Source organism: Delphinapterus leucas, chromosome 16 (genome assembly GCF_059928025.1).
Source record: "Delphinapterus leucas isolate spDelLeu-1000000601 "Yukka" chromosome 16, BTC_Dleu_Yukka2, whole genome shotgun sequence".
In the NCBI taxonomy this organism is placed as follows: domain Eukaryota; kingdom Metazoa; phylum Chordata; class Mammalia; order Artiodactyla; family Monodontidae; genus Delphinapterus; species Delphinapterus leucas.
In genome coordinates this window covers 55412467-55966386 of record NC_143144.1, presented here as the reverse complement: position 1 = coordinate 55966386, position 553920 = coordinate 55412467, and the positions used below count along the sequence as shown (strand labels likewise).

At 40.2% G+C, this 553920-nt stretch overlaps 7 protein-coding genes, 2 long non-coding RNA genes and 2 pseudogenes across 64 annotated transcripts; 5 read left to right on the top strand and 6 right to left on the bottom strand.

Annotated features, from left to right (window-relative positions):
• Positions 1-36936: 36936 nt before the first annotated feature.
• On the top strand, positions 36937-113613 carry BLNK (B cell linker). The gene is made up of 19 exons (XM_022569225.2): positions 36937-37260; positions 59782-59847; positions 64040-64089; positions 74570-74610; positions 77307-77381; positions 78895-79026; positions 79116-79272; positions 81831-81994; positions 87508-87589; positions 88876-88947; positions 95940-96012; positions 97738-97765; positions 98565-98607; positions 100832-100919; positions 101483-101514; positions 104859-104935; positions 105760-105843; positions 108703-108858; positions 113203-113613. Exons 1-19 carry the CDS (start codon positions 37214-37216, stop codon positions 113320-113322), a joined length of 1587 nt encoding a protein of 528 aa, XP_022424933.1. The 5' UTR covers positions 36937-37213; the 3' UTR covers positions 113323-113613.
• On the bottom strand, positions 84175-151975 carry ZNF518A (zinc finger protein 518A). 27 transcript variants are annotated; one of them, XR_016388122.1, is made up of 10 exons: positions 149697-151839; positions 149250-149335; positions 142952-143040; positions 136440-136587; positions 133689-133740; positions 133035-133158; positions 115490-115577; positions 101506-101696; positions 99355-100127; positions 84175-86393 (listed from the first exon to the last, which is right to left on the bottom strand). XR_016388122.1 is itself a non-coding variant. In XM_089897952.1 (8 exons), exon 8 carries the CDS (start codon positions 132763-132765, stop codon positions 128296-128298), a length of 4470 nt encoding a protein of 1489 aa, XP_089754078.1. In that variant the 5' UTR covers positions 132766-132893; positions 133035-133158; positions 133689-133740; positions 136440-136587; positions 142952-143040; positions 149250-149335; positions 149697-151247; positions 151848-151975; the 3' UTR covers positions 126324-128295. The 27 variants fall into 27 exon arrangements, 16 of the variants coding, with proteins under 16 accessions (XP_089754085.1, XP_089754078.1, XP_089754076.1 ...); XR_016388123.1 differs by having other exon boundaries at positions 84175-86373; XR_016388121.1 differs by lacking the exon at positions 84175-86393 and having other exon boundaries at positions 86400-100127; positions 149697-151838.
• A 28350-nt stretch (positions 151976-180325) lies between these two features.
• On the top strand, positions 180326-211170 carry LOC111172462 (uncharacterized). Its single transcript, XR_002643945.2, has 3 exons — positions 180326-181510; positions 182304-182362; positions 207145-211170. It is a non-coding gene; the product is annotated as an uncharacterized LOC111172462 (long non-coding RNA).
• On the bottom strand, positions 187122-223516 carry CCNJ (cyclin J). 7 transcript variants are annotated; one of them, XM_089897287.1, is made up of 6 exons: positions 222425-223516; positions 221640-221750; positions 215166-215376; positions 208183-208482; positions 207936-208062; positions 187122-207314 (listed from the first exon to the last, which is right to left on the bottom strand). In XM_089897287.1, exons 2-6 carry the CDS (start codon positions 221706-221708, stop codon positions 206903-206905), a joined length of 1119 nt encoding a protein of 372 aa, XP_089753413.1. In that variant the 5' UTR covers positions 221709-221750; positions 222425-223516; the 3' UTR covers positions 187122-206902. The 7 variants fall into 7 exon arrangements, with proteins under 7 accessions (XP_089753413.1, XP_089753414.1, XP_022424940.1 ...); XM_089897288.1 differs by having other exon boundaries at positions 207936-208059; XM_022569232.3 differs by having other exon boundaries at positions 207936-208095; positions 222425-222664.
• A 7251-nt stretch (positions 223517-230767) lies between these two features.
• On the bottom strand, positions 230768-341302 carry CC2D2B (coiled-coil and C2 domain containing 2B). Its single transcript, XM_089897289.1, has 35 exons — positions 332169-341302; positions 328205-328269; positions 326510-326570; positions 325170-325246; positions 324745-324810; positions 321937-322017; positions 317931-318129; positions 317466-317602; positions 317237-317365; positions 308815-309024; positions 302928-303025; positions 298155-298295; positions 293336-293444; positions 293022-293140; positions 290347-290524; positions 287550-287700; positions 286253-286400; positions 281992-282130; positions 280646-280849; positions 274946-275038; positions 271612-271703; positions 266953-267123; positions 265399-265498; positions 264498-264607; positions 259686-259782; positions 254618-254716; positions 252048-252230; positions 251708-251905; positions 248458-248547; positions 245758-245871; positions 243397-243531; positions 242878-243000; positions 238366-238424; positions 236648-236825; positions 230768-234782 (listed from the first exon to the last, which is right to left on the bottom strand). The coding sequence occupies exons 2-35, from the start codon at positions 328244-328246 to the stop codon at positions 234594-234596; spliced, it is 4320 nt and encodes a 1439-aa protein (XP_089753415.1). The 5' UTR covers positions 328247-328269; positions 332169-341302; the 3' UTR covers positions 230768-234593.
• Positions 341303-341470: 168 nt separating this feature from the next.
• On the bottom strand, positions 341471-356806 carry LOC149747292 (52 kDa repressor of the inhibitor of the protein kinase pseudogene; annotated as a pseudogene).
• ENTPD1 (ectonucleoside triphosphate diphosphohydrolase 1) lies at positions 355920-467570 on the bottom strand. Of its 6 annotated transcripts, none has more exons than XM_022569240.2 (10): positions 467462-467570; positions 388996-389123; positions 371073-371190; positions 368287-368437; positions 366143-366302; positions 365224-365463; positions 363713-363979; positions 363174-363290; positions 361217-361354; positions 355920-358988 (listed from the first exon to the last, which is right to left on the bottom strand). In XM_022569240.2, exons 4-10 carry the CDS (start codon positions 368373-368375, stop codon positions 358782-358784), a joined length of 1218 nt encoding a protein of 405 aa, XP_022424948.2. In that variant the 5' UTR covers positions 368376-368437; positions 371073-371190; positions 388996-389123; positions 467462-467570; the 3' UTR covers positions 355920-358781. The 6 variants fall into 6 exon arrangements, with proteins under 6 accessions (XP_022424948.2, XP_022424945.2, XP_022424944.2 ...); XM_022569237.3 differs by lacking the exon at positions 467462-467570 and adding an exon at positions 440975-441081; XM_022569236.3 differs by lacking the exon at positions 467462-467570 and adding an exon at positions 413828-414248.
• Positions 378699-388949, bottom strand: LOC111172458 (ral guanine nucleotide dissociation stimulator-like 2 pseudogene; annotated as a pseudogene).
• On the top strand, positions 438281-464113 carry LOC111172460 (uncharacterized). The gene is made up of 6 exons (XR_002643942.3): positions 438281-439874; positions 440497-440600; positions 442867-443021; positions 453265-453400; positions 454995-455141; positions 462181-464113. It is a non-coding gene; the product is annotated as an uncharacterized LOC111172460 (long non-coding RNA).
• Positions 467571-467603: 33 nt separating the features above from the next.
• On the top strand, positions 467604-500635 carry TCTN3 (tectonic family member 3). Of its 8 annotated transcripts, XR_016387990.1 has the most exons (15): positions 467609-468125; positions 468297-468420; positions 468741-468859; positions 472889-473016; positions 473250-473358; positions 473438-473553; positions 474024-474059; positions 474624-474704; positions 475788-475913; positions 476787-476894; positions 477558-477652; positions 477933-478086; positions 482030-482167; positions 494870-495278; positions 495696-500635. XR_016387990.1 is itself a non-coding variant. In XM_089897277.1 (14 exons), the coding sequence occupies exons 1-14, from the start codon at positions 467891-467893 to the stop codon at positions 483174-483176; spliced, it is 1581 nt and encodes a 526-aa protein (XP_089753403.1). In that variant the 5' UTR covers positions 467604-467890; the 3' UTR covers positions 483177-492232. The 8 variants fall into 8 exon arrangements, 7 of the variants coding, with proteins under 7 accessions (XP_089753403.1, XP_089753402.1, XP_022424949.1 ...); XM_089897277.1 differs by lacking the exons at positions 494870-495278; positions 495696-500635 and adding an exon at positions 483165-492232 and having other exon boundaries at positions 467604-468125; XM_022569241.2 differs by having other exon boundaries at positions 494870-500634.
• A 20-nt stretch (positions 500636-500655) lies between these two features.
• On the top strand, positions 500656-553133 carry ALDH18A1 (aldehyde dehydrogenase 18 family member A1). 12 transcript variants are annotated; one of them, XR_016387988.1, is made up of 19 exons: positions 500708-500814; positions 504041-504156; positions 516939-517153; positions 521590-521739; positions 521828-521932; positions 525800-525958; positions 526374-526464; positions 530024-530148; positions 531153-531297; positions 531979-532052; positions 533251-533344; positions 535835-536055; positions 538584-538721; positions 541161-541356; positions 541460-541581; positions 543585-543771; positions 544790-544885; positions 545135-545441; positions 546138-547280. XR_016387988.1 is itself a non-coding variant. In XM_022569247.3 (18 exons), the coding sequence occupies exons 2-18, from the start codon at positions 504069-504071 to the stop codon at positions 547353-547355; spliced, it is 2382 nt and encodes a 793-aa protein (XP_022424955.1). In that variant the 5' UTR covers positions 500708-500814; positions 504041-504068; the 3' UTR covers positions 547356-553133. The 12 variants fall into 12 exon arrangements, 10 of the variants coding, with proteins under 10 accessions (XP_089753397.1, XP_022424955.1, XP_022424953.1 ...); XR_016387989.1 differs by having other exon boundaries at positions 547174-547271; XM_022569247.3 differs by lacking the exon at positions 545135-545441 and having other exon boundaries at positions 525800-525952; positions 547174-553133.
• Positions 553134-553920: the final 787 nt, after the last annotated feature.

The window sequence follows — 553920 nt, the reverse complement described above, 5'->3', positions numbered from 1 at the left end:
ATGTCTTATTTAATTTGCTTTGAATCATTAGTATTGGAAGGATTACTATCAAAAATTAAAAATGTGATGATGCCTGTCTGGTTATTAGGTTATTGTCTCTCAATCAAGAAATCTCTCTTCCTATGATCTGCTCTATGACTTTGGGGCTAGGACCGTGCAAACTCCATCTCTCATGTCATCTGGCTCTGTGTTGGGCCCTGCCAATAGGGGGGCACTAGAGAGAGAGAGACTGCAAGCCTGGAGAGGGGAGGACTTGACCCTTTTGATTTGCTTGCTGATACTTTCAGGGTCTTCTCAGTAATGGTTCTTCACTCTGGCATCTCCAGCTTTTGTTTTTTTAACCTTTCTCCCCCTTTTCTGGCACAGTCTCAGCTCTGCTGGGATCTTCCTATGAACTCCTACAGCACCACCAGCAGCAGGCAGCACCCTTTCCTCAGAGATCTGGTTTCCAGCTCCATGGGGACTGCCTGCTCCAAACTTTCAGATTTCAACAATGCCTGCTCTGTCCCTTTGTTCCTGCAGCCCTTGGGGTGGGACATGCTTCCTATAGTTACTCTCTCTGAGATATCTCAGTGTTCTCATTTTGCTTTGTAGCCCTCTGATGCCTGCTAAACCACTCTCCTATATTAAATTCTCTTTGTTGAAAGATCTAGTGTGCTTTCCTATTTCCTAACTGGACCCTGACTGACAAATACATTGTCCAGTGAAAGTGAGGGTGTAGGAAATGGAGAATCACGTAGGAAATGGAGAATCACCTACACTACTGAAGGCATACTTATTCTAAGGGGAAATTTGTCTCAGAAATGATACACATATGACTGCTGGTCATAGCCCATTGGTCAGAATTAGCCACATAGTCCACCTAACTACAGCAGGGCTTGGAAATGCAGGGGAGCACATGGGATTTAGGGGGAGTGTTCCTGTTTCTGCCATGCCTAGGATCAAGCTAAGTGCTGACAGATGGTTGTGAAGACTCCCAGTCAAGGGGACATTACTGCACCTGAACCAAGCCTGGGGAAGAGATTAGGGAGGGCCAGAGCCCTACACTTCCTAGAGGAGAGGCTTCAAGAGGGGGACCACACTGTACAGTGGTCAGGCCATTCTGGGCACTTGCCAGAATTCCAAGCTGTGGGTATGGTCCTGGGGACAAGAAGATGTGACCCCCCTGAAATAACTTCATACCAATTGTTCCCTCTTTCAAGCATCATATAGAGGTGAAAGTGCTTTATAAAGCACTAAAGTAGTTAGGGCTATCCTAAGTTTGGGTCAGGTGCCGTCTGTGCTCCCACAGTCTTCTGTGTCCCCTTGCCCATAAGAGCACATGCTATTCTGTGCTGTAATACACTAATCCCTTGTGTGTACCTTCTATTGGACCGTAAATCCTGTTGGGACAGGAATCATGTAGGGCATGTTAACATCTGAATCCCCAGCACCTAACACAGCTCCTTGTACAGTAGGCAGCAGTAAATGTAGAATAAACTAGAAATCAAATCTAACTTGGTGTTTTTGTTAAGCTTTTATGCTGTTTGGATAACTATGATATGAATCTTCTGCCATGTCTGCCTTTCTCCACGCTACAAGTTCCCACCTAAATGTCTCTTCAATGTGAGCAAGTATAACACAGTAATAAAGGAGCCAGACTACCTGAATTCAACACCCAGACATTTATGAGCTGTGTGACCTTGGGTAAGTTATCAAACCTCTCTGTGCCTCAATTCTCTCATCTGTGCAATGGAGGTTATAATTATTTCTATGTTATAGGTGGTTATAAGGACTAAATAATTACCTCAAATAGTCCCGGCAGGCAACAAGTGCTAAAAAGTGTTCATTGTCATTATAATAGCTCATCTTTCTTGCCCCCTTCCCTCCCCTGTCCCTTGTGGTGTTCCCACACAATTGAGAGGTATTTCTGTCATAGTACTTCTCACTGGACTTTTGATTTCCCTAGACTCTTCCAAAAGTGGTGTCAGGCCCACTCAAGAACAGACAGAGGATCTCAATGAGACTGGAAGGGTGTCCTGCCATGATTCCCAAAATGGGCCCTGGGTGACACTATTCTCATGAAGTGTTCCATGCAAAACAGAAAGTTCTGTGGTGTATTAGGGAAGCCAGAAAAACTTTATGTGTGTTAGACTATTCGGGGAGCCTTGCAGTAAAGAAATCTGTTTATTTTAGGTTAGCCCAATGTATTCCCAACTTGCTTGTATTTTTGGTTGGTTTGTTTCCTAGAACACTTAGATCACCTTGTTGAACACCACAGGTGTTGACAGCTGCATACACACTCAGCCTGGGGTCTTGGAGTTAGGCCTGGTAACCACCTGCCACTCACCAGGTGTGTGGTCTTGGGCAAGTCACTTAACCTGTGGGCTTTTCGGCTTCCGATTTGTAAAACGGCAATCATAGTGCCGACTTCATTGCATTGTAAGTGATGAACAAGATAACATGAACATAGCCACCTGGCCCACTGTGGGTTCGTGGTCCCTATTCTACCCTCCCCTTCGTACTGCCACTCCCATGTGCTGGAGACACAACCAGTGGTCCTGGCTTGGGTAGGTGATGGCAGCTATGAGGAAACAGAGAGCACACCTGGCCATTGGCTGCCACTCTCCGGCTCCTATGCAGTTGCTGTTCTCCTTCATTTAATCTTGATTTGTTTTCCCATCTGGGATAATACTTGGTATCCATATGATTGATCTTACAGACCTTTATTGAGTATGAGTATCTGGGGCAGGAGAGAAGGGAGAGGGTTGCAGGTTCTCCCTGGGTTGGGTGGGGAAGTGGGCTTCTTCCCGTCAAAAGAAGAAAAAAAAAACCAAAACGTTATTTTTGTCCTGAGAAGTCTTGTTGTTGTTCCGTTTCTGTGCATTAGAAGAAGTCAGTTTGAGAGAGAAAACTTCTGCTTCCGGTAGCTTTATTTTCTTTTATATCAAAAATCTTGTATCATCTACTCACTTCAAGCTGTCGACCTGGGAACTCTGCCATCCTCAAATGTGCGGGCAGGGCTTTGTTTTGGTTTGGTTTCTCACCAAGCACCAGCTTCCTCCGCGCCTGGACAGCTGTGTTTGGTTCTCAGCAGCAAGTGTTTTTTGGAGCTTTGAGCTGCCTCCTCGGGAAAATTCCTGGAGTTTCCTGAATGACAAAAATCTTGGAAAATTTGCTTCTTGCCACTCAAAAATCAATCTGTAGTTCTGTATCCTTGATGCCAATAAATACAAGAAAATTCTATATTTTAGTTATAACTTGAGGTTTCCCCTTCATCCACAAGGTGAGGAATGATGGCAAGAACAAGGGAATTGATGGAAACAACAGCTTATTTGTGACTTCTAGTCTTCATTCAAAAATATTTATTAAACTCTATGACGCAAATGAACCTATCTATGAAACAGAAACAGAATCACTGACATAGAGAACAGACTGGTGGTTTCCAAAGGGGGGTAGGGTTGGAGGAGGGATGGGGTGGGAGATTGGGGTTAGCAGGTGTAAGCTATTATATATAGAATAGATACACAACAGGTTCTACTGTCTAGCACAGGGAACCATATTCAATATCCTGTGATAAACCATAATGGCAAAGAATATTTAAAAAAACGTCTATATGTGTATAACTGAATCACTTTGCTGTACAGCAGAAATTAACACAACATTGGAAATCAACTATACTTCGATAAAAAAAATATTTATTAAACTCCAGCTGCGGACAAAATGGTGGGTGAAAGCATGGGTGTCAAGCATGGAGGTAAGAAAGTACAGGTGTTTGCCTTGAAGAAGAGTTTGAATAGGAGAGTTGGGATTTTATTTGCAGAGAATTGGGAGCTGCTGAAGGTGTTTGAGCAAAGGCACAATGTGGTGACATGGAGCCTCAGGAAAACCAACCAGGCAGTAATGAATGGGATGAATCGGAGAGGTAGAGAGAAGGGAAGAAATTAGGAGACCGTTGGATTAATCTAGGCATGAGGTGATCAAAGACTGATCTGGGACGGCAGGAGAGAACCTGAACCGAGTCTAAAGTGACAGAGGCAGGCCCTGGTGACTGTGCTGTTGGCCGTAGGTTGGGTGGACTGGGGTTAGCAGTGGCTGCTGGATCCCTGGGGTAAGTCCTCCAGTGCTGCCAGAACCAGGGGATTTCCTAATCTTTATCTCCGGTTCATTCCTCTCCCTTGAATGCCTAGCCCGTATAGTCTCCTCTTATGGGTCTTACTCAAAATGTCTGAAACAGAACTTCTATCCTCCCTCCCCAAACTTCTCCTTCACCTCTCTCCCCAGATCCTTTTAATTCTCTCCTTCTCACTTGATAGTGTTTCTGAAGTAACCAGTAACACCTCTATCCCTTCTGGATTGCAAACCAGAAATAAACACAGGAATCAGATAGGCGGCCAGGAGCGTGTGAATGTTTAACAATCAGCTCTCAAAGTTCAAGAACACTTAACCTTTGGATCTTGTTAGCTGGCACTAGCCAGCTCTGATACACCACTGTGATCTGAGTCACTAGATCAGCTTTGTTCCTAGTAAGCTGGAGAACCCGACTTGATTTTTTAGCTCCTAGCTTCAGCCTATGATTTAAGTGAGAAGCTGTGGCAGAATCGTATAATGGCATAGCAGCCGTGGTCGTCTGTAATAGTGTTGGTCTCTGTGACGTGCATTAACCTTCAACCTGACACTTACTCTGCAGAGCACCCTAGAGGATGTTTAAGTTGCCCCTCTTACAATCTCTTGCTGGAGGAATTCAGAGGAGAGAGGGGAGGGGAGAGGCAGAGAATTTGCTCACAGAGGAGGGGGCCTGTCCAGGGCCGGGAGGGCTGCACCAGCTCTCGGAGAGTGCTGAAAGCCTGAGTAGGCATTGAGAAGCCATGGAGAGCTTCTGAGCAGAGAGTGGCATGAGGAAGTCAGCCTAGCAGTGATGCCTCAGTAGTCTAGAAAGGGGACACCTCAGAGACGTGGAGACGGAGAGGAGAGAGCTGATGGAGGCCTAAACTGGGGTTATTCATTAATTCATTCATTCACAAATATTTATTGTGCGATTACTATACTACAGGCGCTCTTCTACACAGTAAGAATACAGAGTGAATAAAACAGACTATCCTGGCCGTCATGGAATTTACATTCTATCACGGGGTGGGGTGGGGGGGAACCAATAAATACAACTAATAAATGAATTAGAGTTGGCCAGATGGTGATAAGTGCTATGGAAAGAATAAAGATGTTAAGGTGGAGGTGAGGGGGGCAATTTAAATTAAGAGGATCAGGGCTTCCCTGGTGGCGCAATGGTTGAGAGTCCGCCTGCCAATGCAGGGGACACGGGTTCGTGCCCCGGTCCGGGAAGATCCCACATGCTGCGGAGCGGCTGGGCCCGTGAGCCATGGCCGCTGAGCCTGCGTGTCTGGAGCCTGTGCTTTGCAACGGGAGAGGCCACAAGAGTGAGAGGCCCGCGTACCAAAAAAAAAAAAAAAAAAAATGGTCAGAAGGCCTCACTGAGGAGGTGACATTTGGGCAAAGACTTGAAAGAAGCTAATGGCAGTAGGAATGGAGACTTGGGATAAATGTGACAGACCAAGGAGGCAAATCCGAAAGAAACAATTTTATAAAGACAGAATCTCACAGTCATTTAGACAGTGTTTTGGAAAACAATAGGATCATAGCCAAAATTGTAAAATAGATAATTAAACCAAATTTGGAATGTGTTTGACCTTTACGGTTTGAAAAGAGTCAGCTGAGTTTTCAATTATTCTTTACTAGATTTTATGGGGCAAATGTTACACTGCAGTAGTATTTGTAACTCTAGGGGTCTGAGACGGTCTTAGGTCAGAGTGAAATGAATAGCAAACCGAGCCTGGTGATAATACTATGCTTCAAATTCCCTGATTGCTCCTAGTTCCTTAGGAATGGGCCTTTCCGCCCCCTCCTGCTATGAACATTTATCACCAAGGTCACCGATCCGCCCTGCAGTGGATGCTGTGCTGTGCTGCCTAGAGCCCCCCTTCAGGACCCAGGCACCCATTTCCTCTGCTGCTGGGAGTGTTGCCAGCTGATGGCTCACTGCCAAAGGGAACCACCTGGCCTGAGGTCAGGACCGTCCCTGGGGACAGCTGCATCTAATTCCTGGTCGGGGAGGTTTATGCAGGTGAGGCCATCTTGTTTCAAGGGGTGACAACTCTGAAGGATTCCCCAGCTCCAGAGCATCCTGTGGGATTGACTGAAGCCTGTGTTGTGACTGTGCTGTGGATCAATTGTTGCCTCTGCCTAGTCCACTCCCTTCACTCCCTCACAGATGTTGATCCCAAGAGCATCCTCGATAGACTTCCTGCATACAAATCCCCATTTCAGGGCCAGCTTCCTGGGAACCCACACTAAGAACACCCCTTTGTTACTTATCTTTTTTTTTTTTTTTTTTGCGGTACGCGGGCCTCTCACTGTTGTGGTCTCTCCCGTTGCCGAGCACAGACTCCGGACGCAAAGGCTCAGCGGCCATGGCTCACGGGCCCAGCTGCTCCGCGGCACATGGGATCTTCCCGGACCGGGGCACGAACCCGTGTCCCCTGCATCGGCAGGCGGACTCTCAACCACTGCGCCACCAGGGAAGCCCACTTATCCTATATTTATTGCCTACTGATCCTAAACTACCTTTCTTCATGTAGAGAAGCATGACTTGTCCTACACAGGTCAAAACCTCCTTTTTTATTTTTTAAACATCTTTATTGGAGTACAATTGCTTTACAATGGTGTGTTAGTTTCTGCTTTATAACAAAGTGAATCAGATATATGTATACCTATATCCCCATATCTCCTCCCTCTTGCGTCTCCCTCCCACCCTCCCTATCCCACCCCTCTAGGTGGTCACGAAGCACTGAGCTGATCTCCCTGTGCTATGCGGCTGCTTCCCACTAGCTATTTTACATTTGGTAGTGTATATATGTCCATGCCACTCTCTCACTTCGTCCCAGCTTACCCTTCCCCATCCCTGTGTCCTCAAGTCCATTCTCTAGTAGGTCTGTATCTTTATTTCCGTTCTGCCCCTAGGTTCTTCATAACTTTTTTTTTAGATTCCAAATATATGTGTTAGCATATGATATTTATTTTTCTCTTTCTGACTTACTTCACTCTGTCTGACAGACTCTAGGTCCATCCACCTCACCACAAATAACTCAATTTCGTTTCTTTTTATGGCTGAGTAATATTCCATTGTATATATGTGCCACATCTTCTTTATCCAGTCATCTGTCAATGGGCTTATGTTGCTTCCATGTCCTGATGATTGTAAATGGAGCTGCAGGGAACACTGTGGTACATGACACTTTTTGAATTATTGTTTTCTCAGGGTATATGCCCAGTAGTGGGATTGCTGGGTCGTATGGTAGTTCTATTTTTAGTTTTTTAAGGAACCTCCAAACTGTTCTCCATAGTGGTTGTATCAATTTACATTCCCACCAACAGTGCAAGAGGGTTCCCTTTTCTCCATACCATCTCCAGCATTTATTGTTTGTAGATTTTTTGATGATGGCCATTCTGACCTGTGTGAGGTGATACCTCATTGTAGTTTTGATTTGCATTTCTCTAATGATTAGTGATGTTGAGCATCCTTTCATGTATTTGTTGGCAATCTGTCAACTTTGGAGAAATGTCTACTTAGGTCTTCTGCCCATTTTGGATTGGGTTGCTTGTTCTTTTGATACTGAGCTGCATGAGCTGCTTGTAAATTTTAAAGATTAATCCTTTGTCAGTTGCTTCATTTGCAAAAATTTTCTCCCACTCTGAGGATTGTCTTTTTGTCTTGTTTATGGTTTCCTTTGCTGTGCAAAACCTTTTAAGTTTCATTAGGTCCCATTTGTTTATTTTTGTTTTTATTTCCATTTCTCTAGGAGGTGAGTCAAAAAGGACCTTGCTGTGATTTATGTCATAGATTGTTCTGCCTATGTTTTCCTCTAAGAGTTTTATAGTGTCTGGCCTTACATTTAGGTCTTTAATCGATTTGGAGTTTATTTTTGTGTGTGGTGTTAGGGAGTGTTCTAATTTCATTCTTTTACACGTAGCTGTCCAGTTTTCCCAGCACCACTTATTGAAGAGGCTGTCTTTTCTCTATGGTATATTCTTGCCTCCTTTATCAAAAATAATGTGACCATATGTGCGTGGGTTTATCTCTGGGCTTTCTATCCGGTTCCATTGATCTATATTTCTGTTTTTGTGCCAGTACCATACTGTCTTGATTACTGTAGCTTTGCAGTATAGTCTGAAGTCTAGGAGCCTGATTCCTCCAGCTCCATTTTTCTTTCTCAAGAGTGCTTTGGCTATTTGGGGTCTTTTGTGTTTCCATACAAATTGTGAAATTTTTTGTTCTAGTTCTGTGAATAATATCACTGGTAGTTTCATAGAGATTGCATTGAATCTGTAGATTGCTTTGGCTAGTATAGTCATTTTCACAATGTTGATTCTTCCAATCCAAGAACGTGGTATATCTCTCCATCTGTTTGTATCATCTTTAATTTCTTTCATCAGTGTCTTATAGTTTTCTGCATACAGGTCTTTTGTCTCCTTAGGTAGGTTTATTCCTAGGTATTTTATTCTTTTTGTTGCAACAGTAAATGGGAGTGTTTCCTTAATTTCTCTTTCAGATTTTTCATCATTAGTGTATAGGAATGCAAGAGATTTCTGTGCATTAATTTTGTATCCTGCTACTTACCAGAGTCATTGATTAGCTCTAGTAGTTTTCTGCTAGCATCTTTAGGATTCTCTATGTATAGTAAAATGTCGTCTGCAAAGAGTGACAGCTTTACTTCTTCTTTTCTGATTTGGATTCCTTTAATTTCTTTTTCTTCTCTGATTGCTGTGCTTAAAATTTCCAAAACTATATTGAATAATAGTGGTGAAAGTGGACTACCTTGTCTTATTCCTGATCTTAGAAGAAATGGTTTCAGTTTTTCACCATTGAGAACGATGTTGGCTGTGAGTTTGTCATATATGGCCTTTAATATGTTGAGGTAGGTTCCCTCTCTGCCCACTTTCTGGAGAGTTTTTATCATAAATGGGTGTTGAATTTTGTCAAAAGCTTTTTCTGCATCTATTGCGATGACCATATGGATTTTCTCCTTCAATTTGTTAATATGGTTTATCACATTGACTGATTTGCGTATGTTGAAGAATCCTTGCATTCCTGGGATAAATCCCACTTGATCATGGTGTATGACCCTTTTAATGTGCTCTTGGATTCTGTTTGCTAGTATTTTGTTGAGGATTTTTGCATCTATGTTCATCAGTGATATTGGCCTGTAGTTTTCTTTTTTTGTGACATTTTTGTCTGTTTTTGGTACCAGGGTGATGGTGGCCTCATAGAATGAGTTTGGGAGTGTTCCTCCCTCTGCTATATTTTGGAAGAGTTTGAGAAGGATAGGTGTTAGCTTTTCCCTAAATGTTTGATAGAATTCACCTGTGAAGCCATCTGGTCCTGGGCTTTTGTTTGTTGGAAGATTTTTAATCACAGTCTCAATTTCAGTGCTTGTGATTGGACTGTTTATATTTTCTATTTCTTCCTGGTTCAGTCTTGGAAGGTTGTGGTTTTCTAAGAATTTGTCCATTTCCTCCAGGTTGTCCAATTTATTGGCATATAGTTGCTTGTAGTAATCTTTCATGATCCTTTGTATTTCTGCAGTGTCAGTTGTTACTTCTCTTTTTTCATTTCTAATTCTATTGATTTGAGTCTTCTCCCTTTTTTCTTGATGAGTCTGGCTAATGGTTTATCAATTTTGTTTATCTTCTCAAAGAACTAGCTTTTAATTTTATTGATCTTTTCTATTGTTTCCTTCATTTCCTTTTCATTTATTTCTGATCTGATCTTTATGATTTCTTTCCTTCTGCTACATTTGGGGTTTTTTGTTCTTCTTTCTCTAATTGCTTTCGGTGTAAGGTTAGGTTGTTTATTTGAGATGTTTCTTGTTTGTTGAGGTAGGATTGTATTGCTATAAACTTCCCTTTTAGAACTGCTTTTGCCGCATCCCATAGGTTTTGGGTCATCGTGTTTTCATTGTCATTTGTTTCTAGGTATATTTTGATTTCCTCTTTGATTTCTTCAGTGATCTCTTGGTTATTTAGTAGTGTATTGTTTAGCCTCCATGTGTTTGTATTTTGTACAGATTTTTTCCTGTAATTGATATCTAGTCTCATAGTGTTGTGGTCGGAAAAGATACTTGATATGATTTCAATTTTCTTAAATTTACCAAGGCTTGATTTGTGACCCAAGATATGATCTATCCTGGAGAATGTTCCATGAGCACTTGCGAAGAAAGTGTATTCTGTTGTTTTTGGATTGAATGTCCTATAAATATCAGTTAAGTCCATCTCGTTTAATGTGTCATTTAAAGCTTGTGTTTCCTTATTTATTTTCATTTTGGATGATCTATGCATTGGTGAAAGTGGAGTGTTAAAGTCCCCTACTATGATTGTTTTACTGTTGATTTCCCCTCTTATGGCTGTTAGCATTTGCCTTATGTATTGAGGTGCTCCTATGTTGGGTGCATAAATATTTACAATTGTTTTATCTTCTTCTTGGATTGATCCCTTGATCATTATGTAGTGTCCTTTTTTGTCTCTTGTAATAGTCTTTACTTTAAAGTCTATTTTGTCTGTTATGAGAATTGCTACTCCAGCTTTCTTTTGATTTCCATTTGCATGGAATCTTTTTCATCTCCTCACTTTCAGTCTGTATGTGTCCCTAGGTCTGAAGTGGGTCTTTTGTAGACAGCATATATATGGGTCTTGTTTTTGTATCCATTCAGCCAGTCTATGTCTTTTGGCTGGAGCATTTAATCCATTTACATTTAAGGTAGTTATCGATATGTATGTTCCTATTACCATTTTCTTAATTGTTTTGGGTTTGTTATTGTAGGTCTTTTCCTTCTCTTGTGTTTCCTGCCTAGAGAAGTTCCTTTAGGATTTGTTGTGAAGCTGGTTTGGTGGTGCTGAATTCTCTTACCTTTTGCTTGTCTGTAAAGGTTTTAATTTCTCCGTTGAATCTGAATGAGATCCTTGCTGGGTAGAGTAATCTTGGTTGTAGGTTTTTCCCTTTCATCACTTGAAATATGTCCTGCCACTCTCTTCTGGCTTGCAGAGTTTCTGCTGAAAGATCAGCTGTTAACCTTATGGGGATTCCTTTGTATGTTATTTGTTGTTTTTCCCTTGCTGCTTTTAAGATTTTTTCTTTGTATTTAATTTTTGATAGTTTGATTAATATGTGTCTTGGCCTGTTTCTCCTTGGATTTATCCTGTATGGGACTCTCTGCACTTCCTGGACTTGATTGACTATTTCCTTTCCCATGTTAGGGAAGTTTTCAACTATAATCTCTTCAAATATTTTCTCAGTCCCTTTCTTTTTCTCTTCTTGTTCTGGGACCCCTATAATTTGCGTGTTGGGGTGTTTAATTTTGTCCCAGAGGTCTCTAAGATTGTCCTCAATTCCTTTCATTCTTTTTTCTTTATTCTGCTCTGTGGTAGTTATTTCCACTATTTTATCTTCGAGGTCATTTATCCATTCTTCTGCCTCAGTTATTCTGCTATCGATTCCTTCTAGAGAATTTTTAATTTCATTTATTGCATTCTTCATCATTGTTTGTTTGCTCTTTAGTTCTTCTAGGTCCTTGTTAAACATTTCTTGTATTTTCTCCATTCTATTTCCAAGATTTTGGATCATGTTTACTATCATTACTCTGAATTCTTTTTCAGGTAGACTGCCTATTTCCTCTTCATTTGTTTGGTCTGGTGGGTTTTTGCCTTGCCCCTTCATCTCTGCCTTCTCATTTTGCTTAACTTACTGTGTTTGGGGTCTCCTTTTCACAGGCTGCAAGTTCATAGTTCCCATTGTTTTTGGTGTCTGCCCCCAGTGGCTAAGGTTGGTTAGTGGGTTGTGTAGGGTTCCTGGTGGAGGGGACTGGTGCCTGTGTTCTGGTGGATGAGGCTGGATCTTGTCTTTCTGGTGGGCAGGACCACGTCTGATGGTGTGTTTTGGGGTGTCTGTGACCTTATTATGATTTTAGGCAGCCTCTCTGCTAATGGGTGGGGTTGTGTTCCTGTCTTGCTAGTTGTTTGGCATGGGGTGTCCAGCACTGTAGCTTGCTGGTTGTTGAGTGGAGCTGGGTCTTAGTGATGAGATGGAGATATCTGGGAGAGCTTTTGCCATTTGATATTACATGGAGCTGGGAGGTCTCTGGTGGACCAATGTCCTGAACTCGACTCTCCCACCGTAGAGGCACTGGCCTGACACCTGGCTGGAGCACCAAGACCCTGTCAGCCACACAGCTCAGAAGAAAAGAGAGAGAGAAAGAAAGAAAAGAAAGAAAGAAAGAAAGAAAGAAAGAAAGAAAGAAAGAAAGAAAGGAGAAAGGAAGGAAGAAAGGAAGGAAGGAAGGAAGAAAGAAAGAAAGAAAATAAAGTTATTAAAATAAAACATTTTTAATTATTAAAAATTAAAAAGTACTAAAACAAAAGAAAGAAAGAAGAGAACCAAACCAAAAAACAAACCCACCAATGATAACAAGTGCTAAAAACTATACTAAAAAAAAAAAGGACAGACAGAACCCTAGGAGAAATGGTAAAAGCAAAGCTACACAGAGAAAATCACACAAAGAAGCATACACATACACACTCACAAAAAGAGAAAAAGGAAAAAAAAAACATATCTCTATATATTAAAAAAAAGGAAGAGAGCAACCATATCAATAAATCTACCAATGATTATAAACTCTAAATACTAAACTAAGATAAACATAAAACCAGAAACAAATTAGTTGCAGAAAGCAAACCCCAAGTCTACGGTTGCTCCCAAAGTCCAACGCCTCAATTTGGGATGATTCGTTGTCTGTTCAGGTATTCCAGAGATGCAGGGTACATCAAGTTGATTGTGGAGATCTAATCCGCTGCTCCTGAGGCTGCTGGGAGAGTTTCCCTTTCTCTTCTTTGTTCGCACAGCTCCTGGGGTTCAGCTTTGGATTTGGACCTGCCTCCGGGTGTAGGTCGCCTGAGGGCGTCTGTTCCCGCCCAGACAGGACGGGGTTAAAGGAGCAGCTGATTCGGGGGCTCTGGCTCACTCAGGCCCGGGGGAGGGAGGGGTACGGAATGCGGGGCGAGCCTGCAGTGGCAGAGGCCAGCGTGATGTTGCAACAGCCTGAGGCGTGCCATGCATTCTCCCGGGGAAGTTGTCCCTGGATCACGGGACCCTGGCAGTGGCGGGCTGCACAGGCTCCCGGGAGGGGAGGTGTGGATTGTGACCTGTGCTCGCACACGTGCTTCTTGGTGGCGGCAGCAGCAGCCTTAGCGTCTCATGCCCGTCTCTGGGGTCTGCGCTGGTAGCCACTGCTCGCGCCCGTCTCTGGAGCTTGTTTAGGCGGTGCTCTGAATCCCCTCTCCTCGCGCACCACGAAACGAAGAGGGAAGAAAAAGTCTCTTGTCTCTTCGGCAGCTCCAGACTTCTCCCGGAATCCCTCCTGGCTAGCCGTGGCGCACTAACCCCTTCAGGCTGTGTTCACGCAGCCAACCCCAGTCCTCTCCCTGGCGTCTGACCTCCAAAGCCCGACCCTCAGCTCCCAGCCCCGCCTGTCCCGGCGGCTGAGGAGACAAGCCTCTCGGGCTGGTGAGTGCTGGTCGGCACCGATTCTCTGTGCGGGAATCTCTCTGCTTGCTCTCTACACCCCCATCTCCGCCCGCGAAGGGGCTTCTAATGTGTGGAAACCTTTCCTCCTTCACAGCTCCCTCCCACTGGTGCAGGTCCTGTCCCTATCCTTTTGTCTCTGTTTATTCTTTTTTCTTTTGCCCTACACAGGTACGTGGGGAGTTTCTTGCCCTCTGGGAGGTCTGAGGTCTTCTGCCAGCGTTCAGTAGGTGTTCTGTAGGAGTTGTTCCACATGTAGATGTATTTCTGATGTATTTGTGGGGAAGGTGATCTCCACGTCTTCTCCGCCATCTTGAAATTCTCTTCAAAACCTCCTTGAGGGCAAGGAGACTGTCCTTGACCTCTTTGTGTACCCTCCAGGGTCCTTATCCATAAATGACTGTCCCTAATTACAGGCTTAAGAGCCCATTTCTGCTTTCATCCAGGAGACCAATGAGAATTGTGTGGATGACACACCCTGGTGCATAGAAGAAGAGAGCTCAGGCCCACAGATGTTTGTGCCAAACCATTTCTCTGAAGCTGGTTTTGCAGCCAAAACCCTCTCTGATTCCCTGCCAGGAAGTGAAAGTCTTTTATCACCACCTGGGAGGAAAAAGGGGTTCAACCGCTCAGGCCCAGTAAAAACAACCTCACATTGGTGAATATGGTATGAAACTCAGTTCTTGATACAACAACTTTGAGAAATTTCTGTTGAATGTGTGCTTCTCAAAGAGAATAATTTAGGGGGTGAGGAGCAGGGGCTCACTTCCAGCATCATAACTTTTTTCATAAAGGTTTGTGGCAATTGTTTACTTTCTAAAAAAACTGAAAAAAGTTCATATGCAATGTTTTAAAACAGTGGAGACAATAGTTTAGCTTGTAAGTTATATGCTAAATGGTGTGATTAAATTTAATCAAATGTTTTAGCTTGTAGAAACTATATGCTACTTTGGTGTAAAAAAGCCTGGCTCCTTTCAAAAGTTTTCTGAGGCAGCAGGTTACTTAGTCTCAGAGAAAATAAACCTATGCACTACTAGTAAGTCTGAGCTTTATTAGAAAAGGCAGAAGAGGGTCCAGAAGAAAGAACTTTGGCTGAAGGAAGAGGTTTGCTTCAGATAGCTTTAAGGAAGGACAGAGAGAGAGAAGGGGGAGAGTTCCAGGAAAATCCAAGATGAGGCTGTCAGCTCCGAGAGGAAAACTCAGTAAATTCTAGATGTTAGAGTCTCCTGGGGCATGGCGGGTGTTTTAGTCAGCACAGGCTGCTATAACAAAAATACCATACACATTGGGGCTTCCCTGGTGGTGCAGTGGTTGAGAGTCCGCCTGCCGATGCAGGGGACGCAGGTTCGTGCCCCAGTCCGGGAGGATCCCACGTGCCGTGGAGCGGCTGGGCCCGTGAGCCATGGCCGCTGAGCCTGCGCGTCCGGAGCCTGTGCTCCGCAATGGGAGAGGCCACAGCAGTTAGAGGCCCGCGTACCGCAAAAAAAAAAAACCAAAAAAAACCCCATACACTGAGTGGCTTAAACAACAGAAATGTATTTCTCATGGTTCTGGAGGCTGGGAAGCCCAAGATCAAAGTGCTGCCCGATATGGTTCCTGGTGAAGGCCTTCTTCCTGGTTTGCAGACTGCCACCTTATTGCTGTATCCTCACATGGCAGAGAGAGAGAGACATCATGTCTTTTGTGTCTCTCCTCTTTTTTTTTTAATTTTAATTTTTTTAAATTAATTTTTATTGGAATATAGTTGATTTACAATGTTGTGTTAGTTTCTGCTGTACAGCAAAGTAAATCAGTTATACATATATCCACTCTTTTTAGATTCTGTTCCCATATAGGTCATTACAGAGTACTGAGTAGAGTCCCCTGTGTTATACAGTAGGTTCTTATTAGTTGTCTATTTTATATATAGTAGTGTGCATATGTCAGTTCCAATCTCCCAATTTATCCCTCCTCCCTTTTCCCCCTTGGTAACCATAAGTTTGTTTTCTACATCTGTGACTCTATTTCTGTTTTGTAAATAGGTTCATTTGTACCATTTTTTTAGAATCCACGTATAAGTGATATCATATATTTGTCTATCTCTGTCTGATTTACTTCACTCAGTATGATTTTTTTGTTTTTGGCCACACCGTGTGGCTTACGGGATCTCAGCTCCCTGACCAGGGATTGAACCTGCACCTCCTAACCACTAGGCCACCAGGGAACTCCCTGTGTCTCGTCTTATAACGGCACTAATTCCATTTATGAGGGCTCCACCTTCATGACCTAATGGTCTCCCAAAGGCCTCACCTCCAAATACCATCACACTGGGGATTAGGGCTTCAACATGTGAATGTTGCGGAGATATAAACATTCAGTCCATCACAATGGGTAAAAACAAAAACAAAACCGTAAAACACTGTTTGCCTGTGACATACATACATTGTTACATACATACTTTTTTCTCTACTTAGAACTTTGGTTATGACCCTGGCTACACTAGCTGAGCTTTTAAAATATCAAGGATCAGGCTCTATACCAGACTAATGTAATCTGAATCTCAGAGGGTGGGGGTGGGAGTTTAGGCATTTGTGTTTTTTACAAACTCCACAATTATCTTCCTGTACTGCCAAGTTTGAGAAACTGCTGGTTTAGAATTTTGTGTGTATGGCTGCCATTGCTAACTCTATTTTGTCCTTCTCTATATATAGATAAAAAGATATAGAGACAGACTCCTGCCCTACTCCCTTTTGATATTTGGATTTGCTAAATGAAATCACTACTTTTTTTTTAACATCTTTATTGGAGTATAATTGCTTTACAATGGTGTGTTAGTTTCTGCTGTATAACAAAGTGAATCAGATATACATATAAATATATCCCCATATCTCCTCCCTCTTACGTCTCCCTCCCACCCTCCCTATCCCACCGCTCTAGGTGGTCACAAAGCAGGGAGCTGATCTCCCTGTGCTATGCAGCTGCTTCCCACTAGCTATCTGTTTTACATTTGGTAGTGTATATATGTCCATGCCACTCTCTCACTTCGTCCCAGCTTACCCTTCCCCCTCCCCATATCCTCAAGTCCATTCTCTACATCTGTGTCTTTATTCCTGTCCTGCCCCTAGGTTCTTCATAACCTTTTTTTGTTTTTTTAGATTCCACATACATGTGTTAGCATATGGTATTTATTATTCTCTTTCTGACTTATTTCACTCTGTATGACAGTCTCTAGATCCATCCAGCTCACTACAAATAACTCAATTTCATTTCTTTTTATGGCTGAGTAATATTCCATTGTATACATGTGCCACATCTTCTTTATCCACTCATCTGTTGATGGCCACCTAGGTTGCTTCCATGTCCTGGCTACTGTAAATAGAGCTGCAGTGAACATTGTGGTACATGACTCTTTTTGAATTATGGTTTTCTCAGGGTATATGCCCAGTAGTGGGATTGCTGGGTCATATGGTAGTTCTATTTTTAGCTGCTTAAGGAACCTCCATACTGTTCTCCATAGTGGCTGTATCAATTTACATTCCCACCAGCAGTGCAAGAGGGTTCCTTTTTTGCACACCCTCTCCAGCATTTATTGTTTGTAGATTTTTTGGTGATGGCCATTCTGAGTGGTGGAAATCACTACTTTTAACTGGTGGAACATTTTCCTCAATATTCTGGACACCTCAAACTTACACCAACCAACACTTGCCAAATGGCATCAAGCAGGGCATCAGGAGAAGACATTGCCCCCCTTTGAGTACTAGCTCCACTTCATCACCACCCCGTGAGACAGCGTCCAAGATGCCACAGGGACACATGGTCACATACTTCTCCCATACCCAGGTGCCATCTTGGGGGTATGACATTTCCTGGAGTTTTCCAAGCAGAAACTGAGATACCTAATGGGACAATTTAAATTCTTGGATTGAACCAAAACGGCCAGATGGGACTAAACTTTAGTGCTTTCCCCACATTCCAGCAAGAAGAAAGAAAATCAGCTTTTCCCTGGACAAAATAACAAAGCTCACATTTTCTCTTTACACATAAGGTAGGGTAAGTGATCTTACAACCTGACACATGAGCTTATAAACAATCTGCATATGGCTTTGTATATGTATATGCCTCCATAGATGGAGAACTCAGAAGTACAGGCCAGCGGTGGGCAGCACCTGGCATGGTCTGGGATTCTGGTGGCAGAGAAGAAATACCAGCTTCTTGGAGGCAAATCCTGACATATGCATATGGGAAATGCTGCAGAATGAAACCCATCAGTGGTGCCATCGACAAGCCAGTTTGCCGGGGAACTACTGACATCATTCAGTGAGCTGGCCAGACGCAGCGGGACTTCATTCCTAGATTCTGCTGCCCCATGCATGGAAGTTCTAGTTGTCACCATTTGGTGTCACTATTTTCTATCTTAAAATGTCTCTAGGCTGTAAAGCAAAGTTCCTGTTGGAGAGAGTCTGGAGCATTTGACTGTGAATAAATTATTTAATTAAAAAAATATTCTTCCAGCAGTTTCTCAATCTTGGCAGCCCAGGAGGGTAAATGCGGAGCTTGTGAAAAAGCACACAGATGCCCAGCCCCACCTCCACCTTCTCAGACTGGGGTTCCATTGGTCTGGGATGGAGCCTGGTCCCTGATTTTTTTTTTTTTGTTTGCGGTACGCGGGCCTCTCACTGTTGTGGCCTCTCCCGTTGCTGAGCACAGGCTCCGGACGTGCAGGCTCAGCGGCCATGGCTCACGGGCCCAGCCGCTCTGCGGCCTGTGGGATCTTCCCAGACCGGGGCACAAACCCGCGTGCCCTACATCAGCAGGCGGACTCTCAACCACTGCGCCACCAGGGAAGCCCAGTCCCTGATATTTTTAAAGCTCAGTTAGTTCTATTGTGTAGCCAGGGTTGTGAACCAATGTCCTAAGTAGAGAACTAATATTTATGTAACAATGTATGCATGTAACACGCAAACAGTGGTTTTTGGTTTTGCTTTCGGCTTTTACCAGTTGTTATGGGCTCAATGTTTGTCTCCCTGAAATTCACTCCTTCATTTTCTGCTTTGTAATTTTCTTCCCTTTGTGCAGAAAAAGGGCAGCATCCTCTTTATCTACAAAGGCCAGCGTAGGGTTACACCATTCATTTATATGACCAACGGATGTTGAAAATCAGCATGGTGTAATACAGGTCCCTCCTCTTACAGAGCTTTTGGGGTTCCAGCTGTCAGCAGAAACTGGGCAAAGGAAGCCACTGGAGGCAGCAGTACTGTGGAAAGAGGCTGGCCCTGGCTTTGAGTCTGGCTTTGCCATTTAGCAGCTGTGTGGCTTTGGGCAAGAAACTTAACCTCTCTGAGCCAGTCTTCTCATACATAAGAATGCATAATAAACATCCAGTTTATCATGAAAATTAAAGGTGTTACTTGCACTCACAGGTACTTACTGAATGTCTGTTTAACATGACAGGTAGGGCCTGCTCTGGCCTCATGGTCCTCCAGCTCTGGGGCTGTGCAATAGTGTGGGGTTTGGAACCCAGTCTAGGTTCCATCATTTACACCTGATGACAGGTAAATGGCTGAAATCCTCCATGTGTACATTTAAATTATAGCTATTGCCCTTCTGCAAATTGCTTTCCATGAGGATGTACTAATTTACACTCAGATTATATACCATTTTCTCAAACTTTTAACACAGTGCATTATCAAATATTATTATTTGGGATCTTTGACAATCTGACATGTGGAAAAAGGTATCTCAGTGGAGTTTGCATTTGCATTTTCTTTAATATAAGTGAGTTTATGCCTCTTTTCACCTATCTCTATAAATCACCCATCTATATCTTTGTCTTTTTCTGTTGGGTGTGTTGGCTTTTTCTTACCGATTTGTGGGATTTGTTTACATATTACAAAATTAGCCCTTTTCCTGCATATAGATTGCAAATATTTGCCCCAGATTGTCTACTGACTTTTGATTTGGTTAATGGTGATGTTTTTCAAACATATAGATTTTTTAATATAGTCAATATCTCAATCTTATCTTTTATGACTTCTATGTTTTGTGTCATATTTAGAAAGCCCTCTCCCACACTGAGATTCTAAAACAGGGGGGAAAAAATCCCATCTTCTCTTTTAGTTTTCTTACAGCCTTATTTTCATGTTTATATCTTTAATCTGCTTGGAGTTTATTTTTGTGTACAAACTGAGGTATTGGATCCAAGTTTCTTCTCCTCCAATAAGCTTTTGAGTTGTCCTAGATCCTTTTATTAAATAATCCGTATTTTCTCCACTGATTCGAAACCTACTTCGGTTTTGAAAGAAGGTCAGTAACTTCTACATTTGGCACAGGAGGATGTCCAAGCTGTAGAACTTTAGACTAGGCTCTTAGCTCTTTCTGAATTGTGTCTCTTGTCATTTGGAAAAAGAAGAAATAAACATGCATTGATCTGAAAATTTAGTTCAACAAATAGCTGTGTGGGAGAGTGGAAAGAACATGGGCTCAGAAAACCTGACTTCACTTCTCCTGTTGAGTAATTGTGGGCAAGTCACTTAACTGCTCTGTGCCTTGGTTTTCTCCTCTGTAAAACAGAACTAATAATAGCATCTATGCCACACTATATTGTGAAGTTCAAGAGCATTAATAAATGTGAAAGAGCTTTATAAATTATAAAGGGCAATAGGCATATTAGTTGTTCTTTGAATTTTTACAAGTTGGTACAGCATTACCAGTTGACTTAGGCAACAAAATTCTAGATTTTTAAATTTATCAATTTTCTTGAAATCCTTCCAACTTCTTTGGAGATGGTTAACTTCTTTCTCTTTGCGGGTGAGCATTCTGCGTTTGCTAATTTTTGTTTATTTGTGTGTTTTCTGACAGCATCTGAGTTGGGGAGGTAGTGAAAGGAAGAGAAGGGAAGATTAGAAAGTTAGAATCATCCATTCGGTTTTGAGGGAGAGGGAAGTGAATCTGCATGGGGGAAGGAGAGAGATTTGCTGGAAGGATGGAAAACACGGAGAATCATAGGGAGAGTGAATGAGCTTATCTGCAATCTTATAATTATTTCCTAGAAAATTTTAAAATTTGCTGTTTCATAATTTAATTTACAGGAGGGCAGTACAGCATAGAGGCTAAGAGTAGGATAGTACAGTGGTTGAATCAAAGTCCCTCCTCTTTTTGCAGGCCCAGTTTTCTCATCTTCAAAGCAATGATATTCATATATGCATTCTTCATACTTGTGTGAGACTAGATCAGGGATTGCAGTGGGCAGTTGAAGAAAAAGTGTAAATTTCATAATGGTGGTCCTTGTAAAATGCAGCAGAGTCTGTCTGCAACCGATCTTGCTGGAGGCAGGTGCAACTGGAGTCCAGGCAATCAGCCTTCCTCATCCCGCAGATGAATGCCTCTCCCCACGTTGAAGCTAGCAGAAGTCTGGACAGAGGAAGGTGCCACTGATATCCCACCAAGTTTGCAAGAAAGGACATGGGATGATGACTCCATCACCACAGGAGGAAGGTAGAGTGTTCAGGAGGAAAATGGGTGGGGCCACTGGATGGGGATTTAAAAGAGGGGCATCCATGAGACGAGCAGAAGAAGGACCAGGAGAGAAGGAAACCACCATTCGAGTTGCAGCTATGGGACACTTAATGAAGAAGAAATGTGACTGTGATTTAATTTGTTGGAACCAGAGAAATTGTTCAGAATTCCTTCAGCTGTAAACTCGGCTTTATCGGCCATTCTGTTAATCTGTTATGTGATGGCTAAGGTTGATCATGGCTGTCAATACTCAGAGCCCTTCCACATACATTACTACAAATGCTTCTAGCCCCAGGGGAAAGATGGCTTCAAAATTCCTTTTCCATGTTTAGCACATTTTGAGCATATTTTATCAAGTTCTCAAAATTTGGAAACAGGTCATCCAAAACACCCTGTTCATCAGTTGTCCCAGATGTCACAACAAATTACAATATTTTCTCTGTGTCAGTTATTATGAATAAGTGAATTCTCAGGAAGTATATTGGAAACCACCAAAGGATGTTCGCACTTTTTTGTAAGGTCACATTATTACATTTTCAATGTAAATTTGCTGGTTAATTCTATACCAGCCTAGAGAAATGTGCATGTGTCTCTGTGTGTGTTACTCTCATTAATAAAATCCCACCAGCAGGCCCAGCTTCATGGGCATGTGGCCTGTGCAGTCATGTAGGGTCCCAACTTTCAGAAAAACCACACAGTGGTTCAGTGCTCTGCTATCACCATCTCGAAATCCTTAATTCTTTAACAAGAGACCTCACATTTCCATGTTGTGCTGGATCCCAGAAAATATACAGCCAGTTCTGCTCACTATGAAATATTGGACTTTGTTCAAAAGGGCAAACAGGTGTTTTTAAAAAATGTTTAATTTGCTAGTTATCATATTTATTTTTTTAAATGCCTACTGTTCAGGTACATATAAAATTACGTGCTAATGCTCACAGGGAAAAATGCTTCATTATGACAATATATATATAGGGTATGAATCTGGAATAAACAGAAATAAATAAAAGGTTTTGAAAGGAAAAAAACTGTAGCTGAATTAATTTCTTTGGTTCAGGAGGATTAATTCTAACCATGTCATCTCCTATCATTAGAGGAAGTGAGAGAGAAATAAAGAGACTGAACAGAGAAGAGCAGTCAAGGGTGTAGAAAAGAAATAGGGAGGAATTGAGGGTGGGAGAGTGAAATGAATCAAGTACTGAGCCCAAGAGTCTTCTTTCCATGGAAAAAAGCACTTTGCATGTTCGCCCCTTCTGACTGATATGCGCATTATCTGATGATATTTTTGACACCAGGGAGACAGATTGTGTGCTCTCTTCACTGTGTGGTTTTTAAATTTTTCTGTGTCTGGCTTGCTTCAAAGCAGACTAGAAACCTCATCTTGGCGATCTCCTTGGGTGACTGGACTCGAAGTAAAACCAAGCTGTACAGGTGGCTTTGATCTCTTAACTCTCCCTGTGCTTGGAGGTACTTTACTGTTTTTCCTGAACCTGAAATAATAAAGTTTACAAGTAAGGTAACCGTTTTTCGCATACTGCGCAAATACACATCTTTACCCCTGAATTTTCAGCATTGCTATTTTAGTTTTGCAGCCCCAGTCATTTCTTTCATCAGTTATTTTAAAGCGGATATGTGTTCAGCAAAGAAATGATTCTGTTGCTTTAAGAGGGAAAAAAAGATACACTCGGTCAGTCTGAAAATGTAACACCTGGCACCCATATTTAGACAATTTTAAACACACACACACACACCAGCCTTTAGCACTGAAGTGTGCAGAACATTACAGGAAGCTCATTGCTTAAAAGCAGTTTGAGTTCAATAATTTATTTGTAAGTCCGTTGTTTGGAACTTGAAAGCACTTTTCCCCATAGAAGCAAAGCTATAAATGGCGCTTTGGTCCCCAGGCTCAAAAGACTGTTGGAGAAATGTCTGCTCTGGTGATGAAAATAGAAAACGACTCTCTGGCAATATAGTAACTGAGCCAAAGAGAAAAGCTAACAAAGTAAGAACTTGTTTGCTTTGAATGCTTATGCTTTAAGAGGAGTGGGTTTCACCTGAGGAGGTAGTAGAGGCAGCTGGAGATTCCAGGGTGCATGTGGGTCATTTCCATGGCCTGGGCTCGTTGCATGTTCAGTTTAAAGCCCTGGTGTTCTTTGTCCCCCATGCAAGGGTGCACCCCACAGTGTTTTGGTGCGACTCCCATGGTTGGGCTCTATTTTTGGCTCAGAATAGAAAGGAGAGCAAGAGAGGAAGGGAAATTTTCCCGAGGTGTCTAGAGTATTGGGAAAAAGAGAGAAGGGATAAATGAAGCTGCTTGACCTAATGGTACCACAACTCACATTGTTCCTTTGGAATAGATAGTCCCCTTTGTGCATCTCCTGCCACATAGGGAACTTCTTACTTGTATGTAAATCTCCAGGTCACAAGTCCTCTTCTCTGGGGAGCTGCCCCCATTTTCCCAACTAACTTCCCCACTAGCTCTCAGCACAGCTTATAAATATCTCTTTGAAAACTCACGTCACATTGCTTTGTAATAATTTGTTTGTATATCTCCTCCACTTAACTATGACCCATCACAGGAAAAATAATTTAAATTGATTTTTAAAATATCTCAGAAGCCCACACAACACAAGAATGCATGTTTCATTTGTCTAAGTTGGAAGCAAGCTGTGAGCAGGAATAAACAGGACTGGGGTGGAAGATAGTGGGGACATCATTCCACCAAAGGGGAAGATTGGAGACTGTGCACAAGAGGTCTCAGACCAGAGCCTCCCCATCTCTCTCCACGTACCAGGAGCTTCACTGGTCCAGAACCACTTGCTTCTTGCCCAAGACACCTTGAGGTGAGTTAGGGGAGATGGAGACTACACGGAAGCCACTGCTTTACAAGCTATGGTGGTTATATTTTGAAGTTTTTCTAGTAGCCTATGTCCCTTCTTCCAGTGAAAGCCCCTGATTTTCATGTGGGGATCACCCCCCATACATGGGCATGGGACAGCCTCTGACCAAGGTCCAGGGTGGAGGGCAGGGCATAAATTTCCCCCTGGCCTTGGTGTTTGGTTCAGGGATGGAGATATGACCAAAATATCCAAACAGGGTAGATATCGCTACATTTGAGGGTGCTGTCACCATTCTGTTGTTCTTGAACCTGAGGGACTGTGAGGCTAGAGCAGAGTAGTGGTACATTTGTCAATGTTTAATAACTGGCTCTCAAAAAAAACCCAGCCCTGGTTTGTAGTACAGTATTTGCCAATTCCAGGGCTATAAACATTTCCACCATGGCTGATTCCAAGCTCCAACCTAATGTTGCTGAACACCGAGTTGGGAAGCACCACCGTCACGTAATCCTTCCACCACAGACATGGATACAATGGATGTAAATAACCTTAAGAGCACAGATAAGAGCAAAATGTAAAAAAATAACTATGAAAGATGAGTTTAGAGTATATTTTACCTTTTTTTTTTAAGGTTTCTTTTGTTTTTAATTAATTAATTTATTTTTGGCTGCATTGGGTCTTTGTTGCTGCGTGGAGGCTTTCTCTAGTTGCGGTGAGCAGGGGCTACTCTTTGTTGCGGTGCGCAGGCTTCTCATTGCAGTGGCTTCTCTTGTTGCAGAGCACGGGCTCTAGGCGCGCAGGCTTCAGTAGTTGAGGCACATGGGCTCAGTAGTTGTGGCTCACGGGCTCTAGAGCGCAGGCTCAGTAGTTGTGGCACACAGGTTCAGTTGCTCTGCAGCATGTGGGATCTTCCCGGACCACGGATCGAACCCTTGTCCCCTGCGTTGACAGGCGGATTCAACCACTGCGCTACCAGGGAAGTCACCGTATTACCTTTGTTTTAATTATAACATTTAATTGTAGGCTTAAATAATTTATCTCTTTCAAATAATGGCTATGTTAACAACAGGCTCACAAAATTCCTAAAATTTTAACAATTGTCTCTCAAGAGCTGGTATGAACTACATCCAGCAACCCACTGAGCCAGAGCCATCCCACCAGTAAGGAATTAACCAAGAGGCCCAGAGTACATGAAAAACAGTCCTAACCATATATGTAACTCTGTAGCCTGTTCAGCCCAGGAAGGTTCTGCCTTTCGTGGTTTTAATCCAGTGATTAATGTGATTCCATCTTCTCTCCTTTCTTAGCATATTGTTTATACTTCCTTCTTTACTTTTCTCAGTGGTTGAGCTACAGTTTGCAAGATACATTTACAGCTAGTCCAAGTCCACTTTCAAATAACCTGTGAATATACCACTTCACAGGTAGTGTCAGTACCTTATATTGATAATAAAATAACGCTTAATTTCTTCCCTCTCATCCCTTGTATCATCACTGTCATTTATTTCACTTATGTATAAGCATACATAAGCAAATATATACATAAAATATATACATAAACATACATACATTGTTGATATTATTATTTTGAGCAAACTGTTATCTATTAGACTAATTAAGAATAAGAAAAATAAAAGTTATTTTACCTTTATCTATTCCTTCTTCAATTCTCTTTCTTACTTTATGTAGACCCAGTTTTTTGACCTATATTATTTTCCTTCTCTCTAAAGAACTTATTTCAACATTTCTTGCAAGGCAATTCTGATGGCAACAAATTTCCTCAATTTTTGTTTGTCTGATAAAGTCCTTACTTCTCCTTTGCTTTTGAAGGATAATTTCACAGGGTACCAAATTCTGTGTTGGTGGTTTTTTTCTGTCAACATTTAAAATATTTCATTTCACTCTCTTCTAGCTTGCATGGTTTCTGAGAAGTTGATGTGATTCTTATCTTTTTCTTTGTAGGAAAGTCGGATGTGATTCTTATCTTTTTCTGTGTAGGAAAGTCGGATGTGATTCTTATCTTTTTCTGTGTGTTTTTTCCTCTGGATTTTTTTCAGAATTTTCTCTTTAGCTTTGATTTTCTGCAGTTTGAAAATGATACGCCTTGGTGTAGTTTTTGGTATTTATCCCGCCTGGGGTTCTCTGAGATTCCTGGATGTATGGTTTGGTGTCTGACATTAATTTGGGAAAATTCTCCATTCTTATTGTTTCAAATATTGCTTCTGCTTCTTTCTCTCTTCCTTCTCCTTCTGGTACTCCCGCTCTGTGTAGGTTATAACTTTTTAGTTGTCCCACAGTCCTTGGGTACTCTGTTCTGGTTTGCGTTTTTTTTCAGTCTTTGTCCTCTCTGTTTTTCGGTTTTTGAGGATTCTCTTGCAATCTACTCTAGCTTTGAGATTCTTTCCTCAGCCTTGTTCAGTCTACTAATATGTCCATCAAAAGCATTCTTTATTTCTGTTACAGTGTTTTTTATCTCTTGCATTTCTTTTGGATTCTTTCTTAGGATTTCCATCTCTCTGTTTACATTGCCTACCTGATCTTCATGCTGGGTTCCTTTATCTATTTGAGCCCTTAACGTATTAATCATAGATGTTTTAAATTCCTGGTCTGATAATTCCAACATCCCTGCCATGTCTGGTTCTAATGCTCACTATGTCTCTGCAAATTGTGGGGTTTTCCCTTTTGGTATGCCTTGTTGTTTTTTTCTTTTTTTTTTTTTGATGGCTAGACATGATGTATGAGGTAAAAGGAACTGCTGTAAACAGGCCTCTAGTAATGTGGCGGGGGAGCATTCTGCAGTCCTGTGATCAGGTCTCAGTCTTAGTGAGCTTAAGTCTCTGGACCGTGAACTTCACAAATGCTTCTCTTTTTTATTCTCCCACTTAGGTGGGACAGCATGACTAGAGTGGACTGGAATTGGGTACTTCCCTTTCCCAGGTCAGTTAGGCTCTGATAATACACCAGCAGGTTAGGCCATGGTTAACTAGTTTCCACTGGGGGCAGGGCTTGTTAATAATGGAGTGCTCTGATTTATTTCAAAATGTTTTCTTTTCTCCACCCCTACCGGAAGCTCAAGGGGATTTTTCTCTGATATTTACTGTGGGAACCTGGTCAAGCTCCTAGAGGTAAATCTCAAAATATTGTCGCCTTATGACTGGGTCCTCCTGGAGTTTTTAATCCTCAGAGTTGTCCCCACTGAGCCTCCAGCAATTCCTCAATTGCAGTTCAGGTTTTTCTACACCCTCACTCGTTCCTACAGTGGTTTTGCTAGCAAGTCTCTGCTCCAGGAAGCCATAATGACCTGTATGCACCTGTCTGTCTCTTCGACCTTGGGGGCAGCAGTTTGCACTGTATACTTCCTCTCTTACAGAGCAAAGAAGAATTGTTGATTTTTCAGTCTATTCAGTTTTTCACTTGTTGTTAGGATGGAGTGACAACTACCAAGCTCCTTACATATGAAACCAGCAACTTCAATGATTTTTAACATTGATTCACTTCCTGAATTTGAATAGTAATTGTGTCTCACAACTAATTTTTACTTTATTTATTTGCACATATCTTTTAATAGCTGTCAGGTTTAATTCAGAAAGTATTTATCATATACAAACAATATTCTAGTTTTGTGCTTGCTACAGAGAAAGACCAAAGAAATAGAATATAGTCCTTTCACTGGTATGTTTATAATCTCATCAAGGTAATAGGATATACACTTGGGAAAAATATTAGAGAGTTGGCATATGGCTAAAAGCAAAAACTGTGGTCCAAGTTCGAAGAGCTGGAGGAGGTCAGAGTAGTAGCCCAGGTGGACCAGAAGACAGGACAAGTTTCCAGGAGGAAGTGTGCCTTGAAGGTGAGTGGGATTTGGACAGGCCACAAGAAATTAGAAAGTGGTCAAGATTGGGGCCAGAAATGGGAGACAGAAAGACTGTGCTTGGGAACTCCTGAGCGGGATTCTACATTGATGGAGAGGGCACTGATGAGGAGGCCTGGGGAACCAGGCAGTTCCAGTACCCCTGATGGCTCTGTAGAGGGCTTGAGGGTGAGAAACATTTGGAGTCCTGCCATTTTTTAAACTCTTACATGAAAATTTCAAATGTATAGAAAAGTTGAAAGAATGGTACAACAAACACCTGTATACCTACCACCCAGCTTCAATCATTGCTAACATTTTTTTCTGAATCATTTGAAGGTAAGTTGTAGACATGCCTACTTAAACCTTTAAATCCAAAAGCATTCACCTCCCAAAAATGTCCTAATAAGGATCTTTCTATATTACCACAATACCATGATTGTTCTTAAGAATGTTAACAATTCCCTAATATCATCTAATCTCCAGACCATATGAAAATTTTCCCAATGGTCCGCAAGTGTCTTCTAGAGTTGGTTTCTTTCCACCAGTATCCTATTTGGGTTCATGCATTGCATTTGGTTGTTACGACTCTTCAGTCTGATTTAATTTTGAACATCTCCTCCACTTTTTTTCTTTTCCTTTTCGTTTTTTTAAGACCAAGTGGTTCTGTAGAATTCCCCACATCTGGATTTTTAAAAATTATATTCTTCCCTCTTAGTGCTGTCCAACTTGTTTCTCTACCACCTTTACTTCCTGTAAACTTAGCGAGATCTCACATTCCAGTTTATCTGGGAATGTCCTGCCTGTTTACACCTGTAGTCCTGGCATAATTGTTAAATGAATCCTCTTTCACTCTCATAAGTGCCCTAGTTTGGATGATTGATTATATGTTCACTCTCTGTGAACTGGAAGTTAGGTCTAAAAATTGATTAGATTGCGATCAAACATTTGTGGTAACAGTGCTTCTTAGTGAGATGTATTTAGTTTTGCATCACATCAGGAAGAAGTAAGGATCACGCTGAGTTTGAACACTTAAGACAATGACAGCCAGATTTCATCTCTGCAAACGTTGGCTTTTCCCTTGGCAATTAGCCAGCAGCCCATGGGATGAGCCTTTCCCACCTTGAGACTATCCTGTTCCCCAACATTCACCTACTAGTTTTAGTAATAATTGATGATCCTCACCTTAATCAATTATTTATTTTGCAGTTGCAAAATGGTGATTTTCTTATTCTGTAATTCTTTCTACATTTACTAGCTAGCATTCTTAGAAAATCAAGGAGGGTTTTCAATTCCTCTTAAAAAGCGGTAAATGCTTCCTTCATTTCTAATGTATTAATTACCAGAAGTAAGGAGTTGATGGAATAGTTATCTCCAATTTTCGCAGTTGACTTTGGTTTTGGGTTTTATTATTGTACAGCAGTGGATTTTAATTTGTTCAAAATTTTAAAGTAAATTACATTCATTATTCTTTTTTTGTTGCTCAAATCACCCCCTTCAAAGATCTGCTCCTGGATCTTTGATGTTTTCTGGCACAAGATGTTCCAGGTTCAGCTTCCATTGTCTATGCCCCAGACCTGAAATCAACCCTGCCTTCTAGCCTCTAGCTCCTGCTAGTGGGGAATTTGTCTGTTTCTTGATATAATTGTAATTGAGCATCTCTTCATGTGTTTAAAATCTGGAATGTCATTGCTTCTAGGTCCTTTCAAGATTTAGTGCTAGGAACTAAATAGTGAGTTCAGATTGATATTTCCAATTAAATTTAACATTACCAAGTTTTTCTTTGATTTTATATTTGTATTTTTTCTCTCACACTAAAAATCTTAGTTTCTGCTAATATGAACATATTTATTAGCTTTATCTACATTATACCAAAAAGACACTTTGAAAATTATAATACACATTTTATTACTAAAAATAAAAATACTGAGTAGAGTTTGAGATTTCTTTGTAACATTTTCATTCTTAGAATATGTTTCACTGAGGATGCACAGAGGACTGTGTTCAAAAGTCAAAATAGGGCTTCCCTGGTGGCGCAGTGGTTGAGAGTCCGCCTGCCGATGCAGGGGACATGGGTTCATGCCCCTCCGCGGAGCGCCTGGGCCCGTGAGCCATGGCCGCTGAGCCTGCGTGTCCGGAGCCTGTGCTCCGCAACGGGAGAGGCCACAACAGTGAGAGGCCCACGTACCGCAAAAAAAAAAAAAAAAGTCAAAATAATTCTCTTTTCCAGGGTATGTTACTATTTACATTCACTTGTTTCTGTTTACTTTTATTCTAAAGTTTGCCTTTTTAAATTTTTTGCATTAATTTTGTTTTTTTATTATATGTCAAGCCATTATCTAGTTTAAAAGTCAAAACTATGAAAAGATAGATCCAGAGAATCAATCTACATCCCTGTCACTTCTGCTCTATTTCCAGCTCCCTCCTGCCTCCTATAGATGACTATTTGTATTAGTTTATGATTTATCCTTCTAGTGTTTATGTTTGTTTTTGCAATAATAAGTATGTGTATTTTCCTCTATCTTCTTGTTTTTTTTAAAGAAGTAGCTTACACTGTCCTGACCTTGTCTCTTCCACTTACCGTATCCCAGAGGTCACACCGTTTTTATGGCGGCACAGAACTCTGTTACAAGGATGAACTAAAATGTATTCAACCAGTCCTCCACTGAAAAGCATTTAGGTTTTTCCAATTCTTGTTGTTGCAAATAAAACTGCAACAAATAACTCTGTGCAGATGTTGCATGCCTGTGTCTGTGAAAGTGTATCTTCAGGAGAGGGTTCTAGAAGTGACATTGCTGGGTTACAAGGTCAATTCATTTATTTTGTTAAATATTGCCAGTTCCCCTCCATGGGATTGTAACATGTTGTTAGGAAAGCGTGCCTGTTTCCTAAGAGCATCCTATCATCAGACTTGCAGATTTTTGCTAATCTGGTACGTAAACATGCATATGTTCTTCGGCCTGGTTATAACCTTTCTCGTAATAGGAGATTGAGCATATTTCCATCCATTTAAAGGCTTTTCATGGTCATTTTTTTTTCTGTCTCAATTTTTAGGAGCTCTTTATCTATTAGGGAGATTAGCCTTTTATCTGTGATACATGATGCAACTCTTTACTCCCAATTTGTCCTTTGTCTTTTGATGATGTTTATAATGTTTTTTTGCCACAAAAAAGTTCTTTATGTTTTTCTAGTTAAATTTATCAGTCTTTTCTTTGATTGCTTCTGGATTTTAAGTCATAGATAAGGTTATAAAGAAATTTAATTGTGTCTACTTCTGGTACAGCTATGGCTTCATTTTTATAGTTAGAGCTCTGATCCACTGGGAGTTTTTTCTGTTGAATGGTTTGAGGTATGAATCTAAATCTTATCTCTTCCCCAGTGGCTTTGCAATTGCCCTGCTTATTAAAAAGTCCATCTTTCTGGGCTTCCCTGGTGGCGCAGTGTTTGAGAGTCCGCCTGCCGATGCAGGGGACGCAGGTTCGTTACCCGGTCCGGGAAGATCCCACATGCCGCGGTGCGGCTGAGCCCGTGAGCCATGGCCGCTGTGCCTGCGCGTCCAGAGCCTGTGCTCCGCAACGGGAGAGGCCACAACAGTGAGAGGCCCGCGTACCGCAAAAAAAAAAAAAAAAAAGTCCATCTTTCTCCCATTAGATATGCCACATTCATAGTATTTAATCTCCTTAAATTCTTCTGTTCATTTCTGCACTTTCTCTTTAGTTCTGTTGGTCATGCAGAAATACCATGCCGTTTTTATTAGAGAGGCTTCATGGCGTGCTTTAATTCTGAGAGGTCTATCTCCTTCCACTCCCTTGATCTTCTTTGTCAGAGATTTCTTGGCAATTCTTGCTTGTTTTTATAGAGAGAGGAAATTTAGAATCTACTTCCCTCAGGTGTCGTTGGAGGAGAGGATCTTATTGCTATTTTTATTGGCATCACATTAAACTTATATATTAACTTGGAGATAATGGCATTCGTGACACTGAGTCATTCTACCCAAGAACATGGACCATCTCCCGATTTGCTCAAGTCTGCTTTAGTTGGGGGCCCTCTGAATCTAGATGGACTGTCTGGGTAAGAGGACTAGGAGACTGGTGGCGCTCCACCAGATAAAAGGTAACAGAAATCTGTCATCAACAGCCACAGCATCTGCTCTCAAGGGCTTCTCCTGGCCTCCAGGACCTCAACCCCTGGAGGCCATGAGCCTTATCTTGGCTTTCCACTTCTCTGACACTCCCATTCCTTGGACAGAGCACTCTGCCTCTCCACCCTTGCCTGCTCTCTGGCTTCATCGTGGCCCTGACTAACAGGGAAGACCTGGCCTCCTGACCATCTAGGAACCCATGTATTTGCCTCCCACCCTATCTTTGGAGAGCTATTTCTGGCTGGTGGCTGGGCCGTGTGACTGATGTGGAGAATGGGTGTTTGGGAACCAGTCTGACCAAAGGGATGGTCGCGTGCTGGGAATCAGTGAGGAATAAGATGAAGCCCCAAGGTGAGACTCAGTGACAGGGGCATGAATGACATTCATACTTGGTTCTAGAAGAAAGGAAAAACCTCTGAAATCCTTCTTGAGAGTCAGCAGTTGGGAACATGGCCTGGGAATGAGAGTGGGGGTAGATCTAGCTGCAGAGAAGAAGCAGGAGGCTGAGCAGTGATCCAGGTGAGGATCTAGGCTGGAGTGAGAACAGGGCGAGGGTGGAAATATTACAAAGGAGAGTCCTGCTCGCAGACCAGCTCTGAGGGCTGAAGGCAAGGGAGGAGGTGAAGATGAGACAAAGGCCAGGAGTTGTCTGTCCTGACAACAGGCTATGGTAATGTTCTTACCAACCAAGGACTTGGACTGATACTTGGACGGTTTTCTTCTAAGCAATTCTCCTCGTAATACAGATACTGCACTCCAGGCCAATTTCATATACAGAATATTGAGTTTACTGAACAGATGAAATAGGGAACTGATTCATGTCACAGAAAGTGAAGCCTCGAGCTTAAGAGCCTTTGCCGCTTTGTTCAAGTCACAGCTGTGTCGTCTCCTTCCTTCTTCCTCCCTTCCTGCCCCCTCCCCGCAAAGGAGAACAGATAGACCACTAGCAGCATCTGACTCAGTTCCGGTTCTCTCTTGGCCTTTCTCTGGCCTCGTCTGCTATTTTTCTCCAGCGGTTTACCCAGGCTCCCTAACTTCCTCCCAAACCTTCCTCCATCAGGGCCCTTAATGGCACTGGCCAATTAACCAGGCATGGGCCTGACCAACAGCAAGCCCCTGCTCCTTTGGCCTGCACGTGTCAGAAAGCTGCCAGGGCCACCGTTCCTGCAGGACAGCCCCCCCACCCCCATCCCAAGAATGGGGGCCAGCACAGGGAAAAGAGAGGGAATGGTTTGGGGGTTAAGGGGCCCTGGCTCAGCGATCAGGAAGAATGGGTGGCCTTAGGCAAGTGCTGTCACCTTTCTGAGGCTCAGACTTCACATGGTGAATGATAAGCGTACCCCCCTCACAGAGCTGTTGTGAGGCTGACCTCTGTGGGAGTAGGTTATGATTAGAACAATAGAAGCATAGTATCCATGCCACACTACGCCTACTTCCTTTGGCAATCTGCCTAAACCAGCCCTGGCAGGGGAAGAGCCATGAGCAGGTGGGTGGCAGAGCAGAGAGGGTGAACCGTGGCTCACCTTCCAGTTTCAGTGGGGACTTGGACTACTTCCAAAGGTCTGTAAACTGACACAACCCCCTAGCCTCACTCTGGGAAGCAATCTCGCACAGATCACCAAAGGCATCTCTTCTGGAAGCTGTGAGAGTGTTTCTGCTCACGGAATCCAATTTCTGTGCACATGGGCCAATGTCCAGATGCCAAGTCAGAGGGAGTCTGAGCCCTTCTTGAATACCCTTTCTCATCCTCTAAAGGTGAGAAGTTGAGGCCGGGGAGATTAAGTGATTCACCCAAGGTCTTGGTTAAGTTGGTGCCTTGATGTCAGGACAGGGCCCCCTGCTGAAGCACAGGTAACTCTTGTGATGGCAAAACCCTGTGATTGTCAGCTTAGAATATGGAAACAAGCTTGGGTTTGAATCCCAGCATTGACGAGTGGCGTAACTTTGGGCCAGTTACTTAACCTCCCTATGAATCCGTTTTTTCACATGTATAATGAAAGGTGTCAGGACTACCCTGGTGGTCCAGTGGTTAAGACTCCGCACTCCCAACGCAGGGGGCCCGAGTTCCATCCCTGGTCAGGGAACTAGATCCCACATCCCGCAACTAAGAGCCTGACTGCCACAACGATGATCCCGCGTGCCACAGCTAAGACCCGGCACAGCCAAATAAATAAATTAATTAAAAGAAAAAAAAAAGAATGATGTCATAGTACACGAACATAAAAGCATTGAAAAAGCATGTTGGTTGTCATTAACGGATGCAAGGAAAAGAACCCAGCAGAAACCAGGGCTGGTCAGACTCATCCCCAGACTCCAATATAATGTCTTCTTGTTCTCAAGCCTCATCATTTCACAGAGCTAACTGAGACTTGGGCGGACTGTCCTGGCTTTGCCCCATAGCTTTAGACCAGATCTTATTTTATATAGTTTTGTTAAATATTTAATATCTACAATAAGTACCTATATACCCACCACTCAACTTAAGAAATAGGACACTACCATTGCCTTTGAAGTCCTATGTGCCCCTTCACTCCAATTCCACTCCCTAGTTCCATTCACCTGAATTTTATATTTATCATTCCCTCCCTTGGTTTGACCATATATGTATATGTCCTAAATAATAAATTAGTTTTACATGTCTTTAACCTAGATATAACTGGAATCATGGTGTATGATCTTCTTTAACTTACCTTTATTGCTCAGATTATTTTTGCTATTTATCCATACTGACCAATTGTATTCACTCCTTTTCGCTGTTGAATAGTACTCCACTGCATGAATATGCCACAATTAATTTATCTGTTTTCCTGTTGAGCGGCAATTGGGTTGTTCCAAGTGTTGTTTTGTTTTCTATTAGAAATGGTGCTTCAATGACAATTCTTGCACGTGACTTGGTATACATGGTATATTTTTAGTGTTCTGACACAGTGCTATGTTATGTATGACCTCATGCTGGGTCATAGGTATGTATGTCATCAAGTGTATTAGGTAATACCATGCTGTTTCCAAAGTGGTTGTACCTAGTTATATTTTTATCAGCAGTGTACAGGAGTTCCACATTTTCTTTAAGGTTGGTATTATCCATTTGTTAATCTAGTAATTAATTAATTGTCATGTTCACTGTGCCGTGTAGTTCGAGACTGTTTATCATGGTACATTGATCTCCATGTGCTGTGGAAACCATGTTGTGTGGTCTTACTCTTTTCACAAATCATAGGCTAAAATTTGGTGTCCTCAATTTCCATGTTTGCACTGACCAAGTAGTGGCAGCCTGGAACATCATGGCTATCACACTACGTACCACATGGGGTAAAATGCCCAGTCTGGAAAAGCAGACACTCATTTTTATCACGTCAGACTAGACACAGTAAAAAGAAGAAAGACAAGTGGCTGTAAAAAGAAAAAGCAGAAGTGTAACCCTTGCCCTTGGTCTTTTTCCCTGGGGAAATAATAAGTACGCAGCCCAGGTGCTGAACAGACTTGTTGGTTGAGAGAAAAGTCAAGTAGCCGACGGGGTGCACTTTACAGTAATTTAGAAGGAACAAGCCGATTATTGCCCCATTCGTTGGAGCTTGATTTTCCTGACCCTGATGACATTCTCCGCGCCCTCACTCTCCTGGTCTACTAGTTCCCTTCTGTTAAGACCTGTGAGGAGCTGAGGGGCGAAGGTCTAGAACTCTTTCAAGATAAATTGCAAGAAAATTGAGCTTCCTGTTTGGGGAAAATCAACAATTGGAAGAGCCAAGCACTTACATTTTTCTCATGAAAGATGATCTTTCTTGCTGGCCTGGCCGATTCAGGGGTTTGGCCGAGCAGAAGGGCCCCACCCTTCAATAGGCCTGTGGATTCTGCTCCTGACCATCTGGTTAAACTAGAAATTCAGAGACGGTACATGAATGTGAATAATCAAGATTTACCTGGAGAGGGGCTTCCCTGGTGGCGCAGTGGTTGAGAGTCTGCCTGCCGATGCAGGGGACGCGGGTTTGTGCCCCGGTCCGGGAAGATCCCACATGCCGCGGAGCGGCTGGGCCCGTGAGCCCCGGCCGCTGAGCCTGCGCGTCCGGAGCCTGTGCTCTGCAACGAAAGAGGCCGCAACAGTGAGAGGCCCGCGTACCGCACAAAAAAAAAAAAGATTTACCTGGAGAAATACAGAACTTCTGTTTGTACAAAGGAGAGGTACAGGAGGAAAGGAATCCACCTACTACATCCATCTCTGCCTCTCACCTTCCTCCCGCTCCTCTTCCTCTCCTCACTGGCCCATCACTAGGTCTGGTGAGGGGATGAAGGTGAGCAGTGGATGAGGCCAGGAGGGGACAAAGGCAGTGAGGAGAGTGGCACCCTGCTTTTAAGGGGACTTCTGGATGGCCTGATGTCAGAACTGCATTGTTGGGAGGTTGTTAAATTTGTTCCTAGCTGACCTTTGAGTACATCTTGATTTTGTTTGAAAGCATCTGGCTATCAGCACAACTCCTGACACCATCAACCTCATAAAGGGGCCATGCTGTACAATGGAGATCCTCTCCCCTTTTCCAGATCTCCTATCTGTCTCTATCCCTAATGACCTTGCCTAGAGAATTGTCTTCCCATTTTACACAGATCTTCAGGAAAACTGAATTCTAACTCTCAAAGTAAACTGTTACCACTGTGTCACTGTCATCTTGATATTTATTTAAAACCATTTGGGGGAGAGGAGTGAGGAGAAACTATACAAAAATGCCATTTTCGTATAACGATCCTTTAAGTGGAAAAGTTTATCCATGACTTTATGCAAATGAGAAGAAAGTCCCAAAGAGATTTTCAGATGGAATTGATTATTCTGCTTTTCCTTGAGCTCAGGAAGGGGACAGCATGACACCTGCTGAAAACAAGGACTATATGTGTTCAGGACAACAGGAAGTAGTGACCAGCCAGTAGCTTGCCCTGACCTGATTATAAATCTGGTTACAGAAGAAAGCAGCTGGAAAGCAATTTGCATGTCCAATAGGTTTCACTATCAAAGTTTACACAACGTGGAGTGATCAGCCAAGCCGGCTGGCTACCCAGATCACATGACTATGTAGAAACATGAAACTTGACTACGTGCTCAAGCAAGTTTTACTTCTTCCTCGTGCAGGGGTGTCTGCCAGCAGCCTGCAGTCTCAGAAATCAGACTCAAGTGACTAGGACTCTTGAGATCAAAGGCTTACCATGCTACTCCCCAGGACAGCCAGGGACTGCTGACGTGACCACTGGACAGTGATCTGTGGTTCGTATAGTTACCAAAAAGAATGGATAAGCTTAATAAAATAACTGTCCCCGCCAGTCAGAAGTTGAGGTAAGATTTTCGCCATCCAATACTTTTCATTCTTCTTCTCCTTTTTTTTCAGGGATCTTACTGCATCTCAGAAATACTGAAATCCTGGAATACTTTGCTAGCTGTAAGGCAGTGGGATGTCAATTGCTATAGGGAAGGGGACTTGCATTTTTAAAGAAATGTGTAGGAACAAGTGAGCTTACTCTAGCTGGCTTTGCCAGTGATGGATTGAAGTGTAAAGCTTTGAAGAGAAAAGAAAAAAGAAAAGCCAAGGGCTTAGACTCTACCAATGGTCAGCTTGGCGAGTCTGAACACAGCAAGCTTTTCTAAAAAGAGTTTGGTCTAATCTGAGTACTCAAATATTTCATTGTGGATTACTATTTAATGTTAAAGATTGTTGTAATAATTTGTATTCGTTGTAGTTTTACTATCTCATTTATTTTGTGGCTGTATGTCACAAGTGTTTTGGGGAGATTAGATCTGTTTTTCCAGTGTCTTCATGTCAGTGTAACAATTATCTATAAAAAGCCACTTAGAAAGAATAAATAAACCAGAAGTGTCCCAAGGGGAAAGAATCAAGAAACTCTTCTGACTTATAGAAGAAAAGACTTCCCAAATTTTTATTTTGAAGATTTTCTTTTTGTCTCATTGTGACAACATCATGGCTTTTTGAGACTGGAACTTTTAAGTGTTCAATGAGTGTTTTATATTTCAGCTACCACTTGAACTTCAGTTTTTCACAGGGTGATGTGACACGTGTAGCAAGGAAGTTATCTGAAATGATAAGGAGCTAGAGAATCAGAGCTTTTGAGACAGAATTTAAGAGAAATTAGTCTGAGAATGGCAGAGGGACAGCCCTTCACAGTTAGAATATGGGTCATATACCTGGTAGGCACTTGGTAAATGATAGTTTGAAACGAACTGCTGGTCTGGAATCAAGAGGCAGCATGGCCGCGGTCAGCCCTTTCAAGGATGTGTTGATAAGGAGACAAAAAGCTTCCTCAGTCTTGCCCTTGGTCTCACGTTGCTACACCGTCATGGGAGGTGGGTAGGTAAAACAGTGCAAGTAGTAAGTGACTCAGTGAGTATAAGAAGTGAATTGGAGTAGCTGGAGAGGTTTTAACAGAGAAGACGCTTCAAGTGCTAAGCTTTGTCAAAGTAAATGAACAAACAAAATCAAATAAAAATGAACATGTAGCTGTTGAGAACGGAGTCGTGGTTACCAGAAGTGAAGAGGCAGGGGGCGGAGGGTGAAATGGGTAAAGGAGGCCAAGTGTATGGTGATGGATGGAAACTAGATTTTTGGTGGTGAGCACACTATGGTACATACAGAGGTAGAAATACAATGTTGTAAAAGTGAAATGTACATAATGTTATAAACCAATGTTACCTCAATAAAAATACATAAATAAATAAAGAGCTAGGCTTTGAGAGGCAGGTAAGATAAAAGAAGTTGGAGAATTGGAGGGAAAGCCTGATGTGCTGGGAGGGAGGAAAGACAGAAGCTGACGCTGGGAGCTGGACTTGACTAGGTCCATTTGTAGGTTGATGAGGAGAGTCTTCTGCCCAACAGAGGCTGTAGAATAGGCCTGTGGGACCAGAAAGTCCTCAAAAGGTTGGATGCGTAGGGTGGGGCCAGATCACAAAGGGCAGAGAGGGCTCTAACCACGGAGGGCTGGAGAACGGTTTATACAGTTACAGATGTCATGCCAGCGGGCTTAAGGGAGGTTGGCAGGATGGACCGGAGGGGGCGGAACCTGGAGGCAGGGATGCTCAGTAAGAGGGGCGGTTAAGTAACCCAAGCCTCTAGTGCTGCAGGCCTGGACTTGGGGCAGAGCAGTGAAAAGGGAGAGCAAAGGAAAGACATGCCAAAGAAACTAACAAGGCATGGATATTAAGATTTCTCCCAAATGAGCAAGAGGGTTTAGAAGGTCCTTTTCAGAGATATTCCATAACCTAGGCCTATACTAAGTCTTAGAACCTCTTTCAGGATATCCAGATGGGGATTTAAATAAAGAGAGGCAATAGAACCTAAATCACTTTATGATCCTTCCCTCGGGGACAAAGTTCAGCTTTGTCACAGAGCAGTCAATAGACAACATACAGCACTAGATTAGAGGGTAGAAAACCAAAACCGTATTGTGGATAATCATATACTACATTCATCTGCTCAGGCAAAAGTAACTTTTTTTTTTCTACTTGGTTACTGAGTTGCTTTTACAGAATTGGCCTGTTTTAATAAAATGTGCACTGTCGATGTGGAACTTTTCAAAGAAATGAAATTGTAAACACAGTGAACTTGAAGCACCATTTAAAATCTTTTCTGTAATTAGATGGGATGGCGAGGAATAGGTCAATGAATACTTGATCCCTGTGGTTTGTATCCTCTGTCCTGACAGGTTATCACCAATTCAGATTGTTGCCAACTGTGTAATTATTTGGCATCAGATGACAGTATAAGTGAAGAGCTGTGTTCATACTCTTAGGTTTATCAAAGTTTATATGATAATTTGCTTAAATTCTTAGCCAGAAAAAACAGAGAGGTAGTGAGTGTCCATCAAGGGGGAGTAAAAGGGATGACCCTGATCTAGGGGGTGTATTCCCAGGGCTGGAAAGAGACTAGAGGCAGAAGGAGTGACCAGGAGGGAGGGAAAGTAGAGTCAGCTAAGGAAAAGAGAGCAGGCATGATTGGAAAAAAAAAAAAAAAAATTCTCAAAATGAAGGAGAAAGAGAAGGTTCCAGATGGACCTTCCCAGATGGACAGCTGGGGTTGAGTAGTCAGCCTGAGAGTTTCTACTGCAGAGGAATTGAGAAAGGCGAAGTGGTTAAGTTGTATGTGACCACAGAAATGTGTGAGCACAGATTCTTGCTTTTTTTCTCCCCTTGGGGCACTACATGAAGTCGGTTTCTCTGTTAATGGGAATTCAAAAACTCTCAGGATCTTTTAGTTGATTCTTAGCCATGATTTTCCCTGGATTTTATAAGGTAATGATATCATCAGAAACTCAGCTCAGACCTGGGGTCTCAATCCTTCCACAGTAAGTATTCCTATTCATAAAAATATTATACTCCGAGGTAAACGTTTCAACATTTACAGTCCTGAATCACAATGACTATATTCCTTTCAAGTTAGTGAAACTAGTTTGTAAAGGAAATTTTACGTTTTTATATTTTTAATAACCTCCCAGATGACTCATCGTCTGTTCGTGTGTATTTTTCTTTGTAGCTCCCACAAACACATACTCATTTATTTTTACAAATGGAAAAAGTCTTTGACACAGGTGTGGTCAAGCCAAGTCTCCCTAATCCTTATATTATTGGTTGAAGAGTATGGTATTTTTCAGTCAAACTAACATATGTGTGAGTTTAGGAAAAATTCCCTGGTCCCGGCTACTTCAGCTGAAAAGATAGCGATAATAACAGCACCGATCCCACAGGGCTGTTGTAAGGATTAGAGTGATCCTGGTACATAGTAATTATTGGATTGAAAAGTGGTGGTTATTTAATATCTTATTGTTATTCTTATTAATTCTATAGGTGTGCAATTGATTTTCCGAACAGAAACATAGTACTTTACATTGATCCTTGATAAATTTCATGTCAGTTTCAGTTCTTCTTTTTAGTTATTTTGTCTATTTTACCTGTTGCTTCTGACATCTGTGGCATTTAGCTTTGCATGGGCTGTGACGTGACAAACATCCCTTCTCTGCCCTAATCTAAGTGGCTAATAAACTGTTGAGCATGACAGAGCCCTGCCATGGGTGTCTGGGTCTCACGGCTAGGGCTCTCACTTGGAGATCCTATTTGACAGATCCTGGGACATGATTTTTCTTCTCAGGTCTTGGAATCCTCAATTGGCATTTCCAGTTACTTGACTTTTCAAGTTCAATTCTTCAGAAACAGGTTTATCTTCTTTTCACCTTTCTGCCACTAGATCCCTCTCTGGTCCTCCCTGTTGCTGTCAATGGCGTCATCATCAACTCTAAGTCTGATGCATCCTTTCCTCTGTACCTCCACTCACCTAACACAACCTCTAGTCTTTCTTTCATGATGCTTCCACATATGCCCTTTTCTTTCCTTTTCTACCACACCATCCTGGTTAGGTCCTCATCACCCTGTGTCTCCCAGCTACAAAATGAGGAGTTTGGATCTGACAATTCTCAAAGTCCCTCTCAGCTCTGATGCTGTGTGATCCTTTAGCCATGAAGACCATGCCTGAAATGTTACATCCTCTAAGGCTACCATTTCATCCCATGACCCTCAGGAAATATTTCCTGATGGAATTATCAACTTGTTTGAGATAGTTTTCAAAATATTTTCAAACTCTTTTCTTACAAAGTTTTTGAAAACTGCCCAACTCAGAACACTGGGAACAGAGGGTTCATCTAGACAGCATCCAGATGCATCATCTAGAAGGTAGCTATGATGTATTTAGAAGGACAAAGCAATTGGTACCCAAAAGGTCAGGATTCCAATTGCCAATTACGAGCTATGGGTCCTGATGAAATCACTCAACTTCTCTAAGCCTCAGTTTCCTCAACTGTCAAATAAAACTAGAGATGCCTTCCTCACAGGCTTGTTGTGAAGACATGGGCTAAAGTGCCCAGAATATTTGTCACATGGTCAGTATAACAAGTAAATAAAAAGTAAACACAACAATCAGTACTTTAACCCACGCTTCATGAGTGACCATTTGTTCTCTCTCTTCCTACTCATGGTAGAAGATCCAACCCCCTTTACCTGGAGAGCAAGCAGAGCAGGAAGCTGCCCAGGGGCTCACGGTGGGTGGATAGAGCACATCCTGAATACAAGTGTATCTCGGGCATCTCTCTTCTCATTCTTTTATAAGTTTAGATCAGAGGCCAGTGCTGAGGTGGGAGGGCAAGAGGAGGCACAGCATCTAATGGTAGAGATAAGATAGACTTCCCAGGAAGTATGGTTTCCCATTCTCCTCACACTGCCTACCTGCCTTATGTCAGCTGAGAACCTGCACAACTAGGCTATATTGTGTTGTACCAATGGATGCGATTCTCAGACAAGGTCTCTGTCTTCTCATGGGCAAGCTACATGTGAGCCACTTTAGAAATTTGCTTAGTGTTTGTGGATTTCAGGATCATCACCTAGGAAAACTCAAGGCACTCTTTCTCATCCACTCTGGGCATGGGTCTGCCAGGAAAATGCTAAACCAGAGTCCACATATTCAAGGCACCCTCTCTTCTGGATCCAATAATCACCTGAACAATATGTGCTGTGGCTGAACAATTCCTCCCTCTTCGTGCAACCTGTCCCCAAAGTGGCTATGATGCAATTAATTCGGTTTCCAAGAACTGAACCACAGTTACATTGTAGCCCTGCCTCTCACGTCACTGGATGGGAGGAGGTTGGGCTGGTACCAGATGCTTTAGGCACACCTTTACAGTCTCTTGGTTTCCCCCAGATTAACCTCATCTGTTCTGCGGAGAATTTACTTATTTGGTGCATTTTCAAAGAGGATCTTACTATTGCCCTCATGCAATGACATGAAGGAATCTAGGCTTGTTAAAGAAAACATGAATAAGAAAAAAAAGAAATTAAATAATAGCTTGTTGTAGAGATATTGAAACACTGGATGGCTTTCTTTGGCTTTTTAATAAACCCCATAGAAGTTATCTCCTTCTGCCCTCCCCCAAGACATAGCTGCATCATTTAGATCAGTGGTTCTCCACCAGGGACAATTTTGCCCTCCAGGGGACATTTGACTATCCCACTTGGGGAGGGGGTGCTGCTCGCACCTCGTAGGTAGATGCCGGGGTGCTGCTAAACACCCTGAACTGTGCAGAGCAATCCTTACAGCAAAGTATTATCTGGCCCAAAATGTCAATAGTGCTGCATTTGGGAAACTCTGATCCAGACCAAGTGGAATGAATTCTGTGTAGAGCAAGAAGCACAGATTCACTTGCATGTGCTTATAGTGACAGTATGTATTTATAATACATATCTTTGCAATTGATGTGGCCTCTGCTTGCTGGACTGATTTTCCTCTGTCTGGGATGATTTGGGTCAGGGGTTGCCAAGGGGAAAGTTCAGAAGTGCTTGAGCCTATATTTCAATGAGTTGTTTTTGAAAAAAAGAATTTTTAGTGTCAAACAAAACTAGATTCCAGGAACTCCATGCACCACTGAAGCATAAGTTGTTCTCTCCTGGGTAGAGAAGTGAGAGCAGGAAAAGACTTCCAGACATCATGTCGCCTTAGAATAGTATGTTTCTACCTCTCTAAGTAGACTGGGCAACTTGAGTGGACACCACTAGAGTTAGGATAAAAAGTCAGTCAGACTCCGATTCTGTAGGTTAGTGGTCACAGGGGCTGCCGCTGCCTCCCCATCAGACACATTGTGTCTCTTGCTTTGTGATTTGGATCCATCAGGTCCCCTTAAATCTCACTGATCTGGGACCATTCTGCTTCTTTAAGGTGACCCTGCACCTCTCTATTTGCTCCCTTAGGTGTTGAGGTCTAAGCTCTCAGAAACAGCTTTAGTTTTCTCATTCCACGTACCTGCTCAGCTTCTTAAGCCTCCAGAGACCAAGCACACAATTAGAGGTTAAGAGGATGGCACACCTGTGGCTCCAGAAATGGGCCCCCCCTGCAGATTGGGTGGAATTCCAGCCCCCATCCAAGTCCTGCCTCCAGATCAAGGGAGCCGTGAACCCTGAAGTGTGCTCCAGCTAACTGTCCGCTAGGTCCCACTGACCTCAAGGCTCCCCAGCACGCTGTAGCGAAGCAGCTTTTGTGCCGGGCTCTGATGTTGGAGCACAGGTCCCCTGGTCTGCGGTGGAAACCCTCCCTCAGAGAAGCACACCTCCTGCTGTGGGCTGAGCCTCTTGCTGGCTCATGTGCTCCCATTCCCAGTTCTGCGTCCCTCAGTGGGCAAGCTTGTCTTCCTTCCCACGCCTGTACCTCGCTCCACAGCTGAGGACTGTCTGCTCCCAACAACTCCTCCCTTCAGCTCCTCGTTGTTTGACCCGCCTTCTCCTACCTGTCCTGTCTCACCTCCCTTCCGAAAGGTCATCCATCAGCAGCTATATCTGCAGGCTGATTTTCCACTCAGGTGTTTTCACAACCCTTTTACAGCATCATGGTCTAGGCCCCCAAACAGGCCGTAGTCCCTCAGTCCAGCATGGCTTGTTTCAATGCTCATTTCCACAGCAAGGCATGGAAGCCAGCTTAAGGGATGTATTGCATGTCCTTGATGAGCGGTGCTTCCCTGTTGGCCAGTTTCCCGAAAAAGGAGCTCGTTATCCCGGGGGCGTCTCTGCCTCCCAGCAGGCTAGCTGGGGGCCCCAGATCTCCTCCAGGTTTCAACCCTCCCCACAGTGTAGGGAATACACAGCAGAGGCCACCAAGTTTCCTGGGCCTGTGCTGCGCAGTCTCACAGGGCCCCATGCTTGGCTTAATGTCTGCTGTTGCAGTCTTAAGATTCTCAATAATTTTGAACTAGTAGCCCTGCATTTTCATTTTACACTGAGCCCCAGAAATTAGGTAGCCAGTGCTGGCCACAAGTTCCGTGAGCCCCCTCGGCTGAGACAGCTCTCCCTGCAATGTGTCAGGACGCAAACATCAGTGGAGAAGCCTCCTCCTTTCCTCTCCCCAGCCCCCAAATGAGAAAGGTTTACAGGGCAAGTAAGATGGAGCGGCCATCTCTCTAGTCCCTCAGGTAAGAGGCCCAGAGAGGTGAAGTCACTTATCCAAGCTCACACCAGAAAGGCCTAGTCTAGAACTACACCTCCATGTTTGCCTAGGAGGAGGGAGGAACAGCAGGCCACGCCTTCCTTTTTTTTTTCCTGTGTTATTTACTGGCCAGTAAAACATTCTAGCTTAGTCTGTGTTCTGTATTTTTCCGAGACTTATTTTTTGTTTAACTAAAAAGCAGCTAATTTACTAGTCAGAAACTCCAGTGAGGCCCTACAGAATATTACTGTCAGTATTTCATGCTATTACATGTTTCCAGGTCCAAACTTGAATTTCACACTGACTCAGTCATGTTTGGTACCCTACTGAGACTATATATTTTTCAAAGAATGCTCCCACAATCGTTCATGGAATCTGAGAGTGAGTTATAATTAAAAAGAGCAGAGTTGGTCTTATGTGTAGACTAAGCATACAGGACCATGTTGTATAATTTAAGAAGTGCCCCAGAAAGGTGTTTTTTGCTGAAATTTGGAACCAGGCAGACCTAGGTTTGAATACTTGCTCTGTACTCCCTTGTTCTTGGTCTTTGAGAAGGTTACTTAATCCTTTTTAGCCTCAGCTTTTCACCTGGAAAATGGAAATAATAACATATAATATAATAGGGGTGTTGTAGCAGTAAACATATTAAATAGAGAGTAAAAGTTCAGTCAATGTCCCCTCTGCACAAGTCCCTCCTGGCCTGGGCTCTCCTGTTGCCCCAGTTGTGTCATTAGAGAGACATCCTCCTGGGATAAGGCGTGTCTCAGAGTCCTGGTTCAAACTTAAACATCACTATGTGTAATAGGTTAAGGCATTAAGCCTTAGCCGTCACTAACACCCAAGTGGGAGTCTAACAGCTCAGACCGTGGGGACAGAGAGCTGTGCTCTTCTGTCTCCAGCACAGAGGTGGCTCAGTCTATGGTTGTTAGTTGAAAGAAGGGGACATTGTTCAGGAAAGTGGTGATAAGAAGGAGGGGAAGGTCAGAGGAGGGAGACCACACCTAAGTAAAGGGAGTTCCCAGCGGGGAGGCTGTGACTGAAGTTGCTTGGACCAGAGGATTAGAGAGTTGAGCTCAAAGGTAGAAAGAAATGCCCTCCCCCATTGACTATGTTGTTGCTGTTTACTTTACAACTTCACTTGGTTCAAAGTGCAAAAACTGCAGGGTGAAGAGTACCTTTTAAGCATGTTTGACATATTAATGACCATACCTAATCCTGGACAGGAAGGAAACAGTCATTTTAGTGCAAATAACTACAGTAGAATCAAATACAAACATGAGAAATATACTTTCAAAAAGGAGAATGGCAAATGTAATACCACATCACTGGAAAACTGGGCCCTCTAAATATATGTAACTATTTTGCCTTTTGAATTGTCTTTACAGCCTGTTCAGGGTCAAAGTCTGCTTTTTACAACTGAAAACCTTTTGATTTCATGTCATCACCACCTTTACAGATTATTTCAGTTGCCCAACCAATCCCAGATGACTGGTCAAATTCACCTGATCAATGCTGAAAACAACTCTTAACATGACTAAAACAAAAGTTATTCATGTGCCTCAAAAGTAAATTGGAAAAAAAAAATCCGCTTTAAAATTGTTAATGACTACTTGGGGTGAGGAACTGTTCTACAACTAGTTAGTGGTGGTGATTGCACAGCACTGTGAATTTACTAAATGCCACTGAATTGAACACTTTGAAATGGTGGAATGATGAATTTTTGATAATGAAATTATTTTCCATATTTACCATAAAATATTATGAGGATCCATGATCATATTTTTGTTCGACCAATTAGATACTGTATCAAAGCTGTTTTTTTAAAAAAGATGTATTAACTGGAGAATTCCCTGGCGGTCCAGTGTTTAGGACTCAGGGCTTTCTCTATCGTGCGCCCGGGTTAGATCCCTGGTTGGAGAACTAAGATCTCGCGAGCCGCGCGGTGCGCCCCAAAAAATAAAAAATGTATTATCGATAAATGTTTCTGGATGGTAAACATTTAAGAATGTCAATGCTTCCTTCCACTTCAATCCCTACACGTGATATTGCCCAATATCTTTTTTTCACTAAGATCCCAAAGAAATGAGCTTCAGTCAAATTTTTTCAATGTATCGGCAATACCATTCTGCAAAATCTCTCTTTACTCCCTGAAAATATCTTTGCTTTTAGCTATAGAAATGAATGCCCAGACAAGTGGGTGTACCATGTAGACACAGCCAAGGCTCATGTTTTTTCTACATTAAGGCTAATTTTTTAAAGAACACGCTCAAATTCTTAAAACATATTCCTTTTCTAGAATTACATAGGATTATATTTTCAGAATTTTATGAAAATGATTAGAGTTACTTATTTATTCTTGAGTCTTACAAATTTGAGAATCATCAGTTTCACACAATAATTTTCATGCTGTTAGAGGAAAAACTGTAAACATCACAAAATTCCTGCTACCAGCACCTAGTTAGAACAAGAAGCAAATCAGAGCCTAGGGACTTCCCTGGTGGCGCAGTGGATAAGAATCCACCTGCCAATGCAGGGGACATGGGTTCGAGCCCTGGTCCGGGAAGATCCCACATGCCGTGGAGCAACTAAGCCCGTGCACCACAACTACTGAGCCTGCGCTCTAGAGCCCATAAGCGACAACTACTGAGCCTGCGCACCGCAACTACTGAAGCCCGTGCACCTAGAGCCTGTGCTCCGCAACAAAAGAAGCCACCGCAATGAGAAACCCACACACCACAGCGAAGAGTAGGCCCCGCTCTCAGCAACTAGAGAAAGCCCGTGCGCAGCAACGAAGACCCAAAGCAGCCAAAAATAAATAAATTTATATTTTAAAAAATAGGCTTAAAAAAAAAATCAGAGCCCAGTACAGGATTAAATAACAGGACCTCTGTGGGTTCTTCCAAACCCATGAGCCTCCCTTAACGTTTCTGCTTTTCACAACCTGCTTTCACATATTTTAGGAAGAAGCTTCCCTCTATCCCAGCCCCTCCCTGTGTGGGTGAGTGAGAGCAACCACCAGCAAGAGGAAGGAAAGTGGTGCATCCCTACAGACCCCTAAAACCTGGGAGGGGGAGAGCCTGACAATTTCTGCTGTTCCATCAAGGGGCAAATCTTCTAAGAAATTTTTACAGCTAGTATAACCTAGTTTCCTGTCATCTCATCAGTGTCAGAGCGGTGTGGCCCAAGCCTCACTGCCTCTGATAGGGTAGAGTGTGCCAGGAGTTTTTTGGAAAAGAATCAGGGTATTAGTAGGATCATCCTTGGTCCTGGTTATGCCAAGTCAGCCCAATTTCGGTCTGCTTATAACCGAGATCAGCAATCTAGATATGCCAAAGACTACCACAAAATATTTGCAGATCTCAGTGGGAAAAAAAGAAGGAAATGGTGGAGCGTCTGCAGGAACTTGAAAATTACTTTCTCTGGTTAATAGGTGGTTAGTAAGACAACCCAGGCTGCGAGATGCTCACGTGCAAGGTGCACACATGCCCCTACTCCAGGACTCTTAGGTGGCCTTTCTGACTAGGGTGATAAGAAGGGCACACAGGGATAGCTACCCAGGTCTCCTTGCAGCTGAGCTCAGCCACTCTGCTTGTAAGCCTGTTCCGGACCCAGAGAGCCCCTGCCACATTCCTTCCTGCCGCCTGCATGCCCTGCCCTCTCTTTCCACCTTTTCCTGCCATCTGTCCCTTCCTCTTTTTTCTCTGCCCCTCCCTAAAGACTGAAACAGGCCCCTAAGAGACCATGCAACTATCTAGCAACAAGTCTGACCTTGGGGACTAGTGGCAGGGCAGTGGGGGCACATGTGTTCCCGGTAAAACCCACTTGGCTGGTAGAGGGATTGGATGCCTTCCCCAGGGACGGAGAGGAAGGTGCCCAAAGAGGCACGTGGTGAAGCTGGTCATCCACCCTGGTGAGCGGCCCAAGCTGAGACAAGTCAGCACATGTCATCCAGGGGTGATTGAGAGCACGGGTTCTGGAGTCAGACGGCCCGATTTTGAATGCCAGCTCTGTTGTTTATTACATGTAGGACCTGGGGCAAATTACTTCTCTGGGCAAATATTTTCTCACTATAAAAATTAGGATAATCACAACAGTGTGAACATACAATGCGTATGTGAATACACTACTGGCTGTACACTTAAAATTGGTTACGATCATAAATTTAATGTTGTGTGGTTATTTTTTGATCACACTTTTTTAAATGGGGATAATAATAAGACCTACCTCACACGGTTGTGAGGGTTAAATGAGATAAGCATGCGAAGTACCTGGCACATAACACATGCTCAGTGAGTGCTGGCGTTCACTGTTGTCGCCATTGATTATCCAACTGACAACTAGCCTGGCTCACTGGGCTTGGACTGTAACCATGGCTCTCGGCTATGGTATGAGAATTTGGAAGGCACATCCCTGCCATGGAAAAGCTGCTCCTCTAGAAGGAGACTCGGACCATGTGTGGAAAGGGAAGGAGCAGGGTGTGAGGGAAAGAGCTGGGGGAATCCTCAATAATTGATCTTGGTGCAATGGGAAAATGTCTCTGGAATTTAGTGTCCTCCCTTCCAGTAGGAGGCTGACCCAGGATATTCCTAAAGTCTCTCTCACCACCAAACTTCTGTGACTACCTTGATAACAGGCAAAACTAGGAGTTGGGATTTCAGAGCTGCGTGGTCTGAGACCAGCCCGGTGACCTCCTGGGCCTTGTATCTGCATCTGTGAATGGGGCTGGGGGAGCTACCTCACTCTTGGGAGGCTTCTCAGGTTATCACAGGATGGAAAGGACTTGCCAAAACTTCTGTCCCAGCTTCACTGTGGACTCGCTCTCCAGAAGGAAGCAGCTTTGGTTGCTGAATTTGCAAATCTAAATATAACACCAATAATACCACAGAAAGGCTGGCCTGGAGGAAATGGGGCATGAGGAAGCCAGGCCAGGGCTAGAAGAGGCTGTGGAAAGGACGGAGGAGGACAAGGTCTGCTGCATGCAAAAAACAGAATACTCACTAAAAAGTGGCATTCTGTTTCAAAATGACGGTCGGTAGCCAGACTTCAGTTTTGAGATGGAAGTTATCCAAAAGGAAGATATTTTGTGTGAATCAGAGAATTCCTACCCCCCACCCATCTGCCTCTCTCTGTCCTCTGGTCTGATATAAGTCATAGGCTTCTGTCATGTGATATGGTGGCAGAAGGGACCTTCCTCCTGCATTACCAGACACAGGGTTTGTGTTCAGGGTAGCTCTGGATCCACACATGCCCTACTCAGTCTGCACTCACTGAATATTTGTGGAGTAAATAAGCCAAATACATGTCTTATATAAAACAAATAATAATATTAAACTTTAAGGGGGAGGCCCCCAAGTCAGTAAATCAAGAAATAATATTTTCATGTAATATTTTAAAAATCAAAATTAATGCAAAAAATTCCATGATGAACAAAATACTGACCTTTTAAATGAAGACAGGACCAGGGCTACTGACACGGCACTGTGTTCCAGCACAGTCCTCTGTGAGAACTGTTGGCCTTGCGGCCATCAATTCTCCCTTCTGCCCAGCTGAGGCCCTGAAGGCCACTCCTAGTGTTACCCCACTATTTTGGGGATCCCACTGCTGTGGGCTTAGGCCAGGGCCCAGCAGAGTTGCCTTCCTACTGGTCTCTGAGCCACCAGTGTCACCATGCCTAGGCCCTCCTCCATTCTTCCACCCTAATCATGACACTCCTCTGAGTAAAGGTTTCCAAAGGCTTCCTGTTGCCCATAAACCCCATCTCCTTGGTCAGACTAACAAGGTCCTTGACTCCCTGTATCCCCCCAACCCAGCCTCAGCTTTGACGGCACCTTCCCCCCATACCCCCAATTCCTGGCACTCTCAGCTTCTCACTAGACCCCAAACATCTCAGACAATTTCCTCTGAGCCTTTGTAGTTGCTGTTCCCACTACCTAGCTGCTGTTCCTCACTCTTCTGCCTGGTGAATTTTTATTTTCCCATCAAGACCCAGCTCTCAGGTCACTTCATCTTAAAACCTCAAAGCAGTCACTCCCCTTTTAGGATTCTTACAGCTCTCTGATCTTCCCTGTTCCCAGCAAAGAATTATGAGTAGTTTTCACTTGTTATCTATCTGTATCACATGAATTTTAAAAAATTAGCTGTATTACTTTCATAAACTGAACAAAAAAACTATTTTCAGTTTAGGACAAAAAAACAGTTTAAGATATAAAATACAAAAGATGTCATGTGAACCAAATCATAATTCAAAAATTGCTATAGCACTGGAGATTAAATGACTAAGTACTACGTGAGTGCTATGAATTCAGGATATATAGAAATATAATTTAGAGCTGCGAAAGACTTGAATGTCCGTGTAATCCAGCCTTCTCATTTTACGGGAGAAAATGAAGCATTAAGTGTGACAAGAATTGCTCAGATTTGCACAGCCAGGAAGCTTCAGAGATTAGAGTAGAACCTGCATCTCTAGACTCTCAATCCAGTGCTCTTTCCTTAAGTGGCCTCCCTTCCTGTGCCTTTCCTGTGTACAGATCAAGAAATGATCTGTAAGGGGAAAGGGATGACTTGAGCTGGGCCGTGGGCTGGTGGGATGGAATGGGAACAATTGTGTGTTCATAACAGTGGGTTAATTATGTCTAAAATGTTTGGTGTCCAAATTTTGAAGGCCTTTGAATGCCAAGCTAATGAGTTTTTACCTTATCCTGCAAGCAACAGGGAGACATCAAAGATTCTTCATGAGTGGAATGACATGATAAAAGCAATTTAAGAAAATGAACATGGGGAAGGGGAGAGACTGAAGGTAGGGAGACAAGATGGGGGACCACAGAGGAATGAATAAAGAAGATGTGGTACATATATGCAATGGAATATTACTCAGCCATAAAAAGAATGAAATAGGGCTTCCCTGGTGGTGCAGTGGTTAAGAATCTGCCTGCCAATGCATGGGACACGTTCAATCTCTGGCCCGGGAAGATTCCACATGCTGCAGAGCGACTAAGCCCGCGCTCCGCAACAAGAGAAGCCACTGCAATGAGAAGCCCACGCACCGCAATGAAGAGTAGCCCCTGCTTGCCTCAACTAGAGAAAGCCCATGCGCAGCAACGAAGACCCAACACAGCCAAAAATAAATAACAAATAAATAACTAAATTTATTTTTAAAAAAGAATGAAATAATGCCATTTGCAGCAACATGGATGGACCTAAAGATTGTCATACTGAGTGAAGTAAGTCAGACAGAGAGAGAGAGAAATATTGTATGATATCGCTTATATGAGGAATCTAAAGAAAAATGATACAAATGAACTTATTTACAAAACAGAAGCAGACTCATAGACTTGGAGAGCGAACTTGTGGTTGCCGAGGGGGAAGCGGGGGGTGGGGGGGGAATAGTTAGGGGGTTTGGGATTGACATGTACACACTGCTGTATTTAAAGTGGATGACCAGCGGGAACCTACTGTATGGCACAGGGAACTCTGCTCAGTGTTATGTGGCGACCTGAATGGGAGGAGAATTTGAAAAGGAGTGGATACATATGTATGTATAACTGAGTCGCTTTGCTGTACACCTGAAACTAGCACAACTTGTTAATCAACTATACTCCAATATAAAATAAAAAGTTAAAAACAAAAGATGAGGGACCACTGGCATTGTCCATCATTCATGAGGTCACAATGGCTGTAGCTGAAGGAGTGGACAGGAGGGTACAGAGATGGGTAAGATGCATCTAAAGATGAATTGATGTAACTGGTGAGAGGAGATGAATAGTCAGTGAGAGAGAGAAAAAGTTAAAAAAAAAAAAAGCTTGGAAATTTCAAGCCTGAAGATCCAAGAACACCAGATTATTTAATTACTTGTTAAATTTAATAACAAAAATAAAATATACCATAAAATGATTAGTAGCACCTTAAAAAGGAAATCCAGAGTCAATAATGAGATCATTTAAACTCCTGTACGAGGAGGAAGTCAGCTAAAGAATCAGCAGACCTAGTGATGAAAGTTACAGTTAAAAAAATCCGTTCATAGCATGAAGTAGTTAAGAGACTGGATATTCTCTTTGCCTCTCCATATACCAAAGACAATATTAGAGATATTTCTACTCCGATTTGATCTAAGAAACATATAAGTTGGAGATACCAGGCCAGTTGTGAGGAGAGCACAGGGAGATGTCCTAAGGGTACCCAACCAAGTAGGTGTAGATAATTCACAGGCAGTCACCCTCGCAGTTCCGGGAACTCAGGGTGAGACTGAGTAACTCTCAGCCAAGAGTAACAAAAAGCCAGGCTTGATTCAATAGACATTGGGGTGCTGCAGGCCCTTGAGGAGGGAGTGGCCTGGTGAAAGCTGGGTTTTAGAAACATTAGCTGAATAGGCCCTGACAAAGCTTCAGAGCATGGATTGGAGAGGTACACTGGCAGAGGCAGCTTTTTCCTGGTGCAAAGGGGCAGCTGTAGGCGTGGATCTTGGCTGCAGGAGAAGGATCAGCCCCGTGCATACTGAAAGGATGAAACTCCAGAACTGGGCTTGAGGTTAAGATGTGTGTGTTGGGGTGGGGGGGGGAAGAAGGAGGAAGGAGTTGCCTGCTCTTTTTGTTTGTGAAGAGTTGCTTGAATATGAAACCCTCTTTAATCCATTCCTAAATCCAGATTAAATAGGGATTTTCTCAGATTAACATTGCTTTACATTCCACTTTTTCTAGAAAAACAGAGTGAAAAAAAATATACTAAAACCTGTCTTTTCACGGTCCTCTGTGAGTGCACTAAGAGGCTAAAAGGAAAACAAGATGTTTTCTGACTTTTTTCTACTAAACTTTAAAAAAAGCACCTCTTGCCGATGATTCCATCTTTTAAATCATGTCCTGTATATAATAAAAATTATTAGAAAGGTTTTTAGTGAAATATGTCTGTTTTGAGACTACTCTTTGCTGATCTGGCCACGTGCAGCTGCCTTCCCAGTGCCCCCCACCCCAATCCCAGCCCTAGTGGAGCTCTGCATCCCACCAATCCATCCTTCCATGCCAATCAGCCATGTCAGGTTGGGGAGTGTTCTCAGCCAACCCTCCCTGCCACTACCAAAAAAAAAAAAAAAAACCCCACAGCAACAACAATAATAATAAAACCCAATTCTGGGGTACCTTCCGGTCTGGAGGAAATCTCCCCAAGTTCATCTACAATGAACATGTATTGCATACAGCTGCCATTAACAGTCTCACACAAAATAGTTTCACTGCCCTAAAAATCCCATGTTCCCTAAAAATCCTTTCCTCTTCCTGAGCTCCTAACAAACCTCTGATCTTTTTACTGTCTCCGTGGTTTTGCCTTTTCCAGATTCCAGGTGGAATCATACAGTATGTAGTTGTTTCAGATTGGGTTCTTTTACTTTAAATCAGAAATCATCAGAAATTAAAAAACTGTACAGCCTGTGTAACCAGCCACTACTTACCTGTGAGTCCAAAAAAGAAAAGAAATGAAAAATGGTTATCTTTTGCCATTCAAATCATAGTAGCCCTAGCCCACTTTTACAGACTTCCTTCCCCCGGGATTCTGAGTGTCCTGGGGCTGCTTGCATGTCCCACATCTCTACTCTGGCTCTTGCTTGTGTCCAGATCCATTCACCAGTCTCTAGGAGCCATTCTCTGGTGCAGAGGTTCTAGGTTCTAGGTTCCATCTGGATTTCTTGGGCTCCTTCCACCTCTTTCCACCAACCCATCCCTTATTTCCCCACAGTCCTAACAGAGTTAATAAGACTTCACTGAAGTTTGAGGAATAACAGAAGGGAAGTATAACACAAAGAATGACACATATTTGCTACTAGTCAAGGCTTCGCTTAGTGTCCTGGACCCTTCCTCAGGTCCTCCCTGCTTTGCTCCCAGCCAGAGACCACTTCGAGTGCCATCTCACCTCTGCATCACGAGAATGAATGCTACTAGAGGTCTACTCAACCTGTAGTCCAGGGACCAGCAACCAGGAGGCCCCAGGAAGACAGGAAGCATCCCGGTACCAGAGCCCAAGACCTGCCGACCACATCCTCATTTTCTTCACTGCCGGTTTCTGGACTGGAGTCTTCGCAGGATGAGTGACAGCAAGGACAGCTCATCCCCCACAGATAGGGCTATGGTTGTGTCCTCATGCCAATGCCACCACATTCCATGCTATTCCGTGTTAGAGCACCATATGAGGAATGGCAAAATCCCAGCCATAGCACTCCGCTCAGGGCAGGTCCAGTTGCTTCTGGATTACTGCACAGTGTCAGGGGCACATCCTTCCTGTAGCCCCTTCATCTCCACTCTGCAGCTTTTACAAACTGTGGCTCAAGAAGAAAGTGTGTGACTACAAGAAAAATAAAAATATACAGGCACAAGGTAGTCTAAATTCCCACAGAGAAAAATCAAGTCCCATAAAGAAGTGACAGTCTGGTAAAGAATACGTCCAAATTAGGTTACCAAACTGACCACTCAGCTTCTCTGTCTGAAACTTTGCACGGGGTTAACAAGGATTTTAATTTTCCTCAAGCAGGTATTTGCTTTACTTGACACAACTAAAAGACCCTCAGTGGGAAAAGGTATGATCCATCACAGTTGAGCCCAAAGGGTGGGCTTCTGAGCAGTAGAGTCAGCATCACCTGGGAACTTGTTAGAAATGCAAATTCTCCAGCCCCACCTACATGTACCCAATCAGAAACTCCGGGGGTGGAGTGAAACTCTGGGTTTCAAAGGGCCTCCAGGTGATTCCGGTGCAGTTTGGTGTGAGGACCACGGGTCTATCAGATTCTAAAGTAAGCTGCTTCTTTGAAGGCAAAAAACTGCTGGTAACTTTCAAATGATGATTTTTCCTCTCTCAGGACCTCATGGGATCTAAATTTGTTGAGATCCAGGCTCAGCCAGGGCCACACTACTACGGTGTGTTGTTAAATAAGTTTGTTGATATTAACTCAAAACCTTGAAAAAAAAATTTTAAACAATGACAAAGGAGAGAATATAAAATTCAATTTGGTTTATACAAGGAATAATAAATATAATTATTTATATTACCTTCTCACCATTTTTAAACACCTAAATGCCATACTGCTTAAAAATTGCATATTAATACTGTTTTAAAATGTGTACTAGATAAGCTATGTCCTTTGTTTTATTTTGTTACATACACATGGCTGTCTCTTCACAATTTAAAAAATTAGAACATTGTGATCTTATTATTCATTCTCCCAACCATGGAAGGATATCTCAGAAAGGAATAATCAAAGTGCAGCTTTTTTATGCCTTACCTATTTTCACCCACACACAACTTATCACGGTGAAACAACTGATGTTCAGCTCGAGAGCATCCTCTCCTGAAACAGTCCAGTTGCACATTTCTTTGCTATTGCATATCCTTCAAGTTGTGGTAGAGGAAAAATTGTGCTCCAAAATGGAGCAGAAGATACTGGAGGGCAGCAAAAGCTGTGCATCACACAGTGTATGAAGAGTTGACAGAATGAGCTGAGAGCATTACCACATTTTCTTGGTTTGGGGGACACTTATAAGGTAACCTAAGTTTGGCAGCTGTAACTGAGCAGTCTGTGGACTTCAGGATTTGTGTGAATGAGACGCAGAGGGAGGAGAAAAATTCAACGATTTACTATAGTTATAGGTTATAATTATTTTAATAATCTATAATTAAAAGTAATTAGGAAATGCCAAGAAGCATCAGCTACCAAGTTGAACAAATGACAAAATTACATCAAACTTTTTTGCAACTATTTGTAACATCTGTTTGTCTACGTCTACAGCAAAGTCACGTATGCAAATCAGCCTCTGGCTCCCTATTACTCTGCCTGTGTCCCACTCTTGACAGACCTCTGATAGGATCCTTCACTCTGGATCATTTTGGCCTTTTACCCCTTTAGTCATTAACTTAGGCTAAAGACTTTCCACTCAGTTACAGTCAGCTTATAACCAGAGGTGCCCTCTGCTCTCCACTTGAAATTATTCAAGTTCTTTCCAATCAATCCATTTCAACCTCTCTCTCAATCTCACTTCCTCTCTACTCCCAGACCTCCTATTTTTCATTTTCACTCATTCCTCTATCTCACAGATTCTCTATAGTTCCTCCACTAAAGGAGAAAGGGGTTTGCACAGGATGTACGTGAACAAATTCTAGAATACTGTATGGTTCTGAGGTAACACAAGAGTCCAGTTTGAAGGACCCTCCGTGTGTCTCTGATGGGCCAGTTGGTCCTCTTCTCTCTCATCCATCCTTCTCTCTCTGCCGCTGAGCCTGGTGCTTTGCTGAGCTCTCACACGTGCCCAGCCTCCCTAACTAGCGATATAAGATGTGGCCTCATTTCCTTTGTTACCCAAATTATGACTTGCACTGACCTTCCCATATCTGAACTTGGGCCCCTCAGTGGGTCCCCCAGTTATGTAAATGATTCCCCAAGATGCAGTCTTAAGGATGTCCTGAAAGAAGTCTCTCTTCTCTTTCTACTCCACTCTCCAGCCTGTTCTCCCTCTGCACTCCACCGCTCCGTGCCAATGGGACACACTCTTCCCCACAGCCCAACCAAGGCTGGGCTGCAGATCCTGACAGGATACTACTGAAGATTCAGGGACAATAAAGAGAATTATCTCGTTGAAAATGGCTACTGATGGCGTTGTGGATGGCTCTTCTCAACGCAGAGGCCCAGACCCAGTCTCAGGTTCAGGGCTACCTCCCCACCCCTCCATTTCCCCACCATTGAAAACCCCTCAGGTTTGTCTCTGCTCTTCAGGTCTCCAGGTCCTCACAGTGATTAGACCTAGAAGGGAAAAGAGCTCCCCCAAATCCCCAGTCTAAGTTCCCACTTCTTGTATGACAATCTCCCTTTTCCCAAGGTTGTTGAGAGAGGGAATGTCTATCACTTATGCAATAAATCTCCCGCCATTTCCTTGATGCCCAGTGGCCCTCAGGAAACAACTACAGCAGAACATCAGCACAGGAGAGTTAGCCTGAGATGAACACTTAGTGGAGGACGCAAACAGGCCAGGCCAGGCGGAGCTCCTCTGACAAGCTGTCCTCTCATCCTCTCAACTGCTCCATCCCTACACCGAAAAACTTTGCAGCATCTGAGTCATAAATCCATACATAGTCCAAGAGACTAGTTCTCCCAGATTCCAATTCCAATCAATGGGGTTTCCTAGACCTATGCTAAGCCTAATTATGCACCACTCTTCATATTAGCTAACAGAGGGCTTAGCTCCCAAAGTGAGAAAAATCTGCATTTTTTAATGGAAAAAGTCCATTTTCTTCTAGAACAATGGCTATATACAAGTTTACATTTCATTAACTAAAGGGCCCAATGAAATAGTTTTCTCAGAACAGAGGAAAAGCTTGCCTGGAAGGTAAATTCAAATATGTTACTCTTTCAAGGCAGAACCATGTGAAATTTTATTTAGATATATTTTAAGTTAGAAAATCATTATGAAGAAAACAAAACATGGTCCTATACTCTGACCCTTTTTCTAATTTGGAAACTTTTCTAATTACAATTAGCTTTGAAAACCATTTAACAACTTCTTGCATATCCTTCTAAAAAGTTATGCCCATATCAGCACACATGTATGTATGTCTTTTTTTTCCCACAAAAAAATATATGCATATTCTGAATTTTCCTTCTTTCTTTTCTTTCTCCTCATCCTCCATTTTCATTTAACTTAATATCTCAAGTATTTTTACATATCAGCAATATAGATGTATTTCTTTAAGGTCTGTGGTATTCCATTTATGGTTTTATCAACGTGTATTTAACTAGTTCCCTTTTAATGATAAATGGGCATTTAGGTAGTTCCCAGGTGTTTTTAGTGGGAAAGGCAGGAAGGATTAGGGTTATTACACATAATTCTGGAATAAACATGCTGATATGTATAATGTTTGTATAGTTTGTGACTATGTTCATAAGGTAAATTCCTAGCAGTGGAATTTCCAGGTCAAAAGGCATAGTGGTTTTACATTTTGACACATATTGATTGTAATAATTTATATTCCCAAGAATATCTGTATTCTCATATACTTGTCAACCCTGGGGATTATTATGTTTATTAAGTTTTGCCCATCTGATAGGTAGAACATGATATCTCATTGTTTCCATTTAGATTTCTTTAAATATAAGTGATGTTAAATAACTTTTCATTGGTCTGTTGGCCACTGGTATTTTTTTTCTGTTAGCTCTGCATTCACATCTTTTGCTCATTTTCCTACCACATTTTTAAACTTTTTTTTACTGAGTTGTAAGATTTCTTTGTTAATCAAAACATGTAGTTTTTATTATTATGTGTTGCAAATATTTCTTCCAGCATGGCATTTATCTTTCGATTTTGTGCATATTACTTTTTGTTCTGCAGAAGTTTCAGATATTTGTGCAATTTTGCAGATTCTACCTAGTAAAGTTAACCAAGAAAAAAAAATCTTGAGGCTGATTTCTGTCTATACTGTGTCCTTCAAGGTAGCTGCATCCTTGCAATGTTGATGCTCCGAGGACAATAAGTGATAAAAAGTGAGGCTTATGATAGCTCACATGTCTCCTCAGAACAGGCATTCTGTTCTGATCTGAGAATCAGAATTCCTCTTACAGCCTGAGACTGACCCAGACTTCAACGGGTCAGGGCATGGTCCAGTGACCACACTCCTTATAGAATCAGTCACACCTTCCTTCTGCTCAAGTAGAAAATGGTCAACTTAATGAAATACAATATAATTCATGCTGTTTGGGGGTTTATGGTAAGGTTTTTTTCTCTCTCTCTTTTTTTTTTATACTCAAGAAGGAGAGAAGACTTTTAAAAAAATCAACCTAGTTGTTAATATTTTATGTTTAATTTCATTTCTTACAGGCAGCTTCAAAAAATGGTCCATGATATGAAGAACAATGAAGGTGGAATAATGAACAAGATCAAAAAGTAAGTTAGATGCCATAGCACTATGTGAGCACTTATTTATGTAAATAACATCTTATGTCAGCCTGCACTAAGTGGAAGAACACAAAACTTCCCTGTTACCTGAGTGATGAGTTGCAACCTCTTTGGCATGTGACACTTTCTTACTCATGGCTAGAGTCATGGTGGTCAGACCCACATTCAGGAAACATGGTGAATGAGTGGGTGGTACTCAGGCACCTTGCTTTTCTCTCTCACTGCTGGAAAGCTGAGCTATGCCACGCAAGGTGCCTGGCAAACATCAAAAGAGAACTTTATAGAAGCAGGACAATCAGCTTCTCTGACCACTTAGCTAAGGGTCACTAGGACACACTTGGAGAAGTCCAAAAGAGAAGTTGCAAGAACACAGCCTGACTTCTTTAGGATGCCATAACTGTTTCCATATTTTGATTTCTGCTTTTTCAATTATGGCCTTAAAATGGTGTTTTCAATTGGCACTTGGAGAGGGCAAGTTAGAATTCTAAACCTTCCTGCACACACAGACACACACACAAGCCCCTAAGGTTCTTTTTGTTGCTTTTTAGAGAATAGAAATTGTACATTGTACATACCAGCATTTGCTACACAAAATCTAAGTCAAGAGGAAAGGGGAAATGGTATTCTGTTAAGATTTTGTTTAAGGCTTTTTTGTTTTTGTTTTTATGAAAGTAATACAGATCCACCAGGAAAAAAAAAATCAAAGAGTTCAGAATTGTACAAAGTCAAAATCTCTCACTTTCTCCTATCCCCACCCTAACCCACTCCCCAGAAATGGACACAGCATGAGTGAATTTGGTTTATATATCTATATGTGTATGCTTACATACTCACATACACACATTGACATAGATATAGTACATACATTTTCATCATGAGTGGCATCATACCACATACACATTCTACCAACTTGCTTTGTTGGTTTTAATTAATGCTAAATCACGGACATCTTTCTTTGTTAGTATGTAAAAATAACGATACACCTTTTTTTTTAAGTTTATTTATTTATTTATTTTTGGCTGCTTTAGGTCTTCATGCTGCTCACGGGCTTTCTCTAGTTATGGCGAGTGGGGCTACTCTTCGTTGTGGTGCATGGGCTTCTCATTGCGGTGGCTTCTCTTGTTGCGGAGCACGGGCTCTAGGCACGTGGGCTTCAGTAGTTGTGGCTCGCGGGCTCAGGAACTGTGGCTCATGGGCTCTAGAGCACAGGCTCAGAAGTTGTGCCGCATGGGCTTAGTTGCTCCGCAGTACGTGGGATCTTCCTGGACCAGAGCTTGAACCCTGCATTGGCAGGCAGATTCTCAACCGCTGTGCCAGCAGGGAAGCCCACCATATACCTTTTAAACAGATAATTAATAGTCTACTATAAATGTATTATCATTAATTTAACCAGCTACATATTGATGGACATTTTTTAAAGTGGGAGTAGGAGTTTAAACATACATTTTGGGGGCCAATTTGATAATATCTATCAAAATTTTGTGGCCATTTCTTTTAGTTTACCTGTCACAAATAATACTTCAATAAATATCCTTTGCAGACTTTGAATGTACCAGAAAGCTAAATTCCTGAACTGAAATTTCTAGCTTCTGGGTAGAAGGATTTGTGCCCTTGAAATTTTGCTTGATATTGCCAAATTGCTGTCCAAAAATTTTGTACCACCAATACCGGATAAAAGTTCATTTCCTTGTGCCTTCAGAACAGAGTATCTTTTTTTTTTTTTTTTTTTCATTTTTGGTCTTTGCTAAACTTAAGAGTAAGAAATCAGGGACTTCCCTAGTGGAGCAGTGGTTAAGAATCTGCCTGCCAATGCAGGGGAAACGAGTTCGAGCCCTGGTCTGGGAAGATCCCACATGCCGCAGAGCAACTAAGCCCGTGCGCCACAACTACTGAGCCTGTGCCCTAGAGCCTGTGTGCTGCAGCTACTGAAGCCCGTGTGTTGCAATTACTGAAGCCTGCGCGCCTAGAGTCTGTGTTTTGCAACCACCACAATGAGAAGCCTGCATACAGCAAAGAAGAGTAGCCCCTGTTCGCCACAACTAGAGAAAGCTCACACGCAGCAGTGAAGACCCAATGCAGCCAAAAAATAAATAAAATTTAAAAAAAGAGCAAGAAATCACTTTTTGTGGTGTTTTTAGGCTATAAAATGTAAACGAGTTTCAATATGTATAACTGATCACCATAAAATAGTTAAAATGGTCTTCTGCTTGTGGGGCAGTGGTCACCTCATGCAGGAGAAGAATCTGTCTTCATGTTCTGTCCTATGATGGGGAGAGGTGTGTGATTATTTTCATTTCTTATTTCTGATATATATAGAATCTCATTGAAATGAGAGAACCCTGCTAGTCATTGTTTCAATTACTAGCAATTCTAGATTAATTATCCCACAGTTGCCAATTTTACAATACACCAATTCTTTCAATAATATGAAGTCTTTGTATAAAATGTCTCTTTATTCCATGGCCAGTCATACTTAACAGAAGCCATGGAGCTCAAATTTTTCCATATAATTTCTACTTCATTCTGCCCATTATCCCTAAATGCACTTTTACTTGACAAACCATGTTTTCTTCTCAGCTTGGGAAATATGGCTGCCACAGTCTTTACCCTGGGTGAAGTCAATGGCCCTTTGGGTCTAAGTGCCCCGATGTTAAGCTCTCACTCGTAACCAAGCAACAGGTGCCACCTTGAAAGGAGGAAGCACAGTTGAGCACACTGGTTTCCTAACAGAAGAGCAGAACAGAGTTGTCACTGGTTCATGGCCAAACGAGAAAATAATGACCTTGAAGTGTTGGGGGTTGGCATGCAGCTGCCGGCTGCTCAGTGAGGCCCAAACCACACCTCTTATTCCTGGTCGGTGTTCAGTGAACAACGGTAATCTCTTGAATCTGTCCTTTATTCTGAGATGATGACCTTCACACATTTGGGGGTATTAAAATACCCTTTCTTTTCTTTTTTGAAAGGAAGGCAATAACAAGTAATAGTTGGTTTGTGTTTTTTGAAATCTTAATGTTCCATGAACAGATCTCGCACCAGATACACTTTTGTTTTTGTTTTTCTCCCCTTCATCACCTTGGACAATCTCTCTCTGGACCTCATCATAGGTCTAATGATAGACCTCGCCCTGCTGGCTTGCTGAGAATTAAATGAAATAACAAACAGGAGAGCCTTTGGTGAAACAAGAAGCAGAATTTCTAGGCAAATATAAATATTGTTAGTTTTGCAACATTACAGTTCTGGTTTATAAGGCTTGTTTTTTGTAATCAAACGTGATTTTCTGTACTGCTTTTTTTCCCCAAAAATGAAATATGTTTTGTATGTAATGGTTACCTTATACACTGCTCATATAAAGAGATGTAATATTTTAGTATGTGAAGGCTACTGAGTTTTATATAGGTTTATTTATATATATTTTAAATTTCACTAAGCAAATCATTCTTAAATAAAATGGGTAACTATTATTAAAAATAATAATTTACTATAAACCTTACACATTTCAAATAATGAAAGAGAAAGTGTTGTCAGAACTTGTAAAAAGCCTAAAAACGGATACATTTTTGAAATGTAATTTTAGTTTTCTCCTTTTAATGAGTGGGGAAGCATTGTGCATTTTCAGAACATTTTATACGTGCATAAAGATAGCAGTTTTGAGAGCGCTTGAAACAGTTCAACTTCTAATCTAAATATCACAATCCCCAACCTGGAGACACTCACTGCTCACTTATTTGGCATTTTTTCAATAGTACAAAAATAATTTCAGTCCCACCTACAGCTAAACTGTTGATTATAGCTAATTGTTTACTATTATTTAAAGCGTTTATTAAATTATTTGTTAAAATAGAGTTCATCTTCTCTTCCCTTCCTATCAACCAATCAACATTTACCTTCCTTGAACCTCTGAGCTCAGCGCTTACATGTATTCTGGCCTCTCGGAGCCCTTTCAACTCCCAACTTCACTTTTGTCGAGTCACAGCCACACCGGGGAGATGGGGAGAGGTGGGAAACCGCTGACTAATGGCTTCGCTATGTTTACAGTACGTTTAGTCTTTCAATGTGATGAGTCCAAAAGAAGCTATTATTCTACTAGTTATCTATCCATTATCTCTAAACATGCTTATATCATGGACCTTGACAACAGTTGTCCTACTCACTGACCAGTTGTCTAATTTGCTATTTACAGGCTGAAAGTCAAAGCACCTCCAAGTGTTCCGCGAAGGGACTATGCCTCAGGTAAGAGTATTTCTAAGATACTTGAACTCTTGACTAATCTAACGTTCACAGTTACTTCTTGAAAAGAGAACACTGTTCTCCTCATTTGAAAACAAAAGAGCCCATCCTAATTTTAAGAATGACCAAATCTATTAGGCATTTGACTGTAGTGGGGAGGTACTAATCCTTCAATCTATCCATCCATCCATCCATCCATCCATCCATACGTCCACTCACCTATTTATCAAATATGTACTAAGCAACTTCCATGTGTCAGGCACATACAAGGTTTTAGTAGAAATACAGTGAAAATAAAATAGACATAATCTCCATATTCACAGAATTTATAGTCTAGAAGGGAAGATAAATGATATTAAAAGCAATTACAATTCAGCGTGATGGGGAAGCACAAAGTTCTATGGAAGTACATAGCAACAGTACCTAATCTAATCTGAGGTGGAGAATGTGCAGGAAGTGGGGAATGGAAGGCTTCCTAGACAAAGAATTGTTAAAATAGATATTTGAGGGTCAGTGAGGTGGGGGGAAGGGGTGTGGAATAAATTACTGATAGCACATAGTTACTCAGTGCTCTCCAAGTTTTAGCCCTGCAGCCCCATTCCACCTAAGATCAACTTCGTCAGGGAAGAGGAGTTAGTCTTGAGATTGGTAGTGTTTATGGCAGCAGTAAGCTAAGTAAACTATCCACCACACTTTCCTTTTCTAGAACAGATGCATTGGGAGGATAAGTCTAAAATCTCTTTCTACTGGCTTAAATATAAAGATGTCCTGGATACAGACAGATCTATACAGCCCTCAGTGAAAACCACAAGGCTACAGACACTGATGAAGACTCTTCCTCTATAGGGCAACAGCTAAAACCAAATCACAACCTTAAAGGATGATTACTATTTTATTTTATTTTTTCTGCCACTGATCAAGATAGCATTAAATCAGGTAGTTGAGTTCCCCTTGGGCACTGATGAAATCTTATCACATTCAGAAATGCTGACCAGCATACCAAGTCTGGTGACTGACCCATTGGTCACTTTCCAGAACTCACTAGGTCACACAGTATTTATTGACCTCACATTGCCAATCAGTCAGCAAGCCTAGACAGTTGATTAGGGGATTCCTTTGCAATTTGGAGCTAAAGAATAAACACCCCGTCCTGACTTTTAAAATCTACCTAATTTGTCTATGACCATATCACCCTGAACACACCCAATCTTGTCTAAAATCTACTTAATCAAAAGCAAATGAGGGAATTCCCTGGTGGAGGGCCCGGGTTCAATCCCTGGTTGGGGAACTAATACCCCACAAGCCGAGCGGTGCAGCCAAAAAAAAAAAGAAAAGTTAAAGAGAACAAATACATTTTCCCTCCAAGTTCTAAAAAAGAAAAGAAATCAAAGCAGACTGAACCTGTTAGGTACCCAAAGGTCTGATCAGAAAATATGGAATCATGGAGTCTCAGGTTTTAAAGGGACCCCAGAGGTCATATGATCTAACATCCAATCCAATGCTTAAAGATACCCCCCCCATGCACCACACACAAGGCCCACTTTCCACTTGGACACCTCCTGTGATGACCTCCCAAGCCTGTCTGGTCCAGTCACGGAGAGACAACCCTGGAGTGATGAAGATGCGATCCATTTCCTGTGGCTTCCTAAGTCTCTCCGGGTGGCCACACAGTGCAAGTTTTTAAATATTAAAAAAAGGGGAAACAGAGTTGTTCTGTGAAACTTCAAGGATAGAATTAAGAAGTGAGGTCCTTCGAATGGCTTCTTCTCTAGAATAAACATCTCCAGGTGCTTCAGCCATACCACACAGTCTTTGATTCACTCAACAAATATTACACGAGTGTCCTGTTTGACACTCACTGTGCTAGATATATAATAAGGAACAAAATATAGTCTTCAACCTTAAAGTGCCTAATGACTAGTGGGGAGTCACATAATAAATCAGAACATAAACAGGTAAATACAAATTACCAAACATGGTAACTGCTGTGAAGGAACATGGCAGATGCAGTGATAGGGAATCAGTATGGGGTAAGGGAACAATGTAAGCAGTCAGGGAAGGTCTCTCTGAGATGGTGACATTCAATTTGAATCCTGGGGAATTAGGAGGAACGTTTGTCACTTTGTAGATGACCCAGCAGCACTGGAGATGCTGGATACAAACATTAGGTGCTCAGAGGCAATTCGATCTATCTGACTTCAGGATGGATGTCTGGCCTCCTCATACTCAACTGTCTCCTTGCTCATGCCCTCACCCAGGCCCCTTCTTTTCCTCTACTTTTTACTTGGGCAGAAGACAGGGAGCATTCATGATTTATTCACCCTTTGGCCTAACCCACACACACTGGAGATCATCCTTGATTCCTCCTCTTCCTTCAACCTCTACAAAAAAAATTAATCTCTAAAACTTATTAATTCTCTCTTTTAAGTGTCTCTCAAATATTTTTGCCCCTCTCTATGTACATGGCTACAGCTCAGACCCTGGTCATCTCTTGCTTGTCCTAGAACAAAAGCCTCTAAGTAGTCTCCTGAATTCCTAATTCCACGGGGTCCTCTCAACCTCCACCAGAGAACTGTTCTGAAATACCTTTGCTTAAATATTTTCACGGCTCTACATCATCAACAAGAAGAACTGCGAACTACCGAGCCTGCATACAAGGTCCTTCAATGCCTAGCCACTAAATGGCTGTGTAACTTTGGACAACTCACTCTTTTCTCCTTTTCTAGATCACGCAGGGCTGAACCAGAAGACCTGTTAGGTTCCCGCCAAAGCAAATACTCAACACTCTGGCAGAAACACAAGTCCTGGGAGCCCAGGGCCCACTGATGAAGCAAGTCTCTCCTAACCTTCCCTGGCTTTAGAACTTTGCCTCTTCCAATCTCCTTGATGCTCAGAAGTTCCCTTTCTTGACTTCAGACACCTGCTCTCTTCCCTGAAATCCCCCAAATAGTCTTGATATCAATACATTTGTACTTAATCTCTCTTGGAACACAGAAACCTGGCCCAGTCAGGTCTTCTAAATCTTTGCTACTCAAAGTGTAATTCCTAGCCTGGCAGCAACAGCATCACCTGGGAGCTTGTTAGAAATGCAAAATCTCTGCTCCACCCTAGAACTACTGGATCAGAATTTGCATTTTAAGAAGAACTCCAGAGGATTTGAATGTATATTAAATTTGACAAACCCTGCTATAAACCACCAACTCTATCCTTATTGATTCTCCTGAACTGAAAGACAAATCTGTTGAAGTTCCAGAATCTCTAAAATTCATCCTATTGTTTCACCAGACCTATACGGCCTTGCTTAATCTCCCTGCTCTTACACTCAATCCCTGGAAAAGGTCCTTTTGGCAAAACCACCATCATCACCTGCAGTTAGTACCCCCTTTGCCAATCCCTGCCCCCCCCAACTCATGTCCCAGGAGCATTTCCAGCTACTTTCCCTGAGCCTTGGGGTCCCTGCGCAGCCGGAAGCCTGGGGCCTCAGAAACCAACCCTGACAGTTCCTCCTGAACCTATAGCATCTTCAAGGATCTTGGAGGCCCCAGTGCTTGGAGACCTTAGCCCACCAGACCTCCTGAGCCCAGGAAGCCTATCAAGTGCTCCCTGGAGGTCTGTGCAGATTTGATCCACCCAAGGCTTCTGAAACAGCCCCACCTGTTTCAGCTGGATGCTGGAATTATGTCCTCTTTCCAGTTCCGGAAACAAATGGCTTCCCAAACCCTTTAAGCCAAGTTGGAGAGTGTGTTGACCTTGGTGATGCTGACCTTCAGAGAGCAGAGGATAGAAAGAGCCAGCGCCCCCCAGAGGTCAGCAAAAGAGTAACCACAGTCCCTCTAGTGGAGTGTGTAAGGACAAAGCTTGAACTATACAAAGAATGGAAGCCTGGACCTCCTACAGATGCAGGTCAGGCCAGTGTGCAGCCTGTTGCTTTCACTTCAGACCTCACAACCCTACTTGGTCTCTGAGGAGGGAACATTGCTCACAGGGAGCTCACGGTCCACTGAGCAAACTGTTTTACTCCTGTGCAGCTGGCATTGTTGTGGGAAAGGAAGATCCAAAACATATCGGTGTTTACTCTGTCCTGGGCATTATGCTAAGCTCTTTACAGACATTAGCTCATTTAATCTCCCATTAGCACATTATGTAGAAATGACTATCTCAGTTTCACAAATGAGGAAAATGTGTTTCAGGAACATTAAGTAACCTGTCCAAGGTTACTGCAGCCACTAAAAAGAAGACCCACCCCAGGCTTCCATTTTTCCTCCCTTTGACCCAAGCTGGGATGGCTACACTTTTCTGGGGCATTTCTTATTTACTATTCTGAAAGCCCCAGAGCCTCTGACATTAACACCTGTTTGTTGAACTTTCAGAGTTGAACAGCCTTCTCTATCTTTGAGTCTAAGGTCTGGCTGGAGAGGGAGGGTGGGGAGGGGAGATCAGTCGTGGTGCCCCCAGAGTCTTCTGGGGTCACTGCAGAAGCCCCACTCGTCACTCTGCAAGCCCCTGAGAGGTCAGAACTGAACAAAGCCTCTCTCCTTGTACCCTAGGGCTCTGACAGCCAGGGGCTGTTGTCATGTCCCCAGGGGGTCCACCTTCTCCTCCCACCACTGATAACGTTCAGGGAAGAGATTGGAGCAATGATAAAGCGGGGAGACCTCAGGGCAAAGAAAGATACTTAGACAGGGATTGCTGGGTAAATGCCCACCATAGAAGCAGAGCTTTCTGTTTCTCCTTGGTTTTATCTGAACGCTCAGTGGAGGGCCAGGTGGTTCACATGAGATTTCAGCTGCAGGAGCCAACACAGCCTGGCCTCCAATCCAGCCCCCATACTCACCAGCCATGTGCCTCAGACACATTTGCCTTAGCCCCAGTTTCCTTGATTGTAAAACAGAGATAATAATGGCACCTACCACATAGTCCTGCTTTGAGGATAAATGAAGAAATACACTTATAACACTTCCCCTAGCACCCAGCACATAGGAGGTATTCAATGATGGAATCTATTATTATTTTCCTCATTGTCACCCATTCAACACATTTATCAGTTTATGCTTTTATTAATGCAGAACTACAAATGCAAAATGCCATCCAGACCCAAAGATAAATTAAATAGGTCTTGCTTTTCAGTACAGAGAGACACAAACAACTTAATCATAGCACAGGGCAGAATGAAGTACATGCCACAAGGGGCCAGCAGCATCTACGAGGGCTCAGAGAAAGAAGTTGATGGGTTATGAGCAGAGGGACTGGGAAAGACCTTATGGAGGAGGGATGACAGGGATTTCCATGGAAGAAGGAAGATGGGCTGGGGGAGCAGCGCTAGCAGAGCAGAGAACTATCAAAAGTGCAGGCTGGATGAACCAGCTGTCTGGTATTACTAGACGTGAACAAGGAAGATCCGGCTGCAAGAGGAGCCGATGGAGCGACAGCAGGTTCAGGTGTTTGAATGTGTTGATACAGAAGCTTGACTTTATTCCACAGGGAGCCACTGATGATTCTTGAGGAAAGGAACAGCATGATCCAAACTTTATTTTAAGAAAATAGCCAGAAACGGTCGGAAGGATGGATTGAAGAGGAAGGATAATGGAGACAGGAAAACTAGTTAGATGATGCCTGCAACTGCTTTCACCAGTAGCTAATCAGAAAGGGACCCTGCCTGACTGAGACCAGGAGTGAACCAAGGCAGGGAAGCGTGTCTTACAAAAGCATTTTATAAAGGTTTCTACTGTAAATGATTGAAACAAAAACATCTTGCGCCCTTACGTTTTGACCTTCAGTTATCCCCAGACTTAAGGTATTAGAAATTTATTCCCCCACTGTTCCAGTATTGGCATATTGGGAAGAGGACTTGTTCACCTATTCTTCTAGAGTTTCTTGGCAAACCTAATGATCAGAATACACTATAATTTGGTATAAGTCAACCCAGCGAATAATTTCATAAGAATTATTTTCTGTTAATGTCAAAGTTTGCCTCACGTTTGACTTGTAGAATGAAGCTCCTTCTTAGAGCCTATCATGCTTTTCCGAGAGAGGGTGCTGTTGATGCCGCTGCTTAAAATCTGGCCACCTTGATCCAAAGACTTCCTTCTGGCCGTGCTTCAGCTCCATAATTCTTTTCCTTGTGCCTCTGTGGACTCCCCCTGGTTCTGGAGTCAGTGGTCTGCTGTGGCAGGGGATAGAAATGGCAAGAAAAGCTTCCACTGAGGTTCTGGGAGATTCAGGGACCATCCACCAGGCCTTCTAGCCGTGGCTGCTCAGTGGGGTGGGAGGGAAGATGGGATGCTTTATGGTGCAGTCATCAGAGCCACTCTGCCATCTGAACCTGTGTCTCATTGAGTGAATTGTATTTAGACTCCAAGGTCAGTTTATGTGATGGGATTGACGCTAAGCTTCTCATACTCTAAACGTGTTTTGGTGGGAAAGGGGTCTAATAGTCTCCTTGACTGTCATAATCCAGACCTATTTTATTCTTCAAGATCATAAGCTACTTAAGACCTGTCACATCCATTTTTATACACCCTGTGGAGCCTAAGACAGTGCCTGCACCCTGGAGCCCAAGGACAATGAGGCAGCATGACGCTGGGGTTCAGAGCATGCACTTGGAAGTCAATCAACTTCCAGGGCTCAACCCTTGGTTTTACCATTTACTATATGACCTTCGGCAAATGATCTATTTTCTCTAGTCCTCAGTTTCCTCATAAAATTTTTGAGAGAGCTAAGTGAGTACAAAGCTCTGATAATATTGCCTGGCATGGAGTAAAGCACCAGAAAAAAAATTTTTTTACAAGAAAGTCAACATTTGAGCCACAGAGAATCATAGAAGTTACTCTCTTTTAGAGATCTGGAATTTTATTTTATAGATCTGGAAAATTGAGGCCGAGAGATGTTAGATATTCTTGCCTACTCTCCAACTAGTTAGAAACAGATCCTGGATGAGAATTTAGGTCTATCTGACTCCCTGTCCAGTGCTCTTCCTATTACACCATCCACATATTGACTCAAAGAAATCCTTGGAAGCAGCACAGTATGGATTGCTACTCCCAGGTCCCAAAAATGTCCCTTGACAAAGACATATAAGGGTCAGATGCACCATTTCTCTGCCCCAGTGAGACTTTTCTTAACACATTGAGAACTGACTTTATTTTATTTTATATTATTTTTTTCAAAATTCTTTTTCTTATTAGTCAACCATTTTACATACATCAGTGTATACGTGTCAATCCCAATCTCCCAATTCATCACACCACCACACCACCCCCACCACTTTCTGCCCTTGGTGTCCATACGTTTGCTCTCTACATCTGTGTCTCAATTTCTGCTCTGCAAACCGGTTCATCTGTACCATTTTCTAGGTTCCACATATATGTGTTAATAGATACTTGTTTTTCTCTTTCTGACTTACTTCATTCTGTATGACAGTCTCTAGACCCATCCATGTCTCAACAAATGACCCAGTGTCGTTCCTTTTCATGCCTGAGTAATATTCCATTGTATATATGTACCACAACTTCTTTATCCATTTGTCTGTCGATGGGCATTTAGGTTGCTTCCATCACCTGGCTATTGTTGATAGTGCTGCAATGAACATTGGGGTGCATGTGTCTTTTTGAATTATGGTTTTCTCTGGGTATATGCCCAGTAGTGGGATTGCTGGATCATATGGTAATTCTATTTTTAGTTCTTTAAGGAACCTCCATACTGTTCTCCATAGTGGCTGTATCAATTTACATTCCCACCAAATGTGAAAGAGGGTTCCCTTTTCTCCACACCCTCTCCAGCATTTGTTGTTTGTAGATTTTCTGATGATGCCCATTCTAACTGGTGTGAGGTGATACCTCATTGTAGTTCTGATTTGCATCTCTCTAATAACTAGTGATGTTGAGCAGCTTTTCATGTGCTTCTTGGCCATCTGTATGTCTTCTTTGGAGAGCTGTCTATTTAGGTCTTCTGCCCATCTTTGGATTGGGTTGTTTGTTTTTTTAATATTGAGCTGCATGAGCTGTTTATATATTTTGGAGACTAATCATTTGTCTGTTGATTCATTTCCAAATATTTCTCCCATTCTGAGGGTTGTCTTTTCGTCTTGTTTATAGTTTCCTTTGTTGTGCAAAAGCTTTTAAGTTTCATTAGGTCCCGTTTGTTTATTTTTGTTTTTATTTCCATTACTCTAGGAGGTGGATCAAAAAAGATCTTGCTGTGATTTATGTCAAAGAGTGTTCTTCCTATGTTTTCCTCTAAGAGTTTTACAGTGTCTGGTCTTACATTTCGGTCTCAGATCCATTTTGAGTTTATTTTTGTGTATGGTGTTAGGGAGTGTTCTAATTTCATTCTTTTACATGTAGCTGTCCAGTTTTCCCAGCACCACTTATTGAAGAGACTGTCTTTTCTCCATTCTATATCCTTGCCTCCTTTGTCACAGATTAGTTGACCATAGGTGTGTGGGTTTATCTCTGGGCTTTCTATCCTGTTCCATTGATCTGTATTTCTGTTTTTGTGCCACTACCATATTGTCTTGATTACTGTAGCTTTGCAGTGTAGTCTGAAGTAAGGGAGTCTGATTCCTCCAGCTCCATTTTTTTCCCTCAAGACTGCTTTGGCTATTTGGGGTCTTTTGTGTCTCCATACAAATTTTAAGATTTTTTGTTCTAGTTCTGTAAAAATGCCATTGGTAATTTGATAGGGATTGCATTGAATCTGTAGATTGCTTTGTGTAGTATAGTCATTTTCACAATATTGATTCTTCCAATCCAAGAACATGGTATGTCTCTCCATCTGCTGGTATCATCTTTAATTTCTTTCATCAGTGTCTTACAGTTTTCTGCATACAGGTTTTTTGTCTCCCTAGGTAGGTTTATTCCTAGGTATTTTATTCTTTTTGTTGCAGTGGTAGATGGGAGTGTTTCCTTAATTTCTCTTTCAGATTTTTCATCATTAGTGTATAGGAATGCAAGAGATTTCTGTGCATTAATTTTGTATTGGGCAACTTTACCAAATTCATTGATTAGCTCTAGCAGTTTTCTGGTGGCATCTTTAGGATTCTCTATGTATAGTATCATGTCATCTGCAAACAGTGGCAGCTTTACTTCTTCTTTTCCAATTTGTATTCCTTTTATTTCTTTTTCTTCTCTGATTGCCGTGGCTAGGACTTCCAAAACTATGTTGAATAATAGTGGTGAGAGTGGACATCCTTGTCTGGTTCCTGATCTTAGAGGAAATGGTTTCAGTTTTTCACCATTGAGAATGATGTTTGCTGTGAGTTTGTCATATATGGCCTTTATTATGTTGAAGTAGTTTCCCTCTCTGCCCACTTTCTGGAGAGTTTTTATCATAAATGGGTGTTGAATTTTGTCAAAAGCTTTTTCTGCATCTATTGAGATGATCATATGGTTTTTATTCTTCAGTTTGTTAATATGGTGTATCACATTGATTGATTTGCATATATTGACGAATTCTTGCATCCCTGGGATAAATCCCACTTGATCATGGTGTATGATCCTTTTAATATGTTGTTGGATTCTGTTTGCTAGTATTTTGTTGAGGATTTTTTGCGTCTATATTCATCAGTGATATTGGTCTGTAATTTTCTTTTTTTGTAGTATCTTTGTCTGGTTTTGGTATCAGGGTGATGGTGGCTTCATAGAATGAGTTTGGGTGTGTTCCTTCCTCCGTAATTTTTTGGAAGAGTTTGAGAAGGATGGGTGTTAGCTCTTTTCTAAACGTTTGATAGAATTCACCTGTGAAACCATCTGGTCCTGTACTTTTGTTTGTGGGAAGACTTTTAATCACAGTTTCAATTTCATTACTTGTGATTGGTCTGTTCATATTTTCTATTTCTTCCTGGTTCAGTCTTGGGAGGTTATACCTTTCTAAGAATTTGTCCATTTCTTCCAGGTTGTCCATTTGATTGGCATAGAGTTGCTTGTAGTAGTCTCTTAGGATGCTTTGTATTTCTGCGGTGTCTGTTGTAACTTCTCCTTTTTCATTTCTAATTTTATTGATTTGAGTCCTCTCCCTCTTTTTCTTGATGAGTCTGGTTAATGGTTTATCAATTTTGTTTATCTCCTCAAAGAACCAGCTTTTAGTTTTATTGATCTTTGCTATTGTTTTCTTTGGTTCTATTTCATTTATTTCTGCTCTGATATTTATGATTTCTTTCCTTCTGCTAACTTTGGGTTTTGTTTGTTCTTCTTTCTCTAGCTCCTTTAGGTGTAAGTTTAGATTGTTTATTTGAGATTTTTCTTGTTTCTTGAGGTAGGCTTGTATAGCTATAAACTTCCCTCTGAGAACTGACTTTAAAAAAAGAAACAAAAAAAGGATTTGAAAGGAATGAACATGAGATGACTGTAATAACCATTCAAGGCCTAGTAGATAGGAGCAGGTGGCTCAAAGGCAGAGAAGGCAGGTTCGGGGTGCTTGTGGACAGGGTGGAGCTGGTCAGCTGAGACTTATGTTTGTGCATTCTGCTTCCCACATGCCATTTCAGAGAGGCCAGCTGACGAAGAGGAGCAGTGGTCAGATGACTTTGTAAGTATTTGTTCCTGGGACTAGAAGGGTATCATTTCCACCAGGGCCCCTGGGAGGCCTTTATAAAGACTTGTTTCTGAATGACACGCTGGTGGTCAGCTGCCCATCACGGAGGGGAGATGGCTGGGCTGGAAGGGCCACCTATAGGCAGGGCAGCAATAACCTCACAACGGCTGACTTGAGCAAGCACCATCATGTGCCAAGCTATGAGCTTCATACTTATTCCCTCATGTAATCCTCATGACAGCCCTATGAGTAGGCATTCTTATCCCCATTTTCTGCTGGTATTCAGAGTACTCACCAGCACAGCCAAAACAGATGTTAAAATGCTTGAATATTTCCAAATCAGTTGGCAAATGCCTCTGCCCTGAATTCTGCAGTGCCCCATCACTGCTTGGTCCCTGCCAGGAGCCCTAAACAAACTAAAGAGTGAATGCTTGGCACATCGGGGAGTCTCCAGGACACTCCTTAAGGTCATGGTCAGTACCTGGGCTGGATTTGTTCTTAAACAGTTTGGACATCAGCCCTGCCCATTTTACAGGTGAAGAAACCAAGACATGGAGAGTTTAAGTAACTTGCAATTCCAAAATTCAAACCCAGGCTCTCAGATCTCAGAAGCAGACTTTTAAAACTCAAGGGGCTTGCTGTGACCAAGAAGATATGAATGGACTCTGGGGGCCACAGATGGAGAGGGCTCTCCCTGACCATGATGACTTTGGAGTGGTGTGTCAGAATTAATTGTGAACCTCTTCAAGATGGCTCTGCAACCCACAGGGCCCCAGGGGCCACTTCTCTTTGGGCCTGAATCTTATAGAGACAAGACATCCTAAAAACTTTTCTGTACAATGATTATTCCTCACATATCAGATTCATGCAGAATGTTAGGCTGCTCCAGTCTGTGAGCTTTATGTCTGGAAGGGATCCAAGAGGGCCTCCACACAACCACATACCCCATAAGGAAACTGAGGCCAAGAGCCTGAAAATGACTTGCTGACCATCTCTCAATTACTCAGTGACCCAGTAGGATGAGAACCCAGGACTCCTGTCCAGTGCCCAGAATTGAGCCTGAGCCCAGCTCTGCACTGTGTACATCACCTGGAGTTTATTCAGAGTATCAGGAGACGGAAGTTCCTCCCGTTTCAACTGCAGAGAAAATATTTTTGTAAAGAAGGAGTGAGGTGGCCTCACTGTGGGTCACCTAGGCATGGAGAGCCTCCCAGGGCCCAGCAGCACTGATCCCTCAGAAGCACTGCAGCTGCGCCCCCTGCTGGAGGCACACACACACAGGGCCACATCAGAAGCAAAGTTAAGGCGCTGGACCAACCTCCCCCAGGCAACCGAGAAAACTGAGCTCGCTGGCTGGAGGAAGACAAGGTGGGGACCTAGCAAACACAAAATAAAATCAGCCTGAAGAGGAGGGAATGACTTGTGTCCCCAGAGTTAAACAACCAAAATGAAGGTACCAGCTATAGTAAGGATTGATTGAACATTCACTCACAATTTTTACCTTATTGGATTCCCTTGGTACATAGAATGAAATACAGGCTTGTTGCTAAAGCCTCCAGACCTGATGAAATCTGACCCCTGCAGCCATGTCTAGCCTTCCCTGCACCCCCTCAGCAGGGGTTGCTCATCCCAGCCCAGGCACACAGGCCTGCCCTCAGTCCCTACAGCAGGTCGAGGTCCTGCCTAACTCAGCAAATTCAGACTCATGGTCCTTGGGCAGGTGAAGGAAGAGCGGAAGAAAGGAGAAACCAGGGTATCCCCAACCTTCTTCACTTGGTCGGCTCCTTCTTGTACTTCAGGCTTGGCTTAAGTGTCTGCTTCTCACCAGGAAGGCCTTTCCAGCACCCCTCTCCAAGACAGAATCCCTCTTCCCTTTGCTCTCTGTCTCAGGAACCTGATCATTCCCTCAGTGCATCTATGACCAGGCATATCTATTTTATCTGTTTGATTATTTACTTATTTATTATTCACTATTTGTTTGTTGTTGGTCTCCCATGCTAGCATACAAGCACTCTGAGGCCAGGGACTGTGCTCTGAGTCAAGCATGATGGCTGGCACATAGTAGGTGCTCAATAAATATTGATTACATGCATGAAGGAATGGACAATTTGAGAAGATTTTTGTCTGATTACACATTCCCTTCTTCAAAGTTCCCATTAGACTGTCCAAAGTATTGTACTTCCTCAAGTATTGAATGAGTGAATGGATTAATTAATTAATTAATTAACAAAAGAAGTTTGTTTGTCATAATTTAGAATAATTTGGGGGGAGGGGATGTTTTTAAACTCTCAGAAGTTTGAATAGATTCCCTTTTAATTCTCTTGATGAAAAGGCATTCAACACATTCTCCTGTGCTTGAAGTAAGAGGGGCTTGTGGTGCATCTCCCACAGAAAAGACTTTCCAAATGAAGGGCCAGTTCAGCACTTCCTGAGCATCCATTGCCTCCTCCTCAGTCCCTTCAGAGCCCAGGCAGCAGCTCAGCGCATTCATTCATTCCAAGTATGCTGGGTGTGCACCTACCCTGCAGCAGGTCCCATGCTGGGCCCTGGATATATAGTCTCAGTCTGGTCCTCATGGGGGCACAGTCTGGTAGGCAGCCCAGTGTCAGAAGGCGGCTGCCAGGAACAGCTGACGTGGGATCTCTCTTTTTCTACCTTCTCCGCCACCTCTGCCAACCTGGTCCTCTCAGTCAGACTGCTGTGCTGGAGGGGCTGCAAGGACTCCAGACTCCTCCCCGGGATCCACACTGATCCTCAGCCTCCAGGTAATGAAGTCTAGGAAGCCAGTCCCTGCTCCACGAAAACTGAAACAAAGTGGGGTGCCCAAACCGTCCCCCATTCGGGCACATGTGTCTGGCTGCCCACTGGTTCTTTCACTTTCTGAATGTCTATTAAAGCAACTGCTTCTCAGTGCTCATACTGACGTCTCCCTGGGATGCTGCAACAGCACTAATTGGGTCCTTGGCCTGGATGAAGAGAGTCCCTGGCTTGGGAAGCCAGGGTCTTGCCCTGTTAAGCCTCCCCCCGGCCCACCCTTTCACTCCCACTCCACCTCCCAGGCCTCCAGCCTGGGAACAGTCTTTGGCTTCTCCAGAGCACAGGCTCAAATTACTCAACTCCTCTGGGCCTCAGTTTCCGCCAAGTGCAAAATGGGATTTTTAAAAAACTATCTCATACGATTGTGATGAGGGGTCAATGAGGTATACAGTGCATGGAAATGTTAGTTATAATAATAATCATTACTATTATCATTACTTTATTCAGCCTAATTTCATATTCCCATTTGCTATTTCTGACCTAGGGGTTTGGGAAAATCCCCCCTACAGGAATTTTCTTACCTCCCCCCTCTCCCTGTCCCTTCCTGGCTCCCCCATGCCAGGGTAAGGACAAGCACCCTCCTTTGGGCTCCTTCCTCCTTTTATTCTGTCTCCCCCCACTCCTCCAGCCACCTCGGGAAAAGCTCTATTTTCAGCCTCCTTTCTCTTTCCTTATCCCACTCTTCACCCTCTTCCTCTCCTCTCTCACATCTCCCTATGGACTGAGGAGGAAAGCACAGTGCTCGCTCACTGATTCCTTCATTTGTTCCAAACATCCTGAGTGTCTCTCATGTGCTGGCCCTGTCACGGGCCCTGAGGATACAGCAATGAAGGAAACGCTATACCTGCCTCAATGTTACACAATTGCCAGGGAAAGGAGACAGGCCAAAAGGCAGGTACATCATAGATTCATTGGAAAATCATGTATGGATTGAGCATCATGTCAGGCAGTGTGAGGGGGCAGTGGGCACAGAGGTCAGAGGACCTCTTAAGTCCTGAATCAAATATTTCCTCCATATGGATATATGTATGTGTGCCACACACATAAACTATCTCTGAACAAAACGCACAAGAAGCTAGTCCCTCTGTTTACCTCTAGGGAGAGGAACTGAGTGGCTGGGAAGACTTCCCTCCTTGTGAACTGTTGGAACTTTAGACTGGCTCAACGTATTTTCAATATGGACTTAAATAAAATTTATATAAAAAAACAAACAAAAAGAAAGAGAATGGACTCTGAGTCAATTTGAAGTCCTTGTCCCTGCAACTGTCCAGCTCTGTTTAAAACAAACCAACCTTATCTCCTCAAAGTTGTCTGTATCCCTGAGCTTCTCCTTACCCTCTCTTATTAAACTTGCATTTTCCTCAACCATCATGATTAATAAAACCTATTTGGTTATTCTATTTTATTGGGTCCTTTTTCTGTCTTCTTAAAATATATTTTATCTCTGGTTGTTCTTTGCAGACATACAGAATTCAGCCACCCTTGGGGTTAGAAGTCCATGCGTTCCCCCAGGATAGTAGTCCAGGTGATACGTTTTGGAGCAAAAGGCCCGGCTTCAGCCCCAGGGCTGCTGCTAACAGCTGCCTAACCCTGGTTAGCCGACCCCTCCCAGCCTTGCTTTCTTGTCCCTCTGTCCCTCCTAAGCACGCGCGGGGCACTGAGCATGGTATCTGTACTTGCAGGACAGCGATTATGAAAACCCAGATGAGCACTCCGACTCGGAAATGTATGTGCTGCCGGCCGAGGAGGCTGGGGACGACAGCTACGAGCCACCACCCGCTGAGCAGGAGACTCGGACAGTTCACCGGGCCCTGCCCTTCACCAGGGGCGAGTACGTAGGTGAGTCCCCACCCAGACCTTGGGCGCTCGGCCTTCAGGGCAGCAGGGAGCGGGGCAGGCCAAGGTCGCAGCATGGTGGGCACCTCCCACTCTCACCACCTCCAAGTGGGTCGTCTGATCACTCACAGGCACTGGAGCCCCCGCTGGTAAGTTTGCCCTTTGGGGAAGGGAGGGGGTATCCTCCCTAAACTGGGAATGTTGAAAACAGGCAAAAGATAAAACAAGCACATCCTGACGTGGTTCCCCACCCCACCTCTATTCCTAATAGCCCCCAGAGAAATCAACCCAAGATTAGTCCCTTCTTCTCTTCTGGCTTCCTGCGTACAAGGTTCTGGAATTTCTCTTGAGATGGCTGTATGGAACCAGGATGACCTTCAGGGATCCCAGTGTCTGCTAAGGTCCCTCCTTCCTCCATCCCTCCCACCGCAGCCCCACGCTGGCAGGCTGTACAGATACACTGAGTCTGGACAGTGGAGTTTTAATTGGGGGGAGGGGCAAGGGGAGGGGATAGGAGTGAAGCCCTCTAAGCCTGGAATTAGCCTTATTGGTTAAAAGGACGAGTCTTAGGTGTGGCCTCCAGGCCTGAGTGTAGCTTTTAATGCCCCCCCCGCCCTCCCCCAAGAAGAAGTCTGTGTTCCATTCTAACAGGTGACTAAGTTCAGCAAGGTGAGGTGGGGAGTGTGTCCACATGATCACCGTGAGGCTAGGAGTCGTACAGAGCGTCCCTACATGTAAAGGGTTTAGTGTCCCTTATCCCTGAGGATAACTTCCTCCTTACAGGGTACCAGGTACTGCCCCTGCTTCGTGCCACATCTATTGAGGACCTACTATGTGCTGGAGCTATGCTAAGCAGCAAGCAAGACAGGCAGACTCCCCGGCTTTTTACAGTTTACAACCTAGTGCTTTACAGTCATGGCCTACTTCACCTTCTTGATAATCACAAAGGAAGAAAGTGAGGCTCAGAGGAGTGAACTCACTGGGCCAAGGTTTATAAGTGGCAGAGCTGGGATGCAAGTCGGGCCTTTCAGCCTCCAGAGCCGTGCTCTTCACCACTCTGCTCCACACACCGCAACCAAATTTGTGACCTCGTTCAATCATCGCAACAACCCTGGGAAGGAAGGGGCTGCATCAGGCCTGTTTTACAGACCAAGAAACCGCTATTCAGGACGGTTAAGCGGCTCATTCCAGGTCATACTCTTCGAAGCCTGTCTTCTATGCTTTGCTCCTTCTGATGGGCTTAAATCTTATATTAAGAAATCTCAGTAAACTCCAAGAGCTGCCAATAAAACTACAAAAACTGACAGTCATAGGCATAGTAAAGTAGATGCCTTGGTGCCTGAACGCAGCTACGCCACCAGAAGGAGGCTTCCGAGGAAGCACCAAGTGTAAAGTTAACCACATACCCTCAACGAGGCAGAAGCGCGGGCCGAGGGCTGGAGCAGGCGCTGGGAGGAGAGCAGAGTGGGCCAGGCAGAGGCAGGGGCAGCTGTACCAAGCTAGGGGCCGGCTGTAGCAGGAGGAAGGAGCAGGAAGCCAGGGAAAGCACCTGGGCTGGTTCCGGGAAGGGGAACCCACCAGCTTACTCCTATGCGAAGATTTTCCTACAGTGTATCAGTCAGAATGTGTGCTCGCAGATCAACCGGGTAGACTCACTGTTGCCTAAGCCCTCCACCACATTATGCAGGTAAGGTTAGTTGTGTATATTAGGCATCGGCTCTGCCAGACACAGTGCTCCTCCTGCCTTGCTGCTTTCTCCCTAATCCCTACAATAACTCTCTGAGGTGGATAGCTCCGATCCTCATTTTAAAAATGAGGAATGTGAGTCCCAGAGAGGTTACATAATGAAGAAGCAGCCCAAAGGAGTGCTGCTGGTGGGTGGAGAGCAGGAGCCTGGACTCCTTCCCTGACACCTGGTGAGGACGGTCCTGGACCAGGGGGTACTCACGACTTCCGCATGATTCGAGGACATCATCAAGGGGAGGAACGTATAGGTTCACCCGCATAAGTAGTTGCAACCCTGAATACACCTTAGAATAACCTGGGGAATTTTAAAACTTATAATACCAGGTCCCTCCCCAGAAGTTCAAACTGCATGTCTGGAGTGGGGCCTTGGCATTTTTTAAAGCTCCCAGGTGGTTCCTATGTGTAGGCAGGATTGAGAATCACTGCTCTTAAGGCTTCATGGAGCAAAGTGAACCACTGAGGAGTACCGCCCCCCCGAGACACCCCCCCACACACACACAAGGTCACCATCCACTCTGTTTAGCAGAGTGTTTGGGCTGTCTGCTCTTCTGGGTCTGTGGGTCTCCATCAGTCCCTAGGAGGATGTTTTTGATGAGGACATTCTTCTGGTTTTTATAATGTAAGTCAATGGGCAGTTGAAATCTTTGCCTAACATGTCATTCTACTCTTTAAGGGAATGCCCCAGTTAATAATGTGTTGGCTACATAGATGCTGGGGGTTTTATACTTTCTAGATCTCGGTGGCTTCCGCCCAGGGAATGATCCAGAATCCGTTCATCTTATGCTTTGTTGTTCTTGTTGTTTTTCCTCTCAAAGACAATCGGTCAAGCCAGAGGCAGTCTCCGCCCTTCAGCAAGACCCTTCCCAGTAAACCCAACTGGCCTTCGGCAAAGGCGAGGCAGGCCGCCACTCTGCCAGCCCCGACTTCTCTGCACAAACCTCAAGTCCCACCCAGACCCAAAGAGCTCCTTGAGGATGAGGTAAAGTAACTCTGTCCAGAAGACTGCCCAGACCCAGTGGAAGGCAGGATGTGGGCCGGATAGGGGGAGGGGCAGGACAGTGTGGCCTCAGGCGTGTCTTCCTTCCTCCAGGCCCTGCTCTCCGGCCGGCACTAGCCACCCTGCCCCCTCTAACTCTCCACTGTTATGCTGAAAGGATGTTTTCTTTTAAAAATGACATATATGGTCGTATTTTAAGCACTTTCATTTACTACAGGCATATATATCCATACTGGAGCTGTGCCCCTCTAATTATTCCTTCGAGAAAGAGTCCCTCAGTTTCCTGCAGACCTCTCTTTCCTCCATAATATATTTCCCTCTTTATTCCCCATTGCTTCTCTCCCTGTCCTGCCTCATTTTCTTTCCCCCACCTTCTTTTCTCTCTGATCCTCCACCCCCCTCCTCTAAAATGCAGAGGGGTGCAGTGGGACATGCACTGGAGACCCCTAGTCTGTAGGAAGACCCTGCACAACCCGTGGAGGAGCTGACCCCTCACTTCCCTCGGCAGCTCTTGCTTCTCACTCCCTCTCCCTAGCCCCGGGTATCCAGGGACCATCTTTGCCGATTGTCCAGGACCCAACTCTCGGTTTATGTCATCAATCTCCCTTCTGCCAGCACCTAGATTTTCACGTCTTATTCCATATGGAATTGTTCCAATTTAAAAATGAACAGGTAAACACATTCAGGCTATTGTAGGAATGACTCATAAAGCCTAATATGTTATGGTTCCCAGATGTACTTGTATTTTAAATAAAGTCAAAGACAAGCCCTCAAACTTAGCCATTAGAACAACCCTACAAGTGTAACAGTCTGAGAAAGAAAATAACATTAAAGGCAACTCTTAACCATCACGACATAATCTTACTGCAGCTTCTCGAAGAAGTAACTTGTTTTTATAAATTTATTTATGTATATATTTATTTATTTTTGGCTGCGTTGGGTCTTTGTTGCTGCGCGCGGGCTTTCTCTAGTTGCGGACAGTGGGGCTACTCTTCGTTGCGGTGCACGGCTTCTCATTGCGGTGGCTCCTCTTGATGCAGAGCACGGGCTCCAGGCACGCAGGCTGCAGTAGTTGTGGCACACGGGCTCAGTAGTTGTGGCCCATGGGCTCTAGAGCAGAGGCTCAGTAGTTGTGGCACACGGCTTTAGCTGCTCCGCGGCATGTGGGATCTTCTGGACCAGGGCTCGAACCCATGTCCCCTGCATTGGCAAGCGGATTCTTAACCACTGCGCCACCAGGGAAGCCCCAGAAGTAACTTGTTTTTAAATGCCTGTAGATGGTAAAACCTACAGCTTATGAGCATGCTGTGAAATGACCTTCATTTCCACCTTAGAATAATTTGTAGCCCAAGAAGAGATGGAAAAGAGACTTTTAAATAAAATAGAGGCAGCACCCAAGCTCAAATTCCTGCTTTGACCCTTACTAGCTGTGTGACTTAGGCAAGTCAGATAAACTCTCTGAGTCTCAGCTTTTCCTCTCTTCAGGTTATTTTAAAGATTTAATAAAGGAATATATATATATAATTATATATATATTATATATTATATATATATATAATATATAATATTATATATATATATATATAAAATCACTAAATACGGTGCCTCACACAAAGAAGGATTCCATGTATCATATATATATATTGGATTCCTTTCTACCATGTTCTAGATTCTTTATAAAATCCAGTTTTCTAGTTTCTCCTGAAGACTGAGGGCCTGTCAACACTTGGCCAGCCATGGCCTCAAAGCAGCTGAGCCTCATGGCAATACTCCAGCTCAGCTGTGAATCCCTGGCCCCTGTTTCCATTTGTCATCATCCCCATCACTCATACAAGACTTGCACACACCCCGACTCTGTGCGTGTCCCGTTATTGTTCCACACCTGCTCCTATAAGTATTTGAGTTTATGACCCCCTCTCTAGAGACAGTTTAAGTCAGGAAGTCAGCAGACTGAGAATGGTTTGTCAATCCTCAGTCTGTCTGTCAGTCGGAGAGGGGATGCTGCCCTTTCAGGGTGAGAACAGGGTGGCCGGGAGAACCTGAGCGTGGGACATGGTAGGAGACCATCTGTTAGGGTCTCACCATGAATTCTTTCGGCATTCGGCAAATCCATATGAAGATATCAATTCAGACACAGAATACAAATGAAGACTGTGGGTTATGTGAAGCTCTCCATTTCTGTGACTAACCGGAGGTGGACCCCAGTGGGGAGAGGCCAAGCTTTGCTAATAGCAGCCTTGTGGAGGTGGCTCAGGCAAGTCTGAACCAGTGGGAAAAGGAGAAGTCTGGAGGAGGCACATTCTGGAATGGGCAGATGGACAGTCAAGATGAGAAAGAGGTTTAAAAAAGAAAAAAGAAGCCAACATTAAGATCTGGCTGAGCCATTAGACAGGAAAAGAAGTCAAACAGAAGCATAAATGAAAACGTTTAGCTCTACCATACAGGTTACAGGCATAATATGGGGGTACAGGCTGACCAGAGAGCTGGCAGTGGGAGGAAGGAGCATCTGTGCTATAACAGCGAGAGCAGCTAGCACTTGACCAGTGCTGTGTCGGTGGTGATCTGCACACTCTGTATGAATTATCTCATTACATCCTCACAGCAACCCTAGGAAGTGTGTGCTACTATCACCCCCATTACAGATGAGGAAGTGGTACAGATGAGGTGCAAAGGGGGTGAAGCACTTGTCCAAGGTCACAGAGGTAAATGACAGAGCCAGCACTGGGGATCAGGTGATTACACACTAGACCCCAGGTGCCAAAGAGCTATCCTGTGCCACCCCTCCAGTATCCACTGAGAAGAGACCAGCTCTTCATTCAGCACAAATGTGCCCGGGCTTCATTGGTGCCCAAAGCAGACCCAGTACCTGTCCTTGCAGGGCATCAGTTTTGTGATTTTATGTGACCTTGGATAGATTACTCAACTGCTCTCAAATTCCTCACCTGTAAAATGAGGATAAGTACGCCTAACTTAATAGTAGGTATCATCGAAAGAATTCAGTAAAATAATGTACGTAAAGCTATTAAATGTTCACGTGAGTTGTATTAAGCAAGAAACTCATGTGGGCATTTAATAGCTCATCTTAACGACTCCTGACATGCAATGGGGTGAAGGGCAATGGGAAAGTGAAAATAAGATGAATCCGTGGTGCTCCTATTTTTCACATTTAAAGTTTGGGGGAAGGCAAACATGTAAATACCTACAGCAGGTGTCTTAATACTGAACATCTAAACACTGGAGTTGATCTAAGATGATTTTTTAAAATAATCATCTATATTTTAATCATGCCATTGTAAAAGCTGAGGAAGGATTCTAATAGCATGTAGGTTGCGGCAGTAGAATAATCTGCCTGGCTTCACAAGACCAATTATTCATGTAACTACAGCCAGTTTCTTGTGATGTGAACGTGGGATAATGGGGTTTATATCGAAACACTGCAGCACCGTGAAGATGAACTTGTTAGGACACAGATTGTGATGATTCTTGATCGTCTGCTTGTTTTGGCAGGTAACAGCTGTAGCATAGTATTACAGCATAGTACTAGTGGCACCTGCCTTTCTGGGTTATTACAAGGAGCAAGTGAGATTACACACGTAAAGTACTCAGAAGAGCACCTGGCAATAAGCGCTCAATACGTGTTTGGTTTTTGTTTCTCCCAGTCCCCATGTTGGCAACCAACCAAGGTAGGTTGTAAAAACCACTTCTGAGATCTGGTTACTTTATTTACCTCTTATAAAATCACTCCCTCCCTATATTTATGGTCAATCGATTATTGACAAAGGTGCCAAGACAATTCAACGGGAAAAATTCATTTTTTAAACAAACAGTGCTAAGATAACTGTATATACACATGCAAAAGAATGAAATTGTACTCCAATCTCACACCATATATAAAAAGTTAAATAAAACTGGATCATAGGTCTAAGTGTAAGAGCTAAAACTATAAAACTCTTGGAAGAAAACATAGGTATAAATCTTTTTTTTTTTAATTTTAAAAATTTATTTTATTTATTTATTTTTGGCTACATTGGGTCTTCGTTGCTGCGCGCGGCCTTTCTCTAGTTGCGGAGACCGGGGGCTACTCTTCGTTGCGGTGCGCGGGCTTCTCATTGCGGTGGCTTCTCTTATTGTGGAGCGTGGGTTCTAGGCACGCAGGCTTCAGTAGTTGTGGCACACAGGCTCAGCAGCTGCGGCTCACAGGCTCTAGAGCGCAGGCTCAGCAGTTGTGGCGCATGGGCTTAGTTGCTCCGCGGCATGTGGGATCTTCCCGGACCAGAGGCTCCAACCCGTGTCCTCTGCATTGGCAGGCAGATTCTTAACCACTGCGCCACCAGGGAAGCCCAGGTATAAACTTTTATGACCTTGGGATAGGCAATGGTTTCTTAGATACAATACCAAAAGCACAAACAACAAAAGAAAAAAGTAGATAAAAGTGACTTTAAAATGTAAAACGTTTGTGCTGCAAATGATACCATAAAGAAAGTAAAAAGACAACGTGTAGAATGCGAGAATTTTTTTGCAAATTATATAACTGATAAGAGATTTAAATCTAGAACATTTAAATAACTCATAATCCAAGAATAAAAAAGACAAACAACCCAATTAAAAGTTGGCAAAGGGGTTGAACAGACTTTTCTCTGAAGAAGATATACAAATGGCCAATAAGCAGACGAAAAGATGCTTGACATCATTAAGGGAAATGCAAATCAAAATCACAATTAGATACCACTTCACACCTACAAGGATGCTTACAATCAAAAAGACAGACAATAACAAGTATGAGTGAATATGTGGAGAGATTGGAACCCTCATACATTGCCAGTGGGAATGGAAAAATTGCGCAGCCACTTTGGAAAACAATTTAACAGTTCCTCAAACTATTAAATATAGAGCTACAATATGACCCAGCAATTTCACCGCTAGGTATATTCTCAAGAAAAATGTCCATCTACCCAAAACTTGTACATGAATGTTCACAGCAATGTTATTCATAATAGCCAAAAAAGTAGAAACAACCCAAATGTCCATCAACTGATGAATGGATAAGTAAAATGTGGTATAGTCATACAATGGAATATAATTTGTCCATAAAAGGGAATGAAGTACTAAAACGTGGTTAAACCTTGAAATTACTATGCTAAGTGAAAGAAGTCATGAAAGACTGTGTATTGAAATATTGTATGATTCCATTTATATAAAATGTCCAGAATGGGCAAATCTTAAAGATAGAAAGAAGGTTGGTGGTTGACTAGGTCAGGGGAGGGGATGGATGGGAGTGACTAATGGGTGCAGGGGTCCTCTTGGGGGTGATGGAAATGTTCTAAAGCTAGATTGCAGTGATGGTTGCACACTCTGTTAATATACTACAAATCACCAAACCACTTTACATAGGGGAATTTAATGGTATATGGATTATATCTCAGAAGATGTTTTTAAATATCACTGCTTCTTATGCAGTAAACTCTGAATATACAGCATTTCTGTATTTCTTTTAGGCTGATTATGTGGTCCCTGTGGAAGATGAAGATGAAAACTATATTCATCCCACAGAAGACAGTTCACTCCCATCTGAAAAAGGCAAGAGTTTGTAGTTTTAAGCACCTGAAAACTTCTGCAGTTGATAGAGGCATACAAGACCATTTGGTAGCGAGCTCTAAGGGGCTCAGAAATGATAGTGCCCAGGCCTCTCTCCTCTGTGGCCGTAGCATTTGCCTTCTTTGGCTAGTGGAACAGAGAGCATAGTGAGCAACCCATCTCTGTGTTTTATAGCCTTTACCCTTCTTTCTCCATCCTCTTCCATGATTTAATACTCTCTTCTCAAGGTATAAAAGCACCTAAGTTCTTCTCTTTAGCTCCTCACTTAGAATGGATTTCTTATAAAGCCTAATACTCACAAAGTCATGAGCCACCATGTTGACCTTACAAATATTGCCCCAGGAAGAGTTTCTGCAGAGGACTGAAAAAATGAAAGAGTAAAATATGCTCTATGTTCTAATTCTTTAAAATTGAGTGCTATCTCAGGTCCATGAGAAACATTTCATTTGTAAATCCTTCACGAAATAACAAACGCAGTTACAAACAAATTATCTTCAAAAGCCCGTGCCACATAGCCTCAGATGAGGTGTGGAACAGTGTATGATTACTCTGGATATAGTCGCTATGGAAAATATAATCCTGTATAAACGCTGCCTCTTCAAGTAACATTACTCATCTAATAAACTTGACTCCAAAGTAGCAGTACTCGGTTTTTACACTGCCATCACGTCGCAGCCCTCTCCCACGCCCTAAATATCACCGACAGCTTCTAGACCCACCAGAATTTCTGAATTCACCCATCACCATGAAACAATAAATACAAATTAAATGCCCCCACCTCCACCCCCCATAAACCTACAAAATCCAAGAGGAATGATATGTGCTATGTGTGTTACGTGTGGCAGGGAAGGTGGGGCTATTAATCTGGCCCCTCCATTGTTAGTTCAAGGCACGTCTCCTGGTAAAAAAACAAACTCTTTCATCTCCTAGACACCCAGTTTGGCAAATGAAATTCCAAGCCAGTATTCACTTTAATTATTAATATATTCATTCTAAAAATGTTTTTTTCTTCTGAGAAGGCTTCTTTTAATGGCTTGTGGGCTTACTAATTGTGTCTCCCATTCTTTGCAGATTCTCTGGTCTGACCCATCATTTCCACAATGCATTTTTCCATAAGTGTGAATCTCCCTCAGTAGACTATCTACTATATATGTATATGTGTGTGTAGACTATCTACTATATATGTATATGTGTGTGTGTGTGTGTGTGTGTATATATATATATATATATATATAAAATTATAATATAGGTGTGATTTTGTGTTTCAGCTCCCATGGTGAATAGATCAACCAAGCCAAATAACTCCTCAAAGCCAGCCTCACCTCCAGGGACAGCTTCAGGTAGAGTGTACACATGATTTGGTGGTTTTGTTTCTGTTTTTTTTATTGTGAAATGATTACATTTGGGGGTTTCATTTTTAATCTGTTCTAAATAAAACAAACAACTCAGAGCAAATATTAAGAAATAATCCCTTGTATTTCCAAATGTCCTAATAAATGGTAACAGAGGCCTTTTCCTCAGGCTCATCCACCGTCTGGGGGCACCTATGTGAGGGGACCCTCGCCCCCATGCCCCTGTGCCTCTATCAGACAAGTCCTTTTTTTCATCCTGCCTCTCTGGGCACTTGGCTGGCTTGCCCTCCTTCTCCCCTCCCCTGACTGAGGACGCCTGCACCGTTCAGCCTCAGCCCTCTGCTCTTCCTTCAGAACGTCGTGCAGTTAAGAGCTTGGGTTATGGGCCAGGCATCCCAGTGCTCCCCATTATCAACTGTATCACTTTGGGTCTGTACTTCACTTCTCCAAGCATCACATTTTCTCATCGGTAAATGGAGATGATAGCCCGTGCCCTGAGACAGGAGAATTCTGAAATTGTGAATGGGAAATTCTTAATGCAGTGCCTGGCACACAGTAGGTGCTCGGTAGAGTAGTATTTTTCACTTCTTTCCGGTTTATCCATTCTTCTGGCTTCACTTCTCTGGTCTAAGCTGATAACTCTCTGGTGTCCAACCTTGACCTTTCTTCCCTTCTGAACACTTTGACCTTCCCACTACCTCAAGCTCAGTGCATCCATCACCCTTACTCTTCGGGCATCCTTATTCCTCTCTACACATCAGCCTCCAGGCTCCATGTCTCAGAGTGCCCATGTTCTGTCCCCATTCTGCTTTGCTTTTTCCTGAATTTGCTGTTCTATTTTAGTTGCCACCACCTGAGCCAGGCTTTCTTTACTTTATCACTTCATACCTTCTGTCTTACAGAGTCCACTAGCCATAATCTTGCCTCTAGGCTCTCTCCTCAGTCACTGAGATGAGCTTCTGACCCCCTCCAAATGTTGCTAGCTTCATTCCATTACAAAGTTAGTTTTTACCATGTCATCCCTACCCAAACCATGAACACTCAGTGGTTCCTAGATGTCTCCTGTAGGGTTTGGCAACCCCCAGACTGAGGCCCACAGTACTGAGTGGCGCCCATACCCCAACCCTTTTACAGCACAGAGAGGTGCAGGAGCTTCCTCAACAGCATTCTCTCCTTCTCCTCTCCCCCACCCTGTACCAAACACACACACACACACGCACGCACGCACACACACACGCACGCACGCACACACACACGCACACACACGCACACACACTCCCTTCTGTCCCAGACCTGAAGGCTGAACACAGAGACTGGGAGACTGACCTCTGCTTTCAGGGACGTGCTCCTTGAGAGAAAATGAAAGAAGAGTATTTTTAAAAATCTTTTCCTAGACTCATTTCCTGTGCAATTGCTCACCCTCTTCACAAGTTCTTATTTTTCCTCCCCCTCGGAATCCACAGGCTCTTTATACTTGGGGACTAGAGGTCAGAGGCATCTTATCCAGCTCATCTTAATTTCTGGGAACAAATGTCAACACACCAACCTAAAACGTCACGGCGAGGTCGCTTTGGTCCCAACTGAAACGGAGACTCCTGACACGTGATAACTCAGAAGGGCTGTTATTACTGGAATAGAGAACCTTTCACTGAAACAGATAAATGAAGGCTTAAACCCTCCTTTAGAGTAATAGTTTAATACTCTCTGGTGCTTACATCTTAAAATGCTCTTCTTGCCTTACACAGATCTCTCCTTCCTAAAACACACCCAATACTCCAATCAGCCTGTCTTTCCCATAAGACTCTCAGCTCCATGTCTTGCTCATAGCGGTGTTTCCAAGGCCTAGACAGGACCTGGCTCAGAGTAGGTGCTGAAATGGTAGATGGGTCAGTTGGTTGAGAGAGCGATTGAGTACCCCAACTCTGGCTGTCTTTAAGGAATCACATGGCCCCATCATGAAGGCATTAGCCCACTGGATTTTTTATTCATTAGTTTTTATATTAACCTAGTATAGCTATATTTTATCACTAGAGGCATCAGATGAAGAAATCAAACCTGAACAAGAAAATAATTTCCTGGTTAAATGGTTATTGGATATAGACAGGAGGAAGTTCAGGAGGAGGAAGGGAGTGAGATAACTTGAGCGGGGTGGGGGTGGGGGGGGGGCGGGGTGTGGGTAGGGAACAAACCTGAGCAGTTAGAGCGAGTTTCTGAGTGTGCAAACAGTACAGTTTTCAGAGATGATTTTTATAAAAGGAATAATCAGACTACTTGCCTGTGTCTTTAAATAACAGATCATTGTCTTTAAAGGCTTCAGAAAGTTCCCTGATAGGCATCATGAAAGTGCTAAGGTTTCAGGGTTTCTGTTAAAGTCCCACGCCACGACACTTGCCTCTGGTTAATGTTGCTTTTGGCTCTTTGATGGCTAATAAGGTGCTGGCCGCAGATTACATAGCGAATTAGGTGCAGAGGTAGGCAATCCCTCTCCTTCATGTTCCATACTGGGAAGTACAGTAGCAGGAGTTAGCACAGACTCCAAAGCCAGAGGGTCCAAGTCTTCACTCACTAGGTGCCCGACTTTGAGCAAGCTAAGTAATCCCTCTGTTTCTTAGTTTCCTCTCCTAAAAAAAATGAAGGGGAAAATGGCACCTATCCCTAGGGGTATTGTGAGAATTACATGAGTAAAAAGATACGAATCACACTCATAAAATGATAGCTCTTTGTGATTTATTATTGTTATTGTTCAGAATCCCTTGTTTAACCTGCCTTGATTCATGACCAGTCTGGCACATCACCTGGTACACACCTCAGAGAAGTGTTTCTTCCTTTCCATATAAAGTTTTACTCTAAATTTCGGGGGTTTTCAACCTCAGTACAGTTGGTGTTTGGGGCTAGGTGATTTTTGTTGGAGCTGTCCTGTGCATCACAGGCTGTTTAGCAGCATCCCTGACCTCTGTCCACTAGATACCACTAGCACCCCCTTCCCCAGCAGTGATAGGCAAAGATTTCTCCAGTCATTGCAGAAAGTCCCTGGGGGAGGGGGACAAAATCACTCCCAGTTAAGAAGCACTGGTCTAAACAAACTGAAAGACTGAAGTCCATTGCGATTTATCTCTAAATGAGCATTTAGAAGAAGGCAGCGCAACCTCTGGCTAATTTGTAGCTTTTGTCAGAAAAGGGTAGACAGAGCATGTATTTCTGAGCTTGCTCTAAGTAAACAGCATTTTTAAAGTATTCTATCTCTTTATTTCTTAAAATAGGGGAGGAGTTTAGGAATTTACAATGCCCTGCTAATATGCAAGCAGAATTTTACCCATAGCCCAAATTATTCTTAAGTTGTGAAATTAAATCTCTTTTATGTATTTTGTAAGAGTTCATATAGTACCTGAGAGTAAGGGATGCTTCGGCTAGTATGCAAGCCCCACTAATGATAATAGGGTGTCTATAACAGCTAAAAGAGAGTTAAATCCCAAGGGCTTACAATACCGACACTGAGATCATTAAGAATAAGGAAACCTACCACCACTGTATGCAAAACTGAAAAGAGGATGATGTATAAAATATACGTGGTAGAAGGAAAAACTAAGGGGAAATTGTTTTCCAAGTTAAGAAACTTCAGTAAGCACCAGCTTGTGCAAGGCCCGTGCTGTTAAATCAAACCTTAACATAACTTTTTGCTCCCTATGATTTAAACAAAGATGATTTTTCTCTTTTATTAGTATGCTTTTGGACACATCTCCCTCTATTGCATCCCCAGTTTCTCCCTTGGAGCTTTCCAACCAAGAATTCGGCTTGGCCAGGAAGCAGGGATCCTGGCAATGAGAAGGGTACAGTGTTGTCCTACCCCAGCCATGCCCCGGGGTCTGACTTCAGCCAGGGCGGCAGAGAGGGTCACTGGCCTACGAGGAGTAACTCTCCATCCTCCCATGGGCATTCACAAAAGCAGCCCTCTGTTTCACTAACCTTTCCCCACATAAGGGAGAAGCAGCAAGTGAATCTGACATGCCAAATCATGCCCCAGAGTAACATTATGAGATATTGGCTAGAGAGGACACTGCCTGCCTAGGCTTTCAACTTGAATGGCCTTGGTTTCCAACCCTGGCCCTGCCCGTTAATCCCTCTGAGCCTCTGTTTGCTCCCCTTGATGTTATGTGAGGCTTGAAAGTGGCACATGTGAAGTACCTGGCACAGTGCCCGGCACCTAGAGATACTGCCGTGGTAGATAACAAGATGAGAAAATGAAAATAGCAATAATCATATTTACTGAGATCCTTTATGAGCTATAACTTATGTATCATAAAACTCACTCATTTTACATGTATAATTCAATGTTTTTTGTAAATCATTACATTTATAAAGTTTTGTAACCAGCACTACAATCCAGTTTCAGAAACTTTCTGTGCCTACCCCAACTCCAAAAGAGCCACTATGCTCATTTGTGGTCAGTGCTGTTCCCACCCTCACCCCTGGGTAGCCCTGATCTGCTTTCTGTTGCTATAGAGCTGCCTTTTCCAAACATTCATCTAGATGGAGTCATATAATATACAGTCTTTTCCATCTCACTCCTTTCGCTTAGCATAACATTTTTGACCCTCAAAACTTTCAGTCCCTTTCCAGCAATATTATTTTATATTCGGCTAATTCTTTACGTGTTCAAAGTTACCTTATTACCTAACCACAGTAACTCTGTGTTAGATAAAGTAGCTAGTGGCATCCCCATCTCACAGAGGGGGAAACTGAAGCACAGTGGCTCGTAAGAGGTCACACAGCCAGTTTGGTGGCAGAGAAATAACTGGAACCCTGTCTTCCTGATGCAAAACCAGAGCTTGTACTGGACTCCACCACCACAGAGGACAGCCAGCATGCCCCTCCCTCTCCTCTGATTGCAGAAGTTATTTTCGAGGAGGGAAGGCGAAAGGAAGACGTTGGCCAACTGTTTGCAGATATGAAGGAAAGGGAAGCTTAGTAAAGAAGCCAGGCAGTAGATATGACAACAATAACATGCTCAGGCCAAGCGAACCCTTGGTGAAAAGAGAGGGGACCCCTGGGAGGAAATTCTGACTTAGACCTTCTTTCTGCTTCCTTATTTTTCAGACGAGGGAATTTTTTTCTCTTCCCCAAAACTTTCTATCAACATCTATGAGTAGCCAAGTGTATTTTCACAATGTGAATCTTAAGTATTGAGAATGCGAAGAACAATATCAACTTGATACCCTTGCTAATAAAACACAGACTCATACTACTACACATTCAGATGACATTTCAGTTTATTGTCGGAGGAAATGTTAAAAATTCCATATGGGGCTTCCCTGGTGGCGCAGTGGTTGAGAGTCCTCCTGCCGATGCAGGGGACACGGGTTCGTGCCCCGGTCCGGGAAGATCCCACATGCCGCGGAGCGGCTGGGCCCGTGAGCCATGGCCGCTGAGCCTGCGCGTCCGGAGCCTGTGCTCCGCAACGGGAGAGGCCACAACGGTGAGAGGCCCGCGTACCGCAAAAAAAAAAAAATTCCATATGTAGTCTCTTTCTCAAAATGTTTTTAAAAATCCCATCCGGGTCAGCTTACATCTAAGTAAGGGTTACATGGGAGGGGCCGTTCCTTCACCAGATGCCACTGGTGAGTGCTTATGGAAATTAGCCCTATGTAAGGACTATGTGTAGAAAGAGTAAATGGGCTCTGAGTGAAGGCCTCTCTCTAGTCAAGTACATGAGAATGAACTTTATGATCTCTGTGTTTAGTATTTTTCGAGGACTTTTTCCCTTTTTTTGTGTTTGGAATAGGTGGTCCTGTCAGATGAGGTGGCATGGGGGTGCATGTGTCTTCTCTTGTTATAAATTCTGAGAGGGCAGAAGCCTATGTCTACTTCTTCAGCTCTTCCACAGCCCCTAACACAGTGCCTCCAAGGGCCTTACACATACCAGGTTCTCAATAATTCTTGGTAATAGATTATTACCTCAGTGTTTACTTATGTGTGCTTTATCTTGCAAACTCAAATACATACTGTAGGCAAGTCCAACCTATATGTACAGAGTATCCCCTTTAAGTCCATTAGGAATTGTGGACTTATAAATGTAGTAAGTTCTTAATTAAAACATTTATTCAGTTCAATTTAATTCAGTAGAGAGCCTTTATCTCACTGAGCAGTAATGTCCAGGCAGGCGGTATCAGCCTGAGAGGAGGCAGCTGGGACGCACTGAGGGGAGCTGGCTTAGCTCTGGTCTCTCCGCATCCAGGCCTGCTGCCTATCTCAGCAGTGAATCTCTGCCTGTCTCTCACCTTCTTCCCTCATAACGATGCTCTGGCTTCTATCTTCAGGTAGAGGGAGGGGAAATGGGCACGGGGGACAAGGGCCTCTGGGTCCCTTCTGTGACTTCAGAAGATGAGATTTGGGTAATAGCTTGCTGCTTCTCTCCATTTGTTTATTTCTGCAATGAGCAAAGGCCCTAAGAACTCAGAGATGAATGAATGAATGAGTGTTCTCCAAATGTGAGGTTAGGTTTGTGTACTGTGTAAATGTGGTTAGGAATGAGCAGTGTCTATAGGTGTGATCAGGAGTGGTGGGTCTGTGCCCCTCTGTCTCTAGGCACTGCTGTTGTGCACATTTGTGCAGTGCATATAGATACAAGTGTGAGAGCTCTTAGCTCCCTTCCATAGGAACCCTTTTGAGCTCTTTTTGAGCCCACAGAATCAGGGGCTCTGAACTTGTCCCATGGGGGAAATGAGAAGGTCATTTCGCAATGTTTAGATGGAGTTCCTAATTAACATCCTAGTTCTGAGCTTATAAATTGGCATTTATAAAATGTTTCATCACTTTTGCCTATAGGTTTTCCCCCAAAACTTCAATGTAACTACTTATATATGCTTAGCTGAAAGTAAGAAAAAATGTGCATGTATTTCTGAGCCTGCCAGCAAGGCCAGCTCACTGTGACTATCAGCCCTCAGTTCAGGGCTAGAGACTGACCTGTGTATATGTCTGTGCAGATCGAAAGAGCGGGGCCTGGGACTCTAAATCAACCTCTTCACCTGCTGCACCATCCCCACTGCCCAGGGCTGGGTAAGTTCCTGTTGCAGAGAAGCAACTCTGTGAATTCAGTGTATGGTCTCCATCACTGCTGTGAGCAGAGCTGCCTGGAATCCACATAGGAGTCCTGCCTGAGAATCTGGGGGCCAGAGGGGGGTGTTTTTCTGCTGTTTCCATTCAGAAGAGCATACCTGCCCAAGCTCATATGCAGGTGCACCTAACATTACAATAGGTGTGTTCCTGAAGAGTGTGGAAATGAAACCCTATTGCCCTGGTATTCTCCACACACATGCATGCTTCAAGTTGGACTAGGGGTGTCCCTGCTGACATCAAAAACTAGTAGTCTTTCCTCCCATAAACTTCTAGCTAAATCTTGAGCTCATTGACTTGTGTTCCACAAGACACAAGCTCCAGCACCTGAATAATTTTAAGACCCACTAGCAGGTTTCATTCCTACTTTCTACTCCTCGGTTTCTCTTCCAAGTAGTTAGTGATCTGCAAACAAATGTGTACACAGAGCAGCATGCACTGGGTGTTCAACCAAAGCAACACTGCCAAGGTTCCTTTCAAAAGGGAGATGAGAGAGGCATTCTTTCTCATTGAACTTAGAAGAGCTTTGTAAGATATTGGGTGAATGTAACATATTAATATTACAAACAGTGACCCCATAATTTCATATTGGCTCAATAGGTTATTTTAAAAGCACATTTAAATCTGTCCAAAGCAAGCCTGCGTGGTTATAGCCTTAATTCTGCCTCTGAGTAAAGCAAAGAAATTCTCCATTTCAGGGGTTTATTAAACAAAACTCTGCACACTTCTCTCTTGGCTTAGGTTTATCACTTCAGGCAAGTTACTTAGTCTCCTAATCTCTAAAATGTAATAAAAACACCCATTTAAAAAGGACAGTGTGAGGTTTAAAAAATATGTGAAGAGCCTAACCCAGTGTCAGGCGTCTTAGAGGCACTTGGGAATTGTTAGTATTCTTCCCCCAATCTTCCAGCTCTCAGCCAAAACAAAGTGAGAGATAGAGAGAAAGCCAGTATTCAAAATAAACACAGAAGAGAATTATAAAGCCTTAGCAATATTAGAGTCCAATCTCTACTGAACTAAGACAAACGTTAGGTCAGGCAAGCACCTTCGGGACCAGAGATCAGAGTGGGTTTCAAACTTGTGTTGTGCTGGTCTTGGGTTTATCTGTTCGGAATGAAATTCTAGGCAGACGTCTAGCAGAGAAGAGTCACCTGAAGCAGGGGGAACATTGGCTTGGGGAGGTGCTGGCTACAAATGTACCTGCTTGGCCACCCTCATGTCTCCACCCTCCTTCCCAAGACAGTAGCCCTGGGGTGCTGTTGGGGGAAGGGACGGCTCTACATACACACTTTGCAAACGCTGATTCTGGTCCTCATTTTACAGATGAAGAAACTAAAGTTCAGACTGGCCCTCACAGCTGAGAGAAACAGGCCTGAGGTCTCAGAGTAATCAGTAGCAGAACTGGAACAAGAGCTCAGTTATCCTGATTCCCTGGCAACTGGTCCTCCTGTTTATCCCCATTAACCCCTTTGCCATCTGTCAGCAGACCCTATCTGAGGCTATGAAGGATCGTGGCTAAATTCTGCTTTCATCCCTCTCTTCCCTCCAAGGATAGTCTTCCTACACACCTGTATCACTTTCACTATTCTAGTTTAAATCTGAGAGTAAAATCAGCTCCTCTTTATCTTTGTTGTGTTTTAACAAAGCCAATCTCTTTTCATCCCCCAGGAAAAAAACAGCTACGCCACTGAAGACGGTGAGTTAATTCTGCTTTTAAATGTGCTTCATGTTTCCCGCAATGTTTATTCTTGTCCACTTATTTAAAGTTGACGATGCTTCCCGCTAAGGTGAACACAGCAATCATGTTGCTGCCCAGACAGTCCAAGAGAAACTTGGAATCCTCACTTGGGTAGGGAAGATGCTGCATGGGAGGGTCACATCCTCCCTGAACCCGGTGGCTTCACTGAATATGAACGGCCGATCAGCGGTCAGGCTCCCTGCGTCCCAAGACCTTTGTCTTCCCCTGTGTCTGCTTCCCACCCGCTGGCCTGGGAACTAATGACTGACAACTGCATATCAGGCACAAAGGCCTGAGTACACTCAACTTCTGGGCAGAACGTGGGGAACCTGGGCCAGCCCACTATTCGAGGAAGCCCACCTTGACCTGGTATCTATACTGTAGCCTGACATTTACAGTCCCTTACAAACACCAAGACGGTGGGGCCCTGAGACCAAAGCCGGATGCCAGATTTCCACTGCATAAGCGCTACTGCCCAGCAGCTGCTGGGGGTCATGGTATCCACCAACCCTGTTGACAGAGTGGGGAGGCCAGGATGACACTGCTCCTTCCCTGACACACTTCCAGTCCATTGTCACTTAATGCAAAAGTGGGCCGGGGGACTGTGTGTTTTTAATTGTTGGTCTTGTGACTGAAAGAAAAGCTATGCATCAAAGAAATGTTCTCCCCCAGTATTTATTTTAATAATATTGCTTTGACTTTTATTTCCATATACCACTGTATTGAAGATCCTTGCCTTTCTTTTTTTTTAAAATAGACTCCAGTTGTCTCTCAACAGAATGCCTCAAGTGTTTGTGAAGGTAAGCCTATGTTACCTTGACAGATGAGCATGTCCTCTGAAAGTTATTTTGATTAAGGATTTGTATACAAATGTATTTCTAAATTTCTTTAATTATTCATAAGGCAACTGTGAACATAAAACTCGATTTTCTAAACAGAACAGTCTTGACTTTGCCATGAGTAGTGAGTAGCAAAGCTGATCAGGACCTGCGCTTGCCAGGCTGCACCTCTGGGGCAGGCCACAGTCTACATGCCCAAAACCTGCCTGTTTGTAGTCAGATATGACTTGCCAGAAACAGTGCCACAGTGTTACATAGGTGTGAAGACTTATTCAGAGCCAGTCACGTATCTTAGAATTAATGGCTAAGGTAATGAATTTTTAAAAACCTGTTTGTTCGAACAAGTTCTTGTGCTAAGTTTTCAAAATAATGTTTCCTGAGTTCAAACATCTATCTTAGTACATCTTCAATGCTTCCCTTCCTTTGTTTTATCATAACCTAAAACCCTTATGTATACTTTTTATTAGAACTTTTCCATTAAAAAAATATTTGTATTTGAAAAATACTGGGGGAAAAAAAACAGAAAGAAGAAGGATCATCCATAATCTCAACACTTGAAACACTATATAGAAATTAAAATGCTGCACCCGTCTAATTCCAACCTTGAAGGTACCCAATGTTAAAAGCTCACCATTTCCTGAGTGAATGTGGGCACACCTGGTCTCACAGTGGACAGTAGACATTTTCTGAATGTGCATTACAACTCACCTGTCTGCTTTGACTGCTCTGTTGAGTTTTTTACATCATTTCCCACATCTTTCTCCCAGGCTGTTCCTGAGGTATCGCTCCCTTCCTGTGTCTTGCTTTCTTCTGCCTTTCCTGATGCTTTTGCCTTGCTGTCCTTCCATTCCTTACAGTCTTCCATGCCTGCTGAGCAGGGAGCTTGGAGTGATAATGGAGCATTAGGGTGAGCCTCTGTAGGAAGTAAGTACAACCCTGTGCAAATTTCATGGCTTCAGAAGCTTCTGAAAACCATCAGAGAACAGGCTCTTGGCATGTCCCATGCGGCTTGGGTGTCCTCATTCCCAAAGGGCTCCCAGTGCAGGAGCGTGGTCTCTCATTTCAAGAGTAGAGGCAATGGCCATCCAAACCCAAAGCGGGTGAGCGGCCTCTTCTGACCTAGGAAGGAAGCCTCCTGGAGGACGGGGGCAAAAGCAGGGGTGGTCAAAGCTCATCAGGCCGTGGGGAACCAAAGTGTTCATTGTTTCTCCTGAAATTACCATGTTGTAAAGTCATGAACAAAACATCTCACGTGGCACCTCGAAGTAACTTGCCACAAACTTGAAACAATCTTCAGAGATTCAAAGCTTCTGAATTTCTCTGCACCTCAAGAAACCCTGAAGTCTATCATCATTTATTTGAGTCTTTGAGTTCTTACTGCTTTTATTTATTTTGGGATCCTCTAGTGGGAGATCAGTAGTTCTCAAACTTTCTTCCATGCAGGAGACAGACCTTTGGACACACCCAGACTTTAACACACCCTAGACGAAATTCGAGGGAGAATAAAGCATTACAATAATTTATAATCACTTTTATTAGTGGTTCAGCAATAAATGTTCTTCACCATAAACTTCTTAGATTTCAGGTTATGCACATTTCCCTGTGAACTAATTATAACTCCACCCCTTCCTCTCTCACTCAGGAAAAGAGTGAAATGCAAGTGAGATTTAACGTTATTATAGGGATAACCTTGAATTTGCTCAATTCAATTTTCAAAAAAGTAGATCATTCGCAAACGCTGATATTTTGCCTCTTATCAGTAAGAAATTACTTATACCATGTCTTATGACTAATGAAGACACACCAGGGTGTTGTAACACCTATGTGGAGGCCACATAGGAATCAGGGGTGGCTAAAGCTTGCCCATCTTCTGGCTTTTACTTGTAATCACACACCTAAAGGTCCAGATTCCACAGGTTCAGTCCCCATGTATTTGTACATTGCCAAGAGGTGAATGCAGAGGTGGTAAAGTGTGCTTGTAACACCGCTGAGTAGGAGTCCTGGTCTTAATAGCTCAGACACACCACCACACTGACAGGTGCACAAAGGGATGACATCCTGGTGAAAGACATGCTCATGGGAAGACATGTGACCAAATCTGGTTCCTCTTGGTTGATGTTTCTGGGTTTGGGCATGGGGACAGACATTTCACCCTAATCCTACTATGATAATTTTCTTAATGCAGAAAAACCTATACCTGCTGAACGCCACCGAGGGTCTAGTCACAGACAAGAAAATATGCAGTCACAAGTTTTTCCTCCTCCTCCCCAGAAGTAAGAATTCTTTCCTTTAAACTAAGTTTTCTTGGGGCTTCCCTGGCAGTCCAGTGGTTAGGACTCCACGTTTCCATTACAGGGACCACGGGTTCAATCCCTGGTCGGGGAACTAAGATCCCACATGCCATGCGGTGTGGCCAAAAAAGTTAAAGTTTCCTTAACACCTGCATTGTTATACTGCACAGAAACACTGGCTTGTTGTGATTGGTAAAGATTTAATATTTCACTGCTTCGCAATTAAATTTAAAAAGGTGTTAAGTAGGTAACAACTTTAAAAAAAACTGCTTAGAATTACAGAGACTGAACTAATATTTGGGTTAATTATTGGACTTCACTAAAAAATAACACTAGTCAAGTCTCCTCTTTTTATAAAATTAAAGGGAACAATTTTACTTATCCTGAAGGTTTTGGTGCCTCTCCTATCTTTAGATATGTTTTATTGGCCATTCCTGTTGATCCTTTGTGATGTACCTGTTCTGAGTATCTTCAGTGCAAGCAAAAAGTCAAACTTATTCATCTTGTGCTTTGCCCTTTAATTAATCTGAAATTCTTCCTTTCAGACCAGTTCATCAAAAACCCATACCTCTGCCAAGTAAGTACAATGAAGGCACGGAGAGCAATATCAGGTATCGGCTAAGGCTGGCTCTTCACGTCTGAGCCACCTGGGGGTCCAGGGCAACACTGCCTCTTCCAGCTGGAGTATCTTAGTATCCTCTCTAGCTTGTTTCCTCATCCGTAAAATGGGGCCAAGAATATTTATTTCATGGAGCTGTTCTGAAAAGTAAATAGATTTGAGATCATTTTTACTTTTTTAGTTTTGATTGAATATTTTACTGGTCATACTGGTCACCTTTTATTTATTTAATTTTTTTCACAACAACAATACAACTATTTTCAAAATAAGATGATTAAGTAAAACAACATATTGTGCTTGGTACATAGAAGGTCCTCAGTAAATGATAGCTATTTAAATTGAATCTAAAATACATTTTAACGATCGTAAAATGTATCTACAGAGGGCGCCCTGAAAAGAAGATCTGGCAGATATCTGGAAAATTTTCCCTAGGCTAATAATACAATACCCTAAAAATATATGAAGTCAGACTCACAGAACACAGCTGTCCAAACCTTGATTTACTTTCTACTCAATGTAGGAAAAAAATGAAAACACAAAATAAAACCCTCCTGTACATGGATAAGTTGGAAAATATTCCAAAGTAATCAAGATTCAATAAATTCAAATAAAGAGAATAATTATTATATACAAAAAGTATGTGTGTTTATATAAACATAAATCTGTTTCTTAGGCTTTAATTGGATTTTTGATTCATCTTAAATAAAAGAAACAAACTTTTCTAAAATTCTGAACACAAAGTGAAATGGTATAGCTATAGAAATTTTATTGTATTTTTACTACGTAAAGCTTTATTATACCCTTTATTGTTTTTCAACCCAAGTCATTCTTTCAATTGACAAATACTTATTGACTGTCTGCCATGTGCCAGGCAATATTTTAGACCCAGAGGATACAGCAGTGAATAAAACAGAGTCCCTTCCTTTATGGAGCTTCTTTTCTACTAGAGGAGAAATAAACAACTAGATAAGCCATACAATATCAGGCAAATGTTAAAGTGATATAAAGAAAAATAAAGCAAGGTGGCAGTGGGTGGGCACAGAGAGGAATGGAGACAGTTGAGGGCTGCTGTGGTCAGGGAAGACGTCACCTGTAAAATGGGGTCTGATAGCTCCTCCCATAAAGGGCGGAAGTGAAGGCAAAGTGAGCTAAGATGTGAGAAACAGGACAGGGCTGGCACATATTCAGGGATCAGAAAATGTCAGCCTTGAACCCCCCCAACTGCCCAAACTGTGGAAACCACCAACCTCCTTGTACTATGTACTTTAGAAGAGCGTGACCTCCCACCCTATTTTTGCTGCTCCCACCCGGGAATGCTGTCCCCACCTGTCAGAACACAGCCTTCCTTCATACTCAGCCCTCCTGGGCCTGCCAAGCCGTCATTGCTCCCTCCTGTTAACAATGGTGGCTGTCACCTTTGAACGTCCAGGGCACTTTTATCTGAAGCAGTTGGTTCATCTAAGCCTGTTTCTCTTGTAGACTTCCCCTCCTAAGAAAGGACAACTCTAGTTGCTCTGGTCAAAAACCTTAGAGTCACCCATGACTCCTCACTTGCTTTCTTTTTTTTTTTTTTTATAAATATATTTATTTATTTTTGGCTGCATTGGGTCTTTGTTGCTGCGTGTGGGCTTTCTCTAGTTGCGGCGAGCGGGGGCTACTCTTCGTTGCGGTGCATGGGCTTCTCATTGCAGTGGCTTCTTTTGTTGCGGAGCATGGGCTCTAGGCACGCAGGCTTCAGTAGTTGTGGCATGTGGGCTCAGTAGTTGTGGCTCACGGGCTTATTTGCTCTGCGGCATGTGGGATCTTCCTGGACCAGGGCTTGAACCCGTGTCCCCTGCATCGGCAGGCAGATTCTTAACCACTGCGCCACCGGGGATGTCCCTTCACTTGCTTTCTTCACACCTTCCAGCTGTTCCTTCAAAATACATTTGGAATCCAGTCACTCTCGCTAATTCTGCTGATGCCATCTGTTCCAAGCCACCATCACCTCCTGCCTGGGCTTGCAAGACTCAACTGACCTCCTCTCTCTGCTCTTGCCCCCTTCTATCTATTTCCAGCCGTGGAGTCAGAGTGACCTTGTTAAAAGACAGGCAAATCACACTATTCTGTTCAAAACCCTCCAAAAGCTTCCCATACCATGCTTGTTAAAGCTCAAGTCATGCTAAGTGTCCACTGGGTCCCACAAACCTGGTCCCTTCACCACCTCCTGTATGACTTCATCCCTTATTCTTTACCCCTTTTCTCACTGCAGTCCAGGCACAGTGGCCCCCTCTCTATTCCTCAAATATGCCAGGCCCTAGCATTCACTGTTCCCTACACCTGCAACATTGTTTCCTAAGATATCCACAGGCCTCCTCCCACTCCACCTACAGATCTTACCCAAGTGTCACCTCAGTGAGGCTCTCCCTGACCAGCCTATTTAAACATACTACTTATCCGAAGCTATTCCCCACCCACTTCCCTGCCTACTTTTCTTCATAGCACTTACGACTTTGTAATATTGTATATATATTTACTTATGTCTTTATTGCCTACCTCACTCTGTTAAAATTTAAGCTCCAAGAGGGAGGGGCATTTTGCTGTTTTGTTGACTGCTGTATATTCCCAAAGCCTTGACCCATGGCAGGTACACAATAAAGAATGAATGAGTGAGTAGATGAATGAATGAATGAATACAGCTAAGTATTTTCTCCATTTCATGTGTCTCCATGTCTCCGCATTTAGATGGTAAACTCCTTGAGGGAGTTTATGCCTTAGGGCAGAAATTCTCAATCATTTTGACCTCAGGACCATTCTAACACTCTTAAGATCATTGCAGACCCAAAGAACTATGGTTTATTGTTTCTTTCTAATGATATTTAATGTATTAGTTAGAAGACATTTAAAACATTTATGAATCCATTTTTAAAATATTAAACTCATTACATGTTAACAACATATTTTTATGAAAAAAATATATTTTCCAAACAAAAGAAAATTAGGGGGAAAAGTGGCATTGTTTTACATTTTTAAAATCTCTTTAATGTCTGAAATAACAGAGGCAGCTGAATTCTCATATCTGCATCTACATTCAATCTGTTACAATATGTTTTACTGGTCGAAGTATATGAGGAAAATTGGGCTTCACAGAGATATGTATTTGGAAAAAACCTCGCAAACGCCCTGAAAGAATCTTGGGGATTCCCAGGGTCCTCAGACCTCACTTCGAGAAGCACAACTCTTAAGGATTTTTTGGTGTATGTATAGGCAGGGTAACTGCTCAAGATATAATGGGATCCACTGACTTTTCAAATCCCTTTCAGGATTTCCAGAAGGGGGAAGCCCAACTGTGGATGGCCCATTACCCAGCTTTTCATCTAATTCCAATTTGTCAGAACAGGTATGAAATGAACTCGTTATCAGTAAACTGCAGGAAAGGGCATGACTTCTTATAAGAGAGACTTTGGAGTGAAGCTTGGGAACAGATTCTATTTTCAGTGAGCCTGTGAGTTGTCATTTGCTGATGGGTACAGAATACATTTTTTCCCCAACTGTTAAGACTTTGCTCCATTTATACTAATTTGTATTCTGGATGCCATAAATAACAATTGGTGTTTCTTCAAAACTAGCAAAGAAGTGTGTTGTTTTTATTGTTCTTCCTCTCACATAGATTCTATTTAAACTATGTAATTTTTTCAGAATAGATCTGTGGAGGCATATGATATTAAAACACATAAAATAGCATAGTTTAAAAAAAGACAGAAAGGACTCGGTGTGCCCTTGGGCAAGTCTCTAAGCTTTCTCAAATGTAAAATAGGGATGATAGCATGTATTCGTCTTGCCTTCAAAGTTGTTACAAGAATCAAATAAGATATTTGTAAAAACACTTCGGAAATTATAAAACGCTCCACAAAGCAACAGTAAGATCATAACAGAAAGGGAGATGATAACTTATTTAGGAGAAAGGAATAAATGGTTCCGGAATCTAGCAGGATTAGGTCTCAAGTTCAAATACTAAGTCTACCCCCTACAGCCAAATTGGGGAAAAGTCAATTATAATCCTTGTGGTTGATCAAAAGAAGCATAAAACTCATTTTCAGATTACTGGCCCAAATGTACTTAGGCCTTTCTGGTAATGCAAAATGGGACTTTGTTTCTAGTGCACAGAAGGTTCAGTGTCATTGAAGGGCCATCTCATGCTTAATAATGCCCTCTCACTCACAGGAAGCTGACGTTCACTGTAAACCATGGTACGCTGGTGCCTGCGATCGAAAGTCGGCCGAAGAGGCATTATACAGATCAAACAAGGTCTGACCATTTTAAAATCTCATGTTGGGCTTCCCTGGTGGCGCCGTGGTTGAGAGTCCGCCTGCCGATGCAGGGGACGCGGGTTCGTGCCCCGGTCTGGGAAGATCCCACATGCCGTGGAGCAGCTGGGCCCGTGAGCCATGGCCGCTGAGCCTGCGCGTCCGGAGCCTGTGCTCCGCGACGGGAGAGGCCACACCAGTGAGAGGCCTGCGTACCGCAAAAAAAAAAAAAAAAAATCTCATGTTGTGCCCTCAGCCTATATCGGCACAGTTGTCATCCCGATAATATGCTAATTAAGTAATTGCAACAATTATGGATGCAGGGATCTTTTCTCTTTACTTACTCAAGAGGAACTGTCATCCCCTCCTCTCTTTGAAGTACCTCCCTCTTTCTTTGTTCCTCTATCTTATTGCTGCTTATCCTTTCATCTATACATGGATCCATAGGCTCCACTGCTCTCCAAATAGTGGAAGAGAAGAAAGCTCTGGAGGGGATCTCTGTAAGGCTTGGTGCTACATGAGATCCATCCAGGAGTGAAATGTAACAGACTATTTTGGATCAATGCTTGGGATAAAAGATTGGGATCAAGGTGGTAAAAAGTACTGGGAAGTAAATTTTTGGAGAGTCGAAGCGCAGTCATATAGGAACACTAGAACAGTCTGGACAATCCAAGATTAAAGTGCCACTTTTCTTTTTCTTTCTCTTTTCTCTGCCCACTTGCACCTTGCCTTGTCAGAATATACTGGTTTTTTGTGGGGTTTTTTGGCTGCACTGGGTCTTCGTTTGCTGTGTGTGGGCTTTCTCTAGTTGTGGCTAGCAGGGGCTACTCTTCGTTGTGGTGCATGGGCTTCTCATTGCAGTGGCTTCTCTTGTTGCAGAGCACGGGCCCTAGAGTGCAAGGGCTTCCGTAATTGTGGCACGTGGGTTCAGTAGTTGTGGCTCATGGGTTCTAGAGCACAGGTTCAGTAGTTGTGGTGCACAGGCTTAGTTGCTCTGGGGCATGTGGGATCTTCTCGGACCAGGGATAGAGTCCATTGTCCCCTGCATTGGCAGGCAGATTCTTAACCACTGCGCCACTAGGGAAGTCCAGAATATACTGTTTTCTGCCACCATTGTTTAGTCCTAGCTCGACAATGAAATATATTAAATGCTTTCCATCAGTCTTGTTGCTTCCTCAGTTATCTCTTTTTGTTTGGTTGTGGAGCATGGGCTGTAGTAGATTCTCAGGAAGGACTGTGCTTACGTTATTCCCTGAGTTCTTGCACGTTCGAAACTGTTTTTCATAGCCTGATACCTGGAGGAAATCTTGGCTGGATGTAAAATCCTTGGCTTGAGTTTTTAAAAGTGTTGCTCCACTGGATTGCCTTGATGCTTCTGAGAACTCTGACGCTAATGTTACTTTCTTGCCCTTATATGTAATTTGATATTTTAATCTGATGGCTCTGCAGATTCTTTTCTTTTTAAAGTCTAATAGTTTTACCAGATTATGTCTCTGAGTGGATTTCCAGGTCAATGTTTTCAGGTAGATGGAAACCCTTTCAATATGAAGATTTAAGTTTTCTCTTATTTCCAAAACATTTTCTTAAATTATAGTCTTAAAGAGTAGTTCTGTTTCATTATTTTGTTTTTTTGCAAGGACTCGCATTACATGTATTTTAGATCTTCCTTTGGGGGGGGTCTTTCTTTCAATCCAAGCACTCTGACATTATTGTGCTTTTTTTTTTTAATCTCTCTCTTTTTTATTTATTTATTTTTGTTTTCTTTCTTGGTTGTTTCCATGCCTTCCTTCAGTCATTTATTAAATCTTCATTTAAGGCTATTGTCCCTTGGGCATCTTGTAATTTCTTCTTCATTTCTGATACAGGTTTGTCTTTCTTTTCAGCTTCTTTCCCAGGTTTTTTTGTTGTTGTTTTTTGTTTTTTTAATTAATTAATTAATCTATTTATTTTTGGCTGCGTTGGGTCTTCGTTGCTGCACATGGGCTTTCTCTAGTTGCAGCAAGTGGGGGCTACTCTTCGTTGCGGTGTGCAGGCTTCTCATTGCAGTGGCTTCTCTTGTTGCAGAGCACAGGCCCTAGGTGCATGGGCTTCAGTAGTTGTGGGCTCAGTAGTTGTGGCTTGCGGGCTCTAGAGCACAGGCTCAGTAGTTGTGGCGCATGGGCTTAGTTGCTCCGTGGCATGTGGGATCTTCCTGGACCAGGGCTCAAACCCATGTGCCCTGCATTGGCAAGCAGATTCTTAACCACTGTGCCACCAGGTAAGTGCTTTTTCCCAGGTTTGATCAACTTTTATTGCATTCCTTCTTCCTGTTTTTGTCTATTTCTTGTTCATAATTTTTGAATTTATGATTGTAGAATATTTTACAAGAAATTTAATTAAATTTGGAATGTTGTGTTACAATATTTTTTCTGCTTCAACATAAATTTTTGGAGAGAGAATTTTTATCAGCTGAAATGTTTTGATTCCCAATATCTGCTTTCTTCTTATAGCACTTTTGAATGGAATTTGTTGATATATTTTTTTATTCATAGGTAACTTGTGAACATGGTTCCTAGCTCAAGAGTGCCCTTTAGGTTTGATCTTAATGTGTCCCTTCACACATTTCCAAAGCCTATAAACATAAGATCTTATTTAGTGCCTCAAAAAGCTAGCATTTACCTCTTTCAGAATTTTCTGTAAGTATATATTTTACTGAAGTATTTTCTTGCAAAATAATAAAACAAGCTCTAATTGGTAATAAAAATCATATACCTAAATAATTACCTTTTGAATATAATATAGGTATTTTTCATAAACTGATTTTTAACCTATGGAAATACAAGTAACACTAATCATAATTATTCTTTCTTTTAATAAACAGGATGGATCATTTCTTATTCGGAAAAGCTCTGGCCATGATTCCAAACAGCCATATACACTAGTTGTATTTTTTAATAAGCGAGTATATAATATCCCTGTGCGATTTATTGAAGCAACAAAACAGTATGCTTTGGGCAGAAAGAAAACTGGTGAAGAGGTCAGTAATTTCTCTTCTAATCCAACTCTATAACTATGTTTTGAGCACAATGCCATCATACTGTATTAGGTGCCAGAGATGTGGAGAAAGGATACAAGAGTACCTGGCCTAAGGCTTGCACATTGTCATAGAGTACGAGATAAAATACTGTGTTTGGGCAGTATATCCTATGAGAAAACAGAAAGGAAGAAAGACTGGTATGATGTAAAAGCTATATCTTTTATCCTGTTGCTTAATGAGGTCAGTCTGACTCAGCATTTTGTTTGCTTTGTTTTTTAGATGCCTCATATAAGTGAAATCATATGGTATTTGTCTTTCTCTGTCTGACTTACTTCACTTAGTGTAATACCCTCTTGGTCCACCCATGTTGTCACAAATGGCACAATTTCATTCTTTTTTATGGCTGAGTAATATTCCATTGTATATATACATCACATCATCTTTACCTACTCATCTTTTGATGGACACTTAGTTTGCTTCCATATCTTGGCTACTGTAAATAATGCTTGTATGAACATCAGAGTGTATGTAACTTTTTGAATTAGTGTTTTCATTTTCTTTGGATATATACCCAGGATAGGAATTGGTGGATCATATGGCAGTTCTATTTTTAATTTTTTGAGGAATCTCCATGCTGTTTTCCATAGTTGTCGTACCAATGTACATTCCCACCAACAGTGCACGAGGGTTCCCTTTTCTTCACATCCTCACAAGCATGATGTTTCTTGTCTTTTTGGTAATAGCCATTCTCACAGGTGTGATGTGATATCTCATTGTGGTTCTGATTTTCATTTTCCTGATGATTAGTGGTGTTGAGCATCATTTCATGTGCCTGTTGGCCATCTGCATGTCTTCTTCAGAAAAATGTCTACTCAGGTCCTCTGCCCATTTTTTAATTAGATTGCTTATTTGTTTGTTTGATACTGAGTTACATGAGTTCTTTATATATTTTGGATATTATCCCCTTATCAGACATATTATTTGCAAATATCTTCTCTCATTCAGTAGGTTGCCTTTTTCTTTTGTTGATGGTTTCCTTTATTATGCAAAATCTTTTTAGTTTGGTGTAGTCCCATTTGTTTATTTGTGTTTTTGTCACCCTTGCTTGAGGAGACATGTCCAAAAAATATTGCTAAGACCAATGTCAAAGAGCATACTGCTTATGTTTTCTTCTGGGATTTCTATGGTTTCAGGTCTTACATTTAAATCTTTAATTCATTTTGAGTCTATTTTTTTTGTATATGGTATAATAAAATGGTCTAAAATTTTCTGTTCATCAAAGGTCACAATCAACAGAGTAAAAAGGCAACCTATGAAATGGGAGAAAATATTTGCAAATTATGTGTCTGATAAGAGGTTAATATCCAGAATATGTAAAGAACTCTTATAACTTTGTAGTATAGTTTAATGTAGTCCTATTTGTCTATTTTTTGTTTTGTTGCCTGTGCTTTTGGTGTAACATCCAAGAAATCATTGCCAAATGCAGTCTCATGAAGCTTTCTCCCTATGTTTTCTTCGAGGAGTTTTATAGTTTGGAGTTTTATTTTGCTTTTAATAAAGTCTCAGATAGTTAGGAAATGCAAAACTCTGAAAACACAAAACACTGATCAAGACCAAATGGGTTTTAAAATATAGATTGCATTATCATTTCACACCAGTTAAACTTTAACAGAACTGTCTGCTCCTCCCTACTCACAAAAACCTTCATTCTCACTGAAACCTTGATATGACAAATTTTTTAAACTATATGCTCCTCAACAGTAATCAGTAGTAGGATATGGTGGTGATCCTAGTAGGACAGAGTGACTTTGGACAGATGGTTACATTCTAAAGCCTCCCCAGGGACTTCCCTGGTGGCGCAGTGGTTAAGAATCCGCCTGCCAATGCAGGGGACATGGGTTTGAGCCCTGGTCTGGGAAGATCCCACATGCCGCGGAGCAGCTAAGCCTGTGCACCACAACTACTGAGCCTGTGCTCTAGAGCCCACGAGCACAGCTACTGAAGCCTGTGCACCTAGAGCCTGTGCTCCACAACAAGAGAAGCCACTGCAATGAGAAGCCAGCGCACCTCAATGCAGAGTAGCCCCCACTCGCTGCAACTAGAGAAAGCCCACGCGCAGCAACGAAAGACCCAATGCAGCCAAATAAATAAATAACTAATAAAAAATTTAAAAAAAAAGCCTCCCCAGGGGTCCAGTACTTCTATAAGAGGCTTAAGGGTAGGTGAGGGCGCTGTCCTTTTTAGTGGTACTGAAATTCACTCAGATAAATTTTGAGCTCTCAGAGGGGCTCTGGACTTCCTTGTCCTGCTAGGAAACTCTGATAAACAGTGGTTCTTCTTGGCTTAAAGAATCTTCATCCCTACCTCAGAATGAATAGATCAGAGCTTCACCCCACTCCCCAGTTATCCAGCCTATGGATACCAAAATAAATACATATTATTATAATAGCATCTGGAAGTACTGACAGAGTCCTTTAAAACACTTACTTAAATTATCTATAATAAAAAGATAATTTCTCCCATATACTGAACATCTGAATTGAAAAATGAAAAGTTTGGTTACATGATGTCAACCATGTGGAGATCTTGAAAAGTCTGTCTGTCTGTATTTGTGTTTGGGTATTCATGGGTAGAAAAAGTAACTAGTTGATTAACTGTTTAATTTTTTTTGCAAATGTTTTGACATTATGTGGATACATTTTGAGTATTTTATCGCTCTGAGATCTGTTTGCTTTATTTTATTGACCATGGGATTTTGAGTTATCAAACAATTGTTTTTCTGTCCATGTATGAATATCTCAAATACACTGAATTAGTGTAGACCAAAAAAAAGTGTTAAGGAGAAACTGCAACTAAGTTATGCTCAATCCTTCATTCAGTCAAATCACAAATATGCCTCAAATCCAGTCCTTACTTCAAACATTTCAACTCAGCTCAACCCCCTACTTCAAACATTTTAATCCCCAAACTCTGCAACACAGCAATCCTCAGAAATATTCAGAAGAGTATAAGGACAGAATGAGATGCTTATTTGTATAAGCAAAGCAACTCTCTCCTATATTTACTGGGTTCAGAACACACTTTTTCACTTGGAATTCACTTCAAAGAGGTTGTACTATTTCATTTCCTGGTGTGTTAGTCCATAAATTTAACTTCCAACTGCATTCAGTTTAACAATATGCTGTGCCAAACAAACAGAATGAATGTCTTTATGAATATCATAAAAACAATTCATTGGCAAGTACAGGAGGGCTGAATGATTGAAGAGAAAGTAAGAAATAAGGACTAAAGGTACTTGAAAGTCTCTGTCTCTCCTCCCTGACCTAATATTCAGAAGCCAATTATCTAAAAGACAACTGGTGTTTCGTTTGAAAAATGACTAGTATTCTGAATACTTTACTTATATAATATATAATATTTGGAAGCTATTCAAATAATTAATAAAGGCTTTTAAACATTTTTTATTCCAGATGTTTATCTTATATGAAAAACTAAGAGAAAATGAAGTCAATTGGTGGTAACTGCTAAATTATATGGCAGTGTTGCAAAACAATTACCCCTTTAAAAAAATGACTCTAAATGCATTTATCTGATGATCATGAGCTTGTAGCACTTTTGTATAATCAATGCATTTCATTTCTTGGTCTGTGTTATACTTATTTTATCTTTCACTTAAAACATTGATCATTTTTCAGAAAAAAATTGTGATAGCCTTAAACTAAAACCAATAGACAATAGGAATTAATATATGGAAAAATATGTATGTATAGTAAGAGCCTAGCATGAAATTATTAACTAGGCACTAATTTAGCTCTAAACTTACTGAGAGCTAAAGCAAAAATGGGTATATGAGGGTTTATAAAGGTTTCCTTATTTATTCAAAAAAAAGAACACAAAAACAAACATGAATTAACCTGGGAAATAACTCTCTTCACATTAAATTCTAACGTTAATTTACTACATCAGTCCTTGTATCTAATACATGAAACATAACAGATAATCTATGTTTTATAAAAATGTAGAGAAATTCAATGTATGACAGTTTTACACTTGGCACTAAATAAAAACAAAATATTAAAATATTACATCATAACTCAATAAAGTAATTTTCTCTAAGACGTTATACTAATTGAGGATGTCAGTTGCATTTTCAGTCTCATTGAATGGCCAGGGTCTGCCATCTCAAAGGTTACAGCCATTGTTAAATTAGACTTTTTTGGATAGAATGTCATCTGGGACCTAGTAACTCTGACTAACTTGAAAGAGTTGGAGAAGACGGGAGGAGTGGAGCTCACTGTTAATATAAATGCCAATTTATAATTCATCTATGTTTTCTTGTTCTAGTACTTTGGAAGTGTTGCTGAAATCATCAAGAATCATCAACACAGTCCCCTGGTTCTTATTGACAGTCAGAATAACACAAAAGATTCCACAAGACTGAAATATGCAGTTAAAGTTTCATAAATTAAAAAAAATTTTTTAAAGGAAGTCAACATCATTGCTTCAGACATTTTACCTACTTCTACTTTTGAGGAAAAAGTCCAAAAACTTCATATTTTGGATTATGAATCATCCAGTAATAAAATAGAAGATGAGGAAGCTGAGGTAGATGAGGAAGATGAGGTGGTCGTCGATTTCCTTATAAGAAGCTCACATGGACATGTTCTGTTGCCTGACTTGATGAACTGTTAATATCTGGTGAGGCTGAGAATATGCTACTAATATTCTCCAAATAAATGTCTTTATTTAAAAAAACAGGTGTAAAGTATTTTCAGTCATGTAAGAAAATAACACGCTACTTCCAGAAAAAGAAAATGATTCTCTTGGATAAAACAAAGCTGCTGAAAATTTAGACCACCACAATGGTCCTAGTGCCCCAGTGTAACTAGGACGCCTACTGTCAGTGCTTGACAATTGCCTTGGTTAAAATTTTAATGTGTAGAAAATAAAATATAGATAATATATGATATTTATAAATACAAATAAGGGGGATGTAATGGTTCCTTTTTGTGAGCTCCCAACCATGGGAGATGTATACAGATACGAACTTTCTTATCCATGATTATGTTGTTAGCTTAGCTTATTAAATATAATTATACCCTCTTTGATATGCATGTCTATTAAATGGACCCTAAACTTGATATGAGGTTCAGAGTGGGATGAGAGCAAAGCTAGATTAAAAGCCTAGGGAAACAGCCCACAGAACAGGGGCAGAAAAGCAGACATTGATGAACACTCAGGAATAAAAGAGATACCATTGTGAGTAGCCATATCCAAGGTCTTAGGTTGTCCCAGCAATGTATTATACTCTGTCATATCAAAGCTTTCTATCCTACTGTGTACTTTAGACAGCACTGAAATGTTAAAGCAGCTAATTAAGATAAATCTAATAATTAAATGAGGAATGCACTTGATCACTGAGTAAGACAGCAATCTGAAAGGATTTTGAAATTCTAGAAGGTTATGAACTCACAAACTCACTTATAAAAATAACTGTATTCTTAAATGTCATAATACCCCCCTTTCACTTTTATATTTATTTGTTTACTCATCATTTCCAGTGCTCTTAATTCCTTTGTATAGATCTAATATCCACCTGGTATCATTTTCCTTCCACATGAAGAATTTCTCTTAACATTTAAGATAGAGCAATTTTACTGGTGATGACATATCTTAGACTTCTCTTTTGTGAAATTTTCTTTGTTTTATTTTCATTTTTGAAGGGTAATTTTGCTAGAGAAAGAATTCTAGGATGACTTCAGTACCTTAAAGATTCTGGCCTGCAGCGTTTCTGATGACAAGTCTGCAGTAATTCTTACCTTTGATTCTCAGTACATAATGTGTGCTTTTTTTCTCCGGCTGCAATAAAACTTTTCTCTTTATCACCTGTGATGATGAACATGTGATTATAATGTGTCTTGGTACGGTTTTCTTTTTCCTGCTTGAGCTTCATGTTGCTTCTTGGATCTTTGTATTTATAGTTTTCATCAAATTTAGGGAAAAAGTTTCAATTATTATTTTTTCTTCAAATATTTTTTTCTGTTATCCTTCTTCTCCTCCCCTTCAGGGACTCCAGTTACATGAATGTCACACTACTTGATATTGCCCCATCGTATGGCAGCTATGGAGGTGCACTGTTTGGATCTCCCATCAGGAAAAAATTTGGCATTCAGCTGTAGGAGTGCAATTAGCTGACAGCCTTTAGCTGTTAATGCCTTCAGAATCTGCCTTGGGATTTGAGCCAAGCCTATGCTCTTCCTAAGCAGCCCTCAGTCTGGCTAATTCTGCCCAACATGGAATTCCTCTAACTAATGGATAGTCTTTAACCTAAAGTATCCATTGAGTTGGCTGACTTTGTCAGTGGTGCATGGAAGTCTGAGGCTTTCTATACCTAATTCTGCTTCCACTCACCAACCTTTTCTTTCACCAGTATCAGATCTGCATTATGGTGTGAAAGCTTTTCTTACTCAATCTTGCTCCATCCCCCAGGCATTACTGTCCAATAAACCTCTTGTACTCCTAATTACATCTCAGCATCTTCTCCCCAGAAGACCCAAATGACAGATTTAGTACCGGGAGTAGTTTCAAGAAAGTAGGCATTAAGATGGCATCTTTGAACCAGATTACTCACCACCCAGTTGACAATAAGGACTCCATCCTTGGGGTATTTGAGGCATGAACCATCCCTGGTGCAAAGTGGTGACCCAATTGCTAATCTCCTGCAGTGGGAGAGAAGAAAAAGCTGAAGACCAAACTCAGGATTTAATACAGTTGCTGAACTGCAAAACTATTTTTTTTTTTTTTTTTTTTTGGCCACGCTGCGTGGCTTGTGGGATCTTAGTTCCCTGACCAGGGATCAAACCCAGGGCCACAGCAGTGAAAGCACTGGGTCCTAACCACTGGACCTCCAGGGAATTCCATGCAAAGATAATTTAATGCTAAACCAAGACAGGTCTGTCCAACCACGGTCAGAGTCCTAGTTCAAAAACCCTGAGACCCTGACAGATGGGATGAGAACATCTGGGGATGAATGATGGTAAAACCATCATTAATGGTGAATGCCATCAATTATTTGGCTTCCCAGACTCCTCTGAACCCTCAGAGTCAGCAGAGTTAACCCCTGTCATTAAGAAATAGCATTCTGCCTGTGTGGGAAGACACTGCAGAGGCCTCTCCCCTGCAAGGCAACAGAAATACCCCTCAGGATATGCCCCTACCTTCTGTCCGGGCTGCTAGGCCAATAACTAAATTTAAGTTGCAGCTTAAATCAGCTATAAATGTGCTAGGCCTGCTGAGGGAGGAAAGAATACGTCCTGAAAGAGATTGAAGAATTAGGCACCATGTACTGGCAGGAGCTGAGGGAGTACCATGGAACTAGATTTTGAGAATACTTGAGCAAAGAAGCCAGAATATAAGATTGGATAAGGAATAATATATTAACTTAAGGGCGCTTCTCAGGATACATAATTTAATACTCTGGCAATGACCCTAGGAGATGATGCAAACTCATTGAGTGGCTCCTGGAAGACTAGAAAAAGTGATGACCTTCACTGATTGAGGGTGAAATGCCTGAATTGCTATGGCAGATAGTAGAGGAGAGAATTAAAAGGCTCAGGGAACTGAGCGTGCTGGAGTGGATATATTATGTGAGGGCAGAAGGCCCACCAGAGAATTATGTCCCAAAGGACAAGTGTGATCACCAAGGCCATTAGAAATGCACTGGTAAGAAAGGAGCAAATATCACTAAGAAGTTCACTGGTAGCCTTGTTCTGCTGGCCAGGGCTAACGGTAGCTAGGGCTAATAGTCTAAACCCTGGGACATTGATAGCAGCACTTACATATCAGAAGCCAGGGGGGTCTCAATTATCATAACAAGATTAGGATACCAATCAAGGGGGCTCACAGAGTTGTGGATAAGGGTAACAGAATATGGCATCAATTGAGGCAGAGTATGGGCCAATAAGGGTGCTGCTTTATATATATATATACATATATATCCCTCCCTGCTTCCAGTGTGCTTTTTCCCCATCAGTGGATTAGGGAAGCCCAGTGACAATCACTCTCCTCTGAGTTTCTCAGCCACCTAGCAGGTCACTTTTTGCAGACCAGTTCTGGGCTGTGGCGTCTTCCACTGAGCTTTTCTGCAGCACCCCCAGGCCAGGTTCTGCTAACTGGCTTTATCCCACCAGTTCTCACCAATGAATTTCTCTCAGCCACCCAGTAGGCTCTAGCTTGGCCACACCCTCTATGAGTTTGTCTGCCACTCGGTGAGGAAACTTCCTGTGGGCCAGCTCAAGGCTGCCAGCACCTTCCAGTGAGTTTCTTTAACTCTTAGCAGGAGTAGACCAGCTCTAGCTCACCAGCACCCTCCAATGAGTTTCACAGCCACTGAATTGACTATTCCCACACACCGGCTCAGTCAGGTCTGCACCTTCTAGAAAATTTCTTCACTCTCAGCAGCCTGAATGTCCCTGTGGCAGCTACAACCTCTTCAACAAGGCCTGAATCTCAGACTAGGGGTTGGTGAGACCTATTCTAAGTGCTTAGTTTCTTCCTTGCTTATTCTCACTTGTCATTTCTGCATTCCTTAATATCCAATTTTCCCCTTCTAATAGTTAACCAACTTTTACTAGTTGATAATTTTAATGGTATTATTGAGATATAATTAACATACTATAAAATTCACCCACTTAAAACTATACAGTTCAGTGGGTTTGACTATATTCAGAGTTGGGCAACCGTTACCACAATCTGCTTAGAATCTTCTCACATCAAAAAGAAACTCCATACCTATAAGCAGACACTCTCCACTCTCCCCGAGCTCCCATCCTAGTCATCCACTGATCTAGTTTGTCTCTATACACTTGCATATTTGACATTTCATATGAATGGGATCATACAATATGTGGTCCTTTGTGACTGCCTTCTTTCACTTAGCCTACTGTTTTCAATGTTCACCTATGTTATAGTATCAGTACTCTATTTCTTTTCATTGCTGAATAATATATTATATAGATATACCATATTTTGTTTATTCATTCATCAATTGATGGACATTTGAGTTGTTTCCACTTTTTGGCTATTATGGATACTACTACCATAAACAATTTTGTTCAAGTTTTTGAGTGGATGTATGTTCTTCATTTCTTTTGGGTATATATCTAGAAGTGGAATTTCTGCGTCCTATGGCAAATATACTTAACAGTTTGAGGAACACCCAACTGTTTTCCAAAGTGACTACACCATTTTACATCCTGACTAACAGTGTATGAGTTTCTGTTTCTCTACATACTCATCAATCGTTGTTATTGTCTTTTCAACTGTAACCACCCTAAAGGGTGTGAAGTAATATCTCATTGTGCTTTGGATTTGTATTTCCCTAATGACTAAAAATGTTAACCATCTTTTCATGTTGTTATTAGCTATTTGTATATCTTCTTTGCAGAAATGTCTATTCAAATCCTTTGACAATTTTTCTTTTTTTTTTGGGCTGCATGGCTTGTGGGATCTTAGTTCTCCAACCAGAGATCGAACCCGGGCCCTCGGCAGTGAAAGCGCAGAGTCCTAACCACTGGACTGCCAGGGAATTCCCTCCTTTGACCATTTTTTAATTGAGTTGTCTTTTTATTATTGAGTTGTAATCATTTATGTGTATTCTGGGTACAATTCCCACATTAGATATATGATTTGAAAGTGTTTTCTCCCATTTTGTGGATTGTCTTGAGTTCTTTGAAACAAATGTTTTCAATTTAATGAATTTCAACTTATATGTTTCTAATATTTTAATCATTTTCTCTCTAACATGTAGGTCTTTGATCCATTTTGAGTTATCTTTTATACATGGTATGAAGGAATATCTAAATACATTCTTTTGCATGTGGATATCCAGCTGTCCAAGCAGTATATGTTAAAAGACTATTCTTTCCATGTTGAATTGTCTTGACATTCTGGTCAAAAATAAATTGATCATTAATGTTTGGGTTTATTACTGGACTCTCAATTCTACTCCACCAACCTATATGTCTATTCTTACATCAGTACTACACTGTCTTGATTACAGTAGCTTTGTGGTAAGTTTTGAAATGGGGAAGTGTGAGTTTTCCAATGTTATTCTTCTTTTCAAAATTGTTTTGGCTGGTACTTCCCTGGTGGCGCAGTGGTTAAGAATCTGCCTGCCAATGCAGGGAACAAGGGTTTGAGCCCTTGTCCAGGAAGATCCCACATAGCACAGAGCAACTAAGCCCACGTGCTACAACTACTGAAGCCCACGTGCTTAGAGCCCGTGCTCCACAACAAACAGAAGCCACTGCAATGAGAAGCCCTCACACTGCAATGAAGAGTAGCTCCTGCTTGCTGCAACTAGAGAAAGCCTGCGCACAGCAACAAAGACCCACACAGCCAAAAATAAGTAAATTAATTAATTTAAAAAATTGTTTTGGCTATTCTGTATCTTGTGTTTCTATATGAATTTTAGAATCAGCTTGTCAATTTCTGGCAAAAAGGCAGCTGAAATTTTGACAGGGCTTGTATCAAATCTGTGAATCAACTTGGGTAGTACTGCCATCTTAACAATAAATGCACAAACATGTCACGTTTCTACACTTATTTAGGTCTTCTTTAATTTCTTTCAACAATGATTTGTAGTTTCAGTGTAAAAGTCTTGCATTTCTTCTGTCAAATTTATTCCTAAGCATTTTATTCCCTTAGATGCCAAGTGGAAGTTTTTTCTTAATTTCACTTTGATTGCTCACTGCTAAAGTATAGAAATAGAATTGATTTTTCTATTGATCTTGTATTCTGCACCTTTGATGATCTCTTTTATTAGTTATGAGGTTTTTTAATGGATTCCCTAGGATTTTCCACACATAAGATCATGTCACCTAAAAATAGAGATATTTTAATTCTTCCTTTCCCATTTGGATGCCTAACTGCCACCAGTACAATGTTTAACAGACACAGTGAGAGTGGACATCCTTTCTTGTTCTTGATCTTAAAGAGAAAGTTGTCAGTCTTTCACCCTTAAGTTTGATGTCAGCAGAGTCCTATAAATAAAAAACCTCATTCCTGGTATCAGAGGGAAACAAAACAGACTTCATTCATAGAGAATTGTAATTATTTGTTTTGACTACTCTGGTGACTTCCTGGAAGACTGGCTTTTGTCTGACATGAAGCTGGCAGAGAGATACAGCTGCTACCTAGGGGCCATGTTGAAAACATTGACAGGTAGATGTTTTAGTCGCTGCTGTCTGATGCGATAGATAAAATCTGAGGCGATTTGGTTAGGGTTATCCCTAACCAAAAAGCTAGGGAGAAAAGCAATAGGGCTTTGTAAAGCTTTAACATACTCCTGGGAATCTAGGTCACACGCATGCCCACGACTGTGTGTACACTAAGGAAAGACCTAAGAATGCCATAAGCTCTCCTATCTGGCTGACCTGGAGGCTCTGCTGAAGTAAGAAGTGAAGGCTAAGGCAGAGCTGTAAACTGCCTGGCTAAGTGCGGCAGGGTCACCACAAAAACACACACAGTGTCCCTTGGCAAACACTGAGAGACTTTTTCATTCCAAGTATATAAGGAATTCTCTGTCCAATCATTAGCTGACCATTAAGCTAACATTACAGAGACTTTATTGGTGACACATAACAAAGAATAAAGACTTTACAAACTTAGTTCAGAAAAGTTACTAGACAAACGAACAAATACAACAAGCAAAAATGACAACAAACCCTGGAGGGTGTGTGTGGGGAGGTGGAGAACCTGATTTTCAGAGTTGCCACATTATAATATTTTAAATGTCCTGTTTACAACACAAAAAATTGCAAGGCATGTAAAGAAAGAGGAAAGTATTGCCCAGACACACAGAAAAGCAATCAATAAAAATCCTGAAAAAGCCCAGGCACTGGATTTTCTAAACAAAGATTTTAATTTAGCTATTTTAAATACGTTCAAAGAGCTGAAACTATGTTTAAAGAATGAAAAAAAGTAAGACAATGATGTCTCAACCAAATAGAGACTATAAATAAATAGACAGAATTTATGAAAAGAATTTTTAATTCTAGAACTTTCAATTATAGAGCTGAAAAGTAAAATAACTGAAATGAAAAATTCACTAGAGGGGCTCAGCAACAGATTTGAACAGGCAGAAGAAGGAATCCATGAACTTAAAGATAAGTCAATTGATATTGCCCATGTTGAGAAAGAGAAACACAAAAAATGAAGAGAAATGGACAGAGCCTGAGAGATCTGTGGGACACTATCAAGCATAACAGCATATTAAAAAGTGAGTCTCAGGGCTTCCCTGGTGTCGCAGTGGTTGAGAGTCCGCCTGCCGATGCAGGGGACGTGGGTTCGTGCCCCCGTCTGGGAAGATCCCACATGCCGCGGAGCGGCTAGGCCCGTGAGCCATGGCCACTGAGCCTGCGCGTCCGGAGCCTGTGCTCCACAACGGGAGAGGCCACAACAGTGAGAGGCCCACGTACCGCAAAAAACAAAACAAAACAAAACAAACAAAAAAAAGTGAGTCTCAGAAGAAGAGAAAAAAAAGCATCAGAAAGAATATCTAAAGAAATAAAAACTTCCCAAATTTGATGAAAAACATTAGTCTATCAACCCACAAAGCTTCAAAAACTTCAAGTAGGATAAACTTAAAATGTGCACACAAGGCATATGATAATCAAGCTATTGAAAGACAGAGAATCTTGAAAGCAGCAAGAGAGAAGTGACTCATCACATACAAAAGGTTCTCGGTAAGATTAACAGCTGATTTCTCATCAGAAACCATGGAAGCCAAATGGCAGTGAGATGACATAGTCAAAGTTCTGCATAGAAAAAACTGCCAACCAAGAATTCTATATTCAGCAAAACTAACCTTCAAAAAGGAAAGAAAAATTAACACATTTTCAGATAAACATTGCCAGCAGAACTGTTCTACAAAAAAAGTTCTTCAGGTTTAAAGGACACTACATAGTAATGCAATTCCACACAAAGAAATACACAACTGATAAATGTAAATACAAATACCAGCATAGGTAAATATAAAAGACAAAAAATACATACATTTTACTTGTAACTTTTCCTCCCTCTCATTTAAAAGAAAAATGCATAAAGCAATAATTATAAATCTACATTGATGGCCACACAATTTATAAAGCTATATAATCTGTGACAATAACAGCATGGGGGGAGGTGGAGAGATGAAGCTGCAGAGCAAAGTTTTTATTATTGAAATTAAATTGGTATTAATCCAAACTAGGTGAAATAGATCAGCTTTACAATGTCTTCTTCTAATAAAAACTCGATATATCTTTCGTCTCTTATTTTTTCATTTGTGATTTTGGTGATGACACCAAAGAAGTCTAAGAAGGCTTTGACTAAACAAGGGTCATAAATATTTATTTCTATATTTTCTACTACAAGATTTATAGTTTCTTCTTATATTTAGGTTTATACTCCCTTTTAATTTTTGTGTATGTGGTGTGAGGAAGACTGTTTTTCTTCATTTTTATTTTCTGTCTGTACTTCATATTTCACAATTTCTATCTATCTTCAGGTTTGCTGATTCTTCTGCCAGTTCAAATCTACTGTTGAGCCTCTCTAGTAAATTTTTCACCTTGGTTATTATACTTTTCAACTCAAGAATTTTCATTTCATTCTTTTTTTGTAATTTCTATCTTAATATTTTCCATTTGATGAGACATTGTCAGTATACTTTCTTTAAATCTGGTTTCCTTTAGGTCTTTGAACCTATTTATAATAGCTGCTTAACATTTATCCTACATCTGGTACCCCTCAAAGGAAGTTTCTATTGCCTTTTTCCCTCATACGTCGCACTTTGCTGTTTCTTTGAATGTCTAATTTTATATTGAAAGCTGGACATTTTAGGTAACATATTGTAGGATCTCTGCATACTCCTCGCCCACTCTGGACTTGTTTTTAGTAATTTGGCTAAACTAATTCACCAAGTCTTTTTCCCCTCACAGTATGCAGCCTCTGTTGTCACTGCTCAACTTGTTTCCCCCTCATTTTTATCTTTAAGCCTGACTCCTAGGGGTTGCTTTCAAGTCAACACCACCTAGCAACCAGCCAGATTGATCAAAGGTTGTGCTTAAGCCCCCTGAATCAGTAAGAGATTTACACCCTTTACCATTGGATCTGTGACTTGGAGGCTGCTTTCACTGTTTAGGGAGTTTACAAGATTTGCCCTACATTCAGCAAGGGTTGCTCCTATGTGGTTGCAGCCTTGAGCATGCACACATTCTTTCTGATTACAAGGGACGTCTGCAGTTTTATTCAGACTTTCTCTCTCTCTCTCTCATCTTTAAGCTTCTCAGTGATATCTAGTGGTATCACCAGCAACTGTTAGCCTTCAGTAACTGCTAGATGATTGCTCTATTGTTTACAACAATACTATAGGGTATAAATTGTTCCAGTCTGATCCAGATAAAGTCAGGCCCCTTGTAACAGACAGCATGTTTACCAAATCTTTGAAGCTCACTCCAACGCTCCCCTGAACAGGACCCCTGTGCCTCTGTGCTATGGAGCAGGTTGTGGGGTGGGGGAATGTTGGGAAACTGGGTCTACATTGAATGCTCCCTGAATATTCCCTGTGGAACAGCTGTGCTGGTGGCTGGGGAAGGCATAGGAGGAGACTAGAATGTGCCAAGGTTCACCAGCTGCTGAATGTACATACAACAGCTCTCCTGCCCCAAGAAAGCTGGGAGAGATGTATGCTGCCACATGACTGCCAATCCAACCAGAGCAGGTTAAGTCTCATAACAAAGCTGTGAGGGAAAGGGGGACTGCACAGTTCTGTAGCTGCCCTGTCCTGATTTTTATACTGCATGAATTAGGAATGGGGTAATGGGCACCACTACCCAGCCGCCACCACCTTATTCAATACAAGCCTTCTGTGGGGCACAGGCATGGAAAATGAGATCTTCTGAACAGCAGTATATTTAACCTTACACCCAGAAACACTGTATTTCTCCCAGTTAGGTTCTGTGGTTTTTCTTTTGGAAGCTTCACACAATTTTTTACTTTGTGGCTCTTATTATAAATGGGTCTTCTTTTATTGCCTCCCAAATGATTACTCTTAAGTGTTCAGAAAACTATTTCTCAACGTACTCTCTTGGATTTTCAAAATATTGAAATAAAGTCATTTGCAAATAGTATTTTGGTCTCTCTCCAAGTTTTCATTTTGCTTTCCTACAATAACATAGCAGTAACTTATGAAATAATTGATGACAGTAGGCACCTATGTTTCACTACTTAATTGAAAGAGGCAATTTGAGTTGCAACCTGAATATAACCTTCACTTTTGGTTGAAGGACTCTAAATTATTAAGGAAGAATTCTTCTTTTAACATATTAAAAATGTCTCTACTAGGCATTAGTATTTTTTATAAGTACATTCTTGGCATTGACTAAAATCATGATTTTCAAAATTGATGTATATTAACATTCCTCCTACATTACTCAAGTTTACACTATGATAATTTATGATGTTCACTTTTTAAAGAAAAAAGATTCTTAAACTTGGGGCATTTATTAACAGAAGCCATTTTAGACAGAGAAATAGTCAAAAAATAATTCAAATAAGATTATCAAACACCTCTTCCAAGATATTGGCTACTTCTTGTCTAGTTATTAAAGGAAGCATACTTAAAGCAATGAATACCCAAATCAACAAAGCTGATCCTATTTCAGCTCTCCATTATAGGGAAATTCTTTTGCAAATACTGCACTCTTAACTAACATCCCCCAGCAAGTTTTACCAGGTGAGATCCCCAAGGCACTTTGCTGAAAACAAAGATCGTAACAAATTGCTGTGACAAGGAACAGAGCCAACACCTCAACACAAATGGGACATATCCTAAGTAAGCAGATGTCAATGGTGAAAAGGAATCTTACTAAAAAGAAAAAATATGAAGTGAGTTGCATGGAATTAATACAACATTCTGTTTTCAGCTAACCTCTATTTCCCCCCATCCTAAAGAATTCCTATTACTTTTTCTCACCAGTGATTTCAAGTCACTAAAAGAACTAGTATCTATTTCTCATCTAACCTGGACATAAATTCTCACAGCAACTGATCTCATTTTTAATCTCTCCATAAATTGCATTACCCTTAGCACACAAAAGACCTATCTACTTCACCCGCTAATTATTTTCATTACCTTTACATTCACTTCACTTTCAAACAAATACATCTACCTTGGTTAACTGTATATACCTATATTTTAGTTTTCATACTTGTAACTTTTATATAGCTGGTGTATATCACAAAAAAAAACTATATCAAACTTCTGTTTTGAATAAAAATCTCAATCTAAAAACCGATCTTTGAGAGAAAGCAAGGGTTGGTAAACCATTTGATGGGCCAAATTTGGCCCACTGACAGGTTTTTTTTTTAACAAAGTTTTATTAAAATACAGGCAAACTCATTCATGTGTCATCTATGGCTGCTTCTGCATTATGACAAAGTAGTTAACAACAGAGACTAATGGCCTACAAAGCCTAAGTTATTTGTCTGACCCTTTACTGAAATACCTGACTCCTTAATGAAAACAAAAATTTTTATAAAAAACTATTAGAATTCAATCTGTGCTGAATGCTTAGTATTGAAATTATATTTCAATTATATTTCAAACTCTAAAAGTTGAACTATTATTTTAAGTGAATGACAAGTAGTGAGGCTCATTTCAATGCAGAAGAACAAATAGGAAAAAATGAAAATCTCCTGACCCAGAAGTTGGATTGCAAAAATAACACTAACTCTTCCAGCTGTAATAAGAACTTCAAACTAATGAATATCATATTTTGGAAAGCCATCTTTAGCTAACTTTCAGCCAGAAGGAAAGAAAGGATAGAGGGTTTTATTTTCAGACTTTCTGCTCTGGCAATAAAGAGGCTCCAAGCAGGCTTTCCTCCTTCAGAATAACCTAGTTTAAAAAACAAAACAAAACAAAAAAACTCATAAAAGGTATCAACTAGAGTATCTGGGGCACGAAGCTTTTTAAAATAGCTTTTAAAACCTTAAGGCAAAAAGTATGTATCTTGACATTAGATTTTTTTTTTTACTGGTATGGCTATTCTGAAATGTATTTTTATAGTGCTGCAAACATTGGCAAGACAGTTCCTTCTCTCTCCTCTATTCACAGAAGGTGATGCATCATAATAGATCTAACCATAACAGAGCAACATTTCAGTTTTACTGCCGTTAGGGTACTGAAGAACATAAGCCTCTCTGTGGCTTTTCTAACCAGCATAGTTAAATTATAATATATGTTACCCTTCTCAAACAAAATCTCAAAATTTCACCTATAATTTCTGGGGAAAAAAATCCCAAACTTCATTTTGCATTCACTAGCATTAAAAAAAAAAAAAAAAAGCTTTGAAAACTAAGTATTTCCCACTAGAATAAAATTCCCATTTGACTTCATCATAGTAAAAAAAATTATGTAAACACAAACTTAAGATAAATTTAATTGAAGAAGACATTCGTTACAGATTTTAACAATGCTTACCATTCTTTAAACACCATATACATTATTAATATATACCGTATATTTCCAATCAATTCCGTTCTTAGGCTCAATTTAAGAAACACAATTGTAACAGGTTTTATACAAAAAATACTTCACTTCTAAGAAAGTAGACAAACTGCACAAAAACAGTACATGTATAATGTGCATAGCAAGATAGCTTGAAGCATCTATGTATGGCTTTCTTTAAAATAAAATTATTGGGGGAGTGGGCCCATCTGGGACCTAATGTTACAGTTGACGTATGTAAACTGTTTCACATCTTTTAGGCACTTGCTAACAATAGTGTTCAATCCCTGAAAACTGAATTTATCAAAAAAAAGAAATTGTACATCTGAAATGGAAACCAAAAAAATAACATGGGTAAAGTCTTACATATTCCTTTTAAATTAAACGACAAGTTTTATTAGTGCATGCACAGAACTAAATTGAAAGAAAATAAACTTTTTATGTCAAAAACTTTCTGTGCAAAATTTACATAACTGAAAGGTACAAAAATATGTACAGGTTTTAAATTCTTTGTTATATACAGAAAAGGAGCCCTGAAGTTTTCAATCAATGAAAATGTCATAACACTAGTAGTAACAATGTAACAAAAATTATATAGTAATTTTTTAATACAAGAACTCCATTGTCCAATGGTCCAACAAAATTTGATTCAAACTTACAAAGTGGGAAGTTTAAATTGATGATTCTGTTGTCATGAAAATATTCATTTTAAAACTCTACCTGTTGGGTATATCCCTTCGGAATCTGTCCTGAAGTGTTATGCACTGTCACTGAGTCCACTATTAATGCTTCTTCAATTTCCAACTGCAAACAATCAGTAATCTGCTTTGGGTTGTCAGTCATACTGAGAAGTTGCTAACAAAAATGGTTTGTCCCAGTGTGGACATGTTCAGACACTAATAATAAACACAAAAGTATGATTTGCTTTGCTAATCTTACTTCAAAATATTGTTTCTGAGGAATAATTTTTAATTTTCAAGAAAAGCCATTCCCTTGGAAGTGCTTCTATGTTTCACTCTTTTTAAAGGGATGGCAACCAAGAAAAAAATTGGCCACTTGGTTTACGAGGGGACAAACAATTTAAATCAAATAAACATAGTTCTGTGCAAGGGAACCACTGGGGAATATAACCAAATTCAGAAAAATGTTCAAGTTCTTTAAATGAACTTCAAACTAGACAGAGTTTAATTCTTCTCTCGAGATTGCCCATCTACTGCAACGCTTGAGAGCCATTTAGAAAAAGAAAATCACCTTGGAAGGGTGTTCCAATCAATGACATGTAACACAGCTTACAAGGAAAAAAGATCTGCTTGTCAAAAACTCTTATCAACTATCATATGAGGTGTAACTGTAGTGAGTTAAATGCCCTCAAAGGAGCTTAACTACTTTCTAAAGAACTACATTTTGCAGATGTAGAGTAAGTTCTTTACCCAAGTTCTCTTAGAATATCTTCACAAATGATGAGAAACTCCTTCAGTTCCATAATGAAAGAGCTCTCAACCTCTTCAGGGGAGCTACAGTTATCAGAATCATAAGGCTGGTGGAAGAAGAGAGGGAATGGGGCTGTCACCTGTTACTCTCTACTAAGAGTCACTAAACTCGGAAAACTGTTTTATCAAAATTTTTAGCCCTAACTTCCCGAGAACACATTTTAAAAAATTAAATCAAGGTATATCTGTGCTGATTAGTTTCTTTCAAAACTTACATGTGCACTGACAGCATTTTCAAATATCACACTAAAACTTTTGCTCTTCCATGGAAAGTCAACTTTTAAATGTTTAACTTCAGGTACTATATTGAAGTAAAAAATGTCTGCATTAGTAATTCAACCCACTATTTTCTTCTAAGGTACTTTTACTTTTCTTTTCCTTGGTAATTACAGTAAATTATTCTAACATGTTCCAATCACGAGTAGCTTCCATTAAATGTCTCTGACCATGACCAGCCCAAGCATCCTGATTGTCAAATACTCTACCACAAAACCAACAGTTAAATTTAGCCTTCAGAACATTTTCAGAGGTAGTTTTCACAATCTGGTAATTGTTTTTGCTTGTCTTTTTGAGAGTTAATTTTAGCACAAATCTTTCTTTCACAGAACTAACAGGTTTAAATGTTTTGTGCCTCTTGGGAAAATCATCGTAAGTTGTTTTAGAAGGATTATAACAAACTGGTTTCAGTAAAGCACTGATAGTTCTTTTTGACAATGAAACCTTAAGTACACGTCCATTAAATTTAGCAATAGTTTTCATTACATTTACTACTTCTGGGGCATCTGCATCAGGATGATTCAAAACTACAACTGGTTGGTTTCTCCTAGGACATTTCACAAGCTGTTTGGAACTGAAGGGGAAAAGCCGCAAAGTTCTGACTGAATCTTTTGAAAGCCTAGGTCTGCTGAATCCGAATGATTCATGGACATCTTCAGGCTTTCCTTTTTCTTTACACTTTCTGTGTAATGCTTTTTTTCTTGGAGGTTCTTGGTAACTATCCCTACACTTGCGTTTACAGTTTCTGTTTCTAGATACGAAGGAAGTTTCAGAATCTTTACTTCTTTCATGAGTTTTTATTCTTGAACATTTCTTTTTCGAAGTCTTTTTCTTACTGAAGCTTCTCTCAATTGTACAATTTGTTTTACACCGTAATACCCTGGCCTCTGAATGGTCAGTGATACCTATTGGTTCCTCAGAAGATTCTGGGCATGTTGCAGTAGAAGTTATCACAATTTCATTTGCTGGCATCATATCATCTAGTAATAAGGGTAAGGCATCTCTAGAAGATTCTGGCTCTTTCTGCTCTCCTCCTATAGTCTGATTAGATGGTACATTGTCTTTCTGCAATGAGGATGCAGAGTTGCTTACTGACAGATTATTAGCAGCAGTCACATTTAAAACAGGGTTAAAAATTTTCAGCAATATTTTTTGTGGTGTTCCTTCAGGTTTCTTTGGCTGTATATTTTTATAATAAGTACTATTCTGGACTAATTTAGACTTAAGCAGCTCAGTCTTATTTGGCATCACACACTTTAAAAAAACAGCTTGTTTGCCATCAGGCAAAAGGGTGTAAAGAGGTGGTTTTGGAAAAATCTTGTTCTGCTGTTTTACTGAATCTGAGATATTCAACTTAGTGCCCTGATGCTCAGATATTATATTAGGAGCAGGAACACCTTTCACTGAAGAACTTGCTGGCGTTTTAATAATGTAAGGGCCTTTTAATGACAAAGTATTTTCTGAGCTACTTTTCATGCTCAAACAGCTGCCAATGCTGGAACAAAGTGCAGGGGTTAGACAATTACTGTTTGGTTCTACTTTTAAAAAAGGTGTTCTGCAAGGCTCCTTACTTGTAGTTCCACAAGCTTGAGCATTCTCAGTTTTGACAGCAGAAACACCTTCAAGTTTCCCATTATTAAATGTTAAAATCATCCCAGGTTTCTTGTTTAAAAGGAGAGAGGCAGGGACACCTTGTGTATTAACCAATGGAAGTGGTCTTCCTGAAACATGTAATGCAGGCTTGTTAGCAACGTGCAATGGTACAAAAAAGCCTTTTGGAGTCTGAACAAAGATAGCCTTTTTTGGTTCTGAATTTACAAGTGGACTCTGCACATACAAAGAACCTACATTTTGCGTAGTGGCTCGTAGTTTGTCTTTTACAAGCTGCTGTGTAATTATTGCATCTGACTGAGTCTTAAGTAATGTGCCAAAACCAGAAATTCTAGGAGTCTTCTCTGAATCTCTCACATCTTGTGACATTGACAACATTTGTTTTTCTTTTCCACTGAATTTTAAATTCAGATAATTTGTAGCCACATTAATCCCCATATTACCAGATGGAACTGGAAAGAAGCCTTGTACTTTCAAGTCTTTTGAAGATTCAACTATTTTGTCTTCTCCCTCATGTTTCTGAAATGACTGGTCACAATGAAGCGGCAGGTCTTTATCTGGAGTGTTACTAGAGTCTTGTTTTACATCAGGTTTTGCTTTTAATACATCTTGAAGTAACTGGTTTATTTCAGGTGGCAAAAGTTCTGACGCCTGTTGGCTCTGGAGAGAGAAAACAGATGTAATTCTAGGCATCATAGGTGATTCAACACTAGAAACGTCATCCCATTTAGGCTTTTCAGTCATGCTCTCTAAATTCTGATTTTCATTAGTGTATAGGTTCTGCCCATCAATGTTTTGTCCTTTTTCTAAAACACACTGTTCTTCAATTTCAGCTTGTGTTTTTAAAGTTCCATCTTTAGTATTTAAACGACTAATAGATGCTAACAGGCTATCTGGGTTTGAGCTCTCCTTCCTCACTAGTGATAAAACTGACTCACTTATTGGTTGTTGAACTACTGTCTTGCTTGATGAAGATTCTCTTTGAGGGTTTTCACACACTGCTGTCCCTGAAAACCTATGACGTTTATTAGAATTATTCACTTTTGAGTAATTATGAAAAGGTAATGATCCTTGGTTGGAAGATTCAACAGGTAACTCAGAGTTGACATAATTAATGCAATAGTTATGCATATCTCCACTGTTGTATGAATTTGGTTTGGTAGTACAGGTGACTTTATCTTGACTTTTAATGGCAGTACCTGATACCTCAGGGTGACACTGAGTAATATGACTTCCCCATAAGTCAACATTCTCTCTCATTTCTACTTTTGTGGTCAAATTCACTGATGCTGTGATCAATTCTGATGTTACTGGCAAAGGAGAAACACTTTTTCCATCATCCATTGTTGGAAGCATATTACTTGTTTGAGATAGCAAAGCCATTTCTTTTTCTGAAGTTACCTTCCCTGAAAGTATAGGAGATGAAGATGAAAATGGAGTAGCTGCTTTCATGTAAACTGTGTCATTTAACTCAGTTGTTACTCCTGTTAAAAATGCAGTAGTGTCCAAAGTCTGGGGCTGCAAAATTGCAGTATTGTCCCTTACAGCACCTGACTGTGAGCCTGGTGAATATAAATTCTGTTTATTGGTAGGCAACAGTTTTATTACAATATGTTGTTTTCCATCCACCATCTTAAAGCCCATAAACTTAGCACTGTAGTTAGCAGGAATTGTTATTCTATTATTTTTTACCATTAACACTGTAGGTCCTTGTACAGCAGTCTTCAAGAAACCTGAAGTAGAATTTGATCCCTCTTCAGCTCCATTACATTGCCCAGTGGACAGAAGAGTTGGCTTTTCTGACTCTGACTCAGCAGGTTTATCATTATTCTCACAGTATAGTCTTTCATCCTTTTCTTCATTTATATGTTCCTGAACAAGATGGCTCTGGTCTTCAGATTTAGCCTGTGTTTTGTTCACTTTTTTAAGCACTTGAGTGTTTCTTTCTATACTTCTGTCACTTCCATTGTTGATTTTCTTACGTTTCCAGAATGTCTTCCTTGATGCACCTATTTTATATCTTTTCAATATTAGTTTAAGTCCTGCTGAAGTCTTTGCCATCCTTTTTTCATATTTGTCTTTTTCCAGTTTTTCTTTCGCATATAAATGTTCTTTGTGCAAAGTTATAACGTGTCTTACAAGGTGCTCTCTCCTGGTAGCACCATAGCTACAATATTGACAAGTGAAGGGAAACGTACCAGAATGAATATGAAGGTGCTTCTGAAGCTCTCCTTTGGTTAAACATATATAATGGCATTTACCACATCTATAAAGGATTTCGTTATGTCTATGTATGTGCTGAACAAATGTGCCAACATCCTGGGTGGAGAATTCACACTTTTCACATTGAAAATTACCATTTACACAATGTGTGGATGAAAAATGCTTTGTCAAGTCTAATAAAGTATATAAATTCTCATTGTTACAAATGTCACATTTTACTAAAGTAATTCTATGGGTTCGTCTATGTTGTTTGAATACCTGGAAGTCGTTTGCTGAAAAACTGCACATTTCACAAGGATATGAAGGTAATTCACCACGGTGCCACATTTGGAAGTGTTTCTGCAAATCATTTGGGCTATACCGAGTACTATCTCGGCACTTCAAACAGTTGAAGTTGAGTATTTTTGCAGACATTTTTATACCTTCTTCTTCAACTCTCTCAGACTTATGGAGTAACATACACTCCTCTACACAGCTTACAGTCTTTATACCGATAGATTTTCTTGCAGTCTGTGGTTTATGCTGAAATAATTTTCTGTATTTGTCAACTTCATGTTTCAATAGGACCTCATTTGGAATATTTATCTTCGGCAAAACAATTTTCACATTTTTTAGTTCATAATGAAAACTACTTTCTGAAATTTTTGGTTTAAGTACTGATCTGATAGTATCAACTCTCTCATTTTTCACATCATAATCTCTTTTTAAAGTATTCTGTTTTTCATCAAAAAATAAATGTTTCTGTTCAGATGGCATGATTTAACCAAAAAAATCCCAATTTCTTTTTTTCCTGCAAACTCTTGAAGTTACTTGTAATTTGAACAGGAAACAATACTGTGCCGAGACATCTTCAAAATACCAGGATTTTTCCCACATTAACTCACCTAAAATCAAACAAAGAACTGAAATTTTCATCACAGAAGTATCAGTAAAATTCATATTTTAAGTTCACTTTGGCACAAAGCAAGAATGTTGATCAAACAAAAGACAGAAAAGACCTATTAAGTATTTTAAGAACAGCTTACCAAGAAGTAATAGTCTGAAGTAGAAATGACACTAATCTGGATCTCAGGAAATACAAGCTTTACTTCCAGCTCTGCTCTGTAACACTGGGTAAGGTTTGACTTCTCTGCACCTCAGTTTCCTCATCTAAAGAAAACCACAATTGGATATGCACCTTTAAGCTCTAAGATTTTATATAAAGTTGATACTACAGTTTTTAAACAGGATTTTAAAAATCTCAACAAGAGAGCCCTATAAACTTAAGTTCCACTGACACACATGGTTCCAATTATACATATATACCATTAACTTTCTCAATTACTTAGTTGACCCTATAGCTATTACCTTGTGAGAATTTCAACAGACTGCAGATTTTCTACTTCCCTAGTGCCTCAGGGATAATTTACGTTTAAAATAAAAGTTTCATTCACCTAAACAACAATAACAAAAAGACATTGCCTGCTGTCTCAAGTTAGCATTAATAACTGGTAAAAAAAGAAGAAATTAAAAGGAGTAACACATTTCCCTGGGGTACTCCTAAGTCTAGCTACTACTTCTGATTCCCTACCATTTTGGCTTTTTTTGTCCCTAGAACTAAGTCAGGTGGCAGCAAGGCAAGCCCTTGGCAGATGAGAATGTACCCATTACTAGCTGCCTCCATTAATTCAAACACTTACTGGTTTGTGTTACTCTAGACAAGTCTCAATCTCTGTGTTTTAGTTTCTTCATCTATAAAATGAAAAAAAAAAATTAGTATTTCCCCTACCCCTTTCACAGGGTTGTTGTAAAGATTAAATGAGGACACATAAGTAACAGAATCCTGTAAAGTACTATATAAACTGTAGCTACCACCATTACTGTATGTGATCACCATGTATGAGACATTATGATTCAAGGTGCAGAGGAACAGAAAACAGTAGAGTTAAAAAGATGTGACAGGGACTTCCCTGGCTGTCCAGTGGTTAAGACTCCATGCTTCCACTGCAGGGGGTGTGGGTCTGATCCCTAGTTGGGGAACTAGGATCCTACACGCCACACAGCAGGGCCAAAAAAAAAAAAAGGACGTGACAATATATTGCTGAGAACAGAATGTGACTACTGAAGGTTCAGTAGTAAATATATCAAACAGTACTACATTTTCTTACTTTCATGGTCTTAAATATGTATACGAGTAATAGATATAATTAGGTAAGCTAAAAAAATAAAGTATAAATCACATTAAGCTTCATTCATGTCTACCCAAAGGTCTCACCTCTAAATTTCAATTAATCTAAGTAACTAGGAACTTCACTGTTTTAAAAATCCTTTCTGAGAGAATATAATTAAAAGTTAAATTACTTTACATTACTACTAAGAGGCCCTTTGAATATTTCTCAAACTTAAAACTTTTGGTTGGGTCTAAAAAACACCTTCAATATTTTTCAAATATATATATGCTGACTTGAAAATGAATTCATTAGAAGGGTATGAGTTTACTGAAAAAAATTTTTTTTACATACCATGCCTAATACAGTAAAAAAAATTTTTTTACTATATTATTTAAAGCTAAATGTAAAGACTTTTTCTTCAAGAGTAAGAATAATAATAAATGGCTGGAAAAAAGTTCAGTGATACCTGGTGGATACTTCACACCAACTGAGAAGATTCTCTACAGAGTATCACATTCTCAACAGTGAGTGACAAGCATCATGGTCATCTATGGAGTTTTCACCATACCAGAATCTGAGGGTGGGGCTCAAATATGTGAAACTTTTAAAGCACATTAAGTAATGATTCTTCCACATTTGGATACCATATTGTGGTCACTCCAGACTATCCATACCCAAGCTTTTGTATTTCTATATATAATCAAGAGACGTCTATATCATAGGTTTCATTACAGAAGGCAAATCGCTTCTTATAGTAATATTATGTTTCCAAAAATGTGTAATGCTAAAAAATTACATATTTTGATAATATTTCTAAATATCATCAACTTCATTTCAAAATACCTATATAATTTTAAATTTTTCTTAGTAGAAAACACATATCCCAAAGTTTGACAACCAGTGTGATTTAAATAACTTCATCAACTAATACTTACTAAAAAAATACCTACTATAAATGTGTTGCATTTTGATGAGTGCTATGGAGAGATGCAAAAACATGGTCCCTACCCTTAACTGCAGCTTGCAATCTAAAGGAAGAGGCAGGACAAATAAGTTAATATACTGCTTATTCAGAGTTGATCATCCAGCAACCTTAAGCTTCTAATACACAAAAAATAGAAAATAATTAAGTAGGATGCATGGCAGCCAAAACAGATGCCACAGAGTTCACCCATTAGTGTAACATGCCCCTTCCTCACATACAAAACAATGCTGAAGGGCTTCCCTGGTGGCGCAGTGGTTGAGAGTCCACCTGCCGATGCAGGGGACACGGGTTCGTGCCCCGGTCCTGGAAGATCGCACATGCCGCAGAGCGGCAGGGCCCGTGAGCCATGGCCGCTGAGCCTGTGCTCCGCAATGGGAGAGGCCACAACAGTGAGAGGCCCACGTACAACAACAACAAAAAAACAATGCTGAAAAAAGGGACCACCTCATTAAGAAATCCACTTAGCTTTTACTTAAGTCTGATAACTGCTAATTAACTGATGTTGAATGTCATTATTTTTTATACTTAATGTATGGCATGTATAATGTAGCTTTAAGAGAGTTTGTGCATTTTAGGTATTTTGGGGTTTATTTGCCCTCAAATTTTAAGTTTGGAGAATGTGTTTTATTTTTTTCAACCTGTTTTATGTGGAAGCAATCAAAGATGACACCTGGTAGCAAATTATACTACGGTTGCCATCTATGGGGGGGAAAATGTGTTCCATTAAAAAAAAAAGGAAAGAAATTTTATTATAATTTTAATCTTCCAACCTATTAGCTAATGCTATTTTCACTACAGACCAATCTCTACACCCCACCAACAAGGATTACTGATTTTAAATCTCCTACTTAAATTACCGCCTTACATATATGTATTATTATCTCATAAGACTTGAACAACATCTCGTCAAGCCTTAAAATAATACTATTTGTTTAAAGTATGACTAGCCCTTTAAAGTAACCCAGAGTTTGCTGCATCAAGATAGCAACTCAAGCCATTTGATTTTCTCCCTCTCCCAACTGAAACACAAACCAAAAAATATAATTAAAAAAAATCCTACAAAATGGCAAGAAACTAAAACACATTCCACAGCTATGCCACAAGGTGTTTGGAAAGAAAAGGTCCAGAGAGAGAAGAGTGAAAACAAATGCTGATCAAGCAGCACTTTTAAAGCACCACTTTTAAAGAGGAAGCACACTAGGAGACATTCATTCAACCAATATTCAATGAGTATCTATCTATTATGCCCTAAGTAAAAAAGTAACAAGTCCACCCACTCCCTCTCCTAAACATACCTTGTGAGAGAAGTGAGGGCTTGAGAGGAAGCTTGTGTGAAGCCCTTTGGGGTGACAGAAGGCTCAGGCTGAGGTATGGGAAGAGAATGAATCCAGGGCTTTGAGCTGGGTCCAGAGACCAGACACAGTTGGGGGTTGCTAGCACCAGCTGTCAGGAGAGATGTAAAGAAGACATCATTTCTGAACAAAGATACATCTTCCTAAATCCATGGCCATCTTGTTCTGTTTAAGAGTGCTGCCTTTTCTCAGTGTAAGTAAATTACTAACTCTAAGCTGTCAGAAGAAAATTACATTAACTTTCTCCACTTCATCTAACCAACTACGAAAATCTTGGTTTATTCTCCAACAATACATCTCAACTCCCAATGCCATCAAAAAAGATAAGCAGGCAGAAACATCACTGGATGCAGCAGCTCAAAAAAGGGAAAGTATTCTGAACACTCAGAGAAACCTCTCACCCATTCTCTCAACCAGCAGTGAAAACCAATAACTACAATGAAAGTTACTGGAGGAAAACGGAGAAAGCTTAAAAAAAAAAAATCAAGTAGTGATTGGCAATCTCACTAAGACCTGAGCTAGTATACTGAGAAAAACAAAAAAACAAAAATAAAACATACTGCCATGAAAGACAGAACAAAGTGGATGGGGGAGAAATAATGGTTTTGAAAACAGGAGAAAAAAATTACATGGAGTTGTTGCTTTTTTTTTTTAAAGCCTTGAATTTTCAAAATCAAAGGCTCCCCAAAATGCCAGGCAAGATTATTAGTGGGAAAATATAAAACTCAGTATCTAAACTTATCCTAGTAAAATGTTTGAATTTAAAAGATAAAAATGAAATTTTACCAAAAAAGAGTGGAATGGGAATTACCTAAAAAGATATTCACAGCAGCAACTTTAATCAGACATCAATATTAATCAGACATTTTACTCACAATTCGAAACACTAGAAGACAATGAAATAACATTTATAGAGTTCTGAGGGAAAATAATTAACCCAAGAATTAATTCTATACCCAGGAAAACTCTCATATGGGAGGGAAAAACACAATTTTAGATATGTAAAGATTCAGAGAATATACTACATATGCACTGTTTCTAGGAAAATTTTTAATACTTCAGCAAAAACCAAATTTCAGTCAGAAAAAAAAAGAACTAAAAAAAATAATGTGATATAAAAGAAATATCTGTCAACAATAACATCTACAAAAGAGAAATAAATGTAAATATTTCGTAAACACAGTTAAGAACGCAGAAAAGACTGGAGAATAGGAACATCTGCAAAATGACAAATATATAAGAAGCCCTTACAGAAAAATTCACGATGGGAAACAGAAGAGGTGACAATAGCAACAAAATTCTAGATACTAGAAAGGAGATAAGTAGTAAATGACCTTGCAGACTCAAGAAAACAATCCCAGGCAGACAGTGCAAACTAAGAACTAACCCATTTTATACTCTGAATCTTCAAAAGACTTAGGAACTGGCAGCACCAAGTCACTCTGAAATGGGAAGAAGAAAGGAGGAGGAAGCTAAAATAAAGAGAATTTTGGAGAAAGCTGCTTGAGTTTTGGTTAGATGCTAAGATTCTCTTCCCCACTCCATCAAGCTAGGTTACTGCTGTTCCCCAACCACAGCAGAAGTCTGGAGGTTATTCTCTGCAGAAAGTAAAACAGAATCTTTGAAATACAGGATACCAGACACAGCTGAGAAAGTGGGTACCATACCAAAAAGAAGAGGATTAAATGACCATATACATATGAGACACAAACCCCATCCCATGCCCCAGTTGGCTCCTAGGCTAAAACAGGGCTACTAAAAGTGTGGTTTGCTGATGATCCATGAACCATTTGTCACCAGTCCATGACAAGATTTGTACAGAAACTGAGTAAGCATTTAGAAACTGTAACAGCACTTTCACAGTGTTAAGTTTATGTCTGTTGAATCCAACAATAAAAATTTGGACTTGTTTTGCATGCTTTCTTTTTAAAATTTCATTTTCTTTTTTGTTTTTTACCTTGCTAAAAATCATTTTATTTTTCGTTCAATAAACATTGTCCATGGATTTCCCATAAAATTTCATTTTCTAGAAATAAAGGCACTACAACATACTAATGATGGGAATGTAAGCTGACAGAACTTTCATAAAAAACAATTTGTAAAATATATGTATTTATTATAAATATTATAATAATTTTTATAAAATAATATAAACATAAATATAAACATATCTACATCTACATATATGCTGCGGGAGAAAGTACAATAATTTCCAATTCACTCCTAGAAATCTATCCTAAAGGTAATAATCAGATGTTCACAGAAGCACTGTTTACAAAATCACGAAATTAAAAATAACTAAAAGCCCACCAATAAATAATTTATGGTATTTCTATTCAATGGAATACTCTTCAATTTTAAAAACAACATTGTAAACCCACATTTATTAACAGGAAGAGATCCAAGACACATCAAGTGAAAAAAACAGAAATCAAATGGTAGACATGTTAGGATTTAATTTGTTCAACTCTTATTAGATGGGTAGAAAATAGATGGATAAACAGACACATGGTCCCCTACAAACTCTCAGTAAGAAGTCAAGAACATACACACAAAAAATGTTTATAGTGATTACTGGTTATCCTTAGGTCAGTGTTTCTTAAAATGTTATCCTTGGATTACTATGACCTCCACACTGGCATACTTCCTTATCATAGCACAAGCAAATAGCTTACATTTGGATGTAACAAGAATGACAATCTCTTTGTCCCTAGACCACACTATTATGAAGCTTTATCAAAAAAAGTGGCATGAATCTATGAAACTTTTGTAATTCTCAAACAAAGCAACTGACTTTGTGGTAAACCAACTAAGCTTTTCCTGAACAAACTCAAAATAGTAAACTTGACACCAGTATAAAATTGAAGAATGTTGACACTAAAGGTGGACAAGAAATTAAAACAAAATAGGTATTATTCAACGCTGTCCTCCCCTTATCAACACACAGGTACCCAATTACACTGTAACAGCTACAAAGCTAACGGCAAACATAATACTCAGAGAATGAAGAACTATGCTATTAGATGTCACTATACCTCATAAATTTATGCTGTGAAGATAAATTTTTTAATTTAACAATTAATTTGAAAGCCATGAGGTTATTTAAAAAGTAAGTAAAAAGAGAGTTGGCACCACCAGAATAGCAGTTATGTATGCACTGCTGTTAAACAAATAAAAAGTTGTATGTATTTTATACAGAAAACAAGTAGTATTCAACTAATAATACGATTCCTGATCTTGGTACATTGTTAAAAGAAAGAATAAAAATTGTAACATCAATCTAAGTTTGACTTTTTTTTTCTATACACTATATAAAGAAATAAATAGCAAGTATAATGTTGAACTGTTTTTGCATTAGTTAAGCATATAATTCTTTAATAAAGTACTGGTTTTGATCTGACAAAATTGTATTTATTCTTATTTTCTTTTCTAGTGTTCTCATTAAGTTTTGGTATTGGTATTATGAAGAATTTGTAAAATGAATTGGGGTACCTTCCATCATTTAATCTGCTCTTGAACAGTTCACTGAACATGAGACTTGCCTGCTCTTTAAAATTACACAGACTGCACCAACACACCATATGGGTCTGGTACCTTTTTAAATTTTAGACTTACAATCTTTGTAAGTTCTTCTATGGTTTCTGGGATCTTTGGGTTTTCTACTGCTTAAGTCACTTTTGGCAATTTATGTTTTCCTTGAAAAAAAAAAGCAATTTCCTTCACATTTTCTAAGTATACCTCCATAAACCTCACTTTTAACAATCTATCCTACAGAAATAAAAGCACAACATAGAGATATGTATCAGTAGCACTTAAATGTCCACGAATAGGAAAATGATTAAGTAAATTATGGAATATCCACATGAAAACAATATAAAGAAAGAGGTATATGTATTGAATTGCCTTGGAAAGATATTTATTGTGAAATTTTTTTAGTTTTCAAAAAAGGAAGTTGTAGACTAAGGCATGTAATATATTTTTAAATTAGCAGGAAAGAGCCTTGTTTTTATGTCAGAAGCAAAGATCCTATGAGTACATGTTTGTACACAGACAAATTTATAGATATCCTTCAAACTACTGATAACAGGTTAATTTATTTTAAAGGAATGACAGCATGGCACAGCAAAAAACAAAATAAAATAAAACAAAAACAAAAAACCAAACAAACCAAAACAACATGGAAAGAATCATCAGATCTCGTAAGAACCTTGACTGAAACCAAGAAGGCAATGTCACTACCACAAGTCTTTACTGAGGCCTGCCTGTATATTCCTGCCCTTGAATTCTAGGAAATTCTGTATCCTTAACATAATTCCCCCTTTTCAGCTGACATTAGCTTAAACTAGCTTAAGCTAGTTTTATTACTTGTAACCAAAGTTTCTTTCTTTTTGTTTTTTTTTAATTGGAGTATAATTGCTTTACAATGTTTTGTTAATTTCTGCTGTACAACGAAGTGAATCAGCTATATGTATACATATATCCCCTCACTCTTGGACCTCCCTCCCATTCCCCATCCCACCCAGCTAGGTCATCACAGAGCACCCAGCTGAGCTGCCTGTGCTATACCACAGGTTCCCACTAGCTATTTTACACATGGTAGTGTATTTATGGCAAACCTAATCTCCCAATTCATCCCACCCTTCCCTTCCCTCCCTGTGTCCACACATCTGTTCTCTACGTCTGCATCGCTGACATTAAGTTAATAGATCAATGTTGACTGTGTTTATTTCACAGAAAGGAAGGTTTTGTGATGATCCTTTAAAGAGTTAAACGACTTAAACATGTAAGAAAGGAGGAAAGGTTATCTAGACCAGAAAAAAAGAAATATTAGAAGAACTGCAGGATCTAGATCACAGACAGAATGGCAAGGTTAAGTAAGAAGACTACAGAGGCGGGCTTCCCTAGTGGCGCAGTGGTTGAGAGTCCGCCTGCCGATGCAGGGGACGCAGCTTCGTGCCCCGGTCCAGGAAGATCCCACATGCTGCGGAGCAGCTGGGCCCGTGAGCCATGGCCGCTGAGCCTGCGCATCCGGAGCCTGTGCTCCGCAACCGGAGAGGCCACAACAGTGAGAGGCCCGCGTACCGCAAAAAAAAAAAAAAAAAAAAAGAAGACTACAGAGGACAAATTTGAACTTGAAATGAAAGGTAACAAGGAGCCATCCATATCACTTTATGAGCAGAGAGTTATGAAAGCAGTACTTTAGAAATAGTATTAGAATGCTACTAGACAGCAAGATATATTGGAGAAAGAGAGTAAAAATAGAAGTGAGAAAACTAAGAGGACTAAGTGACAATCCAAACAAAAAAGTGAGGAACCAGAGAACTGGCAGTGTTAGCATATGTTAGGAATCACACAGTAGGTACAGAGAAAGTTTTTAAAAGATGATTCCCAGAGTAAAATGCCAAGGATAGAGACTTAGAGTGAATCAAAAAGTGCCATTCCTGGAGAGTCTTTTTTGCTTTCTACAACAGAGTTTTGTTTTGCTTTAAAAAGCAAAGACATTCTACAGTGTTCAGTTTTAGTGAAAAGGTATAAAAAGAATCTATGTGCTAACTCACAACGTTCTAGTTGCTCAAACATTAAACAAAGAACTAAAAAAACTCTTAGTTTAGCCCTATTTGTGACTCAGCATGTACCTCTGTAACCTAACTTGTCACATTAATTGTCCATACACAGTTAAGAAAACTGATTAGTCATTATTTTTTTATAACTATTGCATTCCTTGAGTTACTGAATTTTTCTCTGCAGAGATAACTGAATGCAAAACAATCATATAAACATACAACTGGAGATAGAACAAAGCAGCATGCAGCAGGAAGAGCTTGCTGAAAAACATAAAGTTCTGCCTAAAAGGAACCTAGAATACACAAAATATTAAAACTCTCCTATTTTATTTTATTTTTTAATTGGGGTATAGTTGTTTTACAATGTTGTGTTAGTAGAAACTAACAGAACCTATTTTAATGTCCTCAAAATAAACTATTATCTTTTCATGACTTGGAACATTTTGGGCTTACTCTTTTTGTAGCTGTTTTAAGTTTTTAAAAAGTTTACCCCAGAAGCCGACACCTATCTTATTTTAAACAAGTGAAAAATAAATATTGTAGAAATTTATATTGAAAGTCAGCTCCCTTCAAATCATTGTGGTCTAATGACCTAACTTACCACAAAAAAGAGAAATAAAAAGTTAAGTATGCAAATGTGATCAAGTACAGATACAGAAATATTCAAAATGCTAGTGTACATGTGAGCCACATACCATTCAGGTAGATTTGTGACACTGGTATACAATTATGAAGGAGTTTAAAATAAAAATTAAAATACAGAAGCAGTTCCTGACTCAGATGAATCTTATCTCTTTTTACTCTCTGAAACTATAACTGCTCACTGTACACACACAAACAGCCCAACACATAAGATGCTTTCTGCTCCCCAATATATACACCTATATTTACCTTTGTTCATACTGTTTCCTTTCACCAGGCTTGTCATCCCTCTTTCTCTTAATTCAATTCTGGTCAAACTTCTTTTCTAATTCTACTTCCTGTAGGGACATGAAACATTCTGCAATACACACTAATTTCCCCCCTTCTCTGAATATTCATTTCAAGGATAGCCATTGCGCATCACTTTATTACACTTTTATCGATACATCATTTCATTTTTAAGTTTTACCTCCCAAGATAACTTATAAGCATCTTAAAAATAAGTTCTATTTCGTATTTCTCATTTATCCCTCACAAAAACCAAGAAGACTGGGCACACAGGGACCTAACAAATTCTTAATTCATTTATTCTTTTATTTTCGTCTCTCCATCCCCACTGGCATCACCTTAGTCCACTGTCATCTCTAACTTGGATTAAAATAATAGTCTTCCTAACTGGCATTCATGCTTCCCCCCTGCCCACCAACCCTTCTCTGAATCCATTCCCCACACAGAAGCAAAAGTAATCTTAATATAAAACAGGTTACAGTATTCTCTGCTTAAAACTCCTCAGGGGCTTCCCAAAGCACTTAGCAAGCAAAATTTAATCTCTTGGCCAAGGCCTGCAAGAAACAGTGACATCTGGTCCTGGACTTCACTCTTCAACTTCGTCTCATGCCACTCTTCCCATCTGTAAATATACTCCAGCAAGCTACCATATATAGACTCTCAGTTCCTCGATACTCCCTTCCTATCTTTCTTATCTCAGGCCTTTGCACCTGCTACTCCCTGCTTGAAATATTCTCTCTCCCATTCCTCAAATGGTTAGATCCTTCTTATCTTTTAGGCAGTTCAAATGTCACCATCTCAGAGAGGCTTTCCCCAACCTATAAGCCATTCCCTCCTCAAACAAAAAAAATTGTTCTCTATTTTAGCCCCTTGTATTTCTTTTTCTATAACATTTTCCCCTCTGGCAATATTTTATTTGTCAATTTATTTTCTATCTGTCTCTACCACTGGAATAAAAGCACATAAACACATGGACCACACCTGTCACATTCTTTGCTATACCACCAGCATCTGGCACAGTGCTGGCCTTGTAGCTAGCACCAAATATGTGCTGGCCTTTGTTCTAAACCTTGGGAATACAGCAGTGAATGAAACAGACAAAAATCCCTCCCCTCATGGAGCTAACACTCTACTGGTTATTTAGATAATATCAACATAAGTAAATTATATAATATAGTCAAAGGTGACAAATGCTGTGGAAAAAAACAAAGTAGAGAAGGAAAGGCAGAACCAGAGTTCTAATTTTAAATACAAAGTCAGGGAGGCCTCACTTGAAACAGTCTGATTTGAGCTAAGATCTTAAGGAGCTGAGGCAGACAAGCAGCATTCCAAGAAAAGAAAAGAAAGAGTAAGTGCCAACACCCTGAGTGTGGAGTGTGCCTAACATGTCCGGTGAACAGCAAGAAGTTGGTCAGTATGATGGGAACAGAAAGCACCAGAGGGAAAGCAGCCGGAGAAGATGAGATCAAAGAAGTAATGAGGAGAGATGCTGGAGCATTTCGGGTAGAGAAATAACATGAGCTGAATCGTTTTTTGAAAAGATCACTTTGGCTGCTATGTTAAGAACCCAGTATTTGAGAGGGAGGTAAAAATGGAAGCAAGGAGACCACTTTGGAGACTATTATACGACAATTACCCAGCTAAGAGATGGTGGCTTGGTAGAGACAATAATGCATGGTCAGACTTTGAATATATTTTAAAGATAGAGCCTATAGGATTTGCTGACAGACTAAATTTGGTCTATGAGAGAAAGAAACACATCAAGGATAACTCTGAAAGTTCTGACCTCACCAACTGGAAGAAATGAGTTGCTCTTTACTAAGAAAAGGTAGTGTGGGAGTAGTAGGTTTGGAAAGGATATCAAGAATTTGGTTTTGGTCATGTAGAATTGGAGATATCCAGTTGACATCCAAATGGAAACATGGAATGTGTAACCGAATACAAAATACAGAGGTCTAGGTGTTAAGATAAAATTTGGGGAGTTATTAGTCTGTGTATATATATGTGTATGTATTTTTGTATATAGAACTGAATGAAAGGGGTAAGTAAAAAAAGAGAGAAGTCCAAGGCGTGAGCCTTAAGATACCCTAACATTGAGAGGATAAAGAAGAGAAGAGCTGGTGTGGCTGAAAGGAATGAGCAGTGAGAATGAAGGTAAATTAGGAGAGTGGTACCCTCAAAGCAAAGTGAAGAAAGTGGTTCCAGAATCATAATGATCAACTCTGTCAAATAAGATGAAGACTGAGAAATGACCCCTGGACTTAATGTCAAGAGTGCTGGTGACACTGATTAGAATGGTTTCAGTGGCTCACAAACATGAATTTAAGAGAAAATGGGAAGAGATGTAGAGGTGTAATACAGACAACTGTTTCAAGGAATTTTACTACAAAGGACCAAGAAATAGAGGAGTTGGAGTTTTTTGATTTGTTTGTTTTTTAAAGGTAGAAGAAATTATAGTATGATTGTATGCTCATAAAAATGATCCAGTAAAAATGTTAAAATTAGTAATGGAAGAGAGAAAGAAAAGAAATGCAGGCAATGTCCTTTAGTAAGTGAGAAGAGATGCAATCTAGTGAACAAGTGGAAGAGTTGAACTTAGAAAAGAACAAAGATAATTCACCTGTAGTTACTGGAGAGAAAGAAAAGGACATCAGCAGGTGGGTAGATGTTATTGTGAGAGGTTGTGGAGAGAAATGCCTCACTTAAGTCTACGATAGGGGTTGGCAAACTACAGCCAACAGCCAATTCTGGCCTGCTGCCTATTTTTGTAAATTAAGTTTTATTGGAACACAGCCACATTCATTCATTTACATATTGTTTATGGCTGCTTTGGTGTTACACAGCTGCTGATAGGTACAACAGAAGCCATATGTCCACAAAGCCTAAAATATATACTACCTGGCCATTTATAGCAAAAGTTTGCCAACCCTGGTATATTGGAATCTCTGTTAACTCTTTGAGCTGAGGACCAAATAGAAAAGAAGAAACAAAGGAGAAAGAAGAAAAAAGGAAGAAGATAAACAAAGAAGAAAGAAGATAAACAAAGACCTAGGAAACAACAGCATTTAGTGAGAATGACACATTAACCTATACATCATTCCTAATACCTGGAGCTCAGAAATATTCTATGAGTAATCAAACATTACTTTAATTTCACTCATCTCTTCAAATGTTTTTATAACTATTGCTATATTAGTTTTGAACTGGCTTTATCTCTACAGAGGAGGTATGGTTTTGCCACTGTACTAAGGGAGCTCTCAAAAAGAAGGAGGTAAGAAGAAATTAACTACATATAAAACACAGAACAGCATCGCAGGTTAATTACATTTTTTTTTTTAATTTTCAAGGTGGATGGTTATTAGCAACAAGATCTTTTCCATGACAAATAAATATACACCACTTGAATACACTTATTTTATATCTTAGCATCACAAAAATGGTATCACACTGAAAGAAATACAAACATTTTACTCAAAGAAAGCTCCACCTTAGTAGAAAGAAGCAAAATTTCTGCCTGGCTTTCCAAATACCTCACACATAGATTTACTTAAAACAGCCAACCTTATTTCCCATTACCTCTCATTCCCCCAAAATACAAATTGTTATTGTCAAACCAGTCTCCTCCCAATCTTGGATGAACACTTAATCATTTTCAACTCCATCCATTCTTCAATTATTCTTTATGCCTATCAAAACCCAATTCATAAGTCAAAATCCATTTGAAGTTATACCTCCTTTCAAGAAACCTTTCTAGACTGGGCCAGCCCTCACTAATTTCCTCCCTATCAGAACTCAGACTTACAACCCATATGACTGTGCGTTCATTTAACCTTTTTAGCCATTTGTATTATGTTTCATGTATATTAATCTGGACTACTTAACTAAACTATAAGCACTTTGAAAGCAAAGAGCTCCTCTTATTCTTATATATTACTAAAAAGCTAAGTACACCACAGGTTATTCTCAACACACTCTTGTCGATCTGTGTAACCTAAGTATATAAAAATGTGCTGTATTAGAAAAAGTCCACCATCCACTCAGCCAAGTATGTACAATCCTTGACTACCCAGGCAGGTGCACATACTTGTACATACTACTATGTATCCGATAAATATTTGTAGATTGAATGAAGGACTAAATACATGTATAATGAATGAATGCATGCATGCATGCATGAATAAAAGGTATCTTTTATAAGGCAGAGGGAAAGGGCAAATTATGTATGGACGTGAATGATCAACTTGAAGCTACAGATCTTAAATTCATAAAGGCCATATATTCATCAGGAGGTTTTCTGCTACAATCCAATTCAAACTAACTCATATGCAGAATTTTGGGCCAAGGGACTGGAAAGGACACCAGGGTAGCAGACAGAATAAAAAAAAACCCATAGATACCTCATACCATGGCTCCTGGGACTAAAAGTGGTACTCTATCTCCATCTATCTCCCATCTATATGGCTTCACTTTCACCTACTACAAATGCGGTTCTCATACACATAGAAAAGAATGTCACTAGCATCCTCCCAGATTAACAACATTAGAGAAAAGGGAGCATCTTTCTCCCAGCATTCATATATCAATTTCAAAGGATTCTGATTGGCTCTGCTTGAGTAACGGGCAATCACTGTTGCAACAGGGATGCCTGGGCTTGCGTTATAACACTGACTCATAAGACAAGACACCAACCACTCATAACAGGGGACGGATGGTTCCCCGAACGAAGAGATACTGGGTTGACGAAAGCAATATGCATACACACATATATATACGTCTTCTACCAGCCACAACCTCCAACAACTCAATTTTAATTAGGAATTGGTGATGACTTTACCATATTTTGAAATTATTTGACTTCCTATAAAGCCAATATTTGTTTTCAGCTATTACCACTTCACTTCTTGAAATGAGACCCACATGAAACCCACTTAATTTTCCTAAGCTTCAAGTCATGCACCTGCATTCCAATATTCTGACACTGGTTTCATGCAGTCACACCAATCATGATTTTAAAATTTTAGTCAGATTTTGCTTATAATTTTTAAGCTCAGATAATCCAAATCATTTTGATCTGTCACCATACAGCAGTCTCTTATTTACTTCGTTACACGTGAAGCTTTCATTGTTCACCATGTTACTTTTTTTGAGTAGTTTGGCTCAAACTTAGCAAAGAAAACTCTTAGCACTCAGCATTTACTTTCTCTGTTAAGGAGCAACACAGTACCCACGTGAATCTCACGGTAAGAGATCAAACAAATGTTATATACGAAGAAATGACACATGTAAATGAACATAAATGATAATCTGGTATCTCAACTTAGCTTTGTTGCTCTCTTACTGTAGTTGTTATATTACCTTAACTTTTAATAAAATAATTTGTACCTTTGTGAAAAATGGCCTGAAAAAAAAAATCCATCTGCTAGTAAAGTTCACAGAACATGGTTACGATTACTACAGTAATAATTTAAGTTGGTATAGTCTACTTAAATTATTTTAGTAGTTACATACACAATCTTATTCCTAACTTAGGGTTCTACTTATGGGTATACATTTGGTGAGGGGAATTATATGATACTGTGATATCCCCAAATCTATCCAACACAAACAGCAAGAGGCACTTGTGTTTCAAGGATAAATAAGCCACGTTTTTGTAAAAGGGTAAAATATTTTCCACTGAGTGCAAAGGTTTCCTTATTGTAACACCATGGATTTGTTGGCAGGCATTTTTCCTTCTTTTTGTCCAAACCAGGATATTCAGACGACTGTTTCCAGGAAACCAGTCATAACTTCTATAGTGATTCCTAAGTCCCTTTTCTGTCTCACAATGCAGATATCACTAATCACAATACAAATATACATTAGATAATTTTTATTTAGGTGCATTACTTTGCACTTACTAGAGCAAAACAGAAACACTCTTCTGGCCATTTATACAGCTTCAAAACATCTTCCTACCATATTTATCTCCATCATCCATTACCTAGGAGCCCTTAATGTCATCTTTATACTTAGAAGGATGATATAGTTAAAATCATCTTTAGATTTCTAATGCAATGTTGAAACATAAACTATGAAACAAAAAACTACTTTTTTTGCTTCCATTAAAATGAAAACCCACATGTATTTATTTAGGCCAAAAGTAAAACTATAACTTACGGAAATTCATATATAGGTAACTATTCCATTTTGCCCAATATTAAAACATATTAACTTACTACTTAATAGACTATGTACTATAGTACTTCAATCTTCACCATACCTCTTTCTTCAAGGAACAAAAGGCACACAATTTAATGCTTGGACAAAGCCACAATCAGGAGCAGTGATCAAAAGAAGAGATGATATCTGGAAATGAAGACCAAAATTTTAAAACTTTGACTGCAAAAACTGTCAGTAAAATGTTTTTAAACTTTTGATTCAGTTATGCTTCATAGTCAACGTATGTGTATAAATTTAGAAGAAAAAAATCTCTCTGCACTTAAGACAAATAACCTATCATTGACACCCAGTGATAACATGTCATAAATTTACAAGTCACAAAACTCAAAGCTTAGAAGGAAGCTTAGAATCAATCTAATTCAATATCTTCATTTATTACATGATAAGGAAAATGAGTCTTGTCTAAATTCACAAAGCTAGAACTAGAATCTGGATCTGATTCCAACCTAGATATCCTACCATGATAATGCTACCTCTTAATACTCACTTCTGATATCCACGGTTCCATGAAAATTGCTCACCATGTGAAGCCAATACCCCATATAGAACCGAAATACTCATAGCCTACGCATCTGATATAAGATAATTAAGAATACTTTCAACTTTAACTCTTTTCTTTTGCTTATAGTGCTTTGCCAAAAAACTTTTAGTAGAGTAACTGAAGGAAACTGGGCAAGGTCCAAGTCTTTTATCTTTAAAAAAAAAAAAAAAAAAAGCTGTATTAGGTGATCTACAGTACACAATGCTTTATCAAAAATAAACAGGAAAGTAAACAATAAAAGTATATTAAAAGAGCATGTTTAAAGTATATTTTAAAGTCAAACTGTAGAGTTATGCTAAAATATATCCCCTCTGGAATGTTTCAAGATATAAAAACTTTGGGATCACAACAGACTACACTATTACCAGACAGGATAGGAGAAGATCTGAAGTGTGATGATAAAAATCGCAAGCATTTAAAAGCTCATACATTATCAATGTGCAAAGCAGATATTCACTGTGATTGCTGTCCTTTTATCCTTCCCAAATAACAGACATAAAACGTTTTGAATTGATACTTATACTTACTTTTCGTGGCAACAACAAGGAAAAATTTGGATGTGCAGAACAGGTGTTAGATACCTACATTTTTCTCCCTCCCCACCCTTTTGTTAATTTTCTAGATCTAGGATTCATCTTATTTATGAGAATTTTAACAAAAATCAACATGGTCTACTATGCTTACCGTCCTCATGAAATGCGAACACCCTAAAAAAAGTTAATACAATGCAATGTCTTAATGAATTTCAGGAAAATTCAGTTTTGCTGAAAGATAATGAACCCATTTCTATTGACTTGCAGTTAAACTCTGAAAAATGTTAGGGTATTTCACAGAATCCATTTAAGTGATTTCTATCTGTTCAACTTGAGTACAATAACTTTACAGTACACTCAAATCAGATCCCTTCCTGCATGAAAAACAATTCAACCATTTCAGTAAACTAGGCCTAACACACAGACGTTCAAAGTTAACGAAATTCCCACCCTAATGTACAGTTTGGTGGTATGTTTCATCATCGTGACAACCGCTCAGAGTTCAACACTATTATGTATTCTTTAAACATTGACTTATTTTACTTTTCTAGTGTTTTTTTAAGTTTTGATATCCAAACATACCCAACGAATGTTTTCGCTAAAATTGTTCACAAACACTAAACGCCCCCAAATTTAAACCTAAAAAGAAAACTGAACCTGGACTTTTGCATTCAGAACGTTAAAGCTACCGTATTTGTTTCATTGGTCTACTTAAGAGCTATAACATTTTACCTTACATACATTCATCCTATATATTTTCAATTACCATAGCCATCTAGGAAGAGACTGTCTACTACTTGACAATAAGGACATCATGTTAAGAACAGACTCAAAATGGACCCTACAAGTAAGAAAGCCAGTTACAAAGAAATCCATCTGCCACTGGGTGTGGTTGGGGTCTGCAAGGAAGAGCGCCCTTGGCCAACTCTGGAGGAGGGCGCGCGCGCCAGAGACTTGAGCATATCTGCAACAACAAAAAAAAAGACCTCCAAAGACCACAGACTGAACCCACAATGGGGACGCCGTCGAGTCGGGGTGCCGTGGACCTGCGAACCTACAGCTCGAGGGGTGCGGTCTGAGGGGTACCCAAGCAGTCTCCACCAGCCCCGGTACGCGCCGAGTGGGTGCTTCGAGCGCCGCGCGCCCCGCTCCGTCCCAAACACCGCGCCCGATCCGCCCCTTCCTCCGGGGCTCGGCTGCCCCTCGGGCTCGCGGAAGCACACTGTGCCGCGCTCCCGCTCCAGTTCCTGGACTGTGGAAGAGTGCGGAGTTCAAAAAGCCTCGACGTAAAGCAAGCCCAGGCTAAAGGACTGAAGGTTAGCTCTGGCAGCCTAAGAGCGCCTAGAAAAAGGACCGACTTCTCTAGAAAAACTTTGCGACAAGTTAGGCGGAAGCGCTGAATGGCCGGGACTATTTAACAGACGCTTCCTATCACGAGAGGCGGAACCCTGAGAGGGTTCGGGGGGTCCTGCAGCCCCCACAAACTCGCCCTTTGCCCCCTGGCTGGCTCTCTATAAGTCCCGGCATCCTAACAGGTCTGGGCGGCCCCGCTCACGGGGAATACCTGTCGTGGTCCCCATTGCCTGCGAGTCCCTGATGGCGGCCATTATGCTTCCATCCGGGTTTTGCCGAAAAGCCGATCGCAGCGCTACCGGGAGCGCTCGCTGAGGCGGAGGGATTCGTGCCGCACCTGAGGCGAGCGGAAGAGGACGGAGGCCGGCAGGGTCCTCCCCCCACCCTGGTGAGTCTAGGCCACGGAGCTGGGCTCGCTGCTGACCTTTCGTTTAGCGCGTTTCACGGGTGCCTGACACGGCAGTGGCTCGCTCCCCCCCTTTGCTCACCAGCAGCTGGAGAGAGCCTACTTTCAATGGAATGAGAGACACACCTCCATTCTATGCTCTTCAGAGAAGACATCAGAAGCAGGAACTGTGCTCTTGGCAAACCCTTGCTTGACTGGGAATGGTCTCAACCCTGAGATTTTAATCATTTCCGGCTTTGCAAATGGCGTCTCCCCCACTCCTTGCTTTTGACATGGCAGGGTTTAGCAGCCATTGCAGCCCATGTCAACGAAGGAAGCTGCCACAAGCAGCACTGGAAGACATATTGAACTCCAAACATGTACATATTTAATAATTGATCTGAAAACCATCGTTCAACAAGGGAGGCTCTCATCCCCATCAAAGGAATCTTTTCCAACACTACACACAGGGCTGACAAAGAGGTCAAGTAATATGATTAGGTTTGCGCCAGGGGCCAGTATGGCGCTTCTATCCTTTAGTGGATTTCTGAAATGAAATCTATTAATTGACCTCACTTTTTTACATAAATTACCTTCCTTGGGAGGGGGTGGGGGTTGTTATGGTGGCAACTTTTTTTAAAATGAAAAAAATAACGTGACTGGAGGGGAGGGATATGCCAAAATATTAAAAGGGGCAGTGCGATAGAATTTTTGTCTTCTATTTTTTATGTTCCATATGTTCTTAGGAAGTATATATGCCGTTTGTGATTAAAAAAAACTTCTAAAATGTTAAACATTTTTCACTGTCTTAGAGTATGCTTTTGAAAATGTTGACATGTAACCATACACACGATTTTCTGCATCCTTTAATAAAAATGTACTCTGGAATCCTCACTCTGTCTTTAAGGAATTTTCTTATCACTGTCTACTGGTCTACATAGTTCAAAAAAAGGAAATGAGAGGTAGTACACATTAGATGTGTTCATGTATCTTGTACTCGTATGCCTGTATAAAACACACAAGGAGAAATCTTACATAAACACCTAAAGGAATGCCAATATGCAACGAAGAACATGTTTACAAAATGGATTTTATTTTGCATTAAACATCCTCCTCCTCTCTCCCATCTTTATTTCCATGCAAGTCAGACATGCACATACATCACAGAGGAAAGAGAAGTAGGATTTTTTTTTAATAGCAAAAAAGATGATGATAATTGGGAACATGAACAGTTATTTTGTGTTTTGATGTAATTTTTGTTTTTTGTTTTTCACATTAAGAAATTTCACCCCTCTTCTCTGCAGTACATACATTACAACTTCACCCTTGCATTATACATTCACCTAAAAAATCTTGCAAACCTGCATATGTTATGAAAGAATTAGATTGTACATTTATATCGGCCCCAAACTTGTCTCTTCCCTCTTTTCTTCCTCCATCTGTATCACACAACCTCCATCCAATCTCTTGCCCTCTTTTTAGAACATTAAGGTTAGCACATAAAAGGTAATGAAACACAAGGAAGGAAAGACGATGGTTAAAAGAAAGAGCGAGAAAGAATACAAAGAAGAGGATATTGAAACATAGCTTAAGAAAGGATTCTGGATTATTCTATACTTCACAAAAATAGTTAACATATAAGTGGAAATTACATGTCACTCTAGGGATTCACACCTTCGAATCATAGATAACATCATACCACAATAAAGTTATAACAAGCTTATATATGCATTTACAAAAATGTAAGCACGCTTTTAGTTGTAGTTTGTATATCATAAGCATTATAAAAATGATAACTGTTACAACCATAATTAAAGAATTAAATGATATTAATTTGGAGAACAATTCTCTCTAAATGGCTGTCTCCTTTTTGCTGATCTCTCAAGTCCACACGCCCTACCTCCAAAAATATAATCAAGTGTAACCAGAATTGGAAGAATAGAGATACCAAGAGCCTGGGTGATCTAGCTTAAAGTGCTCACACTTCTTGGTTAAGAAATTATAGGTTGATTACTCTCTTCAATTTATCAAACAAGTGTTAGTTGAACATGAGCTTCAAGTATCATCCTTCCCAATGGCCTCTGCAATGTTTGTTATTCAATATTTATTCAGCAGACATGTTCTTGAACACTGTTTATGTGCCAGAAACTGTGCTAGTGATAAGACATGACCCCTTATGGAGTAACAAGTATGATGGGAGATTTTTGATACCTAAAAGATTTCATGATTCGACACAGCAATTACAAAGGTGGGATTTCAGACACTGTGATAGGTGATGAGAAAGATATTTTTTAGGGTAGGCATCCCTGCCAGTTTCCTCTCAACTCAGACTTCCTAGATGACCAAGACTTTGGATATGCTATTTCTATTGTTTTTATTAAAGATAGTAAAGTCTCTCTTAATTCTTTCAGTGGATAATATATTCAACTGTGAAGAATGTTAAACTATATAAACTATATTGGCCTTACATAAATATTTTAGGGCACCTCTCCCTGTCTTAGAGAGAATTATGTAAAATTCTAAGATTCACTGTATCCTGAAAGCAAGAGAACAGAGGGCTCAGATAACTCAAGGCCTTGCAAAACTAAAGAGAGGGAATTGAATGCTAGTTAATTATATTTCTTTTAAGAACAAACCTGGTACATATATATGTTATATATACTCCTTTGCATACTCTTTTATATGAATAGTACATTTCATTATTTAAAGTTTTAAAAAAATAAAAGTATAGAGTTTTCCTTTTCTTCTTTCTTTCTCTCTCTCTCTTTCTTTTCATTGTTGTTGGAGATTAAATACTACGTAAATTAATTTGATGTTTTGTGGAAAGTTTTTTTTTTAAAAGGGTAAACCTAATTTCTGTGAGACCAGTGACACTGCATCATGTTATTATCACTAAATTACACTTAAGAACTTGTAAGAGTAGATTATTATGGCTCATTACTCCAAAATTTCCAAGTTACATCCATCTGCACATTTCTCTAACTCCTCTCTTTAAAAAAATAAAACCCTAAGCCCAGGTTGTTTACTTCTTTTAATAATGCCTTAATACTGCTATATATGATGCCTCAGAAGTCTTAAAATTGTATTAATGTTGTGGTTCATGTTCTGTTTTTGTTAATGTCGTTTGCTGGGAAAGTGGAGGATGTGAGGAGACAGGTCCTTAAAATATATCCTGAAATGTCTGATGGAATAAATGAGAAACAATTACGAAATTTAAAAGAACCAATAACTCATTTCATTTAGCTTTACATGCCTTGTTCCTATTGACATTAGAAAATGTCAAGGTGGTGAGGAAACCCTGGAGAACTAGGATAGCAAAGGATTTAAGTGTATAACACAGCAATAGGAAGAGCATAATTTGTCAAAGAGGGAAGAATTAAGTGCAAAGGAGGCAGAAAAGCTCTATTCTAAAACTTTACATATATGTATGGAAAGATATCAACTGGAAGTTGGAAACACAGAGAAACCATGTGGATGAATATAAAGGCACACAAAAACACAGCTAGGATTGATATGAGAATAGATTCAGCAGGCCTCGGAGAGATGGAGGAGATAAATGATACTATCAAAGTATAAATTACAAGAGTGGCCCAGAGTTCAGTAATCATTTTGGAATGCCTGCTAAGGGCCAGGGGATACAAAGACCTGCTCTTGCCCTCAGACATAAGGTTCATCTATGTTGAATACAGGGACCATACAACTCAGTTTGCCCTGGAAAGCCCTGATTAATGCCTGCTTTCCCTAGCTCTCACTCTTTCAGTCAAAAGTGTTCCAGTTTGGACTATAATTGTATGGTCACTAATGATAAAGGGAAAGTGCTAGAAATCTTATCTGTTAAGAGCAAATAATCTCAGAAATGTTTGACTTGCTTTGCTCTTGCTCAGAGAAACTAAACAATTCTTCAGTGGAAAGAAAGAAAGCAGAAACAGGAATTATTAAGGTGAATTAGGGCTAATCAACAAAAAGGAAAAAGTTGTTCATGATGTGATGGGATGAGTGGATTGGCCACAGTGATCAGAAGTGGCTTTGTGGTACCTGGTCTCTCAGCTCTGGGGTTCTTTCATTCCTCTCTCCTTAAACTCACACTCCAAGGAACACACACTAATGGACACATACTGACTATATGTTTTCAACCTGACCCAAATACACATTACCTGAAAGAGGAGCACAAGCTCCCCAGACACGTGAAAAGAAAAATTAACAGAAAGAAAGATATCAAACCAAACAACATATACTATATGATGAAGAATTATTATAACAGAAAGACAAATGTTTTAAAATAAACATGCTAAATATACTTAGATGAGGTAAGATAGTACATAAAGAGATGAGGGAAGATAGTATATAAAGCAAGAGCAAGAAATCATTGGAAAAATGTAGAAATATAAAAAGACAAGAGCAAAATTTTCTGTCTTATTTTATCAGGGAGAAAAACCTATTCCAATAAATTTCTCCTTATATTTTATTGGCCAGGACTGAGTAACATACTCTCCCCTGGAACAAAGGAAATGGCAACGGAAAACAGGATTGTTGTGATTGATTTAAATCAATTATGATTTATACCCTGGGAATGGGCAAATTGCCACCTGAGAAAAAATAGTAGTTAACTAGCAAGGAGGAGGATGCAATGAAACTTTTGGTTTGCAATGGAAGATGTTTGGCATTTGCTACTATCAAAATAAGAGGGACAGAAAACCAGGAATTATGGAAGAACAAAAGAGTACCTATAAAGTAACCTTAGCAATTCACAGGAAATACAGAAGAACATATTAAACTACACCATGGGGATAAAATCTGCTATGAGCTTTAGGAAACTGCACAGGATAAATGACTTGTTTTCTCAACCAAACAAAAAATTGCAAGAAAAAAAAAAAGAGAGATGGAAGGGATATCTATAGATTAAAAGAGACATAAAATGCTTATCAATCAACTGCTATACGTAGAAGTTAGTTATTTAAATCCTGATTCAAGCCAAAAGACAAAACACACTTAAGACATGTCTGAGACAATTGGAAATTTGAAGACTGAGAATATTTGATGATATTAAGAATTGTCTTGTTAACTTTTTAGGTGTAATGTATATACTGTTATGTTTTAAAAGTTTATCATTTAGAGATGCATGCTGAAATATTTACAGATGAAATTGATAATGTGTCCAAGATTTACTTCAAAATAAAGAGGTAGAGGTATATGTGAGGGTATGGATGAGATAACATTGGCCTTGAGTTAATAATTGTTGGCCCTGGAAGACAGGCATAGAAGGAACCATTATAAAATTCTGTCTATTTTTGGTATATGCACTACATTTTTATATTTTCCATAGTAAAATATTTTTTAAAGTTGTTACAAAGGGAAGGAAGGGAAGCTGAAGGAGAGCCTATAGTCAAGACATTTTAAATTTCACTGATTTCCTAACAGTGGGGGAAAGTTGGAGGGAAGACTAGACCACAGCAGAAAAGGGAGATACTATCCTGAGAGTCCGTTTTCCATTTACTGAATAAATCAACTGCGAGAGAGAAATATCTCCATAGACCATAGGTCTTCACTTTAATTGATCCTATCACCAATACGGCCAATGTTCCTCAAAAAACAAGAAACCAGAGATATGCAAAAGGAACTGGTCCTTAGGACAAAGGGTGGAGATCCAATGGATTTAAATGAAAAAATGCCCAGATGGACACTGAAATTACACCACTGCCTTTTCCCCCCTCTAGTGAAATGGAAAGATTCAAGAAAATCATCATAGAGGTTGACATTTAGGGTCTTTCAGTAAAACTCTAAGCCTCCTCAATAAAGTCCACTAGTCATAAGCAATCCACTCAACACTCAAGTGCCTCACCTTTAAATATAAAAGCTTTAGGGAGCCAAAAATAGTCAGAAATTTAAGAAAAGCTTACAAAAACATAGACTGTTTTTTGTAAAAACAATATCGAAAACAGAAAAAGTAACTGAAGAAGAGACTCAATGTGGCAAGCAGAAGAAAGCAAAACAAAACAAAAGCACTATTATATCTCCAGATGGATAAGAAAATATATTGTAGCTATGAAAGAAGAGCAGAAATACTATGAAAAAGGAATATCCTGAGGCCAAGAAAGCACTCTTGAAAATTAAAGGTGTACTCTTAAATATTTAATAAATAGTTTTGAAGATAAAATTCTAATTACTGCCCCCCAAAACAGAAAAAAAATTCAGAATTAAAAAATCAAAAACATTAACAAATTAAAATCTAACATGCAATTAATAGGCGTTCCAGAAAATGAGAAGAAATCATTAAGTAAAAATTATAAGAAAATGCCCCAGAACTGAAGGACACAAATTTCCATACTGAAATTACTCACTGAATGCCCACCAAAATGACTACACCAAGATATATCATTGCAAAATTCAGAAAATCAGGATATAAAAAGCCTATAATCTTTCAAAGAGAAAGAGTAGGTCACATGCAAAAGATTGTAAATAAAAATAGTATCAGATTTCTCAATGATTACACAAATGGCTGGACATAAGTGAAAAAATACCTTCAAATTCTGAATACCTTCCAATTTTTTTTCAACATAGGGTTCTACAACCAGTCAAACTATCAACTAAACATGAGAGTAGAGTCAAGACATTTTCAGAAAGGGAAATTCTCCAAAATTTACCCCTCTTGCAGTAGTAAACCAAGAAAGAGGAAGACATGGAAACCAGGACATAGGAGACGTAAGTCAGGAGAAAGAACAAGAAAATCCTAGTGTAATAGTAAAAGAAAGTCCCAGGAACAAAACAAAATCATCCACTGGATCTGTGGGGGAACTGTGATAGCCTCAATTTACTCTGGAAGAGAAGGCTTGTAATCTATCATATAAGACCTTGTTCCATTCCATAGGGCTGAGATAGGCTGAAAAAGACAGCTTCAAAATAACTAGACAGGAAAAAGTGAGCAAAGAGTGAGAGAGTGAAAGCGAGCAAGAGAACAAACAAAAGATAAACTTCTCATTGAATTAAATTAAATTAAATTCCAAACCTCATAAAGTAATCTAATGTTATGAAAGTAGCCTATAACATCAAACTTCAGAACATAAATTCACTCTGGAAGAAAATGAACTGCCTCACTCATAAAAGCAAATGAAGAAATGATGTTATTAAAAAGAACAGGCAAACAATTATGAAGCGGGAAGGAATGAAACACAAATAGACTGATGTTTTGGAAGAATCGATTTAAAATACAATTAGATAATCCTGGAATAGCCATTGAAATAACATGATACAGACTGGATAAGGTCTACAGCAGCTACAATAGAAAATAAAATAAATGTGAAGATAGCTCTGAGGAATTTCCCCAAAATGCAGTAAAGGGAGAGAAATACATTAAAACATGTGAAAGAACAGGTAATAGACGTAGAGAATAAACTGAGTGTCTCAAACATATACATCTGTTGGAGGAGTACAAAAAGTATGCATGTGTGTTAATGGTGGAAAAGCAGTGTTTCAAAGATAAAAGCTGAGCATTTTTCTGAATTGAAGAAATATGAGCCCTTCATTTAAAAATGTACCACAAACCATCAGTGGGATAAATAAAAAGATACCTGGATACACCATATTGAAATTTTAAAATATGAAAAGTAAAGAGAAAATTGCTTTAAATTCTCAGTGAGATAAGACAGATTAAATACAAATGACTGACAGCCTAAAGACAGAATTTTCAATACTTTAGTAAATGCCATAGACAATGGCATGATTTTTGAAATGTTAAGAGATGGTGACTGTCAACCTAGGATTTCATGTCTAGCTAAACTAGCATAATGAGGGCAAAATAAAGACATTTGCCACTATATGAAGATCAAGTAAGCTTATTCCCCATATATCCTCCCTAAAAGTACTATTAAAAGAATGAATTTTAGCCAGAAGGTAAGTAAACCTAGAGGTTTGAGATTTAACAAAAATGGTAAGTTCTGAAACTTACAATGTATTTCTGTAAATTAACAACTCTTCAAAAAAAATCTTAGCTTTGAAAAAAATCTATGCAACAGCTACAAGATTGGTGTTCAACTGATAAAAGTTATGCTGTATTCAGAAGATAGAAATACTGAGTAATTACACACATTGTCAGAAAAATTGTAAAATTAAGGGTTACTATGAAAAGAATAGATGCATTCCATCGTTTCCAAACCAGAAGAGGAAGTAAAAGGCAGTAAATTTTTTTCAATCCAACATAATGAAGGAAAAAATAAAGATACAATGATAAAAGGTGGTAAATAAAAAATGCAAGTACTATGGTAACAAATAAGTCTAAATATATCAATAATCATTTCAACAAATTAAGCTTGCATATTGAAAGAGAGATTCTCAGAATATATCACAAAAAGCAAATTTCATCTCTATGCTGCTTACAAGAGAAAATATAAAACAAAACTATGAAGTTTGAAAGTAAAGGATAGAAAGATACACCAAGAAAATATTAAACTAGAGGAAGACAGGTTTAAAATATTAATATGAGTCCAAAATATCATTTAAAGACAGAGTTGTAATAGGGATTTAAGAGTCACTATACGTAATAATAAAAGGAACAATCAACCAAGGAAGTATAACAATCCTGAACTTATACATAACAACTTAAAATTGGAATTTTTAAAGCAAAAACTAACAATTAAAGAAATTGAGAAATCCACAATCATAGAGAGAGATTTTAATACCACTCTATCAGAAACTGATAGGGCAAGCAGAAAAAAAATTAGGAAGGATAGAGATTTAAACAATAAAAGCATCAAGCTTCATCTAATTTATATATTCCTGCACTTAAAAAGATAAGAATAGAAAAACGGGATACAAAACTTGAATACATTTTAAGACACAAAGTGCTAAAACATTTCCTAGAATTAATACCATACAACCTAATGATTCCAAAACTAGGATAAAATGACAATATAAATAAGGTTTCATTTCACTTCACATCGTAGTGAAATATGCATATTAAGATGGGTATTTTCTTTAAAATTTTCAAGATTAATGAAAAATTTTAAAGAGAAAAACTAGGGCTTCCCTGGTGGCATAGTGGTTGAGAGTCCGCCTGCCAATGCAGGGGACGCAGGTTCGTGCCCCAGTCCTGGAAGATCCCACATGCCAAGGAGCGGCTGGGCCCGTGAGCCATGGCCGCTGGGCCTGCGCGTCCGGAGCCTGTGCTCCGTGGCAGGAGAGGTCACAGCAGTGAGAGGCCCGCGTACCGCAAAAAAAAAAAAAAAAAAAGAGAAAAACTAAATATTAAATACAATTCAAATACAGTAACCTAAAAACATATGTTATAAAATAGCATGCAAATAGATAATTAATGAGAACCTACTGTATAGCACTGGGAACTCTACTCGGTGCTCTGTGGTGACCAAAATGGGAAGGAAATCCAAAGAGGGGATATATGTATACATATAGCTAATTCACTTTGCTGTACAGCAGAAACTAACACAGCAGTGTAAAGCAACTATACTCCAAAAAAAAAAAAAAAACCATAGTATGCAAAACACAATTTTTAAAAAATATAATCATTAAACCTGCCTATCATTCAAATACAAATAGAGTGGTGACAAAAGATAAGCTATTGGAAAATACCTGAGCAGCTACCTCAAAATTGATAAAATTTAATTTAAATGAAAAATAGAAAATGAAGTAACATTTAATAATTTTTAGAAAGTTAAATTATACCAGGATGGAAAATGGCAAGAAGGGAGTTAAAAGTCATGTCAAATCTTTTCATCTGTCTCCTTCATTGTCAAATAATCCTATCTCCATGTGATGACTCTGAGTCTAGAATTTTAATTATATGTAAACTATTATAGTCTGTTTCAAAGAAAACATTTCCAGTAAAGTTTTAATATTCTTTAATGTCATCTCATGTAAATGAGATTCCACAGAAAGTCATCCATATCCATTTCAGTGTTGTCCTGTTCATATTCCAGTTGTTATAAGTCTTTGACCTGGAGTAATAAATAATCTTAAAATAGAAGATTTGCTGTGTTGATTGCCATTTTCATCTTGCTCTTGAAGAATATGGAGATTTCACAAACATTTGTTTAATTCAACATTTTAATGAGGTATATCTCTTTCTGGAAAGAGATGATTTTTGCAGAGCCAGTGTTTTAACTGTAAACTTCATAGTCACATTTGTAGTGAGTTGTATTTTATAGAAACATGCTTCAGTGGCCAGCTTTTCTGTAAGAAACACTGATGTTTTCATAAACGTCATATTGAATCTGACTTCAGACAGAACACATTTCAGAATTTAAATACATTAATGTCTTCTGAATTCTTTTGTAGATTATATGTGTAGAGAAACATCCCCCAGTACCAAGTCCTGAAAAATGCTGCCTAAAATTTCAAAAATAGTTTAAATTAAAAAAAATATTGCTGATCAGGTAGAGAGGTAAAAAACTCAAATAGAGACCAGAGCAAAAATGACTCCACAGGGATAAACAAGTACCAGAGCCAGCAATTGTCCTCAGTGCATCTGCCATAACATGGCTGCCAAGAACTGGTGTTTTTATGCAGCTATTGCCCTAGAAGAGTAAGTAGTTCATGAAAAATGTTTTCACAAAATATTTTTTAAAACATATAGAGAAATGCACAAATAAAAAAGGTTTACTACAATGAATTTTCTCAAAGTGAATATATATAATCACGACATAGGTAAAAAAATTGCCAGGACTTCAGAAGCCTCTCTCATGCCTCCTCCGAATCATTACACACTCTCCTCTTCCCAGAGGTAATCACTTTCCTGACTTTTATTTCTCATAAATTAGTTCAGCCTGTCCTTTTAACTTCATATAAATGAAATTATAAAGGGTGATTGCGTGCTTGTATGTATTTATTCATTTATCCATTTTCTTGTGTAGCATGAGATATTTTTAAATTGCTATAAACTGTTACATTGTATGAATGCACCATGATGTATTAATCCTTTCTATTGTTGATGGACAATTGGACAGCTTCCAATCTGGGATAATCACAAATAATGTTTCTATGAACACTCTACACGTGTCTTTTGTTGTACATGTGCACACATTTATGCTGGATATATACCTAGAAGTGAACCTGTAGATCATATGACTGTGTATATTTATTTTTAGCATATATTGCCAAATCATCTGTAAGATGCTTATACTAATTTGCATTCTGACCAGCAACATACGAGAATAGTAATGGTTCCACATGCACACAAATACTTGACAATGTAGTTAGATTTGTATTCTACTGCTTAATAAAGAGGTTGAGCATCTTTCTATATACTTATTGCCTAGGTGGATTCTCTTCTGTGTGGTATGTAAATTTTTATCCATTTTTCTATTTGGTTATATGTCTCATTGATTTACAGGAGGTTCTTTGGATATGGTATTCTGGATATGAGTTCTTTGTAGATTAAATATGTTGTTAATACAATCTTCCTTTCGTGGCTTGCACTTTCAATCTCTTTTTTTCCAACTTTATTGGGGTGTAATTGGTATACAAAAAACCTTTAAATAATTAATGTATACAATTTGGTGATTTTGGACATATGTATACATACACTCATTTATCATCATCACAGTCAAAGTCATAAACATATCCATCACCTCCAAAGATTTTTTGTGTATCCTTTTGTAGTTTGTTTTGTTGTGTTTTGTGATAGGAACACAACATGAGATCTGCCCTCAACAAATGTTTAAGTTCACAATACTATACTGTTAACTATAGGCACTGGTGTACAGCAGATCTCTTGAACTTAGTCACCTTATATAACTGTAACTTCATACTTATTGAACAACAACTCCCCGTATCTCCCTCCATCCCCTGGTAACTACCATTCTATTGTCTACTTCTATATGTTTGACTATTTTAGATGCCTCATATAAGAGGAATCACGCATGAAGTGATCATACTCCTTTGTATAATGTCTTCTAGGTCTGTCCATGTTGTCACAAATGATAGAAGTTCCTTTAATGGTATCTTTTGATAAACAAAACTTTTAAACTTGTTAATATTTCCTTTTAGACTTGGTGCCTTTTTTAATGCTGTTTAAGAATTACGTTCCCACACCAAGAAGGAAGATATTTTCATATATTACCTTCTAGAAGTATTATTGCTTTCTTTTCACATTTAGAAGTAGACGTTACTTCATTTGTTTGCCCTAAAGATATCCAATTTGCCCACCATTATTTATTGAAAACACAGTCCATCCATCACTGTTCTACAGAACCACCCTTTTCATAAATCAAGTGTTCACATAGATGTGGGCTATTTCCAGACTGTGTCTTCTGGGCAATTGTTCTACTTCTCTATACTTGAATCAATAGAACACTGTCTTCATTACTGTAACTTTATATAAGTCTTGATATATGATGAGAAAGTCTTCCCACCTTTTTCCTCTTGTTCTTTCAGACTGTTGTGGATACTCTTGGCCATTTGTGAACTTAAATCTATGGTATTACTGTTTTTGTTGTTGTTTGTCCTACATTCTCTGTGGTCTTTTTTCTCCTTTTGTATTGAATGGTTGTTTTAGTATTCTTTTCTGTCTTTTATCAACTTGGTAGTTATTTATTCTTTAATTCTCTGTAAGTGCTTTACCCGTAGCCTATTTTATTGACCCTTGACTTATTAGTGTCTAACATGTATTAGTACTTCATCCTTTTCCTGGACAATGAAAACAAAGCACTTTAACTCAGTTTAATTCCATCTCTCCTGACTTACATTCTATTGTTGTTCATGTATTTTAATTCTCTATATATTCTAACTGCCAAAAGACTTTGTTATTACTTTTTTATACAGACATAATTGATTCAGATTTATTTACCCTCATAATGTGCTGCAACTCCAAGCTTCCAGCTGGGATTCTTTTCCTTCTGCCTAAAAGGAATACCCTTTTTTTGTCTTTTAGTGGGGGTTTGCTGGTGATTCATTTTTTTCAGTTTTTGTGTCATTGAAGATGTATGTATCTCACCTTCATTACTGAAGGGTATCTTGTTTAGTATGGAATTAATTATAGGTTGGCAGTTATTTTCTTACATCATTTTGAAGATATCTTTAAGTTGTCTCTGGCTTCCACTGTTTCTATTGAAAAGTCACAGCTATCTATTCAATCTTTGTTCCATGGAAAATAACGTGTTCTTAAAATCTTTGTAAGGAGACAATTTTGCTTTAAAATTTCCCTTTGTCTCGGACTTCAGCAGTTTGGTTCTTAAGTGTTTACTATGATTTTCTTTCTTGTATGTAAAAACAACCCCTCAGTTTTTTTTTTAATGAAAAAAACCCCTCAGTTTTGGAAATTTTTTATGTATTAGCTATTTATAAATGCATAAAAAATTGCCCAAAGCTTAGCCGATAAAACCAATAAATATTTAATATCTTATATAGTTTGTGTGAGGGATCCAAAAGCAGCTTAACTAGGTAGGTCTGGCATGAAAGCCACATTGCTTTTTATGACATAGTCTCAGAAGTTACACTCCCTCATTTCCACAATATCCTATAGGTTACAGAGGCCAACGGTATTCAGTGGGGGAGGGGGCTACACAAATGTGTTAACACTGAGAGAGTAGAATAACCGGAGCCCATCTTGGTGGTTGGCTACCACATTCTACACTCTGTTCCTTTCATATGCAAAACACACTCATCCTCAAAAGATTCATCCCATTACATCGAGTCCAAAATTTTATATCTACATCAGGACTAGGTAAGCATGAGGAATAGGTATGCACTGGTGGTTCCAATATATGGACCACCAGTGGGGATATTTCCACCATCTGTTTTTTCCACCATCTGGATTTTGGTAATTTGGACCTTTTTTTTTGTTTATAGCATGCCTCATATTTTTTACTGGATACCAGACCTCATGTATTAAAAATGTATGACACTATCTCTTCCCTGAGCCAATTAAGTTTTCTTCTGGCAAATAGGCATGGTACAACGGATCATCTTAATCCTATCTAGGCTTGGTTTTAGGCTTTGTTAAAGATGATTTACTTTTTGCCCTTACTCCTAAGATATGGCTTTTCTGTAGTCTCTTCTAAAAGTCCATGGAATTTACATAGTTTCTCTACCTTTGCCAATGTCTAAGTCCATCCTCTGTCTTCCTAGCACACTGAAGTTGCTGAATCTCTGTTAAGCTCTTTAGCCTCAAAGATACTCCTTTATACTGGATTTCTTGGAATATCATCCTGTGTATATAAAGCTCCACAATTGGCAATTGTCTTGAGGCAAGATGGCATACAGGTTTTTGGACTCACTTTCCTTTGATTCTCTCTGCTGTGGAATTTTGTCCCTCAAGTTCCAGTTGTTTGTCTCCTCAGCCCAGTGGAACTGATTCTTTCTGTTATGAATATGTTCATCTATTCTAAAAACTGACAAATTACCTCAGAGAAAAAAGCCAAGAGCCTATCAAAACTGACCAGAGATATTTACAAAGTACCAGGTAGAATTTCCAGAAAATGAAAATATATCAACTGAAAATTAAAACTCAAGAATTATATTAAATTATGTATTAGAAACTCATGAAGAAGTGAGTGGTAAAATGGAAGATAGATCTGAAGATATTTCCTGAATGCAGCACTGTCAGAGAGAAAAGAACAATGAAAAGAACTAAGATACAAAGAAGCGAGAATTTCAGCAAAGGTCTAATTAGAGTTCCAGAAGAAAATGATAGACAAAATGCAGGATAGGCAATATTTGAATAAATAAACACTAAAAATGTCTGCAATTGATGAAAAGACACAAATCTTCAGATTCAGGAAGTCCAGCAAATACAAAGTAAGATAAATAGAAAAACAACTATACCTAGAGACAGTTTAGACAAACTGAAGAATACACACACACTCACACAAGAAGAAGAAGGGGGAGGAGGGGAGGAGGAGGGAGAGGGGGAGGGGGGGGAAACATAAAGCGGGCTAGAAATAAAGAGCAACAATTAGGCTGAGATGAAATAGTTATCTAAGTAGAAAATCCCAAAAAATTGATCTAAAAAACTGGAACTAAGTGACTACAGCAAGGTTTCAGGATACAACATTAATAATACAAAAGTAAATTGCTTTCCTTATTTCAATAATGAACAAGTGAAATTGGAAATTAAAAACAAAATACTATTTACATTAGCACCAAAAAATGAAGTACTTAGAAACAAATCTAACAAAATAAATATAAGATCTATATGAGGAAGATTTTTAAAACCTGATGAAATAAATGTAAGATCTAAATAAATGTAGAGATATCCCACTTCATGGATAAGAAGACTCTATATTGTTAGGATGTTTGGGCTTCCCAACCAAATATACTAACATCTTAACATCTTCTCAACCAAACATTTTCAATCTTATCTATAGATCCAGTGCAATTGAAATAAAAACCCAGAAAGTTATTTTGTGAATATCAACAAACTAAAGTTTTACTGGAAAGTCAAAGACCCAAAATAGTTAACAAAATACTGAAGAGGAAAAACCAAGTAGGAGAATTGACACAACATGACTTCAAGACTTAACTATAAAGGCATGGTAATAAAGTCAGTGTAATACTGGTAGAAGAATAGACAAATAGATCAATGTAACAGAACAGAGAGTCCAGAAATAGATACATACAGATATATTCAACTGATTATTGATAAAGGAGCAAGGCACTTCAATAAAGAAAGGTAGTCTTTCAACAAATGGTGCTGGGACAACTGGACACCCACATGGAAAGAAAGAAGGAAGGAAAGAAAGAGAGAGTGAGAGATGGAGAGAGAGAGGAAGGAAGGAAAGAGGGAAGGAGGGAGGGAAAGAGAGAGAGAGAGGAAGGGAAGAAGAGAGGAAGAAGAATCTAGACACAGACTTGCCCCTTTCACAACTTATAACTGAAATGGATCATAGATCTAAATGTAAAGCGCAATACTATAATAATTCCAGAAGATAACACAGGGGAAATTGTAGGTGACACTGGGTTTGGCAATGACTTTTTAGATACAACACCAATAGCATGATCAATGAAAGGAAAAACTTGGTAAGTTGGACTTCATTAAAATTTAAAACTTCTGCTTTGTGAAATACACTGTTAAGAGAATGAAATGATAAGCCATAGTCTGGGAGAAAGTTTTTGCAAAACAACGGTCTGATGAAGGACTTTTACTCAAATAAAAACCCTTGGTTAATGGCCCAAGGTGACTCACTACTGTATCTAGATTCCCATTAGCAAGGAAAGGAGAAGGAGAGGGAAAGGGCACATCTTTTCCTTTTAAGGGCATAACCTTGAGATTTGCACACATCTCTTCAGCTCATGCTTTATTGGACAGAACTAAGTCATATGACCCAATTGCTAGGAAGCTGAATTTTTGTTTTTGGCAGGCCTGTGACCCACTAAATTTGAGAGTTCTATACTGCAGAAGAAGGCAAGAATGGATATTTGAGACCATTACTGTTTGTTTCTTAATTGAATCTAAGAATACAAAAAAACTCCCCCAATAAAATTGTGACAATGCTTGTCACTTAGAATTTTTATTGTGTACTTATTGAAATAGAACTTTTTGCTTTACTTACACATGAACTTAATTACATATTACTTCTGTGCATATATAAAAAGGAATATGTAAGCAAAATAAATTATCCAAGGTATTTTAAAATTTTCTTCACATTCAGAGTGTGTTCTCAATCACTTTAACTTGGAGGCATAAATATCTGAGTTTTTCTATTGGGTGTCACCCTCTGTACCATAACACAGGTTTATGATCCAGCATTTCTTTAAAAAGTGATTAACTATTACCTCCAGGATATTATTACACACAGCTGACACCCATTCTGCAGGTTTTGATGCTGGTTATGACTTAAAGAAACTAGTAAATTAGTATTGACCCTGGACAGCTATGGATCTAACTAAAACTTGGGGTTCTGTGAGTGTAGAAGGGGAAATTGGTATCAAGGGACAACTAGGAGTTTCAGCAACATGGTCATCATTTCCATATCATAACTACAAGGTAAATGAAACCCAGAGAATGGACTAATTTGCCCAATGACACACAATTACTAAGTCATGGGGCCAGAATCAAGCAAGGTGAGTCCAGATTTACAAAACTACTGTAAAACACAGATCTAGAATTTATAAGGCTTTGAGGAAATTGGCATACTTATAAACTGTTTGTAGGAGTATAAATCACTACAACATTTTAGGGAGGGGTGATTTAGCAGTACCTGTCAAAAATTTAGATGTGCTTCCCTTAATTTTTTTATTTTTATTTTTTTAAATATCTTTATTGGATTATACTTGCTTTACAGTGGTGTGTTATTTTCTGCTTTATAACTAAGTGAATCAACTATACATATAGATATATCCCTATATTTCCTCCCTCTTGCGTCTCCCTCCCACCCTCCCTATCCCACCCCTCTAGGTGGTCACAAAGCACCGAGCTGATCTCCCTGTGCTATGCGGATGCTTCCCACTAGCAATCTATTTTACATTTGGTAGTGTATATATGTCCATGACGTGCTTCCCTTTAAACCCAACAGTTCCTCTAGAACTTTAGACTATAGAAATAACAGCACGAATGTGCAAAGATACATATTTAGGATCTACGTGAGCGAGTAACTTATACTGGCTTTAAATTAGAAACTGGTGCTGCAAATAAGAGCGGTGGCTGGGGGGTGGGTGGGAATGGTGGCAGGTACATTGAAATTTCAGAGCCAGCAGTAGCAATACTGTCATTGGTGCAAGCCACAGAGTCTATAACCAGCAGTCACAGCAGTGACACCCCCGCTAGACCAGTTCTGTGGTAGGATTTGGGGGAGTTTGTCTTGCTGAGTCAATCTCTAAGATAGGTTCTCTGGTAATTCCAAAGATTCTGTGAGCTGCCAAGTATTTTTCAGTAAATTCCTTTTCCCCTTAAACTGTTACATTAGTTTCTACTGGTTGTCACTGAGAACTGTAACTGATACATTGGCCTCATTTCTTTTCCTCTAAACTGCCAAGATGTTACTGCCTTAGGATCTTTGCTCTTGGTGTTCCATCTGCTGTGGTCTCACAGGGCTGCTTCCTATGTATCACTCTGGATTTAGGTCAAAGGTCAGCCATGGAAACACTGCCCACATCCCCCAATCTCAAGAAGTTCTGTACACACACTCTTCACTCTTTCAAATCTCCATGTTTCATTGTCTTCACAAAACTTATCACTAGGTGAAATTATTTAGCTCACATGTAGTTGTTTTCTTGTTTATTTCTTCCCCTCCCACGAATAGAAACTCCAGAAATTACCATGCCTAGAAAAGTGCCTGGCAGTTAGTATGGGCACCAAAATTTTTGCTGAATTAATAAATGAATGAAAGAATTTTACATCTTTGTTTTGTAATAGCATGTAATTGTGAACAGCCTTTGAATATCCATTATCAGGAAATTAAATAAACTGGGGACACAACCATATAACAGAATATTATATACCTATTAAAAACATGAAGTATATTGTATATATCTTTTTTTTTTTTTTTTTTTTTTTTTTTTTGTAGTACGCGGGCCTCTCACTGTTGTGGCCTCTCCCGTTGCGGAGCAACAGGCTCCAGACGCGCAGGCTCAGCGACCATGGCTCACGGGCCCAGCCGCCCCGCGGCATGTGGGATGCTCCCGGACCGGGGCACAAACCCATGTCCCCTGCATCGGCGGGCGGACTCTCAACCACTGCGCCACCAGGGAAGCCCTATTGTATATATCTTAATCTAGAAAGAATTCCACAACAGATTGCTGAGTGAAACAGTGAAATGTAAATGAAAGTACTCCTAAGGTGATATGATTTCATATGTGTAACATGCCTAGAAAAAAATACGGGAAGATATTAAGCAAATATGTTAAGAGTAGTTAACTCAGTATAATGGGAATACTGAGATGGAAAGAGAAATCCCCCACTTTTTGCATAAGAGTTGCTTTTTATTTTTGGCAACGATCATGTATGCACTTTTAGTTTCAAACAAATGAACTAGCTTGAAAAAGATGAATTTATTGGAAAAATACTAAGGTGTGATATCCTTTGTAATGAAAGGAAGAGTTAAACATACAACTACTGAAAGGGCAGGAATGTTACTGGGTCTCAGAAACTCCCAGAATCAGAGATATAAAAATTCCCAGATCTGAAATGCAAATCAAAACTACAATGAGGTACCACCTCACACCAGTCAGAACGGCCACCATTAAAAAGTCTACAAATAACAAACGCTGGAGAAGATGTGGAGAAAAGGGAACCCTCCTACACTGTTGGGGGGAATGTAAATTGGAGCCACTATGGAGAACAGTATGGAGGTTCCAGAGTTGCCATATGATGCTGCAATCCCACTTCTGGGCATATATTCAGAGAAAACTCTAATTCAAAAAGGTACATGCACCTCGATGTTCATTGCAGCACTATTCACAATAGCCAAGACATGGAAACAACCTAAGCATCCATTGACAGAGGAATGGATAAAGTAGATGTGGTACATATATACAATGGAATACTACTCAGCCGGAAAAGAGAATGAAATAATGCCATTTGCAGCAACATGGATGGACCTACAGATAATCATACTAAATGAAGTAAGTCAGAAAGAGGAGGACAAATACCATATGATATCACTTATACGTGGAATCTAAAATATGACATAAATGAACTTATCTATGAAATAGAAACAGACTCACAGACGTACAGAACAGACTTGTGGCTGGTTGCCAAGGGGGAGGGAGGATGAGGGAGGGAGGGATTGGAAGTTTGGGATGAGCAGATGCAAACTATTATATGTAGAATGGATAAACAACAAGGTCCTACTGTATAGCGCAGGGAACTATATTCAGTATCCTGTGATAAACCATAATGGAAAAGAATGTGAAAAAGAATGTGTGTATATATATATATATATATATATATATGTATAACTGAGTCACTTGGCTATACAGTAGAAGTTAACACAACATTGTATATCAGGGCTTCCCTGGTGGCACAGTGGTTAAGAATCCGCCTGTCAATGCAGGGGACACGGGTTCGAGCCCTGGTCCAGGAAGATCCCACATGCCGCGGAGCAACTAAGCCCATGCGCCACAACTACTGAGCCTGCGCTCTAGAGCCCACAAGCCACAACTACTGAAGCCTGCATCCCTAGAGCCCGTGCTCTGCAACAAGAGAAGCCACCACAATGAGAAGCCTGCGCACCACAACAGAGAGTAGCCCCCACTTGCTGCAACTAGAGAAAGCCCGCGCGCAGCCACAAAGACCCAACACAGCCAAAAATAAATAAATAAAATAAATAAATTAAAAAAAAACATTGTAAATCAACTATACTTCAATAAAATAAATTGAAAAAAATAAAAATTCTCAGATGTTTTTCCATCAATCTCTTATCTCAGTTACTGTTTGCATGTCAGCTTCATTCTATGTCACTGCTACACTTCTGCTACCCAAATCTAGAGCAGCGATTGTAGCTAAGCAATAGAGAAAGCTGCCCCCTTCAGCTTCATGAAAGACTTCATAGAACTATCATCAAAGACTTATCATCAAAGACTTCATAGAACTATCCATAGAGCCTGTATACTTATCTGTTTGTTCTAGGCAGAAGAGGAAGCAGTAAGGGAGATGGTTTGTAAAGAACCACATATGCGGCATTCAGATTGGTACTCTGAGTTCTCTTACCTCAGAGAATACATTTAGAACAATGTAAATGATGCAAGATTCCAGTGATGGACATCCACGGTGAAAACTTTCACATTGTCATCAGGGTAATTGACTATTGTCTAGATCATCCATGTCTTTATGTCCACGCAGACTGTAGGTAACATCTCATCTTTAAGCATTGCTGAGAACCCTTTCACAAACTGGGAACTAGTATGTAACTCTGAATAGGGACTGCCAACAGCTGTAGTACTATATTATTTCTCATACACCTTGGTTAAATCTTAATCACATTTATTTAGATGGTTGATATCTTTACACAATATTTTTGCCCAAACAAGTCAGTCCCATCAAAATCCATAAGGAAGTGTTTTAAAGCTGCTATGTTTGTTTGTTTTATTTCAGTGTCTTAACAAAATGAAGGATTATTGCTTTCTCATGTCCCAGTCCAATGTGGGTTAACAGACACGGGGAGGGGGCTCTGTTCCATGCAGACACTCAGGGACCTAGGTTTCCTATATCTAGGGACTCCACCTCCACCAAGGGGCTCAGAGTCCTCCAAATTCTCCACATCTGGACTTCAGAAAAAGAAAAGGAGGGAAAATAAAGAAGCCAATACCTGCTCTTAATCATCACAACCTAAAAATGACACACATTACTTCTTCCCACATTCCACTGGTGACTTATGAACTCATCTAGAAACAAGTCAAGTTGGGAAATATAGTCTGGCTGTGTGCCCAGGAGGAACAGGAGAAAATGGATATTGGTAGTTGCTATTTACTTTTATAACAATTGATATTAAACAGCTTATTGTATTTTGCAGATGCTTATTTATAAAACCACCTCTTGTTAGCATGAACAATACCATGAGTGCACAACTGCTTTAGCAGTTTCACATTCTGTATTAATTGAAGCTCTTTTGGTTGCAAATATCAGAAATCCAAAGCAAACTAGTAAATGAAAAGAAGGACATATTTGCTCACATAAGCAAATCTCAGATGGTGGAGGTATAGAGCCAACCCTGGGGACAGTTGCAATAACAATAGGGTCTTCTCTCTTTGTTGCTGATCTTTGTTTTTCTCTTTGCTTATTGGCTTGCTTCTTTAAAACTGTAGGTCTGTGTGTTAGGTGACATGTGCTCAGATCCAAACATCTCTCTAATCAGTCCTAGTTCTAGAAATGGCAGGAATGGACTACAATAAGCCCAGGAGTCATTCCCAATATTCAATGTGATCCTCTTAACCTTGAGCTTGGGCTCAACAGGTGTTGTGCTCATGTGAGCAGAAATGATAATATGCCACTTTGGTACTAATTAACTTATCAGTTCATTCATCTCTCTGCTGTTATCATGGTAAAGAGAATAATTCTATCAATACTAAAACAGGAGGTTAAAAGTTCTGGCAGAAGAGTGAAGCTGTAGGAGATCTACAATGTTTGTAGTGTTTGGCACCCTTTCAACAGCTATGAAGCAAAATAGGGTTTTTTATTAGAAGATGAAAAGAGGTACTTGAAATATTTAGCACATTACTATACTAGGATGCTTTAGAAAAGGTTTCCCACAGTCAAAATACATTCCTCACAACAGGGACTATGAGCAGTTGCCCAATATATCCATTCCCCTCTATTTCTAGAGCAGGAGTTGGCAAATTTTTCTTAAAGGACCAAATAGGGAATATTTTAGGATCGCTATGTGGCCATAGGACTCTACAGATCTCTGTCACAACTACTCTCAACTCTGGTATTGTAGCACAAAAGCAGCCACAGACAGCACCAAAAGCACAAGCAACAAAAGGAAAGGTAGATAAACTGATCATCATCAAAATTACAAACTTTTGTGATCCAAAGGGTACCAAAAAGAAAGTAAAAAAACAACCAGCAGGGGCTTCCCTGGTGGCAAAGTGATTGAGAGTCCGCCTGCTGATGCAGGGGACACGGGTTCGTGCCCTGGTCCGGGAAGATCCCACATGCCGCGGAGCGGCTGGCCCCATGAGCCATGGCCGCTGAGGCTGTGCGTCCGGAGCCTGTGCTCCGCAACGGGAGAGGCCACAACAGTGAGAGGCCCGCATAACACAAAACAAACAAAAAACCCCAGCAGAATGGAAGAAAATATTTGAAAATTATATTTCTGATAAGAGATTTATATCTATAATATATAAAGAACTATTACAATTCAATAACAAAAATACAAATAACCCAACTGAAAAATGGAAGAAGGATCTGTAGAGACTTTTCTCCAAAGAAAATATACAAATGGCCAATAAGCTCATAAAAAGATGCTAACATCTTTAGCTATTAGGGAAATGCAAAACAAAGCCACAGTGAGATATCTTTACACAACTACTAGGATGACTATAATAAAAGAGATGATAAGCATGACAAGGCTGTGGAGAAATCAAAACCTTCATACACTGCTGATGGGAATGTAAAGTGGTATAGCCACTTTGGAAAGTAATCAAGGCGTTCCTCAAATGGTTAAACATAACGGTTACCATACTACTCTGCAATTTCACTCCTTGATATGTACCCAAGAGAAATGAAAACATACAACACAAAAACCTGTAGATGAATGTTTATAGGTGATTTATTCACAGTAGCCAAAAGGTGGAAACAATCCAAATTTCCATCAACTGATGAATGGATAAACAATATGTAGCATATCCCTACAATGGAATATTATTTGGCCACAAAAAGAAATGAAGTATTAATACATGCTACAACTTGGATGAACCCTGAAAACATTATGCGAAGTGAAAGAAGCCAGTCGTAAAGGACCACATATTGTATGATTCCATTCATATGAAAAGTCTAGAATAGACAAATCTATAGAGACAGAAAGTAGATTATCGGTTGCCTAGGTCTTGGGGGGAAGAGGAAACAGGAGATTCAAGGACAACAGCTAAGGGGTATGGGGCTCCTTGTCAAGGTAATGTAAATATTCTAAATTGTGGTCCAGATTGATTTAGACGCATGATTCTGTGAATATAATAAAAGCCTTTGAATCGTACACTTTAAATGAGTGAATTGTATGGCATGTGAAGTATATGTTAATAAAGCTATTTACAAATATGTAGCCATAGACAATAGGGAAAATGGGCAGGGCTGTATTCCAGTAAAATTGTATTTATAAAAACAGGTGGCTGGGACCTCCCTGGCAGTCCAGTGTTTAAGACTCCGTGCTTCCACTGCAGGGGGCACGGGTTCGATCCCTGGTCAGGGAACTAAGATCCCACATGCTGCGCGGTGCAGCCAAAAAAAAAAAACCAAGAAAACAAAACAGGCGGCTGACCTGTGGGCCATAGTTTGCTGCACCTCTGTTCTAGAGTGATAGAATCCTCAATTTTTTAGCTAGTCACTGGCTTATTAAAAAAAAACAAAACAAAAAACCCTACGTTTTCCCAGCCTCTTTTGCAGAAGCTTGGGTACAACTTTTGGGAATTGCCCTTAAGTGGAAGAGTTATGCTTTTCAAATGCTTCATCCTTCCTGTTCACTGCAATGGCCAGAGCTCTAGTGGCCATCTTGGACACTGAAATGAATTTAGAAAATGAAAGCCACACATAGTAGGCAACAAGATAGCGGGAACCTCACCCCATGAATCACCATACTAACCCCAGACCGATTTCATCCAGATTTCTTGAAAGAAAAAAATAAATGTATGTCATGTTTAAATAACTTTCATTTTAGAGCCTTCTGTTACTCTGTGCTCACAGCTGAACCTAGTTCCAACTACTAAAGCCCTTAAGGAATTAAACAAAAACAGCTAGGCTTCCTGGAGGGGTTCAAGTGGATGCTATCCAACATTCAATTCTATGAACATAGACATCCAATTCTCTCCTCTTCTCTTTCTCTCTCTCTCTCTCTCTCTCTCTCATGTAACATTTTTTTAAATGTCAAATTTCATACATACAAGCAGCACCATACAGAACAGTCCCAATGTTTGCTAAATCTCTGTTTAGTCCAAGTCCTGATCACTGTCTACACAGTCTGTTGTGGGTTTCTCTATGGGTCAGGTAGCGTTAGCATTAGCTTGTGTCTTCCTCTGCTCTGTAGGACAGAAGAAAACAGTCCTCTGGGTGGGTCCATCTTTACCTTGATAAGATTAAAATAATGTCTGAAGAGCTCTAAAAGAGTCATAAATGATCTCCAAATATAATGTTTACTGTTGTTCACAAAAAGATACAGATACACTATAGCATATCTTCTCCATAAGGGTGTGAGGCATGGGACAGACCTAATATTCTTATGCTCCCCACTAAAAAAGGTATCTCTGTGTTCCAAGTCATACTCTGTTATGAAATAAATGTTTCTGTCCCCCTAAAGTTTATATGTTGAAGCCCCAACCCCCAGTGTAGTTGTATTTGGAGATGAGGCCTCTGAAGAAGTCATTAAGGTTAAATAAGGTCATAAGAGTAGGGCCCTGATCTGATAGGATTAGTGTCCTTATAAGAAGAGACACCAGAGATATACCTCTCTCTCTCTCCTCACACACACACACACACACACACACACACACACACACACACACACGAGTGAGGAAAGCCCCTGTGAGGATGCAGCAAGAAGGTGAACATCTGCAAGCCAGGAAGAGAGTTCTCACCAGAAACGGATTAGCCAGAACGTTGATCTTGAACTTCTGACCTCCAGAATTGTGAGAAAATTAATTTTTGTGGTTTAAGCCACCCAATCTGTGGTATTTTGTTATGGCAGCCTGAGCAGACTAACACATACTCCAAAAGGATAGTGTGGAGAAGAAGATCCTGCTTCAGCATCATTTTCCAATTGTCCTCTGATAAAAACCACTTTAACACTGACCTGGTCATAAGCTGGCTTCACATACTCTGGACCTGCTTGATATTTCAACTTGACTCTTACTCTCACGAGCAATTTTTTGGGTTCTTGGAGGCTCCCTGCTAGGGTGCCTTCTGACTGCAACTCCTTCTGTGACATGTAGAATGACCAATCATCCTGAATTGCCTGGGACTGAGGGGTTCCTGGGACTCAAGATTTTTAATACTAAAGCAGGGAGAGTTCCAGGCAAACTTGGAAAAGCTGGTCAACCTAGATGGGCGATGCATTCTATTCCCCCAGTTACTGCTCCATTTACAGCTCTGAATTTTCTAATAATCCACACCACACAGATTCTCTCTTTTGGTGCCCCATCTCCCTTCCAGGCAGGGCTCTTGGGAAAGAGTCAAAAAGGCTCCAGGCAAGCTCTCTCTTTCTCTCATGTGCCCCACATCTGGTGCATGAGAAATACTCAAACATCATTTTCCCTGGTGGGAGGGACAGCTGATCCCAACATAGCAACTCTCCTTTGCTCCTGTGCCAAAACTTCTTACTGACCCATTTCTCCTACCCTTAGGATTTCCCAGATGTGAGTCAGACACTATCGTACTTCTTAAAAGCCAGGGGACATATATCAAGCTCTCTGAGTAGTGCCATTGAAGCCTCACTCACCAGACGTGAAGGGGAATGGGAAAGCATAACAATGGCTCTCTCCAAAACTCCTCCTCATGAAATCATCTCATTCAAAAATCTTCTTTTAGGCCTGAAACTGGTGAAAAGTTCCAATAATTGAAAAACTAGTTCTTGGATTGTGGTGACCAAATAGAGCGAGCAAAATTGACCAAAAGTCCTAGATTCTGCCACATTTGCACCAAAAGCCAAGCTTCCAATGGGCTACTCCAGCCAATGACCGAGTGCAGCACAGATAATAAGGCAGGCTCTTCCCTAGGAGGACTCCTCTGACAGTGATTTTGGCTTATGGACCCCCAACAGCCTTGCTGAATCTTCCTCAGACTGTGTAGAAGTCTAGGACTCTTCCACCAACCTTCCCTCCTTCTCTCCTTCACTCAGTTTCAGACTTGCATCACAGTTGGATAGCTCTCCCAGCCTCCCCTGGCTCCCTCCCCATTCTCTCTCACAAGTGTTTCCTCTAATAAAACTGCTGCACATTTAATTTCATCTTAGCAACCACCTCTCATAGGACCCAGACTAACACAAAGATATTTCCTTCAAAAACATGCATCTGTCAGCACCTCACTTTGGTGTTTCATAGTTGTTGCACTGTAATACTGCAGGCAAAACTTCTAATTCAATATCCATTTAGGCCATTAATCATGAGATGAATGAATGGTATGGTAAGAGGGAGCACCATGGAAAATGATGGGACTTTATATTTCTTGTTGTTCAGTGACTCCCAGTTTTGTTAAAATATATGTTTAATTTGTAAAAGTACAAAGTGAATTTTGGCCACAGTTATCATTGTGGGTGCTGAGTGTGTGAGTGGAGACACTGTATATGTGAATCTACCTTTGGATGGGCAGCTGGGCTTGTGCCAGGACTCGGATGAGACGGTTGCTACATGCCACCTTGGAATTCCAAAGTAACCTCAACGCCAATATCAGATTCTTCCTTTATTCCTCCACCTTTTCTTCTTCTCCTGATTTCTTCTCATTTCTCTCTTCTCTCTTTCCACCATATAGGGAGAGAATAGAGAATGAAGTCTTTATTTTGCATAGTCTGAAAAAAGATAAATTGCTTAAATCTGTACCCCAAAGAAGGCAGAATAAAAATAGCTTTCTATACTTGTTCCCTAGAATTTCAAGAACCCAAAATACCTTCCTCTCTTTTTTCTTTAGAAGAAAAACTTTTGATTGTAGTATATTTTTTATATAACAGTTAGTGAAAAACATCAATTTTTACTCATTTGTTTCATTTTTCCTGTGAGGCTTGTTGACCCAAACTGTATTTTGATAATACCCTGATAAAACCTCAATGCTCTTCCAGGCAAACAGGATTTCCACTATGTGACTTGCACCAAGGACTGTCATCTGTCAAAATGTGACAACATATCTTTGTCTTCATTATAATGTCAGGCAATTAAAAAGGTTTTACTGTGGACAATTTGTCTATATTAAAAAGATATAGCAGATATGGAAAATAGAAAGTAGACGAATATAAAAGAAATGAAAGGATTCAATGGCCACTCTTCAAGTACTATCACTGTTAAGTTTGAAGTATTTGTTAGTGCTTTTTTCTATGCATAATGTTTTTACAAAAATATGACCTTAGTGGCTATTCACACTTCGTTATTTGAGGGTTTATGTAGGCATAAGATCAAAGGATTGATTCTCAGTCATATTCTAAAGAAACAGAAACCAGAAGAAACATAATTCACTTGGTGGAAAGTCCAAGATAACACTTGTCAAGCCCTTTGTTAAGGTCAGAGACTGCATTTGATGATGGTGACCTCCAGTTGTCTTAACAGTCCCGAATTTACAAGTACCTGACAGGAGTTTAAATGTTTCCCCGAGCCGAATAGCCAGTGCCAGTTTCCTTAGTTAACCTGCACTGTGAGGGCTGGTGCAGGGTCAAGGGATAGGAGACCAAGAGAAATCTCAGGTCATCGGTATAGCAATGGTGACCCGGGCACTCGCTCGGCCTTGTGCCCACCGTAAAATGCACAAGGGCTGTGACTCGGCCCCACTTCTAGGACAACAGGATGCAGAGCTGAAGGTAAACAGCCCTTGCAGAAGTGGCTCACCGGGATAACAAGCACCAGGGGTTTGAACTTTTCTAAATAGAAGCACGACGCAGGAGGTTTCAAACACAGGTTCTGCAGCGAAAACAACGCGGTTACACCAGCTTCACCAAATACTAGCTCTATGATCTTAAATCACTTGCCCTCTTTTAGCCTTAGCTTCCCCGTACATAAGATGGAAATAATAAAATTTCTTTCTCCTGGGACTGTTGTTGAAGAAGGGATTAAGTGGTACGGCGATGCTGGTGTTAAGCACAATGCCAGACACGTGATATCTATTTTAGGGAGTTGATTGTCACAAAGTCCCCGACCTTTCCCCGCCACGAACAGCTTCCCTTCCGCACCGGCTTTCGGCTGACTGTTCACCTCAGCCCCTCTCAGCCGAACGCGATCCTTCCGCGCTAGCGTCACTTCCGGGAGAGCCTACGCGCGGCTTCCCGACACACCCGGATGCAGTTATCATGGCTGCTATCAGTGATGGACCGCAATGGAGGTCGAGTTAAGAGTTGCTCGGGAAGCCCTCAGAGTTTGGGGCTTCAAGGAGGCCTGTCAAAGGACAAAAGATGAGATCGCTGGGCGGCAGGGTGTCCCAAAGGGTCCTAGAAACTGCGCCTCCGCGATTCCTGTTAACTTGCCGCCAAGTTTTTCTAGAGGAGTCGCTCCTCTTGGCAGGGTGGAGCCTCACTTCCTACCCAGCAGTTCTTTGTGTGCCGGGTTTCTGTTCCGGGCTTTTCCAGCTGCTTAGGAGCTGAGGGGGCAGTGCGGTGGCTGGCCGGGGAGGAGCGGGTGGGCCGGAGTCTAGAACAGAGAGAGGTGGGGCGCGCTGGCGACTCTGAGGCGGCCAGGCTGGGGGCGCCCTAGAGTACAGCCCCGAACTGCCTACCCCTCTGGAGCCTGGCCCCTAGAGGCTGAGATGCTTCTCACCAAGGGGCGCTCCGAGTAAGCCATAGAGCTCTTCCCTGCCCAACTTTACTCAACTTTGATCTTCAAAAACATCTAGGATATGTATTGATATAATGCAGTATGTGATTGGTTTTTTTTTTTTTTGTCCCAAATACAAGCAAACTAATAATGTTAGTAAGTTTTAGAATAGGGAAAGTTCGCATGTTGAGTCATGTGGTTTTCTTTTAAGGTTTAAATTTGGATAACATGCTAGTGCTTACGAGATTTTACCAAAAACATTCTTTTACTGAGCTTTGCTGCTGTGCAGTTATGATGAAACATGAAGATGTCAGAATTGTACCTCACGATAAGGCTTTAATTGCCAGAAGGTTCTGAAAGTGCAACAGTAATTCTAGGTTTAGATATATTAATTTGAGTTAGTTCTCTTGCAGGGTGCCCTATAGGTTTTGTCATCGGGTGAAACAGGAACAAATGTGAGTTGATTAATATTTCCTAGTAGTTAAAATTACTTCTTAAGTGCTTAATTACTTATTAAGTAATTTTAAGAAGTTAAAATTACTTCCTAAATGCTTAACTGTATATCTGTTGGATTCCAAATCTCAATTGAAACCATTATTTGTCTGAAATAGGTAATGAGCTGATAATGTGTGAAGACATACAGAATATTACTATTTTTATAGGAACAAAAATATGGAAACTAATATTTAAAGCAGGTTGATTCAATGTAATGTAATGTGTTGTAATTTGGATTTTCACTTAAACTCTCAAAATTAAAAGAGCTGACCTAGAAAGTCTTAAAAATGAAGAAAATAAAAAAGAAATGTGAACATTTACCCCTTCTCTGAATATTCTGTTGTTTGAGTGGAAAATAAATGACATTAGAAAGCACCTGGGATTTGTTTTTACAATTACATACTATGTGCAAAGCACTGAGTTGAGAATGGATGAGAAAGTGCTTTGTAATACATAAAGTAATATATAAATCATAACAGTTATTACTCTCACTCTTCTGGCCAAATCATGTCTCTCTGTGGTGCATTTTAAGCTCCAAACGTGTAGTTCTTGTACTAGTATTAATATATACAGTTGTAGTAGTATTTCAAAGAAACCAAAAATGAATGCTCTGTTATACATTTTAAATGTTTTTCCTTGTTTATGTGTTCTTTGAGGTTGTGTTTACAAGTGCATTTGTACACATTAGAGTACTGGTAATTTGATGGTCGGGGTGGAGGGGGAGATTCTTACTTTTTGTATGGTTTCTTGCAGGTAGGTCTGCTGGGGTTTTGGCACAGTACCACATGGACCTGGACAAAAGCATTGTTAAGGTGGACATTTTTATTACACTAATCAGTTCAAACGTTTGACCAGTCTATTTAGTTTTCTGAAACTTTAACCCAATGACTAGATGTGAGCTTCATATAGTGATCTGTATTTGTGGGATAATTCATGATCAGTTTATTTTCTACCAAATGTAAAGTTTGATCTCAAATAGTTAACTTTTTTGGAGCACTTACCATTTGCTAATCTCTGTGTTAAGTCCTATACATGCATTATCTCACTTAATACTTAAAGTAACATATTAATTAGGTCTCTTAAACTTCCTATTTTACAGATAGAGAAATGAGGCAAAGAGGGATTAGGATCTTTGCCCCTGGTCCCAAAGTTAGAGCCGTGTACTAGAGGCTTTCCTTCCATTAACTGAAGACTTAGGTAGAAGAAGAATGAGATTGGAACTCAGACCTGGACTCTTGTCCTGCCTACTCTGCTTTGTGAATTAGGGCAAGTCATTTAACCTCTCTGAATTTCATTTTCCTCTGCTGTAACAGATGAACACTTCGAACTATTATACTTTATTGAATCCTGAGTCATCAAAAATCCTTAAAAGGGTGCCTTCACCATTATCTGCTGGATTTTCTTCCAAGCCCCTGACACTCATTCCATAAGTTTTGATGCACACATGCTAGCAGTGACAACTCTATTGCTGCCTGGTCTGACCACACTGTAAGATGTGGCTGATTTCAGAGATGTCAGAATGTAAAATACTGTGCATCTTGGAATTGATGACAGACCATAGGTGATCTCTGAGCTCCTTTTCAACCTCAGTTCTATGACATCTGTGACTTAATAACATTTTATTGCTGGTTTATGTATTTTTTAATGTAAATGATTCAAGATAAAACATAAGCTTCTTGCTAGTGGAAAAGTAAGAATCATGTCTGTCTTTTTCACCTCTGAATCCCCAATAGCTAGAACAATGCCTAGCATGTAGTAAATGCTCAATATATATTTACTGAATGAATTAAGCAAATCTTCATTTCATATTGCAAATACAATTTTTTTAAAAATTGTGTTCTACTTGAAGTTGACGTAAAATATAATAGTATCAACAGTGCAAAAATATTTTGCTAACATTTTTTTGAATGCAAAAGTGCACTGTTAAAAAACAGTGGTGTTTCTTTCCAAACATCTTTTCTGCTTACTGTTGTTGATTGTCGTCAAATGTGGAGTACATTTAAAAAAAATTTTTTTTAAACTTTATTGAAGTGTAGTTGAGTCACAGTGTTGTGTTAATTTGTAGTATGTTTTGGTCCTTGAAGAGGATGATAAAAATTGAAATGCCAACATAGAGACTTTTTAGAAAGGAATCACAGAGATCTTCAATTTAACGAAAGTTGGAAAATGTTATTTCATATCTTTATTAACTTTTTATGAGTATTCTGGAGGTGATTAAGCATGCCATTATTCCAAATGTACAAATGTGTCTGAGTTATGAATGATGAAAATAAACTATAATTGCACAATAGTTTGAAACTATGTGAATGGGCAGAAAAGTGTTTTAGGTTTTGGGGTGGGCAAGTGTAAAATAATGTAACTAAAGAAATTATCCCAACTATATAGTATGTCTAATGATGCCTGCACTTTCAGTTAGAACCAGGAAGAAGGCATAGGAATTATTATACAGTTGTATAGACTGTTATCTGGAGATAATCAACTAAGTGTTCTTCTGTAGCCAGAAAGGCCAACAAGATGTGAGGTATCATGAAAGGGATTTGGGAAAAGTCAACAAACAATATCTTACCCTCAAAATACACAGTGGTCTGTCTAAACATGAGATACATGCAGTTACTTTACATTCATGATGGATAGATCCAGAATGTTCAAAATCCTTTCAATCCCGTCCCCACCACTGTGTGGCTTGTGGGATCTTAGTTCCCCGACCAGGGATTGAACCCAGGCCTGGCAGTGAAAGCACCGAGTCCTAACCACTGTACAGTCAGGGAATTCCCTCAATTCTTAAATATGACTATAGCTATAATTTTCCTCACAGGATTCTGGAAGGCCTATATGCCTAACTTTTAAAGACTAAATACTAATACTCCTAAATAGGAATAAAGTCATTTACATAGCTACTAAAATTTCTATCACTAAAATAAACTCTGTACCACATTACAGCACATTATTACTGAATGAAAATTAACCAGTAACTTCTCTGAATTTCTACTATCAGTTTGCTTTTCTCAAGACCCTTTTTCACAGAAAATGCAGCTTCTTTCTTTTTTTTAACTTTTTTTTTTTAACATCTTTATTGGAGTATAATTGCTTTACAATGGAGTGTTAGTTTCTGCTTTATAACAAAGTGAATCAGCTATACATATACATATATCCCCATATCTCCAACCTCTTGCGCCTCCCTCCCACCCTCCCTATTCCACCCCTCTAGGCGGTCACGAAGCACCGAGCTAATCACCCTGTGCTATGCGGCTGCTTCCCACTAGCTATTTATTTTACATTTGGTAGTGTATATATGTCCATGCCACTCTGTCACTTCGTCCCAGCTTACCCTTCCCCATCCCCGTGTCTTCAAGTCCATTCTCTACGTCTGCATCATTATTCCTGTCCTGCCCCTATGTTCTTCATAACCATTTTCTTTTATTAGATTCCATATATATGTGTTAGCATACGGTATTTGTTTTCCTCTTTCTGACTTCACTTTATATGACAGACTCTAGGTCCATCCACCTCACTACAAATAACTCAATTTCGTTTTCTTTTTATGGCTGAGCAATATTCCATTGTATATATGTGCCACATCTTCTTTATCCATTCATCTCTCGATGGACACTTAGGTTGCTTCCATGTGCTGGCTATTGTAAATAGAGCTGCAGTGAACATTGTGGTACATGACTCTTTTTGAATTATGGTTTCCTCAGGGTACATGCCCAGTAGTGGGATTGCTGGGTCATATGGTAGTTCTATTTTTAGTTTTTTAAGGAACCTCCATACTGTTCTCCATAGTGGCTGTATGAATTTACATTCCCACCAACAGTGCAACAGGGTTCCCTTTTCTCCACACCCTCTCCAGCATTTATTGTTTGTAGATTTTTTGGTGATGGCCATTCTGACTGGTGTGAGGTGATACCTCAATGGAGTTTTGATTTGCATTTCTGTAATGATTAGTGATGTTGAGCAATGTATTTGTTGGCAATCTGTATATCTTCTTCAGAGAAATGTCTGTTTAGGTGTTCTGCCACTTTTGGATTGGGTGGTTTGTTTTTTTGATATTGAGCTGCATGAGCTGCTTATAAATTTTGGAGATTAATCCTTTGTCAGTTGCTTCATTTGCAAATACTTTCTCCCATTCTGTGGGTTGTCTTTTCATCTTCTTTATGGTTTCCTTTGCTGTGCAAAAGCTTTTAAGTTTCATTAGGTCCCATTTGTTTATTTTTGTTTTTATTTCCATTTCTCTAGGAGGTGGGTCAAAAAGGATCTTGCTGTGATTTATGTCATAGTGTTCTGTCTGTGTTTTCCTCTAAGAGTTTTATAGTGTCTGGCTTACATTTAGGTCTTTAATCCATTTTGAGTTTATTTTTGTGTATGGTGTTAGGGAGTGTTCTAATTTCATTCTTTTACATGTAGCTGTCCAGTTTTCCCAGCACCACTTATTGAAGAGGCTGTCTTTTCTCCATGGTATATTCTTGACTCCCTTATCAAAAATAAGGCAACCATATGTGTGTGGGTTTATCTCTGGGATTTCTAGCCTGTTCCATTGATCTGTATTTCTGTTTTTGTGTCAATACCATACTGTCTTGATTACTGTAGCTTTGTAGTATATTCTGAAGTCTGGGAGCCTGATTCCTCCAGCTCTGTTTTTCTTTCTCAAGATTACTTTCGCTATTCAGTGTCTTTTGTGCTTCCATACAAATTGTGAAATTTTTTGTTCTAGTTCTATGAGAAATGCCATTGGTAGTTTGATAGGGATTACATTGAATCTGTAGATTGCTTTGGGTAGTATAATCATTTTCACAATGTTGATTCTTCCAATCCAAAAGCATGGTATATCTCTCCATCTATTTGTATCATCTTTAATTTCTTTCATCAGTGTCTTATAGTTTTCTGCATACAGGTCTTTTGTCTCCTTAGGTAGGTTTATTACTAGGTATTTTATTGTTTTTGTTGCAGTGGTAGATGGGAGTGTTTCCTTAATTTCTCTTTGAGATTTTTCATCATTAGTGTATAGGGATGCAAGAGATTTCTGTGCATTAATTTTTTATCCTGCTACTTTACCAAATTCATTGATTAGCTCTAGTAGTTTTCTGGTAGCATCTTTAGGATTCTCTATGTATAGTATCATGTCATCTGCAAACAGTGGCAGCTTTACTTCTTTTTTTCCAATTTGGATTCCTTTAATTTTTCTTCTCTGATTGCCGTGGCTAAAACGTCCTTGTATTGTTCCTGATATTAGGTGAAATCGTTTCAGTTTTTCACCATTGAGAACGATGTTGCCCTTGGGTTTGTCATATATGGCCTTTATTATGTTGAGGTAAGTTCCCTCTATGCCTACTTTCTGGAGGGTTTTTATCATAAATAGGTGTTGAATTTTGTCAAAAGCTTTTTCTGGATCTATTCAGATGATCATATGGTTTTTCTCCTTCAGTTTGTTATTATGGTGTATCACATTGATTGATTTGCCTATATTGAAGAATCCTTGCATTCCTGGGATAAACCCCACCTGATCATGGTGTATGATCCTTTTAATGTGCTGTTGGATTCTGTTTGCTAGTATTTTGTTGAGGACTTTTGCATCTATGTTCATCAGTGATATTGGCCTGTAGTTTTCTTTCTTTGTGACATCTTTGTCTGGTTTTGGTATCAGGGTGATGGTGGCCTCGTAGAATGAGTTTGGGAGTGTTCCTCCCTCTGCTATATTTTGGAAGAGTTTGAGAAGGATAGGTGTTAGCTTATCTCTAAATGTTTGATAGAATTCACCTGTGAAGCCATCTGGTCCTGGGCTTTTGTTTGTTGGAAGATTTTTAATCACAGTCTCAATTTCAGTGCTTGTGATTGGACTGTTTATATTTTCTATTTCTTCTTGGTTCAGTCTCAGAAGGTTGTGCTTTTCTAAGAATTTGTCCATTTCCTCCAGGTTGTCCAATTTATTGGCATATAGTTGCTTGTAGTAATCTCTCATGATCCTTTGTGTTTCTGCAGTGTCAGTTGTTACTTCTCCTTTTTCATTTCTAATTCTATTGATTTGAGTCTTCTGCTTTTTTTTCTTGATGAGTCTGGCTAATGGTTTATAAATTTTGTGTATCTTCTCAAAGAACCAGCTTTTAGTTTTATGGATCTTTGCTATTGTTTCCTTCATTTCTCTTTCATTTACTTCTGATCTGACCTTTGATTTTTTTCCTTCTGCTACCTTTGGAGTTTTTTTGTTCTTCTTTCTCTAATTGCTTTATGTGTAAGGTTAGGTTGTTTATTTGAGATGTTTCTTGTTTCTTGAGGTAGGATTGTATAGCTATAAACTTCCCCCTTAGAACTGCTTTTGCTGCATCCTGTAGGCTTTGGGTCATCGTGTTTTCATTGTCACTTGTTTCTAGGTATGTTTTGATTTCCTCAGTGACCTCTTAGTTATTTTGTAGTGTATTGTTTAGCCTTCATGTGTTTGTATTTTTTAAAGATTTTTTCCTGTAATTGATATCTAGTCTCATAGCGTTGTGGTTGGGAAAGATACTTGATATGATTTCATTTTTCTTAAATTTACCAAGGCTTGATTTGTGACCCAGGATATTATCTATCCTGGAGAATGTTCCATGAGCACTTGAGAAGAAAGTGTATTCTGTTGTTTTTGGATGGAATGCCCTATAAATATCAATTAAGTCCATCTTGTTTAATGTGTCATTTAAAGCTTGTGTTTCCTTATTTATTTTCATTTTGGATGATCTGTGTGTTGGTGAAAGTGGGGTGTTAAAGTCCCCTACTATGATTGTGTTACTGTCAATTTCCCCTTTTATGGCTGTTAGCATTTGCCTTATGTATTGAGGTGCTCCTATGTTGGGTGCATAAATATTTACAATTGTTATATCTTCTTCTTGGATTGATCTCTTGATCATTATATAGTGTCCTTCTTTGTCTCTTGTAATAGTCTTTGTTTTAAAGTCTATTTTGTCTGATACGAGAATTGCTACTCCAGCTTTCTTTTGATTTCCATTTGCATGGAATATCTTTGTCCATCCCCTCACTTTCAATCTGTATGTGTCTCTAGGTCTGAAGTGGGTCTGTTGTAGACAGCATATATATGGGTCTTGTTTTTGTATCCATTCAGCCAGTCTATGTCTTTTGGTTGGAGCATTTAATCCATTTACATTTAAGGTAGTTATCGATATGTATGTTCCTATTACCAAATTCTTAATTGCTTTGGCTTTGTTATTGTAGGTCTTTTGCTTCTCTTGTGTTTCCTGCCTAGAAAGTTCCTCTAGCATTTGTTGTAAAGCTGGTTTGGTGGTGCTGAATTCTCTTCGCTTTTGTTTGTCTGTAAAGGTTTTAAATTCTCCGTTGAACTGAATGAGATCCTTGCTGGGTAGAGTAATCTTGGTTGTAGGTTTTTCCCTTTCATCACTTTAAGTATGTCCTGCCACTCCCTTCTGGCTTTCAGAGTTTCTGCTGAAAGATCAGCTGTTAACCTTATGAGGATTCCCTTGTATGTTATTTGTTGTTTTTCCCTTGCTGCTTTTAATTCTTTTTCTTTGTATTTAATTTTTGATAGTGTGATTAATACATGTCTTGGCCTGTTTCTCCTTGGATTTATCCTGTATGAGACTCTCTGTGCTTCCTGGACTTGATTGACTATTTCCTTTCCCATATTAGGGAAGTTTTCAACTATAATCTCTTCAAATATTTTCTCAGTCCGTTTCTTTTTCTCTTCTTCTGGGACCCCTATAATTCGAATGTTGGTACGTTTAACATTGTCCCAGAGGTCTCTGAGACTGTCCTCAATTCTTTTCATTCTTTTTTCTTTATTCTGCTTTGTGGTAGTTATTTCCACTATTTTATCTTCCAGGTCACTTATCCGTTCTTCTACCTCAGTTATTCTGCTATTGATTCCTTATGGAGACATTTTAATTTCATTTATTGTGTTATTCATCATTGTTTGTTTGCTCTTTAGTTCTTCTAGGTCCTTGTTAAACATTTCTTGTATTTTCTCCATTCTATTTCCAAGATTTTGGATCATTTTTACTATTTTACTATCATTACTCGGAATTCTTTTTCAGGTAGACTGCCTTTCCTCTATTTGTTAGGTCTGGTGGGTTTTTATCTTGCTCCTTTATCTGCTGTGTGTTTTTCTGTCTTCTCATTTTGCTTATCTTACTGTGTTTGGGGTCTCCTTTTTGCAGGCTGCAGGTTCGTAGTTCCTGTTGTTTTTGGTGTCTGCCCCAGTGGCTAAGGTCGGTTCAGTGGGTTGTGTAGGCTTCCTGGTGAAGGGGACTGGTGCCTGTGTTCTGGTGGATGAGGTTGGATCTTGTCTTTCTGGTGGGGAGGACCACGTCTGCTGGTGTGTTTTTGGGTGTGTGTGACCTTATTATGATTTTAGGCAGCCTCTCTGCTAATGGGTGGGGTTGTGTTCCTGTCTTGCTAGTTGTTTGGCATAGGGTGTCCAGCACTGTAGCCTGCTGGTCATTGAGTGGAGCTGGGTCTCAGTGTTAAGATGGAGATCTCTGGGAGAGCTTTTGCTATTTGGTATTACATGGAGCTGGGAGGTCTCTGGTGTACCAGTATGCTGAACTCGGCTCTCCCACTGCAGAGGCTGAGGCCTGCCACCCAGCCAGAGCACCAAGACCCTGTCAGCCACACAGCTCAGAAAAAAAAGTGAGAAAAAAAAGAAAGAAAGAAAAAAATAAAGTTATTAAAATAAAAAATATTTTAAAATTATTAAAAATACAAAAAATTTTAAGTAATAGAAAGAAAGAAAGAAGAGAGCAACCAAACCAAAAAACAAATCCACCAATGATAGCAAGCAAGTGCTAAAAACTTTACTAAAGAAACAAAGCAAAAGAAGAAGAAGAACAACAAAAAAAACAGAACCCTAGGACAAATGGTAAAAGCAAAGCTATACAGACAAGATCACACAAAGAAGCATACACATACACACAAAAAGAGAAAAAGGAAGAAAATATATATGTCTGTGTATATTAAAAAATGGAAGAGAGCAACCAATAAACAAATCTACCAACGATAATAAACTCTAAATACTGGACTAAGATATACATAAAACCAGAAACAAATTAGATGCAGAAAGCAAACCCCAAGTCTATAGTTGCGCTCAAAGTCCACCTCCTCAGTTTTGGGGTGATTCGTTGTCTATTCAGGTATTCCAGAGATGCAGGGTACTTCAAGTTAATTGTGGAGATTTAGTCCGCTGCTCCTGAGGCTGCTGGGAGATATTTCCCTTTCTCTTCTTTGGTCGCACAGCTCCTGAGGTCCAGCTTAGGATTTGGCCTTGCCTCTGCGTGTAGGTCACCCTCTGGCGTCTTTTGCGGAGTCTGAGGTCTTCTGCCAGTGTTCAGTAGGTGTTGTGTAAGAGTTGTTCCACATGTAGATGTATTTCTGATGTATTTGTGGGGAGGAAGGTGATCTGCACATGTTACTCCTCTGCCATCTTGAAGTTCTCCCCCATGACTTCTTTTAATATGGAGTATTCATAAATGTTATCCTACAAGTTGGTGAAGAAATATTAAATTTCCTTTCTAATCTTTATTAGAAAATCAATCTTTATATTTAATTGCTTAAATTCTTGATGGCCCGTTTTAATTGGCAGAATATTATTTTTATGCTCTGCCTCCTACTTTGGTGACTGTGAGAAGTCTTTTGTTTAAGAAACAACATTTATGAAGTGCTTACACAGGGTTAAGAGATAGACGTGAAAAGATGACTACACCTTGCCACAGCCTGGGAATACCTATATGAGAGTGATGTTTAAACATATAACTGTTGATGAAGGATGATCCATACTGTGATGAAAGTATGCATGGAGTAGAGAGAGACAGCAGTGATTCTTCCCAGAATCTGGAGAGCATATTAAATAAAGGGGAGGGGAGGGGCTTCATAAAGCTTTGATACCTTGAAGAGACAGGCTCCTTTGCGAAAGCCCTCTAAGCAACTTGGTGGCTGTGTTTCTCAACAGGGACAGCGTTAACATGGGATAGGACAGTTCATCACCACTGGACTCTCATAAGCATTGCAGAATATTTAGCAGCCTTGTATCTGTGGTCTTTTCCCACCAACTAGCTTCAGCTGGGGTCAGGAGGTGCCACTGGCTTCCTCACTCCCCATTTTTGATCTTTATACACGCTCACACTAGCACTTTCTGACCCTTCATGTTCATGTCTTTTTCCTTTCATTCACCAAAGACTTTTGGTACCTGGCTTTCAGTTTCCCTTACTTCCCCAAGTCCCACCTTTAAGCCAGGTGACTAAAAATTCTGTATGGGTAACCCAGGCAATATCCTGGCCCCTCAGTTGCTTGACTTCCTTAAATTCAATGACCTTTACCTTTTTGCAACGCCACTCACTCCCTGGACTTTGTCATCATTTATGTCAGCTTCACCCTTAAAAGCTTAAAATAAACTCTTCGACTTTCTGCCCATTCTCCCAGCTTTCTAACTGAATGACTTCTAGTGCATCTGTACTTCAGCTTCAAGGACTCCAAGCCCTTGACTGCACTACTCTTTCTCTATCAGTTTCTTCTGCTTTCCACTTCCCATCACTTCAACCACTACATTCTTGCACTCTTGTCCTTCTGTTGCACCTACCCAATAAAACCCAACCCAAGGTCAGAAATGATAATAATCGCTAACATGGACTGTGTGCTTACTGTATTTCAGTTGCTCTTCTAAGTTTACCTGGATTGTCTCCTTTAATCTTCACAACAGCCCTGTGAGATAGGCATTATTATTATTTCCATTTTGCAGATAAGGAAACTAAAGTACAGTTTCTATCTATTAAGTAGTGTCTCTAGAATACGAACCCAAGCAGCTTGCCACTAGAACCCATGCTCTTAACTACTACTTAAGACTGTCTTCCAAACCAGTTGTCTTCTCCTTCTGCTTCCATACTTGGACTGATGAGCCATTTTAGGGACAGAGTAGTTTGGCTAGATGGAGAGTATAGAAAGTACTCATCTTACCCCTTGGTTCAGTAAGTGACCCTCTTGTTACTTTTCCAGCCAAGCCAGGAAACACAGAGGTTTCGGTCATTTAAAAAAGTAAAAGTATTCTTAGCTTTCAGGCGTAAGCTTGCCCAACTGTGCTCTAGATGGCTCACAAGATTTTGCTACCCCCTTAGGGTGCAGAGGAGTCACACAGTTAGGCATTTGAATCCCAGCTTCACTACTTACTGGTTGTGTGGCCTTCGGCATATATCTCCCCCTCCCTTTTATTTATTTATTTTTATTATTATTATTTTGGCCATGCTTAGCCGCTTGCGGGATCTTAATTCCCTGACCAGGGATCGAACCCATGCCCCCTGCATTGGAATCTCTGGACCACCAGGGAATTCCCTCCCCCTCCCTTTTAAAGGAGACTTTCTGGAGGTCTCAAAGAGTGCTTCCACTTATATTTCATTGGCTGAAACTTAGTCACAGGGCTCTACCTAACTGAAAGGGAGGCTGGGAAATTAGGCTGGGAAATTAGGCCATATGTGCCCAGTTGAAAATTGGGGTTTTGTTACTAAGGCTGACTGAGAGCATGTGTTTGGGTAGGTAACACAGTCTGTGTCATACACTTCCTGTCTACAGCCCTGTCCAGATATTCTCTGAGCCCTTGAATAGACTCTTGAATTAAACCAGACACTGAGTTTAGTCACAGCTACCTGCTTGGGAAGGTGCCTCACAATGATCATTGCTAAGTTATGATGAGAGCAACCAGATTTTAAAGTCCAAGGACTCTCAGTACAGTCTGTGAAAACTCCTATTAGTATTAACAAAAAGCGTCATCCCAAAAGTCTTTAGAATGTTACCATTTCAGATTTCTTTTGTGATGTTCTGTTTTCCATACTCTTCCAAAGTTCTGGATCAGATTCTGAGGTTAATTCTATTTCTGGTGATGACAATGCTTTGATGAACAAAATGTCAGCATGGAATTTTTCTACCATGCTGGTCATTAAAAATTCAAAATAAATAGGTATAATGATTTTAAATATTTTGCTTTAGGTTTTTTTCTTCCGGTAAATGCTTGTCTCCACAGCACCTGGGCTTTTAAAAAATTGATAGTGGTGACATTTGAGTAAATGGCACCTTGGTTGGCCATCTCCAGAGGATTTCATGATAGGCTGAATCTTATTCAAGGTCTTTGACTTAGTATCTGTTATCAGAGTACTTATCCAGATACAAGGGAAACTCTTCCAGAGTCATAAAAACAGTCATGCAGAAATGGTTTCCACAGAGCACACTGCTCTACAGCTGCCCACAAAAGAGGGCATTCCAAAAGCTTATACATAGCACATCAAAAGTATTAGGGTGGGAACTGGTGCCTTAGGTTATTTGGATTTAGAGGAATAAACCTTTCTGTTTGGATGAAAATAACATGATTTTATACTGTTATTGAACAAATAAAACATGTTTTGTTTACACAATTTATATACTATAATTTTATCATGTTTCTGACGGTTGGCAAAAACTATTTTGCTTTTGTGGAAATAGTGGGAGCACATGTCTGTCTGTTGGGTTCCCCTCTTTCAAAGCTGTTTTATGCTGAAATGTGTCCTCTCCAAAATGGAAAAACATCACCATCTTCTTGAGGGCTTTATTTGATGGTGTTATTGTTAGGTAGCCAGAGACCTCTGGGTTTGTTTGTTTTTTTAATTTATTTTTTTGGCTGCATTGGGTCTTCGTTGCTGCGCGCGGGCTTTCTCCGGCTGCGGTGAGCAGGGGCTACTCTTCGTTGCGGTGCGCGGGCTTCTCATTGCGGTGGCTTCTCTTGTTGCGGAGCACAGGCTCTAGGTGCACAGGCTTCAGTAGTTGTGACACACGGGCTCAGTAGTTGTGGCTCGCAGGCTTAGTAGTTGTGGCACACAGGCTGTAGAGCACAGGCTCAGTAGTTGTGGCGCACGGGCTTAGTTGCTCCGCAGCACGTGGGATCTTCCTGGACCAGGGCTCAAACCTGTGTCCCCTGCACCGGTAGGCGGATTCTTAACTACTGCACCACCAAGGAAGCCCCTGACCTCTGGGGTTTTTTTGTTTGTTTGTTTGTTTTTAATGGTGAAGTCATTTTTATTTCAGTACTTGAAAAAATATCCCATAAAATTCAAAACTTCTACCATTATACAAAAATAAGTCTCTACAAGTGATATTATCTGTCTTCATCACCAGTAGCAAATATATTAGGCAGAAACATATAACTTCAGTAGCCTTATAAGAAAAGTGCAGGACACCTCAAGCTACACATTCAACAGTAACATAATGCCAAAAGTTTAATCTTTTCACGACTTCTGGGTTTTAATTTAAGTGTTTTGGGTCACCTAGAGCAGCAGTCCCCAACCTTTTTGACACCAGGGACCGGTTTCATGGAAGATAATTTTTCCACGGACTGGGAGGGGAGGGGGGAATGGTTTTGGGATGATTCAAGTGCATTACATTTATTGTGCACTTTATTTCTATTATTATTACATTGTAATATATAACAAAATAATTATACAGCTCACCATAATGCTGACAGGAGGTGGAACTCAGGTGGTAATGCGAGCGATGGGAAGCCGCTGTAAATACAGATCTGCCACTCACCTCCTGCTGTGCGACCTGGTTCCTAACAGGCCACGGACCGCTACCAGTCCTCAGCCTGGGGGGTTGGGGACCCCTGACCTAGAGTGTCTGTAGTTATAGAGTGAATTGATTTATTGTGAAGTTGATATATAAATGACTTTTCTTGAAAGCCTGCTGGTTCTTTATTTGTTCGCTGCTAAGTAAAACATCTTTGGGCATTGAGAGTGGGATCCTATTAAAAAGAAACCTGCAGAAATACTTTCTAAGGCTTTCATCTAGAATCTCTTTGAGGCATAATGAAGAACTCAGTCTACTTGATCTGAGAGGCTTTTTGTTCTCCCTAAAAAGATAGATAAACAAAATGTATTTTCTCCAGTTGTAAAAGTAATCCATATTTACTGTAGAAAAAGAACACAGACAAAGTTACAGAGGAAAGAATAAAAATCATCCACAGGCCCACTACTCAGCAATAACTATGTTAAAGCCTTTGACAAACTTCCTTTGAGATGATCAAATTAAATTAGTTTTCTTTAAATTAGTTAAACATACCCAGTGGAATACCCTAAAGTGATTTGTGAATAAGGGAAGGCTTTGAGCCTCTCAATAACCCAACAACTGCTCTCATTTCACACTTCGCTGGGAGGAATCTCTGTAAAGCATGTCTTCCTAAATGTATTAATGGCTAATCTGCAGCACATACCCAAACAATCCTTTCAGTGTGTGTTTCTCAATACTTCTTGGAGATCATGGTTTCTAGGATGACATTTTGTGATGCCTTGATAATAGGACCAGGAGAGGCTTTATTCTCTTAAAGATATGAACACTATTTCCTTCTGGTGTGTGAAAGAAGAGAGAGAGGTGTGAAATTGAAGGATATGGTCCTATCATCTCAGATTATAGTGAGCCAGTTCCCTACTATCTGAAATCCATGAGGCACCTGTGCCAGAAGCAAAGACACAAAACATTTGCTGAGCCACTTTATTGCCTTTGGTGTGTTGGGATGGAGATTAGTGGTGGCATTTGCTTATGAAGACTTCTGGAGCAGTCATCTTTGAATTCCCTCTAATGCCACACATAATGCCTGAAGCCTAGTAGTTTGGTAGTGTTTAATAAGAGAACTAGCAATTGTGTTAAGAATAACCTTCAAAGAGCACTTGAGGACATATGTTGACACTAGCTCAGTTCTGATGCCACTTAACTATATAAGAGATCCAGACTTTAGCCATGGTTGTCGCCCTTCCTGGATGCGATGCTAGCCCAGTAACCTAATATCTAGGAATGGAGGTAGGTACAGGAATAATCTGCAGACAATACAAGGACACGGCTGCAATCTGCAGCGCGTGCCACTTAGCCCTGCCCTTCTACAATGAGGTGGCCTTCTATGGTGAAAAGATGTCACCTGGTGTCTTGGGAGCCTTTAGGAAAAGAAACGCATGTACAACAGAAGTACCTTGTTTCTGCATTATATGAAGCATAGTTTTTCAAAGTACAGTCTCAAGACTATCTGTACCAGAATACTCTGTATTGCCTTTTAAAAATGCAAGGTTTTGATTCCCATTCACAATTGTGATAATTTTTTTAAAAAGGTGAGATACACAGAGGTAAATACAACAAGAAATCTGTAGGATCTATCTGAAGAAAACTTTAAAATTGTACTGAGAGTCATCAAAGATTTTAATAAATAGATAGGTATATCTTACTCTTGGATAGGAAGATGTACCCCCAACGCTATAAGCAAGTTAACTTTAAAAGAAAATTTTAACTGGTAAAAATATTTGTAACAGGTAAAATAGCTAGCAGGCTAATTCCTGACTATATGAAATGCTTTTTAAAACAAAATTAGAACAACTGAAGAGAAATCGGCAAATGAATCGACATTCCATAGAAGAATGGCATAGGTATTTCATAGAAGAATTATAAGTGGCCAATAAACTTACTCAAAGCTTTTCAGCTGCATTCAGAATTTAATGAAAACAAAAATGAGATATCTTCATCTGTTATATTTACGAAGATGAAAAAATTTGATAATAATATCCATTGTAGGAAAGTGGTAAAATACATGTTCATTAGAGCGTTTTTAATTGTTTCAAAACATTGGGAAATGATTAAAATATATTGTACTCACATAATTTAGCACCAACAATTCTTCTAAAATATATTTGGATATACTTTGAGTATATTTTAATTTCATAAAAAAATCATTGCAGATGTATTATGAAATACAAAAAGAATTAAATATTCAGTATGCAAACCATGTAAGTGTATATGTGTGTACAGGAAGGATACCAAAAGGAGGTTATTAGTTATGCCATTTTGCTTTATATTTTTCATTTTCCAAATTTTCTATGTTGACCAATCAGAAAAAAAAGCAGTGAACATTAACAAACAGAAACCTCATGTGATCCTGTGAGCACTGGTGTAATGGTAGCATACTCTACACTCTTTGATATACCTTGGAGATTGTCCACATCAGTTTATATAGAGAAATACTTTGTTCTATTTTTGTTGTTATTTCTGAGATATACATTTTAAAGTAATAACTAGAATTATGACTTATAACATTATACCAGAACATATAAGATTTTTAGAGATTTCATGTAATGTCTGAAACATTTATATTAACATATTTCCATGCAAATAACCCAAAGAAAGTTTAGTGTTAGTTGGTTTTTTTTGTTTGTTTGTTTTTTTATACTGCAGGTTCTTATTAGTCATCAATCTTATACACATCAGTGTATACATGTCAATCCCAGTCGCCCAATTCAGCACACCACCGTCCCCACCCCACTGCAGTTTTCCCCCCTTGGTGTCCATACGTCTGTTCTCCACATCTGTGTCTCAACTTCTGCCCTGTAAACCAGTTCATCTGTACCATTTTTCTAGGTTCCACATACATGTGTTAATATACGATATTTGTTTTTCTCTTTCTGACTTACTTCACTCTGTATGACAGTCTTTAGATTCATCCATGTCTCAACAAATGACTCAATTTCGTTCCTTTTTATGGTTGAGTAATATTCCATCGTATATATGTACCACAACTTCTTTATCCATTTGTCTGTCTGTGAGCATTTAGGTTGCTTCCATGACCTGGCTATTGTAAATAGTGCTGCAGTGAACATTGGGATGCATGTGTCTTTTTGAATTATGGTTTTCTCTGGGTATATGCCCAGTAGTGGGACTGCTGGATTATATGATAATTCTATTTTTAGTTTTTTAAGGAACCTCCATACTGTTCTCCATAGTAGCTGTAGCAATTTACATTCCCACCAACAGTGCAAGAGGGTTCCCTTTTCTCCACACCCTCTCCAGCATTTGTTGGTTGTAGATTTTCTGATGATGCCCATTCTAACTGGTGATACCCCATTGTAGTTTTGATTTGCATTTCTCTAATAATTAGTGATGTTGAGCAGCTTTTCATGTGCTTCTTGGCCATCTGTATGTCTTCTTTGGAGAAATGTCTATTTAGGTCTTCTGCCCATTTCTGGATTGGCTTGTTTGTTTCTTTAATATTGAGCTTCATAAGCTGTTTATATATTTTGGAGATTAATCCTTTGTCCGTTGATTCGTTTGCAAATATTTTCTCCCATTCTGAGGGTTGTCTTTTCGTCTTGTTTATGGTTTCCTTTGCTGTGCAAAAGCTTTTAAGTTTCATTAGGTCCCATTTGTTTATTTTTGTTTTTATTTCCATTACTCTAGGAGGTGGATCAAAAAAGATCTTGCAGTGATTTATGTCAAAGAGTGTTCTTCCTATGTTTTCCTCTAAGAGTTTTACAGTGTCTGGTCTTACATTTCGGTCTCAAATCCATTTTGAGTTTATTTTTGTGTATGGTGTTAGGGAGTGTTCTAATTTCATTCTTTTACATGTAGCTGTCCGGTTTTCCCAGCACCACTTATTGAAGAGACTGTCTTTTCTCCATTGTATATCTTTGCCTCCTTTGTCATAGATTAGTTGACCATAGGTGCGTGGGTTTATCTCTGGGCTTTCTATCTTGTTCCATTGATCTATGTTTCTGTTTTTGTGCCAGTACCATATTGCCTTGATTACTGTAGCTTTGTAGTATAGTCTGAAGTCATACTACAAAGCTGGAGTCTGATTCCTCCAGCTCCTTTTTTTCCTTCAAGACTGCTTTGGCTATTCGGGGCCTTTTGTGTCTCCATACAAATTTTAAGATGACTTGTTCTAGTTACGTAAAAAATGCCATTGGTAATTTGATAGGGATTGCATTGAATCTATAGATTGCTTTGGGTAGTATAGTCATTTTCACAGTATTGATTCTTCCAATCCAAGAACATGGTATATCTCTCCATCTGTTGGTATCATCTTTAATTTCTTTCAACTTTGTTCTTTTAAATGCATTTATGATAGTAAAACAAAGTCCTTTATTGATGAATATTTAAGTTGATTATGAATCTTTTGCTCTTATCAAAAATAGTAAAATAATTTGTGCCTAGCTCATTTCACATGTATGTAACTCTACCTGTAGGATAAATTCCTAGAAGTGGAATTTCTGAGTTAAAATATTTTTGCATTTTGATACACATTGCCAATTTGCCCTTCATAGAATTTTATTTAATCAGACACTACCATAAGTCATGTAAGATAAAGCCTACCCCCTTACCAACACTGTCATCAAACTTCAAAATGAGGTTAAACATCTTTCCTTTAGAGACATTTGTATTTCTTTTTCTGGGAACTGCCTGTTTATATCTTTCCCTCTTTGTATGTTAAGAAAATTAGCCCTTGCCTAGAGATCAGTTGCAAATACTTGACCCATGTGATTATTTGTCTTTTAACTTTGATTATGGTGATTTTTGCCATGCAGAAAAAAGTTTTAATTTATATAAATTTTATAGCTTCTAGATTTCTTATATGTTTTGAGATGGGGATCAGTTTTATTTTCCCCAGGTGACTACCCATTGACCCAACTCAATTTATTGAATAATCCATGTTTTCCTCCACTGACTTGAGGTGCTACCTTTATCACATATTCAATCCCATATATATTTAGGTTTATTTTTGGAATTTCTATTCTGTTTCATTGAATTATCTGTCAACTCATTTGTCGGTACCATAGTGGTTTATTTATTGCATGTTCATAATGTATTTTAATATGTTAGAGGGCTTATCTCCTTTCATTATCCCTTTCTCAGAAATTTCCTGGTTATTCTTACTTGTTCAGTTCATTTAAAAAAATAAGCCTGTGAGATTGTTAAATTTATAGATTAACTTAAGGAGAATTGACATCTTTATCATGTCGATTCTCCTTACCCCAGTGTATGGTATGTCTTGTTCAAGTATTCTTATGTGTCACTCACAAGTATTTTAAAGTTTTCTTCATGTAGATCTTGCACATTTCTTATATTTATTGCTAGGCGTTTTACCTTCTTTTGGTGGCCATTGTAATTGAGTATATCTTTCAGTAAATCTCACTGGTGGTTGTTTGTATACATAAAAGCTATTTTAATTATGTACCCAGACAATGTATTGAATTCACTTATTCTCTGTATTAGTTTTTCAGTTGATTATCTTGGAGTTTCCAGGTGTTCAATCATGTCTGCAAATATTGCTAATTTTACCTCCTCCTTTCCAATTTTTAAACTGTATTTTCTTTTGTCTGGCTGCATTGCATGCATGTATGTATTAGTTTCTTTGTTTTTCTCTTAAATAATCCATTAACTTCTGCATTTCTTTCCTTCTCTTTTTGTTTGGTTTACTTGTTATTTCTCATACTTTTTCAGTTGGATGTTAATTTTCTTCTGAGCACTGTTTTAGGTTTATTCTGCAGTTCCTGGTGTGTAGAATTTTCACAATAGTGATTTTGTACATACTCTTGAAATTTTGGTTTGGATTTCTTATTTAATCCAAGAATTGTTTGAGATTTTTTGGGAGGTCCTATTATATATTTTTTGTTCATTGCACTTTCATGAGAGTATGTTTTCTACATTAACTTTACTTTTTGAAATTGATTGTTTTCTATATGGGTTAATACATAGTCAAGTTTTGTGAAACTTCACATTAGAGCTTAATATTATCAAAGAAAACTTAGGTATAGTTAATTATTAGTACACTATTTACTTGTACACAAGGGAAACCAGTAATGGATTAATTTCATCTAGCAAAAGCAAGAATGGGAATTTGTGTAGTTTAGGTCTCTGCTGTTAAGGTCTCTGCTGGCTGGGACCTAAATTCTGATTTTAGACACCTTGATGAGTCAAAAAAAAAGCAGTGTCAGTTGTCTAAGCCTCTTTGGAAGACTGAGAGTTTTGCTGTTGGCATAGGTGACAGGCTCTGTCAGTGTCCTTTGTTATCCTATCCGTCTTAGTTATGCCAGGTCTATACCATTTCCCTTCTCAGAATTTCTCAATATATGTCAATTAAGTATACCACAATATGTTAAGATTTTCTATATCTTATTTTTTAAATTACTGACCTCTCATGGACTGAGATGAATTATAGTTTCCTACTACCTATGTTTTTCTTTTATTTTTCCTTATATCCTTTGTAGATTTTATGTAATATTGTTGCAAGGTTATTTGATCCACAGATATTCATAACTGTTCATTTTTATTGTGAATTGTAACCTTTAGCATTACAGAGTACCCCCCCCCCTTTCCTGGTCTGGTTTAATTTGGGACTGAATCCAGCCATATCTATTACTAAGATGTTGCTACTTGTTTGCTTCTAGTATCTCTTTACTCATCCTTCTATCTTCAACCCTTCTGAATCATTTCATTTTTGTTGTAGGTCTTTTATGTAGCACAGATTTGAGTTTTGCTTTGTGATTCAGTCTGAAATTCTTTTTCTCTAAATAGTTGAATTTAGCTCATTTACATTTATTAATTGGATATATATGGTCTTAGTTGTGTCATATTGTTATAGTTTCTGTATTTATACCTTTTAAAGTATTTTACTATATAAACTCCTTGCTTTGTTTTCTGTGCGTAGGTTTCTGTGAGGTTTCTATTTTTGTTCCCATAGTTATTTACGTTTGTAATACCCCGGTTATACAATACCCTCAATGATCTATTTATTTAGCCAGACTTTCAGTATCTGTAATTCTCTTTCCTAAATGATGATAGATTGGTAAGCTAGACTTCATTAAAATTAAAAACTTTTGCTCTGCAAAAGACAGTGTCATGGGATTAAGAAGACAAGCCACAGACTGGGAGAAAATATTTGCAAAATACATCTAATAAAGGACTATTCTCCAAAATATACAACAACCTGATTAAAAAATGGGCTAAAGACCTTAACAGATACTTCACCAAAGAAGAATATACAGATGTCAAATAAGCATATGAAAAGATAGTCCACATCATTTGTCATCAGGGAAATGCAAATTAAAGCCCACCTGTTAGAATGACCAAAATTTGGAACATTGACACCACCAAATGCTGGCAAGGTTGTGGAGCAAGAGAGCTCATTCATTGCTGGTGGGAATGCAAAATGCTACAGCCACTTTGGAATACAGTTTGGTAGTTTCTTACAAACTAAACATACTCTTACCCTATGATCCAGCAGTTTCACTCCTTGGAGCTGAAAACTTATGTCTACAGTAAAACCTGCACATGGATGTTTATAGCAGCTTTATTCATAATTTCTGAAACTTGGAAGCAACCAGGATGTCCTTTGGTAGGTGAGTGGTTAAATAACTTTGATCCACCCAGACAGCGGAATATTATTCAGCACTAAAACGAGCTACCAAGCCATGGGAAGACATGAAGGAAACTTAAATACGTATTACTAAGTGAAAGAAGCCAATCTGAAAAGGCTACATACTGTAATGATCCCAACTATGTGACATTCTGGAAAATGCAAAAGTCCCGAGACAATAAAAAGATCAGTGGTTGCCAGTGGGTAGAGGGTGGGGAATGGCATGAGGAAGAACGAATAGGTGGAGCACAGACTTTTAGTAGTGAAAATACACGATGGATAGATGCCGTTATACGTTTATAATTGTATGCCATTGCACCTTTATACATTTATAATGGTGGTAATAGAATGTGCACCAAGAGTGAACCATAGTGTAGACTATGGACTTTGGGTGATGGTGTCTCAGTGTAGGCTCATCAGCTGTAACAAGTGTCCCACTCTGGTGGGGGATGTTGGTAATGGGGGAGGCTGTGCATGTGGGGGGCAGGGAGAAATCTCTGCATCTTCCTTTCAGTTTTGCTGGGAAGCCAAAACTGCTCTTTAAAAAAAATGTCATAGAAAATTTTAATTTAAAAAAAAGTGGCAGTGGGTTAGGGATGAGAGGCATCTTCATAGGGAGCAGGAGCCTGGTCTGGATGTTTTCAACTGACTGTACTTATTAATTAAAAAAAATTTTTTTTTAATCTGAGATTTTAAAATGAAAGTTGAGTGATCCCTTAACCAAGATAATTTTAAACTTAGTTCCAGACTATAACCATTCTAATACTTCGAGTGAGCTAGTCATATCAAGCTAAATGTAAGCTGCTTGAGGCTAGAGAGGTGGTAAGTCTATCACTATGTGCTTGAGAAGGCCAGTTATTGATGAATATAAGCTTATCACACGGGGCTCAGAATTACTTCAGTGTACAGCTACCTCCCCTGGTTTGGAATGCTTGTTGCTCTTTTTCTTAAATTCAGCCTTAAAGAACAGTGAGTATTAACTGACTCTCTTGAGGTGTGAGTAAGCGACAGTACACAGAACTAATTAAAAAAAATACTTCTGAGGGATATAAATTCCTAACCCACATGTACAAACCTGTTAAAAAATTTTACTCTTCAAAACAAATTTTATCTGCTAAATTTTCAGTTGAATTAAGTAGCAAATGATGCTTAAATGAAGACTATTCCTGTTGACCCTCTCACACCTTTGACACCTTTGACCAGTTTCTGCATCCCTACTTTTGAAATCAGACTGATTCAGATTTTCTGCAGCTTGCATTGTTTCCTAATTTATACGCTGCAATTCTAACATTACTAACAACTGATTTTATGTTCAAATGTCCAAAAAGGCGGTGTCAAATATACTTTTGTTGGCTTTGGTGCTCAGTATGGAATACATAATGAATGGACAAATGTTTCCCACTACTATGGTTATATTCTCCATCTGGATAGCCTTTTCTTAGTAAGTATAATTCCAAGTCTGACTTACGTGATATGGCTTAATGAAGCTGCAGATATCCATATTTATATTTAAAACAAAACACCAACACCATTTTACCAAAAACTAGTTTTATTTTAAAATTAAGTGCATAGCACTCATCTAATTCCATTGGTGTGGACTTCAGCACCATACTCGCTATTTGCAATTAATGTCATAACAGATACATTTTGGTTTGCAGTCCGTACTTTAGTGTTTATTTAGTGGACTTTGGTAAAGCCCTTTATGCATATCATTAATTTCTTCACAGTACACATTTAATGATGGTCCGGTAATCTCAAAAAACAAAAAAACCTACTTTAAAGACTAATCAATAAATTAAACAAAACAAAACCCACACCACTCCCCCACCCACACCCCCCGAAGCTAGCAGTTGTGAGTTGTATTTATATTGAAACCTAATGTTTTAAAAATAGTTCTGGTTCTCCAACCACCCCATCCCACCCCACCCTGGGTATGCAGCGACAGGAACCAATTATTTATTTTACTCTACACCGCCCCCCCCCAGATTAATCCAGTGTTCTTTAGCTTTTTTAAATATAAACTGGGGAAGTGTTATTATAGGATTTTTAAAAAGGCATATTCTATAACAAGAATGACATTTAAACCAGTCAGTAAAAGCATTTGACAAGACATTAAATTACCATAGGCACCAGTTGTTGTTTCAAGTTGGGATCTCTATCCCAGTATCTTACATTCATAGTATTATTGAGGTAGTTAAAATACTGAAAATTGGTCCAGGTTGCTAGGTTCTGAATGTGAATGATATATTCTCTTTTGAACCCACCTTCCCCCAAATAATTCACGTTCTCTTGAGGTAAGAACTACCAAAATCCAATTAGCAGCCTTCTGTAAAGAGAAAGTGGTGATACTTTCAGAAAACAATTTTCATGCTTGAAAACTGCCATGAGTGAGTGTTCTTACCTGAGTGGTTTTTCATTTTATCTACCAGACTAATAACTCCACATCATGCCCTATGTACTTATGTACTCTAAAAGTTACCTTTCTTTAAAGGAAAGGATATTCTCTAAGAATTCATGCTGACAGAAGCCACCCACCCACATTCATCTACTGGAGCCATCTGGATCGATCCGCTGCTGTGTTGAGTCCCTTCCCTTCCTAACAAAAGCCATTGGCTTGATTACTGAGACTCCTGCTGCATACCCACAACATCTTTATAATAAGTTTGTCTTCAATGCATATTGTGGCAGTTACATACCTGCCATGCAGTTTCCCTTCTATTCAAGTGCTACCTTTAAAAAAACACAAACAAAAAGACACAACTTACTAATTTTTAAATCAGAAAGCTTCCCTCCACCAAATATCTCTTCTCCCACAGTTAAGAGCACAATGTATACAGTTTCAGTTATTACAATGATTTTTTTCTTTTTACTTTTTCAGTTTATTCCCTCCAAACTCTTTACCCCCAAATTGCCCTTGCTGTAATGACTTATTGCTGTTTTCACTCATCACCAGTATAGTGAAATGTCCCAGGGCAGTCCTGGGGCCAATCTAATGAAAGTCACCTTTGCCTGCTTACTCTTGACTAGCTGGATTCAAAGGTTGCTTATAAAACCTGTCTTCCATGTAACAAAGTGCTGCTCTAGCACAACCTGAGAACTACCCTGGCCATGTTCCACTTCAAAATAAACCTATGGGACTTTATTCTAGTACTGACATTTTACAGTTTTGCCTTCCCTTGAAAAAACTTTTTTAGAATAATATCAAATCTGAGTATAAATCATTGATTGCACTGAGAAATGCAAAACTTATATATGCATTATGAATGATAAGAACCACCACTTCATTCATTCTAGGATACAATTATGTTCTCGTTTGAAAACACATTCTAGCAGGAGTATACTAACCTATGTTATTAAGGTAGTTCATACTATAACATTCCCAAAGCATGTTGCATTACAGTTAAGAGTTTCCAAGTAGTTCAAATTCCCTGAGTTAAATGTGTTTAATTCTAAAGATTTGAGGCTGATCTTTAGGGGAAAAAACAACAAAAAATTTATGACCATGATTTTAAGATAAGAGAGCTACTCCACCCTTAATTTTAGTACATAAATCCAGATACCTATACTACCTGTGATAAGGAAGTTATATAGAATATCTAAAAAAAATTTTTTTAACTGCACAGACTGGTATAGCATAGCAATTCATGAGTTTAAACTTAGTCAGAAATTCATTTGTAGATCAAAAATATAACTCAAAACTGCAGAATAAAAAAAGGACCTCTTCGAAAATTAATACTGTAACTTTCCTTCATAAGAAGACTGTTTGGCAAGTCCACAGATAAACATTAGTTTCTGACATATAAGCCAACATTAGGCCCAGAGGGCACCACAGGTCAAAATCACAAAACGGCAAATTGAAGTCTGTCCAAGTTTTCTGTTGTGTTGAATGTTTTTGAAATATTTGGACCATCAGTTGGGGCTTTAAAATTTGTGTCATATAAGGATGTATTTTAACAGCATTTGACATACACACTGTTAAAGTGTTTGCAGTGTTAGCTTAGTCCTCCCAGATATTCATGGTGCATTGGAAGGGATATTCAGTCTTCCTGGTGCTGGTGTCGGAAGAGTTCTGATGCCATTTGGATCCCTTTCCTTTTGAAGAGAAGTTTACACAAAGCTTGCCCCAGAGCTTTGAGTCACAAACAGTCTGGGTTACCAGTCTTACCTTCTCATAAAATCACCTTTCAAAGCATGGAGTAATGCAAGGGTAATGTTCATTTATCTGATAACTCCGGTTATAAGAAACATTCAGACAGGGCTTAACTTCTACTGGTATTGCCAGTGACATCCCAACACCAGTCTGCACGTGCCCAAGGCCCTGAACACTAGTTTGGAAGCCAGCAGGACATGTCGGTAGTGTGTAAGATGAGGTGTGTGTGGTAGATACAATCTGCTGACAGCTCGGTTGTTCCGATACAGGATGGCGATACTGCAGCGAGGTCTGATGCGTCTGATGGAGATACTGAGGCTGCTGAAAGTGAACTGCCCGAGAGGGCTGGGAGGCTGTCTGGAACACACTTAGTTGTGCTGGCTGAGGTCCTGCCTGTCCTCTCTGTTTGTTTGCTTCTTTCACATCATTGTCATGAGCGCTGCAACATGGAGAGAAAGGAAACTGTTAATAATGTTAACTTGAGAAAAATTTGCAGGAAAGCCGTGCACCACCCCCAACTCCTTAACAGCTGACTCACTGGACTGCCCCACTGCCCAGGTAGCAGTCACTGCAACCATAATTTCAACAACAGAAAGATCTCACTCTTAGCTTTCTAAAAGCTCCTTTCCTTGGTAGAGCCCTTGAGAACTGACTGCTGGTAGCTTTAAGGGCTATTTTCAGCTTGGGAGCTATGGCCACAGTAAGTACTTAAATATGACTGCCACTTTGGTGACATCCTGATGGTCCCACAATTCAAAGATGTGGGAATGAGGCAAGATTTGCCTGGATGATCTCAGAGTTGTGGGCTCACGCAAGAGCACCTCCTTTCCTTATTATGTACCCCGAATCATACTAGCAATGACAACCTCTACCTGGGTAACAGCCAAAAGGAATTCCCCTTCCACCAAGTACTGCTCATACAGGGGCTTGCTCATGGCAGCAGGCAGCTGTCAGAGCCAGTATCGTAAAAGCTCTGGGCCTTTGAGAACTTGTTCCCAGGGCCCCTTATACATGGAGAATGTTAATAAGAAATTACAAACACAAGAACAAAGAGGCTTACATCAATAGCCGTTCAATGCACTGAACTAAGAAATCCCAGGAGTAAGCAGTAAGACGATGCAGTCTTGTAGGCCACGTTGGAGAAAGACGAAGTATAATCCTTGAAGAAGCCACACATGCTGCAGCTACTAAAGAAGGTGCATAATTTAGAAAGGCATAATCTGTGGAGACATCAAAAATGAACCTAAGCAACAGAATGCGCAAGTCACAAGCTCACAAGTCACTTACTGGCATCCACAATGACTCACCTTGCAAAGATACTTCCAGGAAGTAATCTGCATACTTGGCCATGTAGAGTTTAGTTTTTTCCAAGCAAATCATTGGCCAGCCGTCATGAAGATCGGTTTCATGCACGGCTTCGGAGAGATAATACTCAATGAAATGGGCAGCTGTTGGAAGGCAGAGGTTCCACTGAAAGGTTTCTAATAATAATAGTTCCATATGTAGCAAATTTTGTTTTGTTAATACTAGATTCATATTAGTCATACAACCCAGGCTGTTGAGCTGCTCCAGCTTAGGCACACTATCTTCTTTTTCTTCAAATTTACCTTATAAGCAAAGGAAAATAAGAGCGAGAGAGAAAATGTTAGGCGAGTGATCAATCTAAGCCTAGTCACTTAAATGGGATCTGCCGTCCTAGTGCAAAGATTTAGATCCAAAGACATTTTTTCCCCTACTTTGGGCAGATACAATTGTGCCAGAACTCTGTGGTTCTCATATCTACATGTTTTCTCTCCCAGTGCCTCTGTTCCCCACCCTTCACCCTCCCCTAAAAAAAACCCGGAATGTGTAAACACTTTGATATATGTCCTACTGTGTAATGAAAACAGTCCTATGTGCCAATGAAAAAATAACTCCATCATCTCACCAGCTGAATCTTTTCAGGAACTTTCTTTTGGGGGTTAGGCGGTAGTTGGTAAAAGAAAATTATGTTAGAAGAAAGTTTAAAGAATTTAATGTCATAGTTATCCAAAATCAAAAATAGCTAAGCTTCAAGTGTTTCATCTCAGCATATTTTCAGCATAATCTCAATTCCAGAGAGATACAAATAGATTAGAGGAAAAAAACTGGGTGAATATCTAACATAAGCATTCTCATTATACAAAAAACCCTATTCCTCCTGTTCTAAATTCAAAACAAAAACGTAGCCAAGTCTGTTATTAAGAAAAGGGAGGATATTTTATACCACTTTTATATCCCCTTACTCAAAGCAGAATAGGAGTAAAGATGCTCTGATGGCTGAACGTCATTATTTGAAGGCATTAACTTCTCTTCAGGAAATACTCATCCATATGCACAGCTGAGGAATAAAATGCCCTCTCCAGCCCCTGAATAATTTTTCTATGGATTATGTACCATCTCACACTTTAATTTCCAAGCAAGCATTTACTCTATATAAATCATTCACTTTAGATGTTTCTAAAAGTTATGGCTGGAGAAAACTCAAGCTATCAAGTACTATTATGATTTTCCAAATGCAGCAACAGAACCAAAAGAGTTATCGTCAAGTCTCTTTGGGTCTTTGTTCCATGATTATCCATAGAAGGGAGATTTAAAACTGAAGGTTTCTACCTCCTAGCATTATGTTCTATTTTACATTAAGGTATAAAATAGTCATATTATATTGCAATTATTATAGATTTCTCACAATAGCTTTTGCACTTGTTCATAATTAGTTAGAATATGTTATATATTACTATATAAATTTTTTGTTCTACTATTTTGATAACTATTTAAATATATTTGATTTCTTTAGAAATCTTACAATTTTATCCATTTAAAAACATTTTGGGGGGAAGACCACGAAGACTACCAAACCGGAAGAAACCAAATGAGTTTCCCTGTGAAGTTTCTCTTCCAGAAGGAATGGGTTTACACCACACATTGAAGTTCTGACAACAAATGGTAGTGGCCAGAATCACTCAGCCCAGATGTTCCACATAATGGAGTCAGTGAGGTCTGTTCAAGTCAGCCTGCCTTAGGGGCTGGGGAAAAAGCACTGCTAACTACCCTGGTCTTTGCTTAGGGAGGGTGAACGAGAGTAGAAGGTTTTGTCTCCTATGCCAAGAGACTCTAAGCTCATAACTTTAAGAAGAGTCTAGTCCCAAAGAAGTTTAAAATTTCGCTTCCACTCCAGAAATTTTGAACTTTGTTAGATTTAAACTACTCTTAACATCGCTGCAGGTAAGAGATGATCCAAAAAACTTACATAATTCGGACTTTTCAAGAATCTAGATAGTCCTTCCCAATTCAAATCACACAAAGATAAATTTCACAAGTTTTGCCAGAGGCATTTATTAGTACAGCTGAAAGCACTAAAGTGGTCTTAATGACAGTCATCCAGCATGATCACTGCATAAATATAGGAGATGAACCCACTGTTCTCTCAGTATAACCAAATGGAATTCTTCAGAAGGAGAATGACCTAGGAATTTAGTTCAGTTCAGTCCCTCTGGATGAATCATTAAGACTTTCAAAGTACTCTATTTGTGTAGAAGCAGCAACACTGGCAGTATACTTCAAAGGAGTATTGTAAAAAATGAGTTTTTTTATATCATGCTTGATGTTCCTTTGAAGGAATTAATATACCACAATCCACTGTTTAATGCAAGGATCAAGAATGTTTCATATTATCTCCTTGAAACTTTCAACATAGAAAACAGTTGTATATGACCAATTTCACAGCTCAAGAAACCAAGGTAGCAAGGTTGGCCAATTCATTTAAAGTCAATTAAGTTGAGTCAAACCCAAAATGGAAGACTTATTTATGTCTGAATTCCCAAATCTGTGCTTCTAGACCAAAGTACTACACCAGGTTAAATGGGGACAACAACTACCAGAATAGACAAACTTTTATATTATTAAGCATCCATGGGGTTTTTATATTTATAAAGTACTTGGCTATTACAAGCATGAAAGCCTTTGCATCTTGATTTGCAAAGATAAAAAATAACCTGCATGCTGCACAAATAACCATACTTGGGATTTTAATTAATGTTTAAGTTTTTTTGGAACCTTTTCACTATATATAGTAATACACTCAGATACATGGATATTAAAGGATTTCAAAATGTGTGACAGCGTCAATGAGTACCTGCATTCATATCCAGTTTTTATTGTGCTGAACGCTATGTGTGTGACTATTTTAAATCTACTTATCCGTTAATACCACATACAGATCACAAAGATCAGTTTCTTCAATTGAAAGGAAATACCAGAAGCCATGTGATTATATTGATAAAGGCCCCCAAACAGGAAATAAAGGCACAGGAAATTCTCATCTGCTTCCCAGAAAACAAAGAATTAGGGGCCACAGAAACAAAACATCAGGTTGTCTTTATGGGAAATGTTCAGATCAGCCATGGAAACCAGCACATTTTCAAAGCCAGGAGTGAATGGCAGATATGTGGTAGTAGGGCATGGATCAGATGTCACTGTAATCTCTGCCAACCCACATTCTAGTCTTTTATTACTAAGTAGGAAAAAAGTCATCCTTAATATTTACCAAGAACTCTCACAAATGTATAAGGCTATCTATCTAATTAAAAAATGGGTTAGGAACCAGAAGAGACAATTCATAGGAAAAAGAAAAAAGGTTCTAATCTCACTAAAAATTGATATATCAACAAAATCATCTGTGAAATACAGTTTTTCACCCATCAAATAGTAAAAAGCTTTGTCAACCCAGTATTGGTGAGCAAGGAGAAACAAGTTCTTGTCACAAATTTTTACTATTAAAAGCCTATAATCTCACTTTGGCTTCATCTTGACTCCAAAATCTTAGTTACACAATACCTTGAGCAAATTATCAAAAGCCTCACGTTTAAGACTGTTTCCATGCTCTCTACAAGTTCAATGCTGATCACAGAAGGCAAGGGAAGCCAGGGTGTACATGTCAAAGAGTTAGAGTTTGAGAATTTCCCAGGATAAATCAGTCTTTTCTGGAATGAGCCAAAACCTTTGGGGCTAGGGAGCCAGTGAAGATTATAGAACACTTATGGAGGAATTAATCATTACAATGCTAACTTTTATGTGTCAATTTCATACATGCTTTTAAACATATTACCCCACTTGATCCTCACAACAACTTGGTAAGGTGTCTATTTTTATTTTATAGAGAAGTAACTTGAGACTCAAGTTCAAGTTGTTGAAATTCATATTGCTGACGAGATTCAAACCTATATCCATATAGATTTCCTATAATCCCCGCTCTAAAACACTACACGCCTCTCCCCAATCTGTAGGCCCTTTCTTCCCACCTCTAATAGTATGTACACCCAGGCAGCAGGATATGCATTAGTACCTGAACTTACAAGCTGTGCTCCATTTTTAGCCAAACTCCCAAAAGCCTTCCGACCTATTTAATAATTGAAATACAGCTGTCACCCAGTCCTGTCGGCTGTAAGTTGTTTTTCACTTTTACACAAAAGGCTGCCCATCCCAAAGCAGGGAGCAGCTGGGGGAGGGGGACATCCATTCTGTGAGGAGAGAAGCACTATTTGAATAAAGTTTATGATAACTATTTGGAGAGCTGACATCGGAATCCAAATATAAGACGACAGAGTGTAAGAAACACTAGAATGAACTCCACAAATTTAAAACAGACATTAGATACTGAAAACAGGCTACCAGTTTATAAGCATCCTAAGCACTTCTGTTGTAGTGAAGTTAGACGGGAGGGAGGAGAGATTGCAGTGGGCTACTAAGGGCCAGTCTCTTTGATTCCTGACCCTAGTGAAGAGCTGATAGCTTGAACTCGTTTGACCAGTGCCTACTTGGGAGGAGCAGAGACCCTGGGGGACACCTATCTCACACTTTCCCACTCTCCAGTGGAAGAGGAACAATGTAAGAGCAATTCTCTCTCAGGGAAAAAGGGGTGGGGTCAGCAGAACAAAGGGAGGAGGTATCTGACTCTTTTAGTAACAGGTGGTAAACAGTTCACATTTGAACCCAGCAAATGCAAATCCTAGTTCCTGGAAAATGAGCCAAAAGAACTACATACTACTACACGGATTAAATCAAATAACCTTCAATAAAATAAATTGATCACGACGTTAAACTAACAGTAATAGATAATTTAAAAACAAGAACAACTGAAAACTCCATTCCAACCAATCTAAGATGGTGCACAAATAAAGTATCCTTTCCCCAAACTGTGGAAATTGCAGAAACCTGACACCAATGCCAAGCACTGCATGGTGGCCAGAGTTGTCATTCAACTAGAGACCTAGGTGAACTTTGGTAGTGACATGTAGTTTATGAATATCTAGTTTATAATCCCCAAGTAACTTAGTAAGTTACTAGTAATTTTAGTCACAAATGTAAGTCAGTCTACGAACTGACTATGCATCACTCATAATTTCACAGTCCATAGGCATAGACCAGGTAGGGCTTGGTAGTGGTAAAAGGACAGTGATAACCATAGCAGGCAATTTTTCATTAATGATCCCAAGTTTTTAAAATAACCTAACTTGCATGTTTGACTTCCAGTGTCTCTCTACTATAAACTGATCCTATAATAAACTAACATTCTCAGGATAACAAGAAGCCATTCCATGTGGATACTCACACATTTGACATGTCAAGTATGGGTTTTTCCAATCTTATGCAAACTATTAAACCACAAAGGGCTTCATAGCTAGTGATGAAACATATACAGAATTGTACACATGATTGCTTATGAGGATGAAACCCTAATTAAAGGTTAAATTAAAGGTTACTTATAAATGTACAAGCATTACCTCTGGCTTTCTGGATGGTGGGGAGAGAGCAGGTGATGTGTCTGGATCTCAGAGGATAATAGATTAAGAGAGAAATATAGATATTCAGGAAATATACTATTCTGGTAAGAATCTGACTTAAGTTACATGGGGACAGGGTTGGAAGGCAAGTCTAGAAAGGTGGCTGGGTCTAGATGAAAGGTTCTAAGTGTTACAATAAGAGGTTTCCACCTCAACCCACAGGCAGTGGAAAGTCATCAGTGGGCTATGTTTATTTATATTCAGCCTGATCCACAAAGGAGTTGAAATAACTTACAAAAAGACCTGCTCAAGGAGATAAGAGGTTGAGGTCATCAGATGAAAGGAAAAATAAGGGCAGGAAAAGAAAATCTGAGGACAGATTGGTTTCATAAATGATACCACACAGGCCTGCATTTGGTTTAGGTTTATTTGCAGTCAAAGTGCAAAGGTGTTTTAGAAAGAATTCTGGTGGCAGGGTAGAGGAGGAATGTTCCTTAGACAGCAATCACATTGGATCCTAAACCCTCAAGTGGAGGTTAGAGGTGAAGGCAGTCAGTGTTTCTACATGCTACTTTAAGTGGGACTTAAATTTCTATTGTAATGACATGAATAATATAAAAACTACATAATGGATTCAACTTCAATATCAAATACCATCTTTTCACATTACTAAAAGAAGAAAACTTTCAGTTTCAATGCCTTTACTCACCCTCTTTCTCTCAAGGTACTAACAAACAATGAAATGTGTTACAGGAAGATGTTAAGAGAAAGGCACCAAAAGGCTCATTATCAGATTCTACCTTACAGCTTACTACGTAGTTTTGCCTCCTGCAAAAGCAGATGTTTTCACATTTATAGCAGTTGCACATGAGTCTTCAGTTCGTTAATCCAACTCATTACACACCCAGTAGAAGGTATTCTAACAACGGGAGAGTATGGTACCTTTTAGAGTTTCTCAGCCTAAGCTCCACTGACATTTTGGGCTAGATAACTCTTTGTTGTGCAGGGCTGTCCTGTGAATTGCAGATGTTTACCTTCCGCCCAGGTTGTGACGACAGCCAGAACTGTCTCCACACATTGCCAACTACCCCCCATAAGGCACAACTGCTCTTGGTTGAGAACCACTGCTTTAAGACAATGGTTCTTAATTGGAAAAGTACATCAGAATCACCTTTGGAACTTTTAAAAAGTTAAAAAATATCCAGGCCCCATGATGTAGATTCTGAGTCAGTAGATCTGGAATGGCTTAGACATCTGTATCAGAATCTTTAGGATGCAGGACCAGGCACACATGCTTTTAAGACTCCAGAGCCACTTTTTAATATGTCCGGTTAAGAACTGCTATGCCAAAAAGCACTTTCAACATAAACTTTCCGATACTAGTAAACTGGAATGAAAGGAATTTGGTGATATTTCACTGAGTTCTATATAAATTTATTTTATTATAAACAATGGAATTTTCCAGTCATGTATATCAGATTCATACTTACTTGCTAGAAGCAGACAGGAAAGTGCAACTAAATGCAGCTGCTGGATAGAGATGTCATACCGATCCATAAACAGGTCCAGCAAATAGACAGCGAGATGTCGGGCAGAAGGGCAGAGGGTGAAACGATTGCTCACAATGGCAATCAAGTCAGCAAAATACCTTCTAAGACTTAGCTGAGGGGACTGGCCTTTGTAGGAAGGTAACTTCAGCTCCTAAATCAAGAGGAACAACATTTAGTCTCACATAGCATATAGAAGAATTATTCCCACAGTGCAAAGGTGACACTTTTCCCCCAATATATTACTGATACAAGTGCCTAAAACACACTTTTCTTGAGTAAAACACAAAAATGAAAAAGATGAGTGGCAGGATAATGAATGGCATTTAAAATTTAAAACCAAACTTTTCTCCTTATTCTTAACCACATCTGACATAACCAGTTATAGGTGTTTCCTGCATTATGGAATAAATGTATTCTAACAAGATTTTTAATAAGGGAATCCTGTTTTCCCTACCAGGTGTTTTCAGGAAAACAGCATTACCAAAATACCAACCAAACCATACATACACACCCCCTACAAGAAGCTCAAAGCTTTTGGTTAGAAGGTAACAGATATGTTCCTCGTATGATGCATACTGTATTATACATGCAGGGATGTGGAAGGTACAGACTAGTATACATCCACTAGTATCTTCTAATCAGGCTTCTCATTTTTTAAAAACTAGAAAATTTCTACACTATTAAAGTATTTCTAGAACACAGAGAAAGATGGAAGGGTTCTAAATTCATTTTATGAGCTCAGCATAATGCCACACTAAACCCAAAAGGTATCACAATGGAAGGAAGTAACATGGATATGACCCTAAAAGCACAGGAAAAAAAAAAAAAAGACAAATTAGACTTCATCAAATAAAAACTTTTGTGCATCAGAGGACACTATCAACAGAGTGAAAAGGCAACACACAGAATGGGAGAAACTATTTGCAAATCACATATCTGGTAAGGTGTTAATATCCAGATTAAATAAAGGACTCTTTTATATATACAACTCAACAAAAAAAAAAAACAACTCAAGTAAAAAATGGGCAAAGGACTTGACTAAACATTTCTCCAAAGAAGACATACAGATGGCCAATAAGCACGTAAAAAGATGCTCAAAATCACTAATCATTAGGGAAATGCAAATAAAAACCATTATGAGATACCATTTCATACCAATTAGGATTGCTATTGTCAAAAAAACCCAAAAAACAAAATCTAGAAAACAGAAACTAACAAGTGTCAACAAGGATACAGAATAATTGGAACCCTTGTGTATTGGCAGGAATTATAAAATTGTGCAGTCACTGTGAACAGTATTGCAATTCCTCAAAAAAAATTAAATGTAGAATTACCATATGATCCAGCAATTCTACTTTTAGGTATATACACAAAAGAAGTTAAAGTAGGGACTCAAACAGATATTTGTACATCCATGTTCATAGCAGCATTGTCCACAACAGCCAAAAAGTGGAAACAAACAACCCAAGTGTTCATCAACAAATGAATGGATAAACAAAATGCAATATATACATACAATGGAATATTATTCAGCCTTAAAAAGGAATGAAATTCTGATATATGCTACAACACGGATGATTAAGTCATCTAGAGATGATTTAAAGTATACAGGAGGATGTGTGTAGGATATACACAAATATTACTCCATTTTATATAAGGGACTTGAGCATCCTCAGATTTCAGTATCCGCAGGGATCTGGGAACCAATTCCCCATGGATACTGAGGGATAACTATATAGTTTTTCACTTACCAGATTATATTTTATTAACTTTTTGCTTATGCTATCAAGAGTGGATATAGGAACTCCCATATATTATTGGTGACACTGACAATCGATATAACCTTCTGAAGGAGAACTAGGTAATATAAATTTTTGAAAATGCAGACTGTAGATACCCCTTAAGCTAACAACACCAGGCCTAGGAGTTTATCCTACATATAAGGAGGTCCTTTGCAGCACTCTTTTTAATAGCAAAATGGTAGAATAAAAAGGTTAATGTCAAAAACCTGCACGGATCTCCAGAGAATTATTTTGAGTGGATAAAGCCAATCCCCAAAGATCACATAGTGCATAATTCCACTTATGTAACTTCTTGAAATGACAAAATTATAAAAATAAAGAACAGATCAGTGGTTGCCAGAGGTTAAGGGAGGATGAGGATGGGACGAAAGAGGGTGTGCCTATAAAAGGGTAACATGGGAGATCCCTGTGGTGATAAATGTACAGAAAATGTTCTGTACCTTGACTGTATCAATATCAATACTATCCTGGCTGTGATAATTGCACCATAGTTTTGCAAGATGGTTACCATGGGGGTGGGGGGGGAGATGGGGAGGGAGGACTGGGTAAAGGGTATAGGGGGGTCTCAAAATAAGCGTAATTTTTTTAAAAAGCTTGATGTCTAGCAACAAGGAACTAATTAGATAAACTTAAGGGACATCGATTCAATGTGGACATTAAAATAATGGGCAGTAGACCTATATGTGTTGATATGGAAAATTCTGACAAACTGAGTGAGGGTGGGGTGGGATGAAGGTACAGAACAGTGAATATGTATTACAACCTCTTGTATCAACAACAAAAAAATTATATTTGCAAATATACTAATTTATTGGGTATCTTTTCAGGAAAAAAACCAATAATGCTGGTAACCTTAGGGAATCAGGGAATAGTGAGGGTTGGGGAAAGCTCATTTTAAACCCAATACTGCGTCTTCCCTGGTGGTCCAGTGGTTAAGACTCTGCGCTCCCAATGCAGGGGGCCCGGGTTCGATCCCTGGTAGGGGAACTAAGATCCCACATACTGCAACAAAGCCTGCGTGCCGCAACTAGAGAAGCCCGTGCACCGCAACGAAGACCCAGCACAGCCAAAGTAAATAAACAAATAAATAAAACACCAGATACTATCCCAAAATTTTTAAACCCATATGCATGTATCACTTAAAAATATATTAGTAGGAGTTACTTGGGAGATAGGCTAATGGGCTATTTTATGTTTTTAATTTTTGTATAAGTGAAAAAAGGATCAACAAATGCTACTGAAGAAAAAGAAAACACATTGGCTTAGGCTTGCTCAACTCTTTGAAGAGAAAAAATACTAATTTCTCTAAATAAAGGGAACATGTGAATTTCTCATGTAGTCTCTAGGATTTTTCTCTTCTTTTTTACCATTTCTGTAGATTTTTACAATGGTGTAAATGAGTTACCATTTCAAATTTCAACTTTCTTAGCTGTCATCATGTGACATTTATTGAGCATCTCCCATGTAGCAGATACTGTGCTTAACCTCAGGGATAAAAGCTGGAATACAGTCTCAAGCCTCTCTCCAGCAGGTGAACCAAAATACAGAGATTATTAGAATATAATATAGTAATGACAGGGTATTATAGAACACTGAGGAGGGAGACCTAACCCAGCTCACGGGGTGGGATGTTAGGAAAAAACAAAACCAGGGCAGGCTTTCTGTAAAAGCGGCCTGAACAAGGTCTTAAAGATGCACTGGGAAACTTAGCTGGAAGACACTTGTGGACTTTATTTTTAACAATGTTAACTCTGCCAAATGAAGACAAAACAAAGGCAAGAATCCAAGGGCCATCACTAGGAGACTGTTAACAATGTGTCCAATACATTCTCTTTATATTATTTTAAATGGTAAAGTACAAGGGCTTATCATGTGGCTGTCAGATTTAGTTCCTTGTCCATGTAGTGCAGTTATATGCGTGAGAAAATGACCTATGCTTTTCTCAGCTTATGAGTTTTTTCTAATGTCTATTCCTGATCCCCTAGAATTGAATACTCTTGTTCCTGTCTGCTTCTCAGGATCCCACAGGACCAAAGCACAGAGAGACCTAAACATGTCATCTCCATCTCCAATCTCAGGTCCCCACTAGCTCACCACCCTAAATGCCATCCCCTTCCCAGAATGGGTTAACTGTCCAGTCAGGCTGGAAATAAAGGCATAGAAGGAATACTCACAACTCTGTGGGATATTTTCTTGATGCTTCTCACAAAATTAGCATTGTTCCCATCTGTCATAAAGGCTCCTGAAAATACTTCCCCAAGCATCCTAAGACACTAGTATACATAGCAAAACAATGAGAAGAAAGAGAAGACACAGGGTATAAGAGGACAGCTGCTTTGTTGGGGGTGGTGGGGGGGGAGAAGTGATTGTATTTTACAAAAACAATACAGCTGGCATTTGGGGTTAAAGAGGATTTTCATTTGTTGTAATTTTTACTCTTCCCTAGTAGATGCAAGGCTGGTCACACCAATTATTCCTCCACAGACCTTGGGTCTAAACACAGATACCTTCCATTGTGCCTGAATGGCAACTGCCCTAAGGAAGACCTAAATTCAGATGCTCTAAATTGTATGAGATTAGACTCCATCAAGGTAGGGATCATGTCTGTCTCATTCACTATTACCATTCCAACCCCTGGCACAGCACCTTGCACACTGTAGGCATGCAAATATGTTGAATAAGCCTATGATTACCCAACTAAATCACCTAATTAATAGCCTGGAATTAACATGTATTCTCTGTGAGAAAAGTTCATTTTAACTTTCCTTGACTTCAGTATACTATAAACAGTGGTCTCTCCAGTTCCACAGGTTCAAGTTTTACTGATTAACAAATTATAAAGTGTGGCCATTGTGTCAAATAGCAAGAATGTGGCTTACACAATGCTTAAAGATAAAATAAAGACAACCCACAGTAGCATGCCGCAGGTGGCCCAAGACAACTTTCAGTAGCATTCTTTCAGGCCCTGTGCTATCTCGTCCTCTGATAGTTTGTAAGTAAGTTTAGTACAGGTTGTGTCTTATTCCTTGGATCCTCCCCAGAGCTCAATACACAAAAACATTCAACAAATCTGCTGGAAAAAAAATCCATTTCCAACCTCAACTAACAAAATTAATTCAGGTAATCACTCAGGATTAAAATTACTCATAAAATGTAAGAATCGAAAACCATGGAAATCACCAAGAAAAATCTTTTAAGTTTCATGTCATTACAAAACATATGTATCATTAACATCAAATATTATTTTCACCACATACCAGAGGAATTAAAGAGCTGACACTTAGAAAATCAGAGCATTTAAAACTGAAAGACAACATCTGAAAAAAAAATTAAAAAACAAAGGTATTTGGACAATTTTCAAAGTGGAAAACCCGCAACTCTCTTCTTAACGTTCCAGAGGACCATGCCATAGTTGAGACTTTTCTGTAGTACAAACAGCCTCTTAGGGGGCTGAGGTGTATTTAGTGTCTAAGAGACTGAATGTCAGAATTAATAAGCGGCATTTAGAACTCAAACTTTAGAAAAGGGTACAACTGTAACAATTTAAGTCAGAATTAGGTTTTCTAATCTACTTAACCTGGTTAAAAAAAAATCAAGACACAAGTTCATTATCATCCCAGGATCTCTCAACTCCAACAGTGAGCAGCCTTTTTATTAAAGAGTCAGCTGTTTTGCTTCTTTCCAATTTTCTATACATAATGAGCGGCTCTCTCTATCCATAGTGAAATTAAGTTAAGTTAGAGTTAATTTTGGATCTGGTCTCTCTTCTGGTTATCAAAGATGCAGAGCTGACACATTTCGCTGAGATGTGACATACAGAATAAAACTGTTACTTAGGAGCAACAATAAACAAAATTTGCATCGTGCCAGAAAGGTGTACTTTTTCCCCAAAATCTTTTAAAATATACTAGGTCTACTCCTGGCCTTTGATATTAGCTGAAGGAGCAGCTAACTCCTACCTTAAGGCTTTCTGAACACCCCCCAAGTCTTGGGGTTTCGGGGGTAGAGAATAACAAATAGTTATCACTTCCTTAGTGCTTACTATATGCCAAGCACTGTTCTGAGCACATCTACAGTATTACCTCATTTTAATCTTCACAGTCGTCCCATAAAGCACGTTCTGTTATTCATTTGACAGATGAGGAAATTGAGAAGCAGAAAATTAAGTAACTTGTCCAAAGTCTCACAGCAAGTTAGTGGAAAGGCTGGGGAATTTACTGTTGTACAAATGTGACGTAACAGACAGCTGCATGCAACAGCAACTATAGAATAAAGGAGGGCTGCTCTGCCCAATTAAAAGCCAGCACACGTATCTTTTTAAATACAGTATCAAATCCATGTTCCATCTGGAAACAAGGACATCAGAATGTCCCTTCACACCTTCCCTCTCCCAACTACCACGCCCCACCCCCTCCTCATTCAAGTTTCAGGTTCTTCTGCTACAACCCAGGGAAGAAGCCAAGAAGTTAATTAACTTTGAGCAAATAGGCAAACTCACCTTTTCTGGTCTGGAAACTAGTGGCTAAAGACCCGGACAGGGCTTTCCAGGGAGCCGAGATTCATACTAACTGGCATAAGACACCGAATGGAAAGGTCGGGGCATCGCGGTTACCTTGTATCGAAGAGCTTGATGGATATCTGCAGCCAGCTGTCCCCGCCACCACTGACCCTCCAGCTCCATGGGACCGGGCGGCGCGCCTGGCCAGAACGCGGCAACTTCAGTCTGTAAGACACACCCCAGACGCAGTCACTGCCAGCTCCCTCCACGCGCCCCTCCGCGCCCCCTCCCCGAGGCGTGTGACCTCAGGCCACCCTGGGCGACTGTTCATCTTCACCTGACTCGTCCTAAAATCAGCACCGATCCAAACCAATTCCCCGACGCCGCACGTAAGGCCCGAGCCACCGGTCAGGAGAAGCCGGCTTGTTTGGATAACGGCCGGACCGGGCGCCGGGCAAACTGGGACCAACTTGGGCCCTAGTTCCCAAGGCGCGGACCCGGACGCGTGCTCAGAAAAGCCGGACTGGAGGCCCGGCTTCGGGCTCCCCGAGCCCCGGCTTTAATTCTCCAGCCGGCCCTGAGAAGAGGAGACTTGACACCAGTCACAGTCCCCCTGAGGTGAAAACCTCCCGCCGAGAAACCCGGAGACGAACGCCCGCGCGGCTCCGGACGCCCGCGCGGCTCCGGGTGCCCGCCGCAGACAGTCGGGGGCGCCCTCCTCCCCGGGAACTTCCTCGAGGCCCGGCCGACCCCAGCGCGCACTCAGACCGCCGCCTCCTCATCCAGAGGAGCGCACGGGATCGCGCGGCCCCAGAAAGGCGAACAAAAGGCCGGGCCGGGCGGGTCCGGTGCCCCGCCGCCAGCCCAGGCCTGCCGGTTCCCACGGCGGCCTCCCTTACCCGGAACCGCGGCCCTCACAGGCCCAGCCCCGCCAGCGTGCGGGGGACGCCGGCCCCGCTCATGCTGCGGACAGTCGGCCGCGAAGCGCCGGCCTCAGCTCGGGCCCAGCGCCGGGGCGCTCGCGCCGCCCATTGTTAAAGGACCGGCAGGCGGCTCCGCGTACAAAGCCAGCGCGGGGGCACATGCGGCCCCGCTACTGCCAATCTCGTCTCGCGATACAGCCGGGTCATCCGGAGCCGTCCAATGGGCGGCCGGGCCGGGCCCAGGTGCAACGCCCGGCAGCGGCTTGGCGGCCCCAGCCTGACGCGGCAGCATAGCCGGTCTGTTCTACGCTGCCCTGCGCTTCGCTTTGCCCGAGAGCCCCAACACCACCTACCGCAAAGCCGGCCTGAGGTGCGGGCAGAGGTCTGAAGAGAGCGCCGGAGAAATTAAAATGCTGATCATCCTTCCGTTGGCCAATCCGGTCATGCCTCTCACCTGCTGAGAACCTTCGATGGCTCCCCGATGCGGAGGAGGAAAGTTCCGTTGCCTCACATTGGCGTTTTATAAACCCTTCTCGGAGTGGATTGAGTCGGCCTCATCTCGCGTTACAACAGCCCCGCACATGCGAGGGATGGGATTATCAGTCCCTCCATTTGTGCTTTACCCGTTTCCGAAGCCCCTAAAGTTGCTTTCTTTGTGAAATTCTGTCTCAAGTTCCACCTCGAAACCTATTCCTTCTAGAAACCTAATTAATCTCTTCGTCCTCCTTATTTCCTTTGCTTTAGAGATTCCCAAAGCTTTGAATGAAGGCGGTGAAGATTACCTTTAGTAACCTAGCTTGTCAAACCTGTAGCGGATGTAATTAACCATCTGTGGTCGTAAATCAGGAAAAAAAAAAAAAACTGTGGAAAAACTCCAGTTAAGGTGATGTAAGACCTTAAGTGTGAAATCTAATCAACTGCACTTTAACTTGTTTAGTGGAATATCACAACAGAAGTAGATGGTCAGACCAGGACAGTGTTCCTCACTTCTGAGAATGTACATCAACCTCTTTAAATATTAAAAAATAAATCATGAAACCCTAACCCTTTTACTTGGAATCCTTTGTCCCAAAAGATGCATGACAGAGATCTACAATTAAGTAATGAATGTATGTTGAATGAATCTGAGTTTTAGCTATGACCTCTTCATATACTTGAAGAACAGCTACAAATATGTATGTGAGCCACGTGACACAATGCTTATTATGCTCAGGAGAGTGGGGCTTCAGGAACCAATGGCAAGACAAGGAAAACTCAGAAGCAGAAGTTGGCAGAGCCCAGTCTAGCCCAGCATCATTCGGGGAGAGGCTGCCTTGGCCTATCTTAGTTTCCTAGAGAGGAGATGGCCACATCAGGCTAAAAGCTCCATGCCATTTATAATGGCATTTAAATAGTACCTACCTCCTCAGGTTCCAATTCATGTGCCCTAAGCAACTTTATGACAATAATTTGGCTTCCCAGTAACTTAAATGTCCAGAGCCTGTTTAAGAACACTTTCAGAAGAATGGGTCACAGACTATAATCATCAGTTTAGTAAGTAGGCTGTCTCTCGTGGCTTCTACTTTCAAGCTGTTTTTCACTGGGAGATATGTGTTCAGAAATCATTCTCACAATTTCTGGATTTCTGGATATGATAAAAGGACTGGAATGTGTATGTGTATTCATTTTAGCGTGTATGTGCGTGTGTCTGTGTGTGAGAGAGTGTGTATATATATATATATATATATATATATATATATATATATATAATTTTCCCAATGTGTCCCTAAAATGCAAAATTCAGGTTTATTACATTTCTTCATTAATTCCTTTAGGGCAAGCTGGATACAATTTAGGTATTTACTTAATTCCTAAATAAAATAGAGTCTGCTCCCTATATAGAATACAGTTTATATTCTAATGAGAATAAGTGAACAGCAACAACAAACAAAGTCACATAGTGACAAGTGCTATGAAGAAAAATAAACATAAAAAAGAGAAACGAAAAGTGACAGTGGGTGGATATTGTTTTATGATAAGTAGGGTATGCCAAGTCCCGAGGGAGGTTAGGGAGCATGCAGATACCTGGAGGCTGAGTGTTGCAGGCAGAGAGAACAGTAAATGCAAAGGCCCTAAGGAAAAGGCATGTTTGGAATGAACATGAAGGACAGGGTATGCCTGGAGTGTAGAGGAGATAGGAAGTCTTGAAAGCAGTTAAAAAGGCAGAACTTCTACATAATGAGCGGAGTAAGGAAACTGCAAGGAACCCATGTGCCTGCAGCATAAGGCACGAGATGGGCTTGGCAAGAGATGCGCGGGTACCAGAGTCTGCAGAGTTTTTGTAACTCCCTGAACTTTAGACAGTGAAAAGCTACTGATTTTAAATTGTTTATTTAAACAGTTCACTCATTATTCAAATGAATGCATGCAAAAGGTAAACCATTCAAACAGTAGACGACTGTATCCGGTGACTGGCATTTCTCCCTCCCTCCCTTGATCCCAGTTCTTCCTAGAGGCAACATTATTACTATTTGCTTTTCTTTCCTTCCAGGGATATCCAGATATTTATAACCATGCATGTACATTATCTCCTTGCCCCATTTTGTCACAAATGGTAACACATTACACCGTGTTGTGTCCCTAGCTTTTGTCATACGATATATTCTGGTGAACATTCCATAACGGAACCTCCAGAATTCCTTTCAATGTCTACATCATATTCGACTGGATGCAAATGACTTGAAGTCAGAAGCCCTGGGCTCTGGTTCTTGGTTCTTGATTTGTTGCTTTTTAGTGGAGTGGCCTTAAGGCAGGTCACTGCCCTCCTCATCTATAAAGTGAACTGAGTGATGACTGAGATTGCTTCTGACTTTAACATTTTAGGTTCTTTGCTCTTGCAAAGACATGAGAGGACATTTTGCAAAGTCCTCTACAGTGAAAGAGGCCTAACACTCCCCCATAAAGCTCTGATCATTATCCAGTTGTAAAGGTTTTAAATTTAAAGCATATCAGTGTGGCCCGAGATTAAGATGTTGGAATAGAAGGACAACGAGCTCCCCCGCTCCACATACACATCGAAAATACATCTACACGTGGAGCAATTCTCACTGAAAACAAACTGAAGACTGGCAGAACGACTCTTATACAACCAAGGCTGTAAAGAAAGATCCACACAGAGTCAGGTACGAAGGGAAGAGAACTGGGACCTGTGCCCCTAGAAGGGGACACAGAAGAGGAGGGAGATTACAAGGGCTCAGAGATCCTCCCTGGGGAGTGAACAGTTTGAACCACATATTGGGCACCCTGGCCCTGGGATCTGACACCAGGAAGAGTTCCCTTAGCTGGTTTGAAAACCAGTGGGACTAACAGGAGGGCTATACGAAACCTAGACTCTACTCAAGAAAAGTGCACCCACGCTTGGTTACTACTGGAAAAGGTGGAGGAAACAGACTGAAACTGCCCAGGACTCTGGTCAGTTTCCCATGACCAGCCCAGCATGGGCCCCAGCCCATGCCAAGCACCCGCTCTGGCACCTCTACCCCCAGTGCAGTTCCCCACTAGGGTGAAGGCTGCTGTGCCCAGGAGAGTGGCCAGCTTGGACCCAGCACTGCATCTGAATGGGGCAAGGGTGGGCATTATTGGTGCTCATGGAAGTGGCGGACGGGGAGCTGTCCTGAGCTATGACTGGTGTGCTGGAACCACCCCAGTACAAGCCCCAACCTGCACCGGTGCCCACTCCAGCCCTCCTTGCTCTAGTGCTGCTCCCCTCTAAGGTAAAGGCGTTGCTGAGAGCAGGGAGAGTGCACACCTAGACGGAACAGAACCAGCTCCTACCCAACCCTCAGGGCTTCTGCTCCAGTACCTTGGGACCTGCCATTGCCCCCACAGGGCTGTGACAGCCACTGAGGTTAGGAGAAGCCCTGGCTCACACCTGGCTCAGGCTCTAGCCCGTCCCCCTCCAGCCCCATCTCCCACCAAGTGATAGCTGCCAGCACACTCTGGGGGGAAGACATGACCTGTGCTTACTTCAGATCCACCTCCCCCACCGAATCCCAAGTGTAGACTGCAGAGGAATGCTCCCATGCAAGGACAACGCTTTAAGACTGGAATAGGTAACTGTTTCACCTAATTTTTTTTAATTAAATTTATCTATTTATCTATGGCTGCACTGGGTCTTCGTTGCTGCACGCAGGCTTTCTCTAGTTGTGACGAGCGGGGGCTACTCTTCATTGCTGCACGCGAGCTTTTCATTGCGGTGGCTTCTCTTGTTGTGGAGTAGGGGCTCTAGGCATGCGGCCTTCAGTAGTCGTGGTGCACGGGCTTAGTTTCTCCACGGCACGTGGGATCTTCCTGGACCAGGGCTCGAACCTGTGTCCCCTGCATTGGCAGGTGGATTCTTAACCACTGCGCCACCAGGGAAGTCCCTCATGTAATTTCATAGAGACAGAGGAAGGCAGGCAAAATGAGAAGCCAGAGGAATTTGTTCCAAACAAAATAACAGGAAAAAATAAAAAATCTGAAAAAAACAATTAATGAAAAAGAGATAGATAATTTACCAGATAAAGAGTTCAAAATATTAGTAATAAGAACGCCAACTGAACTAGGGAAAAGAATAAAGAAACATACTGAGAATTTTAGCAAGGAACTAGAAATATAAAAAGAACCAATCAGAACTGAAGAATACAATAACTGAAATTAAAAAACACACTAGGAATTAAGAGCAGACTAGGTGATACAGAAGAACACATAAGTGATCTGGAAAATGGAATAATGGAAATCAGCAAATCAGAACAACAAAAAGAAAAACAAATTTTTAAAAAATGAGAGCAGTTTAAGGGACCTCTAAGACAGCATCAGGTGTATGAACACTTGCATCATTAGGTTCCCAGAAGGAGAAGAGAGAGTAAAGTGCCAAAAAGTATTTGATAAAATAATGGCTGAAAAAAATCCCAAACCTAAAGAAGGAAACAGATACCTAGGTCCAGGAAGCAGAGAGTCCCAAACAAGATGAACCCAAATAAACCCACACCAAGACATATAATAATTAAAATGGCAAAAGATAAAGAGACAATTCTAAAGGCAGCAAGAGAAAAACAAAGAGTCATACAAAAGGAAACCTCATAAGGCTATATCAGCTGGTTTTTCTGAAGAAACTTTGCAAGCCAGAAGGAAGTGGCATGATATATTTAAAGTCCTGAGAGGGAAAAACCTACAACTTAGGATACTCTACCCAGCAAGGTTATCGTTCAGAATTGAAGGAAAGAGAAAGAACTTCTCAGACAAGCAAAAACTAAAAGAGTTCATCAATCCTAAACTGACCCTAGAAGAAATATTAAAGGATCTTCTCTAAGTGGAAAAGAAAAGGCTACAACAAGAAGTAAGAAGTTATAGAAAAGGGAAAATCCCACTAGTAAAGGCAAATATACAGTAAAGGCTGTGGATCAACCACTTAAATAAGCTAGTACAAAGATTAAAAGACACAAATTGTAAAATCAACTATAAACACAATAAACAGTTTAGGGATAAACATGAAGATGTAAAATATGACATCAAAAACACAAAACAGGGGAGAGAGGAGTAAAAAAATGTAGATCTTTTAGAATATGTTTAAACTTAAATGAATACCAGTTTAAAACAAGTAGATACAGTTATAGGTCAACATATATAAATCCCATGGTAACTACAAATCAAAACCTACGATAGATACCCAAAAACTAGAGAGAAAGGAACACAAGCATACCACTAGAGAAACCACAAGGGAAGAAACTAAAAGAAAAGAATAGAGAAGAACTACAAAAACCACCAGAAACCAAGTAACAGAATGGTGGCAAGTACATGTCTATCCATCTGTCTATCTATCTGTCTATCTTCTTAATGATTTCAGTTTGCTAATATTTTGTTGAGGACCTTTGCATCTATCTTCAACAGAGACACTGGCCTGGAATTTTCTTTTTCTTTTTTTTAGTGTCTTTGTCTGATTTTGGTATCAGGGTAATGGTGGCCTCATAGAATGACTTTGGGAGTTTCCCTCCTCTTCAATTTTTTGGGGATAGTTTGAGAAGGTTAAGGATTAGTTCTTCTTTATATGTGTTTAAAGGGTTGGAACTCTCAGGGAGAGGGGACAGGTTGGATATTGAGTTAATTACCAATGGCCAGTGATTTAATTAATCATGCATTGGTTCCAGCCCCCATCCTGAAGCTACCTAGGGGCCCACCAAGAGGTACCTTGTTAGCATGAACTCAGGTATATGCTTGAAAGGGGCTTATGAATATCAAAAGATACTTCTCTCACCCCCATCACTCAGGAAATTCCAAGGGTTTTAGAAGCTCTGTGTCAGAACTGAGACAAAGATCAAATATATATTTATTATATCATAATATCACACCTTCCTAATGTGGGTGGCCCTCATTCAATCAGCTGAAGGCCTGAATACAACAAAAAGGCAGACCTTCCTGTGAATGAGAAGGAACTCCTCCTGCCTGACTGCTTATGAGGTGGGGCACAGATCTTTATCAGCCTTCAAACTCAAACAAAAACACTGACACTTTGAGGGTCTTGAGCCCCCTGGCTTTCAGACTGGAACTTACGCCATTGGCTCCCCTCAGTCTCTAGCTTGCCGACTGCAGATCTTGGGACTTCTCAGCCTTCATTATTGCATGAGACAATTCTTTATATTAAAAAAAAAATATATATATATATATATATGGCATAAAGGCAGAAATGTAAAGAAATATATAAGGTGGATGGAAGCCACCTAAATATCTATCGGCAGACAAATGGTAAAGAAGATGTGGTACATACATACAATGGAATACCACTCAGCCATAAAAAAGAACGAAATTGGGTCATTTGTAGAGATGTGGATGGACCTAGAGACTGTCAAACGGAGTGAAGTAAGTCAGAAAGAGAAAAACAAATATAGTATGTTAATGCATATTTGTGGAATCTAGAAAAATGGTACAGATGAACCAGTTTGCAAGGCAGAAAGAGAGACACAGATGTAGAAAACAAACATATGGACACCAAGGGGGGAAAGGAGGGTGGGATGAATTGTGAGATTGGGACTAACATATATACACTAATACATATAAAATAGATAACTAATGAGAACCTGCTGCATAGCACAGGGTACTCCACTTTGCTGTACAGTAGAAACTAACACAACATTGTAAAACAACTATACCCCAATTAAAAAAAAAGAAAGGAAAAAGAAAAAAAAAAAGAATATATAGATGTCTCTGTATAAGTGAATCAAGTTACTGTACACCCAAAAGAAACACAACATTGTAAATCAGCTATACTCCATTATAAAATTAAAATTTTAAAAAGAAAAAGAAAAAAAAAAACCTAAAAAAAAAAAGAAACATATAAGGTGGTAATAGCTCTACAATCCACTTAAAGTGGTAAAAAAAAAAATTCTAAGTAGACTGTGAAAAGTTAACTATGTATATTACAATCCTCAAAGAAACTTTTAAAAATATATACAAAAATGTATAGTAAAAAATATAATAGGGGCTTCCCTGGTGGCGCAGTGGTTGAGAGTCCTCCTGCCGATGCAGGGGACACAGGTTCGTGCCCCGGTCTGGGAGGATCCCACACGCCGCGGAGCGGCTGGGCCAGTGAGCCATGGCCGCTGAGCCTGCGCGTCCAGTGCCTGTGCTCTGCAACGGGAGAGGCCACAACAGTGAGAGGCCCGCGTACCGCAAAAAATAAATAAATAAATAACATAATAATAATAATAATAATAGATATATTAAAATGAAATGCTAAGAAATGTTCAAATAACCTAATAATGTAGGAAAGAGAAAACAGTGGGACAAAAACAAATGGAACAAATGGGATACAAATAATAAAATGGTAGACCTAAACATAAATAATTGTATTAAGTGTAAACAGTCTAAATATTCCAATTAAAAAAGAAATTGTCAAAAGGTATTAAAAAAGAAAACATAACCCAACTATATGCTATCTACAAAAAACTCACTTCAAATATAATTATATAGATACATTAAAAATAAAAAGATGAAAATATATACACCAGGTAAACACTAATCCAAAGAAGGTGGAGTGGCTATATAAACATCAGACAAAATAGAGTTCAGAGCAAAGAAAATTGCTAAGGATAAAGGGGCACATTGCACAATGATAAATGGGTTAATTCACCAAGAAGACATAAATTCTAAATCTGTGTGCATCTAACAGCAGAGTTTCAAAATACATGGAGCAAAAACTGATAGAACTAAAAGAAGAAATGGACAAACTCGTAATTACAGTTGGCAACTTCAATTCTCCTCTCTCAGTAACTGATAGAACTAGTATACAGAAAAACAGTAAGGATATAGAAAAACTAAACGACACTTTGATCAACTGGATCAGAAGTTATTCTTATCGGTAGGAGAATGATGAATAAACTATAATAGATAATATTCACAACCAGGGCTGTCACATAGTATACAGCTCCAGGGGTCCTTGCACATAAATTGTGAGTTGTGTGGCACACAAACTGCTTAAGTGCACGTAGTGGTCCTGCCCGCACTTTAGAATAATATGGATGTTTTAAGAAGAATGAATTCATTTACTTGGAGTATTTTCACTATTTTTGAAGGAGAAAAATAACATGCAGGAAAGCATACACAATGTGGTCCCATTTTTATAAAACAAACAGGAACATATGAATATATGTATATATGTGTACATGAGAATGTTGGTAAGTGGAAGATACCTGTTGGTAAGGGGGTGGGTGGAGTGAATAATGTGGGTGGAGGAGGGGAGAATAGTGGGACAGGGACCCAAGCAGAAAAGGAAAAGAAAAAGAAAACCTGCACTTTAAAACATGATCATTTTTATGCACAAATAATAAGTCCCTCTAAAAATAATTTTTAAGTGTTCTCAAATATAAAAAAGGAAAAATACTACTTTATTCGGTTACCTAAAATCTTTCAATGATTGATTTGCTGTTCTACTTTAAATAAAATACAAACTCTTTACCATGACCTGTGCGATCTGGTCCTTGTCTACCTCTCCAACCTTATGTGCTACTACCCTTCCCTCTCCATATAAGTCTCTTTCTGGACTAGAGGCCTTTGTAATTGCAGTCTCCTCTGCCTCAAATACTTTTGCCACAGGTCTCTGCATGACTGGCTTCCTCTCAACTGTGGAAGTCACAGATGTCTACCCAATAGCCATCCCCCCCTACTTCCTCACCAACAGAACCCTGATTTTACTGGGAGAGCAATATGTCCATTTAAAATACTTGATCTCTGGCCTCTCTTGTGGCTAGGAGTGATGCAATTCTGGCCAATGGAATGTAAGTAGAAGTTGCTGGACACAGCCTCCCGGAAAGCCTTTTAAAAGAGCTAAACCAGAGGCCTTTTCTACCTCCTCCTTCCCTTTCTGCATTTTCTTGCCATGAAAATGACTGCGAGGCCATGGCCTCTGTGGTTCCCAGGTCAGCAGTCTCAGTATCACCTGGGAACTTGTTATAAATGCAAATTATCAGGCCCCACCCCAGATCCCACTGAATCAGTAACTCTGAAGGTTAGGCCCAGCAATCTGTGTTTCAACAAAGTCTTCAGGTGACTCTTAGGCATGCTGAAGTTTGAGAGCCACTGAGAAAGAGGATAGAAGTCTCCTTAGAGATGGTGAAGAAGACGCACGAAGATTAGTGCACTTCTGACATCCCAGAGCTACTGCACTAGAGTTGGACTGCCTCCTTCACACCTGGCAGTTGTATAATCCCTATTTGGTTACGCTACTGTGATTAGGTTTCTGTTACATGCAACTGAATGCAATTCTATTTGATAAATCATCTTTTAAATCTCTGCTCAAACATTATCTCCGTGGAGAGGCCTTCCCTCACTACACTGCTTATATCCTCCATCCCCAGCAAAGTCCTTCTCCATCATGCCAACCTTTTTGCTTCCTTTATAGCGGGAGTCCCCAGCCTCCCGTCAGCGGCCTGTTAGGAACCGGGCCGCCAAGCAGGAGGTGAGCGGTGGGCGAGTGAGCGAAGCTTCTTCATCTGCCGCTCCCCACTGCTCGCGTTACCGCCTGAGCCATCCCACCCCACCCCCTCCACTCCACCACCGCCGTCCGTGGAAAAATTGTCTTCCACGAAACCGGTCCCTGGTGCCAAAAAGGTTGGGGACCACTGCTTTATAGCACTCATCATACCCTGAAATGATCTCACTTACTTACTGTTTATTTGCTTCTGAGCTGTTTCCCTTGTAAGAATGTAAACTTCCCTTGTAAGAATGTCTTTTCACTACTGTCCTCCAGCACATATAAAGTGCCTGGTACATAATGGATGCTTTGTAATTATTTGTGGAAAGATTCATAGAATTTTATAATTGCATGTTACATTTAATATCACGTATTTTTAAAACAGTAAAATGAAAAAAATGGTTCATTATAGACAATCACAACTTTTAGGAAAAATTTTTAGTTGGGAAACACATACACATATTTTAAAATGCATATAATACAGAATACAATACACACGCGCCTATGAACACTTTCTACCTTACTCTTAAGTGGCCTATCAATTCTAAAACCACAAACAATTAACAAAATAGCTATGTAAACATTCAGTGTGTCACAAAATGAACTGCATGAATTCAGCATCTCTTTGGCAAACTTGGCTTTTCATAGATACGATTTTGTGCTACCCCAATCAGTGTGGGAGGCTTGTTAACAACAAAACTTCCTATAGCATTTAAACACAAACATTCAAATAAAAACAAAAATTCTGATCATTTTTCTCATGCATGCCAGAGGACATATATAACTAGGTTTTAACCTTGCAGAGAAAGCATTCTCTTTACCCACATACCCACTCTTTCTACTCTTCTAGTAATCTTGAGTTTGGTCCGAGACTAACACCCCGCAAATAAATGAGGTCTTCTCTGGCATCAACCTATGCAGGTATGTTGGGGGAGGGGATACAGACTGAGGGTTCCCTGAGGATGAATTTGGGGTCTCTGCTCTCTGCTTGTGGGAGTGACTCAAGAAGCCCCAGTGCTACTACAGCGGGAGAAGTGAATTTTCTTTTTATGACTTTTACCTCATATAAAACTGCTCTCATCATATAAAACCTTTGGAAATCTGTATCTTTTGATTTAAAAAAATAAGTTGTTATGTCACATTTAAATAAACTGTATGAATACTCTTCTCAATGAAGCACAGAACAATCAAATACAAGAAAGTACAGTGTTTCCTACTTAGATACCTAGCCACTCTTTCTTGAGGCCCTAGATGGGTCTCCTTGGGGGCACCGTTGTGAAAGAAAAGCAGCAGAAAAGTGCCAGAGGCAGAATGGGGGGCTGCTCATTAAGAAAATAAGGAGCTCTGGGATTTGGTAAGACCATTTTCTCCCTCTCTCACAGAATCAGGAAAGCATTTAGGTAGTGTTTCCTGGGAGTCCCTTCCAAATACTTGGAGATGAAATGACTTCAGGTCAGTGGCATCCAAAGAGAAAATTTTTGAGAAGCCCCCAGAAGCGGTCCTCAACCCAACATGGCATATTTCCCTCTTATTCTTAACCAGTGAAATAATCTTTTATCTCACGAGAAGCAGTGACCTTGGGTTTCTATTTGAATAACTTCTGCCTGGAATTCCATCAGAACCAGCATCAGATGTACTAGCCTCACTTCAGTAAAGACAACACTCTATAAGGTAAGGTTCTCACTCTTAACTGGTCAAGAGAGTTACCTGGGGAGCTTGTTTAAAATAAGGTAGGTTCTGGAGCTGTACTCCCAGAGATCCCCATTCAGTAGGTCCTGGGTGGGATGTGGGATTCTGCATTTTCAATAAGGCTTTCCGGGTGATTTTGATGGAGGTGGTGCGGGGCCCCCAATTTGAGTAACACTGGCTCAGAGAGAAGTCAGAATTGCTTCTTTCCCAGAATAAGACCTACCGTAGACAGCGACCCAAGGCGCCAGACTTCCCAAAGTGTCCTCCCTGACGAGGTCTCCGGTGAGGAGGTCATTTATGCTTGTCCTCAAAGACTCAGGGAGTGAGTCTTGTGCCCAACTCTATTAAGTGAACCAAAAATTGGGCTCACACTTGTCTGGATTTGAGGATAAATAGGAAAATCCCAAGTACTAGAAAAGTTTGGCTTCTGGTTGGGGGCATATGTACAATCCTTCCCTTTTCCCTTATTCCTTTTCACTGATATCGCGCTAATGAAGCCAAATAGACCCAAACAGATAATATGTTGTTTGCGTAGGGGTGAATATACACAGCTAGAGCGAATTCTGTCTGAGGAAATTCAGAGGAATGAATTCCAGTTTGATACACAGCATCAATAACTGACTGTACATCAGTGTATGGCATCTGGATAGGAAATCCTGCGACCTAGACAAATGGCAGAATAACACGTAAAACCACATTACGGTCACGTAGGTGACGGAGAATTACTGGATGCAAAGAGATTACAGAAGCCTCAAAGAAGTGGAAGTCATAAAATAATAGTAATAGTTATCATTTTGTGGGTGCTTACTATGTTCTAGGCACAATGCTAAATACTTCACATATATATTTAATCCTTAAACAACCCTTTGAGGTAGGCTTTGTTATAATCGCCACTTTAGAGAGAGAGGAGCAGAACCAGGTCTGTCTAATGCCAGAGCCTGCACACTTAACATTCCACATATTTGCACCCTTTCTGGAATAGCAAACTGCCAACAAGGAAACCTTGATCCTATAAGTGACAGATTTAAGGGAGCATTTTGGAAGAATTTATTTAACATTGATTCAGTTTATATTTATTGATAACCATATGACAGGATTAAAGGGTATGGAACATGGTCCCATGTAAAATTATCTATTTAAGAATATACAAAGGACAATCATTAGCTTCTTTCAAGACTTAGTTTGCTTATTTCGGGAGGCTTTTCCTGATCTTTAAATCTGTTGATGTGCTCTTCTCTTGTGGTTGCATAGGACACTGTCCTTTCCTAGCTTATTTAATAAAATATACTGCAATTACTCGTTTTCTGGTCTATTTCTCAAACTAGCCCACAGTCTCTGTGAATGCTCAAGATTGTATCGGTCTTGTTTACTGTCATAACCCCAAGTGTCTAGCACAATGGCTGCCACATAGGATACAAATAATAGTTAACATTTATTCAGTGCTGGGTGCTATGGTTAAGCAGCTCACTTAATCCTCACCACAACCACAAAGCAGGTAACTCTTTTTATCCCTGTTTATCTTGAGCCGTGGGGTAGAAGGTATAGAGAAGTTAGGCAATCTGGTCAAAGTTAATGAGTGGTTGAGCCAGGATTTGAACCCAAGCTGCAGGATTCGGTCTAGGTTTATGAATGTGTGTTATTAAATAGCAGATAATTTTACAAAGGAACTCCAAGTTTTAAACCTTGGCTTATCTCTTTACCCCCTCATTCTATTAAAAAGAAAGCAAAACAAAACAACTTCCTCCCTATTCATGAATGAATAGTGCCTGCAGATCCCTCCCTGGCAGCCTGAGTATAAACTCCCAACAGATTCCTTCCTTTCTTCTCTTAGAGGGTTTCCCGAGGAGACATCTTCTAGTCTACGGGATAGGAGGGGGAAGGAATATCACTCTTGGGAGGCTGGGGCTTCCAAAAACCCACTGGAACAATTCATAGGGAAAAGGAGGTGAGAGGATTCCAGAACTAAGGACATCATAGGGGAAGAAAAGAAGGACCCTAACAATACACCAGATGCCCACCATGTCTGATTATGGACTTAACTGAGTTTGAAGTGCCTTTCTACCATCCATGATGATGTCAAATGTGCTGGTGAATATATGAGAGGAGGTCAGAAGTCCAGGCTGGATGTATAAATTTGAGAATAATTTGCATGTAGAAGATATTGAAGCTTGCCTTAGTCCTCTTGCCCAGAAGCAAGGACATGGAATCCATTCTATTACTACCATCTAGAAATCATTTTTTAGTTTCTTAGTTGCAAGTGGTTTCCTTTTGGCTATCTCTTTCCAAAGTTTGTGGTTTATACATTAAAAAACTGATTCCAAGAAAATGTCACGCAATCTGGTCATGGTACTAGTTACTCACTACATTTGAAATTTCTCCGTCTATAAGTAAATGCATTTTAATGCCATAGCATGTATCACCTAAGATCAAGATAAAAGGCATTTCAGGGATACTTAAGATTAGTATCATCTGGCAATTAATAACATAGATAAAACAAATGACATTAATGCATTAAATCATATACAAACCCAGTAAAATTGTAGCAGCCTTTCAAATTCACTCTCTTCTTCAGATGAAACAAAGTTTCCGGTGCCAAGCTCTAACTTAGGAAGGATTTGTCTTAAAATGAAAGTACATTGTCTATTCCAACGTGTTGGCTGTTTAGGTCGCCATTCCATTATTTTATATTTCAGAGTTCTTTCAATCCTAAGGTAAGAATGCAAAGATTATTTTATGATAAATTACAACTCATTTAAATAAATGGGAAAAAAGTTTTGTCACTTTTTCTCAAGTATGAGAATGATACTTTTTTGATTTAGGAGAAAACCAGACCTCTATGGCTAGGGATATCTGCCTACTGGGTGTGATTTGCCTACCATCTGATTACTGGGTTGGCATTCCTATTCTCCAAGACCCTCCTTTGACATAAGACATTGTGTTTCCAAGAAATGCCTTTACAAAAATTCAGATATCTTGTCTGGGATAATGTTAGCAGGAGTGGGGTAACTGGGTCAGCTAATTCAGCAAGCAGAATTGGGAGGAAATGAAGCACTGGGCTGATCAGTATGACGAGCAGTTTCCCTACCAGAATGTATGCTCCACAAGCGCAGGGAGTTCTGCCTACCTATGCCGCCTCTAAAACAGTGCCTGCTGAGGAACTGTTTCGGGGAGGGGAGAAAGTGGAGCACAGTGTGAGTTGGTTGAAGGAAGCTTCTCCTCTGGGCAGGATCATTGTGTGCTCCGGAAGAAGCTGCTGGGCCTCTCCTCTCGGCTGAGTCCATAAAGTAACTAAGCGGTTTCGAGTTTGCAGAGAGTCTCAGTCACGGCTATACGCCAGAATCACCTGTAGGACTTTATCAAAATATTTCACTGTCTTCCAGATAGTGATTCAACAGGTCTGGTCTTGACCTCTGGCACCTATATTTTAAAATAGTTCTAGAAGCACTTTCTGATGAAAACCAGAAGTTGGGGACCATTTTCCTAGTGCTTTTATTCCTTCTTTGTTAAGAGTTGGGGAAGAAGGAGGGGAATAAGAGGTGAGAGTTGTGTGCTAGTGAGAAAAGGGAGTGGCAAAATGATTTTTGTCATATTCTGTTTCAATTAGTTGGTAGCGGCTTACATGCCAGCCTGCTGTGTCAGCATGAGTCACTGGAGGTAGTCAGATCTAGAAGCTTCTGACACATCTGGAGTAGGAGTGAGGTCTGCTGCAAGGCTGTGACCCTTTGGGCTTGACTCAACAACTCCTCCGGACATATGTGTGTGTGTGTGTGTGTGTGTGTGTGTGTGTGTGTGTGTGTGGTGGGGGAGGGGGAGGGGTGCCTACTAGGGACAGTACTGATGTTGCTGCCACCCAGCTTGGCTGTTTTTACCACACACCAAGTTGTGGGCCATTTACCTTCCTGTCCTTTCAAGAAGTGTTAGCTACTGCATTATTATTACTATACGGCTCAATAGGTGTCTGTGTTGAGAACTTCCTAACGGCAGCCCACAATGTTTTCCAGATGCAACCATATTTAACTTGGCATGTTTTTTCAAAAAGTGCCGTGGATAGCAGAGGGGCTGATTTTTGATGCATGCACCAAGAGACAGATGACTCAGTGGAAGTAACTATTATAATCTCCATTTCATGCTTCTGTTGCTGAATCCAATGGGTATTTTGAGAGACTGGGTTAGAGGACTGAAGGGTGGCTGAATGAGAGATTAGAGAGAAAACATGATAATCATAACATATAAATAGAGATCATACCTGTTCTTTAGATCTTCTACCATGCTTTTATTAGTATCAGAATAAGTTATTTCTTCAGGCTGAAATACAGAAAACTGAAAGTTAGAAAAGATTCTAGGGAGACCATCTTTACGTCAGTCGCCCCTTGGAGTGCTGATTATAATGAGGGTGAACCTAAACCAGTCTCATGTGGCAAAAACACTCAGTGGTAGAGGCACAAAGGTAACACAGATCACAGTGTTCCCTTTGATTTTAATACTACTTCACCAGGGCATGGAAGGGAGAATGGATTTACAAAAGATATTTTTCATGACAGAAAAAGATCTGCTGTCCCCATCTGTTTATTCAAACAAGCATTTGACATGCTTATTGATTCTACCAGATAATCTTGGAAGTTGCACTGGTATCTTCCACTTATTAACTGTGACCTTGGTGAAGTCACTTAACCTCTGTGAGTCTCAGTTACCACGTCTTTTAAAGAGGGACAATAACAGTACCTACTCCCCTGGGACCATGCAAAGATTTTAAAATCAAGTAATACATGTAAAGCCTGGCACATATTGTTCAACAAAGATCAGATACTATTGTTATTATTACTCTTGTAGCATGGTGTATCATCTTCCTCCTTTGATTATTTGTTCCTTTCAGCAGGCGGGAGTCAGGGCTCTGTGTTTGCATGTGCGCATGTGCACACACTCGCACATACACGCAGAGTCCATTTCAGTCTCCCCGTCTCCAAGCCTTTGCCCCAGGCACCCCAGCAACAGCAGAGAGCAATGCTCTACCATGTTTCCCCATGTTGCCCCCTGAGCAGGATTTTCTGGGAGGAGGAGGGGACTTCTCCAACGCCCTCCCCGCTACCTAACCCGTTCCTCCCCTCCCTGCAGGGCTCAGATAGACAAGAGGGAGGGGTTGGGTTTAGGCGGTTTTTACTTAGGATATTTCTGAGCTGAGAAATAGAGGAGCTATAGAGACACGGACAGATGTTTCCCCCTCATGAGTGGAATGAGGGTTGTACGAAAAGAAGGAAACATTTGCTAGGCCTCTAGGTCTTAGAAAATTTCGGGAGTGATTTGAGGGGGCTCAGTCTGTCAGGTGGCGATCTAAGCCAGTGGCTCCCAAAATGTGGCCCCCAGGCCAGCAACCTCAGACCCAGTGATTCAGAAACTCTGAGGGTAAGGCCCAGCAATCCATTTTTCCACAAGCCCTCCAGAAGGTTCTGATGCCTGCCGTGGTTGGAGAGCCACTAGATTAGAGCATAGGCTCAAGCACAGTGACTTTCCCCACAGTGAACACGGCAGGAGATGAGAGACACGGGAGAAAGGGAAGCGTAAACTGCGGCATCACCTTACAGGGGCCACCAACTCTCACAGTCAGGACAGGTAAACTGAAGTCCCTGATTGCTGTCACCAGCCACTGTCTGCCCCTCCAAAACAATCCCCTGCACCCCTATCCTGGCAACGCTTACGGATTAGTTAGGCCACTTTCAGGCCTGAAAAAGAGGCCTGGGTTATGTTGACTTGATAAGTTTATGGAGTGTTAGTCTATTTTCTTTTCAGGCAAAGGCCCCTTTCAGGGAATTCATATCCTTTAAAACTTCGAGAGGATTTCCCTGTTAACTCCATCTCTGAATACCCATATTCTCATCATACACACTCAAATTTGCCTTCTCAATTGCGATGAAGAAAAAAAATGACAACAGTGTTCACCACAGGTAGTGGTTTGTTCCGGTATGTGTGCGACAAGGCAGAAGATCAAGGGCCATTAACCCACAGGAAAGAAATCAGTAGGGATACAAGTCAAAGGCAACTATGAGTTTTATATTTATATATTCAACTTGACAAAGGGTTTAGTGGCTTTTAAAAATATAATTTTGATTATGGCAGCCCTTGCCTTGGTGATGTTGGCTTCTGACTGTCCTCTGCTCACTCCTTGGCAGCAGCCAGGCTGGCCTTTCAGCTCCTCGACAGACATCTGCTTGCCACTGCAGGTCTTCATGCCTGCTGTCCCCGCTCTGTGCTGGGACCATTCTCCTCCTTAACTTCCATCTAGACCAGCTCCTGCTCACCCTTCTTCACTCTGCTAGTCATCACTTTTTTTCCCCAGGAAGCCCCTGCAACTCCCCTTCACCTCAGGCCTCCTGCTGAGTGCTCCCCAAAGCACATTCATTTCTTCTATAATAGCATTTATCGCTCTGTACAGCAAGTGCTCGTCTCCTTCTGTTTCCTCCTCTAGAACACAAGCTCCAAGAGCACTGAGACATGTCTTTTTCCTCGTGGTACCTATACCTAAAACAGTGGTGGCCCGCTGCAGCACTCAATACACATTACCTGAATTAATAAGAGAATGATTAATAGAAACAAAAAACCTCAACTCTAAATATATCATTCTCCCCCCTAGGAGGCAGCATATTGCTTTCTAAAGTCACAACTTTGGGATGGGAAAAGCAAGCAAGGTCTGTGGATGCCACAAATGTGGTTTGCTCAAGAGAGATAAGCACACTTCCCCTTCCTTATAAGGACTTTACAAACATCTGCAAGGAGAATGTTCAGAAGGATGCACAAGAAGCTACCAACAGTGGCTATTTCTTAGAAAGTGGGAAAAAGATGTTGAAGAGGAGAGAAACTCTTCACTTTTTACACTTTGATACTGTTTGATTTTTCTCCCCACAACCACCATTCCTTCTTTTTGATATTATGAACTATGTCAAACATTCTCAGATAAAGCACTGAGAATAATGTAATGAACATCCACCCAACATACATACCACCAAGCTATATCTAATCTTTGCATTCTTCCATACTTGTTCTAGGTATTTTTTAAAGATGTAAAACATTACAGATAGATTTGAAGTACTCTGTATACTGCTCCCTGATATCATTCTTTTTTTTCCCTCTTTCCAAAGGTAAACTTTACCCTAAATTTGGTGTTTATCATTCCCATGCAAGCTTTTACACTATCAGTATATATCTCTATATACGTAAACAACATATATTTTTCAAACTTCATATAAGTGTGTCATTTCACATCTTCTTTACTTTGCTTAACATTACATTTTTTATATTCATTCATGTTGATAACAGTGGCTCTAGGTCAGTAGTTCTCAACCTTGGCTGCATGTGGGATCACATGGGGAGCTTTAAGTAATACCAACGCGTGGGCTCTTCCCTCAGACATTCTGATACAATGCATGTACAGCCAAGTTGAGAGCTACAGTAAAGTAGTTTCATATATTCTTTTTTTTTACTGCTGTATAGAATATTTTATAGTAGGAGTATTCATAACTCATGTGCCCATTTTCTGGTTGATGAATTGTTTCCTTTTATTTATTTATTTATTGCTATTTCAAGCAATTCAGTAATGACCATCGTGTACTTGTCTCCCTGTGCGTGTATCTCTAGGGTATATACTTAGAAGATGAACTGGTGGATCAGAGGCTGAGTTTCTTCAGCTTTACCAACCTTACCATACTGCTTTCTAAAGTGTTTATAGCAATTCACACTCCCACCCTTTCTCTGCCTCTTTGCCAATACTAGATGTGATCACACTTTTTAAAAAGTTTGGCCAGTCTTCTACATGTGAAATAGTGTTCTATTGTTTTAAATTGCATTTCCCTCGTTATGAGTGACGTTGAGCCCTAGAGTTTCTGCTTCTGTGACTTGTCTTCTTCCTATTTTTCCATTGTCCTTTTTCTCATCCCCCCTCTCTTTCTTCCTCTGGGTCATAGCTCCTAGCTTTTGAATTGTGCAGTTGCCTGCACACTGCCATCCCATGGCTCTCAATCCAGAGACAGCTGTCGACATGGAATTTGGGTGCCTTCCCAAAGCAGTAGTGAGCACATCATAGATCCCCTGGACAAGCCATCTGGTGATTAGGTTGGTTCCTGATTCTCAGCTCTGTACTTTGGTCTCTGACCTCCTGAGCCCCAGGCAGTGAGTCTGCTGCTTTTCTTTCCCATCTCCTCTCAAGAGTAGCAAAGTAGGGGAGCCGCAACACAGTCCCTGGCTTCAAAAAGTGAGACTGGCTCTGGTTCTCTGGATTTCATGAAGCATTTTCAGACCTTGGTGCCGTCCTCTTTGGGCCCCACTCACTGCTAGTGTTTCTGTCCTGCTTCTATTCCATGAGATAACTACCATGGTTCGGGGCCCAGACAAGCCTTCTGTTTTTCCGTTTTTATACTTTATCACTGTTATGGATATGTAGTAGAAGGGCTAGGTCAAAGTAAGAACTTATTACACCATCTTGACATTATTTTTTATGTTTCATGATGAACATTAAAAAATTTTTGTTTTAAAACCTAAATTCACAATTAAGATGATACCTTCTTCTCAATCCCTCTTTTCTGCAAGTAGAGAAAAAGGATCGCAATAGCCCAAACTCAGGCTGGAGGGCAGAGAAAACTAGGTTTTATTAACACTGCCAAATAATTCAATAAGCAATCAGCTGTATAAACATCATAAGAGCTGTCACAATTCCTAAGATTAGAACCAATGGTAACTTTCATAGAGACACACCTGGAAAAGTATAATTTACCTGTATGCTTTGTGCTTTCGTCCCTTGATAATTTTTTGGAAGCAACTGTTTCCAGAAACTTTCCTTTGAATAGTCAAAATATACAGCCCTTGGTGAATTATTCTGCTGAATGTTAAACCAGACCTATTAATACATCAACATAAAATCAGTAGAGGCCCACAGGAGTACGAAGCCCATAGTAGGTTCGGACGGAGCAAAATTTTACAGTCCTACTCCCCAGTGAAGTGGCGGAAGCCAAGGATGGTTCTGAGGCAGGAGGTACAGAGATTCCAGGGGTGTGTGCACGCTAGACTGCTCGCTGGTTCTCAACCTCGGAGGCACTGCAGAATCACGTCAAGGAGCCTTGGGGATAAAAGATTCCCCTGGCCCTACACCCCAGGGATTCTAACTGAACATCTATAGCTTCTTCCAAGCTCCCACATGATTCTAACATATGGTCAGTGTACAGAACCACAGGTTTAACTCTTGAGGAGATAACTCAAGATCCCGCCCCCCTCCCGCCCCCCGCCATATACTTACATTTTCACCATCAAACAAACAATCTACACTTTGTAAGGGACAAAATGGGTCAAACTGCTTATGACATTGCCCAGTTAATGGATTCCAAAGCAAATATTCATCAGTTTCTGGCGTTAATACATAAGCCACATGTCCCTGTACGAAGAAAGAGTTAAAGTCATTTTTGGTGGATGATTGATTTCACTCATTTTCGTATGTGGAAATTACAGTGTAAGCATGTGATATCTCTGATTTTTTAATAGATAATATTGCCAGTTACCTTGGTTATTCTTTATTCCTGTATTATTTATTTATTTGCCTTGCCGCACAGCTTGCAGAATCTCAGTTCCCTGACCAGGGATTGAACCTGGGCCACGGCAGTGAGAGCCCAAAATCCTAGCCACTAGACCACAAGGGAACTCCCTGCTATCTCTGATTTTTAAAAGCCTTTTTTTAGGGCCTTTACAATTTTTTTGAAAAGGATAAAACCAAAGCAACTGAAATCCTCAGGCCCAGGCTAGCATGAGGAGTCAAATGAGAACTTTTGAGCTAGTGCTGCCACGTATGGTCCTGAAGGGTGTACCCTCATAGCAATAAAATATGTTGTTCTAACAAAATCAGTATATTATGACCAATTCCCAATAGCCAGTACTAAAGGGTTTTGAGGTAGGGGCGCTTTTGTGTAATTCACACAAAGGTGCTATAGGGATTAGCCCTGCTTTATGTGGAATATACTTGGAGACCAAGGGTGAACACCGTGCAGAGTTAGGGAATGGAATTTTGCCTAAGGCTCTGAAAAGCCAAGTGAAGTTGAAAAGCCATAAAATTAATTTTGTGAGCAAGATACGGAGTTAGAGGCCAGAGAGAAATTACACAGGAAAGCACCTGAGGAATAAAAGTAGCCATTATGTGATTATTTTGCTCTGCACATACTTTTGAAGTATAAACCTTTCTTACTTAGCAAAGAGTAAAAATTTCAGGTAACAATAATAATGACGCCCTAACAGTTATCGAGCACCCCGGCTACTGTACTCAGCGCTCACACCAAGCTTCTCACATGAATTCCGAATTCTGTGAGGCGGGGTGATTGTCGTGCCCATCTTTCACATGAAGCTTGTCTAGGGTAACAGTAAATGGAATTACTCCTTTTCGGGGAGGAGATAAACGAGGCTCAGAGAAATAAGGCTGAGATCGTACAGTTAGTAAACGTCATTTCTGGCTTTTAAAATCCTCTTTGACCTCCAAATCTATACTTTTTTTTTTTTTTTGCGGTAACGCGGGCCTCTCACTGTTGTGGCCTCTCCCGTTGCGGAGCAACAGGCTCCGGACGCGCAGGCTCAGCGGCCATGGCTCACGGGCCCAGCCGCTCCGCGGCATGTAAGGATCCTCCCGGATCGGGGCACGAACCCGTGTCTCCTGCATCGGCAGGCGGACTCTCAACCACTGCGCCACCAGGGAAGCCCCAAATCAATACTCTTAACACTGTGCTGTGTAGCCTGGTTTCCCTAACTCCAAAGCTCTTGCTCTTTATCACTGTGCTCATCTTTACAGTAAAGAGGCTTCACCTCAACCAGTAGCAGAGGTGAAAGGCACAGATGAGTGCTGCCACCCAGTGTTGACTCAGAGGTAAAACTGTAAAAATGTTTGTTGAAATATTGTTTACTGCCATCTAGTGGCACTCAAAACTACAGCAGGGGGATCATATGGGGAAATTAAGGGAATATAGAGAAATAAATGATCATGACAAAAACCATAAAACAGGACTGGAAGTTTTTGACACTTATCAAGATATTCATAGTAGGAGTAGAAACATCAAAAAGAAGACAGCTTTCTGGAGGCTTGAATGCAGGTGTATATAAGTTGTAAAAATTTCAGGTAGGTTAACATAAATTTCTGGCCCACTTCTTACACGATTAAAAAGTGAGCAGTGTAAAACAGGAAGAAGTACTTCTTAAGGATCTTAAAATATCGTGTTAGGGACACATAAAGATGATGGTGGTGATGATGGTTAACAACCACTATAACTACTACTGTAACTATTACTACATCACCTACCACCACCATTTTATTGAACATTTTCCACATAAACCAGGTGCTGTCCCCAGTGCTATTTACTATGTAATTTAATATTTTTAGTAGCTCCATGAAGTAGCACTATTATTTGTACTACTTTACGAAGAAGAAAAACAAAAGGAAGTCATTCTTTACATTGTAGAAATTTTGATGAACGAACATTATCCTCCTAAGTAAATAATTGTTCGCCTAGGAAATTTCCTAATTAGCTTGTGAAAAGAAGGAAACTTGGAGTTGAAGTCTTTTAAACTTGCAGCTAAAAGCTAATTAGTTTGTTTACACTATTTAAATATTAAGTCCAACACTTACTTCCAACATCGAGGTTCCTAGGAGGACCAAAGCTTTCTTTCCAAAATACAGGAAGAAATTACAGAGAAGTATGGCATGCTCCTCCTTATTTCCAATAGCCAAACTGATGCAGCGCTAAGGCAAAACAAAAGCAACAAGGACACAAAAAAGGAGGGGAGGAGAGAAAGTTGAGTAATGCAAGCATTCAACAGATTTAGAGTCCCTCCAAACCCTCACACACACATTCTTGCCAGGTCACTAAGATGACTGCAAAGCCGAAAGCTCCAGCACCCTTTGCCTGTTAAAACACTAGGGCATTAGAAAGAGAGAACATTAACTTGGAACATAAGGATCACCTTTATCATGGGATAATTAATGTGGATACTGTGTAAGTGACCCAATAATTTTATCCTCCAAAATGGAGCATTTTTGTTTGAGACAAATACCCTAGGAAAACAGGGATATCTTGGCTGATATTTTAAGGAACTTCACCTGATGGGAAATCACATAGTGTTTTTGGAGGAAGGGATCCTTTGGTCAATGGAGCTACACTCTGTCCTGTACCAACATAGTGCTCTCAACTGAAAGACAGGAAGAGATCTGAGTTGGAGCCCAATCAGAAAGAGTAATGGAAACTTCTTTAATTGAAAGAGCTGAACAGTTGGGCTGGGTGTAATCACATACAGGGTGCCTAGCAAAGCAGTGGTAGCAGGAGAGAAAAAGCACAGCAGAGGTGGCAGACCAGTGGCCTGTAACCTAGTTCTAGTTGATAGGTGTGTTTCGTTTGGCCCCGAAATGCTTTTAAAAAGTGTAAGATCTCATACAAAACTCTGGATTTCTGGCTTGAAAAAATCAAAGGATCTAACAAAATGTACAGGCCCAAATGTTCATATGGCAATGATGTATTATTGCTGAGTAGCGGCTGCACCATTTAGACTGCACATGTGCTTCCATTTCATTAGTCCCAGAGAAAGGGCTGTGGTGGTCAGGGAGCTTGGGGAGGGGGCGCTCAGGAGCCCTTGGAGTGACTATTTACCAGTCTGGAAGCATTTCAATGTTTTAACAACTGATATGGCCACATCAGTACACACCGGCTGAATGTGATGGTGAGGGATGGAGGCTAGGGAGGATGGTAACGTGGCTCTTCTGAAAGATGTGTGTGAACAGGAGAATGAGGAGCAGATTATGAGCAGTCTTCAATGTCAGGCCAAGGAGGTTCCCCTGACTGGATTTCATAAGAGAAGGAGGGAATGGATGAGAGTAGGTAACGGACATACTGCATTCCAGGTGCCTATCCTTTCAAAACCCCTGTATGACACAGATGAGGAAACTGAGGTCCAAAGCAGCTAAATAACTTATCTTAGGTCACACAGCTATCAGATGGTTGAAGTAGGATTTGAACCAAGGTTTGTTTGACTCCAAGACTGTACGTTGGGTAGGAGAAATAACTCTTGTCTTGTGACAATCTAATTAGTCATTCACTCATGGGTATCCCAAGTCCAAACAGTTCATGTCAATGGGAAGACATTAGCCAAGAGGAAGCCTATGACTGTGGTAACCTGTGGATTATGGGTATTGTTTGGATTGGAGGGCACTCGGGAGCACTAGTATTTGCCTGAATGGTTATTTTATGGTTATTTTTAGCTACTTTAGAGGCTATCTTTCAATGTTCTGCGGGATCATAATACCCCTGAACACATTCTGATTAGTTTGAAGAGTCTAAGAAGAATCTAGAGTTAACTGACACCTCTTTGAGTTTTACCAGATTTGAATCACTGGGTCCCAAAACAAACCACGTGCTTGTATCTCTCTTACTCCCACTTAGCAGAAGGCAGGGTAGCTGACCTATTAAGTTAGTCCTGTGCCCGCTAAGTCCATTTCAGCTAAAAAATCTAACCTCTAAAACATTCTAGATAAGTGCCAGGACTATCAGTTCCAGATGGAGAGTGTCCTTCTCTTAGGATCCCATCATGCTGGTATCTTCCATTAAAAATATTGAATACCTGCTAAATTTAAAGTACGTACAAGTGACGAATATAAAAATAAATAAGAATCAAATCTTCCTTATCATTCAAGGAGATTAAACTTGGGATGTATATGTACAGTGTGTGGGTATAGGGCCAGTATATAAGCAACTAAATATAATTTAAGGTGGAATGGAAAATGTGCTCTAATTAGGAGGGGGGCGGGGAATAGGATGCCTAGTTCAATTTGAATTTCAGATAAACAAGTAGTTTTTTAGTATAAATATGTCCCAAATATTGCATGGGGCCTGTATTTTACTTGGAAATCAGACTAAAGACAATTTTAATCCAAGTGCCAAGGAAGAGCACTGCTATACAAGCTCTTCATTCAGATGTGGGAAAACTGGGGAAAGCTTCTGGGAAGTGGTGGTATTTCTGCTAGACTTCAGGGTCTGACCACGTCTACAGTGAACAAGCCATATTTCTCTCTGGAGAATGTCATAATATTGTACTCCTGGGATTCCCGTTGAATCTCAATATTATGAGCTACTTAAAATGTTGAATAAGAATTTTGGTCTTTAAGAATTATTTTTACGGATGGTTATAGAGCTGAAAATGCTGTATTAAATTATCAATTGCCTTCACATTGCACGAAGCAAATTACTACATAAGTGCATAATATTTTTAAAAAGTTTCTTTTAAAAGAAAAGCAAGTAAGAAATACTATACATTTAAATTATAAAATGTAATTTGTTACCTCTGATGTCATCCATATATCAAAACCATCATTTTCGTCCAGTGTATCAGGCATAATAGGAATCAAAGATACAAAGCGAGCAACGAGGTCCTAAAATAATATTAACTAACAGTTACTGAGAGCATACTATATGCCTGTCACCAAGCACAGTGCTTTACACGCACTGTCATCATATTTAGTGTATCCTACAAGCCTATGAAGTACACACTATTATTAATTTTATTTTACAAAAGAAGAAACAAGCTTAGAGTGCTAAGGTAACTTGCTCAGGGTCACACACTAACACAATTTATGGGTCTCTGGGAATGAGCCCAAGTTAGCGTGACTTCAGAGCATGCATGCTAACCAGTACATTTCATTGTAATAAGTAAAAAATTTAAACACAATACATTACATGTATACTTTAAAGTATAACTGTTTAAAAAATGAAAAAAGATGTTGAAGAATAGCAAAAGTTTGATTTACTTTTAGGTTCAAAATCGAGCAGAAATATTTTTATTAATAAAATAAAACTAGTTATAAGTTGCTGCAGCAAGAAGTTATTGGTGCAGCCGACTTTCTCCAACAACAGAAGGTCTATTGTGGAGTGTTCCCCCTATAGGGCTGGAGATAAGGACTCGGACTAGAGTAGGAAAGAAGAAAGGAATACAAATAAACAATGAGCTAACACAGAAAGGTCACCAACATTTTCACTGATTTACAATAGCTACCATTTATGCACTATTATGACTTCCTACACTGGTCACCTTTCTGACTTCATGCAATTAATTAAACATGGTTCACAATCCTTGATAAGCAAAGGAGCTAGGATTTATGCTTTTTTAAAAAGGCAAAGATTGTCCTTGAAAGAAATCTGAGAGCATTATTATCTCCTTGGACTTTCGGTGTCAGGAAACAGGCAAGAAGAAACACGTAATGGAAAAGCAGAGTGTGGCAAAAGGTGATCTAAACTAGGACTTTTGATTTTAGCTTAAAGAATCCAGGTAAGAGCTTTATACTGGGAAATAATACAAATTTTCTGAGGAGAGCCAATTGACTCAATCAAGCCTGAATAAATAAAAGGTGTAAATGATTTTTCATAGATGCCCTTTAATCAAAGCTTATTTTTTCTTTTTTTTCATGAAAATAAAATCTTTATTTTCAGTTATTACCCACCAATAAGAGAAAGTTCACAGTTTTAGCTCTTGACACAAAGTGAACTAGAAGGCAAATTTACATCCATCAGATACAACTAATGGACCAACTTTTAAAAACCAGGCTATCTTGAAAGCTTGCAAGATACCAGATATTGCTGTGTATTCTCTAGTGACAGAATGCCAGCAATGGCTGACAATGACTTGTGAAGTGTTTTTAATAGCAGTGTTTTTTTATATGTTGCTACAAATCAGGAGGTTTATAACACATTCGTGTCCAGAAATGGGTTAAGATACTTTAAAGTCTAAACACACTATGTATGAGTGTGTTTAGGAGTATGTATGTTGCAGTCTCAAGAGGGGTCGGTAGTCCATATGGACTAAATTAATACTTGCCTCTGGGTAGCAGGTATGTTTGTTTGTAAATATAAAATTATGTTAAACATTAGCACCAGTGCAGAACATGCTCAGCATCATAAGATCCAAAACACCAGCACAAGTTTATCCATCATTAAAAAAACCAATTACCTCCTTCCTAAGATGTCAAACTAGTAGGTAACTAGATTAATAAATCTAACCCCAATGAATGACTCTTGCACTGTACAATTTCCCTTTTAGAAGTATAGGGGAGAACTAACCAGCTAAACAGACATGTTATGATTTAAAGTCTTAAATCATAAAGTGTTTTTAAAACTGGTTATTACCATACATAGATAGAAAATTACTAATAATAGTGACAAAAAAGAGCTTTAAAACTGTAAATAAAACCCCTTTCTTGTTTATCAATAAATGTTGCAGAAGACTTAAAAAAAAAAGATCCTAGAAAGCCTGTTTATTGATTATTCTCTCCATGTACGTTTTAGTAAGTGGTGATGCTCTTGATCAAGAAATCCATTATTAACCTAATTTTCTAATGGAGGGAGAGGTAAAAGATACTTATCACCTTCTGTGGAATCTATCAACTTAAGACCCAAATTAATAACAATATAGGAACTTCAGAAACAGTAAAATTTGTGGTTTGTATTTCATGGATGGTGCTGCTGTTCCAACCTTATAAAGTAAAGGTGTCTGCAAAGCTTATTTTTTTCTTCAACGGGAGACTAGATCTCTGATTTCACATTTTCGTTTCTCAAAGTGGAAGAAGCTACATTCTCTTCTGAGTCCATAATGAATACAGGTACACGTCTCTTTTGTCAGCTGGTAAATAACAGATATGCATAAAGCCACATAAGGATGGGGTGGGAAGTGTTATGTTGGCGGTTTACAGAGCAAAACGTAACATAGTTGGACTTCCCTGGTGGCACAGTGGTTAAGAATCCGCCTGCCAATGCAGGGGACACGGGTTTGATCCTTGGTCCGGGAAGATCCCACATGCTGCAGAACAACTGAGCCCGTGCGCCACAACTACTGAGCCCACGTGCTGCAACTACTGAAGCCTGCGCTCCTAGAGGCCGTGCTTTGCAACAAGAGAAGCCACCGCAATGAGAAGCCCACACACCGCAATGAAGAGTGGCCCCCGCTCGCCGCAACTAGAGGAAGCCTGTGTGCAGTAATGAAGACCCGAGGCAGCCAAAAATAAATAAAACAAAAAAACATAGTTTCTTCACTCCCACATACAACAAGAAGCAATCCTTAGAAGGGCACAACTCCTTTAGAAACATAACTTTTAATTTTGCCTGGAAGTCAAAGGAATTTTTCTGTGTCATTTTTCAAAGTTTGACAGAAAAGTTGTGAAGCTGATATGGTCACGTGAACTGGTGTGGCAACAGTGACTCTCTAGTACAAGTGGGCAGAAGTGAAGGGGATCAGGAAGAAATGTTTTCTTCCATCTGGTGCTCAAGAGGACACATTGCAACATAGATGGTTTCTCTCTCAGGAAGCTGTCTCTGAAGGTAAAGTAATTTTAATAAGAAAGTTATACTCAAAGCTAATAATAAAAAGTAAACAAGTTAAAATAAATATAAATTTGGAGTGATCAAAATGTTCTAAAATTTACTGTGGTGATGGTTGCACAACTCCGTGTATATACTAAAAGCCATTGAATTATATGCTTTGGAAGGGCAAATTGTATGGTATACGAATATCACAATAAAGCTACTAAAATAAATATAACTTACAAGTGTTGCATTAGAATCATGAAGAAATATATCCAGGAGTTGTTGAGGCGGATTCAATGCCTTGATATATCTTGTTACTAAGATCTGTACCCCTTCATCATTAAAAACAGTAGTTGTGATTCTTCGTTCAGGAAATAATGCCTTACAATTTTTTTTAAAATTCTGTGCTCTCTCCAAAACATCTATTTGACCTGAAAACTAGAATCAAGTTTAAAATATTTCAACATTGTACTATATTGTCTCCACAGGAAAATATCAAGAGCCAACATTCATTTTTGTCAGCTTTGAAATTAACACTTCTTTGATAGTATATATGAGAATAATTCATTGTAAAACCTACCTTGTTTAGTTCTGGATGACAGATGGCAAATGATATTTGAGGTTCAATAGTAGCAAAAATATTTAAGAAGGTACATTCTTTTAAGTTCTGTCCATTATAATCTTCTTTAGGAGACACATAAGTCTCACTCCAAGTATACCCAAGCAAAACTGGTGGAATATTTACTTGAAATGTTCCACTAATCTGAAAGAGTATATCAGTATAATGGGTTCTGCATGATGAAAATAAACATCAGTCAAATATAGTATAGCTCAGTTCAGTCTTCTCCATTGCAGGAAACAGGCTTGCATGGGTTCATGCTGATTCTACGAATAGGTACTTGCACAAGGATGGTAAGGTTCTCCATGATGATTTGTTCACAGGCAACCTTGACACCCTGGGTCCCTGTCTAATATGTAGTACGTGGAGAAGGCAGAAGTAAGAAAGTGATGAAACAATGAAGCAAGTTAATGGACCAGAGTGATAAAAGCTCTTAGAAGATCTAATTTAAGCTCAGAGAAAATGCTAAAAGACCATGATACATTTTGCATTGGGTCTGGAAAGAGGAAAAAAAACATAACAGCAGGAAGGATGACCCAAAGTCCACTGGAGGAGGGATCTTGTGTGTGTGTGTGTGTGTGTGTGTGTGTGTGTGTGCACGCGCATGTTTGGGAGGAGATAACTTACAATAATAACTAATAATAATACTAATATAACTAATAGTTATTGAGCACTTACTATGTACAAGGCATTCTGCCAAGTGCTTGATATAGATCATATTATTCAATAAGGTAGACACCGCTCTTATCTCCATTTTATAGATAAGGAAACTGGGGCTCAGAGCATGTAAGTAATTTGTGCAAGATCACAAAACTAATGAGTAGTAGAGCCAGGATTACAACCCAGGTTGGTCCACTTTTTTTTTTGCGGTACGCGGGCCTCTCACTGTTGTGGCCTCTCCCGCTGCGGAGCAACAGGCTCCGGACGCGCAGGCTCAGCGGCCATGGCTCAAGGGCCCAGCTGCTCCGCGGCATGTGGGATCTTCCCAGACTGGGGCACGAACCCGTGTCCCCTGCATCGGCAGGCAGGCGGACTCTCAACCACTGCGCCACCAGGGAAGCCCGGTTGGTCCCCCTTTTGAAGCTCACATTCTTAACTACTTCTCTATCCTAGGATCTGGCCTGAGACTGAGAAACACCTGCAGGGATTTACAAACATAGGAAGCCCTATACCTCCAACAATTTAAAATCTCCGTTGCTCTTTATTTGCAGCACTTGTATTTTCAACGTGCTCCCTCATGACATCCTGTGATTGCATAATACGCAGACGTTTCTATTCTCCTCCATTCTCTTCTCCTTTCGTACCAACAGTTTTAGGTGGTAACATGACAGCCATGTAGTGACCAAGTCACATAAGTAAAGTGCAAGAAGTCTGAGAGGTTTTCTGGGGAAGTGTCTGTTTTCCTGATACAGGCACTGCCCCTTCTTGCTTCACCCCACCTCCTGTCTGCAGCATGAGTATGAGGCTGGAGGTGCAATTATGAGGATGAAAGTCACATGATGAGGAGAGTAGAACAGAAAGACAAAAGTAGCTTTGGATCCTTGATGATATTCTTGAGCAGATGCACTGGCATCTAGACTTCTTTTTTGTGAGATAAATAGACCTCTTACATCAGCCACTGTTAGTCAGGTTTTCTGTTGCATATGACTGAATACAGTACTAACTGATAGACACATAAATCCTTCTGAGTCAAATGACTTTGTGTGCTTGATAAATGCATCTTTAGGGACTTGATTAAAAGTTATCTCCTCTGTAAATATTCCCCTGATCTTTCATCCTCCTCCTCATTCCCTTCTTACCTACCCCGAACCCCTCTGAACACCCCCTTGCTTCCCCCTCCAAACCAGGAAGGGTAGGGTACCCCTTACTCAGTGTTCTCCTAGTACCAATCTCATGCCCCTATCAAAGCCCTACAGCATTACCATGTTGTACTGAAATGGTTGTTTTCTTCTACAGACAGTGAACTCCTTGAGGTAGAAAATTCATTTCTGAATCATCTGTAACTGGCATGTCTCTGTAAGCAACAGGGCCCCAAATGAAATCTAGAATGGGGTTTTTATATTTTGCTGGCCACGTAGGCATTTTCTTGCTGCAAAACCCAACAGCAGAGCCCTCTGGGGGTGCCACAGATGCTAATCATCAGTCTCACCATTACCAATAAACAGTGTTTGAGGAGCTGAAACTCCTGGAACCCATGGTTACAAAGCAATGTCACTAAGCAGAACATGTATGAATCTGGTCTTACAAAACTATTATGAGCAAATATGAATGTTGCTTTAAGACCTAAGGCTACCTGTCCTTTTCTTCATCAACAAACACTCTAAAAATATATGAAATAAATTTGTGGGTGTCTCCTATTCCAGAGACAGCTAAAACCTTCAAACACTCCAACACCCATGGGGCAGTCGAATACAGGATCATTTTGACTGACTTATCAACCTGCCAGTCAGAATCTGACTCAAAGACACAGGTATTTCTATTAGCCAGAGACAAAAATTCAGAATAATTAGCAAAGAATCATCTTCTATTACCTCAGATTGTTGCAGGAGAGCAGAGAAAGGGAAGACAATGGATCCAAGCCAATTCTTTCTTATATATGAATGACCACTGCAGCTCTTGAAACTGTGATCCTATTAAAATAAATAATTTTTCTATTACTCATTCTATATCATGTGATGGATAATTTCACACAAACATGTAGGTAAGTATAAAAAATTCTCTTCCTTTTTAAAAAGAAGCCAAAGAGTAAATAGAAAAGATTTTTTTTCTCCGTTTAAAAAATTTCTTTAAAAGATAATTGACTATTTAAAGCAATAATAATGACCTGTTGTGGAGTTTATGACATACATATAAGGAAAATGTATGATAACACTAACACAAAGCACAGGAGGGGAAATGGAAGTATAGTAATATCCTGTTCTTACACTATACATGAAGTGGCATAATATTATATAAAGATAGACTGTGATAAAGATTATATAATAAAACCTAACACCATACACAAAAATAAACTCAAAATGGATTAAAGACCTAAATGTAAGACCGGACACTATAAAACACTTAGAGGAAAACATAGGAAGAACACTCTTTGATGTAAATCACAGCAAGATCTTTTTTGACCCACCTCCTAGAGTAATGGAAATAAAAACAAAAATAAACAAATGGGACCTAATTAAACTTAAAAGCTTTTGCACAACAAAGGAAACTATAAACAAGACGAAAAGACAACCCTCAGAATGGGAGAAAATATTTGCAAATGAATCAACAGACAAACGATTAGTCTCCAAAATATATAAACAGCTCATGCAGCTCAATTTAAAAAAACAAACAACCCAATCCAAAAATGGGCAGAAGACCTAAATAGACATTTCTCCAAAGAAGACATACAGATGGCCAAGAAGCACATGAAAAGCTGCTCAACATCACTAATTATTAGAGAAATGCAAATCAAAACTACAATGAGGTATCACCTCACACCAGTTAGAATGGGCATCATCAGAAAATCTACAACCAACAAATGCTGGAGAGGGTGTGGAGGAAAGGGAACCCTCTTGCACTGTTGGTGGGAATGTAAATTGCTACAGCCACTATGGAGAACAGTATGGAGGTTCCTTAAAAAACTAAAAATAGAATTACCATATGATCCAGCAATCCCACTACTGGGCATATACCCAGAGAAAACCATAATTCAAAAAGACACATGCACCCCAATGTTCATTGCAGCACTATTTACAATAGCCAGGTCATGGAAGCAACCTAAATGCCCATCAACAGACGAATGGATAAAGAAGATGTGGTACATGCGTACAACGGAATATTACTCAGCCATAAAAAGGAATGAAACTGGGTCATTTGTTGAGACGTGGATGGATCTAGAGACTGTCATACAGAGTGAAGTAAGTCAGAAAGAGAAAAACTAATATCGTATATTAAGGCATATATGTGGAACCTAGAAAAATGGTACAGATGAACCAGTTTGCAGGGCAGCAATAGAGACACAGATGTAGAGAACAAATGTATGGACACCAAGGGGGGAAAGTGGCGGAGTGGGGTGGGGTGGGATGAATTGGGCTATTGGGATTGACATATATACATATATACACTGATGTGTATAAAATTGATGACTAATAAGAACCTGCTGTATAAAAAAATAAATAAAATAAAATTCAAAAATTAAAAAAAGTACATGCACCTAATAAAGAGTTACAAAATATATAAAGCAAAAACAGAGCTAAAAAATATGACACCAAAAGCAAGTTGATAAATTTGACATCAAAACTTAAAACTTTGCTCTTCAAAAGGCACTGTTGAGAAAATGAAAAGACAAGCTATGTACCGGGAGAAAATATTTGTAAATCATATATCTGATAAAGGATTTGTATACAGAATATGTAAAGAATCCTCAGAACTGAATAATAAGAAAACAAATAACCCAATTTGAAAAATAGACAAAAGATTTGGACAGACACTTCACCAAAGAAGATATTCAGATAGCAAATAAATACATGGAAAAGTGCTCGCCATCATTAGTCATTAGGAAATACAAATTAAAACTACAATGAGATACAACCGCACGGTTACTAGAGTGGCTAAAATTTTTAAGTCTGACCGCTTGTCTGTAAGACTGTGAAAGAACTAGAAGTCTCATACATTGCTGGTGGAAATAAAAAATGGTACAGTCACTTTGGAAAAACAGTTTAGCAGTTTCTTAAATGTCTACTTACCATATGATCCAGCCATTTCACTCCTATGTATTTGCCCAAGAGAAATTAAAGCATTTGTCCATACAAGGACTTATACACAAATGCTCATAGCAGCTTTATTTATAATAGCCACCCCCAAAGAAAACCCAAATATCCATCAACAGCTGAATATTTAAACATACAACAGAATGTATGTGTTCAATAGACTACCACTATACAGTAAAAATTAATGAACTAGTTGATAAATAAAACAACTGAGACACATCTCAAAATAATTTTTCTGTGAAAGTTGCCAGACCAAGGGGAAAAAAGTGCATGCTGTATGATGCTATTTTTATACAATTCCAGAAAATGTAAACTATAGTTACAGAAAGCAGATCAGTGGTTGCCTGGGGTGGGAGGAAGGAAAGGAAGGAGGGAGGTATTCTAACAGGACAGGGGAAAACCTTTGAGAGTGGTGGATATGTTCATTATCTTGACTTTGATGATGGTTTCATGGGTATATATACGTCAAAACTTGTCAAAGGGGCTTCCCTGGTGGCACAGTGGTTGAGAGTCCGCCTGCCGATGCAGGGGACACGGGTTCGTGCCCCGGTCCGGGAGGATCCCACATGCCGCGGAGCGGCTGGGCCCGTGAGCCATGGCCGCTGAGCCTGCGTGTCCGGAGCCTGTGCCCCGCAATGGGAGAGGCCACAACAGTGAGAGGCCCAAAAAAAACTTGTCAAAGTATACACTTTAATTATGTGAAGTTTATTATATGCTAATTATGCCTCAATAATCCTATTTTTTAAATTAGAGAAAGTATGTGTAGTAAGAGAAGCAGGGACTAGACATAAATGAGTTTGGCATTTACCACCACGACCAACCCCACTGGCAGTACTCTATGATTCACTCCATTTTTAGCCATTTAAATTTTTCACTTCATCAACAAAAGTGCTGAAATGGGGGAATATAGGAAAGGTGTTAGAGAATAGCTCTTGCAACAGGCATGTTGCTCGTTTAAGACTAGTATAGGCAACATCCCTCTCTTTAGCACTAGTATGTACTTATATCCACTGAAGTTTTTTGTTTGTAATTAGGGAAGGTGAGAGCAGTTGGGCTGAGTTTAGGAATCAAGGCGAAGAGAAAGGACAATGAGGACATGGAAAGGGTTGGTGTGCACTGTACCCCACTAGGTCCCTTGTCCTGGGTTTGGCCCCTGATGATTAGGGTCGGCGGCTGGAGAAGCTCTTCTACTGTGAGATTTTGTGTACCAATACTATTGCTTTAAGATCTAGATATATAATATGTAGTATGAATTCAGAGAAAATAGGGCCATTCTTCCCATGTTTGTGCAGAATCCAGTGCCTCTTGGGTATTCTGAAGTTTCATAGCTTTGGGCTCAAGGATAATTGGGGAGATAATACCCTTGGCACACATGATGGCACCCTAATCAGGGGCAATGTCAACAGTGGTGGTGGTGAGATTCTTTTAAGTGGCTTTGAGAGCTGTGGAGCCTGAATCAAAAGAACACACACACTGTCGAAATGTGAAGGATGACTATAGCTAACAGTCATGTTTAGGCACATATATGAGGACTACTTGGAGGCTTCCAGAAAATTTTCAGTGGGACTGGTGGAGGTTCTGTGAGTAGAGGGTGGAACAAGAGTAAGACCTTAGATTATTTATGTTAATGTGACTTCTTTTAAATCCATAAACTCAGAATTTCTGTTAATATTAAAGTTATACACTATTATCTGGTCTGAAGTAAGGAGATAAGATAAAAGAAGGGAGATAAAAAGGACAATTCATTGTAGTTTTCCTCACACACTATCTTGCTTTCTGTTTCATTTTTTACCTTTCCACCATCCACCTTTGCCTTGCTGCCGTAATTATGGATCATGTTGGCTTACTGCCAAGAAATAATGGTATCAGTTAGGTTGCCATGGCCCGTTCCTTAGAAAATTCATCTGATGGTCCACTTGTAGATAGTCCAGGTTAGAAATGTAAAAACCTTGCAAAAGAAAATGCAGTATATTCTGGCTCCCATTTTAATCTGATCTCTCTCTTCTAAGAAGAACAAATGCCAGGGAGTCCAGGGTCATAATAGACACTTTTGAGATTCTAGTGATCATATGCAACTGTTAAGAATATCAAGAAAGCCATGGTATTCAATTTCCAAGCCCTGGGATTGTTGTTGCTATTTACCTGAATCTGGGGAAGGGCCGAAGTTTGAAAAAAGCTGCCAATACCCCAGATTCCTGCCTTCAGTTCATAACCACTGCTTTTGGATATCTTGCTACATGTCAGTAAACAATGTAAAGCATCTTAATGTATATACCTTTATCATAGTAAATATGCTTAGTGCAGCAAACTTTAAAAATACGCTAAAGCTTGGCTACCAGGAAGTTCACATGTAAATGTAACGTTCAATTGCAGAAATCTACTTTTCCCAAATTCTTGGTATATTTATCTCTCCTCCTCTTATATGTGGTTTATGATCCCTGTTATTTTGGGTCTTTTACTTTTTTTTTTTTGCGGTACCTGGGCCTCTCACTGTTGTGGCCTCTCCCGTTGCGGAGCACAGGCTCCAGACGCGCAGGCTCAGCGGCCATGGCTCACGGGCCCAGCCGCTCCACGGCATGTGGGATCCTCCCGGACTGGGGCACGAACCTGCATCCCCTGCATCGGCAGGCAGACTCTCAACCACTGCGCCACCAGGGAAGCCTGATCCCTGTTATTTTTGAATTGACTTGTCATATGTCTGATTTTATTTCAAGTTGCCCCACATCCTTTTTAGAAAATGTTGGAAATAGATACTGTATCTAAAACCAAATTTACAAATATGTTAATAGACTTCATTCAGTCTGAACTTATAATTATTTCAACATTGATTATTATAATTATTTTACTTTACCTCATGTTTTTCAATAATCATTTCATCAAAAATGTTGATATATATATTATCTTTTATTTTAGATAAGCTTGAGATGCTATAATCATGTCCTGGTAAGCTGTAAATAAGAAAAACATATTTAAATGCTTAATTGATTTTATAAAAGCATTATTCATAAAGGACTATAAAATTGCCTGCATTATTTTCTTTTATAAAGTATAAGATAAGAAAATCTATGTGCTTTCAGGACAACTGCTACCTTTCATTAAAGCCAGTATCAAAATATATACAAACAATAAATGCTGGAGAGGGTGTGGAGAAAAGGGAACCCTCTTGCACTGTTGGTGGGACTGTAAATTGGTACAACCACTATGGAGAACAGTATGGAGGTTCCTTAAAAAACTAAAAATAGAACTATCAAATGATCTAGCAATCCCACTCCTGGGCATATACCCATAGAAAACTCTAATTCAAAAAGATACATGCACCCCAATGTTCATTGCAGAACTACTTACAATAGCCAGGGTGTGGAAGCAACCTAAGTGTCCATCGACAGATGAATGGATAAAGAAGATGTGGCACATATATACAATGGAATATTACTCAGCCATAAAAAGAAACGAAATTGAGTTATTTGTAGTGAGGTGGATGGACCTAGAGTCTGTCATACAGAGTGAAGTAAGTCAGAAAGAGAAAAACAAATACCATATGCTAACACATATATATGGAATCTAAAAAAAAAAAAGTTATGAAGAACCTAGGTGCAGGACGGGAATAAAGACGCAGACCTACTAGAGAATGGACTTGAGGACACGGGGACGGGGAAGAGTAAGCTGAGACAAAGTGAGAGAGTGGCATGGACATATATACACTACTAAATGTAAAATCGATAGCTAGTGGGAAGCAGCCGCATAGCACAGGGAGATCAGCTCGGTGCTTTGTGACCACCTAGAGGGGTGGGATAGGGAGGGTGGGAGGGAGGGAGACGCAAGAGGGAAGAGATATGGGGATAGATGTATATGTATAGCTGATTCACTTTGTTATAAAGCAGAAACTAACACAGCATTGTAAAGCAATTACAAAGATGTTAAAAAAAAGTCAGAGGGATGCCATCAAGAAACCATGCAAATAGTCAAGAACCATATAATCTGCAGAAATTGAGGGAGCTGAACAAGATTGGCAAGAGAAGGGGGTAAGGGTGCCAGGAAAAGAGACAGGACTTTGATAACAGATGTAGTTGACAGTTCTTTATATTCCTTTTACCCGAGGGAGAGCTAAAGATGTATAGGAAGTAACAACTGAAAATTGCTAATTGAGTTTAGAGAAAAATTTTAAGTTCTACATTTTAAATCTGTCTTGATCAGTGCACTTTATTTTCAATTACAAAAGCCTATTTATATAGCTTTAGCATCAAATATGAACCTGAGAAAAAAAAGAGCCGGAGATCCCACGTCCAGATTTCAAAATGCATATATTACGAAGTTACAGTAATCGAAACAGTCTGGCCTAAAAACTGACATATAGACCAGTGGTACAGAATAGAGAGCCTAGATATAAATCCTTGCATCTATGTCAGGTCAACCGATCTTTGACAAGGGTGCCAAGACTACTCAATGAAGAAAGGACAATCTCTTCAACAAATGGTGTTGGTAAAACTATGTGCAAAAGGATCAAATTTGAGGGAGGAGATATGGGGATGTATGCATAGGTATAGCTGATTCACTTTGTTATAAAGCAGAAACTAACACACCATTGTAAAGCAATTATACTCCAATAAAGATGTTAATAAAAAAAAGAATCAAATTTGATCTTTATCTTATACCATACACAAAATTCAACTCAAAATGAATTAAATATTTAAAATGTAAGACCTGAAACTATAAAGCTTCTAGAAGAAAATACAGGGGAAAAGTTTCATGACATAGGTTGTGGCAATAATTTCATGGACATGATACCAAAGCACAGCAACAAAAGCAAAAATAAAAAAGTGGAACTATATCAAACTGTAAACCTTCTGCACAGCAAAGGAAATAATTGTCAGAGTACAAGGTCAACTTATGGAATGGGAGAAAATATTTGCAAACCATATATATTATAAGGGGGTTCATCTCCAACATACATAAAGAGCTCATACAACTGAATAGTAAAAAAGCTAATAATCTGATTTTAAAATGTACTAAAACTTGAATGGACATTTTCCAAAAATGACATACAAATGGCTAATAGATATATGAAAAAATGCTCAAAATTGCTAATAATAAAACACTCAGTAATAATCAGGGAAATTCAAAGCTACAATGAGATATCACTTCACAATTGTTAGGATGGCTATTATCAAAAAAAATAAAATAAAGTAACAAGTGCTGGTGAAGGTGTGTAAAATTGGAACTCCTGCACACAGTTGGTGGGAATGTAAAATGGTGCAGCTGCTATGGAAAACGTTATGCAGGTTCCTCAAAAAATTAAAAATAGAACTGATACCATATGATCTAGCAATCCCATTTCTAGGTATTTATCCAAAAGAACTGAATCAGAATATCAAAGAGATGTTAGCACTCTTATGTTCATTGCAGCACTATTCACAACAGTATGGAAGCATGCTAAATGTCTGTTGACAGATGAATGGATAAAGAAAATGTGGTATATATATGGAATACTGCTCACCCTTTTAAAAGAAGGAAATTCTGCAATATGTGGCAACATGGATGAATCTTGAGGACACTATACTAAATGAAATAAACCAGTCATAAAAAGACTGCATGATTCCACCTATATGTGGCATCTAAAGTAGTCAAATTCATAGAGTCAAAGAGCAGAATGGTGGTCGCCAGGGGCTGGGGGAAGGGGGAAATGGGAAGTTACTAATCAACAAGGCATAAAACTTCAGGGAAGCAAGATGAATAAGCTCTAGATCTGCTGTACAACCTTTTACCTACATTCAGCAGTAGTATATTGCACACTTAAAAATTTGTTCAAAGGGTAGATGTCATGTTAAGTGTTCTTTCCACATTAAAAAAGTCAGTAGATGTTGAGTAAGGCAAACTACCCTCTGTAACAGTGGCTCACGTGATTGTGGGGGAAGGCAAGCCCAAAATCTGCAGGGTAAGCTGGCAGCCTGGAAGCCCAGGGGAGAGCTGCAGTTCAAGTCTGAAGCCAGTGTGCTGGCAGAATTCCATCTTCCTAAGTGGGGTAGGTCTTCTTTCTGTTAAGCCTTCAACCAATTGGATGAGGCACACCCCTATTACAGAGGGTAAAGAGAGTCAAACAGACACACACACACACACACACACACACACACACACACACACACACACCCTGTTAGTTCTGCTTTTATGGAGAACCCTGAAATGCAATGACACTCTGGAAAAGGTAAAACTATGGTGGCAGTGAAAGGATCAGTGGTTGCCAGAGGTTCCAGGGGAAGGATGAACAGATAAATGGGTGAAGCACAGGGCATTTTTAGGGCAGTGGAACTATGCTGTATGATACTACAGTGGTGGATACATGTCATTATACATTTGTCAAAACCCATAGAATGTACAACACAAAGAGTGAACCCTAATGTAAATTGTGGACTTTGATAATGTGTCAACATTGGTCCATTGATTGTAACAAATGTACCACACTGACACTTTAGGGAGGCTGTGTGTGCGTGTTGTAGGGAGAGGATGTATAAGAACTCTGTGCTTTCTGCTCAGTTTTACTGTGAACCTAAACTGCTCTAAAAATTAAAGCCTATCGATTTGTTTAAAATGGAAAAAAAAAAGAAACTCAATCTCATTAGAAATCCAGGAATGTAAATTAAACCACAATAAGAATATCACTTTAGATCCACCGTATTAGAAAAATTAATTTTAAAAATACAAAATATTATTGAAGATGTGGCACAACAGGAACTTTTATATCGCTGTTGGGAGTATGTATTGGCACAATCACTTTAGAAAAAACTTTGGCATTAGCTAGTAAAGTTGAAGCAATTCCACTCCTGGATACAGATCCTAGAGTAAAGGGTCTCAATGTGTCCCCTGACTAGGAGCATCAGCAACACCTGGGAACTTGTTAGAAATGGAATTATGTATCAGAGCTACTGAACTAGAAACTATGGATTTGGGCCCAGCAATCTGTTTAAAGAAGCTGTACAGGTGATTTCAGTGCACAAAATACTTTGAGAACTACTGTCTTAAAAAGAAACTCTTACATGTGTGTTCCAGATGACAAGTACAAGAATGTTCAGAGCAATACTATTTACAATAGCAAAACATTAAAACCAGGCAAATCTGCATCAACAGGATAAAGTATAAATAAATTATGGCATTTTAATACAGTGGAATACTATACAGAAGTGAAAATAAAGGAAGGAAGGAATAGTTACAAGTATGAATATAGATAAATCTCTCAAAATAAGAGTAAAGAAACAGATTGCAAAAGATCATTCAATTTACATAAAGTTGGAAAACATCCACAAGTAAACAAAACATAGCTAGGGATAAATACCTATGATTTAAAGTCATAAAGAGAGGGAATGATAAACAAATTCATGGTTGTTACCTCTGGGGAGAAAGAAAGGGGATACAAATAGTTATTGGCACAGTGGAGCCTTCAAAAATATTGCTAATACTCCATTTTTTAAGCTAGATGGTAGATACACAGGTATTCATTTTATCATTTTTCCTCAGAACTTACATTTACATATACATTATATATATTAAAAGAAATACTTCATAATTTAAAAACCTAAGCCTATATCCATCATTATTTTCAATAAACAGCTCAAGAAAATAATTTTGTTACTGTTCTATTTTAGAAGCTGAGGAAAAATGGACTCCAACTTACATAAAATCTACTTTAATTTCTTCATTCCAGCATGGATGAGATCCACTTGCAACACTGGTTTGGTACACAGTGTGCTGAAAGGAAACTTCCACAAAGGGGTGCACAGTATCCTGAAACACATAATTAACACGACTAGATTTTTGTAATATTTTATATAGCTGATAAAAGGTAGAAATTAGTTACTGGCTGATAACTGGATGGCTTACTTTTTCCAGTTTTTCAAACAACCATTATTCATTCATTCATTCAATTAACATTTCTTCAACCTATTCAATATCAGGTGCTACTTTGCTAGGATCCAAAAATAAATGGAAATCCTTAAGGATTTTTATCTTAAGTCTATCAGGAGAAAATAAACAGGTAAACAAATAATTGCAATGAAATGTAAGAAATATATTCAAGGTATAATAGTAACTCAGGAGAGAGAATGATTAACTTTCTGGGGTGAGGACAAGGAGAACTTCACAGAGAAAACATTGCTTGGGCTTGAGCTTTGAAACATTAAATAGTAGTTCATGTGGCCAATAACATGGAGGTATGGTGGCCATTCCAGGCAAAGGAAAGGGCATATATGGAGGCCTTCTAGAACAAGTAGTAGTATGATATGATACCGCTGTGGGCTGATGAGAAATGTGGCTGATTGGTATGTAAGAACCAGACCATTACAGAGTTTGGTAGCCATTCTAAGGAGCTACCATTGTAAGGAGCTTGCACCTTATTCTACAGACCCTGAGAGCAGGGTAGCAGAGAATGAAATAGTTAGAATTACATTTTATAAAGAGCACCTTCACTGTGTTATGGAGAGTAAACTAGAATTAGATGGATAGTCCAGTTAGGGGCCAGTTGCAATTCAGGGAAAACATGATCAAAACGGCACTTTATAGAAGTGTTAAATACTTACCTCATTTAAGATCTCATCTGAGGTTACGGATTTGATTGTTTCTTTATGTCTGAGGCGAGACATGGATGATATCAAATAAGTAGGCATATCCAAGGCTCTTCTGAAAAACAATATAGAGATAGGCACTTTAATTAAATATTAGTTTTGGTGAGAGTAGCTGGCTTTTTGCTTATGCTTATAGAGGTATATAAGTCAGCTACCCTGGATCTTATAGAGTTTGCTTTGGATCTTCATAACATAGGTGGTTAGAGATAAATACGTGACAATCACTACTCTGAAAGGGTAGCTCCTAAATGCTGAACTATGGATTGGAACCAGTCTGTGACAGAGTTTTCACTGACCCTCAGCAAAAGGAAAAAAATAGAGCAAGTAACACTTTGAGACTATATTCTTCCTATTTTTGGTGTTACAATATTCTTTCTTTTACAAATTGATTATTATAGAAAATGGTGGTAATTTTATAATGTCCTTATTTCACAAAACAGCCTTGAAATGTGCATTTGTTTTGAGAATATCAATTCTATCATAAATAAAGTCATATTTTATAATATAAAACACAGGCAAAACCTTTAAGAGGTTTTAACTATAGATTCGTAGCTAGTAAGCAAAATATTTGTTTTTCATATGTAGAGTTCATGGGATGTGGTAAACATAAAATAAGCAAGTAGAGCACATAAGTGTTAAATGTAGACAGAGAGGGTTACTCAGTATTCCTGAGGTACCTGGGCACTAAATATTCACAATACATAAATTATACATGAGATTAAATATATGGAACACTTGAAATTCGGGTTATACTAAATATTCATGAGTATTTAATATTCATGATGCCTTAATTTGGCCACCTTGACCCTACATATCCTCTGCCCAAGAAACGCAAATAAAACACACTGAGTGCCTGCAGAAGAGATAGGTAAGACTTGAGTTTTGTAGAAGTCACCTAAAATGATAAATCCAAAATGGAGCTTACTCTCTCCTGTAGTCTATATACTTCCAACGCTGTGTGGGGACAGTGGCAGAGAACGGTGTAATTAGCAATAGCAGCTTAAGTTTTCACAACAGGGAATAGGGACAGGAGGTATTTATTTGATATAGCACCCAAAAATATACATGTTAAAGGTACTTCGGGCATCTCAAACTTCTGAAAATTTGTAATACACAGCAATGACAGTAAGTTTGACTATCCAAATGAAGATTTCAACTTTCATTTAGTTTCTGTATATTGAGCATTAATAAAGTGCAAAGGTTTTTTTTGTTTGTTTGTTTTTTGTTTTTTTTTACGAGGGCCTCTTACTGTTGTGGCCTCTCCCGTTGCAGAGCACAGGCTCTGGACGCGCAGGCTCCGCGGCCATGGCTCACGGGCCCAGTCGCTCCGCGGCATGTGGGATCATCCCGGACCGGGGCACGAACCCGTGTCCCCTGCATCGGCAAGCGGACTCTCAACAGCTGCGCCACCAGGGAAGCCCCAAGTGCAAAGTTTTATTAAGAAGACAGTATAGAAATTTACATTTAAGACATCTTTTGCAACTCCAAAAATTGGCGCAATTGCCTTACCTATTAATTATTGCTTTCCTTGTAGGAATATTATAAGCCCTCAATATTCTGACAAGAATCTTAATATCTCCGTCACAGATAGTCTGTGCTGCCACTTTTTTCCTTTCTTGCCTCTGAGGCTTTAACTTTCTTCGTCGTTCAAGAAGCTTACAAACTGCACGTGTCAACTGGCTAAAGAGTAAAAAATGATCAATCACATAGATACAAGATAACTTAAAATTTGAAATATATCAATTTTTTAAATTAATTATTATAAATAAGGCCATTATTCTGAACCATGTTCTCTCCACTGTGGAGGGGAGACAGAGTTGTCTTAGACCCGAGGAAAGAATCTTTTTCTGAGCATAGAAGAGATGCTATGTTAAGAGAGAATATGATTGCTCCACATAATTTGGGTGTATGGTCCAAGAAGAAACAAGGGCGTGGAGAGGTAATTCCATGAAACATGATGTTATATCAAAGGATTATTCATTTTTTAGGAATCGTTCTCTTGAAAGTGGTTAGATACTCAACTTTTCTACATGGTTCTGAATAGGAGTTAGTTATATGTGCTCCCAACCCTGGCAACACAAATCTATGCAATTATAGCTTTATGGTCACACCTATTTTCCTCCAAAGACTGAAAATAAAACACAGACTTCAGACTATACTACAAAGCTATAGTCATCAAAACAGTATGGTACTGGCACAAAAGTAGAAATATAGATCAATGGAACAGGATAGAAAGCCCAGAAATAAACCCACACACCTATGGTCAATTAATCTATAAATATGACAAAGAAGGCAAGACTATACAATGGAGGAAAGAAAGTCTCTTCAACAAACCGTGCTGAGAAAACTGGACAGCTACATGTAAAAAAAAAGAAAGTGGAACATTCTTTAACACCATGCACAAAAATAAGCTCAAAATGGATTAAAGACCTAAATATGAGACCAGACACTATAAAACTCTTAGAGGAAAACACAGGCAGAACACTCTCTGACATAAATCACAGCAATATCTTTTTCAATCCATCTCCCAGAGTAATGGAAATAAAAACACACATAAACAAATGGGGCCTAATTAAACTCAAAAGCTTTTGCACAGCAAAGGAAACCATAAACAAAATGAAAAGACAACCCACAGAATGGGAGAAAATATTTGCCAATAATGTGACTGACAAGGGATTAGTCTCCAAAATTTACAAACAGCTCATGTGGCTTAATATCATCAAAACAAACAACCCAATCAAAAAATGGGCAGCATACCTAAATAGACATTTCTGCAAAGAAGACATACAGATGGCCAAGAGGCACATGAAAAGATGTTCAACAACACTAATTATTAAAGAAATGCAAATCAAAACTACAATGAGATATCACCTCACATCGGTCAGAATGGCTATCATCAAAAAATCCACAAATGGGCTTCCCTGGTGGCACAGTGGTTAAGAATCTGCCTGCCAATGCAGGGGACACACGTTCGAGCCCTGGGCTGGGAAGATGCCACATGCCGCGGAGCAGCTAAGCCTGTGTGCCACAACTACTGAGCCTGCACTCTAGAGCCCACGAGCCACAACTACTGAAGTCCACATGCCTAGAGCCTGTGCTCTGCAACAAGGGAAGCCACCGCAATGAGAAGCCTGCGTACCGCAACAGAGAGTAGCCCCTGCTCGCCCCAACTAGAGAAAGCCCGTGCACAGCAACGAAGACCCAATGCAGCCAAAAATAAATAAATAATTTATTTACTTTAAAAAAAATCCACAAACAATAAATGCTGGAAAGGGTGTGGAGAAAAGGGAACCCTCTTGCACTGTTGGTGGGAATGTAAATTGATAGTGTCACTATGGAAAACAGTATGGAGGTTCCTTAAAAAACTAAAAATAGAACTACCATATGACCTAGCAATCCCACTATTGGGCATATACCCAGAGAAAACCATAATTCAAAAAGACACATGCACCCCAATGTTCACAGCAGCACTATTTACAATAGCCAGGACATGGAAGCAACCTAAATGTCCATCAACAGAGGAATGGATAAAGAAGATGTGGTACATATATACAATGGAATATTACTCAGCCATAAAAAGGAACAAAATTGGGTCATTTGTAGAGATGTGGATGGACCTAGAGAGTGTCATACAGAGTGAAGTTAAGTCAAAAGAGAGAAACAAATATCATATATTAACATGTATATGTGGAATCTAGAAAAATGGTATGGATGATCTTATTTGCAAAGCAGACATAGAGACACAGATGTAGAGAAGAAACTATGGATACCAAGGGGGAAAGCAGGAGTGGGAGGAATTGGGAGATTGGGATTGACACAAACATACTATTGATACTATGTATAAAATAGATAACTAATAAAAATATGCTGTATAGCACAGGGAACTCTACTTAATGCACTGTGGTGACCTAAATGGGAAGGAAATCCAAAAAAGATGGGATATATGTATATGTATAGCCACTTCATTTTGCCGTACATAGAAACGAACACAACATTGTAAAGCAACTATACTCCAATAAAAATTAATTTTAAAAAAAGATGTTCAGTATTGCTAATTATTAGAGAAATGCAAATCAAAACCTCAGTGAGATATCACCTCACACCAGTCAGAATGGCTATCATCAAAAAATCCATAAGCAATAAACGCTGGAGAGGGTGTGGAGAGAAGGGAACCCTCCTACACTGTTGGTGGAAATGTAAATTGGTGCAGCCACTATGGAGAATGGTATGGAGGTTCCTTAAGAAACTAAAAATAGAGCTACCATATAAACCTGCAACCCAACTCCTGGGCATACACCTGGAGAAAAACATGGTCCAAAAGGATACATTCATCCCAATGTTCATTGCAGTGCTGTTTACAATAGCCAAGACATGGAAGCAACCTAAACATCCACTGACAGAAGAATGGTTAAAGAAGATGTGGTACATATATACAATGGAATGTTAACCATTAAAAAGAATGAAATAATGCCATTGCAGTAACATGGATGGACCTAGAGATTGTCATACTGTGTGAAGTGAGACAGAGAAATAGAACTATCATATGATATCACTTATATGCAGAATCTAAAAAAAAAGATACAAATCAACTTATTTACAAAACAGAAACAGACTCACAGACTTAGAGAACGAACTTACGGTTACCTGGGGGAAGGGAGGGGAGGAGGCATAGTTAGGGAGTTTGGGATTGACATGTACACACTGCTATATTTAAAATGGATAACCAACAAGGACCTATTGTATAGCACAGGGAACTTTTGCTCAATATTCTGTAACAATCTGACTGGGAAAAGAATTTGAAAAAGAATAGATACATGTATATGTATAACTGAATCACTTTGTTGTACACCTGAAACTAACACAACATTGTTAATCAACTATACTCCAATAAAAAATAAAAAGTTTAAAAAAATAAATTTTCATCATTGACACACACACACTACTATATACAAAATAGATAGCTAATAAGGACCTGCTGTACAGCACAGGGAACTCTACTCAGTACTCTGTAATGGCCTATATGGGAAAAGAGTCTAAAAAAGAGTCGACATATGTATATGTATAACAGATTCCCTTTGCTGGACACCTGCAACTAACACAACATTGTAAATCAACTCTACCCCAGTAAAAATTTTATTTTTAAAAACTTATTTATTTTTGGCTGTGTTGGGTCTTCGTTGCTGCACATGGGCTTTCTCTAGTTGCGGCGAGCAATGGCTACTCTTCTAACAGTGCGTGGGCTCCTCATTGCAGTGGCTTCTCTTGTTGCAGAGCACAGGCCCTAGGCGCACAGGCTTCAGTAGCTGTGGCGTGTGGTCTCAGTAGTTGTAGCACCCGGGCTTAGTTGCTCCGCGGCATGTGGGATCTTCCCGGACCAGGGCTCTAACCTGTGTCCCCTGCATTGGCAGGCGGATTCTTAACCACTGCACCACCAGGGAAGTCCCTACCCCAGTAAAAATTTTTTAAAAGTAAGTTTTCATTAAAAAAATGTGCCCATGAAAGAATTACTTCAAGGTATATTTTAGAATAGAACACCCCCCTCAAAAAAAATAGACTTCAGCATCCTACACCAATTAAAATCTTATTATTAATACTAAGAATCTGCAAGTGGCCCCAGGGCGGTTTCCCCAAACGCAGCATCCCTAATTCCTGCTCCCATCCTTAAGTTTCCCAGACAGGACAGTATGAGAACTGAGTTACTTCAGCCAAAGGCTCCCCCAACTGCTGCCTGTGGATCACAGAGCCCTTATATGGCTGAGGATTCCGTTTTGAAAGGGAGAGATTACAGGCTCAGTGTGTGGTGCTACCAGCAATGACTTTTCCAGTAGCAGCCTCGGGACAGGGAAATCTTAGGGCAAAACTAATTTGGGACAAAGGTATTTCTTTTTTTTTTCTTCTTTCCTTTCTTGCCCTAAAAAGTATCAATAAGGAGAGGGTTAAAATCTAAAATATTACACAATTGAAAATACAAATCATATAGTTATGTCCAAAATGCAATTTTAAAATGACAAAAAAAAATTAAGTCACTGTATTTCATTTTATGCTTTGTAATTGCATTTTGACATTAACTTAATTAATATAAAAATAGAGAACTTATTAGAGGACTTTGAAGGTATTATCTTATAGCTTTATATTTTGTACTTAAATAATAATAATTTTAGTATGTACCTTGCAGATACAATTTCTTCATAATCAGCCACAATATCTGATAAGTTAAATTTGCTAACTTTGGCAATTCTTCTCATTATCGACCTTCTCATCTACAAAAAAATTTTTAGAATTTAAAGAAACGCACAGCTTATATTTTAAGATTAAGTATATACAATGCTACTGATGTCACTATTTTTTACTCCTAATTTTTTCAAGCAATGAATGGAAAGGGGAATTAGGTAAGTGAAAGTATGGTTCTGTTTGCTACCATTATTAAAATCACTCCTAACGCTCTCATTAATGTCCCTCTCATCTCTTTTTCCACCTAACTCACAGTATATGTGGACAGAACTAATCTTCACCAAAGGAGATGATTATCCTGTGAATGTGTTTCTACAACAGTCACTTGTACACACACAAATCTTGATTCACAAGGAAATGTGGTCACATTTCTGTATTTCCTTTGAGTCCATCCTTTTCTGACCTTAAGCTCTCATTCTGTCAGCTTGGTAAGATATTTAGTGCTTGAACAGAGCCAATCCCCTAAGCCCTTGCAACTTGCAGAACCCACAGACCTTGGTTCCTCCAAGGACTCTGAAATTCTTCTTTTTAGTCTGAGGAAATCCCTCCCTTTCTCCCCTAACCCCATGCTTCACAGCAGGTTTAGACTTTTAGAAATGAAACCAGGAAGAAGCGTGTCTGGAGGCAATTTTCTTTCTGTCCTGCAACAAATCATCCCAAAGATAATGTAACCTAGAGCCTAATGATCTGCTTAAATTCGATAGGAAAATGGGGTGATAGGAGAATGGGAAATTATAATTCCTAAGAATTACCCTGCCATGTGGGGAACAAATTGTTTCCTTTGAAGGTGAACCACACCCCTCCTCCCTCTGACCCCATCAGTGTGCTTGAGCCTTCTCACTTGTGCTTTCTCTCTCTGTCTTTCTCTCTTTCTCTCTCCCTCTCCCTTGCTCCCTTGCTATCACACAGACTGAGCTCCTTGCCGTTCCTCCCATAGGCCACGCATATTCCTTCCTCACAGTTTTCACATGTGGTTCCATTAGCCTGGAATGTTCTTCTCCCAAAAAACCTCCATGGCTAGCTCCTTCAGTTCACTTCAGGTCTTTTGCTGAAGCGTTAGCATCTTGAGGGCTTTCCTTGATCTAAGGAAGGCTTTCCCTTATCTAAAATCACACCTGACCCCCCCCACCCCCATACACACTCCTGTCCTCTCTTCCTACTTCACTTGTCATGGCACATATCACTTTCTAACATACTAATGTTCTGTTCATTAACTGACTTCCCCCACCAGAACGACCTCCTCTAGGAGGCCAGGGATTTTAATCTATTTTGTTTACTGCTGTAATTCCAATGTCTAGTATAAAGACTGATTCATAGCAGGTGCCCAATAAGTATTTATTGAGTAAATTAATGAAAGGGACAGGTTGAGGAGAAGCACTGGCCTCTTAGATGCAAATATTTCAGCAAAGCTTTATCTAGCAATCCTTGAGACTGCTGGGACTTTACTGCTCCATTCCCGGCCTCAGCCACCACTGACCCCAGTAACACAGCAGGAAGTGTAATGCATATAACTCACAGTCCCTCCCACAGCAGGATTTAAACACCATGGCCCTATTAGGCCTCCAGTGTCAAAGCAGGATTCCAGTACCTGTAATTAAAGTAATTATCCCTTAAACTTGTAGTTTTAAACTATCCTGAGATAGCAAAGAAGTCTTCACAAGGAGGTGAAACCCAATCACACAATGTTCTTAAAGCTCCTTCCCAGGATTCCTATATGAAGGTCAAGAATCCTCAGACACTTGCTCTCTTACCACATTCCTGATCTTTTGCTGCCCTCCCTTCTGGGCTTTCTCATACACCAAAAAAAGAGAAGGCATAAGAAGGATATGTATTCTCTTTTCTTTTCTTTTTTTTTTTGTGGTACGCGGGACTCTCACTGTTGTGGCCTCTCCCGTTGCGGAGCACAGGCTCCAGACGCGCAGGCTCAGCGACCATGGCTGACGGGCCCAGCCGCTCCGCGGCATGTGGGATCTTCCCAGACCCGGGTACGAACCCGTGTCCCCTGCATCGGCAGGTGGACTCTCAACCACTGCGCCACCAGGGAAGCCCTCTCTTTTCTTATGAGTAAGAACACCTCTTTATTTCCTAAGACGCAAATATCATTATTAAATCACATCTCAACTTAAAAAATATATATATGGAGCTAATTAAGAAGGTGTAGGAGGGGCAAGAGTGAGTGGAAAAAAACGTCTGCCAGCAATAAAGAGGAGGTGCTCTTTCAGGCTACAATAGCTATAGTGGTCTGCATTTCCACCACACTTCCACAGGAACAGAGTACAAACTAGCATAGAACTTGAGGTTCTATCTTATTTGCCCCTTACTCCAGAAGTAAAGCAAGGCAGGCATTTTTATTGTCTGTTTTTATAGAACAATAAGGCAGGACTCAGTGCATAGATTACCTGCCCAAAGAAAAACAGGATGCTCAGAACAGGTCTTCACACACCTGCCTAGGGCTTTTCTAGTCACACAAGTTTGCTTCTCTCCTGTCTCCACGAGGGAATTGTATGTATCTCTTAGATCTTTCCATGGCTCTCTGCTTCTTTTCAAGTTACCCTAAAAGGCTGCTCTGGTGCTCTATAGCAAAGCCTATAGATTCTACTCTTGCAGAAGTCTTAGAAACCTCCTCAGCCTGCAATTTTATCCCTTACTTCATTAATTGTTCAAACATTTCTCAACATTTTCTGAGTGAAGAGCACTGTGCTGGGCATGATGGATCTATACATATAGTCACTGGAGCGATGAGGGGTCAGTGGAAAGAAATCAGGGGTGAAATTCAGTGAGGGATTCCACCTCAAACCTGGTTTAGGCTTTGTTACGGTGTTCTGTCTCCTAGTGGCTCCTCCATCCCTTTGTCCCGTGAACTGCTCTGGTGTACGGCATCATGAGTTATTAATAAAACTAGGGATTCTGGCAAAATGCTGGCGTCCTTCCCAAAGTGAACTTTTAGGGTCAGAAAGAGATGGGAAGTCTTTAACGTTCATTTGTAAATGGAAACAGTGGGATATGCTTTAATAATGAGTTTGCTGTCAATTGAAGTAACTGCTGCATCAACAATGTACATCAACAGTGTACATTTACAGATGGTCAGTAACTAACTCTGAAAAGGAAGTCTGAATAGAACAGAAAACCTCTCAGTGATCAGAAAGAGGTGATGAGTAAGCAAGTCTGTCCATCTGACTCTCTGGGAAGAGTATAGTACTGTGCATCCAGCAGACCAGTTTTCACAAAAGTAAATTCAAACATATTGATAAAACTATTTTGTTGTTGTTACCTTTTTCAGAAAATTGGCAGAATTAATCCTTTGTGCGGTAATAGAATTCATATCTGAAATGGACATATCCTTCTCTATCTGACTTTCATATTCCTATAAACAGAGAATTAAATTAGTTTCACTTCTTGAATGTAACAGAGTTTAGATATGATACACTGCAATAAAATATTAACTACTCATTTCAGTTCATGTGTAGGAGATATTGGCAACACTCTGGAATTGAGAGGAGAGAATACTTCTTTTAGATTCTCCCAATGAGAATTAGCTAAGAACACATATTTTGTTTGCTTCTAGGAGGAGGTCCATTCATCTTTTAAAACTGAGTAACGATTGAGAAAAAATTTGCAATTGAGAAAATTATAAGAAAATGTAAAGACGATTGAGAACAATTCTTCATGCATGCATTTACCTGGTAATCACTAGAAACAAAAGAAATGGAAAGTGGTAGAGTATAAGGGTCAAGAGAGTGGGCTTTGGAGGCCATAGTCCTGGATTCAAGTTGGCCCTGCCATTTATTAACTTTGTGGTTTGGGGAAAAGATGATTAACTACTGCAGACCTCAGTTTCCTCTTTTGGAATAATGATAATCTTACTGTTATTAATATGTCACAGGATTGCTGTGAGATTTAACTGAAACAATATCTATAAAGTGCATGGCATACAGTAAGTAGTCAAAATATGCTGGCCATAATCAATAACTTTAATTTAACATCCAGCAGCGGGTCTAAGATTATTTGTCAGGATGCTTCATCTATATAATCTAGAATAAATTGCATCTGTTATAGCTGCATTTGTGGGATACGTTCCTAACTGCACACTGAAATCATTTTACATTATAGAGAGCATTAAAGATGACACAAAAATTATGAAGTATCTCTTACCTTAAGTAGGTAAATTATCTGAAAGTAATTTATTTGTTTTTCTAATTATCCACAAGAAATCTTGAAATTAATCCTGTTGACAAGTAACAACTTTTTACCTAGGGATATATTATATTACTATTTCATATCACTTTATTTATTTTAAAAGTATTAATTTATAGGAGTTACTTAAATACTGTGGATACTAATTTTTATTAATTAATATATAATTTGAAAATATCTTTTCCTAATCTGTGGGGTTTAAACTTTAATATTATCAAGTTTATTAATCTATTTCTTTATAATTTGTACTTTTTGTGTTTTGTTTAAGAAATACTTTCCTGCCCAAGATTAAGATATACATTTAAAGTTTTGCATTTCATGTGTAATCTTCATTACACATAGTATTTATTTCTTTTGTGAGGTCTGAATCTAATTTTACACCATTCAAAAATGTTTTATAATTTTCTCCATCAAGTTTTTGTACATGTTTTGTTCAATATATTCCTATGAATCTAAGAGTTTTTATTGCTACTGTAGGGTGTATCTTTGTTAAGTTACATTTTTAGTGGGTTTTTGTTGGTGTATAGAATGCTATTTATTTTTTGTTTTTAATTTTTCCTCAAGTTTTTCAAACATACAGAAAATTAGAAAGAATGTTAAAATCTATGTACCTACCCTTTAGATTAAGTAATTAATATTTTGCCATATTTGCTTAATCTGTTGCTTTTGTTTTCTTTTTTTTGGCTAAATATCTCAAAGTATAAATTACAGACGCCATGACACTTCATTCCTAAATAAATACTTCAGCATGAATCTCCAAAAACTAAGGACACAACCACAGTGCTATAATCACAGACAACAAAACTAGCAATTTTCCAATATATCTACTATTCAACTATCAATATCACATAATAGTCCAATATCTAAATTTCACCAATGGCTGTTTTTTCACCAATTGCTGTTTTTTCACTATATATATATTGTATATCTCCATACATATAATATATATATTCTTTTCAGATTTTTTTTCCCATTATAGGTTATTACAAGATATGGATAAAGTTCACTGTGCTATAGAGTACGCCCTTGTTGTTTATTTATTCTATATATAGTAGTTTGTATCTGCTAAGCCCAAACTCCTAATTTATCCCTCCCCCACCCCCTTTCCCTTTTGGTAATCATAAATTTGTTTTCTATGTCTATGAGTCTGTTTCTGTTTTCTAAATAAGTTCATTTGTATCATTTTTTTACATTCCACATATAAGTGGTATCATATGATATTTTTTTCTTTCATCTTATTTTATTGAGAACAAGCTTTACATGAGACAGCCAAATGATGGCTTTACAAAATTCTAGAAAATTGCTACTGATTCCAGCCTGGAAATTCCTAGCAAACCTAATACCATCAAGGGGTGTATGTGTATGAGCACATAATTGCACAGCTCTCTTTTTAAGACTTTGTAATGCATTTCCTAAATTGAAGGTGATATCATATGGTATTTGTTTTTCTCTTTCTGACGTACTTCACTTAGTTTAATAATCTCTAGGTCCATCCATGTTGCTGTAAATGGCATTATTTCATTCTTTTTATGGCTGAGTAATATTCCATTGTATACATATACCACATCTTTTTTATCCATTCATCTCTCAATGTACACTCAAGCTGCTTCCATGTCTTGGCTATTGTAAATGGTGTTGCTATGAACATTGGGGTGCATGTATCTTTTCGAATTAGAGTTTTCTCTGGATATATGCCCAGGAGTGAGATTGCTGGATCACATGGTAACTCTATTTTTAGTTTTTAAAGAGCCTCCATACTGTTCTCCATAGTGACTATACCAATTTACATTCCCACCAACAGTGTAGCAGGGTTCCCTTTTCTCCACACCCTCTCCAGCATTTATTTAATTTGTAGACTTTTTGATGATGCCCATTCTGACTAGTGTGAGGAGGTGCCTCACTGTAGTTCTGATTTGCATTTTTCAAATAATTAGCAATACTGAGCATCTTTTCATGTGCCTGTTGGCCATCTGTATGTCTTTGAAGAAATGTCTATTTAGGTCTAAAAATGATGACTTTTTAAAGAGATCAAAATGCAACAGAAAGAAACAGTTGTACTTGCTAGCCAGTTGGCCCACATTCCAAATTTGTCTGATTGTTTCTTTGTGGTGTCATTTAACTTGTTCCTTTATTCCTCATATTTCTTGTAAACAAATTAGAGGAGGAGGACAAGGGAGAGGAGAGGGGGTAGTAAGAGGGAGGGAAGAGGAGGAGGAGGGGGACAGGCTGAAGATGTCTCCAGGCATGTGGGATCTTAGCTCCCTGACCAGGGATGCAACCCGCACCCCCTGCATTGAAAGGCGACATCTTAAACACTGGACCACCAGGGAAGTCCCTCGGGCATTTAAAAGGAGCGTATTTTTTCCTTCCTTAACTCTGTTAATGTGGTAAATTATATTAATAGGTTCCTTAATTAGATTAGCTTAGTTCTGTTATCTGGAAATAAACCCTACTAGATTATGGTGTATAATTATATATTTATACCTAATATATTGCTTTTTGATTTGTTAAAATTTTATTAGTAATTTCACATCTATGCTCATAAGTGAAATTGACCTAAAATGATCATGTTTTGCTTTCTTTGCCCAATTTTGGCATGAAGGTCATCAACCTCAGAAAATGAGTTGGGTTCCTTTCCCTCTTTTTGTGTTCTCTCAATAGTTTGTATAAGATAAGGAGAGTCAGCAAAGCCCCTAGTTTCAGAAGCAGAAATTCTTCCTCTTTTATGAAGTTATATCCTCAATTATGCTGAGCACTGTGCTTTGCCCACAGTAGTTTACGGAACTGTAGAATTGAATTCAGTCATTGAGAGAAGCAGGAGGAAACTGAATAACTTTTCAGCCATTCTAAGCCAAGGCCTTCCCACTGCAGTTTACTAACTGAAATTCCTAAGGTCTCAAAACAGATGAATCACAATTAAAAGGTGAGCAATGCTTTCCAAAGCCAAATATCAATTGGTCTGTTTGTGAATACATATATTTCTACTCACCCATGTTTGTGAAAATAATGAATAATCTGCAAATCCTACGACTATTATAGTCATATGTGCTAACTGGTGGTGCCATGATATTATCATTGAAAAATCATTAATTTGCATTTCCTCTTTCACTTCTGAGCCACACCAAAAGAGATTCTCAGACAATCCACTTGGTTCAGCCATGACTGTCTTCCCACTGTTACTTGAGTTTTGAATGTGATGAGTCCTGTATAGTTTTGTTTGTGTCTCCTCTTTATTAGGGTATAACAGCTAAAGGATGGCTGAGTGGCAACAGCAAGAAAAAAACATAAACCTTTTTATGAGTAACTTTTACTATTTTTAATATTAAGTGGCTTGCTGCTATTTCCCTTCAGTCCAGAATCGAATGAAATCAAATATCAAAAAGTTTATCCGTTTTTTATCAATTGATAATAATTCACCAGAGTTAATAAGCCTGTTATAACCAATTTTAGTATAAGGCATTCACTCTTTCTGACTCATAAGATGTATAAACCTCAATATCCTTCGTCAGCATCTGCTGTCTTTAAGTTGGCTGACATCACCCTATGGTGGTAATTCTACTACACAGGCATTTTCTTCAGAGACGGAACATTGGTTTCTTTCTTCTTGAACCATCTCTTTGCAAGCACAAGTGTTAGGATTAGTACAATTGTTTTTTTCTACAGGAATTAGCTCTTATAATTCCATTCTTTTAAGCCTAGTGGAGTGCTGGTAAATGCTTAACAGCCAGTTCTCTGGGAGTGGGAGGGGAAGCCCCAATTTGCAGCATTTGCTGATTTATGGTGTAGACATTCTCCCAGCAATACATTTAAAGCAACCAACATGAAATCACTGAAGGTGGAGCGGGGAAGAGATGCACACAACAGGCTCTCACCAGCTGGTGCCAGCAGGCTCCAGCACGCCATCACTACACAGCATAAGATGAACTTTTCTTTCTTTCTTTTTTCCCCACATTTTAAAGTTTCTGAAATTGAGATGTGCTTTTAATCAAGTGTAAGTTTAATGTGGTAGTGTTTCTCTCCCTTATCCCCCAAAGTTGCTATTAAATTGGTGATACATTTTACAATAAAAACCACAATATTTACATAAATTTATAATATACTTAAAGGAGTCTGGCTGTGAAACAGGTTGTTGGGACAACTAAGTTGCAAAGTTAAGCTAAGGACTTTCTGAAATTTGGGAGAGCTATACATTTTTAATGCCTAAAGAAAAGGGGATCCCAAAAAAAATCAAGAAAGAAAAATTCCCATGAAACAAGCTCGACTTAATTGTGAAAGAGAAAGTATTATCAACATGGACATGACTGTTGCCTATCTATGTCCAACATGTTGCCTAATATGTCCAACAAAACATATTGTTTCAAACAACTGAATATAACAACAACAAAAAAGAGACTCACAGATATAAAGAACAAACTAGCGGTTACAAGTGGGGAGAGGGAAGTGGGGAAGGGCAATATAGGGGTAGAAGATTAAGAGGTACAAACCATCATATATAAAATAAGCTACAAGGATATGTTGTACAACACAGGGAATATAGACAATATTTTATAAATAACTATAAATGGAGTATAACCTTTAAAAGTTGTGAATCACTATATTGTACACCTGTAAAACTTATATAAATATTGTTCATCAACTATACTTCAATTAAAAAAAATTTTAAGACGGGAAAATTGTTGTCTACAGATTATCAGTTTAAAAAAAATTAAGATAGATTTAAAGCAGCAAAACATTAACTTATCGTAGAATAAACTATATTCAAATAGAAACCAAGTACCTGGAAGAGTATATCTGGAATCTCTCTGTCATAGACGGGCATTTGCGGCAGAAGGAAAACATCTAATTGACCTGCATTTCTAAGTTGCAATAGCTGGAAACGTTTACTCTTTTTCATTTCCTCTTCAGAAACAAAGTTAAATTCATCTTGCAACTGTTTGAGACGAAAATACTTTGGAATATCCTGTTCTTTATGTTTCATGTACTATAAAACACAAATAATGTAAAGTCTTTACTTAAAATATTAATTTTTTGAAATTCAAGAATTATTTCAAAACAGTTTTCCCCCCTAACTGTGAGATATGAGAGTTGCAATAGAAATAGGAAATGGAGCAACTGAATCTGTACAGAAAATCTGGAAAAAGAAATGCAGAATCCGGCCTATGCAGTTTCTCAGCCTTTTCCTGGTCATGATTTATACAGAAAATGAAAACATGTGTACTGCACAGCGGGTTAAAAGATGAGAGTTTTTGTGTCTGATTGCCCTATGAGTCGACAGAGGATCAATATTTCTATACACATGTAATCAATTCAGCACATCAGTTGAGAAGCTCTGCTCTGAAGAAACTTAATTGCAATAATCTATGCATGCACTGCTTTATTCAATAAATGTAAATGTGAGTACATGGTACATGCAAAGAAAAGTGCTAGCTGCCATAAGAGAGACAAAGATTTACTAGTTGCAGTTCCACAAGGTAAGATAAAGCACATGGACGAATAACTAAGGTAAAAGGCAGAATGGTATTAGAGCCATAAGAGTTTATAAAAAGAAAAAAAGTTAACAGGAGGGCAAGGGAAGAAAAGCCCATATCTAACTGCGGTTGCCAAGGAAGGATTTACCCAGACTTGCAGGGTGGGTAAGACAGCTGCTATAGGTACGTTTCTAAACAGAGGGAATGACATGAATAAAGGTATGAAGAAAGCCTGTGTGGAGCACACAGAGCAGTTCAGTTGGCTGTAAGGAGGAGTAGGAGAAGTGAATAGATAATAGAGTCTTTGAGGGAAGGAGTGTGTCTATAAATCATCTTTAAAATCCTCAGCATTTAATAATATGGCTGGCATTCAGTAGATGTACAATAGATGTCAGCCTGGATGCAAGATGCACCAAGCAAGGGCTGCTAAATAATGGCAGAGTACCAATCATCAGGCCTAAAGTAGTAATTATTTCAGTTGCTGAATTTCTGCCTTACAATACTATAAACTGGCTGAAAACTCTATCTGTCCTCAGATTTACTTTTAATGCCTCCTAATGCCTAGAAAAATACACTGCAAACTGTGGAGGAGTATAAGAGTGTAGAGCTTAAGAAATAAAATATATTTACAGTACAGATATTTGCTATAACTTACCATAACAAATTCCATTAAATCAGAATATTCTGGATTATTTGGGTCAATTCTGACCTCATTTGCCCATTCAAAAAGCTTCTGTGCATTAATAAGCCATGGAATTCCAGGAACACCTCTTGCATCTACATTCCTAAACACACTAACATAAAGAAAAATATTTTGTGAATTTCTATATAATATGCAGGTGATAAATCTGTTATATGGGGTAAAACCTACCCATTCCAGGTATTTAACGATAAAGCTTATCCTGTGTTTAAGGATAAAATAGAAGGTTTAGATGCGATATCTTTCCTGGTTCTTCTCACTTTCTAACTGTATCATAGCTTTTTTTTTTTTTTTGTAACATCTTTATTGGAGTATAATTGCTTTACAATGGTGTGTTAGTTTCTGCTTTATAACAAAGTGAATCAGTTATACATATACATATGTTGCCATATCTCTTCCCTCTTGCATCTCCCTCCTTCCCACCCTCCCTATCCCACCCCTCTAGGTGGTCACAAACCACTAGCTGTGTATCATAGTTTTTTGATAAATGTCTACTCCTCCCTTAAGAGACAAGTAAGCTTCTCAAGGGTAAAATCTGTAAATATTCATCTTTGCTATCTAAAGTCCACAATATAAAAAGAATCTTTAGGCTACATCTTTACAGTTGAAACATAATATAGAGTATGTAATACAATTAACTGGGAAGTATGGGCCAGAAGAATATCTTTGGTCATATGAGGCCACATCTTCAGAAGTTAAGAGAGCTATAAAAGATGGGCTAGACTCATAATGCATCCTTAGTGACCTCAACTATAGGCTAAGTGAAGAAGGAATTCAATCCTAAACAGTAAGGGTTTATTTTCAGCCATCAATTATCCCAGTTATTTAATCTCTCTCTTCATAGATAATTTGTTTCATCATGTAGAATTAGAGCAATTTGGACTAGAAGATTTCTAAGATCCTTTCTGTAAAGTACTCAAGAAAAATTCCAGTCCATAAACTAGGATTCCAGAAATACAGTTCTGACTCAGATTCAATAATGTCAACCCAAACATGGACATACATTTTACACTGTCTACTTTCCATCAGTATCTATTCATATTTTTATGATGAATCTTTGGAAGCTATTGCTAACAAAGCCAATGTATGGTATGATAGGATGTTAAGCAAAATTACAAATAGGTAAAGTTTGAGTATTCTTCCTTTCTTTAATTCCTATGTCTGCTCTCATATTTAAACTGTTTTAATGTCTTTGTCATAAGAGATATCTAGGGCCTGACACCCTTAACACCATCATGTAACAAATGTTCCTTCTCATGGGAAGATTCTTAGCCCAGGTTCCCTAGAGAAAAAAGGCTGAGGTACAGTTCAAATGTCAATAAATAGATTAGGGAGAGAAACTTATCCCATTATAGCCTAAAAAAATTAGCTTGTAATTGTATTTCAAGGTAGTCTCCAGATTTCTGCCTCAGGGGAAGTAATAAAGACCACAGAACATCTCCTGCCCTTGCTATATTGATTCCCCCAGCTGGCCCTACAGGTGTTTAGCCGTGGGCTATGGCAAAATTCCTCAGTCATCTGCACCCCCTCCTTCACAACCAAATGCTAAGCAAGTAATATAATTCAGTGATATTAAGTATACCCACAGTATTGTACGACCACCATAACTATGTACTTCCAGAATTTTTCATCATTCCAAACAGAAATTCTGTACCATTAAACAATAACTCTCCATTCCTCCCTCCCCTCAGCCCCTGGCTTTGTCTCTATGAATTAAGCAAAAAATTTTAAAGTTACCAGGGAGAAAAGACAATCTACAAAATACTAATGTTCAGACTGATGGCAGACTTTTAAACAGCCACGATAAATCCCAGAAGATAATGTAACTATAGCTTCAAATAGGGAAAATAAATATCAGCCTCAAATTTTATGCCCATCTAAACAATTATTCAAGGAGGAAAATATAAACACATGTGCAGATCTACAAAGACTAAACAAGCTTGCTAGCCATGAAAACTGAATCATTAAAGGAGCAACTTTCAGCAAGTAAATCCAGAATGAAAGTTGTGGGAGGTAAGAAATGAGGGCTAACATAAAAGTCAATTAACCACGTCAGAAAATAATTAACAGTGAGTGTAAGAAAAACTGTTTTATGTTTTAAAAATGTATTAGACAAAAACTCTAGACAACATGGGATTGGAGAGGTGCGCCTAATGTTATACTGAAGCATTCTAAGATCTTCTTTTCGTTCACTTCTTTGTCTCTGGCTCTGTCAGTAGTTGATGAATAAAGGAATGAATGAGTGAGTGAAACAGTGAATGAACATACTTTCTTTGTGCTCTCCTTTGGCTCCATGCTCTGACTCTCACAAGTCAATCTTGCTTTTTGGAGCACCCATCCCATTCCTAGAACCACTGCTCCTCACCAGTCCTTGGGCTCCCACAACTGTAGAGGAGGAGAGTTCTGTAACTTCCTTCTCTGATCTCAGAGGCCCCAACTGTAAAGTTTTACTTCTAGTTCACTTTAGAAAGGACTTTGAACTTTGAAAACCTCTCCTGCAATTCATTCCCTGTTGAAACCTGTCATCTGTTCCAATCTTGCAGAATTACTCTCAATCTTTTATAAACTTGAGTTCCCAACTAACAGGAACTGTTAAGTGCAGCATCACAGAAGCCATGAGACAAAAGACTTCAAGAAGCAAAACGAGGAGGATGGGCCAATGAATATGTCCAGAAGGTCCCTGGTAGCCTTCAGGAATAACTGAGTTGGGTTAAGGACGAAATGTGTGAATTAAAAGTAGAGGCAATGTATGCAGACCAGTAGACCACCCATATGAGGACTTGGGTGAGAAAAACAACCAGAAAGAGTTTTCAGGGTTTAATCAAACGCTTGGATTTTTCTTTGTTTCAAAGCACAGAAAGCTTCTTGGATACAAAAGACTTATAGCGTAGGAAACGGAAAAGTTGAAGAAAAGATAAGAAAAGGATATAAATATGTCAGCAGAATCCTAATGGAGACGAAGGAAAGTTCCAAATTACTTGTATAAAAGCTAGCTTTAGAGTGAGGAGAACAAACTCCTGACTCCAAGAAAAAGGCAAAGAATAGTATGATGAGGCAAAGATTAAAAATAGCTGCAGTGGGGACTATGCTAGGGAAATACTAAGAAACACAAGAAAATAATGGTTCAGCGTATTAAAAGCTTATTCACTAGTTCCAAAATGAATTACCCTTATTAATTGTCCATTTTTCTCCTAAAACACCCTGCACAGCCTACCTCACTATCAACATCCTGCACCAGGGTTATAATTTATTATGTTTGTTGCAATAAAAGAATTGCACTTGTTATAATCCATGAACCTATGCTGACCCATCATTATCACTCAAAGTCCATGATTTACGTTAGGGTTTACTCTTGGTGTCTTACATTATATGGATTTTGGTAAATATGTAATGACATGTATCCACAATTACAGCAACATACAGAGTAGTTTCACTGCCCTAAAAATCCTGTGTGCTCTGCCTATTCATCCCTCTCTCTTCCTAACCCCTGGCAACCACTCACATTTTTTACTGTCTCCATAGTTCTGCCTTTCCCATAATGTCATATAGTTGGATATAGCCATGGTTTTTTAAAAAATATGTGTTTAGATGGGTAGGGGAAAGGCTATCTTCTTGTTATCATCATTCACTAATTTTTAAACGATGGGATCTTTTGGTCCTTTATATATACCGTCTTACTCAAACATAGCACAATAGGTAAGCCAGCATTATCATCGTTTTTATAGAATTTTACTTTACTTCTAGTAATCCTGTTTGTGGATGTGGTCTAGCAGTTAATCCCAATTCCTCTAGGAAGTCCTGGGATATAGATGAAATTTCTATGTCCAGCAATTTCTTCCAGCAAATTGATAATGTAAAAAATGATTCTTTCATAATCCAGAATGACTGGGAGATATAAAGGTCCCAGAAGTAAAATCCTTCGGAGTCTTGGCCTTTGCCTACAGTTTAAGGACTGTGGAACTGCCTCTCTCATCATCCATGTGGCTCTAATCCTAAGCATTGAAGAGATACATTCTCTTACATACAAAGATACTTATTGTCTTAGTAGAGTGATTATAAATAAAATATATAAATATTTTACATATTTATAAATACAAATAAAAAATAAAGCAACATCCAAGTAAACTAAACTGTTTCTAGAGTTTTCCCTTTTGTAGGTCTTGTGAGATGCTTTGCTGAGGACTGGCGTTATTTTTCAAGCATAAACGTTTATTACCTGCAGTAAGCAGATCTTAATGACTGTGACATAGGTGTCAGAGGAACACCATTTTCATCTAAGGCCCATGATAGAGAATAGCTTAATTTTCCTGAAGTCAAAAGACAAAGTTCTTCAGTTCCGTTTCCCTCAAGAAGAAAGGGCACATCTATATATAAAAGGCATTAAAAACAAATGAATATTTGAGCACATTACAGTTTTTTTGCAGACTTTTACTTGTGGAACCTCAGGAACACAAAGTTTATGCTGACCATAGGCTCTAATCTTAGAGCTCTCCCTCACCTCACATCTAAGATCCCTCAAGGTAGACTGCTTCAAAGAGACTACAAAAGAGAGAGGAACATATTTATCTGAACACAGAAGTTTTTAACCCATTCTTTCTGGGAGTGGCTGCCAGCGAGAAAAAAATATTGGCAGCAGAAAAAGAGCTACTGTGTGTCTCCTTTCCTACATTCTTGAGCGTTCCCCCTCTCCTCATCTTCTTTCTGTCTCCAGAGAGCTTAACGATACTCCTTGAAACTTCTGCCAAGTTCCTAGTGCTCCCTAAAATTTTCACTCTTGAGTCTTTTCTCCTGGGTCTCCACAACCCTGTTTTCTGCTTCATCTGGACTCTGTCTAAGCAGACTACATTCCTCCCTCATTTTCTGTTCTCCCCTGGTTCCTTTGCCTATTTGTTTTCTTCTCTCTCCTCCTTGCTCACTCATTCATACTCCCTTTCTTTTTACCAGCTGGATGCAGCAACTGCAAAACCCCTAGGAAGGTGAAAGAGAAGGGAGCTGGGGGAGAAGAGAAATGAAAGCATTCTGGCAGACATGCTAACTTAAATTTAATTGCAGGAGGAGTAAAATCAATTGAACAACAATAAACAAAAACATCACTTCTTCTTTCCTCTCTCCTTTACCTCTTCCTTTCTCTCTCATTCTCTTCCTCCCTCCCCTATTCAGTTCAAAGATGAATCAACCTGTCCTGGAGCATCTTTAGGATTTACTAAAGGATAGGCAGAGGCAGAGCAGCCTACCCATTCAGGAGTGGAGCTCACATTCCAGAGAGCATAGCGCCCTTGTCTCAGATGTCCTGGGAAAAGCAAAGGGGCTAATCCCGAATTTTAGATATCCCAAAGATCTGATTCAAGTCAAAGTTTTAAAAATTAGTTTAATGTCTGGAAGAAGAACTTAATTCATTTTTAACCTAATACTGTAAATATAGGATTCTTTATTCATATAAATGACCCAGGGTCATTTAGGATATGGAACTCATGAAGAAAATAGGAGGGAAGAAATATTTCTAATAAACTTACTGCTTCCTACTTCTCCATATGCAGGTATGACCAGCTTATCAGAGCTAAATTCTACATATTCCAAAACAGTTTTGCTTTTTAGCTCTGTGTTTTTAGGTAAGGGTAAATATAGTTTTGCCAATAAGCTTGTCCTTTTACTTATTTCATAAACCTAAATATAAAAAAAATGGTTGATAAATCACTGAAAGTACAAAATAGAAAAAGAACTAAAATAAAGATCATCACTAACATAATTCTTTTAAAAATACTAGAATGTAAAATAGGTATTGCTCTATAGCATTTGATCCACATGATTGTGAGAAAAGTAGATAATCCTAGGTGTTTAAAAGTATAATGCCTTCTACTGGTTTCAAAGAAAATCAATTGAATAAAAGGATTACAAATACAGTTCTGTGAATATATTACCTATAACACAATACCCGAATAACTTACTTTTGTGTAGCACTTTTAAAATTCTTTATCTCATTTAAACCTGATAAAAATTATAGGAAATAGGTATTATTCTTCCCACTTTGTAAATGAAGAAATGGAGTCTCTATATGAAACTATATTAATTTTTATTAAAAGTGATAGAAACCAAGGTGAAGTGCTTAAGAAAAGGGGAGATTTGCTGGCTCATGGAATCCAAGGACAGGTTAAACAAGCTAGAGGGCAGGGAAGGGAGGAAAAGTCCCAGAATGAGTCAGGGAGGTGATGAGTAGACTGTTCCATAGATGTCCACTGGGTACTAACCCAGGTCTTCTGATTCTGTATGCTGTGCTTTCTACTATAGTTCCATCACTGCCATAACTACAAACCTAAAGTTTTTTCAATAGAAAAATCTTATTTTGACTTATACTGTGTTATCAGTGTTTGGGGAAACAGTGATATGTGTTCTAAGAAGAAGGAAATCGATGGGGGATAAATGCCCCGTGAATGATAAAAAAGAATGTACCAATCAAAAGGATAGTTGATTAACCAAGAAAGCAGGGGAAAAGGAAAGACAAAGAGGCAAATATTTTTCTGGTCATCTAAATACTGTCCCTGTAAGAGTGAATTTAACCCAACACATTGGTCCCTTTGACAAAGGCCTCCCTAATACAGAAAGGTTTGTAGGGGTTATAGCTAATGGACTTAAAGTATTTAGGTCTGTGAAAAAATTTTCTTACTGTAAATTAGTAAATTGACTAACTAAAAAGAGACAACGAACTGATAAATATATTCAGATATTGAATTGGCATTCTGATTTTACACATCATCCTTGTAAATTTATTTAGGGTATGTAGATGCATTCTCATGGAACTGTTAAATCCAGTTTCTGAGACTGCAGAGCTGGAGGCCAGATCCTGGATGGTAGCAAATGTAAAGGTAGATAATTCTACCTGGAATCTCCCCAGAGACAGACTTGTCTCCTAATGGAAGCTATCAACACCACTGTGTGGCTGAGATGGAGTGTGAAGAATGAAAATAGGCACTATAAGTGGAGAAAGAATATTCAAAACTCTAAGTAGGAAATTGCAAGAATGTATGGAAAAAACAAGCAGTTCAGCTTGGCTGAAGTGAAGAAAGAGTAAAGAAGAATAGTAGGAAGAAAATTATAAATGTAGGTTAGAATGTTAGTCTAGGGCATATAGATTTATTTAGCAAGTTTTGCACTGCTAATGGTGCAACTTATCCCTAGATAGATTCCTTTCTTTCCCTGCCTCTTGTTTTGTTAAGATCCTGTGCTAATTCATGGGATGATGAGGGATTCAAAATACACACTTATCTATTATGGGAGGGGGCAGATTTTAAACTTCAAGTGGTTGGATTATTATATCACAATTTATTTTAGGTACAATAGTAGGAAAGTGTAGTCAGTATATTTTTAAAATAAAATTTCAACAGAGGTACATTTTAAGATGATAGTAACTTGACAGCTCAGATGAACAAAATGAATACAGCTTTTGATCAGGGATAGCACAAAATTATTTTAGGCATTGAAAAATAACTTTGATTTAGATTTGTAATAATAATCTTCTCCCCACACCTCAAACTCCACCCCACACTCACATACACAAATCTTTTTATTTTTACTTTTATTTTTTTGTTGGGGTATAGTTGTTTTACAACATTGTGTTAGTTTCTACTGTACGGTGAAGTGGAGTTCCCTGTGCTATACAGCGGGTTCTCATTAGTTAACAAATCTTTATTCCCTCCTAACTTTTCTTTCAGCTCTAGGTACAAGTTTAACCCTTATATTAACCAGCAAGACTTCTTGTCTAAACTCCTTTACTGTCTCTAATTTTTCTCCATCATCCTATTTTCTTCTTCTTTTAGTGAAGGGATTCTTATGGTGGGGTGTTTGGGCAGGAATCAGGGGTCTGCTGTATGTGTGTTCTTTCATCAGATTCTTAAAGGGATCCAAAATTTTTTTAAAAGATGAACAAATATATCAAGAGACTGATATCACCAAGTTAAGGTTGGGGCAATTTGGAGAAATCATTCAACACTTACAATAGCTATACTACTCATAGTTTAAATGACCCTCTTCCACCTCACTAACAAATGAATAATAATGCTGCACATCTAGGGTTGGCAAGAATTTTAGCAGGATAGAAGTATTTAGAACAACTACAAATCAAATAATTTTGTACTTACAGCTACTAATAAAAGACTATTGATGAATTATAAATATATTATTTATAAATGTCTACCCATATAGATCAGTCATCTCAATATAAAAGAACTTACTTATCACATATAACAGTAGCTAACAAGAAATTTAAAATTATGTATGTCATAAAATAAGATACAAAATTAAATGACAACGGCATACCTCCAAGCAAATTGTTTCAGGCCAATATATTAGCTGAATATTGAAAATTTGTTGAAACATGACTTTAAAATCAAACTGTAGGGGAGATACTGAAGTGCAAGAAACTTGTTTATTGTTGTATAATATTTTAATAAAATATTTAAGCTTCTGAATTTTGGCTCTCCTCTTTTGTTCATGCCTAAAAATTAAATAAACCTTTATTGGACCCTTGAAAAGCAAACCAGATATAAAATATTATTCTTTTCAAAATGTACCTCAACATGTTAAAATATGATCATTTTAGAGGACCAATAACATTTGCCTATATGTGGATAAAAGCCTTTCCTACCCCTCAAATGTTTAAAAAGACATTTACTCAAAAATACAAAAAGAACTAAAATTAAGGTACCATAAATCATTCAGCTATTCTACTAAATTATTACTTAAAGAGATTATAGCACTTACCCATTATGTCTCATGAGAGGATAAAGCTGAGAGACTTAGGAATGGGGGTGGCAGAGCTTGAATCGAGAATTCAAAAATATTTTCTAACTTTTAAAAGACACACACACACACAAACACACACACACACACACACACACCATGTCTTCAATAACCTCAAGGAAGTGGCTCTAAGTCAATAGGCTTGCTGTATCCTCTTAAAGGTCTTTGTGAATCTCTTTAGGCTTTAGGTGGTATAGCTTTTTTTCCCCAGGACATTGTTTCTCTGAACCCAAAGATCAGACAGGCAAGCCAGAGAGGTTACTTTCCTGGGGCTCTATGAAAACACTTTTTGGGGAAGAAATTGATCCATTCAATGATATGAGACTACAGAGAGTCTTCAATCCATCCATTCATTTGTTCACTCAACCAACATTTACTGAATATCTTCTCAGCTGCAAGGCAACTGACCTAATGATATTTAAGACTTAATCCTGCTTTTCAGAAGGTAGAAGACTAGTTGGATGATAAGCCATAGGTTGAAAAATAAAATCCCCTTCTGTTCTCCATCCTTATCATCCTATAGGCCAGTATCTCCCTGCCCCCATATCTGCTCATCTTCTCTGTAATCTTCTCAGAGGGTTATGGGACAAAAGATTTCTTCCTGTTTCCCTGTAGGCCTTTTTTGACCTTCCTCCCAATTACCTTTAAAGAAATAGTTTCATAAAATAAGTCCTCTGAAAGTAGTTTAAATAATGAGCTTATGAAAATTTGTTAATTCGGGGTTATATTTATCCTCATGAAATCTTGCCTTTTTCTTCACCTGTAAACTCTTTTTAATTTTTCTTTAATCCCTGTACTCCTTTCACCTCTATCCTTGACATCAGTATATTATTGTTTTCTTCGTTGTTGTTGTTGTTTTGCGGTACGCGGGCCTCTCACTGTTGTGGCCTCTCCCGTTGCCGAGCAACAGGCTCCAGACGCGCAGGCTCAGCGGCCATGGCTCACGGGCCCAGCCGCTCCGCGGCATGTGGGATCTTCCCGGACCGGGGCACGAACGCGTGTCCCCTGCATCGGCAGCCGGACTCTCAACCACTGCGCCACCAGGGAAGCCCTATATTATTGTTTTCTAAAGAATCAATTCTTATTCAACTGGACATTTTAAATGGATAATGACAGCAATGCCACAACAATAGCTTTGAAAAGATATAAAGCATTATATTGCCTTTTGCCTTGACCTCCACTAAGTTTTAGCCTAGGCTTTCCAGCACAAATATCTTCCTCCTTCTCTTTCTCCTTTTTACTTCCAACTTCCATTTTATGGCTGTTCTCTTGTCCTCATTTAGATGGTCCTTTTGCATGGGTGTCTTACATAATAAATCATCTTGGGCCCTTTTTGGAAGTAGGTGTAGAACAAATAAAACATTGCTTCACTGCTGCACTTCTCTAGTCAGAAAGAAGGTAATGATAATTGTGCCTTTGTGTTTGCTACTCTTTATGTTCATTTAAAAGTTTAACCACCTATTCATTCATTTAATGAAGATGAGTATTTATTGGGCACACACTACCTTCCAACACCATGCTAAAGGATGCACATTCACAGTACTCAGAGATGAATCTGTACCAAGTTTTCCATGGGACAGAGATGTTGGAAAGTTGTACCTAGTTCAGTGCTCTAAGTTCCTACATCCTCTTTAAGGGAGATGAGATCCAAAGGCTTAGAGATGGGAGAAATGGCGATCGACATGACATCTGTTTATGCGTGGATGTCCTAGGAGTAGGGAGAAAACCTTAAAGCTCAAGGAAGACGTCACAACTGAGAAGGAAAGAAGCTTGCATTGTCAAAGTAGAAAATTGTCCAGAGGGCCCTTTCTACACCAAACACTTTCTATGAAATCCAGGAGGTCCTTCAACAAGCAAGGGTGACCATATAACCTTATTTTTCACAGTGGCTTTATATTCCACCTATCTATACCTGAACAAAAATTACTACCATAGTAAAACAAAAAACAACCATCAAACTAAACTGGGTTATGTCCCACCTCAGTCATTAATTAGAAGTGTGACCCCCATCTGTAAGATGAAGATAATACCATAGAGCTATAGTGGCAATTAAATGTGCAAATATATTTTTTAAACTCAGCATGCTAAGTGCCTGGTATATGGTACTCACTCAAGAAATCTAACGTTATTAGAAAAACAATACAATTACTAGACAATATATAATGAAGAAATAATCCTTTAAAAATGCTTACAGTGAACATCTAGATAAGTTTGTTAATTCTGCTGTGAAAGAAATTTGTGGCATCAAGGTAATTGGATTTATTCTTTCAATATCTATTTCTTCAAATTCTGAAGCTAAATATGAGAAGCTCTAGAAACAGAAAAATAAATATATAATTTATAATGTAAGTTCATTGCTTAGGACAATTATTCTTAAAATTACACTTTATTTCTTATATTTGTCCTTTTCTTGGGTAACTGTTACAAATACCAAGATTTCCTATTCTACCAAACAAATATTATAACTAGTTAAGATGAGTTGAATGTTATTTTGCAATATAAATACCTCCTGTTTCTCCCCATTCTTAAATGCTTTTCCTTCAGTTTTCTTCTGAGTCTCATACATTTTTGACAATTCTTCTTGTTTTTGTTCATTACATTTATTCATTTTCATCCTAATTAATAATAAATAGAATTATTTAAAGCAGGAATAATGGATTTGAGAGTTGTTAGAGATCTTGCCAACACACACACACACACACACACACCCCACAATTTCTTACATAAAATAATTTTACATCCCAAGGAAATTATCAATATGATACACACACATATATATGTATATACACAAAACTTCATAAACTTGTTCTTAGTTTTCACAGATTTCTCCCTACTTAGTGTCTTCAGCCTTTTCTAAGGACATCAAGAAACCTCTCTGGTGAGAATGAGTAACCAAGGGGGATGGAAGACACAAATTTAAGGGCACATGCCATGTTTCCTCTCATTTTGCTTCCTCTCATATTTTTAAAAAAATTTTTGGCCGTGCCACATGGCATGCAGGATCTTAGTTCCCCGACCAGGGATTGAACCCATGCCCCCTGTATTAGAAGCATGGAGTCTTAACCCCTGGACTGCCAGGGAAGTCCCTCTCATATTTTTTAAGCTGTGAGAACATGAGCATGTGTAAGGGCAGGACACTATAGGAATATTAAGTGGTAAATCTCAGTTATACTCCTTGGGGTTTATGCATAAACAGTAAGCAGTTCATGACATTACTACTACCACTACCACAACTACCACCACCACCACCACCACTAACAACAACGACAACTACTACTACAACTAGTATCACTACCAACTATGATGACAACTACTACTACTACCACTACTACAACTAGTACCACCACCACCACTACCAGTAACAACTACTACTACAACTAGTACCACCACCACCACCACTACCACTAACAACTACTACTACTACCACCACTACTACTACTACCACCAGTACTACTACTAGTAGTAGCAGCAGCTAACTTTTACATTGTACTTACTAAGCACATGCCAGGCAATATTCTAAGTACTTTATACATATTAACTCATTTAATTCTCACAGCAACCCTATGAAATAGGTATTACTATTATTCCTCTTCTATTAGTAGTCCAGCAAAACCCCAGTTCTCTGGAACCCTTTCAGAAAATAATTGGTCTGGGAGTTGACTTTTTATTCTTTTCAGTTCAAAGTTCAGTTTTTTATTTTTAATCTTTTAAAAAGGAGATTCTTTGATAAGTATTATATACTCTGTTGGGAATAGAAAATGGTGCAATTGCTTTGGAAAAGTCTGGCAGTTCCTCAAAATGTTAAGCACTGAGTTACCATATGACCCGGCAATTCCATTCCTAGGTATATACCCAAGAAAAACAAAAACTATATCTATACACGTGAGGAGTGACTGCTAATAGGAAGATAGTTCTACGGGGGGGGGGGGTGCCTAAAATGTTATCAAATGATAATTGTGGTGATGCTTGCACAATGCTGTGAACATACTAAAAACCATTGAACTGTACACTTGAAATGGATGAACTGTATGGTATGTGAAGTATATCTCATTATCATTGTAAAATATCATATGCTTTTTGCCTTTTGCAGTAAAATATAGGGAACCTAGTGTAGATACTACCTATATGGGCTAGAGGCCAGACTACCTGTGTTGAAGCCCAGACCCATTACTGACACTATGGAATTGGGGCAAGTTACTTAAGTACTCTATGCCTTACTTTTCTCATCTGAAAATTGGGTTGTTATGAGAATTAAATGCACTAATTCATGTAGAGTGCTCAGTCCAGTGCTTGGAGTATAACAAACACTCAACAAATATTATTATTGTTTTCCTCTGATTCAGGGTAATCAATATGAAAGTCATTTAACTTATTGTTTAATCCAATGGCTCACAAACTTTGTCACATATTAAACTCACCTGGGGATATTTTTAAAGTTCCTGATGCCCAGACCATACTTCATACCAACTAAATCATAATAGTGGTTTTTAGATCTCTCCCAGGTGATTCCAGTGTAGAGTAACTTAGGCAATGTACAGTACTGAGGCAATAGGTGTTTTAACAGGCAGTCTTTTTTGAGGAGATCACTGAGACAGTGATCTTGGTTCCATAGCTTCCTCCTTTCTATTCAGTAGCTCTGGGAAATGACATGGATTTTCCTGCTTGAATAGATTGCTCTTTCTATATCTTTTAAAAGCCCCTTTGACAGTTATCTGGATCCCTTCCAGGCAAGTAGGAGCCAAACAGAGAACACAGGTGAAGACAATATACAGGAATCTGGGTTCACCGTGCTACTTACCAGTGCTGTGGTTTGGGTTCAGTAGCCAAAATACAACAAGGTCTGTGGCTACTTACCCAGGCAGTTTCTCTAAGTTTAATGTAGTGTTGGTAACATGTGACAAGGAAAATTTATTGCCTGAATGAGAAGACAGGACTATATCCTCAATTTCCTGCTATTTTATTCTGCCACCATCACTTCATCAAACCTGCTCTAATTTCTCAATCAGTAACCTCCATGTGAGGAAATCCAATGAACATTTTTAGTCCTAGACTTAACTGATACTTCAGAAGCATTAAACACCATTAACCCTCCCTCCTATTTAAAATACTCCCCTTTCTTTGCCTCTGTGGCAAAACACTCTAACTGGTGTTTCTCTGTCCCTCTTCTGGTTTCCCCTCCTCTATCAAGCCATTCAAGGCAGTTTCTCAAGATTTAGCTCTCAGCCCTCTTTTCATCTCATTCTCTACCCTCTTCCTAAGCAGATTCATGCACACGCATGGCTTCAATTACTATTACTCTGCCACAAAATTCAGCATTTTTCTTTCTAGTACAAACCATACATCCAGCTGCCCATTCAGTTGCTTTATTTAGGGATGTCTCAAAAGCTTATCAACTTCGATATGCCCAAAACCAAATAAATGAAGAAAAGATAACCTGAGCTTAGTGTCTAGGTCCCAGGTCTTCCTGTCATAAGTACTGTCTTTCACATAGGCCTGGCTACAAGCTTATTCAATTAGGGTTCACAAGGTGAAGGCCTGTGGTGAGGTTGCTGGTGATATACCTAGCCTGGAAACAGAGTTCCCAGGAGCACCTTCAAACATCAGCTTTTGTAGTTGATCAGAATGATACTTTGCTCTTTGTAGTGAGGTGGATGGACCTAGAGTCTTGTCATACAGAGTGAAGTAAGTCAGAAAGAGAAAAACAAATACCGTATGCTAACACATATATATGGAATCTAAAAAAAAAATGGTTCTCAAGAACCTAGGGGCAGGACAGGAATAAAGATGCAGATGTAGAGAATGGACTTGAGGATATGGGGAGGGGGAAGGGGAAGCTGGGGCGAAGTGAGAGAGTAACATTGACATATATACACTACCAAATGTAAAACAGATAGCTAGTGGGAAGCAGCTGCATAGCACAGGGAGATCAGCTTGGTGCTTTGCGACCACCTAGAGGGGTGGCATAAGGAGGGTGGGAGGGAGGGAGACGCAAGAGGGAGGGGATATGGGGATATATGTATGCATATAGCTGATTCATTTTGTTATACAGCAGAAACTAACACAACATTGTAAAGCAATTATACTCCAATAAAGATGTTAAAAAATAAAAAAAGAATGATACTTCGATCAAGTGAAATGCCCCATTTTAGTGTAGCTGGGGCTAGCTAGTCCTGTACGGCCAAACTCATCACTGACACTGTGGGGTTTAGTTCAGAAGTCTACAGGAGCAATCTGGAGAGGCAAACCCAAGCCAAAGTCCACAGGGAAAGTTGAATGGTAAATGTCAGAAGGAACAAATGCAAAGGGCCTCAAGTGGGATCGGAGTTTAGTAGAATAAGAGTAGGTGGTGAGCAGGAATATTGATCCAGAGCTACTGTTCTGAACAAGCTTATTGCATCTGTGACTCTCCTTTTCTGAAGAGGGGCTCATAATGCAAGAGTGTATTAGACCGGTTTAAAATATGAGAGACAAGTCAGCAAGTTTCCATGAATTCAGGAGCCTAAGATAAACAAAGTCCATGCTGGGTTAGGTTTAGAAACTGTCAGAAGCACTTTTGTTAAAAACTACTACAGCAGGAAAAAAAATCAACAAAGCTAAACATCTTTCTTAATTCCCTGAAATTATACTAATCTTTTATAGTTTTGAAAAACAAAAGACGCAGGACAACGGCTTGTGGGAGAGAACCAGTTATTTCACTGTGGGTTCACAAACAGCTTAAGAAGTGATTAACAAGCAAAGTTTTTAATTTGTAACTATCTCCTCCACTAGATATGTTTTTGTGACTTACATGTTCCATCTAGAAGTATGATCGCTGGGTCTATGTTTAACTTTATCAAAAAGTGCCAAACTGTTTCCAAAGTAGCTGCACCATTCTGCATTTCCACCAGCCATCAGTGAGAGTTCCTGTTGCTTTGCCAGCATTTGTTATTGCCTTTTTCTTTTCTTTCTTTCTTCTCTCTATTCTTTTCTCTTTTTTTTTTTTTGGATTTTAGCCATTCTAATAGGTGTGTAGTGTATCGCATTGCGGTTTTAGTTTACATTTCCCTACTGACATAACATAATGTTGAGCATTGTTTCCTGTGTTCATTTGCCATCCATATACCTTCTTTAATGAAGTGTCTGTTCAAATCTTTTGCCCTTTTTTAAATTGAGTTGTCTTATTAAGTTGTAAGTATTGTTTATACATTCAAGATACAAGTTCTTTGTTGACTATGTCAAATAGTTGACTAGCTTCTGGATTTTCTTTTCCAAGTTACTTTGAATTCCCAGTTATTCGTGGGCAGCTCCTCAGGAGACCTATAAGAACACATAGAGCAGCCACTCACCTCTGAAACTGCAACTTTATCGAGGTGCTTGTAAACCCTTGGCGTTGTCGAAGGGATTTCATCTGTTTCCAAGTCCATAATATACTCTGTAGTAGGGAGAAGTCCTTTTCCTTTTCTAAGTCATAGAGCTGTTTTGTATTCCTACAATAATGTTAGATTAAAAATATGTTAGTGGGGCTTCCCTGGTGGTGCAGTAGGTAAGAATCTGCCTGCTAATGCAGGGGACATGGGTTTGAGCCCTGGTCTGGGGAGATACCATATATCACAAAGCAACTAAGCCCATGAGCCACAACTACTGAGCCCATGCACCACAACTACTGAGCCTGTGCTCTAGCACTCGCAAGCCACAACTACTGAGCCCACATGCTACAACTACTGAAGTCTGCGTGCCTAGAGCCCGTGCTCTGCAACAAGAGAAGCCACCGCAATAAGTCCACACACTGCAATGAAGAGTAGCCCCCGCTCGCCACAACTAGAGAAAGCCCGCGCGCAGCAACGAAGACCCAATGCAGCCAAAAACAAATAAATTTTAAAAAATATGTTAGTGGATTAGAACTACAGTACAAGTCATTACAAATGGCCTGGAAGAATGTATTGTACTAACTCTTCTGGGCCCCCCCACCCTTCTTTTTTTTAATTTTACCCACATCTTGATGTAGAGAATGAAATTCCATTTAGAGATTCATACCTCTTAAAGATTTTTCACTATTCAAAAGTGCTCTGCTAACATCCATGTATTTCCAGATTTTCTGGACATTCTGTAGTATATTTCTTATACATTTTTTCAGATTAACAATTAGAACCATTGCTTCAAATTTAGAGGTACTTTGCCTGACGGGTAGTGAGCAGATTATCTGGATGCTGAAGTAATATACTATTACTGGTTTCCTGACTTTGCAAACACACTATAGTGTGGCAAATTTTGCTGATTGATTTTCTAATATTAAATCATCCTTGCATTCCTGGAATGACCACAGTTTAGCTATATTATTTGATAAAATTCTGTTTAGCATATTTCATGAATGAAATTGGGTTGCAGTATTTTTTGTGTTGTTGTTAGGTTTTAATTTCAAGGATAATATAACCTCATAAACTGAAGTCCCGAGTTTATCAATTTTTTATCAAACATCTGGATTTGTTGATTCTATCCTAGCTTCCTTATTAATTTCTGTTCTCTTTATTTCATTCCTTCTATCCTTTTCCCTAGCTTTCTAAGAAAGATGCTTAGCTCATTAATTTTCAACCTTTCTTTTTCTCTAATATATGTATTTAAATAGTCAAATTTTCCTCTGAGAATTATTTTAGCTGTATCTCACAAATTTTGATACATATTAGTTGTTTATCAGTAAATTCAAAACATTTTCCAATGATCAATATGATGTCTTCTCTGGTTAACAAATTATTTAGACCTGTATTTCTTAATTTCCATACATATGGAGATTTCCTAGCAATATTTTTTGCATTTTTGTGTTGGGTTTCTGCACTAAATGATTTAAATCCTTTGAATATATTGAGACTCTGAGATTTGTTGAGATAACATAAGGTCGATTTTTGTAAATGTTCCATGTGTTCTTGAAGAAAGTGGTATTTTGCAGTTGTTAGGTACAATATTCTACAAATACACCAAGTCAAGTCTATTAAGCATGTTGTTCAAATCTTCTATATCCTTAATGAGATTTTTTGGTTTATTTATTCCATCAGTTACTGAGAGGAATGTGTTAAAATTGCCCAATACATTTGTGAATTGCTATTTTTCCTTATATTTCTGTCAAATTTTGCTTTATATATTTTGAAGCCATATTATGATATGCATATATGTATATGTCTCTGTGTGTGTGTGTGTGTGTATGCACACGTGTGAATTAAACCATATATTCTGATGTGGCCCTCTAGCTCTAGTAAAGTTTTTTGCCATAAAGATCTATTTTATCTTATACTAACTTAGCTATGCCAGCTTTCTTTTGTTAGTGTTTATGTGGCATGTTTTTTCCATTATTTTGTTCTCTAACTTTCTATATCCCTATGTTCTAGATAAGTTTCTCCTAAATAAAATATAACTGGATTTTTAAAAATCCAATTATTGGACTTCCCTCATGGCGCAGTGGTTAAGAATCCGACTGCCAATGCAGGGGACACGGGTTCGAGCCCTGGTCCAGGAAGATCCCACATGCCATGGAGCAACTAAGCCCGTGCACCACAACTACTGAGCCTGTGCATCACAACTACTGAGCCTGTGCGCCACAACTACTGAGCCCATGTGCCACAACTACTGAAGCCCATGCACATAGAGCCCACATTCTGCAACAAGAGAAGCCACCACAGTGAGAAGCCCGCTCACTGCAACGAAGAGTAGCCCCCGCTCGCCACAACTAGAGAAAGCCCGCGCGCAGCAACAAAGACCCAATGCAGCCAAAAATAATAAAAATAAAATAAAATTCAGACATAACTGCCACAAAGAAAAATTCCAGAAAAAAATCCAATTATTTTAATCCAGTCTAGATAAAAATGGATCACTTAACTAGTTCACTTAGATATATTTAGGTTTAACTCCACCATTTTCTTTTACGCTTTCTCCTTGTCTCCTCAGTCTCTACAGTCCCTTTTCTTTCTTTTTTTTTTTGCCTTCTTTTGGATTGTTTGAGTATTTTCTTATTATACTATTTTCCTCTTCAATTGATTTGGAAGTTATATTTTTTAATTCTCTTTCTTTAGAGGTCATAAGTTAAAATCTAAGTCCTTGATTTATCAAAGTCTAATATTAAGCTTTACCTTTATTCTCCTCCTAGTCAATGCAAATATCTTTAATTACATTTACCCTTCTCCATTCTTTACTCCATTCTAAAAGTTTTATTTTATTTTATTTTATTTTGCGGTACGCGGGCCTCTCACTGCTGTGGCCTCTCCCGTTGCGGAGCACAGGCTCCGGACGCGCAGGCTCAACGGCCATGGCTCACGGGCCCAGCCGCTTCGCGGCACGTGGGATCCTCCCGGACTGGGGCACAAACCCGTGTCCCCTGCATCGGCAGGCGGACTCCCAACCACTGCGCCACCAGGGAAGCACTAAAAGTTTTATATTTTAACTCTCTCTATATTTTTATACCCTGTAAGACATCATTACATCACTACATGATTGTTCATTGAGACTTACCCACATATTTACCACTCTCTTTGCTACTCAGTCCTTCCTTACTTGCTCTGTGTTCCTTATGCCAATGACTGTTCTTTGCCTTAAGTTGTAGTTAATTTTATAAATAACACTAGTTTGTTTTGTAAATACTGAAGGTTTCTGTTCATTCACTCATTCATTCAACTAACATTTATTGAGAGTTCACTATGTGCCAGTACTTGTACAAGACATATGTCAACTTCCTCAAGTAATATTGTTTGCATTTAACTAGGTTATTCTAGGAAACCAATTATTTAAAACAACTTGCCTCTAGTGGTTAAGAGCTTGTAGAGCCATTTCAGGTCAATGGGCAGAGAGTCAGGGAAATTCTTTAACTATCAAATCACTCTCACAGTTGTCATATCTTTGTGCATAGTTTAACTTTCTACCCAAAAAGTACCTCCCAGAGAGCTTTCCTGCTTTTGAAGATTCCTTGACACATAATCATGTGTTGTCCTGAAATTATTTTTCCAGTTATTTTATTCTTTCCTAACTTCTCTTCCCAACAAGTCTATCAGCCAATGATTCCCAACTTGTAGATCACGTTTTTTTACAGGGGTCCTTAACTCTATATACTATCTGAGTATTGTTTTTAGACTGAATTAATAATATATCTTGCACATATGTGTATGTGGACTAATTCTCAAACATATACAAACACTTGAGATAAATATAATCCAAGTCAATTGAAAGGTATTAATAAGCTCATAGTAGTTTTTAATCAACATGTATTTTTTTAAAATAGACTGTAAAACTACAACTACTTTCATGTGACACCTCTATGAAATATTCTTACACAAAAATGAGTTTTTACAAAAGGTTGGAACCATTTCTATAATTGCCTAAAGACTAAGGATCTTCAGCAATCCCACTCCCGGGTATATACACAGAAACAAAACTCTAATTCGAAAATATACATGCACCCCAGTGTTCATAGCAGCACTATCTACAATAGCAAAGATATGGAAACAACCCCCAAGGGCCCATCAACAGATGATTGGCTTAAGAAAAAAAAAATACACACACACACACACACACACACACTGGAATATTACTCAGCCATAAAAAAGAATGGAATAGTGTAATTTGCAGCAACATATGGACCTAGAGAATATTTTACTTAGTGAAGTAGGTCAAAAAGAGAAAGACAAATACTATATGACATCACTTATATGTGGAATCTAAAAAATAATACAAATGAATCTATACACGAAACAGAAACAAACTCCAGATGTAGAAAAGAAGCTTATGGTTACCAAAGGGGAGGAGGGAAGGAGGAGCAAATTAGAAGTATTGGATTAACAGATACAAACTACTATACCTAAAATAGACAAGCAACAAAGATTTACTGTATAGCACAGGGAATTATAGTCAATATCTTGTAATAACCTATAATGGAATATAATCTGAAAAAAATACAACTGAATCACTTTACTGCACACCTGAAATTAATTAAATATTGTAAATCAGCTATACTTCAATTTAAAAAAGAGAGTAAGGATATTGTTATTTTCTTATTTTATATCATCCATAGCATTGTACTATACTCTGTCTAAAGAAATTACTTAATAAATGCTTGATGAATACATGAATGGCCTAAAACCTACCTTATCTGCCAATAATAATCCTGTAAAGTTTTTCTGGTCAGCTGGCTTGTTTCCAAATTTTCATTTGCTAATTTGGTAGCATCCTTCAGTGCTTTAAGCTACAACAAAGAAAAAAGCTTTTTTGGTACATTTCATCCATTTGTTACCATCACGCCAATTCACCTGTAGGTCTAGGTATGAGCAGCAGAAGCACAAGTGTATAACTTTTTGTGTATTACTGTCTTGTCTTCCAAAATATATTTTATATAAGCACCTTGGGGCAGAACTGAGAAGAGCCTCAATATTTGTCTAAGAAACAAACATTATACCTTGAAACTTCTAAGTAATTAGTTTATCAATTAATATAAAGAAATGCCAATCAATCAAGATGGCATATTGAGCACAGGCATCTTATCTTCTACCTAAAATCCCATGGTTACAGAAAAGATATCTATCTCTCTATCCATATCCACTACCATCATCACAACCATACCTATACATGTATTTTATAATTATATCTACACATCCATATCTCATTATAAAAGAATAAGTGTATAACAACATAGGATAACAAGTAAAATAAAATCAGCAAAATATATGGAGGAAAGTATAAAACAGACAGAAATATCCACAGAGAATATCGACAGAGAAATAAAACCAGAGGAAACAAAACCCTAAAATGTGCAGAAGTCGTCTATCACAGTTAGCGACAGTTTGTGGCAACTCCACGACTAGAGTCAACTGATATAAACTTTCACTGGAAGACATAAGAGAAGACCTCAACAAATGTGAAGACATACTACATTCCTAGATGAGGAAACCCAATTTTTTATAAAGATAAAATTTCTTTCAAAATTAACATAACAATGCAATTACAATAAAAATGGTAATACAATCTTTTTTAAAAATTTTATTGGAGTATAGTTGATTTACAATGTTGTATTAGTTTCAGGTGTACAGCAAAGTTAATCAGTTATACATATACATATATCCACTTTTTTTCTTTTTTTAGATTCTTTTGGTAATAGGATCTTTATTTTATTTATTTATTTATTTATTTTTGACTGCTTTGGGTCTTCGCTGCTGTGCACGGGCTTTCCCAGAGGGGGCTACTCTTCACTGAGATGTGCGGGCTTCTCTTGTTGCGGTGCATGGGCTCTACGTGCGCGGGATTCAGTAGTTGTGGCTCACAGGCTCTAGAGCGCAGGCTCAGTAGTTGTGGTGCATGGGCTTAGTTGCTCCGCAGCATGTGGGATCTTCCTGGATCAGGGCTCGAACCCGTGTCCTCTGCATTGGCAGGCGGATTCTTAACCACCGTGCCACCAGGGAAGCCTTGGTAATAGGATCTTTAAAATAGAAGTTGACAAGCTAATTCTTAGGTTCATATGAAGAGAAACTCTATAAGAATATGCAAATACATCCTAGGAAAAAACCAATGAGGAGGCACTTGTCCTTACACATCATAATTTAATAATTAAACATAGTAATTAAAACAGGGCAGAAACAGACCAATATGTCAGTGGAGTAGATAGTCCTTAAATCTATGTAAATATATGAAGCTGGTTTACAATAAAGGCAGAATTTTAAATCAGTAGAAATAATAGGCTAACCTCTTAGGGGAAAGAAATTGAGTTGAAGCCTGACCTCAGAAAACACAGATATAAACTCTAGATAGAATAAAAAGCTAGAAATTACATATCACACACACATTATTAGGAGAATATATAGAAAGACTTTTTTTTTACATCTTTATTGGAGTATAATTGCTTTACAATGCTGTGTTAGTTTCTGCTGTATAACAAAGTGAATCAGCTATATTTATACATATATCCCCATATCCCCTCCCTCTCGCGTCTCCCTCCCACCCTCCTTATGCCACCCCTCTACGTGGTCACAAAGCACCAAGCTGATCTCCCTGTGCGGCTGCTTACCACTAGCTATCTATTTTACATTTGGTAGTGTATATATGTCCATGCCACTCTCTCACTTCATCCCAGCTTCTCCTTCCCCCTCCCCGTGTCCTCAAGTCCATTCTCTACATCTGCGTCATTATTCCTGTCCTGCCCCTAGGTTCATGAGAACCATTTTTTTTTAGAGTCCATATATATGTGTTAGCATATGGCATTTGTTTTTCTCTTTCTTCACTCTGTATGACAGACTCTAGGTCCATCCACCTCACTGCAAATAACTCAATTTCATTTCTTTTTATGGCTAATATTCCATTGTATATATGTGCCACATCTTCGTTATCCATTCTTCTGTCAGTGGACACTTCGGTTGCTTCCATGTCCGGCTATTGTAAATAGTGCTGCAATGAACATTGTGGTACATGTCTCTTTTCAAATTATGGCTTTCTCAGGGTATATGCCCAGTAGTGGGACTGCTGGGTCATATGGCCATTCTATTTCTAGTTTTATAAGGAACCTCCATACTGCTCTCCATAGTGGTTCTATCAATTTACATTCCCACCAACAGTGCAAGAGGGTTCCCTTTTCTCCACACCCTCTCCAGTATTTATTGTTTGTAGCTTTATTTATTTATTTTTTTGGTACACGGGCCTCTCACTGTTGTGGCCTCTCCCGTTGCCGAGCAACAGGCTCCAGACGCGCAGGCTCAGCGGCCATGGCTCACGGGCCCAGCCGCTCCGCGGCATGTGGGATCTTCCCGGACCGGGGCACGAACCCGTGTCCCCTGCATCGGCAGGCGGACTCTCAACCACTGCGCCACCAGGGAAGCCCTGTTTGTAGATTTTTTTTGATGATGGCCACTCTGACCAGTGTGAGGTGATACCTCGCTGTGGTTTTGATTTGCATTTCTCTAATGATTAGTGATGCTGAGCATCCTTAGAAAGGCATCTTTATAATTTTGGTTTGCCAGACACTATTGGTCGCCCTTGAATACTCATTTCTCTTGGTAGGCAGAGCCCCAATTTTGTTCAGTTGCTCAATCTTCTTCCATTTATTTTAGACGTAAACCCTGATGAGTCTAGCCATTTGTAGCAATGTCATTCTTCTCGCTAGTGACTGGTTTAGGCATGATAATGTGATATAATTCTAGGCAATGAGACATGAGGGGAAATCTGCTGTGGCGTAAGGGAAAGGTTGGAGAGGGCTCTCAAAGTGAGACTCTAGGCTGCATATTGTGTGTCTGGCCAGCATGCCTTCAGCTGGAGCAGCCACTCTGTTAGTTCCCATGAGAAAAGCTAACCAAGTCAACTTTCTGAAGATGAAGATTAGAAAGAGAGAAAAGCCAGGGTCGTTGATGATATTATTGAGTCATCAAATTAACTAACTGTAGAGCTGCCCTAACTTCGGACTTTTGATACAGAAGGTAATACTTTTTCCCTATTGTTTAAAGCAATTGAGAGAGAGTTTTCTGTAAGTTGTAACCAAAGGTATGCTAATTGATACAAATCTAGAAAGCTTAGTAAGTGAACAACAGAACTTAAAATCCCCAAAGAAAAAAAGTGACAGATTTGACTTCATAAAATTTTAAATATTTCCAAGAGATAAGAAAAATGAAGTTAAAAAGCAAGAAACAGAATGGGACAAAAATATATAAAACATATTCAAAAGACATATATCTTGTATGGACTTACATCCAGTGTGTGTGTGTACATGTGTATACACGTATATGTGTATATATATGAAAACTCTTATAAAGATACACAAAGCTACAGAAAAATGGGCAAATAATATCAACTACTGGTTAGGACTCTGGGAAGTGGGGTCTGTCCTGTACTGTCAGTGGAAATTCAAACTGAAACCTTTTTTGGAAAGGCAGTTCATTACTCTCTAATAAAACTTAAACTTCATGCACCCTTACCCTTGACCAAAAAATTTCACTTCTATGAATCTAGCCTAGATTTCACTTGTGTGAAAGAAGTTTTCACTTGTGTGCTCGAATATATGGGTACAAGGATGTTCATTGCTTTATCATTTGTAATCATAAAAAGATGGAAATGACCTAAGTGTCGTGAATGGGGAGTGATTAAACATATTAAAATACAGGTATATTATGGGTCTATATATAGTGATATGGAAAAAGCTCCAAGATGCAGAATTAGTTTTAAAAAAGGAAGTTGCCAAATAATACATATGGGAAGATCCAATTTATGTTAAAAACTATCATGGCATATGTATACACACAGATACATGGAAAAGAGAACTTTAAGGCTGTAGTTCAAACCATAAGGTGAAGATTGAAGTAGGTCTTTCACACTTTGAAACTTCTACACTGAATCATTTACAATGAGAATGTACTCCTGTATTACTTGTGTAATTTAAAAAAAAACTAGAGGGAAAAATAGCAGAACGCTGCAAAGCTGAGGATCCTTTCTACTCTCTAATACTGTCTGCAGCATTTCTCCTTGTTCTTTAAGTGAGATTCATACTCACATAAAGGGACATATTCCAGTTTCAGAATTCCTTGGATGTCAGTGAGTTTCCCACTACTCTGAACTTGGTTTGAACCCACTGAGAACAAGCAGAGCCATACATTTCACACCAAGGGACTAAAAGGATACATACATTATAAATCAGTATTTTGGTAGGAGACCAATGGACACACTCTATAACACTTGGCCTTTTCTCCTCCTCCCTACTGTTCTTCTCCTCTTTCATTTTAGAAGGGCATGTACATGACCTACCAAATTTCTCTTTTTACAATTTACCAGGAAATTGGAGAAAATGTTTAGGTGCACATAACAGAATAAATTGAAGAAAAGTAAAAATCAGCTAAGAAATTACTTTGGGCTCCTAAGAATCAAAATAATAATAAAAAACATGTTACAAATAATGATCCCCAAATGTTATTTTATACAGAGAACCATGCTACATGAAAAACAAATGTAGAGTTTTTATGTACAGTAATAGATAGTACTCTAGTGAAATATAATTGACATTGCTAGATCAGACTTCAAAAATTATACAATACTGTTGGAAAACTGTCTATTAAGTAGAAATCTATAAATCAAGTCACTTTTTCAATGACCTACATCTTAATTTCAGAGTTGATTCCTTCATTCATAAAAACAATGGTCATATTAAACTAAAAGTTAGAATATTCAATATTTGTTTTCGGAAATATTCTGACCTTATTAATTCATGGTCTTCATCTGTTAAGTTCTCCCACACAATTGCTATGTGAAAATTCAATCAAATGGATTAAGTCCTGTAGTTTTTGCACTTGTATTTTAAAAGGCAGATATATTAAGGTACAATTCATTTCCAGCTTATTGGAATATCTTGGTGACTCTATAAGGTTTGAATACTTAACTAAATACCTCACTAAATATTTATTTTTAACTGTATTAATTAGCTGAATGAGACCTATCAAAATATCTTTTCAGAGAGAACACTAGCTAACAAAATGCTCATGTATCAAAAACTCAGCACAGAGTCTAGATGAGAGGGGCAAATTCATAAAAATAATCAGTGGGTACTCCTTCGATTTCTCTTCAGATTTTATGTACCCTTTATGACGTCATTAGATGACTACTTGGATCAATCATTCTCAGACTAACACTCTTCATATTTGATGAGAGATTCAAGGTCACTAATATTTTTATCAAAAATACACTTACAAGATTGAAAACAGCCATTTGGCTCTTTTAAATAGTAATGATTTCAAATATTCTTCTTGAGTCATAGGACCAAGAATACCATTGATTAGCAAACATTTATAGATGCTAAATATCCTGCAGGATATGTTTGAGGCTGCCTCCCTGGCCAGTTAATTCCTATAGTTTCTTTTCAGGAAAACTGAAATCAACCATTCTTTTATTTGATTAAATATTCAAAGTGCTAAGGGAACATATTCAATGACAGCTTGCTCTGTACTAAGAAGTCTCTTTTCTCTTTCAATATTAAAAGTTCAGCTCTGTAAATATAATGAAAACCATTCTCACCTTCTCATAAAGCAGCTGAGGTAAATTCTGTTGCTGCCTGTCCTGAAAACACTCATAAAGTTGGAGCAGCCTAGCACATAATACTTGTTCTTGATTGAAGAGAGGATGATGACTGAATTGCAAACCCACAATGTTGAGATCTAATTGGTACCTTTCCCTTTGATCTTCCATTTTGTTCCTAATAGAGCTTTCTAGATCAGATTTCACTGCCTTTTAAAGAAAAATATTTACAGGATATTAATTTTATTCTATTTCTTTTGAAATTACAAGTAACTTCTTAAAAAAGTAATATGTTAACTGTAAGAAAATTGAGATACAGAAAAAAAAACAATTATTTGCCCCTTCTTCCTCAAAATTGATTATAGCCCTTGATTTCATAAAATATATTTATACTGCAGCATTTTAATCATCTTGCTATAAATTACTGTCATCTACCTTACTATTGTGTGCTGGTAGAGGTTGAACTTTCAAGTTATAAGCCGCCAAATAATTTCCTATAGAAGCACTATGAAAAATGGTGTTTAGAACTGGTGGGTCAATAGTTCACTATGTGATGTTCTAACAGTCATCTGTGGCCAGAGTTAAATGACAAACCCTTATTAAAACATTGTTCTTAAGTGAATATGTTGGTAATTCCCTGGAAAATTCCCTGGAGGAGCCTGGACTCTCTAAGCAAATGTTACTTTATAAGGAGACCATCTTTCTTTATACATGACACTGTCTCCATTTGTAAACCAGATTGTCCCTAAATTAGTTGAAGTCCGTAGGCCTTAGATTGTATTAAAAATGATTCAACAGTGTTTTAGTACACTACTTTGAATTTAAGTACTTATGATTGAATATTCATGTGATTAGTTTTCAGTGATACAGTTTGAGAAGGTTAGTGGGTTACTTAGCACGTACAGCTTAATTCATGAATGGCTAGCCACTCCTGATTTGAGCCATGACTGCAACCACCTAAAAAAAACAGCATGAGCTCTTTCTAGATCAATCTGTAGTAGTAGAACATACCCTCCAGTCTGTGTCATTGCTATTACACCTGTTATTACACCGAAAAAACTGCTGTCCCACCCCTGATCTGGTGTGGCATATCCAGTGCTTCTCAAGGACTGTAGGTCACCAGGATGATGCCTACATCTCTCCCTCCTTCCTCTCTCCTGAGCTAGGAATCTCCTTCTTTTTCCTCTCTGGGTTGAGGGGAGGCAAGAAAATAGTCATAAAGCTTGTTTTTGTTTTATCCTTATATTGTAAGTCTCTATTCTCAATGTAAAGGCCAACTCAGAAAGGGAAACCTGCACTTAATTCCACCTATAAAATTTAGTAATCAGTAGTAAATTGGTCATTAACCAGGCAAAACCACCAAGGAAATAAACAGTTTCCATTTTAAAGAACCAAATTATAACTGAATAATTTTGGAAATTCAAGTTGCTAAGCTAGAGATGCCTGTCTTATTAAGCTGATTCAGTACTGGACGAATAACCATGTTGCTTACTTGCTTTGGGTTTCTACTGGAATAACACAAACCTCTGCCCCCAGATCTGTCCTATTCAATACCTACTGATTGTGGTGCTCAGATGCTAGAGAAGGGTAACTGAGATGGCGGAATATCCAACAGCAGTCAAAGGAAGCAAGTTTAGACTGGAAAGCAAAAGCTAAAGGTGGAAGTAGGCTTCAAATATTTGAAGAGCTGTCACATAAGTGAAGCAGTTTATGAGTTCTTTATGGCCAAAGTCAAAAGAGCAATAGTGATCCAGGAGGCAGATTTTAATTCACACAGAAAACAATAAACAATTGGAACTGCCTAATACTGGAATGAGTTCTCTTGGGAGATAGTAAGCTCCATGACACTGGTTAAAAGCAGCAGTTGACTGAAGGAATTATGTGAACTTCTAGAACGAGGTAAGTGTGTTAGACCATAAGAACAAAGATCTAGGCAACAATGAATCAAAAACCAGATGAAAGTACAAAAACATCCATGCTGTTACATAGCATAACAAGTTAAGAAAACAGATTTTCAGAGACCCAGATATTGGAGTTTGATCAGATATGGACTTTAAAGTAGCTTTATTATTGTGTTTTAAAAAGAGTAAAAGATAAAATACATGAAAAGATGAGAAGATGAAAACATGGAGCATTCCACAAGAAAACTGGAATATATACAGAAGAATCAAATGTCAAATGAACACTTTGAAGCTAAAAATATACTGAAAATATCTAAAATTAAGAATTCATTAGACGGGTGATTCTGGAAATATAGTGGCCATATAGTTTTAGATCCAGGCATACTTCATTTCATTGTACCTTGCTTTATTGTACTTCTCAGATGTCGTGTTTATTTTTTACAAATTCTTTAATTTGTAAAACTTGATTCATGGCAACCCTTTGTTGAGCAAGTCTGTCAGCACGATTTGTCCAACAGCATTTGCTCAATTCCCGTCTCTGTGTCATATTTTGGTACTTCTTGCAATATTTCAAACTTTCTCATTATTATATTTGTAATGGTGATCTGTGGTCTGTGATCTTTTTTTATTTTATTTTATTTTATTTTTTGGTCTGTGATCTTTGATGCTACTACTGCAAAAAGGTTATGACTCCCTGAAAGCTCAGATGACAACATTTTTTAGCAATAAAGTATTTTTTAATTCAGGTATGTACATTGGGGTTTTTTTAGACATAATGCTATTGAATACTTAATAAACTACAGGGTAGCATAAACGTAACTTTTACATGCACATGTATAAAATCCAGGTAAATGTATAAGAGGAATGCCAGAAGAAGGAGTAAAGGGCATATAGTAAATAATTAGGCAAAACTAGTCAACAAAAAACAAGCAAATGAGACCTGGGGTAATAGAGGTATGACAGAGTATTAAAGTACCTGGCCGAGGCAACAGCAAAGAGAGGATTTTGATACTCAGGGAGCTATTATCTCTGCTTCAATGGCCCTTATGTTATTTTTATTCCAGTGAGAAACCCCAAATGAACCTTGCCTCCATGGCTGGCTGAGCAGAGTAAAAAATGTAGAGAAGATAGAAGGGAAAGGCAGGCAGAGGCATTTGTGTGGCACTAATTTGAGAACATTACCTGTTAAGGATGCTGCTACAGAATGAATTTTAATACTCAGTTTACATGCTTGGTGAAGTGACATTTACATTTATTCCCAACTCTAAGAGTCCATGAAATACTGAAATTAGCTTGGATGAAGCTAGAACAGACGCAGTTGAGGAAAAATTACTTGTTCAGCCCAGTAGTTTCCAATTTGGGATTCCAGATGGTTACAAAGGTTAATCTGGATAGTGGTTAATGTTTATCCAAAAATTATATTTTCTGCATTTACTTATCATTGCTTTGTTCATTCAGTTATTCATGCACTCACTCATTCATTCAGCAAACTGCCATTGTTTCAAGGATCTCCTTCTCCAAGAGCAATGGTCTCCGATAATTATGTTAAAAGATCTGTGCTATATCTTGAGCAAAATTTAAATAAAACACACTGTCACCATAACATGCAAAAGTTATGCCATGTAACAGCAAAAAACAAGATAAAATAAATACCAGGGATTTCCCTTCCTTCCTCTTTTATCCTTTTATTTTTAAATTTTTTAATGGAGATGGATTTTATAGTAACCAAACTGGGGAAAAACGGAAAGATATTGCACTGTTGGGTGGGGGTGAGGGGGTCATTTATAAAATCTTGGTAAATGTGTTATACTATGAATTACGATGAGGCAGAGACATTGCCAGGCTCTCATGGTGTTATAGGCACCATGGAGAAAACAGGATTTTCTAAGATTATGCCAGTCAACTGGTGTTTTTTTCTTCTAAATTATACAGGACCCTAAAAGCTTACATCTACTGAAGTGATGAGTTCCATTACAAATAATATAAGTATTCATTGAGTGTCTGCTATATGGTAGGCATTTGGATATGTGCTAGTGATTTAAAAAAACAAAACAAAAAGAAAACCTTACCCTGGTTACAGTCAAGCAGGGAAGAGATTAGGTAAACAGAAGACTTAGATACAGATTGAGCCTTAACAAAACTGCAACCCAGTCTGAAATCAGTTAAGTCCCTGATTGGATTAAGATGATTATCCACACTCAATATGCCTAAAAACTAGAGGAACAAACTTTTCTGCAAGAAGATATGATCTAGAGTTTCTACAACTTTTCATATATAATATATGGACTATAATAAAAAAATACCAACTATAATAAAAGACAGGACTAAAAGCGCAAAATCAAGAGAGAAGAACAAATAATAAAAACAGATTTTCAAGGACCCAGATATTGAAGTTACCAGATATGGACTTTAAAGTAGCTATTATTAATGTGTTATAAAAATAGAGTAAAAGGGGGCTTCCCTGGTGGCACAGTGGTTAAGAATCCGCCTACCAATTCAGGGGACAAGGGTTCGAGCCCTGGTCCAGGAAGATCCCAAATGCCGCAGAGCAACTAAGCCCATGCGCCACCACTGAAGCCTGCACGCCTAGAGCCTGTGCTCAGCAACAAGAGAAGCCACTGCAATGAGAAGCCCGCGCACCACAACTAAGAGTAGCCCTGACTCGCTGCAACTAGAGAAAGCCCGCACACAGCAACAAAGACCCAACGCAGCCAAGAAAAAAAAAAAAAAAGCCATCAGCTAAAACTGTTAGAGGTTTTGTCTACTCCAGTTATGGGTTACAGCAAGGAATTCTGAAGCGGCTAGGGGAGTCTACTCCCCAGAAAATTTTATGACAAGCCTTCACACTAAAGAGAAACTATTGGAAGTGGAATAAAACTTGAGATGGTCAGGGACCACAGAGATTAATAGAAGATACAGAAAATAATCTGGGAAGGAGAATACAGCCTCTATATTGTTTAACACTACACAAAAACAACAGAATTCTGTGACATCAGAAAAGCTATCTGAAACAAGCTTTTTTCCTAAAATTTCAGGAAAATTAATTTAATATAAGAATGAACAGCAGAAAAGGCTCAAGATTAAATCTATACAAAGTTTCTATAATAAAAATGAATAAACAGTAATATAATATCCCCACAATCAAAGCATAACAGAAAGACATTCAAAAACATAAAAATAGAAATGTGGATTACAAAACAAGCCAAAAGACATTAAGAAAATTTATGACATTAAAGAACACAAACCAGAATTTGGAAAACTCAGAAATGAGGTAACAATACAGTAATAGAAATAATTTTAAAAACTTTAAGTATTTAGATATTAAGCCTAAGCTAGAAGGAACACAAAAACAAAGATCACAGAATGCTTTTTCCTTAAGGTAAAAAAAAGAGAAATCTTTTCAAGTAAAAAATAAATGAAGAAGGGGAAATAATTCATTAGATGGATCTAACAGGAGATTAAACACAGTAGAAAGTTAGCTAAGTGAACTAGAGGGCAGGGCAACAGAAAATATTCAGACTAAACTCAGAGGGAAAAAGGGATGAAAAAAATGCAAAAGCAGAAGATAAAAACGGATATGTATACTTGATGTTCCAGAACACAAAGAGAAAGAGATTAGGGCAGAAGCAGTATTTGCTAAGATAATGGCAGAGGATTTTCCAAAACGGATGCATAACATGGAGGCATACATTGAGGAAGCCCTAATAGCCCAAAGCAGGATCAATATAAAGAAAAAGCATACCTTAACATATTACAATGGAAGTCACACCTTAACATATTGTAGTAGAAAACCAAAGACAAAGAGAAAAACTGAAAACCACAGTAAGACTTTAAGCTGACTTTTCAGTAGAAACAATGAGATTCAGAAATAAGTGGAAAGTTATCTTCAAAGTGCTAAAAGAAGAATAACAACCAACCCAGAATTCTAGACCATTTACTTCAATGGTGTGCTGGAACTTCTCCACTGGACTCCCAGAATTCCATAATGGCACTCTTGTCCATGGGTGATTGTCAAAATCAGTGTTCTCTGGATAGAAAGATGGTAGAAAACTCTTATTCTGACATAATGATGATGTCAGTCTTCCAGTTTTGCTCATCTCTATCAAGATTGTTTTGGCTATTCAGGGTCCTTAGAAGTTCCCTATGAATTTGAGAATTGTTTTCCTATTTCTGTGAAAAATACCATTGGGATTTTGATAGGGATTGCATTGAATTTGTATATTGCTTTGGGTAGTATGGACATTTTAACAATACTAAGTCTTCCAATCCACAAACACAGGATGTGCTTCCATTGGACAGTCTTTTATTTTTTTTAAATATGTCTATAATAGAAAACATTCCCACAAATAAATTTCCAGGGCAAGATGGATTCAGCAGTGAATTCTCCCAAACATTTAAGGAAGAAATAACACCAATGTTATACAATTCTCCCAGAGAAGAGAAAAAGAGGGAACACACCCCAAACTGTGTTGAAGCCAGTGTAACCTAGATGGAAATCTGACAAGAACATTACAAGGAAGAAAAATCAAAGAAAAAGTTATCTCAGGAACATGTATGCAAAAGTCCTGAACAAAATATTAGAAAATCAAATTCAGTAATATATAAAAAGAAAATGTATCACAAATGGGATTTATTTCAGAAATATTTGAAAATCAGTGTAATTCACCACATTAAAAGTTAAGAAAATACTATTACACTACTTAATAGGCTTAGAGAAAGCATTTGATAAATGTCAACACTCATTCATGATAAAAATCTTTGTATATGTCTTTAATTTTAAAAGTAGGACAATTGGGCTTCCCTGGTGGCGCAGTGGTTGAGAGTCCGCCTGCCAATGCAGGGGACACAGGTTCGTGCCCCGCTCCGGGAAGATCCCACATGCCGCGGAGCGGCTAGGCCCATGAGCCATGGCCGCTGAGCCTCCGCATCCGGAGTCTGTGCTCCGCAATGGGAGAGGCCACAGTACCGCAAAAAAAAAAAAAAAAAAAGTAGGACAATTAATTAAAGCTTAAATGCATTTTGCATGGTAAAATGGTAAAAGATTTTCTTAGCAGCAAAAAGTTTTGGTGTATTTTTAGAAAATCCTGAAAGAAATTTATGAGTGGTACAAAGATATAAAAAACATACTACAACATAAGGAAGACTTGTTTTAAAATTTTCTAGTTTCTCTGGGAAAGAAACAGAAACTGTGGAGAAGAAAAGAGAGCATATATCATAAAGAAAGAAGATCCTCACATGTTACAGAAAGAGAAAGAGACCTCCAAAAGTATAAATCTCTTCAGTTTAGAGAGAAATCTCATTTCCTATGGAGGCTGAGAAGTAACAGCCTTATAAGGAACTAAGTGCTCTTGCTGTTAAAATGTTGCAGTTGCTGGAATATGCAAGAAACACAGAACTGCAACTGTAAAGAAAAAGCATTAACTACAGAAGGCATATAATTACTAGAAGAGAAGAAGTAACTCACAGGTTTAAAGCAACAGAGGGACTAGAGAATGAAGTCCTGTAAGTACAGATGACCCTTAAACAACATGGGTTTGAACTGAGCTTGTCCACTTATACACAGATTTATTCAATAATTACAGTATCTATATTTTCATTTTACAGATCTTTAAATTAACTAAGTGTGGGGAAAAGTTGGTGTTCGATCAGAGATCACAATGTGTGGAATCAAAAGAACTAGGGTTTGAGTCCTGAGTCTACCCAAACTGTCTCAGCTTCCTGCCCTTGGATGAGTAATTTATTAATTTCTTTATTTTTGAGGCAGAGAGAGCAGTACGCAGATTTTTCACTGCATGGAGTTGGTGCCCCACTGCTGCATTGTTCAAGGGTTGACTGTATTTTTAGGAAGTATTATTTCCACTTTGTATCTACCTACAGCCATATTTCCTATATATGGAATGGTTAATGCAAGTGGTTGAGAAATTAGGTTTTTGTACAAAATTCTTATTTAAACTTTTTCAAGCCAAATTTTTAACATAACTATTTCTGTCTAAATATTTCTTCTCATTAGGTTAATGGACTGCTAATTTTCATAATGTCTTTGGAATACACATAAATTAGTTTAATTATAAGTATAACATATATTCATTTCTGAAATTTAGAAAATAGAAAAGAGTATAACAAAGAAAATAAAAATAATCCTATGTCCTACTGTCCAGAGATAGTTATTAACTATGATATATTTTCTAGTCTTTTTATCTACATACACATATATGTACGTACTTATTCATTCATTGATAAATTCATTCATTCATTATCTATTTTTATAAAATTAGGATCATATGAAATTTTGCATTCTGCTTTTTTTAACTTTACATTTTATTTTGAGCACTTCTCCATATCATTAAATATTCCTTGAAAACATAATTTTAATGGATATTTAATATTTCATCATAGTTTTGCCTTTACTAGATTACTAATATCTTTAAAAGGTGAATTAACACCACAAAAATAAGTATATAAGTTATAATTGATATTACAAGAATTCTAACCATAATCATAAATAAACTGTTGTTGGTTACCTTCCTGTATATGGTCTTCAGTGCTGGATTTAAAGGTTCCTTACTTATGTTTAGTCTGAAATTCCATGACTGTCTAACAGGTGAAGGTAATGACATTATTTCTCCACTTTCTTCAAACCAACATTTCCCCTATCAAAAATATTTAAGAATATAGTAAGTAAATATTATACTAAAAACAAATGTCACACACCATAAGTGAGTGGCTTCCCTTGTTAGCTAGTGAACTTGCCTCTTCTAGTTTAAGCAGGCGATTTTCCATTTTGTTGCAGGTCTTTTTATATATTTCTGGCTTTTTGTGAACATAGAATCCTTCTTCTTCTAAAATGCGTGGCATCGTATCTTCTGGCAGTTTAAGTTGGTTGATCACTTAATAACAAAACCTAGATATTACTTTAAAGTCCAAAATATTAAACTGGTATTGACCAAACAAGAAGCAAAAGGGAACTATCATATACTCTACCACTAAAGCCTAGCAGAAAGTCTATACACACACACACACACACACACACACACACACACAATGAATGAGCTTTTTAAACCAATTCCCTTTAACTCAGAGAAAGCATGAAGAAGAAATATAGAAAAATTTCTATAATTTTAAATCAGTACTTTTTATCTATCCAGCATACAAAGAAGCTATTATCCTACAATATGATTCATTAATGACTTGAATATTTTCTTGTAAAAACTTTACCTGGAGAATTGCTTGGAACAAAAATATTTGCCTGTTGTTTTTTCACTTGTTCTTGATCATCTTCATAATCGGCAGCCTTTACTTCAAGGAAATCTAGGAAAATGACTTCTTCCATAAAATCTTCATCTCGGCCCTCAGCAAAGTTTTGTAAATTATCACCAAGTGAAAAGTGTTTGTGGTAGCTATCATTTACTGGTCTCTGTTGAATACCAAAAAGAAAACCAAGTATACGTGTTTGTCCTCAATGATTAACAGGCAGATAAATGAAAGGTACTAGAATCTTGCTGTGAAGTCTTTCTGATCTATGCCACCCAGTTCAAGTTCAAGCTGAAACTGTGTGACAATTAAATTTCATTGAACACAGAGGAACTCACTTAAGGCTTAATATTATAAAATATGATTTTTCTATAGCCCTTCATTGAAATTCTCAATGAAAGACTACTGAAAAAGAACTACAATTCAAGTCTCTCCTCTCCTATGGAAAATGTTCTGAAATATTGGACTATGATATTTCAACTGTTGAGAATTCACAGTGCAGGGCAAAGTCTAGAGACATCAAGCCATGTGGTCTTCAGCCCCATTTTTTTCCACCATTCAGAAAGAAGTACTACCTAAGGTGACGTAGAGTAGTCATGCTGTTTTCTGGATGATATTTAAGAAAAAAAAGAAAGAAAAGTAAAGATACAAATAGAAGTCTGTGGCAGTGTGACTGATTATGATACATTTCTGAAATATGATATATAAAAGTTACAAACAATCTGAATGTAGGTATTGAAACAGATATATTACTAAATATAAAAATGTATACTTTTATATTATATCAGAAATTTTATATGAGTCTCTTCACAAAAAATATTACCAATTTATTTTGGATGACTTTAGTTGTCTAACTTAAAATCTACATATGTTGAAAGAGAGAAGGAGACAGAGTATGTGAGTCATGCAAATAAAAACACCTTAATTTTCAAAAACATACATTTAGGGGTAAATAACTAAATTAAAAGAATTAATAATAGAATTCCATTGAATAGATAACCGTAGATGGCCTTGATCAACTCTGACAAAATTAAGTGAGTAACATGGTTAAGCATCACTTAGGTTTATATCAAGTCATCACATCATCATACCTTCCCTATATCCCTGTCATGAAATCAAGAAAGTATTTTATATCGAGAAATCTTTGTGGCAACATTTTCAGAAGTCAAACAAGATATGACACTGACACCTAGGAGCAAGATTTGGGGGATCTTCACATAGGGGATCTCTTTGAATATTCCAATCATAGACAAAGAGGGGCTCTTTGCTCCTGCTGGAGGTCCCATTACCAAGCTACTTTCACCACACCCCTGGTGCGGGTCAGGGCTTTCAACCTGCCTTCAGAGCTGAGGTCTGCCCTGATGGCTGAGTCATGTCAGGCTCTCATCTTGGATCCCAGCCTTTTATTTATGACCATGTAGGTCTCTTTCATGAATCCTACCCCACTACAGCTACCTATATTTTTAGCCTGAGACAAGCTATGAGCTCAACCAATATAATCACCTTCCTGGTCTTCACTATGCAGCTCACAGCAGACCAGTGTCTGTGCTGTTAGCTGTTGTGTGACAGGAAGCATGAGGTCAGAAGGCAACCACCTAATTTTCCATGCATAAGTCTAAATGAATGCACCTGAGTATGGTGTGGTAAAAAGAGAGACAGAGAGAGAGAGAGACAGAGAGAGAGAGAGAGAGAGAGAGAGAGGGAGAGAGGGAGAGAGGGAGAGAGAGAGATTCTCCCCTTTCTCCTAGTAGGAAGGAGCCACAGTCACACTCAGCCTCCCACAAAACAGTAGCTTTCTCCTCCCTGTGATGAGGACAGTAGATTCCCATTGTCCCCAAATTTACCAGGTGCAGGGCAGATGGCTTTTCCAAACAACTTCTCTAAACAACCCACATCCAAGCCTGGACTTCCTTGTGCCCAAACAGTCTACTTGCCCCACTGACCTAATTTCTCTCATGTCTTCCCTGTGAGAAGGAAAAGAAGGAAAAGCAGCCATAACCACAGCGCTTCGTCCTGGTGCACTCTGCTGGGTGGACCTTCTCGTTTCCCCTGAAAAGTCCATTCCTTAACCCATATCATGGGATTCTGGGATATCAAGTGACTTGGCAGAGCATGTGCATGTTTGATACTCATTTATTCAATATTCACTCAAATATGGAGTGCCTGATATGTTCAAGGAAGAAAATAAACAAAGAGACAGAAATACATGCGAGGTGGTGATAAATGACATAAAGAAAAATGATGCAAGGTAAGTGGCTAGAGAATACTGGGATGGGGGTTGGGGGTTGGGGGTTGGGGGGTTGGAGGTAGTATTACATAAGGTTTTCAGGCACAGTAATTTTAATTATGTGTCATTTGAACAGAGACCCAAAGGTAGTGAGGGAGAGAGCATGAGGATAAGAGAAGAGCTTTCTAGACAGTTAAAAGGTACAAAGTCCCTGAGGCAGGAACAGGAAGGAGGCCAGTATGGCCGGAGTTGGGTGGAAGAAGGGGAAACTAGTGAGAAAGGAAGTCAGAGAGGTACTAAGGGGGCCGTGGAAGCCCCTATAAGGACTTCAGCTTTTTTTTGAGATAGGAAACCATTAGAAGGTGTTAAAAAAAAAAGTTCTGTCTTAGATTTTAACAGAATCACTCTGACTACTGTGTGGTATACCAAATAGACTGTTGGGGCAATAGTAAAAATAAAGGGAGACTATGGCAATGCTCTGGATGAGAGGTTACGGCCGCATAGGCTAGGCTGTGCCAGGTAGGTGATGAAAAGCGGGCTGGGTTCTGGAAGTGGGTTGGATACTTTGAAGGTAGAACCAACAGGATTTGTGACAAACTGGATATGAGGCATGTGAGTAAAAGAGGATCCAAGGATGACACCAAGGTTTGGCTGAGCAATTGGAAAAATGGAATTGCTATACTGTGATTCTATTTATATAAAAGTCTGTGTGTGCATATATGGGTATAAGCATAGAGAACAGTATGAAAAAATGGTAATAGTGGTTTATCTCAGAGCAGTGGGATGTCACATGATTTTTATTTTCTTCCTCATGGTTTTCTGCATTAAGTTTTTATAATATATATAATAAATTTGTTATATTTTTTAAAGATAAAGCTCTTTTCTGTGGAACAAACAACAACAAAAGGAACGTAAAGACTGGAGCAGGATACAGGATACAAAGAAAGGGGAATGGAAGAGACTGAGAAATAAGTAGAAAGGCAAAGCGGGGTCCAAGAGAAATTCAAAAGGAGGACCTGAAGGATTTGGAAATGACTGGGAGGTGTCAGAAGATACTGGGTAGAACTCTGGAAATACAGGAGGGGGCTCAAGGAAACTGTAGAGAGATCTGAAGGTAGAGAGGAATGGAGAAAGTTGAGAGGAATAGGAGCAGAAGGGAGACCAATGAGACTGACAAATCAGGAGATGGGAAAGACTAGTGAGACTGATTAGGACTGGAGGAAAGGACGGCCCTAGAATAACAGTGGGGCTGAAGAGTTTGGGAAGAGCTGACAGAAATTAGAAGGGTCTGGGATTGTACAAGGAGGGATGAAGAATGGGGAATCAATGAAGAGTAATAGAGATTACAGAGAACAACATGGGCACTTGGAGAAATGAACAGGAAGAACAAAAGAAAACACAGGCTTTGGAGCTGATAGCCTGTACTTCCCGGCTCTATCAGTTCTTACCCCTGTGTGCCTATTTCCTCACCTATAAAACAGAGATGATAATAATGCCTACCTCACAGGGTTATTATGAGGATTGAATGAGATAATCCACATTAAAAATTTAGAATATCACTGGGCATCCAGTAAGCACTCAATAAATGTTAGGAATTATTATTATGAACAGCTTCTCAATTCAAAGAGAAGGCAGCTCAATAATAAAAATTTCACCTCCCATCAAGTATTTCATTCTATGCCTTTAATAAAGAGTTATTTTTCCTGAGAATGAGGATGTAGGAGGAAGGGAAACAAATCCAACCTGCTCTGCAGACTGGCCTAAAGTTGAGTCTTCACCACTCAGAATAAAACACGAAAGACCTTCATCCAGTGAGACTTCAGTCTGCAGGTTAAACAATGGAAAACCAGTATTGCAGTGTTGAAGTGAGAGCTTCTTCTGCTTTTAAGGGAAAGAAGTAGTTTTCTGTAATATGGTAATAGTAACTGTATCTTATTCAAGAACAAAAAGCAGTACGAGAGATAGTATCAAGTTAATATTTAACTTTGAGTCTGTTTGGCTCATGAATTATTTTTGTATTTTGTTTTGTTTTTAAGGTCCGGTAACTGTGATTTTAAAAAAAAACAAAAAAACAATAAAATTGCAGCATTATTTCCAATAGCCAAGGTATGGAAACAACTTAAGTGTCCATCAACCAATGAATGGACAAAGATACACACACACACACACACACACACACACACACACAATGGAGTACTATTCAGCCATAAAAAGAATGAAATCTTGCCATTTGTGACAAAATGGATGGCCCTTGAGAGCATTATGCTAAGTGAAATAAGTCAGACAGAGAAAGACAAATACCATATGCTCTCACTTATCGGTGAAATTTTAAAAAAGCAAAACAAAAAATCAAGCTGACAGATACAGAGAACAGACTGGTGGTGAACAGAGGCAGGGGGTGCAGGGGGCAGTAGGCAAAATGGGTGAAGGGGGTCAAAAGGTACAAACTTCCAGTTATAAAATAAGTAAGTCTTGGGGATATAATGTACAGCACAGTGACTAGTTAATAATGCTATATTGCATACTTGAAAGTTGTCAAGAGAGTAAAACTTAAAAGTCCTCATCACAAGAAAAAAAAACCTTTTTTTTTGCAACTATGTATGGTGACAAATGTTAACTAGACTTATTGTGGTGATCGTTTCCCAATATATGCAAATATTGAATCCTTATGTTGCACACTTGAAAGTAATATAACATGTCAATTATATGAAAGTAATATAATGTGTCAATTATATCTCAAGTAGAAAATTTTTTTAATTAAAAAATTAAAATATAGGGTCCAAATCTTCTCCATCTTCCCAATCTATCTCTTCACTCTAGTCAGAGTATTGAGAGCATTACCTTACAGTTAGATCAAAAGGTGGACTCAGGGCAAACTCTTTTTTCTCTCCCTGTTTTTGGGTGTTCTCAGGTATGAATGCACTCACATACAAGTACCACCTCACCCCACCAATGATCTTTTGTGAACTTAGAAATAATAAAAAGTATTAAAAGTGGCATATTCTTAGTGATGAACTTGCTTGTAAATAGGCTCTCATTTTTCAATACTGTAAAGTCTGAATCTTTCAAATATAAATCGCCTATCACTTCTTTGTCACACACTTTTAAATGGACTGTTTTTAGAGAGGTTTGAGAGAGGAATCGGAAGGAAGGAAGGGAGGGAGGGAGGGAGGGAGGGAGGAAGGAAGGAAGGAAGGAAGGGAGAGAGAGAGAGAGAGGGAGGGAGGGAGGGAGGGAAAGAAAGAAGGAAGGAGGAAATCTGCTAGTTCCTAGGAACTGAAGAATCCAAAAATATGTAAAATACAAAAGCTTATCCTACATCCTGTTTGTATCTACAATATCACTGTCCCATTAACTTTAAAAGTTATGTACCTTTCAACAATACTGATATATAAACTGTCCATATATACTTTTACTTCCCTCTGTCTCTGCTCATTGAAAAATCATTTGCTAAAATCCTCAACTTCCTGAGCAGACATCCCTTCCTAGTAGTTTGTAATGGAAACTCTTAGAAGCCAATTTCTCTTCCTTTTTACCTCTTTTCTTGATATTCAGTGGACTTATCTTGTCAAACTTCCAATTTTTTACTATTCATAGTTAAATTAAATCCAAGTTAGGCTCAATTTTATTCATTTGTTGAATGAACAACATGTATACAATCATCTTTTTTTAGTCTGCTTTTACTATTAAATTTAATTAATTTTTACTAAGCACCCAAGAGGGACCCTGTGGAGAAGACAAAGATGAGTTTTTTAAAAACCCGAGATACACTCCTTACATTTTAAAATTTGAGAGTATTTTTTAAATACTCTCATTGCTTATGGAAGAAATGACTAGTTGTTCATTGCTGTCTTTTCTCCCATTTCTAATAATAGAACTTACTTTTAGCTGGATATCGAGACATTTTTTCCCACATTCCTTTAGTGGAAATAATGTGTGCAATTTTCAGGTCTTGTCCTGTAAGAGATCAATCTGCAATCCTATGGCTCTCTTCCTCCTCCCTCCCCTTTGGTTAGCAAATGAAGACACAGCAGCTTTGCCATTGGACTCAGAGATGGAAACTAAGTGTTGAAGATGGCAGAACTCTCCTAGTAGCCTGGACTACTTATCTATTACACTAGAGAGAAATAAAACTTCTATCTTAATTAAGACATTTTACTTTGAATCTTTTTGTTAAAGCTGCTTAGCCTTTACTCTAATTAATGCAGTTCACCCAAGATGTGAGTGATTTTGTCATTTGAAGTTCCAAATATGTGATTACACATTGTATTTCAGAACAAAATCTGTAATTCGGGGATCACCTATAATATTTTATTATAATTTTTTAAGATAAGAAATAATGTCAAGTAGAAATAGAGAGTGATTAAATATTGGCATGAGAGATCTTTTTGGAGTGACAAAATGGTCTAAAATTGGATTATAATGTTGATTATATATTGTGTAAATTTACTAAAAATCACTGAATCATACGCTTAAAATGGATGAATTTTCGCTATGTAAAGTACACCTCAATAAATCTGTTCTAAAAAGTTTTTTAAAAAAATTATTCACCTTAGACCACTGACATATCTTATCATCAATGAGCAGCTGAGTTGAAGATTTTTTGCCTTGATTAATCTGAAACACAATGTAAATAAATAGTATGGAAAACTTAATGTTCACAGATACAGACATAATCGTGTTTATAAGTCTTTTGCCCAAAATGGATAAAAACAAAGACTTCTCAAAGTTTTTCTTTTAAAAAGTATACATGTTTTCTCCTGAGATGTCAAATTTAGTTACCATAACCAAATCACTTAACTTTTCTTGGCTTCAAGTTTGGAAATAGAAAGCATGGAAAATAACTTGAAGCTTTTTGGATTTAAGGAGCTATATTAAAATAGAATTTTAGCTCTTTTTTGATAAAGAAAAGTTTATCATGATATATGTTGATTTAAACAGTAAATTTGAAAATAGGAAAGAAAAAGTAATATTACCTTGGCATTTTTTAGCTTTTCTCTTACTTTGCCTCTCAGAGTTTCTATTATGTTTTGATTTTCTTCCACATTTAAATCTATCAAGAAGCCAACATAATATGGAGTTCATGATACTTTCTTATAATATAATTAAACAGCAACAGCATCAAAAGTACTTATTAAATAGCTAAATAGCATACATTTCTTTGGATCATGACAATTATGAAGACTGGATCATTGCCCCATGAGAGCTTAGAACCTAGAAAATAAAGCTTAGAAACTTCCCCCTCTTCCATCTGGAATAAATACTCATGCATGGTCAGGACTGAATTTTGTAGTGAGGCTAAAAAAAAAAAAAAGGGTTCAGGTAAGCAAACCTTCATCTTTTTCCTTTTAGGAAAAAAATCAATGAAAACAGTAATATTCTATATAAAGTGCTCTACAGTCCACAGAATATACAAATATCAAAACCAGCTTACTTCAACTTGATTAAACTGAAGAGAAAGGAATCTGAAAAAAAGAGAGGTAAGTCTCCAAGCATCCATTCTAACTACTTATGTCAGTTTTGTAAATTCAGTATAATACTGCCAGCTCTTAGAGGAAATGAAACAGTCTTGCTGGGTATAAAGAAGGCTCCAGCTGCTATGTGTACTCCAAGCCTCATGTTATTTTCTTCTCATCCACCAGATGATCTACTGTATGGATTGAGAAAGACAGGGGTTATGCAGTCCTAGGTACAATGGAAAATGGAGGACCTACTGGTCATTTTGCCTTGTATTTTTCTTTTTCGTCTCCCTGCCTTTGAGTAGTTAAAGGTTAAATAGAAAATGGTGGAAATAAAGGGTAAGCATAAAGCTAAATCAGTATAGGTCATGAGAATCTTCATTCTTAATTGCAGTATTCCATGATAAAATTTAAAAATTATTAGTTGGTTTGTTTATACTCTATTCCCAGAACTTAGAATGACAGATGGCACATAGTAGGTGCTTAATAAATATTTGCTGGATAAATGAAGCAGGAGTCAACCATTATTTATATACTTTTCTCCCTGAGACCTGGAAACTTCCTGAAACAGGTTCTATATCTCTGTATCTTTATGGTGTAACATAGTCTGAAGAACAAGAAGATTCTCCATGTTTGCAGAGAGAGAAAGAGAAAACAAAACTTAGTTTTATTACATGCACTGACTTTACCATTATTTCCTTATACCCACTTGTATTATATAGGAAGTTTAGTTTCTGTTTGAACTTATCCCTTAAGAAACTGTGTTCCCAAATGAAACCCTGGGATAGGATTAGTCATTTATATCTTTTAAAAATTAAGTCCAACAGTATTAGAGCTGTGGTATACTTATTGAGAACCTTTCTGGAGATGATTGTCTACATTTTCTTCTACTGCAATGTTATCTGTGTCTTCTGACATCTGCAAAAAAAGGGGGGAAGGGTTACCTTGTATCTTTTTGTTTTGGCATTTAACATCTTTTCATAGGTTTATCAGCCCTTTGAAAGTCATCTCCTTTAAAATGACAATTCATATCCTTTGCCTGTTTTCTTAAATTTCATCCTTTTATCAATGGGTATGAGCTCTTTATATATGACAGATTTTTTAATTAAAAAATTGCTCTCTGTAATATCAAAAAGAACCTTTTAATGATAAAATCCAGTAGATAGTTGTTGGTGTTCATATACTGCCTACTTCATATACCTTTTAGGAGGGTCAAATGAGATCAAACATATGAAAATACTTTGAAACTCAACACTATATCAATGTTAGCTATTACTTGAGTACTCTGTAGCATCTGATAACTTTCTAAAAGCTTTCTATATCCTTTTCCTCTACCCTTATACCTCTCTGGCCACTTATTCCTTGTATCCTTTCTTGGTCACACTTCTCCTCATAGCCTAAATGTGGGCACATTCCAAGGATTTGGAGAGTGCATGGATTCCCATGGCTTCCCAAATCTGTCTCCAACCTTGACTGCTCTCCTGAATACCATATTTCTAGTTGCCTACTGGTATTTCTAATTGAATGTACTACCATTATCAAAAATTCAATATTTTAAAATGAACATTTATTTCTTTTACCACTTTTTAAACCTCAATATTCTAAAATTAAACCATACTAGCAACATTAAATGTTTTTTTAGAACAATATGGATAAGTTTTTCATTTTAAGTTGAAAAAATAGAATAGCAAAAGACTCCTTAAATAACAACTGTACATGCTAACCAAACTAATGTGCAGTTGGAATGGGAAGAGCAAGCAGACACACATCAGATTTCCAATCACAGTAAAAACATGGATTCGTGTCAAAAGCCAAAGCAGGGTATACTGACATGATCACAGTAAGAGCTTAGTCTATAGACCTTCTGAAAGAACTCCAAATCCACCAGTGGCTCCTGTACCACACTTAAGAACTACTGAGTAAGTTCAGTATGAACTAAGATGTTCTGTTCTTACTAAACCTTCAGTATTTTCCTCAACAAAAGTAAAAATACCTAACTTCACTCCTGACCAAGGAGACAGTAACCCTTGAAGGTGTGACAGGACATCAACCCCAGCAAGTGATTGATAGATGTCTCCTTCAATTCCCAATAATCTCACCCAGCATTCTGGATATACTTTTCATAACTTCCCATCCCCATCTAGAAGGCAGGAATAAAACATGAATCTTAATTGGAGTTACTCTAGGTGACACGTAGATACCAGTCCTAAAAATGTTTCACTCATTCATTGATTTAAAAAAGAAAAACTTTTTCTTTTTTTTTAGCAAAGCAGGAAATGGATTGTTAGCTGGTTGAGAGAACAGAGAAATAAATATTTAAATAAGGGAATAAATAGATAAATATATAAACAACTCACCTGTAATACTTTATTACATAATTGACAGACCAAAGAGTATAACTAATCTGTAAACTCTCTTATTATTTTTTAACATATGAACTATACGATTTGTATATAGAACCAAATATATCACATTTTTTCAAGATTCTCTTACATTTACAATTGAGCTATTTAGTATAATCAAAATCCTTATAAACTCCATTAATACCTTACTTTTCTAAAAATATCTTCTTTTCTCTTTGAAATCTTTTTCATGATGGTTCTTTCATTTCCACCTTCTAAATAAATAAGAAATATTTTTAAGAATTATATATCATATTACTGAGAGAAAATTATTTTGATGCTTGAGATAAACATGCTATTTAAATTTTTTAATTTAACTAAAAACTAAACAAAGAAACACACTATTGCCTTTAGTATTTAGTTGTTGATCACCTTTAGTATTTAATAGAAATTCTAGTTAGTCCAATAAGACATGTAAAAGAGTTAGAGGTAAAACTATTGGAAAGGAGACAACAAACTGATTCTTTTGTAGAGGGTAGGTTTTATACATAGAAACTCCAAGACATTCAATCAAAAAACTTTAGAAAAAATGAGAAAGTTGATAAGTGGCAGAATACAAGAGAATGTATGGCAAAGTTAACAGCTTTCCTATATGCTAGAAATATAATAGAAAAAAAAATCACTTTCATAACAGCAATACAAAACTTTTTCAAAATACATAGGAATAACTTCAATGAAAATATTTGGGATCCTCCCCCCCCAAAAAAGTATAAAACTTTACAGTGAGAAAAAAATCTGATTAAACAAAGAGATACTCCCTGGAAGCAGGAAAACTAGTTAAGAAGCCATTATAATAGTCCTGATGAGAGATTCTGGAGACCTGAATCCAAAAATGGAAGATGGAGATTCAGTTAAGGGGTAGAATTCACAGAATTTGGTGAGCAACTTGATGTGTAGGACAAAGTGAGGAAGAAATCAAGGACTCTAAGGTTTGGGCTTGAGTAACTGAGAGGTAGTATCATTCTGTGTATTGTCGAATATAATTGGGGAAGGAGTTAAACAGTTCAGTTTTCAGAGGCTGCTTATGGGACATTAAGGTGAGAGGTCCAAAAAGTGATTAACAATACTGAACTGACTTGGAGCAGAAGAGAACCAGTTCTAAGTTAGCTAACTCCTTTGTTTACTCAGTAAAAAAAAGCATTTAAGAGATTGATTCCATGACTCTTGAAAAGAATCAACACCTTTAAGATTTTTCCCACCAACATACCAAGAATGGACACAACAGGAATAGAATGTTGGGAAAAGAGAAGTTTGAATTTACTTTCCACTCTGCAAGAACTTCTAAAATGAAAAATGAACTTCAAATCAGTACCTGGCTTACTGATGCCTACACCTGCAAATTTTATCTGCTAAAGCTAGGGAAAACATTAGCAGTGACACATCCTATAGATAGTTAAATTATAATAAATTATTAAATAAAAATCTTATTATAGAAGAAATTATTAATCACGTTTTTTGCAGACCTGTAGATGTTTCTAAACTAGTTTATTTATCGTCTCATAAATACTATAAGATAAATAAATGATTATAGGCAAAATAGTAGATAAAATTGAAGATCTGGATGAAAATTGCATTTGCCCTATCGAAAAATCACATGCGGAAGCAAGGAAAAATTATGACTCAGACTTCCACCTTCTTACAGAAATTCAACTTTCTGTATTAAAAAACTGGCTCCAACAGTTAAATCCAATATTCTCTTCAAGAATATTGCTAATTTACAGTTCTTGTAGTTACAGCTTTTTCTAAAAGACAAGGAAATTGAAGATTAGCTATTTTTGTATCAGATTAACTGGAGGTCCACAGTCAAAGCCTGAGAATTAAAGTGAGGTAATTCATTCAACCTTTTCTGGTCCATACCAAACAGAAGGCAATTTTTATAAGTGTTTTATAAGTATAAATGTTTGCCTCTTGCTTAGCATGTAGAAATCTCTGGGTTCTGCAAATACATCCAGCAATGCCTTTATCACTATGGTGATTCCTGAAATAAAATTTCCTAAAGCCTATTCTATGTTGTGTGTAAATTTAACATTCAACCACCTGCCACTTGGTTTCAGGAGTGTTAGCAGAACAAAATTACAGGAAAATCTCTAGTGTATGAAATGATCACAAAATGCATATTCTGGTATCTAATAATATTTCTTTGGTTAAGTATAAACTAACTAGAAATTTGTTTTTCCTTCAGTTTTTCCCCAGCTCTTGTTGAAAATAACTTCAAATGTATTAATCCACTTTTCTTCCTTAGCAGAACAGAATTCAGTCCAAAACCCAGTTTCATCTTTATCTTTGTTCATTTATTGTCACATAGTATCATGAATCTTTTCTGAACTCCCTTATAGCAATGTTTGACAAATCATGTTCTCCCAGATTTCTTTGATTTGAATGGGGGTGCTATGCCAAAAAATTAGTCTCATTCAAAGTTATGATAAAGTTAAAGCAATGGATAGCAGTTTTTCAAATTAAAATTTATTAAATACATGTCACCAGCTACCCTTTACTGGTACTGGGATATGGAAAAGGTGGAACTTAACCAAAATATTCCACAATTAAGTGTAACACAGCATTATTTCACATTGTTTCATGAAAACTATCAAGATTCCCAGGTGTTCCATTACCTAAGTTTGAAATTTAATATCTTTTAGTTAACTGTGGTCTTATTTTCTAAACTGAAAACCGAGGAACCAACAGTCTGACAAAGAATTTTCTGATCTGTGAATTTGTACACATCTTTGAAAGGCATCAAAACTAAATCATCCACTGCTCTCAGGACTAAGTCGGAAATCATCACAACCTGCTTCTGTAGGTCAAGAAAGACTGGATCCACTTCCCTTGAAACTTCTGGTATATAAAAATTGAGGGCTTCCCTAATGGTGCAGTGGTTAAGAATCAGCCTGCCAATGCAGGGGACACGGGACTCTATCCCTGGTCCGGGAAGATCCCACATGCCGAAGAACAACTAAGCCCGTGCACCACGACTACTGAGCCTGCGCTCTAGAGCCCGTGAGCCACAACTACTAAGCCCACATCCCACAATGACTGAAGCCTGCACGCCTAGAGCCCGTGCTCCGCAACAAGAGAAGCCACCACAATGGGAAGACCACGCACTGCAACGAAGAGTAGTCCCCACTCGCAGCAACCAGAGAAAAGCCCGCATGCAGCAACGAAGACCCAATGCAGCCAAAAATAAAATAAATTTAAAAAAAATTGAATAAGTGACAAAACAAATTATAAAAACTGTAGTATATTTTGAAACATTATATCCAACACACAATGCAATGTAATTTTGCTACCCACAAGTTCATCATAGGATTGATAAAAATGTATTAATTCATAGAGCAACAAGGGCCATGAGGTCCAGAAACTGGACACAAGTAAGTCCTGTGGTGTTATCTTTTATTTAAACCTGAAGATGTATCTTGGGTGCCTGTACTTATATAGTATCCACTGGAGAGAAACTCAAAACAAAGGCCCTTTCTGTAAGTGAGGGCAAAAGACGCTTGTGTCCACTTCCCCACCTAAGCCTTGCTCACCACTCTCTCATAAACCTTCAACTATACCCAGACCAAACTCTTCTTTATACTCCCCGCAATTCCATCATTTGATTTTTCCAGCTTCTCCCGTAATCTAGAGCATTCCACATTTCAAAGCCGGATTCAAGCCCCACATCTTCCAGGAAATTTTTTTCTGACTCCGGTCCTTCTGGGACCTCCACTAGCAATAATAATACGTAGTTTTTGTTCATTACAGTCTACCTTACAAGGCCACTTGCTGCTTACCCTACAGTGGGCTGGGGCATGAACTCATCTTCTTCTACCCTCCACCAATCTTAGCAAGGTATTCAGCACACAGTAGGGACTCGATAAATAATACGGACCCGGATTCGAAGTAAATCAACCACTGCTCTCGAAAGCTATATAATGGAGTTGTTCTCAACCCGATTAATTCCCAAGGGGATGACTAATGGGTGGGCCAGGTCCCGGGGACTACAAGTCCCAGTGGCCCATGCGGGTCTGGCCCTGGTGGCCGGGGAACCCACAGAGCCGGTCTCCAACCAGACAAAATACTGGAGCGTCTGACAGGGAAGGGTGGAGGCTTTCTGGGGCAGTAAGACATTCACCTGGATGGACTGCACTTTTGCTACGTCTGGGCAGCGAAGGCAGGACGCACCGTTCACCGCATACTCTGAGAGGTCACCAACCGCCCCGCAGCGTTCCCGACGTCCGCTCCACAAGCTAGCCTGGCGCTTGCTCCTCCTAGCTGAACTTCGAGGCGGTTCGGGAGCATGCGCGGTGCGGCCCCTCAGCCGGTCGGGCCCGGCGCGCGCGAGGAGCCGGTGCCTTCTGGAATCTTCCGTGCGCAACGTCTGCTCACCCGGCTGCGTGGGCTTGGGGCTCGGCCCGGTCTCCGCCTAGAGCGCCCGGCGGGAGCCACGGGCTTTTATCACCCGCCGCCTGCGTCTGTGCTCCAGTGGCCGCAACTGCCCCGGCGGCTGTTCTGGAAGAGATCTGAGAGCCGGGTGGCCTGGGTCGTGAGAACCCCGCACCTCTCGCGTTGCGGTGAAGAAGAACCGTTATTGCCAACGGGTGAGTATCGGCCGCGCGCTCCCTGGCCGGCGCGGGCCCGCGGTGACCACCGGGGTCGCCTCTGAGCGGGTGTTCCCGGGGGAGGATGCTCCCGAGCCCGCCGTGGAAGTGCGGTCGCCCGCACCGTCCAGATGCGCCCCGGAGCCTGTGACCTGCGTGCGGGTCGCCGAGGAGCGCGAAGACCCGGGTCTTCGCCGGCGGGACCTGCCTCTGCCTTGCCCCGAGGAGAGAGGTTCTTAGAGTTCAGGTGCTTTGGGTGTGGCATCTGAAAGAGCGCCCCGAATATGCGAGGGGTTCTTTTTCTTTCCAGAGCTTGCTATTAGTGTAACCAATTTAATTATTTTGCACTCTTAAAATAGGGCATGCTGGGCATGCGCACTTGTGACATGTCATCTTCGCTTAATGAAAGAAACAACTTACATTGATTTATTTTCTTTTCCCAGTGACTCACCCCGTGTTAAAATAACGAGTTAAATAAAATGTTCCGTGGTTGGAAACTTGTCCTGGGAAACTCTGACGGGGGCGAAGTGAGGAAACTTGCTAGTATGGAAAGCAGCACAGCAGTGTTACGTACGCTTATATTCATTCAAACGTTCAGATGTTTAATGGCCGCTTTCTGTGTGAGGCGTTGTGCTTAGCGCTTTAATCCTAGAGAAATTTAGAAAGTGTTTAAAACTTCTAACAAACCTTGTACATTTGGGGAAGGGGAGATGTGGAAGTAGAGAAACTGCTGCAAAACTAATATTCCAGGTTATATTGGTACATTATGGCATAAGTACAAGTAGAACTGAAGTTCCACTCACCTTATAATCTGAAATAATGCATACGGATAAATATGTCCAAACCTTGAAATCATTTGGCCAAACTGTCATACTGAATAAAATCCTTGCAGGGTCTCCCATCTTTCTAGGGCTCTTCTGGTATAGGAATTTAAGAACAATGAGAGTCGAGAAAGAGAAAATGTCTAGAAATATTGGGTTGGCCAGAAAGTTCCTTTGGTTTTAAAGTAAAAATAAAAGATACATATTTCATTTTCACCAAGAACTTTATTGAACAATGTATTCACCGTTTTGTTCCACTACCTTCTGCCATTTTTCAGGCAACTTTATAATTCCGTCTTCCCAAAACTTTTTATCTTTGTGAGCAAAGAACTGTTCCAGGTGCCTTTTACAGTCTCACAGGGATTTGAAATTTTTACCATTAAGAGAATTTTGTAAAGACCTAAATAAATGGAAATCCGAAGGTGCATACGGCGGATGAATCAGAACTTCCCAGCCAAGCTGTAACAGTTTTTGCCTGGTCATCAAAGACACATGCGGTCTTGCGTTATCCTAATGGAAGATTATGCGTTTTCTGTTGACTAATTCCAGACGCTTTTCGTCGAGTGCTGCTTTCAGTTGGTCTAATTGGGAGCAGTACTTGCTGGAATTAATCGTTTGGTTTTCCGGAAGGAGCTCATAATAGAGGACTCCCTTCCAGTCCCACCACATACGCAACATCACCTTCTTTGGATGAAGACAGGCCTTTGGTATGGTTGGTGGTGATTCATTTTGCTTGCCCACGATCTCTTCCATTCCGCATTATTATACAGTATCCACTTTTCATTGCCCATCACAATTTGTTTTAAAAACGGAACGTTTTCGTTATGTTTAAGTAGAGAATCGCATGTGGAAATATGGTCAGGAAGGTTTTTTTGGCTTAACTCACGTGGAACCCAAACATCAAAGCAATTAACATAACCAAGCTGGTGCAAATGATTTTCAGTGCTTGATTTGGATATTTTGGGTTATGTCGGCTATCTCACACGTGGTATAATGTTGATTGTTCTCAATGTCTCGATTTGATCGCTACCATCTTCAACTAGTCTACCCAACCATGGAGCATCGTCCAGCGAGAAATCTCCCACACGAAACTTCGCAAACCACTTTTGACATGTTTGATCAGTCACAGCACCTTCTCCATACACTGCACAAATCTTTTTTTGCATTTCAGTTGCGTTTTTACCTTTCTTGAAATAATAAAGCATAATATGCCAAAAATGTTGCTTTTCGGCAACATTTTGCATTTCGGCAAAATGGCTACACAAAAATTCACCAATTTTGATGAGTTTTTTTGTTTGTTTGTTTTGTTTTGTTTTGCGGTACGCGGGCCTCTCACTGTTGTGGCCTCTCCCATTGCGGGGCACAGGCTGCGGACGCGCAGGCTCAGCAGCCATGGCTCACAGGCCCAGCCGCTCCGCGGCATGTGGGATCTTCCCGGACCGGGGCACGAACCTGTGTCCCCTGCATCGGCAGGCAGACTCTCAACCACTGCGCCTCCAGGGAAGCCCGATGAGTTTTTTTTTAATGCACAGTGATATGACTGTTGTCACAATACAATCTAACAAAATTGTTTCAAATGAAGTTAAAAACAACTAAGTGCTACCAGAGCCATCTTATGGAAAAAACCAAATGAACCTTTCGGCCAACCCAATATATCTCTTAAATAGCAACATTATACAGTATGTGTGCATATGCAAGTGATATGTACTCTGTGGTGTTCCTTAAGTACACCTAACTCCTGGAATTATTATTATACAGTGGACATGTTTTTTAAAATACATATAGCATGTATTCACTGAGATGTATTATTATTTTTTTCTTTCTGGATGAACTTTTTTTTTAACATCTTTATTGGAGTATAATTGCTTTACAATGGTGTGTTAGTTTCTGCTTTATAACAAAGTGAATCAGTTATACATATAAATATGTTCCCATGTCTCTTCCCTTTTGCGTCTCCCTCCCTCCCACCCTCCCTATCCCACCCCTCTAGGTGATCACAAAGCACCGAGCTGATCTCCCTGTGTTATGCGGCTGCTTCCCACTAGCTATCTATTTTACATTTGGTAGTGTATATATGTCCATGCCACTCTCTCACTTTGTCACAGCTTACCCTTCCCCCTCCCCATATCCTCAAGTCCATTCTCTAGTAGGTCTGTGTCTTTATTCCCATCTTACCCCTAGGTTCTTCATGACATTTTTTTTTCTTAGATTCCATATATATGTGTTAGCATACGGTATTTGTCTTTCTCTTTCTGACTTACTTCACTCTGTATGACAGACTCTAGGTCCATCCACGTCACTACAAATAACTCAATTTCGTTTCTTTTTATGGCTGAGTAATATATTCCATTGTATATATGTGCCACATCTTCTTTATCCATTCATCCGATGATGGACACTTAGGTTGCTTCCATCTCCTGGCTATTGTAAATAGAGCTGCAATGAACATTTTGTTACATGACTCTTTTTGAATTATGGTTTTCTCAGGGTATATGCCCAGTAGTGGGATTGGTGGGTCGTATGGTAGTTCTATTTGTAGTTTTTTAAGGAACCTCCGTACTGTTCTCCATAGGTGCTGTACCAGTTCACATTCCCAGCAGCAGTGCAAGAGTGTTCCCTTTTCTCCACACCCTCTCCAGCATTTATTGTTTCTAGATTTTTTGATGAAAGCCATTCTGACCAGTGTGAGATGATATCTCATTGTAGTTTTGATTTGCATTTCTCTAATGATTAATGATGTTGAGCATTCTTTCATGTGTTTGTTGGCAAACTGTATATCTTCTTTGGAGAAATGTCTATTTAGGTCTTCTGCCATTTTTTGATTGGGTTGTTTGTTCTTTTGATACTGAGCTGCATGAGCTGCTTGTAAGTTTTAAAGATTAATCCTTTGTCAGTTGCTTCATTTGCAAATATTTTCTCCCATTCTGAGTGTTGTCTTTTTGTCTTGTTTATGGTTTCCTTTGCTGTGCAAAAGCTTTTAAGTTTCATTACGTCCCATTTGTTTATTTTTGTTTTTATTTCCATTTCTCTAGGAGGTGGATCAAAAAGGATCTTGCTGTGATTTATGTCATAGAGTGTTCTGCCTATGTTTTCTTCTAAGAGTCTTATAGTGTCTGGCCTTATATTTAGGTCTTTAATCCGTTTTGAGCTTATTTTTGTATATGGTGTTAGGGAGTGTTCTAATCTCATACTTTTACATGTACCTGTCCAGTTTTCCCAGCACCACTTATTGAAGAGGCTGTTCTTTCTCCACTGTACATTCCTGCCTCCTTTATCAAAGATAAGGTGACCATATGTGCGTGGGTTTATCTCTGGGCTTTCTATCCTGTTCCATTGATCTATATTTCTGTTTTTGTGCCAGTACCATACTGTCTTGATTACTGTAGCTTTGTAGTATAGTATGAAGTCAGGGAGCCTGATTCCTCCAGCTCCGTTTTTCGTTCTCAAGATTGCTTTGGCTATTTGGGGTCTTTTGTGTTTCCATACAAATTGTGAAATTTTTTTTCTACTTCTGCGAAAAATGCCAGTGGTAGTTTGATAGGGATTGCATTGAATCTGTAGATTGCTTTGGGTAGTATAGTCATTTTCACAATGTTGATTCTTCCAATCCAAGAACATGGTTTATCTCTCCATCTATTTGTCTCTTCTTTAATTTCTTTCATCAGTGTCTTATAATTTTCTGCATACAGGTCTTTTGTATCCTTAGGGAGGTTTATTCCTGGATATTTTATTCTTTTTGTTGCAGTGGTAAATGGGAGTGTTTTCTTAATTTCACTTTCAGATTTTTCATCATTAGTGTATAACAATGCCAGAGATTTCTGTGCATCAATTGTGTATCCTGCTACTTTACCAAATTCATTGATTAGCTCTAGTAGTTTTCAGGTAGCATCTTTAGGATTCTCTATGTATAGTGTCATGTCATCGGCAAACAGTGACAGCTTTACTTCTTCTTTTCCAATTTGGATTTCTTTTATTTCCTTTTCTTCTCTGATTCCTGTGGCTAAAACTTCCAAAATTATGTTGAATAAGAGTGGTGAGAGTGGGCCACCTTGTCTTGTTCCTGATCTTAGTGGAAATGCTTTCAGTTTTTCACCATTGAGGACGATGTTGGCTGTGGGTGTGTCATATATGGCCTTTATTATATTGAGGAAAGTTCCCTCTATACCTACTTTCTGCAGGGTTTTTATCACAAATGGGTGTTGATTTTGTCGAAAGCTTTCTCTGCATCTATGAGATGATCATATGGTTTTTCTCCTTCAGTTTGTTAATATGGTGTACCACATTGATTGATTTGCGTATATTGAAGAATCCTTGCATTCCTGGAATAAACCCCACTTGATCATGGTCTATGATCCTTTTAATGTGCTGTTGGATTCTGTCTGCTAGTATTTTGTTGAAGATTTTTGCATCTATGTTCATCAGTGATATTGGCCTGTAGTTTTCTTTCTTTGTGACATCTTTGTTTGATTTTGGTATCAGGGTGATGGTGGCCTCGTATAATGAGTTTGGGAGTGTTCCTCCCTCTGCTATATTTTGGAAGAGTTTGAGAAGGATAGGTGTTACCTCTTCTCTAAATGTTTGATAGAATTCGCCTGTGAATCCATCTGGTCCTGGGCTTTTGTTTGCTGGATATTTTTTTTTTTTTGGTGCTGTACACGGGCCTCTCACTGCCATGGGCTTTTCCGCTGCGGAGCGCAGGCTCCGGACGCACAGGCTCAGCGGCCATGGCTCACGGGCCCAGCCGCTTCGCGGCACGCGAGATCCTCTCGGACCGGGGCACAAACCCGCATCCCCTGCATCGGCAGGCAGACTACCAACCACTGCGCCACCAGGAAAGCTCTGTTGGAAGATTTTTAATCACAGTTTCAATTTCAGTGCTTGTGATTGATCTGTTCATATTTTCTGTTTCTTCCTTATTCAATCTTGGCAGGTTGTGCATTTCTAAGAATTTGTCCATTTCTTCCAGGTTGTCCATTTTATTGGCATAGAGTTGCTTGTAGTAAGCTCTCATGATCTTTTGTATTTCTGCAGTGTCAGTTGTTACTTCTCCTTTTTCATTTCTAATTCTATTGATTTGAGTCTTCTCCCTTTTTTTCTTGATGATTCTGGCTAATGGTTCATCAATTTTGTTTATCTTCTCAAAGAACCAGCTTTTAGTTTTATTGATCTTTGCTATCGTTTCCTTCAATTCTTTTTTATTTATTTCTGTTCTGATCTTTATGATTTCTTTCTTTCTGCTAACTTTGGGGGTTTTTTGTTCTTCTTTCTCTAATTGCTTTAGGTTCAAGGTTAGGTTGTTTATTCGAGATGTTTCTTGTTTCTTAAGGTAGGATTGTATTGCTATAAACTCCCCTCTTAGAATTGCTTTTGCTGCATCCCATAGGTTTTGGGTCATCGTGTTTTCATTGTCATTTGTTTCTAGGTATTTTTTGATTTCCTCTTTGATTTCTTCAGTGATCACTTCGTTATTAAGTAGTGTATTGTTTAGCCTCCATGTGTTTGTATTTTTTACAGATCTTTTCCTGTAATTGATATGTAGTCTCATAGCGTTGTGGTCGGAAAAGATACTTGATACAATTTCAATTTTCTTAAATTTACCAAGGCTTGATTTGTGACCCAAGATATGATCTATCCTGGAGAATGTTCCATGAGCACTTGAGAAAAATGTGTAGTCTGTTGTTTTTGGAGGGAATGTTATATAAATATCAATTAAGTTCATCTTGTTTAATGTATCATTTAAAGCTTCTGTTTCCTTATTTATTTTCATTTTGGATGATCTGTCCATTGGTGAAAGTGGGGTGTTAAAGTCCCCTACTATGATTGTGTTACTGTCGATTTCCCCTGTTAGTATTTGCCTCATGTATTGAGGTGCTCCTATGTTGGGTGCATAAATATTTACAACTGTTATATCTTCTTCTTGGATCGATCCCTTGATCATTATGTAGTGTGCTTCTTTGTCTCTTGTAATAGTCTTTATTTTAAAGTCTATTTTGTCTGATATGAGAATTGCTACTCCAGCTTTCTTTTGACTTCCATTTGCATGGAATATCTTTTTCCATCCCCTCACTTTCAGTCTGTATGTGTCCCTAGGTCTGAAGTGGGTCTCTTGTAGACAGCATATATATGTGTCTTGTTTTTGTATCCATTCAGCCAGTCTGTATCTTTTTTTTTTTTGCGGTACATGGGCCTCCCACCAATGCGGCCTCTCCCGTGGCGGAGCACAGGCTCCGGATGCGCAGGCCCAGCGGTCATGGCTCATGGGCATATCCGCTCCACGGCATGTGGGATCCTCCCGGACCGGGGCACGAACCCACGTCCCCTGTACCAGCAGGCGGACCCCTAACCACTGCGCCACCAGGGAAGCCCCAGTCTGTGTCTTTTGGTGGGAGCATTTAATCCATTTACATTTAAGGTAATTACTGATATGTATGTTCCTATTCCCATTTTCTTAATTGTTTTGGGTTTGTTATTGTAGGTCTTTTCCTTCTCTTGTGTTTCTTGCCTAGAGAAGTTTCTTTAGCATTTGTTGTAAAGCTGGTTTGGTGGTGCTGAATTTTGTTACCTTTTCCTTGTCTGTAAAGGTTTTAATTTCTCCATCAAATCTGAATGAGATCCTTGCTGGGTAGAGTATTCTTGGTTGTAGGTTTTTCTCCTTCATCACTTTAAATATGTCCTGCCACCTTCTTCTGGCTTGCGGAGTTTCTGCTGAAAGATCAGCTGTTAACCTTATGGGGATTCCCTTGTCTGTTATTTGTTGTTTTTCCCTTGCTGCTTTTAATATTTTTTCTTTGTATTTAATTTTTGATAGTTTGATTAATATGTGTCTTGGCATGTTTCTCCTTGGATTCATCCTGTATGGGACTCTCTGTTCTTCCTGGACTTGATTAACTATTTCCTTTCCCATATTAGGGAAGTTTTCAACTATAATCTCTTCAAATATTTTCTCAGTCCCTTTCTTTTTCTCTTCTTCTTCTGGGACCCCTATAATTCGAATGTTGGTGCGTTGAATGTTGTCCCAGAAGTGTCTGAGACTGTCCTCAGTTCTTTTCATTCTTTTTTCTTTATTCTGCTCTGTGGTAGTTATTCCCACTATTTTATCTTCCAGGTCACTTATCCGTTCTTCTGCCTCAGTTATTCTGCTATTGATCCCTTATAGAGTATTTTTAATTTCATTTATTATGTTGTTCATCATTGCTTGTTTCCTCTTTAGTTCTTCTAGACCCTTGTTAAATGTTTCTTGCATTTTCTCTATTTCCAAGATTTTGGATCATCTTTACTATCATTATTCTGAATTCTTTTTCAGGTAGACTGCCTATTTCCTCTTCATTTGTTAGGTCTGGTGGGTTTTTATCTTGCTCCTTCATCTGCTGTGTGTTTTTCTGTCTTCTCATTTTGCTTTTCTTACTGTGTTTGGGGTCTCCTTTTTGCAGGCTGCAGGTTCATAGTTCCCGTTGTTTTTGGTGTCTGCCCCCAGTGGCTAAGGTTGGTTCAGTGGGTTGTGTAGGCTTCCTGGTGGAGGGGACTAGTGCCTGTGTTATGGTGGATGAGGCTGGATCTTGTCTTTCTGGTGGGCAGGTCCATGTCTGGTGGTGTGTTTTGGGGTGTCTGTGGCCTTATGATTTTAGGCAGCCTCTCTGCTAATGGGTGGGGTTGTGTTCCTGTCTTGCTAGTTGTTTGGCGTAGGGTGTCCAGCACTGTAGCTTGCTGGTCGTTGAGTGAAGCTGGGTCTTGGTATTGAGATGGAGATCTCTGGGAGATTTTTGCCGTTTGATATTACGTGGAGCTGGGAGGTCTCTTGTGGACCAGTGTCCTGAAGTTGGCTCTCCCACCTCAGAGGCACAGCACTCACTCCTGGCTGTAGCACCAAGAGCCTTTCATCCACACGGCTTAAAAATCACAACTTCCTGAAGAAGGCCATCAGAAAAGCAGGGTAGCGTTGTCAATAATCTTCACTGTCTTCACTCAATAACTATTTTATGGATGCACCAAGGAAATGGAGTCATACTTCAATCCCTCAAAGACTGCTAGTGTTGGAGGGTCTCCTGCAGAGGCTGAGGGTGGCTGTGGCTCAACGTGAGGACAAGAACACTCTGAGATGTATCATTATAACTACACCTAATTGTTATGAACTATATAGGCCCAAATAATGAACAGGCTAAATAGAGGTAGGATTTGAGCTCTAATCGTAGACATAGTTCAGAGGGGGAAAAAAATCAACCCTAAATATATTCAAGTTTAAAGAGCATTATGTGTTTTGGGGGGAAGAAGAGGGAAGCAGTATCAGTCCAGCAGATGTCTCAAACTAGTGGGCCAAATCTCACTTGCCAAAGTGTTATGATTCAGTTTTTTTCTTTTTTTAAGTTTCTGTCATTTAAAGGTCAGGAGACTTAACATAGAAGTCTATATTTCTTGAAAAATCAGACTTAGAAAAACCAGATCTGTACATGGCAGTCATCCAAGGCAATAGTCAGTTGTAAGTGATATGCAGCTCTCTTCGCTATGAACAGAAAGCCTCTCCAGTTGCCCAGTCCTCCAATTTACCATCACCCCCTCTGGCCTCTTCAGCACTGAGGCTTAGTGTAAGTTACCTTTTCATTTTATCGTTTCTTTATTTGGGGCATGTTTTACTTAGGTGTGTCATCCTTTGTGGCGTCTGAATTTGCAACTCCAGCTATATAGGGTAAGAGGGAAGAAGGACCTTAATTTATATTACTGTTTCCAGACAGTGCTGTGAAGGACTGTTTTGTCAAGAGGTGCGGTTACCTTCCGTGATGTCAGCCTCAGAAGATGAATCTGCCTCAGATATCCCTAGAGTCCTTTCACTCAGTAAGCTGCAGTTTTGTCATCTGAACCACCTGGATGATCATAATATTCCCTCTCCTGCCTGCCACCTGGGATTATGGTGAAATGTGACCGTGAAATATGAAAGTGCTTTGTTAAATGTAAAACCATTAAACAAATTAGTTGCAATAACTCTAAAGCAGCAATTTTCTTATCTGGAGGTACAGATTTACTTTTACCTCCCAGTGACCTCTCTTCCCAAAGTGGGGGAGGGGGAGGGGAAATATATGGCCACAGACAAGAGATACTGTGATTGGGGTCGATTTAGAAAAGAACAAAAAAATGTACAATTGCCTTTTAAATTATAGAATATTTTGACATGAGGGGTTTTTTTGGGGGGAGGGGGAGAGGGATAGGGATGATGGTAGTAAAAGAGAGAAGATAGAGGTGAGAAATGACCTTTGCTAAACCCTGCTGCTTAACATACTTTGATCGCATCAGATTTGAAGTATTATAGTCATCTAAATTTGGAGACAGATGGTCTGCTTTTGTTTTTTGAAATAAAAATTCATTTTCCCATGGATTTCTAAAGTTTTTAGAAATGTATTTCAGAGATGTTCTCTGTTTATTTGATCCAAATGGAAAACTCTTTTATTAAGCTCTCTGCCTTATTTCTTTACTTTGAGACACTTTCCTCATATAAGAGCAATTCCTGGTAGTTACACTTTGGACCCACTCTCTTTCCAAGTAAAGTTCTGTTCTTTGCTATATTTGTGTCCTAGTGAGATTATATATGTTGTGACAGAATAACCACACACTGAGTTCCATACTCATATCCAAAACAGCTGGGATCTTCAATTCCATACAGCTGTGTCTCCCTCTTACTCTACTTATTTGCCCATTTTTCAGAGCTTTTCTGTCACAAAACCAGAGGGTCTGCCATGAGAAGGGCAGTTGTAGCCCTGTATGGGGATGAGGGGGATGAAGTCCCTGAATCCTGAAAATTGGGAACAGAGTGCTGTCATACATGATTCTTGCCAAACACTGGGTGAGTTTAAGCTGGGACCTCACTCTCTAATGTAAATATTCAAAATTGATTTATATTTTTAAGCATTTTTAAACGTACATTCTAGAGTTTAAAATACTGTTTTATGTTCCGAACTATACTCATGCTTCAAGGGGTAACCTTTAGTTCACCTTTGAAATTTACAGTTATCTTGTGTGAGTCTCTGATGAGTTTTTAAGCTTTGATTTTATTTTCTAAATGTATATATTAATGACAGAAGAGTATAAACATTGTTAATCTTTTTATTTTGAGATTCATTAATTACCTGAGTTTCTTAAGAGTTTTTATCTTTTTATAGTCACCAAAACTAATACTGATGTTAACCTTAATAACCAAATAAAGTCCCAATGTCTTTGGCAGCTCAGCACTGAAACAGTATTATGAAAGTTTCATTTAAGATCCAGAGATCGGTAAATCGTACACTGCCTCTAGGTTCTGTCATACTTGGTAAACACCCAGAAAACTTCACGTGTATCACAGGTTCAGCACCCCAAATTCCCTTAACTGACTGTCTGCAGGACCATAACATCTAAGACTGTTCAATATTAAAAATCCTAAAGTCTAACCTTCTCGTCTCCTTCTTCTTCTCTTCTCCTTCTTCATCTCTCTCTCTCCCTTATTTTTCTATATTTAATCCCTCACCTCATGAAGACCCTGTCTCTTGACTACCATTTTATCATCGGTAGTCTCTGTCAATAGATTAACTTTCTTCCTTGTCTAGCCACATTACTTGGTTTATTATTTATTCACACCAGTATCTAAACTTTCCTTGCCTTTTGTCTTGCTTCCACTTTTTCCCAGCATACTCTCCACCCTAGTTCAGTTTAGCCATTTGCTTTTTCAACTGATGTATATATAAATGTAACTAAATTCTAGTAGTGAAAATCACATAGCCAGATTATTGTGGTGATGATTTGTCATGGTCTATAATGTAGCTAGCCATTCTTTCCTTTTCCTACTCACAGCTACTGTTCTTTTATCATTCCTTAAACTTTCTACCCCACTTTTTTTTTTTTTTTTTTTTAACGCGGGCCTCTCACTGTTGTGGCCTCTCCCGTTGCGGAGCACAGGCTCCTGACGCACAGGCTCAGCGGCCATGACACACGGGCCCAGCTGCTCCGCGGCATGTGGGATCTTCCTGGACCGGGGCACGAACCCACATCCCCTGCATCGGCAGGCGGACTCTCAACCACTGCGCCACCAGGGAAGCCCTACCCCACTCTTTTTTAAAAACAAAATTCACACTTTGTTTAGGTTGATAAAAGCTATACAAAATTGATTTTCTTCACCAAAAATTACAGCAATATTTTCTGTATTATTCCTAGATAAACCACAAAACACTTATTTTTGTAGGTTTTCTAGGTTTTGCTTATAAATCAAGATGAGGCAGTAGATCATGGAAAAAGACAGAAAAAAACAGACAAATCAGTTGTCAGTATCCATGGCCTCTGATCCTGTTTTGACCATGAAACAGAAGTGTTCAACATATACCTGCCAAAAAGCTTATGAAGATGTAGGCTCAATAAAGGAATATAAACAACAACCAGATGTGGAACGACAATGGCAGGCTCTTCCATTCAAACTTTAACTATAACTTGTTACTTTAACTTCATTTGATAAAGACAGAATCTACACTGAAATCCTTGTTTGGCAAGCTCACATGTTTCTCTTACAGTCTGATAATTTTCTTAAGAGTCCCTTACAGATTTTTAACAGCATACTTAAAACTCCTATTATTCAAAGGTCAGTCATGAGCTTCACTGTAATGTTTATAAAATGTATTCCTTCCACCCATACCTCCTCAAAATTTATTTCTTCAAAGAACTGATAACTCAATACCTGACAATTGGATCCACAGTGATAAATGTTAATGTCTAAAATGACTTAACTAATACAATTCCAAAATGCCATTAGCAGAGATCACACAGAGTGTAACATGGTACTTTCAATGCTATCTTCTGGAAGAACAGTTAGGTCTCCAAAGCATGGGACTTCAAACAGGCCATTTAAACAGGCAGATTATCAATGACTAATGTACTCAATGGGAGGCCTACAGGTCAAGATATTCAGTGATTAAGTGGCCTACGTACACCTTACAACTTTTCTGTAAGGTATTTTTAGATTTCTTACAGATTTTTTCAAATATCAAATATAAGAGAGAGGCTATTTTAAAAGTCTCTTAGGTATTTTCAATGGTTTCTGAATTATCTATAGGAAGCTCTGACTTACTTGTATAGAGTTTGATATATGTATCCACCATTAAATCCAAATCGTGTTTTATATCCAAATTTATGTTTAGCAAAGCCAAGTTACTTTACCTTTGGTCTGTCAAAGTGTTCCTCAGGTATGCTTTGAGATGCTTTTGCCCATTTTCATAGCGTTCATTCTCAACCTTCATCACAGGAAGAATACGTAGGACCTTGAGCAATGCATAAACATTAGGAAAATCTTGATGTCTGCCAGATGAAGAGCTTCATAAATAGTGGATGGAAGTGCTATATTTTTCCGTGTTTCCACTTGATTCTCCAACAATGCAGCTCAGCAGAGAGTGTGTCAGGATTAGGTAAATCATTTCTGTACATGTCAGCATGATGCTCCTCTGATGTATTGAATTTGAGCTGTCCCATGACAGAGGGTACCAGATATAAGCATTTAAGAGCTTTGAGGTGCTGTTCTGAGAATATATCTTTCAGTTCCTGAATAATGTGTTCCACTGTTGGAACACTTAAGAGTTTCTTTATAGTAAGTCTCAGAGGTTAGCTGAGATTCCAGGTTACTGTGCTGAGCTCTGTGAAATTTCCCTGGGAGTTTCATCTGAATATCAAGTTTGGTTGCCAAATTTGTGGCTTCCTCAAACCAAAATTCATGATAAACTTCGATATTTTCCATCACTTCATTTAGTGAATGCAGCACTGCAGTCAAACTACTGGCTGCAAAGAAGACATCAGAAGTTTGCCCCTGAAGATTTTTCCCAAAGGCTGTTGTAAAAGATAGAACATTTTTAAGAACAACAATGGTAACGATGAAATCAAAATCTGTTACCGCACTACAGAGTACAAATGCTCGGCCAGCTATACAGTTATTCCATCTAACATTTGTGACACTATTTATACCATCTAAACATACAACAAGTGCTTGTAGGAGGTCCACTAAGATTTCAAAAGCATCATGCCTGCCTGTCCACTGGAGAATGGCAAATTTCCTTCAGTTCTTTGCCCCTTTCTTCATTGTTCTGAAAAAGGACAGAAATTACATTGTCAAGCTCTAAAAGCAGTTGTGGTGATGGATGGAAAAAAGAACAAACTTCCTCAATTGTTCCTAATGTGACAGATACTCCCATAACAGGCAGTGATTTTGCCAACCACATATTTAAGGCACAGGAAGAGCAGAGTGTGTAGATACCTTGGGGATATTTCTCTAAAAGTCTAGAAGCAACAACTTTCATTTTGGAAGAAAATCCACTGGACACAATGTAAGCCTGGCCACGACAGTACTCTATGTTGAATCCCCACTTCTCAGTTATCATAGTGTGAAATTTCACAGCCAAAATTTCTGCATCAGTTTCATAAGGCAGGAAGCCCACAGATTCCTCTCTCAGGTTGTGAGCTTCATCAACAAACCTCACCAACACAGGCAGGTACTCTTTCCCTGCTATGTCCACCACATCGTCAGTGATGATGGAAAAGAAGTGAGAGTCTCCCACTTCTCTGAGGGTTTTTTCCCAAATGCAGCTCTCACAGATCTCTAGCATCTGTTTCTGCTATGTTTTCGAACAATGTGTTAACTGCTGTTGTCTCAAAGCGCTTTCTCAGAACCTCTTCGCCAGAATTGATCCGGTACTCAGGCAGTGTTTGAAAGTTATCAGGAGTAAAGAGACCTTCTGGGATTTCATCAGCTTCATGTCCATCCAGAGGTATGTTCCGTTTTCCCATCAGAATCAAAATTTCAAATAAAGATTTTAAGTATTGTTTTCCTTCTCTTCAAGGGTTAAAACTTGGCACTTAAACTCGGCACTTTCACTTCCGTGGCCCGGGTTCAATCTCTGGTTGGGGAACTAAGATCCCATGAGCCGCAGCCCAGACAAAAATAAATTTTTTTTAAATTTTTAAATAAAAAATAGGGCTTCCCTGGTGGCGCAGTTGTTGAGAGTCCACCTGCCGATGCAAGGGACACGGGTTCGTGCCCTGGTCCGGGAAGATCCCATATGCCGCGGAGCGGCTGGGCCCGTGAGCCATGGCCGCTGAGCCTGTGCGTCCGGAGCCTGTGCTCCACAACGGGAGAGGCCACAACAGTGAGAGGCCCGCCTACCGCAGAAAAAATAAATAAATAAATAATAATAATAAATAAAAATGGGATCTCAAACAGTACATATTACCCTTCAATGAATACTGTTCCTTAATAGTATATTATAGACATTCCATCAGGTCAATAGATAAAAGACTGAACTCATTCCTGATAAAAGTTATATAATGGTCCAAAACTATACATTAGTTTATTCTACCATCCTTCTATTGATAATCAAATCTTCTCTAAAAACTTTTGTCACCACAAATATGGGGTGCATATATCTTTTGAAATTTAGTGTTTTTGTTTTCTTTGGATATATACTCTGGAATGGAATTGCTGGATCATATGGTAGTTCTATTTTTAGTTTTTTGAGGAACCTCTATACTGTTTTCCATAGTGGCTGTACCAATTTACATTCCAAGCAATGTACTAGGGTTCCCTTTTCTTCACATTCTCACCAACACTTGTTATCTGTGGTCTTTTTGATGATGACCATCTGACAGGTGTGAGGTGATATCTCATTGTGGTTTTGATTTGCATTTCTCTGTTGATTACCGATGTTGAGCATCTTTTCATGTGCCTGTTGGCCATCTGTATATCTTCTTTGGAAAAATGCCTATTCAGGTGTTCTGCCCATTTTTAAAATCAGGTTGTTTGTTTTTTTGATACTGAGTTGTATGAGCTGTTTATATATTTTGGATATTAACCCCTTATCAGTCATATCATTTGCAAATATTTTCTCCCATTCATTTGGTTGTTTTTTTTTTTTTTAGACAATATTACGTTTTTTTGTTGTTTAGTTTGGGGGTTTTTTGTTGTTTTTTAATTAAACTTTCCTTTTTGTTCTTGTTGCTGGAAAGCAAAGTTCTGACTTTGTGGTCAATTATAATATCTCATCCTGTGTTTTTAATAGTTATCTTTTTGTCATCCCAAATGCTATCTATTCCTCTTTTAAACTCTGTATCAAGTTGGTATATTTTTATGTTTATGTAGTTCCCTATATGTAGTTCTGTAGTTCCCTATGTAATTATGCAGTTCCCTATAAAACTAAAAATGGATTTAACATCTGACCCAGCAGTTGCAGTCTTGAGCATTTATCCTAGAAATATGAAAACTTGTGTTTACATAAAAAACTGATATGAATGCTCATAGTGACTTTATTTATAATAGTCAAAAATTGGAAACAGCCCAAGTGTATTTATATTAAATATTTTCTATTATAATCTATTAATAGATCTTAGGAATAATTATATAAAAATCAATATATGTTTTTATTATATTTTGTGACATGAAGTCAGTTCAGTAATCCAGCATGTCATCAGCCATATTTTTAAGATTATTTCCCTAACCCATATCATATAAATTGTGGTAAAAGTGATCTGGTTATGAAATAGTCCTTTAAATGAAAAGATGTTGTGAAATGTGTTGTTCACCAACTTTCAGAAAAAAAACTATTCTGTTTAATACCAACACACTTTTGTTTGGAAATTTACAAGTTGATAGCTGCAAGAGAGAATTTTGTGCTCATTAGCAGATACAAAGAAGTAAAGTTAAAATGTGGCACATCCCTCCCAATTTAGGGGACATCACAACAAAATTGTGTTCTGCTGACTTGAATAACGGGAGACTTTGCTAGTAACTTAGCATTTATCCTTCACTTACTGTTAGAATACTAAGGACTTATAGCATATTTTCCCCCACAGGCCTGGGAAAAAGTCAAGACTTCTTAATGATCAGCACCCTCAAGTGATGTATAATCGTTCTCAATGGTGAAAAACTGAAAACATTTCCACTAAGATCAGGAATAAGACAAGGTTGCCCACTCTCACCACTATTATTCAACATAGTTTTGGAAGTTTTAGCTGCAGCAATCAGAGAAGAAAAAGATATAAAGGGAATCCAAATTGGAAAAGAAGAAGTAAAACTGTCACTGTTTGCAGATGACATGATACTATACATAGAGAATCCTAAAGATTCTACCAGAAAAGTACTAGAGCTAATCAATGAATTTGGTAAAGTAGCAGGATACAAAATTAATGCACAGAAATCTCTTGCATTCCTATACACTAATGATGAAAAATCTGAAAGAGAAATAAAGGAAACACTCCCGTTTACCACTGCAACAAAAAGAATAAAATACCTAGGAATAAACCTACCTAAGGAGACAAAAGACCTGTATGCAGAAAACCAGAATACACTGATGAAAGAAATTAAAGATGATACAAACAGATGGAGAGATATACCATGTTCTTGGATTGGAAGAATCAATATATTGAAAATGACTATACTACCCAAAGCAATCTACAGATTCAATGCAATCCCTATCAAACTACCAATTCCATTTTTCACAGAACTAGAACAAAAAACTTCACAATTTGTATGGAAACACAAAAGACCCCAAATAGCCAAAGCAATTCTGAGAAAGAAAAATGGAGCTGGAGGAATCAGACTCCCTGACCTCAGACTATACTACAAAGCTACAGTAATCAAGACAGTATGGTACTGGCACAAAAACAGAAATATAGATCAGTGGAACAGGATAGAAAAACCAGAGATAAACCCACACACATATGGTCACCTTTTCTTTGATAAAGGAGGCAAGAATATACAATGGAGAAAAAACAGTCTCTTCAATAAGTGGTGCTTGGAAAACTGGACAGCTACATGCAAAAGAATGAAATTAGAACACTTCCTAACACCATACACAAAAATAAACTGAAAATGGATTAAAGACCTAAATGTAAGGCCAGACACTATAAAACTCTTAGAGGAAAACAGGCAGAACACTCTATGACATAAATCACAGCAAGATCCTTTTTGACCCATCTCCTAGAGAAATGGAAATAAAAACAAAAATAAACAAATGGGACCTAATGAAACTTAAAAGCTTTTGCACAGCAAAGGAAAACATAAGATGAAAAGACAGCCGTCAGAATGGGAGAAAATATTTGCAAACGAAGCAACTGACAGAGGATTAATCTCCAAAATATACAAGCAGCTCATGCAGCTCAATATCAAAGAAACAAACAGTCCAATCCAAAAATGGGAAGAAGACCTAAATAGACATTTCTCCAAAGAAAACAGATTGCCAACAAACACATAAAAGGATGCTCAACATCACTAATCATTAGAGAAATGCAAATCAAAACTACAATGAGGTATCACCTCACACCAGTCAGAATGGCCATCATCAAAAAATCTACAAACAATAAATGCTGGAGAGGGTGTGGAGAAAAGGGAACGCTCTTGCACTGTTGGTGGGAATGTAAATTGCTACAGCCACTATGGAAAACAGTATGGAGGTTCCTTAAAAAACTAAAAATAGAACTACCATACGACCCAGCAATCCCACTATTGGGCATATACCCTGAGAAAACCATAATTCAAAAAGAGTCATGTACCACAATGTTCATTGCAGCACTGTTTACAATAGCCAGGACATGGAAGCAACCTAATGTCCATTGATAGATGAATGGATAATGAAGATGTGGCACATATATTCAATGGAATATTAGCCGTAAAAAGAAACGAAATTACTTGTAGTGAGGTGGATGGACCTATAGTCTGCCAAACAGAGCGAAGTAAGTCACAAAGAGAAAAACTAATACTGTATGCTAACACATATATATGGAATCTTAAAAAAAAACAAAAAAGGTTCTGATGAACCTAGGGGCAGGACGGGAATAAAGACACAGATGTAGATAATGGACTTGAGGACACGTGGAGGGGAAAGGGTAAGCTGGGACGAAGTGAGAGAGTGGCATTGACATATATACACTACCAAATGTAAAAAGATAGCTAGTGGGAAGCAGCTGCATAGCACAGGGAGAACAGCTCAGTGCTTTGTGGCCAATTAGAGGGGTGGGATAGGGAGGGTGGGAGGGAGACACAAGAGCAAGGGGATATGGGGATATATGTATACATATAGCTGATTCACTTTGTTATACAGCAGAAACTAACACAGCATTGTAAAGCAATGATACTCCAATAAAGTTGTTTAAAAAAAAAATGGCTCAAAGATATTCTGCTTAGGTGGAAAAAACCTAAAGGAAAATTTTAGATAGATTAAAAGAGACCTTGTTTTGAAGGGGGAGAAAAGCCAGATGACAGCAAAGACAGAATTCTTCCTGCCCTCTTCCTTTTAGCTTACCCAGCACTGGCAGGCCTAAGTAACACAGCATATTAGCAATTTGGATAAGAAGGGACTGTAGCAGGGAGAAAAACAGGGATCTTTATAGAAACTATTGAATATTTACATTAAAAACGTGCTAGACTTATCCCACAAAGGTATATTTCAGTCGTACTAAAAGAGAGGTTTTAGGTTTAAACATACATGAAAAGCAAAAATTACAATTTAAAATAGGTGATTCATTAGCCTTCTTCAGCTTCTCAGTGTCAAAGGAATATTTTAGAAGAGGCTGTCTATAAGTAACGTAATCCATTGATTTACTGCTATACCAGAATGATTCTGCTATTCTCTTTAACTTCATAATCAAAAAAATAAATAGGCAAGTGTAGCTGTGGTCCTGATTCTTCCTGCAGCCTGAAGAGGGGCCTATAAAATATGTCCCACCTCCTTTCATGCAAGATGCATCCTTCTATTAAGGACCTTAACCCTCTATGTACTTTACCATGTTGCACCATGCAATGATTCTGCCCACCTTCACCATTTGACTGTTGGTAAAAAAGTATACTTTACTCTTTTCCACGAAGTTTGAATCCTGTTTTATCTCTGATTATAATTAACACTTGTTTCTGCAAGATTAGCAAAATGATGACGATGAATTCTGTAATGGGCACATGGATGTGTATTGCATTATTCTACTTTGTGTTTGAAAATTCTCATAATAAAAAGTTAAAAATAACTTGTTTCTATTTAGACGTCTCTGTCCAGATGATAATCGAAGAATATATCCTTCAAATGGATTTAACTGCAGGAGACAGAGGAGAGTCACACCATATTCTTCACAGGGACTTCCATCTTCATGCGTATTCCTAAAAGGTGGTTCGGTTGACTAATGTAGAGGTAAAAATCCAAGAGGTACGGAATAGCACAGAAAGTCATATTTTTAAGCTACTGATTATAAATATGTATGCCTGTATATTGATGAGCTTTAGAGAGAGCATTATGATTTACCATCAGGAAAAAGTTCAATTGGTATTGAGTAGTTCACTTTACAAACAGCCCACCATTTACCTATCTTTGCCCCTTTTTCATTGTTACTTGGCCAAAAATCATTTCATAATAGAAAATTTAAGTTGTATGTCAAAAGGCAACTTGTGTTATTACAAAATGAGCCATCTACATTTTTTGAAATATTTAAGAGTATTTATAAATATAAGGAAACTAACAGTGTGGAACATATATAATTGTTGCTTTTTCAAACTCAGAAATCTAATTTATTGAGGCTGTACTTTTAGTTACATATGCTAATGAATTGCATTTCTGGTTGTAAACTTTGTAAAAAATAATTTCCTCATGATTCATTTTTTTTCATTTTACAAATAATTCTTGTGTGCATATGGCAAGAGATTGTAGCTTCTACCCAGCTGGCTAGACTACAAAATCACAGTATTTAAAACCCATCAGAACTCTTTCTTCCTTGGTAGAGTGACAGCAAAGGAAAAAGCTATCAGAGACAAAAATAATAAGAAACCAGCAGAAATTTTAAAGAATCTTTAAAGGTTGCATGTAGGCGTGCATTATGGATCACCTTCCAGCTCTTTCCCACAGGGTTCTACCAAGAGCACAGAGGCAATAACTGAAGGCTAGGGGCAGGGTGAAGAGCTGGGAGAAATCCCCCTGAGGCACACCAGTTCTTCACTTGAGTGCCAGGCAGTGGCTCCCCAAAGGCAGAGGGCAGCACAAACAGAAAACTCCTGAGGCACAGAAAACTGACAAAGGAAGAAACACTTGGGGGTTGTTGTGTAGCAGAGGGAGTAAGCTTTGTAAGTGGCAGTCAAGCTGGCCCACTGTGGAACAGGCTGCCAAATGAAGTATGGCAGTCAGGCAGTAGATGGCCACTTATCTGAGAGCCATTAGAAGGAACTCCATGGAATGGGAAAGTAATCTAGATCTTTGATACCCAAAGTTTGGTCCCCATACAGTTGTAGTGGCATTACCTGGCAGCTTGTTAGAAATGTAGAACACCTCAGCCTCACCCCAGACCTACTGAATCATTTTTTATTAATTAAAATTAAGTAATTTTTACTTCAACAAGACCCCTGGGTAAGTCATATACACATTAAATTTTGATAAACATTACCTTTTAAGGTACATTCTAATCCTTAAAATTCTACTTTAATAATATGTACAATCAATTCCCACGTAGTGAGCTCTATTGAAACTAAATGCATGGTCCAGAAGGGAAAGTTCAATGTGGGTAAAATCAAAGAGGGCTTCACTGGGGAGTCAGGAGTTGAGCTGGTCCTTACAAGCTGGAGGAAGAGGATGGTCATGTCAAGAGATAACATAAATAAGGATACTGATGCAGAAACAGTGGTATGGACCAGCCCATCTGGCAATGGACAGAGCGATTAACTAGGACTGTTACCTTAGTTCCTGCTAAAATACCCCTGAGCCCAACTTTTCAAAAAGAGAAAGGTCACATATCTTGTCCCCAAGAAGCTTAACCCAAATACTGAATAGAATGGTCTGAATGCTCTAATGGAGGCCCAGGTAAAGGGCTGTGATAGCACAGGGAAGAAGCAGTTTATTCTGACTTAGAGATTTGGAGAAGACTTCACTGAAGAAGGGTCATTTGAGCTGAGCCTTAAACTCAGAGTGGGGCAAAGGTGCTCCAAGTTGAGCAAATAACCTGAACAGCTCTGGGTAAAGAATCAGTCTACCTTGGCTAGAGTGTAAGGAACATCAGAGGGTAAGGTGGGATGTAAGCCTGGGAGAGCTTATAGGCATGGATCAAAGGGCCTGAATGTCTGTTGGAGAGTATGACCTTATTTCATAGGCAACAGAAAGTCACCAACAGTTTTAGTTGAGGAGCAATGTGATTAAGCCCACTTTTTATAAAGATTAATCTGGAAGTAATAGTTTGGAGACAAGATTACTGTTCCTGATATCAGGTCTCTACTGGGGTGATAACAACAAGATCGTAAAGGGGAATCAAAATGAAAAATGCTGCAAAGGCAGAATGGGCAGGTCTTGGCCAGGACAGGCCCCTGTCACTTCAACATTGATAAAGTTGATTCTGATCTTGGTTACTAGAGGCAGTGGTGGCATTAATCATGATAAAATGCAGGAGGAGGAGCAGGTTTAGGAGGAAGGGTAGAGTTCAGTTTAAGTCATCCTAAATACATACTGTTCCCTGTCTGGCTCACATGACTTTCCTCCCCTCTCTTCTTAGAACTTCATTATAAGAAATGATGTTGTTTCTTAGGTGACCGTATCTCACTTCTCATTGACTAATCCATGTTCTCTGCTATTCATCATGCAAAAGGGACATAAAAATAAAAAGTCAACTCAGATGCTGATGACAGTGGTGCCATCATTATATCATCAATTTAAATTAGAAATTAAATTACTTAAAATAGAGAAATGCAAAAAGTACAACAATGCTTTACCACATGCACAGTCCTTAAATGCCACTTTTGAAAGAGAAGGCTTTTGGAGACATTCCTTTCCCTTTTATTAAAAAATCCATTATACCTGTGATAAAACCAGTTATGTTCAGTTGTATTAGGTTCTTGTGCAAATAAAAACTTGGGTAGTTAACTATATACACTGTCCTAAACATATAAAGAAAATAAATAGATGGTCTCTTAGGAAATCTATCATTTTAGAATGTGAGACTAATTTCGGAGCTGCCAGAGCACCCTGATTAAGGCCGTGAAAAAAATTTGTAATTGATGATGTCACAGAAGAAATGACATTTTTTAAGAAGAATATTCTTTGGCAAGATAAGTAGATTTTAATTTGAAGAAAACGTACTTTATGTTTCAGTTAATGAGACTCTGTGGTAGATTGAATCGTTGTGCCCAATGTTTCACGAATTTTCTGTGTTAGAATTAGTTATTCATGTCCTTTGCCACATGACTCTGCCATTCCTCCCAGTATTTCTCCAGCTCCCTAATGTTGGGCTTAGTCATATGACTTATTTTGGTCAGTAGAATGTGGATGGAAGTGACAGGGGCCTGTCCTGGCCAAGGCCTGAAGAGGCATCCTGTATTTTCTCTCCCTTTCTTGTGTCCCTACCACTCATCATGGGAACATGGCTCAGGAAGCCACCAGACAAGGAGAGTGGGAGATATATGGAGCAGGCCTGAACCAGACCTACCACCGCAAGTAGATATACTAGCTGACTTGCAGACCCATGAACATGAAAAATCAATGTTTATTGTGGTAAGCCACTGAAATTTTGAGGTTGTTATAAGAAATTTTTAAAAATTATAAAACTAGCACAAACTGAAAGAAATACCTGGCTAGCATAGGCTAACTATGAGCAACTCATGTTCTAACAAGATAGCAACTATTAGACTCTGAATCAGAGAGGAATGAGACCAATTTCAGTGAAACTCAGCTCATCTTTCAAACTGACAATAAATGAGAATATATTTTAATAGTAACGTTACTATTATATGGTAAACTTTGCTCTGTGAGCTATTAAGAGACTAATCTTTATTTTAATATTCAAGTTTACATTTTGACCATAGAATATAAGCATCCAATTATCTTGTATTATCTTTGAATCCAGATTAAATTTCCCAAAGGTCTTTCATCAGGCATCTTGGCCTAAATAATAGGCATCTGTGTCTTCACAAAAAAGGCAACAAAACCTGAGGAGTAATGTGAAATTCTGAGCTGGGATGTTAAAAGCTTGTTAAGAATAATGTTAAACTTCATATATAATAAATAATAGCAAGAATGTTATAGCATCTTTAGCTGTTTAAAGAAAATTCCCCCCCTCAAGAGAAAGACAAAGTGTTATTGCCTGTGTCTTTTTAGCTGTGAATGTACTTTTAGACGTGTGCTATTCAATATGGTAGCCACTAGCCACACGTGGCTGTTGAGCACTTGAAATGGAGTCCTGGTTAGGATGTGCTGTAAGTGTAATATACACAACAGATTTCAAAAAATATTAAAATATATATATCATTAGTAACATATATTAATTACATCTTGAAATGGGTTCTAGGTACCTTCACCATAAGCATCTTTGCCATTGACATCTCTGCCACATCTCTGCACTTCTGCAACAGACATTTTCGTCGAATAACTAATTGGCTGTAAGGCAAATTCCCTGTGAAAGATAAAATAACTGGTTGACAGTTTTTGGTTTGACAGTTTGGTTTCAACTGGTTGAAATATGTTAGCATTTCTTCCAGTTGGCGACATTATTGATGGCTTTATCGAGCTGGCATATGACAGTGATTTGCCCCAAAAGTTGGTTCCTTATTTTAAAACACACTACAGTAGAGGAGAAAGAGACCAAGGCCCTGGAAGGTGCAGAGGTGAACCCACATTTCCCACACAACTTTGGAACATCTATCAATGGACACGTGACAATATGCCAAGAACAAACGACAACCGTGTAGAAGCTTTCAAAACACAACACAAAGCTCAGTTACAAAGATGCCTCTAAGTATTTGGAAACTTACATCGCTCTTTACGAAGGAAAAAATTTTAGCAAAAAAGAAAAAGTACGATGCAGAACGAGGAGACAAATCAATGAGCAAAAAAAAAAAAAGTATAAAATGCTATGAATGAAAGACTTGGAAGACAAGTGCTTAGATACAACCCACAAAATAAAATCAGTTATGTGCACAGTATTGCCATGAATCAACACACACTTTAAATGTACTCAAATATTTTATATTTCACAATAAGTCTTGAATTTTGTTATTCGTTTCATTATGTCCTTTTAATTATCCCTCTTTGATTTTCCATTATTTTATCTTTTATGGCAAAATTGCTTTAGAGCCAATTATTTGCAGTGAAATGTTTGTGGCAAAAATGTCTATGGCAAAGATGCATAAAGCAAAAGTACCTAGAACCGGCAGCAAAACTTGCAGATGTGCTTCCTTGCACATTTTGTTGTGTAAATACCATGACAACAAAAAAGGCATGCCACTCTTCACTGATGCAACTCTTGCACTAAATTAAACCCTGGGACAGTAAGATATGGCATGGCTTTAAAACTCAGTGAGCATCTTTGTGGTGCAACTGGTTAGCATGCTTGGCTAAATGGAAAGGTTGATGATTCAAGCCTACCACAGGATGGTCTTATCCCCAGCCAATAATTTCTTAGTGATGAAAATATTCTGGAATTAGATATTGGTGACAGTTGCACAACATTGTGAATGTACTAAATGCCACTAAATTGTATATGTCATAATGGTGAATTTTAGGTTATATGCGTTTTACTGCAATAAAAACAAAACCCCAATAGATGTGTTGGAGGATGCACTTTCCTGACCTTGTGTTGTAACTGTATTTTTCTTCCTGACATGTGTACACCTACCAGATAATACGCCCTGATATTTGAATGCCTATGTATATGTACAGCAGCTTTTTAAATAATCTCTGGTCTGGGTGTCCCACTCTAGCATTTTGGCATCACCCAGGAATATGTGACTTACCCACATCCCTCTTTTGTCTTGGATTAACTATTGGGTTAACTGCACATCCCATAAATTCCTTTGTAGGACTCTTTCGCCCTAGCACGTACTTGCCTAGACTAGAAAATTCTCCCATGCAAAGGGCAGGCTGGGCATGGGATATGTGTCTGTCTTCTCCAAAGGCATTGGATGGCTTTCTTAATAAATGGGAAACAGGAGAGAGAGGGTCTGTAAGACCACAACTGAATCAGTTCCCAAGATTCTTCTTTTAGCCAGGGCAATTGACCAGCACAGGACTCAGGACTCTCAGTTTTTCTGGATAAAGTCAATATTTTTCTTTTATAAAGCAACTATCATGAAAGGAGGCAGGTCTTCAAGAGCTACACAAGTACAGAGTACAAAAGAGAAAGGGGGGGAGTTTGGAGAGGCTCACAAAAGAGACAATGTCTGCCAGGAAGTTCTTGAGGCAGTGGGTGGTAAATACCTCCCATGGAAAGGCTTCAGCAAAAGCCAAGGAAGCTTCATGCTGGTCAAGACTGGCCTTGTACACCACTGTGGAGGAAAGTGCTCCCTGGGCAAGTTTTCTTCTCACTCCAGCCAGCAGATTTCAGCTGTTCCTGCTATACCATGTCTTTCCAGAAATACGAAGGCTTGTGAAAGATAAATATGCCTATTACGACCACTATGACCAGGATCAGGGAGAAGAGGACCATGAGGAAGACATATGTGGAGTGGGAGAGAGGTGTGGACAATGGCTCTTCAGATGGGATCATGTTGGTCAGGTTCAGCATGTAGCCCAAAGTCCACCCGACGCTGGTGCTCCGGACCTGCAAACAGTGGGGAAAGTCTGTTGTTTCTGGTCCCAGGATTAAATGAGCTTTCATGCAACCCTATCCATAACACTGAGCAACCAGGAAGTGAGAGCACCATGTTCAGTTCTCTAAATGGATTACTTTTATATTCTGAATTGGGAAGATGGCTGTGGGGAAAATGGAGCAGGAGCAAGTGATTAAGAAGGAGAGTGTGGGGCCTCACTACTAAATTCCCCCAATTCAGAAGAGTGTGGGGCCTCACTACTAAATTCCCCCAATTCAGAAGAGTGTGGGGCCTCACTACTAAATTCCCCCAATTCAGAGAGGAATTTGGGGAATGACGGCTCAGTTCTCCTGCCTAGAAGAACTTAATTTAAATTAGGCCTTTGGAAATTTGCATTCTTCTTTTGCTGTTTGTGTGAATGTGGGTGGCTGGGGTAGGGAAGGGGGTGTGGATGACAGGAAGCGGGTAGAGGGTGAGAGAATAATGACTGTCCCTGGCCTTGTGTATCAATGTCAGGCCCAGGAATCTCATCCATATGAAACCAGGACTTCTTTTATGATTCAACTAGGGAAAAATTGGGGAATAATCCCAGCAAGTCAGTCTTACTTGACAAGATGAAAGACTGCATATGCATGAGAAAGGATTATTCTTAAATAAAAAAACATTCTCCAACCCTGCCATCTTCCTAGGAATATTTTCAAGTCACCTCAAAATGTATTGAAATACAGGTAGTCTATGAATAACAAAGAATTGTGGAAATGTTTCTATTACATGAGTTGTATGTGGTCATGGTAGGAAAATCATGAAGTACAGATAATACTAAAAAAGAAAATAAAAACCACCTCTACTTCATCATTCAGAAGTTGCTGCTATTATTATTTTGTGACATATCCTACCAGTCCTCTCTGTGCATGTTTTTCACATAAAAAATGGAATTAAATTGTATGTAGAATTATTCACTTAACAATTCCTTGTAAACATCATCCCATGTCTCTTAAGGGATTTCTGCAACATCATCACTGACATGAACTGCCTTATATGTTCATTTTTACTCACTTTGTTCAATTATTTATAAATCCTAGAAATGGAGCAACTGGACAAAATGATGTACATGTTTTAAGGCTCCTAGCTCATGTTGCCAAAACAGTCTTCCCAAAGGTTATGCCAGTTTACATTCCAACCAATACCATGTGGAATGCTCCTCTCCCCTAAACCTTTACCAGTACTGGGAATTAATAATTTGTAAAAAGGCCCATGTCCCTTTATGGGGAATGGAACCATATCTGACTGCCTGTGTCAAGGAAGCCTCCAGAGTTAGAGGAGTTATCACTTAAGGTTTAGAAATAATGGATCATAGATTGGAGTTCAAAGAATATAAATCACTAGGTAAATTTGACATAGACATATCTCTCTAACAGACAAACTGTGATGGAACGGAAGGAAGACTGGGATGTTAAAACAAGGAAAAGATTTTAATTAGCAAAGTCAATATTGATAAGAGTGTGATGAAACTAGTATCTTTAAGGCTACTACAGCCCTCTGCTGCCTCAATGCTTTGTTTTGCTTGAAGTCACCATATTTAATAAAGGGGTAAATTGTTATTGCCATTAGTGGATATGGGTTTAAAAGGTAGAGAAACACTGCTCTTGATATTTTTCATCAAGCGTGAGTGTGCCCATGAGTCTCGCTGCTGATGTAAATGTTGCTCTATGCCTGGAGGTAATGCTATTGTAATGCAAAGCTATGGGCTTGCTTCTTTAAGGCTCATGCTAAGCCTGGCTTCTAAGCAAAGGCCCCCATTCACAGCCACTCATCTTATTCTTCACAGCGAGCTTTCAGATTGGTGAGTCTTGAAGCTACAATCAACAAGGCCTTAACCCCTTGTGACAAACCATGATCATCCCTTCTGGATTCACGAAGGGGCCTCTGAGATGGATGTTGAAGTCAGCACGCAGAATCACTGTGGCTGTTGAAATACTGTTACATTACTTTACTATCTCATTTTATAAGGGGTTAGTCACTGTTCTGTGAGCAGAAAGGCGAGGCTGAGAATGCAAGTAGCCCTCCTTAGGATATCCACAACTGGCTGGTCAACATTATCAGGAGATGCCATCTTGGGTTAGAGGTGAAGTGGTAGGACAGGACATCAGGCCAAAATTAAATCAGGTTGACTCCTACCTCTTTTAAGCCCAAAGCTGCTTCAGTCACTACCACCCAACCTCCCCACAGCCTAACAAACCTTGCCCATGAAGTGAATATCCTTCCAGGACTCAGCTGTAAAATGATAGCCATTCAGAAGAAGAGCGAGGATGTAGGTGCCAGAAAAGCAGTATTCACTCAGGTACTTCTCCTTCACTTCACCAAAATACATCTGCAGCTGGAAGTGAAGTGAAGAAAACATCATACTTGGACAACAACAGGCACTTCTCCATAGCCCTCATGCTCGCTATTAGAGCTGATCAAGAGAGGAAAAAGCCCCAGCTCACATGGGCCTGAGAGTTGGCCCCTGCAGAGAGCTTTAGGAGTGGTGCTGCACTCCTTCAGTGGGTGCAGGGGTTCACAGTTTAGGGTCTGTTAAGCAATCTGTTCCTCCACAGGGTTCTATGAGACATTGATAAGTGTTCTAGGAAAAAAGTAGTTTCTGTGGTCTGATAGGTTCAACAACACTGAATTTTACTATAGTTTGCCATCCCTTGTGAAACTTGAGTTTCACAATCACATTAGCATATTAAAAACTGTGAAAAATCTTGCATGAAAGAAATCTATTAATCTTTGTTTAACCAGAGTTTTCTGTATGCTCTTGACCAAAGTCTTTGGTTTAGAGCCTCTATAAGCATCTTGAAGAAACAGTTTCATAAAAAGCCTTGCCACTCAGTTAGGTCTCTGGACTAGCAGCAGCGGCATCCCCTGAGAACTTGTTAATCCTCACCCCTGATCTGCCAGTGCAGAATGTGCTTTTTAATATGATCCCCATATGATCACACACATAGTAACATTTGACAAACACTGCTCTGGAACCCAGTTTAGGAAGCATTTTGCTCAAGAACCCGAGACGCTCGTCTTTCTCCACAGATCACCACTAGCTGCAAAAAGCCTCCCCTGTTTTGTAAAGTGCTGAGGCATATTTGAGCTGCTCTTTCCAAAAGCCCTGAATACCCTTCCTTCATGTTCTAACTCAGACAAAATACTTAGAGAAAATTTCAGATGTCCAGGCTCTTGCACAACCTTCCTTCCTCTGTTGTCAGTGCCCACGAGAACAGCCTTCATTTTTAATTAATTGCATATCTTCAGAATGAAAGCACTGGTCACTTTTGCAATCACTTTTGCAATCTCTCTTAAAATCACTCATTTTAAGTCACTTTTGTCAACTTAAAACAGCTGCTGTTTTGAGCCACTCCTAGGTGATCTGTTTTTCTAGATCAGAGTAGACTCCATATCCTTCTCTCACGTCCCTGGAAACTTTCATCAGGTAGCACTGGATCTTGAATGACTCAGTGCCTCAGACAAGAAAAATTTTGGGCTTCAAATTTATGAATAAGTAGGAGATACCTTGGACCTGTCTGATGAAAAAAGGGTCTTACCACAATGGTGTCTGTGGCAGATTCTGTGAATTGCCTATCTTCCCTGGGAGTTGGGGGAAGGAGTGGGCGACAATGTGCTCAGCTCCAGGAAGTAGCTCATGATGGATCTAGGGCTCTAAGCCAGTCATAAAATCCTGCATCCTGCTTTCCCAGCCAGTCCTGGCCAATGAGATGTAAGAGAAAACACTACTAGGAGCTTCTGGGATAGCTTTTGCTTTCCTATAAAAAGGAACAGATGTATCTGGCGCTATCCTTCTTCTGACCTCAAACACGGCTGTGATCCCTGAAGCTACACCTTGCTTCCATGAGGAAACAGGTCTAACAACAACTGAAGAATGGCTGAGATAGTCAAGCTGCCCACTCCATGCCAGCAACTGACTACTTCCGGACTTCGAATTAGGTGAAAACAATAAGACCTTTTTTGTTTAAGCCATTGTATGCCAAGTTATCAAGGAATGCCAGTGAACTTACTCTTAATTGAGTGTACCATCTAGGCTTCTCTAACATGAGTGCTGGATCTTGGTCACATTAGCATGACTTGAAGAGCAGACTCACATCCTCCATGCTGTCAAGGGCAGAGAGCAATGGTAACAGATGCTGTTTCTAGTCACTTACCTCTTCCCAAGGCCGAGAGCAGAACTTTTCCAATGTGCTAATCATCTTTTTATGAGTTGACTGTTCCTCTGATGTAAGGTTTAAAAACTCCATCACATAGTAAAAAGCTGAAAATGCCTGCAAGAGAAAAATGCTGAGTTTAGTGCGGTGTCCAACACAGAGGGACACTGATTCACTCTCCAGAAGGCCTAATGAAAGTGCCTGGAAATCTCTGATGAGTAAATTATGGATCAGGTGATATTCCATCCCCAACAGCTGCTTCCTTCCTGGAAGGGGGTCACTTTGCTGCTGACATGCATTTCTGAGCCATCTGGTAGCTAATTTTCTCGATAATTTTAACAGGAGAGTCAGGGAGAAAGAAAGATGGGGAAAAAAGAAGATAAGAGGAAAAGTTACAAAACTCCCATCTTTTTTTTTTTTTTTTTTTTTCCGCGGTACTCAGGCCTCTCACTGTTGTGGCCTCTCCTTTGTAGGCATATGTTCTGTAATTTGCAACCAAAAACCATTGTAACAAATATATCATCATGTCACAAACTTACCCCAAAATTCCCTTGGAGGGGTGGCAAGAAAATCCCATTGAAGGAACAGCTGGAGTAAGGGCAGTAACTGGTGTTAAAGAGTTGAAGGATGCTTCGCCGGCATTGTTGATAGTTTCCAGTGCCGCGGATTTCAACTTCAGGGAATGGAAGAAATGGAAAAGTTGCCTCAAATCTCCTGGTGCAGGGAGCCTCATAAAGGTCACTCATGTTCATTTTCCTCCGGTATCCAGAGTGAAAGCATGGGTCACGGATGGTTCCATTTGTACCCTGAATAGAAAAATCACTTGAAGGCATCATGTGCAAATGCTTTGAGTACAAAAGCACCAGTCTGACTTCAATAATGTGTAGCAATTGAGAAACAGCCAGGCACTCAGCACTGGCATCAGTATGCCCCTGCTCTGCCTTTTTTACCCTTGGGTAACAGTCATATTTGTATAACAGGCACCAGAAGTGGTATCAGATGTAAATGAACTTTTGCTATTCACAGAAAGCTAATATCATTGAAGCTGGGCCCAGAAATTCCATTAGTTTGGAATGGCCCCTAGCGCTTAGTACTAATCGCATAGGTCAGAAGCAGATCCACAAGGAAAACTCTCAAGGTTCTCAAAATTCCGAGCCTAGGGTAGTTCTCTGGGGGTCTGCCTATATCCCTGGCCCTACCTCCAAGCCAAAAAGCAAAAGCTTCAAGAGCTGGAAGTGCCTCAGATCACTTAAGGCAGGGGTATCAAAATGATTTTCAACCCACAACCCAGTATGTTCACGAGAAGTAAAGGGGCTGCTGTGGATGAGAGGCTTAGTGGAAACTTTGGGCTCACTAGGCGTCTCTCAGCAGCCCCTCCTCCCATGGCAGTCATCTTATTGATAGTGTTTCTGAGAACCAGAGAGCGAGCTTTGGAGGAAAGCAGAGAACTGGTTGTCCTTTCAGTAGAGACAGGGAACAGCTGGATTTGACATCCTTGCTCTGTGTTTGTCAGGATGTGCTGGTACTTGCATGATTTTGAGTATGTTTAACTTTTCTCGGCTTCAAAACGCAAAAAGTGTCTAGGGACAAGATTTGAAGTGTTGATCAATAAACTCTGCATTTTCTCTGAAGTTATTTTTCTCCTCTCCAGGTTGTTTCTAATAGCCTTGTTTTCTGCAGTTCATAGGAAATGGAGATTGAAAAGTGGGAAAGAGCTTAAAAACTGTGTGCATGCGCACACGCACACACACATACACACACTACTGTAGCATGTACTTTTCATTGTCAGCCCCACAGGGGTGAGAAATTATTTCCAAAGAAAGGATTTGAGTCATGTCCTTGGAGACAGTGCAGTAAACAAACATAGGAGGTGGTGTCTGGATGGGACAATTCACAGGGGTTGACCAGATGTAGTTAGATATCCTGCCTGAAAAGGTTTGGAAAGTACAGTAACCAACTTCAGATCAGTTACTGAAATAGAAAGAGAAAAGGACGTGGGGGGCTGGTGGCCCAGTTGTGGGGAGGGTGGTCTGGATTCAGTTACACTCGCCTGAAGGTCCTTGGACAGTTTCTGCAAGAGGGCTTGATCCTTCCCATAGCACAAGAAGCTGTGTGTGTATACACCATAGTTCTTGCCATAGAGGCGAAAGTGCAGAGTGTTGTCAGAAGACTCAGTTGTTTCGTTTCGAGGCACAAAAGTGATTTGTGTAGAGGCTCCCCCAAGGTCTAAAGCTCCATAGGTTTCCTGAGTATCGCCTTCACTTGGTTTCAGGTTAAACCAACTCAATTTCTGAAAGACAGTACCGACACCAGTGGTAGAAGGATCTGGACATCCCCCTTTTCATGCTATTTCTTGGACTCAGGGACTTCCTAAGGCAAAGGAGCAGGAGGATAAGGGTGAAACAAAGCTCACCAGAGGTTCCTGAGTCTGCATCAGATCAACAGCAAGAAAACAGGGGCTTCAAAGACATAGCTCAGACTGCGGCAACATAGGAACAGTTTACAAACACAAGATCTGGGGCCAGAAAGACCCAAGTTCAAATCCCTACTCATTGGCTTATTAGCCATGTGACCTTGGGCAGAATAATTGCCTCCTCTAGGCCTCGATTTGAGGCTCTAAAATGAGAGAACACCTCACATGGTTATTCTGAAGATTAAGTCAAACAGTACATGAAAAGTGCTTTGCATAGCACAAGACACATGGCACTACGCAAATGTTAGCTATTTTTATTTTTAATGATAGATTTAAAAAATTTTTTTTCTGTATCTCTGTGTATGGCTTCCTTATTCTCCAATAGTGAGAGTTCTTGTGAGAGAAGTATACCTCTGGTGACCCCTGCAAATGTGAGGGTAAATTAATTTGTTCATTTATCCATCATTCATTCTGTCTAGCGATCCGAGTACTGCCTGAGATGTCAATGGCATTGACCCACAGGGAGCCGCCTCCACGGACGCTGTGAGACAATCACCTGAGTGAATCTGCCCAGCAGATAGTTGATAGTAATCCAGCCATAGGCGCCTTCCTCTTGGCCAGTGATGATTCTGGCGCCCTGGAAGTCAAAGGGGTAGCTGCTGATGCTGTTTGCCACCGCGGCCAGGATCTTGTCTGCCAACCGTTCATTTTCCATCCTGCACAAAGAGCTGAGGTTACTGGTTTTGTCTGAATAACTATGACTACCCATTGCAGCCAGAGCTTCCAGCCAGTTCCCCTAGGAAGTGAAGCATAAGCTCACTGCCATAAACAGAAGGATGGAGATCCCCACACATGGCTGTCTGAGAAGCCCTCCTTTGGGGAGGAGCGTAACTACTCTTTTGGCCCCTCTTCTCCAAATCCAGATCCTTCCAATCCCTACGTAGGTTGGTCCTCTTAAAATACCATTTTCATTGTTGTTCCCTGGCTCCAAGAAATTATCAGAGTAATTTTAATTGCTGTGGTGGTGGTAGCTGGATATTGTTTGATCACCAAGCCTAGAGCTGATGTGTGCTACATTAGCCATTGCCGGTGGCTTCAAGCTGCTTACGTAGCCTCAAGGCTCTGCTTGAAGTTTTTAATTAGGGCTCTAGCAGACACCAAGTGGAAAACGTCCTGGGACAGATACCCAACCTCAGTTGGTGCCGGAGTGGGGTAAAAAATCTTTCTCATATTCTGCCTTGGTTTTGGGGTCTGAGACCTTGAGATCTAAAGAAGAAATCTTCCAGGGTTGTCACAATGAAGATGGAATACAATTGCTTCCAAGATCTAGGCAATAGAATACTGAGAGTCTCTGGGTCAGAAAATGCTGCCTTCCAACTGGCATTAGACCCCAGTAATCTCTCATTTGAATGGCTTCCTTACCCTATCAACTGGCCTCCTTATCCCTAGTTTTCCTGTCCTTCAATCCACCTCTCTACCAGTGGCACCAGTTGTGTAACATTCTTTAATGGCTTCCCATTGTTTCCCAGATAAACTTCAAACTCCCTAGCATGGCCCACAAGGCACTTTGTGATCCGAATCTTGCCTTCACAGAATCCCACTCAGAATCCTGGCTCTACCACTTGCCAGGTATGTGACCTTTGGTGAGTTACTTAACATCTGTACACCACAGCTTCCTTAATCTGATTAATAATAGTTAATAATACCTGCTACTTCATAGAGTTACAGTGATTTAAATTAAAGCACAGTGCTAGGAACATAGCAAGGGCCCAACAAATACAAGCTGCTACCATTACCATTGCCATTATTAGTATTAACTCCACGTACCCTACGTTCTATCTATGCAGAACTATCTATGGTCCTCCGAACATGCCCTGGTCTCTCACATATCACTCCTTTGCACATCTATTAGAACACAAGATCCAGGAAAGCAGGGACTTATGCCTGACACATAACAGGTGCCAAATAAACATAGGTTATGGAACGCATGATGTCTGCTCTGCCTGTAATGCCCTTCCCCCTCCCCCCACAAGTCCTTCATGACTTGGCTCATGTATCCCCTCCTCTGGTGAGTCTTCTTGACCTCCACCCATTCTTGGCAGGGACAAGTGTGCTCCCATAGCAGCTCTGAGCACTCTTCTATCAAAGAATTGGTCGCCCTGTATCAAAACCCTGATCTTGGAAGATGAGTCACCTACTTCCACGTCCTGGGACAGAACAGGCAGTCAATACAAACGGAATGAATGAATGAACAAACAAATGAACAAATAATGCCCACAGATACTAAGTGGTGACCAGTAAAGATGTGCTAATTGTGATGATTTGTGTCTCGGGATGTCTGCAAGTCTCTGGCCTTCCTCCTCCCAGATGTGGAATTGCTAAATCTGTAGCCCCAAATCCCAGAGTATAAAGGCTCAATCTTCCTCTTTTTGTGCCATCACTCCCTTGAATTCCCTGTGGGGAGATGAGCAAGAGGCCTTTTTTTTTTTTTTTTTTTAACATACTTAAACTCCCATCATTATGCAAGCTAAGAGTTTGGGAATTTTACTCATTTACTGAGATTTTCTTTCTTAGGTGTGGACATTTAGCATGTCTAGAATTGGGGTGTTAGAGAAGTGTGGCATTCGCCCATAACTCAGAGGCTCTAGCAACTGCCAAACCTATCTCCCTGCAGCTCTCAGTCCCTACAGGCTGCTATACCTGAGCAACCGCATGCCTGCCGTGGCTCCCAAGTAAACAGGTGTCTCTGTGTGCTGGGATGCTGGAATCACTTTCCTGGCTCTTTCCATGCATGCAGTCAGATAAATGTCTATTTCACTTAAATTCTGAGCAAATTCTGAGATTCCAGGACCTAGAGAAAGCAGATGAAAAAAAGTAGAAAGTAGAAGCAGATGAAAATTGTTTTTAAAAGTAAAGGACATATCTTCACATTATTAGAGAAAATACTGATGTTTTCTGAGAAAATGCAAGCAGACAATTTCTTTTTGTGATATCTGTTAAGTTTTTGTACTTAGAGGGTAACTCACTGAATCTAGCCTCAGTAGGATTTATTTTCAGACCTCAAGCCGGGTCTGTCTGCTGTTCAGTAATCTTGCCACTGGATGGCGCAATTTTCACATTTAATTGCATGCATAGCCTTCCTAAAACCAGGCTCTCTCAGACTTAAATGGGGATCTTATAGATAACTACTCTATATAGCTGTTTTATGACGCTTCTTCCACAAAGTTGTAATTAACAACACTAATTCCTAGAAGATGGGAAAGGCAAAAGATAACAGAACAAAAATTAAAATATGTACCAGGCACATGGGCTTTTACTGAAAAGACAGGAACAGCTACTAACTAACACTAAAATTTCTGCAGCAATGTTTCTTCCTTTGTTAGAAGAAACAGGCATAGAACCCATGTCTCCTCAGCAGCTTTTCTACTCTGATACCCTGTCTGCCTAGTAAAACTGTCCAGTTTTAGAGCTGTTTTAACTGCTGCTGTGGAGAGGATTAGAGAGCCAAGATGCTTTACGCTTTTTGAGTTATTTAACAGTTAACAATTTCGGCTCACGTTAAGCTAAACATCTACATTTTCAGTGCTTTATAGTGAGGATTTGCTTTAACAATAAGTAACCAGATATCTGATCCATATCTCATTCACCAAATTTTAAATAGCCTGTTTACTTAACTGTAATGAGAAAATCAGCTCCAAGTTATCAGCTAAGTGTTTTGACTCAAAAAGCCTGGCCTTCAATAACCGGTAGCTTTCAACTCACCTTTCTATTTAAATATTTGATTAGAGAACTCTATTTTTTTTTTTTTTTTTTTTTTTTTGCGGTACACGGGCCTCTCACTGTTGTGGCCTCTCCTGTTGCGGAGCACAGGCTCCGGACGCGCAGGCTCAGCGGCCACGGCTCACAGGCCCAGCCACGGCTCACAGATCCCAACCACTGTGCCACCAGGGAACCTATCTTTTGAGAAGGGAAAATTACTGCATTTATTAGGCCAAACACGCATGGGGATATGTGTCTCAGGAGACAGCTGCTAGGTTAACACCACAATAACACGTGGAAGAAATGGAAGGCAGTGAATTATTAAATAGAAGTCAATAAAACGAGGGATTTGGGTTTTAAGAAATGTTTGAAGTTCTACCTCAGAACTGATGGGGCCAGATTCTGAGGACATCAGGCTACTGGGTAGAACGACTTGCTCTCTTGGAAACATATCCTATCTATAGCTTTCTTGATAAACTATGAAAATTAGTGGACACCACAGGCCACCAAACGAAAAGTCAATTATATTCTGGGGCCTAGGTTACCTGTCTGACCAAGACTAAACAGTGAGTCCCTGGCTAAAAAGGCCAAGAGAGATGAAGGTCAGAAAGGTGAGGGCGCGGGCGGGAGTGTTGGGCAGGAGGGAGCGGGAAGAGCTGCTGTCCACAACTCTAACTGGTCTTGTGACCTTAAAAGGAAAGTAACTAGGAAAAGACTCAATACGCAATGTGGTGACTCAGAGTAGCAGGAAGCCTGCAGTGCAACTTGGAGGCCCAGATTCTTGTCCTGGTTCTGTTCCTCCTTGCCAGTCACTAGTCTTTCAGGTTTTTGCTTCCTTTTCTATAAAACAAGACTTCAGTGATCCACAAGGTCCTTTTTGCAGCCCTAAGGGTCTATAATTTGCTTGCCTATACAGAAGCTAAAGGCTTTTGAAAATTCCTTCCAAGCCATAGATTAGAGGACAAAGATTAAGAGCAGCAAGTCTCTGGATCCACCAGCCTCAACATCAACATCACCTGGGCACTTGTTAGAAGTGCAGATTCTCAGTCCTCATCCCAGACCTACTGAACCAGATACTCGGGGGCGGGAGGGAGCACCTGTGCTTTAACACACCATCCAGGTGGCTCTGATGCAGGTTCAAATTTGAGAACCACTGGCTAACACATGGGTTTAAAGTTGGGCAGATCTTTGCACAGCAAAGGAAACCACTGACAAAACGAAAAGACAACCTACTGAATAGGAGAAAATATTTGCTAATCATATGACTGATAAGGGTTTAGTTAAATTTGGGCAGATTTCAGTTCGAGCCCCAGTTCCATCACTTACTAGCTCAAGTAACCTTAAACAAGTGCCATAACTTCTTTCAACCTCAGTGCCCTCATTTTTAAAAAATGGGAATAATAATACATTCCTTAAAGGGAGACTGTGAGGACGAAATAACACATTTTCAGTACCAAGTGCATGGCACATAGAATTGTTCTGTTGATGGGAGTTACTATTACCCAATTATTTGAAAGTTTATCTTTCAAGGGCTTCATCATTAAGGACTGATTTCAGTACCGTTTTCATAATGATAATAAAATAGCAATTATTTATAAAATAGCAACAATAGCAGCTCCGCTGCGTTCTCACTTGACTTCCCTTTTTCTCGTGTGTTTGTCTCACTTCCCACATGCCTCTCATGCTCTCATGCCCACTGTCTCCCGGTCCCTTTTTCTTCATCTTACCTTTTACCTTGCACTCTTCTATCTGAGTCACCACCCCTGTGTCATTCTCCTTTTCTGCTGGCCACTTATAGATGTACAAATTCGTGTGAGAAGAGCCCGCATCCAGCACAATCCCAAACTGAGGGCAAAACAAACCAAGAACTTATCAGCATTACATCATTCTTCTCTGTATTCAGCTTGCAACAGAAAGGAGACAAAGACATGGGTTTTCAAAAACACAGAGGAGAAAGTATTTTAATTCATAGTGGGGGTAGGTTGGGGTGGAGTGAGTGCCTGGAGTTGTGCTGATCATAAGATCTACCAGGACACCAATCCCTCTAGAACTATGGCTCTCAGTGCTGGTTGCACATTAGAAATATCCAGGCCTTAGCCAAGGTAGGGCCCAAGCACCCGTATTATTAGAAGCTTCTCAGGTGATTCTAAATTGGAGGCAAGATTCAGAACCATATACTGAAGTAGCCGAGACAATATAGAGGGAGTAGAAAGCCATCAATCTAGCAGTTCCCAAACCTGTATGCACATTGGAATCATATTAGAATCATCTGAAGAGCTTCAAAGGCTACTGATGCCCATGTCTGACCCCCAGATTTGTGATTTAACTGGCCTGGTATGTGGCCTGTACTCTGGAAAAGAGACATGGAAAATACTAAGTGTGCTTGTTTTTAATTACAAATATAAGTTGTATTCAATAAGTTTTAAAAGATTTGTACTTTAACTTCATGCTTTTGGCTTTTACGCATAGAAGGCAATGAATGGAAGAATAAAGTAAGAAAGAAGGTGGAGGAGGAAAGGTAAAAAGACAATATGAGAAAGAACTAGGTGGTCAGAAGAGAAAGGAGAAGAACAAAGTCACCACATCACATTTCATGAGGGCATGACATGCACCAGCCAAGTGTTGTGAGGAGTATTTTATAAGAATTATCTGACTTAACTGCTAGACCAGTACTATAAGGTACATACTGTTTTCATCCCCGCTATACAGATGAGAAACTAAAGTACAAAGAGGTTAAGTAATTTAGTCAAGATACAAAGTGATTAGGTGACGGAGCCTGGTTTTCGATCAGAGTCAGGCCTTTAAGTGGGGCACCAATTTGAAAACTATAGTCTGGACCTTGCTCCTCTGTTCCTCTGTATAAGGAGCACAAGGTCTTGGGTCTGACTCTGATCCAAATCCAGGCTCCGTCACTTTGCCCGAAGCAAGCATGCGGGCCCTTTTCTTTACGGGGGCATAATGCTGATTACCACAGGGAAGCCCCGCTGTGCAGAAGGAAGCAGAGAATACTGCAGATGTTATGCAAGCTCAAGGATGCTCACACAGCAGCACAGTGATACTCCCTGGGGTGAAATGGAAGAAAACTTGACAGCTCAACAAGCTCTACGTTTAGCTATCCGCAGTGGTCCAGGGAGTTGAATTCTAATTCTTGTCTTCTTTTCTCCCTGGAGTTTTTAGGTTCTTCCCAGGTGATAAGACAATATGAGGGGATAGATGTAAAACAACTGCTGACTTAAGCATTATCAAGTGGCAGATCACACTGTGAGGGCCACAGCTCAGATGAGCAGCAAGGAACGAAGCTGCACAGACTCCTCAGCAACTAGGCTTGCAGTGAGATCAAACCAAGAACAGGCTTAGGCGGTGACCTTTGTGAGCAGACAGGGGTCTAACTGAGGTCTGGGGCCTTTGAACCTGTGGGAAACCTCTCAGGGTGGAGCAAGAGCCTCAGGTGTTACACGGCAGAAAATCCTGCTGTTCCCTAGCAGGGTCCCTGAATTCTTCCTGTCAGAAGATGTTCTAACCACAGAAGTATATGATAAAAGATAGCGAGGCAGCAGCAGCAAGAAGCCTTTTTCTGGAATCAGGATGTTCTATTCTGTCTACTATGTTGACATGAAAGATACTCTTCCAGTAGAGCAAAGGAACCAGCCTTGCTCCTATCAGCCTGTTTCTCTAAGGCCTTACACAGTGAGGTGGTTGAGAAAGGAAAACTTTTACTACATTTCATTTGGCAAGTGCTTGAGAAGGGCGGGTAGAGCATTGACACAGGAATTGAGGGCATTTCCTGCTGTATATAGCAGCCTGGAATGCTAACCTGTTGAACTGGAACAAATGTTTTTTGTCTTCCAAATGAATTGCAAATAAAAATTTGGCATCGCTTGCTGCCTTTAGGGAAAGATAAAGCTTGATTGTCTGAAAATTCTGTTTGAACATTCGGGGAGTTTGCCTTTCATTGTCACAAACCTACAAGCATATTCACTTGTTTTTCATAGCTGGCCCATTTTAGAGCTAGAAGTTCATTTCATCCAATCCTCTTATTTTATAGTAGAAAACTGGGTCCAGAGCAGTTTGACTTGCTGAATGGGTAGTAAAGATAGTTATACCTCACCTGATCCATCTAGAGCCCCAGGAGCCACCAGCTTTTGCTCTCTTTCCCCACATAAGCATTTTCCAAAGCATGTTCCAGAGAGCACTAAGCCTGCAGGGACCTGAGTGAAGAAAGTTCCCCAGAAGTCTGGGGAATGCTGCATGCTCTCTCCCCATCCTGGGCTCACGAACCCACTAGGTAGTGACTGCTTCAGAGAATTCTGACAGTGGAGAAACCCGCCTAACCTAGTTTAAACCAGCATCCCCCAGACTCAGCAACAACAGAATTCTGTTTTAAATAAAAACCTCCGTCCTATAGAAATGTTTTGTGAAATGCTGTGCCTTGTCATGCTATTACTTGTACCCAATGTTTCTCTGTAGCTCATATTTAAAACATTTCTAAAACCCCTATAAGTATGTCCTTCACATCAAAGAAAAATCAAAGATTTGAGTAGTGAGGAAGAGATCTGACATCTCCTTAATATTATTATTTCAATATGACTTTCTCTTTTAAGAGTACTATAAATTTATTAAGTAACATCTAGAAAATGAAAGGAAAAGGGGAAAAAAGACATTAAAGATTTCACCAACTAGCCCCAATATTCATTTACAGCATTATTTACAATAGCCATGTCGTGGAAGCAACCTAAATGTCCATCGACAGACGAATGGATAAGGAAGATGTGGTACCTATATACAATGGAATATTACTCAGCCATAAAAAGGAACAAAATTGGGTCATTTGTAGAGATGTGGGTGAACCTGTCATACAGAGTGAAGTAAGTCAGAAAGAGAAAAACCAATGTCATATATTAACACATATACGTGGAATCTAAAAAAGTGGTACAGATGAACCGATTTGCAAGGCAGAAATAGAGACACAGATGTAGAGAACAAACGTATGGACACCAAGCAGGAAAAGGAGTGGGGGGGATGAATTGGGAGATTGGGATTGACATATATACACTAATATGTATAAAATAGATAACTAATGAGAACCTGCTGTATAGCACAAGGAACTCCACTGTACAGTAGAAACTAACACAACATTGTAAAACAACTATACCCCGATAAAAAAAATAAAATTAAGGAAAAAAAAGATTTCACCAACTAGACATCACTGTTCTTTTTATTTATTTCCTTCTGGTCTTTTTTAATGCATGGTAATTTTTATATAGTTGCAATCATACTGTGTATAAACTTCATCTTAAGCTAGTTTTTGATCATACACATGATTTTATCAACCATAACTGATCTTCATGAGCTATGCTGAGTGAACAGAAGCAGTGGTCTAGAAAGAGGGTCAACAGAAATGACCTTGCTTGGGTCATGAGACACCAGTGTGCCTTGGTGAAGATCTGGAGATGTGGGTAGCAACAGAGCCCGAGCTCAGGGAGACTGGAGGCCATGTGGAAGTGGGGCAGATCCTGTCTTTGGATGGAAATAATTCTACCTGTGCAAATGTCACAGGTCCAGGCTTCTGAGTAAGTCTCCTTCAGTGTGAAAAGAAAGAGAAAATTGGAACAGTAGATGATGTACTTCTACTCCTGACTCAGCAGAAGTGGGATGTTCAACCCTCTCCTCATTCAGAAAACACCCACCCTCACACTAGCGTACTCTCAGTTCCCCACTGGCCACGAGGTTTCTGTTCCAGAGACTTTGCCCAGAAAGCCCTTCACCTGAGACCCCAGCTTTCCCTGACCTTCTCAGATCTGAGTCTACCCTCCTAATCCATGTCTTAGACGACCTGTATTTTCCCTCTAAAGACAGCACTTGCCACAATGTGTAATTACATATTTACGTAGCTATTTGATTAATGTCTGTCTTCCCTATTAGATCCTAAGCTATATTAGGGCAGGTCTGTGTTGCATACTATGGTATATCCAGTATCCACAATGGTAGATCCTGTTATATGTTAGGTACAAAGAAGGAATTCAACAGACAACTGTTGCTCAAAACACATGAATGAATAAGGCGAGTTAGAACTATATAGTCCCTAAACTCCTTCCAGTCCTAAAAGATGTTAATATACACAGTCTAATATAAAGTAGTGCCATGGGGCTGAGTTCCACCCCTTCCCTGCAACAAAAACACCAGAAGCCAGGTAACATGGGCAACGGTGTGAATTAACTTCTTTTGGCCTCTTCAGACATACTGGTCCTTTAGAATCTTTCTTAAAAGTCCCTGTAGCTTTTTTTTTTTTTTTATCAAATTTATACACATCAGTGTATACACGTCAATCCCAATCGCCCAATTCATCACACCACCATCCCCACCCCCTGCGGCGGCTTTCCCCGCTTGGTGTCCATGCGTTTGTTCTCTACATCTGTGTCTCAAATTCCGCCCTGCAAACCAGTTCATCTCTACCACTTGTCTAAGTTCCACATACATGCGTTAATATACGATAATTGTTTTGCTCTTTCTGACTTACTTCACACTCTATGACAGTCTCTAGATCCATCCACGTCTCAACAAATGACCCAATTTCATGCCTTTTTATGGCTGAGAAGTATTCCATTGTATATATGTACCACATCTTCTTTATCCATTCGTCTGTCGATGGGCATTTAGGTTGCTTCCATGACCTGGCTATTGTAAATAGTGCTGCAGTGAACACTGGGGTGCGTGTGTCTTTTTGAATTATGGTTTTCTCTGGGTATATGCCCAGTAGTGGGATTGCTGGATCATATGGTAATTCTATTTTTAGTTTTTTAAGGAACTTCCATACTGTTCTCCATAGTGGCTGTATCAATTTACATTCCCACCAACAGTGCAAGAGGGTTCCCTTTTCTCCACACCCTCTCTAGCATTTGTTGTTTGTAGATTTTCTGATGATGCCCATTCTAACTGGTGTGAGGTGATAATCATTGTGGTTTTGATTTGCATTTCTCCAGTAATTAGTGACGTTGAGTAGCTTTTCATGTGCTTCTTGGCCATCTGTATGTCTTCTTTGGAGAAATGTCTATTCAGGTCTTCTGCCCATTTTTGGATTGGGTTGTTTGTTTCTTTAATATTGAGCTGCATGAGCTGTTTATATGTTTTGGAGATTAATCCTTTGTCTGTTGATTCATTTGCAAATATTTTGTCCCATTCTGAGGGTTGTCTTACCATCTCTTTATGGTTTCCTTTGCTGTGCAAAAGCTTTGAAGTTTAATTAGGTCTCATTTGTTTATTTTTGGTTTTATTTCCATTACTCTAGGAGGTGGATCAAAAAGATCTTGCTGTGATTTATGTCATAGAGTGTTCTTCCTATGTTTTCCTCTAAGAGTTTTAGAGTGTTTGGCCTTACATTTAGGTCTCGAATCCATTTCGAGTTTATTTTTGTGTATGGTGTGAGGGAGTGTTCTAATTTCATTCTTTTACATGTAGCTGTCCAGTTTTCCCAGCACCACTTATTGAAGAGACTGTCTTTTCTCCATTGTATATTCTTGCCTCCTTTGTCATAGATTAGTTGACCATAGGTGCGTGGGTTTACCTCTGGGCTTTCTATCTTGTTCCATTGATCTATGTTTCTGTTTTTGTGCCAGTACCTTATTGTCTTGATTACTGTAGCTTTGTAGTATAGTCTGAAGTCAGGGCATCTGATTCCTCCAGCTCCGTTTTTTTCCCTCAAGACTGCTTTGGCTATTCGGGGTCTGTATTGTCTCCATACAAATTTTAAGATTTTTTTGTTCTAGTTCCGGAAAAAATGCCATTGGCAATTTGATAGGGATTGCATTGAATCTGTAGATTGCTTTGGGTAGTATAGTCATTTTCACAATATTGATTCTTCCAATCCAAGAACATGGTCTGTCTCTCCATCTGTTGCTATCATCTTTAATTTCTTTCATCAGTGTCTTATAGTTTTCTGCATACAGGTCTTTTGTCTCCTTAGGTAGGTTTATTCCTAGGTATTTTATTCTTTTTGTTGCAGTGGTAAATGGGAGTGTTTCCTTAATTTCTCTTTCAGATTTTTCATCATTAGTGTATAACAATGCCAGAGATTTCTGTGCATTAATTTTGTATCCTGCAACTTTACCAAATTCATGGATTAGCTCTAGTAGTTTTCTGCTGGCATTTTTAGGATTCTCTATGTATAGTATCATGTAATCTCCAAACAGTGACAGTTTTACTTCTTCTTTTCCAAATTGTATTCCTTTTATTTCTTTTTCTTCTCTGATTGCCATGGCTAGGACTTCCAAAACTGTGTTGAATAATAGTGGTGAGAGTGGACATCCTTGTCTTGTTCCTGATCTTAGAGGAAAAACCATTTGAGAATGATGTTTGTGGTGGGTTTGTCATATATGGCCTTTATTATGTTGAAGTAGGTTCCCTCTATGCCCACTTTCTGGAGAGTTTTTATCATAAATGGGTGTTGAATTTTGTCAAAAGCTTTTTCTGCATCTATTGAGATGATCATATGGTTTTTCTTCTTCAATTTGTTAATATGGTGTATCACATTGATTGATTTGCATATATCGAAGAATCCTTGCATCCCTGAGATAAAACCCACATGATCATGGTGTATGATCCTTTTTAAGGTGCTGTTGGATTCTGTTTGCTAGTATTTTGTTGAGAATTTTTGCATCTATATTCATCAGTGATATTGGTTTGTAATTGTCTTTTTTTGTAGTATCTTTGCCTGGTTTTGGTATCAGGGTGATGGTGGCCTCATAGAATTAGTTTCGGAGTGTTCCTTCCTCTGCAATTTTTTGGAAGAGTTTGAGAAGGATGGGTGTTAGCTATTCTCTAAATGTTTGATAGAATTCCCTGTGAAGCCATCTGGTCCTGGACTTTATTTGTTGGAAGAATTTTTTAATCACAGTTTCAATTTCATTACTTGTGATTGGTCTGTTCATATTTTCTATTTCTTCCTGGTTCAGTCTTGGAAGGCTATACCTTTCTAAGAATTTGTCCATTTCTTCCAGGTTGTCCATTTTATTGGCATAGAGTTGCTTGTAGCAGTCTCTTAGGATGCTTTGTATTTCTGTGGTGTCTGTTGTAACTTCTCCTTTTTCATTTCTAATTTTATTGATTTGAGTCCTCTCCCTCTTTTTCTTGATGAATCTGGCTAATGGTTTACCAATTTTGTTTATCTTCTCAAAGATCCAGTTTTTAGTTTTATTGATCTTTGCTATTGTTTTCTTTGTTTCTATTTCATTTATTTCTGCTCTGATCTTTATGACTTCTTTCCTTCTGCTAACTTTCGGTTTTGTTTGTTCTTTTTCTAGTTCCTTTAGGTGTAAGGTTAGATTGTTTATTTGAGACTTTTCTTGTTTCTTGAGGTAGGCTTGTATAGCTATAAACTTCCCTCTTAGAACTGCTTTTTTTTTTTTTTTTTTTTTTTGCTGCATCCCATAGGTTTTGGATCGTCGTGTTTTCATTGTCATTTGTCTCTAGGTATTTTTTGATTTCCTCTTTGATTTCTTCGGTGATCTCTTGGTTATTTAGTAACGTATGGTTTAGCCTCCATGTGTTTGTGTTTTTTACATTTTTTTCCCTGTAATTGATTTCTAATCTCATAGCATTGTGGTCAGAAAAGGTGCTTGATATGATTTCAGTTTTCTTAAATTTACTGAGGCTTGATTTGTTACCCACGATGTGATCTATCCTGGAGAACGTTCCATGCACACCTGAGAGGAAAGTGTAATCTGCTGTTTTCAGATGGAATGTCCTATAGATATCAGTTAAATCTATCTGGTCTATTGTGTCATTTAAATCTTCTGTTTCCTTATTTATTTTCATTTTGGATGATCTGTCCATTGGTGTAAGTGAGGTGTTAAAGTCCCCCACTATTATTGTGTTACTGTCGATTTCCCCTTTTATAGCTGTTAGCATTTGCCTTATTTATTGAGGTGCTCCTATGTTGGGTGCATATATAATTGTTATATCTTCCTCTTGGACTGATCCCTTGATCATTATGTAGTGTCCTTCCTTGTCTCTTGTAACATTTTCTTTTAGAGTTCAGGTAGTGTTTTGGTTTATTAGTGTTGTCACAGGGACAGGAACACCCAGAGTAGGAAGAGGAACTCCTACTAGAACCTTTTTCTTACCATTCCCTTCCCCTGGGGCGCAGAGCCTCTAGGCTTTTCCTTTCCCCCTACTTCCAGGCCTTTCCTTTCCCCCTACTTCCAGGCCTTTCCTTGGCCCTTAGCATGCTAGGATGTGGCCAGGAATCAGAAACGGATCCTTTTTCCAGCACTAGCTGTGTGCTGCATTCATGGAAAGTGGGAAGCTATACACAGGTATCCGTCTTGGGTACCAAGATTACCAGTTCCCATTCAGGATGGCTCCCCACATCTGGCACGGCCACCATGAGTTCTAGGAGCCAACAGGGCTTCCTCCTCAGAACAGTGCTTGGGCAATCTTCCTCCCTGTGACCTTGATCTTGGGAAAGGAACCCTCTCCTCCCTCACTTGGGGGAGTTCCCGAGGCAGAAGGGCCACTGGCATGGCCCATTGTAGCAGTGGAGGGCCGTCACTGCTGCTGCAGGAGGAAATCGAGTGAAGCTCCATCCATAGCGTAGAAGACGTTAGCCGAGGGGGGGATAGTCAGCTCTCGCTCCCCTGGGAGCAGCTGCACTAGCTCATACTCTGAAGCCACCACAGAATCATGATTGTTTTTCTTAAGGACATGACTGATGACACTTGGAGCCTTGTCCTGGCTTGTCACCAAGATGCTCTTGTAGACACTGCTGTCTTCCCCCAGCTCCATCTGGACTTGGATGATGCGGCAATCAGAAGCCCCTGGCCCAGGCCCCCCTCCCCCATATCCAGCCCCCCTGGAGGCCCCTTCTGCACCCCCACTGAGTGGGGAGCCACAGGAGGTTGAGCAGCAGTGACCTCGAGAAGGCCTCAGGAAGGAAGTTGGGGGAGAGAGGTGGCTGGGGTCAGCGGGACTCTGCAGGGCTGGAGTGCTTTCCAGGGCGGAGTCCAGAGATGAGACAGACGGCCACTCCATGTGCTGGGCCAGCCGGGTCAGCAGTGGAGCGGGGATTCCAGGCACCTCCTCTGCCACCACACTGGGCCAGTCCCGGGGGACAAGGGGTGTGGGACCTCCAACAGAACCCAGCACCTCTGTCCACTGCGAGATGACCAGCGTAGGCCGAAGCACCCGCGGGGCAGGAGGGTCACTGGTACTGGATGGCTCCACCTCACAGGACACTTGATGGCTCTGGGCCTCTGTCAGTGGCCGGAGCCCCTGTAGCCACCGCTGGATATCGGGGTCAGGTCGGAGGTCATAGCCACGGCATTTGTTCTGGAGCTGCCTCAGCTCAGAAAGGACAGCAAACTCCTTCCTCCGCTTGTCAAAATTGATGTATCCATTCTCCAGCTCATCCTTGGAGGCTGCGTCCAGCATCACAAGGTCCTTCAAGAAGGTGCCAAGGTATGGGACCACACCCCCACCCTGGGAGCCAGACCTCGGGGACTTCTTGGAATTTGGCTCCAGAGAAGGCTACAGCTTCACCTCCTGCAGGAGGAGCTCCCGGCTCTGGGAATAATTATCCTCCTCGGAGAAAATCTGGCAGAGGCTGGAAAAGACTCTGAGGCTGTCCCTGGCTGCTTCCTCCCAGGCTGCCTGAAGCCTGTGGATGGGGCTGGATTGCAGGGCCGACACCACAGCATACACTGAAGAGAAGTTTCGGAGCAGACGGCACTCCTCTGCCACACGGATCCACTTCTCCAGCATCCGGGCCCTCTGGGGTGGACGGAGTGGCCGTATGGTCACCTCCTCAGGCCCCTCTATGGTTGAGGTAGCCCCCAGGACAGAGCTGACCACTGCCCCTGCCACCTTGTTGAACTGTATGACAGGAGCCCAGACAGATGGGCAGAGGTGGGAATGTCCTGGCCGGTCTCTGTGACCCCCCAGACCCCCCAGGCACTGAGAGGGGACCAGATTGAGAAATAGCTCCGCATCTAGCAGGGTCAGCTGTTTGGCAAAGTGGTCAGCGAGGAACACCAGGACATCCGTGGGGTCAGCAGGGGGATCGCCGGTGAGGGCCAGGGGCTTAGGAAGTTCGGGGGTCTGGGGGTCCACCCAGGACCGGAGGTTGCGGTTGAGGTCAGCGCTGCCCCCCCAACACCCTCCCCTGCTGCATACCCTGTCCGAAGCAAGAAGCTCTCAAGCCGGTCAATCTGACCCTTGACCTCAGAGCCAAAATCTTCAGGGTGAGAGGCCAGCCAGGTTGACAGTACAGAGATGGCTACCCCTTTTGTCCTCTCTAGCTCATCAGTAGGATGAGATTCAAGGGCTTCCAGCCTGTCAGCCATAAGCCCTAGCAGGGCAGGCGTGGAGGTGAAGGCCCGGTGAGTAGCCAGGAAGGCTGCTGTGAAGGTCACGTCAGTCCTTGATGTCCAGGCGTCCAGCAGGTGTCGGACCAGGGCCTCCAGAGTGCCAGCTCGGAGCCTCCGGGAGGAACGCGGGGGAGGCCTCAGGGCCAAGGGATCAACAGGCCGATACTGGCGACTTGTGACAGTAAAGGTGACACCATCCTCCTCCTCGTCCCAGACAGACACAGGGGCCTCGTCATCTTCCTCCTCCTCCTCCTGCCCCCCGCCCACACCCCGGCCACCTGTGCCCCCACCCTCTTCGGGGTCTCGACTCCGTAAGCTGCTCAGCACGACTCCCCCGGGGGGGCTCGTGTCCCAAAACAGCCGCAGGGGCCGCGGGAGCATGGCCGAGTGAAGGAATCAGTGGGGTCGGGCCATGGGGGCGCCTGCTCAGGAGGGGTGGGGGCAGCACGGGTCCCGGGCCGTTGTTCCCATAGGTCTCCGGCCCCTGATCCTCTTGTAACATTCTTTACTTTAAAGTCTATTTTGTCTGATATGAGTATTGCTACTCCAGCTTTCTTTTGATTACCATTTGCATGCAATATCTTTGTCCATCCCCTCTCTTTCAGTCTGTATGTGTCCCTTGGTCTGAAGTGGGTCTCTTGTAGACAGCATATATATGGGTCTTGATTTTGTATCCATTCAGCAAGCCTGTATCTTTTGGTTGGAGCATTTAATCCATTCACGTTTAAGGTAATTATCGATATGTATGTTCCTATGACCATTTTCTTAATTGTTTTGGGTTTGTTTTTGTAGGTCCTTGTCTTCTCTTGTGTTTCCCACTTAGAGAAGGTTCTTTAGCATTTGTTGTAGAGCTGGTTTGGTGGTGCTGAATTCTCTTACCTTTTGCTTGTCTGTAAAGCTTTTGATTTCTGCATCGAATCTGAATGAGATCCTTGCCGGGTAGAGTAATCTTGGTTGCAGGTTCTTCCCTTTCATCACTTTAAGTATATCATGCCACTCCCTTCTGGCTTGTAGAGTTTCTGCTGAGAAATCAGCTGTTAACCTTATGGGAGTTTCCTTGTATGTTATTTGTCGTTTTTCCCTTGCTGCTTTCAATCATTTTTCTTTCTCTTTAATTTTTGCCAGTTTTGATTACCATGTGTCTCAGCATGTTTCTCCTTAGGTTTACCCTGTATGGGACTTGCTGCACTTCCTGGACTTGGGTGGCTATTTCCTTTCCACGTTAGGGAAGTTTTCAACTATAATCTCTTCAAATATTTTCTCTGGTCCTTTCTCTTTTCTCCTTCTGGGACCCCTATAATGCAAATGTTGCTGCGTTTAATGTTGTCCCAGAGGTCTCTTAGGCTGTCTTCATTTCTTTTCATTCTTTTTTCTTTATTCTGTTCCACAGCAGTGAATTCCACCATTCTGTCTTCTAGGTCACTTATCCGTTCTGCTGCCTCAGTTATTCTGCTACTGATTCCTTCTAGTGTATTTTTCATTTCAGTTATTGTATTGTTCGTCTCTGTTTGTTTGTTCTTTAATTCTTCTAGGTCTTTGTTGAACATTTCTTGCATCTTCTTGGTCTTTGCCTCCATTCTTTTTCCAAGGTCCTGGATCATCTTCACTATCGTTATTCTGAATTCTTTTTCTGGAAGGTTGACAATCTCCACTTCATTTAGTTGTTTTTCTGGGGTTTTATCTTGTTCCTTCATCTGGTACATAGCCCTCTGCCTTTTCATCTTGTCTATCTTTCTGTGAATGTGGTTTTTGCTCCACAGGCTGCAGGATTGTAGTTCTACTTGCTTCTGCTGCCTGCCCTCTGGTGTCCCTGTAGCTTTAACAGCAACTTCAGCAACCTCATCAGTCTGCCTCAGTTAGCCCTTTTGAATAAACAAAGCCTGTCCTTTTGAATGTGACTTTAGTACTCTATAAACAAATCAGGTCTCCATTAGCTACAGTGATGCTGGCAGGGCCTGGAAACAGAGACCATTTTCCTCCTTTCTTTTTTCTTCAGTTGGAGTTTCTAGACCTTTAATACAAACTTCAATTTTGTTGTTGTTTGTTGTTTTTATTTTTTTAATTGTGGTAAAATACACTGAATATAAAATTGACCATTTTTACTATTTTTAAGTGTACAGTGTAGCATTAAGTACTTCCAAATTGTTGTGTAACCATCACCACCACTCATCTCCAGTTGTTGTTTTTTTAAAGTCCACTGGAGTAAAAATAATATATTTTCCAAGAGTATTTGAGGTTGAAAATTTAGGTAAATTCTTCCAAATTCTCCATAAAAAGATAAAGTCACAAGCGCTCATCTAAGAACAGCACTTCAGTTCCCGGTGACAAAAGCAGACGCCTGGGGACAGGCCACCTTCCCTTAGCAGCAGTTGGAAATCCTGAGAGCACCCAGCTCAGTGACCACAACACACCAACAGCTAAGGGCCTTTCCTAGAACTCATCTCCCCCAAAGAAGTGTTGACAGCTGGTCTCCACTGAGGGCTTCTGATGTGCTGGGCACTCTGGTAAGTGAGTCAGTGGTATGATATTATTCCATTTAATCCTCACAACCATCCTCCAAGTAGGTACCATCTCCATGTAACACATAAGGAAACAGGTGTAGAGAGAATACACTTGCCCAAAGTCTCAGAGCTGGCAAATGGCAGATCTGGGATTGAAATCAAAGCTGTCTTCTGGTCCCTGGCCAGCATTCCACAGAAGTGGCAGCTTTTAATTAAGGCACGTGGTTTGGGACTGGATCAGTTTGGTGCCTTCGAGAGAAACCTGCGGGGTTCTGTGTGTGCCAGAATGTACAATGTTTGTGCTAAAGGAATATCTGACAACTCGCTAACTGCCAGTGACAAACCAGCAATTAAGGAAGTGGTAAACCAAGCAGACCTCAACTCTACCTCCCCGCCAAGTCCACCAGGACAAAGGCACTTTCCCAGGGGACACAGGTACAGCTCATGATTCTTCAGTTCATTAAGCCCTATGTTTGTTTGTTTCTGCAACGTGGTCATTGCGTATCTACATGGCAGTAGTTCCCAGACTTCAATGTCATGAGAACAGCCCAGGACGCCTGTTACCTGTGTAGATCCCCAGGTTCTACAACCTGGAGGTTTGAACTGGGTATGCTCTGGGAGTGAGAACGGGGAGCCAGCATCCACAGGGGAGCCTGATGCAGAGGCTGACAGATCCTGCTGTCGGGCTAGTCCTTCTGCACACGCTCTTCACAGCCAAGGAGGCAGAAGTTTAACCTGTTCAAGATGCTCACTCTACTCACTGAGTCAGCGAACTGCTATGAGGCAGCCACCCAAGTCAGAGGCTGTGCTGTCATAATTTAACATTTATTTTGTGACTATCTGGTTAATGATTATCTCCTCCACTAGACTATAACCTTCATGAGGGTCAGGACTTTGCCAGTCTTGCTCAGTGCTGTATCCCTAGGGCCTAAAGCAGAGTAGACGGTCAATGACTATTTATTAAATGAATAAATTGAGTGAAAGAGTATTAAAAAATAGGCAAAGACAAATGAAACCCAGTCCTTGTCCTCAATATGCTTACAAGCTGGGTAGCTGGGCAAGCAGACTCATCAGTACAATAAGGACTTCCTGTGTTTTGCCAGATGTGGCCCAGGCATGAGGCCACCACCTCCCCAGCAAGGCTGAACCCAGACTGGACCAGGCAGGAAGACGACAAGACTGGATCTTCAGGACTGGAGGGCTGACCAGAACTGGGCTAGAAGAGGGCAAGTCAGATGGGAAGAGGCAGGGAAAAAGATAAGTGGCGATTTGTCACCAGACAGATAGGCTACAAAGATGATAATGATAACACATGAGCTACCAACCACTGAGTACCTGCAATGGGCCAGCATCCTATTCCATACTTCACACTGCATTTACTTTATCCCACTTCATTCCTACAGTAATTTATGAGATATCAATTATCAGTTCTGTCTTACAAATGGAGAAACTGGGGCTCAGAGAAGTTATGTCCTGTGACTGTAAGAGCAGGGCTGAGGTTTAAACCCAGGCAGTATGAACCCATGGCCCATGTTGTGTCACACTCTGAGCAGACAGAATAATTATCCCTGCAATAAGACAGGGATGAAGAATCAGAGGCAGTGGGTAGAGAGACAGCTGAAAGTCTTTCCATAGAGGGGCTTATGGCCACCACCCTCTTTAAACAGAAGCATGCAGACGTTGTTCTCAACATTACATCCCAACGTGTTCCATCTTTATCCTAAAAGGTCCTCTAAATCTAATCACTAAGATCTGGTCAACCTAAGTGTCTCTCACATTATCTCCTTAATGCCTTAATTCCACAGACAATGTCTTAGTTCCAGGCTCAACTGCCTTGTCTACACAATGTCAGGAACATCCTAACTGGTCTTTCCTCCTCTAATCTGCTCTCCAGCCAAGAGGAATCTTGGAAACACAATCTGGGCATAACCTTCCTGTTTGAAACCTTCCAAGCAGTGGTTGGCAAGCATGACTGCTCATTAGAATCACCTGGGAAGCTTTTAAACCGCAGTGCCTGGGCTTCACCCCAAAGATTCTGACTTAATTGACCCAGAGTAGGGCCCAGATATGAGTATTTTTAAAACGCTTCCCAGGTGCTTTTAATATGGAGCCAATCTTGAGCACTACTAGAGTTGAATGGATAAGACGTCCACTCCTGAGCTAGGCAAACTAAGCTCAGACTCAAGTCTCCTCTCCCACCATTCCTTCCTGCCCCATATTTAATATTCCAGCCATACTGAACTGCTGGTGATTCCCCAAGATCACTTGCTAATTTAGGCTGCCGCTCTGTAACACATGGTATGGTCTTTGTAAAGAACATGTCCTACCTCACCTCCTGGGAAACTCCTTAGTGTTCCTTATTACTTGGCCCCAAGGCTGCCGCCTCCATGAAGTCTTCATGTGACCAGGCACAATTGGTGACTCCTTCCTCTGGGCTGCCATAGCACTGCACCTACCTCTGTATTAATATGTCTCTATTGTTCTGAAACTATTTGTACAAACGACTCTCTCCCCCCACAAAAAGCAATAGGTATAGTGATGCTTCAGATACCTCTTGTGGCCACTTCACATGTCCTTGACCAACCTCTTACTCCAGCTCCACCTGTACCTTCTCATCTCTCTATTTCTTCTCAGGGTCTTCTCTCCTACCACCTAGTAGGTCACCTGTGGTACCCACATAGCCCTTCTGACACATGTGCAAAACTGGAAGTGCCCAGGAGTTAACAACCTCTGGGACGACCCTTGACCAACAGGGGATGAGAACCAGGAGATAAGTCCCTAGGGTAGATCATTCTGAAGTGCTTTCTCCACGGCTCTTCAGAGGGTCCTAGTGGGATCAAGCCAGTGACATTGCTATAAAGATACACTTCAGATGCCAAAGACCTTGCTCCGTTTTTCCAGGCAAACACAATAACACAGAATCACGGCAGTCTTCAAGACAAACATCATGAATGACGGAAGGTCATCCACGACCACCAGTATTCACTGAGAACACAGAGCCTAAGTCTGTCGTGGATTTTGCCTCCTAGGCAGTCTCCCTCTCCAGTGATGCAATAATGAACATATAAAAAGGTCAAATCAAGAAGGCAATCATGTACTTTTGGAGCTGGTAAACAAATAGCAAAACCAAGATGTCATGAGCCTTCAGTTGTGAGTGAAGTTTTGCCAGGAGAGCCAATATCACTCAATATTAAAAGGCAAGAGACCATTGACAATGAGACAGTATCAGCCTTCTGTGCTGACAAAGGGACTGCTGTGCACAGCCCCACTGGGTTGAATCTGTGTGGCAAACGGATGCCAATGTAATATCCAGGCCTCTGCTATATAGCAAATGGTTTGGGTGGTTGGCAATAGTTTCAGAGGCCTGGCATATGCATCCATTTTTCCAGGCTCACAGTTTGGTATCTTCAAATGCAAAAAAATATATACTTCTGTATATGTATTCCAGGGCCTCCGTAGTCAAGTTAACTTCTGGATATGTCACTGCCCACATGTACGTATGCATTCATTAGCATATTGGTCTCTTGGCCCTTGGAGATTTAATTATTATAATTCAAATGAAAGTTTAACATTGGTGTATTTGCAATACAAATTTAAACTTACCATATGTTTCTAAATTAATGGATTAAATAAAATGATGACCATATTACAAGGTATTAGTGAGCTATCCATGTCTCTGAAATTCTACTTTGATGAATTTGAAAGGAAGCAGAAATAAATCACAGCAGAGTTAATGACCCTAATTATTTTTAATGATACTAACTAGCTCTTCAAATGTGGAAATTTCACAAGAAGTCTGTTCATCCATGAATTCATTTCAAATTACTATATTTGATACATGCATGCGTTCTCTGGGGTCTTTTTTAAGTTGATTTTAAAATTGATTTATTTAATATTTTGGAGATGAGGAACAAGTCTTCTCCACAATCTTTGTCTCCCAAAGTGCTTTATACAAAGCTGTCTAATAAATTTTATAACTTTGGTGATAGTGATAATAACAGAGTAAGGGGACTTCCCTTGTGGCGCAGTGGTTAAGAATCCGCCTGCCAACACAGGGGACATGGGTTTGAGCCCTGATCCCGGATGATCCCACATTCTGTGGAGCAACTAAGCCCGTGTGCCACAACTACTGAGCCTGTACTCTAGAACCCGCGTGCCACAACTACTGAGCCTGACTGCCACAACTACTGAAGCCCACGTGCCTAGAGCCCATGCTCCACAACAAGAGAAGCCACCACTATGAGAAGCCCGCGCACCGCAACTAAGAGTAGCCCCCACTCACCACAACTAGAGAAAGCCTGCGTGCAGCAATGAAGACCCAACACAGCCAAAAAATAAATAAATAAAATAATAATGGAGTAAAAAGAACAAAGAATGCAGTGTCCAATAAACAAAGAGTTCACTGTTTCCACAATGAAACAGTGAGTAAGAAGCAGAGATAGCACTAGATCGTAGAATACCAGCACAGCATATCACAGATCTGGATGTGGTGAATAAAAGCATTTGTCTCTATTAGAATATTGATTTAATCAATTGCTGAACAATCAAAGACAATCATCTTCCCACCACTAATTGATTCAAGGCGTTCTTTCCTTCAGAATGAGCATCCGCCGCCATTTTACTTGCCTAGTTCCACGGAGACTGACTTGCTCCTGGGCTTCCAGAACTGCAACTTCTACTGTATGCTCTGACTTACCATAACCTCATTTTCCCTCTGCCCCACCCAGGGCCCCTCAAACACATGTGCGTGCACACACACACACACACACACACTCAGGGGTTTGAGTTACCTTAACATTTTCTGGCAGTGGTTTGTTCTGGGTCAGCCCCAGAGCGAGCAGTGCTACCACAGCGATGACACAGGAGAAGCCAAGGATGCCCAGTATGTTTTTAGAGCAAAATATCTTCACTTCAGACTCTAAAAACAAAAGAAGAATAGAAAATATCAACAAGAAATCAATAGACATTGATTTTCTTCCCCTTTCTACATGGCCTTGTGCTGGCTTTCTGGAGACAGCAAAGATAGATAAAAGCTGATCTTTATCCATGAGGCACTTGCAAAGTAATTGGGAAATAATACAAGAACAAAAGGATTTGTCTGTACTGTGACGAGGGCCAAAACTGAGTTAGTGGCTATGGTAAGGAGAATGGGCAGAATTAGATCAGTGATCAGATATGGGATGAGGAGAAGGAAAAATCCCAAACTGGCAGCTTGTTTAATAGGTCATGTAGGTCTATCAAGGTTCAAGTAACAAAGAAAGCAAGGATAGCCCTCCTCATTTCTAAAATCTACCGGAAAATGAGCATGATATTAAAAAGTATTCAGAGTGTATCATCGAACATCGTAGTCCCTCTACTTCATGACATTTCCTGGCTTGACACATTCCTTCACTTCAACCACACTTATATGTTAAGTAATTGGTAACAGCGTAGGGGCTGTGGAGTTTTGAACATTTCATCATTCACATTATCTTGTCTATCCTGTTCATACTCTTACCATCATGGGACATAAAAAAGTTCCAGAAGGAGAATTCTATAAAAGGCAAATTTACTTTGATCAGGATAAATAGAGCCTACAGCAGAGGTGAACAGGAAATGGAATGGTTACACCATTCCCTCCATTCTCATCCTTCCTCTCTCAGCTTCCCAAGCTATCTCCAAGCCTTTTTCTTAGGCTTTGGGGAAGAAAGATAGGATCAAGTAATAAAAAAGCATGTGGAAATGAGATGGGCTCTCCAAAATAGTTTTCACTTCTCTAAGGACAGGGGAAGGGATTAAAGCAACTGAAAGAGGAACCTGCATCCCCTCCTCCTCTTTCCCTCTTTCTCAGCAGCTGTGGCTGCACCAACACAGGAGCTCCCCTTCGAGCTTGTGAGCACAGGTTGGACTTAATCCAAAGGACTGGAACTGCCTGGGTCTCCAGTCTGCATCCATCTCTAGAATCTTGGACCAGTTTGTACCCATCAGACCGAACAGTACAAAACTTAGGAGAAAAAGTTTTATCAACACCATTATCTATTGCTTCCAAACAAGGGAATCATAAATGAAATATACAGCACTTCCCCCCTTCTCGCTTCCCAAAAGAACCTCAGTTTTGTTCAGATGCCTGCCACTCCCCCAAGCAGCCCATACACCTCCTAGAAAGGGGCTGACTGTTCTGCATAATCTCATTCCCTCTCCAGTGATTGGTTCAACAGTGGGCATATACTCTCAAAATGGGCTGTGAGACCCTGGAGGAAGTCTGCTGGGGCAAGCCTAGGAAAAGAAAGGAAGCATTCTCTCTTCTTCCTCAGACACTGTCCAGCCAAGGATGGCTGAGCAGAGAGATGGAAAGAACTTGAGTTCTTAAAGCATTTTGAGCTGCTAAAACAGCCAACCCTGATCTGATCCTCCCATGAGACTTACGCTTTGATCCAATTAGAGTCATGATTTAAAGACCTTGAAGCCAAAACATCCCGGTGTGGCAGAAACGTCCTTTTTGCTGCCAGGGCTCTGGAATTTGGAAAAGAGCCCCCTAAGTACTGCCTACCTACCTGAGAACTACCTACCTCACTTCCCGAAGTCGTGATATTGACAAACACAGCTTACAACAAGCACGTTTTAGACGAAACATTACATATCTAATACCCGAGGGTTGCACACTGCAGCAATGTTTCTACTGTAATAGAACTTTGAATGCTTTCCTCCTTCAAACTGTCCAAAAGGTCTACCTAGTCGTTTCCGTAAATATAACAATTTTGATTATATCATTTTCCTTCCATTCATTCAGGCACTAATCTTAGCAGCCAATGAAAATGACCAACAAGGTCCCTGATCTTTGGAGTTCACATCTAGTTGGGGAGATAGATGAACCAGAAAAGAAGTATGCAAATAAGTGACTTCAGGTCATGAAAAGTGTTGAGGAGAAATTAAAACCAAGGAATGTTACAGAGTGACTTGCAGCAGAGTTGGGGTGGGGAGATCAGACTGAGGGTCAGGAAAGGCTCTCTGAGAAGGTGATGTTTGAGCTTAGACCTGGATGATGAGAAAACAACAGCTAGGAGAAGGAGAAAGAACATTCCAGGAAGAGGAAGTATCAACTGCAAAAGCCCTGAGGTGGGAAATAGACTGATGTGACTCTAGTTGCTTCTTCCTTTTCTTAATGAGAATATTTACTAACTCATTATTATCACTGAACAGTTGAAAGTGTACTTTTCCAGGGAACCCACCTATACTGTTGGTGGGAATGTAAGTTGGTGCAGCCACTATGGAAAACACTACGGAGGTTCCTCAGAAAACTAAAAATAGAGTTGCCATATGATCCAGCAATCCCACTGCTGGCATATAACCACACAAAACTAAAACTATAATTCAGAAAGATACATGCAATCAAGACAGTATGGTACTGGCACAAAAACAGAAATATAGATCAATGGAACAGGATAGAAAGCCCAGAAGTAAACCCACACACATATGGTCACCTTATCTTTGACAAAGGAGGCGAGAATATACAATGGAGAAAAGACAGCCTCTTCAATAAGTGGTGCTGGGAAAACTGGACAGCTACATGTAAAAGAATGAAATTAGAACACTTCCTAACATCATACACAAAAATAAACTCAAGATGGATTAAAGACCTAAATGTAAGGCCAGACACTATAAAACTCTTAGAGGAAAACATAGGCAGAAAACTCTATGACATAAATCACAGCAAGATCCTTTTTGACCCACCTCTCAGAGTAATGGAAATAAAAACAAAAACAAACAAATGGGACCTAATGAAACTTAAAAGCTTTTACACAGCAAAGGAAACCATAAACAAGATGAAAAGACAACCCTCAGAATGGGAGAAAATATTTGCAAAGGAAGCAATTGACAAAGGATTAATCTCCAAAATATACAAGCAGCTCATGCAGCTCAATATCAAAAAAACAAACAACCCAATCCAAAAATGGGCAGAAGACCTAAATAGACATTTCTCCAAAGAAGACATACAGATGGCCAACAAACACATGAAAAGATGCTCAGCATCACTAATCATTAGAGAAATGCAGATCAAAACTACAATGAGGTATCACCTCACACCGGCCAGAATGGGCATCATCAAAAAATCTGGAAACAATAAGTGCTGGAGAGGGTGTGGAGAAAAGGGAACCCTCCTGCACTGTTGGTTGGAATGTAAATTGATACAGCCACTATGGAGAACAGTATGGAAGTTCCTTAAAAAACTAAAAATAGAATTACCATATGATCCAGCAATCCCACTACTGGGAATATACCCTGAGAAAACCATAATTCAAAAAGATACATGTACCACAATGTTCACTGCAGCACTATTTACAATAGCCAGGACATGGGAGCAACCTAAGTGTCCATCGACAGATGAATGGATAAAGAAGATGTGGCACATATATACAATGGAATACTTCTCAGCCATAAGAAGGAAAGAAATTGAGTTACGTGTAGTGAGGTAGATGGAGTTAGAGTCTGTCATACAGAGTGAAGTAAGTCAGAAAGAGAAAATAAATACTGTATGCTAACGCATATATATGGAATCTAGAAAAATGGTACTGATGAACCTGGGCAGGAATAAAGATGCAGATGTTGAGAACAGACTTGAGGACACAGCGGGGGAAGAGGAGGCTGGGATGTAGTGAGAGAGTAGCACTGACATATATACACTACCAAGTGTAAAATAGATAGCTAGTGGGAAGCTGGTGCATAGCACAGGGAGATCAGCTCGATGCTTTGTGACGACCTAGAGGGGTGGGATAGGGAGGGTGAAAGGGAGGCTCAAGAGGGAGGGGATATGGGGATATATGTATGGTTATAGCTGATTCACTTTGTTGTACAGCAGAAACTAACACAACACTGTAAAGCAATTATACTCCAATAAAGATTAAAAAAAAAAAAAGACACATGCACCCCTATGTTCATAGCAGCACTACTCACAGTAGTCAAAACATGGAAACAACCTAAATGTCCATCAACAGATGAATGGATAAAGAAGATGTGGTGTATATATACAATGGAATACTACCCAGCCATAAAAAAGAACAAAATAATGCCATTTGCAGCAACATGGATGCAACTAGAGATTATCATACTAAGTGAAGTAAGTCAGAAAGAGAAAGACAGATACCATATGATATCACTTATATGTGGAATCTAAAATATGGCACAAATGAACTTATCTACAAAACAGAAACAGACTCACAGACATAGAGAACAAACTTGTGGTTGCCAAGGGGGAGAGGGGGAGGTAGCGGGATGGACTGGGAGTTTGGGGTTAGTAGATGCAAACTATTACATTTTGAATGGATAAACAACAAGGTCCTACTGTATAGCACAGGGATCTATATCCAATCTCCTTAGATAAACCATATTGGAAAAGAATGTAAAAAAAAGCATGTGTATATGTGTGTAGAACTGAGTCACTGTGCTGTACAGCAGAGATCGGCACAGCACTGGAAATCAACTGTACTTCAGTAAAAAAATAGAGAGTAAAAATAAGGAAGTATACTTTTCCACATTTGCCCAATTTTTGCAATGATATCCATATTATTAGAATATATTCAAGGCTTTCATCATATTTGTCTTATTAAAGATATGATAAGAAAAAGAACTTAGATCAGAGAGGAAGTTTAGGAATTTTTCATACACAATTTTCAAAAGCTGTGTTATCAAAAAAATAATGGCTAAGTTTGTTTTTCATGTGACCGACTAGATTACCCAGAGAGGAATAATTAAAATACTGTGTTTTCTATGAACCATGGCAGGTAATTTTCAAAAGTCCTTATCACATGGAGGAAGCCAGACTCTTCTTAGGAAGTGGTAGCAGACGCGGGGGTCTAGGTGGACATATCTAGGATGTATTCATAAAAGGGAACCACTTCAGTAACTGCCCTCTCTTCCCAGGCCCCAGAGCTCTTTCAGATGCCATGACTGCTACAGTCAAGTTCTGTTACAGAAAATTCACAATGACTGTATTTCCCTCTGAAAAGCTATTCATTTCCCTTGTGCATAACAGAAACGTGACTTATATCATACAATGTGAAACAGTATTTCAAAAAACAATTTCAAGGAACATTTTTACCAAAAATATCTATCAACAGCAAAGTGTTGTATTTGTTTTCCTTTGAATTGTCTCACTATCCTGGAGAATTCAAGACTGCCACTTCCCTCCCATTCTCCTCCTTTCATATGACAAATGAGAAAGCTTTTCTGTTTGAGGTGAGAGCCAGGTAGAAATGTCAGCTCTTCACTTGACAGAGACAAAAGTGAAGGAAATTCAAGCTCTGAGAAAACACAGACTGATTTCAAGCCAATTAGCTATTTCAGAGGCAAAAAAAAAAAAAAAAAAAAAAGCTGATTCTTTTTCATTCTTACAGAAACAGCCATCATGACATCCACAGTTGGCATCCTATTAATGATTAAAATTATGTAATCTGTTCTTAGTCAAAATTCTGCTATACAGAGAAATACCAGCACCTCTACTTCATGATACCAAACATTATCCTAAAATTTTACTCCATTAATAAAAAGATTTGGGGTGTTGACAAATGTGGTGGGTTTTTGGCAAAAACAACAAAAGTTTTGCTCTGCGGATTCAGTGAGACTCACTAGATTCAAATCACTTCCAACTTCTGATGGGTCACATCCGGACCAAGCTTGGCTTGTCACATAGAGAACAAAGCAGCCAATACAGACAAGCACTGGAGAGTAAACGTCAGTGCAGTGCTGTGGTCCTTCCTGTGTTTACACAGCCCAGTGATGGAAGAATCACTGAAGCTCAGGGGACTGGTCCTAATCTGGCTTTGCCATTTCCCCAACTCCTAGAGTCTCTGCCCCCTTTCTGCCATCTTCCTTCCTCTCCATCACGGAGGAGTTCTTGGTGACGCACATTTAGATTGTTCTCCCACTCAAGGGCTTTAAGATCCTTTCCCAGGTGCTTCATTCCAGGGCCCTTAGACCCAACCTCTTCTATGGTGATATCCACCCCCCTGTTCCAGTCACCCCCACCTCTTCTACAATAGCCCTTTCTGGTATCTCCCTAATTCCCTTTCCTATCAGAATCCATCCTTCATGCGGCTGCAGAATTCCTCCATAATTGACATTCCCAGGGTTCTCCCTAATTAAGAATTTAATGTAGCTTCCTTCTGCTTGCCAGATGAAAGCCTCACTGGTCTATTTGGACCCCTCAGCCCTTCAGAAATTTAAGCCCTTCCTATCACACCATTCCAATAAGCAGATGTGTGTGCCCGAGATCATAATGCCTGACATTATGACCATTAGACTGTAAGTTCCTTAAGTGAAGGGACTTTTTTTTCTGGCTCGTTCATTGCTATATCCCTAGTTGAATGAATAAATGAATTTTGGATTCTGACATTTGTCAACATGAGATTTCCTTCAGTTGGAATTCTATTCCCCTCTTTCTCCACCAAATCTTTTTCCTTGTCACCTTCAAAATCAAGCTCCCCTCCGTATGCTTCAAAGCTCAATTGTTCCAGTAGTCCTCTCTTCATGTGCTACCTCTAGATATTTAATGGATTGGCCTATTTCGGTTTGGGAGTTCTATAGTTGTTGTTTCATTCATTGTTCAATTAGTCAACAATTATTTATTGAATGCATTATACTATTCACTAGACCTGCCCTGGGCTCTGAGCTACAGCAGTTAACAAATCAAATAAACATCCCCATCCTCATGGTGCTTAGATGTTAGTCTGAAAGAAAAGATAATAAGCAAGATAAGTAAAATTTATAGTATGTTACATAATTATAAGTGCCAAGGAAGAGAAAAAGCAGGTGAAGAGGCAGGATAGGGTAATTAGGAAAGACCTGAGATGGTGATATTAAAAGTGATAGGAATAAAGAGAAAGCAAGCATACCACTTGGGCAACAGAATTTAAGGTAACTGGAACTGCATGTGCAAAGGACCTGGGGTGGAACAGTGCCTGGCCATAAGGCCAGTGTGGCTGGATGAGTGATGAAGGGGAAAATAGTAAGAGATGGTCAGGGGTGGGGTCACTGGGTGCCTTGCTTGTGGGGCCTTGCAGGTTCTGGTGAGGGCTTTGTCTTACTCTAAGTGATCTGACTTACTTCTAATCATTTGTATAATTTACACTCAGCACCATAGGGGTAAACAAGGAACCACCAGGAACCTTTGAAGTACCTGGACAGGAAGGGTGTGGTCTTTTAGGCGGCACACCCCTGTCTCTTGTGATGAGGTGCTGAGGCACCCCCATGAAGTCAGGTCATAGGACAACCACACAGTCAAGTGTGGACAGAGCGTAGCTCTGCTTGTGCCAAGACCAGAGCTGAGAAGACGCGTCCAGGAGGAGCAAGTACCATATCATGATAGGTCTTCTCTATACCTTCTGGGCTTCTTGGTGACCCAGGACTGGTGAATCTTTGCTGAGAGAGCACCATTATGAGGGGTCGCCAAGCCAACGGTCACCAGGATCCATCAGTAGAAAGCCAAACCCCACAGACTTCTGAAGGGTGGCTCAAGCTACAGCAGAGTCCAAACAACCTCGCCTTTGCTCAGTCTCTCTAAGCCTCCAATTCCTTGCATGCAAAATGGGAGTCACAATAGTACGGAATTCATAGGGTTGCTAGGTAAGAGTCAGTGAGCAAACAATTTACATAACAACCTACAAAAGAGCCCTCGATGCATTCCAGATTCTGCTCTCAGCACTTTAAACACAGCAACTAATTTAACCTTCACAACACTCCTGTGAGGTAGTACTATTATCATCATCTGTATCAGTCTCTGAGGGCTGCCACAACAAATTACCACAAACATGGTGACTTAAAACAATAGAAGTTTACTCTCGCACAATTCCGGAGGCCAGAAGTCCAGAATCAAGGTGTTAACAGGGCCAAAGACTCTGGAGAGATTCCTTTCTTGCCTTGTCCAGCTTCTGGTAGCTTCCGGCATTCCTTGGTTTATGGCTGCATCACTCCAATATCTGCCTCTGTCTGCACATGGCCTTTTTCCCTGTCTCTGTGTGTATCAAATTTCCCTCTCCTTTCTCTTAGGAGGACACCAGTCATTAGATTTAGGGTCCATCCTAAAGCGAGAATGATCTCAAGATCCTTAATTACATCTGCAAAGACTTTACTTCCAAATAAGGTCACAAATTACAGGTACTATTATTATCCTCATTATTGTCACTTTACAGGTGAGGAAACTGAGTCAGAGAGAGGTTAAGAAGATTGCCCAAACTTACACTGATGTAAATGTTGGGACCAGGCATTAAAGTCAGGCATTCTGGACCCAGAGGCCAGGCTGCTGGCCACCACCCTACCCTACACCACATGACTGAGGCTTACTACCGTGCCTGCTGTGTGGTGCTAGCGCTGTACGTAGAAGCCGACCTCATTATCCAGGAGTGAAAAGTGACTGACTTTGAGGATTTGGCTGAAGGGGTTGTCTGGACTGTTGTCACTGATGACACCAGACAATGTTACATTTTTAAAATATGAAGTCTTAGAGAACAGACTGGAGGGCACAGTGGGGGAAGGGGAAGCTGGGACGAAGTGAGAGAGTAGCACTGACGTATACACACTACCAAATGTAAAATAGCTAGCTAGTAGGAACCTGCTGCATAGCACAGGGAGATCAGCTCGATGCTTTGTGACCACCTAGGGGGTGGGATAGAGAGGATGGAAGGGAGGCTCAAGAAGGAGAGGATATGGGGACATATGTATACATATAACTGATTCACTTTGTTGTACGGCAGAAACTAACACAATATTGTAAAGCATTTATACTCTAATAAAGATGTGAAAAAATAAAATAAAATATGAAGTCTCTCAGTCCCTGATGGTCAGAAGCTAGCAGCTAAGAGGCAGAGGCTGGGATTACAGTTCCTAGGGAGGTTAAGGGACTTGCTCAAAGTCACACAGCTTGCAATTGGCAGAGCAGTGACTGGATCCAAGTCTATCAACTCCACTCCACTGCCTCAAGCACTGCCCTGCATTAGAGATGCATAGAAATTACTCAGCTTCATTCCTTCTCAGGTGACACAATGCAAAAGAACTCACCCAAAGTTCTGTTCAAATAGAAAGATCTTACATTTCACACAGCCCCCATATTCTCCCAATTAATAAATCCAGAGTCAAGTTTGAGGATAAAGCAGTTTAATTTGGTGGGGTTTTTTTCCCGCCTGCTTTTAAGTCGAGGAAGTCAGTACAATGTCAATAAATAGACAAATGCTAAAAATGTACTTCAAGGCCTCAATGATGACCAGTTAGATAAACGGTGAAAGGTAAAGGAGAGGGAGGGAAAACAAGATAGACACAGGCTTGGGAGAAGGAGCCAGAGAATAAGAGGGGAAGGGATAGGTGGGGGTGGGAATAGAAAGAGAGGTAGAGAGTCAGGTTATTGAGTAAATACCCATGGTCCTGTTCCACTGATCTCCTGAACCCAAGACTTCAGAGAAAGTTACTTGCTTTTACTTAATGATCTTTTGTTTCTGCTCTTTGAGATGTTAATTAGCTGGTTAGTCTCTGTTCACAGCTCTTTAGTTAGAAAAGGAGTGCATTTATCCTAACAAAGTAGACTGGCTGATCCTGAGTGGGCGCCTCAGGGGTTCAGCTTTGGGTGGGAAGAGCCCATTTAGTGACCCGGGGCAGTGGAACCGGGGTGGGAGTGCACAAGCTCTTCCTGCAAATCAGACTCTGCCAACTCCACACTCTCCATCCCACCATTCCTTTTGCTGTGGGCTGTGCTCTTCTCAGATTAGCAGCAAGTAACTAACTGACTTGGCACTGATGTGCCTGATTCTAAAAACGTTAATGACTGCAAAAATCAAATGCCAACAGAGGATCTGGGTGTGGGAAGTAAGGAAGCAAAGAAATCCCCTTCCCTCCCTCTCCTTCTCCTTACTTCCTCCCACCATTCCGTCTACCTCCTCATCCACAGCCCTTCTGGCCTTTCCTGAACTCTTTTACCCATAGACTGCATGGAGCACAATAGTGCTTTGCGGACATCGTCGAATCCCATACTCAAATATAGGGTTGGCAAGGAGGAGGGTTGTTTCCGGCAGAGTGATATCATTGAGACTGCAGACAGGAATTCCGTGTCTCAGCCAACAAGTGTTAACAATCTCGTGTATTGATGGTCTCTGCAATAAACACATTGCTTCCGCTAAACAAATCATCTTCCACATCTGAAATTGAAGAATTGTGCCCTGGGGATTCTACCTTTTCGCAAAGCAGCTGCGTTTGTCAACAAGCCTTGGGTATGTGTTGCTGGTGAGAAAGACTGAGACAATCTGTGCTGGCCAAATATCACTAGTGTGGGGGTCAGAGTGGGGATGGAGTGAACTGATTCACCCACGTTTCCCAGCCTTACAGCCCCCTGTCTTCTACATCTCACATTTGTAAGTTACCTTATTTCTACCTCCTCATTTTTGTACCTATGGGGTACAAAAGTCAGAAGCAACATAAAAATATTTCTGCAGCACAATATGCCATAAGCAAAGTAAAAAATAACAAACCGAGGAAAATGTTTGCAACGACTATGAAATAGTTGGTTTCCTTAATATACAGTCATTAAAAATCATTAAGAAAATGATCAACCCGTCTAGTAGAAAAATGGGCAAAGAACATAAATAGGCAATTTAAAGAAAAAGAAATATTTTCAACATATTAGAAGTATTCTAATTACCCTAACTTAAAGAAATGTAGTCAATGAAAATTGAGATACCTTTTATTACTTAGAATAGCAAAGTTTTTTTAAAGTTTGATAATATATAATATTATTACATACTCATTAGAATGGCAAAAAAACCTGACAATACCAAATGTTGGCAAGGATGCAGAGCTACTGGAACTCTCATACACTGCTGCTGGGGATGCAAAATGGCTCAGCCACTTTGGAAAGAGTTTGGTAGTTTCTTATGAAGTTAAATATATACTTACCATATGACCAGGCAATCCTACTCTTAGGTATTTACCCAAAAAGAGTGAAGACATGTCTACACAAAAGCCTGTACCTAAATATTTCTAACAGCTTTATTCATCACCAAAAACTCAAAACAACCCAAGTGCGCATCAACTAGTGAAATGTACTCAAATTGTGATACAATGGAATTCTATTCAGCAACAAAAAGGGCATAAACTACTCATCAATGCAACAACATGGATGAATCTCAAAAGCATTATGCTAAGCGAAAGAAGCCAGACTCAAAAGACTATGTGTGATTTCATTTATATGATATTCTGAAAAAGGCAAAACTAAGGACAGGAATCAGATCAATACGCAGTTTCAGGAACTGAGGATTGACTACAAAGGTCCACAAGGGAACTTTCTGAGATGATGGAAACATTCTATATCTTGATTGTGGTGGTAGTTACAAGACTACATACATCTGTTAAAATTCACAGAACTGTACACCTAAAAAGGGTGAATTTTATTGAAACTTTGATAAAGAAATATATATCAACAAAAATATGGGGAAACAGGTACTTCTTGCATGTTGATGGGAGTAAAAATCCACACAGCCTCTTTGGTGGGGGGCAATTTTGCAATATCTATCAAAGAGCAAAGCATATATATCCTTTGACCCAAGAATTCTACTTCTAGGAATTTAACCTGCTGGTAATACTTATCAATGTATGAAAAGATGCATGTATAGGAATGTTCAATGCAGCATTATTTGTAATTGCAATAATAAAAGTTACTAAAGGTCCATTAATTGAGATCTGAATATATAAATTCTAGTACAGCTATGCATAATACTATTCAGGCATGGAAAAGATTGAGATCTATGAATGTCGATGCAAATAGTCTTCAAAACATTTTATATTGTGAAAAGCAAGATGTGGAACAATGTGAACAGTATGTTCCCACTGGGTAAAGGCATAGACATCTCTGAAAATTTATAGATTCACTAGGAGGACTCACAGGACTCAGCATATAGTCATAACTCATGACTAAGATTTATTACAGCCAAAGAATATGAAGAAAAATCAACAAAGAGAAAAGAAGTATCAGACAAAGTCTAGGGGAAACCAGGTGCAAGCTTCCAAGGGTCTTCTCCCAGTGGAGACCACAGGACACATTTAATTCCCCAGCAATGAGTTGTGGTAACACATGTGAAATGTTGTCTATCAGAGAAGCTCACCAGAGCACAGGGCCTTCACTGGGGGCCAGTCACACAGGCACCTACCATCCAGCATACATCAAGATTCCAGACTCCAGATGGAAAGAAGATGCCCAACACAAACCTCACTACCTGCACAAACAGTCCAGGCACAGCAAGCCATTTCCTTAATTCTCAGAATGGTGAGAACCCTCCCCAAATCCAAGCTCCCAGACACCAGCCAAAGGCCAACCCTGTAGGCAGGTCCCCCCAAGGATAGAGTCCCAGGCCTGCATAAAATATTTTACCATGTGACCTTCCTTACCCCTTCCCTTCTTCTTTCCCCTCCCTTCTTTCTCCTCCTGCTTCTCCCCCTTCCCTCTCTTCCTTCCTTCCTTAATTCTCTGAGCAATTAAAAATTCTTAATAAAAATTCCTGAAAACCCATAAGGCTCTGAGTTGAAGAGAAAGAATCTACAGAGCGTTTCCAGTTTGGATTAAAGTGACAAAGATGCTAGGAACCTGGAAGGTGGGCATAGAGTAAATGGGAAGTTGGTGGTTTGATGTCAACTTTGCTGATCCTCTGCCCACTCTACCACTGTGCCAGCCACTCACCAACTTAATTAGTCCAAGCATCCGTCTCTGGGTCCCCACTCACTCAGTCTTCCCAGATCAATGTCATCTCTTTTGTATTCTTTAGAGCAAAATCGTCAGGTCTCATTTGGCCAGGCTTTGGGTGGATTAAAAGCTTTATTCTAAGGGAAATTTGGCACCTGTGCTGTCATGTATCAATACAAGAGGGAACAGCTCTCTGAATAAGATATGATCAAGTTTCTAAATGTCCACGGTAACTGTCACAGATCACCTGGTATCTAAGCAGCTCTCTTCAACAATCAACACAGAGTATCTGCACTTTAGATGCTTACGTGAGAACACAATCTTAAATTGATTAGTATCTAGTTCCTGTCAAGGATGTGACAGATACAACTGATATTTGGGAGGGGCAATCTGAGAGTACTCTAGATTTTTTAAAGCCTATTTTCTGTACTCATTTAGTGAGGTGGAAAGCAGGAGGGGTTAAAGAAAGGTTCCTGCACCTTGGAGAAAGTGTCTTCCTTAAAGAAAAACTAATAAGATCAACCCATAACAGATGGGGGCAGCTCCTACCAAAATCGCCCACACTTTAAAAAAAAAAAGTATTTTCAATCTTGTGACTTGAGTATTTCCTTGAATCCAGAACGCAACTAAGAAAGTGATGTCCTACTCAATTCTGTATACTGAATGAAGAAAGATGTGTGAATATGGAGAGGCAAGGTCATCTGCATGGAGTGAAAAGGCAACTAAAAGAACTGGTCAATGCAGTGCGCCTCTAGCACCGCCTTGGGGGAGAAGGTGCCTTGGCTCATGGTCACTTCCCAGAAAGTTCTTTCTCCATAGTGATGTAGGATGACTCCGCAAGGTTAATCAAACTAACCCCCTACTATGATTTCATGTTCAAGTTATCTTGCCATGATTTTTCTACAAGGTGAAAAGTGAGCTAATCATTGTTAAACAATAGGGGGTATTATGCCACATATAGATACCTCATATGCATGTTTGGTTTCATGGGATTCTCATTTTCTTTATTCCACAAAGTGAAATAGATTGTCTCTCCCTGTGAGACGCAGGCTGCCTGTAGAATACTGATGCGATGTGGAGACTACAGGAGCCACATGTACAGCACAGTTTATGCACTTCTTGCTCACACCCAGGCGGGCTGCTTTCTTATTTGCTCAGACTCACAGAGGTAGGAGGGGTTCAGCCAGACAAGGAAGCACACTTTAGGGGGTCAAAGCAGACAAGAGGGATCCCATATACTTTCCCTTCTTTGGAATTATAATAATGTTCTCAGTGGAGGGGAAAGTGTCTCCACCTCAGCAAAAGCTCAGGATACCACACAAGGATACCGTACAAGGAACCATACCTTATGGTCCTTGGAAATGGTGGCTAAAATAGTTGAAATTCTTTATAAAAATTCGTACACATCCAACGACTCTGGGGAATGCAAGAGTTGAAGAGGAAAATTTTACTCCACCTTCCAGGAAAGTCTTTGTTGCCTAGAACTGACCTCTGAGAATGCTGCATTGGTAGACCGTCTTCAGGGATGGGATAGCTAAATCAGATAACAAAGATGCTCCTGGGCCCACCACCACCAAGGCTCTTAGGACAGGGTGGAGAAAGGCCACTCCCCCTTTTCTCAGAGCTTTATACAGCGCAGGGACGTTCATTCCATTTCTCTTGCCTTAGGCTCTCTGCCTCCAGCCTCCCAGTGAGCTGATACAGGTCGCACCAGTTCTTAAGATTTGACTTCCTCTGACTTGTTCTGTTTTCCTCCTTGCACTCTGTGCATTCCTAAATTCCACCTTCCCACAACCCACTCACTCCTTGATCCACCACACCTGGCTTCTGTCCCACCATTCTACTAATACCACTCACACAAATATCCGATGGATGCTTTTCCATTTCCTATAGAATGTGACACTGTTTACTACATAAACTCTCTTTTCTTGGCTCCCATGACACCAGACTCTTCTAATAGTCCTCTTACTTCTCTGACCCTTACTTTGCTGGCATGTTTTTCTCACCATACCCTTTAAATAGGGATGTTCCACAGTGTTCCATCTTGGAAACTTGGCTCATGTCGCTTCATACACATACGACCAACTGAATGGTGATGGCTCCCTAAACTTTATTGGGATGACCCCCTGATCTGTATCTCCAGTACAGGACTTTATCTGGAGCTCCAAATCTATAATTCTAGTCACCTACTGAACATACCTGCTTTGATGTTCTACAGCCAAAATCACCATGTCTAAAACTAAACTTTCTTTCCCACTCCAATTGTTCTGTATAATCTGCTCAGTGAAGGTTAGCACCATGCCCCCAGTCTCCCCAGACTCTCCCTTCTCCCTCCAAGCAAACTCCCTCTGAGGTTTTACTCATTCTACCCACTAAATATCTCCCAAATCTTTTCATTTATCTATTTCTTGCCTGGACTTCTACAGTAGCTTCTGTAGAGGCCTCCCCACATCTAGGCTCTTCCCCTTCTAATCTGTCCTCTACTTTGAAGCTACCATGATCATCCTAAAAATGCAAACCTGATTATATGACCCCACCAGTGTGAACTTCTTCAATGATTCCCATGTGTCTCAAAATAAAAGTTAAACTCTTTAACCACAATTTTAAGGCCAAGTCCCCACACAATTCAGGTGTAGTTCAAGGTGTTAGTCTCTAAATTGGCCCTTCTTTTTCATATCTTCATGTCTTGTACAATGTTCCTGCTTTTTTCTTCTGCCTGAAGCTCTCTTCTTTATCTTTTTGTACCTTATGAAGAAATTGAAGCTGAGGATAATCAGTTTATGTGTCACCACTTCCAGAAAGTCTTCCTGAAAGCCTCTTGCCCCTCCTCTAATGATGGATTTAATACCCTCCTTTGCATCTGTCTCATAGCTTCCCTCCCACAATGCTATAATGGCCTTTAACCTGTGTCAGTCTCCTCTATGAGACTGAGCACCTTGAGAACACAGTATACCTTTTTAGATCTCCAGAAACCAGCAGAGGGTCTGGTCTGTGTCAGTATTCCATATGTCAGTTGAATAAATGAATGGATAAGATTGATTTGAATTTTTAGTACACAATGTTTTCCCTCAAGAAAAGGGGAGATTTATTTGATTATTCCAAACGTGTTTTAACTTCTCAACTCTATGGTTCTGACTATTTTTAGTGAGCTGCCAGGCAGCTCGACTTCAGTTTGCACGTATTGTAGGAAGCAAGAGGACAGATGTTTAGGCAGTAAATCCCAAATCTGGATCCCAGAGCTTAGTCATAAACTCCATGGAAGACTTTCTCGCTGAATTACCAAGAATAATAGACTCAGATGATAAGTGTATAATAGAAGGAACTACACATTTAGCTGGTCCTTTCTAAGCAAGCATGGTTAACTACATTGTCTCTGACAGTGAGTCATTCTAAGAGAAGCAGTATGATTAGGTAATAATGCATCTAGTTCCTTGTTTTTGATTATTATAACTATCCCGTAGGATGGACACTCACCCCTGCCTCTTAACTAGCTGTGTGACCTGAGAAAGTTACTTAGCCTTTCTAAATTTCATTTTCTAGACTGAAATTTTAAAAACATCCATCACTTAATTTGGGAAGCTGATGTGAAGATGCAGTGAGCTCTGTACGAAAAGAATGATTAGAGTGATCCCAACCAGCCCCATGGCCTCCGTTAGTACTGTCCATATGTGGGAAATACACTAACTTATATTTAGCCCAGACATATGTAGTCCTGACCTTTCAGCTGCCTCCTTGACCTTTCACCTTGGATAACTCACAGGCACCTCAAACCTTTTCTGCCCAAACGGAATTCATGCTTTCCCAAACCTGTTCCTCCCCCAGCTCTCCATAGTTCAATGCCCATAGCTCAGTGAGCATCTCTACTACTCATCCAGTCGTGACCCAAGAACAATGGCATCGTCCTCCATTCCTTCCTCACCCTTGTCCTTCACATCCAAGGAGCCCGCTCATTCAGCAAATGTTACTGAGAGCTTGTGTCAAGTCCTGGGATTCTACCTCCCAAAGATTCTGATGCCCACGCCCCCCCTCCATCACCCTGCCACCTTCTTAGTCCAGCCACCACCACCTCCCACAGCAGGCTCCTAACTGGTCTCCCCGCATCCACTCTTGCTTCTCGACAATTTGTTTGCCACACTGCAGCCGCAGTGACCTTTTCAAAGTCTCCATATGATCACATCACCCACTAGTTACTTAAAACCCTTCATAGCTTCCCATTACTTTAGAATAAAGACCACAATCCTTCATGTAACCCATAGGTCCTACTTGTCCTGCCCCTTCTTGGGTTTCCAGCCTCCCTTATCACCACCCTTCCCTCACTCTTTGCCTCCTTTCAGCCCTCACTTCACCTTTCTTCCCCTGCCACCGGGGCCCCGCACAATTTTTTAACTCTGCCTAGAACATTCTCCTCCCACTCTCTTTGCTTAGCTATATTCTGCTCGGCCTTCAGATTCCAGGTGCAAGTTCTTCCTCAGGGATGCCTCAGAGACCCCTTCCATGAACCCCACACTAGCTGGCACTCCTCACAGCACTCTAAATTTTTCCTCATTTCACTTAAGGCTACTGTAATTAATTAACTACATGCTTAAGTCTTTCACCTCATCAGTCATTCTCAATTCTAGCTGCACATTAGAGTCACTGGAGAACTTTGTGAAAATACCAACCCGCGAGTCCCATCCCAGACTAATTAAATCAGAATCACTGAGGTGAAGCCTGGGCATTGTTCTTTTTTAATGGCTTCCTGGTGCAACTAATATGTAGCCAAGGTTGAGAACCGCTGCTTTGGAGGGCAAGGACCAGGTCTGCTTATCCACAACTTTATCCCTAGTGCCAAGCACACAGCAGTGTCTGCACACAGTAGGCATTCAATAAATGGTAACTGTAGTTATGATTATTATTGCTGTTGTTGTTATGGTCAATATGGTTATGATTAAGATCATAACTTTTTCACACTTCTGGCATCTGTGATTCTTTACCACAAAACTCCAATTATGTAGCAGCCAAATCATGTTTTTAAAATTCAGCAAGTTTCTATTTTCCTGTCAACATAGAGCTTCAGTTAAGGACTGACCAGACCTACTAGACAAAATATTTTCACAAGCTACGTCTCCAAGGTGAAACAAAATACAGCATATTAAAAGAAAACCTCAATTCATATCTTATTCCTTTCTATGTAGGTATGTATTAGTAACTATAGTCATTTGAATAGGAACTTTCTAGTTTTGTAACGATGAGTGTATTGGCCACTACCTTGTCATTCTGATTCCACTTGGTTTTGCTCTTCTCTATTAGTAGTTTTTCTCTCCTGCCACATGACCTATTTTACTAAGCAAATGTCAACTGCACTCCCCACCCTGGCTCAGTGGTTACAGGCGAAGTTTCTTCAGCTTGCAGTTTTCCTGTTCAGGCCTGTGTCAAAGGGCAGGCTCTGTACAACTTTTAGAGAACCTTCTAAAGACATAGTTTCTATAGTCCTATAGTCCAGTTCTCAACCATAAACCTGCTCAGAATCACCAGGAAAGTTTATTAAAACAAAAACTGCTGGACCCCATCCTCAGAGTTTCTGATTCAGTATGTCTGGGGTGAGGACAGAGAATGTGCACTTCTAACAAGTTTCTAGGTAATGCTGCGGATGCTGGTCCAGGGACCACACTTTGAAAACCACTGCTACCTCCCACTTAATGGCTGATATTTTAAAAAATAGAGAAGTTGTGAGAGCTTTTAGGGGTGCAGTGGGTGAAGACTGTATCTAATTTATTCTTTATATTTAAGGCACAACCATGGAACTTTTTCCCATGATTTCAGAGGGGTTTTCTCTGTGCTATTTTTGTAAACAACCCAACACATCCCACCCATACGTCTCTTTTTATAAGAGACTGTGAAGGTATGGGGGCAGCACACCTCCAGTCTGTTCCCAACAGGCAATTCCCTCAGCTACTTCCAGGCTCCTTTTTTTTTTTTTTTTTTTTTTTTTGCGGTACGCGGGCCTCTCACTGTTGTGACCTCTCCCGTTGCGGAGCACAGGCTCCAGACGCGCAGGCTCAGCGGCCATGGCTCACGGGCCCAGCCGCTCCGCGGCATGTGGGATCTTCCCGGACTGGGGCACGAACCCGTGTCCCCTGCATCGGCAGGAGGACTCTCAACCACTGCGCCACCAGGGAAGCCCCAGGCTCCTTTTTAAAGGCAGCTCTGGTTCACCATCCCTGAAGCCCGCCAGCTTTCTAAAGCTGACTTCCGGATTGTTTAATACAGTGGTGGAGGGGGGTTGAAATAGCAGCAAGGGAATTCCTAAGCAGCTCCTCAAAGAAGCAAGCTTCAAAATCACTCTAGGAGGTTTCATCAGAGGTTGGCAGGGAGAGGTGGAGTAAGGGATTCCAAGGTATACCAAAGAAAGCTACTGAGCCCGACGCCAGCACCCTGGCAAGATGGCAGGCAAGCAAGCAAGCAAGACACTGTCACTGGAAAAAACAGCTAGAGTGCACGTGAATTTTAGCCTTAGCAACTGCTAAGCATATCATGAAAGACGTTGTTATACATCTTTCTCATACTGAAGTACTTACCAGTAAAATTACATAATATGTGGGATTTGCTGTAAAAAATTCCAATACCAACAACAAAAAGGCTTGGTGGAAGGGAGAGTAACAGAGGAAACAAAAATCTCATAACATGTATTGATAAATGTTGAAGATGGGTAATGGGTATGTAGAGGTTTATTATACTATATACTACTCTCTTTATTTTTTTTTTTTCTGGGTACAGTGTACTTTATTGATGGTACATGCTCTCTTTGTTTTTGTCTGAAATTTTCTATAACCAAAAAATTTTGTGAACCTCTTGCTGAAATAAAGTACACTATTTCTATATATTTGAGAGACCACCAAAATTTATTAACTCTAACAACTTCCTGCACGTCTTCCCCATAATTACCCCATATCAAATTGGGGTAATTTGATATAACTTGACTTAGTAAAACTATGTCAGTTTCAAGTGATTGGGGACTTTTTTTGTCCTAGGTGTTAATAAATCTTTCATGTTTATTTTAAGGATTTGCCAAGAATCAACCTCATGTGGAGTTTCCAGAATCCATCCTCTCCCATATTTTATGATTTAGATTACTAACTCTGAGAATTTAAAGAACATCATCTCTGTAATGTTCTTTAAACTTATTTAGAGAAGTCAGGGGCTCTCTTAATAACTTCCCATCTGTTTCAATGACTTCTTAATGATACATGTTTTAGTTTGAATTGATTGAACTGAATTTTTCTAGATTGAAGCAAAATGGAAGTTCAGAGGTTCCAGTTCCTTTGTAAAATCCATTATCATTGTGCATCTCCCTTCCTGTTCATGTTCTTGCACTGAACCATAACGAAAATAACATTTTTTTGTTATCTTTAGCATTTTTTCCTGCATGCCTCATCTCCAAGTGATACTTAGCCCAAGTGACACTGCTTTTAAAAGAATTCTCCTAGCTTCTAAACATTTTCTCAATTACTTACCATTTTTTCTCTATTGTACAAATACCTGGGGAAATTTTTTTTATTTTATAAAAGTTATGGTCATCATAGAAATTTTTAGAAAATAGAGAAATATATAATATAAAAGAAAAAAACTCCCCCATAATTTCTGAGCTCCTTATCAAACTCCCTCTGGTCAAATGAGTGTTTTAAATGCCTTTCACTTTTCTTATTCATTAAGATTACTTGTGATTACAGGAGCATATTTCTCATTTAGTTGGTTATTTCATTTTTAGACTCTTAACCTTTTTGAGCCATATTCTTTAGCAAATCTGGCCATGATATCTCACCTATCATCTTTCTGATTTTTTTTAAAAAATCTGCCTTCTTAAAAATTGAAGCCATGTGCCTGATTGCCTTATGTTTCTCTTCTTCAGGATTATCAATGCCTAAATGAACTAGTCACTTCTCCTACATTCCTAACCATATCTTTCTTTTGTATCAGAATTAAATCAAGGAAGAAGGGCACTAATATATTCCTCTAACTTGCAAGGAGAATCAAGAATTTTTCACTCTTTGTATTTTTTGGAAAATTATATTTCCAATAAATGTCTACATAAAGTTATAGTGCTTCAGAATTTCATACAGGGTTGTGGTGGGGGATAGTGGAGGACAGGGTTGCCAACATCTATTGTGACCTTCTTCAGGCCAGGCACTATAGTAGGCACTTCACATAACTTTTTTTCACTTAATAATCTTAAAGGTCCTGAATGTTAAGTACTGTTTTAGCCCCTGTTTTACAGATAAGAAAAATGCAAATGAGATAGGTTAAGCAACTTCTCCAAAACAATGTGGTAGAATATCTTTGAAATACTGTACTAATAATTTGCATATCCAGTGTACCAAGTCCTCCCTTAGTTGAAATATTCCACTGATGGTCTATTTTGCTCCTGTCCTTGCTTTGTAATTTGTAAGAAAAACACTTCATCCAAAGCCTCCACTTGACTGGGGTGGCTTATCTTATTCTCATACAACAATGTCCTTTTCACTCTCCTTTGTATTCTCACCCAAAGCCCTTCATGGAGCTACCAATCTCATGCTTCTTTGTATTTTGATATAGACAAACGTTATCTTTAACATTCGCTCCCCATCCTAAAACATCTGTGTCTTTAAATAAGAAATAGACTTCGTGGCCCTTAATTAATTAGGAGGTCCATCCTTCTAAGCTCTTTGTAAGATATAGAGCTTCATGTTTATGTAGAGTAGAAGCAGCATGTCTATTTCAATAGGTTACACTTTGATTCGAAAAAGAAAAAGAAAAAAAAGAAGATGGTCAAAATAAAACTTGGAATACTAGACTGATCAAATTTCCCTAAAAGGTGTATCATGAATCATAGATTTAGTCTCCTTTTTTCTCTCTCAGCTCTTTTCCTGGAAATTAATATAGCTTATTACGCTTGACACTGGAAGATGCAAAGTCCGTAGCCCAGCACATTTCTACAGTTCATTCTAACGTTGGTCGCTCACCTAAATCAAAAAACAAAAGCAAAACAAAAGCTAGAGGTTACCGGATCTGGGATCTTGAGAAACTCACATTCTCACCCTTTGTTTTCTCAGCTGTAAAATGAGGATTAATGGTAATACCTACTTGACAAGGTTGTTAAGATGATTAAATTTAATCGAATAATGTATAAGAAACTGCCAAATGAACTGTAAATTAAACGACTGGGATGACATAACTGCATCTGTAATCTACATATAAAATCAAATATGCAATACCCGAGTAACCAGAGGCTTTTTACATCTGTAAATGGGGTTGAAAATTTTAATTTCCCAAAATTCCAAGGTTCCTCTTTTTCTTATGATAGAAAAGTCTAGGGTGGATGAAAAGATTCCTGTCACTTTAGCATTTGCTGATACTTTTCCTCCCAGGATTTGGTGCTTTTAGGAGCCAGTTTTGCTGCTGACAATGGGTATGGGGAGCCAGAATCTAGGGCTGACCCTGGCTTGGTGGGTGTCAGTCCTGAGTTGCCCTCTCCCTTGGGTAGCAACATTAGCCTCATGTTCTAGAATCAGGATTCACTTTCTCAGGCAAAGAAGCGGGATGCAGTAGGGAGGTTAGGGAACCCACACATTCTTCCTCTCCTGCTGATCCTGCCCCTTTCCCCAGGTTTGGCTTTCAGGTTCTTTTCAGGGCAATATGGAGGGCCTTGTGCTCTAAGAACCCTCTACCTTCCACTGCTTCTCACTCAACTAATTTCCAATTTGGAGGAGTTAAAGAAGAAATAGTCTGGTGACCTTAAAAGTAGAAGGGAGTTGTGTGGTCCTTCACACCTTAGAGTGAATTGTTGAGATGGACTGTGTTCCCCAAACCTGGCTGTGGCATAGCTGAACAGAAAGAATAGGAGTTTGGAAGTAGTATAGACAGGAGAGGGGCAAACCACCCCTTGGGATGGTCTAGGAGCAAAGGGCTTTAGGCAGCTCCCAGGCACTGGGCAGCAGGGTGGGAGGACATAAGGGAACAGGAGTAGAAGAGTGGCTCAGAAATGAGGCCCTCAGTTAACACATCTATTACTTCACCAGCACCCAGTTTTGCCCAGTACCTACCCTGTCTCCTTCCCACCTCCTCAGGTGGAAAGAGCAGGACTCTAGACCAGAAAAGCTCCCGTCATCCTCACAGTCATGTTCATCATCACTTGTTATGTGCTTGCTGGGTACCAGGCACTGTGCTAAGCACTTTACATGCATTATTCACGAAATCCTCCAACACTGTAGATATCATTAGCCCACTTTGCGCTTGAGGAAACTGGGGGGCAGAGAGTCTAGTAGTGTGCTCACGGTCACACAGACACTGAGTGCAGAGCTGGAATTTGAACACAAGCCTGTCTGACTCTGGGAAGTCTATGCTCTTAATCACCAGGAGGAACTGATAATCATTTAACTCTTTTCTCTTCTATCCCTGCCACTCCCACCTACCACCTACCCACTTCCTTCAGCCAAGTGGAGCCAGTTTACATAGCCATCCTCTGAGAAAAGTTGCAACAGATGGTTTCTGTCTCATAAGTTGCTAGGTTGGGTTTTGTGACTAACCTTCCAGTCCTGTGACCTTATGATCTTGGCCACAAAAGATTGTTCCAGCAACTGCTGCTTGAGCCAAAGTGTGGGCTGGGCTTGCATGATCTCATTTAATATTTATAACAAAGCTATGAACTAAGTACTAATATTAATCCCATTGTACCGGTGGAAAAACTGATACTCAGAGAAGTTAAGTTACCAACCTGAGGTCATATAGCTAGTAAGAGGCAGAACTAGGATTGGAAGTCAGTTCATCTGAATGTTTGAATACCCTACTCTACCTTCTTTTGGGGGAAAGATCAATGGAGTTGGCCTGGAACAAGAGACCCTCCTGAAATCAATTAGTGACAACAAAGGAGAGCTGTCCAGCTACTGCAGCAGATGCTGCAGAACAGAGAACAGAATCAGAGAAGAGTGGAGTTTTTGCCATGCAAGAATGATCAGAGGGGGAGACTTCCACAGTAGCTGTCCATTCACGTGAGCTGGCACTACAACCGCAACAAAGGGGCCCCCATTCCAGGTGATATGCAGCAATAGAGCCTGTTACTTGTGTTTCCTGACTTCTCCGTATGGGCCTGTCAACTCCTATAACCTCAGGTAAAAGAACCCAGTTCGGGGCTTCTCTGGTGGCGCAGTGGTTAAGAATCTGCCTGCCAAGGCAGGAGACACGGGTTCAAGCCCTGGTCCGGGAAGATCCCACATGCCGCGGAGCAACTAAGCCCATGCGCCACAACTACTGAGCCTGCGCTCTAGAGCCCGTGAGCCACAACTACTGAAGCCCGCGCACCCTAGAGCCCGTGCTCCGCAACAAGAGAAGCCACCACAATGAGAAGCCTGCAAACCGCAACGAAGAGTAGCCCCCACTCGCCGCAACTAGAGAAAGAGCCTGCACAGCAACAAAGACCCAACGCAGCCATAAATAAATAATAAATCTATTAAAAAATGGTAAACTAATTAAAAAAAAAAAAAGAACCCAGTCCGTGTCATCTGTGCCTGACACATACACACTCCCTTAGGCTTAAACTCCCTGCAACACACCCCATCCTAATCTGGCCTGATGGAATGGAGTGGGGAGAGCCTTGGAGCCTTGCAGATCCTGATGCTTGAATTCTAACCACATCCCAGCCTCCAGCTTTACTTCCTCTCCCAACAAGTAACTCTCTCCCCTCTCTCCTCATTGTCTGCCAGCTCCAGGAGAAGAACATTGAGGCCTAGGGCTGCTTTCCAACAGGCCCTCAGTATTCTGGGTGTATATCAACTGTTTCCTGGGGGAACAGCAAGTCAGATGCAGTGTGCAACTCAGAAGGCCATACAAGTATTGGTCTCCAGAATTTCCACTTCCTGGGTCTACCAGGGTCTTGGGGTGGCTGGGGAGTAAAGCCAGAATATTTTTCCAGGCCTTCACACCTGCAGTTAGCCCATGAGACTCTCTACATAAGACATCAGAGCGCACAGCAGTCCCCATGTCTCTGAGGTTGGCCAGAGTGAAGAGTTGCTGGTGAGAGTCAGTGCGGGAAATGCTGGCAACAAACCACGTAATACGTTTTTAGTGCTCCCATGAAGTCTGGGTACTCTAAGGAACTTGTATTCATGAGCAGCTGGTGCTGTATCTTCAGATGTCACGCATGATGGGCTGTTCCAAGAAAGATCCAGGAATACAAAAAGCAGGATTTCTTGGCTTCAGTGTCTCTTTCCTTTGATACTCTGTCTTATGGACAATTTGGCAAATAGTCAAATTGCTATCCTGATCTTTCCTACAAAAAACAAAAAAACAAAACTGAAGAAGAAAATCACCTGGTTATTAAGGCATCCCACCATATTCTGCCCTCAGGAAGGCAGTATACAGTAATCAGAAACAGACAAAAAGAAAAAAAATTTGACTAGGAACCTGTATTTTTTACATAGATCTTCTACTTCCTTCCACCCTCTTCCAGGGCCTCCTGCTGTTCTATTTCTTGATCCCCAAATTGTCCCATCTCCAAATCTGTTCCTCCTTTCCATAATCAGCAATATCTAGAAACTGAGTTCCCAAGGCAACCACAAATATTTGCTATCCTTTCTGTTATGTGACTTGCCCTAAAAATAAACTCAGATATTTTTCCTACCATCAAAATGCTAGGAAGAATGTAAATGGATATTGGGTTTTTTATGGGGACCTATGAAATAGAGAAGGCACAGTGCTACTTAAGCAAAATTTCTAGGAATACTGTGAAAGTCCTAAAATAGAAGATATTTATAAAAATTGGGCATGTTAGAAGATTATACCATGTATAAAATGGAACAAGCAAAGGAAGGCTTGGGGAAAAAGGATCAGAATAAGCAGATACACATAAGTTACACACACCCAAGTAAGTAGAATTTGTTTTCCTTTTTAGAAAGGGAGTAGCAAAGAGAAGAGTGCACATTTGCTCTGAGGTCTAGTCAAGGTTTAGCCTCTTTTCTTTGAAATGCCCCCTTGATGTGCCAGCCAAGGACCCCCCAAGACCTCCATTTGAAACTGACAGTACTTGAAGCCAATTCACAAACAAGATTTGCTTTCTGTTCTCATGTGACTCCAGGGTGGCTGACCTTTCAGGAATCGTGGATAAAGTCTCCATTTAAGGCTCCAACGTGGTAATGACCCCACTACACAAATCACTGTGAATTAGGGAGCTTCCAAATTAAACGAGGTTCAGCAAATGGCAGTGTCACAATAGCAATAGTGACAGTCATAAAACCTTACATTTTGATGGTCTCAACAACAGTTTGCAAACACATTTACGTCCACTCTCTTTTCTGATCCTCAGAAAAACTCTCTAGGACACAGAGGATACATATACACACATACATAAATCCCGTTTTCAGGTATGTAAAAGCTGAGGCTAAACAGCAAGGGAAATTGTCCAATCTGTACGTGGCTGGGAGTACAAGGCTTCCACATCCAGCCCCGTGTCCTTTTATCTTAGATGTTCTCTATGTCTCCACCTCGCCATTCCCACTATCATCCAAGAATCCTAAAACCAATAGGATTTGTGATACAGAGGACCAGAATTTTAAAAAGCATCCTTAGAGCTATTGTAAATAGAGCTGCAATGAAAAATGTCATGAAGAACCTAGGGGTAAGACAGGAATAAAGACACAGACCTACTAGAGAATGGACTTGAGGATATGGGGAGGGGGAAGGGTAAGCTGTGACAAAGTGAGAGAGAGGCATGGACATATATACACTACCAAACGTAAGGTAGATAGCTAGTGGGAAGCAGCCGCAAAGCAAAGGGAGATCAGCTCGGTGCTTTGTGACCGCCTGGAGGGGTGGGATAGGGAGGGTGGGAGGGAGGGAGATGCAAGAGGGAAGAGATATGAGAACATATGTATATGTATAACTGATTCACTTTGTTATAGCGCAGAAACTAACATACCATTGTAAAGCAATTATACTCCAATAAAGATATTAAAAAAATTAAAAATTTTAAAAAAGCATCCTTAGAGCTTTCAGGGAATCAATTCAGAAATAGATAAAACAATAGAAAGACTGTGGAGAAACAAACAAACAGGAAGTGTTTAGATGAACTAATGCAGGATGAAGTCAGTAAGGCAACAGGGAAATTCTCTCTCTCTTCCTCCCTGCTCATGACTGTCTGTTCTAAGACCCAGGACTTCCCCAAATGGCCCTATAATAACCCTTTCCTCCAATATTGGATAGTCCCTTAAAGTCCTCTGGCTAAACTTCCTGATTGACCAGGAGCAAGTTTCCAATTTTTTCTTGGAACTACCATATTAGTACCAGTCACATTCATGTCCCTACCCGCTTCAGCACATGTTCTTTATATAACGTGGCCTCTGGATCCTTCCCCTTTCTGGACACATCCACCCACCCAGTTTATCAACATCTCACTTTCAATGTGATGCACAAAGGAAATGTACCACCCATAAAGTGATTTTCAGTTCTTCACTCAATAAATCAACCATAAAGTTGGGGACAAAAAGGGCTGTTGTAGGAGTAGATGAGGTAGTGAAAGTCAAGCACTTAATAGGGCCTGGCACAACCTAAGTCCTTTATAGGTCGCTGCAGATCAGTGCCTTCATGGCACTATCTCTGCAGTATTAGCTACACACGTCAGAGCAGTGTGTTTTGAGAAAGACATTAAGAAGCCAGAGGGAAGAAGGTCCAAAGAAGAGAAAGAAGCTCCTACTCACTGAACTTCCAGCAGCAATTTGTCCCTCTCTGTTTGCCCCTGCCCAGCTTTGCCCTCCTCTGGTAAAGATATGATTGGTTTTCATCCTGAGCAGCAACCCCACCTAAGTCCTGGAACATATTAGGAACTTTTTCACCTTAGCGGGAGAGCGTCTGAAAAACCATGATTGCTCCCATGCCTGGGGTCAAGTGCCCTGGAAGGACTCTAACCTCCCCTTTGGGAGAATCTGGAAAAACTTCTTTAGCTAAATCCATCCCAAAGTGTATACCAGTCTGTCTGGCTACATTTCATTTCCACTCCAGGACTAGAGTCTGGCCATATATGTTAACCAAATTGGTAGGGGGCTGACTCCCTCTACTGGTTTCAGTCCACTCCTTTCAAGTAGGATCTAAATTCAGCTTCTGATGTCCCCCTGGTGCTCACGCAGACAGATCTCCCTACCTGACGATTTGGCTACAGACCAAGAATGTACTCCCCTGATGCCGCTGGAGCTGGACTCCACACCTCAGATCAAAACCCTTAAATATGGCCATGGCCTGGATCAAACATGAGTTTATTCCTCTCCCTTGGACATGATGATCTGAACTAACCAGGGCAACTTCCTTTCACTCTCTCCCATCTGCAGAGCTGCAGGCATATCTCATGTCTACGGATATCCCATTTAGAACACTGACAGGAGGGAAAAAATGTACAAAGAGCAGACATATGAGCTCATAGAGCAAAGCAGTCTACTTAGGATTTAGTATAGGGGCAAATAAGTCTAAAAATAACAACAGACCTAAAAACTTTAATAGTCATTACTGTCTTATAATTTCATCCATTCATTCATCCATTAATTATGCGTGCATTCATATACTCATGCGCACATGGATATGAATCATATTTGATTGCCTGGAATGTGCTTGGTACTGGATATATAAATATGAATAAGACTTAATCACTGCTCGTAAAGAACCATAAAAATTAATACTCAGAATGTCAATGTCATCACCTTGACCTATCAAATACATTTTTTTTTTAATGTTTGGTGTGCTCTCTTAGAGAAAAGGGAAAGATGCATTATACCTTAGTAAATTAGATAATTCCATTCAACAATATCAGCTATAATTAGCACGAAGTGTAATGGGTGAGCTTCATTTCTTTAGGTAACAACACTGCCAGCCTTGAGTCTGGCATTTCTAGGTCTGCATCTCACCTTTGGCCCTCCTAGTTATACGAGGCATTGCCCTCACTTCCTCACTTCTAATATGGGAATAACAGTAGTTCTCATCTCTTAAGATTACTACAAAGGTCTGGTGAGGTAATGTGTACAAAACATTCAACATGGTGCCTGGAACAACCCTATTTATGTTGTGCTTTCCTTTTCAAATATGCATATTATACTTTTTATTTATGCACTTTACATTAACAAGATCTTTCCATTTTTCAATATCACCTTAGCACCTCCGTTTGGGGTTAATACTATCCAAGGTCAAGTGCAACTGGCCTGGAAAAGGAAATCCTAAGAAGTTAAAACAGTAACTAACATAGAGTCCCCCACCCCCAACCCTTCACTAGACACTTCCGTCCCCGACACCCTCCCTGTCCCTTACGCGAACCAAGCCTCTTCCCAATGCAGGACTTTGGCATATGCTGTTTCCTTTTCCTGCTGTATGTTCCCCTTGCCACATCCTCCCCCAGTTTCTGCCTTCTCATTTCTTAGGTCTTAACTTCACCTCACTTAATTGTACCTAACTTTTGTTGGGTGCCTGCTGTCCTCCTGACACTGTAATGAGTGCTTTCATGGGCTTTCTTATTCAGTCCTGGCAACAAACCCTGAGCCTCTACCCTCACAGAGGCTTTCCAGCAATAATCAGGTGACCTGTGGAGACAGGACTTAGATGCAGACTCTGTGTCCCACCTCCCTGCCCCTACCCACCTGTACCCCCTCACCTCCCTGCACCCTCTACCTCTTCACCCCTCAGCTCCATGACCCCACCTCCCTACACCCCCAGCTGCCTGCATTTCTCACCTCCCTGAATCCCCACCTCCCCTCACCCCTCACCTCCCTGCATCCCCATCTCCCTGATCTCCCACCTCCCCACACCCAACAAAAAAAAAACCCATAACACTAATCAAAAGCAGCCCAGAAATTAAACTTTGTGAGAAACTTATCAAAACTATCACCTACTAGGAAAAGATGCACATGAAACTTCCCAGGCTAAAACTAAACCAATGGTAAGACACAAACAAACGTATGGACACCAAGCGGGGAAAGTGGCGGGGGAGGGTGGTGGTGGGATGAACTGGGAGATTGGGATTGACATATACACGCTAATATGTATAAAACAGATAACTAATAAGAACCTGCTGTATAAAAAATTTTTTTAATTGCTATAAATAAATAAATATAAATAAAATGAGATTATCCCACTCAAGGCTCAGTGTTTCAAAGCACATCTGGAGTCTGCATTAAGTTACAGATACTACACTTAAAGTGAGACCTCGACAGCTAGGAGCTGATCCAAAACCTTACAAAATGTTAGCCAACTGGAGCTTGACAAAAGAGTGAAATACAGTAGGAGAGACTAGGCCTCTTCAGGCTGGGGAATGGCAGACACAGAGGAGGCATGACAGTAACCTTTCAAATATCTAAGGGACTATCCTATGGAGGGGCATTTAGATTTGGTCCATATCTCTATGGCCCAGAGGACAGAACTAGTGCTAATGTCAGAGGAAAAATGCAGGGAAGGAGAAATGTTTCAATTAAACATTAGAACGATCAGATCTTTCTAACAGAGCTGTCTAATATAGTAAGACAACTGACTCTGGGTATTGCGGGGAGGTAAAATATAGGAGGGTAAGAAGAAACTTTAAGGATTCAATAGAGAATCCAACTTGATTGAGAAGCTGGACTGTGGATGTGGCTGGTCCATGATGACTTTTTCAGACATCCATGGTAAGAAAAATAAAACAATAATATACTCTCTAAGACCCATTAACTATAAAATGAGGATAATAATAATATCAACCGGATAGAATTGTGTGAAGATAATAATAATATGTAAAAGAAAGTCTTCAACAGGAAAGACAGAAATGAAAACAAACAACAAAAAGAGGAAACAGAAGAAAGCTTCAATTTCTAGCCTCAGAGAAATAAGAAAATATTACATCTATGAGACCAAAAGTGTGTACAGTTTTGTTTAAAGAGATCAGAAAATAAAAACAAGCTTTTACAAATTTAAACTATAATAACTGAAATAAGAAATTTTAACAAATGGTTCAAAGATAAAGTTGAGGAAATATCCTAGAAGGTAGAGCCAACTGTCAAAGAGTAAAGAGAGAAAACAAATGAAATGAAAATTATTATTACCACAAGAGAGACATCTGACTAATAGGCCTTCTAGAAAGAGAGAACAGAGAAAATCGTGGGCAGGAAATTATCAAAGAAACCATATGGGAAAATTTCCCAGAACTGAAAGATCTGAGTTGCCAGACGGGAGGGGCTGAATGCCTAACACACACAATGGATGAAAAACACACACCAAAGTACATCAGCATAAATTTTAGTACGTAAGGGATAAAAAAAAAATCCTAAATGCTTCCTGGAAACAGGGGGTGGGGTGGGAGGAACAAGTGATATAAAAATAATTGGGAATAAGAATAGCATTGAACTTCAAACTTCTGATACACAAAGGCCTCAACATTTTTCCTCCAATGCACCTTTTCTCAGGAAGTTACTGAAGGGTATGCTCCACCCAAATGAGGTAGTGAACATAGAAAGAGGAAGAGATATAATACAAACTGAGAATCAACACAGGAGAGAGGTCAAGGGAAGCCCAGCAAGACAACTCTGCAGCTGGCCAGGAGAGCAGCCAGCTTAGACTAGAACAGGACAACAGATTCAGAAAGGAGGTTTTAAAAAAGGACAGACAGGGGGACTTCCCTGGTGGTGCAGTGGTTAAGAATCTGCCTGCCAATGCAGGGGACACGGGCTCAAGCCCTGCTCCGGTAAGATACCACATGCCATGGAGCAACTAAGCCCGTGGGCCACAACTACTGAGCCTGCACTCTAGAGCCCACGTGCCGCAACTACTGAGCCCAGGCACTGCAACTACTGAGCCCGCTTGCTGCAACTACTGAAGCCCACTTGCCTAGAGCCCATGCTCCACAATGAGAGAAGCCACCGCAATAAGAAGCCTGTGCACCACAACGAAGAGTAGCCCCTGCTCGCCGCAACTAGAGAAAGCCCGCACACAGCAACGAAGACCCAACACAGCCAAAAATAATAAATGGATTTGCCTTAAAAAATAAATAAATAAACAAAAATTTAAAAAAGGACAGACAGGAAAAGAAGAGGGACAAAAAAGAAAAGATTACTATGTAGGAAATTATATCAAAGGGTTTGCAAAAAAAATTACTATTAGAGACATAGATGAAGAAATGAGACCTTATTAACACCAGCAAAAATGAAAAGTTGTACAGGAAAGGAAATCTAAGGCACAAACAATACTTACCTAGACATGCTAAGGTAAATATTGGATACTGATTTAACCAAAAATTGTGATATCACTATATAGAGGTGGTATGGAGAGGACAACCCTGAGGGAATGTAAGAAAGCAAAGTACTCAGCTACCACAATAGAAAGCAACAGATAACATCTAAATTAGCAGAGGAAGCACAAATGGCAAAAGAAATCCTAAAAAGGTGTAAAGGGCTACTCTAGAGAATAGGGTTTAAGGGTGAGGGGAGGGTAGAAAGTGATGGGATGGGTGACTGCAGTTCTTTGCTATGATTATTAAACTTGACTTTTAATTATATGCATGTATTACTTTGGTAAAAATTGATATTGACTTTTTAAAAAGAAAAATCCTGCCAGTCCATCAAATTTTAAAATTCCTGGGCTTCCCTGGTGGCGCAGTGGTTGAGAATCTGCCTGCCAATGCAGGGGACATGGGTTCCAGCCCTGGTCTGGGAAGATCCCACATGCCACGGAGCAACTGGGCCCGTAAGCCACAACTACTGAGCCTGCGTGTCTGGAGCCTGTGCTCCGCAACAAGAGAGGCCGCGATAGTGAGAGGCCCGCGCACCACGATGAAGACTGGCCCCTGCTCACCGCAACTAGAGAAAGCCCTCGCACAGAAACGAAGACCCAACACAGCCAAAAATAAATAAATTTATTTAAAAAAAAAATTCCTGTAGCCGCTGAACTAGGCAGTTATCAAGGCCTGTTCTGCTTTGAGACTTATTTGATTTCCTCATGTCCTCTAGTGGAGCTGTTGTTCTTTGCTGGGAAACTTCATTTACAAGGCAGGCAAAGGAGCATCGTTGCAAACCTTACTATACCCATATGTTAAGAGTTTAACAGTTTTCAGTTTTGTAAACACATGTTCTTTTTTAATCCAATATAATTTCCTCATTTCACTTTCATTCTTATTTTCACCTGCTTCTGCTATTTGAAATTCATGTATATTTCTTACCTGCTTAATTTTTTACTAGTCAATTAGTTACTTTTCATTTAACGTTAAAAGTTTTCCATGACAGATTTTTTTATGATTGCAAAATATTATATGCTTACTGCTAAAAATTTGGAAAATACAGAAAAGTATAAAAGAGGAAAATAAAATTCACTCTTTTGATCACCCATAAATAGTCCTTTTAATATTTCACTATATATCTTGCCAGTCTTCCTCCTGTGTATATTTCATGTCTACATTTATTAAATATTTTAACAAAATGGGTCTTGATTGTTTAACTTTATAACTTGTTTTTCTCCCAACAGTGCTTTTTATCTCTTGTCCTTGGAAATTCTTTCACAACATCATTTAATTATTTGGTTGTTTCACCTAGACATATACATTACTTTAGGTTATTTATAGTTGTTCACCATTACAAACAATGCTCTAATAAATATCCTTGAAGGCACATCTATGCACACATCCAGGCTGCTTTACTTAGGGTGAGTTTTCATAGTAGATGTTCTGGGTCAGAGTGTACACATTTTTAAGGCTTTGAATAATTATAGCCACATTTCCCTCTAAAAAAGTTTACCCATTGCCAACAATCTCGCCAACAATTTGGGCCACCTCTTCAACAATTGACATTTTTTTAAAAAAAACAAAAAACTTTGCCTTTTGATATGTGAGAAACACAGCCCTGGTTGGGTGTTCAGGGGTCAGTGGCAGACCTTCTGGAATCTATCTTGGGGATATTCTGAGATGTGTAACTGGTATGCTTTCTATAGCATATTTTTGACATCTAGGATCATTTTATATATTAGGATGAATCATAAGAAATTGCCAATACTTGACAATTTTTGACTGTACAAAACTGTCAGTTTCAAAAGCTTCAACCTAATAAATATATTTGTAAATTGGGGAAGGTCTTATAGGCTAAGAATTGGCCAAATCGCCATTGCCTTTTAAAAGTTTCTCAGTTATGGAAGAGCCACCAGTACAACTTGCTCCAATGTGTAGGCCTTGCTGTGTTTCTGCCAACTGGTTGGATGGGTTGGGGTGAGTCAAAGTGAACCACAACTCGGGTAGGAGGGGGACTCAATCACTGGAGTCCACTGAAAGGTGGCCTTCCTATCGAGAAGCACTACTGTAAAGCAGGATTTTGGAAAGAAAGTATGTAAACAGTAAGGGCAAAAAGAAGTCAGAGAAACCTCAGGAACACTTCATGTGTATGAGGAAATGTCTAGTGGGTATGGCTCTTGACTAATAAAGAAATATTTATCACCCTAAAGGGGAAAGGTATCTGAGGAGCACCATCGTCTCTCATGAAAAAAGGTGTCTCTAACTGTTCAGAGTTCACACCCACAGATGAATTAGAGGACTAGTTTGGCATGAGTGGGAGCCACACAGTTTGCAGGAAAAATTTATATGTCATCAAGGTCTAAGGGTTCCTGCAGGACATCACTAACAAGAAGCTGAAATGTAACAGGAAGCATGGTGTCAAGGAAAAGGGTCTCTCAAAAGACAGGGAGCTGGACTCCAAAACACACTCAGCCACTGACCAGCTGAGTAACTTGGGCATATTCCTTCCTAACTCAGGACGTCAGTGTTTCTGTCACTCAGATACTGCTGTAATTTGGAGAACAATTTAGAAATTCTACTTTTAGGAATTTATCCTAAAGACATCTCCAAAGACATGCACTGAGATTGATCCATAACAGTTTTTATAATAGTAAAATATTTGGAAATTTCCTAAATATTCCATAAAAGGTAATCGTTAAATAAGTACATGGTATATGTTCAAATGATGGAATACTATATGCAGTCATTAAAAATCATACGGTAAAAGCCATTTGATTGTCATGACAAATTATGAAGTAAAATAGAAGATTACAATCAGTATGAAAAACATGGTTCCAAATTTTTAAAAAATTAATAATAAACAATAAAAAGTAGGAGAAAGAAGAGAACAAGAGAAGGACATGACAAAGAGGTATGAACAGTGAGCTTACAGAGAATTTTAATTTTCTTACTTGTTCTTTATGTATCCCAAATTTCCTGTAATAAACTTGTATTATTTGTGTAATTTTAAAAGACAGCAATGTAATTAATTCTGTTTTAATGAAGAGATTTGAGAATACTCAAGTCCCTTCCAGCACTAACATTCACTGAGTCTTTTTAAAATGCCAAATGCAGAAATATCTAGACCATGTTTGAATTGTGATTTCCTACTCCTACCCTGCCCTTATCCTCTCTTAAAGTGTAAAGTCCTCCAAATCACTGGATTTTGCAAACAGATATACCACATGAAACCATAAGGCAGTTCTGGAAAGTGTAACAGTGACTAGGAGCCTGGGGTTTGGGCTATCTTCACAGTCTGAATCCTGGAGTGAGCTCACTGAGAAAGACACATTTGTAAAAGAACACACTTCCTAGCCCTGTAGGGCCTCTGGCTTTTCTTTCAGAGAAAATGTCTGCAATCTGGATGGTCTATCAGCACCAGGGGTTTATATGCCTTCCTATAAAAGTTTCCATTCCTAAAAATCTTTACAGAGAACTGATGCTAGAGACTGTAAATAGGATACACAGGACAGAAACAGGCTATTTCTAGCTAAAGTGAACATTTGCTGTATTGTCTGCCAAGAATCCATTTCCCCTTCTTCTGGTACTAGGACTCTGAATTTCCTTTGAGGAACCATGCCTCCCTCACACTCAACCATGTTCTTCAGGTACCACTGATTTCTCCTTAGTTCAGGGAGGAAGGAGGGGGAGAGGAGAAGCAATAGGATGAACTCCAGTGAGAATTTTGCTCCCAGCACTCCACCAAACAGGCTCTTACCGAGATCACCATGGACCTCCACTGTGCTAAATGCAATGGTCAATTCTCAGTTTCAACTTATTTGACCCATGAGAAGCATTAGATCCAGCCAACCACTTCCTCCTCTTAACACTTTCTTTACTTGGATCTCAGGACAACATACTCTCCTAGTTTATCCCCTCCTCCCACCCCAACACACACACACACACACACACACACACACTCTTTCTCAGTCTTGTTGGATGATTTCTCCTCTTGTCCCCAACCATTAAATTTGTAGCATCCCAAGGCTCAGTCCTTGGAATTTCTTTTCTATCTGCATTCACTCCTTTGGTGCTCTCATCCAGTCTCGTTGCACTTAAGTCCAGTCTCACTGAGTTTAAACACCACCTAATGACCCAAATTTGTATCTCCAGCACAGTCTTCTCCCCTGAACTCCAGACTTGTATATTCATCTGCTTAATTCAAAATCTCCATGTCAAACAGGTATTTCTTTTCTTTTTTCTTTTTTTTTGGCCACGCTGCGCAGCATGCAGGATCTTAGTTCCCTGACCAGGGATCGAACCTGCGCCCCCTGCAGTGGAAGTGGGGAGTCTTAACCACTGGACCACCAGGGAAATCCCCAAACAGGCATTTCTTATCAAAGGCATCTCAAACTTAAAACATCCAAAACTGAGATCCTGAGCTTCCCACTCAAACATGTTCCTCCTACAGTCTTTCCACTTTAGCTCAAGGCCACTCCATCCTTCTCGTTTTTGGGAGGCCCAAAACCTTGGAAACAAATTTCCTTCTCTCTTTGTTTCCCATCCGGATCCAGTCAGGAAATACTATTGGCTCTGCCTTCAAAATCCAATCACTTCTTGGGAGAGTTCCCAAGAGGGTAGAGTAGGAAGCTTATATCTTCTCATAGGCACACCAAAATTACAACTATTTACAGAGCAACTATTGATGAGAAAGACCAGAACCTACCAGAAAAGATATAAAGAAAGAACTACAATGAGATGGGCAGGAGGGGCAGAGGCACAGCACCGTCAAGACCCATATCCCCAGGTGGGTGACCCCCCAAAGGAAAGAATAATTACAATTGCAGACGTTCTCCCCAAAAAGCGAGGGTCTGAGCCCCACCCATTGGGGCACCTCAGCCCTAGGGTCCTGCACAAGGAAGTCGAGCCCCCAGAACGTTTGGCTTTGAAGGCCAATGGGACATACTTTTGGGAGACCCAGAGAGCTATGGGAAATGGAGACTCCATTCTTAAAGGGCTCACACAAAATCTCACATGCTCCAGGAACCAGGGCAGAAGCAGTCATCTGAAAGGAACCTGGCTCAGACCCACCTGATGATCTTGGAGAGTCTCCCAGAGAGGCAGGAGGCAACTGGAGCTCACCCTGGGGGCACAGGCACTGGCAGCAGGCATTTTTTGGAGCTCGTTCTACTGTGTGGACACAGGTGCTAGCAAGCTCCATTTTGGAATCCTCCCTCTACCTTATTAGTCTTGGGACCTAGCCCCAGCCCCGCTCACCAGCCAGTAAGCACCAGTACTGGGATGCCTCGGGCCAAGCAACTAGCCACGCCAGGACACAGCCCCACCCACAGCAGGCAGGCTGCCTTAAGATTCCCTGAGCCCAGAGCCATCCCTGGACACAGCCCTGTCCATCAGAGGGCCCAGAACCTAGCCTCACACACCAGTGTGCAGGCACCAGCCCCAGGACACCCCGGGCCCTGGCCCCACCCACCAGCGGGCAGACACCAGCCCCAGGACAACCGCAGCCCTGCATCCTGCCATGGAAGGACCCAGCCCACCACCAGCAGGTAGGCACCAACCCCAGGACCTACTGGGCCCCAGCTCTGCCCACCAGCAGATCAACACCAGCTCTGAGGCAAGTTGAGCCCCTCAGCCAGCCACACTGAGATGGGGCCTCACTTACCAGCAGGCCAACACAAACTCCAGTACATCCCAGATCCTGCAGCCAGCTGTGCCAGGAACTGGCCCCACCCACCAGCAGTCCAACACCTGCTCTTGGACCCCTGGGCTCTGGAGCCAGAGACTCTAGGACCTGGCTCTGCCCACCAGTGGGCCAGCGCCAGCCCTGGGACTCCCTGAGATCCAGCCCCACCCACGAGCAGGCTGACACCAGCTTCAGGACCCCCAGGGCCCTGTAGCCAGAGACCTTGAGACATGGGTCCACCCACCAGTGGGCCAACATTATCCCTGGGATCCCCTGGGCTCTAGCCCCACCCACCATCAGATCAACACCAGCTCTGAGATACCTTGGATTACTCAGCCAGCTGCCCCAGGTTCAGCTCCACTCACCAGCAGGCCAGCACCAGCTTTAGGACACCCCAGAACCCACAGCTAGCCATGTCAAGAACAAGCTCCACCCACCACCAGGCCAACACTAGATTAGGGAACCCTGACGCCACAACCACCACCCCAGAACCTGGCTCTGCCCACCAGTGAGCCAGCACTAGCCTTGAGACCCCTGGGGTTCTTCAGGCAGCTGCCTCGTGACCCAACCCCACCAACCAGCAGCTAGCAGCCCCCACACAAGGCAGGACCTGGCAACCAACCAGACTGGGGGCCAGCCACACCTACCAGACCATCCACAGCAGTCAGCCTGCCGCAACAGAAGGACTCAGCCCACATGGGGGCACCCCTAGAGCATATAGCTTTGGTGACCAGAGGGGAGTGTGCTGCTGGGACTCATAGGACATCTGCTACAAAAGGTCACTTCTCTAAGGTTGGGAAATATAACCAACCTGCCAGAAACATAGAAATAAAAACAGCAACTTAGGCAAAATGAGGTGACAGAGGAACATGTTCCAAAGGAAGAAACAAGATAAAATCCCAGAAGAAAAACTAAGTGAAGTGGAGATAGGCAACCTATCCAATAAAGAATTCAAGGTAATGATTATAAAGATCAAAGAACTCAGGAGAAGAATGGATGAACAGAGTGAGAAGTTAGAAGTTTTTAACAGAGAGAAAATAAAAATAAGAACCAAACAGAGATGAAGAATACAATAACTGAAATGAAAAATACACTACAAGGAATCAACAACAGACTAAACGATATAGAGGAATGGATCAGCGAACCAGAAGACAGAGTAGAGGAAATCACTGATGCTGAACAGAAAAAGGAATACAAAGCAATGAGGAAAGTTTAAGAGACCTCTAAGGTTATATCAAGCATAATCAGCTGACTCTTCAGCAGAAGCTCTGCAGGCCAGAAGACAGTGGCACCATATGTTTAAAGTAATGAAAGGGAAAAACCTACAACCAAGAATACTCTACTCAGCAAGGCTTTTGCTCAGATTTAATGGAGAGATCAAAAGTTTCATAGACAAGCAAAAACTAAGAGTTCAGCGCCACCAAACCAGTTTTACAAGAAATGTTAAAGGGACTTCTCTAAGACAAAAGAAAAGGCCACAACTAAAGACATGAAAATTACAAAAGGAAAAAGCTCATCAGTAAAGGCAAATATACAGTAAAGGTAGTAAGTCAACGACATACAAAGCTAGTAGAAAAGTTAAAAGACAAAAGTGGTAAAATCATCTATATCTGCAATAAGCAGTTAAGGGATACACAAAAGAGAAATATGTAAAATATGTTGTCAAAAATAGTAATCATGCTCAACATTGTTAATCATCAGAGAAATGCAAATCAAAACCACAACAAGATACTACCTCACACCTGTTAGAATGGCTATCATCAAAAAGAACACAACTAACAAATGTTGGCGAGGATGTGGAGAAAAGGAACCCTTGTACAGTGTTGTTGGGAATATAAGTTGGTGCAGCCACTACAGAACAATATGAAGGTTCCTCAAAAAACTAAAAATAGAACTACCATATGATCCAGCAATTCCACTCCTGTGTATATATCCAAAGAAAACAAAAACACAAATTCAAGAAAAAGATACATGCACCCCCACTGGTCACAGCAGCATTATTTACAACAGCCAAGATATGGAAGCAAACTAAGTGTCCATCAACAGATGAATGGATAAAGAACATGTGGTATATATATACAATGGAATACTACTCAGCCATAAAAAAGAATGAAATTTTGCCATTTGTAACAACATAGATGGGTATTACGCTTAGTGAAATAAGTCAGACAGAGAAAGACAAATACCGTATGTTATCACTTATATGTGGAATCTAAAAAATAAAACAAATGAATGAATGTAACAAAACAGAAACAGACTCACAGACATAGAGAAAAAACTAGTGGTTACCAGTGGGGAGAGGGAAGGGGGAGGAGCAAGATAGGGGCAGGGCATTAAGAGATACAAACTACTACGTATAAAATAAATAAGCTACAAGGATATATTGTACAGCACAGGGAATATAGCCCATATTTTATAATAACTTTAAATAGAGTATAATCTATAAAAATTTTGAATCACTGTGCTATATACTCAAAAGTAATATAATATTGTAAATCAACTCTACCTCTATTTTTAAAAATCCAATCACTTCTCACAACTTCTACTGCTACTATCTAGGACTAGACACAATCATTTCTCACTGGTATTATTGAAGTAGTCTCCCAACTGATCTCTCTCTTCTACCCTTGCCCCCTTTCTGTCTATTCTCCACATAGTAGCCACGGGGAGCCTATCAAAATGTGAACTGGATCCAGTCACTACTCTGCTCAAAACCCACAGTGGTTTCCCATTTCACTATAAGGAAAGCCAAAGGTTAACAATGGCCTGCAAGACCCTAGACAGTCTGTTTAGTTCAAATCCACCTCTCAGCTCTCACCTCCTGCATTTTTTTTCCCTTTTATTTTGGCCGCACAGTATGTGGGATCTTATTTCCTGACCAGGAATCGAACCCACACCCCCTGCATTTGAAGCATGGAGCCTTAACCACTGGACCGCTAGGGAAGTCCCTCAGCTCTCACCTCCTTGTCACCTCTCTTCAACTCAGCCACACTGGCTTCTTTGCTCTTCCTTAAACACTTAATTTCTCTGTAGGACTTTGTATTTGCTGGCCTCGCCACCTGGAACATTCTTCCCAGAGAGAGCCACATGCTGGCCTTCTTTACCTCTTTAAGGTCTTTCTTCCCAATCACCTTCTATTTTACCACCCTATGTAAAATTGTAACCTCCCAATACTTCTCAACCCCCTTTCCTGCTTTGATTTTTTCTTAGTATTTATCACTAACATACCATACATCTTACTTTTTTTTTTTTGATGATTATCTGTCTGCCCTCACCCCACCCCTCCACCCAGAACATTAAACCCTGTGAAGTTAAGGATTTTGTTTTGCTTTCCACTGTATCCTCAGTGCCTAGAACAGTGCTTGACATATACTCTTTGCTCAATAAATATTTGTTAATGAATGAGTCCATCTCCCTTCCATTGGCTCTTTTGGGTTTTTTTTGGCCGCACTGTGCAGCTTGCAGGATCTTAAGTTTCCTGACCAGGGATTGAACCTGGGTCTGGTGGTGAAAGCACAGAGTCCTAAACCACTGGACCGCTAGGGAATCCCCCCTGTTGGCTCTTATCCTTCAAACATCATCAAGTCCACTCTAGTCTGCAACATTCTTCCCTTGATCCAACTCATCCCTCACGTCAGCTCTCTCTTTCCCTCTACCACCTCACTTCTTGAGTTATCTAATAAGCTCATTGTTCCTACTTTCGTAACTTCTGCTGTTTAACCTCTTAATATTCTACTAAGTCTGTTTTCACCAAGGATATTTATAAGCTCCAAATTCTCAAACCCAATCACCACATCTCTCCCACTATAAAATGTACCATTAGAGTTTTAAGGGTTTTTGCTGGAGGGATTAAGGGTCTGTGGGTAGGAAATACTATAAAGTGCATCCCAATTCCCAAAAACATTACACTGTGGGGCAGGGGTAGAGGACAGGGGTGGGAGGTGCTAGAAGAATAGAAAATACGATACCTCTTCTCATTCTCCTTCTTGTCTAATCTGCAGCTTTGGCACTTCTTCTAGAAACTTTGGTCTCAAAACACACTCTCCCTTGGCTACTGGGTTCAGACTCTCCTTGGCTTTCTCTTACCTTTTTAGGTTTTCTTTCTGAATCTCTCTTCTTAAGGCATTTCTTTTCCCATCCCTTTATTGTTGGTGTTTCCTTGGGTTCCATTCTTTATCTCTTCTGTTTTCATTCCCTATACTTTCTTTTCTTTTTTTGTTTTTAGTATAATTGTTGTTTTATATTTTAACATCTTTATTGGAGTATAATTGCTTTACAATGTTGTGTTAGTTTCTGCTGTATAACAATCATCCCCTATACTTTCCAGAGTAACTTATACTTTAAATGCTCATATTTTCAACTATTGACTCCATGCTCCAACTCTAACTCCCATTATCTCTTGATTTTGGCCAGACCTCTCCAAGCTCTACATCCACATTTCCAGCAACCAACAGAATATCTCTGCCTTGATATCTTATAAGCATCTCTTATTTAGCATGTGCCAGGATAAACTTATTATCTCCCTCCTCCCCTGCCAAATCCACTCTCCCTCCCTCATTCCCAGTCTTATTCATAAATATTAATCCAATCATCTAAAGCTAAACTTGAGAATAAATCTTAACATCTCCTCCTCCTTCCTTCCCAACAAACCACCTAGCCCTCTACCTCAAACTCTACCTCATAAATATTGTTTAAATCCAGCTCCTCTCATCCATCCCTCTCCCTCACCCACCCACCATCAATGCCTTAGTGCAGGTCCCCATCATCTCTCACCTACTGGACTATTGCAAAAGCCCAATACTAGTTTCTTCCCATTGCTCACCAACTTCTTGGTTCATTCCTGCCCGAGTGATCTCACAGAGCCAAGTCTTAGGACCACTAAGTATGATGACAGCATAAGTGAAAATACTTTGCCACACTGTCCCACATTCTTGTGAAAATCTGTATCTGTATCCTAAAAGAAATGATATTTTTTCCTCAAATGAAACGTCAGTGCATTAGCATTAAGAAATGACCCTAACGGCCAGCATCACCTCTTCTGAGACAAGGCAGCATGAGGGAGGCAAGTAAGCAGAGGCCTCAGCTGGCCCACCTAACAACACTCATTAACTTGGGATCAACAAAAGCGCACTGTGGGAGAAGAGAAGCATGGTGTGACGGGAGGGGCACAGGGAACACTTTGGGAAGTCCCGGGTTTGTTGTTTTGTCTTGCTTTGTTTTGCTTGTTTGTGTGTTTATTTTTGCCTCTGTGAACTGATAAGCTCACTCTACCATGAGTATAAAGAGACTTAGAACTGATCTCCAACCAAAGACATTACTTGGGCAAGGTGCTAAGCAGTGGCGTAGGAGCTCACTCTGCAGTTTAATGAAGGTTTGCTCTCAGTGGGAAAGGGGCAAAGGCAAGAAAATGGGCCCAGAGAAGGGTCCTTCCTGAATGCCTTTATGCCTCTGGACAAAAATACTGACAGAATCCTGAGAGCCCTAGCCTCTCTATCCTCTGAAACATGACTCTATGGCAACAGGACTGTTGCCTTCTTTCCTGGATCCGAGTGAGCTTTCTTGGGTAGAGGACTGAGATGTCTTCCCACACATAGAAGGGGATGTTGCATTTGGTGATTGCATTATTCTAGGATCCAAACGGAATCTAAGGGAGCAAAGGGTAGACCATGCATTCCCCATCTCTAACACTGAACTGGGATGAATCTCCCCTAGTGCTTCCTTAAATTCTTTTTAGAATAAGATGAAAAACACATAACATTCATTTGTGCACCCCTACAGAAGGTATCTCTTTTCTTTCAAGGATAAGGCCTTAGATTAAATAAATTTTGCAATAAGTAGAAAGAATGGTAGAGGAAAAGCTTGCTTCCAAAATAGATATGATGCAGGAAAGAGAGGGAAATCTTACTTTATTTATTTTTTGGTTAGATACAAGAGGATGTTGGTCTGAGAAGAGAACAGATTAGGATAAAAGATTTCATGGAAACTAAAAATACTGTAGCTGAATGAAAGTTTATACTAGAAATAATTAAGGAAAACTGAATCAGTGATGTAGAGAATATTAGGAAAATATTGTCAGAATACAAAGGAAAATAAAGAAAGGAAAGAAGGAAGAAAGGAGAGAGAGAGGGAAAGAAAGAGTGAGAGAGAGAGAGAGAGAGAGAGAGAGGGAGGGAGGGAGGGAGGGAGGGAAGAAAGGGAGAGATAAACCGATGGAGTAAGTTCAGAGATAAGAGATCCTGAAGAAGAAAAGCAAGCGAACAGAGTAGGAGCACTGATTAAAGTTACGAAAAAAGAAATCCTTCTTGCCCCTAAAGAAGTCCTGAATTTGGAAATCAAAAGGGTTTACCACATCCTAAGCAAAATCAATGAAAGGAAGTCTATACTCAGTTGTCTCACTGTGAAAATGTCAGGAATAGAGAACAGAAAAATGTTCAGGCTGAAAAAGTGTCCTCAAAGTACTTCACAGCATCAAACTTCTCAAGACAATGGGCGCATATTTCCAATTACTTGAGGGGGATAAGCTATCTATATTTAGACAAGTTGTCACTCTCTCACCACACTGATGCCCTTTCTAAAAAATTACTTTCATATGCACCAGATCATTTTGACAGGAACAAAAATTAAGAACTCAAAAATGGGGCAAGTCATAGTGAGAAAAGAACTATATTAAAGTTAATTAAATTCATGCTAATGGGTACAGGTTTTCCTCTTGTGGTGATAAAATGTTCTAAAATTGATTGTAGTGATGGCCGCACGATTCTGTGACTATGTTTAAAAACAATGAATTGTAAACTTTAAGCAGGTTAATTATATGGTATGTGAATTAAATCTCGAAATAATAGTAAGATCAACAACTATAGGTTCAAATCTCAACCTCAGCACTTACCAATTGAGAGACTTTAGGTAGGTCACTTAACTACTCATTCCCTGGTTTCTCATTTGTAAGACAGGGACAGTATCAACTTCAAACAGTTGTTTGAGAACTGAGTTAACATCTGTAAGTTGACTGGAACAACACGTGGCTCAATACACACTACAAACCTGTAGATTAACTAACTAAACCATCACCACTTCCATGTATTGAACACTTACTCTGTTAGTTTCCTACAGCTGCCATAACAAATTACCACAAACCCATTGGCTTAAAACAATACACATTTACTCTTACAGTTCTGAAGTTCCAAGTTCAAAGTCTGAAATCAATTTCACTGGACTGAAATCAAGGTGTGGGCAGGGCTACTCTTCCTTTTCCATCTGCTTGATGGTATTCCATGCATTCCGTATCCCACATTCCTTGGCTTGTGGACCTCTCCTCCATATTCAAAGCCAGTAGCACAGCATCTTGCTACAGTGGTTGCCTTGCCTTCTTCTGTGTCAGGTCTCCCTCCTCCTCCCTCTTATAAGACCATCTGCGATTATCCAGGATCTCCCCAGTTTAAATTCCTTAATTTAATCACATCTGCAAAGACTCTTTCCGTATAAGGTAACATTCATAAATTCTGGGGATTCAGAGCTGTAATCTTTGCAGACTACCACTGTTACTATATCAACCAAAAACGAAGAAAAAGAAAATAAATCAACGAAAGCCCTAACGATTATTTTTAAGTACACCAAAATAAAGCAATAAAAAAGAAGACATTAAGCAAAAGATGGTATCAAGAACATTTCACACAGCTTAAATTAGAAAATATGAGTACTGCACTATTACTTTCTATTTACCAACCTTTGTTCACTGGAAACTTTTCGAGTCCTCCCTACCCTGCCTTTTCAGTTCAGTGCCTAAAAAGTTATTTTGCTGATGACACACTGCTTCAGATGTCTTTTGTGCATACGTCTGAGTCTTCATCCACTTGAGCAAAACTGTTTCAATTTTATAGTTCAGAGATTCTGACCCTCACCTCCTATATCCTGCCAACCAGACCCACCTCCTGGCTCTGGCCTCCTGGGGCCTGCCATGATTATTTGGGAGGGAAAGACTTGGTAATTTTCACTCACACCATACTACAATACTTCCTAAAGTTATGTAGCCATACAAGGTTCAGCTGCCTAAGATGCTGAGAACTTTATCTCATCTTCTTTCATCTTTCTCAAGACTTTATTGACTTACTCCTTCTCCGCATCTATTTTACTTCCTTTTATAGTCCCAACTCTCTATCACTGCCCCCCACCCTTTTCTAATAAGCCACAATAAAAAGTTATTCACAGCTCATTCTTTTTCCTGGAATTAAAATTCTCATAGGTCACAATAAATGTATACAAAAGTAAATGCAGATGTACTATAATTTCACATAGGAGAATATTATGGTTGAGGAGGGATTACCATATAATTGAAATGACTGGATAGATTTACAAATATCCAATTTTATATCTTAAAAACAGAATATATCTTATTCACAAGTGTTCACATTTATAAAAATTCACTACATGCTTAGGCACAAAGAAACCTCAGAAATACTAAAGCCATATTCTCTAATCATTGTGAAATAAAATGAAAAATTAATAAAAATTAATGGTTTAAACAAAAATGACAATTACCTGGAACTTTCAAAAAACTATCCTGGGTTAAAGAGACAATAAATGTAATATCAAACTTTTTTGAAAATATAACACCACAGATAAAAATGTATTGGATCTATTCATAGCTGTAAGTCTCTGTATAAAAACACTAAGGTTTTGGAAAAACTGTTGCAAATATAGTAGAAAAACCTGAATATCTTTATTTTATCAAGAGCTCACATAAATTAATTTAAAACATAAAATCCAATAAGTAATAAACAGGCAACGGATGTAAACAGTATACAAAAGAAGAAGCACATTATGTGAAAAATGTCAAATTCACCAGTAATTAAACAAACTAAAACAACATAAAAGTGGACACGATTATTTAAAGAAAAAAACAAAACAAAACACCTAAGTTGTCAGGGATGCAGCAAAACAGGAATTCCTCGTGGGAGCATGAAGGGTCCATCCTTTGGTAAAGCAACTTGTTAATAGTAATCAAGAACTTTAAAAAACATTTACAAATTTTGATCCAGTAATTCTACTTCTGGGATTCTATCCTCAGCATGCATCCCTACATATGGAAAAACTTCACTCACAAAGATGTTTATTGGAAATGGGAACAACCTAAATGTTCAATAACAGGGACACTTAAAAAAAACTATGTGACTATAAAAATTATGCTAACGAAGACTATGCTATAAGGTGGAAAATACTTGTGCTTCACTGCTACACTGAAAGTCAGGCTTTAAAACTGTATGTATAGCCTAACAATCACAATGTCACCTCGTAATTTTTCAAGGTTGTAGTCAAATAAGTGCTAAAAAAGAGAAACAACCCAGGCATAGAAAAAGGAACTACAAGGAAATACACCAAAATATTGTCATGAGCGATTGTTTTTCTTTCTCCTCTAATCCGTATTTCATGTCTTCTTTAATGAGTATATGCCATACATCTTCACGGACAGAAAGAAATTGTCCACATCCTCCTTATGGATCAGAAGGAAACACCTTTTTACGTAGGGCATGTACTGCCATTGTTCCTGGGTCTCTAAATTCATTTTGATACTCTAGCACAAAAACTGTGGGATGGAAGTATGTTAGGCAAACTCCCTCTTGCCTTCTGTACTCCAACGACTTCTTTTTTCCTTATGATTCCCTCAATTTTCCAAACCTAAAGAAATCCTATCCGTCCTCTCTGCATTCACTATCCTCCTTTGTGTCTGGGATCATTCTCACCTCACTTCTGCAGTGCAGACAGTGCCCCCCTGGCACGCTGCTCCCAGTCTCAGAGTCCTGAATCCTTGCTAGCCTCAGCTCTCAGGCACTCCAAACACCCAGCAAAGGGTTCTGGGGCAACCAAATGTTCTGTTCCAGTACTTCTCAGGTTGGAGGAAGGGAATGAAAGCAGCATAAGGAATCTTGGAGCCATAGAGAAAAGGTGGGAGATGTTTAAGAAATCCAACACAGGGCCTTTACGTGCAATTACAGATTGTATGTGATAAAGATTCAGATTTGTTTCTTGTATGGCAAAATTCTAGGACATATGTTTACTGAAAGAACAAAGGAATGCATGAATTAGGTTTCCCATCATCCTGCAATGACATAACTGATCAGTGACTCAAAGTGGTAGCTTCAGAGGAGGGGGTGGGGCAGGGAGCACTGGGGAAGGGAGGGCTTGGTTGTTTGGTACCAAAATAAGCCCTGACACTATGGCTTGCAATGACACTATGACATGGCTAGTCGAAGTGTGGCCTATGTAGGGGCAGCATTACTAACACCTGGGAGCTTGTTAGAAATGCACAATCTCAGACCCCACTCCAGAGCTGCGGGATCAGAATCTGCATTTTAACAAGATCCCCAATGATGCACATGCATATCGAAGTTTAAGAAATACTGCCTCAGAACACACACACACATTCACCAAGACAAAGGCAGTGCCTCTGCTCATCTGCACTTCCATCAAACCTCCAAGAGGTTTGATGATTCTTCACAAGGGCTGCCCTCAACTTTGGCCTCCCTCCAAACTTTTTCAGGGAATGGAGCTCACAAGGAACAGACCCGATGGGATGTGCCCCAGTCCTCACCTTCACTCTGCATAGGCAGGTGGAATTAAACATTAATGCCCTTCGGCACAACCACTGGTTATGGAGTGCAGAAGCAACCATAAAGACAACACAAGGGAGAAAATACTCTTAAAATACGGTTTGGCCAAGTAAAAGCAAGACCAATCACTGCCATTTGTAAAAAACTGTTTACCACATGTGCCCAATGACCATGCAAGACAATCATGATTAAAGAAATCATTTAATATGCACCTGTTGACTTTGTAAAGGTTTATTAGATTACAGGACTGGTAATCCCAAACTCATAATCAAGGCTAAACTTTCGACTTCTGCCTGCAAATCTCCAGGATGAACATGTAAATAGGTTCCCTACTTGGAACCTGGAAAAAAGTGAAAAAAGCTTTTTATTCTTAAATCTAGGCTGCAGTTTTGGTAAAAGAGAAAGGTCTTTAAGCACTGCTGGGATGTGGAAGGGCTTATTGTGGGCACCAGACTCTACTCATCTTTCTAGGTCCAACTGAAGCGTTCCACATCTTTGAGAAGTTTTCCCCCAAATCATCAATCCCTGTTCTGTTTCTCATGGGATTTTCCTTAAACTTCTATTATGGCTCTTAGGGAGGTAGGAGAACTTATCTATTAGGAACCCATGCTTTGCAGCCTAACTATATTGGTCTAAATTCCCCCCTTTGCCTATTACTATCTGGATGACGTTGGCCAAGTACCTTCCCTCCACAGCTGTAAGATGCAGAAATCTCTATCATAGGTTTTTTTGGGAAGATGACATGAGACAATGCCAGATGTATGTATAAAAATTACAGTGCCTTGCACATAATAAAAAACCAATGTTAGCTATGATTATTAGCACTTCACAGAGTCTGGCTTCAATTAGAGTTGGTTGTATATATGTCTGCCTCCCTCACTAGACTGTGAGCAAACTGTTTATATCCCACACATCTGGCACAGGGACTTACAAATGGAAGACACAATAATATTTGTCAAACGGGTTTGAAGGTACGCCAAGAAAAGGAAAGGGAGGGTGCTGAAACAAATTTAATGTACTTTATGATTTTATCCAGGGCCAACCTCTGTGGTGTTTGTTTTTCTTCTATTACCAGAGTATGTTGTCTCAGACTACGAGATTGGTCGCTATAAAATGGGGCTGGCGGGACACTATTTCTGGAACCAGATGTTCTGTTCAGAGATAGTGAAGTTGTGCTATGAGGCATCTGAAACCTCCAGTTTGGTTCTCAGCTGAAAGGGGACTGAGGGCTGAAGTTCAGCCAGAGCTGGACGGGCCAAATGGGGTGCCCTAGCATAGAGTCACATCAGCTCTGAAGGTCACCCACCTAGAAGAAATGCATTTCGTTTTTCAGTGTATTCACTTAGAGGGATGTCTTTACATATTGCACAAAAGAGCTGTTTGTACCAGCAGGACTCCACTGCAAACTCAAAGGTCCCCTTTTAAACCAGCCTACTGATGCTTGGATGAACATCAACTAAGATAATATTACTTAGCTTACTAAATATTTATTGAGTGCCCATTATGTGTTAAACACTGTGCTAGACACTGCAGATCCAAAGGTAAATAAAGAAATTATAGTCAGGGGAAGGTTGGGAAGCAATGCAGAAGGCAGGAGTGTGGACAAGTATGACAAGTGCCACCTTAGGTGTAAGTGGTGAGGTATTGCAGAAACATCCAATATAAGGCTACTGTAAGGCTTAAAGGAGGGACTAACAATCAAGATGAGGCTTGAAGGAGTGATTGCCACAGCTAACATTTATTGAGCACATATTATATACATCAGGCCCTGTTCTGAGAACCCTGCATGAATCCCTCATTTAGTCCTTACAACAACCCTGTGAGGTAGATAACATTATTCTCTTCATTTTACAGATGAGGAGACTGAGGCTCACAGGAAAGGGTGGAGCTGGGATTCAAACTCGAGCAGCTTGGTTCCAGACTAAAGGAGGAGGAGAGGACCAAATCAGCCTTCAAGGCAGAGGCAAGTGCCTTGAAACAATCTGGAAGGGAGGAAAGAAGTTCCCCAAGTCCCTTGAGGAACTGAAAGTGTCTGGGGGTGGGGACAGAAGTTCAGAGATGACTCAGCTCAATCTGCAGGTTAGAAGGTAAACCAGAGGCAGGGGATTTCTAGTCTGCTTTGGACTTTTGAAAACGAGCTGTGTGATTCCTGCCATCTAACCCCTCCTGGCTTCAGTCTCCCCCTTTTGCAAAAGTCAATAATAACAATACCTGGGCCCTACCACAGAGAACGGCCACAGGCACCAAATAGGAAAAATGCATGTAAACTGATAGCAAAGAACGAATTCCTTACCAGACTTGAGATTTCACCAGTATCATTTCCCCTGTAGCTTCAAAGATTTGCAAACCCAAATCAACAACGTCAAAGCAGTAACAAGAGACTCTGAAGTGGAGCAACAGGGTAGGGAAATAGACCCTCGGACCCTGCGTCTGTCGCCTGCATTCAAATTCACAACTTACTGTGTGATCCCAAGGTAAGCTACTCTCTCACTACCTCAACTCCATCATCTGGGAAATGGGGATGATAATGATAGCACTCACCTTATAAGTTGCTGTGAGGAATAAGTAACACATGTAATACGCTTAGAACAGCTCCCAGCACAGAGTAAAGACGAAAACGTTAACAGCTATCATTACTGTCATTATTAAGAACTCTACTGACTACTCATCCCATTCCTCCACGTTGTATGTGATAAAAACATGTGGGGATATTAGAGACTAGAGCTGATGAAGGTTTGCAACCCTACACAACCACAATGCTGCAGACATTCTTCCTGGCTCCCACGGGCTGGCAAGCAGCTGGCTCTCTGTCCTGGCAGAAAATGCCCAAAAGAGGTAAAGGACAGAGACCGCACACCATCTGTACAAACCAGGCTGCTCTCGCAGTTTTTAGACAAAATCTAAATATAGTCCGCCCGATAAGCCTTGCTTTTTAAAGATAAAACTGTTCTTCGTACCTATACCCCCTTCCCTCCCTCCCCACACCCATGCACACTCCCCCACACCTCCCAAGAAAAGTTTAGTCTTTTGCAAGACATACTCTCGGGTCCTGTTGTGACAGGCTCTTGCCACATTAACTTCTCTGTCTAATTCCAGGCAGAGAAGCCTTTGCTAATTTCACAACAGGAAAGCACACAGGAAATTCGAGAACAAGGCAAATCTACACACAGAGCCCAGCATCTTCAAGCAAACTCACTGAGGTACTGACCCGAAGCAAGACGACTCTGGACTGTAAATGAGGCAGCTGCCTCCTAAACTGCGAGAGGACGGAAGAAGTCTTTTGCCTCTAAAAAACCAGTCTGAATACCAATTGTTAATGAATATTCATGAGCTGCTCCAGCTTGCTCAGGAGCCACCCTTGACTCTAACCCCGGAGCTTGGCTTCCTAAAATGTTTCCCAAAGTTTTTTCTCTGCCTCCTCTCAGAAGGAGAGGGTGGGAAAGTGTATTTAGGGCTTTTTGCCTCTTGCTCTTTCAAGTACTTGCTTTTGGTCTGGGCTTTTGGTTTTCTTTTTTCCTTTTTTTTTTTTTTTGTTTGTTCTTAAGGATTCAGATCAAATCAATTTTGCTCTTACCCCTTCTATCTTCCATAATTGGCAGCTTTTGTTTTCTTCCTCTTTATTTTTCAGCCTCTGCTTGCTGTGGTCGGTCTCAGTGAGAGAGGTACTCAAGGAACAGAGATATAACAGACCCTCGGGCTCGTGGGAGGGGCTAAATTAGCCTGCCCCGTTTCGGAAGGAACCTCAAACCCTATGTCTTTTTCATTGAAAGGACAGAGTGGCCGAGAAGTCCAACAGCTCATTCCCCTAAAGCTTCCCCAGGTTGCAATTTTTTGTATCTTGAAACAATGTATGTTCAGATATCTCTCTTCAGCTCTTTCCCTCTCCCTTTGTTACAGAAATCCATTTTTCCCCTTGAAAAGTATATCTTGGCTGCAAGCAAAAAAAAAAAAAAAAAGCTACTTACTTTTTGCAATTTTGAACAAGATAACAAGAAACTTGTTACCTTTATTCTGCTCTGCAGTAGTTATTTCCACTATTTTATCTTCCAGGTCACTTATCTGTTCTTCTGCCTCAGTTATTCTGCTATTGATCCCTTCTAGAGTATTTTTAATTTCATTTATTGTGTTGTTCATCATTGCTTGTTTCCTCTTTAGTTCTTCTAGGTCCTTGTTAAATGTTTCTTGCATTTTCTCTATTCTATTTCCAAGATTTTGGATCATCTTTACTATCATTATTCTGAATTCTTTTTCAGGTAGACTGCCTATTTCCTCTTCATTTGTTAGGTCTGGTGGGTTTTTATTTTGCTCCTTCATCTGCTGTGTGTTTTTCTGTCTTCTCATTTTGCTTATCTTACTGTGTTTGAGGTATCCTTTTTGCAGTCTGCAGGTTCGTAGTTCCCGTTGTTTTTGGTGTCTGTCCCCAGTGGCTAAGGTTGGTTCAGTGGGTTGTGTAGGCTTCCTGGTGGAGGGGACTAGTGCCTGTGTTCTGGTGGATGAGGCTGGATCTTGTCTTTCTGGTGGGCAGGTCCACGTCTGGTGGTGTGTTTTGGGGTGTCTGTGGCCTTATTATGATTTTAGGCAGCCTCTCTGCTAATGGGTGGGGTTGTGTTCCTGTCTTGCTAGGGGTTTGGCATAGGGTGTCCAGCACTGTAGCTTGCTGGTCGTTGAGTGAAGCTGGGTGTTGGTGTTGAGATGGAGATCTCTGGGAGATTTTCGCCGTCTGATATTACGTGGAGCTGGGAGGTCTCTTGTGGACCAGTGTCCTGAAGTTGGCTCTCCCACCTCAGAGGCACAGCACTGACTCCTGGCTGTAGCACCAAGAGCCTTTCATCCACACGGTTGCAACCTTGCCCGCCGACCATGCTCACCCAGTGCGCCCGCAGAGTCTGGCGCTGGGTAGGGGGCGGGCTTCAGGGACCCTTCCTCGCTCCTGGCCTCTCTCCCGCGGTGTCCTCTCCGCTGCTGCTGCCACTCCCTCTTTCTCTGGGCTCCTGTTGCTCAGCGGGCGCCTGCCACTACCAGCCGCTGGCACCCAGCCCCAGCCAGCCAAGCCCGTGGAATTGGAAACCAGCAACAACGTAGATCTTTTAGGATGTGTTTGATCTTAAAGGACTACCTGCTAGTGTTGGGGGGTCTCCTGCAGAGGCGGGGGGTGGCTGTGGCTCACCGTGGGGACAAGGACACTGTCCAAGAAACTTGTTACCTTGATACCCACCGGAAAAACTGTGGGACCCAAGAACAGTTCTTCCAGCCCCATAAATCTGATCACTTCTGGTCCCCTAATGAGCAATCCCTTTTAGAGGCTCATTACACCAGAAGAGCAACGGGTCACCCTAGCAAAAGATGCTGTGGCGAGAGAAAGCATGGTATTGGTCAGAAGGCAGGGTGGGACGGCAGGGGAGGCTGCTCGCTGGGAACAGCTGTCTAGCTGTACTGATGCAAGTTGTCTACCTTTTCCAAACCTAGACCTCCTATCTCTGAAGTCTTATGAGCAAGAATTGCTACACCCAGGCTTTGCCAACATGACCCAAATGCAGATGAGAAACTGACCAAAACATTTTAAAACTGTGTATATGAAGTTATTCTGAAATCAGGACAACAGCCAAGCCTCAGAGAGGAAGGTAAGTTCCCAAGTCCCAGGGCTGCCTGTCTGGGCAGCTTCCCCCTCCACAAGGCTGTCACAAACCTTAGCATTTTAGATTTGAAAGAGACCTCGGACATCTAGTCTAAGCAAGGATAGAGGCGTGGAGATGTTAAGCTACAAGTTCATGTTCACATTGAGAGCAGGGAGCTGGTTGTTACCATGCTCTCCAGCACTTAATATAGTTCCTCCCACGGTGTAGGCTCTCAGTAAATTTTTGATAAATGGTTGAGTTAATAAACAGCAGCAAAGCAGAACATAAATCTGATTTCACTGATTGCTAGTTCATGCTCTTTCTACACTGTTTCTTCAGCATGAGAGGTGGTATCTAAAGCCAATTGTACCATAAGACATTTTTCTTCCAAATATACCATAAGCCATTAAATTTGTGACCAATAAAGATTGTTTTTGACTCTATATATAACATATATTCTCCATTATACTTTTAATCATACTTCAATAAAGGCAGGGGCTTTTTTTAGTTTAGGCATCTCTGCTATCTGCACAGTGCTCAGCAGCATAGTATGTGCTCAGTAAATGTTTGGTGCTGGACTGCCCTGGTGGTCCAGTGGTTAAGACTCTGCGCTTCCACTGCAGGGGGCATGGATTCGATCCCTGGTCAGGGAACTATGATCCCACAAGCTGCATGGTGCGGCCCCCAAAAATAAATAAATAAAAATTTTGGTGCTTTGATAAATCTGGGTCTGTACAATACTCTTTCTTCACCTTACTAAAGGTTTCAGATTTAGAGCATTTGCCATTTATAATAAAAACTAATTATACTAAATGAAAATCCAGTGGATGCCTTCTCCCGCGCCAGTTTAGACTCCATTTCTAATAATATTGGTTTGATATCTGTGCTATTGTGGTAAAAATTTTTTTACTCTTTTTTTATTTAATTAATTTTTATTGGAGTATAGTTGCTTTATCATATGTGTTTACAATATGTATTTTGTGTTAGTTTCTACTGTACAGCACAGTGAATCAGCTATATGTATACATATATCCCCTCTTTTTTGGATTTCCTTCCCATTTAGGTCACCACAGAGCAGTGAGTAGAGTTCCCTGAGCTATATAGTACATTCTCATTAGTTATCTATTTTATACATAGTATCAATAGTGTATATATGTCAGGACTTCCCAGGGGTAGAAGGTAATAATTTAGTGAAGACCTGGGGGAATGAGCTGTGTGGTTATTTATGTCCTTTTGATATTATTTAAATGGTTCTTACTCATGGTTGGTTTCAAGGCTAAAAGAAGACTGCAAAAGAATGGGGTTTTATCATTGATAGGGATGTCAGAGGCATGATAAATCATACTTCAAGAAACATGTTAAATGTTGTATGGCAATTAACAAATCTAATCTCAGGAATTCATAGATTTTTTTTTCCACCAGGAACACACCCAAACCCCATCTTCTTACACCTGCTATAAACTAAGATACTAAGTCAGTACTCGTGTATGAATATTCAACAAACAAAATTTGCCAGCACCTTTTGAAAATCATATCAAATTTTCTTGACACTATTTGACATTGTACTTTGACAATCTATCAGCACCACATGCACGTCTTATCAAAAAAATTGTTTAGATTAACTCAATCATATTTGTAGTTCTCTACCATCAGTAATAACCTCTGCCCCCACTCCACCTGCCTGCTTACAGGCATTTAGGGATGATAAAAACCCCTGTGAGGGATAGGAAATAGGACATGGGGTGGATATAAAAGTACTCAGAGTATTTAGAATGCACACTGGTTCAGAAAATGCCCCTTCCCTTCTTTTAGGAGAGGAGTAGGAAAGGCACTGCCTCTCGGAGCAGAGCCATGGTTCTCAACCCTACCTGCACATTATACATTATATGTAATCACTGCGGGTGCTTTAAAAGTGCTAATGCTCATCCCTACCCTCAGAAACTGGAATTTGGTCTGGGATTCAGATAAGGATTGCTCGTAAAAGGGCTCAGGTGATTTTAATGTGCTGCCAGGGTTTTAGAGTTAAGGAGATCTAGGTTTGAATCTTCACTGTGTAAAATTAGACAAGTTAGTGAGCCTCTCTGAACCTCAGTTTACCTGAGGAATAAAGATTTTTTTAAAAATCTACTTCATAGAGTCATTGTAGGGAAATAAATGTGTAAGAAATCCCAACAGATACCCTAGCACATAGTTGGCACTCAACAAGTTTGAGTTCCTTTCCTCTTCACTTATATGCTAGGTATATGGTTCAGATTAAATAAAACATTGTCTTCTCTTCTTGTGTCCCTTACTTTCTCCCCCTCCAATATCTTCCATTTATTTTTCAGACCTTCTCCCCCTCCCATATCTTCCATTTATTTTTCAGAAGTAACCCCAGGGCAACTGAAGGGAATGAGAACAGAAGTCCCTTCCCTCCAACAGCACATAGTACCTCTCCACCTCCCTTCCCCAAATTTAATGTGATCCTACATATTCAACAGCAACTGTGGGACTAGGGACATGCTGAGAGACGGGATTGGGGAGTGAAGTATGACCAAGGGTCACCCATGCCTTTGTTGTTCCAGGATAAGCAAGTGGCCTTGGTAGTCAGGAAGGAATGCCCTGAACTCTGAGTTAGGGGAAGCCCTTGAATGTTGCAGAATGGCCAGCTCTTCCAAAGTGGAAGTATGTGACCAAACAGTTGCACCATAAGAAGGCATGCTCAGAGCACATAGCACAGCAAAGTCAAGCACAGCAGACACTCAATAAGGAGTGTGCAGAATTGAAATAAAGGTCCTGAACTGCAGGTAAATGCCTAACCTGATCCCAGTACTTGATGAAGTCTGTGTTGTGTAAGCATTATCTTGGTTTACGTCAAGTATTTCACAACTGATTCATAACCACTCTTATCTGAGCTACAACTACTCCTTACTTCCCCCGCATTAGCTGAAATCTCTTGCATTTTCTGTTGAAACATCCCCTTTACCTCCTTCATCCTTCTACCCCCACTTCAAGTGCCCTGATTCCTCTAAATGTCTCAGAGATTTGCAGACATAATGAGTGAAGTGTCCCTTCATTAAAAAATGATAAAATTGTATTGCTACTCAAGAGGCAGGCCCCAAATCCAAGAGTTTCAGGTATAATAACTGATAACAGCTATAACATCTTTAAGGTCAAAGACATTCATTTCCAAAGAAACTACTCACAATCTATGAAAGTCCAATCGATTTATAAAAGCCCCAACTATTTAAAAATTTTTTTTAATTTTAACATATTTTTTAAATGTTAAATTTAAATAGAGATGGTAAACAGATCAGTGGCTGCCTGAGATTCACTGGGGTGGAGGGAGGTCTGAATAGGTGAAGCTCAGGGGACTTTTTAGAGTGTGAAACTATTGAGTATGATACTGCAATGCCAATGTAAATGTGACAATATTCATAACCTATAGAAATTTAAAGGACAAAAATGAACCTTAATGTATACAGTTTTAAAAAAAATCATCCATGGGGTTAAGGGATCCCTGAATGGAATGTTGATTGTGACAAAAGAATCCAACTGTATTACGAATGTATGAAAGAGCCTCACTGAAGGGAGTAGGGGAAAGGGTACTGACCTGAGTCACTTTGGAAATGAGTAAAGTTTGTAAGACTAAAGGCAAAAGGAACTATACAAAAACATATTACTCTATTTGATGAAGCTGTTTCCCATGGGGATACAGGTTCATAATTCTGAGACCACTACATATGTATGGAATTGAACAATTATGTAAATAGATGACAGTAGGAGTCAGGGTTCTCACTGTTGGAGCGGAAGGTTACAGACAGGCAAGGGTAAGTGGCTAATTATAACAATCTATCACACTAATTTAAGATGTTAACAGGGGAAACTGGGCAGGGAGTATAGGAGAACTTTCTGTACTATCTTTACAACTTTTTCTGTAAATCAAAAACTATTCTAAAATTAAAAGTATATTTTAAAAATTATGTTGCTAAGCATTGTATAGGTGTTTAAAGGCATCTGTTGTACCGAAACCCCTTGCTGAAGGACATCTTTACTAAAGTAACTGCTAAAAGGACACGGTTTTGCAAAAGCATTTGTTACACATGATTTCTTGTTCAAACAATTCATTGTCTCTACATCCAGCAAAGCAAAATTAACTCAGGCTGTGGGCCAAGACATGGAAACAGCCTTGTTATATAGACTCAGTGTGATACTGGTAGTACTCAAATCTTTTCATCCATGACACACAATATTCCCATTGGTCTAAAAGAAAAAAAGCCTCTAAGTTGATTCCCCACTGGCTCAAAAAGTTTCCAAATAAGTGTCTCTGGAGAGAAGTCATTAACTCTGGGGCCAAGTGAGGGCAGGAAGGAGAACGGACTGCTGGTTCCAGAACTTGAAAAAAATAATAATAAAGGAAGGGAAATGCCTACGCTTCTTCAGACGGCCACCGTCATAGGGGAACATTGCCAGAGAACTTAAAGTAGCTCCGAGAAGGCAAAAAGTTGGAGTTAAGAAAAATTCATCATATTTAACTGACCCTAAGTGCCTGACTGCATTTGCTAAGCAATCAAGATTACAAAGGGCATAAATCTCTGTCTTCTAATTTAGGACATTTCTGGTCCTAGGAGGCAGGGGAAATTCTTAAAGAACACATGGCTTCTAGAATCTTATGCTCAAGACCTTAACAGGGTGGCTCAAACACCCAGTTTTTGAAGACAATAATAGCCCGTAATACCAGGCCAGTCTGTAGCAAGAAGCTCCCATGTTGCTGTTAATGCTCTGCCTCTGCAGAGATCTGCCGGGGGTGACAAACCCTGGAGACAAGGCCAAAGTCAGGCACCCTGCACTCCCTTACATTAGGCCCTTCATCCATTCAGGACCATCAAAGCCTGAAGAAATAATAGAGTGGGAAACGATAATAGTGATTTTCTGGCTTTTGAGATTATTACTTAGCCTAGACAGTTATCCCAGCTCATCCTTCAAGGTCTAGTTCAAACCTTAAATCTTTAAAGCCTTCCAGCTCCTCCAAATTCTGAGAGCATAATTCTTCTCTCTAAGTGACAAATAGCTTGGCACTTACTTAATGCCTTGCATTGCTAGCTTCAAGTGTGATTTATCTCATATGCACAACATAGAGTCTGACTGGAAATTCTTTTTCTCTCCTCCCCATCCACATCTTCCATATTCCATAGCACCCAGTCCAGGGTTTTGCATATGTGCTTAAATTTTAGGGGGAAAAGTTAGCTAGAACCTTTTAATAGATGAACCATTCTCAAGTAAAACTCCTTCTCAGCATATGAATGGGTCACTCAAATCTCTCCCAACTCCGAAATTTTCTGATCTACTCCAAAGTACGTAACAATTCCTATTGTTTTTTAAAATTAATTACTCGGCATATGACAGGTAATCTTCCACTGCTGAATTGTAATCTTTAAAAGGTTTCAAAAGCCAACTGGGAGTCAAGAATTAAATTAAAATTCACCTGCATTAGGCATTGTTACAAACAGCTCATCTGAGTTGGTGATCAGATGAAAAGATACCTTCCACACAACACTAAGCATGCACGTGCACAAAGACAAACACAGCATAACTTACAGTTCTGCCTGGAAACAGACTGATTTCTTTTGACATTAATTGCAAGACACACACTTAATTTCAAAACATTAAAATCTGTTTTTATCACGTGTTTTAGAATTAAGGATATACAGACTACATATAGAAAATGTCTGTAAGCCTACCCACACAACCGTTCATCTTAATTTCCAGGAAAAATAGAAATTACATAGGGTTCCCTGCTCCAAAGCCTCTGCAATGGCAAAGAGAAAGCTGCCGGATGAGAAAGGTGTCTGTGGGAGGGACAGATGCGGGAACACAAGGATCTGCACTTTGTGTGTCAACAATGCCTTGCAGACAAGACAATGTTTTTTCTGCTGCCATAATCCAGAGGATGGACAACATGGATTTTACAGGACATACTCAAGCGTGACATGCAACTAGAGGAAAGTAGAAGGAATTACCAGGATATAATACTTCATTAAGGGCTTCCCTGGTGGCGCAGAGGTTGAGAGTCCGCCTGCTGATGCAGGGGACGCGGGTTCGTGCCCCGGTCCGGGAATATCCCACATGCCGCGGAGCGGCTAGGCCCATGAGCCATGGCCACTGAGCCTGCGCGTCCGGAGCCTGTGCTCCGCAACGGGAGAGGCCACAACAGTGAGAGGCCCGCGTACCGCAAAAAAAAAAACAAAAAAAAAAACTTCATTAATATTTGACTAATATATAAATATTTACCACATGTACAATTATGTTACTGTGCTTTGAAAAGGGAGTAAGTTAGAAGAGAATCAGTGAGGAAAAGAATACTTTCCCCTTCTCTGCTTAACTGCCCTCCAGTTCCTTCTTCTGCCTAGCCAGAAAAGCCCTGTGAAAAAGAGACTGCAGTGCTCCCAAACAGTATGCCATGATTTATTATAGCTGTGCTACATCCCTTAGCCTCCCATACAGCCAGCACTTGTCATATTCTGCTTTTGTTTGGGTTATTTATGCATGGAGCAGATTCAATCTTAAACCACCACATTTAGGTATCCAAGAAATTTTGCTATGTTTATTTTCTTTATATCAACTTAAACCCATCTCAGTTCCCTCTGAGCTGCCAAGAAAATCAATCACAATCATTACTGGAGTCCCCTCACCTCCCTGGTTTACACCATAATCTGGGAGAAGTGCATGTATCAGAAAATAGGGGAAGGACTCCTAATCCCTCATTTACTTTGATCCCTTTTGATATTCTCACTGCCCAACCTTGAAATGTGACAGGCTTTCTGTTCCAGTGCTGAATGGGGATGGAGGAGGACTGGAGAGGGAGCTTTGCCTCTGATGGAAGCGCTGGCCATCCTACTGACCAGGACACAACCACAGAACAGTCAAGGGTGCCCAGTACCCATGGCCCACCAACCTCCACCCCCTTCCCAGTGCTCCAGAATTTCCACTCTTCCCTGGCCCTCAAAGGTACCCCTTTATTTCTTCCTGAATACTCTATTGCTTCAGAGCACCTTGCGCAATTTCAATAACAAGCTAGGGTAGGATTTGAGACCCACAATAACTAACACCTTAACAAAGTATCCTGCCTCTTACACTGGAGTTACCATTCCTTCCCACCCCAAGTTTCCCTTCAGTCCTCACTACACTCTCCATCACTACTAGACTTGGAGTTCTGGAGGGAAAGGACAGTTTACTACTTATTTTATATCCTCTAAAATACCTAACATGGGGATTCTCAACCACTGCACACAAGAAGTCAAATCCCCCCTCCCCAGTAAAAATTTAGTCCCTCCAAATTTTTACTGATGTTTTAAAAAAACTTTTTGCTACAGTTGAGTATAAATATTGTCACAGCAATGCCTGAGGCATGAAATGAAGCACTCAGGCAGCTGAGTGTAAAGCAGCTTTGCTGTAACTAAGCAGTATGAGGTTAGCATATCACCAGATAGGGCTACAGAGGAATGACACGAGCTCTGCCTCCAAGAAGAGCACAGCCGGGCAAAACCAGCTCTTCTCCAACAGCAGCTATCCTGAAGAGCAACCCATAGATAACCCTGATACCTTTATTGACATTATGGTGGCGATTGCGTTATAATCATTGCTGGCCTGATTTGTGTTGCTGTCAACCATTTAATTATCCCACAGTATGTCTCCAAAAATTCTAAAATTTGAAGTGTTTCTCTGAAGAGACTGCTAGCTGTACACTCCTCTTATTCTCATTTTCTTCCGATCTAAAAGAATATCCATTGTTTAGCCACCCGGCATAAAGACTACATTGCCCAGCCTATTTTGCAGCTGTGTGTACAAGCGCAGTGAATCACTCTGGGGCTAGCAACAATGGGTATCCATGACTACACTTGACCTGAAGGGGCAGGGAGAGGAAGGAAGAGGTTCCTGGAACCCACAGAGTAAGCTGTGGCTACAGAAGACAGTCGTCTGACAAGAACTGTGGCTTCTGCATTGGGTTGGGGTCCCCCAGAAGTAATTCTCAAAGGTAGGATTTCAGCACAAGTAGTTTATTTAGAAGCAATTCCAAGAGGCACTGGAAGCGGGTGGGTAAGTGAGACAGGGGAGGGAAGGAGGCCAACAGTGTGCACTGATCAGCAGATCACCACTGAGTGCAAATGGGACTCAGTCTCGATAGGGACCTCTAGGAGATGGTGAAGAACAAGGCTCAGAGTTGTCCCAACCTGGGGGAGAGGACATGGGGGTGTTTACCCACCAATTCCCATACATCATTGGTTAAGGGCTGCTCCCTGGAGATATCAACTGTCCAGCACCTTTGCCCTGCCCTGCGCATGGGGTAGGCATGCTTCCATGGCCAGAAAAAGCCCTCAGGCAGAGAGTGGCGGGTGTTCACACAGGAAGCAGCCACCACCGTACATCAGGCATGGTGAGGGCTGAGGGTACCTGGGCAGGGGACCTATGGCGTCTGCTATACCTTCAGTTAAGGACTGTAGCCACTGCCACCGTGGCCCAGCAGGGAAGGAGCAGAGGAATAAATACCTGACCTCACTCTCTGCCCTCCCATCTCCTGCTGAACCTAATCAGAAGCCCCTTGATTCAGTTCACTCTGAACAACCTCCCATGGCACAGAGCAGGGTGGAAGAGGATGAACAGTGGACTGTGGAGCAAGCAGAGAATATCCAGCACATCTGCCTCCCACTGTCTCCAAATGTCTATATTTAAAATCTAGGACAGGGACTTCCCTGGTGGTCCAGTGGCAAAGACTCTGTGCTCCCAATGCAGGGGGCCGGGGTTCGATCCCTGGTCAGGGAACTAGATCCCACATGACACAACTAAGACACGGTGCAACCAAATAAATAAATATGTAAAATATTTTTTAAAAAAATAAAATAAAATCTAGGACAGCACTTTTTGACTATAGAAATATTGTGATACATTTATATCTTCGCTAAAACTAAAGAAACCTGTGACTGGGAAGGACCTTGGAAAACATCTCTGTGAGTCCAAGCAGTAGAGAGAGCACTAAGAAAATGAGAGGAGACTTAAGTTCTAGTTCTGGATCTAATAATTACAAATGATGCCACTTCGGGCAAGTCACTTAGTACTTCGGGCTGTTTCCTCATCCTTATAATAGGGCAAGGTCCTACTGACATAACAAAGATATTATGAAAATCAAAACAATATAAAATACCCTGTAATTAAAAGGGTTATACAGTGAGGTGTTAGTATACCCTCACTGTTCCAGACAGATGAGAAGTAATACCACTTTTAAACACATTTAGGAAGGAAATGCCACTATTTTGTTTAACTATGTTTTTTTCAATTTGGAAGATATTTACATATCTACCACCACAAAAAATTTTTAATGAGACAAGGCAAAAATAATTAACATGTATTTACTTACAATTATTTTCTGACCACTAATCCCCCACCAAAAAAATCTACATTCAATTAATTACATCAGTTTCTAATAAATAGGCATAGTCATTTTTCTCTAGTTATTTCCTTTTATTGTTGACAGTGTGCTTTACTCTTTTAACCACTTCTTCTTTTATCCTTATGTGTTCAACATTTCTGATGATCCAGTAATCATGCCCAAGATCACAATTCTACGTCTTTTCACTTCCCTTTTAATGTAGAAAATAAGGTTAATGATGGAGGCACCATCAGATTATAGTAAGAAATACCAGGTAGAACATCTTATAGGTGCAATCACCAATCCAAGGAATGAATAAAGTTACAATTATTGTTCCTAAATGGAGATGTCAGAGTTGCTGCCTTGTTACAAATCAGGAATCAAGATAACATTAACCCAGAGAAATTCATGAAACAAAATGCAGTGTTTCCTGTGGTGTTATCACACTGTTACTGCATTAAGATCCCAACCAGTGTAGTAACTCATTTGGCTGGCCTAAAGTTTTCACGAAGGAACTCTGGGGGAGGGGAGATTGTTTTTAAATGTACCACCACTAGGAAAATAAGCATTTGATAGTTCTTACCCATCTACAAGGTAGAGGAAGGTGGAGACAAAGTCATTAAGGAAACAAAATAAGACATTTCATAAGAATGAACAATTTTTTAAAAAGAGTGAATATAAAGATATCATTCTTTTTGCTGGCTCTATTGTTTCAAGTCTTTGTGGTGGGTGGGAACAGGAAGACTTTAAAGCAGAGGGAAGGAAAAGGCTTTGCCCTTTTCCTTAAAGCAAGTTAACTCTATTTTAATTAGCTTTCTGGCTGTTATCTCTTTGCTTCACATCAAGAACACTGCAATGCCCCATTATCACACCATCTTGAGGAAACAGATACTGCCCTCCTGAACTTTGGCAAGAAGCATAACAGACATAGCACCTCAGGACTGACCACTCCAGGAAAGTTTTTGCATAGACCCTCCTCCCAGTAAGTTAAAGGAAACTACTTAAAAAAAATTCTCTATGAAATGATAAGCCATTTTCCATGTAGGTAATTTTCATTGTCCATATTTACGTTTCTCTGAATATAATTGTTAGAAACTCCATTTAAAACGCTAGAATGTCTGATATGTGCTTAAAAAAAGAGGGGGGAGGGAGGGAAGAGGGAGGGAGAGAGAGATAATGGGGAAAATATTGGAGAAGAAAATTCAAGTAAGATGAAATATATTCAGTGGTTAGCTAGCCTTAATAAGCTATTATTTTTATATTCCTAAACTTGCTAAAGATTATTCCAATTTGTAATACCTAAAACAACAAACTTATATTAGGATTTAAAAAAAGGTTTTGATGGAAGGGATATTCAAATAATTTAATTTACAAAGAATGTTAAGTGAATACTCTGATATTTACACAACTTTCATTCCAAATGTGGAAACTCTATAGATTGGTTTGGGTTTCGGCATCAGACTGCTAGGAATAATCAAACAGATAGATATTATCTGGGTGTCATTTTTAGGGTGCTGTTAAGAGAGCCTCAATCAAAATTTAAATACCTCTACCACCTGCCTGCTGAGATTTTAGACCTCTGTTAACTGTGGACAAATTCACTCCACAATTAGTTGTAAATAGCCATGAGAAAAGTAACAATAGATGCCATTTCTAGGTTTAAAAAAGAAGAAAATGCATGTACTTAAATGAATTATAAATATTGATATTGATATGAATTGTAAATATTGATCTGACCAATAAATGGGAAAGAGGGGATAGAGAGATTATGCTCTCCCCAGAACATATTTTGAGTTCTTCTATGGCTGATTGACTAGTGAGAGAGTTCTTTCCCAATGAAATGGGTATTAATTAAAATAAATCTTTATGATTGTAAAGTATGAACTGCATACATATTATCTGCAGGAAATTCCTAGACAACTTCCAAACAGGAGGTAGAGATCTTGAGGTCATCTCTAGACTGAATTCTGACCACAGTACTCAGATACGGAGAAGAAATTCTAGAGAATAAATACAAATAGAGGCCTTACATTTTGGAGGTTGTCTAGGCTCACTGATACAAGAGTTTTGCTTGATTAAATGAGTCCGTTTTCCCCTCAAATAAGAAAATTCAATGTACCAAAGCTACAACTCACCTCTAAAGGTCAGCAAACCTTGTGAGTACCAAGTGTGATCACAACCCCTGATGTTAGAGCTCCATGTTATGGGACAAATGGGCATCCTATCAACTTCTGAACCTAAGCTGGGGCATAATTTACTGTGGAAACACTGTTGAAGGAACTTCATGTTCTTGGAAGCTCCCTGGATTATAGACTCTGAACTAGAGCTAGCAGTGAGTATGACTAGACAAAGTTTGAAAGATCATGCTCCCAGAGAAGTGGTAATGCCTTCAAACCCAGGCAAGGGGCCCCTGCCCTAGTCCTGCACCTTAGACGGACCCATAAACCACAAAACCATAAATGATGAATTTGGTAAAAATCACACTGGTACTTCTGTCACTCAGGACCCAGTGCTCAGTGATGACACTGGGCAATTCACAATCCAACACATCTGCTGCTGTGATTCACACCATCTAGGCACCAGAGAAACACTCTGCTACACTACCCTGTGTCCATGAAAGACAACTATGTTCAAATGAAGAATTGAGGACTGTGGCACTGCTGATATCAGAGACGGACAATGCTTCAGAGTATGAGGAGCATTTGAGTTGGAGAAATAATTAGGTAAGAAAAAAAATTAGCTCATCATATCTTTTCTCTCAAATATCATGACCACAATAGATTTTTGAATAGCAAACTATTTGTCATAGAGCAGAGTGTTCATTGTCTTGAACTCTCTACTTCCAATATTCACAATTTAGCACAGTTTTTACAACAGTTGCACATGGTATCTGAGGAAAAATTTACAATATTAAACAATTTAATAATATCTTAAATCTGTATATATGTAAGTCTAGGTAAAACATATATTAAACACAACACATATTCTTCACATTGATAGCTACAATTATGAATAGGTTTAGGTTTACAGAAAAAATTTATAATACTTAATTAAATTTCAAAAAGCAGTTAAAACTTTCAATTATATTTAACTAAATTTAACTTAAATTTTGATAGTCATTATTATTATGTTTTGCCTTTGAACTTAGCAGATAATATTGAATATATTCAAAGAAAAATAATTTCTTTTTTTTGGTTTTGTTTCGGTTTTTTATGTTTATTTTTTCTTATTAGTCATCCATTTTATACACATCAGTGTATACATGTCAATCCCAATCTCCCAATTCATCACACCACCACGACCACCCACCACTGCCTTCCCCGCTTGCTGTCCATACATTTTTTCTCTACTTCTGTGTCTCAATTTCTGCTCTGCAAACCGGTTCATCTGTACCATTTTCTAGGCTCCACATATATGCGTTAATATACGATACTTGTTTTTTTCCTTCTGACTTACTTCACTCTGTATGACAGTCTCTAGATGCATCCACGTCTCTACAAATGACCCAATTTAGTTCCATTTTATGGCTGAGTAATATTACATTGTATATATGTACCACATCTTCTTTATCCATTCGTCTGTCGATGGGCATTTAGGTTGCTTCCATGTCCTGGCTATTGTAAATAGTGCTGCAATGAACATTGGGGTGCATGTGTCTTTTTGAATTATGGTTTTCTCTAGGTATATGTCCAGTAGTGGGATTGCTGGGTCATATGGTAATTCTATTTTTAGTTCTTTAAGGAACCTCCATACTGTTCTCCATAGTGGCTGTATCAATTTACACCCTCCAGCATTTTCTCCACACCCTCTCCAGCATTTGTTGTTTGTAGATTTTCTGATGATGCCCATTCTAAATGGTGTGAGGTGATACCTCATTGTAGTTTTGATTTGCATTTCTCTAATAATTAGTGATGTTGAGCAGCTTTTCATGTGCTTCTGGGCCATCGGTATGTCTCCTTTGGAGAAATGTCTATTTAGGTCTTCTGCCCATTTTTGGATTGGGTTTTTTTTTTTTTTAATATTAAGCTGCATGAGCTGATTATATATTTTGGAGATTAATCCTTTGTCCAATGATTCTTTGAAAATATTTTCTCCCATTCTGAGGGTTGTCTTTTCATCTTGTTTATGGTTTCCTTTGCTGTGCAAAAGCTTTTAAGTTTCATTAGGTCCCATTTGTTTATTTTTGTTTTTATTTCCATTTCTCTAGGAGGTGGGTCAAAAAAGGATCTTGATGTGATTTATGTCATATAGTGTTCTGCCTATGTTTTCCTCTAAGAGTTTGATAGTGTCCGGCCATACTTACATTTAGGTCTTTAATTCATTTTGAGTTTATTTTTGTGTATGGTGTTAGGGAGTGTTCTAATTTCATTGTTTTACATGTAGCTGTCCAGTTTTCCCAGCACCACTTATTGAAGAGGCTGTCTTTTCTCCATTGTATATTCTTGCCTCCTTTATCAAAGATAAGGTGACCATATGTGCATGGATTTATCTCTGGGCTTTCTATCCTGTTCTATTGATCTATATTTCTGTTTTTGTGCCAGTACCATACTGTCTCAATTACTGTAGCTTTGTAGTATAGTCTGAAGTCAGGGAGCCCGAATCATCCAGCTCTGTTTTTCTTTCTCAAGATTGCTTTGGCTGTTCATGGTCTTTTGTGTTTCCATACAAATTGTGAAATTTTTTGTTCTAGTTCTGTGAAAAATGCCATTGGTAGTTTGATAGGGACTGCATTTTATCTGTAGATTGCTTTGGCTAGTATAGTCATTTTCGCAATGTTGATTCTTCCAATCTAAGACACAGTATATCTCTCCATCTGTTTGTATCATCTTTAATTTCTTTCATCAGTGTCTTATAGCTTTCTGCATACAGGTCTTTTGTCTCCCTAGGTAGGTTTATTCCTAGGTATTTTATTCTTTTTGTTGCAGTCGTAAAAAAGAATGTTTCCTTAATTTCCCTTTCAGATTTTTCATCATTAGTGTAAAGGAATGCAGGAGATTTCTGTGCATTAATTTTGTATCCGGCAACTTCACCAAATTCATGGATTAGCTCTAGTAGTTTTCTGGTGGCATCTTTAGGATTCTCTATGTATAGTATCATGCCATCTGCAAACAATGACAGTTTTACGTCTTCTTTTCCAATTTGTATTCCTTTTATTTCTTTTTCTTCTCTGATTGTCATGGCTAGGACTTCCAAAACTATGTTGAATAATAGTGGTGAGAGTGGACATCCTTGTCTTGTTCCTGATCTTAGTGGAAATACTTTCAGTTTTTCACCATTGAGAATGATGTTTGCTGTGGGTTTGTTGTATATGGCCTTTATTATGTTGAGATAGGTTCCCTCTATGCCCACTTTCTGGAGAGCTTTTATCATAAATGGGTGTTGAATTTTGTCAAAAGCTTTTTCTGCATCTATTGAGATGATCATATGGTTTTTATTCTTCAGTTTGTTAATATGGTGTATCACATTGACTGATTTGCATATATTGAAGAATCCTTGCTCCCCTGGGATAAATCCCACTTGATCATGGTGTATGATCCTTTTAATGTGTTGTTGGATTCTGTTTGCTAGTATTTTGTTGAGAATTTTTGCATCTATATTCAACAGTGATATTGGTCTGTAATTTTCTTTTTTTGTAGTATCTTTGTCTGGTTTTGGTATCAGGGTGATGGTGGCCTCATAGAATGAGTTTGGGAGTTTTCCTTCCTCCTGGAAGAGCTTGAGAAGGATGGGTGTTAGCTCTTCTCTAAATGTTTGATAGAATTCACCTGTGAAGCCATCTGGTCCTGAACTTTTGTTTGTTGGAAGATTTTTAAGCACAGTTTCAATTTCGTTACTTGTGACTGGTCTGTTCATATCTTCTACCTCTTCCTGGTTCAGTCTTGGAAGGTTATACCTTTCTATGAATTTGTCCATTTCTTCTAGGTTGTCCATTTTCTTGGCATAGAGTTGCTTGTAGTATTCTCTTGGGATGCTTTGTATTTCTGCGGTGTCTGTTGTAACTTCTCCATTTTCATTTCTAATTTTATTGATTTGAGTCCTCTCCCTCTTTTTCTTGATGAGTCTGGCTAATGGTTTATCAATTTTGTTTATCTTCTCAAAGAACCAGCTTTTAGTTTTATTGATCTTTGCTATTGCTTTCTTTGTTTCTATTTCATTTATTTCTGCTCTGATCTTTATGATTTCTTTCCTTCTGCTAACTTTTGGTTTTGTTTGTCCCTCTTTCTCTAGTTCCTTTAGGTGTAAGCTTAGATTGTTTATTTGAGATTTTTCTTGTTTCTTGAGGTAAACTTGTATAGCTATAAACTTCCCTCTTAGAACTGCTTTTGCTGCATCCCATAGGTTTTGGATCATCATGTTTTCATTGTCATTTGTCTCTAGGTATTTTTTGATTTTCTCTTTGATTTCTTCAGTGATCTCTTGGTTATTTAGTAATGTATTGTTTAGCCTCCATGTGTTTGTGTTTTTTATGTATTTTTCCCTGTAACTGATTTCTAATCTCATAGCATTGTGGTCAGAAAAGATGCTTGATGATTTCAATTTTCTTAAATTTACTGAGGCTTGATTTGTGACCCAAGGTGTGATCTATCCTGGAGAATGTTCCGTGCCCACTTGAGAAGAAAGTGTAATCTGCTGTTTTTGGATGGAATGTCCTATAAATATCAATCAGATCTATCTGGTCTATTGTGTCATTTAAAGCTTGTGTTTCCTTATTAATTTTCATTTTGGATGATCTGTCCATTGGTGTAAGTGAGGTGCTAAAGTCCCCCACTATTACTGTGTTACTGTCGATTTCCTCTTTTATAGCTGTTAGCAGTTACCTTATGTATTGAGGTGCTCCTATGTTGGGTGCATATATATTTATAATTGTTATATCTTCTCCTTGATCCCTTGATCACTACATAGTGTCCTTCCTTGTCTCTTGTAACATTCCTTATTTTAGAGTCTATTTTATCTGATATGAGTGTTGCTACTCCAGCTTTCTTTTGATTTCCATTTGCATGGAATATCTTTTTCCATCCCCTCACTTTCAGTCTGTATTTGTCCCTAGGCCTGAAGTGGGTCTCTTGTAGACAGCATATATATGGGTCTTGTTTTTTGTTTGTTTGTTTGTTAGTTTTGGGGGTTTTTTTGCAGTACATGGGCCTCTCACTGCTGTGGCCTCTCCTGTTGCAGAGCACAGGCTCTGGATGTGCAGGCTCAGCGGCCATGGCTCATGGGCCCAGCTGCTCCGCAGCATGTGGGATCCTCCCAGACCGGGGCACGAACCCATGTCCCCTGAATCGGCAGGTGGACCCTCCACCACTGCACCACTAGGGAAGCCCTGGGTCTTGTTTTTGTATCCATTCAGCAAGCCTGTGTCTTTTGGTTGGAGCATTTAATCCATTCACGTTTAAGGTAATCATCGATATGTATGTACCTATGACCATTTTCTTAATTGTTTTGGATTTGTTTTTGTAGGTCCTTTTCTAGAAGAAAAATAATTTCTTGAAGGCGTTGTTTGTAAACTTTTTTACATTTACTTTAATTAAAACTTTCTGTATAAAAGATATTCAAAGTTTGTATACATTTTGTGGCAGTTTAAAAAATTGGCTTCAATTTTTTTACACACCTCCCATAGAGAGGTCAGGGGGGTTGTCCATATAGTACTCTGAGTAGGCTTGAAACTTCTTCAGCCAATGAAGTAAAGTAGAAGTGACACTATATGGCTTTTAAGTCTATATCAAAAAGGCCATTCAGGTTCTGCCTTGTTCACTAGAACACTCACTCCTGAAGCCCTGAGCCACCATTTAAAAAGTCCAACTATCCTGAGGCTGCCATACTGTGAGGAAGCCTAAACCACAAAGAGAGACCACATAATAGGCATTCCAGTTAATAGGCCCAACTAAACCCAGTCTTCAGGTATTCCCAGCCCAGGCACCAGACATGTGAGTAGGAAACCTACAGATGACTCTGGACCCCAGCCAGTAAAGTCTCCCCCAGCTCTTCAAGTCTTGCCAGCAGAGACCTCAGACATCATGAACCAGAGATAAGCCATCTCTGCTGTACCCTGCCCAAATTCCTGACCCAGAGAATCCATAATGACAATAAAGTAGTTGTCACTTTATGCCACAAAATTTTGGTATGGTTTGTTATGCACAAATAGATAACTAGAATGCTTTGAATACAGTTACATTTTATTCTTTAACTTATATTACTGAAGATGATTATTAGTTAAACTAGTGATAGAAATTGTAAAAGTGGAGGGAAGGAAAAAAATGTTTAAGGGACAAAAGCAGAAAGAAGGACTTCCAGTTTTGGCAGCATAAGGGATTCAGCAACGCCTCTCTGTAATAAAACACATAAATGCTTCAAGGAGGAATGAATAGATATATTTTTCCATATTCTTGCTGGTTAAGTACAATTGAAAACTCTAGACACTGTATATAAAAAAATAAGAAGATTCTATAAGATGGAGAGAAAAAGGCAGATTGGCTAGTGACCTAGAGACCCTAGAAAAGACACAGTGATGAGTTCCCTAGGATTTATTTTTGCCTTATACATCCCAGATTTGGAGGAAGCTGGCTCTCACTCCCACCCAGCAGTAACAAGCAGTGTTGCTCCCTTGCGTATCAATGGGGACTGAGTGGGGAACCAGGACTTTCATTGCCACCTGGGAGTAATGGGGCAGCACATCCCTTCCACAGTAGTATCAGAGGAAGCTGGCTAAAAGAGAAGTAAATTAAGATACAGAGCCCCATAACATAATAACCAAAATGTCCAAGTTTTGACCAAAAATCCATCATACCTATAACCTAAGATCACAAACTGAATGACAAAAGATAATCAATAGACACCAACACAGAGATTCTAGTTTAACTCTAGTTTAAATTCTACCTTAGTTTCTAGTAAAAATTCTGATTTAAACATGCAAATATATTTAAAGTAATCATGTGAATCAGTCTTTGAGAGTTCTAATTATTATGAAAGTATGGGTAAGCTGCTAAAATATGTTACGATTTCCTTTACAAAATTATTTCTCTTACGTACGAAAGAAGTCCAGAGGTAGCAAGTCCTGTGCAGGCACAAAGTTTTTATGGGTGTCAGGGATCTGGGTTTCTTCCATTTTGCTGCTTAGCTTTACTTACATGTCTTCCCATGTTCCAAAATGACTGCTAAAGCTCCAGCCATTTCACTCAAAATTTAAGCAGCAGGATAGAGAAGGGAGGAAAAGGGGGAACAGCCTTCATTTCTCAAGAGATTTCCCTGAAGTCCCATCAGTTCATTAATGTATATCTCTTTGGTCAGAACTATATGCAAAACTCCAACTTGCTGCAATGTAGTCATCTTTCGGCTACATTGTGCTCAGTAGAAAATTGGGACTCTGTTTATTTGAGAGAAAGGAGAATGGGTATGCGGTTAGCAATTATCAGTCTACTCAAGATTCAGACTGGAGAAAAGGTGGGACTATAGACAGTCTCCAAAGGATGAAATGAGGAAGAAAAGTAAAAAAAGAAAAGAATGGAAAAGAAAAGGAATAGATACCCCTTCTGCATTAAGGAGAAGGATAACATCATAAGTGAGTTTCTATTTAGGAATGGTAGGCAGTGTCTAATTAGTATAATACTATTAATACTAACAGCTAAAGAAATTTTTTTAAGTGGTTTCAAAGTGAAAACATATTTCTTCCTTCTATAATGTATTCTTTGTTTATTAATCTCTTAATAAGCAAGGAAATTAATTCCTCCAGAGTTACTAAACTTTCGCTTTCTGTTAAACATATAGGCACCATTTATTTGACTGACTTGGATAAATGCTTGTGAACCACTGTTTAAATTACACAGTTATTGGACTTCCCTGGTGGCGCAGTGGTTAAGAATCCACCTGCCAATGCAGGGCACATGGGTTCAAGCCCTGGTCCGGGAAGATCCCACATGCCGCAGAGCAACTAAGCCCGTGTGCCACAACTACTGAGCCTGCACTCTAGAGCCCACGAGCCACAACTACTGAGCCCATGTGCCACAACTACTGAAGCCCACGTGCCTAGAGCCTGAGCTCCACAGCAAGAGAAGCCACCAAAATGAGAAGCCTGCGTACCACCATGAACAGTAGCCCCCACTCACCGCAACTAGAGAAAGCCTGCGTGCAGCAACGAAGACCCAATGCAGCCAAAAAAATAAAAGTTTTTAAAAAATAAATAAATTACATAGTTATTTTAATCATGGTTATTATAAAAATTAATGATGGTTAAAAATGCATTCTGGGGAGAGAGAGTGGGGGTGGGGTGGGAATGGTTATGAAAGAACAACAGGAAGGAACTTTGTGGTGATGGAACTGCTTTGAATCTTTACTGTGGTGGTGGATGCATGAAACCACATGTGATAAAACTGCATAGAACTTAATATATGCGCACGCACGTGTAAAAGTAAAACTGGGAAGATCTGAAGAAAATGGGTGGATTGTATGAATGCCAATATTCTGGTTGTGTGTACCATAGTTTTGCAAGTTGTTATCTTTAGGGGGTGCACAGTATCTCCTTGTATTATATCCTACAACTTCATGTGAATATACACTTATCACAAACTTTAAAATTTAATTTAAAAAATATCAGTTGATGAAAATGATTCAATGCATAGTCATTGCTTATTTTCTTAAGGAAAAAAAATTGAGAAGCTTGCCTTTTTATTCTCTTAATGGCATATTTTTATTAAGAGAAGTTCTCAACTTTAATGATAAACTATTTATCAATCTTTTAATGATCAGTGATTTTTCTGTACAGTTTAAGAAATATTCGCCTTCCCCAGATCATAAGGATGTTCTCTCATGTTATCTTCTAGTAGCTTTGTTGTTTTACCTAAGTCTACAATCTATGTGAAATTGATGTTTGGGTATACATAGCTAGGAGTCAAGACACACTGTGGTCTTATGAATATCCAATTGACCCAGCATAATTTATTGATAAGCTCACACTTCCTCACTGCACTGCAGTATCACTTTTGTCATAAGTCAAAAGACTATATGTGTGTCGGTTTGTTTCTGGCCTCTATTCTTTTCTATTGGTCTATTTGTCTATCTTAGAGCCAAAGCTGTACCATATTATCCTAATAATGAGTCTATCTCAATAATAAGAGGTGATATATGGTAGGTATAGGCCCTCCAACTTTGTTCTTCTTTGAGACTCTCTTGGCTATTCTTGGCCTTTTGCAATTACATATACAGTTTACCCTTGAACAACGAGGGAGTTGGGAGTGCCAACCCCTACCCAGTCGAAAATCCACAGATCATCTAGTAACTTAGTATTTACTATCGAAAAAAATCTACATGTAAGGGGACCCACACAGCTCAAAGCCATGTTATTCAATGGTCAACTGTAAATTTGAAATCAGCTTGTCAATTTTTACCACAAACTGTCAATTTTTATTGGGACTGCACTGAATCTATACATCAATTTGGAAGAAGTAATATGTTTTCATTAAAAGTCTTCCTAGCCTGAATTTGGTGCAGCCCTCCATTTATTTAGGTTTTCTTTAATTCTTCTCAGAAATAGTATATAGTTTGATATGAAGAGATCTTGCACTATTTTAGATTTATTCATAGGTATTTAATTTTTTATATTATTATAAATTTTATCACCTAAAATTTATTATTTTCTAATTTATTATTGCTATAATATAGGAATACAATTGAGTTTTATACACTGACCTTGTATTTATCCTTTCCATTGCTCTTAATTTATTCCTGCATTTCTGTGCTTCCATCTGGGATCATTTTTCCTTGAGCCTGAATAACTCCCTTTAACAATTCTTTGTGTGGGTCTGTAACAAAAAAGTTTTTTTTCTCAATTTTCATTTTCTAAACACATTTGTATCTTCATTTTGAAGTCTATTTTGCTGGGTATAGATTTCTAGGTTAACTTCTTTCAAAACATTATTCCACTTTTCATGGATTTCCTTATTTCTGTTAAAAAGTCAGGTGTGAGTCTTATTATTGCTCTTTTGAAAGTAATATGTCCTTTTTAAACTATATTTTTGGTAGATCTGTGGAGGAGGGAATGTTGGGTGTGCAGCTTGATAAAGGGAGTTGATACCAGTCTTCAAGATGTGGGGCCTCTCTCTCTTCCCCCTAGTTGTCAAAAGCCATCAGGGCCCTGTCCTATCTTTTTAACAAAAGTGCCTACATGACTGTCCCTGCCTTCTTTAGGAGCAAGTTCTTCGATCCACTGCTTTCACATGGAAGCAAGGTTGAGAGGCTGACCTATCTGACTCTTCCTACAGTGGTACCTCAATCAATAACTCAATTGTCCAAGGGCCCTACAGATATCAATAGCTTCTTTCTGTGTGCTTAGAACACCCCCAAGAGCCACTCCTACTTCTATATTAAGCCTCTGTTTATGCAACTTTTGTTTGTCCAACTATATTCCAGTCCCATTGGCCTTCTTTTTTCAAAGATTGTCATAATATCTGGGCCATTGAGAGCACTCCTTCATGTTTTTCAATATCAACGTATGTGCATGGATGCATATGAGAGGGTGTATTCATCTAACTTTCCTGTAATTTTTAGAGATTTTCTAAAGAGGGGAGGAGTCAGGAGAGGCTAGAACTTGTTCTCAGTCTGCCATCTTGATTCAACCTCTTGGTTAAATTTCTAAGCACATATTGAACTCTTTTAGTACCAAACACAGACAGCTGCTAGTATCATATGATCTTTTTTGGAAATCTCTGCTTCTGAGGTGATATCATATTAAGCTATTTCAATTTAAGACTCAATCCCCATGTTGAAATTGGCATCTGCATGACACATGTGAATAAGTTTCATTGTCATTCCTCAAAATTATCTTCCAGATTTTAATACCTCAAAAGACCTGAGAGTTCCACATTACAGAGATTCCCAAAAACATATCACAACAAAATATAAATAATATTTTTGCTCAACTATAACAAAAAAGAGTATTTAAAAAATATATAAAGTGCTAAAATTCAAAAATAAGAAAAAGCAACTCAGTAATCTTGAAATGTTATTTCCCTACACTCAACCCTGAAATTACTTCAATCAACAGGCTCTTTTGCCAACACTAATAAATTCATTAATAACTTATCATTGATTTACCACTGATTGAGAATTAAAGAGTAAAATGCAAACTTGGAAATCTAAAATGGTCTCCAATTGGTTTACAATAGAAATTTTATATAAATAAATGCAATCCTGAAATCATATAAACACTAAATATTCATAGCAGCTAAATCTAAAGAGTTCAACAAAACAATCTTTTAAAAAATATTTAATGCATACCTAACATGTCCTAGGCACTGTTCTAGGCAGGGGATACAAACAGTGAACAAAACAGACAAAACCCTCTGCTTTGTGGAGCTTATATTCTGATAAATGCATATAATTTGAATAATATGAACGTGGCCTTTTCCTACAGAAATTACTAAAAAGGTAGATAAATATTTTATGCCCAAACACAAATATAGATAGCTCTTATAGCAGTCCAACACACAATCACATAAAAAGATTTTGAGAACGTTTATAACACAGAGATACATTTAGCCACTGACTTCAAAACAACAGAATATCAATATCTTGTCAGAGAATGTGAGCAAGGTCAGGTGCCCTAAAATTTATCTGCCTAAGCGATTCACTTGGAAAAGAAGGTATTAGCTAGGTTTTGGTAAGGGTATTAGATGTTAGGTAACTCTTAACAGATCTTAATTTATATCCCCAACCAAGCAATTGAAATAATCCAGATATCAGGACTGTGCAGATTGACAAAAACAGTGAGTCTAGCAGGAACAAGATTTTGATATCCTAGAGTTGTACTATCCAATATGCTAAATACGAGTCATGTGTGGTTAACTTTGAATTAATTAAAATTTTAAAAGTCAGCTCCTCAGTCACATTAGCCACACGTCAAGTGCGCAGCAGCCACATATAGCCTGTAGCTGCAATACTGAACAGTGTACATACAGAACACTTCCCACACTGCAGAAAGTTCTATTGGACAGTACTGTTCTAGGGAATCAGAAGAGGCACACGACTCCTGGGAAAAAACAAAACTTTCTAAAGAGGGCGACAAAAAGTGGCAATTTAAGGAATTCCTTGGCAGTCCAGTGGTTAGGACTTGGCATGCTCAGTGGCAGGGGTCTGGGTTTGATCCTTGATCGGGGAATCGGGGAACTAAGGTCCCTCAAGCCCCGCGGGGCAGCCAAAAAGAAAAAAAAAGAAGTGGCGATTTATAATAATAGCAAAAAATAAGTTTTCTTCTCCGTCCCTTGGCTATTTTTTAAATTTAAAGAAGTTCTCAGTGTGACCGTCAGTGTGATTTCCTCCCTAAGATTATCCTTTAGAAAAAGATTCTCAGACCTCCCTGGTGGCGCAGTGGTTAAGAATCCGCCTGCCAGTGCAGGGGACATGGGTTCGAGCCCTGGTCCGGGAAGATCCCACATGCTGCGGAGCAACTAAGCCCGTGCGCCACAACTACTGAGCCTGAGAGCTAAAGCTACTGAGGCCTGGGCGCCTAGAGCCCGTGCTCCACCACAAGAAAAAAGCCACCGCAATGAGAAGCCTGCGCACCGCAACGAAGAGTAGACCCCGCTCGGCGTAACTAGAGAAAGCCCATGCGCAGCAACGAAGACACAACGCAGCCAAAACTAAAATAAACAACAAAAAATTTCGCCTGCCAATGTAGGGGACACGGGTTCGAGCCCTGGTCCAGGAAGATCCCACATGCTGCGGGGTAACTAAGCTCGTGCGCCACAACTACTGGGCCTGCAATCTAGAGCCCACGAGCCAAAACTACTGAGCCTGTGTGCCACAACTACTGAAGCCCGCGTGCCTAGAGCCCATGCTCCGCAACGAGAAGCCACCGCAATGAGAAGCCCACGCATGGCAAGGAGGAGTAGCCCCCGCTCCCCTGCTTGCTGCAACTAGAGAAAGCCCCCACGCAGCAATCTAGGGCCAATGCAGCCAAATAAGTAAATAATAAAATTTTAAATAAATAAAACGAGATCTCTAAAAATGGGCTCATACTTAAAAAAAAGAAAGAAAGAAAGGAAAGGATTCTCACCGTTAGAATCCGGAGTGAAAAAGATACGCAATTCTAGTTGCAGCCTCTGAGGCTTCCCTCTATCAAGGAAGGGCTCTACCCTCTGGGCCGCGAAGTCTGCGCACACTGGGCATTGGGCTGAACTCCTACTGCCACTCAGCGGAGAGGAGAGACAAGGGCTCCTTTGCCAGTTTGGCGGTTGCCGAGCGACGGAGACAGTGCCGGGTTTGGCCTAAGGAGGAGGGCGCAGACTGAAAGATGCTGAAGGATCTGTAACAACGCCGCCTTCTATTGGCTGAAGAGCGCTCGGCCATTGCCATGAGCCAATGAGCAGACGCATACGGATGACGTCAGACGACATGCGACTCCTCCCACCCACTCTCTAGCGACGCGTCTAGAGACCACCGAAACCCACCTCAAACCATTTGGTGGAGACGTCTGTATTACTGCATGTTTACCTCGCAGCTCGCGCTGCTGTATGTGTTCTTCCTGATGGTCCCCGAGGGCGTCCGGCCTCAGCCATCTCCGTCCCCGTCTGGGGCAGTGTCCACCCAATCGGACCTGGGGCCAAGGACGCAGGGCGAGACCCTTCAATCCTCCTCGGAGGTGCCTGGCGTCTCTACAGTGAGTCCTACTGTCGTGACTCCCTCGGCGCCTGGGAATAGGACCGTGGATCTCTTCCCAGGTGAGGGGAGAGGATGCGGGATTGGAAACTGCTGACTTAGATCCAAATTCTGTGAACAAAGTGAATTCCCATAAAGTAAGGAGTGGGGCTGTTGGCAGAAGGGGAATTAACACTTGGAAGAGTTTGGGGATGCACACCCCATTTGCTCTGCTTTATGTTGTACTTTTATAGTCTTACCGATTTGTGTCTGTGACTTGACTCCCGGTGCCTGCGATATGAATTGCTGCTGCGACAGGGACTGCTATCTGCTCCATCCCAGGACAGTTTTCTCCTTCTGCCTTCCAGGCAGCGTGAGGTGAGCTGCGATGCTCAGGTTGAATCCTAAAGGGGATTGGGGCAATAGAATAAGTAACATTTGGAAGTAGGAAGAGTTAGCCTTCGTGCCTCCCATCCCCACTTCCACTCCTGGGAATGGAACTACCTTGGTTTTTCCCAGGAGAGCCGTTCCACTTATGGTGCTCTAGAGCAGGGCTGGCCAATAGAATAGAACCTTCGTATTGTCCTGTGGCTGCCCAAGGAGTCCTATCTTTGGCATCTGACTGATACCGGTGGGGCACCCTTCTTTGGACCTAATCCTCATTCTAAATGTATCTATTCTCCCTCCTGTTTCCTCAGGTCTTCAAGTTGGGTGTGTGTAGACAACTCTCTTATCTTCCGAAGTAATTCCCCGTTTCCTTCAAGAGTTTTCATGGATTCAAATGGAATTAAGCAGTTTTGTGTCCATGTGAACAACTGTGAGTAGAAATATGTTGGCTATTCCTATTGCCTAACATTTACTGAGGGTTAGCTTAGTCTCTGACGTTTATTCCTTTTCTTTGTTTTTTAAACTTTTTTCCCCCCCTTTGGATCTCTATCATGCTCCCTCTCCTTCCACCTGTCCCCCTGCCCCTTCTGTTTTCTCTTATTAGTGAACATTGGCAATCTCTTTTGCCCTCTTGGCTGTGGATCAGAAAGCCCATACAGAACTTTAATTTCAGTCAGCCCTCTTAGCTCAGAGGATTACAGATAGACTATGTCTCCCACTTTCTACAATCTCCATGAAGGGGCTCACTGAATCCCCAGTGCCTGACATAAGAGGCACCAAATAATACGAGTGAATGTCTTTGACAAATGAGTCTACATCAACCTTGTTTTTATTTTAAGAGGCAACAATATAGGGGAAAGAGCATTTGACTTGGGTCTCAGCCCTTCATTTACTTACCAGCTGCAGTCTTGAACAAATTTCCAGGCTCATTTCTTCAACTGCAGAATGAGAAATAATATCACTAATTCTGAATGTGAAAGTGCTCTATAACTGTAGAGTGCAATAAAAATGAAAGGTAGTTGTTATTAAGGTTTTTAAATAGACTTAGATGGCTTCTGGGGTGGCGCGGTGGTTAAGAATCTGCCTGCCAATGCAGGGGACACAGATTCGAGCCCTAGTCTGGGAAGATCCCACATGCTGTGGAGCAACTAAGCCTGTGCGCCACAACTACTGAACCTGCGTGTCACAACTGCTGAAGTCCGTATGCCTAGGGCCCGTGCTCCACAGCAGGATAGGCCACCGCAGTGAGAGGCCTGTGCACCGCAGGGAAGAGTGGGCCCCGCTCGCCGCAACTAGAGAAAAGCCCAGCAGCGAAGCAGGCAGCGAATACCCAACACAGCCTAAATAAATAAATAAATAGACTTAAAAATTTGTTGGTGATGAGTATAACATTTTTAAAGATGTACATCTAATATATCTTTTTTTAATTTATTGTCTAAGAAGCAAGATAATGTTCTCACATAAAATAGACTTAAATGTCCCTTACACTCTGGAAGTCAGCTCATCCTGGTTTCATCTGTTAGAAAATAAATTGCAAAACTATATTTGTTTCCTAAAGCAACCAAGTTTGGGTTTGAGGGGACTTGAATTTGGAAGCAGTTATCAGGAGCCTTGCGGCCATTCAGGTTGTGAGAAGGTAAAGGGAGCAAGGCAAATGCTGCACTTTAAGGCTGCAGGGCTTCCCTGTTGGCGCAGTGGTTGAGAGTCTGCCTGCTAGTGCGGGAGACACGGGTTCGAGCCCTGGTCTGGGAGAGTCCCACATGCCGCAGAGCAGCTAGGCCCGTGAGACACAACTACTGGGCCTGTACGTCTGGAGCCTGTGCTCTGCAACAAGAGAGGCCGCGATAGTGAGAGGCCCGCGCACCGGGATGAAGAGTGGCCCCCGCTTGCCACGACTAGAGAAAGCCCTCTCACAGAAACGAAGACCCAACACAGCAAAAATAAATAAAAAATAAATTAATAAAATAAAGCTGCAGCTTTGCCATCCTTTCCAAATCTCCTGTTGCTTTCTAGTTCTAGCCTCATGAAAATGCTCCAGGGATATTGCAGTAGCGTTCAACTGGTGCTGCCTGCTTTTAATCCCCTCCTGCTTCCCATGCTATACTGTTTCCAGACCAGTGTTTCTGAACTTTCTTTCCCCAGCAACACCTGAGAGTCACTCCTTTAGAACTTATATGATACTTTGAATTGTTATCATTTTATATGAATGTTGTGTCTCCCCAGGTAAGTTGTCGGCGCATAGAAAGGATGGACCATATCTTTGCCCACGGTGCTTAATATTTGCTGATAATAATCATCAGTAACAGACATTGTTAGAGGCTGTAAAACATGATGGAGTGGGAAAAATCCTAGACCAGGAATCGGGAGATCTGTGATCTACTCCTGGCTCTGCCAGATGGCTCTGTGGCCTTTTGCAACTCATTTACCTCTTAGGATCGAAATTTCCTAATGGAATTGGACCAGATGATCTCTGGGCTTCCTTCCACATCTGAAATTGTATCAATCTAAGTCTAAATACCTTTAAGCCCTGTTGGGTATAATATACCATATATGATGGTAGAAATTTTAGGTAGAAATTCTATTTATCCTTAGCCTGCGCTTCTTATCTGCATTATTCCTGCTTACCATCACTACCACCAATATCCCTGCACTACAGTGAGAGACAAAATGTTAACGTTCTCTTACTCTTTTAAGCCATGAAAAAAATATTCAGATGGATATTATCCATCTCAACGTACTTTTTTTTTTTTTTTTTTTTTGGTACACGGGCCTCTCACTGTTGTGGCCTCTCCCGTTGCGGAGCACAGGCTCCGGACGCGCAGGCTCAGCGGTCATGGCTCACGGGCCCAGCTGCTCCGCGGCATGTGGGATCCTCCCGGACCGGGGCACAAACCCCTGTACCCTGCATCAGCAGACGGACTCTCAACCACTGCGCCACCAGGGAAGCCCGTCAACGTACCTTCTTTTTTAGCTTAACTTTTCTTTCATTTATAAAGATAGAAATAACTACATTTTTTAATGAGGTAAGTATTTCTTCCATGTGGTTTTCAGGGAATGAGTTCTGAAGGAAATATTAAACAGCTCCTGGAAGCTTTAAAATTTGAACATTTCGGATCAGAGATGGAAGAAGGTGGTCTGCAGACCAGCAGCACTAGCATCACCTGTTCCAGAGCAAGGCTTTTCAATCCTAATATGCACCCACATCACCTGGAGATCTTGTTAACATGCACATTCTGATTCAGTAGTTCTGGAGCATGGCTTAAGATTCTGAATTTCTGACAACATCCCAGGTAATGCTGGGGCTGCTAGTCTGTACACCACACTTTGCGTAATAAAGATCTAGGAGACAGATAGAAAGTGAGTAGCCTGAAAGGCCCCAGAATTGAGAGTTATCTTCATTTCGTGTTCCATCAGAAAGCTGAAAAGTCAAATGAGTAGGACTTTGTGATCACAGAGGATAAAGGTCAAGCTTATGTTATATGGCATCTTCATTAGCTTTTGGTGATACATGTCTTGATTTCCTTTTGAATATGTCCAAATGACCGTAATTATGAAAAAAGAAAGAGAATAGTATGGGCCAATTTTCTGCTACATCCCTTTTTCAAGTTAGCAGAAAACTTGGGTGGTAAAGCAGAGTGTTGTTCATTACAGGCCACCCTCTGGGCAGGGGAGAATGTCAGAGGCTTTTACCTACATCTCTCTCCTGGTTCTGAAGTGCCATAAGGAGATGGCTGCAGGAGCTTGGATAGATTTATACATTGCTATAATATAAATTACAGAATTGTTAGAGAAAATACCCTTTGAGTGTATTTGAAAAATCTTGAATGTAGAAATTATAAGGTGAAAGGAATAAAATACAACAAATCCATATACTTGAGAGATGGAAGCCTTATTATGAGGACTGGTTAGTTGAAGTTTAGAGGAGATTGGAAGACTTGGAGAGGACAAGTCAAATATTGTCTCCAACTCTGCCATCTTCCTATGGAAACAGTACCATTTTGTTGTACTAGAGACTCCTCTGGTATGGGACAAATGTGTGCATTACTGAGACTCCTATTTTCATCACAAATTGCTAATCATACACATTCCTGGCATCAGAGGCATGGAACTGACTGGCATTCGTTGGTCGTATTCTTATCTCAGATCTTAATACTAAAGCAATAATTGAATTAACAAATTACAAATAAATTATTAGGTGATAGAAGTCAAAATCGTTATTATCTCTGAAGATGGCGTATTGATTGGGAACCTGGGAAAATGTTCTGAGTGGTAGTAATAAAAGTGTATAAATGTTTAAAATTCTTTGAGTTTATGCTTAAGATTAGTGCATTTGCATACTTTACTGTGTATATTTTACGCCTCAATAAAAATATTTTTAAAGATTAGTTTCTTGGTATGCCAGATACTTTAAAATGATTTTATTTTATCTAAACCCCTTTTCTTTTTAAAATTATTTTAGCAAAATTAACCTATTTCCAGAAGCTCCAAAAGGTCAATGCAACCAGCTTCCAGGCCCTGGCTACAGAGTTTGGAGGTGAATCATTCACTTCAACATTCCAAACCCAGTCACCGCCACCTTTTTACAGGGTGAGCCTACGAAAGGGGGAGGGATCGTTTGGTTTTGTTTTTCCCCACATACTGACAATTGACGAGGTATCGTTGAGATACCCACCTGCGACTAGGTAAGCCACTGTCAGCTCTTTTGGAGGGCAGTATTGTCCATGTTAACAACCTATTGAGTTAACTTGTTTCTGCTTATTCTTTTCTGGTGGAGTTAGTCCAATCTCGCTGTGAATAAATTTCTGCTGTACTTTGTTTAGGCTGGGGACCCCATTCTGACTTACTTCCCCAAGTGGTCTGTAATAGGCTTGCTGAGGCAGCCTGCAGGAGTCGGAGCTGGGGGACTCTGTGCTGAGAGCAATCCTGCAGGTGAGCCTGGAGTACAAGCGCCAGCCTTTCTGTTCAGTTTAAAATAGGCTTTCTCATGTACCACTCCCTTATTTCTAAGGTTTCCTGGAGAGTAAAAGTACAACCTGTGCTCGTTTCTTCAAGAATCTGGCAGATAGCTGTACCTTGGATCCCACCCTCAACGCTGCCTCTTATCATAACTTCACAGTCTTGAAGGTGGGTGTTCCTTCTCTCCCCGCACTGTCACCGCTGTGGACTTAAAAAGTTATCATGCTTCCCACAAGCACTGAACTGGAAGTCAGGATGCCCAAGAGCTATGTAGAAGGCAGAGGGCCTAAAAGCCCTGTCATCTGAAGAAAGATGAAAGAAGTAGGGATAGATAGGATAAGAGGTTCTCACCTTTCTGGCTAGTGGAATTTGCTAGGGGAGGTAGGATGGGGTGACATCTCACTATTTCACCAAAACTTCTTGCTTTTGCTGTTTGTTAGAGCTCTACTCAGAGTAGGTGGGCATCACAGTCCATCCAACCTCCACTGAGCCCTGCTTCTGGCATTTTAGTGTACGGAAGAGTCAGGTAGAAAAAAAATGTTGATTTTTTTTTCCCCCCAAATGAGAAACCACAAGCTCCTGGAGATTTTATGTTAAGATATATGCACACTCATGTCCTTGCTGTTCTCTTATACTAGGTTCCAAGAGGTTTGAGTGATCTGCAGAATACAAAGGTATGATGCTTTTTATCAGGAAAAACGAAAGAGAATATTTGGTCCCTTTACATCTGAGGCAGTCTCACTCTAGATTGTAATGGTGAAAGAGAATGTGTTTGTGATGCATCAGACTGTTCAAGTATGAGTCTAAAAGAGTGTTTTTCTTTTTGTTCTATATAATTAATAAGCATCATATGAAATAAGAATCATAAGGTATTAGGTAAGTTTGAGAAACTTCGGGTAAATAAAGTTAAACATTATATTTAGGATGGACTACTTGAAATCTTTAATATACTAGAGGGTCTTCTTAATCTCTAAGAGGGAAGTGCCAGATATAGTATTTCTAAAACTTATTTGACCATGGAACCTTTATTTTATATCTAATAGAAGTAATGTTCCAAAAAATATGTTTTGAGAAGTGCTAAATTAGAATGACTTTTGAACTTAAGTTGTAGACTGGCAATGGAAGGAGAGAGGAAGGTGATGGTCAAAAAGGAAAAAATACTCATTTCAGCATAATATGTAACTAGAAGAAAAAGTGCTGCTTTCAATTTTAATTGATTTGCCTCTTTCCCTTGCTAGTTCCAGGTGCCTGTAACACCTGTCTCACAGGCTGACTCTCCTCTGTTGGCTGGAAACACTTGTCAGAATGTTGTTTCCCAGGTAGGGACGCTGACCTCAGATTCTGGACTGATGTATGTTGATCAGCATTAGCAGAGGTGCTTCATCTTCCATTAAGTACCAGGCCAACCCCATGTGAATTTTTGTGCATTACCTGAAACTTAACACATCAAGGACTGAGCCCATCACCTTCCTCCCCACATGTTTCAGTCATTTCCATTGCTGCCGTCGTGCATTTCACATCCAGAACATTAAAATTATTTCTGGTTCCTCTTTCTTTGCCGATGTGCAGTCTGTTATGGTTTTTACTGACCACAATTTCTTTTATTGACAAAGTCAGTATCATCTGAATCTCTGAAATAGACTAGTCAACTTCTTTTCCTTTATTCTCTCTCTTCTAATCAACCAACAAAAGTAAGAATTATTGGAAAGCATCATTTTAAAAACTATGCTCAGAAATCTCAGGTTACCTTCACGTTTTCATGACTTCCGTCTCCAGCTGCCATCTTTATTCATCCTCGGACATTGTGAGAGCCAGGCAAACCAGGTTTCCATTCCATGCTCACCTCTGCCTGTGCTTCTACTCACCTCCTCTGCACAAGATCAAAACTTAGTTTTCTTCCCTTTCAGTTCTTACTGTAAACTCACCTCTCCCATGAACTCTTTCAAAGAGCTCCATCCAGTCTTTTTTTCATGTGTAGATATAATATGAAGTCAAATTTTATCTTTTCATGGTATTTGTATTTGGCATTTTTAAGATTACTTTTTTAGTCTCTCTCATCCAGTTACTTTTTAAAATTGAGATGTAATTGACATATAACATTGTATTAGTTTTAGGTGTACAACATAATGATTTGATGCACATATATACTGTGAAATGATCATCACAATAAGTTTAGTTAACATTCATTACCACACATAGTTAACAAATTTTTTTCTTGTGATGAAAACTTTTAAGATCTGCTTTCTTAGCTACTTGCAAATATATAATGCAATATTGTTAACTACAGTCACCATTCTGTTCCCTCATTCAGTTACAGTAAAACCCTTAAAGACAGGAAATCTTCTGTCCTAAACATAATTGGCCCACAAAATAACTTAATTGATTCTACTTTTGTATTTCAGGTCATCTATGAGATAGAAACCAATGGGACATTTGGAATCCAGAAAGTCTCCATCAGTTTTGGGCAAACCAACCTGACTGTTGAGCCAGGCACTTCATTCCAGCAACACTTCATCATTCACTTCAGGGTTAGGGCCCTTCTCCTACAGGGGATCAAGAAGAAAGAAATATCGGGTTAGAAGTAGCTCCCCTGCTTCTGTAACACATGCAAGATAGAATAAGAATATGAAGGACTAGTTCAATCTGTCAACTGAAGCCTCAACATTTAATATTCCATAATTTAACTTCAAGTGATAAGGATTCAACAGTGTTTATTCATTAGCATGTTCCCCCAGCAAAGCAGGACTTCACTCACAAATCCAAACTCTTTTTTTAAATAGTCATTTTGAATCATAAACTCAACTAATATCCCACAAAAATTCTTTAACTAGCTTTTTTCATGTTTCTGGGCATTCAGCGTTTTACTCATTTCCCACTTAATCTAAGTTTCCAGTCTTGATCACCACGTTTTGGCTTTCTTCTACTTTCTTTCTTTTTGAACCCAGCAGAGTCCAGTTTCTCCTCAACTCTACCCTCAAATGATCAACCAAATCCCATGTCTCTCAGAGTTCATCTATGGAACATCTGTAGTTAATTAAAATATATTTCTAAATTACATTTAAACTCCTCTGGTTTTAGCCACGCTGAACATAGCCCTAAATTAATAGGAATTTTGAAATACAGGATTGATAAATCGTTGATAGATCTTTAGTTGTAATCCTTGGTAGAAGTAGCATGTAGTGAACATCAATGTTCAGATCCTCAGGATTTAGTTTAGTGAATAAAAAACAGTAAAAGATGCTGAAGTATCAATTTCTGCAAAATGCTGCACTGTGGAAGGAAGCCAGATTGTTCAGTGCAGCTAACCTACAGCATTGCCTAAAGGAAGGGTATGAAGCCACACTGGAAGGTGGGAGAGCATGCTTTTCTCCATATTGACTTTTCCTTCACTCTTTCTGCAGGCTTTTCAACAGAGCACAGCTGCTTCTCTTACTGGTTTTAGAAGTGGGAATCCTGGCTATATTGCTGAGAAGCCACTCCTGGCTCTAACCGGTGATAGAAGACACTCAGTATCCTTTTTTGGGTCTCTGGGTGGCCTATTGCAGCCTAATGAGAAAAGCTTTAACTACTGATCTTTTGGATTTTCCAATTCTGAGGTTCCCCCATTTTTTAGGTATTGAGGACTTCCTTTACTAAACTATTAATACATTAGGATCTCAAATGTTGATGCTACCAAAGGCTTTAGAACTTACATTAGCCTGGCCAAAGGTGAGGATCCTGACTGAATTTTGTTTGTTTTAATGAAATATTTATATGCTGGTGTGTGGTCATCCATTTTTGGAAAAACAATAATTGTTTCTCTATGTTTTCATTGCCAGAGGAAAAAAAATTGTGACTTGAATAATATATTAATGAAGTACAAAAAGCGTTAAGGAAGGGCTTCCCTGGTGGCGCAGTGGTTGAGAGTCCGCCTGCCGATGCAGGGGATGCGGGTTCGTGCCCCGGTCCGGGAAGATCCCACATGCCGCAGAGCGGCTGGGCCCGTGAGCCATGGTCGCTGAGCCTGCGCGTCCGGAGCCTGTGCTCCGCAACGGGAGAGGCCACAACAGTGAGAGGCCTGTGTAATGCAAAAAAAAAAAAAAAAAAAGGCATTAAGGAAATAAGCATAAATTTTCCAATCTGCCTACTTTTTTTTCTTTTATGATCTCCTTGACCATCACCTTCCACCTCAGATGACCCTCTTACAGAGCAAGGGTGATGGAACTTGCTCTACTAAGAGACATGAAGTACAATTTGGAGTGAATGCTATATCTGGATGCAAGCTCAGGTAATTCTCTGCTTCCACATCATTTCCAACAAATTTGTCTCTGCCTGTAGGGAATATGTTGATGTGGCAACTTTTATATTTTGAAATCAGGGTTCAGAGAATGCTAGTTAGGAGTAATGTTTAAATAATATTAATATTACTAAGAGTTTTTTTTGACAGTCCTTTATATCTGCTAAGGATTATTTCCTTCCGTTTATTTTGAGATATCATTTCTAATGTTTGGATGAATTACATTATTATGTTAGCATTGGACTCCAGCCTCCGTGGTGTTTCATTTCAGGCTGAAAAGGGTGGACTGCAGCCACTTGCAGCGGGAGATTTATCAGACTCTTCATGGAAGTCCCAGACCAGAGCACGTTGCCATCTTTGGTAATGCTGACCCAGCCCAGAAGGGAGAGTGGACCAGGATCCTCAGCAGGAACTGCAGTGTTTCAGTAAGGAGAGAAATACACATTCTGACCAAAGCTCACTTTCCTCTTTTGTTTATTAAGATTAAAACCAGCCCTGTTTCCATGGTTGATTTGGTTGTCATAGAAGAAAGATAATGTGGTTGTCATAAAGAAAGAATATAAGAAATCATGCCCATTTGAAGTCATTATTTCAGGTTAGGTTTATACATAACTTTCCTCACTCAGAGAAAAATTTGAAGGTAGGAAGTCTAGAGATTGGCCTCTGGTTCAAAATCAATCTTACTCATAATAGGAGAAAAATAAACTAAATATATTTCATATATATTTCAAATATTCTCTTACATTCTTGAATATTTGGTCAGCACAGATTCTTTCTTTGAGGTTGAAATTGTGTTCCTTGTGTTATAAAACATTTTTACATTTACGTTTAGTAAAAATACATTAACAGGGTAAAAATTCAAACCATGTAGAATAGTGTTAATGAAAAGTAAAAACCTCAGTACCCACTGCCCCTGAAGAAATCTCATTTAGCTGTTTCTGTTTTTACTTTTTCTGGTGGCCACTACATCAGTGCTCAGCAGGTGTACCTCTTGATTCCAGTCTAAGTAAAATAGGGAAATCTGTGTGTGTCTAAGTAAAATAAAGAAATCTTTCTTCTTCCTCTTTTGCCTACCCCCTACCTCCTGGCTTTAATCAACTGTACCTTTCATTTTATTTCCTTTCACTTAAACTTTTTAATTGTTTATTTTTCTGTATAAATAATACATACACTTGGCTCAAAATTCCAAAAGTACAAAATAAAACTCTCTCTCAGACAACTCTTCCCTTCCACAGAGGCAAACGAAGTTACTAGTTTCTTTCCTTCTAGAGATATTGCATGCTCACACAAGAAAATACTCATATTCTTTTTTTTAATCCAAATGCTATAATATCATAAACACAGCTCTGCACTTTGCTTTTTTCACTTGACCTTCAGAGTTTATTCCATATCAGTATATAATAAGCTTCCTCATTCTTTGCATGGTATAGTTGCATACTATTCCATTATATGGATGAACCATAAATAATTTATTTAGCCAGTTTTATTGGCGAACATTCAGGTTGTTTTCAGCCTTTTGCTGTTACAGTGTGGCATTTTATTTTATTTTATTATTTTTTAAAATAAATTTATTTATTTATTTTTGGCTGCATTGGGTCTTCGTTGCAGTGCGCAGGCTTCTCATTGCAGTGGCTTCTCTTGTTGCAGAGCACAGGCTCTAGGTGCACAGGCTTCAGTAGTTGTGGCACGTGGGCTCTAAAGCACAGGCTCAGTAGTTATGGTGCACAGGCTTAGTTGCTCCGTGGCATGTGGGATCTTCCCAGACCAGGGCTCGAACCCATGTTCCCTTCATTGGCAGGTGGATTCTTAACCACTGCACCACCGGGGAAGTCCTTTTTTTAAATTTTATTTTATTTTATTTTTTTGGCTGTGTTCAGTCTTTGCTGCTGTGCACGGGCTTTCTCTAGTTGCGGCGAGCAGGGGCTCCTCTTCATCGTGGTGCATGGGCTTCTCATTGTGGTGGCTTCTCTTGTTGCAGAGCACAGGCTCTAGGCATGTGGGCTTCAGTAGTTGTGGTGTGTGGGCTCAGTAGTTGTGGTGCACGGGCTTAGTTTCCCCACGGCATGTGGGATCTTCCCAGACCAGGGCTCAAACCTGTGTCCCCTGCATTAGCAGGCAGATTCTTAACCACTGCAAGTGTGGCATTTTATAACCTGGTTCAGGCACCATTTCATACATGTGAAAATAAACCTATATGATAAATCCTAGAAGTAGAATTGCTAGATCAAAAGGTATATGCAGGGCTTCCCTGGTGGCGCAATGGTTGGGAGTCCGCCTGCTGATGCAGGGGACACGGGTTCGTGCCCCTGTCCGGGAAGATCCCACATGCCGCGGAGCGGCTGGGCCCGTGAGCCATGGCCGCTGAGCCTGCGCGTCCGGAGCCTGTGCTCCGCAACGTGAGAGGCCACAGCAGTGAGAGGCCCGCGTACCGCAAAAAAAAAAAAAAAGGGTATATGCATTTAAATTTTTAATAAATATTGCCAATTTATTTCCCATCAGGTTGTACCAATTTACAGTCCCACTATCCATCTATGAGGTGGCTTGTTACCCCATACTCTCCTCAACACTGAGTTATCAAACTTTTAATCTTTGCTCATCTGATAAGTGAAAAATAGCATTCCATTGTAGTTTTATTTTTCTCTTGCTGTGAATAAGGTTGAGTATCTTGACATATAGTTGAACAATTCGTGTTTTCTTCACTATGATCTATTTATATCTCTTGCCCGTTTATTGATTACTTGTCTTATAACTTGTAGAAAATCTTTGTATTTGAGAAATTGGCTCTTTTCTGTTGTATGATTTGTAGATATTATTTTCCCAGTTTGTCATTTGTCTTTTGACTTTGTTTATGGCTTTCATGCCATGCAGAAATTGATTTTCATATTGTGAGATTTATCAATCTTTTTTTTTTTTTCCAACTTTCACGTTTTGGTTCAGACTTTGAAAGGCCTTTCCCCTTAGAGATTATTTATAAAATGCCCCCTTTCCCTTTCTCAGCACTATTATGACTTGATTCCTTGTATACTTCTTTCCTTTAATGAGACTTGGGGGATAAGTAGCTACATGTACTTGATCCAGCCTTTGGGGAACTGCAGTCAAACTGAGTTCTCTTAAACTTCATACAGCCATACTGAGGGAGTGTGGTTTTCGGTAATACATGGCTGAGTACAGAAAAGGGATGGTTAGTGACAAGGATTGAGATTATAGTGGAACTACTCTTTATTATTCTTAAACCTACTATTTATATTTTTAAATCACATTTTTGAAGGATATTTGATAACATGGAAAATTTTTCCTGATGTAGGTAGAATAAATGAAAGGAAAAGTATTTTAAAATATTTGGAACAAACACATGAAAAGATTTTCAACATCATTAGCCATTAAGGAAATGCAAAACCCCAAAGAGATACCACTTCATACCCACTGGGATGGCTATAATTTTAAAAATGGACAATAACAAGTGTTGGCAGGAATGTGGAGAAATTGGAACCCTCAGACATTGTTGGTGGTACTGCAAAATGGTGGAGCCGATTTGGAAAAGAGTTTGACAGTTCCTTAATAAATTGAACATAAACATAGTCTGTCTTCCCCTAGTCCTAGTTTAGACATGTTATTGCCTGTGTCTGAGCCTTACTATAAAAAGTATGAAGTTAGAAAAGCACAGGCATATTTGAGGATAGTTTGTATCTGCTAAGTTATAGTAACCTCCTGATTTGTGTCTTCACTTCCATCAGTGCTACCTGCATCTTGGAATTAATCCTCCTGGGGGTCACACTGCTTGGTTGGACTTCATAATCTAACCCTGAAATGTCCTTCCTTAATCTTTTCACTGTTCCTGTGTTCAAATCCTTTGCTTCAGTCAAGTGATCTGCTCAAGGCCAGTGCCTCACACATGTCTGGCACATAGGAGACACTCAGTAACTATTCTAATTAATCAGCAACTGTCCCTCAGTGGCATCGTATGCTGTTCTAGTTGCATACCATTTTATATGCCATCTCTGTACATAAATTTTCCTTTAAACACTATTTTTTCCAGTCACATATTATTCATCCCAGTTCCACAAAACCATCCTCAACCAGAAATGGCTGTTTCTTCTTCTGGTGTTCCACAGTACTGACTGCATCACTCACTGAGCACTTCTTATAACCATTGTACGTGGGTTCATGTTTTATTAATCTCTACATTAGTATTTCCATTTTAGAATATTAATTTTTTAAGCTCATGGACAGTAATATGGCCTATTATGAACTTCTGTGTCCTTTCTCTAAGCCACATTGCCTTCTCTGTTATTGTGTAATGTTTAAGAAACAGTGGCTACTTAATGCATGGTAAATAACTATAGCAAATGCTTCTTTTCCCTTCTGCAGGCTATGCATTGTACTTCCTGCTGTGTCATACCAGTTTCCTTGGAGATCCAGATACTGTGGGCATATGTAGGCCTCCAGTCCAACCCACAAGCTCATGTGTCAGGAGCCCGATTCCTATACCACTGTCAGCCCATACAGGTAAGTCTTGGCTCATAAAGGACCACCAAGCCTTACAAAGCCTCGATTGTCTTATCAGCCGTTTGATGACCAGATAATTTTTTAACTTCTGAGAGCCAATTTATGCTACCAGCCAATGTTTGGTTAGAATGAGCTGACACAATTAACTTTCAAGTCAATCCTCCCCGCCTGGTTACTGAAATTTAACATGTTTTTATGGTGAATACAATCTATATCCCTTTTTTTCTGTTTCTTTTTTTTTTTTTAATTTCATGACTATAGTAATAGGTTAGTTCTTTTAACTTAATCATACCAGTATTACTACACTGGTTGATTCAACCACAGAAAAGATTTTCCATAACTGTGTTCAGTGTGACAGTCACATGCTAATTAGAGTCTCTGGGCCTGTTGGTTGCTGTTAAAGTTACTACTGTGGCTAGTTTGTAGTCATCAATTCTTGGTTGATTGCACTCCATTAAAGTTAATTTTGGGGGACACGGGTTCATTCCCCGATCCGGGAAGATCCCACATGGTGTGGAGCGGCTGGGCCCGTGAGCCATGGCCACTGAGCCTGTGCATTCGGAGCCTGTGCTCCACAACGGGAGAGGCCACAGTAGTGGGAGGCCCACGTACCGCAAAAATAAATAAATAAATAAATAAATAAAAATAATTTTTTTTTTTTTGGCTGCACCATGCGGCTTGTGGGATCTTAGTTCCCGGACCAGGGATTGAACCTGTACTCCCTGCAGTGGAAGTGCAGAATCCTAAACACTGGACCGCCGGGAAATCCCCTAAAATAAATAATTTTAATATGTAGTAGACATATACCCATTGTTTATGATGTGCCTTAAGACAGCTTTAGCATCTGTCTTGGTTTTAGAACCTAACACTTAGCTTTAGAAGCTCAAAAACAGAAATCATTAGGCCCTGGTGAACTGATTCATGTATGAACTTATTAACTTTTAATGGAAATTAAAACTAATTGAAATTATTACCTGTCATTACATTTACCTCCCAGAAAAGAAACTAGAGACTACATTTAAGTCAGAAGTAAAATACCTTTAGCTCCTCCCTCACAACAGAGTTGACCACCTTAGCTCTCTATGCCTGTAAATGTATTAAAACTCAGGTTGATGGAAACTGTGTTAATGAGAACATTCCATTCTCCTTGTGTTGGTTTACTGAATAAAATAGAACTCTCTGTAAGACTCATTTAATCTGTTACAGATACTGCACTGAATCTATTGTTTTATTTTTATGAACTGTATCTTTATTTATGAATACTTGTGTAGTTTGGGAGGATACCTACAGGACTGTTTTTATCTTCCTGAATCTCTGGCTCTCTTAGGCATTGAAGCTACCCAGTGCCTCTTTCTTGTCTAGATATTTTTAATCATTATATTTTTCTAGTGTTTAGTAGAGGTTAGCTTTTCAGGTTAGCCTGCCCCCTCTACAAAGTGTTTTGTTTTTTAAATTTGTGTCAACATTTAAAAATCAAGAAATTTTACCTTCACATGCAGATCTCTGACTTCTCTTGAAAATCTGGTGGTAAAGATCCTACACTCCTGCATGGCATAAACTCTCCTGCTGCTGAATGGTGATTTCAACTAATAGAGTACCTCATTCACATGGCCTATACCTACCCACCCTTAGCCATCCCACTTCTCTCATTCAGGTTATTTGCTTAGGCTGGTAGGCATTTGTGGTTTTGCACCTTGAAATGAAGGTCGGTTGAATTTTGAACTGAGCTGTCTGAATGACTTTTCATGGTATAAATGTAGCTTTAGAAACACTTGAGATTCCTCTCACTATAAAAAGTGAAGCAGCAAAATTTTTGGAATGTTCCCAGCAACAAACTACAAAATAGGGAAGAATTTAAGCAAAACACTGTGTAGACTTCCCTGTCTTCTTGTATGATAATAATAATAGCAAAACATTTTTTTTTTTTTTTTTTTTTGCGCTACGCGGGCCTCTCACTGTTGTGGCCTCTCCCGTTGCGGAGCACAGGTTCCGGACGCACAGGCTCAGCGGCCATGGCTCACGGGCCCAGCCGCTCCGCGGCATGTGGGATCTTCCCAGACCGGGGCACGAACCCGTGTCCCCTGCATCGGCAGGCAGACTCTCAACCACTGCGCCACCAGGGAAGCCCCTAGCAAAACATTTATTGAACATTTACTATGTAACAGGCACTGGTAATATTTTTTATGTGTTTTTAGTATTGAATTCTCACAACAAACCCATGAAGTAAATAGGACTTATTTACATGGTACTCTGCTGCTTATGTTTTTGTACTAATTGGTCCTTTAAAGGGATCGTTAAGTTTGGGTCTTGATAAAATACATCATGTCTTCTGTCTGAATATAAACTTTCTTTTAATTTAAAAAAGAAAATATATCTCAAGGAAGAAACAACTAGTTATAAAGAATATTTTGAATCAATAAAACCAAAATAATAAGTGAGATAAAAGAACAGTGTAGCATCACAGGATCAAGGCTCTGAACCTTTCTAGAATTATAATATTCGTTTCTATATTTAAGTGGATCATCAAGCTTTTTGGATTATCTAGGAGACCTGTTGCCTGAAGTTGAGGGTGGTAATTAAGATCCCAGGAATGAGTCAGACAGACGTAGGCCCAAATCAAGTTATTTTATTTCTCTAAATCTAATTACTCTCATCTATAAGATGGAGATTAATAATAATACTTCATTAGGTTGTGCAGATTAAATGAGATCATAAAATAAAACATTTAACATTTCCTGGCACATAGTGAATACTCAGTAAATATCGCTCATCATATCATCATTATTATTTTATTATCATACCTTTTTTGGTTCTGAATTTCCATATAAATAGCATATCAAATAGGTTTAAAGCAAAACACAAAAGAGATAAGCAGGAATTAGAGCAGTGTTTTTCAACCTTTGTTAGCTATCATCCGTGGTAAGAAATATATTTTACATCACAATCCAGCTTATAACACATACTTATATAAAACTGAAATAAGATTTTTATAAAACGTTATCTTTATGCAGTACACTCTGTGATAGTCTGTTCTATTGTAATTTATTCTGTTTTATTTTTAATGGTAGACACTAGTGGGTCACAATTTGCAATTTGAAAAACTTTTAGAGAATATATCTCTGACTACATTTCAAAACTAAATATATTGTTTAATAAATGCCTTTTATTCATCATATTGTAAATGAAAGTTAGCAGTGTTTATGCCTCAATTAAATAGCATATGCTAGAAAAACTGCCATCCTAGCTATCAGTCTAGCTAGTGGTTCTTAATTTTATGGATCCTGTTGAGAATCTGTTGAAAGCTATTCACTTACTAGAAAAATGCACAGACACACAACATTCTTTATATAGTTTCAAGGGATTTATTGATTTCTTGAAGCCCAGCTAAGAATCTCTGCCACAATCTCTTAATTAAACAGGCAGTATACTAGGAAAGATAAAGAACACTAAACAAAATAAGAATAATTCAGAATTAGATTTTTTGAAATAATTGCTATGAAAGAAAGGACTAGGAAGTGGCTGGATTGGTAACAAACAGTTCTGTTTCTCGTTTCTGTTGATGTATTGGAGAATACCAAATGACCTCTCTTCTGAGAAGGGGCAACAGTAACACCGCCAGTGGACTTGGTTGCTATGACAGTCAGTAAAGTTTCTGTTACTAAAGTCTTTCTTTTTCAGGGATCAGTCAACCACTATTTGCTTCTCTCTCTATGAATGGTTAGACTATAGAAGTTCTCTGCCCCTTTCTGTGGTTCTTAGTAGCCTGTATAGAACTTTACCTAGTTCACTGGGTTGTTCTGTTATCTTATTACCTCTTTTCATTTTTTTAAAGAACTTTTTAAAGTTATGCTCATTGTTCCATACGTTAAAATGTATAACCACCTAAGATCTCTCCCTGACACATGATGTTTAGGAACATTTACTCTAACATACGCATTCTCTTTGACTCATTTGAAAATCTTGATAACTTCACTGACATCTTTAAAATAAGTGAGGGTATTAAAATATTTTCATTGGTTTTTCCCTCAAATATATGTTTTTCCCCAAGAAAATATGGAGAAATAATGTATATGTTATCTGGAAAGTGTTATATATAAATAATTCATTAGTTATTTTTCAGAAATTATTATTGATTTTACTGTATTTAAATCACTAGTTCTCCTAAAATCAGTTTTAATACCAGATATCAGCAAACTTCTTAAAAATCATGTACTTATAAGTTCTAACAATCATAATAGATACCACCATTTCTGATTGTCTTAGATTAAATGAGACTCATGAATATAACAAGCAGATGCAGTTCATGTTTTTGCATTGGATTCTCATTTGGACAAACAATTGTAAAATATATTTTGGGATAGTTGAGGAAACTTGAATATAGACTATATTTTAGATAGAAATACCATTAACATGAAAAAATAGAGATTCATTTTTTTAAAGTAGATTATAAAACAGCCTGTACAGTATGATCCCATATAGTTAAAAATGCATATATCAATGTCTGTGTGTATAGATAAAGATGTAAATGTTAGTAGTGGTATTCTTGGTGATGGAAATATGGTGTTTTTATATCTTTTTTATTTATCATTATTCTTTAATTTTTTACAGTATAATTTACTGCTTTTGTAATAATTAAACTTACTCAAAGTCACTAAGAAAACATCTAAAAATAACTAGATGTTATTTTCAGGAATTCCCCGGTGGTCCAGTGGTTAGGACTCTGTGCTTTCACTGCCAAGGGCACGGGTTTGATCCCTAGTCAGGGAACTAAGATCCTGCAAGCAGCACGGCATGGCCAAAAATTAAAAATAATTATAATAATTAGATGTTATTTTAAAGATGAATTTATTCAGTTTCATTTACAATAGCATGAGAAAACATAAAGTACTTAGGAACAAATTTAGCAAAAAGAATGCAAAAACCTCTTCATTATAGAACATTATTGAGAGAAATTACAAGAGACCTAAATAAATGGAGTGATATACCATGTTCATGGAGAAGAAGACAGATCCATTATCTGTCCCCAGATGGATCTATAGAATCAATGCAAACCCCCAAAACTCCTAGTAGGCATTTTTGTGGAAATTGACAAGCAGATTCTAATATTTACATGAAAATGCAAAGGACTTAGAATAGCCAAAACAATTTTGAAAAAGAAGAACAAAGATGGAGGACTTTACTGATTTCAGGATTTACTCTAAATCTTAGTGTGGTACTGGTAACAAATAGACCAATGAGAAAAAAACAGGAAGTCTAAAGATAGATCCACAAAAAATTCAATAGGAAAAGGACTTTTTTTAAAACAGTTGGTGCTGGAACAACTGGATAAAACTGGAACTACTGAATAAACATATGGGGAGAAAATGAACTAACTCGATACACAAAAATACTTATGCCTTGATCATAAACCTATATGTGAAATCCAGAGTCATAAAGCTTCTAAAAGAAACAGAATATCTTTGCAAATTTGAAGTAGGTAAAGATTTCTTGGGCAAGAAACAAAAATCATTAACCGTAAAACTAAAAACTTGATAAATTCGACCTCATCAAAATTTAAAATCTCTGCTTATCAAAAAATACCGTTATGAAAATGAAAAGCCAGACTGCAGCTTGGGAGACCATATTTCTCAATGCATTATCTGACAAAAGATCATATCGAGAATATGTAAAGAACACCAACAAATAAATAATGCAAGGACCAAAAAAAAAAATCCACTAGAAATGGGCAAAAGATTTGAACAGATACTACATAAATGACCAATAAACATGAAAAAGTGCTCAACATCTTTAGTCATTAGGGATATGCAAATTAAAAGCATAAGACACCACTCACTAGAATATCCAATAGAATATGCACTAGAATAGCTAAAATCAAAAAGACTGTGATAACGTGAAATCTTGCAAGAATGTAGAACAACTGGAGCTCCCATACTTCGCTAATGGGAATGAAAAATGGTACAATCACTTAGTCTTACAAATTCATCTTCTCTATGACCCAGCAATTTTTCCTGGTTATTTACCCAAAAGAAATTAAAACATATGTCCAAAACAAGATTTGTACAAGAATGTTCATCACAGCCTTAGTCTTAATAGCACATAGTCCATAGTCTGAAATATGTAGCTACAAAAACATAAATCTAAGAGATGGTATCCACAGCTTTTTCTCTAATAGTGATAGTTTTCATTTGTATTGATTTGACATAGAGGATTAGCACATAATGGTTTAAAAGTTATCATTATAAATATGTAATATAGTAACATATAGGGTGTACTTCTTATTACCAAAGCCAAACAGAATCTAATCCAAACTTTTCATGTTATTAAACAGTAAATCTTACTTGGGGACAAAGTATTTTGCTGCGTGTAAACTGAACTGAAGCAAATAAATCTCCTAAGCTTCACAAAGTGTTAAAACAGAATTGCTGGTGGTAAACATCATAAAATATTATAGCTTAAGGTAGAAATAAATTGTCAACCATACATAACAGAACTAGATCCATAGTAAAAGAAATTGTGCTGACTTGGCTTTGTGCCTTTTGTTTTGATAAAAGAAATGAGATGACCAGACTTTTTTTTTTTTTTTGACTGTGTTGGGTCTTCGTTGCTGAGCGTGGGCTTTCTCTCGTTGCGGCGAGCAGGGTGCTACTCTTCGTTGTGGTGTGTAGGCTTCTCATTGCAGTGGCTTCTTTTGTCACAGAGCATGGGCTCTGGGCTTGCAGGCTTCAGTAGTTGTGGCGCCCAGCTTAGTTGCCCAGCGGCATGTGGGATCTTCCCAGACCAGGGCTCGAACCTGTGTCCCCTGCATTGGCAGGCGGATTCTTGACCACTGTGCCACCAAGGAAGTCCCAATAACCGGACTCTGAGGGTTTTGGGGGGTTTTTTTTTTTTGCTTGTTTGTTTTTTTGTTTTGTTTTTTTCAGTATTCTTGCTACACATGCTAAACAGTGAATTCTCTAATTTTGTTTATACGTAACTTTTAAAATGCAAATAAAAAACTTTAGACTTAAGAATTCATGTGTAACACACTGAACTTAACTTTAAAATCTTTTTCATGTGGCACTAAAACACAGGTTCTAAAATGGGTCAGTAACATTCAGTATTATCCAGTGACCTGGCAAGTGCATTCAAGTTCCTTTTAATTATTGGATTATCTACTAGACTGCACTTGTTCCAAACCTCCACATAAATATGGAGGCATATTTTTAATATATGAAGAATAAGCATTTCATTTGAAATATTAACAAGTAAGTATATGAATGAATGAACCACAACCTTTAGAGATCCTAATTACGGTGTGGTGGGAAGGATAAGGAGTCAAAGTAACCGGTAATTGCTGACTCTCAAATTAGCTATGGCATACTTACTACCTTGTGATTTATTTACCTCTTCTTACTTTATATTAGTTCCCTATCTCCAAAATACCTCTACTCATTTGTGCAAAAAAGGATCTTTGTTGAGTGCCTCCCCTGTGCCAAGTATCATGCTTGGTGCTAGGTACAGTGTGGTAAACAAGATAGACGTCATCCACCCTTACAGAAGGTGTGGAGCAATACCGACGTGAGGTTTGGAACAGTGTTACAGAAACTATCCAGGATATGCTGATAGCCTGGGCCCAGATGTGAGGGCTGCAGGAAGGAGACAGAGTTCAGATTTATCACAGATAGGACTTGATTGCTTGGATGCAGAGGTTGAGGGAGAGAATGAGTCAAGGATGATGGACAGTTTTTAGTTTGGGCGTTTCATTCAGTTCTTTTATGTCTTATATGGTAATAGCCTGTTGACTACCAAATGTAATCCTACTTTTTGCAATAACCCTTGTATTTTTCATCCCCTCCCCCACCCGCCACCACCACCACCCTTTTTTAATTTGGTAGGTATTCTGAAGTTTTTCTTCCTTTTTTGTTTTGTTTGTTTTGGAAGGCCACCCTCAAGCTACTGGAAACCACTTTACCTGTCAAGTGCCTGGAAATATACATCTCCCAGATGGCTCTTAACTAATGACTTAAGGGCATAGGAATATGAGAGCCCAACTCCCTTGCCTTGGGTTGGGAGCACACAATTGTTGGAACTGTAAATCCTACATTATAGCTCAGAATTCCCCTGCAGATTAGGCTAATGCTACATAATGGTATAATATATCAAATTAATTGATAATTGTATAATTTATCAAAATAATATGTAAACATATTTTTAAAGTCAAAAATGCTAGAAAAGAGGATCTCTTAACAAAAAATCAAGTCCCATATCCCCCCTGCTCTCCAGAAATTAACCTGTTTAACTCTTCCTCTTTCTTGCTGGTATTTGTCTCAATTTCTAAGCAATATCATACTCAGTTATCTCTTGAATTTAGAGTTTATATAATCTATTGACATCCTATCTTGGTAGATGAGTTTAGCTTTGTTACTCTTCTCCTACCCCTCCCACCACTCTCCCAGTATTGTTACATCAAAATGTTTTATTAAGTCAATATTCAGTGTTTCGTTTCTGTGATCATACATTTATGTTGAGCCAAGTAATTAAATTTTTGTGAAATGTTTTATTCTTCCTAAAATTAATAATTACCTCATATTTCATTTCTTTAATTTTCTTTGAGCTAATGACTAAAACTTCTCACATACTCTAACAGCTCTGTAAAATTTCTCTCAATGCAGTTTTCCAGCTGCATTGCCAGCTGAACTTGCCAATAGTGCTACTTGTTCTACCTTTCCTACGTATTTTCTTCATGGAGACCTCCATAATCTGATGTAAAATGGACTAGTTGCTGCCCAGCAGCTGTTTTGGAGCTTTCCTTTACTGTCATCTTGGAGATTCCCCCTTGCTTCCTACTTGTGTTAGAGTTGCTGTTAACTAGACATTACTTTTTCATTTTTCTTGGCTTATTCTCTTGTTTTCGTGGAGCTCAAATTCTAATAACATCTTTGAGAAAAGGAGCATGTAAAATACATTTTTTTCTTTAGTTCCCACATCTAAAGATAACTTTATTTAACCACCATCGTTATCATTATCATGATGCATAGTTGATCATTTGGCTAGGTATAGAATTCTAGATTGAAAATAATTTTCACTCTCAATTTTGAAAGCATTCCTCTAGTTTCCAATATTGCTGTTGAGAAGCCATTTTAAGATATTATTTTTACCCCTAATAGTCTGAAGTTTCCACAGAATGAGGCCTTGGGTAGTATTTTTTCTTCATTCATCATACCGAACAATTCATGGGATTTTTTTACTCTTTTAAAGCTCAGTTCTGATAAATTTCAATTATTATTATATGTTTAATAATTTCCTCCCCACTATTTTCTGTTCTTTCTTTTTGGAACTCCTATTAATCTGTTACAGGATCACTATATTGATTCTCTAATTTTTTCTTTTCTCTTATATCGTCTCTCTGTTTATCTTTTTGTTCTTTCTAGAAGAGTTCCTCAACTTTGTCTTTGAGTCTTTTTACTGAATTTCTTTTGACTATCACATTTTTAATATCTGAGAGCTCACTCCTATTCTGTATCTTTTCATAATATCCTTTTCTTATCTATTTTTAAGATATTAACAATTTTTTGTCTTCATCTTTAATCTCTGTTTCCTCTGAATTTGTTTATCCCGTTCATTTGGTACAGTTTTTCGCTTTAAGATGAGAAACTTCTCCCACTCACCTGGCAATCTCTAGCTGTCTATCCAAAATAAGAGTAAGGTGCTAAACTGATGGAAAGCTCTGTGATCATGAGTGAGACTTATTGACTTGTAGGCTTCACTGTAGGGTGGTTAGGTGCAGTAGCTTTGAGGGTTGTAGGACTGCCAATGTCATTATCTTTTTATCTTCTTATTGGGACTGTTAATTTTCTCCAGAAAAAAACCCCTCCTGGCTCCTGACTGAAGGGTATGTGTGTAAGACCATCTCTCACCATTTTGAAGCCAGACTGGGGGAAGGGATTTCATTATACAGAATAATTGCCCTATTTTTAGTTCCATACCTCACTCTGTCCTTTTCTTTTTAATTTATTTATTTTATTTATTTTTTTATTTTTGGCTGCATTGGGTCTTCGTTGCTGTGTGCAAGCTTTTTTTTTTTTTCCTCTAGTTGCAGAGAGCGGGGACTACTCTTCTTTGAGGTGCGAGGGCTTCTCATTGCGGTGGCTTCTCTTGTTGCAGAGCACAGGCTCTAGGCTTGCAGGCTTCAGTAGTTGTGGCTCACCAGCTCTAGAGCGCAGGCTCAGTAGTTGTGGCGCTCGGGCTTAGTTGCTGCACGGCATGTGGGATCTTCCTGGACCAGGGCTCGAACCTGTGTTCCCTGCATTGGCAGGCAGATTCTTAACCGCTGTGCCACTAGGGAAGCCCTCACTCTGTCCTTTTCTATGTCCAGTGGCCCTAAATCCAGAATTTCTCTGGTTTAAATTTTCTAGTCTCTTGTTGAGATAGGGAAAGGGTGGTTGTCTGATTGCATTGAGGAGGGTATCATTCAGTAACCATTTTCTGTCCCTGCTTCATCCCTACTTCCCTGTTGTCTTCTGTTACTGAGTCTTTCAGGGTTCTACAGAGATCTTCTTCTAGTCTCTGAAGGCTTTTAGGTTTGGCCTTCTTTCCCTCTGTGAAACCTTGCCTCCATCTGTTTTCTGTATTCACATATTATGATATCTCTCCATTTCAGTGAAGATGGAATTTTGTATCTGTTTCTTATTGTATTGGAGTGGTTTTAAGATATACAGAGAGAAGACATGTCTTTACATTGCCATCCTAAAATCAAGTCCAGTAGTAGCTCTTGATGAGCCTAATCCCAAGTGAGTCTGAAGAACTTTTACCATGTGGGATTTCCCAGCCATTGAAATACCGCTATAGACTTAAACATATATATACACACATATATATGTGTGTGTGTATATGTATGTATATATGTGTGTGTGTGTGTATATATATATTTGGGTAGACATGGGCCTAAAGTTTGCCTTCTTGGGCTCATAGCTATCTAAGAGGTCAGTTCTCAGTATAGGCTGACCCCAAGGCTCCAGAAGTTCCCTGATTTTGGAGTTTGCAGGGGCTAATGACACTTTTCCCTACCTCAGCTTGAAACCAATTAAAAGAGTCAGGTGGAGATCAAAATATCAGCTTTATCACTAATAAACACTAGATAGGTAGATTTGCCTTGGGTGTGTAGCAGTGAGCTTCCTAATGTAGAACTACACTCTTCCATTATGAGGCCACTACCCTAGTTATAACCACAACACCTGGGACTGCTTGTAGGCAGTTTAAAATCTCCCCTCCCCCTAAAGGCTCTGAAATGAGTCAGAACAGCCCATTAATTAAATCAACTCTTAGGCAACACTGAACCCAAGGCTGAAAATTCATTCCCTATTCTATTTCCCATCCCAAAGTGTTTCTAGCCATCCCAGCTCATATAGCTCATCAGGCATTCTGCAGTGAGGTTAAATAACAATGTTAACGTATTTCAGTAATGTCAACTGCAAAGATTTGCTCCAAAAATTGAATATATATCCTTTCCCCATTATAAAGTTCCTAGGGAAAAATTAAAATCCTAAACAGGAAATCCTTTTGTAAGTTAAAGTCCAAAGAAAGTTTATTACTTAATCTTAAGTAATAAACTCCTCCCCATTTTCTTTGTCTGGTTAGTCTCAGCCAGTTTTCAATGCCTGGCTGGAGTCAGGATACCCTCAGCATCTTCAGCGTAAGCTGGCTGTACTTGGAATGTATGTGGGTCTTTCAATGCCACAGAAGTTACATTAGTTCTGTGCCAAGTCCCATATGAGCTTCACTGTTTAAAAAAAAAAAATCCAAAGAGTTATTATGACATGCAAGATTATCACAACACTGGCCCCACATCCATTTATTTTAAAAATGCCTGGGGAAGGGTATACCAAGCAAAATTATGTTCCCAGAGCCTGATATTTACTGTTGCCAAAGACCACAGCAGAGATATGTGGCATCAGAGTGAAGGAAGGTAAATGAAAATCTTCATTTCTGGTTCAACAAGATAGTTATTTACTGTCAAATTATAATCAAAAGTTTGCCTAGTGAACAGAGTCAGAACAAAGGGAATTCAGTTTAGACAAACTTAATTCCAGTCATCAGGCTGCAACCATATCTACCCAAAGCTATGTCTATTAGATCAGATACTTGAGTCAGCTTGACAAGGAGCATCTTTTTCATTTGACTTGAATTGGTGTTTGGTTGGGAGGATCCTTTCTAACCCTGAGATTCTGTGAATTTGATGGCTTTTCAATCTACATTACTGAGTTCTTTGCTTTTTCCATGAAGTTTCACATTTCTTTCTACAACTGAAGAAGGAATAGAAATACTGCTAGTACGTGTGTACTGTTTCAGAGCCTGGAACCTTCTGGGACCTGATAAGGTAGAGCTGCTAAACACCTAACAGCAGCAGTTTCTACCTGATAAGGTAGAGCTGCTAAACACATAACAGAAGCAGTGGCTTCTTTGATATCAGACAGGTCCCCAACTGCGCGAAGCTAGAGTCAGTCTTTTGGTAGGTGTAACTGTTCACAGTTCTGGTGTCCTCGAGTATTGCTAAGAAATTAATTTCCTTGTGTCTCACTCAGAAGGAGAACTACATAGGATCAATATGAGAAAAAGGTCTGTCTTGCTTAGAGCAGTGTGTTTTGAGTCTTTATTCAGGGAAGTAATAATAACAGCCAAATTGGAGGGCTATTTGAATGGGTACCAAGCACTAACCTGTCACAGACATTCTTCCTGCAGGATTCCCAACAAGAAACAGAAGTACCTTTGACAACTGTTGTGACCTTTGTGGACATTACCCAGAAGCCAGAGCCTCCAAGAGGCCAACCCAGAATGGACTGGAAATTGCCATTCGACTTCTTCTTTCCCTTCAAAATGGTATTCAGCAGAGGAGCAGACTCTCAAAAAGGCTCAGTCTCTCCCATTCTTATCCTGTGTCTCTTACTACTTGGAGTTCTCAACCTAGAGACTAAGTGAAAAAAAGGAGAAGAAGCAGATTTCAATTTTTCCCATGGGAAGTTCAGAGGCACCCTGCTTATCTTGGCTAAACAGATCCTCACCTACTCATGACCAGAGGAGAGCATTTAGGAAAACAGAGGACGTAAATGAAGGAGTGGAATTGCTGGGCAATATGGTAACTTTACGTTTAATCTATTGAGGAACTGCCAAATTACTTTCCAAACTGGCTGCACCACCAGCAGTATGTGACGGTTCCAGTTTCTCCACATCCTTCCCAATATTTGTTATTTTTATATTAGGCATCCTAATGGGTGTGAAATGGTATCTCATTGTGATCTACCATGCCTTTTTAAACTGTAGTGTATGAGATCTTACACTAGAAATGAGCACATCTGCTCTTCCAAGGCAGGAATACCCCAAGTATTCTTTTCCTCTCTACCCCTCTGCTAATTTGATTAGCTTGTAAGCCTAGTTTCCAATTACAAAGCTGCTTAACATATCTTAGATAAGATTTTATGATGTTCTTATCTCCAGTCACTCCCCTTGTAACAGACCTTTGAAAAACATTTTTTTTGTTTTTTGCGGTACGCAGGCCTCTCACTGTTGTGGCCTCTCCAGTTGCGGGACACAGGCTCCAGACGCGCAGGCTCAGCGGCCATGACTCATGGGCCCAGCCGCTCCGCGGCATGTGGGATCTTCCCGGACTGGGGCACGAACCCGTGTCCCCTGCATCGGCAGGCGGACTCTCAACCACTGTGCCACAAGGGAAGCCCTGAAAAACATTTTTTAAAATCATCTAGAGAATAATGTAGTCTTCTTCCCTCCCTTTATTTATACAGGAGGTCTCTTACTGCACGAGGTCTCTATTGTAATCATGTATTCAATTTAAGGAGCAAGTTTTACTGTAAAGGGGTATGTGCAATTTGGATAGAATGAAATTGAAATCCCAGCCGGCCCGTTACAGGTGTGGAGAAACAGGTACTCTCGAATACTTTTAGTGAGAACATAAACTGGTAGAAACTTGGAGAGAAGGGCAAATAGCTATTTAATATGTATCAAAAGCCTTAAAAATGTTCACAAACTTTAACCCAACAATTCCACTTATTAGACATTATGGGGGGGGGATGTCCAACAATAGGGAATTAGTTAAGTAAACTATGATGTATCCATAGATTGCAATGTTGTACAACCACCGAAAATTGAGTAGACCTGGCTTTATTGCCATAAGAGAACATTCATGATCTATTTTTAGTGAATAAAATAGGCTAAAAAATAGTACATATACTTTATGGTGCTATTTTTGTAAAACAAAAAATATTTATACATATGTACTTAAACATCTGGAAAGCTAACATGTCTAAAATGGGAATTTTTTCTTAATAATAAGCATTTCTGATTTTTATAATCAGAGAAAATAAAACTGTATTTTAAAGAAAATATTTGTTCTCCAGGAAAAACCTCCCTGTTTATTGTATATAGGAATGTTCCTTATTTATGAGTAACTTCCCATTTCTGTTGATATATTTGCTTGTTTGGCATTCTGGGCCTGTCTTTTAAAGCAGGGGTTCCTAAAGGCCAGTCACATCATAAACTGGGGTTCTTTAAAAATGCTGATTCCTCGGCTCTGCATCTAGAGATTCTAATTCATTGGGGGCTCAAAGAATCTGTATCTTTTAAAAGCCTTCCTGGTGCTTCTGATGTTCAGCCTGGTTTGTGAAACTACAAAGTTATATTGCATAGTCTGGCTGAAACTGGTTAAGTGTTTGTCCTAACATTGCCAACTCACGTAACATGTCTACCGGCCTAGCCTACTCCCTTTTCTCGGAGAATCCCCTCCACACAGAGCTCTGCTGTGTTGGAGTTACCTGCATGACCCCTCCTCTCCCTGCCACAGCTGACTAGACCAAAAATGGAGTCCTGGACCAAGTTAGGCCAGTAAGATTTTCTCTCTAGGAATATGAAACTAGGATGAAGTCTAAAAGTCAGTGGGGAGGAGGCACTAAAGATATTTTAGGGCTGAGGAAGACATTTTCCACCAGATGTTCACTAATGAAGAGTGTATCTTAAACGGAGAAAAAAGAAGCAGATTGCAGACAGAACTGTAAATAAGAAACCCAGAAATGGAGAATATTGGTTCCCAACTTCCAGTTCCTTGTACCCACCTCTTATGACATCCAATTTTACCTTCTGCTCTTCTTTACATTTTACTCTTTCTAGTAAATTGTTTTGTTTGAATAAGTTTCTGTTACTAACAATTAAAGAACCTGAGACTAAGATAACTTTATTTTTTAAAAGATTTATTTATTATTTATTTTATTTTTGTCTGCATCAGGTCTTAGTTGTGGCACGTGGGATCTTTCATTGCAGCGCGCGGGCTCTTCGTTGCAGCATGCGGGCTTCTCTCTGGTTGTGGCGTGCAGGCTCCAGAGCGTGTATGCTCTGTAGTTGTGGGGCGTGGGTTCCAGAGCTCATGGGCTCTGTAGTTTGTGGCACGCAGGCTTTCTAGTTGAGGCGCACGAGCTCAGTAGTTGTGGCATGCGGGCTGTTACCCCACAGCCCGTGGGATCTTAGTTCCCTGACCAGGGATGCAACCTGTGTCCCCTGCATTGTAAGGCAGATTCTTTACCACTGGACCACCAGGGAAGTCCCCTAAGATAACTTTAACCTAGTACTCTATGGCAGGTAAAGATGCAGTCTTCAATCCTGCATTCTTATAGTTAAGTTCTAAATAGTCCACTTCCTTTGTGACTTTCTGGTCATGTCCAGCCCTATTTCCAGTTGCTGAGACAAAAGTTAAATCCCTCCAATCCAAATAGAATCACTTTATTTTTTTTTAAGTTACGTGAAGGAAAGATACCATGGCTGTATTATTTCCTTGATTTCTTTTTTCTTTCTTTCTTCATTTTTTTTGGGCTATATTCACTAGTTTGTTTTATTTTCTATTTCCTTCAATTCTATGGAAAGGCAAACTAGATTATAATTCTGGTATTTGATTTTTCCCAACCCACAGTCACATATCCCACTCCTTTCTCTTTATTGGTGAAGTAGAATATTAATAGTAAGACAGTAATGAAAATAAATAGAAAATATTTGGACAATGTTAAAGGATTTTCATATTTGATCTTTTTGTTTTGTTTGTTTTGTTTTGTTTTGTTTGCGGCACGCGGGCCTCTCACTGCTGTGGCCTCTCCCGCCGCGGAGCACAGGCTCCGGACGCGCAGGCTCAGCGGCCATGGCTCACAGGCCCAGCCCCTCCGCTGCACGTGGGATCCTCCCGGACCGGGGCACGAACCCACGTCCCCCGCATCGGTAGGCGGACTCTCAACCACTGCGCCACCAGGGAAGCCCCATATTTGATCTTAACAATGCTATAGGCTAATTTATGTAGAATATAGTATATAGAATATAGGCAAGTATAGAAGATAGACAAGGGCATTATTATTAACACATTGCTTATTTGAGAAAACTAAGCCCAAGGAAATTATTTGAGAAAACTAAGCCCAAGGAAATTAAGTCCATTCATTTATCAAATATTTATTGGCTATTATGTGCCAGGAATATACTTCCCTGCTCTTGGGAGCTTATATTCTAGCAGGGAAGGCAGACAAACAATTAACATAAGGTGATGTGTGGGTTAAGGACACATTAAGAACAGAACAGCACTTCCTGAGTGGAGAAAGCCTCTGTCCCTAATGATTTTAGCTATACCCACAGTTACCTATTTTGTTCTAAGTTCATGGTGAGAATCTTAAAAGCTCAAGTACCCAATGAAACTACTGGAGGGCAGTTTTATTTCTTTTGTATCCCCTACCCTACTTTAAATCCAAAGTGCTCAAAACTTAACACATGTTCGGTGTTCTCATCCGTCACCCAAAAGAATTGCTCCCCTCATCTATTTCCTAACACTGTGTTGCAGCACCACCAGATTTGCAACTACCCCTCCTTGTCTCTCACCCTCCCCCTTTCAAGTAGTTAGCGAGGTCACCTCTCCCTCCTTTATGCTCCCTGCCCCCTACTGGAGCCTTTTCCCCAGTCATCATTTCTTTTCTTGGGCCTTTGCGATAGGCTAACCAAGCTCCCAGCTTATACCCCTCTCTACTGATTTCAGACACACAAATCTGATCATGCCACTCCAGTACTTTAAAAGTCATGGTTCTCTAACTTTGAGGATGATAAAACTTGAAACCTTTAGCATGGCACAGAAATTTTGCAAGATGCCCCTACCCCACCCAACACCCCATCTATCATGCAGCCTCTCCTCATAGGGTGTCTCCTGCCTCTGCATATTCCATTCCCTCTTCCTCCTGTGATCCTGCTCCCCTCTTATACGTGAACTACTTACTTCTTGTCCTTCAAAGCACAATTCGAGGGCTTCCCTGGTGGCGCGGTGGTCGAGAGTCCGCCTGCCAATGCAGGGGACATGGGTTCGTGCCCCAGTCTAGGAAGATCCCACATGCCGCGGAGCGGCTGGGCCCGTGAGCCATGGCCGCTGAGCCTGCGCTCCGCAACGGGAGAGGCCACAACAGTGACAGGCCCGCGTACCGCAAAAAAAAAAAAAGCACAATTCGAATATCTGCTCTTTTCAAAGCCTTGCCTGTTGTGCCCCTGGGAACCCCCTCCTCTAATATTAATCACACAGTGCTGTAATCTTTTGCTCACCTGTCTGCCTTCTCATAAGGCTATGGACTGATCTAGAGAGATGATGATGTCTTCCTCCAAACCTAGGGAATGCCTGCTACATGAAGTAGCCAACGTTTTAAGAGCGAGGGAATGAATAAATAGGCTCAGCAATGTTCTCAGGGACAACTACGCAAGGGGCAAGATGCCTTCCTCGTCACCGACCTCCACCCAAGTGCTCTGCCCTCCCCAACCCCCTGCGTGCCCAGCGTGCCCAGCACTACCTCTGTGCCTATGCAGGAATGTGCCCTTTGAGGAAAACACAGCAAGTATAACAGAGGGAGAGAGTCTGAGCTCTAATTTAAAGGGTGGATCCGCATTCACCTTTGGAATGGTGTCAATTGCCAGGGATTAAATACAACTATTTTAAACTACAGTAGTCTCATCAATGCCCTTGCTGAACGGGAGTTGGGCTGGGACACTTGGGGAAATCTCCAGGCGACTAGGGGGCAAATCATTTTATCACAGTGCCAACATATTTCCATTGAGGCAGCAGAAGTTTGCCTGGATTGTGGGATCCTCAAATTGTGTACATTGATCCAACCGATTGATATTTCTGAGGTGTGCCTGGGATATGATGATCAACAGTGACAAACACACCGTATGGGATCGACCAGCAGCTGAGGGATCCAGGCATCTTTTCTGCCTCCCTGTAAGGCCCGATGGGCGACCCTCTTCAGCCCAGTTCCCGTCTGCTCCTGGGACATGGACATTCACCAAGAGCGCTCCAGCCCCGCCCCGTCGCCCCCGCCCCCCCAGTCGTCCGCCTGGCCTCAGCGGACTGGGCTCGCCACGTGGAGCGCGGGCCCGATTCTAAGAAGGCGCCTACGCCATTGCCGCGGCGCAACTCCGGGCCGGCCCCTTGCGTCGCGTCAACAGCGGAGGCCGCGCGACCTGGGTTTACTCCAACGCTGTGGACGTAACGTCATCCTTGAGGGACGTGGACGGAAGAAAAGGGAGTGTAAGCCGGCTCCAGAACCCGTCTGCGTGTAGTACGGGCCGGGCGCCGGGGCTGGGCGGCTGCGTTCAGGAAGGTACGGGCGGGCGGCGAGGATGGCGGGGACAGTGGCGGGGATGAGGTGGCGCCGGTGCCTCCGCGGGGGCTGAGGCGCCGCCCGGGCTTGGGCGAGGGAAGGTGTGTGCGCAGGGTCGCGGGCGACCGAGGGGGCTGCCGGGGCGCGCGGCCGCAGCAGGGTGGCGGGTCGGGCCCGCGAGTGAGTGTGGGAGCGCGGAGGGATGGTGGCGGGCTGGGCCGCCCAGAGCGCGTTGCACCGCCACATGCCCGGGCGCGGAGGCCCAAGCGCAGCGGGGACTGCGGGCACCCGAACTCCGTGGCAGCCCTCGGGTACACCCAAATGCAGGAACTGATCCATGTGGAGGCTTGACGACCCAGCGGACCCCTTCTCCGCCCAGGAGTCCGGAGCCAGCTTCCAGTGCACCTGCATGGGTGGTGGGGTTTCACCCTCTTTGTGACTGTCCACACGGCGACTCTCAGGGGCGTGTGTGTGCAGTCCCTCGCAGCCCGCCCGGGCTTTCGTGATCCCCTCTTGAAAACCATTCCCCCCCACCCCGCAGCCGGAGAGCTCGCTCACCACCGCCTTTCGCAGCGTGGCATAAGGTCTGTGAAGAGTTCCTTCTGGCACATCAGGGCGGACCCAGATCCATCCCCTCCCCCATCACCTTTCTCTGCTCTAGAGGCGGTGAGCTTTATCACTGGGTCTTTGTCTTAAAATGGTGAACCATATACCAAGCCTGTGTTTCTGGGCGACGTTTGTTGAGACTAAAGTTCAGTTCTCTGTTCAAGTAAGAAAGATAAGGGCTTTCTATTTAGAACCTGTAAAAAGGTACTTGAGAAATGTCCTGATTCAAAACATGGAAACTTTTCATTTGATGACATGGAGTCTAGACAGACACACATAACCTTTGCTCCCTGGAATTAGCCGTGTACTTTTTGAGGGCATAATAAATTCTGGCAGGATGAACTATCCTTTGCAGTGAGGTAGGGGTCAGTCAGAGGCCATGAGAGAGGCAGGGAGGCCTGGTTTCTAGATCAGTCTTCAACCTGATAACTTACCTTAAACATTCAGAGCTTTCAGTTATTCATAGATAAGAGAGAGGTAAACAGTCCATAAATATAATTTATGATTACATCTGTCTGTCAGAGGATATGGAATTCTTTGTGCCTGTGACAGGTCCTGAAAGAAATAAAGAAATGCATTGTAAGATATCATTAGCGTCTGAAAGACAGACCGAGGAGAGCAGATGTTTATTGAGCATCTCTTGTACCCAGGCATTCCATGCATTCTCTCACAATAATTCTATGAGGTCCTTACTGTTATTGTCCCTAGTTTACAGATGAGGAAACTGAGACTTAGAAAGATTGGAAGACCCACAGCTAGCAAGGCACACAGCTAGCAAGTGCAAAGCTTGAACCTAAATCTCTCCAACTCCAAAATCCTTGTGTCCCATGTTTACCATGCTGTCAGTGGGAAGTTTATATTCTCGTTGGGAAAATCAGCAGTAGCACATGAACCAGTCAGAAACTAATGCTAGAGTTGCTGGGGAAAGTTTGTGAAGGAGATAGAATTAGAATTTTAGTGTCACTATTTGATTATTTTACCCTTTTGGCTCTTCTAGGGTTATTTTGGAGAATTCGTATGTAAATAATTGTTTAGCAATAATTACTGAAGGAATTTGTAAAAGCAGCAAACATAGATCATGGGCTCATATCATGCTTCAGTGTTATGCAAATAATTTTCTCTTGGGACCTTCCATACTGTCACAAACACTGAAGTCAACAGAGAGCACTTAACACTTTCTGTTGCCTATTAGAGGCCATATCTTTTACAACAGATGTATCCTGCCAGTCTCTTCTCTCTTCTTTCTGTACCTTTGTGCAGTATAAATTGAAGAGCATTAACCATTCCTTGTTTCTCTTCACTTTGGGGCAAAATGCTAGTCTTTTGAGGCATGTTTAAGCACGTTGAGGCATGTTTAAGAGGGTTGACTATATCTACCAATACATAGAGAAGTTAAAAGGAGACCCGCAAGCAAAGAACACACAGTGTTTTTCTTATCTTGTGAAAACAACCATGTCCCTGTAGTGTAACAGCTGCAATAATGAATGGCGTATTCTCTGTGTTTTTTTATATATATATGTGCGTGTATATATTTGTATATATATGTATATATGAAGATAGATAGATGAAGCCCCCTACCTATTTGTGAAATAAACTAATCTTCGTCTAAAACTTGACCTACCGTGGGAAAATGCCCACAGCCACTATGTTCTCAGCTCTGAGATTTCTAGGTATGTACTCATCCTCCAAGAGATGTGCCCACGGTCATTTCAGATGCCAGCCATTTGCAGGCATTGCCACTCCTTCCCAGGGATTCAAGAGTGTGCTTTGGATTCCTGTGGACGGCAAGAAGAAAGACAAAACAGCAGCCTCCGACCTCTCCTCCCTTTTCTTGTGTCAGCAAGGATCAAGCTGACATTTCAAATATGTGGTTTTCAGAGTTCTGTCGGGAGGTGCTAGCAGGAAGGTGGAGATGGCTGCTTACGGAATGCTGAATCTGTTTTTTGATCTGTTGGAGACTCCTTAATGGTATAGGAATTGTGGTGAAGATTTAATATCAATACGTAAACATTATACCTTAAAGATTTTTTTGTCACTCAAAATATTCATAATCCTTAGTTTCAATTTGTTTACATAAAAACTAAAATGGTTGGGACTTCCCTGGTGGCACAGTGGTTAAGAATCTGCCTGCCAGTGCAGGGGACACTGGTTCGAGCTCTGGTCCAGGAAGATCCCACATGCCGTGGAGCAACTAAGCCCATGCGCCACAGCTACTGAGCCCGCACGCTGCAACTACTGAAGCCCATGCTCCACAACAAGAGAAGCCACCACAATGAGAAGCCCACGCACTGCAACAAAGAGTAGCCCCCGCTTCCCGCAACTAGAGAAAGCCCGCGCGCAGCAACGAAGACCCAATGCAGCCAAAAAATAATTAATTAATTAATTAATTTTAAAGAAAAAACTAAGATGGTTGTAAGAAAGGAAGAATAGAGTCAGAGCCTGGGAAGGAGCCATTTGTTTTTTCTCTCTTTTCTATGTGTAGAAGAGGTGGGAGTTCCTCTAATACAGGGGAGTTTGGAGCAGGAGAGTCAAGTTTTTACTCTCAGTGTGGGGAGGTGGACGAAAATAAAATGAATTGTCTAGTATTTTGATTCTTCATTTTTTAAAATGCATTCTGCAGATACCTTGGTCAGTGACCACCTCGCAGCATGTTGAGTCGAGTCTGCCGCTCTGGGTCCCCGTCCTTCACCTACCGTCTCCTGCCCTGGGTCCAATCCACAACACTCTCCAGATCTTGTAGGTACCGTAGGAAACATAAATATGTGGGAGGTTTGGTCCAAGTGTGTTTCAACAAGGTTTTAAAAAGTAAAAAAAATGTAATTTGGCAAAATTGGACAAAGGCAGTAAGCAAGGAAGCAGCCTACTGGTGAAACGTCGTGTTTGTATTTATCAATAAAGTGAAATTTTTGGAGGGGATAGATAGGTTTATGGCATAGATTATGGTGATGGTTTCACGAGTGTATACTTACCTGCAAACTCATCAACTTGTGTACATTAATTTTGTACAGCTTTTGGTATGTCAAATAAATAACTCAAAATTTAAAAAAAATTTTAAAGATAAAGTGTTGCCTTTATTTAATCCCCCAGGATTTTTTGCACGCTATTTTTCTTCATTCCTTCTTTGTAATTAAGTGTTTAATTTTGAGATAATTATAGATTCACTTGCAGTTGCAAGAATTAATACAGAGAGATCCCTTATACCCTTTCCCCAGTTATCGCAGTATCTCAGCCAGGGTATTGACCAGGGTGGATAGAGTCAAGATAAGATTTCCATCACTACAGGATCCTTCAAGTTTCTCTTTTCTAGTTGTCCTCTCCTTTCTGTCCCTAACCCCTGGCAGCCTCTAATCTGTGCTCCATTTTTATAATTTTTAAATGTTACATAAATGAAATCATACAGTATGTGACCTTTGGGGGTGACTTTTTTTACTCAGCATAAATCTCTGGAGATTCATCTAAGTTCTTGTGTCTGTAAGTTTGTTCATTTTTATTGCTGAATAGGATTTAATGGTATGGGGGTACCACAGTTAGCGTAACCATTCACCATTGAAGAACAACTGGTTGTTTAACATTTTTTGTCTGTTATGAATAAGGCTGCTGTGAACATTCGTGTATAGGACTTTGTGTGCACATAGTTTTGGTTATCTGGGATAAATGTCCAAAAGTTCAGTTTCTGGGTTGTATGTTAGCTGCATGTGGTAGTTAGTTTTATAAGAAATGGCAAACTGTTTTTGCAGAGCGGCTGTACCATTTTACATTCACACCAGCAATGTATGAGTGATCCACTTTCTCTTCATCCTCACCAGCATTTGATGTTGCCACTCTTCGATTTTATCCATTTTGATAGATACATAATGATATCTCACTGTGGTTTTAAATTCCTTTTCTCTGTTGACCAGTGAGGTTGGACATCTTTTCATGTGCCTATTTGCTGACTGTATATCCTCGTCAGTGAAATGTCATTTGCTCATTTTTAATTGGATTGTTTGGTTTTCTACTTTTGAACTTGGAGAGTTTTTTAATGTCTTCTACAGACTAGTCCTTGGTCGGATTTGTGATTAGAAAGTATTTTCTCCCAGTTTGTAGCTTGCCATTTCAGTCTCTTAACAGGGTCTTTCACAGAGGAAAGTTTTTTCTACTTTGATGAGGTCCAGTTTATCAGTTTTTCATTTTATGGATTGTACATGTGAGGTCAAGTCTAAGAACTCTTTGTATAGCCTTAGATCCTGAAGATTTCCTGTATCTTTTTCTAAAAGTTTTGAACTTTTGCATTGAAGTCCATGATCCATTTTTGTTTTGTTTTGTTTTTTTAGCATTTTTAGTGGAGTATAATTGCTTTACATTGTTTTGTTAGTTGCTTCTGTATAACAGTGAATCAGCTATACATATACATATATCCCCGTATCCCCTCCCTCTTGAGCCTCCCTCCCACCCTCCCTATCCCACCCCTCTAGGTGGTCACAAAGCCCCTAGCTGATCTCGCTGTGCTGTGTGGCTGCTTCCCGCTAGCTGTCTGTTTTACATTTGGTAGTGTATATATGTCAATACCACTCTCTCACTTCATCCCAGCTTACCCTTCCCCTCCCCATGTCCCCAGGTCCATTCTCTACTCTGTGTCCTGCCCCTGTCCTGACCCTAGGTTCTTCAGAACCTTTTTTTTTTTTAGATTCCATATATATGCCTTAGCATATGGTATTTGTTTTTCTCTTTCTGACTTACTTTACTCTGTATGACAGACTCTAGGTCCATCCACCTCACTACAAGTAACTCAATTTTGTTTCTTTTTATGGCTCAGTAATATTCCATTGTATACACGTGCCACATCTTCTGTATCCACTCATCTGTCAATGGACACTTAGGTTGCTCCATGTCCTGGCTATTGTAAATAGTGCTGCAGTGAACATTGTGGTACATGACTCTTTTTGAATTATGGTTTTCTCTGAGTATATGCCCAGTAGTGGGATTGCTGGGTCACATGGTAGTTCTATTTTTAGTTTTTTAAGGAACCTCCATACTGTTCTCCATAGTGGCTGTAGCAATTTACATTCCCACCAACAGTGCAAGAGGGTTCCCTTTTCTCCACACCCTCTCCAGCATTTATTGTTTGTAGATTTTTTGATGATGGCCATTCTGACCGGTGTGAAGTGATACCTCATTGTAGTTTTGATTTGCATTTCTCTAATGATTAGTGATTTTGAGCATCCTTTCATGTGTTTGTTGGTACTCTGTATATCTTCTTTGGAGAAATGTCCATTTAGGTCTTCTTCCCATTTTTGGATTGGGTTGTTTGTTTTTTTGATATTGAGCTGCATGTGCTGCTTGTATATTTTGGAGATTAATCCTTTGTCAGTTGCTTCGTTTGCAAATATTTTCTCCCATTATGAGGATTGTCTTTTCGTCTTGTTTATGGTTTCCTTTGCTGTGCAAAAGCTTTGAAGTTTCATTAGGTCCCATTTGTTTATTTTTGTTTTTATTTCCATTTCTCTAGGAGGTGGGTCAAAAGAATCTTGCTGTGATTTATGTCATAGAGTGTTCTGCCTATGTTTTCCTCTAAGAGTTTTATAGTGTCTGGCCTTACATTTAGGTCTTTAATCCATTTTGAATTTATTTTTGTGTATGGTGTTAGGGAGGGTTCTAATTTCATTCTTTTACATGTAGCTGTCCAGTTTTCCCAGCACCATTTATTGAAGAGGCTGTCTTTTCTCCATTGTATATTCTCGCCTCCTTTGTCAAAGATAAGGTGACCATATGTGCATGGATTTATCTCTTGGCTTTCTTTCCTGTTCCATTGATCTGTATGTCTGTTTTTGGGCCAGTACCATACTGTCTCGATTACTGTAGCTTTGTAGTATAGTCTGAAGTCAGGGAGCCTGATTCCTCCAGCTCTGTTTTTCTTTCTCAAGGCTGCTTTGGCTGTTCGTGGTCTTTCATGTTAACATACAAATTGTATAATTTTTTGTTCTAGTTCTGTGAAAAATGCCATTGGTAATTTGACAGGGACTGTATTGAATCTGTAGATTGCTTTGGCTAGTATAGTCATTTTTGCAATGTTGATTCTTCCAGTCTAAGAGCATAGTATATCTCTCCATCTGTTTGTATCATCTTTAATTTCTTTAATCAGTGTCTTATAGTTTTCTGCATACAGGTCTTTTGTCTCCTTAGGTAGGTTTATTCCTAGGTATTTTATTCTTTTTGTTGCAATGGTAAATGGGAGTGTTTCCTTAATTTCTCTTTCAGATTTTTCATCATTAGTGTATAGGAATGCAGGAGATTTCTGTGCATTAATTTTGTATCCTGCTACTTTACCAAATTCATAGATTAGCTCTAGTAGTTTTCTGCTGGCATCTAGGATTCTCTATGTGTAGTATCATGTCATCTGCACACAGTGACAGTTTTACTTCTTCTTTTCCGATTTGGACTCATTGTATTTCTTTTTCCATCTCTGATTGCTGTGGCTAAAACTTCCAAAACTATGTTGAAAAATAGTGGTGAGAGTGGGCAACCTTGCCGTGTTCCTGATCTTAGTAGAAATAGTTTCAGTTTTTCACCATTAAGGACAATGTTGGTGTGGGTTTGTCATATATGGCCTTTATTATGTTGAGGAAAATTCCCTCTATGCCTTCTCTCTTAGAACTGCTTTTGCTGCATCCCATAGGTTTTCGGTCGTCGTGTTTTCATTGTCATTTTTTTCTAGGTATTTTTTGATTTCCTCTTTGACTTCTTCAGTGATCTCTTGGTTATTAAGTAGTGTATTGTTTAGCCTCCACGTGCTTGTATTTTTTACAGATTTTTTCCTGTAATTTATATCTAGTCTCATAGCGTTGTGGTCGGAAAAGGTACTTGATACAATTTCAATTTTCTTAAATTTACCAAGGCTTGATTTGTGACCCAAGATATGATCTATCCTGGAGAATGTTCCATGAGCACTTGAGAAGAATGTGTATTCTGTTGTTTTTGGATGGAATGTCCTATAAATATTCAGTCAGTCTATGTCTTTTGGTTGGAGCATTTAAACCATTTACATTTCTGCAGGGTTTTTATCACAAATGGGTATTGAATTTTGTTGAAAGCTTTCTCTGCATCGATTGAGATGATCATGATCATATGGCTTTTCTCCTTCAATTTGCTAATATGGTGTATCACATTGATTGATTTGTGTATGTTGAAGAATCCTTGTATTCCTGGGATAAACCCCACTTGATCATGGTGTATGAACCTTTCCATGTGCTGTTGGATTCTGTTTGCTAGTATTTTGTTGAGGATTTTTGCATCTATGTTCATCAGTGATACTGGCCTATAGTTTTCTTTCTTTGTGACATCTTTGTCTGGTTTGGGTATCAGGGTGATGGTGGCCTCATAGAATGAGTTTGGGAGTGTTCCTCCCTCTACTATGTTTTGGAAGTTTGAGAATGACAGGTGTTAGATCTTCTTTAAATGTGTGATAGAATTTGCCTGTGAAGATATCTGGTCCTGGGCTTTTGTTTGTTGGAAGATTTTTAATCACCAATTTCAGTGCTTGTGATTGGTCTGTTCTTATTTTCTATTTCTTCCTGGTTCAGTCTCGGAAGGTTGTGCATTTCTAAGAATTTGTCCATTTCTTCCAGGTTGTCCATTTTATTGGCATAGAGTTGCTTGTAGTAATCTCTCACGATCCTTTGTATTTCTGCAGTGTCAGTTGTTACTTTTTCTTTTTCATTTCTAATTCTACTGATTTGAATCTTCTCCCTTTTTTTCTCGATGAGTCTGGCTAATGATTTATCAATTTTGTTTATCTTCTCAAAGAACCAGCTTTTAGTTTTGTTGATCTTTGCTATCGTTTCTTTCATTTCTTTTTCATTTATTTCTGATCTGATCTTTATGATTTCTTTCCTTCTGCTAACTTTGGGGTTTTTTTGTTCTTTCTCTAATTGCTTTAGATGTAAGGTTAGGTTGTTTATTTGAGATGTTTCTTGTTTCTTAAGGTAGGATTGTATTGCTATAAACTTCTCTCTTAGAACTGCTTTTGCTGCATCCCATAGGTTTTCAGTCGTTGTGTTTTCATTGTCATTTTTTTCTAGGTATTTTTTGATTTCCTCTTTGACTTCTTCAGTGATCTCTTTGTTATTAAGTAGTGTATTGTTTAGCCTTCACGTGCTTGTATTTTTTACAGATTTTTTCCTGTAATTTATATCTAGTCTCATAGCGTTGTGGTCGGAAAAGATACTTGATACAATTTCAATTTTCTTAAATTTACCAAGGCTTGATTTGTGACCCAAGATATGATCTATCCTGGAGAATGTTCCATGAGCACTTGAGAAGAATGTGTATTCTGTTGTTTTTGGATGGAATGTCCTATAAATATCAATTAAGTCCATCTTGTTTAATGTATCATTTAAAGCTTGTGTTTCCTTATTTATTTTTATTTTGGATGATCTGTCCATTGGTGAAAGTGGGGTGTTAAAGTCCCCTACTATGATTGTGTTACTATCAATTTCCCCTTTTATGGCTGTTAGCATTTGCCTTATGTATTGAGGTGCTCCTATGTTGGGTGCATAACTATTTACAATTGTTGTATCTTCTTCTTGGATTGATCCCTTGATCATTATGTAGTGTCCTTCTTTGTCTTCTAATAGTCTTTATTTTAAAGTCTATTTTGTCTGATATGAGAATTGCAACTCCAGCTTTCTTTTGATTTCCATTTGCATGGAATATCTCTTTCCATCCTCTCACTTTCAGTCTGTATGTGTCCCTAGGTCTGAAGTGGGTCTCTTGTAGACAGCTTATGTACGGGTCTTGTTTTTGTATTCATTCAGTCAGCCTGTGTCTTTTGGTTGGAGCATTTAAACCATTTACATTTAATGTAATTATTGATATGTATGTTCCTATTCCCATTTTCTTAATTGTTTTGGGTTTGTTATTGTAGGTCTTTTCCTTCTCTTGTGTTTCCTGCCTAGAGAAGTTCCTTTAGCATTTGTTGTAAAGCTGGTTTGGTGGTGCTGAATTCTCTTAGCCTTTGCTTGTCTGTAAAGGTTTTAAATTCTCCGTTGAATCTGAATGAGATCCTTGCTGGGTAGAGTAATCTTGGTTGTAGGTTTTTCCCTTTCATCGCTTCAAATATGTGCTGCCACTCCCTCTGGCTTGCAGAGTTTCTGCTGAAAGCTCAGCTGTTAACCTTATGGGGATTCCTTTGTATGTTATTTGTTGCTTTTCCCTTGCTGCTTTTTTTTTTTTTTGCGGTACATGGGCCTCCCACTGCCATGGCCTCTCTCGTTGCAGAGCACAGGCTCTGGACGCACAGGCCCAGCAGCCATGGCTCAGGCCCAGCCACTCCGCAGCATGTGGGATCCTCCCGGACCAGGGCACAAACCCATGTCCCCTGCACCGGCAGGCGGACTCTCAACCACTGCGCCACCAGGGAAGCCTTCCCTTGCTGCTTTTAATACTTTTTCTTTGTATTTAATTTTTGATAGTTTGATTAATATGTGTCTTGGTGTGTTTCTCCTTGGATTTATCCTTTATGGGACTCTCTGCACTTCCTGGACTTGATTGATTATTTCCTTTCTCATATTAGGGAAGTTTTCAACTATAACCTCTTCAAATATTTTCTCAGTCCCTTTATTTTTCTCCTCTTCTTCTGGGACCCCTGTAATTCAAATGTTGGTACGTTTAATGTTGTCCCAGAGGTCTCTGAGACTGTCCTCAATTCTTTTCATTCTTTTTTCTTTATTCTGCTCTGCAGTAGTTATTTCCCCTATTTTATCTTCCAGGTCACTTATCCATTCTCTTCTGCCTCAGTTATTCTGGTATTGATTCCTTCTAGAGAATTTTAATTTCATTTACTGTGTTGTTCTTCATTGTTTATTTGCTCTTTAGTTCTTCTAGGTCCTTGTTAAACGTTTCTTGTATTTTCTCCATTTTATTTCCAAGATTTTGGATCATCTTTACTGTCATTACTCTGAATTCTTTTTCAGGTAGACTGCCTACTTCCTCTTCATTTGTTTGGTCTGGTGGGTTTTTACCTTGCTCCTTCATGTGCTGCATATTTCTCTGTCTTCTCATTTTGCTTAACTTACTGTGTTTGGGGTCTCCTTTTCACAGGCTTCAGGTTCATAGTTCCCGTTGTTTTTGGTGTCTGCCCCCAGTGGGTGAGGTTGGTTCAGTGGCTTGTTAAGCTTCCTGGTGGAGGGGACTGGTGCCTGTGTTCTGGTGGATGAGGCTGGATCTTGTCTTTCTGGTGGGCAGGACTGCATCTGGTGGTGTGTTTTGGTGTGTCTGTGAACTTAATATGATTTTAGGCAGCCTCTCTGCTAATGGGTGGGGTTATGTTCCTGTCTTGCTAGTTGTTTGGCATGGGGTGTCCAGCACTGTAGCTTGCTGGTCATTGAGTGGAGCTGGGTCTTAGCATTGAGACAGAGATCTCTAGGAGAGCTCTCACCGATTGATATTACGTGGGGCCTGGAGGTCTCTGGTGGTCCAGTGTCCTGAGCTCGGGTCTCCCACCTCAGAGGCTCAGGCCTGACACCCAGCCAGAGCACCAAGACCCTTGATAAAGAATGCTGCTACACACGATGGTTTGACCGGAAGTGCCAGTCCCCCAATTTTTTTAACCCCTCACAGTGATGGCACAGTTCACACCATAGAAAGTGATGTGCTCTAAATGTCAAGGCTCACAGGTTTTCTTATCAGAATTTCCATGAATCAACACAACATTGCAGAGAAGCAAGTATTCTCTGCTGCTACTGTACTCCAGGGCTGGGCAGACAAAAGCAAGAGCATCCTGAGAAAGGCTACCATGATGGGGTCCAAGTTCACAGTAGCCAGCGCTCCCCACTCCAAAACTCAAGGTGTCCAGACAGCTGCTCTGAGCTGGGGTCTGCCTGCTCCCTCCCTCTCTGGGTAGCCAGCACTCCCTCCATGATCCATTTTGAGTTAATATTTGTATAAGGTGTGATGGTTAGGTCGAGGTTCATTTTTTTGCATCTAGAGGTCTACTTCCAGCACCATTTGTTGAAAGGCTGTTTATGATGTTTTGAGTTGCCTATCTCTTGATAACACCTAAACGTTATCAACAGTCTGTCTCAAAACCTTACTGCAAGAGGACTTGCTTATCAGCTAATCAAGCTTATCATCATTGGAAAAATCTGTTTCCTATTCATGTAAAGAAGAGTGTAAAGTTTAAAAGTTCAGGGTCTGGAACTAGGCTCCCTGTGTTTGAAAACTATCTCTGCTACTTACTTAGTGACCACAGCTATGGATTTCGGTCACATTTCCATGAGTCGGCATTTTGGACCATGCTCAGCTACACAGTGGTTCCGTGTCCTTGTCAGCTCTCCATTGGCTCAGGGTTGATTGTTGAGGGCCACGGGAGAATCTGCTGGGATGATAGATCATCTCTGTTCCACATGGCCTCTCATCTTCCAGCAAGCTATCTGTGGCTTCTTCACCTGATGCTTCCCAAGAACAGCAAGCGTGGCAGTGATAAGGTCTCTTGAGGCCTAAGCTCAGAATTTACGCAGAGTTAGGCTTCTGCTACATTGTATTGGTCAAAGCAAGTCATAGGGCCAGCCCCTATTCAAGGAGTGGGAAAACAGACTCCACCTGTTAATGGGAGAAGCTTCAAGTATTGTGGCCATTTTTCCAATCTGGTAATGTTGGTAAGTTACTCAACTTGTCTGAGCCTCAGTTTCCTTATTTATAAAATGAAGCTAATAATAATAATAACGAATTCATAATAATACCTAACTCATGAGTCTTAACTCATGAGAATTCAGGAAGATGATGATAACAATAATGACGATGATAAGCATAGCTAACCCTTTTTTTTTTTAAATAAATTTACTTATTTATTGGCTGTGTTGAGTCTTCCTTGCTGTGCACGGGCTTTCTCTAGTTGCAGCAGGCGGGGACTACTCTTCATTGCAGCGCACAGGCTTCTCATTGCGGTGGCTTCTCTTGTTGCATAGCACGGGCTCTAGGCGCGTGGGCTTCAGTAGTGGTGGCACACAGGCTCAGTAGTTGTGGCGCATGGGCTCAGTTGCTCCGTGGCATGTGGGATCTTCCCAGACCAGGGCTTGAACTCGCATCCTTGCATTGGCAGGTGGATTCTTAACCACTGCGCCACCAGGGAAGCCCATAGCTAACACTTTTTTATAATACCAGCTAATATTTATTGAGGGTTTACTTTGTGCCAATCCTTGTTCATGCATTAACTCATTTCATTCCCCACAACAACCTTATGAGATCAATGAGATAACAGCAAGTAAGTGAAGGAGTTGAGATTCCAGCCCAGGAAGTCTGACTCCAGAGCCTACACTTGTCCTTTCATATATCCTCTGCCTCTGTATAAGGTACATGAATAGTTAACACAGTTCCTGGTATATAGTAAATATTCGCTTCAGTGTTTTTATTGTTGATATTATTGTTTATTCTCATTAGACTCATTCACAGAAGGAGGCACTTTCTGATCTTATCCCTAGATTTTTCTTTGTATCCAGATTTTTCTGGAACCCCATGTTCACTGACCATGATAAGCAGAAGAGCAGAAAAGAAATTAAAAAGGCAAAGTGAAAAAGCATAGAAATACAAACAGAGGGAAGTGGAAGACCAGGAAGAGAGATAGAAACCATGTCAGGGTTCCTTCCTGTTCAGGCCTGGAACACAGCCTCATTTATTACTGAGAATTAGGGCTCTGGTGCTGAAAAGCTAAAGGGCTTCTCCTCCCTTGGAGTGTGACCCATGGCACTTTTGAGGAATATGGACAACCCCCTCCCCCTAACACATTTGCATACACATATACCTCGGTATCCCCTCATCCTTAACAGGAGGAGATGTCTTTTCTTTGCGACTTAGAGCCTAAAGTTTCCTTAGAAGATGGGAAGAGATTACCCATCCAGAAGCCATGGATTTTTCTTAACTAATCAAGGCCTTCTAGTCCTTCATAAGGACGCTAAAATGTATAATACACTGCAGCACATAAAAAAATGCCCTCAAGAAAGATAGGGGTCAATCTAGGAGGGTGAAAGCATTGTTGAATAGGAAACCCAGAAAAGCCCTGGACCGCATGGAGCTCTCCTTGGTGCAGAACCCACTGGATATGACTGAGCTTTTACTTGCTTAAAACCTTGTTCAGGGACTTCCCTGGTGGTCCAGTGGTTAAGACTCCGTGCTTCCAACGCAGGGGGTGTGGGTTCGATCCCTGGTCGGAGAACTAAGATCCCGTATGTCACGCTGCCAAAAAAACACACCTTGTTCATAGATGTAGCCTCTTCTTGATGCTTATCAGCCCTGATCTGCTGTGACCCAGTTGCCTGCCGCGAGAATGACCCTTGACTGCCTGGCACCAAGCCACGCCACCCTCCTCTGCTGATACAGACTGCGGATCAGGAGTTTCATTCATGCTAGTCTGGCCTGGTAGGACTGACCTGCTTGCCACCACCTATGTCCCTGAGGTTCCCTCTCAGGCTGCCCACCCATGCTCAGCACTTTGCCAGGCCAGGACATGCCCTGCAGTGTCCTGGAGAGACAGGAGAGAAAAGTAGGCAGCAGGCCTAGTTCTGACAGCTGTCAAAGAGACACGTGATACTCGGGGGCAGCTCTGAGCTGAAGATGATGAGGGGTATGACCCCAGGTCCAGACTCCAGGGGAGTAAGTCTCTCCCTCTACCACCCCTCCCTCCACCAGGTCAGCGAGGCCAGAACTATTATATGGGTACAACTTTTAAGCGTAGACTTAGGTGTGTGCGTTGCTTAGGGTAATATTCCTGAAGGCGGGGCCAGGGCACCTATACTGATGAGCCTGATGGAGAAAGGGAGCTCTCCACGGAACGGCCCTCACAACACACCGGTGCTTTCGTCCCCGGGGCTCCCCCAGCAGGAACAGGGCAGCCCATAGCAGGGGTGCCAAGCCCCAGTTCTATCCCAGATGACGGGCTTACTGTGCAGCTCTCTGCTGGGGACTGGACTGCAAGCCTGTTGTTAAAAAAGACCCGCATCTTCTGTCTTGTTTCTCCAGCAGACTTGAAACATTGTCACTTAAAGAAACAGTTATTTAAGAGAGAAGGAAAGCCTCTTTATTACTTCATTGAAAATGTTCTTTCTCAAGTTTGTGCGTGAAGGAGGCAGAGAGGGGGGAGAACGGGGATCTTCTCGTCCGTGAGAATAGGATTCTGCCTGCTTTACCCACCATTTCTGTAGCGTAGAGAGAAACAGTGGATGCTTGATTACAGCTAGATGGGTCAGAGTGGTCAGGCGTTAGAGGCACTAGGTAGAGAAATTCTGAGAAATCTGTCTGTAAATATAAAGGGAGGTGATAACGGTTGATTCAAGTGAAGGAAGTTACTCTGTAGTAATACAGTTATAGTAAAATAGTCTGAAAGGTGGCTCGGAATGATTACTTTAGTAACTCATTCCAATATTTATTAATGTCTATAGTGATACCTAGAGAACTTGTTGTGGGGGAAGGCAGTCAGCAGTGGTGAAGAGGTTCAGTGCCTGACATTCAGCAGTGACTGTTAGATTTTCAGCTTTTTAATCAAGTTTGGTTTTTTGTTTTGGTGGGGGTTCTTTTGGTTTTTTGTTTTCGTTTTTGTTTTACCTCTTAGAAATTTTGTTCCGTGTTACAAGAAAAAAGAATCAGGACAGAATTGATGAGGGGCAGATGTCTAAAGGGATACAAAGAAGTATCTGACTCCAACGTTACTTTCCCTTCAGAAAGTGCTCCAGTTTCTTTCATCATTGTTACAGGCAATTTGTAGGGAGATTAGCTATGATTTTTTATTACTTAATACCAGTTACTTTGTTCTGTATTGTCTTAGCTAATCAGACTCACTTTTTTTTAATAGCGGTGTGGTTTCTTTAAAAGCACACATTTTTCTGATTGTGAAAGCAATGCATTTTTACTGCATAAATTTGGAAAACAAAACAAGAATAAAGAAGAAAAATAAATCACCCGTAACCCCATCATGAGATAAAATAGTAATATTTTTATTTATTTATCTTTTCCTATGCACTTAGACATGCATGTGAAACTAACATGAGCATCTTCCTATGTTATTGAAAATTCTAAAAGTATTTAAATCTTTCAGCCCTTTTTTGGACGTTTACTCTGCTTCCATTTTTCCTGTTATAAATAATACTGATGAATACCATGCTGATAAATCTCTTTGTCTCCATCTCTGATATGTTCTTTAGAATAAATTTCTGAACATGGAGTTGCTGGATCAAAGTTGTAAACATTTTTAAGGCTTTTGATATATTTTGCCAACACGTCTTCAGGGAAAAATGTTTCATTTAAATTCTTGACCAGCAGTGTTTGAGTGTACCTGTCACCTGTGTACTGGGTACAAACTCCACACAATACTAGAATAAAACATGCTAGATCGGTGTGGCTTTTGATATACTGGTTTTATGCAGTTAAGAATGTTAAAGCTATTTTTTGGCGGCCAAACTGGTTACTATTTTGCACGCATATTTTCAATGAGAAATTATATTGTGTATTTCTATCCTTTTTTTCTTGCATTTGACTTTGTTCGGGGGCTGCAGGTCGTGTCCAGCCTTCAGCCATCAGACATGTTCGTTCTTGGAGCAACATCCCCTTTATCACGGTACCCCTCAGTCGTACGCATGGCAAGTCTTTTGCCCACCGCAGTGAGCTGAAGCATGCCAAGAGAATCGTGGTGAAACTCGGAAGTGCCGTGGTGACCCGAGGGGATGAATGTGGCCTGGCACTGGGGCGCCTGGCATCTATTGTTGAGCAGGTAATTGCCAAGATGGAAAATTCAACTGAACTAAAACAAAATCTGCTTTTTAAGCTGTCATTTCAGGTTTCTCAGCTCGTAAAAATAATTCTGATTTGAGAACAATAGATTTCAACCCAGTCTGAAAACTCTGTTTCCTGATGAAGGTGCCACTGGGAGACAGCATCCCAGGGCAAGCAGAGGGGGTGTCAAGGAGTGGAGTTGATTTCATGCAGTTCATCCCTCAATCTTCTTAGTGAGAACTAGCTTTGTATGTCAGTGATTCTTAATCCTGGCTGCACATTAGAATCGCCTGAGAGGCCTGGAGGTGCCTGGGCTTCACAGTCAACCATTTAATAAGTATCTCTGGGATGGGGCTCAAGCATCTGTGGTTTTTTTTTTGTTGTTGTTGTTGTTGTTTGCGGTATGCAGGCCTCTCACTGTCATGGCCTCTCCCGTTGCGGAGCACAGGCTCCGGACGCGCAGGCTCAGCGGCCATGGCTCACGGGCCCAGCTGCTCCGCGGCATGTGGGATCTTCCCGGACCGGGACACGAACCTGTGTCCCCTGCATCAGCAAATGGACTCTGAACCACTGCGCCACCAGGGAAGCCCAGCATCTGTGTTTTTAAAGTTCCCCAGGTGATTGATATGTAATCAGGGTTGAGTACCCAGATGGACTTGTGTGAATATTGAGCTTTTTTTTTTTTTTCCTGTTTTGCTGGGCTTTATCTTTTCTAGTTAGACTAGAAATCTTGAAATAAGTATGAGCTATCATTGCAAAGATTTCCCAAGTTCAGATTATAGTGAAAGGACTTACCAGACTCCACAGAGAATACCCATATAAGGCTTTCATTTAAAGGCAAAGGGATACAAGGCCACAGAGGGAGTGTAAGGAAGCATTGAGGGTCTGAGAGACATCCTATGCACAAGCCCATCCCCCACCCCCTAGGGTCTTTTATTTGCACAGAGACCACACTCTGTCTCCAGACTGAATCACCAAAAGATCTGTGCAAGGAATCTTGGCTTTGGAAGGCCTCACAGCAGAAGTTTTCAGTGGGAACTTTATGCCCCACTGGCCATGGAGTCAAACCAGGCTGACCACTGATAGTTTATCAGTAAAGAAACTGACCTTCGGGGTCATCATGGGAGTTTTGGACTTTAAATATCACATCGCAAATCCCACTACCTTTATCTTTTCCAAGAGCAGGGATCAGCAAATTTTTTCTGTAAAAGGCCAGATACTAAATATGTTAGTCTCTGTAGGCTGTACAGTTTCTGTCTCAGCTACCATTGTAGCACAAAAGCAACCTTAGACAATACATAAATGAACAAGCATGGGCTGTGTTCTGATAAAATTTTATTTTCAAAAACAGGCACAGGTCAGATTTGACCTGCAGGCCATAGTTTGCCAACCCCTGACCAAGAGTCAAAAAATCCCAAACATCCAAGTATCCTGGAGATAAAGCTAGAGCTTTTCCATTCTAGTTGTAATTCAGCTCTATCTTCCATAGCCGTATTTTCAGTTTTAAAAAACAATTTTGGGGCTTCCCTGGTAGCGCAGTGGTTGAGAGTCCACTTGCCGATGCAGGGGACATGGGTTCGTGCCCCGGTCCGGCGGCTGGGCCCGTGAGCCATGGCCGCTGAGCCTGCACGTCTGGAGCCAGTGAGAGGCCCACGTACCACACACGCACACAAAAAAAACAATTTTGCTGGAGTTGGTATTAGAAAACTACTAACCTGAAATTTGATGGAATTTTCTTCATATATTTTCTGTACTAAGTAATTATTATCAAATCTGCCTTTCAGATTGAGTCCCTCAGATCAATGCAGTGTAACAAATATTTATCAAAGGGCTACATTGTGAGGGCCTTAATAGACCTCTAATGGTTGTCTCTGCCCTTGGGGAGCCAGACTGGGACTCCCAAAATAATTAGGTGATTGTTCAAGACAGATAATATCCAAATGAGAGGGCACAAATGACAGTGACTGACAGGTCCAGAGGTGGGAAGGTCAAATGAGAGTGTGGTCATTCTTGGGACTTCCTAGGAGAGCTGAGACTCAGGGTGGGCCTGTGTGACTGATAGGATTTGCACTAGCAGAGGGGAAATGTTCCATGCTGCTAAGTGCACATTGTGAATGGTGCCCCTGGAATTGTGTAGCCTGATGTTTCTGGGGACGGGGAGGCTCTACAAGTAGTTTCCAGGTGGGAGACAAAAGCAGGAATGAGTATGACATGCTGATGGGCTAGAGAGGAGGTGAGAGGAGTGGTGGTGATCTCATCAGGGAGAATGTGTATAATTCCATTAGGCAGGGCTTTGAAACCAGGTAGAGGACTTGGGGTTCAGTCTAGGAGGAAGATTGAAGATTTTGAGCAAAGGAGAAACTTGATGAAAACAGTGGGGAGAACCTGGTAATGGTTTGCTTAGGTTGCCAGCTCTCCTTCTGGGGACACCCCTGGACCTTAAGGAACAGTTTTCTAGATCAGTGCAGTACTAACATATGGAGTCAACTGTCTTGTCCAAGGCATCTGATCATGTTAGATGGACTCAGGAGCTGACTTAAAGAGGCTTCCATTGGTCAGAGATGGGAATATCTGAACATCAATAATTACTGCACTGAATTTAAACACATGAAATATGTTTAAATCTATGAATCACAATTATACTTAAGAAAAATTCATTGGTCGTCTTGAAGGATTCTAGAGAACCTACTCATTTTGGAAACCGGTAAATAAAGGGAAAGAGACACATATCTGTGCTGCCTTTCATATACAAACCATACCTCAAGGTAGCCAAATATTTAATGAAGGAAAGTTTCCCTTTATGAATTATTCCAGGCTGTAAATAAAGAAGAAATGCATGAATTAGAATATCAGCATTTTATAGCCCCTAATGAATTAATAGGTCTTGGTGATGATGATCAACAGTAACTAACATCACAAAAAGAAAGACAGTCAGGCCTTATGTATCCCCTTGATGGACACCACGACCTGTAAAGAATTCTTGACAAAAAAAATCAAGCCTTCATACCTAACAGCAGTTTGCAAGAAATAGAATACTATACCACAGAGACAGAAGCAGGAAAGTCAAGGCTGAGAAACCCTAAAGGACAAATAACCCAGTTTCTTTAACAAATTACAAGGGAAAAAATTATAGAGAGGAACCTATGGATTAAAAGTGAATTAAGAGACACTTCAGCTAATTGCAATGTGTGGGCTTAATTTTCACCTTAATTTGAGCAAGCTGAAAAAATTGGGGAAATGTGAACACTGACCAGATATTTGATATTAGGGAATTACTGAAATATTTTAGATAATGTTTTGTGGATGTGTGCCTATACCCTCTGTTTTAGCAATTGCTTTCTGAAATATTTACAAATGAAATAATGTGTCTGGAGCCTGGGAGTTGTATTAAAATAATGGTGGAGGGACTTCCCTGGTGATCCAGTGGCTAAGACTGTGCGCTCCCAATGCAGGGAGCCCAGGTTCAGTGCCTGGTCAGGGAACTGGATCCCACGTGCCACAACTAAGAGTTCACATGCCTCAAGTAAAGATCCTGCGTGCCTCAAGTAAAGATCCCGCATGCTGCAACTAAGACCCAGCGCAGCCAAATGAATACATAAATAAATATTTTTAAAAAATAAATAATTAAAATAAAATAATGGTGGAGCTATAAAAGGAATATTGGAGAGTGAGAAATTGGCCATGAGAGGTGGTTGTTGAAGCTGGGTGAAGAGTACATAGGGTTTTGTAGTTCGATTCTTATCACTTTGGTTAAGTATGAAATTTTCTGTGATGATAAGTTATTTTTTTTAGATCATGGTTTATCATAGCTGTCTCCGAGTTCCTGAGCTAGGTTATAGGTTCAAGCATCAGGAGGAATGGACAGGTTAGGAATATTGAATCTTTGAATCTTTGATGTGGATCCGTCCTAGGTGGGAAAGATAGTAACCAAAACTGGTTCTAGGCAGACAGAGTGGAACAGCACTGTCCCTGGTCTAGCCAGAGGCAAAGCATGAGAATCAGACATGCCCCAGAAACAGCTTCGTCTCCCCAGGTCATGCCTTAGAATTTGAGAAGCCATCTGCTAAGTTTATGTTGCAATTCCTGGCTCCAGACTTGTATTCTGGGCTTTATTTCCTGAAACAACTGGATCTTCCGCATTATGGACTCCTCCACATATCTTCAAGTCCTGTGGTTGCCAAACCTACCTACACACTGGAATCTCCTTATTAAATACTTCTCATTTCTATCTGCCACCTACTTAACAGATTCGAGGAAGCATGTAGGACTCTGTATTTTTACCAAACAACCTGGGTGATACTTCCAGAGCCAGCCCAGTGCTGGTCTGTAAACCGGCATTTGGGATCCACTCATTAGTCCACCCTCCCTGAATCTCTTGTGATGAAAGGAAAGAGATATTACAAGGACTTGTGCCTTTTCCTTCCTCAATGTCAGGTGTCCGTACTGCAGAATCAAGGCCGAGAGATGATGCTGGTGACTAGCGGAGCTGTAGCCTTTGGCAAGCAACGCTTGCGCCATGAGATCCTTCTGTCTCAGAGCGTGCGGCAGGCCCTACACTCGGGGCAGAACCAGCTGAAGGAGATGGTAAGTGTGGCTTCCCCACCCCCTATAACAGGGTCCTCAGGCCCCCTTCCCTCGCCCCAGCCACACCTTGTCTGTTGGCATGTTACAGGCAATTCCAGTCTTAGAAGCCCGAGCCTGTGCAGCCGCCGGACAGAGTGGGCTGATGGCCTTGTATGAAGCCATGTTTACCCAGTACAGCATCTGCGCTGCCCAGGTGAGAGGCTGACCTCCACAAGGGGGGTGTGGGACCTGTGAGGGTGATTCCCGTGGAGCAAGGTGATACGAGCAGGGCTCTGGAGCCAGACTGCCAGGATACAGTCTCAGCTTCACTACTTGCTAGTTGGGAGATCTGGAGAAAGTTTTTAAGTCTAACGTTTTTGTGCTTCAGTTTCCTCATCTGAAAAATGAGGATGTCATCAGTGCCTATTGCAAAGAGTTTTTGGAAGGGCTCAGTGAGGAAATATATGAAAAGCATTTAATATGTCTGTTAAATAGTACTTTCTCAGTAAGTGCTAGCTCTTGTTATTATACAGATAACTCTTAGGACTACTACAAGTACTGATACTTCTGAAGATAGAAAGGTTAGATATCTTTATTTCATTGGCTTCTTTGACTTCAGCTGGCTTGTTTCTCTTTGCACCTGGTTGCCTTATATAATAGATATCTACTAAGTGTTGAAGGGAAATGCTGGTGGTTGGTTCTTTTTTGTTTTTTTAATTATTTAACTTTTTTTTTTTTTTTTCCGGCTGTGTTGGGTCTACGTTGCAGTGCACGGGCTTCTCATTGAGGTGGCTTCCCTTGTTGCGGAGCACGGGCTCTAGGCTCGCGGGCTTCAGTAGTTGTGGCTCGCGGGCTCTAGAGCACAGGCTCAGCTCAGTAGTGGCGCACGGGCTTAGTTGCTCTGCGGCATGCGGGGTGTTCCTGGGCCAGGGCTCGAACCTGTGTCCCCTGCATTGGCAGGTGGATTCTTAACCACTGCGCCACCAGGGAAGCCCGGTTGGTTGGTTTTTAATTCATTTAGCAAATCTTTATTGAGCACCCTGTGTACCAAGGAGCCTGTTAGACATTGAGGATACTGCAGTGAACAAATCAGCCATGTTCTAGTCCTCATGGAACTTAAAATTTTTTAGTGGTCCCCCCTGACTGTGCTAGAACCTTCTTTCTACATTATTTCTTTTTTACCTAAATTTCCAGAATTTTTTCAGTTGTGTTTTTAATCAGCTATACAACTACACACTAAATAGAAACATCTAAATATCACAGAACAACTGAAAAAACCTTACTCCCCAAGGTACTTTCAAATTTGCTGCCTCTGATCCTATCATTTACACAGATGTTATTATACACAGATGATGTTACGTATACATCCTTTCAGGTTTGGCCCTTGCATTTCCTATCACTTTTTCTGTTCTCCATCATTTTTTTTTTTTTTTTTTGGTATGTGTTGGGTCTTTGTTGCTGCCTGTGCACAGGCTTTCTCTAGTTGTGGCGAGCAGGGGCTACTCTTCGTTGCGGTGCACGGGCTTCTCATTGCGGTGGCTTCTCTTGTTGCAGAGCAGGGGCTCTAGGCGCGCGGGCTCAGTAGCTGTGGCTCACGGGCTCTAGAGTGCAGGCTCTGTAGTTGTGGCGCACGGGCTCAGTTGCTCCGCAGCATGTCAGATCTTCCTAGACCCGGGCTTGAACCCATGTCCCCTGCATTGGCAGGTGGATTCTTAACTGATGCGCCACCAGGGAAGTCCCTCTCCATCATTTTTAAGTTGTTATCCACAGTGACGTTCTGGCATTATACCAGAGTGTCCTTGAGTAAGGGAGCTGAAACAGAAAGGCATGGACTTGGATACTTTTGTTTGTGGCTGGGACCCCACTCTCTGTAATCTTAGATTTTTTTTTTGGTTACATAAATGCAATGGAAATCTCAATTTTTGTCTCCTTTTATTATCAGCTCTTTTTTCCTCCATAGTGCAATAACAGTTTTAGTCTTTAATTTTTTTTTAAGTGCATGGAGCCAGGTGAGGAAACTTAGATCCAGGAACTATGCTTTTGTTTTGTTTTGTTTTTTCCCAGGTATGATACTTCTTGAGGTTTTTTGTTCGTTTGTTTGTTTTAGTGAAAGTATCATTAAAAATACTGTACATTAGCCGTTGTTTTTATTAATATTGATGTAAAAGAGCTCTGTGCCCTCCAGTTTCCAGCAAGCCTTCATCCAGGGGCCCCTTCACTCCCACACCTTTGCCTTCCCCATGATCTGATCTGTAAGAAATCTGTACCCTTTGCACCTTATCCTGTGGTTCCTTGTTTTCTTTAGTAATCTTGTTTTGAAGACCATTATCAGGGGCTTTTGAAAATCTCCCATAAGTTGTTTGTCAGATTAAAGACTTAAACAAGGACAACAGCTATTTTTCATTCATAGAAATGAAACTTATTTGCATCCTAACAGATTGCCCTTCTCCAAGCACATACTTTTCTCTCTGGTCTCTTGTCTCGCATGTCTTGTTTGTTAAGCTGTTGGAGCCACAGGTGTTTTCACTGGACCTTTATACCTCCGGCTTGCCTCTCCTACACACATGTGTTTACTTTTATTGTTTGACCTTCCACCACCAGAACCAGGATCTATATATTCACCTTTGTCCCAGGCCTTTTTCCTACAGGGCTAAACTTTCTGAAAAGACATTCATGATCTAACCCGTTCCATCTTCCCCAAATCATCAACATTTTTATTCTCCATCCCAAGAGCTAGTACAGGGTCTGGCATTTCAGAGGTACTCAATAACTTTTTTATCAAATGAGTGAGTAAATTATTTCCCTTGGTGATGTTATCATTTTGTCTTCTTCACCCACGTTTTCCATATCATTAAGGCTGCTGTCATCTTCTCAGTTACCATAGCCAGACCCTAGTTCAGGGCTTAACCATTCCCACTTGGACTGTTTCAGTACCTTCCAAGAATTCTTGGCCATCCGCCTCCAGCCTTTTCCTACGTCAGCGCTGCCCTACATCACAAGAACCCTCTTCCATGAACGTTGCAGGGATTTCACTGAAACATTTATTCCTGAGCTTCGGAGTTTGTTACCATTTTGTTTCTTACTGTCACCCCCCTTTATCTTTCTCTCCTGCTAAACATTGCCTAATACCCTGATTCAAGCCAGGGAGTGGAGCTGTTAACCGGCCCCCACACCCAGCTCTCCACTCTGCCTTTGAGCAGCTTGTGTGCATCCCGTCCCCTGAACGAAGTTTTGTCAGCCCTTCTTTCAGTTTGTGACTAAAGACTCACCTCCGTAAACCTCTCAGACTCATCCCACTTGACCGTGTCTTTGCTGACTCTGGCAGTGGTCAGCCACAGAGCAAAAACAGGAACAACATGGCCCTATTCCCTGTGGTGTAATACATTTTCCAGGCAGAGTAACCATTCATTCATTCACTCACTACATGTTTCAGCACCTACTATGTATGGCCAGACTTTGAATCAGATGCTGGGATACAAAGATATTTTAGAAATTTATGGCAGTCATTACTCCCTCCAGTATCCCTCTAAAGTAGATACATTCATTTTCTTAATTTTGTAAATGGACGAGATTTCATAGCTCTCTGAGGATTAAAGTACTTTTGCAAAAGTCTTAAGCATCCTAAAATAAATCTTCCAGGTGATTCTAACTTTTTTCCAATCTCCAAAAGAATTGGATAAGTCTCCAAAGATGTGTGTTCCATTCTGAACTGTATGGGATAAGTCTCCAAAGATGTGTGTTGCATTCTGAACTGTATGGGATAAGTCTCCAAAGATGTGTGTTCCATTCTGAACTGTACGGGATAAGTCTCCAAAGATGTGTGTTCCATTCTGAACTGTACAGGATAAGTCTCCAAAGATGTGTGTTCCATTCTTAACTCCTCTACTCTTAGCATCCTTTGGATGCTGTTCCTCGGAAGTTCATCATTTTCCTGTCTCCTGCATTTTTCAATCTCTTTACCCCTTTTATTTTTATTTATTTTTTTAACATCTTTTTTGGAGTATAATTGCTTTACAATGGTGTGTTAGTTTCTGCTTTATAACAAAGTGAATCAGCTATACATATACATATATCCCCATAGATTTTGGTGACCAATTTGGATTTCCACGATGAGCAGAAGCGCCGGAACCTCAATGGAACACTTCATGAGCTCCTCCGAATGAACATCGTCCCCATTGTCAACACAAACGATGCTGTTGTGCCCCCAGCAGAGCCCAATAGTGATCTCCAGGGGGTAAATGTGGGTAAAGTATTACCGAGGGTTGAGCATGCTGTAGACACTAATGCCATGCTATGCTGCATGTACTAACACCGGACGTTGGGCATAAACAAGATGGAGAGATGGGGAGAGAAGCTGGCATCCTGGAGCGGTGGCTGTATAAGCTCTTCTGAAGACAGGGGGTTTCGTTCAACTGGGTGAGGCGCAATAGTGATTTAAGGTGGTGCTGTGAGCATGGCTTGTGTATGTCAGTGGATAGAAGGGTGCATATTTGGAAAGGGGGTTGCCAGTAGGCTTGGTGTTTTGCAAACTGAAAGGCCTGTAAGAGCTGTCATGCACATACTCAGGGTTGTTAATTTTTCCTGTCAGAGCCTAGCTGAGTGCTTCCGTGAACTTTTTGAACTGCAAAGCTCACGACTTTTTACCTGCATTTTAGGTTATTAGTGTTAAAGATAACGACAGCCTGGCTGCCCGTCTGGCTGTGGAAATGAAGACTGACCTCTTAATTGTTCTTTCAGATGTAGAAGGTACAAAGTAATGCCTTTTCTTTTTATCCAGTCTTTGTTTTAAATACTGTATGTGTGAGCACATGAGTTCCCCTCTTTGTTTGAGCGCTTCTGATCTTTTTAACTATGGACCATTATTTTCTGAGCCCTATGGTCCACAAAGGGTTTTATGATTCAAAAGAAGGTGGGGGTGGTCTGGGAGATGAAGTTTGAATGCTGAAATGTTGTTACCTCCAGGCACTTTAATTTTTTTTTTTTATAACCGCTTTATGGAGATACAATTCACGTAACATACAATTCACCTATTTAAAATTTATATTTCAGTGATTTTTAGTATATCCATACAGTTGTTCAACCCTCACCACAATTTAGAACATTTCTTATCACCCCATCAAGAAACCCATACCCATTAGCAATCGTTCCTCACTTCACCTGAAACTCTCCAGCCCTTGGCAACCTCTAATCTACCTTCTGTCTCTGTTGATTTGCTTGTTCTAGACATTTTATATAAATGTGATCATACAGTATGTGATCCTTTGTGATTGGCTTTTTTCACTTAATGTTTTCAAGGTTTACTGATACTATAGCACATATTAGTACTTCATTTATTTTTATTGCCAAATCATATTCCCCTATATAGATATACCACATTTTATTTACCTACTCAGCAGCTGGTAGACATTTAAGCTATTGTGACTAATGCTTCTGTGAACATTTGTGCACAAGTTTTGGTGTGAAGATGCTCTTTATTTTACTTAGCAGTAGAATTGCTGGATCATATGTTTAGCCTTTTGAAGAAATACCAGCCTGGTTTCCAAAGCAACTGCACCTTTCTACATTTTCCCAGCAGTGTATGAGGGTTCTAGTTTCTCCACATCCTCATCAACATTTCCCTCTTGGTATCTGCCTTTTTGATTGTAGCCATCCTCATGGGTGTGAAGTGATACCTCATTGGGGTCTTGATCACTTTTAGTTTTAATGTAAATCACAAGACACATTATTTTAAATTGGAGCCACTGCAGAAAATCCAGGCTGTATGGCCACTGTGTTCTTCTGTGTTACTCTTTTCCTCTCTGCTTTCGCCTTCTTCGTGGAGGGGCCCCTCTTGGCTCCACCTTGGCTCTCCATTCACTCGTCTCACTTTCTTAAGCTGTCCCCGTTTTACATTTTGACCCATAGATATGGTAGATGTGTCTAAAATAGGCCAAACCTACAGGATCCCAAAAGTCTCCCATTACATTCCCAGGAAGTCAGAAAAACCTATTTAGTTCCCTGCCCACACCCATGGCAGGTTAATATGGCAGGACTTGTTCCCCAGTTTACACTTCAGCAGCATAAGTGAAGGTCAGGGGGCTGCCTGGTGGAGGCAGGGGCAGGTACCAGTGCTGGGATCTGTCTCCTGTGCACGTGGAGGGTCAGAGATACCATACTTACAGATCAGTATCTTTACCTGTATGAAGTCTTGGTACCATGTTTATTCACTGTAAATTTGAAGTCTCAGGATAGGAACAACTAAGCTGGGGTAAGAGTAAGCCACTCTGAAGAGCAAGGCATTTTGGTTAGTCACAAGATTTTTTTTCAACTTCTGATGTGTACAAATACTGTGCTAGGTGCTTTATAAATGTCAATTTACTCACCCTTGTAGCAACCCTGCAAAGTAGGTAGGTTAGCCTATTATTCAGATGAAGAAATTAAAAATTGCGTTCACATTAGTTAAATGGTTTATTCAAAGTCACATAGCTAATACTTGGCAGAGGCTGGTTTTGAATCTAAATCTTTTCAGTTTAAAAATCTACACTCTTCTCTCCTATACTGCCTAGCAAGGCAAAGGATATGAGTTTGAGAGATCAATATATAAAATCCAACTTGAACTAGACTCTAGTAAACCTTAGTTTTAATGCAGCCTCAAACACCAAAACTGGTCGTTGGCAGGCTTGTGCTTTTCACTCTGATTAGTTATCCACTGAATATTGATTTTTAGAACATTATCTGAATTTTAAATATGCTCTTGGTGGGTTTGAGAGCTGCTATAAAGAAGAGGAGGAGGCAGAATATCAGAACGCTAGGAACTCCTAGGTGTCTCTGGGGGTTTGCCTTAGAATTGTCCAGTACTACTCATGATCTCATAGCATAGTTCCTTCTGAGATGAACCCAGCAGAAGACCCTGGGAACTGTGGGGTGCTGGGTTGAGGCGGATAGGGGTTGTGAGAGGTTATTTCTCTCTCCCTGTAATTGCTGCTCGTGGTTTGCACTACTTTGTTGTGCACTGGACACTAATGTCCTCACTGCTCTGATTCACTTACTCTCTTAAGGATGCACATGGCACGGTTGTGTTAAAGATTTGGAATAGGGCTTCCCTGGTGGTACAGTGGTTAAGAATCCGCCTGCCAGTGCAGGGGACACGGGTTCGAGCCCTGGCCTAGGAACACCCCACATGCCACAGAGCAGCTAAGCCCGTGTGCCACAGCTACTGAGCCCATGTGCCACAACTACTGAAACCTGCGCACCTAGAGCCCGTGCTCCACAACAAGAGAAGCCGCAACAATGAGAAGCCCGTGCACTGCAACGAAGAGTAGCCCCCACTGTCCGCAGCTAGAGAAACCTCGTGCACAGCGACGAAGACCGAACACAGCCAAAAATTAATTAATTAGTTAATTAATTTATTTAAAAAAAAATGATTTGGAACAGTGGAACACAGGGGTATATTTTAGCACAGGAAAAGCAGTAACTTAAAACCCAAAAACATCACTGCCTAAAATGTCCTTCAGCCAGTTCCTGACCACTAGCAGTTCCTCCCTGTCTGTGTGCCTCTTAGACCTTGACACGACTCCATTTTCTCAGGCCCTCTTTTCCCCTTATAAGGCTCAGACACATTCTTTTTTGAAGTGAAATTGTGAGGATTTTTAATCTCGGATGGTATGCATGTAACATTTTGTGTACCTCTTATTTTATGTCACGCTACTCAGTTATAAAGAGGACACAGGCTTTGTGGTGACAAATCCAGACTGAAAGCCAAGAGTCATGCGCTCTTCTGCTAACTCAGCCTAACCTTCAGAAAGGCTTACCCATAATGTGGGGAGTATAATGTGACTGTTTCAAAGGGTACTGTGAGAGTTAATGAGAACCTGTTTCATATGTCATGCCCTTGGAAAGAGTCACATTAAACAGTATACAGCTGCTGCACTGTTTGTGAAAAAGCCACTCATCTTTTTCAGTTGCATCCTTAAGGTTCAGCATCATAGTAGAAATGGCAAAGGTGAGGATAGCTTCCCTGTAGACTGTGGGCAGGGCCAGTACATTCTGTGGCAGGGATATGGCCGTGCTCTGTTGCTGGCAAACATTCATTCATCAGGCAAAGTTATAAAAGTATGTAAGGTGCGTCCTCCCGGAGCTGGTTTTCAGTGTGAGTAGACTCCACGAATCCCTTGACCTCTTTTCTTGTTCGAGCTGGTGGAATAGCAGAATTTATCTGGATGAGTCGAGTACAGAGTAGTTATAGTTGGCAGGTCCCTCTGGAGGTCTGTCTTGGGGGATGCTCACTTCTGTTAAACAGCATTACCGACTCTTGTCCACTTTTTAGGCCTCTTTGACAACCCCCCAGGGTCAGATGATGCAAAGCTCATTGATATATTTTATCCCGGTGATCAGCAGTCCGTGACATTCGGAACCAAGTCCAGAGTGGGAATGGGTGGCATGGAAGCCAAGGTAAGAATCTGGTGCCTTTATTGCCTGTAACTAATTTAAAAACCAAACTGTATTTTATCCTTCTTACTTTTGTAATTGAGGGCTGATGCACATACACACTTAAAGATACACATATCTAAATACAGGTTTAATGCATATTGTGTACCTATATTTAGTCATGTCTTTCTATGTATTTTTATTAATATATTAAGCGTGTGTTCATATTATAACCTCCTCAAGGGCAGGGTCTATATTTTTTCATAATTCATAAATCCTCTAAGTGTTAATATTAGAGCTCAAATATCTTCTTTCTTTCTTTTTTTTTTTTTTTTTTTTTTTTTTTGCTGTACGCGGGCCTCTCACTGTTGTGGCCTCTCCCGTTGTGGAGCACAGGCTCCGGACGCACAGGCTCAGTGGCCATGGCTCACAGGCCCAGCCGGTCTGCGGCATGTGGGATCTTCCCGGACCGGGGCACGAACCCGCGTCCCCTGCATCAGCAGGCAGACTCTCAACCACTGTGCCCCCAGGGAAGCCCCAGAGCTCAAATATTTTTTGATGAAACCTTTAAAAAGTTCTTCTCTCACATTAATTGTTCTAAGAAGTTATACCCTTTAGGTACAGAATCATACGTAGCAATGGCAGAGAGGAGGACGAGAACCCCAGGTACAAAAGCCCAAGAGTGCTCATGATCAGATTCCAGGCAAGCAGCAAGCTGGCCGCTGCAAGCTGGCACAATAAGTCCAATGTAGAAGTTATGTGTCCCAGTACTAGAGAGCCTTAGAGAACACGCTGAGCACAAGGGGCAGATTGGTTTATCTTTAGACAACACATGGCAGGGTTGGGTTGGGAAGAGTGCATGGGCTGAGCGTGTCTTGAGAGCTTCTGAACTGTGCAGAACCTTCCTACAGATAATTAAATTGCTCAATATCACGTTGTATTTTCTATGTTTTTGCATGTTTAAAGTGCAGGGGCCTAGACCCTACAAAGGTCTGAATCTTATCCATGGATCTAACTTCTCCTGTTAGGTGAAAGCAGCCCTCTGGGCTTTGCAGGGTGGTACTTCTGTGGTCATTGCCAATGGGACCCACCCGAAGGTGTCTGGGCATGTCATCACAGACATCGTGGAGGGAAAGAAAGTTGGCACCTTCTTTTCCGAAGTAAAGCCTGCAGGTAAGTAGTTCTTCGTAGAGTCCCATGGTCTATGGATGATTGCTAGTAACTCCATGGCCTAGATGGGGCTGAACACTGAGCTCTCCCTCTGGGAGGAGAGCTTACAAAATTCATGTGCTAACATGAAATATGGTATAGTTTCGAACACTGCTTGCAAAATTGGATTCTACTTTGGTTTTGTAAAACTTATCTAACCTGCCTAACTAGGCCTCCTGTTCTCACTAAAATCACTAAGTGAAAGAATATCAGCATCCATTTTCTCAGGAAACATTTGCTAGGCCCATGCTGGATGCCAGATACTAATGAACACTGGAGATGCAAAGATGCATAAGAAATAGTATGTGCTCTCTCAGGTGTTCCCAAAGATAGCACTGCTGTATAATCTGCATTCAGAAATGCAAACACATTCGAAAATGTAAGCCAAAGTGGAATTGAGCAGAACTCTAGAAGACATAAATCATATTGTCTGCCCCACAAATGCAGACAGGTTCTTGTGTTTCTGCCTGAGTTAATCTGGTATGCTCTTCTGCCAGTTTATTGGTCAGAGTGATATCTGGATGTGAAAAAAGCATGCCAAGACCCTGAGCATGTGCTGTGTGCCTGCAAGGAGCCCGTGCACGTCTGGGATAGTGAGGGGGCAGTGAGCTGACCGTGAGCTGATGTTTGCAAATGCTCTTGCAGGCCCTACCGTGGAGCAGCAGGGAGAAATGGCTCGATCAGGAGGAAGGATGTTGGCCACTTTGGAACCTGAGCAGGTAATAACCCTAGCTGATAGTTTTGTTAGTTTTCAGAGTGAGTCATAACTGTGAGGTTTAGTACACAGTCAAGCCTGCTGTTTCCCCCTTCATCCCTCGAGTCCCGTAGAGTTAGATCTGAGTTACAACTCTGATTCAGATTTGTTCTGCCTTTTTTCTTTTTCTAAATTTCATTTTCCCTTTTGTCTTGTATAGGCTTGAAGCCTAAGGTAGCTTTGCATCACTATGATGTTTTGATCAAAAGCATCATGAAAATCATGAGACCAGAGAGCCTTCCAAATCCTGCCACATACTGGGCAGGGAAATGTAGGAAAGTAACTTTTCCCACCTCATCCAAATCACCAAGATTACCTAGAAGATGGAAGTTCAGAGCCTGCTCCATGTCATAGCCCTGCCCTGTCCACAGTGACTTAGTCAGTTGAAGTAGCAGACACGATGAAGTGTGAGAAGGTCAGGTGGAAGCAGGGTGCTGGCTTCCCAAGGGTTGTGGTGTTGAGGCTGGATTTGAAAGTGATGTATATAGGTTTCTTCTGGGGAGTACTTTGGCCTGAGAAGGGAGAAGAAAATTTAAAATAACTACAAGTAGGAAAAGGAAATCCCAGGAGAACCCTAGCTTCTCTCTCCATTAAATCACTTCTTTTACTCCTTTAGTAATCACTACTCTGATTTGCCATGTTTCCTTATCCAGGTGGGTAAGGATTGGGGTCTCCTCCAGCATCCAGAACTGGGTTTTTCCCCTTTGACTGAATTCATTTAATAAATAATTGTCGAAAAAGAAGAACTAGATGCAAAAACTTACCTGGGAAATCAGCTTTACAGCTGGTGCTATTAAATAGGTGAGATGTGTATGTCATGCTGATTCAAAGTGCTGGCGCCTGTCTCATGGACAAACTGAAAAATTCATCATACCCTCTCCCCCACCACAAGGCTGTGGTTTGCTAATCATCATGATCAAGAGTGGTAAAAGAGGAAGAAAAGTGAGAAGAAATGGGGAGGTTAGTAGTGAGAGAGGAAGGAAAAATGAGGGGAGCAGTGGTGGGAAACGAATGAGTGAAGTAAGGAGGTTTCAGTAGTTGATGACTGGGATTTAGGAGCAAGGCCTGGCACACTCAGAAGAGTAGGTTTAAAAGTGTGGTGTGCGTTCTTTATGGGGTAACATGTTTGCTTATTTGTTTTAATGTTTTACCTTTTTTCCTAGAGAGCAGAGATTATCCATCATCTGGCTGATCTGTTGACGGACCAGCGAGATGAGATCCTGTTAGCTAACAAAAAAGACTTGGAGGAGGCAGAAGGTAAAGACCAGGCAACTTAGTTATAGAGAGATTTATTTTGGGTTTTATTCTTTGTTTTACTAATAATTCTTATAGTCTGCCTAAAGTCAAGATGGTTATGGAAGAAATTACATACTGTATACATCATTTTCATTGAGGGTTGGTGGCTGGTATTCATTGGGAGTTTTCAAAGTACACGTACTACCTCCACTCCTTTTCTCAGATATTCCATATAACACCTACCCACCCCCCACCCACTGAGGGGCTTTTTCCTTCCATTCCCCACAGTCACAAGCCATGGCTACTGTGGCAATTTCAAGACAAAAAAGAAAAAGATTGAGGACCTCACTATTTTAGACATTAAGCTAATAGCAGCTAACATTTACTGAGGCCTTTCTGTGTTTCTGGGCATTATATTATGCTAAGGGATTAAAAGGCAGGATCTGATTTTCTCTTCAGAACATGGTACCTATAAGGTACCTACTATTTATTATCCCTGTTTTACAGAGGAGAAAACTAAAGCGGAGAGAAGTTGTTACATGCCTAAAACCATACAGCCAGTGGCAGATCTGGGAACGAAACCCAGATGGACAGTGCATATAAAATAGTTGTGGAAATAGTTTGTGCAGCCTGTGTTGAAAGATAGCTTATCTCCTAGTTCCTTAACCAGTACGTAGTCTGCCATCCAGAAATGCCCTTGAGGTGCTAATGGTAGCATAAGTGAGATGGCTGAACTCTCATTGAAGACAGCTAAATATGTGGAGTCAGGTAGGCCCTCATCTTTCTCTCCTTTTCTTAATTCTCTGTCTTTTCCACCCTAAAATAATGGGGGTTGATTTTACGGGGTTTTTAATTTCCTTTTCTTGTGAATAAATGTGCCTCAAATTGAACATCCAAATTAGTGCTGTTCCCTTTAAAGAAACCTTGCAGGGCTCATCAACATTATTTTCATTCCTTAAAACATTTTTGAGCCATTACTTTGGAACTTGCTTTAGACTTTACATCTGGTCTTTTGAATTTTTGCAGTATTGGAAAGCCATAAAAAAATTTAAATAAATGGAAGAAATCTTTATTACTATTATTGTCATCTTATCCAATTCTTTAAGTTAAAAGAATTAAGACCCACAGGGGTTAAAGCTGCTGCTCAAGGTCACACACCTAGTTGTTGGTAGAACTCTGACTTCTGATCCCAGTTATCTCTCTCTGGAAATCCGCAAAGACACACATGGCTTAAGAACAAAGTCTCAGGTATACACAAGCATGGTAATCACCTTTGAGTCCGTGAGCCCATTTCAGGAAATTTATCCCTAAGAAAAGATTGCAAGAGGAAAAAATAGCTCTGTATATAAAGTTTCTTAGAGCAGGATTATTTATACCATTGAAAACTGGAAACAACCTGAGTGTCTAATAACATAGGTACAGTCATGTACATTGAACTGTATCAACTCAATGGAATATTTAGTAGTAATTAAAATAATTTTGGCAACATGGAAAATGTACGTGCATTGAGGTAAAAAACTAGAGTATAATATTTAGTATGCACTACAATTAAAACGATTTTTACCACATGGGGAGAAGTGAAGAAAATTAATGAAATTGATGTAATTGGTTGATAAAATTATGGTTTAATTTTTTTTCTTAATATAAGGTTGGCTCCTCCCCTCCAAAGTAGAAGTCTTTTTATAATTTTGTCTTGGTGGTTGTGACTATAAAAAAGAAGGGGAAATTTTTCATAATATCATTCAACATTAACCATAGTAATGATTTGTGATACGTGATTCCAAATGGTTTTCCTGAGTATGTGTGTGTTTGTGTGTGTGGAGAGAGAGATGATCACACTGTGCATGCTGTTATATGCAAATTTAAAGAAAATTCTGTATATGAACTTACCATAATTCTATTTAAGTTTTTATTTCAAAAGAAAACATCTTTATTACTTCTGCTTATAAAAATAATTCACTCATTATAAAAAATTTAAATAACGCAGAAAGATAGGCAGAGATCATCACTGTTCTTGATGCTTTCCGACATCTCTCTGCACGTGTATATGCAATGTGTGATAACTAGGGTGATGTCATACATGCTGTTTTACAGTTTGCCTTTTTCACAAACTACATCCTGGACAGCTTTCCACATCAGTAAATACAGACATTTATTTATAGTAACTGCATTGTACCCCATTGGCTGAATCTATAGGTAGAATCCAGTTTCCCACTATAATAGAAATGCTGTGATGAGTATCCTCACTACGTGCAGGTTTGCTGATACAAATGACAAATTTCTGGAACCGAAATTGCTGACACCAAGGGTGTGGGTGTGTCCATACCTTTACATGATGATGTATACTGCCCAACTGCCCCTCCCAGAAAAGCTGTGTAAATGACATGTCCTTGTCTCCCTGAGACCCCCTGAGTTCCATGTCTGTTCCTAACACAGTGCCATGTGTTCAGTAAAACAGCCATAGCCCGCCCAGGTCTACTGCTTCATCATGTGCTCTTCACACCTCTTCAGGGAGACTCGCAGCTCCTCTGCTGAAACGTTTGAGCCTTTCCACGTCTAAATTGAACAGCCTGGCTATCGGTCTGCGGCAGATCGCAGCCTCCTCACAGGACAGCGTGGGGCGGGTTTTGCGCCGGACCCGAATTGCCAAAGACTTGGAGCTCGAACAAGTGACTGTCCCGATTGGAGTTCTACTGGTCATCTTTGAATCTCGCCCTGACTGTCTACCCCAGGTATGTGACTAATGCCTGCCATTAGGGTAGAAAATTGGAGGAAGAGCTTCTTTTCAGGACTCAGATAAATCTCCCGAAGATATCTTTCTTTTCTTTCCTTTCCTCCCTCCCTCCCTTCCTTCCTTCCTTCCTTCCTTCCCCCAGAGGTAATTTTTGAGACTTTATTCTCAGGTTGCGCTTAAGGCAATTTATGTTTTTGATTTTTCTGGTAATTCTAAAAAAGGTAATTCATATGTCCATTTTACAGTTGAAGAAACTGAAGCTTATAGAAGTTAATTTTCCTGTGACATTTGTAAGGATGGAGCTGGGCCTCCAGCCCAGATGAATCTCCCATGCCATGACACGGGAGTACATTTCCAAAAAACTTAGGACTTCCCTGGTGGTCCAGTGGTTAAGACTCTGTGCTTCCACTGCAGAGGGTGCGGGTTCAGTCCCTGGTCAGGGAACTAAGATCCCACATGCCGTGCAGTGCGGCCAAAAACAAAAACTTAGCTCACTGGAGCACTTTGTTCCCTGACCACAGGGTCCCTGCTAACTTACTGCAGGCTCATTCATCTAATAGCTGGTTTTGCCCATGTGAAAAAGACCCATTTATTATCAGTGTCGCAGATGGCTTCCTGTAGGTACATCTCTTAGGAAGAAGAACTTTCAGTAGTTAATGGAAACTAGCGTGTGACCCCCTTTAAGAAATCTGACAAATCACAGGCTAATTGAGGCAAAACCATGTGGCAGAGGTTTTGCCAAGTGGCCATGCTCTGAAGTACAAGGTGGTATTAGAGGGTGGTCTTGCTCATTGCCCAAAATTCTCGCCCAGAAATCTGGAACCACTTCCCCACTGGACTGTCCAGTAGGATGATACGAGCCTTTTCTTTGCACTAGCCCCAAAGTCTCACAGAGAGATTCTATTTAAAAACAAACAAAAGGGACTTCCCTGGTGACACAGTGGTTAAGAATCCGCCTGCCAATGCAGGGGACACAGGTTGAATCCCTGGTCTGGGAAGATCCCACATGCCGCAGAGCAAGTAAGCCCATGCGCCACAACTACTGAGCCTGCGTGCCACAGCTACTGAAGCCCATGTGCCTAGAGCTCAGGCTCCGCAACAAGAGAAGCCACTGCAATGAGAAACCTGCACACCGCACGAAGAGTAGCCCCCGCTCGCTGCAGCTAGAGAAAGCCAGCGGGCAGCAACGAAGACCCAGCACAGCCAAAAATAAATAAATAAATAGATAGATAGATAGATAGATAAATAAATTTATTTATTTTTTAAAAATAATTTTATAAATAAATAAATAAGAACCAGTACCTTTTTACGCTAGGGCATAGGTGACCATGGGAGTTCCCCATGCTCTGTGGAGGCTATTCCCTGACATGACCTAAAACCAGCTGGTCCACCAAGGGACTCTCATACCATTGGGGTCTGTCCTCAGCCCCTTTCTGGCTGTATATCTGTCTCACAGAGAACCCCCAGAGATAACTGCAGAACTCCCACCAGCTGGTAGAAGTGGGTCCTAAGTCTCTCTTTAGGCCGTGTTCATGAAGTTTTCTCTGCTACCTTTTATCCATACTAGCGAATACTTCATGAGGGAAAGGTTTCCTCTTCAGCCAGTTACAGCTGAGGTTCCTCACATGGCATCACAGAATCCAGGAATCCTAAAAGTTATATGTAGAATGCTGTGGGTTTGTGCATTTATCTGGGAAAAGTTTACATAATTTTTGTAAGGGGTTCATGAGCAACAAAAACAAAAAGGGATTAAGAACCATTAATCTGGAGATTAACGTGTTCAAGCAAGTTTTTTAAAGTTTCTTTTGATACATTACAAAAATGGGAAGATTTTCATTCATTCATCCTGAGAGCATTCAGAAAGTTCAGCTTCAGGCCTTGGATGATCAGGTGAGTGTCATTAGCTCTTGGCTCTAAGAGGGTAACTAACCCCCCTCCTGGATGGCCTGCTTCCTCCTCCCAGCAGTCTCTGCCGCAGCTGTCCGGGGGCTGGCAGCTCTGGTCCTCTCCAGGGTCTCAGCACCAGCCATTAGAGCTCTCGGAACAGTGACAGGGCCCGGGTACGATGTGGCCAGAGATGACGCCCAGCCTGAGTCAGGTGGAACAACACCTGAGTCAAGAGGCCACTGAGCACCTGTCCTCCACCGTGGCCAGAGAGGGGAGTGCTCATGTGACCCTGGGCACTTAACTCAGGTTACAGCGTAATGGTGCTAAGGAAGCTGTACAGTAGAGTTCCTAAGGTCCGGGGCTTTGGCTCTGGAGTCAAGGCCCCCCCCAGCTCTGCCGCTTATAAGCTGTGTGACCTTGGGGAGTCACCAACTTCTCTGTGCTTCAGTGTCCTTATGTGTAAAGCAGAGGATAAAACAGGTACTTAATTCACTGGAATGTTGTGAAGATGAAACATGGTAGGCCTTACAAAGTGATTAACAGTGGTTGGCACAGGAAATGTGCTCAGCGAGCACTGATGTTACCCTTACTTTTACTGCTTTTTCCCTTTGGTTCATTGCTCTCCTCTTTGATCTGCAGGTGGCAGCCTTGGCTATCGCAAGTGGTAATGGCTTGTTACTCAAAGGAGGGAAGGAGGCCTCACACAGCAACCGGATTCTTCACCTCCTGACCCAGGAGGCCCTCTCAATCCATGGAATCAAGGAGGCCGTACAGCTGGTAGGTCCCTGGGAATGAGCCAGGTCAGGCCCAGAGGGGCCAGGTCAGGTCTTTGGGTGTTTGAAGCAAAGCTTAGGCCACATAAGGCCAAGCCAGTGCAGACAGGTTTGATTGGAGGAGCAGCAGGTCCAGTGTGCCGGTGACATTAGACAATGGCAGGGCTGCCTTGACCCAGATGGGTCTTGAGTGGCTCAGGAAGGTCCCTCTCATACAGCTGTGTCGTGGTACCACTGATTTACAAGAATGCCTGTTAGCCCTTCATTCTTAAGGTCCCAGGCAACAGGAATACCAGACCCAGACTGTGAGTGAGGCCTGGGTTCTGCTCACTGGTGGTGATTTAGGCCAAGTCAGACAGATACATTTTATGAAGGTTTGTCAGAAACCGTCATGCAGCTTGTAAGTATGAGGTCCTGCTGTTAACACTATTATTATTATGGTCATTATTTTAACCATTGTGTCACTCTCCTCAACCGTCCAGTGGAGGTTTTGAAGTACTAGATAGTTTTATTGAGTACCTACTGTGGGCAAGGCACTTTCATTCCATTATCTCATTTAATCCTCACAACAACCTTGTGAGAAAAATTATTAGGTCCATTTTATAGATGGAAGAAAAATAGGCTCATTGGTAAAATAACTTAGCCAGAATCACCCAGAATTTAGATTTGGACCTAGGTTGACTCCAGATCCTTCTCTTTTTCCCTTGAGGCCCACTCACTCCAACATTCCAGGATTCCGTTGGCTGCTAGGAGGGTGTCTACAAACCTGCCTTGTTACACGCTCCCTGACAAGAAGCTGGGTTATTCTTACAGCAACATAGTGGGTAGAAAGAGCACAGGCTGTAGGGGCTCCAATCCCAGCTGCTCCATACCCTAGTTTAATTCGACAGATTTCCTCCTCTCCTCCTTCTTATTGATGTATAACATACATAAAGTACCCTAATCACATGTGAACAGCTCTGTAATTGTGTCCGCTTACATACACGCATATAACCACCCCCCACATCAAGATACAGACTATTTCCAGTACCCCGAAGTCTCCCTTGTGCCCTTCCCCATCAGTAGGCCCCACCCCACCACCAGGAAACCACTTTCTTTTTACTTTCTTCACATTAAATTTCTTTTGCCTATTCTTGAATTTCATATAAGTGAAATAATACAAAATGCACTCTTTTATCTGTATTTCTTTTGTTCAGGTATTTCTTTCTCATGTCCATGAGATTCATCCTCATTGTTGCATCTAGCAGTACTTTTCCCTTTTTTATTGCTGTGTAGTATTCCATTTATATGCACGTACTACAGCTTATCCTTTCTTCTGTCGATGAACATTTGGGTTGTTTCTGGTTTGGTGCAATGCAGATTAAAGTTGCCATGAACCTTCTTGTACATGTGTGTATATTTGTACTTCTCTTGTGAGTAACATGTCCATATGGGGGAAAATTAAAAATCAAGAGGAAGGAAAAAATGTCCATAATCTCAGAGTTCTAACACAAGCACTTTAGTCACTCCAGCCAGCATCCCAGGGTAGAGGTTGTCAGCAGAAGTCGTGGAGAACTGTGACTCCCTAGCAAGACCAACATGTCATTAGGCTGTGATTAGAGAGCCAACGGAGCAGCCACTTCCTTTTGTGATCTTCATAGCCTGGCATACTCTGTACCTTCTCGACCTTCCAGAGATAGCACGTTGTACCTCTTCTAGCATCTTAAAAATGTCTGTCCTGTGTTATGGCTAGTCATAGGGTAGTCCTGTCTTCCCTATCAGACTCTCAGTTCTTTGAGGGCAGGGACCCTGTCTTGCATGTTTTGTAATGCAGAGCACAGGACCTAATGTGTAGAGTTTGATAAGCATTTGCTGGACAACTTTCAATTCCCATGATCAGGAACTTAATCTTGTTTTTGTTTTTAATATTTATTTATTTTCCTTATTTATTTATTTATTTTTGGCTGTGTTGCGTCTTAGTTGTGGCACATGGGATCTTTGTTGAGACATGCGGGATCTTTTCATTATGGCGTGTGGTCTGCTCGGGTTTCTCTCTAGTTGCAGCACGCGGGCTTCTCTCTAGTTGTGGCGTGCAGGTTTTCTCTCTGTAGTTGTGGCGCGTGGGCTCCAGGGCACTTGAGCTCTGTAGTTTGTGGCACACGGGCTCTCTTGTTGAGGTGCGTGAGCTCAATAGTTGGGGCACACGGGCTTAGTTGCCCCGTGCCATGTGGGATCTTAGTTCCCTGACCAGGGATCAAACCCACAACCCCCGCATTACAAGGCAGATTCTTTACCACTGGACCACCAAGGATGTTCCTTAATCTTGTTTTTGGAATAAGTTTTCAGAGCATCAGACTTAGTTCTCAGGAGATATAGACATTTATCTGTGAAAGGGATGCTGCTACTTCCATATTTTGTGTCATCAGAAGATGTCATCTTTATCTTTTATTCTCTGCCTTTTCAGGTGAATACCAGAGAAGAAGTGGAAGATCTTTGCCGCCTAGACAAAATGATAGATCTAATCATTCCACGCGGCTCCTCTCAGCTGGTCAGAAACATCCAGAAAGCTGCTAAGGGCATTCCAGTGATGGGGCACAGTGAAGGCATCTGCCACATGTACGTGGACTCAGAGGCCAGTGTCGACAAGGTCACCAGACTAGGTGAGCTCAATGGTGTCCCGTTTTATGCGGGCAAAATACTTGTCATGTCCTCGGTGGCTCAGGATCATGTTAATAAAAACCATTTTTTGTCCTCCTCTTTCAGTTAGAGACTCTAAATGCGAATATCCAGCCGCCTGTAATGCTTTAGAGACTCTGTTAATCCACCGAGATCTGCTGAGAACACCGTTATTTGACCAGATCATTGACATGCTGAGAGTGGAACAGGTAGGACAAGTCCATCACTTCCTGTCTTCCCTCCCGAGATTTAGAAGCCTGTGGGATCAGACTGGGAGCAGCTGCCATACCATTTAAGGAAGTGTGAGAAGCAATATTTTTGAGCATCTGCCATATACAAAGTTCTGTGCTGAGTACACAGTGAGTAAGACATGCCTTTGCCTCTGACAGTCTAGTGGATGGAAGAAACCCATACACAAATAGCTTCATTCCAAAGTGGTGTGTGTTCAGTGTTAAGAGGGTTCAAAGATAAAGCAGGTCACGTGGCAGCCCACTGAATGGACTCTTTCCTGCCACCTCTTATTCAGGTGGCATACAGTTTATGTTTCTGAACACACATTCTTGTTTGGATTTGATTTGAAAAGATTGTGCAGAGATGTTTTCAAACCAAAAATTTATATACAGCTGCTCCTCCACAGATGTCTTCAATTACCGATATTAATGTGCTTATTGATACAGTGATATTTGGGAGTGAGCAGTTCGTATAATGTCCTCTCTGGATTATTTTCTTACCATGTCATTAAGATTATAAACCACCAGTGCCAGTAAGTTTTGAGTATAAATGTATGCTCCATCCTAAATTCCTGATTGCAGGAAAGATAGATGTCCTCCAGGTGAAACTGGACAATCTTAAATTTTCTGTCAGGATGCATTTTAAGCTTTAATATCTGATGTCAGAATCATGTAAACTAGCACAGCAGTGGAGAAAGTGACTGCTGGTCTTCGTTGCTTTGACCCTGAGCATGTGTCTCTTCCCTTCCATCCTTTTGCTGAAAAGGAAGACTTCAGTCATCTTATAAATGTGGCGTGGTCCCAGTTTGGAAAATGAAAATAAATGTACCCCACAAATTATAAGGGAGTTAGATCACATGATCACTTACGTTTGGGGCCTAACCTTCCACTGGTGGCCTGTTTGAGTGCTGACGTATGCCAGGCAGCACACTGGCCTGGACTGGACAGGAGGAAAGCTCTCCTGTATCCAGGAATAAAGCCCCCAGTTCTGATTCAGACAAACCCACAATATCCTCAGTCATCCTCAGCATTGCCTTGAAATCCCTCAAGTCAGAATGGGCCAGTATGTGTACTTCCGCACCTTGTAGTGCAGGAAGTACACCAGAGGACGACTTGCACATGGACGGGGTTCCAGCCCCTGGGGAACATGGTTGGACCCCAGGCCTGGAGGAAGTGTGGTCCCAGATAGGAAACCATTCAAGGCCTTGGGAGTAACGAGGACATGACAAATGCGGTTTGTTGTGACTTGAGCGAAGTCAAGAGCTTGGCCCTAAAGAATCAAGGCGTGAACGCTGCCCTGGGAAGGTCTCGGAGAACAAGGCCTGAGTGGGATCACACTGTGACCGGGGTCCCCAATGACCAGCCTCAGCATCCTTAAATTCCTCCAGCCAGAAGCAGGATTAGCCCCAGAATCTGGACCTGAGCTGAACCTGGAAATGGGGCCAGACTGACAAAGTCAGAAATCTAACGATTAACCACAGTTTGAAGTGGTTTCCAGCCAAGCACTGTTTTCCTCTAAAGCACGCCTAGGACTTCTCCAGGGCAGAGGGAGTAGAAGTGTGTTTGTGGCATCTCCCTCTTTCCGTCTGAGTCCAGTGCCTAAGTCCCACATGCCAAGAATGGGATTTTTCTCGTCACGTGTTCGTTTTAGTAAAAGGCCAGCAGTCAAGGGCTTATGTCAGTAGCCCATTAAATGCCTTGCACATTCTTCACATTCAGAGGCTTCCTGCTGAAATCCCTGCTCCAATTTTCCTGGGGGCCCATTGCTGACAGGTGGCCGTCAGCATTTCCCAAAGCAGAGCATCCTGGAGGGTGGAAGGCTGCCTCTAAAAGGAAGCAGGGACTAGTTTAGTTTCCAGGCCACAGGAGCCCTGGACTCATCACCTTCAGGCTCGTCTTGCTGTTGGATCCCAGAGGGAGGAGTGTGCGCTCGCCTCTTTTTGCTGTGTTTACGTCGTTGCCCCGGATTTCCTCTGTCCCAGGTGAAGATTCACGCAGGCCCCAAGTTCGCCTCCTATCTGACCTTCAGCCCCTCCGAAGTGAAGTCCCTCCGAACTGAGTACGGGGACCTGGAACTGTGCATTGAAGTGGTGGACAGTGTGCAGGAGGCCATCGACCACATCCACAAGTACGGCAGCTCCCACACGGATGTCATCGTCACAGAGAATGGTAAGTGTGCAGGGGCTGCAGCACACGGGGTCTGCGGGGTCTGCGTTTTCTGCCTTGATCTCCAAGCTGACCCTGCTCCTCTCAGCCCCTCTTAGCCTGCAGGAGAACGTAATCTCAGTGGACTGATAACAATGCCTGGTGTGGGCAGCACTTGCTGGTTTGCTGAGTGCTTTTACATCTGTTATCTCGCTGTGTTGTCACAGTGGCCCCGAGGGAAGAGGTGATTCGCTCCACTTTATACGTGGCTCACTCTGTCTCAGAGGCGTTACCATTTAATCCATGCAGCAGTCTTTCCCGGTTGCTGAAATAAACCCATTTTACAGCTGAGGAAATCAAGGTTCAGGAGGTTAAGCGCAGAACCAACTAGTTTAGGGCAAAACCAGCTCTACAGTCACTCATTCCCTCCACAGGTGAGCCTGGGTGTCAGGCACTGGAGGCCTGATGGTAAAGGATGCCAGCATGGCCCCCTCAGGGAACTTCCAGTCAGTTTACTGGGGAATCACAGCACCACCAGTGAAAACAGTTAATACTTGAGCACTTGCCATCTGCTAGGCTCTGGGATGAGTGCTCCATGCTGTTGGTTCATTTTATCCTCTCTGCAAGCCTGGGAGCTGGGTAATATTGTCAGTCCCCATTGTACTCAGGCACAGAGAGGTTCAGAAGCCTGTCCACAGTCACCCAGCTGGTGGGTGTGGAGTTGGAGTTGAGACTTTGGCATTTGACTCAGAGCCTATAAACAGATAGTGTAGACAGGCCATTGCAGCACTGAGGGTATGTCTGCAGGGAGGTCTGGATTCCAACCCAGATTCTTTCCCAGGTACCTACTCCTTCAACAACAGGACTGATGAAGCTGGTTTGCTTTCTTTCTGTTTTAGATTTTTCACAAGTCTGCATGTTTAATACGTGGGGAAGCACCTCAGGGGCCTGGGCCCTGCCCCAGTCAGGCCCTGTTGAGTGGCTGGAAGCAGGATGTTCTCCCTGGGCCATCCTAACTCAATTTCTTCCCTTTATGCTGCAGAGAAGACAGCAGAGTTCTTCCTCCAGCACGTGGATAGTGCCTGTGTGTTCTGGAACGCCAGCACTCGCTTCTCTGATGGCTACCGCTTCGGACTGGGTAAGAAAGAGTCTGGTCGGGGAGAAAGGAGTCCCTTGTGAATCACTGTGTGGCCCCAAGGAGCATGGTGAGGGTGGAGGAGACACCTGGCCTTTACAGTCACGTGCATGATCAAGATGATGCAGACATACCGAGGGAAGGTTGGTTTATGAGAGAGAATGATAACAGCTACCATGAACTGGTAGAAGTCCTGTGTTCTAGGCATTTCACATGCTAAGAAGGTAGGCACTTGTATTTCCTTTTTCATAGATGAGGATACTGAGATTCAAAGAAATGAAGTAACTTGCCCAAAGTCATGCAGCTGGTGTTCAGACCCAGACTTCCGTGAGTCCAGAGCCTGGACTCTGCCACGTACGGCAGACCACAGTGTGTCTGCATGCATGGCTTATGACAGGTGTGCATGCCAAGGTCCCGTGAGAGCACTGCCGCTGCAGACTTACTCCTTCAGAGGGACACAGCCAGGTCGCCTCAGAGCTAGGAATCCACCCTGAGGACAGGACAAAAGAAGGTGTTAGTACCTATGCTGGGCTGAAGTATGAGCATCAGAAACAAACAGGTAAGTCCAGAGGTGCAAGGTTGACTTCTAATGCAGACTTTGAAATAAAAAGCTTCACAAAGACACCCTCCCCACTTCCGTCATTAGTAATAAATTCTCCATCCCCCAGTAGTATAAGGAGCCCTCAGACAGTCGCTGGTTTTCAGGGGTACCATTTTACAAAGCTCCAGTAAGGCATTTGTGGCACATCTGAGAATTATTTCAACTACTTAAAACATTTTAATCCCTCTGAACGTTTGAATAGAAAACTGCCTAGAGAAATAGTTCTCACTGAATTGTTAAAGGTTATTAAAGGGAATTTTGCTGTTATTCTTAGTCATTGGACTCTTTATTTTTAGTTCCCTGTTTCTGTCGTGTTGGGGTTTGATTTAATTATCACATCACTTGCACTGATCTTTGTATTCCATGTTCTTGAAGAAGACATAGCACACTTGTAAGGGCTGAGGTGCCCAGCTTTCAAGTGAAAGTCCAAGATGGGGGAGGAGCAAAGACCACTCCATTGTCTTTCCATCAGCCACTCAGAGCAAAAGCTCAGACTCTGGTTGGGTTAAGTTCCTGTGAAATGCATGAATAACAGTAACAGATAATATTTGTTGAGCATTTACTACATTTCCGGCACCGTGCTAAGTGCATCACATGCATTATCTCACTTAGTTCTACATAATGGATTCTATTATTTTCTTCCTTTTCCAAAAGAAAAACCTGAAGCAAGAGATGGTTAGGTAACCTGCCCAAAGTCATGTGATCTCTACGCTATTAACCCAGAATTTGAAGCCAGTGGTCACCATCTCCTTGCCGACCACTGCCCCAGGCACCTCTGCATTCGGGTCCTTGCTTGCTCCTCTCTGCCTGCAGCGGCTCTCCACTGCTGTCCCCTGGCCAGCTTCTCATTCAGGTTTCAGCCAAAGGCACCTCCTCAGGGAGGCTCCCACTGACCACCCTATCCAGGGTGCTGCCGCCCTGCCACACAGCCTCCATCCCAGCACCCTTCACTGCACCCCATCACCACATGGAATCATTTGTTGAACTGTTCTTTGGCTGCCTTGCCCACAAGAATACAAGCTCCGTGAATTACATCAGTTGTTCACCACTTCATCCCCGGCTCCCAGCCCAGTGCCTGCTCAGTGAAGTTGTGATGAGCAAAGGAGCCCTGCCTCAACTGCACACGGTGCAGAACACCAAGCCAGACCTGGGAAGAGCCCCGCTGCCCCACGTCTGAGGCTGGAGCAGGAGGGAGGAAAGTGAAAAGCTCCCTTTGGTGTAGTCAGCAGCCATCTCGTGAGCACCTAGGAGCTAGGCGTTCTAGGGAGTACCTAGAACATGTCCCTTACCATCTAGGGTTTAAAGGATACTCGGGGAGGTGAAACCTCTATACACTGTCGTACACCAGAAACAATACCCAAATGTCAGATGATGGTACGCAATCCAGACACAAGACAGATATCGGAGACAGCACTTGTAGTATTGTCAAAATGAACTGGGGATAAAATACAAAAGAGAGGCCCACGGTCAAGCCCCTTTTTCTTTTCTTAAAGAAGGGGCCTGACCGTGACTCACAGCAACCAGAGAACATGTTTATGGGGACAGTGGAAGTCAGGCTAGCCCAGGGAGGATGGGTCAGGAGAGGGCAGAGAGAGGGGGCCAAGTGAGGAGAAGGAAGAGACGTAGACCTGGTGGGCGGTCAGGAAGCAGAGGCTGGGAAAGCCACACCCTCATCCGTGCTTTTCCACAGGAGCTGAAGTGGGGATCAGTACATCTCGAATCCACGCCCGGGGACCAGTGGGACTGGAGGGACTGCTTACTACCAAGTGGCTGCTGCGAGGCCAGGACCACGTGGTCTCGGACTTCTCAGAGCACGGAAGTTTAAAGTACCTTCACGAGAACCTCCCTGTTCCTCAGAGAAACACCAACTGAAAGCATTCAGAGGAGAGCCGGGCATGTTCCGAGCGGTCTTCACAGTTAAACTCACCTTAAGCCTCTCAGAGGGTGAGCCAGGTCTTTTCTCCCACCTCCTGGAAGGGCCTGCCTGTTGGAAAGTGCCCCTCAGCATTTACTGGGCCGTGTGGCAACATCAGCCTGGACTAAGGACTCTCATTGCCGCTCACCCTTTTCTTTCTTTCTTTTTAAGGTAGAAAATAATTGCCCTGGATATAGGGATTTTGCTTAGTTGCTGGAGGGGGACTTCGCTTCACATAGTGCGGTTCCCTTCAGTGGTATAAACAGAAAGGTGCGGTTTCCCCACATAAAAGGCAATGGAAAAATCATGGTCGCTTTTTACCTTTTATCACCTCAATGAGGTAGAGTCTCCCTTGGCATGTGGTTGTTATAAGAGCCAGTCGTACCTGATAAGTCTCCACATTTCCTTTCTTTCACACTTAGTCGTCTTCAAAAAGGAAAGATTTGGAATGTAGAGAGAGGCAGCTCTTTTTAGCATTCTCGTTAGAAACAATCACAAAAATAGACTGAATCATCGGCACTAGGAAGACTGACCTTTTGTATTTATTTGTGGAGTAAATATAAATAAGCATTCCAGATGCTGTAAGCCTCTGAATCCAGGAGCTCGGCACTGCCTGTGACATGGTTGGAACCTGGAGCTGCAGACAGGAGGTACAAGTTTCAGGATGAAAGACCTACAGCCATTGTGCTTGAAATTTTTATATGAATTATTTTGTCATCCTATCCTCTCCCTCCAAAACAAAAATTAGAGGATTATTTTAATACTTTGGATTCTTGCCCCCTTTTTGAGAAATAAAGTTCTTATGAGAAGCCTGTGTGCATGATTTAAGCTTTCTCCGTCACTTGTTGTTACCCTCTTCCTCTTCCCTCCCTTGTGGCCCTCACACCCCACTGTTACACAGTCTCTTCTCTGGAAGTTGGTTGGGGACAGAGGCCATCTGCCTCAGCAGTGTCAGTGGAAGCAGCACAGGCAGATCCCCAGGGGAGGGACTCAGGCTGAGAGAGAGGAAAGGAAAACATGATATGAAGCCCCAGCAGCTTAGGGACTAAAAACACGGTGATGGTCTGAAGTTCATGGGTGTGACTGACATGAGCGTGCCGTCCTTGTGCCGTGTCCACACGGCATCCACGTGGATTGTTCTGCCCGTCGCGTTGCCTCAGGATCGCCTGCTTCAGTGACAGCCCTAAGCCCTCCCTGCCTCCCTCCATCCTGTTCTTAAGGTCCTTGGTGCCTGACAGTCTGCAGTTGAAAGATTTCTTGTCTCATGGGGGCCCTCCCAAAGAAATAAGTACTGACTTACATGTTTCTTTTTATCCTCTGAGGAGGTTTTATGAGCACAAGAATTATGGTGTCGTGTGGGGAACATGTTCCCGGCTGGCTCCAGGCTGCACCTCTCATCCAGACCCTTACATGGTCGGCCACGTTACCCTGCCTGCCCCGCCCTCTGAGTGGGGAGTTCTGGCATAGCTTGCCTGAAAAGGCAATAAACAAAGTCCTGCCTGAAACTCTATGGCAAATACCACAATCAGCTCCCCAACCACACAACAAACGCCCCTGGAATCGAAAATAGAAAGTGACCCAAGAAGGCCAAGCCCTTGGGGAAGACTCCACTGAGGAGGCAGACCTGGAGCTGGGCCCTGAGAAAGACAAGTTGTAGGGTAAGGAGAGGCGAGAGCATTCAGGCAGGGGACTGGGGAAGCAAAAGCCAGAGGTGCGGATGAAATGCAGGTCTGGGGAGCAGTGAATATACCAGCTTGGGGCTGAAGTTCATGTGGGTAAACAGGAAGGTAGTACATCCAAGACAGCTGGGAGACAACCTCTACCGGAGCCACCCTTCTTAGGGCGTGGGATGGGGGTGAGTTTAGTGCAGAAAATGCAGCTACAGCTCAGTCATCCAACAAGTCCATTCTCCCTTATGCAGCCACCTCAGTCCTTAGTCCATTTCTGCAGAGAGTGTGGGCCATCAGTCTCCGTTTTTCCACCAAAAGCAGAGAGATTCCCAAAAGAAGGCCAGGAGGCAGCCGTAGCTTCACAGGGACCCCCACCCAGGCAGTCTTCCAGTATGTGGCTTGTCCTAACTATAGGAATCTGGCTTTTTATTCTGAAATCCCTTCTGTGGTCCTGCCCTGCTACTTCCCTTTCTTGGCCACCAACTCCTGGCAGCACCGGCTGTGAACCAACCAATCCTGAAACTCCCACCTCCCCACCGAGGGGAAAAAAAGCCCTCAACAAATGTTTTTATTCATCAAGCCAAGTTTACTTGGGTTTAGATTTTCTGTTACTTAGAAATAAAGATGGTAATAATTATAAAGGTAAATATAAGTGATAAAATTAATATCTGAATGATTCAGTATATTCATATATTATGGGGGCATTTACAGAATTATTCATATGGGAGGAAAATTGGGCAGCCAAGGACTGGATTATAGTAGGTGTTATTTGTCTGCTCTATATCCTTTATTTTATGAAACCGTCTCTTCCCATTTTGCAGTAACCCAGCTCAGTCTCTGTGACTTGGGGTCGGGGGGTGTTCATCTCCCTCTGATAAGCCACCTAGTAAGCCTGTCTTCGGATTCCCCACTGTCTAGCGAGGAGCAGGGCACACAGGTGCTCACCGACCACCTGGTGACATGGACTACCTGGGCAGAGTTATGGAGGTGGAAGTGGGACTTCTCTGAGATCCGTGGACCATTCGGGACACTGGTGGGAGGGTGGCAGCCTAAAATGGTCATATGTCTTTGCTGACCCCAAATCATTTCCTAGTAACTGAGCAGCGTCATCATTCTCGCCTAGCCGTGCACGAAACATGCCTTGGAGTCTGTTGGAGTGGAAGGTGGGTTAATGTTACAGTGTTTTTTCTGCTGGTGCTTCTGGCAAAAATCAGTGAAGACCTTTAAACCATTCTTTTGGCAGCACTCCCCCTCCCCCTTTAGTGAGGATGAGTTGTAAAACTTCATTCAGTATTCAGTCAGCACCTATTATGTGCCATGTGCTGGGAATAAGAGACATTATCCCCACCCCACCCCCGCCAATGGTTCAAAGCTTAACCTGAGCATTACTGCTCTATCCCCAGATAATTATTCTTCTTAACTCCCAGTCTTTACCACCTATTTTACCCCTATTCCTAGGAGAAACCCTTTGGCCAATAAGAAGACACCAGACTAGACAGCTCTCCAGACAGGAGGGGACGCAGGTTCACTACCACCTCAGAAAAAAACAACTCGCTGTGGGTTCCACCTGGCCCTAAGATTCCTCCAACACTAGAGGGCAGTCAGGCCCCACAGACCTAAGGAGGTCGGTCCAAGTCTGAATGAGCTCCATGTGCCAGCATCCTCAGACTGTCCACCTGGAGATGAAGTGCTGGCACAGTAAAATAACTTCCAGAGATCCATTTACTTAGCAGGTAAGAACATAGGCTTTTTTTGGATAAGAGGCAGATGAGAGTTTGGATCTTGATTCCACCACCTGCTAGCTGCCTGCGCTGGGGAAAGTGTCTTAACATCTCAGAACTTTGATAAACTTATCCATAAGTGGGTTTTGTGAAATTATATATAAAACACTCAGCACAATATCCAGCTTATGGTAAATCTTCAATAACTGTTAGCTGCACTGTTTATTTTGTTCTGAAGAATAGCTTTCACTTAGTTCTGTACATTGCTATTTTATTTAAAGTCCAAACATCTCTTCCTAGGAAATGAGGTGGGGACACTCTTAGGAGATAATCTACTATGTACCAGGCACTATAGCAAGAGCCTTACAGATGATGCCACAGCAATCTGAATGAATTATCTCTATAGGCACAGAAACCAAGGATCAGAGAGGTTGAATAAATTCCCAGGTCACACGGTTACAAAGTGGCAGAGCCTAGATTAGAAACAGATAGCTAGACTTCAAAGCTCTTAACCACCACAGCAGGCTGTAGCAGTAGTGTTTTCCCAGAAGTTCCTGCATCTTAGCCCAAGGCAAGTTGTAAGGCAGAAGAAGGAGGTTGCCATAGCTACTAACTAGACCCCTTTTCAAGTAATCAGATCCTAGGTCTGCTCCAGTTTTGCAAGAGGAGATGCTTGTCTGGAAACTCTCCTCAACACCTGCCCCTGGAAGGAGCCGACTGCACCTGAATTATTTACAGAGTCCCTAGACATTTGATATAATGAGCAGGTGTGGATGCTTCTCCAACTTTCCCCCAAACATGCCTTTACTGACCCCCTTCCCCTCCCCCTAGTTGCCTATGAGGAAAAAGAAGCATCAGCCTTCCCACATTGTATGTGTGTCTACCTCCTTCATTCTCCATTCCAAGAATTATCTGTAAGAAGTGAACCATTTTCCTTGCAAATTTCAAAATAATGTTGGTTTGAGTTGAAATTGATGGTGTAAATAGGACCCTAGCTAGTAAATGGATAAATTTTTCTACTGATACACAGTTCCTTTTCCTCTATCCTAAGGTTATACAAGTCAAACCTAAAGACTGAGTTTGTCAAAAATATTCATTCTATGGATTTCAATTACATAAAGGAAAAAAAAACTATGCTTAGAAAAAAGACTAGAAGGAAATATGAATGTAAAGGTGGCACTTGGCCTATAGTTTTTATACCATAGTAGCATATGGAGTAACAAAATGGCAGTTATTAATAAATTCAGTGATTAGCGTCATGAGTTTTCTAGGGTCTGTTCCCCACTCACACATCCTCATGTGAGTGCTCACATGCACCTCTTGCCTGGACAATCCATCTGTCGCTTCCCTTCTCTCCCTTCCTATTCATAGGCCAGTAGTGGGGTAACTGTGCAGCCTGAAATTGTCCTGGTAAAGAATTGCTTCCAGGTCTGTTCCTCATCCTCTCTATCTAGCCTGTGAGTCTGTGTTGTTTCAGCATCTTTTGTAGTACCCCAATTAGATTTTCATGTGAAATCAAACTGAATCCATTGAATCATAATAGTATTTTAGGTATATATCTCTTTACAGTGAACTATTTGAAAACAATTAGCCATTAAAAACCTTGTTTGTAAAGAATATTGATTGACATGGAGAAGAGGCTCACTACAAAATGTTGAAGAAAAAACTTGGCTTTACCTCTATCCGTGGTTCCTCCATATCCACAGATTCAACCAGCCATGGACTGTGTAGTACTGTAGTGTTTACTGTTGAAAAACATCTGTGTATAAGTAGACCTGCACAGTTCAAATCTGCATTGTTCAGAGGTCAACTGTAGTTATTCTGGGTCCAGGACAGTAGGACTTCAGCCATATCTGTAATATTTTATCTTCCTTGAAAAAATATTTGAAGCACATATGGCAAAATTTTAAGATTTGGTCTTGATGGTGGGGGCAGTGATGTCTGTTATATTACTTTCTCTGTTTGAATTCTTTCATAATTAGAAAACAACAGTGAAAAGATATTTATTGTTCATATTGACATCTTAACCAAGTTATTTTTGATCGAATTTTCTTGTATCCCTGTTATAATGCCTGGAATAATGTAGGTAAATAATAAGTATTTTCTTTTTGAAAAGAAAAAGAAAATAAGAAAAAACTTGGCTTTAAAGAGGTTAGTTAAAATTTCCCAATTATAATATATATATATTTGGTTAGGAAGAAGACTGGAAAAAAATGTATCAAAATATTATGAGTGATTGTTTTTATATTTTTATTGAAATATAGTTGATTTACAATGTTATATTAGTTTCAGGTATACAGCAGTGATTCAGTTATATATATATATATATATATATATATACACATACATATATATATATTCTTTTTTAGATTATTTTCCATTATAGGTTATTAAAAGAGATTGAGTATATAGTTCCCTGTGCCATACAGTAGGTCCTTGTTGGTTATCTATTTTATGTATAGTAGTGTGTATATTTTAATCCCAAACTCCTAATTTATCCCTCCTGCATCTTTTCTCCTTTGGTAACCGTAAGTCTGTGTTCTATGTCTGTGAGTCTATTTCTGCTTTGTAAATAAGTTCATTTGTGTCAGATTTTAGATTCCACATATAAGCGATATCATGTGATATTTGTCTTTCTCTATCTGACTTACTTCACTTAGTATGATAATCTCCAGGTCCATCCATGTTGCTGCAAATAGCATTATTTCATTCTTTTTTATGGATGAGTAATATTCCACTGTGTATATATACACCACATCTTCTTTATCCATTCATCTGTTGATGGACATTTAGGTTGCTCCTGTATCTTGGCTATTGTAAACAGTGCTGCTATGAACATTGTTGGGGGGTGGTGCATGGATCTTTTCAAATTAGAGTTTTCTCTGGATATATGCCCAGGAATGGGATTGCTGGGTTGTATGGTAGTTCTATCTTTAGTTTTTTAAGGAACCTCCATACTGTTCTGCATAGTGACTGTACCGATTTACATTCCCACCAGCAGTGTAGGAGGGTTCCTTTTCTCCACACCCGCTATTGTGAGCAATTCTTACTGAGTAGTGGGATTAATAGTGAGTTTTACTCACCATTATACTTTTCTGTTTTCCAAAGTTTCTTTTTTACTACTTGAAATA

Bases quoted from the DNA above. Each gene is read 5' to 3' on its own strand.
- BLNK (XM_022569225.2), top strand. From the start codon at position 37,214: ATGGATAAGCTTAATAAAATAACTGTCCCCGCCAGTCAGAAGTTGAG. The intron at 64,090-74,569 runs GTAAGAGTATTT...ATGCCATTTCAG, and splicing joins GCGAAGGGACTATGCCTCAG to AGAGGCCAGCTGACGAAGAG. The intron at 108,859-113,202 runs GTCAGTAATTTC...TTCTTGTTCTAG, and splicing joins GAAAGAAAACTGGTGAAGAG to TACTTTGGAAGTGTTGCTGA.
- ZNF518A (XM_089897952.1), bottom strand. From the start codon at position 132,765: ATGCCATCTGAACAGAAACATTTATTTTTTGATGAAAAACAGAATACT.
- CCNJ (XM_089897283.1), bottom strand. From the start codon at position 219,291: ATGCTTGGGGAAGTATTTTCAGGAGCCTTTATGACAGATGGGAACAAT. The intron at 208,096-208,182 runs GTGAGTCATTGT...ATGTCTCCACAG, and splicing joins CCTGGAAGTATCTTTGCAAG to ATTATGCCTTTCTAAATTAT. The intron at 207,315-207,935 runs GTAAGCCTCTTT...TCCATGTTGCAG, and splicing joins TGCATTGAACGGCTATTGAT to CGCTCATGACAATGATGTGA.
- CC2D2B (XM_089897289.1), bottom strand. From the start codon at position 328,246: ATGAAAAAGATTTCAAAGAGAAAAGAAGATATTTTTAGAAAA. The intron at 287,701-290,346 runs GTATGCCGTTGT...TTTTATATTTAG, and splicing joins CTGAAACAATTTGCTTGGAG to GTTTATGAAATAAGTAAAAG. The intron at 282,131-286,252 runs GTAATAAACGTT...TCTTTATGTTAG, and splicing joins TTAAGATCTGCTTACTGCAG to TGTGTTTAGGAATGTAGATG.
- ENTPD1 (XM_022569236.3), bottom strand. From the start codon at position 413,885: ATGGGGACTGCTGTGCGCTCTGATGTCTTATGTAGAGAGTCTCATGGG. The intron at 389,124-413,827 runs GTGTGAAGGCCT...TTTTGTTTTTAG, and splicing joins GTCTCATGGGCTAACTGCAG to AGTCTGAAGTGAAGATATTT. The intron at 363,291-363,712 runs GTAAGTTTGTGA...TTTCTCTTGCAG, and splicing joins CCCTCCAAGGGAATTTTGGG to GCATTTTCAGCTTTTTACTA.
- TCTN3 (XM_022569241.2), top strand. From the start codon at position 467,891: ATGTTTACCTCGCAGCTCGCGCTGCTGTATGTGTTCTTCCTGATGGTC. The intron at 468,860-472,888 runs GTGAGTAGAAAT...AAATTATTTTAG, and splicing joins TTGTGTCCATGTGAACAACT to CAAAATTAACCTATTTCCAG. The intron at 473,359-473,437 runs GTGAGCCTGGAG...CTTATTTCTAAG, and splicing joins TGCTGAGAGCAATCCTGCAG to GTTTCCTGGAGAGTAAAAGT.
- ALDH18A1 (XM_089897264.1), top strand. From the start codon at position 504,069: ATGTTGAGTCGAGTCTGCCGCTCTGGGTCCCCGTCCTTCACCTACCGT. The intron at 526,465-530,023 runs GTACAAAGTAAT...TCCACTTTTTAG, and splicing joins TGTTCTTTCAGATGTAGAAG to GCCTCTTTGACAACCCCCCA. The intron at 541,582-543,584 runs GTAGGACAAGTC...CCTCTGTCCCAG, and splicing joins ACATGCTGAGAGTGGAACAG to GTGAAGATTCACGCAGGCCC.